The sequence below is a fragment of the Lynx rufus genome, unplaced genomic scaffold (assembly GCF_022079265.1).
Source record: "Lynx rufus isolate CCGP_SWC_20201006 ecotype Redwood Valley unplaced genomic scaffold, mLynRuf1.p SCAF_7, whole genome shotgun sequence".
NCBI classification, from domain to species: Eukaryota; Metazoa; Chordata; class Mammalia; order Carnivora; family Felidae; genus Lynx; species Lynx rufus.
Window position 1 is genome coordinate 1,078,887 of NW_025814889.1, and position 576,716 is coordinate 1,655,602.

General features: G+C 50.4%; 1 protein-coding gene and 1 long non-coding RNA gene across 2 annotated transcripts; one reads left to right on the forward strand and one right to left on the reverse strand.

Annotated features, from left to right (window-relative positions):
• Nucleotides 1-20,013: 20,013 nt before the first annotated feature.
• ADARB2 (adenosine deaminase RNA specific B2 (inactive)) lies at nucleotides 20,014-434,159 on the reverse strand. The gene is made up of 10 exons (XM_047066930.1): nucleotides 434,060-434,159; nucleotides 151,979-152,065; nucleotides 143,160-144,034; nucleotides 73,635-73,749; nucleotides 57,609-57,777; nucleotides 56,578-56,729; nucleotides 48,465-48,633; nucleotides 34,546-34,727; nucleotides 21,876-22,054; nucleotides 20,014-20,190 (listed from the first exon to the last, which is right to left on the reverse strand). The coding sequence occupies exons 1-10, from the start codon at nucleotides 434,157-434,159 to the stop codon at nucleotides 20,014-20,016; spliced, it is 2,205 nt and encodes a 734-aa protein (XP_046922886.1).
• LOC124502324 (uncharacterized) lies at nucleotides 215,634-220,635 on the forward strand. The gene is made up of 4 exons (XR_006959898.1): nucleotides 215,634-215,775; nucleotides 216,135-216,309; nucleotides 216,872-216,951; nucleotides 220,600-220,635. It is a non-coding gene; the product is annotated as an uncharacterized LOC124502324 (long non-coding RNA).
• Nucleotides 434,160-576,716: the final 142,557 nt, after the last annotated feature.

Consider the following 576,716-nt stretch of genomic DNA (forward strand, 5'->3'; position numbering starts at 1 on the left):
AAAAAGTTAAAAATGAAATTACCTTATGATCCAGCCATCCAGCTTTTGGGTATTTATCTGTAGAAAATGAGAACACTTAATTCAAAAAAATATCTGCACCCTCTGTTCATTGCAGCATTATTTGCGGTAGCGAAGACCCGGAAACAAGCTAAGTGTCTGTCGACGGATGAGTGGGTAAAGAAGATGTGGTGTGTATACGACGAAATGTTATTCAGCCATGAGAAAGAAAGAGATCTTCCCACACGGGTGGATGTCATGGGCGTTCTGCTAAGTGAAAGAAGTCATAAAGACAAATACTGTATGGTCTTACTTGTATGTGGAGTCTAAAACCAGAATAAACTTAAAGGTGCGGAACAGATTGGTGGTTGACAGGGTGGGGGTGGGGGTGGAAAAAAAAGGGTAAAAGGCGGAAAATGTTTTAAAAATTTGAACATATGGAAAAGCATTCCACACTTTTGGCAAGGAGTCTCCACACCAAAAAGTCATCGGTCCCCCTAAAGTTAGTCCATAAATTTAATTAATCCCAATAAAACTTGGAATAGGATTCTAGACGAGTTAATCCAGAAGCGAGCAGTGAGTAAAACTAGTCATGAAAATGTTGATGGGGGTTGCTAGAGATTAAAAATCTATAGTGATTAAAGCTGTGCAGTAGTAGTAAATGCACACAGGTAGATCAAAGAAATGTCCGCCAATAGACTAAAGAACACCTAGGAATTCGGGGCGCCTGGGTGGCTCAGTCGGTTAAGCATCTGACTTCAGGTCAGGTCATGATCTCATGGTTCCCCAGTTTGGGCTGTGTGTTGACGGCGTGGAGCCTGCTTGGGATTCTCCCTCTCTCTCTGGCCTTCCCCCCCCTCCCCTGCTTGTATGTGCACACTCTCTCTCAAAAGTAAATAAAGCATTAAAAAGAAAGAACATATAGGAATTTGATTGTTTTATAAGGTTAACATTAAAGATTTTTGAATTTTCAATCTCACAAGATGAAGTTCTTGGGTATTCCACGAAGTTCTCTTCGTCTTGTACAGCCAGTGTTTACCTGCGCGATGAAGCCTGCTCCAGCCCTGGGCACTGCGTTTGTCTCACCCGAGTTCTCGGTGATAGCCCTCAGAGCCACCTTTCCTTCTCTGGCACGCAAAGCCGCTGGGGACAGCGCACCTGCTGTGTGGGCCCAGGGTGGGGGCGGCCTGTCTTTCTGACTCCCGAGTGAGCCGTGTGATTTCTCCTGGGGTGCGTGCTGCCCGAGAGTGTGCTGACCTTGTCTGTCTGTCCCTGAGGCAACCGACACGTGCCAGGTGCCCAGGGTTTGGCCTCGCGCCACGGCGTGAGGAATTAACATGAAACCCGTGAAGACGTCTACTTGTGTCGGTTGGAAGAGAATGAGCTTCTGGGACGGCCGTCTGCTGATTAATTTTCCCCTTCAGAGGGTCCTGGTGCCGGTGGTCCACACCTCCCACCCCTGTGGGAGCCCCAGGGCCGATTTTGGACAGGCCTCTCATGGAATTTCCAAAATCCAGGCTGACGCTTGGCTTTATTTTGAAAAATAAGGAAGCGTGGTGTCAGCTGTCCACTGTGGCCCCGTGGTTTTGTGTGAGGTGCTCAGGAATGGGGCGGAGTAAGAGCAAGGCTGTGGGGGACCACTGTGTCCCCGAGCCCGGAAGGAGGGGCAGGTGACGGGAACGCAGCCCCGTGGCTCTGGGCTGGTTCTGGGGATGGGGAGCCACCGCCCCCGTGCCGTGCACACCGCCTCTCACGTGCCAGCGTGCTCGATCCCACGGCGGTCAGGATGCAGGACATGCCACCACGTCCCAGGTGGGAATTCGTGTCTGTGGATGCTTCCGGCATGTTCCGTGCCTCTGTGAGTAGCGCTGCCTCAGGTCTTCAGTCCCGACGGAGCGACTTCCCATGCCTTCAGGTCTTGCACACGCAAAGGCGGGATCCCGAACCCGCCGTTGTGAGCAACCCCTTCCCCATCACAGGATACGTGCTGTGTAGTCACTACCCTTATCTTTGATACACTAATAAAACCATAGCAAAGGAACAAAAAGCACCTAGGAATGGTGTTGCTCTAAAAACAAAAACTTTAAGCAGAAATTGACCACATCTATCAGGCAGCGCCTTAAATGCCTGCATAGGATTTAAAGACAAGGTGTAGTGTGACATTTAGGAGGGACAGGGCACTTGTACTTGAGTTAAAGGTAGAGTGTTGCCAGTAACCCAGACCTGCCCGTCCTACTCGATTTCCTTTCTCCTAAACGTGACCTTTGTCTGGACGTCTGTGACACTACTCCTCTGCATTTCTTTGTAGCTTTAATGGAAATAGAACCCTTGAGTCGTGATTGCTCAGATGTGCCTGTGTTTGAGTCTCATGTAAGTGGATCTGTGTCCTGTTACGCTCCCAGGCCTCACCCTCCAGGACACAAGCAGTTCTGGCCACACATGTCCAAGCTGCAGTGGAGGACGGTGGGTGGCCCCGCTCGTCTCTTCCCAACTCAGTGGCTCGCGCCCCTCTGCCCATTTCTCCCCTGGTTCTGTGGGTACCGGCCGGGCTGGGCGTGCTCACTGGCTTTTCCCATGCAGTGGCTGTCCCCTGCTGGGCTGGTGACAAGGATGCCTGCTTCACGGCCACTGAGGGGTCTGGCAGCACGCAGAGTTCACCCGCGCTGTGGACAAGATTGTCTGTGAACTCACGGCCTGGCCTGGTTACGGGAAGGGCCCTCCCAGGCGCAGCCATCGGGAGACTTGGAGGAAGTTGTCAGCAGGGTGGGCCCCAGCCAGGTGTTCACAGGTCCATGTTTACACTAAGTCTGCCAGTCCCAGGCCCAGCCTGGGCACAAGGAGGGGACAGCCTGAGTGCGTGAACAGCTGTGCTGTTGGGTACAGGGCTACGGGTGAGCTTTCCTAAGTCTCTGGTGGGTGGGCACAGGATTTTGTGGGCATCTTCCCTGACACTGAGTTGCTGGGCTATCTGATGTCCCTTGTTCAGCTATGCTAACAAGTACAGCTAGTTCATGGGGGTGGCTGGGCAGTCACACGGGTCCTGCCCTCAGCACGCCCCGCACTTGGTTCCTGCTCTGCTCAAGTCTCTCCAAATGATCTTGTCAATGTTTATTTATCTTTGATAGAGAGACAGCAAGCAGGGGAGGGGCAGAGAGAGAGAGATTGAGAGGGAGAGAGAGAAGGGGAGAGAATCCCAAGCAGACTCTGCATTGTCAGCGCACGGTCTGATGTGGGACTTGAACCCATGAACTGTGAGATCCTGACCTGAGCTGAAACCGAGTCAGATGCTTAACCTACTGAGCCACCCAGGTGCCCCTAAAAAGTTTTAATGGAGTCAAATTTTCAATATTTTCCTTTGTAGGTTTTGTTTTTTGTATCTACGTTATTGAAATTTTTCCCTTTCCCAAGGTTACAAAGGTAGTTTTCTGTGTAATCTTACAAAAGATTCCACACCTGGCCTCCAACACAACTGGAATCAACTTTTACATATAGTGGGAGATCAGAGCACGCCTTCCTGTGTTTTCCACGTGAATGTTCAGTGGTCCCGGCACCAGTGACCCACACAGTCCCCTCGGACACTTACCCAGCGTCCATCTGTGGACACGTATCCCGCCCTGTGTCTGGGCTCATGGTATTCTGATCTGCTGCCTATTTCCCAATCCCCACGTCAGTATCTTGATTAACCAAGTTTTGTAATCTTTGCATTTAATAGGGAAAACCTAGGGTTTAAAACATAAAAGTCTGTTGGGAGTTTGGATTGGCATCCACTGAATCTGGAGGTCAATTTGGAGAGAAATGATGTTTTAAAGGAACGTGTCTTCCAATATAAGAACGTGGGCTAACACTGTGTGTATTTAGGTCTTTCTATTTTTTTTTTTTTTAAATTTTTTTTTTCCAACATTTGTTTATTTTTAAGACAGAGAGAGACAGAGCATGAACGGGGGAGGGGCAGAGAGAGAGGGAGACACAGAATCGGAAACAGGCTCCAGGCTCTGAGCCATCAGCCCAGAGCCCGACGCGGGGCTCGAACTCCCGGACCGCGAGATCGTGACCTGGCTGAAGTCGGACGCTTAACCGACTGCGCCACCCAGGCGCCCCTAGGTCTTTCTATTTTTAATAATTCTCAATGAAGTTTTATAATTTTCTCATAAAGTCTTAAACATCTGTGGTTAGTTATTCCTGGGTACTTCATAATTGTAATGTTTTAGTAAATGGTGTTTTAAAAGTTTATTTTTAAATGATTTATTGTTCATAAAAAGAAATGCAGTTGTTTTTTTTTGTGTGTGTTGCTCTTATGTTGGAAAATTTGCTGAAATCTCAATTTCTTTTTCATCTATTGCTTATTATTTTTTAAATGTTTACTTGTTTTGAGAGAGAGTGAATGTGCACACGTCAGGGAGGGGCAGGAGGAGAAAGAGAGAAACCCAAGCAGGCTCCGTGCTGTCAGCGCAGAGCCTGATGCGGGGCTGGAACTCAGGAACTGTGAGATCATGACCTGAGTCAAAATCAACATTTGGATGCTTAACCGACTGAGCCACCCAGGTGCCCCATATATTGCTTATTTTGGAATAATTTTAGATCAACAGAAAAGTTGAAAATGTAGTACAAAGAGTTACTGTGTACCTGTCACCTGGATTCCTTACATCTTACACGACCGTGGCACGCTTGTCCACACTAAGGGATTAACAAGGACACACCAGTGTGAGTAAGCTCCAGACTTTACTTGGGTCTCGCAGGCTCTCCCACTATGTCTGTCTCTGTCCCAGGGCCTGTCTGAGACCCCCAACGTGTGTAGCTGCTTAGTCTCCTCAGTCTTCGCTTGTTTCTTGTGGCCTTGACAGTTTTGAAGACTGTTAGTCTTGTGCAGTGTCCCTCAGATTCAGTTTCTCTGGTGTCTTCCTCAAGTTTAGACTTCAGGTGTGGGTGTTTGGGAAGATACCACTTTCTCATTGCATGATATCAGGACGTGTCATAGCAACGTGACTTATCACTGGGGATGATAAACCTTGATGAAGGTGGTACCAGCCCCTCTGTCCACGGTGAGGTTACCAATTTTCCCTTCCATAATCTGTTCCTTGGAGTAAGTGAATAAGTCTAGCCCACTGTCAGCTCGGGTTGGAGAGTGTGTCCATATGCTCCTGGAAATCTTCTAAGGGCTCTCAGTCTCCTCTTCACCCTTCATTTATGCAGTCATTTACTTGTATCCGTCTGGACTCATGGGTATTTGTTTTATACTTTGGGTTATGACCCAATACTACATTATTCACTGTACTTCTCCAGTTGTTCTGTTTTGTTTTTTTTTTTTCTATTTAGGGCCCTTTCAAGTTGACTCTTTTGTCCCTTTGATGTACGCCCATAATTATGGGTTTCTTTTTATTCAGCAACGTCTTTCTTTCTGTTACAAAAAGATGTTCTGGGATCATCTTTCTCTGCCCCAACCCCAGAGTCAGCCAGTTCTCCGAAGAATCATGGAGAAATACGATCCTCCTTGTCCTGGAGAATGATATTTAGAAACCACGACCCCAGCATTTGGTGTGCTTGTTGCTACGGGGCGTCACTGGTGACGTTACCACGCAGCTGACAGAGCGACTCATGTCTGTGTGAACATGTGTGTGTACCCTGTTTCTTTATCATTTATCTGTCCACCCCTCATCCCTCTCTATAAATGAAACACGGATTTTTGCTGATGTTTCTGATGAAAGCATGTGTTCTAACCTCCCACATCCTCACTTACTTGCGCCTTGTCCCCAACATGGAGAAACCAGGCCCCCACGTCCACTGTCTCTGTTTGTTCATCTCTAGGACAGGAGACTATGTTCAGAATTGGTAGCTCACACCCTGTGACAAACAGATGCAGAGAGTCGGGTTCGGTTCTTCCGTCTTTAGTTTCTAGTCCCAATAGCAGCTACTTTGGTAGGCACCTCCATCTTTAATCTACTCTCTAGAGTGAAGTTATATCGTACGCTTGTCATTCAGATGTCGTTATTTTAGATTTACTTGTCATATTCCATTCTAGGACCTTGTTTTATATTTGCATTGGAAAGTTCGCTCTTCATGCTGTCCAGTTCTGTGGGTTTGGGCAAATGCACAGTCAAGTTTCCATCACCCAGAACCATACAGAACAGGCCCACCACCCGGGGACCGTACGGGAAGGCCCACCACCCTAAAATTTCCCCCGTGGTTCCCTTGCAGCCGCCACCCACCATGCTCTGGCATTGCCTGTTCTGTTTTCTGGCCTGATGATTTTGCCTTTTCCAGAATGTCACATGAATAGAAGTAAACAAAGTGTATTTATATCTTATACATTCTCCCTTTAACTTTGATGATTTATATGTAAATTATCTTGAACTTTCTGTATTTAAAATCTTACCATCTGTAAATAATGACAGCTTTGTTTCTTATTTTTAACTCCTTATTCGTTTTGCTTCTTTTTCTTGAAATTTCATTGTCTAGTGTCCTGTAAGGTCAACACACATAGTCCGATGTTTATTATATTTGGGCTTTTGAAAAGCTGTATTTCTAGTGAATCATTTTTAATGACACATTGTGCATGGCTTTCCATTAGCCGTTTTCAAGCTCTCAATGTTCTGGAGCTATTATGGCTAAATGGATAGGAAAACTTATCTCTGTTCATGAAAAAATGCTCAACAGAGGACAGAGCCTCTTCTTCTGTAAGAAAGATTGATCTTTGGAGCAGGTAACAAAGATTGGGAAGCTTCATGGGGGAACCAAGGGGTTCTCTCAGATGTTTAATGATGTACAGCGTAACTTCTGGAACAGAAGCTGAAGCTCAGGCTTTTCCCTCTACTTAGTATGTGCACAGCCAGGACCCTGACCGTACAAGCAGGCAGCTTTGCTATGGCACTTCGGGAGTGGAGAGTGGGGACCCCTGAAAACCTTCTCTTTGAAAGCAGTGAGAACACTGACAAAAATTGTCACAATCACCCTTTGCAGAGCTCTGGAAAATGCCCAAAGACTGCAGCAATTCAAGGGAAAGTGCCTGAATCTTGAATCTTGGTAGAAATAGCAAGTTTAGTGTTAGTTTAACTTCAGCTGTCCCTGTCCCCCAGCCTCACAGTGACAGCAGTGCAAGATACTGCAGCCTGGTCACCACTGGAGAGAGCTCCCCAAGAGCCCTGTCCCCAGAGCATCGCCATGTGACTGTTGTCAAAAGTGCTACCTCCCTGGGAACCCTGCCTCACAGGTCTTGTCTTCCTTTGGTCTGACCCACAACTTGCCCTGTGAACAGCCTGTTTCCCCGGGCCGGTTGTTAGGGAGAAAGCAACTGCTCCCCATCACAGCTGCCTGGGGTGACAGTCACAGGACACATAAGAAGCTGACCAAAAACTGAACAGGAAAGGCTGCGGAAATGGATGTCCACAGAGGGCTTTGGGAAAGCTTGCCCAGTCCTGGGGATCTGGAAGGTCTGTGCACAACTCCGTGCCCGGGAAGACCCGAGTCGGTCCTGATCTCCCCCTCCTGGCTGAGCTCAAGGCTCTGCACAGGGAGAGGGTGGAGGGCCGAGACTCAGTCGTAAGCTGCCTGTCGGGGCAGTAAAGGCGTGCTCCCACGTGCTCCCAGAGTCCTCCACAAACACCAGGCATCTTACTGGTTCACGGCATTTATGGTGATTGTTGAAGGGCTCTGTTAGCTGGTTACCAAGCTCACTGGACAGAGACTTTGGTGGCCACACGTGACAGAAGGAGACACGTGACACAGGAAGAGAAACAGTCAGTAGAGTCTGTCCCTGAGGAAGTCCAGATGCTAACTTCCTGGACAGGGACTTTATTTTACTTTTTTTTTTTTTGAGCTTATTTATTTATGTTGAAAGAGAACGTACAAGTTGGGGAGGGGCAGAGACAGAGGGCGAGAGAGAGGATCCCAAGCAGGCTCTGGGCTGTCAGCACAGAGCCTGATTCAGGGCTCGATCCCCTGAACCATGAGCCCATGACCTGAGCTGAAATCAAGAGCCGGCCGCTCAACCGGCTGAGCCCCCCAGGTGCCCTGACAGGGACTTTAAGTGAGCTGTTTTGATGTGTCGAACTAGGGGAAGTCCAGCCTAAAGAATGAAGTCCACTAACGTAAACATCGTCTCACCAAGCAGAGACTAGCAGGAAAGAGACAGAAGTTACAAGAGGAACCAAGCAGAACTGTGAAGCTAAAAAGTACCAGAGGGCTTTTATTAGTTTCCTGTTGTAAGAAATGAACGTAAACGTAGTGGCTTCAAACAACACAGACTTATTCCCTTGCTGTCTTGGCAGTCAGCAATCTGAAAGTGAGGTCTTTGTTGGGCTGCGTCCTTTCCTGAGGCCTTGGTGGGGGGGGCGGGGGGCAGTGGGGGAAGCCCTTCTTGCTTTCTGTGGCGTTGCAGGCTGCCTGCGTTCTTTGGCTGGTGGTCCCTTCTCATCGCCGGTGTCTCTTGCTTCTGTGCTGGCATCTTCTATTATGCACTCTGATCCTCGGAGTCTTTTGTAAGGACCCTTGTGACTGCAGTGGGGCTGGTTCAGATAACCTGGGATAATCTCTCCTTCTCAAGATCCTTAACTGCATCACACATGCAAAGTCCCTGTGCTCTCTAAGGTAACCCAAGTTCTTGGAATTAGGATGTGGGACATCTTTGGGAGGAAGCATTGTCCAGGCTACACATAGGACTGAACAACAGATTTGCGTTGCCAGGATAAATAATCAGTGAATTTGAAGATACATCCATTGAGATGATTCCATCCGAAGAACAGAGAGAAATAAGAATGAAGTAAAATGAACAGAGCCTCAGAGACCATCAGGTGACAAACACACCTGTCATGGCCATGAGTCCTAAGGGAGAGGGGAAAGACGGGCAGAAATAATATTTGAACAAGTAATGACCAGAATCTTGCCAAATTTCATGAAAAGCATTAGTCTCAATGAACTCTATGTAGGATAAACATAAGGAGATCGGTACCTGGACACATCTTAATTAAACTGTGAAAAAACAAAGACAAAGAATCTTGAGTGAAGCTAGAGAGAAATATCACATACAGGGGATCTTCCATAATATTAATAGCATAATATTAATATAATATTAATAATCGGAAACGAGGTCAAAAGGCATCAGACATGTTCAAAATGCTAGAAGAAGAGGTCAGCCAGGAAGCCAGATGTGAAAGGCCAGCAGGTCTTCAGAACTGGAGAACGTTAGCTGTCCCCAGATAAACAAACTGAGGATCTGTCAGCAGCAGACCCCTGCCTTGGCAAGAACGCACCTCAGTCCCTCAGGCTGACACGAAAGGACACTAGATAGGGGCTCAAATGGCGGTGTCAGTAGATGCAGGGGAAGCACTGGGAAAAGTCCACCACTCAGCAAACCAGGGGCAGAAGGGAGCTTTCTCCACCCATTAAGGGCTGTCTACGAGTAACCTGCAGCTACCTCCCACTCGATGGTGGAAGACTGAAATCCTCCTCCCTAAGATTTGGAACAAGACCAAACCCCTGTTTTCACTACTCTTTCCAACATTGAACCAAAGGTTCTGGCCAGGAAATTAAGCAAGAAAAATAGTCAGAAGATGTAAGTATTGGAAAGGAAGAAGTCAGGTGGTCTCTGTGTACACGGATGTGACCCTGAGGAATCCACAGAAGAACTTCTACAGCCCATACACAGTTCCTCATATTTATGGTCAGTTGGTTTTTGAGAAGGGCGCCAAGACCGGTCCGTGGAGAATGAGCACTCTTCAACAAATGATAGGCCGTCTGGATTCCCACATGCCAAGGAGTGAGGCTGGACCCCTACCTTACTCCGTATGTAAGAATTAACCCAAAGGGGAGAAATTCCCTAAATGTAAGAGCTATTCAACTCCTGGAAGGAGACACAGGTTGAAATCTTCCTGGCTTTGGGTTGGACAGGAGCCCCTTACACATGAAAGCAATGGCATAAGCAACAAAAGGGAAAAATAGATAAATTGGGTTTCATCAAAGTTAGACATTTTTGTGCTTACAGGGACATCATCAAGAAAGTAGAGCAGCAGTGTACAGAGAGGGAGGGAAAACTTTTAAGTTACTTTTGTAATGTATCTGAGGAGGAAGTAGTATCCAGAACAAGCAAAGAAATCTTGTAGTTCAACAATAAAAAGGCAAATAACCCAGACTCACAATGGGCAAGGGATCTGATATTTCTCGAAAGAAGACATACAGACGACCAACAGGCATGTGAAAAGCCCAACTTCATTAGTCATTAAGGAAATGCAGCCTGAGCTCAGTGGGATCCCCCTGACGCTCGCTGATGGCTGTAATGGCAAAGAAAGACAGACAGGTGCTGGTCTCTGTTAAAAAATAACAGGTATATGTAAGGATGTGGAGAAAATTGGAAAGCTCATGCACTGCTGATGGGAATGCAAAGAGATGCAGCCACTTTGGAAGACGGTTTACATTTTTCAAAGTGTTAACTATGGGATTGCTGACTGACCTATAGCAGTTCCACTGCTAGGTATATACCCAAGAGAAGTTAAAACCTGCCCATTCAAGGGGCGCCCGGGTGGCTCAGTCGGTTGAGCATCCAACTTGGTCATGATCTCACAGATCACGAATTCAAGCCCCAAGTCGGGCTCTGTGCTGACAGCTCAGAGCCTGGCGCTGGCTTCGGATTCTGTGTCTCCCTCTCTCTCCCTGCCCCTCCCCTGCTCATGCTCTGTCTCCCTCTCTCAAAAATAAACATAAAAAATCTTTAAAAAGAAACAAACAAAAACACGTGCCCATACAAAAACTTGTACGTGAGCGTTTACAGCGGCATTATTCATAATCGTAAGAAAGTGGAAACAACCTGAGGATCCACCAGCTCCTGGGTGGATGACAACACGGGTCGTGTCCATACAGTGGAATGCTACTCAGAAATAAGGAATGAAGGCCCGGCACAGCCTACAACACGGATGGACCTTGACAACGTGATGCCAGGTGAAAGCGGCAGACGCCAAAGGCCCCACGGTGTCTGATCCCTGCGATTCCGTGAACGTGCTGGCTGGGATGGGCAGGCGTACGGACACGGAAAGTAGGTCTGTGGTTCCAGCAGCTGGCAGGGGCTGGGGGCGGGGCGTGGTGGCTAAGGGCACAGCACTTCTTTCTGGGTAACGAAGGGTCTCAGATCGAGATGGTGCTGTCGGCTGTGCAAATTTTGGGCGCGGTGGTTGCCACTTAACACAAGTGGAGTTTGGAGGATAGCACAGAAGGGTAGTAAACTGTAGACCCAGGATTGGGAAAAGGAGGGAACAGAGTGGCTACTTTGTTTTCCTAGTTTGACCGGAATTTCTCAAAAGGAGGGACCATATTTGCTCTAAAACCTGCCTTGAGTTCCTGGTATGTGCGTATCTTTTGTCTCCTGAATCTCCAGCAGCACCCAGGAAGGCATTCAGTGTGGATTCTTGCAGTACTTGCTTGGGATTTAACGGCCGTGAGTGATGAGAAATTCTGTATTTACTACTGAAGCCCGCAGCCTTGACTGTCTAACATTATGGGCTCCAGGCCGATAGGAACTGCCTCTATTTTACTGTCCTCCTGGCACGGCTCTCTCCTCCAGAGCGCAATAAAAATTCTCTGATGACAACAAAGAGGGTAGTTTAATACTCCTTAGAAAATGGAAACGCGCCCTTCAGCTGTACCGTCCGACTAGCGGGTGCTGCGGCCTCAGGAGCTGGCTTCCTTAGCAAGTGCCAGACCCCTGCTTGGGCGGGCTCTATTCTGCCAGTGTCTGGCTTTGGCGTTATTGTAACTTGAACCTTATTATGTTCTGTTTCACCTGGTAATCTGTCACCTCCTTGGGACCAGACATCCACATAGTTTTTATTTGTCTCAGGACTGAGCACGGTGGCTTGTCCAAGGCAAGGCTCAAGACACGCTGTTTATTATAGAAGCTGGGGGGAGGAGGGCCTGCGGTGGCTCCTTGAGCACCTGTCTCAGTGCCCAGCTGGACCCAGGGGTGTGTGGGTAGCACGTGGAATTCCGGGGGTGGTCCCCTTGGGTATCTGAAAGATAACGTGTGTCTCCCCTGTGTGCACCCTTGGGGGGTGGGGAGAGGCCCACGCTGCGAACCAGGATCAGAGCCACCGTGCACGCAGGGCCCCGTCTGGCCCCACACCCTCTGCCTCCGTCCCTTCCCGGCTCTGCTGGCCGGCCTGCCGCCCTCACCGCCGGCTGCTCTCTCGTATTGTGGAGGACATTGCCATTTCGGGTGACCGAGGCCCATTTTGTCAAAGGCAGAGTGGAGCAGGGAAGAGCGTCTCCGTGACTTTAGTTGCTCGGAAAGGAGACGGTGTCTCTTTGCTGTTTTGACAGCATCGCCCTGGGTTTGTCTTGAGGGTCCCAGCCTACTCCTGAGGCCTGGGCCTGGCGGGCCTAGGGCTGTGGTGGACCCCAGTGGCTGTCCCAGGATCCTCACTGCCTGTGCTCACGGAGCCTGTGTGAACACCGCACGGAAGGTCTGATGAGTGTCACTCGGCTGGCTGCCGGGGCGTCTGGGGCAGCGCTGTGGTGGCGTAATTGAAGGGGCAGGTGCAGTGGAAGGGACATTTGCTGAGCAGGTGGTAGGTGTGGAGTGAATGGGCGTGAGCCGTGCTCTTCCAGGGAGGAGGCTTACGGAGCAGCGACTTTGTATCCTGTAGTGTGAGTGTGTGAGAGTGTGAGTGTGAGAGTGTGTGATACAGTGAGTGTGTGACAGTGTGAGTGTGCGAGTGTGTGTATGTGAGGAAGAGGGAGGGGGAGAGAGGGAGAGGGGTGAGAGAAGGAGAGGGAGGGGGAGGGAAGGGAGGGGACAGGAGGTAGGGAGGGAGGAAAGGAGGGAAGAGAGAGGGGAGGGGGAAGGACAGGGAGAGAAGGAGGGGGAGGGGGAGACAGGGAGGAGGGGAGAGGAGGGGGAGGGAGGAAGAGACAGGGAGAGGGGAAGGGGGAGAGAGGGGGAGGGGGCAGAGAGGGGGAGGCAGAGTGGGGAGGGAGGAAGAAGACAGGGAGAGGGGGAGGGGGGAGAGAGGAGGAGGGAGAAGAGGGAGAGAGGGGGAGAGGAGGGAGGGAGGGGAGGGGAAGGAAGAGAGAGGGGGAGGAGAGTGGGGAGGGGGAAGAGGACAGGGGGAGAGGGAGAGGGGGAGGGAGGGAGAGCGGGTCCTCTCACCCTCCATCTTTGGGGATGTTTCCAGAAAGCGGGTCTGTAAGGACACTGGCTTCCTGAAACTCACTTGGGAGAGCGCATTTCTGCCAAGTTAAGGCCAGCCCACGCCCTGAGTAGCTGTGGAGTGGACAAGGCACGATGGTCACGGTGCTCATCTGGTCACCTCGCTCCTCAGACTTCATGCACACCCGTCACGTTCTCCATCTGTTCTGCCGCTCTCCCCTGGCAGGAGGGTGTCCTCCAGGAGTGAGAGTGCGTGTTGGGTGCCGGCCGAGAGTCACTTCTGGGACACGCGGAGGCCAGTCTGCAGAGGTTTTTTTGGTCTTTGGTCAGTGGTGACAGTCCCTGCCGCCAGACATCTGGACTCCCAAAGCTTGGTGATTTGGACCAGGTGACGTCTGAGACGTGTGCGTCTGTGACTTGTCTTGAACCTTCTTTGTGTGTTCAGGTCTGCTCTCTTCCTTACTAGTAACCGTGGCCCCGACTTCCTCTCTCTCGGGGGAAACTCACAGTGAGACCTGCCCAGTCCTCCCTGGCCCTGGCCCGAGGGTGAACGTGTGTGTCAGACCCCTGCCTTCACCTCTGCCCTCAACCTGAGCCCCGCTATGTCCTGCCTTGAGTGGAGTCTCACTGTGGTGAGTGGAAGTAAGTGTGGACAACGCGAGAAATCATCACCCAAAGGCACGCGTGCTGGAGTTTCAGACACTGGTGGACCAGACGCTTACTTGCAGACGAGCCGTCCTATGTGTAGCCCACAAGTCCTGTGCTCAGCACACTGCTAGAGTGACAGGTGACATGGCCGGTCCCCAGGAAGGGACAGAGCGTGTCACTGGGAAATGTTGGGTTGAACTCTGGAATGTTCAGCCATGCACAGTCCTGTAGAGCCGAGGCCACCAACAACCTGAGTGATGTTTTCGGTCCACGAGTGTTCCGCAGGAGAACTACCAGCCCACCTTTCATGTGTGGTGGCACATATGGGCGGGGCACAGAGCCTCTTAAGTATTTGCAGTGTGTTTACCCTTTCAAAGCACCACGACACCCCGAGTCCACTCATGGCCCTCGAGGCTGGGGGATGACGGTTGTCCCCACACTTGACAGTGAGGAAATGGGGGCAAAGGCACACGTTGATTTGTGATGCTTTCGGTCGCTGGTTTACAGGACGGCTGTGAGGGTAGCGTCGGGGCTGGGGGACCCCCTGGGTTTAGAGTGGATGTGCCACTTCCCTGGGGCAGGCAGACCCTCTGAGACCCCTCCCTAAACCTACACACCATTCTCCAGAGACCCCCTGCCCCCAGGACTCTGCTCAATGAAGAAGGGCCAACAGTCAGAGAAGCACAACTTTACTCGATGTTTTTATTCACTTAACAGAAACATTCACTTATCAGATATCACTGAAGTGCAGTTTCCAGCACTTAGAAGCAAATTAACGTGTAAATTAATACTTTAAGGTTTTGGAGGTTTGTTTTTTTGTTTTTGTTTTTTTTACAAATATTACAAATGTACATCCAATATTGCCATTCACCCATGCTTTTTATGTACATACCTTTGCTTAAGAATTACTATTTATTAAGTTCATTTGCTTACAAAATGCTGAAAATTAGCTGAAAATTAAGTGGGCACTGCTGGGAAAGTGCTTGTGTTTGTTTGTTATCGATGCACATAGGGCAGAATGGTAAGATCCAGTGCCTGTATGAAAAGAGGCCATTGAACCCAGATCATTTTACCTTTATCTTTAGAGAGTGTTTCATCCCTGCAACTTTGATTTTGAAATGAGTTGGGAAATAAGGAATTTCTTTCTCCGGGGCCAACGCTGTCTGTAGTTCCCTGCAGGTGCTGCTGTTTGGTCTAACTTTCTAGAGACTCAGCTGTCAGTGACCCTTTGGTAGCAGTTCGGACTAATGGACGTGTTGCAGGAGTCCAAGAAAGGACTCCAGTAGACCCTCCGCCCCCGGACGTGCCTTGGCGTCAGTCTGATGCACAGGTCAGCGCCGTGGAGCTCAGGGGTGGACAGCCTGAGGTCTGGAGCTCAGCTGCACCAGGAATCACAGGTCTAGGGTAGGGAGAGCAGGCACTAAAACAGGGAAGAGGAAGGGGAGGGGGAGGGAAATGTGAGGGAGAAAGCAGAGGTGCTCTGTTGGGAGGATAAGAGGTGGAGGTAGGTCTGGTCTCGAATCTCTGGTCTCCCAGAACGGGGAGGTGCTCCTCTGTTCTGGGCCGCCTCTGGATAACCTGCATCTTTTGCACCCTTCTTCACCCCCAGCCCCCCAATCCTTCCCTTTATGTGAATCAGAATTTGTGGGAGAAGTTTGACGGGAGCCAACAAGATCCCTGCATTGCTGGGAACAGCCCTTTGGGCAGCACCACGGACAGCACCGGCGAGTGTGCCCCAGCCCTGCCCTCCTCCCTCCTGCCCTCTGGGTATCCCACCCCCACCCGTGTCTGGGAGGGCGCAGAACACCAGGGGGGGCCTCACAGGGGTGGGTTAGTCCCCCAAAGCCTTTCCTGAAACACAGAGCTTTAAATTTTCACTTTCTCCGTGAGCTCCGTAAGAACTCAAAGCTAGACAGCCTGTCCAGGCGTGCAGACAGCGGACCTTCCTGACCCTGGCTGGGTTATGACTCCACAGACTCTACTGAGGGGTGGGGGTGGCGGAGGGGCCAGCAAAGGGACACTGGTTTGCTTCATGTCGGGTGAAACCTCTGTCCCCTGAGGCGGTTGTGGCATCAAGGGGCGGTATGTGAAAACAGCCTTGTCCTGACTTCCCTTTGGTCTTTATTAGAAAGAGATATTTATTGTGTTTGGGCCAATTAGATGATTTTATTAGAATGGCTTCTTAAAAAATGGTTATAGAAGTTTCCCTAAATTATAAATGTCTAAGTTTCAAATGTCTTTTTAAATTTTTTAAAACAAGATACTATAGATACATCTTGAAATTTATAATCTAAAAATAGTGTTTCATCAAAATACTCTAACTATTCTATTCTGGGCATTGATATACCATGTATTTACTGTTTATGGCTCTCCAGACATGGTAAACACTATAGCAAAAAAACCTCAAACAAAAAACAAAAATCAAACCCAAAACAGCCATTTGACCGTATTGATAAGAACAGCTTCCTGTGAAAAGGAAATCATATGAGAAACTATATGGGAAAAACTTGACGTTTCTGAGGAACAGCAAGACTCACAAACTCAGTAGTGACATGATAGGTATATACAGACCTGAAAAGACCCACAAGTATAAAAAGAAACAATACTTCTAGACCTGCAAATCCTTTCCTTGTGGCAAAAAGAAAAACCAAAGAAACCCTAGATCCAGTCAGTACCTTGCAGTGAAGCCGTGTGCTAGGAATGGACAGGCGGGGCTCCGTGACCGGGTGACCTTCTTGACCACGTGCTAGGAATGGACAGGCGGGGCTCCGTGACCGGGTGACCTTCCTGACCACATGCTAGGAATGGACAGGAGGGGCTCCGTGACCGGGTGACCTTCCTGACCACGTGCTAGGAATGGACAGGCGGGGCTCCGTGACCGGGTGACCTTCTTGACCACGTGCTAGGAATGGACAGGCGGGGCTCCGTGACCGGGTGACCTTCTTGACCACGTGCTAGGAATGGACAGGCGGGGCTCCGTGACCGGGTGACCTTCCTGACCACGTGCTAGGAATGGACAGGCGGGGCTCCGTGACCGGGTGACCTTCCTGACCACGTGCTAGGAATGGACAGCCAGGGCTCTGTGACCCAGTGACCTTCCCCCTTGGACGTAGTCCCATGGAAATGCTTGCAGATACTGACTTTGTGGCTGAGAGCCAGACAGGAAGCCTTCCTTTGCTGACCTCCCTGCCAGGAATGCAGCGTGTGCTTTGGAGGCTGACAGAGGTGGTGTTGCCTTTATTTGGACTGGAGTCGTAGGTGCAGTAGGTGGAGAACAGAGGACTCTGAGCCAGCGGCCGTGAGGCGCGTTCAGACAGGCCTAGATGCCAGCAGGCCCCTGACACTGCTCCGTGGCCTTGGGGCGCCTGAAGGTCACACATCACATACCTGAGCTCTGTTTTCCGTCCGGAAGCCCAAGGTGGCGAGGTGTCTGCGGGCTCCTCCCCAGGCTGTGACTCACCCTTGACACCGCGGCATTGGCCCGGCCTCTGACCCAGAGTGGTGTTGGGTGTTCTCATGGACTTTGAAGTGCAGAGCGAAATCCGCAGGCCGCCTCATCTCCAGGCTGGTGCTGCCCATCCCTCCAGCCTTAAGCAGGTGCCACAGCAGAACCCTGTGACTGGCCTCCCGTTGGCCGGGCCAGCCTTCTGGTCAGCCCTGCTCTCCTGCCTTCCCCCCACCCCCTTGTGCGCCCAGAGCCTGGGCCGGCGCCTCCTCTCCGTGGCCCTGTCCGTCCCCACTCCTGGACATGCACCTCGCACCATGCTCAGGCTCTCGCTCGGGGCTTCCTGCTGCCGTGCCAATGCCTCTGCCGCTGTCAACCTCCTCTGTGGAGCCATCTCCTCTCCCCGCAGGATGTCCCCTCTGGCCTGATGGACGAGTCCTATGCTGGCGCTGAGGTCTGGCTTTCTCCAGAAGGAGATACTTATATTTTAGTGACGCTTCTGGAGAGCCAGTGTCTCAGACGAAATGAATGGTGACCGGATAGCCACAGTGCGGCCCTTATGGGAGTGTCTGTTATTAGCGAGCTGAGCGCCACCCAAGTCGCCGGGGTCAGATCTCCTGGTGGAACCCGCCGTGTGGTTTGTGGATGGATCTGTCTGGCGTCTGTCCTCTGGCTCCTGCTGCTGCTGTTGGCTCCTCTGGGTGGAAGGACCATTATTTGGAGCACGTTGATATAGAGCAACAGCTCAGAATGTCAGTAATGGAAGGTTCAGGACACAGGTTTCCTCCCGGACTCGACCGCGCCTCCTTCCTTTCAGAGGAGGGCTCCGGAGAAGGGCGAGTCAGAGTCTAAGTCATAAGTCAGCTCTGGGTTTCTGGGTCCCTAAGCTTCCTCCCGGTGACATGTCAGACTATCAGAAACTAATGTAAAGTGGCGATTTGACTATAGCTTTTATACTGAGTTAACATTTCATTGTTATTTCCTCAACTTTTATGAAAGATTGGTATGCGTCTTATGTTTGCAAAAACATTTTCATATCTTTCAAAACTTTGTCTTGAGGAACTTGTGCACTCAGTGGCCATTTCCTTTTCTGGAAGAACTTGAACAATGGGTCTGACTCTATATTAAGTCCTAGAGAGAGTTTGCTTCCATACTAACACCTCTACTTGTTAGCCCATAACAAGTCTCTAAAACATGTTTTGTTTCATTTTTGCCTCGCTGTTAGATCTGCAATCTGTACTTGAGTATCTACTGCATGATGTTGTGCTCACATTTCTTGCGTTATGGGGCAATCCTGTGTTTTCAGGGTGTGCGCCCATGGGTGGCCAGCTGGGATTCTAAGCAGCAGGCCCATGCCCAGCGCTGGCTACTGTGAAGCTTTGCTGTTTGCCACCGTGACTTGCAGATGTGGATCTTCTGTTGGAGAAATTAGAGGCCTGTTAGGTAGCATGTTGGATGTTAGAAATGAGTCCTTAGTGGTCAGAGTGGAACAGTTCAAGGTACCTGGATGGAACGAAGGTGTGTAAGAGAAATGCCTCCCTCTGGTGTGGACAGGCCATGTGGCCTCGCCCTGACTCTTAAGAAGGGTGCCACAGGCTAAATCCCAAATGGTCTGGTTGTTTGGCACCTGCCATGAAGGGGACAGAATCCTGCCTCTTGCATTTCAGCAGCTGCATTATGTGATTTTTTTTTTTTTTTTTTGGTCATGCAAGATGGTGATCAGGGGACCCAAAGCAATAGAGAGCTGATACTTGCCAAGCTCCAAGTAAAGGTTGCTCTGGATGTTTTTTCTTTGCTCACTCTCTAATAAAAATTTAGTTAAAAGTCAGAGTGTGGTCCAAAACTTGGTGTCCTTGTGACCTGGTGAGGGGCTTGTGGGGTAGTTAACCCGTAACAGCTCAAACATTGCCAGCAGCTGTGGGCACCTGTCACAGAGACTGTGGTCCAGGTGTGGCTGGTGGGGACTGGGGAGGACCAGTGGGGACTGGTCCGGGTGTGGCTGGTGGGGACCAGTGGGGACCGGTGGGGACTGGTGGGGGCTGTTGAGGACTGGTGGGGACCGGTGGGGACCAGTGAGGACCGGTGGGGACCGGTCCGGGTACAGGGGTTGTCTGTGGCACACAGTTCTGGAAGTTCAGTCTGCCCACGTCCTACGTCTCTGCTCACGGATGCTGTGTGCCCTGTTCCTTCGCTCTGCAAGAGTGGACTTCATTTCTCTGGTCCTGGCTCAGGGGTTCTTCAGTATTGCGCATCTTGAATCTGCTGTGAAAGGAGGTGGAGTTAAAACTTAAGTGAGTAATGAGGGTGGTGGAGCTTTCTGTTGGCTTCTTTGGAGAGGAGCCCATGGCTTTTCTCTTCATTGTGGCTTATCCTGAAGTATCGTGTCAGCTTGTGCTAGAGAGAACCAGACGCGTCGCTCGAGGCGCGTGGCGGGGAGGAAGACCCAGGGAACGGTGCCCGAGGCTCGTTTCCAGCCGCAGCCCTCGGCTCCGCTGTTCAAGGCTGCACCTCAGACCCTTTAGCCTGAACGGAAGCTTTCCCTTTGACACACCAGGAAGAGTTGGCTGCACCTGCGCCTCCAGGTCGGGGGGCCGCCCGGCTTCTGACCACGTGGGAGCAGTACGCTCCCGGTTTGAGTCTAGCTGCCCGTCGAACGTTGGCCACGCATGTGCTTCTGGAACACCAAGGGGAAATGAGCAGGAAGAGCCGGTGAGCACCGCCTGCCGCCCCACGCACGCGCACTCACCCCGCCCTGCCCGGGCGCCCACTCCGCTCCGGGAACCGCAGGTCCGGTGGCTCAGAGGGTTAGTAGGAACTGGTCCTGCTCAGGCGGCTTCCTCACCCATGTGCCCAGCCCGGCCTTCTGAAATGCCTTGAACAGCTGCTGCTTAACAGACTGGTAGGTGCAGGCCCCCCGCTTGGCCTCACAGTACACAGACGGCGTGTCTCCGTGGCTCGGAATCCGTGTGCTCAGCTGTGGGCCAGGAACGAGACAGGGAGCGGGTTAGACGCTCGCACCAGCTGGGCCGCCTGTCCCGCTCTCTTACTAGGAGACGGGAAAGCGACACGTGTGTGAAGTTTGCCCAAAAGGGGCTTCTTAAGGTGAGTGTTCTCCCCGCATGTGGTGACGGTCTGTCAGCTAGCATGGTCGTGGTTCTCAGTGTGTGTGCCTCAGAATGCCATGTGACGCGCCCTCAGTGTATCTGATGCTGTGTGTTATATATGTTATAAATGTATCCAATGTCATGTTACATGCCTTAAATATATCCAATATTAGGTCAGTCTTAACCAGGAAAGCTCTTAACAAAAGATAAATATCCATTCTCCTTAATTTACCTGTTGACAAAGTAATATTTCATCTAAATCTGAAAAAGGATCAGAAGAGTAACTGCCGTGGCCAGCCAGCTCCGTCCGGCAGTCCTGGGGCTCCGTGGAGGGAGTGCCCAGCAAACAAAATAGCCCTATAGTTCACCTGCTACTGAGAAGACACACTGTGTATTTTTCTTTTGGGGGAAGGATCAGGGGCCCATGTTGGGGTGGGGATGGTCCCCCAGGGATGTTCATGGGCACCGAAGCAGCACTGCACAGATGCGAGATGGGTGGGTTTCCAGGCAGGAACTCGGTGGGAGCAGGCTGTCTCCTCTGTTGGGTTTCTGAGCTGGTACTGGGCAGGGCCTTGTGGCTAGTGTAGGCAGGGAGGTGGGGAGGCCAGGGTGTGGCGCGCTGAGGCGGGAGGCCCGAATCCCCTGTGTGCTTTCCAGGGAGTCGGGGGACCGGCCTGCCCACTGGCTGGCAGCCCCCCCGCAGCGGGTGCAAAGGGCCCTTTAGGAAGACAAAGCGATGTGCTCTGACACAGCCCCACCTCTGTGCAGAACAGGGAGACACGGACGGTGCCCTGAGTGGACAGAGAGGCACGTGAGGCCGTCAGGGCGGTCAGGGCAGAGCCAGGTCCCCATCGGCGGCTCGTGGCAGCCACAGAAGTCGTGCCTTGCTAAGGACAACACGCACAACTTCCAGGGCCCTCTGAGTTGAAAGGAACGTTTATCTTGAGGGTCAATGTGTCTGTCCTGCTCCGCTGGCCGGGAGACCTCCCCACGCTGTCACTGCTGTGTGGAGCTGTGGGAGGAAGAAGTGTGGGGAAGCCGGCCCAGCCGCTTGAAGCGTTTCTGCTGTTTGGTTTCTGTGTGTTTTGTTTTGTCGTGTTGTTTGCTGGCGCCGCAGCCTGCTATGCATTGGGAGCATGTGGAAATCTGTAGATCTCAACCTGAAGTCTGTAGATACAGTTATCGAGCAGAAAGGAAGCTCAGAATTGCAGCAGACACGCACAGCCTGGGGGTCGCGGGGAGAGCTCTCACCTTCCGCCTGGCATTCGCGGGAAACCACCCAGTTTCCTTCCACCTAAACTGGGAGTCATACCAACTTCAGGGGCTTCCTCTGGACTTCCCTGACGATGCCCTCCACGAAGCCGCCGGCCCCTCCTCTCGCCCTGCGGCTGCTGCCGGCACGGGCCCTGCGCAGAGTGGCCGCGGGCACCCGGGGGGGAGAAGATGGAATGGGAGCCGGTGTTCGTGCCACGTGCCACTCTTGCTCAGACAAGGTGATGGCTTTCCGTGGGCCCCTCCCCGTGGTCACTGGGAGCCGCCCCCCAAGGACTATTACCTTTCCGTAAAGCCGTGCCCACCGCGCGGAGAACACGTGCTTGCAGAGCCTCGAGGAGCCCCCGCAGCTCCGCCTGCCGGTGGTGCCATCGATAACCTCCACGTCGGTGTTGCCCACCACCCAGTTCACGCTGAAGTGTGGGGACTTTCCAGGCTGGCGTGCCTCGGCATGGCTCACACCTGTCGGGGGGGGGGGGGACCGGGAGACAGCCAGGTGTCAGCGCTCTGGGCCACTAGGTTCCTGCGGGAAAGGCGAGGGCCAAACGGTCTGGGTTTGCGCGGGTGTGGGGTGCCTTTTCTCACGGGACTTGTGGATTTTAACTCAGGAATTGTAAATGGTATCAGGCCCTGAGGTTTGTAGTTTGGTTGACGAGATTTAAAAAGCTAATGCAGGGGCATCTGGGGGACTCAGTGGCTTCAGTGTCTGCCTGTCGGATTCAGCTCAGGTCATGATCCCATGGTTTGTGAGATCGAGCCCCACGTTGGGTTTTGTGCTGACAGTGCAGAGCCTGGTTGCGATTCTCTCCTTCTGCCCCTGCCCCACTCTCTCTCAAATAAGTAAACTTAAAAAAAAAAAAAAAAAAGCTAATGAAAACGACAGAGCCAAGAGTGTAGGATAGTTAATTAACCAAGCAAGGTGGTCCAGAAACAGCACCGGCTGCAGAACTTCCAAGACCCCGCACAAAACGAAAGCATGAGGCCCCGCGTTCAGTAGCTGTTAGGAATTTCAGGATGACAGCGGGTCTTTCTAGCTATGTTCCCCATGACTTCCCCGGAAGCAGTGCCACGGGCGACACCGGCCTGTGCAGAGCGCCTCCGGGGTTGTCCACGGAGCCCTCCCTCCAGAGTTTCCCCGTATCAGGTTGTGAGCTGGTTTCAGTTGGGACACAGCCAACTGTGGATCAGGGAAGGGGGCACCGGTGACCCTCCTCGGGGGCAGCACCATTGGGCGTCTGGCCTCTGCCTGGCCTGTGTCCTGCCCACGGCGTGGAGTCTGCTAGTGGGAACACGAGGGCTTTCCACCCAGCCATCCAAGGATTCTAGAATGTGCTGCCCTGCCCTCCGCCTGAGGGTTGCTCGTTCCCACCCTGCGTGACCTCAGGGGAGAAGCGTGAAGCACGAGGTAGGAAAGGCCCCACGGTGCCCCCGCTCTGTGCACAGCACCGTGGGGAGCACAGCCTGCCACACTCAGCGGGATGGAGGAGGGGCCCCAACTCCCGCTGCTTCAGTTTACAGCCCCCCACCCCCTCCCGTCGCTCCCACAGCTGCTGCCCCTCCTCAGGACACCTTCCAGAGCCTGCCCCTCTGGTGTGCCTGTCCTCTCCTCCACGACCACACCACCTGCTCCTTCCCCTGAACACCCTGGGCGGAAGGGTGGGGGCCGAGTTAGTGACCTGTGCCGTGGGGGTCCCAGAGCTGAGAAGCCCTGGCATCGGGAAGCAGTCTGGCCCCTGAGGACCTGCAGCAGACATCCTGGGAGGGGGCGCCCCCTGCACCCCACGCCCTGTTGGAGCCGCACAGCTACAGACCCGGGGCCCTCCTGCTGCGCCCAGTCTCACACACCATCCAGGGGCCGCCCGCCCTCGGCACACACTGGTCTGCATTTGCACCTGCTGCTGCAGCAGCCTGAGTCCACAGCAGAGTCACCCGGTGACCTTCTCCTGGTCACGGATGGGCAGTGCCAGGCGCCCGGGCTAATTCCATCCATGTCAGCTTGTTCCCTTTCCTTGAAGCAATTCCCTGTGGCAGCTGCCCACACTGAGAGCTGGGCAGGGGGACAATCTGGCACATTGGCAGCGAGGCGGCCCCTTGGGCAGAGGGAGGCAGTGGCCAAGGTCAGGAGTGACCAGCCACAAAGAGAAGCCAGCCTGCTCCAGAGCCTGCTGTCTGTCCCTCCACCCCGAGACGGGGGGTGGGGGTGGGGGGACACCCACAACAGTCAGGACTGAGCGCCGAGGCCCAGGGCTCCGGCATCGTCACCTGGGTCTCCTCACCGCTCTGGACTTGGGGGAAAGTCTCCAAGTCCCAGATGGATGTTGCCATCAGACCTCCCTGCTCCCTCCGTGTCCTCTGTGCTGTGGAAAGTGCCCGCTTTGCTGCCGGGCTCACAGACACCTGCTTGGAGAGCAGCCCCGGCAGGGAGGCCACACGCTGGCCACTGGCCTCACCAGGGGCCGCCCTGTCTGCCAGCTGCACACACAGACGTGCACAGAGAGAAGGGGCCGGCAGTGGGCAGGAGTCTGACTGCAGACAGGCAGCTCCCTCCTCCCCACCAGCCCTTGAGCCCCCTTCTTTGCAGGCGGGGCCCAGGTCGTTGGTGTGTGCCGAGGCACAGAAGGGCCTGTGCTGTCAGTCACAGCGGCTCCATGAATCACACACAAAAATCGTCGATTTCCAACTGTAATAGTCCCACTAATGACTACTTGCAACGAAATGAAATTTTAGGTCCAGTGATGACGTTCTACATCACCGAGCCTCTGTTCCCAGACGTGGGAAATGTGGGGTGAGATCTGTGTTGACTCAGGAGTCAGAAACAGCTCCAGTCCTGCCTTTGCTCCTAATTTGCTCTTCCACACCTGCTCTGTGCCCTCCCACCCACCCTGTTCCCTTCCACCCGCCCTCTGTTCCCTTCCACCTGCTCTGTGCCCTTCCACCCGCCCTCTGTTCCCTTCCACCTGCTCTGTGCCCTTCCACCCACCCTCCGTGCTCTTCCACCCTCCCTCCGTGCCCTTCCACCCGCCCTCTGTGCCCTTCCACCCACCCTCTGTTCCCTTCCACCCGCCCTCTGTGCCCTTCCACCTGCTCTGTGCCCTTCCACCCACCCTCTGTGCCCTTCCACCCTCCCTCCGTGCCCTTCCACCCTCCCTCTGTGACCTTCCACCCGTCCTCTGTGCCCTTCCACCTGCCCTCTGTTCCCTTCCACCCGCCCTCTGTGCCCTTCCACCTGCCCTCTGTTCCCTGAGCCTGAGCAGGCTCCCGCCGGCTTGTTGGCCAGGCTTTTGTTAACTCATGGCAGCCAGGGGGAGCTGCGATCACCTGCCTCCTAAGGAGCGTCATGTGCATTGAGTGAGCTCATTCATCACGTGCCGGCTTCATAATTTTCCAGCAGCTTCCCAGGAGCCACGCGGGGACTGGGGCCAGAGAAGGGGCTCGTCCAGTGTCCTCTCCAGGCCGAGGACGGCGTGCTTCTGCGAGCGCTGGAGCCGGGCAGAGATGTGACCACATGGTGTGGTTAGAGGAAGACACACTGCTCAGGCCCAGAAAGGAGACTCTGGTCTGCATTTTATTTTTCCTCCCATTGGCTGGAAGTGATCATTCCTCCGGAAGCAGTCGTCAAATGACTGAAGGTAAAAATCAAGTCTCAAGTTCAAGTTCAAGTGCACAATGTATTTACAGTCATGGGCATCACTGCCTACCGCTGGCTTTTGTTATCATGCTTGAGATGACAACTCATTGGCACATCGTCCAGATCCAGTCACTTAGAACGTATAGCATAACCTTCTGTCCCCAAATCCACAGCTTGAACTGCCTCCTGGCGGCTCATCAGAGCTCTCCATCCAGAGGAAGGTCCCGGTCGACATGGGCCCCTGTCCCAGTTAGGGTTTAGGGAAGAGCTTTACATTCTGAGCAGTGAAAGCACGAGCCTGTGCCTGCTGTGCTCCAGGAGAAGGTCCTCTCAAATAGTAACACGTGGAGAACCCAGCACTGTGTACAGATGACCTCTGTCCAAGGTCACAGGGTCTCTCTGCAAGCACATACGTGGACTCTTGGTATTTTTCAGCCCGGACTACCTGCGCCAGTCTGCAAACCTGCACCTTCACATCCAGAAACAAAAATAATTCAAAATAAAACTGACCCAGCGTGGATCCTGGGGGACTTCTGCCTTGACTGTGTGGTAACATAGGAACAGTGTTGCATTTTTCACTGTGGTTTCCGCTCCGGAGATTTTATAGGTCAACACTGCAGCACTGTGTTAGTCCCCTGGCCGCTATGATCACCTGCCAGCAAGTGTGGTGGCTGGAAGACGACAGCAATGTATCCCTGCATCGTCCTGGAGGCTGGCAGGTGTGACTAGGCAGGGTACCCCTGCGTTACCCTGGAGGCGAAAGCCCAAGACAGGCTGAGAGAAGAGGTGTCCCTGAAAGCTGGTCGCCAGGTGGGTGAGGACCAGGTCCGATGCCTTCTTCCTTAGTGAAATCTGTAGTAATTATTCCCAGCCATCTTGGAAAGAACCTCATCTTCCCAAACTCTTTCTCCATCAGCATGGACATGCACGGCCTCTGTTGGCTTGTCTTTGTGCCATACCATATGCAGGCCATTCATCTTTCATGAAATGTCCTAGACGAGTATTTTACTTCAAAGCGGATACCGGTGAGACCAAGCAGGTCTCCACCAGCCTGTGACACAAATACTCTGCCGTGGTGGCAAATATACAGAGGGTCTCCATGGAGATTGTTTGACATTTCATTCAGTGTCCACAGTCGTGTGAATAGGCTGAACTTGAAGACCTCGTTCAATGTCATGTCTGTCACTTACCAGCAGTGTGGCCTTTTGATGGGTTAGTTAGCCTGCTAACCACCACCATGCATTACCGCCACGGTCAGGACAACGGTTACCATGGCCACTGCTGCAGTTACTGGAGTCACCACCACCATTAGTGCTGCCCCATCACCACTATGACCGCCATCACTGAGAGCAGTGGGGGCGAATCCTCCATCATCTGTGGAAATGGCTTATCTAGCTATGAAAAGATGCCTCATTTGGAGAAAACCCTTATACACCTTTTTAAAAAGCAGTACGTAAGAGAGAGCGCAGCATGTCTTTAGATAGCCAGTGGGCCTAATGTATTTAAAATCTGATTCCCTTTCTCCAGATTAAGTTTACACGAGACACTGAGGAATGTGACATTGACAGGAAGTGAGGCCCGTCTGTGTCCCAGGGCACCACTGCGTCCAGTCTTGTGACATGGCTGATACAGCAGAGTCCACTGGCAGGCCCTGTTGTGTTACACACTGCTGGCTGCCCACGTGCCATCCCTTGCACGTGCACATAGACACACTTGTCACACACGCACACCACACTTCTAAGGGAAGCGGAGCTAGGGGTATTTAACGCCGACTTACAGATTTGGAGTAACTAATAAGGCTGTATTAATGTCCTTTTATTCATTTTCATTAGCACGAACACCATTATAATTGACAGTAATTTTACAGCTACTGTCTTGTCCTAATAGAGCACGTTTCCGGGCGAGTGTGGGGAATGTGCTAGAGTGTGCAGGACTGCTGCGAGATGCTTGTCCAGTTCGTGGGTTCCTGCCAGCCCGAGGGGACACACAGGTAAGACCCGGGCTGCTGCGGCCTCCCTTGCCTCCTCTCCTCTGACCAGTTGGTGAGGTTTAGGGTGTGTGTGCACACTGCTTGAAGGTATGCCATTGCTGGGGAGTTCTACTGGAAGGTTCCGGGGTCACCTGCTTGGGGAGCTGGAACCTTTTCTTATAGTGAGAGTTTTCCCCACAGATTTTCAGGGACTCCCGTCCTGGAGTCAATAGGAATGTGACCTTGTCTGTGCACATAGTGACTGTGGTTTGTGGTCTGCATAGTTTAAAATGCATGGGCCCACAGGACCCTCTGAAAGGTGTGAAATTTCCTCTGTGGCAGGAAAAAATTTGAATATTTCACTTTATAACCTGATAATGACATGGTTCCTGGTACTGATAAGGATTGTCATTGCTTTAGAGGACATGGGACAAGGGGACTTTGGCAGAATATGGTCATTTTTTTCCTTCATATTATGCATCTTTCACTGCTATGGTATCCAAAATAAGGCAAGTTTTATACTGGTAAAAATGCAGATTATTTTCATCACTTTTTATTTGACTTTATCTATTGAGGACCATTTTCCTTATGCCCCAATAATACACTTAATGTCTCCTGCAGCACAAGTCTGCTGGAGCTGATAGAGCTCTGTCTGTCTGTCCACAGTGGTGTCTTGTTCTCATTTTTAAAGAATGCTTTTATTGGGTCTAGGATTGTAGGTTGAGATTCATTTTCTATCAGCATTTTAAAGATACTGTTTTATTGTTTTTTTTATCTTCCCAGAACCAGCTACTAGTCTTAGTTCCCCTGTATTATTCTTTTATTTTCTGACCGCTTTTAAAGATTTTATGTATGTATGTATGTATGTATGTATGTATTTATAAGCCGTTTTACTGCTGAGTGGAGAACTTAAGAAGATCCTTCTTGGGCCATAATATGCATCTTAGGTCTGTAGTTTGATGCTCTTCAACTGTCCTGGAGAGTTTCTTGCCTTAGTTATTGCCTCTTTAAAGGTTATGTCTTAGGTACGTCAGACTTCCTCACTCCGTCTCTGACCTGGCTTGTATTTTCCCAGTGGGATGGTTACTTGCATGTGTCAGGTTGGCTGGTCTATGGTGCCCAGTTGCTTCGTCAAACACCAGGCAGATGTTGCCGTGAGGGACTTTTAGGTGTAACTGATGTTTGAATCAGTAGATGTGGAGTAAAGCGATGACTGTCCACTATGATGAAGGTGGGTCTCATATAATGAGCTGACAACCCTAGAAGCAAGGAGTGTGGTTCCTTGAAGAGGAAGGAGTTCTGCCTCCAGACTATCCTTGGACACAGCTACAATGTCATCTCCTGCTGGAATTTCCAGGCTGCTGGCCTGCCCTGCAGAGATCAGACTTGCCAGTCCCTGCATTCATGCGAGCCAGTCCCTTAAAATAAATCCCTCTTTTCTAGTAGGAAAATGAATATACTGTTTCCTATTGGTTCTGCTCTCTGGAGAACCCTACCTAATGCACCTTCTTTCTGTTTCTCTGCTGTATTCAGGATCTTTGTCAGGGGGATGTTCCAATTTACTAATTCTCTCCTCAGCTGTGTTTAATTTGCTATTCAACCTATCCACTGTTACACAAATTGTTTTATTTTCTTTACTTCTGAAATTCCTACTCAGTTCTTTTTTTTTTTCTTTTTTTGGCTTCTATCTCCCCCCTGCATTTTCCTTCTTATTTTTTTTAAGATTAAAAAAATTTTTATTCATAAAAAAAATTTTTTTTTAAATCTTTATTCTTGAGAGAGAGAGAGAGAGAGAGAGAGAGAAGGAGAGGGGCAGAGAGGGAGGGAGACAGAATCTGAAGCAGGCTCCAGGCTTTGAGCTGTCAGCACAGAGCCTGATGTGGGGCTCGATCCCACACACTGTTAGATCATGACCTGAGCTGAAGTCAGACGCTCAACTGACTGAGCCACCCAGGCACTCCTCCTTGTTTTTCACATCTCTTTTTCGCTGGTGAGTCTGCATCCGAGAACAGTGATCTCTGCAGCTGTGACTCCTTCCCCACTCTTGTGCCTGCTGGCTTTTGTTAAAGTGGTCTTGTCTCCTCCCATGCCTGGTTAGTTTTTGCTCTGTGCCCGTGTTGTATTTCCATATTTTTTGTAGCATTATTTTGATCCAGCTCTTAGAGGGGTTCCCTCAGTGTGAATTTGGGAATGGAGACAGTTTCACACTGCTCTGGGAACCCCTCAAGGGCCTGCTTACCTGGGTTCAGACTTGGTCCTGATTTAATCCACAGAAGCCTGGCCTCTGTCCTGAACCCCCTGGAGACTCTCCTCCTGCTTCTGGCCCCCAGGCTCTTCCCTGGCAGCCCCTCCCCACATTATCTCTCTTCCTGCAGGATTTTGCTCCAAAGTCACCCCCAGTGAGGTTTGTCCTCACCCTCTGGTTTAAGGTCAAAGCTCACTTTTAATCCTTTCTTTGCTTTATTTTTCTGCAAAGCATTTTCATTTTGTCCCCCCTGGAATGTAATCTTCCTGGGGCATGGGTTTTTGACCGTTTCATTCACTGCTGCATTCCCAGGGTGTAACTAACTGTCCATGGTATGTCTAGGCAATCAATACATATTTGTTGAATGATTAAGTAAGTATGGATTATGTTGACCAACTTCTTGATGTTTGCATAAATGAAATGTATTGACAATGGAAGTATTTGCCTTAAAGGGTAAAAATTTCAAGAGCAATGGAATTAAGGTTGGTGTTCAAATACTTTGGTGAACGAATTCCTTAAAATCATGGGGGAAATTAAATGTAACTTGACTAATATAAAAGTATTTTTGGAAAAACTCCTCAGAAAACTAAAACAAGGTTTTTCTATAATTGTAAATTTATCATAAGCTATGTGCCATCTGATTTGCAGGGGGAGATCAGTGCTAATCTATGGACATGTCTTATTAAATATTTGTTGAGTCTAACATTTCAATCTTTAGGCAAAAATATTAGGATTGCCTTTAGATTATTCTAGCAAGATTTATAATAATCTTTTTCTACCAAAGATTCCTTCAAGGGCTCAGGAGATAAATTTCTACTTCTAACAACCCCAAGACAAAGCAGCTGCTCAGATACACTTTTAAGCTCATGTGTTTTATCCTAAACATTTATGAAAAATTTGTAGGTTTTTCCATAATAAACCAGTGTTTATTTTAGTATAAAAATAATACTGCGAATTCGTTACCATCTGCATAAAAGACAATGTTTGCTCCTACCCCACTGGGTTGTTTTGCAAGACACTATTAATGACCATTGACTTCAGAAATTTCTCCTGAATTAAAGAGGCGCAGCTCTCCCCGTCAGATTCTACAGCTTGAGTGACAATACTTTGGAGACTGGAACTCACAAAAGCATGGCTATGCATGGCGACAGACCTCCTCCTCCATCCCACCCACTACCGCTCTCTAAAGAGAGGTGTCTGGAGTGCAACCAGCAGGTGGTGTTGGGCAGGATTTACAGACTGTGTTGGTAGACATTTCAACACATTCAGCTCCTTGAGAAACATGGAGTCTGAAAAGGCTCTGACATGCCAGCTAGCCATTTTTACGCTTCTGGGAAGATGTGCACTGGGAAGGGAGACAACTGATGTCTGCTTATCACGATCCTGTGATTTCCATCACGTGCACAAGAACCAGGGGTCCGAAAGAACTCGCGGTTCTGACATCCAATTCCCTGTGTCCATCTCTTGGATATCATTTTCGTTGCCAAGACCTTGCCATGGGCTGTAAAACTAATTGTAAGTTTTATCTTCAGTGTGGACTACGAAGGCTCATTGTTGAAAACCAGATCCATTAAATATGCTGTTAAGAGGAATACAGAACCTGTGCATTCCACCCAGATTTTCCGCCTTGGCTGGGATTCTTTTTCTTGATGAAGAAAAATAAACTTCTTTTTCTTCAACTTTGAGGTTGGAAGCTCAGACACACCATACCCCCGGTCTGGAAGAACAGGCTTCAAAGTCACTTTGTATGTCACTTTATGTTTTCCTAAAAAGATGAGTATTCAGAGCACAGATTTTTATTGATTGTCATCATCACCATTTTTTCACCATATCAAATATGCTGAGAAACGGGAAAGGCAAGCTCCTTTATGGTGGTTGCTCCCACCTGGTGACGTGACTCTTGCCGAAGGGTTCGGGCTGCTCAGCAGCCGAGGTGTGGACGTCCACATTGTGGTGTTTTGCCCGTAGGTATAGGCTGGTCTGTGCAGAATGTTTCAAGATCTCTTTGGAGGACATTAGTATACCCTATGACCGTGTCAATAGGGCATCTTTTCAGCTCGGCTGCTTCTTATTAACCCAGAACTGATTGAGCCCTAGCTAAACGTAGGACTCCTTCACTAATATGTGGGCTTCATCTTCTTGGGCAATTTTGCAAACTGACCTTGAGGGAATCTTCAAGCAGATTTCATGTGCTTGTTTGAGTGTGTTTCATTATCATCCTTATATAAGATCTCTCTCTCTCTCTCTCTTCTGTTGCAAAAAATCCTGATGATTTCCTTTCAAAACTTGGATGATTGGTTTTTAAATATCCATCAGAGCAATGCAGTCACTGCAGTTAAAAGCATGTAGGTGAGAAACCATGGATGGCGTGGGCTTCTTTGCATCTCGGCAATAATAAAAACTGTATTTTTTTTAATGTTCATTTATTTTTGAGAGAGAGAGAGACGGAGTGCAAGTGCATGAGTGGGGGAAGGGCAGAGACAGAGGGAGGTGGAGCATCCGAAGCAGGTTCCCTGCTATCAGCACAGAGCCTGATGTGGGGCTCGAACCCACAAACCGTGAGATCGTGACCTGAGCCGAAGTCGGACGCCTAACTGACTGAACCATGCAGGTACCCCAAATGGTATTTTAAATAGGCATCTAAGCATAGACTGAAGTGTCTAGTCACTGTCCTGGTTGTAAATAGGGGTGACTACCCCTCTGGATGGCGGGGTGGGGGTTCACGTAGGTCTCAGGCGCTTTGCCACTTGATGATTTCAGGTGTTCTGAATTTCTCTAATTACATTTTTTAAAAAATTCACTTGTGTCACACTTATAATTCATGATTCCTGCTTTCATCTATGTGTACATGTTCCAAGTTGAACTTAGGATTTTTAAAAAGCATTGCCAGAAGAATGGATGCCGGCAGTATTGTGTGGTACCCAAAGGATGAATGAAAAGCAGCCACTGGCGGAGGCTGGTAAGGATTTGCTTTCTGTATTCCTTGTGCTCATGGGGCTTAAGTAACTTCCTCACTGGGAGATGAACGTAGAGGAGAGAGGCCACTCAAGGAGCTGGAAGCCTGGGAAGAGATGGCACGTGACACCCGTGCGGACAGATCAGAGTTCTCTCACAGTTACTTAGGAACTAAGAACCTCACTGTGGTTTGCGGCGCCCCCGAGATGGGAATTTTGGACTTGAGCACCAAACCAGTAGTTCTAGATCTCCTGGGGTCCGCTCTGGAGCTGTGTTGGCAGTTCAACTGTAAGAAGTAAATATTCTTTGCCATTTTGAGGAAAAAAAAAAAAAAGGAAAAATAAAAGAAAGAGGTTGAAACTGAACTACACCTGAACCTACTAACTTTAAAAAAATAAATGTGGGGCACCTGAGTGGCTCAGTCAGTTAAGTGTCCCACTCTTGATTTCAGCTCAGGTTTGATCTCATGGTTCTTGAGTTCGAGCCCTGTGTTGGGCTCTGCACTGACGGTGCAGAGCCTGCTTGGAATTCTCTCTCTCCCTCTCTCTCTCTGCCCCTCCCCATCCCCCCCTCTCAAAATACATAAACTTAAAAAAAATGTAATTTCATAAACTTTGACGCTGGGTGAGCTGGCAGTGAGCCTCCAGGGCTGTGTGAGCCCTGGGCTGGTTTGCCGCTCCCATTTTGCATTATTAATTTTTATGGGATTAAAAATATAGGCATCAGTTAAATGGTGCGGGCCACGGGATGCAGTGTGGAAAGATGAAAGAGCTTAGCTCTGTAGTCAAGCCGAGTTCGAATCCTTGCCCCATGTCAATGGATGGAGCATCGCAGCAAGTGACGGAATTTCTAGGAGCCTCTTCCCACACCTGTGACATGGAGACGGTTGGTGTGATGAGGCGTCGTGCACCGTGTTTGTTGAGAAGGACGAGTGGCTGAGTGTCCTTCCCTCGTGTTGGCGGTGTAGCTGCTCCCAGAAGGAGACTCGAGTGCTGTGTCCTCACTGCTCTGTGCAGACCGGGCCCCTCAGGCACTCGCCCCCCGGCAAGACCGCCCACAGGCCCGTCAATGCCCGGAATCGGTTCTGGTTCGAGTCAAGGGCCCTGCAGTATTGGGCACAGGGTTTCGAGCGAGGATGGTGCTGAGGAAACCCCGCCTTGCTGATCGTGTTACCTTGGCCCCTGGGACAGTGGTGAAGAATGGACCGCCTGCCACAAAGGAGCGGCCCTGGGGACCAGCAGAGAAAGGTGAGTCCCTAAAAGATGGTGACTGTCCTGCGTTCCTGGACAGACTCTGTGACCCCGTTTCAGATGAAGTGTGCAGACCTTCAGGCCTTGCTGAAGTGTGCAGACTTTTGCATGGAAGGCTCCCTCCCTGGACACATGGAGCCCCCGGACTCTAACATGGTCACAGGGATTGGAGGACAGGGGACATAAGTTTTGGACCCAGGCTGATTTCAGACCTACTGCCTGAGGGCCACGCCTCCTCCCTCAGCAACAGAGAGGTGGTTCTTGGCTCGGGGTCTGGGGTCCTAAGAACGGGATCTCACGTGTAATGCAGCGGGGACCTGACTGGTCACGCCAGCCCAGCCCCAGGCTCTTCCTGGAGCAGCAGGTGCGAGGTGCTGCCTGTGGTCGGTGGTCGGTGTGCAGAATGAACAAATGTGCAGGTATCTTTTCTTAAATCCATGCCAAATGTCATAAAGCGCTGCTCATGAACCGTGCCTGCTCCCACTCCCACGCCGTGGGGCACGATTATCACCCTGATAATGTCATTTAGAGAAAGTTCAGAATCCTGGGAGTGAATCTCCGGCCCAGCTCTGAGCCGCGGCACTGAACGCCTCTAATTTTCCTGTTTGTCTCCCAGGTGATCTAGTCTAAGACTTAAGCTGGCGTTTCACCGCGTGGGCACCGCAGACCCCTAGTTACAGTGGTCAGGTGGTGCGCTGAGTCCTGGTCTGTGCCCCCCTCAGAACGCTGCCCACTCCTGCCCGCGGGATGCACCGTGACCCTCTCATTTTTTCGGATCTTTGTAACTTTGCTCGCTAAATCTTAAATAGCCGTTGGCCAAAATGGGTACCGTGTGCCCGAGTAAGGACCCATGGGGCGGGCCGATGGGAGGGCGTTGGTGCGCGTCTCCGGGGAGGGTTTTCTTACCACTGAGGAGGGGCCGGTTGTGCCTGTAGGAGGTCGGCAGCTGGCCGATGTCCTCGGTCCGGTGGCTCATCACCCGGGAGAGATGGCCGGTGTGGTGCAGACTCCCCACGATGATGCTGTGCAGGTACACGGGCTCGATGAAGTGGCAGAGCAGCGCGCCCTGCAGTCCCAGCACATTCCACCTGGAAGGAAAGGGCATCAGCGCGGTGCCCTCGAAGGTGGGTACCCTCTGTGCCCCCAGAGCAGCCTCCCTTCCCTCCTCCCCTCCCCATAGGGCACTGGCTGTGAGAGCCCCCCCTCCCCGCCAGCCCTCCACCTGGGGGTGCTGTGCGAACCCCCTCCCCTCCTGCCCTCGGCCCCGGGCTGTGGGGGCTGTGACCCCCCCATCAAGCAGGCCAAAGGACAAGCTCCTTGGCACACGGACCGGGAGCAACCCCAGCTTAGGTGACTGATGGTTCTGAGCCCCTCAATGCCGTGCAGGGGTCTGATGGGGGGCTCTGCATTTTAATGAACGCGGCTTCCTTTTCTGGAAAATGAGTTGTTAGATGGACTGGAAGCTACATATTCTCTCAGGGACTTGAAATTAGGTTAAAAAAAAAAAAGACAGTATCCCCAAAGTAAATCTGAATTTTTCTTTACGTGAGCAGGGAAATATCAGAAGGGAGTTTATTTATTTCAGTTTAGGGAAAAATGCTTTCTCCTCCTTTTGTCCTCAGCAGTCAGAATGACCTGTTGTGTGGGAATTAAATGACATTAATAAATGGCCCTGTTTTGCTCTGAGGAAGATTGTGGTTTTAGAAGCCCAGAGCAGACATGAAGGACAAGGCCACTCTCCTGTGACATAAATATAGCCCCGGGCAGGTGTTTTTGCTTCTGCAAGCAAAGATGACAGCAGCATTTTAAGACTTTTCCCCCTAAACTTGGGTGGTACAAGGTTACATGTATCTGTTTGAGGCAACGGTTTGTGGTTTCCACTGTAAATAACGTGTTTCGAACCCAACCCACCCTCCGTCGGAGGCTGACATTATGCAGCTAATTTCTTACATCATTGTTCTTTTCATTAATTAACATTTCTCCGCTGTTAGAGCAATTACCGTGGTGCCTCCACGCTGTACATTTCTTTTCATGATTAATAAGGAGTCATTATATTTCCCTTTCCTGAAGCAGTCAATTAACACAGAATTCTTTCCATTAATTACCGCATGTTTAAAACCAGCATGCCCTACCTGGAGAGCAATCTGCTCTGAGAACCTGTGACACCAATCGCTTTAAAAAGTTCTCTTTAAATTTTATTCCGAAAACACAAGCAATTTAGCTGGCGATATTAATTTGCCTCAGAAGCATCACAGTGAATGAGAGACATGTTTTAATCTCATGCAAGAAAAGGCAGCCATCTGGCGGGCGGGAACCGAGAGAGCGAGTCTCCTGCTCTCCCCGCAAACGCGGGTCATTAAAGTAATGTGTTCATCTACATAAAACTCAAATGGAATATAAAAGGTAATATTTATATACAAACAATTTAGTCCTACAATTTAAACAGTCATTGGTTTTATGAAACATTTACTTTAGTCTATCAGATTTGCATAACTTCACTTAAAAAATAATTGTGGTCATTTCTGTAAGTCACATCATTTCTTTTAGAAAGGCCTGAAACTGCTGTCCTTTGGAGATATCTGTGTATCTATGTATCTATATATGTATCTATCATCCATCTATTATCTACCTATCAATCTATCCATCTATCAACGTATCCATCATCTATTATCTATCTATCTATGTATCTTTCTATTATCTATCATCTATTTAGCTAGCTAGCTATTATCTAATTTTAAAAAGTACATGTGGCAAAGTTCTGAAGGAGCACACATTTCTGAAGGCCGCACATGTACTTCTCACTACTTTGTAGGAGTCCCTTCACTTGATGATGTCGCCTCTGCCCAGGCTTCTGTTCCCACCTGACTGTACAAGCGGGCACACCAGCTGGGGCCCTGGGGAGGCTGCCTTTCCCTCACTTTTCACTGATGAATTACAGAATTCCCACAAAATCCCGGAGAGGAGGTACATGAACTTTCCATGGAAGGAACACTGATGTTTTTGAGGGATTGGGTTCCTTCCCTTAAATCTGAGACTGTATTTCTGGGCAGGGCCAAGGACACACCAGAAAGTGAGGACAAGTTCAACAGAGTCACTTCATTTGGGATTTCGAATACCTCCTTCCCAGATTTGAAGGTACGCCAAGAAACAGAGAGACAGCACATGTAGTGAGTAATCCCTTTCACTCTGGAGGTGTGCAATATTTGTGGTTTAAGTGTATGCTTTACTCCTGACCCACGTGTAGGATCTCCTGCTTTGGGAGACGCTCTTGCAGCAAGGGTCACAGACATAGTAAATCGCAATTACGAGGCCAGGTCGCCATTGATGGGATGGCAAAGCGCTCCGGGACGCAGGCGGCTGAAGTGGTGTCTTGTTATCTCTCTGACCGCTAGTGAAGTTTGAACATTCCTTATGAATTAAAAGCAGGTAAATGGACATTTCCCCCATTGATAACAAAGTGCTTGCTTGAAATAAGCCAAGTCTTGAACAAGAAAATTAGTACTTCCAGAAGAGACAGCGCTATCCTGTGGGCCATCCAAGTATTGGTGCTGAACAGACTTCTGGAACATATTCAAGTGGTTCTGAGTCTGTGGGATCGTCAAAAAAACCCCAAATACCTTCTATATCTAGTTCCCTCTCAATAACCTTTATAATAAAGAGAAAATCAGCCTTCTTCTTATCTGGCTATAGGAGTTTAAACTCATTCAGCTAAACTGATCAATAATACCAAATGTCTTCCTGAACATAAACTGGGGAATTTTCAATGTCCAGGATCGAATGAATATACCTCTCCTTTTGTTCAAACAGCTGATATTTCTGCAATGTTGACAGAGAAAAAAAAATCCCTTGTCTGGTTTTCAGTATAGATAATCCCTCAATAAATATCTTTTTGTCTGTTTGTCAATCACGGAATATGGAAATACCAGAGATAAGTGGAGGCAGCGCCTTGGGAAAAGCTGCATTTCTTTCACCAGGAGATGTCATCTCCATGCTCAGTTCAAGTTGTGGCTTCTAAGGACCAGCGGAAACAGTCGCAGGGGTGAGCCCTCTGAGCCCTGGCTCAGGTGGTCACCGCTGGTGTGTGCCTGGCACATGAGAGAGGATGGTGATGACTGTTACATACTGTGGACAGTTGGGGTCCTTGCCTACTGTTTTTGCCACCTTGATGTGGCCCCGTGGGGAGATGTAACTCTGTAAAATTACAGTGAGGTCCGTGGTACCGTCTTCAAGTACCATCAGAGACATACACTTACTTGGCATAAAAAATAGGCACACAGATCAATGGAACAGGATAGAGAGCCCAGAAATAAACCCATGCTTATACAGTCAATTAATTTACAACAAAGGGTCTAAGAATACACAACAGAGCAAGAACAGTCTCTAATAAATGTGCTGGAAACACTGGAGAGCTACATGCAGAAGAATGAAACCAGACCACTTCCTGACACCATACCCCCAAATCAACTCAAAATGGATTCAAGACCATCTCCTTATGGATCCCGGCCCAGGAGTCCATGAAGGGGAACCCGGTCTCAGCCCACAGTCTGGCCAAGCTCCTAGCGGATCGTCAACACCAGCTGGCCAGCCATGTGAGCGTGCCATCTAAAGGGGGCCCTCTGGCCCCAGGGAGCTGCCCTGGCTGACCCCATGGAGTCCAAATGAGACATCCTCTTGAGCCCCCGTCCCCCACACTGAAGGTCTGCACACAGAACAAATGACTCGTTTGAGGCCACTAGGTTTGGGGGTGGTTGTTACAGACAGTGGACAAGCCTTGTGCAATCCACTGCATTTTCCCAGGTGACCTTGCTCCCAGTAACCCCTCAGGAAGTCTGGTTATGTCATGGCGACCAGGGTAGCCCGGACAGTGCAGGACTGTGTGCAGTGGATGTGGGCTCTGACTGCAGACGTAGGGGACACAGGTGCCCTGGAGGTCAGGTTGGGGTCAGGACGATGTGCCGCTTCTGTGTTTTCAGCTGGAAGAAATTCTGCTTCACATGGTGTCTTGTTTCTGTGCTCTGAAACCTACCTGGGAAGTGTCCTCCCTCTCGACATCACATTTCTGGCTCCATCTGCCCCTGACAGACTGGTATACTGTGAACGCTTTCACCAGACAGACAGCAGCTCTGTGACTAGGTCGTTCCATTCTTGGTGCTGACAAGTTCTGCATATGGGGGGCAACGGTCTCTAGGGTGTGTGGGGTTTCTAGTGCCGAACGTGGGCTCTGTGCTGGGGCTCTGGCTGACTCTCAGAGCTGGACTCCATGACCCCCCTTATAGGGGTGCATTTGGCCCTTTGGCTCCTGGGGGACAAATGTCACATGTTACTTACTCTAGGGAATATCTTTTGTTTCTTTTGTGAAGATGGAAACTGTAAGGTGAAGAAGCTTCCAACACTGCGTGTGCCACACAGGCTCTTTCTGCACAGGCCTGTGCTCAAGGCTGTTGCTTCTCAAGTCCCTGGGCCCAGTGTCCTTCTCTCAGCCCCATCACCAGGACCCCCAGCACGTCCAGCCAACATCTGTACTATTCATGAGATGTCTGTGGTCTGGCCTGTACTGCCACATTGCCAACACGCTCTTGGTATTGTCTCCTGTGGGCCAACCAGGTCTCTAGCTTGTTTTGCAGAAACCAAGTTTCTCAGCCCTTTTCAGCGTCCTGGGGTGGATGGCTGTGGATGGTGGGTTGATACTCACATGTGTGCCTGCCTTAGCTGTTGTTGCAAAAGCAGTGGAGGCAGCAGACACACAGTGTCCCTGACTGTTGCTCCTACTTCTCTGTTGGACCCATAGTATTGAATTTATCACTAGAGATTAGGTAAGACTGGTGCAGAAGCTATAGTAAGGTTACCACACAATCTCTGGTACAGGAGGTGCGAGAGGATTGTTAAACCAGGCTGCAAGCACTCTGGGGTTGGGTATCTAGGAAGCACCTATTTTACAAGGACCTGTATTCCGAGACTGGAAAATGACCAACACCTCCAGTTGATTTCTGCAGAGCTGGTGAGGCTGGTGAGACTTCAACAAGACGACCGCCATAGATGGGTGGGGTGGAGCACAGCCATAGATGGGGGGCTGGGGCGGGAAGGAGGGGTGCTGGGACGGGGAGGCAGGGGGACGCAGCCATAGATGGGGGGCTGGGGTGGGGAGGTGGGGAGGGTGGCATGGCACACAGAGAAAGCACTCTTCACATCTGGAATCTAAGTTTAGAAGTCAGACAGTGCCTCACTCCCCAGAGAACAGCTATAATTTTTTACAGTTCATTTTTATGGAGAAAGTTTTAATCTGTTCATTTAAAGACACATTGTGATCAATAATCAAGCTCAGGTACTTAAAATTAGAAACCATATCTAAAGGAACATTAGTTCCAGAAGATTTAGATTTTTATGTGCCGCTAACTTTGGATTCTCAGAGGCAAAGGCAAAAGCATGGCTTTGGTTTGCCTATCCTTCTGGGAGGTGGGCGTTTGCCTGTCGGCGAGGCTGTAGATGGCGGACGAGCAGACCCCGCATTCAGGACAGTGCACCATGGCAGTGGCATTGGTGCCGTCTGTCCCTCCCGTCTCGCGGACGTGCAGTGTTTGCTGTTTGATCTTTTTGAAGGGAAGTTGCACTGCTCTTTGCTGTGCTGCTACGCAACGTCAACTTGTGGTTTTGAAGGTCAGCTTTCATTGACCCAGTGAAACGACTCATTTCCCGCAGTTACACCCAGGCTTTACCATGGCGATCTTGAAGGGTGCATTTTGGGAATTGACTTTACTATGACTTTCTCTGGTTCCATAATTTCCAAGGAGCAAATGAGTTGGTCTGAGTGAGTAATGCCTCTTACCTGGTTGTTCTGGTCTTCTGGGGCCCTGTGGCACACACCACAAACCGGGGGGTTTCTTACAGTCCCAGAGGCCAGAACACTGAAGTCAAGGTGTGGGCAGGGCTGTGCAGCCTCCAGAGGCTCTGAGAGAGTCTGTGCCAGACCTTTCTTGGATCTTCTGCTGGCTTCTGGCCATCCTTGGTGTTCTCAGCTCGTGGACATGTCACTCCAGCCTCTGTGTCCACCCCCACATGGAATTTTCCTCTGTGTGCCCTCTCCTTGTCCCCAGCTCCCTCTGCCTGTCTCTTATGAGGATCTAGAACCAGCCTGAATAACCCAGGGTAAGTTCCTCCTCTCATGCTTGCCTGAGTCCCGTCCTGTAAGGGCACATTCACAGGTTCCGGGTGAGGACACCTGAGTCCCATCCTGTAAGGGCACATTTGCAGATTCTGGGTGTGAGGACATGGAATATCTTTTTGGAGGCTACCATCCAGCCCAGTGCACCTGCTGTGGCCCACCCGGAGGTCCCAGCCTGTCTCGTTTATGAGAACCTTCTGTTTCCCCTCTGCCATGGTGGGGTCTATGACCCACGGAGGGGAGTATATCTGAATACATACTTGGAGATTTGGGAAAAAACTTTTGTGTGCAGACATTAGGGGAAACATTCTTCCCAGTAGCAGTCAGGTGGGAGCATCCCAGATGACCAGCGACGGGAGCATGCTGATGGATGGATTGCTCTGAGACAGACTGCAGGGCACCATGAGCACAGGGTGGATAAGGGATGGCCAGCCATCTGCCGCAGCCAGGCCTGCACACGGGATAAGGGATGGCCGTCTGTCCACCTGTGCACAGCAGGAACTGTGAGCAGAGGCAGGAGGCTCTGGGTAACAGAACAGAAGCTTGCGGCTGTCTTCTGGGTCTGCTGGGGTATCACCAGTGGTTTCTTCTCTGCTTTCCACCTTGTTCTCCTATCTCTTCATTGGGTTTGACTTTGTCATGGAGGGGAAGCCTCTCTGCGTGGTTGGGCTTGCTCTGAGCTCTTCCTTGGCAGTAGCGGGTGTGACTGCTTGGTCTTGATTCTGCTCAGTTGCCCCCATCTGGGGGCCGCCTCCAGCCAGGAACTTTGTGGTTTGGTTTGGTTTTCCGTGCAAAGCCAGCTCATCCACACGGGATTGACCTCCCCCCCCAGCCCCCCGGGTCTGGAGCACTGGGACCACTTTTATCGTCAAGATAGCATTTATGCCATTTCTACAGAATCTACAAAGAAGAAATTATTTCACTTTCAAAAGACTTTGATGACCCAAGAATTTTCCTAGTGATTCTGATGACTTTGTTTCCAACAAAAGAAACCACCTTTCGTTTTGTGCATGTTCAATGTCAAAATTATGTTTTAAGGGAAAAAAATTAGTCTGTATCTCCATATTTCAAGGTTCTGGGGTGTCTTTTCCCATCAAAAGGGCAGCAATACTCTGATTTGCAGTGTTTGTCTTTTGGGCTTGGGGTAGGGGTCCATCAGGTGCCCCCCACCACTGCGCAGGATACCCCAGGCCTTACTTCCAGAAGGAGCTGAGCATGAGCTCCGTCAGGCAAGGGACCCACCTGTGTCCAGAATGAAGCCTTCAGGAGAGGAGATGTGGTTAGCTGTGTTAACTCGGGCACACACGCTTCTCAGGTCTTGGGTCCCCTGCCTTTGGACAGGAGTTTAATGGAATGACATCACCATACCAGCAGCTGCCCTGTTCACCTTGGACGGTTGCTTGAGCACTGGACTTACTGAGAGAAGCCGTATGAGGTTTGCATCTGTAGCTGTGGCCTTTGTCCACTCTCTCTGCATCCTGGGCCCAGAGCCTTGCCAGCTGCTCAGCTTGTGTGGTTTCACTCTACAGGCGTGGCTGGGTGCCGCCCCTCCACTGTCCCAGGCCACAGAAGCCCTGCCCTCCTGGCTGTGACACCCCTGCCCCTGAGATGCAGGAACCCTCGCTGGGCACAGGCCACCTGGCTCCTGGCCAGGCGCTGGCCACCCTCCCATGTTCTCGCCTCTGCAGCGCAGGGCAATCAACAGGGAGGGGACCCCAGCCTGCACATCTAGTGGTAGGAAGTCTGTGCTTCTGAGTCCATCGTCCCCTCACAGGGCTGGACTCGGTTCGTTGCTCCTGGGTAGTCTCGGTGAGCCAGCAGCACCGTCCACAGCCCCTTTCTGTCTTGAGATGGCTACGTGAGCATCACATCCGTGGGCACCTGCCACACTCTGTGTGTTCTACAACCCCGGTGGGGGGCCCAGGGGTGCACATGATTTCTACTCACTCCCTTATATGTAGCGTCTGCTGGGGGGGCGAGGCATAAAACAGGCCACTTCCATGAGACAAGACTCTTCCCAGGTGAAAAATGGTCCTTTGAGGCCAACAAGCACTGATGTATAACCAGCGTTGTTCTTGCTGCTCAGAGGTGGGTGGGAGATCTCCAGGTGACATAGGCGGGGTTCTGCCTGTCACTGAGCCTCAGATCCTTGGGGGATGGTGGGGGTGTTTCAGGTGGATGGGGGACCAGGCCGAGTGAGCCCTGAATCGTCTGTCTCGAAGGGTAGAAAAGTTGCCTGTGGACAGAGGGATGTACACAGGAGCTCCCATCTCTGAGGAGGGCTGAGCCCCTCTCGTAATGGGCAGAATTAGTTATGTGATTTCCAGAGAATCCTAGAGGGCTTGTGGAAGAGAGTCATATTGCTGGCCTAAGGGGGATTGACCTTCTCTGTAGTGAGGCTCTTGTCCTCGTGGGGAACAGGGGCACTCGGTCATCTTGCTCACCCAGGATGCGGCTGCTGCTGCAGGGCTGTGGCAGGGTGAGGTGGGGGGTGGTCTTCAGGCAAGGCCAGAGGACACAAAAGACCAACTGGAAGCCGTAGAGAATACGCAGGCAGTGTGAGCACTTATCCAATGGCTGGAATCCAGGAAATGTGTTCACAATATCTTATGGCTCATTTTAAACCACTGTAAAAATTTCAAGCTTTCTATAACATGTTGTGCTGTAAATCCGTGTTTACACTCTTACCGCTGACGTTGTAAAATGACGTCAATTGTTAGTCACGAAATCGTACTCAGGGTATGTATGGTGCTTTAATTTACATTGCTTACGTGTCATTGATCCAAAAGTGACCCCTGTGTATTGGTTTTGATCTCTGGGAGGAGAGAACTAATGTTGCTGTGCTGGTTGTTTAGGTCTTTAGACATTGGCGGCTCCCTATTCATTACACACGGATATGAAGGGATTTGCAAATCTGGTGGATGCACTTTCTTTACCTTAATTAAAAATACAATTTTATTCATTTATTTTTATCTAAATACAGAAAAGTCACATGTGATAGGTACTTAAGTCAGCCGACTATTTCTGTTTCATGGCTGCTCGACTACAACTCCACCTGCGATTGGAGAAACTTCTGAACTACTGTGTGGACACAGCTTGTGGGTCCAAGCAGCTTTGGGGTCACACCCTTGTGATGACAGTCAGCAGTTAGACTTACTTGTCTGTGACCCTTCCTGACAGTCTCTGGGCAGCACAAATAACTGTTAGCGTTGGCAGCCGGTGGGCAGCGTGAGGGGTCAGCGGAGGCTGGACCCCTGCATTTGACAGGCCGTCTGGGCCATTGGAAGGAAGTAGGCCCTTAGCTTCTGGTTCCCATTGGGCCCCCCGAGCCACACTTTTCACGTTGGACGTTGTGGCTGCTCTGGGCATAGACAGGTCACGTTGGTGCGGTATTTCCCGACCGCCAATGGGAGGCACCTGTTTGTGCTGCGTGAAGGCACAGAACTTCAGGGTTTGGCGCCTCATCAGATGGGGGAGTGGCTGGAAAGTCCGAGACGGCTCTGTCTTTCCTGCTGTTCTCCCGCAGCAACAGCCAGGAGCTTCCACATGTTCACTGATGACTGTCCTCAGCAACCCCTGCTGGCCCGGTCGTCTGTTTCCGGTCTGTCTGCCTCACAACGTCCCACACGCAGGCTCTGGGGTTCAGACGCCAGGACTGCCTCCGTCACCCTTTCTCCTATACCTGTCCACTTCTCTGTTTCTCTTGCAAGTGTGAATGTGATGTAGTGCTCAAGGGGTGGGTGGACCAGGGTAGGAAGAGCAGGCAGCCCCATGGGACCCACTAGTGACATGAGGGACGGGAGGGTGGTGCCCTTGTCAGCCTCCGTGGGGACGACCTTGCCCACGTGGTGCAGACTGAAGCCAGATGCCTCCGGCTGGGGCTGATTGTGGACGGTTCTCCCAGGATGCCTGTGTTAGGAAGGCAGTGTGTCCGCACTGGTGGGGGGTTTGTTTGCGTGGTGAGAAGGATGAGCTGTGTGACGACAGTGCAGCCAGGGTCAGGCCAGCAGATGTGGGAATGAATGAGAGGGAGACGGGGCTAGGGAAGCAGAGGGAGGATGAGAGGGGGCACCAGGGAGGCAGGCTCTGGCCCCCAGAGGAGTGATGAGGGGCAGCATTGGGACTGGGGTCCCAGACGGGATGGGACAGGCCTGTGTCTCCCGCCTGCACACACACGCCTGTTTTGATTCCTGTCCTGATGTGTTCACGTCCTCCCAAGTGAGAGGACACACGTGTCATTTCTAGTGTCCATAACTTGGTAAGGTCCTGCATGACTCTGATGTCACTGGTGTGCTGCTAACAGCCGGCTCTCCAGAAAGGAAAAGGCACTGATTTGTAACCTTTGCCAATTTCCATGGTGTAAGTACCATCCCTGTGGCCAATTTCATGGGGCTGGTGTGAGGCCAGTGAGCACAGATTTGGGACAAGGTGTGCAGGAGCTGACATTTTGTGGACCTCCGAGATACAGACACAATGGGTGTGGAAAGGGCACAAATAACAGTAAATAATTAGGAGGCGGTGAGTTTTGAGTGTTTCCTGCCTTTATTTTTGATATAACTTATTTAGCTGTGAGTCGCTGTTATCTGACTCGTATTAACAGCTAAGTCTGACAGTCGGTGTTCAAAGTTGCCTGAAAACCATCAGCTCATCAGCCACGTTGGCCCTGGAGGCCCTGGAGGCCCTGCCCAGCGTGTGGCGTGTTGCGCTTACAGATTTGAGAGCCAGGTGGGTCCTCCCCCAGCCATAGGCTCCTGAAAGGCGGACGTGACTTGCACATCTCCGAGCTCATACCCACACTCTCCATGTAGAACCTCAACTGTGCCAGGATGGCAGCATCAGCTCTCCGAGTTGGAACACTTTCTCTGTGTTTCTGTAGGAAGAGTCCTTATTTGGAACGTTACTGAAGCCCTAGGCGTGATTTCGTTTCTGTACAGGACAGAAAACAGACGCACATGTACATCACCGGGTGGTCCCTTTGTGAAGCCTCTGCATAAGTCACGTGTGTTGCAGACGCTTGTGGTCTTGAGTCACATGCCAACGTGTGCTCCCGTTCAAACCCTGCCGCATGCGCCGACATAACTCACGCATTGGTGCTGACACCCTCGACTTGTGTGCGGGGCCATGCAGACACTGGTGCACCACAGTGCATGATCTTCCTTCATCATCGCCGCCATCCTTGGCCCAGTGTGCAGGGGCGCCAGCAAGTACTGTCTAGCAAGAGCCACACCTGCACCTCACTGTGGAGAGAGGGGCCCTGAGCTTGGCCCTTCCACGCAGAAGCAAGCAGTTCCTGCATTTTTTGGGGGGGCGGCAGAGACAGACACGGAGACACAGACACAGGGGGAGGCAGAGAGGAAGAGAAAATGGGGCTGGGGGGCAGTAGGAAGGTGGGTGAGGGCTTGGAGAGATGAATGAGTGAGGGGAGGGCTCTGTGTGCCCCTCAGTGGCCCTGCTACTAGATGTAGGGACCTGAGCTCAGTGCACGGAGAGGGACTGCCTGCGGGGCTGGGGTCCACCTGGCTCTGTCCATTAGTTCCTGGCTCAGCTCAGGGAGAGACAGCTGACCTTCCAGGCTGCCCAGAGCTGTGATGGTCAGTGTTTCCACACGTGTACCCAGGGTACCGTGTGACCCCCCTGCGGGGATGCAAGTGGGCTTTTGTTTTTCCAGATGTTATTAAAAAAAGTGGAGCCTGGCTTCGGAGCAGGTGCATCGCCGTGGACACACCTGTGAACAACGGCCCTGCTGTGCGTTCTGTATCCCGGGTTTGATTTGCTGCCGGTTGACGTTTAAGGTCCCAAAGACAATGAAATCACACTTCTGCAGTGTTAATTCACTTCATCCTTCCAGGGAGCCAGAGAGTTAATTTAGAAGCCCAATGTGATCTTCAGGCACCCAGAAGATTTCCGTTGAGTGAAAATTGCCCCTTTTTTCCTGCTTCTTGAATAGATGAGATTATTACAAAGGAGGAATACATTTTCTTCTGGAAGATGAGCTGCTTGACGAGTCTGGGCTGTTCGTTTGATGCAGAAATCAGTGCTTTGATTTATTGTCATTAGGCTGTCCTGTCGCCTCTGCTGGCCCTGACAGTTACAGCCAGGGAGGTAGGTAAATGGCCCTACTTTTCCTGTAGCTATTTGGTAATTCCCGAGGAGAATTTGGCTTTGCCACTCAGCCTGAGAAGTCTGAGGAGGCAGGGGCGCCATGTGCAGGGCCTGCAGTGGCCTGGGGCAGGCCTGGGTCCCCGGCCCACAGACAGTGGCCTCCCCTCGCTCTGCCCTGTCCTTGCTCTTGCCTCACCCAACAGCTCCTCTCTTGGCCTCCCAGGAGACACACCGCATCTCCTGGTAAAGCAGGCGTCTGGCCAGTCAGCAAACACCTGCAGAGCAGTGGGCATGCCCAGCCCTGTGCTAGGTGTCGTCTGATCGACCGATGGGCAGACAGTCCTGCCTCACTGGTGTCCACCTCCCGGGAACCATACCTGGGAGGGTGCACCTTCCCTGGGCCCTGTGGGGACACCCTGCCACCCTCATCTTGCCTCCAGGTCCCCCCGTGGTGGCGGCACATTCTAGGTGTGGTCCTCCATTGCTTGCACCTGGTCTGGCTTCCCTTGGGCCTCCACATCACCCCCACCCCTTAACCTTGCTCTCCTGTCTCTGGTGAGTTCCGACCCGAGGGCTTTCCAGGCCAAGGACCTTGGGGACAGCAATGTGGCTGGGTGGGGTGGGGCTCGCCCCAAGATCCCATCTACATAGAACTCACTATTTTTACTTAGTTTACAGATTACAGATTAATGAGCGTAACCAAGTGTCCAAGAGATGTTTTGATGCACTCTTAACAATAACCTCATTGTTACTGTCACCATCAGGGTGGCTCTGGAACAGTTTACGGCTGTCTTGGGGCAAACTCTTGCTGCAGTGTTCCCTCCCTGCCATCCCCAGGTGCTCTGGGATGGTTTCCAAACCCAAGTGACAGGAACGCTCCTCTGTGGGGATGGCATCTGGGAGCACAGGAAGAGGGTGGTGGGGTCGTGAGCAAGAGGGCTCTCCCTGAGGACAAGGTTCCTTTGAGGGGCACCTGCATGCCCTTTGTAAATCCCTCTTCCTCCTGCTGGCTCCCTGCCGAGAGCCTTCAAGGGGGGACTATTGATGTTCCATCTAAAAAGAGACTCTTTCCTGGCACAGAGGGGGAACTCCCACCCAGCTGGCATCACGGGTGGACACGTTTTCTGGAAGGTCTGTCACACTTTAGGGAGATCTGATGGCAGGGCCCACATGCTGGAGGCAAGAAGGCCCAGCTTTCTGGAGAGCTGTGGGGTCTGTGAGGTGGGCTGGCTACTTGGGTGGGGAGTGGCTCCCAGGGCCGTGCTCAGCAAAGGTGGGCCTGGAAAGCTCTGTCTGCTTCTCGATGGCCCCGTGAGCCAGCCTGGTGGAGCTGGACCACTGTGATGCTGCCCTGAGCCCGTGTTTCTGTGAGAGTGCCTGCTGGCCGCAGCCTGCAGCAACCAGGCCCTTGCTTGGGCACGCACATGCAGCTGAGAGTGTGGCCTGTGAGAGAGGCAGAGGGATAAGGCTTCCTGCTCCCCCAGGACACCTTCCCTGTTGCACCCTCACTCAGACCTCGCCAGGCCGCAGCCACCTGGGCGGAGGTGAGCAAGGGGGCCGTTACCTGGCAATCTTGTCTGTGCAGGACATGGTGACCAGTTGCTCACCCAGCAGGACGCCATCCCATGTCTGTACGGTGCTGGGGCCCCGGACGGGGACGGTCCCTTCCCCAGACTCGATCTTGGTGCGTAGATGTCCACGGAGCTTCCTGACGATGTGCTTACTGCTGTTGACTAGGAGGTAAGAGGCAGCTGTGAGAGGCTGGGACCCTGTTTGTGCAGAGGGTGAATCCCCACCCGGAGTGGTGTGGGAGGAGGGGGGCCCCCGTGCCGTGGACACCTGCTAGTCTGGGGAAGCACAGATAAGTGTCCCAGTGGAGGGGGGGCAGTGACTGGTGCAGAGCTGGGCTCCAGAGTGCCACCTCTAGACCAGGTCAGCCGACTTTGTATAATGGGCCAGACAGTAAATATCAGAGGCTCCGTGGCCTTTTGGCCTCTGTCCAGCCACTCACTGTGCTGCCACAGCATAGACAGGTCAGTGAATGAGTGTGGCTGCATTCCACTTTATGGATGCTGAAATTTGAGTTCCATATAACTTTCATTTGTTGTGAGATATTACTCTTTTCACCTTTCTCAGCCATCTAAAAATGTGAAAACCATGCTTCATTCACGGGCCATACAGAAAGGAAGTGGGTGGGATCTGGCCTGAGGGCTGTGTTCTGTAGGCCCTACGTTTCCTAGCTCCTTAACCTTGGGAACGTTACTCATGACCACTGTGACATAATTACTGCATCTTAAACTAGGGCGAATCATGATGCCTGCCTCCTGGGCTATGGGGGTGGATGAGATAGGGCATGGACAGTACAACAGGGTGTCCATTGTCACCCAGGGTCTCTATGAGGACGAGATGGAGCCTATGATTGGTTCCTGTGGGTCCCTCATGCCTCCATTTCATATTCTCCTTTCCTTTCTGGAGCCCCCTCCATACACACACACACACACACACATATATAGAGGCACACACACCTACGCCACACCCCATAGTCCATGGTTATTTGGAGAACTAGCATGAACAAGGTGAAGATTGTTTTTATCTTGTCTTTCTCTAAAAAAGTTCTGCACATTAAGTCTGGATTATATTGGGATATGGAAATGGTTAACTGCTTTGCATACAAATGATATATAGCACAGTTATTCCAGCATTTACATACATATGGCGACATGCATGGATACTAAAGATACTTCCTTTAAAAATGTTCTATTTAAGTTTTGAAGTCCTGGAAATAGGATTTCTCTCTTATTTATCATACTGAAGGCATAAAATAATAAAAAATATGTGGATTTATATAGGCACCTTCTTTTATAGATCTCAAAGTAATTTCCAGTCTATTTTATCATTGTTTGTAGGAACTGAAGTTCTTTGACTACATTTCCATTGTACCTCAAGCCCATGTCTTAGGGAGAAAGATTGCTGTACTCCTTGAAGAAAGTAAACTTTTAAGAGGTTTCAGATTGCTTTTTGATCCTCACCAATGAGGTACTTGATGAGATCCAATTTTGACTGATCTGTAAGTCATCCACAGAAGGAAGAACCAAGATGAGAGACTGAGCCCTGGGTATGCAAGCCAGGGATGCCCCACAATGATGACAATGAGGGTACAAATCTCTGTTGCTTTCAATGGCACTAGGAAATCAGATGATGACAATGACTCTGGTGGTGATAGTGATGATCATCATGACAGTGATGGTGATGATGATGATGGTAATGGTGATGCTGGTGGTCATGATGATGATGATGATGGTGATGGTGATGATGGATATGGTAATGATGGTAATGGTGATGATGGTGATGATGGTAATGGTGATGATGATGGTGATAGTGATGATGGAGATGGTGATGATGGTGGTGGTGATGGTGAGTGGTGATGATGGTGATGGTAGTGATGATGGTGATGATGACAATGGTGGTGATGATGATGGTGGTGATGATGGTGATAGTGATGATGGAGATGAGGGTGATGGTGGTGGTGATGAGGGTGATGGTGACAGTGGTGATGATGGTGGTGTTGATGGTGATGGTAGTGATGATGGCGATGATGACAACGGTGGTGATGATGGTGATGGTGGTGATGATGGTGATAGTGATGATGGAGATGAGGATGATGGTGATGATAGTGATGGTGATGGTGACAGCGGTGATGATGACGATGGTGATGATGGTAATGGTGATGATCGTGGTGATGATGGATGTGAGGATAATGGTGGTGATGATGATGATGGTGATGATGGTGATTATAATGGTGGTCAGGATGGTGATGTCGATGATGGTGATGATGACAATGGTGGTGATTATGAGGGTGATGGTGACAATGGTAATGGTGATGAGGAGACATGATGATGACGATGATGTAGAAGATGATATAATGACAGAGATGATGACAGTAATGGTGACGATGGTAAAATGAACATCAAATTATTCATATGACTCAAGACGCTCGAGCAAACATTTGCTTTGACCTGACTCTTTACACTGCCCAGGTGGGGTCTTACTTATCTCATCGACTTCCTGTGGCAGGCAGCACTGGGAGAGTGGAGGACCAATACACCTCAGTTCCCACAGTTTATCACAGTGTCATAGAGCTTGTCATATCCCCCTATGATGGGGATATTTTCTCAGGGAATATGGTACTTTCTGCCCCTCTCTTTGTATTAATTATAGTGTCCTTGTCATTCTCTCGATGCTCCAACTGTTGTGTAATTTTTCAGACTTTGGAAGTTGCCTGATATATTACAATATCAGGCTTTTCTAAATTCTTACCCTCTGCTTCTGCACAACTGACTTTCCGTGCAGTAGACTTTATGGTCTGTTAATGCCCTGACAACAGGGAGTCCTGGCTTCAGTCAACAATTGGTTTGTAGGAGTTAACTCAAAGTTCTCAGGTGGATTAATTTTGCCTGAAGAGCCAGGTGCATGAGGCACTCCTGAAAAGTGTTTATTTTTGGAAGTGCTGTGTCTCGGGCTGCCTTCCCCAGCATGCTCCCTGATGAGCGTGATCCATCCTGGGGGCGGGGGGTGCTCTGAGTGTTGGTGAGCCCACTTCCTCCAGTTCTTTCTTGCCTTATTGTGAGCGGGGAGAGAGAGCTAAAGTTGGCACTTGAAGCAGAACAAAACAGCAGTACAGCCAGAGGCTGCATGGACTGGATCTGCATGGGCTGTGGCGTAGTGCACCCGGGAGACCCTGGGGGTGTGCAGTGTGTGCCTGCCTTGTGCATGCAGATACCCCCAAATCTATAGGAATATTCTAATCTGCTGCTAGTACTCTAAGTCCTCAGACTCTTCATTATGGCATTTATCAATCTCGAGCCCTTACCTGTGAAGATGGATGTCAAGATAAAGTAAGGATTGTCATATGCTTTACAGGGTTTTCAAGTGAATGTTTAATTTTTAGGAGAGACTGGAAAGAAAGCAGAGATCAATGGCAATTGAAGGAGCCCACCTAGGGAGCACAGCTGTGTCTAAAGAGCGAGACATGGCTGCTGCAACGCCGTTGGCAGAAAGAGAGCCAGAAATGGGGGAGAAAGGAGTAGGAATGGAAGACAGTATTTCTAAGCAACAGATAAACTTTTAGTTTCTAAATCATCTTTAAAAGGTGTATGTATCCCAGAAGGTACACCTACGGTGAGATCCAGTATTTACTATAATAGTGTCTGCATCATCCATCGTGTAGTCATGTGGGTGTCCTTTGTCTTATGTGACACAGCGGTGATCGTGATGGTGGTCAGTTATGAGGTCATCTGAATGTGTTTTTTCTATGGTGCACCGATATTGTCATATGTTGCACACGTCTGTGACTCAGTGGGCAGAAACCTGAAGATAGGGCTTTCAGGAATGTGCTTTAGACTTCCAGACTTTGTATGTGATTTTGGTCTAATCTCTTGAACTCCCCTAGGTACAACCAATGGAGCAGGCTTAGAACATACTGGCATTTAGTACGTGCTCGTGAGATATGATGCAGTCATGCCCTTTGTCACAGCATTTGGGGGAAGATGGAGGGGAGAATTTACATGGTTAAATCTTGGAAAATGGCAGTAAGAACTGAGTTTCCCAGGTTATTTAAAAGATGCACCGTGAAAGGCATTTGCATTAATGATGTTGGTGAGTCAGGAGGATGGTGCTTGCTCAGCCGCAGTGAAGGGCCCTGGATCTTGTCTATGGAGGCTCCCCTCACAGCCAGCTGGGGCCAGCCCGGCTCTGCCCACAGCCATTCAGGACATGACATCACCCTTGTGGCTCTGGCCTTGGGGAATGAATGGAGTTGCTCTGGGTCGCCAAGACCAATGACCGTCATAGCATAGGCTCATCCCTACTGGTAAGAGCCTTGTCCACCTGCCCTCCACGCCAGCCTGGCCCCTGCAGAGACTCTGGGAGACCCCTTTTGCATGCAGACCCAATCTGGGCAGGAGGCCGCTAGGGGATTTTGAGTCCTGTTGCTGGAAACACGTCAGATTCTCAGAACACTGGGGAGGTTTTAAAAGTTCCCCACTCTACCCTGAATACACCAGAATCTTAGGAAGAGTGGCGGCAGGAAGCCACATTTGTGAGACTCCCCAGGTGATCCCGATAGAGAAGCCGGGTTTGGAAACAGCTCGTCTGCTGGCAGGCAACACACCTTGCAAACATTTCAGACCGATTGGTTTTGATTTCACTTTTAAAGACTCCAGGAAGGAAGAATTACGATCTATCTAGATGAATATTTTTGAGGAAAAAAATAAAACTGGGGAATTTAGAATTTTTTGAGCTGCAGGCGTCTGAGGGAGGTGAGGCTGCTTCACAGCACAGGGCTCAGTGTTGTCTGAGACAGGGCCTTAGGGACTTCGGGGTCAGGGAGTCATGGACCCATTAGAGCCCCTGAGACAACAGGGCCAGGCATCGTGGGTGGATGGCCACCATCGCTCTGTGGCACTTGCTCTTGGAAACACCAGGTCAGATTCGGTTCTCTGCCGGGCCTTGCGGCATGTGACACTGGCTTACTGGCTGTCCAGACCTCTCTACAGAACTTCCTTGCCACACTGCACTCTTTAGTCGAAGGGGAATGATGTCAGCAGCTGTGTCCAGAACTTTCTCTTAGACTCAGTATGTGATTCAGGTGTGATTACAGCTCCTGTCGAGATGTGTGTGTTCACATGGGTGTCCCTGTGTGTGCGCACGTGTCTTGTGCGTGTGTGTGGGGGAGGAGAGCCCGGAGCACTGTCGCTTCCTGCCGAGCAGAGGAGGCTGAGGACAAATGCGGGGATGTGGTGGGCAGCAGGCGGGGAAGGTGCGGAGGGCCTGGGGAGGTCTCAGCTCCAGCGCTGGGGCTCCTGGGCACGGGTGGACCCGGCACATCTGTGTCCATGCACCTTTGGGGCTGTGATTCCAGAGCTCCGTTTAGGAACATGGAGCTGGGCTGGATTCTCCAGGGTTACCTGTTGGAGGTAGAGGCGCTGACTTCTGGGAGTGGATGGCCCCACAGGCCTGCACATCCTGCAGGGACTTGTCCCCACTGGCTCCCTGGCAAGAGCCCCTGAGAGCAGAGACCCAGTTGCCCACATCTCCCCTGTGCGCCCTCCTTCTGGAGCAAAGGCCTGCACTGGGCGATGGCTGCAGGTTCCCTGGGAAGCCCTTCCATGCGGGGTTGGCAGGAGCCAGTGTTGGCTTTGCTGAGAGTGCAGGGAGGTGATGTGTGCTCTGGCTGGGAGTAGGAATCCAGACTTGCCGAGAGCCCCTCCTCGGTGGTCCTGGGGAGGAAGTGCCAGAGGCTGCGGTCTAAATAACCCCTGCACCTAGGTGGCTTAGGTGGTTGAGTGTCCAACTTCGGCTCAGGTCATGATCTCACGGTTCATGAGTTTGAGCCCTGCATCGAGCTCTGTGCTGACAGCTCAGAGCCTAGAGCCTGCTTTAGATTCTGTGTCTCCCTCTCTCTCTGCCCCTGCCCCACTCGTGCTCTCTCTCTCACAAATAAATAAGCGTTAAAAAATTTTTTTTAAATAAGCCCCAGCAGCAGCTCGTTCCTGCCTGGCATATCTGCGGTAAAAATGTGAGGAAGATGCTCTATTTTCTTCCTAGCAGCACCTGCCACTTCTAAAAGCACCAAGAAATAAAAGACATCTGTGTCAGGAAGTGAGCCCCAGGGTGCATCTGAGGATGTATTTGTTTGTTTTTCTGAACCACTGGCTTTGCAAGTTGGAACCGGGGCGGGGGTGGGGGGGAGCGGGGAGGCTGTGGTGGGTGCTGGGCGCAGAGAGGCAGGGGGACACAGTGGGTCTCAGGCTGTCCCCACTTGGCCATGCCGGCCTCAGGAGGAAGTGGGTAAATTAGGTAAATTAGGGCCGGCCCTGAACATTCTGCCAGACCTCTCCTCCCAGACCTCAGGGCTCCTGGGTCTTCATGATGCCAGACTTTCGGGAGCAAATGGAAAGACAGTTCTAAGCAGCTGTCTAATGGAGTACAGTTCACAGTTTTATACAGGAAGCCGGTCTCCTGGAGATCCAGCTTGATGAACCCTCCAGGAAAAATGAATCTGTTCCATGTTGTTTCTCCTCCTTTCTCTGGGATATGTGACAGTGAAGGGTCCCTGTTCTACCCTTGGGGGGGGCGCCTGCTGTCACCTGCCAGCTCCCGGGGAAGCTCCCCGAAAGGCCCCTATATTTAGGGAGCTCCCTTATCCTGACTCTCAGTTGCATTTGCTTTCCATAGGGTGTGGCTCTGGGCTGGACGTTTGTGTTGGACACACAACTTGGACCAACTCTTGTGTTGAAGCCCCAGCCCCAAGGGGATGGAGTCAAGAGGAGGGAACTCTGGGGGTGATGAGGCCATGAGGGCCCCCCTGATGTGATCACTGCCCTTGGGAGGGAGCCCCCGCACAGCCCCCGTACCTCCCCACCCACATGAGGATACAGCGGCTCCCCCAGACACTGGGTCCTGCACCCCCCGTCCCCAGATTGTGGGCAGCCAATGCCTGTTGTTTCTAATCCACCCCAGCTGTGCTGTTGGGTTCCAGCAACCATGGGGGAAGAGAGGGGTGACACTTACTCAGAGCCACACTATGGGGATCTCCCCGACCACTCTCCACAGGGGAGAGTGAGGGTCTTCGAGCAAATCTGGAGGAAAGGGGAATGGATCTTTCTGGACAGGCTGCAATCCGTGTTAGAGAACTAGGTTAAGTTCAGTACACGTAGGGTTTCTCAAAAGTGTTCTTCCTCTGCACCTGCTTTATCTCAGCAAAGCCTGGGCATTCAGAAAGTGCTTCTCTGTCCTTCCACTGGCAATTAGAACACAAACGCAGCCTTCCGTGGGGGAAATCAGATGCCAAAAATAAACCTTCCCTACGCATGTCTCGTCTGCTGCACCTCAACTGAAGATTTCCCGGGATGAGTCAGCGTCTTTACTGGGACCAGATACCTCATAATATATGTGTCTAATTTCACTGCCTGCCTCAGACCGTCTGCCTGGTGCTGCTTTTGGGAGGGGTCTGTGTGTGCATGTGCAGTGTGTGCATGTGTGGGGGTGCATGCACGCACGGTACATGTTGCACGCACGAATAATATCAGGAAGAGAATTTACTGGCACTCTGGAGCAGCTGAACACTCTTCCCGAGATGCTGACCCACATCAGGAGAGGTCATCAGACCCACACAGGAGAGGCCGGCTGTGTCCCCGCACTCCAGAACACAGCGTCCCCTCTGTTGGGTGGACCCCATCTGTCCACATCTGCTCTGACCAAACGCTGAAGAGGGCAGGTCCTGCCCAGCGCTCACACCCGGGTTTGCTACCCGGGGCGACACCCACTGCTGGCTTAGTTACACATAAATAAACACGCTCAGCGTTATTCTCTGCAAAGCTGCAAACACAGGTGAGCAAAGCCACCTGGACCTGCTCTTTCTCTGCGTAATTCTCTCCCCATCTCCTCCCCTCTCTTGTGCAGAGCGGGGCAGGGGCCGCTGATCAACTGAAATGAGGCAGAGAACCATAGGAATTAAATAGCTAATTTTAGCTTTTCAAGTCACCCTGCTCTCAGTGATGTGGGCGATTCACACGAGGGTTTGGAGGCTAAGGGGGCAGCCAGGCCACACGAGTGAGCATGCTCAGCGCAGAAAGCCTGGCCCGGGGGCTGGCGGAGGGGAGGGGGCTGTGTCTTACGGTCGGCCGTGATCTCGTAGGGTGAGTGCAGCCTGGCATCTCCACAGGGGGACGTGCTCACGTAGAGATGGAACAGCACGTTGTCCCGCAGCCGGTAGCCGCCGTCCTTGGACCGTTCGAATATCGAGTGCTCTGAGTCCTCCCGCCGCTTGCTAGGGTCAGAGAGAGGGTCCTCGTCACTCATTATGAACCAACAGGAAAGGCGCCCATTGGGCCGATGCCTTTGCATCTTATTTTGTGTCTTATTTCCCCGTGTCTTTCTCGTTGCCCTCTGCCTACTGCGTCTAGAGCAGGTGGCAGTGAAATGGGGAAGGGGGACCCAGTGACAGCAGTTCTGTTCTGTGCCCCCAGCCATGTGTCCGGCCTCAAGAGGGCACCACTCCAGATGCCTGTGGCTGGGTCTGTGGGGTGCTGTAGTCGTGTGGAGACACTGCCCTTTGGCGACCACCTTGCTAGAGGCTGGACGTTTGTGTCCCCCAACTTAATATGTTGGAGTCCTGCACCCCAGGATGTCAGTGTCAGCATGTGGGGCCTCTGGGAGGGGAGGAGGCCATGAGGTGGGGCCCCATGATGGGATTAGTGTCCTTATGAAGGAGACCCCAGGGCGCCCCCTCGCCCCTTCCACACGTGAGGAGGACACAGGAGAAGACACTGCCTGTGACCCAGGATGCAGCGTCTCATCAGACACCAGACCTGCTGCCCCTTGAATCCTGGACGTCCAGTGAGAGCTGCGAGTGATTGGGAGTTTGTGGTGTTTTGTGGCGGCCGCTTGGGCCTGAACAGTCCCCGTTACTGGGGGGATAACCTTGTTACCAGGCGTGTCTGTACGTGTGGGCAGGCGGGGCGCTTGCACCTTGCAGACCATCTGCTGCAGCCACCGTGGGCGAGCAGGTGCCCCAGGAGGGAGGCCAGAGGAGAAGGAGGCCTGGCATTTCAGCCTGGCCAGCGCTCAGCGGACGCACCGTCTGGGTCACAATGTGCTGTGGGCAGACGGCTGTCCACACAGGCCCGTCCCTGGGGTCGCCGCTTACCTGAGGTGAAGCTCCAGCTGTGCGTACAGGAAGTGGACCAGCGCCCTCCGGGCCACGATCTCCGCGTGGCAGTCATTGACCACCAGCCCCTGGTCATTGATGTGCTCGCCGCTGATGCACTTGGTGCCCGAGGACAGGACGATGACCTGTGCCTGCCTGACGTCCAAGCCTGGGGGGCAGAGAGGGCATCAGACCCCCATCAGACCCCCTCCGTCAGAATCCCCATCCGTCAGGCCCCCGTCAGAACCCCCCTTCAGATTCCCCCTGTCGGACCTCCCGTCGGACCAACCCCGCCAGACCCCCGTCAGTCTCCTGTCAGAACCCCGTCAGAACCCCCATCAGACCCTGTCAGACTCCTGTCAGAACCCCCCTTCCCGTCAGATCCCCCATCGGACCCCATCAGAACCCCCGTCAGACGCCCATCAGACCCCCTCCGTCAGACCTCCGTCAGATGCGCCCCTCGTCAGACCTCCATCAGACCCCCCTGTCAGATCCCCCCCGTCAGACCCTGCCCCCCGTCAGAATCCCCGTCAGATCCCCCATCAGACCCCTCCCGTCAGACCCCCGTGCAGGAGCGAGGCCGCCCTCCCCTCATGGGGCCCTGGCGGCCCCAGCCCGGAAGCCCCGTATGAACGGGCACCACACCGCGGGCCGGGTACGGGGGCCGCACTTAACGACAGGTGCCTGGGGTCTCGGGCCCACCCGGCCCGCAGAAAGCTCCGTCCCGAGAACTCCTTACTTCCCAAATCGAGACCCGCGGGGGCGCCCGAGCGTGCCCCTGCCGATTCCGGACGGACGCGGAGGGGCTCCCCACTCTTGCGAGTAGCGCCCCGCGGAGGCGGGTGTGACGGACGCCGGCCGGGAGGTCTGGCGGGCCGCTGGCGCTCCGGCGGCCGCGACGCTTCGAGGGCCGGGCCCGGAGCACGTGGCCTGGCCGCGCCCGGAGGCCCCCCCCCCCCCCCCCCCCCCCGCTGACGCCCGGAAACCCGCCCCGCGCGCCCCGCCGCGCGGGCTGGGATTGGCTGGTGCGTGCGTGTCGAGCACGGGCCGGGGTGGGGGGGTGGCGCCTGGAGCCAGGCGGGGGCGGGGCGGACGACGCACCCGCGCACGCTGACCCCGAGCTACCGTCCGCCCCAGCTCCCCGGGTGGGGCCGCCGCGACCGGGGCCTGCGGGGCGGGCGCGTGCCTGCGTCACATGCCGGGCGCCCTGGGCCCCGAGGCCCCGGTGACAATGGCCTTTCAGGGCCGGGGACCTGCGGTGTGTGGTGGGGCCGCCCCCTCTCCGGCCCGGCGCAGAAGTGGGAGCCACCCCATCCCCCACCGGCGCGGCCTCGCTTCACCCCCGCAGTTCAGGAGCCACGTGGAAGCCGCGGGACCTGAGGGCAAAGCGCGAGGCCGCGGTCACAGACGGCGTGCCAATGGTGAGTGTCCTGTTTGGGCGCCACCAGGCTGTTGTTCCCAAAGAGCCGCAGCACAGACAGGAACTCCGTGGCGGGCGGGGGGGGGGGGGGAAGTGTATGTGAAGCTCTGTCCCCCCTCCCCCGTCCCTGCGCGGGTGAGGGGCTGGCGGGGGTCCCCAGGGGCCCCGGCATCGTCCCCCCGCCCCCCTCTCCCCCTCCCCGGTCCCTGCGCAGGTGAGGGGCCTGCGGGGGCCTCCTGAGGCCGGGAGCGGATGGGTCATTCCCACAGTGGAGGCTCCTTGATTTAACCGTCTCAGGACAGTGCTCCTTCTGACCACAGTCCCAACGACATTCTCTGCAAGAACGGGGAACAAAACCAAAGAAACCTTAAGAACGAACCCCACACTCCTGTTTTCGGAAGTGATGTGGGTCACCTGCATTGAGGGCGGCCCTGGAAGACCACAGGCCGAGTCTGTTGTCCTGACTGCACAGCCGGATCCCGCTCCCGATTCGCCCCCCACGCTCCCCGTCGGGCTGTTCCGGGGCCCTTTTTAAATAGACACTGGGAGTGGAGCTGAGGAAAGTGAGTGACCTTGTGAGTAAGGGGTGCTGGTACCCGCTCTCTGTGTCTCCTGTGGCTGTGCCCCGGGTGGAGGAGGCCCTTGCCCTGTGCCCCCTGCACCCCCGGCTCCCTGTACCCTCTGTACCCCCTGCACCCCCTGTGCCCCCTGCTCTCTCTGTACCCCCCACCCTGGTCCCCCTGCACCCCCAGTACCCCTATGCCCCGTGCACACTCCATACCCCTGTGTCCCCTGTGCCCCCTGAACCTAGGCTGCTGAGATCTGTGAGTAATAAATGTTGTGACTTCCTCCCTTGTACTGAAGCTGCGCCTTCAGTCCAAACGTGCCTGGGGTGTCCACTCCCCCGTCGTGGGGTCTCGGAGGCGGGGGGAGCCAGCTGCTGGCCCCACGCACGTGGCTTGTGCCTCCCCTTCAGTAGGTCACACAGTGGGTATTCCTGGTCCAGTGAAGCTCGGCTGCTCGATGCACTGACCTAATAGGCTTATGGGTCCACGAATGTAGCCATATTTTCTCTTCATGTAGATGGTGAATTCCTTCAGGAGTCAGAATTGCCACAAAATATTTCAAGAAGGGTCTCCCCGGAGAGTCTGCGTAATTGGATGGGTCACCTGGGACAATCCAGTCAGTTTTCCCGAGTTAGTAACAAATCTGATTTCCAGGTGCCGCATGGGAAGATGGTGTCAGGAAACCATAAGCCAGATGCACCTGTTAAGCAAAAAAAAGGACCCCACCTGCAGCTTGTGGGGTCCTGAATTCTGTGCTGCGTGTGGTCAGCAGATACCCGACAGGTTAGCAGATGGTGGTATTGCTCTGTTGAGTCCCTCAGAACTTAGTTCTGAAGCCCAGATGACATCTGCCCGCGCCTGGCCCATAAGTGTGGGTCCTTGTTTTGAAATAAAACAGGAGAGGAAAAAAGAAGGAAAGATGTGGAGTGGGGGAGCACCACACATCCCCCTGCGGTCAGGAGGCTGGCCCTCTGTGTGTGCAGTGGGGGAGGAGGCCCTCCATGTGTGTGTGCAGTGGGGGAGGGGGCCAGGGGGCCCTCTGTGTGTTAAGGCGAGACTGCCTGATGGATGGATGGGATGCAGCAGTGTTTCTTTCTGCGTGTCCGTCCATTCTACTCCTTCCTTCCTTCCTTCCTTCCTCCCTCCGTCTCCGTTTCTGTGGCCCCAGACTGCCCAGTGCCCTGGCCAGGCTGGCCCTCGCTGGCCCTCTCCATGTGAGATGTGGCTTTGTGGACATCTCAGGAAACAATTGGATGCTCACTTCTTTTGTTCTGGTCACACAGTCAGCTGCGCTGCTCTGAGAAGAGGGAACATAGGATCCGATTAACCCCCTGTGGTTTCTTCCCCAGGACTGGCGAAATGTTTGAAAGCAGCCCCCAGATCAGCTGCTCCCATTCCACTGCCTGCAGCATCCTGGCACTCGCTTGGGGGACACCCGAGAGTCATCGATCAATAGGCCCTCGTCCCAGGGGATAAGGCCGGCCAGCTGCCAGGGAGCCGCATTCTAGCAAAGGTGGTTATCCGGTGGAGCCCGTTGTGGACGAGCCAGCTTGATGGAGAAATGGCTTTGCAGATCCCAGCTTAATTAAAGCAGGTATTTAGAGTAATGGAAAGTAACGTTTACGATGGTTTCCTTAGTTTTTCCACCTTCAGATGTCTGTGCATGTGCCCGATAGCTTAGCAACGGAGGACGGTTTGGGACTTGTCCCCATTTCTCTTGAGGGCCGGTCTGATTCTCCTCTCTTGATTCTGTGGAAGTTGGAGCTGTAGAAACAGAAACTGCTGTCCCTTCACCCTTCATTAATCCTCACTTCTCTGGACTCCAGGCTCTGCCTTATTCAGTGTAGTTATGTGCCCCTAGAGACACACTATTTGCTTCTTCACCTCCTGTGTGCCATTCCATGCCACATGCCACAGTCCTACTCTTCAAAGGATTTATCATGAATTTGGGGAGATGATTCAGACACAGAAATGTCTACAATATAAGGTATTATGTGATAAATATCATGAAAATCTGCACACAGAATCTCATCAGGGGGAGGGGAGGGGAGAGAACTCTGTGCTTGGGGTCTCTACAAGCTGGCCGAGGCCTGGGCTTCCCGGGAAGTGATTCATTGAGTTCTCTTGGAGGCTCTTAGAAGGCAGTTATGCAAACAGAGAGGGTGAGGGAAGAAGCCAGGCAAAGAGAAGGTTTCACATGAGCTTAGTCTCCAGCTGATCTGACAGAAAACTCTGGAACTTGTAGGTGCCACAGAGGCCATGTGCTCTGGGACACAGGTGCTGAGCTGTGGCCCCTGTTGTGGTGACTGTTACTCTGAAGGGCAACATGAGGCATGGTCATAGAAGACACAACCATACTGAGTTATACAGAGCGAACAGAAGTGGTCAGAGGCCCCTGCCCGCAAAGCACCAAGCCCCGTTAGTTTTGTGGGAGAATTGTACCAAACTTTAAGTAGCACACAATTTCAAGGCTATTTAAAGTGTTCCAGAGCGTATGAAGACCAGGAAAGGCTTCAAATGATTTTTATCATGAAATCCCTGTTATTGATCTATCCACCTGACTGAGAACGTGCAGAAGGAAAACTCCAGGTAGCCTCGGTTATAGGTATTGAAAATTCTAACCGCCAAGCATTGGAGGAAAAGAGCAATACAGTAAGTATTACAAGGGTGGTTTATTCCAGAAATGCAAAAATGGGTTCAATTAAAATGCAATTCAAAAATACGATTATAATTACAGATACTGAAAAGGCATCTACAAAATCCAACAACTACTTTTGGTAAAAACTCAATAAAAAATAGGTGGATTTTTAAATGTGATTTTACATGTATGTATATGTATATGTATATATTACATAGGTATATACACACATATACGTCATAAAGATATAGATGTACTCACACGTTATAGAGAGATGTGTATACAGACACAGATGTTATAGAGGTGTATATGTTATATAGAGAGATACATACACATGCACGATGTTATAGAGAGTTGGATGTAGACACAAATGCATGTTATAGAGAGATGTACACACATACACAGACATATGTAGGCAGAGGTATACACACAGGCACACACACACATATATAATATATAGAAAGAGGTGTAGACACACGTAGAGACAGGTATATTCACATACATGGTAGAGAGGGATATGCACATGCACCCTCCCCTAGCGTCATGCTTGCTGGGGAAACACTAGAGGGGTGTCCACTGAGCCCAGGAATACCGCAAGAATGCCCATGGTAACTTCCTTACTTAACATTTGCTGAAGTTATTAGCCAGCACAAGAAGAGAAGGACATTGGAGATACAGTAATTGGAACGGAGAAGTAAGAGTGTTGCTATTGAACGTGCTATGGTTTATATGTGGAAATCTCTGGAGAATCCAATTGGAATACAGCTAGAAATAGAGAATCAGAAAGGGGATAGGGTGCAAGTTAATATACAGAAATCAATAGCTTTCATCTGTACACACAACAGCGGGTAAGAGACTGTAAGGGACAAACCGCTCTGTTTACAGCAGCAAACAAGGTAACAGGAATAAGTTTAACAAGAAATGATCAAGACGAATAACCAATAAAACATTACCCTTCCCCCCGCAAGACACCAACAAAGCGTGAACAAGTGGATGTCCCACATACTCAGACAGGAAGATCTGACGTCATGAAGCCTCTCTAAAGTGATTGATGAGGTTAACATGGTTCCGACGGGAACAGCACTAGGGCTTTGTTTCTGACAAAGAAAATCGGGTTGAAAAGTATAGTTTTGTCCTGTCTTTTTTTTTTTTTTTTTCCAACTTTTATTTATTTTTGGGACAGAGAGAGACAGAGCATGAACGGGGGAGGGGCAGAGAGAGAGGGAGACAGAATCGGAAACAGGCTCCAGGCTCTGAGCCATCAGCCCAGAGCCAGACGCGGGGCTCGAACTCACGGACCGCGAGATCGTGACCTGGCTGAAGTTGGACGCTTAACCGACTGCGCCACCCAGGCGCCCCTGTCCTGTCATTTATATTTGAGCCATGCAAGTTGATTCTGGTAGGAAACCCAGGAAATTCTGGGAAAGAACACCAATAGTAGCACACAAAGCTGGGAGATATCAAGCAGATTACAAGGACTCAGTAACAACTTGCTATGGTTTTGATGCATGAAGTCCCACAAGGGGAACAGAGCAGAGTCCAGAAATTGACCCAAAGTCATGCAGGAAGTTGGTGTAGGATACGGTGATAGCATCTCAAACCTCCGGGGCAAAGGGCCACTATTCCATTGGTGCTATCTAGTAACTGAAGAGCCATCTGAGAAATAAAATTGTATCTTCACCTTATACCATGCATCAGGACCAATTCCAGGCAGATCAAAGGTTTAGGTGCAAAAAAAATGAAGACCTACACATGGGTGTTTCCAGCAGTTTCATTCATAATCTCCCAAACTTGGAAGCAACCAAGATGTTCTCTGTTAGTAGGTGATGTGGTCCGCCCAGACAGTGGAACAGTGTTCGGGTGATGCGGCCCGTCCAGACAATAGAATAGTATTTGGCACTAAAAAGAAATGAGCTCTCAAATCATGAGGAGACATGGAGGAAACTGGCATGCTTATTACCAAGTGAGGGATGCCAACTTCCTTCCTAGGGCTCCACACTGTGTGACTTCAGCTACATGACGCTCCAGGAGAGGCGAAAGTATGAGACAGAAAAAGATCAGTGATTACAGGGCTGGGGGGAGCGTGGGGTGAAGAGACGGAACACATGGAGAGGGTTCTTAGGGCAGTGAGACTAGTCAGTGTGACACTGTAATGGTGGATCCATGTTGTTACACGTTTGTCCAAACCCACAGAATGTACAACACCAAGAATGTAAACTGTGGCCTTTGGTTATTAAGAAAAAGAAGACGTGGGGGTGCGTGGCTGGTTCAGTCGGTAGAATGTGTGACTCTTGATCTTGGGGTCATGAGTTCAAGCCTCATGTTGGGTGTGGAGATTACTTAAAAAAAATCTAAAAAGATGTCAATGTGCTAGAAGAAAACATGGGATAATCTCTTCACAAATCTGGCAGGTGAAAGACCTTTCTAATTATAATTAAAAGTCTCAAAGTAGTAAAAATTGTTAAATTCAAATGCATAAAATAATTCTCAACAGAAAAACATCCTAAAGTCAGTAAAAAGACCATTAAAAACTGGGGAAAAATACAATTTGTGTCACGAATAATTTGTATCTAATATATAAACAACTTTTAGAAAAAAATCCCAATAGAATAATGTGAAAGGCTATATAAAAACATTTCACAGAAAGTAAATAAAAAGTGTTCCTAAATATATGGAAAAACAGTCTCACTGATTTTTTTTTTTTTTAATTTTTTTTTTTTTCAACGTTTATTTATTTTTGGGACAGAGAGAGACAGAGCATGAACGGGGGAGGGGCAGAGAGAGAGGGAGACACAGAATCTGAAACAGGCTCCAGGCTCCGAGCCATCAGCCCAGAGCCTGACGCGGGGCTCGAACTCACGGACCGTGAGATCGTGACCTGGCTGAAGTCGGACGCTTAACCGACTGCGCCACCCAGGCGCCCCCAGTCTCACTGATTTAAAGAGTATGACGTTCAAAATACAATGAGACGTAATTTTTCACCCATCAGGTTGGTCAACATCTAAAGGTTTATTAATGTACAGTTGGAAAGGCTGTGGGGTAGCCTCTGCCCTTATGAGCAGGGGCAGGAATATTTATGGATAGAGTGCATTTGAATGACAAACTCACAAATGCATGTACCCTTTGACTCAGCAGTTCTGTTTCTGGCAATTTATGTGACCCGTTCATAAGCCGTGTGTGAAAACGATGTGGGCACACAGCCATGTGGCACAGTGATGTTTGTAACAGCACACCTTCTCAGGGCCTGTGTCCAGCAGCAGGGAAGATAAACCATTGCGTGAAAAAAGCAAGTGGCAGGGCAGTGATGTAACAGCCGTACCTCTTGTGTGCGTTTCCTTGCATTTGCGTAAAGAAACTCTGGGAGGGTGTTGGTCACGGTCTGGGACTCTACCTGATGTACAAGGTGGCAGGTTAGCCCGTACTGCCTGAGGGATGCTGGCTCAAGACATGAGATTCCTGGCTCAGAGACTAAGGGTATCACTGCAGCCCAGCACAGCAGTTGGCTCCTATTTGCTGTGGTGCCCTGGCCCCCACCTCGTGGGCATGTGCCGGGTCCCAGAGGACACTGCAGCTGGGCAGCTGGGGACACTGAGCTCTGGAAGGTCTCTGTCATGGTGATTCAGTGTGGTTCACTGTGAGTGGAAGCAGGCACACCAGCACTCTGTCCCAGAGGAAGACAGTCGAGAAAAGTTCCAGGACTGGAGTGAATGTCTCTCCCTGGCTGGCCTCTCGCGTCGCCCTGGTCACTTCGGGGAGAACTGGACTGTCTGCTCGCTAGCTGACGCGGTCACCTCTCCCCACTAGGAAGCCGGTACCGGGTCGTGGGAAGGTGACTGGGCTGGCTTGCTCTCTGGCTGGTCTCCATCTGATGCACTGAACTTCTAAGTCGGTGGGCTTCTCCCCAGTGCACCCTGGCCCCGGCGCGCCAACTTCAGGCAATCGTTTGGAATGTACTTTTATTTATTTAACTGGGAAGGAGCGGTTCGTAGCCCATTCAAACCTTGAATGGAATTTTCACAACACAACCTCTGATTTTGGAGGGAAATGATTACATTTCTGAGAATAAAGGTAAATATACCAACCAGCATCCAAGAAATGAATATCAAAACTATGGATTTATCCCACGTGCAGACTGCCCAAGGTTACGGTGTAGAAATGAGTTCTGACTCCCTGTTTCCTAGCGCTGCACCCACTGAGTGTCATGACCCCGGCAGTAGGGTTTCTGTAATCTCCTGTGGAGACAGCAGCCAGCCTTGATGTAGGGCCAGGCCATTGGGAAGTGTCCCCCAGCAGGAGCCACCCGGCACCCTGCAGTGTCTGCCTCAGACTGCCAAGCGCTTGCCCTTTCGCCTCTGTCCTCACTTGGTCAGACCCTGATTATCTCTTTTCCTTCGAATCAGTTCCTTCCTATTGTCAGTCTCTGTTTCTGTCCTTTAAATTTCCTTTAGTTAGTTTGAAATCAAGTGCATTTAAAAATGTTGGCTCAGGCACCTCTTGTGTGGGAGGGCCATGGGTAAGACCGAAGGAAACATTTTCACTTTTGACGGAGACTTTTCTCCCATCAGCGTCTCGGTTTACAGCCATCCCGCAGGACTGTATTCTCTAAACATTGCAGATGCGTGGACTTTAGGAGGAAATTTCGTAAGCTGTGTGAACAAGCTTTGTGCGCTGCCCTGGGGATGGCAGTGCCGGGTGGGGACATAAAGCCACAGGATGTGACCCGCACCGGGACCCAAGCTTTGGAGTCGGGTGACCCTGTTTCTGCTACTGACCTCAGACTTGGGTCACAGGAGCTTGTCCGCTGTCTCCTGTGGCAAATGGGGACAAAACTAGCGCTGTCAAGGTTTTGAGGATGAAAGGGAATCGTATAAAGTTGTGACAGGGGCCGTTGAATCCCAAAGAAATGCTGTGATTTCTAGCCTTTAGTGTCACAGGTATTGGTTCCTCTGATCTGCAGCCAGACTAGTGACATCCGCTGGTAGAAGTCGTTAAAGCCACGTGTTCTTTTATGACTTATATTGACTGTGAAACATGTTCTTTGTATGAGGAGAGGACTCTTGGAGCAGCTGATAAACAGAGTGTGTTCAAGGACCCCTTAAAAATCGACCTGACCACACCCCTCCTGGGCTGTAGGCGAATGGCTGTTGCATTATAATCCCACAGGTTCCAATCATTCATTCGTCACAAAAATATTATAGTTTTAAGAGACTAGAATAAAGTTGAGGTTAGTTTAAATGCCTTGAAGTAAAACAGGGTGTGGTTTCTTCCACCGGTGAACTCTTTGGGGGCAGTTACCTGCCAGGTTGTGATGTCATGATGAGGAAAATGCTGAAGTGTTTGAACAGCTTTGACGGGGGCGCCCGGTCTTGAGAGAGAGTTCAGAACTGCCGCCTTCCTCCCCGTCTGTGTGTCTCCTTGTGCACGTCTGGCGAGAAGCAAGGACTCAGGCGTCTGGTGTGGGGTTAGCCAAGGTCAGCCGCTGCCCCTCCGCAGGTGGCTTCTCCGGGGGGGGGGGGGCCCACTGTGAGCTTCTCTGGAGACAGGCTGGGCCTGTGGCGACTTGGGTGAGTGAGGGCTCTTCTCTTCTCTCCATTTTAAGGAGGGGCGTTCAGCGTAAACATGTCAGCAGTCATGCTACACAAGGCTCAGCAGTAAAATACATCCTGCGTTTTGTGGTTTAGACCTCACCGTCTACACCAAAGCCTGAAAATCATTGTCGCACGTGCTCCTTACTGTACAAGATGGGGCCGCACGCATGGTGACGTGCCTGGACACCAGGACCTTCCTCCCTGCCGCCTGCCTCTGCACCTATCAGCAGGGTCTGGGACCAGCCCCCTGAGGCCTTTGGGGCATTGGGTGCCGTGGGAGGATCGGGGCAAAGACAGCCTTACCTGGTGGCTGGCTCCGTACCCCGCCAGAGCATGGCGCGACATCCCAGAAGCAGATTTCTTCACCCCACGTGGTCATTTTAGGTTCAGAGCAACACGCTCTGAAACACAGTGGAACACGTGTTCCATGTTGTTGCTTGGGACTTTGAGATTGTCCCAGGAAGACGGGCCGGCCTGCTCGGCCCACACGGTTCTGACGTGCTGAACGGAGCTGTTCTGGGCTGTTTTCATGAAGTTTGACCTCACCGTTTTCTTCCCTGTCCCGTTTTCAAGGAGTTGTGCATTTTTTTCTGGGGAGTCCTAAATTCCAGGCGTTTGTGAGCAGTTATAGCTGAACGTCAGCTGAAACCAGACAGATGTTTGTCAAAGCCGTAGCTTCCGGGTGTGTTGTGCAGGGCGGGCCAGTGGAAGACGAGCTGGAGCCTGAACTTCGGAGAGTACACACCAGGAAAGTCTTTCTTCTGGTTGTTTATTTAACAAGCTTAGAAGTAAGTCATTTTCAGGCGAAGATCGAGCATCTCAGCACGACGCCTCGTGCTCAGTCTAAAGGGACCCCCACATCTTGCCGAGACTCCGGAGAGGCACCTAGCCTCTTGGTCTCCTTGTCTGTGTTTCTTAAAAGCCGTAATTAAGATTCCTGCCTTTCCCACTTCTCAGGGTTGTAGCAATTAACTTGATTAGTGTGTGCAAAAGTGCTATCAAAATTATAAATTTGCATATCAAATGAAAATCATCATTACTAAAGGCCCCTTCAAGAATCTCTTTCTCATGGAAACACCCGACTTGCTTCACAAAGGAGAAGCCGGAGCTGTTGCTTGACAACTTGGCTAAACGGTCAGTGTCCAGGTTTCCGGTTCAGGAGGTCAGAGTGAGTGACATGTTGCTTCTCCTCCCGTGGGATCCACCGAAGGAAAGGATTCTGGGGGGTGTGTGGCGGCATGGAGGGGCAGGATGACATCCCAGCACCGCGTGGAGGAGCCGTCACAAGGGAGCAATGGCCTGCGGGGTGGGCTCAAAGAAAGCAGGCACCGACCAGCAGGCCCCAAGGGCGGGTTCACTGGGTGACTTTCAATTTAAGGGGCCTTGTCTGGTCCCGACCCACCTGGGTCAAGGAGGCTTCCGATGGGGGGAGCCCCCACCTTCCGCTGTATCCCGGGAAAGGGATACAATTCTAGAGGAAATCAGAGCTGCACTGGTGATAGTTGAGCTAGTATTTTTCTCATGAATGTGAATATTCAGACAAAAGCCAAAAAGAGACAGAGGCAGACAGTAAACAAAGCTCCATCACAGAGGAGGCCCAGGCCTCAGCTGCTGAGTCTCCCCAGGGACCTGTGGGGAGCGTCACCTCAATAAAACAGGAGAAGGGAGGAACCTGAGGTGATGAGTGATGAAGATTGCAGAGATTAAGAAGCGACGGACAGGGGTGCCTGGGTGGCTCAGTCAGTTGAGCGTCCGACTTCAGCTCAGGTCATGATCTCACCGTTTGAGAGTTCCAGCCCCACGTTGGGTTCTGTGCTGACAGCTCAGAGCCTGGAGCCTGCTTTGGATTCTGTGTCTCCCTCTTTCTCTGCTCCTCCCCTGCTTGTGCTCTGTCTTTCTCGGTCTCTCAAAAATAAATTTTAAAATGTTAATAAAAAATTTAAGAAGCGACGGGCAGTTGAAGAGGGTCAGGGAAGTTTCAGAAATGCCCAAGAACAGAGGAAAAGGGTAGACGACATCAGGAAGTAAGACCGAGGGTTCAGTCAGAATACTGAATGTTTGACAAAAAGTGTGTAAAGGAAGGAATTTATCAACAGAATGATAGAAGGAAACAGTGCAGAAACAGAACAGCTTAAATAAATCAGGGTGGGTGCATGGCTCCCACATGCACACATTCTTGTGAAATTAGAAAACATTCAATTTATTTATTTGTTTCTAAAGTTTATTTTTATTTATTTTGAGAGAGAACGAGCAGGGGTAGGGGCAGAGAGAGAAGGAGAAAGGGAGAGACAGAGAATCCCAAGCAGGCTCCACACCGTCTGCACAGAGCCCAAGCTAAGGCTTGAACTCACAGACCATGAGATCATGACCTGAGCTAAAATCAAGAGTTGGAGGTTTAACCGAATGAGCCCCGTCCCCCCCCCCCCATGCCGCTAAAACATTCAGTTTAAGAAAGGACCCTTTCCCTTCCTTGGGTGGGGTGGGGGCAATCCGGCAAAGATGTCAGCCGGATGTTTCTAGTTAGAAACATTAGTAAGCGATAATAGAAAAATCCCCTCCAGATGTGCAGGGAAAATAATTTTCAGTGTGGAATTCTCCCTAAGCAAAGCTATTCCAGTAATATGAAAGGCACAGTCAGGACACTGCCTGGCGAGCGAGCCTGCTGTTGTTCCCCATGCGTTTTAAAGGGTGTTTCTTGAGGCTGCACCTGTCAGGGAGAAGGGAGGAGAAAGAGGTGTCGTGTGTGTTGGGGGCACAGTCACAGCTGGGGGAGGGTGTGGACCTGTCCACAGACACAGGGACTTGCAGGCACTTCCTTCTTTTCAGCGAAATAGAAGAAAGTTGAGCGTTGTGCCAAACACACACACTACCTCAGAAGGTCTTTAAGGAAGTCTAGCTACAGATTTGGGCCGACCCTAAATGTGACATGGCTTTGAGAATCTGTAAGACTGGACGATACTGCTCTCAGGACACGGTCTGGTGACAGCACAGCAACCCTAGGTCAGCCCTTGCTTGGCGCTGGGGCCCTACAGCATCCTGACCGCGTGGAGGCCAAGTGCTGGTTTCCAACCTCAGATGACTGGACGGAGTAGGGAAGACTTCAGTACGGCGGAGAGTACAAGTACAGTATCGTTATACGACAATACAGACATACACGTACAGTGATACAAGGCCACTTGCAAGGCAGAGCATGAAGTAAAGATAAATCATCTCCGCTTGTAGGACAAGAAATAAAAGCATATTATCTAAAACTACAAATACTACAAATATCATGAAAACTAAAAAAAGTGTCCGATTGTAATGGTGCAGATCAGTATTACTCAGAATTGAAACAGTGAACACGGAACCAATAGTGTTGGGAGTTGCGAGGACACAAATAGACCATGAGTGACGGCTTCCCCGAGGGGCTGGCAGGAGAGCACCGTGTCTTGTCCCGAGCTCTCTTCTGGAGTTTTGACCAGTACTGCATCATTTAGATAAAAGTAAAAGCTATTCTATTCGCAGGCGTATGTTTTTGCAATCAGATTTCCCCTGATGGCCACACAAGGGCAAGCACGTTGCAGGGGCTGAGTCTCGCCCACCTAGAAGTGGACGGGCCTCTGAGTCCCGCTTTCCTGCGGAATCACTGCATTTTTACAACTTTGTACACAGATGGGAACTCGAGCCAGAACAACCTTCCCTCTTGGAGCTTCCTAGGCATTAGCTTAAATACCTGTACTAGGACTGGGGTCAAGTGTCACATCAGCTTTAAGTCAATGATTAAAGAAAATACTTGTCAGTAATTCTGCACACGTCTCCCTAATGTCTTGTTAATCAACATGTTTATTAAATCTTCTCTTTATAACAGGAAAGTAAATTTCAGCAATTTATTCTTCAACGTTTAAAGTTACTAATTAGTGAAACTTCACTTTGTACAGTTGCACTTAATAGAATAAATTTTGTTCATGCAGATAAATTGTCAGCACATAAAACGGTGTATTCACTGACCACTTTTACATGCCGTTTTCCCACGAATCTTTGCAAAATATTACTCCCCTTCCTTCCTTTCTCCTCCCCTCCCTCCTTCCTTCCTCGCCTCCTTTCTCCCCTCCCTCTTCCTTCCTCTCTTCCTCCCCTCCCTCCTTCCTTCCCACTCCCTTCCTTTTTTCCCTTCCTCTTTTCCCTTCCTCTTTACTTCCTCCCCTCCCTCTTCCCTCCTTCCATCCCTCCTTCCCTCCTTTCCCCTCCTCCCCCCTCCTCCCCCCTCCTCCCCCCTCCCTTCTTCCTTCCTTCCCTTCTTTCTTCCTTCTTTATCTTCTTCCCTCCCTCCCTCCCTCCCTCCTTTTTTCCCCTCTAAGTTGCAGAGAGGCTGATTGACCTATAGTCATGGCTAGTTGAAGGTGGGGCTGGGATTCAAACCCAAGCGACTGTTCTTGGACTCTAGCACCTCTCACGGTTTCCTAGATTATGTCCTAAAGTGGGGACTCTTCTTTCCTGGCACCCCCTTAGTGTGCAGAATGGTGCCGGGCATGTAGAGGCATCTGGGCTGCTGGCTGGCTGGAGAAAAGAATGGCCATGTCCAGCAGGAATGATCTCGATGGAGGTGGAGTCCTAGCCCTCAACTTAGAATATCGCATTTTCTACAGAAAATGGCAGATGTTTGTGCAAGTACAAGGGGGGGCAGGTGTCGGTGACTAGGGCCGAATGGAGGCCCTGGGCACCGTGGTATCGTTGACAAAACTGAATTGCCTTGGCCTCAGCACGTTGTCCTCCTACAGTAGTTACCTTTCAAAGCATTTCATATGCGTCATTCTACTCACCAAATAACAGCAGGTGGTGGGGGGGTGGGGGTGGCACTTTTATTTCCATTTTACTAAGATGCCCTGGATGGAAAGGACATGGGATCCTGAGTGGCTTTGCCGCTCCTCTGGCATCCTCACACTGGGCCCCCCCCCGGGGCTGGGATGATAGGAAAACGATGCCGACTATCTGGTTTTAATGGATTTTTAACCTAAATCTGTTTCGTCATCAGATAGATAGTCTTTGTGTAGACACGCAAAGTCTCTGTGTGAAACCTAGCCCAAAGTCAGTTATTTCTGCCATAATCATTTTGAGCGGGTCGCTACCAACTCCTGCCGAGCTGTGGAGCCAGAAACAGTAGGATTCAAACAACCAGCCGGTTAGTTACTATTCATAGGCTAGTAATGAGACGTTTTCACTAAAACTGATTGCTGAAAATCAGCCATCGCCTCTCCCGCCCTGGCTGTCCCAGGCCGCTACCTTCTCTGCAGTCTGGAAGTTCCCCTCCCGTCCTGCCGCTCATTTGGGGCGGGTGCCACGTCTGCGATCCATTTGGCAGGAAGGAGAGCACCCCATGTCCTGTGCTGGGGTTGGCACCCGGCGGGGACTCAGACTCCCTGTGCAGAGGAGACGCAGGCACCCGAGGGCAGCCTCCTCACCCACCCGCCCGCGGCACCGGTCGGCGGCTGGGCCTGACCTTGGCTTCCAGTGCTAGCAACACCAACGTGCCTGGCGTTCTCCACTGCGGCTTGGGAGCCTAATGGGAAACACAGGCCAGGTCCTCACGTGGCCCTTCTTGGTGGGACCCGAGGCGCGTGGGCAGAGCTGGCTCTGAGGTGGTGGGCTTTACGGCCACTGGTGGCACGGCTCTGCTGACCATCTACTCTGGTCACAGAGCTCCCTGGGTCCTATTCCTGTTTCTCTTGTTGGCATCTTCGTGTGGAAGAGGGATTTGTCTTGCTCCCAAGATCAGGCAAACACTAAATCTCCTCTCCTTGCAGGTGAGGTTCCCACGGGGAAAACAAGAGGTGTTACCTGTGGTCATGACGATTCCTGCCAGTGCTTTGTGGCGGGCGTGCGCGGACGCCAGGCCCACGGTCAGCTCGCGGAACTTCTGTGTGACCAGCTGGGACACGGAGTCTGCGAATTCCTGAAAGACACAAGCACCAGGGCCTCTTTGACGGCTGAGCGCAGGCGGTGGCCTGGCCTCCCTCCTCCTCCAAGCCACGTCCCCATGTGCGGTGTCCAGATGACACCATGCCCACTATCCTACGACCCCATGGCCTGGGGAAAGAACCAGATATTACACTGAACCGGTGGCAGGCCACGGTTGTGGGGGAGGACCCCAAGCCTGGCCCCGAGTCTGGGCAGAGCCTGCCCGTGGGAGGCCACAGACACTCCCACCCTCCCCTGCCCCTTGGAGGGGCCAGCCTGGGGCTGTCCTTCTGGGATTCTCGTTTCATAGAACTCTGAGTGGAGCTGGGGGCTTGCACAAACCACACACTTGGTTCCCTGTCTTCGGGGTTGTAGAACCAGTTTCTAAGTACCCCATGATCTCAGGTGCCTCCTGGCTGAGCTGCTCCCTGCTAACCCACAGTCGGCCTTCACATTCCTGCACATGTGTGCATGCACACATGCATGCGCACACGAGCACTCACAGAGACACATTCACAGTGCGTACCCACACACGTGCATGTGCACAGCTGTGCACAAATACATTCGGACAGCGCGTGCGCACGCACACGCACACACACACTGAGTCGACGTAACCCCACGTGTTGAAATTTTCCTAGTGTGACCAGCGTCCCTACTGAAGCCGCTCATCTGCAGTGACAAGGCCGGCGTGGTCCACGGATGTGGTTTTCTCGTCACCCTTCTCCCTCCGACATGGCCCCACGGTGGCCGTGTCGCTTCTCTGCTGCAGGAGGAAGGCTGGGACGCAGCGCCCTTCACGGCACTGGAGGCAGAGGTGTGGTGTGAGTCGTGAGGGCCCGTTTTATAAGGTAATCCTCTTTGTTTTGAGCTGATGGTGTTTCCATGAGGATTCCATGCACTCACGTGTCTGAAATGCTGAGTGTGCTGCCGTGGGCTTCCTAAGTGTTCTTCGTTCATCACCATCGTTGTTACTAATGATCATTTCCCTGGTCGCTGCAGACACTGGTGGCATCTTCCTGTAGTCACGTCCAGCATCCGCTTACCTGCGAGGTGGGCAAGTGGCTCGTTTCTGTGACGGGACGGACGTTCATTTCCCGCCAGGCGTCTGCACGTTGTGCTGCAGACAGGAACAGGTCTCGGCAAAGATGCGAAAGATAGAGACCGCGTTAAAAAAACGCATTTACGGGCCGTGAAACGTGTTGACACAGAAACAGGCCTGCCTCTCGGATGCTGGAAACGCACAGCGACGACACTGAGGCTTTGGCGGCCGCTTCTCCGGTGCCGCTGGGGGCTCGGCGCCTTTCCCTGTGCTGCTGTGGCTGCTGCCGAAGCCTGGAGTGGCGGGTGCCATACAGGTGTGACGGTTCAGGCCTGGCAGGTGGCGTGGGGCCTGCTGGGCGTGGGGCGTGTGTGCTGGGGGGTCTTCCCTGGCTTGGCCCCAGAGGCAGCGAGGCTGCTGGGTGAGGTGCCTCACCTCCACTGGGCACTGTGGAGTCAGTCATGGGCAAGACGAATCCTGGAGACCGTCCTGTCCTGTGTGACCCGAAGATGGAGGTCCAGAGAGAGTGGGTACGTGTCCCAGGCGCACTGGGTGTGGGTGTCCTGGGGCAGCCGGAACTGGAGACCACAAACGGGGTGGTTCAGAACAGCAGAAATCTGTTCCCGCCTGGCTGTGGAGACAGTAGTCTGAGGTCAAGGTGTCGAGGGCATTCTCCCTCCTGAGGCTCCAGGGAGGGTCCTTCCCGCCTCCTCCAGCTTCCGGGAGGGGGCTCCACGTACCCCTGGGCTTGTGGCCATGTCCTTCCTGTCTCTGCTTCCATCATCATGTGGCTTCTGTTCTGCGTCTGCCTCTCTTTCTCTGTCTCTTACAAGATGCCTGTCACTGGGTTTAGGGCTACTCTCATCCAGGATGAGCTCACCTCGGTTCCTTCAGTTCACATCTGCATAGACCCAGGCACGGGCTCCGGGGCAGGACACGGGCATGCCTTTTTGGGGCCACATTCAGACCATTTCTCCTTGTCATGACTCTTCCCTTCTCATGCTGTAACTGAGAGGGCAGCAGTTTTTCACAGAGTGTGAGTTTGGGTAATTTTTGCACGTCTTGGATGAGCCTGACTTCTTAATTTGTGTGGGAAGATTAATTGCATCATCAGGCTTTGCCAGGCGCCCGGACCATGACCTGGGCGGTCGTAACTGCCGTTTCTTGAGCAGCTACAGGTGCGGACACGGGCTGGTAGGGTTCATGGTGCCTTGGCCCCACCTCCGAGGGCAGGGTTTATCCTTTCCCCTGACGCATACTTAGGTCCCACCTCTGGAGGCTAGTGGGCAGGGGAGCTCAGAGCTCTGACTGACGGGACACAAACAGGGAGCTGGGCTCCGTGGGAACAGGGGTCTGAGGGCTCTGTGGGGCGTCCGAGAGGCCCGCTCTTGGGCAAGAGCCTTTGGGCACTGTTCCCGCAGGACCAGCAGGAAGACGCAGCCTCGGTGCCACCTGCCTCTCAGGGAGGAGGGGCTCTCACCTGGCCACGGAGAATGAGGCTCCTGTCTAGGCACAGGGGGCCAGAAAGGCATCACCGGAGCTGACAGCCGAGATGGACCTTGAGGAACCAGTGGGCCTAAGGCCTTACCTTTTGCCTTTGTCAGGTCACAGGAGGACGTGGTCTTCCTCCCTCTGGCTCTTCAGCATGCTGGCCGTTGGGGGAGAGTCGAGATGCTGTTCTGTGGGGGGACCTAACTGCTGGGGTGGCCCTGCCTGCTGGGCACCATGGCGCCTGCAGGTGGCTGTCCGTGCAGTCTCTCTCTGGGATGGGCTTCCTGGGGCTTCACGTGCTGCCTTCTTCTGGCTTCCCCAGGGTTTTAAGCGGCTCAAGGGCAGACCGCCTGTCTTTTACTTCTCTAAAAACGTTTAAAAAATTGAAGTATGGCGAAGCTACTGTGTTATATTCAATATTAGTTTCAGGTGTGCAACATAAGGATGAGATAACTCTGTTCAGCACTCAGCGCTCGTGATGATATGAAGGAGACTCTCAGTCTCCTTCACCTATCACCCCTCCCCCCCACTTCCCCTCTGGTGACCATCAATGAGTGAGGGCATACAGCGTTTGTCTTTCTTTGACTGATTTTTCTTAGAATATATTCTAGTTCAATCTATGTTGTTGCAAATGGCAAGATTTCATTCATTTTTATGGCTGAGTAATATTTCATTGTGTATATACACCACCTCTTCTTTATCTGGTCACCAAACTACGGACACTTGTTTGCTTTCCATATCTTGGTGGTTGTTGATAGTGCTGCCATCAACACTGGGGTGTGTATCTTGTGAATTAGTGTTTTTATTTTCTTTGGGTAAATACTAGTGGAATTATCGCATTAGCTTTTTGAGGCACCTCCACATTGTTTTCCAGAGCAGCTGCACCAGTTTGCATTCCCACCAGCAGTGCAAGAGGGTTCCTGTTTCTCCACATCCTCGCCAACATCTGCTTGTTCAGTTGTTAAATTATAGCCACTCTGACCGGTGTGAGGTGGTATCTCCTGGTGGTTTTGATTTGTATTTTCCTGATGATGAGTGATGTTGAGCATCTTTTCGTGTGTCTGTTGGCCATCTGGATGTCTTCTTTGGAAAAATGTTTATTCAGGTCATCTGCCCATGTTTAATTGGATTATTTGGGGTGGTTTTTGGTGTTGAGTTGTAGAAGTTCTTTACAGATTTTGGATATTAACCCCTTGTTGGATGTGTCATTTGTGAGTGTCTTATCCTGCTCAGTAGGTTGCCTCGTCATTTTATTGAGGGTTTCCTTCTCCAGTAAGTTTTCAAGGTGCTGAGATCTGATTCCCATGCCTTGTATGCTCTGAGGTGGGACTCCAATGGACCTCTGATTGCCCTTTTTCCTTCCCTTGAAAGTGAAGTTTCTGAATGTCCGCGAAGCCATAGACCATCAGCCCAGGAGGTGTCTCGTTGTTCTGTGCGCCTGATGGGCCCTGTGAGGCTCCCAGAAGAGGACGTCCCAAACCACTGCCTGAGCCTGGGTGCTGGCGGATGGTTCCTCTCAGGACCACTTCTCAGTGTGTGCACAGACACGAGCTGGAGTCTCCTCTTGTATGGGCGCTGACCCTGGTGTGGGACCCACCCTCACGACCTCATCTGACTCTGATCATTGCCTTAGAGGCTTTGCTCCAAATACAGCCACCTGGGGGTGGGGGTTTCAACCTGGGGATTTGGGGACACAAACATCCAGCCCACAGATGCGTGAAATGTGGCGCGGCCAGTGACCTTTCTGGCAACAGTGTCATGTGTTGCTCTGGCTGCTGACGTTTGTGCGGGACCCCTCCTGTCTCTGGCTGTCTAGCTCCCCCATCCTTCCTTTCTTGTCCCCTGGCTGGGTACCCAACCTTGCTGGAGACTCTTGAGGGTGGAGCTACCACGGAGGAGCCGGGGACCCAGCTGCCCACCCACTGGCACCCGGGTGGTTTCTCGGCTACTCAGGCACTGCTTTTGAGGATGTAGGTTGCAGCAAGAGTGTTATTTACTCCAGCATAAGAATGAGAGGAGTTTATTATGAAACAGCAGGTAAAGCCCGACAAATTAAGGGAAACGAATAGTGCACAGAGCGCCGCCTGCACAGCTGACGCTCCAGGCATCGTAGATCCGGGTGAGCTGACCTCTAACCCTGGTGCCCTCTAGGGGGTGTTCGGGCTCCAGGGCTCTGACAGGATGGGTCAGCAGCTCTGCACAGTTCTGTTGCCAGTGACGTGCACAGGTGGAAAGACAAACATAGCAGGACACAGGACAGACAGAGCCATGGCCGGTGGTAAGGACAGGCTGCTGGGGCAGCCACGAAGCAGTTCTGAGGGGTGCACACGTGCTCCCTCTGCCCCCGGCCTTGGCCGCCCCCTCCCCTCTGACCTGGGCACTCCCTGTTGGGACCTGGTTTTTTAAAAAACATCTCCTCTGCTACAATCTTTTGCCTTATTTTTGCATTTTCAGAGGTCCTTGGCATTTATGTGAAGGACATTTCTCTATGAACATTTTATAAACTTAAACGTAAAAAGAAAGGCCGAGATGTGTCTGACCCTCCTCACTTCGGGCGGTGGCAACCTAACTAAAGCACAGGGGAGGGTTTAGTGAACTGTTGAAAATTTACCTCTGCTACGTAACTGATGCTATTTCCTAAGACTGCCCATAAATCCTTGCTTGTGGTTTTGCCAGGGAGATGGAATATTTATGAACTGAACTATGTCCCTCGGTTTTCCTGGTTGTAAAAGTGGACAGGAGAGAAATCAGCACAGAAAGCATCGGTTGCGGGGACTCGAGTCGTCTCTGTACAGACCTGTGGGGTCTTTGAGAAGTTAAACGTGTGTGGGCTTCGGAAAAGCCCAGAGAAACCCGCCCTGGGGCGTCTCTGCCCTGCCTCCGCATCTTCCTGGAGGAAGCCTCCCCTCTCTGCGACCCCCCATCTCCTGCAACGCGGGCTATTTTAGGCGATTGGTTTTTAATTAAGTTGCACACATGATTACGGCTGTAGGTAGGTTTTCGTAGTTGCTTTTGTGTATGTAAATGATGCTGTGGTTGATTATGTGGGGCTACAAGCTAGATGGAAACTCAGAATTCAGTATGTCCTTACTGTCTAATTTAACACTAGGGATTATTTATGTTTTAATCACTTGGGATTTAATGTATACAGTCAACTTTGGTTACCACAAACCCAACTAATCAGATCACAAAATAATTCGATTTTCTTCCCCACCTGGCACTTGGTTTATAGTAAAAGCAGCCAGAGTGCTTGCAAATAGCTCATGTCACTGATTATTTTTGTAGATTCAAATTCCAGGGTATGCCCGTGGGCCACTTGGACTTCATCCCATCCCTGTGGGACGGGCGAGTGCATGGGAACTAGTAGCACGCTGTTGAACTTACAGAGTATTCAGCGCATGGGTCAGGCTGTATTGTAGCATTTCTTTTTTTCTTTCTTTTTTAATTTTATTTTTTAAATTTACACCCAAGTTAGTTACATATAGTGCAACAATGATTTCAGGGGTAGATTCCTTAATGTACCTTACTCATTTAGCCCATCCCCCCTCCCACAACCCCTCCCATAACCCTCAGTTTGTTTTCTATATGAGTCTCTTCTGTTTTGTCCCCCTCGCTGTTTTTATATTATTTTTGCTTCCCTTCCCTTATGTTCATCTGTTCTGTGTCTTAATGTCCTCATGTGAGTGAAGTCATATGATGTTGTCTTTCTTTAATTTCACTTAGCATAATACCTTCTGGATCCATCCATGTAGTTGCAAATGGCAAGATTTCATTCTTTTTGATTGCTGAGTGATACTCCATTGTGTATGTGTGTGTGTGTATGTATGTGTGTGTATATATGTATGTGTATATATATATACCACGTCTTCTTTATCCATTCATCCATCGATGGACATTTGGGCTCTTTCCATACTTTGGCTATTGTTGATAGCACTGCTATAAACATGGGGATGCATGTGCCCCTTTGAAACAGCACACCTGTATCCTCTGGGTAAATAGCTAGTAGTGCAATTACTGGGTCGTAGGGTAGTTCTATTTTTAGTTTTTTGAGGAACCTCCATACTGTTTTCCAGAGTGGCTGTACCAGCTTGCATTCCCACCAACAATGCACAAGAGATCTTTCTCCGCATCCTTGCCAACATCTGTTGTTGCCTGAGTTATTAATGTTAGCCATTCTGACAGGTGTGAGGTGGTATCTCATTGTGGTTTTGATGTGTATTTCCCTGATGATGAGTGATGTTGAGCATTTTTTCATGTGTCTGTTAGCCATCTGGATGTCTTCTTTGGAGAAGTGTCTATTCATGTCTTTTGCCCATTTCTTCACTGGATTATTTGTTTTTGGGGTGTTGAGTTTAAGTTCTTTATCGATTTTGGATACTAATCTTTTATCTGATACGTCATTTGCAAATATCTTCTCCCATTCTGTTGGTTGCCTTTTAGTTTTGCTGATTGTTTCCTTTGCTGTGCAGAAGCTTTTTATTTTGATGAGGTCCCAGTAGTTCATTTTTGCTTTTGTTTCCCTGGCCTCTGGAGATGTGTTGAGTAAGAAGTTGCTGCAGCTAAGATCAAAGAGGTTTTTGCCTGCTTTCTTCTTCTCGAGGATTTTGATGGCTTCCTGTCTTACATTCAGGTCTTTCATCTATTTTGAGTTTATTTTTGTATATGGTATAAGAAAGTGGTCCAGGTTCATTCTTCTGCATGTCGCTGTCCAGTTTTCCATGCACCACTTGCTGAAGAGACTGTCTTTATTCCTTTGGATATTCTTTCCTGCTTTGTCAAAGGTTAGTTGGCCATACATTTGTGGGTCCATTTCTGGATTCTCTAGTCTGTTGCATTGATCTGAGTGTCTGTTTTTGTGCCACGTAGCATCACTTTCTACATTAACCCTAAGACTCGACAGCGAGCGCACAAACGCATCACTGTGAATCAGAGCAACCACGTGCTCACTTTCCCCAGGCCATGTCTAGGGCTCGGTGGGAGCTGCCTCAGTGCCTGCGTACCCGTCTCCTGTCTCTGTCCGCGTGAGCCTCACAGACCATGGGCAGTCAGCCTCCTCACCCTTCTCACAACAGAGCCCCTGGCCGAGCTCCTGTTATGGCCTCCACAGTGATTGTGACTTTTCCTCCAGACCCAGGAGCACCTAGAACCTATCCCCTCTTGTGGTACATCCTGGAAAAGTAGTTTTTCTTTCTCTTATGCACGTTATGTATATACATCGTGCTCTAGCCCTGTGCACGAGGGGTCTATGTTTTTACTGATTTTACAGGTAATAGCAATTATAGCTGGTATTATTTTGAGGTCGTTAGTTGTCAAACACTTTATAAAAGTGGTGAGTGTGCTATTACAATTAATCTTCAACAAATTGCCTCGTGGTTAAGGAGCTGTCGTATCTCTGTTTTTGTTAATGATCATGTGAGTTAGTTACAGTATAGACTGGTTATGATTCATGTCCTCCATGTGACTCACTGGGGGAGAGTGAGCCACCATGTGAACCAAGTAGTGTGGACAGCTCACTGGGGGAGAGTGAACCACCATGTGAATCAAGTGCAGTGTAGACAGATCATTGGCGGGGAGGTGGTGAACCACTGTGTGAATCAAGTGTAGCGTAGACAGCTCACTGGGGAGAGTGGAACACCTGCAGGAGAGAGAGGTCACCTGTGGTCAGCGGCTGGGGGGCAGACCCCTCGGGGACGGCTTTCTGAGGATGCAGATGGGCTGGGCCTGCAGGGTCATTTAAGCGAAGTTTCCGGGGTCATGAGCAGGACAGCCTGGGGAAGTCATGGCTGGAGAAGTTCAGAGGTGGGATGGTGCGTTTGCAGGGAGGGGATGAGCTGCTTAGACGGGTGGGGTGAAGGACCTGGGCGTGGTAGTGATGAGAGATCACACCCAGGTTCCAGGCCCAGGAGCTCCTGCGAGAACTCAGTGAATGTTCCCCGACTGCTTCCTGGGGCTCAGTGGGGCATACCCAGTGGGGACGCAGCGTGGGAAGAGCAGAGGGCCCCTGCATGGCTCTGGTCCCATCTTACGGCTGCAGAGACGGGCGCTTGAGACCGGACATGTGCACAGCTGGGCGCGACAGGTTGTGTGTGTCTGCCTTCTGGGTGGTGCTGTTGGGTCTCAGCATGTAGTGTCGGCCGCTCTTCTGGGGCCGGTTTCTCAAACCTCAGAAGACAACCTAAACCCAAGCGCATGCTGGACGTGCTCTGAGACCGTGAGCATGTGGTGATTCGCTCAGGCGGTGCCGAGACCCTCGCTGATGGTAGTCAGCTGGATCTCAGGCTAACCCTCCACCCTGGGGGGGCCTCAAGGGGCGCTGAGGGGGGGTGGCGGTCCCGGCACTCTCGGGCCCCCTCAGAGCGCTTGCTCAGGGTGGGGACAGCGGCCCCTCTGTTCCAAGGGGTAGAGGCTGGCAGAATTTGGGGACAGCTGGGCCCCCTTTGGGACATTTTTTGTGACAAGTGGGGAAGCCAGGAGGCCTTGCACGGGGGCAGGTGTCGAGAGGTCGGGGGGCTCTGGAACAGGTGAGCCTGTTGCCTCACCCACCCCGTCACCGAACCCACGGCCCTTGGGCTCATGCCGCTGTAGCCTGTCACTGCTCTTGCTTCCTCCAGCCCCGGGTGCAAGTCCTGCCCCTGAGATAGCCTGCACTCACAGGAGCTGGAGCCAGGCGCAGGTGCCCAAGCCTGCGGCCATCCAGGAGTAAGGGATAGGAGGGAGATGAGGGGGTCCTGCGGAGACCCTTCCGTGGTCTGTCTAGCCCAGTCCTTGGCTGGGAGGGAGGGGAAGGGGGTCCTGCAGAGACCCCTCCGTGGTCTGTCTAGCCCAGTCCTTGGCTGGGAGGGAGGGGAAGGGGGTCCTGCGGAGACCCCTCCGTGGTCTGTCTAGCCCAGTCCTTGGCTGGGAGGGAGGGGAAGGGGGTCCTGCAGAGACCCCTCCGTGGTCTGTCTAGCCCAGTCCTTGGCTGGGAGGGAGGGGAAGGGGGTCCTGCGGAGACCCCTCCGTGGTCTGTCTAGCTCAGTCCTTGGCTGGGAGGGAGGGGAAGGGGGTCCTGCGGAGACCCCTCCGTGGTCTGTCTAGCTCAGTCCTTGGCTGGGAGGGAGGGGAAGGGGGTCCTGCGGAGACCCCTCCGTGGTCTGTCTAGCCCAGTCCTTGGCTGGGAGGGAGGGGAAGGGGGTCCTGCAGAGACCCCTCCGTGGTCTGTCTAGCCCAGTCCTTGGCTGGGAGGGAGGGGAAGGGGGTCCTGCAGAGACCCCTCCGTGGTCTGTCTAGCTCAGTCCTTTGGTGGGAGCACACCCTTCAGACAACTTGGGGTGGGATGGTGGCCTTCCGGACACCCATCCCCTGCAGTGGCCAGGTGAGGTTCTGGTGTGCTCTGGGGTGGTACCAGGAGAGGCTGGCCCTGGGCACCTGGGAAGGGCCAGCTTTGCAATAGAAAAGCGTGCACAGAGAGGCTTTAAAGACCTAACACCTGGGAAAATAAACTGAAGTCATTTGCAACATAAATTCTTTGTTAAATATGAAAAAGAGACATCCAGCTATACTCATTATTGGTGGTTTAGCAGTTTAGAAAAAGCCTGCATAGGGGTCCCTTGGCAGTGGGAGGGGGTTAATGTGTCCTTCACGAGGCCTCCCTGCATACACCCGCTGGGGAAGGAGATGCCACCAAAAGCCTCTCCTCCTGGGAACGTTACAAAGCAATGCCCCCACCCCCGTTCTCTTATGGCAGGAGCACATGCGGGCAGTGGGGCTGGCGGGGGGTGGGGGGAATGTCTCCGGGCGGCAGCCCCGATGAGCCTACATCTGAGATGTGCAGCGTTGCTGGTGTTCACGCACAGATTGGCACAGGCTGGACGTTTGGAACAGAAATGATCAGAGGAGAGAGGATTTGGCTTCTGGTTAAATGATAGTGATAATCAGGTGCTTGTGTCCCAAAGGTTAAGTGGGGAAGCTGGCCCCACACTTAACGAGCTGTGTATCACTGCACGAAATGCCACGCTAGCTTCTGCCTGGGGTTGTGCCCGGTGCCTGTTGGCCCCAATTACCGTGGCAAATTACCAGCATTATTCAAATAGGAAAAATAAACTTTAAATAGGAACACTGAAAGACTCAAACTTTACTCATTTCCAACACTAATATTTTGAATGCCGTAAATAAATAAAGTGTGTTCAAATTTGCGATCGTAGGTCCTCAGGGTAAAATTGACATTTAGCCAAAGTGGTAAGGATATTAAAATCGATAGATTATGAAAGAAAAAGCCTTCAGTAAATATTTTCCTGTTGAAATCCTGTCTTTGGGTTTATAATGCTGAAATGTCGGAAAGGTTAGATTTGCATATAGGCGGGGCCAGGCAGGATCTGGGAGCACAGGCGACCCCATCCCTGTTATCCCCTCTATGGTGCTAGTTGTGGGCTCCCTCGGTGAATATGGGGAGTGCCCTGGGGGCGGGGGGGAGCCTGCCAGGAGGGGCCGTGGCTGCCCGTGCCCCCTTCTAGGACTGGGCAGCAGAAGGGTTCCTCCAGAAGGTGGACAGCCAGTGGACAGCCCGTCGTGGCCTAGAGAAATCCCACTAACTGGGAGATGAACTTCCACGGCTCCTCGTGTGTCCGTGGAAGAAGTGTCTTTCGGTCTCGGAATGATTCCTGTTTGCTGACGATGGCGATCAAGCCTCATTGATTTCAAAGTCTGACTACGTAATTCAAATTAACTGACTACTTAATTATTCTATATCTCAAATTATCTAGAGGCTAATACCAAATTTGAAGGAAGTCATGAAAGATGAACGAAATCCTTATTGTTACCCACATAGTGGAAAAAGCGTTAAAATTGGAATCAGAGGAATGGTGCAGGTAGCCTCTCTGAGGCACGGCTTCTGCATCTGTAAAAGAGGCATCAGGAATTAGCCCTGATGGTCCTGATTCTGACTCTCGGCATGCAGACCTGGCCTGTAGCATCACAGAGATGTTTCTGGATGATGCGCTTTCTTCTGGCGGGGGGGAAGACCTTTAGTATCTCGGGAAGCAGCGTTGCTCAGGTGACCGGGGGCCGGGTGTAATGGGAGGTAGAAAGGAAGGCTGGGAAGGCATTGCTTCGGGGTTAGGCCTCCGAACACAGGCCGCAGGGAGCTAGATGGTGGTCATCCTGGGTCAGGGAATGGCAGCACATTCCCCTGTATCTGGGGAACCACTGACTGCACCGCGATTGACAGGTGCCGGCACGAGGCTCCCGCAAGCCCTTTCTTTGTGCTCCCTGCTTGGGCACCTCAGCATCATGCGGCGTGGATCCCAAGGCTAGGAGGTACTGTGTCTTGGCAGATTGCATTTTCCAAAGCCGGCTGTGCCAACATTGCCCGTCCTGCCAGCTCCTCTTTCCATGGACCTCCGTGTGGCCGCTATGCAGTGGTTGGCCCTATGTCCTCTCCTTGGAGACTGTCCCAGCAGATAGAGCGAGGAGGGGATCGTGGCATGTGACTTTGGTTCCTGGGGTGCTCCCTCTTGGAACCCAGCCAGGAGGGACCCCGTGCAGAGGAGCCTTCGTCCTGGCCATGGGCCAGGCCGAGCTCTCAGACCACAGCCAGCACCAACCTGCAGCTCCCGGCCACGCCCTCTGGGGAGGGGTCCTTAGCGCCCAGCCAAACCGCCCAGCTTGAGCAGAGGGGCACCATCTCCCCCAAGCCCTGCCCAAACGGCAGGTGCATGAGCAGAATGAATGCCTGTGGGTTTCAGAGTGGTTTTGATGCCATAGTGATGAACGCAGATAGAGGTAGGGTGTTACGGACCATGTGTATGCAGATCATGAGGGGTTATTTGGCCCAGGACTTAAACATGGACTCTCTGATGTCATTCTGACCCAGATTCAAATCCTGCTGTTGCTACTTAACAGTGGCCTGACTCTGAACATTACGTAGGCCTTGATCTCCCCTTCTCTGAGATGGGGCTAGTGCCTACATCACACGATTCTTACCAGGTGCAGTGCGAGAGTGGGTGTGAGATGCTGGGTCCTGGGCCCGGTAGTGTACATGCAGTGTCTCACTCTGCTCTTGTCATTGTTGCCCGGACTCATGCAAACGCAAAGTTTCCTAGAAATACTCCTCGCTTATTTTGTTGGTCAGTGAGATTACAGTTTTCTCAGGACTCGGGCCGTTTGAGGGACACGTTCTGGCACCGTTAGGCAGGTGCATATGATGCTGAGCGTGTGTGTTGAGACAGAACTTCCCGAAACGCCTCCCGGAGTTGACTCCTCCCTGGGCCCGGGTTAACCCCGACCGTGCCGTTGCCCAACCTGGCGGATGCTCTTCCGGCGCCATGCGCCCTAAGGGAGCCTGGTTACCCGCTGAATAGTGGGGCGGCCTGAAAGCTGCACCTTGGACTGTACTCCACACCCCACGCACAGACACTGCCTCTTCTTGGATCCAAAGCCGGTCTCAGGGAGAAATCACGCACATGTCAACTGTTTGATATAGTCCCTATTCAGTGAACACATCGGTCAGTTTTGGGTGACTTAAACTATTTGCTTGATCTTTTATCAGCTTCCAGTGTGTTATTCTGTTTTCATATGGAGGACGGTGTTATGCCAACGGCGCATTTGGGCATTAAATATTGTCTGGAGTTACGTTGTCCTGCGGCGTGGGCTGCTTGTTTGCCCACCGTTCTCTGCTTCGGGTTCCGTCCTCTCTGATTTTGTCCTCAGGCCACATGATTTTGTGACTGTCAGCATGAATGATGCCTGAGGACGAGAGTTCTGTCCTATTCATCGTGGCGATCACCACACCGACACACGCACACGGTGCACCCCAATCACAGTGTGCATTTCCCTTGGGGGGGCCTCGTAGAGCACACCCGGCTTCTGAAGCACCCCCCAAGGCAAGCCAGAGTGGAACAGGATTGTCAGAGCCGCCACTGGGGAGAGCTCAGCTGTGTCCACAATGGCCCCGGAGAAACCACAGTGGAGACAGTGTCTCAGGCGTTTCCACTGTTATCTCATCTCTACACCTGTCCCTTGGGGAAAAGAACAAATCAAAATTTATTGAGCAGGACACTAATGAAATATAGAGACGAAGAAGACAAGGTCCTCTATATAAAAAAGCCCGTAATACAAAACAGGAAATACAGGAAGAACATCGTGGGATAGATGGTAGCCAACATTCCTCAAGGGTTTGCTGCATGTCAGGTGCTAAGTGCCCAGTGAGTCGTGTTTCCCTTGGTCTACGTTATTGTCCTAGGATACTATTATTACCCCACTTTACAGATGAGCAAGCTAAGGCTGGGTGAAGTCAGCCTCCTGGCCAGAGGCACATGGGGTCCTGAGTGCACACAGGTGTGGTCAGAGCCCCCGCCACAGACCCCCCGCCATGCTCCGTCGCTGTTCTGCCTCAAGAGAGGTGGACAGAGCAGGAAGGTGTGACTTAGACTCAGACCACACGAGCACATGAGCCTAATGAACCTAAACAGGCATAGAGGTGGAGGCAGGAGTGTGAAATTCTGCCTCTCACACAAATTTGGGTTTTATGACTATCTTAACTGTAGGAGTTTAGGGAACAGAGGACCCCTGGTCGTTGGGGAAGGAGGACTTCCCAGGGGTCAGGAGAGCACCCGGGGACATCTGTGGGTCCACAGGCCCCTTCCTGGATCCCCTGAATCAGAATTTCAGGCAGCAGAGCCCACACCAGCATTTTCTTTTTAAAAAAAATTTTTTTAATGTTTATTTATTTTTGAGACTGAGAGAGAGCATGAATGGGGGAGGGTCAGAAGAGAGGGAAACACAGAATCCGAAGCAGGCTCCAGGCTCTGAGCTGTCAGCACAGAGCCCGATGAGGGGCTTCAACTCACAAACCGTGAGGTCATGACCTGAGCTGAAGTCCGACGCTTAACCGACTGCGCCACCCAGGTGCCCCAAGACTTCTCCAGATGTCTTTTAAAAAATGTTTTTTAATGTTTTTATTTATTTTTGAGACAGAGACAGAGCGTGAGCAGGGGAGGGGCAGAGAGAGAGGGAGACACAGAATCTGAAGCAGGCTCCAGGCTCTGAGCTGTCAGCACAGAGCCTGACACGGGGCTCGAACTCACAGACCGTGAGATCATGAGCTGAGCCAAAGTCGGAAGCTCAACCGACTGAGCCACCCAGGTGCCCCCACATCGTCATTTTCTGATCAAATTCCTAATCCTCAGCACCGCAAGGTAACACGTGACCACCCGGCCTGTCTTTGGCGGGACCCCCTTCACCTGTGATGTTTCTTCTTTGTTTTTAAATTTTTTTTTTCAACGTTTATTTATTTTTGTGACAGAGAGAGACAGAGCATGAACGGGGGAGGGGCAGAGAGAGAGGGAGACACAGAATCGGAAACAGGCTCCAGGCTCCGAGCCATCAGCCCAGAGCCTGACGCGGGGCTCGAACTCACGGACCGCGAGATCGTGACCTGGCTGAAGTCGGACGCTTAACCGACTGCGCCACCCAGGCGCCCCTGTGATGTTTCTTCTTTGTGATTCCCATGCACTGACCCCACCTGCCATGTGGCTGTAACCCTCACTTCCCATGCTGCGTCCACTCCTGCAGGGCCCCTCACCTGCCAGCGTTGTGTAAATGTGGAGAGGGCCTGTGGGTCAGCAGTGGGGGCGGATGGCAGGGTTGGTGCAGACCAGGGAACTGTGACTGGCCAGCCAGCCACGCCCCCACACTTCCTGGGGTTGGGAACCAACCACCTTCCCCCGCAAGAGCAAAGACCTGGGCATGTGCCTTGGAACAGCAGTCTGACTTATCATCTTGTAGTCTCCAGTCTGGGTCCCCAGACAGCAGCCTGCTCCCTCTCACCCGCTGGCTCTGTGCCTGCCCAGCCCCCAGTTCTTTGGTCTTTGCAGGCCTCACCCCACTCATCGCCACTCAGTGCCCCCCACCAAATTCGTCCCCTCAAGGAAGACGGCAACCTGTATCCTTCCCTCTGCGTGTGTCGGGATCAACCAAACAAATCCAGGGGCACAACAGTAAGGTCCCCTGTCCCAAGGGGACAGGCTCTAGCTGCGGCTTATTTGCCGAACAAAAAAATTCTTTGCCAGTGGATAAGAAGATCCCTCTTATGTATGATGGGACAGATATGAATAGACAGGGCTGGGGGCTGGCCACTTCCGTAAATACAGTTTTACAGACACAAAGGCACTTTTAGTCATGTATTGTGGGCATTGTTAAATTCTACATGATTAGTTATAGTGAAGAAGCAGTCTAGGGAAAATGAATAAAATAGTGTTTTTAAAATAAAGGATCTACATAAAGTAAAAGGTGGGGGACATTTATATGGATGGCTCATGCTACGTTGATGACAAAAGTGTAATAACCTCAGGGACCAGCCTTCTTTTTTCCCTATGGCTGACTGATTGCACTCCCTGCGTTCTGCTGTTTCTTTTGTGAATTTGCTCTCTGGCTCCTGTGCACCTTCAGTGGAGAGCAGCTGGAGGGCCACGGGGGCTCAGTGGTCGGGGGGCAGGTGAAGGCTCCCCTCCTGACAGGCGGGAGGAGAATGGTGCCAGCACCACGGCTCACCTGGGGCGGTTCCTGGGGACCAGGTGCGGTGGGACGAATGCTTTGTGGATGGGCAGCCAAGACTGAGCGTGTCAAGCTGACTCAGCCAGTCAGTGTTAGGATTAGAATCTCACGCACGTGTTTGAATTCTGGCTCCAGTATCTGGGCTCTTGGCCACAGTATACCCTTCCACAACCTTTTTACTAAGGATTTCAGAAAAGCCTACGATGAGAGACCACATGTTTGTTACCTTAATAATTGAGAGCTGATGGTTATGTGCACAGATACCTATGCACCTACCTATTGGCTAAGTAAATTTGTAGCTACTCACAATTACCTAAATTGTTACATAGCCATAAATCTGTTTATACTTATTAACAGTGGTTACTACTTTAACAATCACCTTCAAATTAAAATAAAAAATATGTAGAAAATAAACTAAAATTGCATTGGAAAAATGTAATATTTCTGTTTTTCTTAAGCTTGTGATTTCTGATGTACTCAGGAAGATATTTTGCATCTGGGTTTAATTAGAATCTTTAAAATGTCATTAGTGTGCTAATAAGAGGGTGCCAACAGATGAAGTCCTCTGTTTGGGGTTGATTCATAGTTGTTTGAGTTCATTAGGATTTAAAAAGACATGTACAAGGAAAGCCATCCCAGTGCATCAAGAGAGAAAGATGCATGTAGAAAAAGTAGTTGTTCCATAAAGGAACAACTTTATTTACTTTCCCAGCTTTTGTTAAGTTCAAGAAGAGTTTTATAATTATTGCCTAAATAATAAAGAATGCTAACACCTGTTTTGCAATATCCCCATTGACATCAGTGTCATGTTCACTTATGAATGCCATAAAGGACAAACTCCAAATGCCTCTGTCTTGTGACTTTGCCGCCCACCCTCCCGCTCCCCACAGTGTTCTTTCTTTACCCTGAAAATAGGTTCTGGAGAGGAGAAATGAAGTAGATGAAAATCACTAAATAATTTCAAATAGTGCATCTGAAGCACTAAAGCCAGGGCTTAGCCATCATCGTGCATTTCCTCAAGCTCACAGAGATACTTGAGACCAGAGAGACACATATATCCCAGCCCTTTTTACTAGACATAACAAATAGGATAGAGATGGCCCAGAAAATGCCTATTCTTTCAGCTGAACCTCCACGGACAAGAAAGGCATTGCCTCCATGCCCTGGTCTCAGTGCTGCTGTGTGCACACCTGTGACCTGGACTTCATGTTGTCACACTCCCTGGAACCAGTGCCAAATCTGGCACCACTGTGCATGCCAGCCGGCTGGCACCCTTGCACTCATTGGCCAGTGAAGGCCTTTCCTGCTGAAGTGAGCCCTTAAGCTCTGGAAGAAGTGACTGTTCCTTCAAATGTATAGACACCAAATCAAGGCTACATGGAACACAAAACATTTCTAGTAACCAACCCTAAAGGAATGGAGACCCATGAATTTCCTGACGAAGAATTCAAAATAATGGTTTAAAAGAAGCTCACTGAGCTACAAGGAACAAGATAGACAACTTGATGCAATCAGGAAAACAATACATGAACAAAATGATGGGTTTAACAAAGAGATAGAAATAATAAAATAGAGCCAAGGGGCACCTGGGTGGCTCAGTCGGTTCAGGATCTGACTTTGGCTCAGGTAATTATCTCATGGTTCATGGGTTTGAGCCCCGTATCGGGCTTTGTGCTGACAGCTCAGAGCCTGGAGCCTACTTCAGATTCTGTGTCTCCCTCTCTCTCTGCTCGTCCCCTACTCACGGTCTGTCTCTGTCTCTCAAAAATGAATAAATATTAAAAAAAAAAAGACTTTCTGGAACTGAAGAATACAGTGATAGTAATGAAAAAAAAAATGTAACAGAGAGCTTCAATGACAGACTTGATCAAGCAGAGGAAAGTGCCTGTGAATTCAAAGACAAGGCATTTGAAATTACCAAGAGGAGAAAAAAGAATAAAAAAGAGTGAAAAAAGCCTATGAGATTTATAGGATGCCCTCAAAGGAGCAAAATATGCATTCTTGAGAGTCCATAAGGAGCAGAGAAAGAAAAAAGAGGCAGAAAGCATATTTAAAGAAATAATGACAAAAAAATACCCCAAATCTAGGGAAGGAAATAGACAGATGGATTCAAGAAACCCAAGGATTTCAAATAAGTTAAACATAAAGAGGTCTACATGGAGATACATTGTAATTATATTGTAGAAATCAAAGGCAAAAAGAATTTTGAAAGCAGCAAGGGGAAAGTGACTCGTCACATACAAGGGAACACCTGCAAGATTACTGGTAAACTTCTCAGCAGAAACCTCATAGACCAGAAGAGAGTGGGTGACATATTCAAAGTACTGAAAAAAATAAGACCAACAAAGTACTAAACCTGGCAAACTACCCTTTAAAAATGAAGAAGAGGGGTGCCTGGGTGGCTCACTCAGTTGAGTGTCTGACTTCCTCTCAGATCATGATCTCACAATTTGTGAGTTCGAGCCCCGCGTTGGGCTCTGTGCTGACAGCTCAGAGCCTGGAGCCTGCTTTGGATTCTGTGTCTCCCTCTCTCTGCCCCCCTCCCCCCCACTCACACTCTGTCTCTGTCTCTCAAAAATGAATAAATGTAAAAAAAAAAAAAGAGATAAAGACTTTCCCAAATAAAAATTGAGGCAGTTTATCACCTTGTTTCTTGCCTTGCAAGAAATACTGGAGAGAGTTTTTCGAACAAAAACAGATGCACTCCAAACAGCAACATGAAAACATGTGGAGGCATATATTTCACTCCTGAAGGTGAACTGGGTAGACCCACCAAAGACAGAATATGCGACACTGTAATGGTGGTGAGTGATTTTGTATGCGACTAAAGTAAAATTGTTACCAATTGTTTACAGCTATAAATATATTTTATGCGTGCCTTGCAGCAACCACAGAAAAACTATAATAGAGGTACAAGAGAAAAGGAAAAGAATCAATGCACATCACTGCCAAAAATGCAAGTAACAAAGGAAGATAGCAAGAGAGCAACAAAGTGATAAAAAACTATAAGCCCAGTAGAAAACAAGGAACAAAGTGGCAATAGGAAGTCCCCTCCTCCCCATAATTACTCCGAAGGTCAAATGGATTAAACTCCCCAAACAAAAGGCCCAGTGTGGCTGAAACAAACGCACAAGATGCAGTGATGTGCTGCCTAAAGAGACTCCCTTACGGGTAAGGACACACAGGCTGAGAGAGAAGGGGTGGAAGATACTTCGTTCAAGTGGCCACCGGGGAACAGAGAGGGAGCTATACTGCTTTCAGACAAAATAGTAAACTACGAACGCCGTGGCAAGAGACAAAGAGGGTCATTATACGACGAGGAGGGAGTCAATTCAACAGAAGGGCTTAAGGGTTATAAACATCTGTGTACCCAACATCAGAGACTTAAATATACAAAGCAAATTTTGACAGACCTGAGGGGGAGAGCAACATCAATGCAGGGATAGTAGGAGACTGTTACATAGTTCTCCAGTGCCATGTTGCAACTACCACTACGTTATCATATAATACTGTTCAATAAGAGGGATTGTCCATGAAGCTACAATTACTGCTGTGTTATATAATACTGTTCAATAAGAAGAGACTATTACATGATGCTGCAACTACTACTCTATCATCACATAATACTGTTAAATAATAGGAGACTATTATTTTCAACAGTGGACAGAGCACCCATGTAGAAAATCAATAAAGAAACGGGTGATTTGAACAAAAGTATAGGCCAAGTGCATTCTAACAGGCATGTACAGAACTTTCCATCTCCAAGCAGAAGAATGCACATCCTTCTCAGGCACGCAGTGAACATCCTCTAAGATAAATCACAGATTAAGTCACTTGGCAAGTCTTAACAAATTTAAGAATCTAGAAATCATTCCAAGCCTCTTTTCCAACCGCAGTGGAATAAAACTAGAATTTTTTTTTTTAAAGAGAGAAAATTCACAAATAAATGGGAACTGAATAACATCGTCTTGAATAACTATTGGTTCAAAGAGGAAATGAAAATGGAATTTAAAAAGTGTTTCAAGGGGCACCTGGGTGGCTCAGTAGATTGAACACCTGATTCTTGATTTCAGCTTAGGTCATGACCCTAGAGTGGTGGGATTGTGCCCTGTGTTCGGCTCTGCACTGAGCGTGGTGCCTGCTTGGGATTCTCTCTCTCTCTGCTCCTCCCCCTGTTCTCTCTCTCTCTCTGTTCTCTAATATAAAAAAATAATGGCAAATTAAAAAATATTTTGAGTCAAATGAAAACAAAAGCACAGCATACTAAAACTTAGGGGATTCAGCAAAACCTGAACTAAGAGGGAAGTTTATAGCAATAAATGCCAACATTGAAAAAGAAGTAAGATCTCAACTATGGAACCTAACTGTGCACCCCATCTAGGAAAAGAAGAGCAAACTAAGCCCAAAGCTATGAGGAGGAAGGGAATAATAAAGAGGAGAGCAGAAATAGAGAATAGAAAACGATGGAAAAAAGTCAACAAATCTTTGAAATTTGTTTTGGGTTTTTGAAAAAGATATACCAAACTGACCAACCCTCAGCTAGGTTAACTGAGAAAAAAAGCCTCAAATGAATTAACTTAGAATGAAAGAGGAGACATTACAACATGAAAATGGTCATGAGAGGTGTGATGAACAATTATACGCCAACAATTGGATAACACTGAAGAAATGGATAAATTCCCAGAAACCTATGACCTACCAAAACTGAATGAAGAAGAAATTGAATGCCTGGAAAGACCAAATAACAATATATATCGTTGTTCTAACAAATACAGAGATTGAATCAGCAAGAAAAACATCTCTCGACTAGATTTCAATTTTTAAAAAGTTAAAAATCTCTCAACAAAGAAAAGCTCAGGACCAGATGGCCTCACTGGTGATTTCTACTAAACATTCCAAGAAGAATCAATACCAATTATTTTAACACTCTTCCAACAGATAGAATAGGAGAGAACACTTGCACCTAATTTTATGAGGCCAAGTCACCCTAACGCCAAAGTCAGACACAGACACCATGAGAGGAGAAAGCGACAGGCCAATATCCCTGAGCACAGGTGCAAAAATCCTCCATAAATACTGGCAAACCCAATTCAACAGCACGTTAAGAGTGATGGTGACCACGCAGGGTTCATCCCTGGGATGTGAGGACAATTCACCCTAATTGATGATGTGCTAGAGGCCCCAGCCAGAGCAGATACACGAGAGAAAGAGGCAAAAGGCATTCACATTGAAAGGAAGAGGTAAAGTGATCTGTTTGCAGTTGACATAATTATATGTGTAGAAAACCTGAAGGCTTCCCAGCAGTCTCTTTTACTTCGGTGGTTTGTTCACATGTCTGATGGTCCCACTGGGGTGAAGGCTTCTGGGTTCATCTCTGGATTCCTGGACTAAGCAAGGGGCTTGCCAGGCCGTGGGACGTGACAAATATTTGGAAAAGTCAGCGTCACAAATGGAGTGGTGGACACAGTCTGCTTCGGCTGGGTAGTGTTTCAAATATGAAAGCAAGATGCCCCTTTGGGTGGACGCCCTCCTGTCGGGCTCTCCTGCCTCTCCAGATGGCACTGGTCAGCCTCTGCAGCCAGCAGGCCTCTGTGCACCCTCTGCAGAGGAGGGGACCCCCAGGGGTGTCTTCACGTCTGCGGACTTCCTCTGAGGCTCCAGTGGTCACTGCTGCTCAGGAAGGAGCCTTGTGCAGCTGCAGGGGTTCGGGGCTTACAGGGATGGACCGTGCTTGTATCAGGCATGTGTCAGGCCTGTCTGATGCCCCCACGACCTCTCCTGTGGCAGTGACCTTAAGGCCATCAGCCCGCCTGTGTCCGGACAAGCTTCAGGGACCAGTGGCTGCTGTGCAGGCCGGCAGATGGGTGTCCTCTCCCCTGGGGGGCTGGTGGGCCGGCAGGCGCTCGGGCCAGAGACACGGTGGAGGAGACAGAATGTGACCAAAAATTCCCACTAAGGGCCTTTTATCTGCGATAAAGAGAAGTTGTGTTTTCTGTCAGACGTGGCATTTCACGTTCCCTGGCTTCCTCACACGCATTAATGAATAAATATTTGTCTCCATGAAATGTTTAGGGGGAAATAGAAAACATTACATAAATTACTTTTTCAGGATCAATAGCCATCACTTTGTGAAGCCTGTTTATCCCAATTAGACAAAATGCTTTTGATCTGAGGCCAAGCTCTGGCCCTTCTCTGTGGAGGCATTTTCTTCCCAAATCATAACACACTTAGAAACTCAGTAGGTTTTTTGTTTTTGTTTTTCCTGGTACAGTCAGTGGGTGTTCTGTTCATCCCACATCGTGCCCGAATCAAAGATGGCTCGTATCGGCCTCCTGCCCTGTCGTGAGGAAGCCTTGCTGGGTCCCGTAACGGTGCTGAGGGTGACACATGGTCCCCTAACATGGACGTCGTGTTCCTAGGACGGGGCCACAGGTCCTCTGTCCGCGGCTCACTTGGAGGACGTCTGCGGCCCCGAGCAGAGGTGGGAGCAAGCAGCTGTGGCCTGTTCTCTGAATAAGGGTCCTGTTAATGGGATGCTCTCACCCTGGCTTTTCCTCAGTGGCTCGCGGGGAGAAAAACCCAAAGCTGGGTGGTAGCAAATATGTTGCTAAGATACCGACGTTCTGTGACTGCAAAGTTGAACCTTTTTGGAAAAGTCTGTCACGGCCAGAGAATGAGAGAAAGAAGGGGAGAGATTTCAAAGCAGTTTTCCTTTTCATGAGGCCTGTTTCATTCTCTTCCGTCGCTGTCTTTCTTCTCCTGTGCATTCAAAAAGCCGCTAATAGGTTTTGGAAAGCAAGTCTTGTTTTTGTTGTGAGCCTCTCGGATTTCCCTTTTGCATTTTAAGGGCACTGGCTGGGAAGGCTTGGACTCACCAGACAAACTACTATGCCAGTGGAAGTCTGTCCAGTTTCTGATAACACCAGAACTAATTTATTTTTTGTTTATACTCCACTACCTTTGACAAAGCTTCCTCTGGAGATGTATATCTTCATTCTCAGCTCTTCTGGTTTGTCATCTTTTTTTTTTTTTTTTTTGGCTTTGTTTTGCAACTGACAAGGGGAAAAAAAATCTGACATCAACCTTGGAAGATGGTAATGCATTCAAGATTTTTTTTTTTCCTTTCAGATCTGATAAAAATCTTGCCTAAAACCATGTCCAACCTTTTCAGCAGGAAGTCCAGATGGCTTTGCAGCCTGTATAACAGACTTTACTCACTGATGCTTTGCAGAGTGTCGGCAGGGCAATGTGTTTCCCGAAACAGAAATGCAAAACAAAAGACGGCAGTTGGCTGTGTCTCGGGGCAGGTCTGGGGGCACGGATGTGGGGGGCACGTGGGGGGCGGAGGGGAGTGCAAACAGAGGAGAAGTCTTAGAGCTCTCTCAAAAGGCAATCTTGAGAATGAGAATTCCATCCATGGGAGCCTGGGGGGTTGGGGGGGGACATGGCTGAAAATCAGCTGCATGTGGGGCAAAAATGGATTTTTCTCGACGGGGAAGAATGTAACTTCCCTACTGTTGAAGATGAGCTGTTGCTGATGTGATCAGTGAGGTGTGTTTGCCCATCTCTTTCAGCCGAAGGGTTCCTGCAGTGTCTGCTGTGGGCGATTTCCTCTTTGGTGTCCACTGGAGACTTACCATCAGCAGTGTGTGCATGAAGTGAGGCCGGGAAGACTCGCGCCGGCAGTGGGCGCAGGCAGGAGTGACGTCTTTGGTCACTTATTTTTACTCGCTGTCAGAATGAGCCATCATCATTCCTAGTTATGCCTTCGCTAGCCACAGCTAGCGCATTCCGGGAGGATGAGATCATTTGCAAACATAGCTGATGAGGTCTTTGGCTTTCTGGGGAGCTGAGTGTGTAGGACTGACATCCTATTTTCCAGCTGGAGGAGCGGAGGCTCCGGTGGCGACGACTTCAAGCTCCTTTCGTTAGCAGCCAGGCCCAGGGACAGACGGTTTTCCTCCGACTTCCCCCAGGCCGCCTCCCTGCGCCTGCACACTGCTGTCTCACTCCCCCATCCAGCCACATGCCCAGTGGATACAGCTCTCCGCCCCTTCTCTCTCTCGCTCCCGATTCCGGAGCTTGGTTGGGCTCATTATGATGCCTGGGATGGGATAGCAGCCACCCGCGTCCTTCCCCAGCCGCCTCTGCCTCCGCCAGGCAGCCATCCCTAATTGGCCCGACCCAGCTCTGACCCACCTGTGCACCATGGCGTGACGTGGTGGTTCTCAGCCCTGTGTGCGTGTTATATTCTCCTGGGGAGATTGAAAACATTCCAGTGCCAAGGCCCCAGCCTACACCAATTATAATAGAGCGCCTGGGGGTGAGGCCAGGACTTATGTGCCTTTAAAAGCAGATTCCAGCATGCAGAGAGAAAGTCACTGCATAGAGGTAAATGGCTGACGTTGGTTTCTAGTGAAAACACTTGAATGTCTTCGTCAGGTGTGGTGCCACGTTTCGGCTACTTCAACTTTGGTGTGCTCGGAAGGCCAGCACACCATCTTTCTGTCTGGGATCACGTGATGGGCCCATCGGCGGAGGCGTGAGTGTGACCTGGGAGGGAGGAAAGTCACAGGAGTGACAACCCCAGGAATGACCTTCCTGTGTGTACAGGTCCTGATAAGGACCTGACGAGTTGGGTGCAGGGAGATATGTGTCCCAGGTATTTGGACACCCGTCGGAATGTGTTCAAATGAATCGATGCGAACTTTTTGGCTTTGTAAAGCTGTTTTGGGAAACACTACGGCACAGTAGCACAGTTTCTTGAGAAAAGCTGGAGACAGTATGCGAGATGTCTGATCCAGCTTAGGAGACAGGAGAGCACGGGGAGCAGACGGACGTCTGAAAGGCTGAGCTGCTGTGCGACTTTGTTTCTTCATCTGCTAAATGTACCAACGTTATCAGTCTTGTCGCTAAGATTTGGTTTGTTTGTAGATCGGAAATAGCAGAGGATGGTCGTTAAGAATTTTTTACTTTCAGTATTATCTGAATCTGAAATACAGAATAATGATAAATATTGTTTTCTTTCGTTTGTTATCTCAGAGTATTCTTCAGAGAAATAATCTGTAGGACGTCTGATATGGGAACCATACAGCTTCCTTAAAAGTCTGTGAACTGAGACGTTAGTAGCAAAATGGCTTCATATGTGGTGTATTAGTTAAGTGCTTTCTGGGTGACCGATAGTTCCCAAACTCAGTAGGAAGCCTCGGCTGTTTGCTCAGCGTCTGGAGTCTGGCTGGGGTGAGTGACCTTTCTGGGCTTCCCAGTGGCGAATGTCTGGCCCTGGCCAGGTGAGGGGCTCCTGAGACGAGCTCCCATCACTGTGGGGCCAGAGGGGCAAGCGCGGTCCAGGTGCTGGGGCAGGACGGGCCCCTGAGCACCTGCTGGTCCCTCCAGACCCGCAGCGCTGGGGTGGGGGACAGCACCCTTTCCAGGGCCGGGAGGAGAGAGCGAGTATGAGCTCACCTGCCCATGCAGTCTGCGTCCCTGGCTTGGTGTAGGGTGTGAAGCACCGTGGAGGCTCTGGAAAGGTTGGGCTGCGCCCTGGGCCCGAGGGGCTGGTCTGCTTTGTGACACATGCTCCTTGAATTGCAGGGCCCTTGGCAGAGGTGGGGTGGGGGGAGGGGGTGTGCCCTGGAAGGCGGGTCTGGACGGTGCCTTTCCAGCAGCTCTCGCCAGGTGAGATCTGGTGTCCAGAAGGACTGACAGACAGACGGGGCGGGGGGTGCTCTGGAGGTCAGAGGGTGGGGAAGGGTGGGTGGCCGCGAGGTCATGAGGTCATGACTGCTGTCGCGGTGGGGGGGGGGGTCTCAGGGCTTTCTGCCCTTAGGTCTGTGACTTAGGAGCACCAAGCACCCCACCCCACCCCCACGCAATGGGTGGGGGGTGGGGCCACACACCTGTGCTCCCAGTGAGGCAGGGAGGGGGTGGTTCCCGTGCGGGCGCGGGGCCTCCCCGCCCCGGGGATACCCACGCAGCCAGACGGCGGATCCGAGTTTTGCAAGCCTGCCCCCCCTTCCCCCGCCTCCCAGGTCTGTGGCCACAGCGTGTGGCCTCCCAGATGACCCGGTTCCCCAGTTCCGACCAGATTCTGGTCTCTCTGTCCTTCAGTGCTGCCAACCTTTCCTTCATCCCTGAACCAGCCAGTGGGGCCACCTCCTCCTTCTTGGGGAAGGACCTCACCCCTTCCCTGAGGAGAACCAGACATGGCCCCTCACCATCCAGTCCTTCACCTCCATGCCCCAGCCAGCACCCTCCTCCCTGGGCCTCCGGATTTTGCGCTTCGCCCTCCTGCCCCCTGCCCCCGCCCCCTGCCCCCCTGCTCTTGCCTCCTGCCCTCCTGCCCTCCTGCCCTACTGCTCCAGTCTTCCTACCACCCCCCCCCCGTCCCCCGTCCCCCTGCCCTCCAGACCCTGCCGTTTTGACCTCCTGTCCTCCTTCTCCCCCACCCCCGCCCTTCCTAATTCCAGTCTCTCCACACTTTTGTTTGCTTGTGTATCAGTCAGACTGGGTTGAATAGTGTTCCACCAGATTATATCCACTTGGAACCTCGGGATGTGTGCTCAGGTGGAAATAGTTAGATGTAATCAGTTAGGATCTGGAGATCGGGGTTTAGAGTCGCTGGGAACCTGGTCCCTGGCTGCTTATTGCTTCACTGTCACCTGAAATTTGTTAGTGCCAAAGCCTACCAGTGCCAGACTCAAATTTGTGCACACTCAGCAAGTTAAAACTAATGTGAACGAGCAGGTTTTTAGCCATTGAGAGATTGCCTACTTTTCAGACTGCACAGAACCTGACAGCTGTTACCCATAGATAAGACAGGTCCCAAGATGCGGTGGTCCTTGGCGTTCTCTGATCCAGAGCCCCCTCACCAGACTGCCGAGTCACCTCACCTAGACACGTAACCCTCTCTGAGCACCCAGGCCCTCCTGGCCACCCCAGGACAGGCTGGTGCTATGAGGGATGCCCTGGCCTGCAAACCTGTCACGGTGTTGTCTTGTCTGAATAACCTCACGTGAGCTGCCTCCGCTGTGTGGCCATGGCTCCTTCCTGGATCTGCCCCGAGATGCCTGGACCCTTCACAGGCACAGACAGAGGCGGGTCCTGGGGTGGCCGGTCTGGCTCCCAGAAGCTGGAGGGAGGAAGGAGCCTCAGCCCAGGCGGCGCCTTGGTCTCCATTCTGCTGTTGAGTTTTGGCAACAGGGGAACACAGTTCTGTGGTTCTCAGCTGTTCGTATGTGGTGATTCATCACGCAGCCCAGGGATACCCACACACACGACCTTGCTCTCCACCCGTGCTGGGTCTCTGATGTGCCCAGAGTCGTGGGGCTGGCGGCTGGCACGTTTTCACTGTATTTATAAGCACAAACAGGCCCCTGTTAGCAGGAAGCCGGGCACCTGTCCTGGGCCACAGAGCCTTGGCGGTGAGGCTGACTTGTCTCCCTCACACCAGAGACTGCCCCAAACGGAGCATCCATGCCTTGATTCCTTTAGCAGATGTGCACTGAGTGCCCCGTGCGTGCCCTGCACTGTGCTGTGTGTCAGAAGAGACCCCTGTCCTTTCTGGACAGTAACACGTGTACAAAACACATCGACCTTGAGGGAGCCTGGAGGGGAGGTGGCCAGCCGACCACAGGGCAGCTGAACAGAGATACAGAAGGCTATGCTGGAAGAAACAGGACACACGTGACAGGCATGGAGGAGAAAACCGCGTCCGGCATCCCAGGGCCACACGGCCTCTCCTGTCAATGCTGTTATTTACTCAGTGATGGATGGCCACCCTCCTCAGCCACTCCGCCAAGCCAAGCGGAAGAGTGCTGTCACGTGTGCTCCGTGTTCAGAAGGGAAGGCAGGAGCTGCCCGGCGGGACATAACAATTCGGGGGTCGGGGAAGGACCCTGAGACCAGCAGGCAGGTAAGCAGAAACCCGACAGAGATCAAGAGTCGCTATGTAAACAGTGGGGTGGGAATGGCCTCACACACGGAGGCTCGGGTGTCTGGGTTACTGGGGGGCCGGGGGTGGCCACGCACCGTGGATACTCCCGTTTTCCTTCCTGCCACCCCTTCCCTCTTGTCCAAGGGTGGTCCTTTCCCTGCTGTGGTGACACTTCCCGCAGAGCACAGGTGTCAGAAAATTTGCGAGACTTGCGGACCTACCGTGTGCCATCACCTCCATTTAAAACCGCCGACTCCGGTGGGCGCTCGCCCCGGTCCCGGGAAGCGCTGCTGCTGGGAAAGCCCGCGTCTCTCCTCTCTCCTTAAGAGCGAGGACCGGGGAGTGCTTCTTCCCGCCCCTGGTTCCCGCAGCCACTTAGCAGGTCAGCAGATTTATGGACTCCGTGCCCGGGTTTTAAAGATACAAGATAAAAGCGTAGAGCTATTTATTTGACTGCATTAAAAATCTCCTACAGGAGCCACTTAACTTTTGAATGTTGGTAGATGTGAGCGGTAGCGGCCAGGCCGGACTTGTTGGCTCTGGCTACCGCCAATAGAGGGTGACAGCAGTTTTCTGTATGGGATTAGCTGAAATCGAACACATTGACTTCAGAATCTAAACCGGTGATACAAAGAAGGCTTGTATATGTTATTAAAAACAAAAGCTGTGGGATTTTATATAGAATATGCACATCTACCGTAAATCTCCCGGAAAGCCAACCTGATGCAGACACGCGGGACCTTCTCCGTGTCTCTGTCTCTGATAGTCTATCCCTCTCCCAGGGTCCATCACTCTGGCTGATGAAACACTGGGGTGAATAATGAGAACCCCGAGGGGGTCATGCAAGGCCACCTAAGGAACCATTACAGAATTCCTGGCAGTTTATTTCCTGTCATGGATGTTTGCACAGACGGCTCTGGTACAACACCATCAGGTAACTCTGTTTTTCCTTAGTGGACTTTATTTTTCAGACAGTTTATAGTTTTAGAGCAATAGTGAGTATAACATAGACATTTCCCACATACGCTGCTGCCAACACACTGCAGCCTCCCCCACCGGCAGTGTCCCCACCAGATGGTGCATTTCTCACAATCACTGCCCCCACAGGGCATGTCGTCGTCACCCGAGTCCATGGTTTACACTGGGGTCACTTGGCGTTGTACATGCTGTGGGTCTGGGCAAATGTATGAGGACAGGTGTCCGCGTTGTGTTATCACACAGAGCAGTTTCACTGCCCCCAAATCCCCTGTGCTCCACCTGTTCAACCCTCCCTCCCTTCGACTCCCAGAAATCCCTCATACTTTTCACCGTCTCCACCGTTCTGCCTTTTCAGGGTGTCAGATAGTGGGAGTCACACAGGATGAAGCCTCTTTAGATCGGCGCCCCTCGCTTAGTCATACGCTGTCAAGTTTCCTCCGTGTGTTTTCATGGCTTGTTAGCTCGTTTCTTTTTATGGCCGAATACTGTTCCACCTCCTGGATGGACCAAGTTTGTTTATCCAGCACCTACTGAAGGACATCTTCGATGCCTCCAAGTTTTGGCGATTGTGAATAAAACCGCTATACACATCTGTGGGCAGGGTTTTGTACCAACACAGCTTTCAACTCATTTGAGTAAACGTCAAGGGGCACGGTGGCCGGGTCGTGTGGCGAGGGTACGTTTAGTCCTGTAGGAACCCACCAGACCGTCCTCCCGAGTGGCTGCCCCTGTCTGTGTGCCCGCCTGCCGTGCGTGAGAGACGCTGTGGCTCAAGGTCCTCGCCAGCATGTGCTGGTGTCTGGGGCCTGGGTTTGGGCCCTTCTAACAGGCGAGCAGTGTTGTCTCCTTGTCTGAATTTGCACTTCCAGGTAACTATTTTTTTTAAATGTTAATTTATTTATCTTGAGAGAGAGCATGAGTGGGGAGGGGCAGAGAGAGAGAGGGAGAGAGGGAATCCCAGGCAGGCTCTGCACTGACAGCATGGGGCCTGACGTGGGACTCAAACTCACAAACCGTGAGCTGAAATCAAGAGTCGGATGCTTAACCGACTGAACCACCCAGGTGCCCCAGTCACTAATTTTTGACTGTACAGTTTACTTTTGTGGGCTCTTAGCTGGCTGGGAAACTCTAACCACAGATCACGTCTTTGTTTTTCTATTTCTAAAGGACAGGATACAGAGAGAGCATGGGGTTCATAGTCTTCTCCAGCTTTTTATTTTCTCGGCCTCAGAAGAGTTTATGAAAGTGGTTTTCTAGAGCCAGTAGATGTGGCTTCTTGTAAGATGGTTTTGGCCAGGATCAGATTTTATCAGACCCATAGACTGAGATTTCCTAGAGGGAAAACAAAATGGGCAATAATTCCATACAATGAGGTTCCTTTACTAACGGATATTTAGACTGTACTACATTCACTTCCTCCCCTATAGTAAACAATGTAGTTTTCACTTGAGGGAATGAAGTTTTGGGTTGTTTCTGGGAAGTTCAGGACTCTGTACTCACAGGGCGATCAACAGACACTATCACTTTGAAAGTACTGAGCAATGAACTTGATTAAAAACAAAATGGCGCCACTGCCTAAATAGTGTGTGGTTGATCTCAGCCTCCTCTTGACTATTCCATCTTACTTTCACTTATAGACCGCCCCCCCCCCCCGCACCCCTGTGCAGCCATCACTGGGCATGTGCTGAAGGTGATCCCTGAGCTGCATGAGGCATGATTAGTGGACCAGGGTTCATCCCTGGGACAGGGATTCTGTGAGGCTGGTCAGTTAGACTCTCGGGGGTGGTCATGGGGGTGATAAATTTAGCTGCAAGAAGTGGTGATGCTCTTTTGCTTGTTTCTGGCTTAGATTTAGAATTTGAGGAGTTTTGTGAAATGTACCAGGACCAACGCCTGCCATGCCAACCGCAGGGATTTCAGTCAGGTTGCACGTTACTCTTTGTTGCTAAGTGTTGGCATTCATGGTTTCGGGTCTGGCAAGGCGGGCTGAAGTCTTCAGTTCCAGTCTCCAGGCAGCCCACGGCCCAGCGGTCAGCCTAGATTTGGGGCCGTTGGGGAGGGTTTTGTCTGTGGTGGAGTCTGCCCTCCTCCTGTCTCACATGGCGCCCTCAGGGCGCTCCTGCTTTGAGTAAGACGTTGCTCTGTCCTTCCACCGCTTCCTTCTGCAGATTTGGACTTGCTCCTGCCTGTCTGATTTCAGATGCTTCGTTCTGCTTGGGATTTCCAGCTGTGGCTCCTTCTGTCCTCTGCACAGTGGTTTAATTTCTGTCGGTTTTTGTTCTCGTCTTAACTCCGTGTGTTCCCGTGATCAGCTTGCACCCTCACTTCTCCGTGTTAGCCTGCTTCTTAATCCTTGCTTCCAGAGAGCCCGCCGTGATTTCTCGCTGCCTCATTCATGCCGCACCTGCTTACTGCGGCTGGCTTGGGGACAAGTATGATCCAGGGACGGGGTGCACACAGAGACTAGAATGACTGCCGGTTTCCACAGTGCCCCGCGAGGAGACACGTTCCTGGATGCTAAGACTCCCCACTTCTATGAGAGTGGCCTCAATGGGGCGTTGTCTGCATCAGATGTTAAACACTTCTGATAAACTACAGACGCCTAAGAACCAGTGTGGAAAGGCAGGCCTTCTTGTCTGTGTGTAAGGATCTGCTGCCTAAGTTAAATTATGAACCTAGCTGGCAGGTGCCACTGAAGCCCACTGTGTGCCCGGCCTGCTGGGAACAGGGCTAACCTGGTGCCGGGCTGATGGGACTTCTCCGCCAGGCTGGGGACCCCTCTCCTGGCAGCTCCTGGTGGCCCCTCTTGGTGGATAGGAGGGAGGGGCAGAGCTCTCTCTGGGTCCAGCCCCTGCCCGCCTCAGGAAGTCAGGGAAGGAGGAGACACAACTATAAAGAGGAGAAAGATCTTTTAGTCACTTGAATTAAAAAGGAGTGAGGTTCATGGTTGAATGTTGAACTATATGAATCTGGCTGTAGTTGACTTCTGAGCTCGGTAATGTCACATACTTGAACCTAATCCCTTAGACAAGTGCTCTGAAGTAGATGTGGGTTTTAGTTACTCAGGTGAGGTCTACACCAGTCCTCCAACAGTGTAGACTTGCCGGGAGGGCCTGCAAAGGAAGGCAAGTGCCCTGTGGCGGTGGAGGCCGGACAAAGGGTGACCACGGGCCAAAAGATCTGCACTAAGTCTGTGCTTTGCCGTTACCCACCCATGTCCGTGGGCAGGTGCGGCCGCCTGTCCAGTGCCTTCTGTAAAGAGAGGAAGGGGGAGGCTCGAGGGTGGAGAGGGGGCAGACCGGACACTGGCCTGGAGCTGCCTGCCACCAGCCTGTCCAGCTCCAACTTGGCTCTGGCCGAGCTCTGGCGTTTCTGGTGTGCAGTTTGGCCTGGGGCGGCCACATGGAGCTGCCTGGGCAGGAGTCCCCGGGGCCTCGGTCATGAGCACAGTCTGTGCGCATTGTTGGCATGCCTCCTTTTGCACGCTGAGACACCAGGCCTGGTGCCCCAGGGCGGCCCTGCAGGGACGGCTGTGTGCCTGTACCTGGCGTTGGGCCAGAGGCACAGGGGCTGCTGGTGGGGGCTGGGCGCACAAGGGCGCCCCGAGGAGCCTCTGTGATTCGCTCACCCCCAGGTGTCCCTCCAAGGTCCTTGTAGCTCTTCCGTCTGCAGGAATGTGTGTGAGGCTGGCCCTGCACAATAGCAGGTGCCCGGCAAGGATGCATGCGTGCTCCGATCCGCGCTGGCCCCGCCCTGCCCCGGGGACTGTCCCCTCCCTGCCAAGACGGAAGCCAAGTTAAATGAATTTCTTTCTGGAGCCAATGGGCCGGATCCTAAGCCTTCCTGAGAACTGAAGTGTAATTTAAGAAACTGGAAGAAATTATTGAGTTGGTGTCCTAATCCCCCGAGAGTCTCCGTGCGCACTCCACTGAGCAGCCTAATCCCCGCTGGTGCCTCGACCCCGGTGGAATCCTTAATTACCAGAATCTCATTTCCGCTTCGTGGGCTACCTGAGTAGCATCTGTCGCTCAAATAAACTCATGTGAAAATAAAGTATTAAAATCAATAATTCAACTCGGGGGTGAAATGGAACAGAAAACTAACTGCAGCCTGCACGCCAGATTCCTGGGTGGCCCTCGCGAGGCTCTGACCACTGCTCTCTGCGTCTTCTGCAGGGGTGGCGGTGTGCGTTTTGGCATCTGCACTGTCTGGAAACAGGGACAGCCTCCTTCTTACAGGACCGGGCCCAGTCCGCGGGAGAGGCGCTGGCCACTGTCCCCTCTGGGTCAGGGGTCACCTCTAGGAGGGGCCACGCAGGCCCAGGAACTTCTCTTATCTGTTTCCATCCTGATGACATATCTGAACTGGTCTGAAAGGCCACCTTCTCTGGGATGTCTCTCCGGATTACCCGTCTCTGTAGGCTCATGAAAAGCACCAAGGGTTATCAGTTGCTTGTCATTTTGTGTAGTGCTGTGATAGGCACGTGACTGCCTCTCCGAGTCATCCCAGAGGAAAGGACACGGCTGGTGTGTGGCCTCCCAGACTTGCGTGGCCCCTTCTTGTCTGCGAGGGAGTGATCTGACCTGCACACACCAGGGAACATCTGTGTGCAGGAGGCCGGTCTGTTTCTGCCCCACCTGGGTTTGTGTGTGGGGGGGGCAGGGAACACAGTGAGGTGCCCTGGGCCCCATCAAGTCAGGACCCAAGCTCACCAGGCAGTGACCAGACGGTGTCACTCATGAGGGCTTATCCCCAAAGTGTGGGGGGGAGGTCGCAGAGACAGGCATCTCCATACCCAGCAGGGGGACCCCACCCAGCAGGGACGGTCACGGTTTTAGTGACTGCTTTCTAGGAAGGAAGGCCAGCTGTGGATGGCTGGTGCCAGGTTTCCCTCCCTCCAGGAAGGAGGTGAAGCTGGGCGGCGGGGAGTGAGGAGGCCTCAGCTACACAGGCCAAACGCGTCGTGCAAATCTTGTGCAGCAACGTCTGGTCATGTCAATTCCTTTCTGGGTCTGCAGAAGTCCCCAAATGCCCGTGGCTACCCTGCCGACCTCCATCCCGTCTCTCTCCAGCCAGCACAGGCCGCTGGGGGCCACAGCGCTGGTCTTTGGCTAACTGGTAAGGTTTCTGGAGTCCTCAGGTCTGGAAAGCAGTCATTTGGAATGTTCCACGGGTGATTCAGCATCGACTGACAAAGGGGGAGACGGTCTGTGAAGCCCAAACATGTGGTCGTGAGGGGCTGGGACGCTGGTGATTTGGGGTTCCCGCTGTTGCCAGCCTGACGCTCTAGAATCTCACCTGCCCCCTCCCCCACTTTGTACCCGGTGCAGCTGTGGTCATTACAGGAACCACACCCAGACCATCCACACCTGCCTGTCCACACAGCCGGAAATCTGAACACGCTCCAAGCAGCCGAGGTTCTCACTGACGCCCCCCCATCCAGCCACAGCACCCCCCACCCCCACACCACCTCAGTTCACAGGAGGAGAAATCCCAGACGGAACACAGCTTGCAAGATGTCACCTCACCTCCCAGGTTCCCCCAGCTGGGCCCAATGGGTGACGGGCTCACATCTTAGCCCAGCTGCACTGCCGAGCCCTTCCTGCCTCGTCCCCCTGCACCACCCCCAGGGCCCCTTCCCCAGGCTGCCCACACCCTCCCTCCACCTCCCTCCACCAGCCTGTGGTTAGCAGGGCCGTGAACGCCAGCACGCTGTGTGCAGAGTACAGATCCTCCTGGGATCTGAGGTCTCTGGGACGCAGGGTCTGTCTACACCCGCTGAGACAGGCCTCCCTACAAGGCATTTCCATCAGCACGCAAACAGAAATGGGAAACAATGGGAATTCCTCCCAGATACGGAAAGGGTCAGCGTTTCTCCAGGAGCAACCACACCACCAAGCCTTGGGTGGCTCTGTGCTGGGCTGCTTTGCTGTCGTGGGGACCAGCGTAAACTTGATGGGCCTCTTTTGCTCCTTGGTTATTTCACTGTTGGTATAACATTTTCTAGACTAGAGTTCACCCCGCTTCAGGGGGAGAGGGGAAAGGAATGTCTGCCCCAGAAAGACTTGGGGTGGGGCTCGCGCCGGCTCCTTGGCCGTGCTGTCACTCCAGGCGCCACAGCCACGCTCACCATGAGACAGGGGGGGCATCGGAGTCCTCCTCCCCACCTCCCTGCCTCAGCGGCCGCAGGTGCAACCCTCTGCTCAGGAGGTCTGGGGCGGGCGGGGGCTCGACAGCAGGGTCCGTGGGCACCGGCTGAGCAGCAGGCGTGGGGGTAGGAGGAAAGTCTGCCCAGCCCGCTCGCCGCTTCCTCAGGTTTGCTGACTGCTGCTCAGGGCGCACGGCTGGGTGAGCGCCAAGCCCTCGATGCCTTGTTGGCATGGTTCCAGCTCTTGAGCCCCCTCCCCCCCCCCAGCCGGCCATGCATCATGGAATATTGATACGGTTCCCCCAGACTTCTGCACCTGACATTTGATTTATAGCTTTAGGTGTTCTTTTTAATTCTAAACACTCGATAGAGGATCAAAGGAAATGTCATATTTGCAGCGTTTAAGCCCAGAGTGACACCTCGGCAGCCAGAAGGGGGGGGCCGCCCGAGGTGGCTTTTGCCAGCGGCCTCTTCCCTGCCTGCCATCCTGGGGTTCAGAGTGCCCTGTGCTTAGGCTGACACCCCTCCTCTGTGCCCCCAACACTTCAAATATTTATCACATTATATAGCAACCTCCAGAATATTGCCTTCATTTAAGCTTTTCACGTCCCAATGATTTTTTATTATTTCCATCGACCAAAATAAATGAAGAAATGTTTTAGACTACACTTGAAAGCATGTAAAAATCAATAACTGGATTTTAAAAGATTTAAAATGTCTTGAATACATTCATTTTCAAACATTTTCCTCTGATCTTTAAATAGCTTTTCTTGGAGCATAACATTTTTTTGAAAAGTCAAATATGGAGCATTAAGGGTATAATTACCATTTTAATTATAACTCAATCATCCTATCTGCTTTGCATAGAAATTAAAGCTTTTATGTCAGGATTTGGGGCACTCACAAATGTTCAGGAGCAATTAATGTTAAAAGTTTAATTTTTCTCACAACCAGGATGAACTTTCGAGTTCCTAATTTCGTTCTTGCTCAGAGTGGAAAGCGTGGATGCTCCCCCTTGTCACTTGTCGCCGAAGTAAATCCCTGCCCGCTGGTGACTTGGTTTGGTGTCCAAGGAGGCACAATGGCAGAGTCGCAGCTCTGCCCTGGGCAGGGGGCCTGGCTGGAGTGACAGCCCCTCGTCTGGGGGACTGTGCGTGTGCAAGCTGCAGGAGGCCTGGGGGTCCATGGCCTGTGCTCACCTTAGGCTTGCAGGAGCCCCTCTCTGCTGTAGGATCTAGAATAGTCCCTGCCACTCAGGGGCGTGACTTTGCCTTCTGCCCCCAAACGGTAGCACCTTTCAATCCTGTAGGTTCAAGAGGCAGGGACTGTTCTTATGACATAGCAAACCTGATGACGCTTGGGCTTATGGAAAGTAACACTGGCTGCAGACCCACTGGAGTTTATGGCACTTAGCCCTGAAAAAGAAATGTTAAATGATGGATTTCCCATCGTTTTGCTGCAAATGACTGATGTGCTCCACTGCTGGCTCCTGGGGCCCAGGCTGCAGGTGTTTGAGTACACATGTGCACGTGTGCAGATATGTGCACGTGTGTACCCGCGCACGTGTGTGCATGTGTGCACATGTGCGTGTTATGTGCGTCCGTGTGCCTACATGTGGGCTTGTATGTGCTTGTGCGTGCACGTGTCCACGTGTGCATGTGTGCATATTTGTGCACTGCGCACATGTGTATGTGCGCACGCATGCATGTGTATGTGTGCATGCACATGTATGTGCATATGTGCACACACGTGCATGTGTGCCCATTTGTGCATGCATGTGTTTGTGTGCGCATATGTCCACACACATGCGTGTGTGCATGTATGCATATGTGCATGCGCACACACATTTGTGTATGTGTGCATGTGTGTGCATGTGCATATATGTGCATGTGGGGTACAGGCATGTGCACACATGTGCATGCGTACGTATATGCATGTGTGCATCCATGTGTGTGCATATGCATGTGCACGTGTGTATGTATGTGCACACACATGGGTACATACACGTGTGTGGGCTTGCTTCTGTGTAAAGTTCAGCCTCGCCATTTTTCTCCCAGTTAAGCCCCCAGTCTAGGACCCTGCACATTTCCTCCTGGGCCGCCAGTGTTCATGTTTATGGGTGTTGCTGAAACAAAACGAAATACATTTCTAGGCCATCTGTGGAAGCCCCCTCTTCCCTGTACTTTGTGCTGCCTGTGTGTCTCCTCTTGACTTTTTATTTTAACCTATGTTTGTGGTTTGTATTTTCCTCCCTTGTGCTCATGCCTTACTTTTCAGCTTTGTTAGGAGAAGTGGCAACGGAGGCAGGTGGACATAAGTTTAAAATACTGACTGTACCAACTCTTCTCCACCTGGAGTGAGGCCGTGCTCCCTGAGCATCACTTGCACACGCACATAATCCCGACCAGGAGTGTGGAATATCCCGTAATCACTAATGCCTGGCAGGCAGAGGCAGCCGGCTTTGTGAGTGATCCCAGGGCCTAGAGGTTTCCCAGGACGGTGGGGATTTCACATACTTTTATTATTTCCAAGGAAGGAAAAATTTTTAAAAATCCGAGTAAATACGACTTAGGGTTTAATGGCTCTGGAGGGCTCCTCCTATAAATAGCTTCACCCCTCAGGAAATATCCCTTTCACGGGCACTGGCTGCAGACTTGGGTGCGGTACAGGAGGCAGCAGCACGATGGGTAAGTTGAGTCCCACGGCATGCTCAGGGCTTCTCTCAGCCCCTCCCTGGCCTCGGGAGGCACGCGGGCAGTGTGGTCCTGGCAGGGCTGCAGCCCTGGGGCCGAGGGGCCCGTTTGTACCCTCACCCCTGCCGGCCCCAGGCTACAGGGTGCTGCTGTTTTCCTGGTGCTTGCCCAACCCTGGCCACACTGTGGTAAGGGCCCCCCACTCCGTGGTCCCTCGCTGGTGGTGTGAGTGCGGGTTCCTGATGACGCACATCCACGAGCACATTAGCAGTGGCAGTGGGCCCACCCCATCCAGGTGGGTTTGAAGCTACTGATCGTCTGCATTCTGCCTGGCTGGGCAATTTGCGACGGTGAAGAACATAGTATAATTTTGTCAGACGAAGTAAGATCTTGTCATTTTCCAGCGTTTACTGCTGTGTGAGTTTCATAGGAACACAGCAAAGAACAGAAGCAAAACCCATCCATGATTGAAGGTGCCAATCACAGGTACCAGCTGGCTGGCGGAGGACACGACCCGCCTGTGGGGGTGCCACACGGCACCATGGGTTCACCTTCCCACGACCTCCTGGGCATTCCCTGCAGAATTTGCTCCCTGCAGAATCTGTGAACCACCCGCCAGAGGGAGAGCGACTGAGCTCAGGCGGGGGCATCAGGAGTGACGTCAGAAAGGCTGCCGGAAACAAGACGCACCAGAGATGCTCCCGTTCTGGAGCTCAGTGGCGGGTGCCGGTGTCATTCCTGTGCTGCTTACCACGTACTGATTTGTGCACTCAGACTTCTCCCTACGAAAAACGCTCCATGGTAATTGGGGTAAAAAGTGAAATAAAAGGTGCCCGGGGCCTGTGGCGGGTGGGAGGACCAGTGAGGTCTCCAAGGGGACAGTCGTAATCACAGCCTCCCTGCGGACGAGAACTCGCCACAGGCGTTCCTGTCTTTTCCCAACTTGGGAACAGTCCAGTTTCTGGCGAATGGGTTACTGGAAGGGCGTTGGGGTTCACACTGCTGTTTCCCTCTCAGCCTCCGGCTTGTCCTCAGTCCCGCATGCCGCCATCCCCTGGACAGGTGTGGGGCTCACCCGGGTTCTGCCTCTTCAGCCTCTGCTGTCTTGTCGCAGGGGGCCTGGGCTTCCCAACCACCCCCTCAGAATGGAAACCACATGTAGATGGAGTTTCATCCCCAGTGCTCGGTGCACAAGTGTGTCAGGTGGCTCCCGCGTCCAAGACATACTTCCTATTTGTTTGTTTGTTTGTTTGTTTATGAGCAGGGGAGTGAGAGAGCACAAGCGGGGAGTAGGGGAGGTGCAGAGAGAGAGAGAGAGAGAGAGAGAATACCAAGCAGGCTCTGTACTGTCATCGCAGAGCCCAAAATGGGACTCCAACCCACAAACCATGAGATCCTGACCTGAGCTGAAACCGAAAGTCGGATGTCTAACCGACTGAGCCCCCCAGGCATCCCCCAAACATGCTTCTGAGAACAGAGCAGTCCTCAGGATTGTTGTTAACACAGCAAGGGGGAGGGGCTCCCAAGAGCATTTGACTTTTACAAGAGAGAAGGGAGTGGTTTGTCCAGATAAACTAGCCCACTCAGGGGCAGTGTGTCACACAGGGGTTGTTTTCACTGTGGGTGGTTTTTCGCAGAGAGGAGGCTGGCGTCAGAACCCAGGCTGGCCTCTGTGTCATTGGTTGCTCCCCATTGAAGGCACAGTGTCCTCTCTCAGGCTGAGAAAAATGACCAGAGGAGGTGTAGCGGACAGTTCCTGGTTGTAATACGCACAATTTAACCACCGTCTGCGGAGAGGGAGTTCTCTCGGTGACTTTATAACTGTCATTCCGCCAGATAAGATGAGGTTTGCTGACAGGCTGCTGGGTCCTATAAATTCATTCATTTTTCCATAATGGGAGAAGATGATAAGGTGGCAATACGAAATAAGACACAGATGATAAAACAATTCCCTACGGAAAAAACATCAACGCGGAAGTGCTGGCGGGCAGATGATAAAATGCCTGTTTCCTGGTTTTTAGGCACTCAGATAAAACATTCTGGAGAATTGGCCTTGTGGGTGTGTCGCGTGCCAAGCCCTGTGGCAGCACAGGACTGTTGGGGTTAGTTCTCGGGGGGAGCACGTCTTACTGTTAAATGTCCTGACTGCACCTGAGGTTGTCAAGTCTTCTTAGACAAAGGTTTGGCTTCGACTTCTGTCTGTGAGACTGATGGGTCTGTAGTGAAAAACCGTCATAACTCATTTGGATCCGAAATCCATCCCGTTGGCTCTTACAGGCCTCCCTGTGTGGTGCTATTCACGTGGGCCTCTCCTCCCATCTGTGGGGCAGCCGCCAAATCCTCCCCCACCCTGGTCAGGCAGCGGGGATGCCCTGGGGAGTCGCCCTCATTCCAGAGACTGCACCTCAACCTGCACTGCTTGAAAAAGTCCACTGTGAGCAAAGACCGTCACACCACCCGCCATTATCGGAGGCTGATGATGCTACAGTTTCAGTACGCTCCTTGTGACCAAAGACACACACTCTGTTCTCGGGAGAATGTCCTGGCTACCAGGACCTTCATCCGGGGTTGGAAGCAGGGCAGGGCCGGGAGCCCCTGTTCTCCAGCACAAGAGGAGGGGGGTAAAGGATGTGACACGGACTCCAGCTTCCCACCGTGGGAGTGGCCATGGGGATGGGGAGCAGAGGGCAGGGGCAGTCCTGGGGGGTGAGCGAGTTCCGTGTCCTCTTGGCCATGGGATGAGAGCCCAAAGCAGAAACAGACTGGCCGGCTCTCTCCTCGGAGCAACCCAAGTTTTGGGCTCAGGAGACACAAATTGGTCCCTGGTGATAGTTGTAAATAACTCGGCACTAGAGAAAAGTGCGGGTCTCAACATTCCTTGCTATGTCTTTAATGAAAGTCTCTGAAGCTTGGTAAGAGGCAACGGGAGAGCTGGAAATCATTAAGGATGGGCCATAAACTTGATTTCCTGTGTTCTGTGCTAAATCTCACTTTCTGCTGCTGGAAAGAACTCAGTCCTATTTGATAAAATCTTTGGTAGGCATAGTCCTTCTTGGAAACTGTTTTGTCTTTTTTAAAAACTCAGTGCCATGTAGGGCTCAGCACTAGGGGGACAGTAGTCTGATTTTGATTTCTGTCTCTGTCTTCTTATACTTTTTCTAATTCTTTAGACTATAAAGTACTTGAGCTGGGTTTTCTCACTGCCTGCTACTCAAGTTCTTGGTTTGGGGGAAATAATGACTAGTTAGTTTGGGAGCTTGGTGAGGAGCTCAAGTGAGGGATGGTGAGGACAGAGCACAGTGTGTTTATTAGGCTGATACTGAGGTGGGGGAAAAAAGCATTAAAACAACACCAAGAAAGGATGTTTAAAGCAGTTGGCCATTTGGGACCATTTACTGAAGGAAAAATAGGAAGTAGTCAAACAGATCACAGCAGCTATGGAAAGCTTTACTCCATTGTAATTGAGTATAATCTTCTAGGTCCACAATGATGTAGGGTCTAGAAAAATGACACTTGATGGTTGGGGCACTCTCCTTAAGAAGAAAAGCTGCTGCATTTATGATGATTCCTATCCAAATTACTTTAAAAAGTTTGGCGTTAAAAATATATTTATTTCAATTATTCCAGTTATTTCAAAATTCACTTTTGGATTCATCCATTGCGTTTTTCCCTAATGTAACTAAGATGGAACCAGTAGCACATCACTGAGACACGATTCCACCCTATTTATTACATTTGGCACAAAGAGAAAGAGCAAAGACTTGGCTGACCTTGTTACAGCAATGCTGGAATCAAACCATAACACATCTGTTTGGTCTGTTAGCGGACAGTTTAAAAAGTAGATCGGGGCTTAAAAAAGCATTGGAAGTCAGTAAAGGGGGGAAGACCTTTTCCAGAAGTTACTTTTGTCTTTTAAATGAATTAATATACTAATACATTCAGAACAGCACCAGAACAGACCCAGTGTGTACCATATACGCTTCAGTCAATATAGTCACCATGGTCAGCACCACACTGCACAGATGCTTTAGGATATCTTGAATTTGTAAAAATACACAATTAGTATCTGTATGTTGAAAATTAACAACATGCAAATGGAAGAAATCAAGTAAGACCTAAGTTAATGGAGAGGTGTACTATGTTCATGAACGGGAAAACTCAAATAGTCAAAGTGTCAACTTTCATGAAACTGACCTATAGTTTCATTAAACCTATAGTTTAATTCTTATCAAAATACCAGAAAACATTTTTGTAGATGTATACAAGCTTATTCCAAAATTTATATGTAAAGGCACAAGTCCTGGAATAACTAAAACACCCATTTCATGAGAAGTGGAAAGAATTGCATCACCTGATGTTGAGGTTTAATGGGAAACTGCTAATCAAGACTGTGTGGTGTTGTGAGGGGGTGGATGGATAATCCATTGGACAGAACAGAAAGCCGTGCAAATGTGCCCAGCTGAGTTCTGACAAAGGTCCATGGGCAGTTCAGTGGAGGAAGAATTGCCTTTTCGGCAAACGGAGCTGGAACAACTGGATTTCCATAAGCAACCCCCACATCGACGTGCATCGCACACCTACACAAACATTAACTGAAAGTAGCCATAGTCTTGAACTTTTAGAAAAATGCAGGAGAAAATTCTTAGGTGCTACAACAAGGCAATGAACTCTTAGACTTGACAGCAAAAGCACAAGAAAGGAAGATACTGGGGACTTGGATCTCACAACGTTGGAAGGGTCACGATAGACCCTCTCACTTATGAGGATGAAAGCCACACTACCAAGAGGAAATGTTCGCAAGTCCCAAATCTGACAAAGTGCTAGTAACCAGAGCACACGGAGGACTCTCAAAATCGTCAGTGAAAACATACAATTGAATTAGAAAATGGGCAAAAGACACGAGGTATGTTAGCGAAGAGGATGTGCAGATGGCAGATTAGCATGTGATAAGATGTTCAGCTTCATCTGTCACCCAGGAGACGCAGATTAAACCACATGGGACCCTATGACACACCTGCCAGAATGGCTAAAATAAAGGGTACTGGCACCACCCGATGCTGGTGAACAGTGAAGGACCTAATCCCTCACATGGCTGGTGCTGTGCAAACTGGTGCAGCCACTCTGAGCAACAGCCTGGCAACTTCTCATTGCACTGAAGACCGGATCCCTGTATGACCCCGGAAAATGCCTATGGGCGTTTATCCCAGAGAAATGGAAATTTATGTTCTTACACGGAAACTACATTGATGCTTAGAGCAGCTTTAGTCATGATCGTCCCAACTGGAATCAACCCGATGTCCTTCACTGTGTAAAGTTTAGACAGAGCGTGGCCCATTTGCACCACGGAACACCACCCAGCAGTAAAAACAAAGTCTGATTCACACAGCAAGCTGGATGGATCACCAAAGAACTATGCCGAGTGATAAGAACAATTCCAAATACACACGGTATGATTGCATTTACATTATGGCAAGGAAACAACAAAATTATAGGAACAGAGGACAGATTGGTGGGTGCCAGGATTAATGAAGGGGTGTGGGAGGAAGGTGGCTGTGGCTTTCAGAGGCAGCAGGACACACCTGTGACGATAGGTGTCCTGTGTTGTCACTGTAGTGCTGGCTGCACAAACATACCTACATGTGTGACAGAATTGCATAGCACTGAACACACACACACACACACACACACACACACACACAGAGTCCTGGGCCTCATCCCAAGCCGATCAACCTGAATGTCTTGAGAGTGAAGCCAGGTGTGTCTGCGACACAAGCATCTTGAGGATTCTGTAGAAGGAACCAACCTTATGCTGGGTCTCCGACCATTCAGGAGCCACAGCCAGCAGAGTCCTCCTTCCTGGCCTGGACTCTGTCTTTGTGAGTGTCCCCTGAGCACAGGGTGGCAACATGCATTCTGACAGGACCCAGTGCAATGTGGCAGCTTCACACCATGCCTCCACAGCTGCTGGATGAGGACTTCGGCCTGGCATGTGCCAGCGTTTTGCTCCCCTTGGCACGTTGGCGCTGATGCCATTACGTCCCTGCAACACCACTCCTTATAATACACTGCACAGTGAAGGAAACAATCAGCAAAACTACTAGGCAACCAACAGAATGGGAGAAGATATTTGCAAATGACATATCAGATAAAAGGTTAGTATCCAAAATCTATAAAAAACTTACCTAACTCAACACCCAAAAAATAAATAAACCAGTGTAGAAATGGGCAAAAGACATGAATAGACACTTTTCCAAAGAAGACATCCATATGGCCAACAGACGAAAAAATGCTCAACATCACTCATCATCAGGGAAATATAAATCAAAACCACAATGAGATACCACCTCACACCTGTCAGAATGGCTAACATTAACAACTCAGGCAACAACAGATGTTGTCAAAGATACAGAGAAAGGGGAACACTTTTGCAATGCTGGTGGGAATGCAAACTGGTGCAGCCACTCTGGAAAACAGTATGGAGTTTCCTCAAAAAACTAAAAATAGAACTACCCTACGACCCAGCAATTGCACTACTAGACATTTATCCAAGGGATAGAGGTATGCTGTTTCGAAGGGACACATGCACCCCCATGTTTATAGCAGCACTACCGACAATATCCAAGGTATGGAAAGAGCCCAAATGTCCATTGACGAATGGATAAAGAAGATGTGGTATATATATACAATGGAGTATTACTCGGTGATGAAAAAGAATGAAATCTTACCATTTGCAACTATGTGGATGGAACTGGAGGATATTATGCTGAGTGAAATAAGTCAGTTGGAGAAAGACAGATATCATATGTTTTGACTCATATGTGACATTTGAGAAACACAACAGATGAACATAGGGGAAGGGAAGGAAAAATAAGATAAAAAGAGAGAGGGAGGCAAACCATAAGAGATTCTTAAATACAGAGAACAAACTGAGGGTCGCTGGAGGGGTGGGGTAGGAGATGGGCTAGATGCATGAAGGGCATTAAGGAGGGCACCTGTTGGGATGAGCACCGGGTGTCATATGTAAGTGATGAATCACTGGATTCTACTCATGAAACTGATACTACATTGTATGTTAACTAACTTGAATTTAAATTTAAAAAAATTAAAAATTAAAAAATACTAAAAAATATTTTGTAGTTGTCCACACACCCTCCCCCCAGCCCTCCCCAACAACACGCACAAAACACTGCAAACAACCTGCCTAAACTTTGAAGGGGTAACTGGAGGTTGACTTTGCTCCATATTTAAATATTTCTCTCATTCAGAAAAATAAGAGCATTCAAATAACATTAGGAGACCCCAGGGCCTCTTTGTGTAATGGGTGGCTGTCAGCTGGCAGTGATCAGCCTCCAGAAAAGGCCTCCAATGCTCCCGCAGGGTTCTGTGCTGGGCCCCCAGGCAGAGAAGACCCATCGTCCTCACCCCACAGAGAAGGGAGCGCACCCCGGGCTCAGGAGCTCTGTGATGCCTGGCGCCCAGGGATGTCTATAGAGTCCTTCTCCCAAGTGCCAGGCCGTGGTGAGGTGTGCACGTCTTCCTGGTTAGCGGGACTTCTGTACTTTTCATTTACACCGTTTGCTTGGAAGAATTGCTTGGTGGACCCAGTGTCTCTCAGAGAATCTCTACAACGGGGAAGGCAGTCAGTTACAACAGTAGATGTGCAAATACTAAGAAATTCTAATCTTGAAAATGGCATGGAAGTGAATTGGACCTTTTCCATTTGGCAAACATCCATTGTGGTGTTTTGACTATAAAGTTAAAAATATAGAGAAGAATAAGTTACTTTCTTGAGTTAAAAATATACTTTTAGGGCCTTTTGGCATAGAAGGCTAAGCAGGTATGAATTCATGATTCATCAGGGACTATGGTCTGAGGCTATTGAGAGCTTTGGTGACATTGTGAACGAAGAGAGACAAGGTGGGAAGACTGTGACACACAAGAGGACCCATATTCTAGTTCTGTCTCAGCCACTGTTTTTCTGTGACCTCGCGAGTGACCTTGCCAGATCCCACACCCACAGTTTAGCTGTTCTTGCCATAGTAGTGGCAAAGGAGGAGGATAAGGAAGAGAAAAAGGGGAAAACAACAGAAAGAACATTAGTCCTCTCCCCCAAAGAACTTTGTTAGGCCACATTTACGCTAACATTGGTGTGGCTGGGGGTGTGCCCTCTGTCCCCAGACCATGTAGGTGGGAAGTGGGCAGTGGCACAAAGGCCTTGAGAAAGAGGAATGCATCCCTGACATCACAGAGTGACATCATGGAGTGGCATCATGCAGTGACGCCACAAAGTGACATCACAGAGTGACATCATGGTATGACATCACAGAGTGACATCATGGAGTGACATCCTGGAGCACCGCAGGAGCCGGAGGGGGGCAGTGGCCTGGGCTGAGAGGGCACTGTGAAGGGAGATGATGAGGTATTTGAGGGCCGATCGGTGTCAGAGGCTGCAGGTCAGGGGTCAGGAAGGATGGTTCTAGCCAGCACAGTATGGTGGTGGCAGAGCCCTGCCTCTGGGCCAGGGGAACCCCAAGGGGCGTGGCTCCCGACAGGGCCGATTCCTGACCCCCAGCTCAGAGGCGGTGCTCTGATTATGTCTGGCCTGGCAGAGGCACCGAAAGAGTTTGAGCAGGCGAGAAGCATGCCCAAGTATGGGGCTCAGCGAGATTGCTGAGGCAGCTTCACGGAAGAAGCGGGGCAGTCTCCCGGGACCCGGTCAGAGTGTGGAGGGAACCTACTGCAGGTGCAGCAAGGGCTGCTAGGTCCCTGAGGCACCGAGAAGTGGAATCCGCATGTGTTGGAGTCGTGGGGTGAGACTGGACAGAGCTGCAAACGGCCCAGCCTCGCGGAAAGATTCTAAACATGGTGGAAAGGTGGGGTCCGGAGGAGTATTAGTGCCCAGATTCCCTGTCCTCCTGTGTCCTTCTGGTTCCTATGGGATGGAACAAACAGCCTACGCTCAAGTGTGAGTTCGGAATCAGCCACGGGAAGTGCCGCTCTTCCACGCAAGCCCATGTGGTAGCTTCTCCTTGTTCTTGACTGGGTCAAATTATTACCCGTTTCTGGGGCTATGAATCACGATGTGTTTTGCAGATACTCCTGGAGCAGGGAGGGCTCCCCCTGGCTTGTGCGCCAGGCGGAGGGGATGCCTGGCGGCCTCCCGCCGTGCCAGACTCGCCCTGTGGAGCTTTGGCATGTAACGCTCTTATTTCTTGTTGCTTATCAAGAAGCGGCTCAGGAGAAAGGAGGCTCCAGAAGTTTGTCACTGCGCTAATTTATGAAACGTCGAGTTCAGACACGTTGCTCTGATTCAATATGAGGTTCACACTCCAGCTCGTGCCACCCGTGGCAGCCACGTAGATAAAGGGTTTAACAAAATGCTGCCGTATTGCATTTCGGCACGACAGAGAGCTTCTTGGCAGCTGCCTCGTATTTTGTGCCTGCTGCCAGTTGAGATGTAAAACTTGTCAGACTATTTCTAAATGGAAATCTAGGCATTGACAATAATGAAAGTGTGAGTAAAATAGGAGAAACCCCTGCTATTAAATCTGTGCCAACGACTTCTTAAGAGTTTAAATAATTAAATCTATTAAAATGTATCACTTGTTCAAAATCTTTCAGACTGGAAAACAGAATGTCCTGACCTATCAGCACATTAAAGCAGCTGTGCGCCTGGTGAGCGAGCCCGCCAGGCCTGGCGGCACCCTTTCCGGTTCCTTCCTCAACCACTCCCGCAGGTCCTGCTGCCGACCGTTTCCAGGCTGTCTGCCCAGCAGTCCCAAGTGCCCAGTCTCCTTTCTGGGCACGGTTCTTCTCCCTCAGCTCCCGCCTGAACTTTGCTGCTCTGCGCGTTTGTTTCGGGAGCTGAGGGTTCTTGTGGACGGCTGCCTCTCTCTGCTCCCGAAACACTGTGTCTTCACCCCTTCTAAGATCCGTCTACGGCAGCACCTCAGCCACGGGCTGGCCCCAGATTCCACGTGTCACAAAGGACCAGCCTGGATACCTGACTTGTCCTTGGAAACAGGACCTGGCAGAAACGTTCTGACAGGTGTTGGGGTGGGCAGGATCAGGGGCTGGTGGCTTGCCGCTGCCTGTTGAGAAGGCTCCGGAATGGATGCCTACGGTTCAGTGTCGTGGGCCCAGGAAAGCTGTGTAGAAGAAATGAAATTTTTTCTTCGGTTTTTCCTAATCATATGTAAACATGACTGGAGTGTTTTCTCAGACTGAGGTGACATGTTCAACGGTGTCTTCCCTTGAGTGGCACTTTATTATCTTTGCATTTCCATAGAAGTAGGGCACGGCTGCATAATCGCTGAATTTTATCTATGTTCTTTTTTATCTGAAGATGGAAGTAAGGACTTCTTCAGCAAGGAGGGGTGAGTCGGGGCTGATTGAGCCACATGTTCTCCTGGTCTCCTCTCAGGCAGCAGAACAGAAGTCAGTACAGCCTGTGGCGTGATGTGGAATGTGGGTGGCCCTTCCTGGTGTGGGCTGGCCACAGTCACGGGCTTGGCCAAGCCACACTAGAGCCCTGGGGCCTTCGAACTGACTCTACACTGTACATCTAAAGTAGCTTTGAGTGTTCTTTCCACATACACACGTCAATCCATTTATAGATGGTGTGGGCTGCTCTATTAATTAATTTGTAAAACATACACAGAGGTAGAAATTGAAAAATCACCAGCCGTGTTCCAGGAATGAGGGATATAAGGGAACTTCCTTAACCTGAGAAAGTAACCATGAAAACCCACCGCTCACATCATACTCAATGGTGACTGAATGCTTTCACCCGACCGTCAGGAATAAGACCAGGGTGTCTGCTCTGACCACTTCTATTCAACACCATCTGGAGCTTATAAAGCCATCACAAGAGAACACTGGAGTCTAGCTTCATGACCTCAGTGGGGGCGATGATTTCTTAGCTATGACACCAGAAGTACAGGTCACAAAAGGAAAAATGGATCAAGTGGGCATCATAAATATTAAAAACTGTCATACTTCAAAGGACATCATCAAGAAAGTTCAAAGACAACCACGGAGTGGGAGGAAGCATTTGCAATCCTATATCTGATACGGGACTAGTATCTAGAATGTACAAAGGCATCTCATAACTCAGAGAATAAAAGACCCAGATAAAAACAGTCCAAGAAGCTGAACAGATATTTCTGCAAAGATGCACACATGAAAAGATAGTCAAGATCACTGGTTGTCAGGGAAATGCAAGTTGAAACCACAACGAGATGCCATTTCACACCAACGAGGATGGCTAAGACAGAAGCCAGCTAACAACAGGTGTTGGCAGGGATGTGGGGAACCTGGAGCGCCCACTCATTTCTGGTGGCACTGTAAAGTGATGCAGCCCCTTTGGAAGAGACGTTGGAGATTTCTCAAAATGTTACGAAGGTACTTGTAGCACTTCCACCAGTAGATGTATACCCAAGGGAGATGAAAACACATGTCCACACAAAAACGTGTGTGCACATGTTCACAGCGGCATTATTCATAATAGCCCGAAAGTGGAAACAACCCCAATGTTGAATGGATCAGGTGATGGATGGATAAAGGAAATGTGGTTCATCCATAAAGTGTAATGTTATTTGGCTATAAAAATGAATGAACAACCAATACATTCTATATCATGGATGGAATTTGAATAAAATATGCTAAATGAGAGAAGCCAGACACGAAAGCTTCAATTTGTATGATTCCATACACTTGAAATGGCCAATCCTTAGAGACAGAACACAGATCAGTGGTTGCCAGGGGCTGGGGAAGGGGAGAATGCTAGTAGGGTTTTTTGGGGGTGGTTAAAACATTCTAAAATTAGGGGCGCCTGGGTGGCGCAGTCGGTTAAGCGTCCGACTTCAGCCAGGTCACGATCTCGCGGTCCGTGAGTTCGAGCCCCGCGTCGGGCTCTGGGCTGATGGCTCAGAGCCTGGAGCCTGTTTCCGATTCTGTGTCTCCCTCTCTCTCTGCCCCTCCCCCGTTCATGCTCTGTCTCTCTCTGTCCCAAAAATAAATAAACGTTGAAAAAAAAAAAACATTCTAAAATTAGATGGTGGTAATAGTTGCACAACTCTGTGAATATACGAAAGACCATTGGATTATGGACCCAACCATTTGCAGTTACCTAGCAAGCGGTTAGGTTTGTCTCAGAAATCTCCTGTACCCGTGATATGGTGGTTGTTATGTGGACAGTTTGGGAAGACTTGAGGAAAATCACTCTTGAATCTGTCAGGCTACAACATTTGGACTCAGAATGTCCCCTACTGTTCTTTCCACTCGCATACATTTGAACATTAGGGTCTGTGAAGCCCCGTGCTAGAATCCTAAATCTGCAAATAGGCAAAACTGGAAATGCTTGCTGACCAGCATTGGCTTTTGTTGCTTTTGGAGCATCTAATAGATGTTGAACACCTTTTGCTGATTAATGAGAACTATTCCAATGAAGAATGGCATGTTTTTGATATTTTGACATAAGGATTCACAGGACTTCAAGACAGTACAGGTGCTTCCCTCTGAGAGCAGAGAATAGAAATGGAGAGAATTCATAAGTTTAGGACCAGAGCCTTCCACCTGCCCCTTTCTTCCTCCATATGTTTGTGTAATTTTGTTTTTTTGATGATATGTATTCAATATAGAAATGATGAGATGGTTAACTGATTCAAATGGGATACACCAGTTTGAGGGAAAATCCCAAAACTTTCAAGTGATTTGTTTGACTAAATTGACTACTCATAAGTAAAAATGATGAGTCTGATTGCTCTGGGAAACACAGCTACAGTTTTCCTTTCTGTAGATTTTACATTATGCACTTTCTTCCTGGTCTCCTTCCCTCCCCTTAACCAATATCTCATGGTGTGTTAACTAAAATTTAAATAAGCACATAAATAAATGAAATAAAAATGCAAGAAGTGTATGTGTGGGGCAGCAGACACTGTGTTGGCAGGAGCAGACCCAGGTGGCGGGAGGGGTGGGGGTGCTTGTCTGAGGCCAGCCCATCTTCTGGGTCTCGGCCACATTCGCACAATGCCAGTTGCTAGTGGCCAGCTCAGAACTCACGTCCCTGAGCTCATTAAAGGAAAGTGCTCGATCCGTTTCTCGTTCAATTGCCAGCTCATTAGAAGTGCCCCCGACTTAGCTGAGTTTACTCAATTTTTACTAGCTTTCCCCTTGGTTTTGATTAACTTTGGCGCTGTAATTGCTCAGTTCGCAGTCATCCTACGTTACACGATCCTTAGGCGGCCAGCGTTGTGTTGCCGGGAGTGACAGGGCATCCAGCGTGCATGAGGCTCTTTGATTTACCCTCCCTGCAGCCTGTGCGGTCGGTTCTTCTGTTTACCAATTTTGTACGAGGGTGAACAGGCAGTGTGCCATGGGGGAGGGGGGAGGTTCGGGCTCCTGAGTCCACAGCCCTGACCATGGGGGGGCCTCTCCTCACGGGCTTGCTGAGCACACGGTAATTTTGAGGGTGCTGTTTGTGTCAGCAGGTAGTTATCCTGACATGGGTTTTCTCATCATACGAGTATATCATTCTAGTAAATAAGCAAAGTGTGTGTGTGTGTGTGTGTGTGTGTGTGTGTGTGTGTGTTTAACGGAGAAAGGTCCCAGGAAAACAAGTGTGTGCAGCAGGAGGAGGCTGGGGAAGGTAGGGGCAGCCCAGCAGCCAAGGACCAGAAAGGAAGCGGACACAGTCACTGTCCTGCACGGGAGAGCCGGTGACAGACCGGCCGTCAAACCAGCTGCCTGGCCACCTTCCCATGTCAGCCTTAGAGCAGGACACGTCTCAGAGGAAGAGGGCAGCATGTGCTATGGGGCCGGTGCTCAGCGGATCTCCAGCAAATGGATCAGTTTCATGTCAATTAGTGAACGGCATGACGTATGAAAGAGATCAGGCTCTCTTCTGGGTCAGATACATTTGAAAATACGACTGGTGCTGTGGGCAGTAACATCTGAATCTGTTGTACGTAAAGCTCGCGGATCAATCGCTCTGGGCTTCTTAAAGAGAAATCTGCTTCAGGAGAATAGGCATGTTTTCCTGTACTGTGTACACAAAGTCTCTCTTCATATATGAATGTGTACATTTATTGTTACAATTCACATCTGTCAATCCAGCTACTTCAGTGTAGATCCTCTTATTAAGATTTACAGCCTCAATAGATGTATCCTTAAGGTTTCAAAGCGGATTATTTTCCATGATTTTGCAGTTTTCCTTGTATAAGGAAAGTTGTTTCCTGAAGCCAAACACATTTATATAGAGTTAAAAGTAACTTCCTGTTTTACCATTTGGTTTTCTGTTGAGTGTATCTGAGTTAGCCCTCTATCCTCACCTTTACCAAATGCTTAACACTTGTCTAAAACAGCACAGTAAAACGTATTATAATTATTGCTTTCATTTCAAGTCTTTTCCTGAGTTCAGTTCTGAAATTTTAGCATGACTAGTAATCATTTGGGGTAATTGTTAAAAAGGGAGCCAAAGATATTCTGATTTGGCAAGTCTAGGCTAAGTGCCCCGTATCTGCATTTTAAAATGTGATGTCCAGGCAGATTTATGCTGGGAGTTACTGGATCACAATGGGGAAACCCATTGACCAGCTGTGAGCAATTCTCAAGGGGAAGGGTTTTATCCTGTTCACCTCTGTATATTCCTAGCACCTGGCACATCACCTGAGGCAGCATATGCTCATTACATTCTTGTAAGATGAATCGATGGATGGATGGACGGAGGGATGCATGGATGGATGGATGGATGGATGGATGGATGGATGGATGGACAGAGGGATGCATAGATTGATGGATGGATGGATGCATGGATGAATGGATGCATGGATGGACAGAGGGATGCACAGATGGATGGATGGATGCATAGATGGACGGATGGCTGGCTGGATGGCTGGCTGGGTGGATACATGGAAACCACTCTCTTTGCAAGCAGGCCTGACAGTTTATAAGCCATTAGTTGAGCTATGAACAAACTTTGGCAGTCGTTTATGTCTTTTCTAAACCCTAAGGAACATTTTTGTATGTCTTAAATAAGAATAAATCAGTGCCTGCCTAAATAGGATATACTTTCATTTTTTCTTCTGATTTCAAAAGTCATCAAAGCAAAATCTGTGCATCCTGATTATCTCATTGTCTTTGCAACTAGCTCATTGCTTTGTTTATTCTGTTTTGTGCATACAAGTCAGAAATATGTTTGCATCACAAACTGCCTTCCAAGTGCCTTAACACCGAATTTGGATTTGAATAGTACTAAATGGGTCTTCACATTGGCTGTTGTGGTTAATATGACCATTCATAGCATGTTTCCATATATCTTCGTGACAAATGTAAACATAATTAACTCTTATTCAAAAGTAATTGGGTTGTAAAATCTAGTGATTTCTAAACGTGTCCCCCATTTTAAGAAAGTCCATTATGCAAACATTCAGATTTGTGGAATGCATATAAATTCAGCACCAACTCATTTCAAAATTATTCTTTGCTTTACCACAGGATTCAGTGCAGGAGGTTTTCCAACAATGGGATTCCACAAAACATTTACAATGTTACTAATTTTGTAATAATCCGATGTCGCCCATATGGAGTGCAGCAGCCCCTCTGTTAAGGCAATTATCTCATTATCGTGGGACTCTTGAGGCTGTCTTTTATGCTCACCATGACTTTCTTAATGGGTTTCATCATGTTCGCCTTTGTTTCATCAGTGTCTTAAAGGCTTGGTGCCTAATTAATACTCTAAGCATCTAAAGGACTTTTTTTTTTTTGGATTCTTGCACACCTCTGTCCCTTGAGATTCCTAAAACATTGTGGGAGCCCCTCAATATTTATTAAATGGATGCTCTTGCTGTAGAAAGGCAGATAATTCTATATTATGATGTATGAGTGCCGTGTGGCTGTGGAAGGAAATGAAGGCTTTGAAGGCTCCTTGGAAATTTCTTCTTGTTATAAAGCAAGAATGACCTTTGCAACTCCACTTAGGTTCACTCCTAGTGAATTACGAGGTGTTCCTCATGGAGGAGACATTTCCTGTACTCTGCTCACCCTCCGAAGACCACAAAAGTTCTCTGTAGAAAAAATTACACCTTCTCAGTCCACCGAGGGTTACCTATGTCAGGTGAAGTTTATCACTATCCTTGGTTTCAGGAAGAATGACTCTCAGGGTGGCTCAGCTCATTACCTCTGCTCCTCAACCGCCGTTCTCAGTGGCCGTGGCCTTTGTGCTGGGTGTACAGCCTCTCTGTGCTCCCTTCTCCCCCCACGGAAACAGCACGTGGCCCGGCAGTGGGGGTCCACTCAGGACGCCAGAAACCAGCAGCCGGGACATGAAATGGGGCAATTTTAGAATGAACTCAGAGAAACTTTGCTCCCTTTTTCACTTAAAGATTTGTTTGTGGGCCTTATACACAACAGAGTCGACTTTCCCAAAGTCAGTTACTGGGAGAGATAAAGAAAGAGGGTCCAGGGGCACCTGGGCAGCTCAGTCGGTTAAGCGTCCGACTCCTGATTTCAGCTCAGGTCATGATCTCACAGTTCTTGAGGTCAAGCCACATGTCATTCTCTGTGCTGACAGCACGGAGCCTGCTTGGGATCCTTTCTGTCTCTCTCTCTGCCCCTCCCCTTCTCTCTCTCTCTCTCTCTCTCTCTCTCTCTCAAAATAACTGAATAAGTATTAAAAAAGTAGATCCGTATAGTAGATGCCTATAAGCACCTAGCACAGGGGTGTGCCTATGTGAACTTCTCTCCAAATTGAATTCCAGTCCTTGACCAAACAACCAAGTGGTGGAAAGACAAAATACTCACTGTGCTTCCCACTCAGGATTCAGACCCTGAGTGTGGACTGGTGGTGGCACAGCCGTGTCAACCACAGTGAAAGGATATGTAGGTTTTGGCTCATGTGACAGGTGAGCTGCGGGCAAGTGGTCCGTCCGGTTTCTTTGGACTGGTCAGTTCAGGGATGCCGTTGAACCTGTGTGTGTGCAGGTGGCTTGCCGTCCACCCCTCCTGCCTTCTGGCCCCTCTCCTTGTCCCCTTGGCCTCACGCAGGGGGAGCCGCGGGCAGTTAGAGGAAACCTAACACCTGCTCTGCTGTTCAGGTCCCAGTTAGCCACATGACTGTGCTCCATTGATCTCATTCCCGTTTCAAATGCCAGCAGAAGTTAGAGGGTGAGTCATGACGTCTTTCAAGGTACCTGGTTAGCCTGTGGAAGGGGGAACTTACAGGGTTGGGCACGCCAGAGTCTGCTCACAGACAGGCCCGCTCCAGCCTGCGCCGGGTCTGGGGCTGACGCCAGCCTCGTCTTAGCGTTGTCTAGTGTCGCTGCGGTCCTCTGCCAGGTGGAGCGTACGTCCTGGTGTCCTGAAAAGCATCTGTTTTAAATGGGAAGGTCTCATGGAAGCCAGTCCCCATGGAGGAAGCCTGAGGGTGCCTGTGGTTCCCAACGCTGTGGGCATCTCACTGGAAACGGGGAGTCCATCCACGGGTGATGGTCATGCCGGCTGACAACACACAGTCAGCCCACTTCCCGAGTGCAGCCTGCACATTTCAGCTGATACCTGCACAGTCGGGCGGTCTTGGGCTCCGGGTTCACTGCTTCTGGTCCCTGGTCCCTGGTCCCTGCAGGTAGACTTCATTTTGTATCCTTCTCTCCCCATTTCCACTTTCCGTTCTTCAGATTCATGTTAGGTAAGATGTTCACTTTCACCTCCCTCCCAAATCCCTCTGTGGGGAAGGTACCGGAACAAGACAATCAGGCCCAACTCGTGGTCTGTGGATTGTCTAGAATGGTGTGGATTTTCCGTGGGGATGGCCGTGGTCCTCTGAGGAGAGCCAGCCACAGGGCAAGCCTCTGGGATGGCCCCCTGACACCCCACACTAGTGGATTTTGGGGCAGAGGTAATGGACCTCTAGGCCGAAGGAAGACAGGGCCGCCTTCCTCTGTGCTCCGCCAGTGAGTCGGTTCCAGACTCTGAAAAGGAGTGCTGGGCGGGGTCCCTGTTCCTCCGCAGGGTCCTGGGCTGCCGAGCCCCTGGCTTGCTCATCCCGATGCCCTCTTGGTCCTCGTTCACGTCCGTGTTGCCATCACCAGCAGCCTCTGCAGGGGCCCAGATTCTGGATTCAAAGCACTGTTTTCCTCTTGGGGTCCCTCTGGTTCTGGTTCCGTGGCTTCTAGCCATCTGCATGTCCCGCCCTGGGACCCCCAAAGCCAGCCTGGTTGCATAATCATCTTCCTCCAGGGCTGTCCCTGCTCCGCGGTGGACAATTGGATCGAACTGGGGTCTGCAGCATTGCAACAGCACACGTACTGCGGTGAGTGTCCCGCTGTACCTTCCGCTGACCAGACTCCGGAGAGCAGAGAGCGGCGGCCTGCGAGGGCAGACGTCCACGAGGGGGTCAGTCAGAGCCTTCTGCCAATTCGTGTAGTGGTTTGTAAAGACACTCCATGGAGCCCCGCCTGGGTCTTCGGGGGTTTTTCTTTCCTGATGCCTTCCACCGGTACCCATCTGCTTTGCTTACAAAAGGGATTAAGAGCAAACAAAGCAAAAAAACAGCGGCCAGTCCAGGGTACGGCGGATTTGTGCCAGACTTCGAATATTCTGTGAGTCAGCACTTCCACAGGAAAGAGCTTCTCCCGCTCTGAGAAGTTGCTCTTGGCAGAGGGTGTCCTGGTGGCTGCTGAGACAGAGAGGCGTCCGTCTGTGATGGTGCCGACCCTACTCGAGATCACATGCAGATTTGATAAAAGGACTCTGAACAATAGAGCACAAGGCTGGGAAAGACCTGCTTTTGATGTAGATCCTGACCGTTTCGAAGCTGTCCCGGCAGCCTCACTTCGCCGTCCTGCATTCTGGCGGTTTCTTGGAGAGCCAGGGTCTTGATGGCCGGGGAGAAGGGGAGCACGTGGCCTCCAAGTTCTGTGGCCCAAGAGGGCTGGGAATTACCCTGGGCTACAACTCAGCTAGATCCAGCCACGGCCCAGTGTCCCGAGGCTGCACGTCACGCCTTTGCAATCGGCTTGTTTTGCCTGGGACACTTCTGCCCGCTGACCCGGGACACTGACTGTTCCTCTGCTGTGCGTGTTCCAGGTTCTACTGATCACAACGGTCCTGTGTGGTTCTTCCAACCAAATTGGCCCATACAGCAGGAAAGTGCCATTTGTCAAGGATGCGGGGGCTCTGGGGGCTGTCCCACCAGGACCCTGTCCCTGTGTGCTTTCTCCTGCTCACGTGCAAATACCACCGTTAGGGTGCAGATAGAGAGTCAGCACCTGACCCGACGTGATGTGCCCCATGTAATCACCGAGCAGCCCATGGTGCGTCCCCCCACCCAGGGAGGTCGGCAGCCCACTCAGCCTCACACGTGGCCCCTGGCAGACCAGGACTGAAGCTCAGATGTGTGACCTCAGAGCCCCCTCGTCACCACACCGTCTCCCTGACGTTAGTGGGGGCTGGCATCCATTCCCTGCCTCCCCGCCCTGCCACCTCCCCGGTTTGTCTGCTTAGAGGTCGGGGGGAGGCTGCGATGTGGGCTCTGCCCGAGACTCACGGGCTCTCGGGAAAGTCGGCCATCATGTGGGCACCCCAGCCTCCCTCTCACGCCTCCTACACAGCTGTCTGCATGCTGGTCTCGTCCACCGGCTGCTTGGTCTGGGCTGGATGAGAAGTTGGTTGGGAAAAGAGGGGTTTGACCACGGCCCCTCCCCATCTCTCCTGCCATTTATTATTCTGACTTTTTACTCTTTTTTTTTTTTTTTTTTTGAAATTCTCTCCATCTCGAGAGCAAGATTCTCGGCTGTGTTCATGAAGGAAAGTGACCCCAACCCAGGAAATCCCCAAAGCTCTCCACTGGAATGTGGGAGGAAAATACTAAAATTTAAACCTCTCGTGTGATTGCAACAATGTTTTACATTTTTTGCAAACACAGGATTTCAGTTTTATGTGTTCTCAGCATGGGCCAGAATTTTGGTTTTCTTTGTTTTGTGGGTCTTGGGTTTGGAGAGAGGACGGTGCGTGTGTGGTCTGTGTGGCATCCACAGTAGGGCGCACTTAGAGCTCCTTGGATCCTGGCGGCACAAGGGACCTGAGGACCACAGACACTTCCAGGTTAAACAGAAATGCCGCACACATAACACACGTGCTAGTTCAGGGCTGTTCTTGTTGCAAAGCCCTCCTCATAGAAGCCTGGTTTGGTGGGAGGAGTCCGCATGTCCCAGAAGGAACACCAGGCCCCCGTCTCACCTCCACGCCCCCCGCCCCCCAAGTCACTGGGCTGTGTCACTTCTGCAGGGTCTGGTGCCACGTCTATGAAATAAGGGCTGCCTCTCAAGTTCTACATCATCTGACTTACTAACCAAACCAGAAGACCAAGGCAGGACACAAAACCGTGGTTCAACCGTGGAAGAGTCACTCCTGGGTGCAGGGGTCACACATAATCCTTAGCCCTAGTGAGTGCCTGGGTCAGGGCATCCAGCATGGGAACCGGTACCTGCCGTGCGTCCAGAAGCAGGGAGAAAGGCTGGGGGGCTGGTGCTCAGCCTCCGGGAGCTTCCCAGGAGACACGGTGCCACAGGTGGGCTTGGGGCCGGGGACCCACACGAAGGGCTGCCCAGTGCCCAGCCACCGGCTCCCACTGTGCTTTTGGGCCCAACACTCCCAGTTCCTGCCCCAGGTAAGAGGCAGCGCCGACTGTGGGGATCAGAGGTAGCGAGCAGGTGCCCTGGGGGTTCCCTGGACCCATACACCAATGCCAATGCCCTAAATGCAGAGGCGTCCAGAGTCACCCCGAGGCTGTGTAAGATGGACTGAACCCTCAGGGTGCCCGAGCCTCCCCGTTTCATCACCCTCAACCCCAGAGGTGCTCACGGCAGCCCCTCCGTTGGGAAAGGTGAGGAAACGCAGAGATTTTGAATGAGTTGCCCAAGGGCACTGGCCGTGAAGGCTGTAGCTGGACCTGAATTCAAGGCTGCTGGCCCCAGAGCGGCCTGGTGCCAGTGGACCCCCACCAGGATCTGGTCTGCGATTGCATGGACCCCCTGGCCCTGCATACACCTGCCCCCTTGGGCCCGGAGCTCCAGGGGCTCCCATGTCCTGCACCGAGCAGACTTGGTATCCTTTGCCTTCCCCACACTGTGTGTGCCTCTGGGGGCCTTTGCAGCCTGGGGTCACCTCCCCTCCTCATGCAGTCTGTCCTTCCCTGATTCCACCACAATCAACCCATCGTCCATTTCTCAGCACTCTGTTTCCAGCCCTCATACCCCGGTTCTCAAGCCCCAGTGGCTGCTGCAGCTCCTGATGCCACGTCCTCCCTCGGGGGCCCTTGTTCCAGGTGCGGGGACCCGACCCGATGGCCTGCAGGCCCAGCCGGCACAAAGATGTCCCCGCTGTAGGCCAGCGTGCATGCTCTCTGGAAGCCCATTTGCTCTGATTTCCCAGTTCAGATAACTGAATAAAACCCCTACCTTAAACCATGCAACCTGAGGGTCGTTTACTGAATGCTTTTCCTTTTGCTGAAACTGTCTGATGAAACACGGTTAAGACACACAGAGATGTGTGCTGCCGGCTGAAGACAGCTTTTGTCACTGTGCTCACTGTAATCCTGACCAGAGGGGATGGCTCTGAACCACAGGAAGTTTCCTTGGGGTTTGGATGGTGACTTTTGCTCTGTAGTACTTGAGTGAACTCACAATTCCACCGGGTGCACTGATTTACGAAAATGCATTTTAAAAATGTTTCATTGTGGTGCTGCTGTTACAAACCATCATTTCACGGGTCTGGGAACCTGCGCTCATCTCTCTCCAAGCTGAGATGGCCCCGCCCTCGTGTGATGGGAAGGAAAGTGGCATCCTGAACACAGGCCACTTGCCTCAGTGCGGGGGGGGGGGGGGGGACCGGGGCAGACACTGCGTTTCACTGGAAATACAGCCATAGAGGGAAGAATCGATGACTGAGACGTGACGCAGGGCTGAGTGTGACCCCACCCGTGCACTGCATCGTGTTCCCCGGAGCTTGAGGCCAGTACAGACATGGGCGCTTGGGGACACAGTGTGTGAACAGGTTTGCAATTCAGAGAGGCAGGCGGGCGTCTGAGGGCTGCTTGCCGGCCATGGGACACGCTCCCTGCTGGTATCGCCACTCCCCAGCCCGACTGTGGGCCAAGGGCTCAATGTCTTGTGTCTCGGTGTCCTCATCTGTGCAACAGGACATGGTAGCACTGTCTCCGAGGACGTTATGAGGCTCAAATGTGCTGTTGTAAGTCAGGTGCCAACAACCATGCGGTGCCTGGTGAGTGTCAGCTCCTAATGTCACTGCCGTATCAGCCGCACCAGCAGTGTTAATCGTGGCCGAGGAATAGCAAGACAAATGGGGAAGGTTGGTTTAGAGACTGCAGAATTAATCAACAGTCATATTAACTGTATTTGGAAATGTCAAACACAGTGCTGGGAACGTTTAAGCTCACACGTTACTTAACTCTTACTGAAGTTGCGCTGAACTTGTTTCAGTAAGAGGTGAGATGGTGGAGGCTATGGTATAAACACAGGTCTCACGTTGCACATACATTGTGCAAGGTGCATCGCAGGAATGCGTGTTGCATGGGCGTTGCACATACGTTGTGCAAGTGTGCACCACACAGTATACGTTGTATATAGTTGCACATCGCATACGCATTGTGAAAATGTATAAATGTGTTGTTAACAAAGCCTTCAGCACTCTCATCAAGGAGAGAATTTTAGAAGAGTTTTCCATGTGCAATATGACAGGGAGGTGACCTGTCAATATAGTTCTCTGGAAACAAGGAAATGAAGAAGGTTAAGCCAAGTTCAGGGCCGGCTGGGCACGCAGGAGCGTGTCTTCCTTCTATAAAAGGCTGCCTTTTTCTTCTCGCGGACCATGGGAGGGTGTGTGTGGTCACAAAACCCAGACGGCTGTGTAGTCACACCTCAGCCCTGGGCACGGGGTCTTAGAGCAGGAGGAGAAGAATTCCAGGGAGGCAGACAGGCTTCTGGGGCCTTCTGGGGCAGCAGGACGTCCTGGTGATGCTGAGTACTAGAGGTTTAGACCCAAAGCTGATGCTTTGAGGCTCCAGAGACTGGGGTCATCTCAGGGCACATTGATGGAAAATAACAGAGCTTCACAAGGGCCTCATGCTCCTGGTGACTGGGGTCCATGACGTCTACCTGCTCAGGGCACGAGTCCGACCCAGGAAAGTGGACACAGAGAGCAGAGTTTGTTTGGGGGGACTCTTAGGTGGTGATCCTGTGAGGCCCCTTCTCAGGAAGGCAACACGATTCTGGGTAAAACAGCAGTGTGGTCTCCCTACTCTTGCCTCCCTCAGTCTCCCTGCTCTTGCCTCCCTCGGTCTCCCCCCTCTTGCCTCCCTCATCTCTTCTCAAACAAAATACCGACAAAGCACCTTCAGAGCTTACAGAACGAGCATTTACCGCAGACCAGCCACCTAACAGAAGGTCCAGGTCTCCCTTGGTGCACGGTAGTGAGACCCAGAGCGGCCTGGCGGGAAGGGCCGGGCCCTAAGTGATGCCCAGCGTATGTTGCATACTCAGACTGCTGCAGCAAGCGAGACCTCACTCTGGCTGCTTCTGGGTCCACGTCAGAACTTTTACAGTTTTAGCATCAGTGACACTAGACGGTGATCAGGAACACACGTGAATGAAGGATTCCGTGGCAGACCAAGGTTCTGCATGGCACGGGGGCACTGACACTAACCCATGCTGTCCTGCCCTGTGTCAGTGCTGGTCACCTGCATGGGCACCCCCAGAAGACATGTTCACCAGTGAATGGGAACGGACACTACTTTTTGGCTGGCGGGGACTGTGGTATCCGAGGGGCGGACAGAGTCCTGGTCACAGTGTCCCCAAGTGAGACCCTGGCGTATCAGGCTTCTCTGTGCCCTGAGAGGGACAGGGAGGGTGCAAGTAAGACAACTGGTGGCCACAGACATGCCCTCCTCCCACCCAGAGCCTCTGTCCACAGCACCTCATTTTATATTCTCTGCTGCTTCTCCGTTGCAAGTAGGGCTGCCTGAGTTTGTAGTGGATGAAACCACAGGACATCCAGGTGCATTTGAGTGTCAGGTAGACAGCACATACTCTGTCCATGTAAGCGTTGTTGCTGAATTTTACCTGCCGGCCCCGAACTCAAGCAGACGTCACCTCTGTTCTAAAAGCTGGACCTACCGCGAGTGACCTGTGTCCTCCCTGCCCGCTGTGTGCATTTGAGTGTCCTCGAGGCAAAAAGAAGACGTCCCAAAGAACTGAGCCTCTAACTGTGTCTGAATCACCGCGATAACACCAAGACAAGCTAGTGGTCATCGGGCGCTAGAAAACAGAGCTGCATGGAGGTCGGATTCCTTGGTGGAGAAAACAGCTTTTGCTAAACGTCTGGAATGTGACACGAAGGACAGACATGTTTCTCCTACCTTTGCACAAACTACTGGTGGGCGTCTTTCTCTCTGGAGGTGGAATCACACAAGACATGTGTATATGTACATCCTGCACGTGCAGTGTGTGTGTGTGTGTGTGTGTGAGAGAGAGAGAGAGAGGGAGAGGGAGAGGGAGGGGGGAGAGGGAGGGGAGAAAAGGGAGGGGAGGGGCGGGAGAGGGGAAGGGGGAGAGGGAGAAAGAGGGAGATGTAGAGATCACTGATTTTGCTCTGAGTCAAAAAAGTGGGTTCATCTTGACCGGTTGGCTGACCTGACTAAAGCCATTAACGAAAACTGGACGTGATCGTGTTTCTGCGTCAATTTTATAATTTCTCAGTGTTGGGACAGAGGACAGTGTCAGCCTGTCCTCTTCTGTACCTGTCTCTTTGCTGTGTCTCTGGTGTCTTTCCACATCTCGCCTGGAATCCATCACCATGTCTGATTGGAAGGGAACGTGCTTGTCTCCACTGTAGGGATGCTTGGTGATAAGGTCATATCCTATTTATTTGAGATGGTAAAGACCAACGTTCTTTGCATACGGACTCTGCATACACATTTTACATTGTTAGTAGTTGCATTCCCAAATACAAACTCATAGTACCCGAATCAAATACGTGTTCCTGGGCCTCACCTGCAGCCTGGGAAGGGGAGGGTGGCCGTGTTGCCTGGGGCCACCATGGGTGTCCGTTCAGAACGGCCCCTCCCCCCCACAAGGGTTTTTGCAGCAAAACAAAATTGTTGTTTTAATCTATGAAAAGGCATCCAAGGAACTGTTCCCCCTTTGGGAAATGACTGGTTCAGAAAGTGAACTCGGTGTGCGACTGGGGAGCAGGGGTGTGTGGACAACAGGTTTAGGGCCGAGCTGCAGAAACCAGAGCAATTGGGTTGTGGTGTTCTTGGGTGCAAGACTGGTTCTTGCCGAGTCCCGGGCATGCTGTGATGCCAGCATGGTCATTCCTGACCCAGCTCCCCAAGCAAAACGGTGTTGGGGGAGGTCATTTGTCTCCTGGTACAAACTCCTCTTGAGACATAATGACGACTTTACAATGGCTCTGCTGTGATGAGCCCCATGACACTGACCTCACACAGCAGAGCCGTGGAGAAGCCACCGCCCCATCCTGCGACCAGAAAAGGGGGCTGGTGACTGTGTTGATGCAGGCGAATGGCTGGGTACCGTGGCACTGAGTCTTTTATCTCACGATGGCTACTGAGACGTGTTTTCTCTCGGAGTATGGCCCCTGTTCACGTGGGCTGGCTCCTTAGGGGACTGAGGACAGAGTGACAAAAAGGCTGAGTGGGTGGGTTGGGGTCAGGTCAGCTGGCGGTGTAGTAAGCCGGTTTGTTCTGCCTTGAGTGTCAGTGTGTAGCATTCTCTGTAATGTTAGTGGTTGACAGATCGCTGTAGTCAGACTGCTTGTGACCCCCTCCCCAAGTTCGTGTGGGACACCTAACCCCCAAGGTGATGATGTCAGGAGGCAGGGCCTCTGGGAGGTGATGAGGTCATGACGGTTGAGCCGACTCGATGGGATTAGTGTCCTTGTGAAGGACACCCCGGGGAGCCCCCTCACCACTCCCCCCAGGTGAGGACACCGCGAGAAGCGCTGTCTGTGAACCAGGAGGAGATTCCTCACCAGACATGGAATCTGCCGGCTCCTGGACCTTGCCCGCCAGCGCCACGAGGCTAAATTTGTTGCCTATTAACCACCCTACGAACGGTATTCTGTTACAGCAGCCTGAATGCACTGACTTTTATGAGAATCCCAGATTGGTGAATTTCACCCGTACGTTTCCCACATCAGGTGGAAATCATCCCAGGCACGTGCCTGTCCGCCCTCGCAGCTCTCACCGACCACACCTGTCCACGTGGTTGCACAGGTATCTGCCTGTCTTTTATAACCCACCTGTACCAGAACTAGCACCGCAGTTGAGATCACCTTGTCTGGATGCTTCAAGTGGAAGAGAGACATTGCAGGGCTTTTGGGGACGGCGGTGGTGAGAGACAGCATGTAGGTCGAGCAGGTCGAGGATGAGGGGCGGGGGCTGGTGCTGATGGCTGTCGGGCCCCGTACCTTCTGGCCATTCCTGCAAGCCTCAGGGGAAGTCCCCGGGGACCCCGGGTCAGCTGCTTGGCTGAGTTCTTTAGCTTAGGGTCTCTTTGGCCAGAACTGTGCTTCTACGACGGTCCTGGGCCACCTTGGGGCTCCTGGGCCAGCCAGGGCCTGCATGTGGGGAGGTCAGACCTTAATCCCACTCCCCAGGGGACAATAGGAAAATAGCTGAGAAACTGAAATCCTGTCAGATGGGACAGCCACGTGGAAACGAGACAACACCTTGCTGTCCTGACTCCAAGAAGGTCACTTGGAGTCCAGAAGCGATCCTTTCTGCCTCTGGGACATGCGGGGCTCTAGGACTCTGTTCAGGCGTCTGTCTGGAATTGCCCCGGGCTGCACCCATGGCCTACCGCAAGGCTGGCACTGGCTGGCCCGTGTCGCGTCCCCCAGAGCCGAGTGGCAAGGACACGTGGGCACCTGCTGCTGTTTTTGGGTGTCCTTGGGTAAACCAGCTAGACAGCATTAAGCCGTTTCAAAGCCAAGTGCATATGATTTCCATAGCTATCTGTTTTTAATTTAAGCCTATTTAAAACTTGAGGGCCCCTCTATAGCTGATTTGTTACAGCAATATTAATTAACGGTTTCACATGACAGTGGTTAGGATGCCACTCCTATTGAGTAAGATAGATTTGCAGGAGCAGGAGATCAGAAAAACAATCTGTGAAGTGGCCAGAGGCGGCTGGGGGTCACCTTGGGGTTTGGGAGAAGGACGGCGCGTTTGCGCAAACGTGCTATTAGCGTCCCACAGTGCAGCTGTTGAGGAGCCAGTAACAGCCCCCCTGGCCTCATTCCGCGGCTAATTCTGGGGGCAGATTCCGTGAGATGGGATCGCGGACTGCAGCTCGGATCCAAATTTGCTGTAAAATGCTCCAACTTAAAAAGTAATTGTTCCTTTCCATCGGGTTATAAATTCCCATGGTTTCTCCCCTCCCCCACAGTGATCCCTGCATACATGGGAGCAAAGCAGGGTGTGGTTAGTGGGTCCCTGAAAGGATCCCCCCAGAGGGCGTGGCAGGGACCACGCACCTGCGTGAACAGTTTTAAGTTACTCCCCCTCTTCCTCTGTGGGCAAGACACACGGCTGACACCACCACAGTCTGACATGGAAATGAAAAACAAAACAAAACAAAATAAAATGAGGGGGATCCTCGAGTGTGAAGGAGAAGCTGACCCGAAGTCAGGAACCGCGTTTGTTTCCACCCGAGGGTGCTTCCTGGTGTCCCTGTAACTTTCTCTCACGCTCCCTTTATGGCCATCCCTGTTTCCTCACTCTCTTCTCCATGGTGGGAGAGACGCCTTTCTGATGGAATCTGGTGCTTTCCTGAGTCACCTGTTTTCATGCTGGGGCTAGGAAGCAAAGACCGGAGAGAGATGGAGATTTTGTGATTTTATCTTGTTTTATGATAATGTTTCCAGGGAATGAGTATTCACAGATCCTCCTTGACTTGACGATGGGTTATGTCCCGATTGAGGGACACCGGAGCCGAATGGCAGTGTGGGTGTGGATGAGTGTAGTTGTCTACGCGTCGACTGTTACTCTCATGATCGAGGGGCTGGCTGCGAGCCACTCACGAGAGAGGATCGTCCTACATGCCGCTGCCCGGGACAAGATCCAAATTCAAAATTCAAAGAATGGTTTCTACTGAATGAATACCGCTTTTGCACCATTGTCTAAACATCATTAAGTCAAACCGTCTTAAGTTGGGGACCATCTGTATGTGTCAACACAGTGTCATTGTCACTTCCTATCTCGTTAACGCAGAGGAGTCCTGTAGTCCAGGAAAATGGGAAGAGTCGGGCCGGCTGGCCTAGCTACCTCCTGGTCTGCATCGGTTACCCTTATCAACTGATATTTGCAGAGTGCACAACCTGTGCACCAGTGTGGGTGTTATGGACTGCTCCCCCAGTTCAGTTAGGTCTGTACTGTGTTCTGGAGAATTTAATGAAGTCTTGATCTCAGCCCTGTGGATAAGAGACCAAAGCCAGATCTCGTGGAAGTGAAAGAAGAAAACTAGCCCAGTTCTGAGAGATGCCCCCCACAAAGGAATGGGTGAAAATCAGATCCTGGAGAAATCAACACCTACGATTTTTAATCTTCACTGAGAATATTGCTCTTCAGAACTTCCTCCTTCGAAACGGAGGTGGAACCAAGTGCCACTTTTCCTTTCTCCTTCGAAACGGAGTGGAACCAGTGCCACTTTCCCTTTCCCTTCCTGGTGGACAGTGACATGACGTCCCACACCTCTGGCAAGGTCGGTATTTGCTCCAGACAGGCTCCCTTCAGGTCTTCAGCAGAGGGATGTGAGGAAGCTATGCTCACCCAGATTTGTCTTGAGGTCAGAGCAAACCTCCAGCTGGCCCAGCCCGTCCTGTGTGGTCCTGCTTTCTGGGCTCAGGCTGGAGCAGAGCCGCGAAAAGGTTGGAACGGTGCAGGTGAGCCGACCTACCTTCGTGGGAATCAGAAGTTCAGGGGCCAGCTTGATGGGTTTTTACAGTGGGACCCACCGTGGCGTTTAAGCACGCTACCCACATGGCTCCATGTGCTATCTCGTTTGAATTTTCCCTCGTTGTGGGTCACTGTGAGGGAGCGCCCGTCAGAGTGTTCATGGAAGACGGAGACTTTGTGAAAGCCTTCAACAGAGACTCGGTTTGTCATCTGTTCACCCAAGACCACCCTGTGTGGGACAGAACCTCGAAACTGGGCCGGGAACGTTGAATGCTGATGTTGACACCCAGTTCTAAAATTGTCACTCTAGCAGTGAGCGGGGCCACCGTCCTCCCCGTGGGCTTGGGCAGGGTCCTTACGGCTCAGTGTCAGGGCACCTGCCTTTTCCGGAAGTCTGGCTGGGCCTGGGGCTGCCGGCTTGCTCTCCTGCACAGATGCTAACAGCACAGCTAGGGAAAAAAGGGTTGTGCCTTTGGGGACCTGGAGCCCCAGGACCGGGGGAAGCAGGCTGTATGGACAGCATCGGGCAGCGCAGGAGAGCAGAGCAGGACTTACAGGGATTCTTGGGATCTTTTCCTGAATTAAAGATCAGTCCAAGAATCCAGGCCACATCCAAGTCAGGATTCGGATTCAATAAAGCCACTGATGGTGACTGGTCCTGAGTCCCCCGGCCGGCTCAGCCCCACCCAGCCCCGGGGTGCAGGGGCGAGGCGACAGGTAATGAGCCTGCGAGATGGCGGTGCCTGGGGTGTGATGGATGGCCCGCAACCCTCACGCTGCTCCGCGCCCTCCATCATCCAGTCGGGGTGGTTAGCAGACTGTCAGAGAAAAATAATTTAGCGGCCGTGGCTTTAACTGATGTGCTGCATTCTGGGGTCAAATGACTGTTACAAAGCAGTGGTGCTGCCTGGTTCTTCCGTCTGAGCGCTCGGGGTTGACAACATGAAGAAGAAGGCGTCGCGGTCAGAACTCACTGACACCCTTCAACCTTCAGTGGGGCCGGTGCAGCGGCCACAGAGGGAGGAGGACGGGGAGAACGGCCAGGCCGGCAGAGGCCTGCGGGGGCCCGGCATGGGGGGCCTCCTCAGAGAAGGTGGCTGGGAGACACAGGCCATGGCCAACATCACGGCAGCCTGGGGCTCACGCAGGCCGCAGAGGGCACAGCGGCTTCCTTGGGTGTTGTTGGCGAGTTTAAGTGACGAGTGGAGACACAGGACAGGAGGGAACGAAGGACACAAACCAGCAGGGGTGCAGAAGACAGGGAGCAAGATGCAGCCCCTCCCTCCCTCGGAGACGTGCGGGGACTCACAGGGATGCCCAGCTGCTTTGCAAACACCCGTGTTTACTTGGACGGTGTGTTACTTGAGGGTAGGTCGCAAGACAAGGCAAGGTTACAGTCTAAACGCCCCCAACTGGCCTCCTACAACGTGCAGCAAGTATCTGAAAACCAAAGGACGGGATCAAGGGCAGAGGGAGCAGAGAAACAGGAATATCTCGCTCAGCAGTCTCCCTCTGTCTCTCTACCCCGCTGTGGGGGGCAGGCCACGGCCGGAGCAGGCCCCTGCCACCCTGTGCCCTGCAGCCGCTAAGGGTCAAAGACTGACGGATGAGTGAGTGAGTGAGTGAGTGCCTGCCCCGGCGTGATTCTGCTCTAGGGTCTTTCCCGCAGCCATTTGCTCTGATGGCTGTGCAGCCCCTGGTGCTCCCTGGGGAGCACACGCCTGGTCCCCCGGGTACGGCGGACTCTGTTCCGGATGCTGTGATGGGGGGCATGGTGGTCCCAGCGGTAACTCAGGTACACGGGGCCCACTCTGCGCTCACACTGGCCTCTGTGCTTTCTAACTGCGTGAAGCACGTCTGTCCTCGGTTGATGCTGAAGCCAATACAGACACCGTCCTGTATCCAACACACATGGGACGCCCACAAGTCCCCAGAGTGGTGACAGGAAGGGTGATTTGCATAAATAAGCACTTTCAAGACTTGGAGGGAAGAGGTTGTTACAAAATCACAGATAGACAGTTCCCGACACACGGACGGCGCCACAAAATATTCCCCGAATGAGCGACCCAGTGTTGCAGAAACGGCAAGGTTGTGGCTGTGACGCGGGCGCGAGCCCCCTCTCCCTCCCCGAGCTCTCCGCTTCCCGCCAGCCCCTGGCCTCAGCCCCTGCACCTCTGTCTGGCCTGGCCGGGGGCCCCGACTGGCATCACCCGGGCGAGATGAGCCACGTTCGTGGGGCTTTCTGCAGGCCCCCAGCTGGAGGCCCCCCCCCCCCCCCCCGGACCCTGCCTGGCACACACATCACACTGCCGCGCTCACTGCAGTGACCTGTCGCTAACCCTCTCCCCGGGGAGGGCCCGCTGCGGCCCCTCATGGGTGGCACGGCCATCTCCAGGGTGATCTGCTACCTGCTCCGGGAGCGTGGACACTCTCTTCACACTCACACGACCTGCTCTCTCCAAAGGCCTGCAAATCGCTCCTAACAATGATGCGGGGGGCGGGGGGCCCGCCAGTGATGGGAGCAGAGGAGAGGAGTCTGCCCGCCACCCGGCCTCCTGGCTTCAGAAGACGGCCGCCTGTGGCAGCACCTGAGAGGCTCACCTGGGGCAGGAGCTGACCTCTACTCCTGCTGGGGACGTGGCCCGGCAGCCGGATGTCGAAGAGGGCCTGGAGGGCGGCCCGCGCCGCCTGGCCCTTGGCCAGCTTCTTGCTGCGTCCCGAGCCCTCGAACGTCCTGCCGTCCACACACACGGCCATGACGAAGCTCTTGGCCCGCTGCTTCTCGGCCGGCTCCGCGAGGCACACGTAGCGCAGGCCGGAGCGCAGCTTGTTCAGCACGACCACGGGGTTCCTGTCGCCCAGGGCCGCAGGGCCCACCAGATCCAGCGGGTGGCAGAGGAGCCGGCCCCGCGGGCAGGCCGTGGCCAGCAGCCCAGGGTCGGCGGGCCGGCGGCCGGGGAAGGCCTCGCTGGGGGCGGCGGGCGCGAACTCCTTGAACAGCGTGTCGGGGAAGTCGGCCTGGTCGGAGGTGAAGTCCGTGGATGGCCCGGCGCCACCGCCCATGGCCAGCTGGGCCTGGCAGGCATTGGGGAACTGCACGAAGGACCTCAGCGCCAGCTCGGCCGCCCGCATCTTGGCTTTCTTCTTGGTGGGCCCCGTGCCCTCGAAGGTGAGCCCGTTGACCTCCACGGCCACGGCGAAGACGGGCGCGTGCACGGGGCCGGTCTGGGACACCATGCGGTACTGTAGGCCCGGGCGTAGGTCGTGCAACTGCACCAGCGCGTTCTTGGGCGCCACGGACCACGAGAGCTTCCTCCAGACGAGCTGCAGGGGGCACAGGTGGCCGCCGTTGCCCTCCTCCAGAGGCCTCTTCCGCTTCACGCCGGGCGTGCCGCCTCTGGCCCTGTCACTGGCGGCCAGGGGCCTCGCCTCCCAGTTGCTCACGCGGTTTTCCTTCACGTCCGCGCTGCTGGTACCTGTGGGCGAGAAAGACAGCTGTGACCCAGGGCCCTGGCAGCTGGCCACCGACGTCAGACGGTACCGCTGCAGCCGCCAGCAGGACAGCCGGCTGGGGACTCACGCTCGGCCCAGGGCCCGGGGAGGGGGTTGTGTGGACGTGGGGGCCGCTCGCCAGGAGGGAAGGGCCCGCGTCCCGGGCGGTTCTTGCGGAGAGGCATTTCTGAGAAGGAGGTGCCGGTGGGCCCGCGAGGCCTCCAGGCTGCGGCCGGCTGCCCGCCCTGGGCACGGACGCCGTGCCTGTCTCCCCAGGCCGCCCCAAACCAACCAAACAGGCGTCCCCTTCCTCCTACGGGCTTTGGGCAATGCTGAGGGTCAGGGCGGCCTTGCCTGCCGAGGGCGGTGGTGGGCGAATTGTGGTGCCGTCATTCAAGGGAAGGCCACGTGGCACTTGCACTTAATCAACTACGTGTGTATGCGTCCACGTAGGTGACTGAGAAACGGGTTAGATGACGCAAACTAACGTGTAGAGCGAGGACAGCACCAGATTTTGCAGACACAGACCTTATACACTGTTTGTGGAATCACACATAGGGGGTAAAGGTTAGAGACTTCCCACCTTCCCCGAGACACAAGGACGGAAAATGGATGTGGGCTCACAGGGTGGCTTCCTTTGTGTCTATGGTGTTCCCTTTTCCCCTTTCTTTCTTTCCTAGCAGGAAATGGTGGGAAGTAAATTTGGCGAAACCATCCCTTGCTAACTGTGGGTGGTGGATGGGATGCGTGTAATGGTGACTTAACTTCCGTGGCCTGGCCTTCTTGGACCCCTCTCAGCCCAGACAGCTGTTCCGTGTGGGACGTGTGCCACTTTGGGACCACAGGACGAGGTCCCCACTGCTCCAGAGACAAGGGCGCTTCTGGGGTGCGGACCCCTCAGGTCTCGTCACAAATCCTCAGGGGATGGTGGTGGCGAGCGGTGCAGTTACCTTTCATGGAGGCCCCTCACACCTTCACTTTGCTGCCTTTCTTATTCCTAAAACCCACCCTGGGTGGGGTCGTGGCACCAGTTTCTAGAAGAAACGAGGCTCAAAGAGGGAAATGCTTGCCCTGAGCTAGTTGGTGGAGATGTGAGCACATCCTGGGAATGTCTGTCTAATGCACGGGTGGTTTCACAGAAACAGAATCGTCCCACCATTTTCTCAGCCCTCTCGCAGGGCACCTGCGCTGGGCTCTCCAGGAGGTGGGAGGGAGTTATCGTAGGCCATCGGTTTGGACAGACGCGGGGGCCACGCACGGCCCTTGAAGGCTTCCCCGGAGTCAGGAGTGGGTTTTTTCTCATTAAGCACGCGGAGATGAGGGGGGAGTTTTACAGCTGGCTCACAGCCTACGGACAGACGCCCAGCGGGTTCCCCTCAGTCCTGCCCCAGAAGGCGAGCAGCGGTAAGAGCCGTAGACTCCGTGACCTTGCCCTCGAGGCGTCCTGGCAGAGAAAAGGCAAAGCAGTGCAGCCTGCCAGCCTGGGTGGGGGGGAGGGGGTGCCCTCGGGTTCCTGTGCGGCCCCGCCCAGTGCTCCCTAGCCAGCCTGCACCATTAGCCTTTCCTGGAGCCGTTCGCTTCTACGAGGTGCTAGGTCTGCACAGGTAACTTTGCTCCAAGGCTGGACACGGTGGGTTTTGTAAGTTAGAGGTGGGTGGCATCTATTTACTGTCTATTTTGGTAGAAATAACTACCTTCCAAATATCAAGCACTTAATCTCTACCCCTTTTTTAATCATTATGGGTCTTGGCTACAGACAGACGGCAAATAGCTCTGCCATTTTTAGGGCATTTCGGGCCAAGAGACAGTAGATCAGATTAACCATGCAGCTTCTCAAATTGAATGTAAAGATGGGGAAAAAAACCCCAACCCAACCAAAAAGGCCTACTCCAGATTGAGTAGATGTTGCCGGAGTTCTCTAATTTCTTATTGATTTCCCACGAGGTGGGGGTGCGTGAGCCCTTCGTGCCAGTGGAGCAGGCGGTATATCAGATGACCTCTGTTGCCTTTTGAGGTAGACAGGTTTATCTTGGAGGAACAGCCCTCACAGACCAACATTTCCCTGTGGCTGCCGTGGCATAAGCCGTGGTTGTCAGACTGTGGCAGGAAGACCCCTTCCATGGTAACCAATAACTGACAGAAATTGATGAAAAACGTGGGCTTCTGGGTCCCGTCCGGGAAACACTAGCTACAATGTCTGGGTTTTGCAAATGAGCCAGGTGGGGGTTCCACGTGGTTCCACACAGCCCGGCTGCCCTTGGAGCTGGAGCCTGCAGGGGGCGGGGGGCAGCAGCCTCTCCACCGGCTCTGGGCTCAGGCACACGAGATGTCCAAGTCCCCTCGGCCCTTCCGGTGCGTGTCCCTCCGCCTGCCCGCACTCCATTTTCTTACAGTGGCTTCAATAGCCTTGCCTTGTGGGATTATTCTGAGGTTGAACCAGAGGAGCGTGTGAAGGAGGCTCAGCCCAAACCCTCTCGTACAGCAAAGTCTCACGCAGGTTTTTGAAAATAGCAGGAAAGACTGAGACAGAGACTCCCGAGCTCTTGAGAATGACTTTTCCCTGGAATTCTAGGACCGCCGGGGATCAGGGGAACAGCCTTTCTGTCACAGTGCGCCGGGAGCCGGGGGCTCCTGAGGCCAGGCCTGAATACGTCCACTCCGTTGCTGAGGCCATGGTCGCCACAGTGTGACACAAATGCCTCCTGTGTGTCTCCCACGTGGTTGGCAAGGCAAACTCTGATCACACGGACTTACCAGACCCGTCTGAGCGTCAGCAGTCTTCTGGGTCCCGAGACAGACAGGGGCGAAAGTAGACTTTGTCATTTGGGACAGTCAGTCCGGTGGGGGAGATGGAAGGACACCTGTACCACATGCACCATAGCTCCTGGCTGCCAGAGGAGGGATGGACGGGGACCTCGCAGGGAGACCTGTCCTGCAGCCATAGCGCTGCTTAGAGATCCACGAGCCTGTCCTGGAAAACTTCTCGCCACTTGCCGGGTCCCTGCAGGGCTTTGCTGCAGCAAGGCCGCCTGAGTTTCTTACGGGACTCCAGCTCTGACCTTCATGTCTCCTCCACACGGACAGTACTAAACGCATTGCAATCCCCCCACCCCCCGACCTAGGAGAGGATTCTCATTCTGTTCTCCATCATGGTTAACGCGTTTCCCATACTCTGTTGTCAGAATGACCCAGAGACAAGAAGTCAGGAGGCTGAGAAGGCTCTCACTCCTGATACAGGCTATTGGGTGCCTGTCCCTGCACACGCGCCCTTGGGTCTGGGCGCCACGGAGCCCACGCACCCAGGGCTCTGTCCCAGCACAGTCTTCTGCTCCTTGACCCTGGGGTCACCCCTGAGGTGCCTGGAGATCACGGATTCTCCTCGTCCAGGAGAGCAGGGCCTGGTCTCTGCTCCTGGCCTGGCTGCCCTGAGAATCGCCCTGCAGGCATGTTACTGACACACACTGGGGCACCTCGATGTGGGCAGCGGGCTCCTGTCGTCCCCAAGCTGCCCAGGAGCTCGTGTCCTGTGCTGACCCTCCAGGCGTGCATTTTTTGCTGGTTCAGAGTTGGCCTTCTCTCAGGGAGCTGACCCCAGGCCTCATGGACGGTGTGAGCACTGTCTCTGGAGACGGAAGGAGGGTGCAGCTGGGGCTCTGCACGGGGCTGGCGGCAGAGTCGTGCACAGACAGAACGCGCCAGTGGGGCCTTTGTGAGGGTCCAGGGGGATAACACACCAAGACTTTCCACGTGATCTGTAAACGCTGCGGCTCTCTGACCGGCGACCGATCATGGCTGCCTCGGAGGTAGCAGTTGCCAGGACTCTCCCAGGGTTCCAGGGGGCGAGACGTGGCTCTGGAATATTTATTGTACGATAAAAACGGTTTGTTTCTGAAAGTGTATTTCTTGTACGCTCGGAACCCCTCAAACGGACGGGTCATACTACGATATAAGAATTGGCGAGTCCTTAATTCTACCCTGGAATTCATTCTCCCGAACGATTGCTTTTCTTGCGGGTCATAACTCAAGAGACTCGCGGGACGTTCGAGCTTGGAGCAGCTCTGCGGGGAAACTCACCTCCCGTGCGGGGGGCCGGACGGGGGCTGTCACTTGTTACAAGTCAGGTGCACGTTAAGGTGCATTTAAGGATTTGCCCGTCCCTACACTCTTTGTGCACGTGTGTGTGCGTGTGCCCTCGGGACGCCAGCCTGCGGGCGAATGCTCGGAAACAGAATGGGGAGCAGAATGGGGCGGTGGGCCTGGGGGCCCAGGGCAGCTCTCACCACTCCACTGTGTCCCCATCCAGGGCTCACGTCATGTTTCTCCCCCTTGGAAAATGCCTTCCATTGGCGAAGTCCGCTCCTGAGGTGAACCGCGTGCAGGCGCCCTGAGAGCCCACGCTGGCTGGCGCATTGCTGCGGTAGGACACCGGTGACCTCGCTCATCCTCACGCCATCCGGCACCAGACGTCCGCGAACTGCAGTGTCTGTGACTCCCATAGTTTCGTGTGCCCTTCCATTGTGGGAAGTGGAAGAAACGCAGGCAAATACAGATACCACAAAGGTCAGTGATGGACGCTCAGCGGCGATTTGAAGGCGGCCGGGCACAAAGCCACCCTCCGAGGCCGAGTGGACTTGTGCACGAGAACTTCAACCACGGCCACGTCCGTTCCGCTCCCTCACGCGTCGGCCCGTCTCCTGAGCCCACAAGTACTTCTCCTGTCTGACAAAAAGTGTCAGCAAATGCAGTGCTGTCTGTGAAGGTCCAGCGCATAAAAGAAACGCATTTTGGGAAGAAAGACCAGAGTTTTATCCTGGCCTGGCTGTGGCTAAACTTGAATTTTCCAGGTGAAGTATTTCCTCCCAGAGTTAAGTCTGGTTATCGCGCTGTCCTTGCGCACTGGCTGTTGGCCGTCAGATGTGAACAGGCCACACGGAGGGCGAGGTCCTTGGCTGTGGGCTCATGGCCCTCACGGCTCCGGCGCGAGTGCAGGCGGCACGTGGGGCTGTGAATTATGCCCGCGCTCCGCCCCTCCCTGCCCCTCCCCTCGCCCCCTCGCCCCCTCGCCCCCTCGCCCCCTTTCCCCTTTCTGGGGCCCGCATCTGCCTGGTTATGATGCAGCTGGACTTCTCCAAGCAGTGCCAGTGCCGGGAGCTGTTTAGCACCCCGTGTCTGCCGTGTCCGCAGCTGGTGGGGTGCCAAGGAACCGGCCGTCCGAGCTCCACGTTCATGTCTGACAAGGGTGCGGCCAGGAGCCAGGCCAGTGGCCCGGAGCTCTGTTCACAGGAGGAGGGAGGTCCTGGGGTTTCGAGGGTGTGGGCTGTGGCCCACTCTCTGAGCACAGAGAGCCCTGTGGGCCGGCTGGCTGGGGTTGCAGAAGGGCAGGCCTGACCGGGTGGCTCCTGGATCGGGCTGGGAAGCAGGCCAAGGCGGCCTCCTTTGCAGGACCTGACCTGTCGCACGCGGTCCTGGACGCTGTGCCTGCTGCACATCTGGGGGAGGATCAAGCAGGCACGGCGGGCAGGTCTCCCTCCCTCCAGACCCAGTACAGGAAGCACCCCAGGAGTGGGCATCACCGTCCCGCCTCATGTGACCTGGGTCAGTGGTGGGCATCAAGGTCGGGGGGCCAGTGTTCAGAGAAGAAAGCTTTCTGAGCTGCCCGCTTAAGCAGGGAGTCTCAGCAAAGTGGCGTCGTCCCGTAGACTCTTAGCAGAAACCCACCCCCGCTGACAGCTTCCAGAGGGGCTCACGGGCACCACTTCTCTCCGGCTGAGTCTCTCTGGCCACCGACCCCGGACTCCAGCTGTGCCCTTGGCGTTGGGACGAGGGAGGTGAGTGCCGGTGGCCGCACAGGGAGCCTGCCTGGCGGTCCCGCCCCTGACTCCACGCCTGGAGCGGGCAGAGCACTTTCATGTACCACCAGCCCACGCACACCAGAGCCACGTGACCTAAGAACAGAAGGAGACCGCAAAGCCAGTTCACGCTTGCTCCTACCCATCCACCCTCTCTCCCTGCACAGGCGTGTGCACGCACATGCCGCACGCGTCAGACACACACCCCTGCCCTCTCAGGGGAGTCACCACTGGTTCCTCTCCTGCCTTCCAGTGGCGCTGGGGTTACAAATTGTGCAGGCTGTGTCGGAGAACTAGAGTTGCGAAGACAAGGGCACAGCTTGGGGTCTGTCTTTGAATGGTGTCCAAGCACAGGGTTTCCTAAGTACATCAGCAGCTTATATGGCAAAGACGGATGACCACTCCACTGACAGAAAACAATTTTCTGAGCATTGCTAAGGCATTTTAGCAGGAAACAAACAGCGAAAAACCACCTGTTAGCCAGGAAGCTGAATTAGGGGAAATCCCCTTAATTGCTGTTAGCCAACTTGGGCACTTCCTCTCTTCCAGGTCCTTGCTGAACGTCTCGATGCATCGTCCTGATTCCGATCTCAACACCGTGACTCAGGTAACGTTCCCTTCCCCGCTTTGCAAACGAGGTGCTGGGGCTCTGAGCCGTGGGTCTCATGGCCAGGCTCGTGGGGGCACTTACAGAGCACGTGGCCGTGTCCACACTGGGCACCCGAGTAGACGCACAGCGTTCCAGCCCCTCGAGGTGGGAAAGAAGAGGAAGCAGAAGGAGATTCTCTTTCTCGACTCATATATTGCACGTGTGTTATCAGACAGCTTTGGCCATAAGTCCAGTTCAGCGTGGGGCTCGTGTGCATGCCTGCTTAGAATATGCATTCATGGGCACGTACACACGTGCGTGCACTTGTGTGTGTGTGTGTGTGTGTGCGCGCGCGCACGCCCCACATTTCTGAAGCAGCTCAGTAAATTGACCGAGTCCTAGAAATTTTCCCATTTAGACCCTGAGAGAAGAAAAACGAGCACTTGCCAGACTTTCCCTTGGGCGCATGTGCTTTGCTGAGGCTCTGACCCCGAACTGAGGGTCCAGAGACGCATGTTCTGATTTCCACGCAGGGCAGCGACCTCAGCCTCCAGTCCCCTTGACGGTTGGGTTTCCTGGGAGGGGCCCCTGCTTCTTCCCAGATGGCGGCAGAGGGGACAGCACTCCCGTGTGGGTCCCTGACGGTGCCTTCTGCCCTGGGAGCTCCCGCACACGCCCCTCGCCCCCTCACCGCAGGCAGTAAGCACGCCCTTCACTCTTGGCTGGAAGGGCGACCCATCTGTCAGATAATATTGAAATGCGAGAGGGATCTGTGTGGACTGGGATGCTTCACCCCTCGCGTGAATGGTTGACAGTGCGCCACAGACTGGAGACCGTGTGTGCCAGGCACGCCCGGGCGCCTGCACACGCACACCAGCCCTGCCTCCCTTGGGGGCCCTCAGTGGTCTCGGCAGGGGGACTGTTCAGATCCCCTCCCCCAACCAGCTTTTTGGTCCCCACACCACACTGCTTTGGTGTCTGGTTTCATCCGTGAGCCAGAACTATTGTCCCAAAGGGCAGGCAACCATCCAGCTCTTTCCTTGTTGGATGATCACACAAACTGTGTTCACCTCCCTCTCTCCCTCCTCTCTCCCCCTCTTTCTCCCTTCCTTCCTCCCCCTCTCTCTTGCTACCTCCCTCCTTCCCTTCCTCCCTCCCTTTCTTCTTTTTGGAGGGAAAAACAAAGGAAAGAGAGGCGGGGGTGGTCCAAGAGAACTGTTTTTTCCCTGCCATTGCTGGAGTTGTCAATTATATAGTCACTGCTCATATTTTCCCACCACCCAGGTGGGGACAGGATTGCAGGTGGGGATGGGATTCATGATGCGGAAGGGACTCCAGGTGGGGACAGGAGTGGAGCCTCCTGCTCTGGGAAACCCACACAGTCCCCCCCCGTCACCCCAAGGGTCTCTCATTCGGGGACAGTAGAGGACACCCCCTCAACGCATGGGGCTGGGACCCCCTCCACTCTTCAGGGAAGGGAAACCGCTTACTTAGATTGTCTTCATCCTCCGTGTTGGTGGCCCCGGGGCTTAAGTGCTTGAAGGGAGCGATGAAGGCTGACAACATGGTTACTTTGTCTGGAAAGAAAAGAAGAACAGGAAATGCACTTTTGACATTGAGTTTCAGAAAAACTCAGTGCTCTCCCAAGTTCTTATTACTGAGGGTTTGGATGGGGCGTTGAAGGCTCGTTTTGGCTTCAGCCACTTCATTCTGGTTCAGTCTTTTATTGAATTTCTGACAGCGTTTTCATCAAACCCCTCTCTCCATTCGATTTTAGACTTTATGATTTCCATCTTTCTTCTTTTCTCATTTTTGGCATCTCCCCTCCTCTTGTTCCCTGTCCCTCAAAACTCCACAAACGATCGTCTCCAGGGCGACAACCTTGCGTGGGCTCCCGGGGTGCTGGGTGGGGCAGAGCTCGGGCCGAGGGCATTTCACAGGGAGGCAGTGAAGCAAGTACCAAAAAAAAAAAAAAATGCCACAATTAAACGAGAATCGTGCAATTCAAGCCAAGACCTTTCCTCCCCGTCAATGGAGAACTTGCCATGTGGGCCGGAAGTGCATGAGCAAGGATGGACCCTCAAGCTGCCAAACAGGGGCAGCGAGTGAGGGAGGGAGGGGTGCAGGATGGGGGCCCCATGTCCATCCTGCAGATGGGCGCCCAGCAGAGCCTGGAGGGGAGCCGGTGGGAGGACAGGCAGTGGGGACAGCATCATCCCATGTTTGGGCTCTTGACATCTGCGTGGGCAGCTGGCCCGGGGGGACGCTGCTCGTGGCCGACGGGACGTGTTTTCCCACAGTCTCAGTGCTGCGAATCTTTTTATTCTATTTATGTATTTATTAAAAAAATTTTTTTAATGTTTATTTTTGGGAGACAGAACAAGTTGGGGAGGGGCAGAGAGAGAGGGAGACACAGAATCCGAAGCAGGCTCCAGGCTCCGAGCTGTCAGCACAGAGCCCGATGTGGGGCTCGAACCCATGGAACACGGGATCATGACCTGATCCAAATTTGTACGCTTAACTGACTGAGCCCCCCAGGCACCCCTCAGCGATGAGTCTCTTAAAAAGAAAGACAGGATTGTGGGAGGAGTTCAGAGGGGAGGCACTACAGACGGAATATTAAAGGGCCCGGAGGAAAAGCTCCGTGTTGTAGAGACTCCACTGATTACATCCAGCCTCCAGAGCTAGGCGCTTGTCCACAGGGGAGCCTCCTCGGGGGCAGAGGCGAGTGCACCCTGGGTCCGCATGTGGACACCCGCCTCTCCCGGGCCCCCTCCCCACTGTTCTGGGCAGTCCTCGTGTCCGGACCTGGCCCGCAGGGGTTGAGCTACTTTGCTACGGGGACACTTTGTAGGAATCGGTTGGCACCAGAGGGCAGGGTTTTCAGTGCCCCCTGCTGCTTCTGTCCGCAGGAAGGGGGACTGCTGGCGTGTGGGGCTCCCTTTTGGGCACAGCTCTGACCGTGACTTCGCCCGAAAACCTCAGCTGGTGGTTTTATCTGCAGTTAGCCTTCAGGCGTTCAGACCCAGGCCGGCAACATGCTCTTTTTCTTTCAATTCTGAGCCCGTTTTCTCTTTACCCAAGCTTCCCAGAGGCCAGAGGACTCCACATTGAAATTCATTCAGGAGCCTGTTAACAGCTGTTGTTTCCAGTGGGGACGGGCAGCGATGTAATGTTCACTCAGAGAGAACAATAAATAACTCAAATATAAAATGCCTGCTCCTTCTTCATTCTACGGAACGAGAAGAATAAGCCAGGGAGGCACTGGCTCTCCCAGACCCTCACAGCCCAAGCTAATTTACTATGAGGGAATGAAATCTTTTGCTTGAGTTATAATTTCATTAAGGGCGCCCAATAATGTTACACAAAGAGTGTGAAGCTCAAATGATTTAGTCTGGAGCATCTCAAAATGAAATTACATTTTTCTAATAGAGCGGAGGCTACCAGCCAAACACCCACAAAAATACACTAAACCATTTCAGAGTTCACCTTAGCAAAATTGTGAAATATTTAAAGACTGCTTCAGATCCTCAGAGTTCTTGCTTTCTAGGGTTGCCAGATTTATCAAATAAAAACACAAGACCCCGAGTCAAAACTGAGTTTCAGATAAACAGCAGATACTTATTTAGTGTGTATAAATGTCCAGTATTGTGTGCCGCGTGCATATACCGAAACGTTATTCAGTTTATCTGAAATCCAGATTTAAGGCAGGGGACTTGAATAGACATTTCTCCAAAGAAGACATCCAGATGGTCAGCCGACACGTGGAAAGATGCTCCACATCAGTCGCCATCAGGGAAATACAAATCAAAACCACGAGACACCACCTCACACCCGTCAGAATCGCTCCCATCCCAAAGCCAGCTAGGAGGTGACAAGAGTCGGTGAGGATGTGGAGGACTCGGAGCCTTGACCACCGAGAGTGGGAGTGAGAAATGGTGCAGCCGCCATGAAACCAGCAAGCCCACGTGTGGGTCTGCACCCAAAAGAATAGAAAGCAGGGTCTCAGAGAGGTATTTGCGCCCCTGTGTTCCCAGCAGCACTATTCAAACAGCTGAACGGTGGAAACAGCCACGTGTCTGCCTGACAGAGGAGTGGACAACAAAATGGAGTGAATGCACACGGCGGAACATTATTCATCCTTAAAAAGGGAGGCGACTCTGCAAGACGTGACCACACGGATGAACCTTGAGGCCACTATGCTGAGTGAAATAAACCAGCCACAGAAAGACCAATACTGTGGGATCCACTTATTTGAGGTCTCTAGAGGAGTCAAAGCCACAGAGACTGTACAATGGTGGGCGCCAGGGGCTGGGGCTGGCGGGGGTCAGTGTCTAGTGGGGACAGAGATTCAGTCTGAGAAAATTAGGAGGTTCCGGAGATGGATGGTGGTGATGGTTGCATAACAATATATATGTATTTAATGCCACCAAACTATATGCTTAAAAACCGTTAATGTGTCAACTTTTATGTTATATACATTTTACCACAATTTGGCCATTCAAATTTGACTGGATATCCAGTATTCTATGTAGTAACCCTACCTCTTTCACATCCTATCGACTCCTCCAGTGGATTTTAGGTTCCCAGCTCAAACTCGCCAACCCGAACAAAACAGGGCACCTGCTGCTGGCCTGTCTGCCGGGGAATCCCACATTGTTGCTTCTGCGAGAATCAGTTGTCCCTGAGAGTGGGAAGGCTGCCGCTTTAGCGTGTCATTAGGACACACGGCGGGAATTCTAGTCTTTATTTAGAATAATCACACTGAAAATGATTCGGTGTCAACGCCTTTCTTTGTGGCTGTTTCCTTGACCCGCTGTGTCAGCTGAGCCTCCCGTTGGCGTGGTCCCGACTGAGCTGCGCTCAGACTTCCGGCTCTGTCTGCTGTCTGTGTTCACCACAGTCGTGAGGTCGGGCTCATACGGGTTACTGATGAAAACGGAGGCTGTGCTTTCATTTTACCCGATTCCGGACATTTTGTGTACGCTGAGAGAGGCTGGCTCCAGAATTCCCCACGCTTCTGCCACCCCCACCCCCCGTGTAAAGTCGGGAAGAAGGAGAAGGTGTTTCCTGTAGGGAGAGTATCTGGAAGGGGTGGCTGGGCCCTGCACCCAGAGTATCTGATGTGGCCCAGCCGGAAACTGAGCCGAAAGAGCAGCCCTACACCGGCCGTGATGCTGGATGGCGCCCGGGGCTGCTCTCCAGCCAAGACTCCCTCTCCGGGAAGGCCCGGTCGCCATTTGTCATATCACAGCACGCCGTTTCTAATGCATTTCTCAAAATGATCCAGGACATTTGCGTTATAAACCTTATTACTCATTGCAAAATAAAGGCCTGTGGCCCCGTGGAAGTGATGTGATTTCATGTATTTTTGGAGCATGTGGGAAGCATTTTCAGAGGGCAGAAACTCTTGGCTGGAACCAAATGAGATCACATTCGCTGAGAATATTGATAACAAAGAACAAATACAATTTGGTAGTGATGTAAAGATAGATAAATAGTCCAGGGGGACAACACAGAGCATTCAGGAATAGAATCTTACCTATAAGATCAATTGATTTTCAACAAAGAATTCAAAGTAATACAATGGAGTGAAAGAAAGTCTTATCAACAAACAGCTGAAAAAACTGTACACCAGGTTGGGAAAAATGAATTCTGAGCTGTGCCTCATACCATACATGGAGATTGTCACAAAATGGGCCATAAACCTAAATGTGAAAGCTATAACTCTAAAACTTGTGGAAGAAAATACAGACCACTGTCATGGTCCTCATGTGTGCGGATTTCTTAGGACACAGAAAAGCACTAATCATAGAAGAAAAAAACAAATTAGTTTTCATCAAAATTAAAAATTTCAGCACTGAAGTACACTGTTAAGAAAACAAAAAGCAGGTCGTACGTTAGGGTAACAGACATATAATCGAGACAACTGATTTGTATCCAGAGTATAAGAACCCTTTCGACTGGATAATAAAGGGAAAAAAGTCCAAAGTTTAAGAAATGGGCAAAACACTCAAACAGAAACTTGACAGAGGAGAATATCAGAAGCCAGTAAGCCCACGCAAAAGTGCTTAACATCACTGCACACAGGGGGAAATGCAAATTAAAACCATAAAGGTGTAGTGTGTCAGGGCACAGCAGTGGAACAGCTGAGACTTAGGACCGTAGCTCAGTCTAGGCAAAGACACAGGGGGGCCAGGACGCACCACTCTGTCCCTGGGACACTTTGGAAGACGTTTTGGCCGTTACGTATACACCTGTTACGCTTCTAAATATTTACCTGAGATAAATGAAACACGTGTTAAAAAAAAAAAGATTTGTGCAAGAATGTTTAGAGACATTTCATTCATTACAGCTCAAAATTAGAAACATCCCGCATGCACATCAGCAGAAGAATGGATAAGTGAATTGTGTTACATTTACATGAGGGGTAACTATCAGCAACCACAACGCCTGAGGGACTATGGATGAAACTCTAAAACATTATAGTAAGAAAATAAAAATCTGGGCACAGAAGAGCAGGTGGGAAGTACTTTCATTTCTATGCAGTTCCCAAACAGGCTGACCACTCTCTGGGGAAAGAAGTCAGGTGGCGGCCTGGAAGAGTGAGCGTGAGCAGTCGTGGCCCCCCAGGGGCACTGGGTTCTCGGGTTTGTTTTTGCTTATTTCATGGAGTTGGAAGCTCAAATATCTTAGAAGGCTCTGCGGTGGTTATAGGAAGAGTCACCGCCTGAAAGGTGGAGCCCCTTGGAGACACCCTCAGACTCCCGTCAAGACTGCGCATGCCTGGAAACCAGGGGAACTGGCAGGGAGGGGGGTGGAAGTGAGAACCACAGCAGGTGCACAGAGAACTGGAGCACGCCCGCCACGCCCGTGACTTAAGACTCTGCTTGCTCATGAGGGCGGCAGGAGGGGCTGTGGAACCTGGTTCATAAGTGTGGTGATTGCCTTCACAAGCTGTTTTGTTTATAAATGATGTTTGAAGCAATTTTACTAAGTGAGATGAATTTTTTTACTTTTTTTATTTTAGAGAGAGAGATTGTGAGCGCGGGAGACAGAGAGAGAGAGAGAATCCCAAGCAGGCTCTGTGCTCAATCCCACGACCCTGGGATCCTGACCTGAGCCGAAATCAAGGGTCAGACGCTTAACGACTGAGCCACCAGGCGCCCCGGTAAGAGGAAAATTTTAGAAAGTCCTCTGGTGCTTGAGCACATGTCAGTTACCTGGAGAGTATGTTCATGTGATATAACGTGTTTGCTGGAACTTTTACTCAACCGTAATTGCTAAAATATCTAAGCATTCGATCTTCTGCTCTGTCTCCTTAAAAGCACTAAATATTTCACAGTTTAGGTTATTTTTAAAAGTTCCATAAGTTGAGCACTTTGGTCCCTCCCTCATTTCAACAATTTAAAGTGCGGTTTTGAACAACACATCTCTGCTTTGTCGGCCACACTCATGCCCACGTCTAGCACAGCTCAGCTCTCTCAGACAGTCGTGTCCCTGGACAAGAAGGTGACAGTTGGAAGCCACAGAACTCTGCTGGTGCCTCTGGGCTACAAACCTCAGCCCCTCCAAAGTCCCTTTCTTAGGGTTTCTTTTTGCCAAAATGCACTCTGACAGATGGCCTCCCTCAAGCCTGACCCACTTTCCTTCCTAGCCATATATTGTGATCAGATACAGGTATGTTTTTAATGGATGTTCCTTCTTTCTAAACACAAACACAAATCAGTTTGAACAGGTGGGTTACCCTGGGAAGCAAAAAAATAATTAACCTCTATGCGGGCAGGAGAAAAGGAGTAACGTCTTGGGGGAAAGGCAAAGGATTTTTCTGAGTTTCAGGAACATGTATTTTAAAACACTGTTTTCAAGCTGCTGTTCTATGAATGACACAAGGGAGGTCAGGCAACATTAACACAAAGGAGATCCTGGGTCTGCATGGGTTTTTTTTTTTTTTTTTTTTTTTAAATTTTTTTTTTCAACGTTTATTTATTTTTGGGACAGAGAGAGACAGAGCATGAACGGGGGAGGGGCAAAGAGAGAGGGAGACACAGAATCGGAAACAGGCTCCAGGCTCCGAGCCGTCAGCACAGAGCCCGATGCGGGGCTCGAACTCACGGACCGCAAGATCGTGACCTGGCTGAAGTCGGACGCCCAACCGACTGCGCCACCCAGGCGCCCCTGCATGGGGTTTTGTGGCACACAAGGAGGTCTGATTGTCACAAGAAGATGAAGACCCCTTTTGGAATTTCCCGATAGGGAGCAGTCGTGAGTGGTCTTGAACGGGTCCAGTAAGCAGGCGGCCAGCATGGAGTAAGTCACTCGTTCGTTGTGTGGGCTGAACTATGACTTTCCCCCAAATCCACGTTGGAGCCCTGACTCCAGGAACTCAGGGTGTGACTGTGTTCGGAGACGGGGTCCTCAAAGAGGGGCTGGAGGTGAAACGAGGTCACTAGGGTGGCCCCAATCCAATCACAGACACGCACAGAGGGATGACCAGGTGGGGACATGGGGAAGGAACGGCATCTACACGCCCAGGAGAGAGGCCTCCGGTAAACCAGTCCTGCCCACGCCCGGATCTCACACTCCCTGCCTTCAGCATGTGGGACAGTGAACGTCTGCTGTATAGCTGCCCGGTCTGTGGTTCTTTGTTACAACCTGGGCTAATACCTTCACTCAACAAGTCTTTGTTGAATGCAAATAGTTGCACACCTAATCCGTGAAATTTCAAACTCCAACGCCAAGAAGGAATCATGCAAAGAGACCTCGCCGGGCCAGGGGAATCTAGAACCTCAGGGACCTCGCCTGGCCAGGGGGGATCTAGAACGTCAGGGACCTCGCCTGGCCGGGGGGGGGGGGCGGAATCTAGAACATCAGGGACCTCACCTGGCTGGGGGGGGGTGGTCTAGAACATCAGGGACCTTGCCTGGACGGGGGGGGGGGATCTAGAACATCAGGGACCTCACCTGGTTGGGGGGGGTCTAGAACGTCAGGGACTTCGCCTGGCCGGAGGGGGGGCGTCTAGAACATCAGGGACTTTGCCTGGAGGGAGGGAGGATCTAGAACATCAGGGACCTTGCCTGGCCGGGGGGCCGGTCTAGAACGTCAGGGACTTTGCCTAGCCGGGGGTGGGGATCTAGAACATCAGGGACCTCTCCTGGCCAGGCGGGGGGGTCTAGAATGTCAGGGAGCTCGCCTGGCTGGGGGGATCTAGAATGTCAGGGACCTCACCTGGCCGGGGGGATCTAGAACATCAGGGGAGGCATCCTTCAGGAGGTGACTGCTTAGCTGAGACCTAATGGATAATAGTAAGTTTCCCATTTATTGAACTGGGAGGTCTGCTCCAGAACTGAGATACTCCTGCTGGAAGGGTGAGAATGGGACTGTGCACTTTAGGGAGGGAAGACCACCCCACCCGGAAGGAGCGGCGTGTGCAAAGGCTCTGAGTCAGTGCACCAGGCTCTCAGTTCAGCCTCTGAAGCTTGGCAGCTGTGTCTGGGTGGCTCCCCGTTACCATGGGCTTGGGGCTTTGATTCTGTATTGAGGGCCACAGGAGATCAGAGGGCAGCACACATGAGACTTCATGTGGGAGAGCCACCACTGAGGGACACCGGTCCCCTGGGAGGGTCACCGCTGAGGACACGGTGGTCCCTGGGAGAGCCACCACTGAGGGACACCGGTCCCCTGGGAGGGTCACCGCTGAGGACACGGTGGTCCCTGGGAGAGCCACCACTGAGGGACACCGGTCCCCTGGGAGGGTCACCGCTGAGGACACGGTGGTCCCTGGGAGAGCCACCACTGAGGGACACCGGTCCCCTGGGAGGGTCACCGCTGAGGACACGGTGGTCCCTGGGAGAGCTACCACTGAGGACACGGTGGCCATTTCGACAGAGGTTCCTTCCCTCCCCTCCCCCGGATGGGCTCAGAATGGGTTCTGCGGTGGTGAACTTCAGTCGGGACAGGATGGGTCTCTCGGGTGGGAAATGAGCGTGGAGTTGAGGCTCTGCCTGGGATTTGCTGAGGGATTGGGGGCAGAGCACGATAGTCCTTCTGTGTTTACAGCGCGGAGTTACAACTTCCAGTGAGCCAGCGGACCCTGCCTGGGCCCCAGTGCTTTCCCAGGAGGGCTCTGTGCAGGTGCCGGGTGTGCGCGGGGAATGGGCGACGGGGGAGCGGGAGTGCTTCCCTCCCCCTGGGACTCCAAGGACGTCGGGGGACACATGACCCCCATCTTCCTTCACGAAGCCCCCAGATTTCTCAGGCAGCAAGCCCTAAGTGAAGGGCGCCTGAGCCCCAGCACCCTGCCTGCACCTGCGAAAGCGTGACTGTGGCTCCTGGAGCTCGAGCCCCGCTCTCGAGGTCCCGCACGGATGCCTCCCGAGACAGGCTCCCTGGGTGACGGTGACAGCACCGGCGCGGGACATATCCCGGGAGGGGGAGGGGGGATCCTGATCAGGCCTCGATCGCAGCCCTACGACAGTCTCGGGGCCGTGCAGACACTTCAGGCGTGACGCGAGCTGCACTCCACCACCCGGCGTATTTTTGTAAGCCGTGGAAAACAAACACACTGGCACCAGATTGCGGTGAGCGGAGAGCAGGCAAAGACAGATGGTCTGACAACTGATTGACGGACGAGAAGGTGACTCTAGTTAAGTTTTAAATGTGCACACGTAAAGGTGTGGGTTCACACTTCACTTTGACTCGAGCCCTCCCAATTATCTGGCTTGCAGTCTAGACGCTGACTCCATTCCAGGCTCCGCCTGCAGGCGGCCGTGACATCATTCTCCGAATCAGTGTGGTGCCTCCACTAGAGGCTCCCCGTCCTTCCAGCCAGGACAGCAGTCTGTGCAGGACGACAAGAGGTTTCAGACCTAACGGCCGTCCAGCCTGGATGTGGTCCTCACTGCCATCCCCGTTTTCGGCAGAAGGTCCGCGCCAGTAATGGGTCTCGGCGGGCGGGGGGCGAAGCCACGGTTCAGCTGGGACTCTGAGGCCGTTTCAGACTGCACTTCTCCCAGAAGGTTTTCTTTCTGTTGCAACCAGCGAGGTCAAAGTTCATCAGAGCCCCCCCCCCCCCATTCCATCAAGGTCACAGTTCATCTGAGCCCCTCCCACTCCATCAGCAGATGGTGACCGGACTGGCTCTGAGGAGCAGTGAGTATTCGAGAGGGTCTACAAGACACGGTTGGACTGTGATCCCGGCCAGGAATTCTAGGAGAGAATTATCTTGAGGCTGGAAATTCTCACCAATACAAGTAACCCCACAGACCTGATAGGCACCCGGGGGGCTGTAGTTAGGGAGCCGTGGGTACAACAAGCGTATAATACTCCGCAAATAAGCACGAATCCCGCATTGTCTGGATTTCTTGCCCCTAGAGACATGCCGCCCCCAAAGTCCTTCGGTGTTGTTGGTTCCTTGCAGCTCCTTGGGCTTCCTTCCTTAGCATCGTGGTTTCTTTGGAGACGTGCCAAACCAAAATGCTTTTATTTTGCAGTTTTACATTCTATTCTTCCGTTTTTTATGAAAAGGCTTCCTGTATTAGTTTCCTCTGGCCCAGACCATCCTTCACCTATTCTCACCTCGCGCCCTTCCTGCACTAGAGGCTTCAACCCTCAACCGTTGCTTCTGTGAGTGAGTGAAAGCTTCACCAGCGTCCGTCTCTGACTCAAGGTCACCGGATTCCCTGAGCACCGAACAGCACATCTGTCGGGTGATAACCACGACTCTACAGAAACACCATGAGTGGCACATTTGTGTTGGTTGATTGTATGTGTTACCTTGAATGGGCCCTGGGCGCCTGGATATGTGGCCACACATGATTCTGATGCATCTGTGAGGGAGTTTCTGGTCGAGACCAGAATTCGAATCGGAGGACTGAGTCGAGCAGAGAACTCCGGCTGAGGTGGGCCTCACCCAATCAGTTGAGGACTTGCAGAGACAGAAAGGTGAAGCGAGGGGGATTCTCACTCTTCCAACTCTTGGTTCACGGGCCCTCACATGTGGACTGGGGTCTCGGAACCTGTAGCACCAGCTCCCCTGGGTCATGGACCTTCCAGCCGTATATCATCTTCCTGCGTCTCCAGCTTGCAGGTGACAGACGGTGGTGGGGGGTGGGGCTCTGCACGCTCAGTGATGAGGGAGCCGATGCCTTGTAATCTCTGTTACTCTGCTGGTTTCCTCTCTCAGGACCCTAATGTGGCACTCGCGCCCCTGTGGCATGGCTACTTTATATACACGCCCACGGCGCAGCAGAGCCCGGGTGACCGAACCTGTGGCCTCTTCTCCCTTCCCCGCCTGAAAGTCAGCCGCGTCCAGATCAGGGAGCTTGTGCGGGCCAGGCGTGCCCTTGCCAGCATGCTGTCCGAGGCCGCGTGTGACGGCCAGCGTCCCCGCCGTCCCTCCACGCGTGCTCTCCCACCTGAGCGGGGGTTCTGGGCTCGGAGCGGCATCCCTGAGGGTTTCTGCTGCGGTCCCAGGCGGTGCCAGGCGGTCCCGGTCTGCCCAGCGTGACTATCAGCAACTCGTGCTCGCCGACAGGGGTCGTGGCTCGCGTGGGCCGCAGCGGGCGTCCCGCGCTCAGACGGAGCTCTCATTTCCAGGCGGGTGGCCCGAAGGCGTTCTCCTCCTCCAACCCCGCCTGACTCCCTTGTGACGCGTTGGCCACGTTTCCCACTTCCGGCGGGCACTGTGCCGGATTGCTGTAGACGCGTCTGAGTCCGTCTGCTCCAGACGCGGTGAGTTTCTCCCGTCAAATCCAGCATTCTCGGTGTTCATCGCCCCCGCGCTCGATCCCTTCCGCCCGGGGCTCCAACGGGAAGCCCGAGTCACGGGACTCACCTGCTTCCTCACGTGGTGACCTGGCGCCCTGCTTTCCCAGTGTGCCCCTGGCTGCTGTCGCATCTGCACCCTGCTCTCAGCCCGCCCACGCCCTTCCCGGGTTTCGGCGCTGATCCCCCATCGGTCTGTCCTTCCAACGGTTGCCTGAGCCACACTCCTGATGGGGTCCTGCAGGGTCCGGCAGGGAGGAGGGAGCACAGAGCCTCTTGGTCTCTGCTGGTCTGAACGTCTGGCGTGTGGCAGGGGTGGGGGAGGTGAGAGTGTCAGGTGCACGGTGGGCAGGAGAGGAGCCACCAGCCCCCAGGGCTCCGTTTCCCGAGCATGTGAGCTGGTGGTACCTCCAAGGTGTGCAGGTCAGGGCCCCCCAGGGCAGTGACAGTTTGCAGAGATCACCACACAGGGCTTCCAAGGGGACGGCGCTCATGGAAGGAAGGACTTTCATTCTTCAAGACGAATAGTCCTCTGCGAGCCCCTCCTCAGAGGCCCCCAGGGCAGCGGATGATGCCGTCCTGAACGTGAAGTTTGACACGGAGGCTGGACTCTATGCCGCCATGAGTGACCGTGAGACCCTAGATGCCTCTCACGTGCGTGGTGCTCTTTGAAGGACCTGACTGTGCCTCGTTTGTCATGGGGGTTCTGGTGGTTGTTGGAGGAGAGAGTGGCAAGGTCGCTGCCCATCCCAGTCACCGCCCCATCCTTATGGTCTTTCCTGTGACAGGATTCCCTCCAGTGTTCACTGCCCACACCTCATGCTGGGCTGTCCCCACGTGTCTGCCTTCCCTCTGTGTGTTTGTCTCACCAGCTGGACCACTAGCCCCTCGGGTGTGCAGGCTGCCTGCTCAGGGTGTCTGGGTCCCAGCCCACTACCAGCTGGGGGATCGGCCCCGTTGCCTGGCCTCCCCAGGTCTCCATTCCCTCATCTCTGAAATGCAGTCACCCCCTACGTCAGGGGTGTGGGTCAGATTTAAGTGAGATGTACGGGTAACACACACATCCTGACAAGGGACACGTACCCAATACAGGTCAGCAGTGACTGGTTCAAACACGATGATGAAGTCAGAACAATCTAGGACGCAAGCAACTTCTTGATCTTACTAGGCTGTCAGGAGATGCTTGGTGACTCCTGCATTCCTCAAGTCAACTAGATCTAGCGTTGTTTTTATTTTGTTTTCTTACATTATTTTTATTATTTAAAGTGCTGAAGCGAGTTCATTCGAGAGCAAGAAATGAGACATCACGGAAGCTCCTGGCAGGGCCCCCTGTCCTCCGCTGACTTTGTTAAGTCCCACTGTCAACAACAGTAATGTCTTCAATGCTGTTTGAAATTTGGCTAATTTCTCATCTCTTATATGAGTGAGATATTCTAATAACCGAGAATAGAACACTGATTACATAAGCAGTTGTTTAGAGAGCAGGTCAAAGTGTTGGTATCTGAATTTGCAAGTCTAAATTTAATTATCTCCCTTTAGAAGGGAGCTCGTGGCTGATGTATGTAAATGATATTTATTATTTCCAAGCTAATAGCTCGTCTGTTCGTGCAGCACGCCCAAGGCTGACCTGAACCCATGGTACCCAAGTGGTTCTCTGCTGTTCTGATGAGTGGTCACCTATGATGCTCACACATGGTGGGGGCCTGAGGCAAGTGCTGTCCTGAAAAGTCTAGGCTCCTCAGACCCAGACTGGCATTCGTTGACTCCATTTGCTCAGTCAACAAAGGGTCATGGAGAACATGCTATGCTCCAAAGCCTAGGACACCCCTGGAACAGTCTAGAACAGTCTAGAACTTTCTTTCCTTTCCTTTCCTTTCCTTTCCTTTCCTTTCCTTTCCTTTCCTTTCCTTTCCTTCCCTTTCCTTTCCTTCCCTTTCCTTTCCTTTCCTTTTTTTAAGCGTATTTATTTGTTTTGAGAGAAAGTGAGAGAGAGAACCCCAAGCAGGCTCCAAGCTGTCAGTGCACAGCCTGATGTGGGGCTCAAACTCACGAACCGTGAGATCACCACCTGAGCTGAAATCAAGAGTGGGACACTTCACTGACTGAGCCACCTGGGCACCCCTCTTGCTCTATTTTCTGTGCAGACTGTATCGCATCTTCAGTGCTATTTGTCACGCCTGTTTAATTGGCCCTCTGTCCTGACTAGACACAGAATCACATAGGTAGACGGTGTACCTGCTTTCACGATAAGACCCTGCAGTTTGCAGACCAACCCACTGCACAGGATGGGCAGGTGCTGGTCACACATCAGCGATGTCCTTTCCCCGGCCACTGTTTTCCTTACACGGCACCATTTCCCTCCTTGCTGACTGAACTCCAGTCGGTGTTCAGGCTCATCCAGCCCTGCTGCTGACGTCTCGGCCTCTTTACCCCCTTGTCGCTCACTAACGCTCAGTTGTGCCGCGCGGGTACTCTTAAGCCCCACCCCCACGTGTTCAGGGGCTCTGTGGGCCTGTTGGGAGGTGCATCAGCCCACACACGCCGTCACCGAGAAAGCCGGGGCACGGCCAACTGGGGAAGGTGTACCCATGTCCCAGATCAGGACCATAAATGACCCTTAGAGACGGAGTAGGTGGGTGCTGTCACCAGGGTGTGCGGGTCAGGGTGGCCTGGCAGGGGCCCGTGCAGGCAGTCCACGGGACCAGGCCCCACGCGGCCTGTCCCGGGAGGGGCTGGAGCCGCCACGCTTTCCCATCTGGTTCTGGTTGGCCCTGATGCACACGGAGGAAGAGGAGCCAGCGCTTAGCTGTTCAGGGAAGAGGAGAAAATTCTGGAAGAGCGAGGGCGGTGCGTGGTGGGCAGAGATGAGGAGGCCGAACAGAGGACGGCTAGACGCGGGCTCTGGGTGCTTCCCTGGCCCCAGGCCTCCCCTTCCTGCCAGAGGGAGCGAGCGGATCTCGTGTCCGCGTGAGCGGGCACTTGAGGAGACCGCCTGGGAGGCCGTGCCTGCATTGGGCTCCGTTGGAGGGGAAGGCGTTCGCAGGGCGAGGCCGCTGCCTTGTGAAGTACGAGCTTCTGATTACTTGTGCTGAAGCGCAAGGCGAGTAGAAAGTGGTGTGGTGGATGGGTTTTCTATGAGACGGGCAGCGTGTGTGTTGTTCTCTATTAGATTCCATGAAAATCAATCTGCAACCTAGTTCAGCCTGGTAAAATTAGATCTAAAACTATTTAATTTTGTTTCAGGAGTGTTTTTCCCATCTGATGCCTAGCCTGAGGACACACAGTGATAAAATACCTTGAGTTATTACCAGCTCTGTGCGCCTCTGTCTGGGTGAGACTCACACAGTGTTATGTATTCGCTCCGTACCGCTGCTCCAGAGCCCGGGATAAAATGCAAGCCTTCCCCGTTACCGAGAGCCTCGTTTTTTATGCTCCTCTTTTGCATTCCACATGGTTCGGGAATAAGAAGTGGCAAATGGATGTTTTCAATTTGCCTGAGAGTGCGTTTTTGTGTGTTTGGGGTCAGACCGGCTAAATGGCTGAGCGCTCTGAGCAGGGAGTGTTTGGGGGCGGCCGCACTCTGGCCGGGCCGGCCCTTAAAGACGGGGGTGAGGGAGGATTTTGAGTTGCTGCTGCTTGGACCAGAATCTTCTCCACTTGGGGGCTCTGGTAAGAAGGAAATAATCAGAGGGTTCCAAGAACACCTCGTCAGGGCACCAAGCATGACAACCTGTGTTTGCCGATGCTAATGTTAAAACCAGTGTCACGCTTTGCTAGGATTCCGTGCCTTCCCAGGGCTTCTGCGTCTCCCCGGCCTGCTCAGCTGACCCCGCTCTCCCAGTCACAGGCGGGAAGAGACCCCGGGATGCGAGGCACCTACGAGGGTTGGAGGGAAGCAGGCGTGGGGGCGGGCTGTGGGTGGACTTCCCAGTGAGGCATGGTGAGCCACACAGAGGTGTGAAAAGCAGGGACAAGTCACACCGTGTCCTGTGGAGCGTTGGGGCCTTGGCTCAAACGGGAGGGGCTGTGGGAGGCGCTACGGTGCCGGCTACACGGCAGCGACACAGGGCTTGGTTTTACTCCCCATCCAGACAGACTTCAGTACCACACGTGGCCCCTCACTGCATCATCCCTGGTCTTTCAGGGGTGCTGTGGGGTGCAGCGTGGCCCTCTCGGCTTTCCTCTTCTCTGGTAGGAAAGTCAGGTGCAGGGCGGTGGGGTGACCACGCGGGTGGGCGTGTGGCTCGCACGGCCCCCGCCGCTCAGCTGTGTTGGTAAGACCAGGCTGAATTAAAGTACTCAGATGGGTTTGTCATGGCCAAGAAGCATTTGCATGAGCAAATACACTTGAGGAATGCCGAGTTCTATGAAACTGAGCACATCTCTCTACCGAAGGGCTTCCGGGGGCTTATAACGCACGGTCTGCTAATGTGACTTGAAAATCTTCACAATGGAGTGGGCAAACAGCACTTGTCGTGACCTTGGAGCGTGTTTTTCAGGAGCATCTCATGGAACTTCTGTTCCACGAGATGTGACTGGAGAAATGCTGACAGATGGGGCTCTGGAAGGCCTCGCCTGATGTCTCGGGCACAGCCCTGCGGGCATTTCCGACGTGGTGCAGTGGAAAATCTCCAGTCAGCTGTGGATCTCTGGGATACAGGCTGGGGGTGAGGGAGGCTGCCTGACTCTGTGCCTGACACAAAAGTCCGTGCACGCGTGCAGAGGTCTGGCCTCGTCAGGGGTGTATCTAAGGTCTGAGTTTTGAGTGGTTTGCTCATCGGCAGTCACTCGGGGAGTATTTGTGAAAAGCCTACTATGTGTAAGCACTGTCCTTGCACTGGGGGTCAGCAGAGAACAGGATAATGTCCTTCCTCTGCCCCCGGGACTCACACGCCGGCCTGTATAAGCTCAGAACGTATCTCTGTTAGCACCTTGCACTGCAGACTCTGCCCCAAGGGTAAGTACCCACACACACCTGAAAAATTATTCTACGACCTTTGCGTCCAGCACATCTGACCATCGAGCGAAGTGTCCATATCACCACTGGTGTCGCGGCACAGTATCGGCTTCTCTGTCCCCGTGTGAGAGAAGGACCTTGTCTGGGCCGCCACCCCCCGCCTGTTCTGATGACGCGGGAACCCCAGACCTGGGGCAGGGGGAATAATTGTGGGGCATGGCTACTCTCCTTGAAAGTGTGATTTTTGGGTCTTTCGTCTTCTCTTTCAAAGTTTATTTACTTATTTTGAGAGAGAGAGAGGGAGAGAGACAGAGAGCGTGGGGGAGAGAGAGGGAGAGAATCCCTAGCAGGCTCCTTGCTGTCAGCGCAGAGCCTGACTTGGGGCTTGAACCCACGAACGATGAGATCCTGACCTGAGCTGAAATCAAGAGTTGGATGCTTACCCAAAGAGCCACCCAGGTGCCCAGTGATTTTGTTTTAACAGGACTTTTTGCTGCCGCCGCCCCACGTTCACCTGCCGACCGTGCCTGCCGGAGTGAACAGGCTGGGACTGCTGACACGGGAAGCTGGTCTGAGAACCCAGAGCAGCACAGAATTGCGAGAGTCCCACACACACCCTCATCAGAGCCGCTGTCACACTGTCCGTCACAGAGGTGGCCTTGGGCCCGGCTCACGCGGCCCCTTGTGCGCTGGCTCACACCTGTGTCACTGGGAACGCTTGTGGGGTTGCTGACTCAGTGCTCACGGGGAGCAGTGTTTTACCCCCACTGTCACGAGTAGGGGTCCGGTCATGCTCGGGGCTCAGAGAACCAGGGCACTGTCCTCTTCTCCAAAGCTTGGAAGCCCAGCTGGTCTGGGAGGAGGAGTACTTTCAGCCAAAGGGCTCATGCCCCGTCGGTGTCTCTTGATGACAAGTTCCCGAGTGCCCTACCTCTTAATTAAAACATAAGGTTTGTCGCCCCAAAGGGGAGAATGGGAGGCAAATCCTTTCTTTGAACTGAGGAAAGTGTTTCCAAGAACCGCCTTTGAGGCTCGGCCGTGCAGAGGGCCGCCGCACGGAGGGGCTGTGTTCGAAGGGTTCGTGTGCAGAGAGCTCGGCTGGAGAGACTTCCTGGGGGCCTGTCAAGCTTCTGGGCGCACGCTTCTCAATGTGTCTCAGAGGCCCTGCCTGGCTGTGACGCGCATCAGCAGCGATAATGGGGGCCGTGCATCTGGGTCCCCGGGCGGGGAGCTGTCAGCCTGCCCTCGAGTGTCTGGCTGGCCAGGAGCTCTGCAAAATGGAGCCGCTCATTTGCTGGCTGTCACCGCTCCGCTGGCGTTCCACGGTGTCCCCAGTGCCCGCCGCGTCAGAGCGGGCTGGGCCACAGAGAGCGCCGGGTGGGGGCACATGGGGAGCACTGAGTCCGGCCCCGATGCCCGTGCGTTTAGTGAAAACACATCCTGCCATAACTCACAATCCGTATGTCAGGTGCGCATAGGGCAGGGCTCGGGGGGCAGTAGCGCAGGCACCTCCCAGGCGTTACTGTGGATTGCGGGGGTCGCGGCTCTGGGGTCGAGACCGCCTTGCATCGCTTCACTGAAATCCGTGGACCCAAGACCCCAAAGGCAAAGCGATGAGTGGTTGTTCTGAAGTCCTTGAAATGAAAGCTGGAACGAGAGATGTTAGGGCCATCTTTCTGGATCTTTCTCGTCTCTCGGGAAGTACCGGGCTTACTTTGTATTGCTTCTTTTACTTTAAACGGTTTAAGAATGTGGGGCTTGTGTAAACAGCACAATGTTCCTCTCTTTTTGTCCAAATTAAATCTCGGGTCTCAGAAGCTTCATAGGTAAGACTCCTGGCGTCGGGGCCAAGTAGGGGGTGCTGAGCCTGCACCCTGTCCCCTGCGTCCCTCGGGGAGCGCTCACACCCCTCCTGCTCAGAGCCTGGGGGTGCCCTGGGCACCGTCGGAGCTGAGGAGGGCAGGGGGGGAGCCCGTGTCAGGATGCGCACTGCACGATCCTCACACGCTCGGTCCCTGCGACAGGCTCGCGTCAACAACGGCGAGTGTTTGCTGTGTATGGACTGTGTCAGGGACACAGTGGAAAGAAAGCATCAGTGTTCATGCATTTCCTCAACTAGCGCCCATGACGGTCTTGAGATAGCTATTACCAGTAAGGAAACCGAGGCACGGAGGAAGTGCGCATTGGCTTACGTTCAGGCTGGCCGGCACGCAGGCCTGCGCGGAACAGCATGGACATCTGTGGCCAGGCTGCCGCGAGTCAGAGAATCTGGGGAGATGCACCGCCATGCACCCACAGCAGGCTGCCGCCTCTGAGAAGCCAGAGCGTTCACCCTCCTGCTTACAGACGCCGATGATAATTGTTCTTTTCAAAATGGCCTGCCCTGATACGGGCACAGGCTTTCATCTGGAAGAACAGACGGGTGTGGCCCAGAGCTGGGCGCCGGCCGGGTCTCAGGCCGATTGCCCAGCGAGAGTCCCTGCCTTTGACGTGTCAGCCCTCCTTCCGTGGCTGGGACACAGAGCTGGTGGACACTTGTTGCCCTCAGGACACCGCGGCCCGACCAGCCTTCACTCAGACCCGCAGGTTTGAGCACAGCCACACGGACGGAGAAGGGAGCAGACGGCGGACGCGCCCTTGGCAGCTGAGGTGAGGACAGCAGAGGGCGATTGGAATTGACGGCGGCCATCTTCCGACGGAACCCCTTTCTTCTGAATCTGCACGGAGGAGATTCAGCCCCCCTGCACGGACTCTGTGACTTCCTGTAAGTAAACATGGCCTCGACTTCCCCCGTGGCTTCCCCCGTGGACTGAAGTGTCTTTCAAACTCTGGAGAATCTCTCGGACAGTTGACATGGCTGCTGGGAAGGAAGGGCCACGTCCGGTGTTTCCGGGCTGCCAGATGCAGAGCCAGCGCGCCTGGGCGGGTACCGGCTGCCAGCACCGCGGCTGGTGTCGCCGGTGTGTCTGAGCTTCAGTGGGAGCCGCCCCGGGCGTGGCCCGCGTACAGAGGATTCGGGAAGTGTGGTGGGAGGCTTTGGGGGGCCGTGCGGAATAGGGAGGGAGCCCACGCGCTGCGGAGAGGCCGCCCTGGAGGGTTCCCAGACCTGCGAGCCGCGAGGCCCATCCTCCTTGCTGCTGCGGGCACCACAGAGCCCTCGGGATTATGACCTCACCTTAAATTAAACGTGTTGTTTTTTTTTGTTTTTTGTTTTTTTTTTTTTCAACGTTTATTTATTTTTGGGACAGAGAGAGACAGAGCATGAACGGGGGAAGGGCAGAGAGAGAGGGAGACACAGAATCGGAAACAGGCTCCAGGCTCTGAGCCATCAGCCCAGAGCCCGACGCAGGGCTCGAACTCACGGACCGCGAGATCGTGACCTGGCTGAAGTCGGACGCTTAACCGACTGTGCCACCCAGGCGCCCCTAAACGTGTTGTTTTACACCAGCACTTTCACAGCCCACTAAGTACGCTTACCGGCCCCGAGCCCCGCCAGGGGCCGGCCCACCCCGACCCACTTGCACCAGCCTGGCGGGAAGGCCTCTCGCCCTCCGCACCTGCCCCGTCCCTCTGTCCTCTGCAGGTGCCCCCAGAAGGAGAGCCACTTCTGGATATCTAGGCGGAGTTCACGGCTATTTGTGAGGAGGCCGTGTGCGGCTGAGGGACCAGCCTCGCTCCTGTAGCCCTGCCAGCACGGAAGGACGGAGCCGTCCTTGGGGCTGGGAAGGGGCAGGGGAGCCACCGAGCCCAAGTCCCCAAGGCCGAGGCCTGGCCTTCTGGTTGAACCACTGAAGTCCCGGCTGGCGCTGTCCTGCCCTCCTGCAGGGTGTTCACGGGGCCTGTGAGGGTTCAGTGTCCTGGTGGGGGTGCGCGCGGCCTCAATCCAGACCCCCCAAAATAACCAAGCGGGCGGCGGCCCGTCCCTTCCTTCATGGACAGATGTCAGGGTCAGTGCAGAACTAGGCCGTCGAATGCTCGTCTCCTGCCTGCAACCACCTGTCCTGCAGTTGAGTGATGGCGGGTAGGTGGGGCCATGGATGGGTTGCTGGTGGAGGATAGACAGGCGGATAGACCCTGTACCTTGTCAGAGTTGTGGACTGTATCTGGGAATGTGGAGACCTGCCAAGTGAGAAGTCAGTCACTGTTTTTTTGGTGTGCTTGCTTGTGTGTCAGAAAATGATAGTATGATTGGATTTCTCCATTTCATCGAGTTGGCTTTGTGCATATCAGCTAACTGCCTTAATATAATGGATTAGCTGTTTATTTAAAATTAAAAGTAATAGGGGCTCCTGGGTGGCTCAGTTGGTTAAGCATCCAACTTTGGATCAGGTTGCGATCTCATGGTTCGTGGGTTCGAGCTCCACATTGGGCTCTGTGCTGACAGCTGGGAGCCTGGAGCCTCCTTCAGATTCTGCGTGTCCCTCTCTCTCTGCCCCTCCCCTGCTCGTGCTCTGTCTCTCTCACTCAAAAAATAAATATATGTTAAAAAATTGTTTAAATTAAAGGTAATACTATAGTTTCTAGTAAGGATAAAACTCAATTAGGAGGTTATTTGCTTGATTCAGTTGACCAAAGGGTCAAAAGAAAGTAGTTGTCAATTTGGCGAAGAGTCATGTCTTTCCCAAATGCCACCTCCTCCAGGCAGCCTTCCTGATCAAAGTAAAGCAGTGGCACCTCTCCTGTGAACGTTGTTGGAGCTCATATTATGGTGGCTGGTGCAGGCTATTGTGGTGACGAGGACCCGGATGGAAGTCCCGGTTCCGTCACTTGTCACATGTGTGGTCACAACCGTCACTTGTCACATGGGTGGTCACAACCGTCACTTGTCACATGGGTGGTCACACCCTACACAGCGACTGGCCCCGGCCCTCCATCCCTGCTCTCCAAAACAGGCAGGAGCGATAGGGCTGAACTCGCGAGCTGTCGCGAGCAGGTGGGACTAGCAGTCTGGGAAGGTCTAATCCCGAGTGTCGTTCAGGCAGATCTCGTTTTCCCGCTGCAAGTTCTGAGACGCGGCGGCCCGCGGGACACACACGCGTTCCTGTGTGCACACAGAACACACACGCAGGCATGGACACGTGCGTGTACCGCAGAGATAAGTTGATATACACACGTTTGCATGTAAGATAGTGTTTGCCGAGCAGAAGGTCCTGGAACCACTTACTGCACATGTGAGCTACCGAGCGTCACACTGAGAGCAGCTGGAGGTGAAATCATTAGGGCCCAGCGGGCGTGTGGCCGTGTTTGCAGGGCGGACGGCCACCATTTCACTGACTTACTCCACGGGCCCGAGTTTTCCAGAGCGCTGGAGGTGGGGTGGGGCGGGCAGGCCCAGAGGGGCGAGCGCCAGCCGGCAAGTATGGGCCCGTTCTATGGGGGCCACATCCTATGGGTGTCCCTCTGCTTGCCCGTGTCCCCTCTTTATTTAGCACCAGCCCCAGAGGCCTGAGCCCACTGGCCATGCGGTGTTTACTAGGACAGTCCTGCTGGGAGCTGCCCTTCTCTTTCTGGCTGCCTGGCCGTCCTGCCTCCTTATGGTCAGCCACCCAACCAGGCCTGGAGGGTGGTGTCGAGGGAGAGGGTGGGGCTGTGATGTCCAGGCTGGGGTGAGGAAGTGTGTGGACAGGGAAGTGCGGTGTGGACTAGGGGATCGGGAAGTGTTCGGACAGGGACGTGCAGTGTGGACTAGGACCGGGAAGACTGCATTTGTTGTGAGATTTCCAGGCGCTCTGCTACGTGTTCGCACCGTTATCTTATTGTCCCTAAAGTGATGGAGGGCAGATACTCTTAAGAGTCTTCCCATGATGCCCGAGGTGCTAGGGAGATGTGCTACCAATGGTCACCTCATCGAGATGTCAGCAAAACAACTGAAACTATGTGGAAAGAAGGGAAATTGTCTGCGCTCAACAGCAACTCTCTAAGGCATCTACTGTCTTGAGTGCATTAGTTCTGCATCGTGCTCCGCGTAGACTCGAGAATGTCAGTCCCGGGCTGCAAGAGCAGCTGTCGAACGGCACACGGGTCCGAATTGTGTCCTCCCCAGTGCCCAGCTGGTTGTAGGTTGAACAATGTTGATAGAATGGTTTTTACAAAGTGCAACAGCATTCCAAATTCCTGTAACTGTATCGAGCCTTCCAAATAAATATGTTTATATATAAATATATGGACACATGTCTGTGTATAAACATATCGAGTTTCCAGAAACACTGAAAAACCCAACGGGATGCCAGCATTGTCAAACGATGCATTATTTCGGTTGTTTTATTTTCTAGTACTGTTTGGACTCTCTGGGGGAGGAAGATCCACTCCTCAGTTTTTGCGAATTTTCTAGGAAATTCCCCTTTTCTATTGAATGTGCTACACACCATGAACCAGTTACGTGTGACCCGTGGCTTTTTGGTAAGTGCAGCTGCAGAGCCTAGGGAAGAGAAAGATTCACCTCGAACGCAGCATCTCGAGCAAATAATGAGTTAATGGGCATGTAGACAAAGTTGGCTTTAAGAAAATAAGACAGAAGCAGGGGTTTATACACACACAGAAACGTCAGGTGACACCGCATCTCAGGTGTGTACGGATCTCCTCTCCATTTAATACACAATTCTAATTTAGAACTCAGCGCGGGAAAGCGGAGCCTCACGACAATACACTTAGGAGAAAATCAAGGGGAAATCAATGCAAGGGGTTTATCTCGCCTCTCAGCAGAGTGGGTGAGTTCAAGGGAAACCAGGAGCCCCCGTGGAGGGTACGGCTTCTGCAGACGGTGAGTCCCGAAGGCTGCAGGTGCATGAAGGGTGACGGAGGGATGCTGCTGGTGGCATAGGGGTTTGTCCCTCATGTCCGTCTACACAGCTCTTGTTATATAACCGAGTGAGTTACACTGCCCAGGGTTCGTGCTCAGATAATCTGCTGAAGATCCTGGGTTCCCTTTTATCACACGGATCTAAGTGTTAACTAAGTGCTTGTTAGCTTTTCACATTACGTTGGAGGGATTCATTAGCTCTTCTGAATCTGGGTTTGTGCTTTAAGAGTCTTTAAAGATGAATCAAAGTGATTCCGTTCTGCAAGTTTTGGATTAGAAATCAGTGTCTCTCTGGATATCATCCAAGTGTAAAATGTAGCACAAATTGCCTTTAAAAATTAATAATTCACAAAATCTATGGGCTAAGCCCAGTCTGGCTTGAGAAGATAAGTAAAATAAATATTGTAAAGTCAATTTTTAATAATCTGTGGCATGGAATTTAAGCACAAGAGAAAACATTTAGCAATTAGGCAGGAGCATTTGGTGCGTGATTAAATGTGAATAATAATATTTAAAGCCCCGTACCTTCCTTGCTTGCAGAAAATATCACTTAAAGTTCTAATCTAGCACACAACACAGCTCGTACCATTTCTTTGTTTAATGAGCTCCTGTCTTGAAATGTTCATGTTTGAGCAGTTACTTTTATAAGTATTTTTACATCGACAGCTATGTGTAAAGCTGGCGAGAAGTAGCAGAGACAGATATTTGATGAGGGATTGTCAGACTGGTGCAGTCACAGAAAATAATATAATTAGATCCGTCACCAGGCTGGTAACCAGTGGTCGGGCATATTTATCTAATTATTGGGACAGCGCATTTACATCTGAGGGGATTTTATTATAAGAGGTTTATAAGATTGGGAGTTAAGGCTGATCTCCCGACTCTATCTACCAAATAGAAGCTGGCCTCTGGGCTATGGTTTTTCATGATGAAGAATAAAATCCCTGATGGATGATGGCAGGTCCTCATCTTCCAGAAAGAGGCATCAACATAAAAGGCTGAGGAAACGGAGCAGCCTGACTGGAAAATAGACAGAGAGAGAGAGAGAGAGAGAGAGTGAGCGTGTGTGAGCACACACCTGCTCTCAGATGCGAGGGGCAGCCTGCTGCAAGAGCATGGCTCCGCACCCAGGACGGGGGTTCTGGAAAGACAGAGACAAGGGGGGGAGGTAATTCTGGAGGACCACAGGGTTATCTGCTGCCTAGCACCAAGGACGAATCAGAAGGCAGTCCTGAACAAACCGACACTAAGGTCTTCCTGCCTGTGCCGCCCTCGAAGCCGCGTTTTGCGGGTTTGCACTATGCGTGTGCCCGGAGCGAGTCTGTGTCGGGAAGGGGTGGGGTGGAAGCCTGGTCATCTCCGAGCCCCCGTGCGTGGCCGGTCCTCCTGTGCCACTGGCCACCTGGGGCGGCAGTGGCAGCCACCGGCCTCTAGAGGGAGCTCAGGGCTCTCAGAGCCTCCACCGCCGGTCCCACAAAGTACCAGTAACACTCAAGGTGGTGTCTCCGGGCATTGTGGGGGGCGGTGGGGAAGCTGGGTGGAGAAGGAACTGTGTGGACACTTCCTTGCGCCTGCCGTGATTTACTCCACGCTGAGGTGGGAACCAAAACTTCTGTTAAGGACTGAATGTGTCCTCCCCAAATGCCTGTGTTGACACTGAACCCCAGGGTGATGATGTCAAGAGGTGAGGCCTCTGGGAGGGGAGGGGGTCGTGAGGGTGGTGCCCCCACAATGGGATTAATGTCCTCATAAAGGGGACCCCGGAGGGCCCCTCCCTGCCATGTGAGGACGCAGCGAGAAATTGCCGTCCCTGAACCAGGAAGCAGATTCTCTCGGCCCTGGGATCTGCCGGCACCTGGATCTTGGACTCTCCAGCCGTGGGAAGTCCATCCCTGTGGTCTAAGCCGCCGTCTGAGGGGGTCTCTTACAACAGCTTATAGTGAAAACACTACAAGTCCGTCTGCCCGTGTGCTCTGTGGTCTTTGTCTCCCGTTCAGATTCACAAGCCTTGTGCTTTGCAGGCTTGTTGGGGTCGGAGATCTAAATTCTAGCTACGCACAACGCAGCCTCGATACATCTCAAGTGACCCAGCCACAAGCTTCAGGGTTGCCACCCGTGATGGCACCGAAGCCACTGAATCCTTCCGTGTAATAATTGGCCCATGTCTGAGAGCCTTGGGAGTGCGGGAGTTCTGGAAGGATTTGAACTCCGTCTTCTTTAAGACCGCCTTTATGATAGAATTTTATTGTCTTGCGGAACACATGTTTATTGACACCACCTATGGGCCAGACACTGTTCCAGACCCTGAGGGTGTAGCGGTGAACCAAATGAGCAAAGCTCCTGCCCTTGTGACCGCACATGCCCAGGCTTGAACCAGGTCAAACGTAAAGGTACAGGGCACTCAGCCAGGACGGCCTGGCAGTGGGCGCGTTTGGGTAAAGGAGGCGTGGCTATGATGTAGCATCCAAGCACTGTCAGCCCCACCCACTGTCACCTAAAGGGAACCAGGACTGGGACATGCTGACGGGAAGGGGGGATCACTGCCTAACCCTGGCCCCAGCCAGAATGCTGCTCTTGGGGAGCAGTAAGTTTCAGGGAGGGTTCCTGGACTGGGAGGGAGGACACATCGTGTACAGTCATGCTTTGTCCTTGACCTGCTGCTGTTGGTCTGCACGGCAGGGGGTGGGGGTGGGGGCAGGAGCTAGGTGTGAGTGTGGAAAGAATGTGGCAGTAAAAGTCCTGAAGCGTCAAGCTCCGATAGTGGGGTTTGAGGCTTGCAGCATCCGAATCTGACCCCTATTCTGAGGAACCCACCACTCAAGAAGCCCAGTTCTAAGCCAGCGTCTCCCACCAAAGCTCTGGAACCTTCCCTGGGAACAAAGACTCAGTTCCTGACCTCCACGCTTGCCATCCAAGGTCATCGGAAGGAGTGGAGTACGGACGCGCGCGAAAGGAGGCGCAAGAATGGCAGGAGACACGAAGACTCAGTCAGGTGAAGAAGGATCTCACAGCGTCCTGCTTTTCCCTAGGGTCAGCAGTTGTAGCCGCTCTTCTGCTGTAAATTGATGGACAAAGACCGTCATCCTGGGGTTGAGTGAGTGCTCATGCGAGGGGAGGGGCCGCAGTCAACTCTCCCGTGGCCCACAAGCAGCCAGTGCTTCAGGGACAGAAGCTCCGGCCTGGTGGCACGAGCAGAACTGCCGGGGGGGTGGTGTGCACCTGACCCGCAGGTGGCCGTCAGGACAGGGGGCAGCGACAACCCACACTGTGCTGATAACGCTGACAAAGAGGCAACTGTCTTCCGAGTCGGGCTCAGGCCCCCTGGCCGTGATTCAGTCATCTGGAGCCACGACAGCTGCAAGCCACTAATGCATATAAACCCCCAAAGGGTTGACACAATTTACCAGCTACTTGGTGAAAGGTGACAGTGGACTCTCGAAAACTGCAGTAACGATCACCACTAATCTATTCGTGCAAAAAAGAACACAGGCTATGCAGTTACTCAGACTGGAAGGACCCACTGGGCTTGCATAAGGCACTCAAGTTACTTGCAGTATGAAAGGCGTCCGTATGCTTTCTAGGGCCAGACGTCAAACTCCACCTGTGGTTTGCTCCCTCTCCCCAAGTCCCTCATGCAGATGGAAAGCAGTGCAGGCTTTCTAAAAATGGCCCTTGCTGCATGGCAGCAATAGCACTCACCTTTCTGGCATTATAGCTGACAAGCCCTGTCGCTGAATAGTCCTATGAGGGGGGTGGGATAAACACGATCCCCGTTTTACAGAGCCTTAGACAGGTGCTCTGACTTCCACAATATGAGCCTCCGGACAGTGAGGGGGACTCCAGGAGGAGCCCTCTCTCTGCTCAGAATCCTGCCGTCTCCACTGCGCAGGTCTCCGTCACCTGGCTCTAGCTCACCTCCCCAGCTCTGCCTTTGTACGTGCCACACCTCCTGCACAGCCCCCCTGGTGGTGCACAGGTCCACACAGCCAGCTTCATGCTAGTGCCCACATCATTGACCTCCTCCCCTCCTAGAGTTACTGCTGTCCTTACTACCCCCACTAATCTGAATCCCACTCATCCCTAAAAACCTAGTTCAACTCCTGTATCCTCTCTGAGGACTCCCCTTCTGTGAGCCTTAGGGACTTCTCCATCCTCCTCACTCCTGAAACATTCATGGTCTCAAGCCTCAGACCAGCCTCATGGGACCCTTTGCACGGGTAGGCATTGCTCACATGCGTTCATTGTACTCAAGGTGATGCTAAGCTTCTTGACGGGAGGGGGGACGCTTCTTGATTTATCTTTACATTCTCCCTAGTGCCTGGTGGGGTTCCAAGTGAACAGTAGGTCCTCAAAGACTTTGTTGATTGATCTTAACTGAGAAATATAGAATATTAAAATTTTTCATGTGACTTGGGGAGTTAGAGGGGTCCAGGGCTAACTAGCTAGCTACCCCCTAGTCTAGTGGACACTATTTGCCCATCAGTGGCAGGAAGAAATGCTTCACGTCCCACGTGGGAGTCCATGTTAGAGCCGTGGCTGGGAGTCTCACAAGAGGCAGAGCCCTCTGCAGCCTCTTCCTGGTGTTACTGACTCGTGACAAAGCCCCATCTTCAAGCAGCATGTTTACAAATGGCTTTCATACGCCACCGCAGAGTTCTGTTAAAGGTAGTTTTCATTTTCCTGGATTCTACCCTAGGAAAGTTTTCTGACATGTCAACGAAGCCAGCTTCTCAATGTGTTCATTTGGTGCACATGTAAACTCAGCACTTTGGATTTCATGATAGTGCATTGGGAGATTGAGAGAGAGAGAGAGAGAGAGAGAGAGAGAGAGATAAATAAAAAATAAAAGGCACAGATGGGGCATGGACAGTTTCTCATTGCTTGTTCCATATGATAGAACTCAACACATCTGGTCTGCTACGAAAAGCATCTTTGCACTAATTTGTTTGTCAGTATCCATTGAGAGGATGATCTGTCATCCTGTCGTATTTTGGTTGCCCCAAGATGTTTGAAGACAAGGCTAGCCACAAATTGGAACTGTGGCCACCCGGGAGTGAGCGGTGGAAACCACCAGCTGTTCTAAGTAACATCAACTGTGATATTTTTAAAGCTGAAATTTTAACCTAACCTCTCCAAAGGCATTTAGCAGCTGTGTGAAAAAAGCTAATCACTGTAAGAGGAGAATGAATCAGTTTGTCCCCATGTTCGTGTGTGTGTGTGTGTGTGTGTGTGTGTGTGTTTTCAACCCTTATTACTGGTTGGAAAAACAATAGAATGGGGCAGACTTCAAAGGGAGTGGGACCTCCATCTTGCTCCTTGGTATTTTAAGGCTTTCTGGTCAAAGGAGACCTAACGTTCCATAATTTGTCTTGGTTTGCAGAGACAAGAATTGAGATTTCAATGTTATGCTTCATTTGAGTTCATGATGGTGTAATCTGGTCATGGTGCCCCCCTGCTTCCTCTTCACTTTACCTCATTCGCCCCCTGTTTCTCAGAACATATTATGCTGCATGGCATTCATTTGTTTAAATTTATGTCTCCCTGAATAAGTTTTAATCTTCCCAGGGCACAGAGACTATGCTTTGTCCTGGAACACAATAGATGTTCAATTAATGTTATTTGGATTGAATTAATTTAAAGGTGTATCTTTGGAGCAACGTATGAAATGTGCTAATCTGTTACTCCTCACGTGCTGCTGTTCAGTGTTCTGAAGATTTCTTTATAGATTCCAGTCCATTGACTCCATTCTAAGAGCTCTGTGGAGTAACCAAGCGGTGGACACTACTGTGCTCGTTTTCCTTTGTGTCTTGTAGAGAATGACCAGGGTCTATGAGGAGACAGCCTGCCTTTGCTAGACTTCTGAGGTCTCATAAATTGCCGACCAACAAAAGCTATCTTTGCTCTTGACTTGGTGACCCTTTAACTCTTGCCTTTCCCTTACTTTCCCACTTGTCAGCAGGTTAGTTTATAATGTGAATTACATGACTAAGTTGGATATATTTTGATCTCCGTGGACACATCACAGGCATGTGATGGGATAGAGGAGCACATACTGACTCCTGCCCAAGCCGTAGTCTTCCAGCAGAAGCCTCATCATCAGAGAGAGCTGTGAGAGGGGGAGGAGGGCCATTCCAGTCAGGGGCAGAGTGGGTATAGGTGCCTTCTCCGGACCGTTTACTCTGGAAACTTGAAGCCAGTGTGTCGCTTCCTTTCGCTGTTCACGCAGGTCGTCTTGCACTGTGCTGGCTTCTCAGAGGGCTGTACTTATGTTTTCTATTTGATCTGAAGTGACAAAACGAAACTGATCTAGAGAACGGGAATCAAGGTCTGAAGGGTAAAAGAGCCGGTGGTTTAAAACATGGTGGTATTCTGGGCTCCCGGGTGCACGTAGGAGGCCACGTGACGCAGCAGACAGATTGCCACCCTCGGGATGACGAACCTCCAGGGTGCAGGCGTCGCTGAGCGAGGGCCGCATGGTTCTTCGAAATGGAGGTTCTGTCATCTTTAAATGAATGAGGTATTTCACAGTAGGAAAACAAACAAGGAAAAACCTACCATCCTTCAGGGCATCAGCCTTTGTAATCCTTTCCTTTTCCTTTTCCTTTTTCATGTTATTTTCCTTTGCCAGAAAAACCTGTCCTACATGACGATTCAGAGAATTGATAAGATTGGTAGGCGCACACATTCATTTTTACGGGCCCCTTTCTGTCCCCCTGAACCCTGGGAGTCCTCCAATTTTTTCTTGATGCCCCCCCCACCAACGTTGTAGGGTGAAAGCAGAGGAGCTCAGCCCCGACCTACACCCCAGGGGCAGGGGCAGAGGTTGTTGTGTGTGATCCATGGAGTGCAGGGGCAGGGTCTGCAGTGAAGGGAGCTGGAGCAAGCAGGTTGGTGTTGGTGGACTGTCATAGGCCCACAGTGCAACCGTCTGTCCCCTCCACACCCTGATTCTGCCATCAGACCAGGGCAGGACCTTGGGTAGGTTGTTTTGGGGTGGCCAGAGAAAGAGCCGGAGCGCCGGCTGGTCCTCCGGAGACTTCTGTCCTCAAACCCATGCCTGTTTCAAGAGAGGCCCAGGCTGCTGGCCCCACCTCTGTCTCCTGGTCTCTGCAGCGAACCACTCACTGTCCCAGGCTCTGGGAGCCCTGAGCATACGGGGACATCCACACATGGGATAATAGTAAGAGCTACGGGTGATTGAATAAATCGTCTCAACAACCCTGTGAGGAAAGTATTATCCCCATTTCATAGATGAGAAAACGGATGCCCAGGGAGTCATTTGTTAAGTATTACTCAGCTAATAAAAGATCCCATTGGGAGAAAAAACCAGGTCACCTGAACACAAAGTCTGTTCTTTCTCTACTCTGCCTCACTCTAACACAAAGGGTATCCCACATCCTCATTTGCAATGTCTTCTAGGAAGGAAGTCGCTCTTATGTGCAGAGCTCACAATTTCTTCTTCAACAGGCAATCAGATGTCTGACATTTGCCAAGGAAGCCACAGCTCTGTCTCACAAGATCAGCAGTGTCTTTGTGTGTAGTCAGACTTGGTTTTATGTTGTTTATGATGATTTGCTATGACTGCATTTCATCTGAACAGTACACTGAACAGTAGCTGTTTGCTTGTCCTGCTGTGTTCCCTTCTCTACAGACATACAGCTTGACAAAAGGGCAGACTTAAGCCCCAACATATCAGCGATTACCTTACATGTGAATTGTCCAAAATACCACCTAAGTGACAGGGATTGACAGAGTGAATTAAAAAAAATAAATCCATGATCCAACAATATGTTGTTTTCATGAAACTCACTTAAATTACAATGACATAGGTAGGTTGAAAGTGGGGGATAGGAAAAGATACACCATGCGACTCTGAATTAAAGTATCAGGAATGGCCATATTAAGATCAGATAAAGTAGACCTTACAGCAAAGAAAATTGCTAAAGAGGGATATATGTAATAATGACAGGATCAATCTGCTGGGAAGACATAACTGTCTAACTATGTGTGCACCAAATAGCAAAGTGTCAGAATACATGTAGCAAAAAGCTGACAGACCTGAGATGAGAAAGAGACAAATCCTGCATGCTAGTTGGGGACTTCACACCCGGCTCCCAGCAACTGATGGGACCACACAACTGAAGGCCACCAAGGAGCTAGGGGAGCTGAACAACACCATTGGCCATCAGGGGCTAACCGATGTTTACAGAGGATCTCACGCAACAGCACAGAACTCACACACTTTCCAAGATGGAACAGTCACCATGCAGACCATCAGTCACTGGGCCATAAAACAATTCTCAACAGATCACAAGGAATCAAGATCATATCAGGTGTATTTTCCAACCATAGTGAAATTAAATCAGAAATCAATAACATACATCAATAACAACAGGAATGTCTCCACATACTTGGAAATTAAATAGCACGCTTCTAAACAATCCATGCATCAAAGAGGAAGTCTCAAAGGAAATGAAAATGCATAGGGTGCAGCTAAAGCTGTGTGAACAGGGAAATTTATAGCCCTAAATGCCCACATTAGAAATGAAGAAAGTTCTCAAATCAATAGTTATGTTCCTGTCCTAAGAAACTAGAAAAGGAAGAGAAAAGTCAACTCAAAGCAAGCAGAAGGAAGGAAATAATAGAGAGGAGAAATCAATGCAGTTAAAAACAGGAAAACATACAATAAGTGGAATAAAGCTGGTTCTTCAAAAAATATCCGTAAAACTGAGAAACATCTTGCTAGACTGAGAAAGACAAGAAGAGGCCGCTGATCCCAGAGATGATCCCAGGGACATGGTGACAGATCCTGTAGCCAAGAAAAGGGTACTAATGGGATACTATGAACAACTTTATGTTCATAAATCCAGCAAGTTGGAAAAAATGGTTTCTAGAAAACTATAAGGTACAGAAACTCAGCCAAAGTGGAGTAGCTAAACCTATACTCCTCCAACCGTTGGAAGAAATCAACTGGTAATTAGAAATCCTCCCCAAAGTCAGTACCTCCGATCCATCAGGCACGTGTATGGGAAGCCCTCAGCTCTTCTCTTTTCCCACATGGCATTTATCACAGCTCATGACATTGTATGTGTTGATGTGATCATTTTATTGAGGTTTCTTTTTCATAATCCTGTAAATCCCACAATTTCCTACATGTCCCCAGCATGATGCCTGATAGCTCACGGGAAATGCATAGCTATTGAATGAGTGAATAAACGAACAAACGAATGGATACCTTTGGATGACAGAAACAAAACTGTTAGTTTGGCTTATTTAAATTATGACATACTCGAATTTGCTCTAGGATGTCAAAGTTGATTTTGTTTAGCTTAGAAATTTGCCATTGACAAATGTGAGCTGCCAGGATCAGTAGCTTTCGGTAGTTAGAGCAGAAAGAGAGGTAAGAACAAAGTATATGCCCCCTAATTCTCTACATTTTCACAAAATACCAAGTTTGTTTCCTTTTTGATGAAGTCTTGGCTAATTACTGTGATATTTACATTTATAATTTTGCTTAGAATATTTTCTCATTAGTGTTTTTAACCCAGGATGCTCACTTGCTTTACCAAACGAAAAGTCTCAAGTTGTGGGATTCCAGATCTCTTTAATGAAGGCTGACATTGCTATTTATTTTCTTTGTTTGGCAACGTAATCTTGCCGTCAGGCTCGTGGTACAGGTTTCACAAATATTTATTCAAAGAATGAACGAAGAGGTCCCAAGGGTTCCATTTTCTCCTTTGTCTCACTTTGTTATTGGTGGCTGTCCTCACTGAGTCAGTCACATTGGGGCGGGGAAGGCTGGAGCTGACCGTGTGGACATCCCACAGCTGAGGACGGGTCTGTGTGCCCACTGTCATGCGCCAGAACCTCAGGCAGCAGCGGGTCTCCATGAAAACTTCTGGAATGAATGAATGAGTGAATGAATGTGTGAGTGAGCAATTCATTTTAAAGGTGGTCCTAGGTAGAGACTGAACCTGTCCCATAGACATACTTAAAGAGAAAAACAAAGAAACAAGCAGACGAGCAACAACAAAAACAAAACAAAACAAAAACAAACAAAAAAACCCCTGGAAACCAAAAACCCCCAAAAAACCGAAATCCCAAAAGTCCTGTGCTTTCTAACTCAGCCCAACTTTAAAAAATGTCTTATTTTCAATCTGGTCCATAAATAATTCAGGATGACATTTCAACTCTAAGGTAAGCTTTGAGAATGGCAATTATCATAATCAAAGAGGGAATAAAATTAAGAGGGGATAATGAAAGGAGTTGTTCAAGAGAAAGGCCAGCATCGGGGAAGAACAGAAACACGGTGAACCAGGATGATGAGTCCCTTTGACTTGCTGCCACTTGAACTATGTTGAGGCTGACAGACCTCATTTGTCCCCCAGAAGGGTTAGCACAGAGGGTAACTCAGGCCTTAAATGTCTGATGTTACGATTAACGAGGCCAACTGGAGACCGTGTGGTTTGTGATTGACTGAAGGTAATCTGAGAGGAATGAGAGGAAGGAGTGTGACCAGGGAAATGGGTAAGAGGGCACAGACCACCCACTGCATTCAGGTCTCAGAGACCCCTACGACAACTGTGTGGAGGAAATGTTTATTCTTGTCTCATGGATGTGGAAACTGAGGCGGCGAGGTGAGCTCACGTGAGCAGGTCACCGGGTAGGTAAGGGGTGGCGTGGGGGTCCTAACCCAAGTGCGTCCCGCTCCACAGGACGGTGCCTCTTCCCACAGCACAGTCTTGCCACCGAGTGGCGGGGTTAGTGCGACCCCGTAGCACGGACGGGGACACTTCCAGATGGAGAACAGAAAGTTTGAAGGATAACGTGGAGAGTATTTAGAGGATGGGTCGTGGGCCGTTCCCTTCATGTGTGCAGAACGTCTGAGAATCTGAAGGATTCCCGGAGGACTTTAAAAACTCTGCAATACAGGTCTGAAGTACGTTTGGAAAACTGAGCAGAACTTCCATTCAGATGGACGAGCCTCAGTCTACCTCACACTGTAACATGACTGTCATACTGTTAACGATCGTCTTGACTGGAAATGCAACTATATAGTCACTTGACAAGTCAGTGCGTATCAGATGGACAGGGAGGGACAATACGGCACTTAATATTTACGTACTGATATTTTTGTGCTCAGAAAGAAAACACTAATATTATTAAGATGTTAGGCAAAGAGCATGAGTTTTGGATGAAGCCATCAGACGCAGAGTAAGGTGATAATGAGAGGGAATTTAAGGTGACGTGAAAGCAGGTGATGTCAATGGAGACCGCTATCATAAATTCCCATGTAAATATAATTTGCAATTTTTTTTACTTGTCGCTATTTATATCTATGTAAATGAATAATATTTGGCAAATGTTCACCAAGGGCTTGCTCTATGCCAGGGTTCAGCTCCTGCTGGTGATTCAGAAGTGAGCCAGACACTGCCTGCTTGGGCTCATGGCCCAGTATCAGTGTCAATATCAGTATCGACATCGGGACTGACCCTGAATGCACCTGGAGCTCATCTGGAGGCCTGAGAGTATAGAGTGGAGCCATGTCACCCACCCTGGTGGGTGCCTCTAATGGGAGGGGTCTCTGGGCCATGGCGTCCTGAGCAGGGACAGCCAGGAGGATGGACAGCATGGGCAGGGCAGACGCTCTGGGAGGACGGTGCTGTCTGGGTGTGTGGCTGGCAGAAGCTGGCATTTAATAGTTGCCTTTTGTGTACAACTCATTCAAGGAGGCTTGTGAAGCTTTAACCCTCTCCCGTTAGTTCTAGTGGAGAAAGCTAGTTAAGGATGATATGATCCCTGCTCTATGAAAATTAGGGCCGTTTAGTTATGGAGACGGTTTCCTTCAGCTCCCGCGCCATCCCCATGGGCTGCCTGGTGCTGAGTACTCTGTGCCACATGCTATGCCTTGCTTCTCGTAATCTGAGCTGCAGCACTGCCCAGCACTTCATGGGCCGGACATCCTGAGTGTGCACAACTTGTGCACGGCGTATCTCGGGCGCAGGTGTGTCAGTCAGTGACACTCACTTGCGCATGGCCGTGTCTCGGGCATGGGCACCTGTCCCGTGGTGACCCTCCTGCCTCCCAGGTCCCGGCCTGAGGAGGATGGACAGTTGCACCATGAGGTCAGGCTTTAGAGAAGCATCTAGTCCACATGTTGTTCCTAACAGGGAATTCAGTAGAATGTGCACTGTTTTAGAAAGAAAACCCTTTCAAAGGGAGGGGAAAGAATAGTTTTGGTAATGAGACCACTTAGCCGTGTTGCTAACGGCTGACCACCTTTCCCCGTGATAAAGTTTGCCTTATTAACCAAACAAATGTTAGCTGAGAGTGAAATTATATACAAACCGGAGAAGTCAGGGGGATGTTTTAGGTTTAAACCCCAGTAATCACCTTTGGTAATAAGACTTCATTCTATGATAAAAACAACTCTTAGAAGGCCCTCACTGTGTGTGTGTGTGTGTGTGTGTGTGTGTGCACACGTGTGTGTCTGCACAGAGTGAAGAGCGTTTTCACACACAGCTGTTCCTCAGAAACCACTTACGTGTATCAACTGTTCATTTTCTAGAATTTTGCAATATAAAGACTCATCATGAAAGGAACCTATAATTTCCTAACAGCTATTTTTTAATCCCTTTTGTAATTATCCTAGATCACTTTTTGTTTTAAAGGAACTCTTTACTGATTTTTAGCAATCACATTTATTTCTTGTGCTCAAAAGCTGGTAATGTCTGTGGCTTAAAAGTCAATTATCCCTGGGCTTTCATTCAAAAGTGACTTTGATATTACAAAAACATAACACGTGGCAATGTTAGGACTGAAATGGGGCCATTCTTCATATAATACTTTGTGGCAATATAAACACCTTTATAATAATAAAAAAGCATTTACATTGTGAACACTTAATTTTTGTTTTCTAAAAATCTCTGCCTTCCAAAAGCTTTTAGGGAATAGAACATTAAAATATGGTAATGCACATGGACGCATCTGAATTTCCCTTGGGGAGAAGATACCTTAACCGCCATTTCAAGTTTTACATTTTTGCTCTAAATGAATGATTTCATTTAAATAAAAAGGTCTTATTTTCTATGATGAAAATTCATCTGCTTCGTGTGACTCTGAAGCATCTTGATTTATTATTGACTTCTCTTTCAAGGAGAATATTCTTCTAAAGACATTATGCAGGAATCCTTCTATTTCTAACACTTTGGCTCTTTCTATTAATCTCACCATATCTGTGTTCATGCTATTTGGATAAAAAATTAGAAACAGACGGTAGTTACAGATTTGGATAAATACTCCTGCAAGAATTAACTCTCTCTGTTCACCCAGAAGAGCTGTCTGTCCCAGGCCACTCGCTGTGTGAGGGAGTCTTTGAGGTTTAAGAAGCATTTTGCCTGGAGAGAGGAAAGGCAGTGGAAAGGTTCTTTCTCAGTCCTCTAGAAAAAGTGCATGAAGTTTGTGAAAATAACTTTTAGAAATTGTTTCTGTAAGAGATGTGAAGGAGGAAAATTTTTTCTACGAACTTGCATGGGTATATGCCTCCATATATGTGTATACACTTGTAAGTTACAGGTATGCCTCGTTGGGGTTTGTGTATACTTATGGTCCACATCTACCTGGTCATAGACATTTATACTTTTATAACACACGTCCGATGCATTCGAATCCACTCTCCAGAAGGGACTTTTGCAGACAGACACGCAGCCACCGGTTTCTGAGCAACAGAAGTTAAACAGCGTTCTTTGGGAGCACCGTGAACCCACCGCCGTGATAACGTAAAAGACGCTGACCCAACGGATGTGTTGAAATGCATCTCTGGCCCCAAGATGGGGCTTCTCCTGCCCCAGGGCCACATCCGCAAGCAGGAACCTGGACAACCTCAGTGTCCCTGTATGTGCCCTGCCTGACCAGAGACACAGACCTTCCAGTCAGCCAACCCACCCTGGGTCCACTCACCCCAATGGGGGTGACTGTGTGGCCCCAGCTGGTCAGATATTTTCTCTGTTTCTCTCCTTGTTCTCTATTCTTTATCCCGTAGGACCTCCCCGCCTTGCGCCCCACTCTAGTTCTCCGAGTAGACTGCCCGCCTTACGAGAGCGGAGATTCGTACGTGGCCTGTGTGCCCCCCACTGTGGCCGCTGGCCCTCGCCCCCTCCCTTGTGAACTAGGCAGTGTGCAGTGACGCTGGGCTCGCAAACCCGGCCCCAGGTGACTATCATCTCTGCACCCTAGGCACAGAATGTTTTCACACTTTAACAGATTGGGGCAAACCGACCGCTCTTCAGTCCCGCTAGTCCCTGTTGCACATTTATTTGACGAACAAGCTTGGAATTTGCAACCACCGATGAAGGCAATAAACCAAGTGTCCAGGGAGAGACAGGCCACTTGTTAGCTGAGTGGCTGAGGGCCGGTCAGCCCATCCTCACGGTCTTAGTCCTATTTCCTCTGTGGCCGACATTTGGTCTCAGGCCTCTGGCACTCCAAAACCTTTTCTCCCACCCTGGGCTTATGCCCATCACTCTCCCCTTCTCTTCTTTCTTTTTTGTGTGCCATGTATAAAATACGGAGCACCTGAGGTCAGAGACGGCTCTTTGGAGCCCGTCAGCCCCTACACACGTTCCCAGATCGTAGCACAATTTCAATGTCATGATGATGAATGACTCCAGCCGTGGATTTTACTTCCAATTTTAAGTTTTAGTTTCCCACTGCCTAATTTATTGGTAGCCCACCCCGGAGGCTGCTCCGTGCTAATGTCCTGAGGCATGGCTAGTGTGTAATGTAAATCAATCAAGATCATGCAACGCTCCCGTCCAGGGCGCATTGCGAACCATATGTTAATTGTAAAATACCCCCTGAAGTGTTTTCCAGAGCCCAATGGAAGGAACACAGGGGACACCAGGGAGTGGGACTCTGTTTTAAATTGAGAAGGGGGATCTGCGGGAGAACACGAGCTATAGAGACCAGGTGAGTTTCACATGGTTTCTTGTGCCTCAGCCGAGCCCACGGAAGACCCAGCAATGAAAATTCATGTGTACACACCTCACATCAGTCATTGCCACAGCTAAGGGAATAAACAGCTCGTGCACCGCAGACATTTTGTCATTATACTTTCTACTTGGGTTCAACAGCCGCCAGTGTTTTTGCTCACTTGATGGCATTAGCCGAATCACGCCCCTGAGTACAAGTGTCGGGTAGACCAGATGCCAGCTTCTGGATGTTGCATTAGACACCCAGTTTCATTTGCTGCGGAGGGGAGGCTGTGGGGGGAGTGGACAGGAGGACAAGAAATATTTCTAGAAAATCTTTTTCCTCCAACAAGCTAAATTATCTGAAAAAAATGTGTTTTGGGAAATCAATATTCCTGTCTACTGTTTTCATCATTTTTCTTCATATCCCCTCCTTTTAACATTCACTTTCTAGCATCTCAGAGAAAGAAGCATGTGGGTGATTAATCTTTCAAAACAGAGAGGTAACTCCTCTAATAAAAGCTGTTGCAGGAAATTCATGGTTTTCCTCCAGTGGTTTTTGAGGACAGTTTTCATAGTGCTAATAGTGGCTAACAGTATTTTCCTGAACCCGTTCCCATGTTACCTCCACGAACTCTCACGTCAGTCCTTCCTGGGCTGGTATGACTCTTCACTCATGCCAAGCCACACAGGAAGTAAAGCCAATCACTTTTATTTATTTCCATGGAATTTTAAGTTGTACTTTTTGCCACCGTGACAATCTCTTAATGTTGTAATAATCAAAAGGGATTTTCACATTTGCTGGACCATTGATGCTTCCAATACTAAGGAATTTATACAGATGGTCTCTTTGATTTTCAAGTTTGGCATAAGAAAATCTCTTTATTATTCTCTCTTACACAGGAGTTGAGCTAAGAGAAATTAAGTAACTTGTGCTAATTCTGTGATTCTGAATTTTCTTTTTACATTATGGAAATAACAAGGAATGTTCGTTCGATTTTGTATTGCAAGTGAACTCAGTGTGCTCAACATACTGGCCCCAATTAACGTCACAAAAACTACAAAAAAATTTCAAACAAATGGCGGGTTGAGTTTTAAGCAACCATACTAGCAAAATTCTTGAAATGGGATCTTTCTACAGCTTTCTCCTAACTATGCAGGTAAGTTCCCCATGGAGATCAATTAAGCTAATGAGATTGAGATCAAGTAATTGTATAATATCTGGATTACCGAGATTCTCCGGGATAGCTTTTCTCCTTGCTGCCCTGGCCCACCAGGTGCTCCCCTTTTTTTCTGTGAACCCTCCTTGGGCCATCAGATGATAGTGAAGGCTTCTCTCCTGTGTGGGAGGTTCCTAACGACCCAGCTGTGTGTCCTGGGGGCACCTCAACTAGAGACCCTGTGGGGCTCATGCGCTGGTGTCAGGTTTCAATCTAAATCTCAAGTTTCCTCCGTGCTGGTGTGTGTCACTGTTTCCCGTTTCAGACCCCAGGCTCCCACCGCGGGCCTGGGAGAGAAGGCCACGCGCTACTTGAGGCTGAGCTGAAAACAAGAACGGGAGCAGAAAAGCAACCACCTCCAGCTAATGGCTTCTCTGTCGGCTCAAATAATGACAGTGTCACTGTCGGCTGGCCCCTTGCTGGCCAACTGACGGTAAGCATTTTCATACAGTGCAGGAATCAGTAGCTACCATCATGAGAGTAAGGCGCCCACTACTTACGAGATTAAATGAGGAGATCGATAAGAGCCCAGCCAGACGTTATATTGTGTATGATAAAAACACAGAAAATGGAAAAAACCCAGCTGAATACTTCGTCTCTTTTTTCTCCTGAGAAACTTGAAAGGATGATAATGAGAATTCTGACCTCATCCAAGGACCCAAGAGATGCTCACGTGAACGCCCACAGGAACCGAATGGACGACGAGAAACATGGACACGCGGAAAGTGGGATGACTGCTCTTCAAGCAGCGAACGAGACACGGGCGGAGGAGAGCTCACCAGCCCGCAGAGCCGAGGGGGCATAATCCGGCCTGGGGGGGACCGTGTGGGACAGACACGTGAGCCAGACTTTCCGAGAGGAAGCTGAGCACAAACGAGTTCGAACTCCTCCTCCAGGCAGGCACAGCCCGAGTGAAAAACACACCCCAGACCCAAGCCGGTTTTCGCGTCCTTTCCTGGGACTCACTCCTCTGAGTTGTGGGAGGTGGGAGGCGGCCCGGGCCCCAGTTCCGTCCTGCTGTGGCCTCCTGGCCATTGCTGGCACCTTCCTGAGTGCGTGACGATCCCCCACGTCCCATCCCGACGGTGTCCCCGCTCCCACTCCCACACGGAAAGCTCCGGCCTGGAGGACGTGCTTTAACAGCAAGTGCTGGGTCAGTTCGTTAGTACAGGACAGCAGGGTGCTGGGCGTGACAGACCTGAGACGGGGGAGTGCGTGATGGGCAGGCTGCGCTATGAACATGTGAGACGGAATGAGCTAACCATAGCGGACAGAACTGTTGTGGGCCGCCCGGCACTCGAGGGACAGAACGGGCCAGCACCCCACCGGGCTCCTTCTGCTGGACACGACAGCACGAAATCGAACTGTGTGACACCCTGTCTTGTGGCCCGTGCTTCCGTAGGGATGCCCTGCATCCCTGGACACCCCCGGGACGTGTGAGGACGGGGGCCACGCACCCAGCTCTCAGGCCAGAGGAGGGACTGGGGCAAAGGCACGGGATGTGAATATGACAGTGTGACAGTGAGGCACCCGCTTTCCGGACAGAATTCACGCCATCTCCTTGAGCCTTTGTGTCTCCATTCCTGGAACAGGGTGTGGTTGTCACTGGACAACTTTACTCTTCTCGCGTGGGTCCTTGCTGGGAGATTAGGACAGGACTCTGCATGCGGCCCAGTGGTGGCAGCCAGTCGTCCCGGCCTCACACACGCACTCATTCCTCCGCTCTGCACAGCGCTCTGCGAGGCGCGTGTGGCTGTGAATCTCCCCACTCCACTCCCGGGCAAAGGGAGCCGGAGCCGGAGGTGTGAAGGGTGGGGAGCAGGGCGCACGCACCTCTCTGCCTGTCAGCAGCTGTGCTGCTTAGGGGAAGTCACTTGTACTCTCTGAGCAAGAGTTTGTGCATTTGTTAAAAAGAGTGAGAACTTCTGTCTGTCTGGCGATGTTCTCGTGAGGGTCAGATGTTATACACGTGTGGTCACCTCTTCGGGGCGTGGTTCCTGGAAGGTCCTGGGGGCATGGCTTTCTCCTGTGTCTATTCAATCCTTTTCACGGCCCGACGCTCCTCCCAGAGCACTTGACTTACGGCCAGGGAACACCGTTCGTGCTCTATCCCACTCTTCTTAATTTAACTGTAGCACTTGAAGCTTATGACTTCATTAAGGAAATATTTGAAAATTGATTATTTAATCACTTAATTGTGAGACACGAATGGAACTTCTAGGTTAATGAAAGCTGGTGGGTAAGAGTTTAATTGTGATTTTGTATGCCAGACTTAGGCAGGGCATCTTAAAGGCGGGATTAAATTAGGTGTGTTTGGATGCACAGGTGAGTGGGATCCTTCTCCGAGCACTGCGTGAAAACCCGGACAGCACAGAGGACATGCTTTATATTAGAATCTGGGACGGCATGGTCGCCCTGTCTCTAGAAATACCTGAGCTGATCCTCGAGAAAATAAATCACTTAACCTCTTTGGGTTTCAGTTTCCCTTCCGTACAATGGGATTTTTACACCTCTTTCCAGAAGGTGCTGTCAGGGTGAGATGCTGTCCCCCTGAGGTCCATCACAGGCAGCACCCTGCGTGGCCATCAGGTGTCAGGGGGAAGAGGCATGGCCAGACACGTGCTGGGGACCCGACATCTGTGTCCTCCCAAGGTCTGTGCACTGACGCCTCACCCCCGGGGTGATGGTGTCGGGGGGCAGGGCCTCTGGGGGATGAGGTCATGAGGGTGGGGGGCCTGTCTGATGGGGAGTTGTGTCCTTTGCTCTCTTCGCTGTCCCTCACGTGAGGACACAGCGAGAAGACGCCGTCCACGAACCAGGAAGAAGCTCTCACCAGACGCGGATCTGGCAAAAGCTGGCTCTCGGACGTCCAGCCTCCGGAGCTGGGAGAAAGAAAGGTGTCTCGTGTGCAAGCCCCCGGTTCTTGGTGTCGTGTCACAGCATCCCGGGCTGCCAGAGACAGGGTGTTACTGCAGTTCCAACAGGGAGAATAGTGCCGGGGGAGAACACCCAAGTCCAGCGGACAGCTTCTGCAGTTTGGACTGAGGAGAAACCACATGCAGTTTTATTTTAAAGAAAGGAAGGATTAAAAACACGCAGGCTAAAATCGCTGCTCTTCAGTTGTCCAAGGGGAGAGGTATTCATACGCCCTGTGGTGTTCGATACACAAAATGCAGACGTTTGAATTGAACACGTGAGCCGTGGTGGAGACCACGCGTGAACACGTGTGTCTCAGGTAAACCGTGGAAGAGGCTGGCGGACGTGCCTGTGACCTCGATGATGGTGACAGTTCCACGTGTCTCAAACTGCACCTACCTTGTGCTGCTTAGTGTATCTCGACCTCAGCTGGGCCGTGGGACACACACGTGCATTTGGTACGCACCTGGGTCAGCAGTGTCTACACCCCTGGCCGCTTCTATGCCCCCCGGGGTCAGCAGGGTCTACACCGCCGGCTGCTTCTACCCCCGGGTGACCAGGGTCTACACCACCAGCCGCTTCTACCCCCGGTGACCAGGGTCTACACAGCCGGCCGCTCTACCGCCGGGTGACCAGGGTCTACACTGCCGACCGCTTCTATCCCCGGGTGACCAGGGTCTACACAGCCGGCTGTTTCTCCTCGCCCCCCAGGTCAGTGAGGTCTACACTGCTGGCCACTTCTACCCCCAGGTGACCAAGGTCTACACCACCAGCCGCTTCTACCCCCGGTGACCAGGGTCTACACCACTGGCTGCTTCCACCCCCCACCCCCCACCCCAGAAAACGATTCCTTCCCATGAGTAGTACTTGCTTCTTCCCCTCCTGCTCTGACTGCTGTTTTCATCGACTTTAGTATCACGTCCACCCAACGGCAATGCAGTCCGTGTCTGGGATGGGGCCACCCGAACCGTGCTGGATTTGTTCCTTCCCTCTGGAGACGGACCCCCACATCTGGGACTCAGTTTCCCCGTGATAGTAGGACACGCACAGGGCAGTGGCCGGCTCACGCGCTGTCGTGGACACAAAGCACCTGAGGACACTGCCAGGCGTTTGCAACTTGCTTGGAAATGTCAGCTGCCCGAATGACTATGAGATTAATATTAATGAGAACAGGTGTGCCAAAGACATCATTGTTTTCAGGACACAAGCCAGAAAGGAAATGGGAGAATGTCAGTGTTAAGAATTCAGGCTCAGAGAGGTTCTGCACACGGCCAGGACAGAGGTGGCCGAGAAGTCACCGTCCACGGAGAGCACGCTGAGGGGCGCAGAGGATGCAACATCATCGCCTTGGGGCGGTCCACGTGACCGGTGAACACGTGCGTAAATGAGTCAGAGGGCTTGTCAGAAAAAGTGAAGTATGGAATAACAAGAAAAAGATCAAACTGGTCCAAGGAACAGAACTCAGGGCTGAAAATACGAGCAAATGCAAATGTTATAAAATGTTGGCTTTCAATGAAATGTGTAAGTTCGAGTATGTCTGACCTACAATTGCCTTTTTGTGACAAAGCCCATGAGAACCCACATGGGAAGACACGTGTACCGTAGGGCAGGGCCTGGCTCGTATCACATCGCCCACCTGCTCTTGGCACCGACCTGCCCCTTCCCCGGGGGGCTGTCACACCAGACGCGGCCGCAGAGGCCCGGTCATCTTCCACCCAAATGTGTGGAAAATATTTGGAAACTACATTTTAAGCAATTTACCTATCATAGAATTTAAAGCCCGTACACGCATAATAAAATTAAAGTGGATATAACATGGGGTGGGATGGAAACTTCACATGGACTCCTGGGAGGCAACATGACATCTCAAAGAAACTTTACATTTGCAGCTGACTGGTTCCTGCCCCAGACCCGGGGAGTCTGGGGCTCATTTTCCTCTGCCGCTCAGAGTCACTCAGTGGGAGGTTCCTGCGGATGGTGGGCCCCAACATGCACAGGTCACGTGTCTGGGAGTATCTCAGCTCTGGGGAGCACCCGTCTGACGGAGTGAAATGGAGTGACTTCTGACTTTAACCCAGTGGCATTCGGGCTTGAGGATGTGGCCAGTGGACAGTGGTGGCATTTTCTTGAGAGGCGGAACCATGACTCAGATTGGCCCAATCTCAAAGATTCCCGAACACTGGAAGGCTTATGGTTTTAACTCTCATTTCCTATCAGCAAGACACAGGAATGTTTATGCTATCGGGGAATCTTCAATACCAGCTGATGACGAAAATGGTTTTCTTAGTAAGGAAGATAGCCAGTAGCAAAAACTAAGTACAGAACTGTCCAGATTACCAAATGGCCTTTCGCTTCATCTTTCTGTTTGAAGACTCTAGGGCCTATCCTTAGAGGTCTGGAGACCGAGATGGACCCGACAGGACTACAGTTGGTCCAGTGACAGGACGTCCCAGGACACAGCGCTGGCTCTGTGTCTCCCAGGTAGTTAGACTCCTTTCCAGGTGACCTTTGTGCCGCTGGAGACAGCGTGAGCAATTATTAGCCTCACGGGGAAACTACGTGCTTCGCTTGAAAACACAAGAACAACAGAAAGGAAAGCAATAAGAAAGAAGCAAACAGGAGAAGAATGGCTGTTCCCCCACCGTACGAATAAAGGACATCCCAGGAAAGCACGTATGCTGCCCTCGAGCACTTAGCGGGGCTGGGGGAGGGATGGAGAAGCCACTCACAAAATGCCATCTGCCAGGCTTGCGTAAGAGGAAGACGGGCCACAGCCCATGGGGTGCCGGGCTCCCTCAGCTCCCCAGCTGCTGACCACGGAGGGGCCCCTCCTCAGCCTACCGCACCCCAGCCTGGCTATCCCCACCCTTGGTGGTTCCCTGGGCCTTCCACACCCTGCCCATGACCACACGTCGCACAAGACGCAGCCCTGCGGCCCCAGCCCTCCGACAGCACTCCTGCAGGACGCCTTGGGGTGTGTGCGTGCCCGCGAACCTGAGTCAGGGCTGCGTGGTTTCTGCCCTGGAGAGCCGGCTCCCTCTGTGATCTCTTTGTCAGACTGGGGAGGACAAACTGTGGCACCTGAAGTGACGCCCCCTTTCTTTTGTTTCCAGGGACAATTTGCACCAAATATTGTCATCAGCGGCTGTCACTTTCCCACCCTGCCTAATTCTCTGCCATTGTTTCACTTCCTTGGGCCAAAACCCCTTACGTTTTCATTTTTCATACTTGCATCTTGTGCCCCTTCAGATATTGATATCCTTCCTTGTTATCCAGCTACCCTCCTCCACTGTGTTTAAGTACATTCAATTTATCCTTAAAGTGAAAAAAAATTTTTTACGTCATATTATCCATTGATCTTATCGATTTTCTCCCATTCCTATCCCAAACCTCTCCCGTGACCTCTGTTTCTTCTCGTTTAACTCCTTCCACGATGCTCTACACCAGCAGATCAAACAGCTTTATGAAGGATTCCTTTTTATGAAGGATTTCTTAGAGCAGAAATCAGATTCTTTTCCAAAGAGAATTCCCAAAGGAGAAGCCTGACAGAGCCCACATACAATTAGGTCCTTGTTAGCAGAAATTAAAGGTATTATATAGAAAGAGGGGACTTCGTAGTGACCTAGCCCTGGGTGCTTTGTGCAAAGTGGCTCCAGCAAGATTGAAACAGTCAGTATCTCCAGGTCTGATTTCATTTCTATTAGGCCCTCGGTGGCTAAATTAAGAACCTTACGGATACCTAATTTAGATAAACCCTTAACTATTAACCTCCAATAATGTCATCATTTCACTGAGTAGAAAAGAAAACATCTGGCTGAGTTCAATTAGCCAAGGGCGTGGGTACAGAGGCCTCTGCATTCTAATTGCGTCTCACTGACCTTGATGGACGACTTCCGCCAGGAAGCAGGGCTCACGGGCGTAGCGGCCGCTGTGCATGTGGACAGGGCGCTGCCTTTCTGCAAACAGCTTCCACGGGAGCGCCTGTACCCAGGCACAGCTGAGGGGTGCAGAGGAGGCCTTCTTTATGCGCAGCTCCGAGCCTTGGCTGTGAGCCCCTTTCCTATTTTGGCCTTAAACACTGGGGACTAATTGCCTTTTTTTCCCAATTGTTGTCTCCTATAGAAAAGATTTGCACGATCTCTAAAAAATTATTGTTTCCTTCCACCTTGTTTCTTGTCTAAATGATGCCATTTTTTTTTTAGTAGCTGCTGTTGCATTTGGTGCACTATAGGTCACAGCGTGTTGAATCTCTGCCTCTAGGGCCCTGCCTTTGGTACTTACTAGATTCGTGGGCTACTTCTCAGAATATGCCTCACGTACCTGTCGATCACCTCCACACCCCAGCTCTTTGACCTGTTTTTTTCTGACTACGCTTTTGTTGGGTACATCCGGCTCTCCTCCACTTGAATTTGATCGTAAAGGGGATTGAACAAGACTGGACTGTCCTGGGCGCCTGGGTGGCTCAGTCGGTTGAGTGTCCAACTTGTGATTTTAGCTCAGGTCACGATCCCAGGGTCATGGGGTCGAGCCCCATGTCAGGCTGCGTGCTGAGTGTGGAGCCTGCTCGGGATTCTCTGTCTCTCCCTCTGCCCTTTCCCCCCTCACACACACTCTCTCTCGCTCTTGCTTTTTCCCCAAAGCAAGTTCCAAGACAAGGATCGGAGTATAGGAAATTTTTTCCGGGCATAATATCAGCCTGGCCTGGATGGGGTGATGCGGAGGGGGTGTAGAAGAGATGGGCCAGTCCACTGATGGCCCCTGGGGCTCAACCCACTCTGAGCCCTGGAAGGTGACACAGAACCTCCCTCTGCTGTCGCCCACCCCAGAGACCAGGATGTGGGGTGGTCGTCTGCTGACCCAGCCATCGCTGCCGAAGGCTGCTGCTGGAGGGAGGGGGCATCAACCCCCCGATTCTCCAGGCTGGTCTGCACGAAGTTGCCACGTAAAGTTCACACAGACTCAAGCTTCTACAGAAGGAGGCCGCCGAGTGTTGAGGAAAGCGTGGGACTGATCAATGTGTTCCATGTTTTCGTGAGATTGTTCAGACAAAGAAAAAAGAAAAAGGTTTGTGTTCAAATAAAATTTGGAGAATGACCATATTCTCATCTTTTGGAGAGTCTCAGAGTTTTCTTTTTTCCTTTTCCCCCCCAATTTTTAAAAGTGTATTTATTTTGAGAGAGAGAGAGAGAGAGAATGCATGTGCACATGAGCAGGGGAGGGGGGCAGAGAGGGAGAGAGAGAGAATCCCAAGCAGGCTCCCCATTGTCAGTGCAGAGCCCAATGGGGGCTCGATCCCATGAACCGTGAGATCATGACCTGAGCTGAAACCAAGACTTGGATGCTTAACCGACTGAGGCGCCCCTTGACGTTGTCTTATTAAAGGCTCTGAGAGGTTGTGGACTGAAGAAAAATAAAGCTGACCTACTTAACTCCTGCTTTCTGGATAGAACACTTTCTCCTCCCAGGTAACCCCTGGTGATATTATGCAAAAAGCTTTATGGAATGATAAACTAGTGATCCAGTAAAAGCAGCCCCCAGCCTTTCTAGGTGAAAGGTGGCAGAGGACCTATGAAACGGAACACATCTGGAATGTTCATCCCCTAGGGACGGAGGAGAAGCTGGCGTGGGCTTTGCTCGCTGTGGACACTGATGTCCTAAGCTTCGCCACCCACAGGGCCAGGTGGGGCTCACAGTCTGTGCAGAAACGGTGTGGACTCCAAGGTCCATGCACCGGCTGGGGTCGGCACCCGTCCAGGAGGGGACACACGTGCAGGGGACGGGGGCTGCAGCCCTGGGTGAACAGCCCAGCAGGACGCGCTGCAGAATCAGGGTTCTTTTCTCTCACGGGTGGGAGGAGGGCGGGCGTCTGGCGTTTTGCTCCTAGACTTCCGGAGAGAACGGCTCTGGATGCTGCCTTCTTCGGAAAGAGGTCAGAGGGCAGACACACGAGAACGAAGAGGAAATGAAGTGGAGTTGTGGACAAGCCTGCTGAGTGCTGTCCCCTCGGCTGCGGGAGGCAGGGGCCCGGCCCACGGGAGGACGAGCCTTCGTCAGAGTCAGAATCTCTGCCTCCGCCAGGCAACAGAGTTTGCCTTAATCCGGGATGGTAAGTTTCCAGCCGCAGAGCTCTGGCGGCGTCATGACGCGCACATCCGAGCAGATCGCGGGTGTGGGAGGACTAGTCCACTGTGCACACGGTGTGGCCCCGAGTCCGTGCTTCCATGGGAGTCTCAACCTGCGCCCACGTGTGAATAATTGAGGGGCGAAGCCTGGTTTCTCACTCTCCGTGCCTGCCTAGTTCTTATCTCAGCCCAAAGAACTTCTAAGACGTGAGAGTTGACGTTAGCCTGCTTCAGAATCACCCGGATGGTTTGCTTGCCTCCCCCAGGGTGCTGACTCCACAGGGTGGGGGCATGGGGGGAGGGGGCAGGGATCTGAGAATCTGCCTTCGTACAAGTCTAGGCGATGCTGCTCTAGCCGGTCAGGACCACACTTTGAGAGCTGCTGTTCTGTACCCTCTGGCCCCGACCTCAGAGGGGTTGTGTCAGCGCAAGGGTGGGCCACACGGCTCTGGGTCCCTGTTACGCACAGAAATGCCGGGTAAACTACAGCGGACTGGGTAAAACGGCTCCGTGGGAACTCTCAGACTAATCAAGGTCTGCAGCAAGCAAGCAAACAGCGGCAGGAAAGTCCGTGGTGTCGCTGCGCACTCTTGTCCCGCCCTCCCTGCGCAGCCGGGCACAGACAGAGGAAGCCACCCCATTCCCCGTTCCTCCTTTGGACACAGGATGGGAGTGGAACTTCTCTGCACATTCTGGCTTGTTGGGGGGCTCCCTCGAGACGGATTTCTGTCTTGCCTGAACTACAACTGCCAGCCAATAATTCTACATCTGGAAACGTTGTCCTTTAAAAATCAGGGAGAAATTAAGACATTGCCAGATAAGCAAAGGCTGGCAGAGTTCTTTACTGATAGATCTGCAGTAAATGCTAGACGGGGTCCTTCAAGTCGGAGTAAAAAGGTGCCAGGTGGCTGCTTAAAGCCACACGAAAATATAACGTTCTCCTGACGATAAACACATGGACAAGTACATAAGCCAGCGGTCCATCATTTTGGTCCGTCATCTCCGCTCTTTATTCTTTTATGGGGTTTGGCACATGCAGTGGGTACACCACGCAGAGACGTGATCTGTGACATCGGTAGTGTGAAGGGGGGGGCAGAGCTATACGGGGGGTGGGGGGAGCTACTGTATGCCGTTGAGGCTAATTATTATCAGTTTAAAGTAGATTGGTATCATGGCACAGTTTAGATGATTCCCATAGCAGCCACAAAAGAAGCATCTGTAAAACAGACACAAAAAGGAGGAGAAGGGAATCAAAACTTGTCATTATAAAAGATCAACTGACCACAAAGGAACGGAGTGAGGAACAAAACAACCAATAAGCCATACAGAGAGCAAAAACTAAAATGTCAGAAGTGTGTCCTTCCCCATCAGTACTTACTTTAAATGCAAGTGGATTAAACTCCCCCGTCAAAAGACAGATTGGCAGAATGGGTTAAAAAAAATAGGGTCCAACCATCTGCGGATCTACAAGAGACTCACTTTAGGCGTAAAGACACAGGTAAGTTGACAGTGCAGGGTTGAGAAACGTGTTCTGTGCCGGTATTATTGAAAGGGAGGCTGTGCTAACACCAGACCAAACAGACTTTAAGTGAAAGATTGTTACTTAAAGAAAGCATTGTAAGAGACAAGGACCTTATATAATGACAAAAAGGTCAGCAAAACAATTATAAGCATACATGCATTAAACATCAGAGTTCCAAAATCTACGAGGCAAACGTTGACAGAAGTGAAGGGAGCAGCAGACGACTATTGTGATAATGATAATAAAGTGGCCTCCACTATGCCACCTCAGAGACTAGAGAGAACAATCAGAAGATCAGGAAGGAAACAGGACGTGAACAGCGCCCTTAACCAACGGGACCTAACAGATGTGTACAGAACCCCCCACCCAACAACAGCAAAGCACACATTTTTCTCAAGTGCACATGGAACATTTCTAGGATGAACCATATGAAGACCACCAAGCAAGCATTATTAAATTAAAAAAAAAAGTTGAAATATGCAAAGTATCTTTTTTTGTTGTTTTTTTATTTTTTTTTTTATTTATTTTTTTTTTTAAAAAAATTTTTTTTTTTCAACGTTTATTTATTTTTGGGACAGAGAGAGACAGAGCATGAACGGGGGAGGCGCAGAGAGAGAGGGAGACACAGAATCGGAAGCAGGCTCCAGGCTCTGAGCCATCAGCCCAGAGCCCAACGCGGGGCTCGAACTCACGGACCGCGAGATCGTGACCTGGCTGAAGTCGGACGCTTAACCGACTGCGCCACCCAGGCGCCCCTTGTTGTTTTTTTAAATCACAATGGAGTGAAACCAGAAGTCAACAGAAGCTTGAGACTGGAAAATCCATAAATAGGTGGGAATTAAACAACGTACTCTAAAATAACTAATGGGTCAAAGAGGAAATCACAGGGGAAATTAGAAATTATTTCCAGGCAGATGAAAATAAAAACAGAACCTACCAAAACATATGGGAAGCCTGGAAAGCAGTGCTAAGGGGGAAATTTGTAGCTGTCAACATGTACATTAAAAAAGAAGAAAGATCGCAAATCAACACTCCAGCTTTCTAGCTTAAGGAACAGAAAAATAACAAATTAGACTCAAAGGTAGCAAAAAGGAAGTAATAGAGATAGGATCAGAGATGAAACAGGGAATAAAAAATTGATAGAGAAAATCAGCAAACCCAAGAGTTAATTCTTCTAAAAGATCAACAAAACTGACAGATTTTTAGCTAGACTGTCCAAAAAAGAGGGAGACAGAAGAATGCTATATCTAAAATCAGAAATAAAGGGACATTACTATTGATTTTACGGAAATGAAAGGGATTATAAACAAAGTACTATGAATGATACCAACAATTCGGATAATCTCTATGAAATGAAGAAATTCCTAGAAACACATAACCTATAGATACTGAATTATGAAAATGTAGAAAATCTGAGCTGATCTATAATTAGTAAGGAGATTAAGTCAGTAATCAAAAACCTACCAACAAAGAAAAGTCCAGGAACAAATGGCTTCACTGGTGAAGCCAAGCATTTAAAGAAGAAATAATAACATTCCTTCTCAAACTCTGCTGAAAAGCTGAACAGGAGGGAATATTTCTTAGTTCATTGTATGAAGCCAGGATCATCCTGATTCCAAAGCCAAATAAAGACACTATAAGAAAAGAGAACTGTAGATTCCATATTCTTGATAAATACTGATGCAAAAAACCCTCAACACAATACTAGAGAACACAATTCAACAGCACATGAAAAGGATAGCACCGTGGCCACGTGGGATTTATTACTGGAATGTGGGATGATTCCACATTAAAAATCAATTGGTAAGGGGCTCCTGGGTGGTTCAGTCGGTTAGGCATCCAACTTCGGCTCAGGTCATGATCTCGCAGTTCATGAGTTCGAGCCCTGCGTCGGGCTCTGTGCTGACAGCTCGGAGCTGGGGGCCTGCTTCGGATTCTGCGTCTCCCTCCTTCCCTCTCTCTCTGCCCATCCCCCACTTGCACTCTGTCTCTCTCTGTCTCTCTCTCTCTGTCAAAAATAAATAAACATTTAAAAAAATAAAAAAAAATCAATTGGTAAAATACGCCACATCCACGAAATGAAGGTGGGGGAGAAACAATCTCATCTCAACTGATGCAGAAAATTCATTTGACAAAATTCAAAACCTTTTCATGATTAAGACAAGATATAGGGAGCTACATCAACTAGTAAAGGCCATATGTGAAAAGCCCATACTACACTCAATGATGAAAGGTTGAAAACTTTTCCTCTAAGATCAGATGCCTGATCTAAGAAGAGATGCCTGCTTTTGCCACTTGCATTCAAGATAGTACTAGAAGTCCTAGCCAAGCAATTAGTCAAGAAAAACAAAGGGCATCCACACTGGAAAAGACAAAGTAAAATATCTCTGTTCACAGATGACATCTTGCATGCAGATGGGCTACATATGTAGATGATCTACAAGTGTACACGATACAAAACCCTAATGATTACACACACACACACACACACACACACACACACACACCTGTTAGAACTAAAAACGAATTCAGCAAAGTTGCAGGAAATAAAAGCAACACTCAAAAATCAGCTGCATTTCTATAGACTAATAATGAACAATCTGAAAAGGATATTGAGCAAACAATTCAATTTACAATAGAAGCTAACAGAATGTAATGCCTAGGAATAAACATAAACCAAGGAGATAAAGACTTGTACAGAACTTGTACAGAAAATTTGTACAGAAAACTACAGAACATTGCTGAAAGGAATTAAAGATGCAATAAAGGGAAAGGCATCCCACGTTTGTGGATTGGTGGATGTTAATACTAAGAAAGGTAATTGGGAGATGCAAAGCATCTCTATCAAAATCTCAGTGACATCCTTTTTTGCACAGCAAGAAAACTCCATCCTAAAATTCTTACAGAATCTCAAGGCTCTCTGTAAGTTCAAAACAATCTTGGTAAAGAATAAAGGTGGTTGTCTCACACTTCCAGACTTCAAAACTTACTACAAAGCTACAGTAATCAAAACAGTGCAGTCCTGGTATAAAGACAGACATGTAGACCCACAGAATAGAACAGATAGCCCAGATATAAGCCCTTGTATATACGGTCAAGTTACTTTTCAGAAGTTGTCAAGACTCAACCAGTGCTTCTGGGAAAACTGCGTATGCACATACAACAGAATGAAGTTAAAACCTTACCCAATTCCATATGCAAAAAGTAATTCAAAATGGATCAATGACCTAAATGCAAGAGCCAAAACTGTCCTGTTCTTGGAAGAAAGCACGATGAAATCTTCATGATATTGCATTTGGCAACAGTTTCTTGTATACAGTGCCCAAAGCACAGGAAACAAACAAACAGAACAGATAGACTGAACTTAACCAAAATTAAAATATTTGGTTCACCAAAAGACGCAGAATGAGAAGGCAACCTCCAGAATGGGAGAAAATTTCTGCAAATCATAAATGCTATTAGAGGTTAATATGCAGACTATTTGGACAAGTCCTACAACCGCACACCAAACCAAACCACAAACAAAAACAAACTCCAAAGAAGCAAAAAACCAAAAAACCTGGTTTAGAAACGAGCAGAGGACTTGAACAGATGTATGACCACACAAGAGCTACGAACGGGCGATAAGCACATAGGAAGATGTTCAACGTGACTGATCATTAGGGAAATGCAAATCAAGACCACCGTGAGACTCCACCGCCTGCCCAGTAAGGGGGCAACTATTACAAAGAGAAGAGAAGTGTTGGTGAGGATGTGGGCAAACTGGAACACTGAGGAGTGCTCTCGGCAGGAGTGTAAAATGGTACGAATGTGATGGAAGATAGATAGTACGGCGGTTCCTCAAAACGCTGAAGCACAGAATCACCGTCCCACCCAGCACCTGCACTTCTGGTTCTGGACTCAACAGCAGCAAAAGCAAGGACACGGAGAGACATCTGCACACATGTGTCCACAACAGCCGAGAGTTGGAAGAAAACCTAATGTCCGTCCGCAGATAAACGGAGAACAAAATGTGGTTCAGACACGCAACGGAATATCATCCAGTCTGGAAAAGGACGGGGATTCAGACACTCCCCGTCACACAGATGGCCATTGAGAGCATTAAGCTCAGTGAAAAAAGTCCGTCACGAAAGGGCAAAAGCTGTATGATGCCACTTACACGGGCTCCTTCGGGTGGTAAAAATCGTGGAGACCGTAAGAATGGTGGCTGCCGGGGCTGCAGTGCTTCCTGGGGACGGAGCTCTGGTTTGGGAAGACGAGAAAGTTCTGGAGATGGATGGTGGGGAAGGGTGCACAGCATGAATGCACTTAATGTCACCGAACCGTGTGCTTAAAGATGGTCAACATGGTAAACACTGTGCTATGTGTGTTTTACCACGATTAGAAAAAGGAGAACAGAAGACCCCTGTGAGGCCAAGCTTTAAGAGCAACGCCTCCTTGTCTTCTAATATTCTGCAGGGAGCCAGACTGCCCCGTGTTGCTGTTTTAATAGCAACCCGCGACGGAGGAAGTTCTAAGTGAGTTCACTCACACTGTGGAAATCTGCTTGCAAACCTAATACTGGCATCCCATTCCTCAAGGACCTTCCCGCCTCCACGGAAAGAGTACATTGGCAGTGAACTACGTGATTTTCACTGGCGCGGTTTATTTGCAAGCAGACTCTAGGTCCCGCCTGTGTGTCCCGCGCCGTGGGCAGGTGTTGGCCGCAGGTGAGAAGGCGGTTGGCTCGTGGGGAGCAGATATAAATGGAAATTCACCTGGAAGGAGTTTCATCATTCGATGTGCATTTTACAAATAGTCACTCTCTGAATTTACAATGTTAATTTATGATGATTATGATGAGCAAAATAATCAGGAAATGTGGATTTACTAACTTAGGGTGCTGGGTAATTCAGACTAAGGTAATACTGAATGGCTTGTGTATCTGTAGATTGGGCAGCTAGATCTAAGTCAACAAAAATAAAAAAAAAACACTTAAAAAAAGGAAAACCAGCAATGATCGAATAATAACACATAGATAAAAGAAATTTGATAATCTTTTATGGAAAGTTAAGCTGCTGGTCAGAGCTCACATTCTCACGCTCAGGGTGTTGCCTTTTTGTTTAAAAAACAGCACCAGAAAAGCTTTCTTATTGGGATTGTTAACGGTTTTTAAAATTAACATTCTTACTGCTATTTTTAGGTAACTGAGTTATTTGTGGTGGCCAATTTCTGAATTGCTTAATGGGTTCAAACTCATTTCTAATTCATCCAACTGCACACTGTTTTGTGATCAAGAGTTTACCAAAAGAAAGCAATTTTTGCACACAGAAACGACTCCTTCACCCCCAGCAGTTCCTGCTTTATAGGAATGCAAATGAAATAACGCACACTCTTCAGCTTTCTCTGGAGTTGGTGTTGAGTGAGGGATCACACAGTTCCTAGCTGGTCAGCTCATTCCTAAATGAGTGGTTGCAAAGTTTCATTCATAGGAGGGCATTCTGAATAAATAATCTGGGTATAGTTATCAGTAGGCCCTTTCCAGGCAAATTAACAGCCCAGCTGAACTCAACATGTAATTCTATCGTAAGTGAATATTTCCAATCAGTGAAACACACCCTTGGGACCTGCTGGAGGGAGAGCTCAGAGAACTTTCTAGAGCAAATCTACCAGTGAGAACAGAAGCCAGTCTAGGTCCTGGTCCCTGTACTAAGTAATGCTGGGACCAACCAAAACTGACCTTGCCACTTCCTCCAGGAAATATCTGGTCCTGAAAGAGAAGCCTGATGACTGGCGAAACAGCTTCCTCATCTTCACCCCAGCTTCCTCACAGAGACCCGTTTCCAGAGCATCGCCTCATGGAGCCCACAACCCGTCACATCATGAACCCTGCTGTGCCCGACCAGGTCCCTGCCTGCAGGGCCCACCGTACTGGTGCCTCTTGCCCCAGCCCTGCCCCATAAACAAACGCCCCGCCCTAGTTGCCACTTGGGGACGGGGCCAAGGCTCCCTGAAGGGACATCCTTGCCCACCGCTGCACGTCTTACAAACTTAACTCTGTGCATCCAAGGTCATCCTGCAGGCTTTTCTGAGAGCGGCCCTTGACGCTGTTAGTAAGGTGACTTCTAGGCACGGCCCACGGTAAAAAAAGATCACCAGTCACACTTTTCTGCCGCCCCCTTCCCCAGCCAAGTGCCCACATAACCTCTCGCTTTGGGTGAGACAAACATTGAGGTTTCCCCAGGAAAAATGGGATTGTTTGGGTGCCTGAGAAGGATCAGTTCCTTTTCTTGAAAGGAGGTTGTGTCTCATGATCTCCCAGGACATTTTCACCCCGAACCGTACATTTCTCCTGAATAAAATACAACCAGTCAAAACTCTGAGGAAATCTTAAGAGAATAATGTCTTGGCAACTGAAATACAAAATAAATTTAGGAAGACATCAGACTCAGCTCTGTGGTGGAAGGTTGAAGACCGGCTTGGAGGGGTGGGGACTGCTGTTGACGCTGTACCACGAACCCGGTTCTGAGAGCTTCGGGCCCTGACAGGGCTGGGCCAGCAGGCCGCCTCAGGCCCTCCGTCCGGATGCTGCCCTTCCAGTGGGGGTGGGACATACGCCTCATTAGTTCGCACACAGAGAGGCATCTCGCGGCCCCGTGGGGGTCTCGGTCATGCCACTAACACATACACATACATATCCGAGTCTCCGTGGGAAGAACGGCCTGCCTCCGCATTTAAATTTCTACATTCACGGTACTTCCCCCCACAAAGCGAGCTCCCCGCCGCAACGTGGGGCAGCTGTGAATCTTCCGGCAGCAGCAAGCTGCGAAGTCTCTCTGGAAAGCAAGCCTCTGGAGCCTCACACGGTCCCTTCTCTTCCCTGATTTAATGAGGAGTCTATGAAATTAAGCTTCTCTGCGTTTCGGTGTTAACGAAGTGCACACTTTTATGGAAGCTACAGAGAAAGAAGGCCAAGAAGCCAGCGCTCAGCTCAGGAGCTGAGGGTCGTGTTTCCCAGCCAGAGTCCCCAAGAGAAGGTCTCTTTTCCTTCTGTACCTCCATGGTCATCGTCCTCACCGTGGTGCCCCTGATCCTGAGATCCCAGCCCACTCACAGCTTCTGCCCTATCACTGAGCCTGTGGGATTTCTCCCTCCAGGCCCAGGGGCTCCCCTCCCACATGGCTTGACTTTTCTCCATGATGTGGGATGAATTGCATGGGGCCCAGATTCTTATGTTTCTATTTGGAGACAAGGGTTTTAAAGAGGTGTGCTTGGTGTCCTTATAAGAAGAGGTCTGGCCCCACAGACACAGGGGACAGGCCTCAGGAGAAACGGACTTTGGGGCACCTTGGATTTGGACCAGCCTCCAGACTGGGAGACAGTGAATCCCACTGCTTAAGTCCCAGCCAGTGGTGTTCATTGTGGCAGACCAGAGGACCATTTGGCACAAGTGGGAGAGACCCATGAAGAAGACTATTTTGTGTATGATGTGCTCATGGGTTTTGTGGCCAAACTTAAATGCTAATTTGAACATGACATAGTCTGTTGTTTTTGACTATTTTTAGTAGGACAGAGAAAAGTGGTTATTTTCAGCCCAATGGAATGAACTCCTTCAAAGCCAGAACCTGCCGCGAGCCGTGGACGGGGACACGAGGAAACCACGTCAGCAGCAATCTTACACCCGACTCCTCGACAAGGAGATGTTAGATCAGTGACATCACGAAAACTGCCTCCAAACCGAAGTGTTCCTGTGACAGAGCCCTCATTACAGTCCTAGCGTTCGGGGACCGCCTTCCATCTCAGATGTCCCGCCCCGTTGGCTTTAAAAGTACACGTGTACCTGTCAGGTTCGCTGTCCCGATGCCGGTCCAGGAAATATGGCCACGGTAATTATAGTTCTTCACGGGGTGAGGAAATGAGAACCAGCCGTAATCCTCTTATCATGGAGCTGGAGGATTTATTCCTCAGCAAAGGAGAGCAGAGAAATTTCAAGGGCAATTTATCTAATTCTTTCCCCGCATATAATTTTTAAAAAGGAAATTTTCCCCGATGAGGAAATGTATGTTTTTAAGAGTGATTCTTTAAAGATATTGATCTCTGGCGCATTCCCTGGCCTCTGATAGACTTTAAGTAATTGTCCCAATTAGGCTACAAGGTGAGTTTCTAAATCTTTCTTTCCTTGACGAGGCACAGGTGAATTTTAAACTGTTTTAATTATTTTCCCATCGTTTTTCTGTTTTCCAAAGCAGAACCATTAAGGCTTCCTTTCAGCTTACCCGCCTCCCTTCCACCTTTGCTTACGGCGCCCCCAGCCTGTGCCCTGGCCCACACCCCCCTGAGCGCACGCCCCCCAGCCCATGCCCCCTGGCCTGAGCCTCCTAGCCTGCACCCCTCAGCCCACGTCCCCCTCCCCCCACCTGCCTGCGCCCCCAGCCACCAGGGCTCACCTGTACCCTTCTCTCGCGGCTGAGCTAGCTTGACCGCCAATACACTACACAGGTGCTAACTGCCCAGAAAATGTTTCGGTAAATGGGAGCCGTGGGAGAGAAATCAAACAGTGGACGCTACGGGTTGGGTGTCATGTCCCCCCAAGATTCGTATGCTGAAGCGATACCCCCGTGTCAGGTGTCAGGAGGTGGGGCCTCTGTGGGGTAAGGAGGTCGTGGGGGTGGAGCACCCCCTCACTTGTTCCCCCAGATGAGGACACAGGGAGAGCATGCTGTCTGTGACCTAGGCGGGTTCACCGGACCCCGGGTCTGCCGGCACCAGGATCTTGGACGTCCAGCCTCCAGAGCCGTGAGGCCTCAGTGCCTGCAGTTTATGACCCCCCAGCCCTGTGGTCAGTTACGGCGGCCTGAGTGGACACGGGGGCCACTGGTACAAAAGACTGTAGCGTCTGACAGAAGCCAGGATGAGCCTCTACCCGCTTCCCGGGCCGCGTTCCAGCCAGAGAGACGCGAGGTGATTGTGGTGGCTTCCAGACCGGGATGCAGGTTTGTGGGGCAGAGAATTACCCTGTGTGTGTGCTTCCAGTCAGTTATGAATAAAACAAGCCACAAATGTGAGTATCACTTCAATGAGAAATAGACTCACATCTGCGGCGTGCACCTGCCGAGAGCTTGCCCTGACGTGCCTTGGCCAGCAGCGTGGCTTTCCCTCATGTGCCCACGGGTCGGCCTGGACACTGGAGAAATCCCCTGGAAGCAGTGTGTGGGGGGGTGGGGAGCAGGCTGGGGGCAGGGTGAGGTCGTGACCGAGGGGAGGGGTCAGGGTGGGTGTGGGAGCACTGGCAGGTGAGGGGGGAAGGGAGGGCTCCTGACTTGAGCGACTGGGAGGTTGACTGGCCTGGTGCGCACTCCTCAGAGCTGGGTGTTCACGGGGCCTTTATTCAAGTGCTCAGGACACGGTCACCACATGACTGTCCCCGTCAAGGGGACCTGCTCAGGTGCAGAGCCCAAACCAGCAACGCTCTGGCCTGAATTAGCAGAGGGGAAGGTTTGGAGCCCCCACCCAGTCAGGGACACGGGTGGCGGCCCGCGGCAGGCGGCTGATCCGGGTTCAGTAACTTGCATTTCCATATCAGTAATGAGTCATTTTATGTCTGATTAATGAAGTGCCTTTGGAGACAACGAACAAGTGTTCTGTCTCACGTTTTACAAAAGGCCAAATGCTCCCCTCTGAACGTGACTTGCTGAAAGAATTTTTGGCACAGACCCACCTTTAATGCAACTTAACTGGTTGGGCTTCATCAGTGTGTGCTCCTCGAAATGCACACTTCAGGGAGTGAGAAGACACGCCACGGTCCGGGGGAAAATGCCTGCAAGACACGTGTCCCACATGCGTGGGGCCCTGTGGCTGAAATATATCGCGTGTTCTCACTCAGCAGTAAGTAGATGGTCAAGCCGGTGGAAAAGGGGCAGTGAATCTGAACAGACACAGGGGCGAAGATGGTGGTTGTGGGAAACGTGGGGGAGCCCGGACGAGGCACCTCCCTGTGCTGCTGGGGTCCAAGGATGGCCGTGCTGGCCTGGACACAGACACAGGCTTACGTGGGGCCCGAGGACGGCCCTGCTGGCCTGGACACAGACCGCGCTTACACAGGGCCTGAGGATGGTGGTGCTGGCTGAGATGTTGACCACGCTTACGCAGGGCCCGAGGACATCGGTGCTGGCCTGGACACGGACACACACTTATGCAGGGCCTGAGGACATCGGTGCTGGCCTGGACACAGACACACGCTTACACGGGGCCCGAGGACGGTGGTGCTGGCTGAGACATTGACCGCGATTATGCAGGCCCTGAGGACGGCAGTGCTGGCCTGGACACAGACTGCGCTTACGCGGGGCCCGAGGACGGCAGTGCTGGCCTGGACACAGACACAGGCTTACGCGGGGCCTGAGGATGGCCGTGCTGGCCTGGACACAGACCGCCCTTACGCGGGGCCCGAGGACAGTGGTGCTGGCTGAGACATTGACCGCGATTATGCAGGCCCTGAGGACGGCAGTGCTGGCCCGGACACAGACACACGCTTACACAGGGCCTGAGGACAGTGGTGCTGGCTGAGACGTTGACCGTGCTTACGCAGGGCCCAAGGACATCCGTGCTGGCCTGGACACGGACACAGGCTTACGCAGGGCCTGAGGACGGCCGTGCTGGCCTGGACACAGACCGCGCTTACGGGGGGCCCGAGGACAGTGGTGCTGGCTGAGACGTTGACCACGATTATGCAGGCCCTGAGGATGGCAGTGCTGGCCTGGACACAGACTGCGCTTACGCGGGGCCCGAGGACGGCAGTGCTGGCCTGGACACAGACTGCGCTTACGCGGGGCCCGAGGACGGCAGTGCTGGCCTGGACACAGACACAGGCTTACGCGGGGCCTGAGGATGGCCGTGCTGGCCTGGACACAGACCGCCCTTATGCGGGGCCCAAGGACGGCAGTGCTGGCCTGGACACAGACACAGGCTTACGCGGGGCCTGAGGACGGCCGTGCTGGCCTGGACACAGACCGCGCTTACGGGGGGCCCGAGGACAGTGGTGCTGGCTGAGACATTGACCACGATTATGCAGGCCCTGAGGATGGCAGTGCTGGCCTGGACACAGACTGCGCTTACGCGGGGCCCGAGGACGGCAGTGCTGGCCTGGACACAGACACAGGCTTACGCGGGGCCTGAGGATGGCCGTGCTGGCCTGGACACAGACCGCCCTTACGCGGGGCCCAAGGACGGCAGTGCTGGCCTGGACACAGACACAGGCTTACGCGGGGCCTGAGGACGGCCGTGCTGGCCTGGACACAGACCGCCCTTACGCGGGGCCCAAGGACGGCCGTGCTGGCCTGGACACAGACCACAGTTGCGTGGGGCCTGAGGACATCAGTGCTGGCCTGGACACGGACACATGCTTACGCGGGGCCCGAGGACAGTGGTGCTGGCTGAGACATTGACCACGATTATGCAGGCCCTGAGGACGGCAGTGCTGGCCTGGACACAGACTGCGCTTATGCAGGGCCCGAGGACGGCAGTGCTGGCCTGGACACAGACACAGGCTTACGCGGGGCCTGAGGATGGCCGTGCTGGCCTGGACACAGACCGCCCTTACGCAGGGCCCGAGGACGGCAGTGCTGGCCTGGACACAGACACAGGCTTATGTGGGGCCCGAGGACGGCCGTGCTGGCCTGGACACAGAAACATGCTTACATAGGGCCCGAGGACATCAGTGCTGGCCTAGACACAGACACACGCTTACATGGGGCCCGAGGGCCTCATTGCTGGCCTGGACACAGACACACGCTTACACGGGGCCCGAGGACCTCAGCGCTGGCCTAGACACAGACACATGCTTATGCGGGGCCCGAGGACAGCCATGCTGGCCTAGACACAGACACACGCTTACGCGGGGCCCGAGGACGGTGGTGCTGGCTGAGATGTTGACTGTGCTTATGCGGGGCCCGAGGACATCTGTGCTGGCTTGGACACAGACACACGCTTACGCGGGGCCCCAGGACAGTGGTGCTGGCTGAGACATTGACCGTGCTTACGTGGGGACTGTGAGCACTTGGCACACAGCGTGCCAGTGTTCTGTGAAAGTACATGGAGGACCTTCCGTCCACATGACTCAGTGCCCCCGTCACTGCCCGGAGGAAGTGACATCCTTCCCTCCACAGGCCGCAGTGTGAGCGTCCACGGCTTGCTCACCACCGCCCTGAGTGCATTCCATCAGGACAGTGGGTGAAGAAGCCTGGCTCAGCCATGGGAGGGAGGAACCTTCTGGAAGCTCAGGTGATGATTCCATTCTGGGCAATCTCGAAAAGGCAAGGTTGTAGGGACAGGAGAGAGATCAGGAGTTGGGTTGGGGGCGGGCGCTGCCTGCAAAGGGCAGGAGGGAATGTTTCTGGGCCTGGGCTGATGGAACTATTTTATATTTTGATGGTGCTTTTAAGGCTGTTCTGCTGTCAAAACTGGTAGGTCTGTGCACTGAAAGAGCCAGTTTTACTGCGCATTCCTTATACCTCAGTCAGTCAGAGATCTTGTAAGAAATAGGCCAGCGCAGAGGAAGCAGCCTGCTTCCCTCAGTTTGAAAGTGTCAGAAATTCCCTGAAATGCCCCATCCCCGCACACTTGCTTCTTCAGGATGAGGGGTTTCCTGCCCATGGTGTTAAACCTTTGATAATCTCCAGAACCTCAGGAGAACGGCGTCCGCTGCTCAACAGGAAGGCCCCGGGGAGAAAATCCACAAAGATAATGGGTTTATAGGTATGGATGGCAAAGAGAGTGGAGAAGCACATTCTTAATTTTTTTGGTTAATTTTATTTATTTTTATTTATTTTTTTCATGTTTACTTATTTTTGAGAGAGAGAGAGAGAGAGAGAGAGCAAGCAGGAGAGGGGCAGAGAGAGAGGGAGACACAGAATCCAAAGCAGGCTCCAGGCTCCGGGCTGTCAGCACAGAGCCCGACGTGGGGCTCAAACCCACGAACTGTGAGTTCATGACCTGAGCCAAAGTCGGACGCTCAACCGACTGAGCCACCCAGGCGCCCCTCCAGTCATGCACTGTTTTTATTTATGTTTTATTTTTATTTTTTTACTGTTTATTTTTGAGAGGCAGAGAGACAGAGTATGAGCGGGAGAGGGGCAGAGAGAGAGGGAGACACAGAATCCGAAACAGGCTCCAGGCTCTGAGCTGTCAGCACAGAACCCAACGTGAGGCTGGAACTCACAAACGGTGAGATCATGACCTGAGCTGAAGTCGGACGTTTAACCGACTGAGCCACCCAGGCGCCCCTTTTCTGTTAATTTTAATGATAAGAAAGGAGTAACCAGGGTGAACTCCGAGGGCCATGGAAGGACCTGTCACGTAGGATTCCCCTGATGGGGCCTCTGCTGTTGGGCCCCTGCAGCAGGTGCTCACGGGGCAGAGTTTCAGTTTGAGAAGATGGTTATGACCTGGAGATGGTGGCCATGGGTCACAGCAAAGTGTGTTCAATGCCCTGAACTCTGTATGCGCTCAGAGCTGGTGAAAACAGTAAGTGTCCTGTTATGTACGTCACCTAAAGTAAATAAATAGAAAAGACTAACCCGTCGGCTCCGTCGCCAGCACCAGGGAACTGACTCGCGTGAGCTCTTGCTTTCCAGAATGGCCTTTTCACACGTGTGGACCCCAGGTACCACATGTGTCTGTGTCCCCAAGGACTCCGCGGTCTCCCTCGGAGCGCACGACAGCTCTGTGACCCTGAAAAGCATCTCCTGCAGCTTCCCCTTTGCGACCTCAGGACGGCTTGGGCGTCGGGGAGACTCTTGGTCTCTTGGCTCTGAGGATCTTACCTCCTGTTTGTGGTACGGAACCAACGTCACCTTAACCATCAATTTTGGGTCTTTTTTCACTAGTGGAGTTCACCCCAGCCTGACGTCTGTCCTGTCCTGCCCGGGGAGCGCAGCAGGGCCAGTCCCCCTCCCCCAGGCCTGTAAATGGAGCTTCTGAGGACGGAGATGATGGAGGCTGAGGGAGAGGAGAGACTTCTGATTCCGCAGAATCAGAAGAGCAGGTCAGCATGTGTGTTGGAGCCCCCCCGGGACAGCCATGCACGCCATCAGTCCCTGTGCCCTCGCAGCTGTGGCCGTTGGTTGAAGCATGACTAATGTTCTCTTGTATAAATTTTCGGCTTTTCTTTTCTGCCGACGGAAGGGGTTAGGCTCCCAGGCCCGAGCTCGAGCTTTTCCTCCTCAGCGTGGGGCAGGCTGGAGGCCCAGATTTGTTAGGCTACAACTCACACCCGCTGGCTCTTGGGCAGGGCCAAAGGCCCAGGGGAGGCCCAGGGGGCCCGCCGTGTACCTGGGCAGGTCCCGCAGGGGCTGAGCTCGGACTCCCGGCCTTGCGGTTAAGCTGTCTCCTAAATTCCCCCAGCTGTGTGTGAACGAGAAAGGACATTTAAGCGGGGCTCCTCCCTCACTCCACGGTGGATGTGGGTCAGAAAGTTCTGGGTGGCCCCAAGCAGCATCACACTGCTCCACCCACACGTTCGCTGGCCTGCGAGCTCTCTCTCCAACTAGGTCAGGACGCTTGGAAATGCCACACACAGGTGAGTAACACAGAGTTCATTGACTTCTCTGGGGCCCCCGGGGGGGAGGGGGCAGCCCCGTCTCGTGGTTAAGTTGATTTACCCAAGTTCGCACGCAGGGAGAGACACAGGCCCACCATGCTCCAGATGGAGTATCTGTGCCCAGGGAACACAGCCAGTGGGCAGAGGCTGGTCTCTGTGCTGTAGTGCCTGCAATTCCCACCCTTGGAACGCATTAGACTTTCCCAGAATCGTATCCCAGAAGGCCCCGCGAAATCCACATCTGACTCTTCCGGACAAGTGCCTGCAGCCATGATGTGACTGGCGAGCCCAGTGGTCTGAGCCTGGGTCGTGGGCAGACTGGATTTTGATGTAAATTGGAACCGAGGAAGAACAATTTAGGCACCGCCCTTGACTACCGAGTACAGAACGCAGGTGGTTCCTGAGAGGGGAAGGAAGAAGGGGGCAGGCGTCAGGTTACAAGTTTCGAAGGCTTGGCCTTGACTCTCTGTTTTGGTCTCACATCTATTATTCCCTCTGTCTCCCCACTTCCTGCCACGCTGTAACCCACCTCGTAAACCAGCGGGGTGACTCCTGGTTCCCATCTACCACACGAACTTGGAGCACACGGCAGCCACTTTGTCCATATCCATCTTTAACATGGTAAGTGCTCACCATTTAGCTCTCGCCTACCCATTTGAGAGGCACACAGATTCAGGAAGAACATTTGTGCAAAAAGGCATTAGCAGTTTTCAAGCTTCGGTCTGTTCTTGAAAGCAAGTGTCCTTCTGATGAAACCAATTAAAAAAAAAAATGCCCGGTTGGGTTTTTGAGAATTAATCAAGGACTGTGTGGCCTCACGAGAGAATGTTCTCCTTCCGTGTCTCCTTCTCGGTGCCTTGGAAATTAGGCTGAGGTTAGAAGGCCCATCCCAGGCTGTTTCTATGGTGTTTCTCTTTGGGCCGTGTTGACACATGAAAGCCACATTGCTTCCGTGGTTGGCGCCGGAGCAAGATGGAGGCCGAGAGAGAGGGGGACGCGACGAATGTAGAAGGGCCGTGTCACCTTCCTGTGGGGGTTCAGCCCCGAGGGGCGACGCCCGGCGGGCTAGCAGCCCTGCCTATTAACTAGTCGGCCTGGTTCCCGGGGGGCCCAGAAAGCGACGTCCAGAATGAATCATGTCAGCATTCCTATGCGGGGCTGGCGCTCCATGCTTTGGGAAAATAAAAATAAGTGTTTATGCTGGCGAATTGTAAAATCTGCTATTTCCTTTATTCCATCTTGTGCTTTTAAATAGACCACATTAAGCTCACCGGGGGTAGCGGCTCTGACACAGCGCGCGTCCCTCCCTGCGGAATGAAAGCAATCTGTCTGACGAGGGCATTGAGGACCAGTAATTTACTACCTCAGCTGTGATTTTAAATGCTCCCCCACTGCAGGGACGGGAGCCTTCTTTCTCTAATTACAGTGGAATCAGTGGCTCGCACACGCATGTACCATGCTGCCGTGCCCGCTATTTATAACAGTCGCGTCTCCGCCGACGTGTTCTCAATATGTCATCCACGAAGGGCTGTCGGGATCAATCCTGTCCTTTCTTTTTTCTTTCTTTATTATTTTTTTCTCTAAAATAATATCATCACTTGAAAATTCAAATACGTGCAAAACTGAAACGTAATAGAAAAACGGCACCAAGCAAAATTGAAGTCAACTCACACCCAGTTGCCCACTGTGCGTCTCCCAGAATCGCGCTTTCGGACGGAGGCCATGGTGAAACGCCAATGCCTGCCTGGGACGGGCGTCGCAGCGGCCTCTCTGCCTGGCGAGAGCTCCTGCCCCGGGTGGAGACTCCACCAGTGTGCCCGCCGCCCACTCTCTGCACCCCATGTAGCTTTGTGCTGCTTGCCACACCTCTCCGTCTCGATGGGGCCAGCTCCTGTGGTTATCTCCTAGCACCCGCTGTGGTGTACCGGCCGCACCTCTACACACTCGACCCAGTACCTTGCAGTGGAAAGGGCAGCCATCAACAAGAGACGGAGGAAGCAGACAGATCTGAGGGGCACAGAGGGTGCTTTGGGCGCCCGAGCCTGGGCTTTCCGCTCCCACCGGAGGAGTGCTCCTGGGAGGTTGGGGGTGCTGGCCCTGCTCTGGCCCAGAAACGCAGTGGTTTTCCCTCTCGCGGGTCGAGGGGGCCGTCCTGTGTCGGGCGAGTCTGATGCTGAAGCGAACCAAGGCGGTTGTAGGAGATGTGTTAGGATCCCTGAATTACTGGACATGACGTCCTGAAGGAGCCTGGAGAGCCACTCTGGTGACAGCATGGCGGCCACTGTCCCCTGTCCTTCCATCTTGGGTCTCCATCGGCTGGTAGCCCTCAAGGAGCTGCTGGGCTGCTGGCTGCCTCCCCTCTTCCCTGCAGAGCACGCCGATCACAGACACTGAAGAAGCCCTGTCCCTTCGGGGTGGCACTGCAGGCCAGGCTTAACCAGGGTGTGTCTCCAGCAGAGAGCTGCTCTCACAGGAAAGAGGTCGCCAACCGCTTTAGATCCCGAAGGTCGTGATCTTCTGTTGGCAAAATGCAGTTTTCAGGCAACACTTAGTCACGTCTTGACTCCCAGTGTCCTTATTTGCTTGTCTGATTTGGAGTTATTATTTCTTTTTAGTATTATGATCTTAGAATTTGTTTTAAAAGACACGCAAAGAGTTTTGAAAACGATGAAACTCTCAAATTTTACTTAAGCTACCTTATGATGCTTGCCAAGTTTTAAATAAAAAAATTTCTTTTTAGGGCACCTGGGTGGCTCAGTCGTTGAGTGTCTGACTTCGGCTCAGGTCATGATCTCACAGTTTGTGGTTTTGAGCCCCGTGTCAGGCTCTGTGCTGACAGCTCAGAGCCTGGAGCCTGCTTCAGATTCTGTGTCTCCCTCTCTCTCTGCCCCTCTCTCACCCGTGCTCTGTCTCTGTCTCTCTCTCTCAAAAATAAATAAACATTAAAAAAAAGAGTAAATTTTTTTCTTAAATTTAATGGTGGGAATGCAAACTGGTGCAACCACTATGGAAAACAGCATGGAGATTCCTCAAACAAGTAAAAATAGAACTAGCCTACGATCCACCAGTCCCCCTTGTGGGTAGGAATCCAGAAGAATTGGAATCAGGATTTTGAAGAGCTATATGCAGTCCAGCGTTCACTGCACCATTATTTACAAATCTTTTAAATAGGCTACTATCTGTGAGCCACTGTCAGGTACTTCCAGGGAAAGAAGGATAAATAAAATACTGCCGTTCTCAAGGCAACTATAGTCCAGTAGGAAAATGTGGTCTTCTAACTGTACTGGGAGGTCACATAAGAGAAGAACAGACAAAGTGCTAAGAAAGTTCAAGGGAAGATCACGGCTACTGGAGATATTTGCAGAAGGGCTCGATAATGACTTGTAAAACATGGATGGAGGAGTAAACTTTAAACTTGTGGAATAAATCCAGCCCGACGAAAGAAACAGCCAAGTCTCGGAGCCGGGAATGAATAGAGCTTGGAGAAATGAGCAGAGTTTGGATGAAGTGGATGTGATTCAAGTGGGTGTGAGGCAGGGGCGTCTCGGGAGCCTGGGTGGCACAGACTTTGTCACGGGGGCAGCAGCCCAACCCGTCTCTGGGCGCCGGGCCATGGTCCCAGTAGCAGAACATGCCTGGGCCCCCAACAAACCCATGTCTGCTTGTCTCCAGCCAAGCAGCTGGGCCGTGACAACCATAGCTGTTTCCGGCACAAGCACCTGGGGGGCTTCAGCTGCCTTTCCAGCAGCTGTGCTGATGATGCACATTTGAGCCGCGATTCATGCATCTTTCCAGGTCTGGCTACCGGAAGTTGTAAGCTATAATAATGCTGACGCAACTCTACAATGCATCGCTGCGGGCCCTGCAGGGTTAACGGATGACACTGGGTACAGACCATTCAAAAACGCTCAGGTTAACCCGACACAACTTCACACTTAGAAGGCAGAGCAGCAACAGAAAATCGTGACTGACTCAAAATAACGCTGAAGATCTATTCCTGTGCATGTTGTCTCACAAACGGCAGGAATCCCACTTATCTGTGTGTGTGTATGTTTATAGGAGCTCGGGAACAGCCGGGATTTATTGTAAACACGGCGTTTCAGTCTTTATTAACTCTGCGACACCAATTCGGTAAATGTTAGGACTCGTGTAGTGGGTTATGTGTAAATGATCTTTGGGTGTAAATATAGATAAAAATCGATGGGATCGATTGCTTATAAGAACCAAAGAAAAGAGAACCCATGAAGATACCCTCGCATGTCTCAACAGCCCCGCGCCAGACTGCAGAACGATCCCCAAGGAGTGGACGCGAATGCACTATTCCACAGAAGATTTCTTTCTACGGTCGGAGCCTCGTGGAAAGGTTTTCTCACATTATTATGATCTACCTCCTTGTAAAGCCTGCCCACCGTCCTTCCGAAACCCCATTTCTGGATGTCTGCAACTATCATACGAAAGCAAATTGTTTCTGTTATGTTCTGCCCTTCTGGGGGGGGGGCGGCGGGGTGAAATACAGATGTGTTTTCTGGCAGACTTCGTGCTGGCTGGTGTTTCTGCTATTGAGGCTGGTTTATGCCGTTCCCATTCTGACTTCCAGCACATGACCCATGCTTTCTGGAGGGGGAGGTGTGTGGCTTCATGAACTTACAATCTGTTTTCATATCTAAAACTACTAACAGGATGTCACTCCGTGCCTCGCCCTCACAGGTCACTCTTCAGCGGAGCAGTAGTCTGTGGCCATGGTCATTTAGATGACCACAAATCCAGTTTATTTGTGCTCTTATTCAATACGCACTTCATCATCCTGCCCTCAAAGAAAACAGTTCAGTCTAAGAGTTCAACAAACACATTAAGCATCTATTGAATGCCAGATAATAAGATCACTGAGATGAACAAGATAGAGTGTCTACACCTGAGATACTTCTTTTGAGAAAATGGATCAAACAGATCACTTCAGAGCGTCGGGTAAGTGCTGTGGTGGAGGGACGCACGGCCGGCTGGGGTGGGTGAGGGGCGGCTGAAACCATGACACCTTCATGGGAATCCTTCCTGACGGGCTAGTGGGAGAAGGGCCACCCACATAAAGGGAATTGGATGAGCCAAGTCTGAGGTGTCAGGGATGTTGATGAGAGGCAAGCGGGCCCATGAGGACGGGTGTGAGCGAGCGGGCAGTGGCCCAGGCACAGCCTTGTCTGTGCCGCTGGGGACTTGGATCACACCGGGGGAGAGACGGTGAGGAGGTGGGACAGAGGGCATGGTGGCCGTGGCTCCAACAGCCTCTCCATTTAATAGTCTAGAAACATTTGAAAAGAAGATTTAGTTCAGCACATCTTGCACATCTTCTCCTGAGCCAATCTTTGCCATCAGTGTTTGTGTAAATATTCCTAAATGATCCGTGGGATGATCTTGCCTAGTTTTTTTTTTTTTTCCCTGTGGTTGACACTATAGCGACTGAGCTTTACTTTTGGAATATACGTCCAGCCTTTTTCGAAATCAGGAAATACTTGCTTAGTTGGGATATCTGGGGTGGAGGCGGAGCCTTGTGCCCAGAAGGAAAGGCAGGTCTGAATGCTGGAGTTAGGGTTCCATTATTTAGGGGACGGGAAAGCCGATATGGCTGAGGCTGGGAAGGAGCCCAGGAGGGGCACGAGGAGATGGGGCAGACCGTGGGGGCGTCCCCAGCGCTCACAGCTTCTCCCCTGGGTGACAGGACCCCCCCCCCCCCCCGCCGAGGGCACACAACTGACCAGACCTGGGGACGAGGATGCCGTGCGGAGCCCCAAGGGCCGTGTGGGGTCCGGTGGCCGCATGTGGTGGTGGTGGCTGTGCTGGGAGCAGGGCCTCGGTCCGCGTCCCCCAGGTGCCGGCTGTAGGACGGGGCGCACTTGCTCAGCGCAGGGGAGGGGCTACACCACGTGCCTCGAGGGGCTGCTCTGAGGGTCGAGGGAGCTGAACTCTGCCGGGCAGCACCCATGGCCGCCTAAGTCCCTAACCCTGGGGGCTGGGTGGATGGATGTGTCGAAGGTCAGAGGTGACTCCCAGGCTCTGAGCAAAGCAGGGCCGGGTGCCGCGTGCCAGGAGTGGTCTCTGGGAAGAGGTGCAGCGCGTGCCATCCGTGGGCCTGCGGGGCATTTATGTGCCCGCGTCAGTGACGCAGCCGTGCGGCGGGGAACCGGCCCTTCCATGGCGGGTGGGGGGGTGGGGTTCCTGGGGGCGGAGGCAAGACGCAGCGGGTGTATTTAGGGCACAGAGGAGTAGGGCTGACACGGGAAGCAGGGCCGTCCCCTTCACACCAGCCTGTGTGGAGAGCTGGGGAGGGACCCGGTGGGGAGGGGTCAGGCTGTGTTTTAAAGGGTCGCTTTGTCTCCAGGGTTAGCATCGTCGGGGCCAGAAGAGATGCGGGTGGAGAACAGCGTGGCTGTGGGGGGGGATGAGGGACGGGAGAGGCATTATGGGAACACGAATTTGTGGGCCCTGCTGACGGGGAGCATGGGCTGGGGCGCAGGCGGGTTCGGGGCTGGACTGTTTGGTGGGTTCTGGCAGCCCTCACCAGGGAAGCGCTGCAGAAACAGAAGCGGATCTGTGGCTCGGGGAGGGCGGCAGGTTCTGTGTCGGCGGCTGGAGGTGCCCGTGGTCACCGTGGTGCAGGGGGAGGGTAGGCTGGGGGAGTCGGGGAAGCCTGGCCGGTGAGGGACGCAGCCTTTCGCCGTCGAACCCCAGGGCCGAGTCGCACTGACATCCGCTCCTTTGTGGGGCCGTGGTCACACCTGTGTGTGTGGGCATCTCCCCGTGTCGGTCGTTCTCTCTGCAGAGGGAGAGGTTCCTTCTCCCTGCCCCCCGTGCTCCTACCTCCCGGGCTCTGAGCACCCCTAGCTCCAGGGGAGCACGGCTGCAAAGCAGGGCGTCTGCCCCTGGGACGGCGGGCGTGGGCACCAACTGACCAGAAGCTGCAACCCAGGCTGACCCTGTGGCACGGGTGGGTGTGCTCGGCAGCACAGGGAGGGTGGCCGGCCCCACGTGGGAGGTCGGGGAGGTCTACGGGGACGGATGGCCAACAGCCCCTTTCATGGGGGGGGGGACGGGAGGGTGGCCCGGGAGAGGGGGGAAGGATGTGCCTTCGTGGGGGGTGAGTCGGTTTGCCACGGGGCTCCCAGAGCGAGGAGGGAAGGAAGCCAGGACGGGGGTGCCCCATGCCCAGAGGTGAGCAGACTGGCCCACTGGCTGGGGCGGCACCGGGCCTGCTGGCCCCCCCACGCCAGCACGGACCTCTGCCTTAACCGCCTGAGCCACCCAGGCACCCCTCTGTGAATGTCTTGGGCTTGGTGGGTATTTTGCATAGATTTGGAACTAAGGTTTGGAGAGAAGGAGCTGAGGAAGGGAACGAAGATGTGTTACTAACTAACCTGCTGTGTTTGTGGTTTATCTCCAGGTGTAAAGGCCACCTGGGGTGAGCCGGCCCAGGAGTCGATTCTCCAGGCGACAGAGGAGGGTATCTGTTTGCTCAGAACCACAGAGTTTTGTTTCTCCTCAAATCTAGGTGAAAAATCATTGTCTGGGAGGCAGTTAAGACTGAGAAAAAATTCTCAGCTGCTTTGAAAACAGTGAAAACACTTTGCATTTCCAACAAAAGAGACGCCTTTTGAAGGTGGGAAATTGTCACCACATGACTAAAGAGGAGCCTCTTCAAAGGGAGACGATGGGAGCCAGAGAGGGAGTTAGGGAGACCCCCACCGACAGCTTGCCCAGGGCGGGTGGGACGCGGTGGGCTGAGGTCGGTGGTCTCTGGATGGCAGGCCGGCTCGGAGGACAGGACGGTGGAGGAGGACTGACTGAGGCAGCCGGGGCCCCAGGATGGGGGGGGGGGGTCGCTGGCAGAGACCCCGCCCCCAGGAGGCCCTTCCGCCGGGCCCCTCTCACGTCCCACGAGGACACCTTCCCGGAAGGCGCCGCAGCCCGGCCGGCCACCGCGGAGGGGACAGCCACACACCCGAGCCCTGGGCCGCTTTCTAGGTCCTGTGTGGTGGAGGCCTCGTACAACTTGCGGTTCCCACATTCGGGATGGAGCAAGGCCCTGCAAGAGGCCTGAAGCCGTCTGATTGACAGCCCAGGGGAGCGAGGCCCCCTGAGCGCGCCGGTGCGCAGTTACCACTCGGCTTCCATGGAAACGCGCAAGACTGGGGGAGACAAGGTAAGGGTTTTAAAGACAGCCTTCTTTTTATAACTTATCCTCTTGCGTCTGACCGCCGTTCCCATGGCAACCAGATCAGAAAGGCCAGCAGCGCCAGAACTCTTATTTGCACCGTGGATTTCGAGCGTGTGAGGACTGCCCGGCTCGTCAGGGAGGCGAGGTGCCTCTCCTACCACCCAGCCCTGGGTCGGCCCCACGGAAACCCCCGGAAGGCGCCTGGACCCCCTGGACCCCCTCCCCGGCCCTCTGGTGTGTCAAGGGCACTTCACGTGTTGCGTCCGGCTGGGACCCATAAGTGTGTGGCCGCATTCGTCACGAGCTGCAGACGACTTAGAACCCGCGGTACTTTCTGCTTTTCACGGTCGAGGAAACGTCTGGGCTGCCCGTGGCTGAAGAATAGTGATCCCGGGACTGGTCCTAGTCGCTCTGGCCCACGTGCTCCCTGCCACGCCGAGGCCACGAGCCTGAAGCTCGTCTTGTTGCCACTAGAGAACACACTGCACTCAGGCCAGGTGCGTGTGGGGCTGCCCCACCTTGTAAACCCTGGCTCTGTCTGGTCATCAGCGGGGTAATCATCTTGTCTTGTTCACAAGGGCTGACACACCAACTGTGTGGCGAGGTGCCCAACGACAACAGAAAGTAGCAAATGAACATGAGGGGGTCTGGTCTTTTAAGTAAAAATATGTAGACCAGGGGCCCTTGGGTGGCTCAGTCGGTTAAGCGCCCGACTTTGGCTCAGGTCAGGATCTCCAGGTTGCTGAGTTTGAGCCCCCATGTTGGGCTCTGTGCGGACAGCATAGAGCCTGCTTGGGATTCTCTCTCTCTCCCTCTCTGTCTGCCCCTCTCCCACTCTCATTCTCTCTCAAAATACATACATAAACTTAAAAAAAATGTAGACCGAAAGAAAGTGCCACCCTTGTCCCCAGAGAGCTCACACACAGGTGTCTGTCCATCATTTGTCCACTGGAAGTGGCTCACAGCTCAGGGAAGAAACTGTCGCTGCAGGGTTTTCAAATGGCCTGTGTGGACACGGCCAGGCCCAGGGAACCTCTGTGATCGTGTGTCTGTGTTGGTTCTCTGTTAAGTGAAGGATCTCAGCTCAGCGAACCTTTAGCAAATCTTCGCCAAGCCCAGGAGTAAAGGTCTGGAGGGCGCAGGGTTGAGTAAGACCTCAGTGCTGCCCCAACGGGCCCGCACTCCAGTCGTACGTGACCTCCACCGGCCCTCTCTAACCCTGAACACTCCAGTCGTACGTGACCTCCGCCGACCCTCTCTAACCCTGAGCACCCCAGTCGTACGTGACCTCCTCTGACCTTCTCTAACCCTGAGCACTCCAGTCGTACGTGACCTCCTCCGACCCTCTCTAACCCTGAGCACTCCAGTCGTACGTGACCTCCTCCGACCCTCTCTAACCCTGAGCACTCCAGTCGTACGTGACCTCCGCCGACCCTCTCTAACCCTGAGCACTCTAGTCGTACGTGACCTCCGCCGACCCTCTCTAACCCTGAGCACCCCAGTCGTACGTGACCTCCTCCGACCCTCTCTAACCCTGAGCACTCCAGTCGTACGTGACCTCCGCCGACCCTCTCGAACCCTGAGCACTCCAGTCGTACGTGACCTCCGCCGACCCTCTCGAACCCTGAGCACTCCAGTCGTACGTGACCTCCGCCGACCCTCTCTAACCCTGAGCACTCCAGTCGTATATGACCTCTGCCGACCCTCTCTAACCCTGAAATATCGTGCAATGTCTTATTGACTGTGACATTTGATTTTAACATTACTGTTTTCATTTTCTCTGTGAGACTCTGAGCTTACACAGACAGTGCAGTTGAAGCCCAGGAGACAGCCCCGTGGCCTTCAGCTCGAGACGCGACTTCCTTTTCCTGCCCTGGCTTTGACACAGGGTATGAGGGTGTCAACGGCCAAATGTAAGTGGAATTATGGGAGTGTCTCCAGTGTCTGTTCCTTGCTTTCTTGCTGCCCCTGTTTAAGCAACTTCATGTCCTGGGTCCAGCTGTTCAATCTGTAGGGTGAAAACGTCATACCCCTGTGCTTGGCCATGGTTGTTGGGAAGATCTCAGCTTTACGAGGTGATGAACTTGGCTGCCCACTGGGAGTCCCGATCCCACACTTTGGCCGTCAGACGTGAGAGCACTCACTGGGATCCTCCGGGGAGCAGAGAGGGCTGTGTGCATGTGAGTCCCAGGCTGAGGAGTCCAACAGCCATCAGAGCCGTTCCCAAGGGACACGCCAGTGTCCAGAGGTTAGTAAGTGTGGCTTGGGGCACATGTGCTGTGTGGCTATGGCCATATCTCAGCATCTCAGCTGCAGGACACTCCATTGGGGTCGACCAGAACTCCAGTGAGTAGCTGGGCTATAGAGCCCAATTCTCACGGCAGGAATTAGGCAAGAGGCAAGGGACTGGGTTCAGGGCAAGGACTTGGGGTACAGACAGCAACCCAGGCAGCCTGCCTGTGTCGTGGACCCAGGAGGATCAATGTTTGCTGGGAATGCTGGGATCTCTGCAGTGGGGGCTCCCTTGACACAGGGGATAAACAGGGCCTGGGCCACACAGGTGGGTGGGGTCTCACAGCCTGGATTTGGACAGAAACCCTAGTCCTGAGAGGGAGCAGGGCACAGATGCTGGAGCCAGTGCCGAGTCCGGGGTCACTTCTGCCCCATCGCTGGCCCTCTGAGCCCGGACAAATGACCACCACCTCCAGCCTGTGCTGTACCTGAGAAAGGCAGCCCTCCTCTCCCCGAGAAGGGGGATGATGTGCAAGCAATTTGCACCTGCTGCATATGGCTATTTTTAGTAGACAAAACTTATATTCGCTATTCCCGCACCTGCCTCTCGTACCAGCACCCTTAGCCCAGAACCGTCCACAGGCCTGCCAGGCCTGCCCACCGAGGTCACAGCTCTGTAGTGCACGAGCCTGAAATCCTCTGCATGACTTGGGCACAGCAGTCCCACTCCCTGGGCCCTCTGGGGCTATATAGCCCTTCAAAGAGAATATCCAGAAAGGGCGATGCCTTAATGCAACCAAGTGAGCGTCTAACACAGAAACCGAATTGCTTCTTGGGTGTTAATGTAAAGTCCGGTGCTGAGCCGCCTGGATTCAAATCCTGCTTTTACCCCTAACAGCTTTGTGACTGGTTTAATGTCTGCGAGTCTTAATTTTATCTTCCCACATCGCTATAAGGATATGACATCTGCTTATTGCCACAGAGTTGTCCACCTAAACATGGCTGAAATGGTACGTTTTATATTATGTATTTTTTACTCAATAAAAAAGCCAGGGGCACCTGGGTGGCTCAGTTGGTTGAATGTCAGACTTCAGCTCAGGCCATGATCTCATGGTTCGTGGGTTCAAGCCCCACATTGGGCTCTGTGCTGACAGCTCGGGGCCTGGAGCCTGGTTGGGATTCTGTGTCTCCCCCTCTCTCTCTGTCCCTCCCCTGCTGGTGCTCTGTGTGTGTGTGTCTCTCTCTCAGAAATGAATAAATGTTTAAAAAAAAGCCAAAGCTTTTTGATAAAATATTTTGGATAAAATATTGCCCCCCCCAACAGCTCTGGTGTAACATTCTTGCCACACACATTGAAGGCCTACTTTCTCGTCAGATTGCCTGTGTGACACACACACATGACCCCCCCCCCCGTTCCCCACCCCCGCCACGCTCAGGCTGTGTCCTGGGCTCCTTCTGAGACCCTACTGTGATCCTTCCCCTGTGACAGCAAGATCACAAAATTGCAAGACAGTCAGATTTTCCTTTATACTCTGGCTGCAAGGAAGCTCAGAGCTAAATCTGTAGCTCAACGTACAAACTGCATTTCTAGGTGCTCAGACTCACAATCGAAATAACCTTTTTTCTTTTTTATCCTGTTTCTCAATGTGATTTTAATGCGTTTTCTATTTTTTCCCCATTGAAACGATCTTAACAGCTGAATTCAGTATTCTCATAAATGGTAATTATTGTGATGAAAGACATCTCTGAACCTAGAGTAAACCCTCTTATTTCTCTCTTGTTTTCTTTTTTTCTAAAAGTCTTACAGGATTTGAATTATAGATTCAAGTCATGCGAAGAGTAAAGCCCAGCAAAACAATAAATTTCTAAATGGCATATTCCGACAGTCTTTTCTGCTTCAAACAGCTTTGTGCTTTGTTTAGCTGTTTTTCTGGACACTTTCCTCTGTAGGTCTTCGAGATCCAGAGAACCCTGTTACGGGAACTACAGGACCCTAACGTTTTAAGTTGGCATAGACCAATTTTAATGCTGTAATATCATAATGGCAACTTTACGTTCAATGGTCGTTCCCAGAAAGCTTAATAGTCATTTTGTCCTGGCTACCCGAATATTTACAGAAAATAATACTTATTTCCCTAGTGAGCAAGTAATTTCCACAACATTTTGCTTGAGTAGAAATGAAGGTCTATCTGGGGACTCGGAGATCCCCTTGTCCCCCCCATCACGAGATGCCCCTGTTCTGATCTGAGAGCACCCAGAAAGTCTGGCTGTTACGCGGTGCCCACGGAATTCTCAGATGGCCCACCTTCTTCCACCCTGACGTGGAGGGACTGATGGAAAGCACAGAAAATAGCAACACCAACTGAGACTCACCCGAGTCTATGTTATTCTGACTTGTTGTGACTCTCGATGTCTGGTTGTGTGTCTGCTGTGTCGCTGCCTTTCCTCAGGACACGTCGGCCCTTCTGGGCCCAAACAGGTGTTTAGGCGAAGGGCCGGGCCAGGGTGTCACTTAACCCAGCGCTTGCTATAACTGCCTCAGCTGTCGCCATATTTACAAACTGACGGTGCTGGGGCTCCTGACACCTCCAGTTTCACGGAGGACACGGAAGTGACTTAAGTGCACGCGGTCTCCTTGTGCTACTGCATCAGAGGATTTTCCTTCACTCAGTGAAAGAGTGGGTCTCTCATTTGTTAGGGACACAGACACATATCAAAGCTACTCTTGGATGTGCCTTTCCCCATTTAGTCTCCCTTCCTGTTTCCACACCCCATATTTCTTGTTTAACAAATTGTCCTTGATGTGACGTGTTCACAAGCAGCCCATGAGCACGGCCAAAACACAATTTCCTGCGCGCTCCGTCACATTAATCCCCGGGATTTTCCCAGGACAATGCTATCTCTCGCGTGCAGGCTTTATTTCTCTCGTTCGGCTGCAAAGGAAACAAATCCTCGAAAAGTGACACATGCACAAGTCAGGGCTGAAATTCCTGGCGTGCACCATTTTCTTTAAACACGCACGTTTTCACCACGCGCCATTTGTTAAATGCTCACATGTGAGAGTGATTCAGGGTAAGAAGAGTTACCGTGTAGACTCCTCGCAGAGCCGTCTTGAGCCCCAGACGCACGCGCCAGCACTGCTGGGCCGGTCCTCCACTGACACCAAGTTCCTTTCTGCCCCACTCCAGGAAGACCCCCGGGCTTGAGGGGGAGGAAGCAGGCCGTGCAGTTTTTAAATCGACCGGGACATCAAAACAGCCTACTCTCCAGACAGCTTGTTCGGTGAGGACTGCATGGCTCAGAGCATACGAGTCTGCCTTTCCATCTAAGCGGGTGGCTACGTAGGTAGGTACGCACACAGGCAGCTATGCTTTGTGCATGTATGTGTGTATAAGCACACAGGTAGGTACATAGGCATGTATGGAAGTAGGTATGCAGGTACATGTGTCTCTGTGTAGATGCACATGCACGTGTGTCCTCATGCAACACAGACATGTATGTACGAAGGTGAGGGTGTAGGTAAATATGTAAATAGGAATGTAAATATGTAGGCACACAAGGATGTACGCGTGCAGGCACACACACATATGTAGGCACACACGTGTACATAAGCACACACATGTATGCAGGCACACACGTACACACATGTGTAGGTACAGGAATAGGCATGTATGCACACATGTACACACACATGTAGGCGTATATGTGTGTACTTACGTACACGTGTATGTTTGCGTGAACACGTACACGCACATGTAGGTACAGGTGTAGACAGGTGGGCGCACATGTGGGCACAGGTGTAGGCAGGTGGGCGCACATGTGGGTGGGCAGGTAGGTACAGGTGCAGGTACGCATCAGCGGCTTCAACTTGCCAGCCTGCAGCACTTGCGGCTCATGGTGAGGATGGGGAGAACGCCCATCATCTGGTCTGCACGGTGCTGCCCTGCCCCCCTGTCGTGACACATGCCCGATGAAGGGTAGTGAGTCTCCATCTCACGGGGGAGACTAGGCTTTCCCACAGTTGTTGGGTTTGAGAACAGAGGCAACAGTGAGTCTCCTAGGTTCATCCCCGTGCCTCACGGGCTCACATTTACTGACAGAATACATGCGCGGGAGCTGGAGGCCACTCGGATCTAGGCTTCCAGGGGCAGGTGGCCTGGCCGCCGTGCTCCAGTGTCAGCCAGCAAGAAACAAAACTATACGACTTTCCCTCCGTGTTCTGGCTGCATCATCAGATATCAGCAGGTGAATGTTTGAGAAGGCCTGGCAGGGAATTGAAGTCTATCTACCCGGTGGAAGTTCTGGGACGTCGTATCTCTGGTGCATCTCAGGCCCTATTTAAGGAAGAGAAGGAAGGCACAATTCCTGGAGGTGCCACGTGGGCTCGTCATTCACCCTGAACAATCCCAGGGCCAGTTATCCCAAACGGTAGTCGCCAGCCTTGCAGGACAAACGGCAGCGTGTGTGCGTGCACGTGTGTATGTGTATGCTTGTGCGTGTGCATGCACGTGTGTGTGTGTGTGTGTGTGTGTAAGGCACCCATGATTATCCAATGGAAATTTTCTAGATGGCAACTGTGACAGCAATCTTGTCTGTTGTCTGGCACATGAGAAGCAAATTCTTGAATATTGCATTATTCTCCCTAATTTCCAAAGCGTGGCTATTCCGCATGGGTAACTCTAGATGGACAGCTGAGTAAATCACCTTGTGGACTGAACAATAAAGACCACGGGGCTGCAAACGCGACGTCAGGAGGTTAGGTTAAAAAGCCAACTATGTGCAGGGGTGGGTCGGCGCGGGCACGCGTTCAGCAAACTGGACCTGGGTGCAGGTTTGCTTTGTTAATCAGCCAGGACCGCTCTTGCACCGCCATGCTCCACTGTCTTTTTCTTTGCCTGTGTGCTACTTTCTTATTTGGAGAGACGTGTGGTCATACAGAGGTCTTCTCTCCCTTGGGAAAAAGTGCCCGTGTGGAAGTGATGAACAGCCTCCATGTTGGGGAAAGCAGGGCTTAGTGAGGACTGGCCGGGTGCACCTGTTACCACGGGGGAAGTGGCCCAGAACTGCTAGATATTTCAAGGGAAACCGAAAATCTGGATTTGTGTGTGAGGTTCTCAGATTTAAAATGCCAAGGAAAGAGCTAACACTGTTGGAATTTAGGTAGTCCAAGTCTATGTACTGGTTTGGGGGTTGAACGAAGGAGGAACAGAGCTCAGCCTCACCAGCTGGTATTTCTGGGGCCCTCGATCCTCGCTCTGCATCATGAGTTAGGGTGACTGTAGGACCCAAGGTCATGCAGACCCACTAAGCTGAGTGGGTCCCAGGAAGCGGGCGAGCTGGGTTCCAGGCCCTCCCTGTGACCAGGGCCTCTGGGAGGAAACCTCCCAAATCAAACAGGATAGCTGGGTGGGGCTCAGGAAGGGTTTTACAAGCCCTAGCTCGGTTCTGATGCAAAGTGAGGGTTCAGAAAGACGGTGACTTTCAAGTTGCTGGAGCTCTTGGGTTGCAAATGATTTAAAAAAGCAAAACAGGGGCGCCTGGGTGGCGCAGTCGGTTAAGCGTCCGACTTCGGCCAGGTCACGATCTCGCGGTCCGTGAGTTCGAGCCCCGAGTCGGGCTCTGTGCTGACAGCTCAGAGCCTGGAGCCCGTTTCCGATTCTGTGTCTCCCTCTCTCTCTGCCCCTCCCCCGTTCATGCTCTATCTCTCTCTGTCCCAAAAATAAATAAACGTTGAAAAAAAAAATTAAAAAAAAAATAAAAAAGCAAAACAAACAAAAAATCCACTAAATAAACATTGTCTACACACCCCACTTAAAAACAACACGTGGTGGGTTCAGTGCGGGCTGGTGCAAATCCACAGGCAGCAGGAGGGAGTCGAGCTCGGGGGCGGAGGTCTGGATTTTTCCGTGCCCTTCGTGAGGGACACCGGGGCATGGGCGTGGCCACCTGCAGGCTCTGCCAAAGACCATAACTGCACAGGGGTGAGGGTCACAGCGCTCCAGCCGGGACATAGGACTTATTCCCAAGATGCAGTCAGACTTAAAAAGCAGCAGAAGGAATCACGGACATCGCGGCAGACACAGTTTCAGGAAAAACATTCTAAGAAAATAATAAATAAGTAAATAAATAAATGCACGCATGCACAACGGTGTTTGTTGTTCAGTTCCTATTTCCAGGCTTGTGTGAACTGAGTACTGACTCACTTCCGTGTAGAGTCCAGAATGACCAGAGCGTGGGCTCTGCAGCTGCTGTGACTTTGCCCTGACTCCACACAGGAGGAAGGGGAAAAACAGACGGGAGGGAATTAATGGAATTTCGAGCCAACTGGAGTCTTTCCTTTGCACTAATTTCAGTATTAATGTATCATCTCCTTACTTTTCAAAAATTGCATAAGTTACAAGAGGAGACGATATATATATATATATTTAACTTTTTATTTATTTTTTTACATGTATTTATTTTTTTAAGAAACATAGAGAGACAGAGCACAAGTTGGGGAGGGGCAGAGAGAGAAAGAGACACAGAATCTGAAGCAGGCTCCAGGCTCCAAGCTGTCAGCACAGAGCCCGATGCGGGGCTTGAACCCACAAACCACGAGATCATGACCTGAGCTGAAGTCGGATGCTCAATTGACTGAGCCACCCAGGCGCCCCTGAGGAGATGACAGTTTTGTTTCTAGATTGGCTTTATGAGAACCTTCCAGATAAAGTGTCCATTCTATCCTTTTTTACACACATAGGAAACTCTCCTGAGCCCACGACGACTCTACAACTTACGTTACAGACTTTCGAGGCAAGTCCTTTCTTTTCAAAGATGCAGGCATTTTCTCAGATTTGGTGAAAAATGAATGTGTAAAATTCCTACAGTTGGTGCTGCCTTTTTAATCATATTCCAAAATGATCCACGGCAAAATGAAAATGGTAATATTTGTTCACACCATATGAGTGGGTCTGAGTGGCCAATGATCTGTGTCTGTGCTGCTGTAGTGTGATGTATTGCGGTTCGTACGATTTGCTGCAGGCAGAAATCTTAATTAAGGCCTCTCCTAAAGAGTGCCCGTCAGGGAGAGCATTACCAAATTGGTGTGAAAATTGACGAATGCCCACATAGCACCAGTGCAACTGTGGGACCCCACTGAAATGTGTTTTCCTCCCAAGACTGTGTCATCCTTGGCCTGGCCAGGCCGCAGGCCCCTTCCGTCATCAGTGAGCCCCCTGGGAGGGAGGCCTGAGCCCTGCGGGGAAGTTCAGGGTGTCCCACGTCTGCCAGTGTGTCCGTCCGTCTGATGGGGTCCCGACACAAAACACACATCCCTGAACTGCTTCTTCTAACCAGGGACACATTTATCTGCTTTCCACCAGCAGCAAACATCATGTTGGCTCTGGGGACCCTGGGGACGCGGCCTGACGGGCCGGTGTTTCAGGAAATGCGTCCTTCCTGGCAAACCAGGACGGGCTAGGAGCACACTGGGGGCTGTGCACACGGTGTTGGCACTCCCCTCTGAGAACCACGAAGAGGCTTCCCTGCCAGGTTCCAGACAGACGGCTCTGTTCTGGGCACGTGGAACCCGGGCAGCCGGCCGGCACAACCACGCGGCTCAGACCCATTAGCACTAACTTCTCCAGATTCTCAGGTCTGCACGAGGGCCCGCGGCCAAATGTTCCCCAATCTGCCCGTTCCTTCGCCAGAATGATTCCCTGACATTTTAACCCTGACACATTTGAGCAGCCTGTCATTTACTTGTGGGGACCATGGGTTCATCTGATCCCTTGTCTTTTGATGGGATACAACTGTGTATTTCCGGAAGATTCTGCACACTGTAGCCCTAGGTCCGGCCGGCTACACCATCTGGTGGCGTCTGTGCGTTAACATGCCTCCCATGTTGTTCTATGCCCTCAGACATGACCTTTCCCTGGCCCTGGAGGGACAGTGTCTTCATGGCACCTCACGCGCACTCCCAGAGCAGTGTCTCAATGTGCGCCAATGGAGGGGGCGCAAAGCTCAGGGATCTCTGCCCGCAAGTAAACATAAACGTAGGAAAGGTTCCTGCACAGTAATTCTCGGGGAAAAACCGTCTCCACTATTTCACCCTGACCAGTCTCCAAAATTCCCAAAAAGCACTTCTACAGCCCAGATAAGACTCGGGACGGGGAGACCCTAACCCCGTACCAGCGCGGAGGAAATGCCGGGTGGAGGCCACGAGTGAGTGGCCACCATTGTTTCTCTCCCGGCTTCTCTTTCTTGTCACCTCACTGGTCATTCCGCCTGACAAGTGGTGGGGACTTTTAGTAAACAGTCCCAAACCTAGAGCGCTGTCCTGGGGAAGGCGCGCTGGCCGGCGGTGGCCCTGAGGGCCCCCTGCCACCTCCCCCGCCCCACCGGTCCACACAGTCCTCCACGGATGGGGAGCCTGCCCTGAGCATCTCTCAGGAAAGAAGGAAGGGGAGGGCAGCGCAGCCACAAAACCGCTTGCAAGCCCACCTGTGCCGCTTGCGGCCGAGTGTTCATTTCCACGTGAAGAAGCAGAGAGTACATCCCTTGCACGTCTAGCTGGGGCACGAGGAAGCCGGTTTTAATTTGTAAAATGCGGCACAGTGAGCGTTGTTCTCTAGCCCTCCACGTGGTGGTATCGTATCCCACTGGCCCTCTGGGGAGGTGGTAAGTTTATTTTGTGACGGGAGCATCATTCGTTCATTGTGCATCTATCGCCTCTGCTGTTTGATTTAGAGAACTGGGCAGAGAACAGGGCCGAGAAGGTTCTCACTGTCATGGAGCTGAGAGCTTAGTGCAAGAGACACAGAGTGAGCCGCGACATGAGCGGGCAGGATATAGCAGGTGCAGTAAGTGTGTGTAAGGGGCTAAGCGGGTCCTCGGTAACAATGAGCTGGGACACACTGTACACGGCTGCTTCGGGCATCCCCCCCGGGAAGATCTGTGGGAGGCCTGGCCCCCAGTGCATCAGAAGGGAGGACACAGGGTCATTGCCAATGTCACCCATGAAGGTGACTGAGGTCACGGGGGCTTTGAAGGGCCCTGACCCCCAGGGAGAGTGCCTGTGGGGTGGGAGGCAAGACCCCAGAAGCTGGGAGAGGCGGGAAGGCCCTCCCCTGGGGGCTTTGGAGGGAGCACAGCCCTGCTCACACCCAGATTTTGGGCTGCTGGCCTCAGCATAGGGGAGGGCAGATGTCTGTGCCCTGGGAGACAGCTAACTGCTGGGCAGGGGGGCACTCCACAGACGGCAGACCAGGGAAGCAGTAGGTCTGTGCATCCTGGAAACTCTCCCCACCATGCGGGTGTCTCCAAGCTTGGTGAGTCCCTCAGGGGCAGGGAAAGCTGGGGTCCCTGGGGGGCGGGGGGGTCAGAAGGGAGCCAGGACTTTGTAGGATGGGAGGAGGCGTTGGGCTCCGTGCCAAGTGCCCTGGAGAGGGGAGCACCGTAAACATGGGGCGCAGACTGGGTGGAAACAGCGCTGCACGTGGACCGGCCAGGCCGGGCCATACTGAATGCTGCCCACCCCCCCCCCCCATAGCGGGACTCCAACAGGCCATAAGCGTACGATTCATAGTGACGCGATGTGACATTTTCTGTTTCTGTTCATTGGGCTTAAAAATGCTTCATCAGAACTTCCGCCATGGAACAGTGACTACCTAACGCACGGTTTTGCTAAGTAAGGAATAAAATTTCCTCCCGAGTGAAAAAGTCAAGATTCAGAATTTTGGCAACACAATATCTATCACAGTATTTTATTTTTGCATTCGATGATGTATTTTTGCTATTTATGCAATCTTAGGTGGTGCAGGTTGGAGAAAAACATAACATTCCTTATTTTATTTTATTTCTTTGCTAATTCACAGGTGGCCAGTTCGTTTCACCTTTTATTTCTTCGGGTCTATTTTGCATTCAGTCTGCGTATCCTGGTTTTAGATCACGACAGATCCAGGTCAGCATCATGGATGCTGAGGAGGGTGCAGAGGAGGACACAATGCCAAACGGGTCTGTATCTCTGTGCAGCACAGAGACTAAGCTCCGTGAGGATAAGGGAACTGCGTCCACTCTTGTCAGTGCTTCCTGGTGATCTGCTCGTGGTCCTCCCAGTGGCCTGTGGAGACCCGCTTACTCAGTAATTAACTGACTGATTCATTCACTTACCAAGTATTTACTAAGCACTCAGTGGTGGGAGCACAACCCTATAAGGTGCGGCCCTGCCCTCGGTCTGCATTTTGTTCCAGTAATTTCTTCTGCCGTAAACAGACCCTAAAAGCTTAACGGCATGAGACAGCATCCACGTCGCCTTCTGAAAATCAGCTCTGGTCTGAGGGTAATCACCCCGCTTTGATTGAAATAGTGTCCTGTCTGGATCTTGTGTCTTGTTTATTGCTAAATATGGGCGTATTTGTGAAGGTGGTGAATGGAAATTCTGCACTTGTTAGGGAGCCGCCGTTTGATTCCTAAAGCCACAATAATAACACCACCAGCTATGAATGCCAAGTGAAAATAACCCTTTGTTCTGATTTTTTAAATCTGTGGACTACAACAGCACTCATGGGGACAGTAACCCACACAGTAGATTAAAAGCCTGTTAAATGTTATTTTCAGCTTGGCAGAGCACCAACTGCCTGGGTGCCTCGGTCCCACCGCTTTTGAAATAAGGCAGACGTGCTGCAGCCAGGTGACAACACTCGTGTGCCATTTTAGAGAGACTGGGGAACTGTACAGACGCGTGGAATTCGGTTCACTCTATAAGTCCTACATGTGAAATGCAGACTTGGCCAAGGGGTGAGACGGAGGCCTTTGACCTCCTAAATGCCCACTGTGTGCCCCAAGCCAGTCCTAAATACATTTATAATCTACCAAAAAGTGTGTTTGGTGGGTTAGTTCAGCTTCAAGACAAACCGCTTCCCATACTACCCTCTGCCCAACTACAAATCTCTCCTATATTGAAATTCTTGAGTTACTTCTGGCGAAAATCCCAGAAGCTTTCACTGGTTTAGTGGTTTTCTAAGGCTCTCTCTTTTTTGTCGTTTGAAATTCTCAACCAAACCACAGGTATAACTTGTATTTTTCTGTGTAGGAAGCCTTGGGTTATCCACTAATATTAAATAGTTTGATTCTGGTTAAAATAGTTTTTAGACCGCAGTTTTCATATGATACGGCTGATTTGAAAATTGCTTTTCAGCATAAGTAGTAGAAATTGGCAATCTGAATTGCATTAAGTCTTGCTACAAAAATCAATCTTGCAAGAGTATTTCCTCAGTTACAGCACGTGGCTTTAAGAGTATTACCAGTAAAAAGCAACCAGTTGGAGATCCATGCTAGAGGAAATATCCAAGTTGTATGTCAGATATGTAAAATTCATATCAAGAAGTTCACCTTTACATTTATTTATGAAATCCTTCAGAGAATTTCTACCTTGCTAAGGACAAAAGGAGAGCTCGTAATTTCTGAATTCAGTGAAAAGAGTCCCAGAGGTTATGCTGCCAAGTGAAAATAAATCTAATCTGGTGCCACTCCACAATGGATTTAAACATGTACACCCTAGACTGATGAAAAGAATTCCAGCCCCAATGCTATATTTGGTCAGAACATTGTCTTGCAAAAGATTTGGAGGAGCTTCAGTCGTAAGATGCGTGAGCTTCCGAAATGTTTCCTATCGCTGATTAGAAAGGGTGTAGAACCTCATCACGCTGTGTGATCTGGAGAGAAGTACACACCTCTCTAGTCATCATGGCGCTCATTGTCATCACCATCACCTTCAGCATCAGTATCGTCACCATCACCGCCATCACTGTCATCATCACATTAAACATCACTATCATCACCATCATCGTCAGCACCGTCACCATTACCACCATTATCACTGCCATCACCATCATCATCATCATCACCTTCAACATCACCATCACCACCATTATCACCATCACCACCATCATTATCTTTAACATCACCTTCATCGTCATCACCATCATCACTGCCATCACCATCACCGCCGTCATCATCACCATCAACATCATCACCATCGCCACCATCATCACCTTCGACATTATCACCTTCAACAACACCATAGTCATCATCACCATCATCACCATCACTACCACCATTATCAGCAGCATCACCATCATGTAAGTGGACTTCTATCTTATGGAGGCCAATAAACACTGGGCTATGAACAATGGATAGGTTACATTATTTTGTACTCTGGCTTGTTTGGCTAACACATGAAGTAGAAACAGAGGTGAAAGTAGAAAGTAGAAAACATTAAGGCGTTTTACAATAGGCATTTATAACACCATGATGCTGTGGCAAAGACTTAGAGTACAGACCCAGAGAACTTTAGGTCCAGTCCTACCTCTAGCAATCATCAGCTTTTGGTTTAAGGCTTAAGCTTTGTGAGCCTAAGTTGTCTCACGTATAAAATAGAGTAATGATGTTGATGACGACGACAACAACAACAACAACAACACTTGTCTCGGAAGTTGTGGGTTGCACATAGTATCCTTCTCAAAATGCCCATGTTGCAAGCAGAAAGCCAAGCTCATTAAGGTTAAGTAATGAGGAAGTGCAGCTCTCAACTGGAGGATTCTGAGTATGAATAGGGATCTTTTCAGTTAGAGAATTTGTGCTCCTAACCACTTGGCCATGGTGCCTCCAATCATGGGATACTGCACATTTATCGCTGCTCTTTACTTTAAAGACTAAAGAAATTTCTAGATAAGTTTGCTGAAATATGCAGAAAATTTACTCTTTTATTTGAGGTGGATTTTGGAACAAGCTCATGTAACATAAAGGTTCATTTACAAATTGTTTTCTAACCCATCAGTTCCTCTCTGTTCATTAACTGGCTGTTGCTCCTCTTTCTTTTATAATATTCAGTACAAAACTACTCATAAGTTAACTACACCTATTATATATAGTTATATAACATGTATAACATATATATGTAATTATATACAAGTACACACACACACACACACAAGTTATCACCAATTATGCTTTTAAATACTATTCCTTAATCTCTCTTCAACTGGAATTACCTTTTAAAAGTAACTTGTTCTGTGTGAAATAAAAAAATATTTATAAATATCACTTTTGCTTTTTAATAGTTTATAAGTTAACCAAGGCGATTCTAAACACACACTTGAAATATCGAGTAGAAAATCCAAATCTGTACAATTTGACTAAATGAAGAAGTAATTGAGTGTAATTCCATAGACATGGAAGGAGGGGGTTGATGTGGTTGGTGAGGTGGAGAAGGCTCCTTGGAGGATGTGGAATCTGTGGCATGGGAGACATGTGGCTTGACATGTCTGGGGAGGCTGGGAGAGAATAGCTCATTTCTAGAGGTAAGGAAATATTAGCAGTACCTGATTGACAAACATGAAAAAGTCTCATGAGATAAAATGGTTGTGCACAGGTAGGACAATAGGAAGTCTCCCTCGTTGCTTGTGGTCGTATAAGTCAGTAGATGCTTCAGGGGGCTGTTTGTCATTGTCTGGTAAGTCTGCAGTGACACATATCCTATGCCTAAGTAATCCCGTTGCTAACAATATGAATGAGTGGTGCTCCAGGATACATGAGCACTATCGTCTGTAAAAACAAGCAGTGAAAAAATCCACATGCTCACCTACATTAGAATGGATAAATAAATGGCAGTGGTGTGCATTCAGTACATCTGCAGAATTCCAAATTTAATGTAACAAGACACAACAATGAAAGCAAACAAGAGCTACATGGGACAACATGCCTGCATTTCACAAATAAGTGAAAGAGCTAAAACAATAGAATTTAGGCATGCATATTTACATGAAATGTAGAAACTGGGAAAACTGAACTATATAGTTTAGAGATACATATAGTGGTAAAACTATTAGAGATATTTATAGTGGTAAAACTACAATCAAAGAGGATAATGGTAGGGGCGCCTGGGTGGCTCAGTCGGTTGAGCGTCCGACTTCAGCTCAGGTCACGATCTTGCGGTCCGTGAGTTCAAGCCCTGCGTCGGGCTCTGGGCTGATGGCTCAGAGCCTGGAGCCTGCTTCGGATTCTGTGTCTCCCTCTCTCTCTGCCCCTTCCCCATTCATGCTCTGTCTCTCTCTGTCTCAAAAATAAATAAATGTTAAAAAAAAAATAAAAAAAAAACCAGAAAGGATAATGGTAGTCAGAAAAAATAGTAGGCTCCTCCAGGGTGGAGGGGGAGGGTTGTACTCAGAAGGGGACACAGGGGGCTCTGGGGACTGACAGACTCTCACCTCTTGGCCGGAGCATGTGTACAGAAGTGTTGTACACGCGTGATGTGTATGTTATGCATGTCTATATGTCAGTTGCAATTCATAATTTAAAAAAACCAAGTGGCAAAACTTTTAAAAGCAGAACGTCCATTAGCCTGTACTCAACTATGGGAATGTGTCTGGCATAGTTAGTGGATGTGAAAGAGGGAGTAGCTTCATAAACAGGAGCCAGAAGGCACATGTTTGGAAGGTTACCGTGAAGCCACATGGAGACAGAAGCACCTTGTGCAAGAATGATAGAGACTTGGGGCACCTGGGGGACTCAGTGGGTTAAGTGGCCCACTTTGACTCAGGTCATGATCTCGAAGTTTGTGAGTTCGAGCCCGCGTCAGGCTCTGTGCTGACAGCTTGGAGCCTGGAGCCTGCTTCGGATTCTGGGTCTTCCTCTCTGACCCAACCCACTCGCATTCTGTCTCTGTCTTTCTCGAAAACAAATAAACATTTAAAAAAAGTTAAAAATTCCGTTGTTGGAGCACCTGGGTGGCTCGGGCGGTTAAGTGTCCGACTTCAGCTCAGGTCATGATCTTGCTGTTTGTGAGTTCGAGCCCCGCGTCAGGTTCTGTGCTGACAGCTGGGAACCTGGAGCCTGCTTTGGATTCTGTGTCTCCCTCTCTGTCTGCCCCTCCCTGCTCAGGCTCTGTGTCTCTCTCAAAAAATGAATAAATATTAAAAAAATTAAAAAAAGAATGATAGAGACTCAATTTCTCCTCTACTGTAGACACTTCTAAATATTGTTTCTATTTTCCATTTACATCAGTTAACATATGTTAATGAATCCAGATGAATATATATGGATGCATATAATCACATGTAGGATAAATATATATTCTTATATATATAAATAACCACTTCACACATATAATTGCACATTTGGAGGTGGAGAAAAGATAGTAGCAGGAAAATTTTTTTGAAAAATGTTGATAGACCCTGGGAATGTATTTTCCTCTTTCTTTCTTTTTCCCTTACTTTTATCTCCTCCCTGATGCACAGTTTTGCTCTGCACACACACACACACATGCACACACACATGCACACACATGCAATTGCATATCAGAAATGCCTTTAGGTAGGTTCTTACAAACCTAGTTTCATGTCTCTACAGATGGCTTACGTTGTTCATTGAATGTTTTGGAATGTTCTGGTTGACACTGTTTCCCAGGCAGTCTCTCAGTCACTCCTGTTCACTCGGTAAGCCCTGGGGGCAGGGAGATATTGCATGTGGCCAGAGTGTACCCACACTGGGGCCAAAACTGTGGATTCCATCCCCCCATTTCTCATCTCCTTTAAGCAAATTCCTTAATCAAGCACGTGTTTTTAGATATGCTGCTACTAAAACTCAGTAATGGCTTCTCTGGGAAGAAGAACTTAAATAGAGTCTCTCACTGGCTCATGACACAGCAGAGTCATACATCTTGATCTACCAGCTCCCCAGTAGCACGGTGGAGATAGCAAATCTCCATGAACTGCAACCCAAACGGCATCTACCCAGGTGTAAAACTACCCCCAACGTCACCTTTTAATAAGGCTCCACCGTCATCTGCTAACACATGACCAAAACTTGTATGATGAAAGGGTAAGATTTATAGAGTAGAGCCAGAAGAAAATCTGACTTGAACTTTTCAACAAGTGTCTGAATGTCGTTAGAAGAAACCACTGAGAAGAAATAAGGAAGACCTTACTCCTAATTTTAAAAAAATGTAAATGGAAGAAAATAAATCCTGGAGATGATTATTAATGAGAAAACAATCAAATTCTCCTGAGTAGTTTTCATAATATCCCTTCACAGAGTTTCTCATAGAACACACAAACACCACAGTAAAAGCTAATGAATCCCTCCTCTGTGATTCTTCCAGAATTTACCTAATGAATAAGTTTGATTATTTAGATTTGGCTCTTCATGAAACCACAGGGTCATTACTCCATCCAAACCAAAATAAACACTTTAGGGTAACATTAATTCAGGAAATCACATAATGCCAGTATTTTAATATAAAAAATAATCAGCTACTATCGTTCACCGTGGGAAAGGACTGTGCTCTCCCATCGCTCCCCAATGCCTCCGTTTCCACAAAGAAGTGATCTCCATGTTCCTTTCATCCATACATAGCAGATATTCAAAGTGACAATCCACAGGCTACATGTGGCCTGCAAGAAACATTTGATTTTGCATCATACTCTCTATTAGGATATTTTTACCTAAGAATGCTAGATTTTTGTCTCTTTTGAAAAACTGGAGTTCTTTCAAGCCTGTGTCTCCTCCTGAGTCCAGCTCTGAGTCCAGCCCCATAGTCCCTGACACCCTCTGTACTCACACCCCACCGGCCACCCTCATGTCTAGTTGTCTGCCTGGTGTGTCCTGTTATTTTCGTTGTCTGCCTGTGATCTGAAGGTTTTTAAGCCAACCGTGGTTACATAAATCAAAGTCCTGTATGTCTGTCTCTATTTAGAGAATTAGAGAGAACAGACTGGCATTCCAGTCAGGATTCTATTTTCAGAGCTATCAAAAAAGGCCACATGTCACAGACAAGGGAGATTCCCAGGCCCCATCTTGATACTTTGAGACTGACTTAAATATTAACCTATCTGCCGATTCAAAATCGCACATAAGTTCTCTGACCTCATTGATAAAATATCTTTCCTTATTTGGAAACACAGCAGAAAAGGACAAAAACAAGTTTTGGATGAATTGTGCAAAGAAAATTTTGGTTAAGCTGATAAACTGAGTACAGTAGGCATACACCATAAGAACACTGTGATCTTGTCCGGCTGGTAGAGGTGGGTTTGCACATGTAGACAAGAGCTTCCTCAGCACCAATGCAAAGGAATTATCATCTTTGACAAGATTCACAATAATCGTAAAATAAAAACAAACCCCTCGTTTGAAAGAACACTGGATTTGCTGCCCCTGAAGCCTGGAGATAGGTTCTCTGGCATGACTTTTTAACCAGGGGGTCAGCTTAAACATTTCTGCAACAAACAGGTTTTCATTTTGGTATCTGTGGAAATCCTTCTGATTCTCTTGGAATGGTTTACAGAATTTGTGCATGATTTTTTCTAGAGTTAAGTACCCAGCGTTTTCTGCAGGTTCTCCAGGGCAAGGGCAGTCACCCATGTGTTCCCCAGACCCTTGTGTCAGAAGCACTGATAGCATGAGGAAATGAAGGGCCCTGGTCCACCCAGAACAGACTCACTGAAGGCGGGACCCAAACATTTGCACGGTAGTAAATGGCCCGAATGAATCCTCTCCCCGACATCAGAATGACCTTGTCTCCACAGGCACGTGCGCATGTGAGCACACACACACACCCAACCCATCGCATGGATCTGTTTCTTGCAACTATCCTTAATTCAATTAAAAACAACAATTTACAAAGAAGCAATCCCACAGAGGGCTCCAATCAAGACAGCTCAAATATATCGCTCTCCAGCAGTCTGTTTTGATCCAAGGGTAAAATGTAAACTAGCCAGGGGGATTTATGGACTCCATGCCCTTCAGACAATCCTCCATAAATATAATTTCTCCCCACTGGGCATTTCAGGAGGATTAGAAAACAGAATTCAAGGTTTTCGTTGCTGACAAGAACCTGTAGGCCAGAAATTCAGTGTCTCAACTAAGGACAAAGCCATTTGATTTGTTAATCAGCTGGACAGAGGGCAGGATTAAGAATTAAGATTGTATTCTCTTCTTTCTGAGAACTCCGCTGAACTGAGCGGCCTCTACCCGCCCTGGTGCCAGGCAGGCCACGGGCACATACTCCACTTGGGGAACAGCCTGGTGAGGCCTGGCCTGAAAACCGTAGAGGCACTCGTGGGACCCCGGAGCCAGTGACTGGCAGCGAGGTCCGTCTGCAGGGCGGGGATGCCCAGGGCACCTCCACATGAGTCACTGAGGACGGACCCGGCGTCTGCTGTGTCCACAAAGAAAGAGGACTGCTCACTCGCCAGGCCCAGCCCTGGGTGGCCGGGGCCCCAGCTGCGCGGCTGAGCCCTTTCATGCTGAATCACCCCAGCCGTGGTGCTAAAGACACGTTGCTTCCTAAAACACCGCACACAGCCCTTTTTATTTTGTGTCTCTTGCAGCCACACCAGGAGACAAGATTTCATTCCGATCTGTGCAGAAGCGTGTGTATGCGTGTGCATGCGTGCACGCGCCCTTGGTCTGTCTCTGCAGAGAGAGACACCGTGGTTTTATAGACCACACGGCCCCTAATGCTGGAGATCTCTTAGGCCTTCCTGCTCTGAGAACCGGACGTAAGCAGCCCACGGGAGGAGTGTCTCTGAAAAGGAGGTAAGCGCCAGTGTGGCCACCCACAAGGGGGCCCCTGTGCTGGGGACTCCCCGCCCTGCTTCCAGCCGGCACCCTCACACCTGAGACCCCAGGAGTATTCACCTCGGGAAGCTCGCTACCGGGGGTGCAGTTGGGGCTTTAAATCATCCGTTTGCCAAGCCGCACAGACTTAGCATTTATTTTTCCCTCGCAACCCCTGTCAAATAGAAAAAGAAATGGGATCACGGTGTCTGATTATTGCATAAAAATAATCTTTATGCATGCAAGAAGGAATTATTTTCCAATAAATTTTGTTGAGATGTCTGTGTTTTGGATAGATCTCAGTAATGGCGGGACCATATGGTGCTGTGTCTTTTCTCTTACCATTTATTCATTTCCTATATTTTCCTGCCGCAATCGAGCATATTATCTTAATTATGTTTTAAATAACTTTTGGAAAGACATTAGCAAATGGCAGTAAGATTAAGCCTAAATGCATACATAATGTGCACTGCAAAACTCAGAAGAAGCAGCTAAGAGAAGGCAGTGTCTACATCCACCATCCAGGGCTTCGTTAATTAAATCGCACCCCTTCCGCCATGATACGTATACATTAAACTGTCGGCAAAGAGACTTCAAGCTTCCGTGAGGGATTTTTGTCAAAGAACACAAGGAAGCAGTTCCTGTAACCTCGGGAGCTGGGTACTTTCTGCTCACGATTCCCATGCGTAGTCTGTGTGGCTCTTCCACGAGAGTCTACACCCGTGTTTGCTTCAAACTCAAAACCACCAGGCGGAACAATAGCCCCCAAGTGAAGAGCTGCATGTGCTCGGTATATTTGTACTTCCTTTGTCGTTAAGGATCCAGGAATATGTGGCTCTGTCCAGTTCCCGGCCACACGAGGACGGCTCGGAGGGTTGACTCTAAAAGAGAAGGTGGCCAGTGCCCTTCATGCAAGAATCTGGGCTTTATCTTGTCACGGAACCAGACACCTGCTGACCTAAGGCCCTGGCCCACGTGCTGGCTGCAGGCTCCTTACACTGGGGGCTCTCCTGGCCTCGGCCTGGGCACCAGCTTCCCATGCCCTCTGCCTCTTTGCCCCCCACCTCTGCAGCCTGGTTCATCCTCTCACCCTTCACCCCCCCCCACCTGCCCCCTCCTCCTCGTTGGCAGGGCCACCCCCCCCAACCCCGTCATGGTGCTGCTACCTCAGAGACTCACCTCTCCCCCACTCCCCCTCCTTTCGAAAGCCACGAGGAGCCTCAACCAAGCAAGAAGATGGGTACTCGTTCCATTCTGGATGCCTTTCATCAGCCAGGGCGTACTTCGTGTAAATTATCTCATGTTGTTATATGGCGTGTAGACTGGAGGGCCTCTGTACGGAGCCCAAGGCAGTTGCCGTGGCCCGGGTAGTCTGTGTCGCGGCTGCTGGAAGGACACTCGGGCAGCGCGGCCAGCGTGGGGAGAGAGCGTGCTGGGGCGTCTGTGCTCCCGTGTAGCATTCATGCCCTAGCTCCCCAGTCGGGGGACACTGGGAGGCGCCTCTCTGCTCCAGCCGCGTGGCTGGGCTGCGGCAGAGTCCCACCCGCAGGCTGCCCGCCAGCCCTGGACAGCTGCCAGCAGCCCGTGACTGACGGGGAGGAGCAAGGACATCGGAGCGAAGGTTTGTAAAGCTTCGTGTTTTCAGTATCTGGAAATCTCTTTGAATAGTTTTACTATTGACTTTCGCTGCTCGGTAAGAAGATGTTAGTGTGTCATAGTCTCATGTTGTGCCCAACATGTCTTTAAACTCGTGCGGAACGGTGCGGTCTCTGAGCGAGGGAGCCACGTCCCGCAGACGCACACGCGTGGTCACAAGCAGATCATCTGCTCGACGCAGCGCGTGGCCCGTCTACTGACTCAGTAACCGTGTTCTGCATAATCAGAAAGTCTGCAAATGACCATAAAGTCAAAGAGAGCCACAGCCGTGAAGGCAAGGCACACACGAGGGACATTAAACTCAGTCCTCCCTTCCTCCCTCCCTCCTTTCCTTCCTTCCTTTCCTTTCCTTTCCTTTCCTTTCCTTTCCTTTCCTTTCCTTTCTTTTCCTTCTTTCTTATTAACAAAGAACTCAAATGCCCCTTCTCCTCTAAGGGAAGTTTCATGTTTGGGTGGCTGAGTCACAGGGAGGTTAGGTGACCTCCCCCGCCCCACCCCGGCATCTTGGGACACACATGCCTTCCCACTGAAGAGCCTGTTCTGCTGGAATTGGATCCCAGCACCCCCAGTGCTGGCCCGAGAGACCTGAGCCAGGGGGCCTGGGCTGGGGAGGCCTGTTCATGAGCACCGCCGGGCTCCGTTGCCTTCCTTCCTCACCATCTGTGTTCCAACAGATAACTCCCTTTACGAAGCAAACCCCACACTCCTATCTTTTATCTCTTTCTGTGCATGTGCAGCATGGCTAAAAAAAAGGTAATGCATACATTTTTAATTTAATTCTTTTTCATGACTTTTTTCATCCTTGGTATCAAAATCAGGACACAGTCTGATAATTATCTACTTGTTATCCATTATTTCTTTTACTACTCTGATCTGATCATCTGTATTACCACGACTTTGGGTAAAATAATGTGTGTCTAAACTATTCGGCATGCTCGTTTGCTGGGAGGGTCCTCCAGGAAATTTTTCTAAAATGAATAATGAGTAAATGAACAGTGTGGTGCTGTTGGTCAGGGAGAAATTTCATGACACGTTTTTGTTTATAAAAGTTTGAATCTGGTCGTGCGGTTCATTTCAAGTTCACCTGTGGCGGCCCTTCTGAAATAGAGAAACTCTGTCTCAGTATTTATGATTCTGGTGGGAAATGTGAGACACCCTCCCAGATGCTCCCAGATGGTCAGGTCGCAGGTGTAGGAGGCCGTTGGGTCCTGTCCCCCCGCCCTGAGTGGACCTCAGGCATCTTAGGCCAGGCGGCCTTCCCAGGCCCTTCCAGTCATGCCATGCACAGTCAGGCATGGTCTTCTAGAACATTCACTGAGCACCTGTGGGTCCGCAGCTGTGGGCATGGCACTAATCACTGTGTCCACTTCACAAAAGAAGAAGGTCCAGGGAGTGTCTCAAGATGCCCAAGCGTCTCTTCCGGCCCTGTGACGAGCTGTCTTGGCCCCGGGGGGTGGACACAGAAGCTTCTCTGACCCGGTGAGATATCTGTACTAGGCCCGCAGCATGGCGGGAAGGATGGCAGGCGGTGTTGTCAGTGGACACGTGGCTGTCTGGGCACAGGTGAGTGGAAACCCAGGGAGGAGGAGAGCCCGAAGCAGCCCGTGTCCTCCTGCGGCTGGCTGACGGGTCGGACACTTGTATGGGGGTCAGAGTTCTTCTCCAGTTCTGGGCGTGCCTAATCCAGGCTCCGGATTTACTAAGTGTGTGGTCTCAGGCAGGCTGCTGAGTATCTCCAGACTTCATGGAGACAAGTGCCCGACTCATGTGCCGGTCAAGGTCCCGTGACATCATGTGCACGCCTGCAGATATCGCGTCACAGCACCAGGATATACGCCCTTGAGAATGTTGCTGACCATCGATCAGTTAGACTTGTTTTGAGCACAGACACCAGGTGGCTGATTACACTTCCTTCTCCAGGACCAGCGTCCTGCGGCCCCTTGATCAACATCACCTCTGAGGAAGGAGCAGCGCAGACGAGCAGGTACAGTCAGAGGCTGCGTGAATCGTGGCTTGAATGTTCCCAGTGAACATCAGGCCCCACCGTCCTCCTCTGGAAGATGTTTCGAGCGGACGTGAAACTGTTGTGTGCTGATCTGCGCACACGGCCGATGTCCGTGCCTGCTGCTGTCTGAAGAGGCCACTCGTTCTGTCAGTGATGAAGAAATCAGTCTGGACTTCATGGGCATGGGAACTCCGGAGAGTTCCTGAAGGTCCACCCGTGGTCAGTCCAAGCTCAGTGCAAGACTGTTTACTCTCCCCTGCCTGATCCTATCGCCACAGGGCCCAAGGGGGAGCCACGCATTTCTACAAGAGAGTCTATAAATAGACCGCATTTCAGGGCATCCCATGAGGAGCTGGGTCTATAAAGACCCCGATAATTGCACTTGTTTCCTGCTTTTATTGCGAGCCATGCTTTGGATGATTAGTGTGTTTTTCGGGCTAATGGCAACAGTATGTTGAATGAAAATGCCATTCCTGGATAAAATGATCAATCTCCTTGACTTTGCCAGTAAACACATCCCATCGGGGGGTCGCTAATGTGCTTTTATGACCTCCCTGTCAGAGAGGGTACCATCAGCACGCTTGATAAACTATTCTTTGGGGGGCTTCCTTTTAATTTTATTTTTTATGCAATCATGGGAGACCATAACCCATAAATTTGGCCTGATGCTTTCTCACTATTAACTAATCCTGAAGAAGCCCTCTGGGGTCCGCCAGGCACAAACCCTTCAAAGAATCTGTGTGGGATATTGGGAATGATGTTCGCCCTGGGACAGAGGCTTAGAGATGGGGCTGCTACCGTTGTCTTTGCGCTCAGAGCTGCAACTTGACTAAATGTCATTTAGTCAAGATGCTGGACGCTGCAGGATTTGCAGATGGGACCGACTGTTTGTCTTTAATAAATTCATTGACTCACAGAAGAGGTATTAGGTTGTTTGTTTGAGAAAAGGATGTGGAAGTGGCTCCAGACTGCTGATGTGCAGTTTTTCATTAGGTCCGTGCAGGCTCCAAAGTGCTCAAATCCAAATTAAGCTCCAGAGTCTTTTTGGAAAACATGGTAACAGCTGTGCAATGGGAAGGGGAATTTAAATGTGTCCCCGACCAGAGGCATCGAAGGGCGTCGCTCCAGCCCCGCCGACGATCTGGACCCACAGGACAGGCTATTTGCTTCGCCACGGAGGTCGAGACGGGCCATTCTCGGTGTAATGCGGGAGCTGCTCCGCTACCCAACCCCCCCCTTGCAGGAGCTGTTTCTATTGTCTTCAGCCACTGAGGACACTCATGGGCAAATGATGATTTTCAAACTAAGACTCAAATTTAAGAGATGTCTGAAGCTAACCGTGGGAGTAGTTTCTCTTTTCAATTTCATATTTATCCACCTGGAGAAGTTGGGAGGTGAAGGACAGAGTCGATGGCCCCTTGAGCCCCTGGTTCTGTTGTAATTATTGCTAATCTTGGTAAACAATAGCTCTCTACTGTTGTGATTTCTTCACTGGGATCTAGCCCAAATCTGCACCACGACACTAAAACCGTTCGTCATAAAATCAGTAATAATCAGGTATCTCTATACAACAAGCTCTCAGTCCCAAGGTGTTTTGTTCTATTTACTTGTGTGTGTTGTCTGGGGGTCGGGTGGGAGGTACTACCAGCTTGAGCACCTAATTCCAACACATAGATTCCTTATGGGAGTGGCTTTTGTGGATTCAGCAAGTATTTACTGAGCAGCTATCACTGGTGGCTTTGTTCTCACACTCAGAACAGTGGACAAAAGGGAAGGAGTCTCGCTCCTCGTGTGGCTTACACTGCGTCTGGAAGGGGCAGACCACACGTGTGCACACGTGCGTGCGGTCTGTCCTCTGGAGCAAAGCCAAGCCAGGAGGACGGGCTGCTGGGCCTGGTGGGCCCGGCGCAGTGTGGGGGGCATTTGCGCAAAGTCCTAGAGGGATGGATGTGAAGGCGGATCGCAGGTCAACGTACACGAGCAGCAACGCCCTCTACATGCGAACACCACGCTCAGCACTGAGAAATCACAGCGGATTCGGTTATCCCCCCCATTTGGTTTGCCCGGAAACTTTTGGTTTTACAGGGAAAACCCTTTAACATGAGTGTGTTTTTCGCCTCCCTCTGACTTCTTCTTGCTGTTGTACCCTCAACCACCTGCCCGCCTTTAATCCTATAGTCCGGAGTGAGACGTTCCCCTTTTTTGGAATGCTATGGTGTGTAAACAAACCAGAAAAACCACACAAATGTATAAAAATATATATGATACTACTGAAACGGAGCCCCCTTGGATATTCAGAAGGATGGACTTACCATTTTGGGACGATTGGTAGGGAGTTCAACTAATGTATGTTTGTACAGCTATTTCCAACAACCATTAACTCTCAGTTGTTTTTTGATGATATGAATAAGAAACGAGTTTAGAATTTTAATGTCTCTCAATGGCCATGTGATACTGAATATGTTTTTTTTTAATGCCCATTATCTGCAAAGTACTTTAATGCCCATTATCTGCAAATGTTCATCCTTTGGTAGAATACCATTTTAGTCTGGACAAGCACTACCGACAAAACTTTCTGCAGTAATGGGGATGTTCTAGATCTGTGCTATCAGGTACGGTGGCCACCAGCCACTCGTGGCTACTGAGCACCTGACATGTGAGATGGAGAAACCGAATTTTAAGTTCTATTGTTTAATTTCGGCCCAAGTTGAGTAGCCACGTGTGTCTACCAGCTACTAGATCAGAGCGGGTCCTGAGAGTGGTGTATCAGCTGCCACCCAGAAGCTTAAAATCCCACTGCACCCACACTTCTGATGGGTTTTATGCTGTGAGAATAAGTCCGTCACGAAGAGGTATCTATACTTTGCCAAGTACATGGAAAGTTATGAAATTAGGCCGCGTTCCAGGAAATGGGGGAATCTGCTGAGCTCACGGCAAGGCCAGGAGTGGGTTTTACCATGTATCCTTGAAAACTCAGGAGAGTCTCATCTCGAGGGGGGAGGTGACTGTCATGGCCACGGCAGGAGAGGGACACAGAGGCAGAGGTAACGGGGAGAACAAAACAGAGAGGCGAAATGCCAACAAGTGCTGACCGCTGACGAGCACCGAAAGCCTGAGTCTTAGGGTGAAAGGCAGCTCTGTTGGCCACGTTCACATTGAATTTTAGCTGGAGGCTTGTCAGAAAAGCAACAGCACGAGTGAGCTCACGGCATCTTGAGAAAGAGGCAAACAGGAGGGACCTGCATCAGCGGCAACAGCCTGGCTGTGGACTGAGGTCCGGAAGCACCCTCCTCTCCAGGGAGCACCGGGGCGGCCCATGACTCATCTGCGTGCTCCCGCTGCGGCAGGGCAGGCTATCTGATGGGGTGTCCTGGACGCCAGCCCCCGAGCCAACCTCCAGGTGGGCTCCAGGGAGCACGGTGCCCACAGAGTCAGGACATCCCATCCGGTGGGTGCCGCCCAGAACAGCCCCACTGTCCCTGGAGCCTGCCTGGCTTTCTGGCTGGGCTGGGAAAAACTCGCATCACAACAGTAAGCACACCCTTCCAAGGTCACCAAGTACCTGAGACATGAGTTAATACCGACCCTGCAGCCCTGAGAGCTCGAGGAAGCGAGGCAGCTTTCTAGCTTCTGACGTTACCTGAGCCCCGATGTTTCCATAGAGGAAGGACAGGCTGGACCCACGTGCCACCCACCCCTGCAGTCAGACTCCCCCAGGAAAAAGTGATCCGAGAGCCCCCAAAATACCTTATCCCGACCCTAGAAAAACCAGGGAGAGGCCAGGTACCAACTGTAGAAATGGTGCCGTTCTCACTCAGCGCTTTTGGGAGCAGATTTCTCGTTGGTGAGGGTAAGGAGAGCCTCCGTTACGTTGCACCTGTGTTTCCCCCTTATTGCTGCCGTCTTGCCATTGTCGACTCTGAGCATACGGCCCCTGATTTTCCACACCCACGCCTGTCTCCATGCCTGTGGGTAGAGGGTCTGGGCCAGCCTCCCTGTTCCCACTCCGGTGACAAGAGACGGCGTCCCTCTGCACCCACGCTTCTCTGCCTGAGGTTTTCCCTTGTGCCCAGAGTGGCCACTGACTGAGAACCGAGGGCAGGCGGTGCTCAGAGGCCCGTGGGTGTGGAGCTGAGGCACATGTATCCCACACCAAAGCCCCGTTTCCCTGGAGGTACCGACGCCAGGGTGCGCGGGCCATGTGGCGGAGGCCGTGCCCTTGTTGGCTGAGCCGCCTTCCTCTCTCACGCCCCCCACCCCAAACAAACAAACCGCCTCTTCCCCTTCCTTCTGAAGAAGCTGTTCCCGTGTCGGGAAGATCAAGGCAGCCCGCCGAGGTCCTCGACCACCGAATGTGATAACCACTGGCTTGACAGAGCGAGGTCTCCTTCCCTCTTCTCCTTCCTGTGTGGGGAGCCAGCCGGCTCATCCTTGACACCCGCACCTCCCACTGGACATCTGCCTGTTTACCTGGGTGGGCTGTTCTACGTTTCGAAAATGAAGGCTGGCGTCCCTTCCCAGGATAACGTCAACCTGCTTCCCACGGTCACACGGACGAGGAAAGACACATTTAAAGGAGCTGCCACCCCATCGTGGGAAGCGCACGGCCCGCTCGCGTTCCTCGACGCATGCCCAGCTGGGACACGGGGGAAGCAGGGCAGGTGAGCTCACGCACAAGAACAGCACACGGGACGGTGGCAGAAGGGTCACAAGTGGCCGCGCCTGAGGCGTCTGCCTTTAAAGGTCTCGGCGATGAAGCAAACGGGAGCTGTTCCGGGAGGCGTGCTGTTAACCCACTTGTCTGGGGTTCAGCCTCACACGTGCTCGGTGAGGGAGTCGCGACTCCGCTGCAGAAGCGGAAGGAGGCGGCGTGTCCGTCACACGGGCCAGTGGGCAGGGATCTCGCCCGGGCTCGCGCTGTGAGGGGCATGTCCCTCTGGGCACATCTGCCCTCCAGGCTTCCCTACCCACCGAGGGAGGATGTCCAGGAGGGAATCTCACATTCAAGGTCGGCAGCAGCCGCACCCAGCAAGGGAAGGTGACGTCACTCAGACGCTGTCCTTGCTTCCTGACGTCCTTTCCTGGAAAATGGTGAATCGGGTAGGAGACGGCTGTAATTCATTTTTCTCCGTCAGATCAGTTAAGCAAATGAACGCCAAGAAGCAAATTTTCTTGTCTGATTCGTATTCCCGCCAGAAGCAAAGTGAGGGAGGGAAATCTTGGGACGCCATAGTTTTGTCCGGGGAGAAGCAATCGTGGAAGCTGGTATTACCAGGGAAAGCTCTGCCGAGTGGTGAGGGTGTGATTCCGCCTGGCGCTTTGGTCGATAGGCTCTCAACACGAGTAGTCCATGCTTTTTTCATGTATTGGAAGTGAAGTTTCTATATTGATTATTTCCTTCCCTGATTTTCTTGGTCTGCTTGCCTCCTGGATTTGCTAAGGCCATATGCCACCTGGGTATGGCAGGGTGCCTCTGGAAACCACCTCTCCCAGGACAGCATGGACCCAGGAGCCCAGCCACCCTAACAAACAGCAGTGATAGGTCGCTGTCTGAGAAGTGGTCCCTGCTCTGTCACTACCAAACAGGATTCTATCAGGGTCTCTGTTTCCCCACCTGCACCACCAGCATGCATGGTTTCCCTACAGCTGTGGCCCCAGCGTGGAGGACAGAGCCTGCCGTACGGCAGGGGCTCACTTGGTCTTTGTCAAGCAAATGACGGATGGCATCATTCACATCCCTTCCGGTCCAACCAACTTCAGGATAAAATGGCAGGTGAAACACAGCAGGTGATATTTAGTGTGTGTATAAGGGACCAACCCATTAGAAAAAGAAGCATCTTGGCAGTGAAATTATGGATACAGGATTCTTCCAGTCAGATCAGAAAATACTGTGCTGATGGCCTTTGGACACTTCAGTCCCTATCAACTGGAAACAGTGCTTCAGAAAGATGAGCTCACACCGCTGGGCATTTATCTACTACTTAGTTTTAGCACAGTTCTTACTCCGATAAAAGAAATAAAACCCTAGACTCTTTGTTCAATTCCAACACAAGTGATGACTTTTAAAGTTACTCAATGGTTGCCGTAAACTGTATTTTAAAATCCATGCCCAGTGGTCTGTCCTGTTCCACGGAGCCCGGGCAGCAGCCTTGAAAACCCCCATTTGTTTCAAGTTTCAGCATATGTCCTCTTAAAAATCTTGGGGTGCCCGGGTGGCGCAGTCGGTTAAGCATCTGACTTCAGCCAGGTCACGATCTCGCGGTCCGTGAGTTCGAGCCCCGCGTCTGGCTCTGGGCTGATGACTCGGAGCCTGGAGCCTGTTTCCGATTCTGTGTCTCCCTCTCTCTCTGCCCCTCCCCCGTTCATGCTCTGTCTCTCTCTGTCCCAAAAAAATAAATAAACGTTGAAAAAAAAAACGTTGTGCACAAATCTTCTAGGGAGAAATACGTATTCCCAAGTCTCCCGTAAGACGCACCGAGAGGATCTTCAAGTCGGGACGTACGTAGGCACCTGTGTCTGAAAATCCCCACGGAGAAGCCGTCTGCAGCTGAGCCCAGAGAGAATCGCGCCCTGCTCTGACCCACGACGATGTCTAAGGGCGGAGCGGACCCTTCTGCCTGCCCACGTCTGTTCCTCTTGCCTCATTGACTTCTCTGCCACTCTGATGTGTGTATCCCGTTACTAGCCCGTGACGAAGCATGCCAGTCAGGGTTTGGGACTTTCCTTAGCGTGTTACCAAAGCCACAGGTGCACCTATGTTTCTGTCTTACATACGTTTGTAATTCTTTTCCTCCTTTATCCTCTTGAAAGAGAGATTGTAGGGTATTAAAATAATTGCCATGTAGGCTCCATTCTAGAGCTGGAAATGTCTTTGCTGAGGCCTAAATGTTAGCATCAGTGCCCATGCTACCGTTGACCCTGGAATTTCACTTTGGAATTTATCCTGGAAAGTAATTGGATAAGTTCACGCTGGCAAACGTCCAAGAGCATTCATGCCAGGATTTCTCATAATATTAAGAAGTATAAGCAGTATAAATATCCAACTGAAACCAAATTAGGTTGTATCCACACAAAGGAGCGTATGCAACCTTTCCCCGTGATACTATATTTACTTAGGAATTTTTATACACTATGCTGTTGGGTTGAAAATTCAATTACTGGGGTGCCTGGGTGGCTCAGTCAGTTAACCATCTGCTCTGCTCTTCATTTTGGCTCAGGTCATGATCCCGGGGCTGTGGGATAGAGCTCTGTGTCAGACTCCGCACTTAGCACAAAGCTTGCTTGAGATTCTCTCTCTCCCTCTCTCTCTCCCCTCCCCTGCTCACCCTCTCTCTAAAAAAAAAAAAAAAAAAAATTCATTTACTGAATGGCATGCATCGTATGTTTCCTTTTTGGTAATAACTTTGTATATATGTGTATGCATAAAAAATATAACTGGGGAATTTTATTTACCAAAATGATAAAAACACTTCTAACTGGGTGGTGGGATTATGAGTGATTTTTCACTCTGATTTTTGTATCTGTATGAATTGTCTGTTTTTTTTGTTTTTGTTTTTGTTTTTACCACGGTCATATGTTATATTTTTAAAAGCAAACAAGTAAAAAGCTAAATTTAGAAAAGAAAGAACATGGATCCTCCTCTCTTTTCTGAGGCCCAGCAGCAAGAAAGTTGCCTGCTGACAGGTGGGTTTCGAGAGTCAGCCGCTAAGCTTGTGTCGGCTTCCCGACACCTCCAGGTAGAGCGGTTAAGGACCACTGTGTTTGGTGCGCGGGCCATTTGGTCAAGCGGCCACACTGACAAACCGAATGTGCGTTAGCTCCATATTTGCTTGACTTAGGTCGCTTCCTCAGGAAGAACATGAAGGGAAAATCTCTTGGCTCATTTGCTGGATGACGAGCTTTCAGGGACTGCTCAGATCCGGACACCCTTGTCTGCATGATGACGATGTCAAACAATATTTACAAATTTACTACACAAAAAATGCTGAGATGCAAACTTTTCAGATGGTTCTTTGGTCTTTTCTGTGCTTGAGAATGAAGCAGGACCATGATCTCAACCGAAACGTTGAACCTGGCGGGACATATTTCAGACATGTTGGACGAGGTCCTCTGGGCCCAGTCCCAACCTTCTCCCCAGTGTTGATGCTGACCCACAAGAGGCACTGTGACTCACCCCGGGGTGAGTGTCACTGTAAAACATGAGGAACAAGTACGAGAGGCGTCCTGCGGCTCGAGCTGGGGTGAATCGGGCTGCCTGAATCGGGCCTGCCGTGGACACTAATCACAGAAACGGCATAGGTTCGGAGCGCCTACAGGTTCCCTGTGTCATGCGTAGGGGAGTGACCCCACCAAACATGAACTGGCTTTGCACGTCCCAGGTTGCAGCAAGACGCGGTGGTTAAGGACAAGCTTGAAATCTAACAGGCGTGGGGTTGGATCCTGACTTAGCCACCAACAACCTGTATGATCTTGGATATCTTTTCTAATCTTTGTAATTCTCTGTTGTCTTTTTATTTCCATAAATAATTCTTAGTTAAAAATGTCTACCCCATAGGATCGTTGGGAAAAATCAGAGGAATTCTCGAGAAGCGCGCAGTTGCCTAGAGTAATTACAAATGGTAATTATCCCGTCATTGTCGGTGGTGAGATGGGGTTTATGGTGCCTTGGTTAGAAGTTGAATCAGGCGCACGTTTGAAACAGCCGATAGCAACAAAGTTCATCTTTGTTGACAGCTGACCTGTGTCCTCACAAATGGCCAGAATCCAAGTGACAAAGTCACAGCAGGAGAGCTTTAACCAGGCAGGGAAGTTGGATGTGGGGCGTCCCAGCCCTGGAACACACGGGGGCGGGAAACAGGGCTGTGCTAACACGAGGGCCTCGCCGTAAACCAGCGTCCCGAACACAGTGCCTGCCTCGGGTTGGGACACTCGGCCCCCACAAAGGCTCCAGTTCAGAGCCTCTTCTTTGTTCGTGGCTGGCGTGACCTCCCCATTTTCGGGTTTGCATTTGCTCCTTTCTTCCTGTCGCTCAGTGTGCTCTGTCCTTGTACATGCTAGCGAAGGCCTCACAATGTCCCGCTTTGTAGCAGTTACATATTTCTGCTTCCTTCAGACGCGTATGTCCTAGTTATTAAACCAGTGTGTTTTAAGCCTGGTTTTCTGTAGTCCCTGTGGGGTATTTCAGGTCTCCTTCTCAGAACATTTCCACGTTGTGTCTGGTGGACACACGACGTACGTGCTGAGGTTCCTTCCCGACAGCTCACGTCTCCTCACCGGCTCTTAACTGCACACCTCGTTTGTGCCGCGGGTCCTGCAGCGTTAAGGACTCCTCATACTTACTAGAGGGAGGATTACAGTGTTATTGGTTATAAAGCCGTTAAGCTCTCTTTTCAGGTTTGTTTCAAATCCTGATCTCCCTGCACTAACTGGGCACCGGGCCTACTGGACAAAGGCGGGGAGGGGACTGGCCACAGCTTTGCTGTCTCTCAGCCTCCATTCAGCCCCTTTCATCAATAAGAGCCCGATTAACATTCCATTAGCAGATCAATAAGGGACCAAATCTACAGTCAGCCACTTGGCTGCTACTGACAGTTGGAGTTGCCCGTTTTCTTCACAGGGGAGACATGTGGGGAGACAGTTCTCTGTGAGCCTCTGTTTAATCAGATGACAGATTAGTTAGCAACAATACTGTCCCTCTAGTTACCTGATTTAGAGCTTGAAAATAATATTTTATCATAAGAATTTAAAAAAAATTTTAACTTTTTTAAAAATTTATTGTCAAGAGACAGAGAGAGACAGAGCACGACTCGGGGAGGGGCAGAGAGAGAGAGGGAGACACAGAATCTTAAGCAGCTTCAGGCTCCGTGCTGTCAGCACAGAGCCAGACGTGGGGCTTGAATCCATGAGCCGTGAGATAATGACCTGAGCCGAAGTCAGACACTCAACTGACTGAGCCACCCAGGCACCCCATCATAAGAATTTTTTTCAATTTATTAATTAGAGAGAGAGAGAGAGAGAGAGAGAGAGAGAGAGAATCCCAAGCAGGCTCCACACCCAGAACAGAGCACGACTTGGGGCTCAATCTTACAACCCTGGAATCCTGACCTGAGCCGCAATCAAGAGTTGAACACTTAACCAACTGAGCCACCCAGGTGCCCCTATCATAAGAATTTTTAATTAGAATGATAATCTTTAAGCATGTAAGCAGAGAGATGACGTCATCTGAACATCCTGTGTTGCAGACTGAAAGTTAGATGCTCCCTCCTCCGTTAGGTTGGTCTCAGGGACCTGCCTTGGGTTCTATCTGCACACCATCCTGACAGTGTCTCTGGTTACTACGGCATCTGGACCATTATCCGGTTCTGAAACCCCCGACATGTTTTAGGGTTTCTCGTCTTCATTAGCACAGGAGTCTTGTGTATCCCAGATTACTAGCGGCTCTTTCCTCCTCAGGAGCAATGGAGGACGGCAATGATGACAGGAACAAGGTCCAGGTTTTTTTTACTCTGGGCTTCCACCCTCTCAAGCCTGGCTAGACCCTCCACATCCTCGTCCACCCCCTTGTCAGCTTTACCCCTGTGCATGGCCACTGTTGTAGTCCTTCTGTGAACCTGTCCTGTGGATTATAAGCATTTATTGCATAGCTCTGTGTTGTTCCAATCAGTGTGGCTCATTTGTTCACCATCCATCCATCCATCCACCCACCCATCCAGTCACCCATCCAGCCACCCATACACCCATCCATCCATCCATCCATCCAGTTTATTAAGGTTTTCTTTCATCTAGTCTGTGCTCACTACGACTCAGAAAATGTCTGCGGAATACGGAGCTCGATGATGGGTACATGGATGGACAGATGGAAGAGACGGCAGACAAATGATCGATGACAGATGCCCTGGAGTCACTACCTCTGGGGATGCAAAATTCTGGAAGAGAGGCAAAGGTGTAACATACTGTCGAGCGCAGTGGACAGAAGCAAGCTCTGGGCTCCATGCTGACTCTGCACCCAAGTCTGGCAGATGTTTTTCATGCTCAAGGAAACACCAGATACAAGTTCAGCTAAAGTGACAGCCACTCACTCCTAAAATTCAGTAACCAAGACGTAGAATAAGATTCAAATTATGAGGATCTCTTAATCATCTCTTTCCCCTCCGCAAACATGCATCCATTTTCTTGGTCTTTTCGGCAATTTTGCAAACCTGTTGGTATCACAATTTTGAATTTTCGCCAACTTCCTCCAACTAAACTGGATTACGGGTCAGTAAGAAATCAGCACTGTTGAGCCCAGAGCCTAAAAGCTTTGGAGCAATGGATCTAATGAAAAATTTAATATCTTGCACTTCCTCTTTCTATTGCCTTTTTGTTTGGTTTCCACAGGAATTTATTTCTATGAGTGTTTGCTGTAGGCAGATGCTTTCTCGTTCTTTTAGCCTTTGATTAAGAGGACAGCACAGCCAGGTTGCTGCCTAGAGGGAGGTGGAGGCAAGGGGTGGTTGTGTGCGTGTGCAGGCATGCGTGCGTGTGCAGACGTGTGTGCGTGTGCATGCAGGTGTGTGCAGTGTGTGCAGGTGTGTACGTGCGTGTATGTGCCCACCGCAACGTGCGTGTGTGCTGTAGGGCTCTGGGAACCACTGGCTGTTATCATGACAAGCCACGGGGAAGCCTATAATTCTGTGCTTAAAATAGTATTTCCAGCCTCGGAATTTGCAATCTAGCTGAAATGAAACACACAAAGAATAGAAAAGGCGAATCTTGAGCCTCAAGATTTAGGGATAACTTATGTCCACAAGTAAGTAATGCTGTCTCTCTTTACCCCTCCATTTCCCAGCTACCTGCGCACTTGTGTAAGTGCCCCCCACCCCCGTAGCGATGGACTTGAGTAACAAGGTAATAAGAACTTCCTGGTACTAGATTTTAGGACTAGAGGTGCCCGTGGGGTGGTGGGCGTGAAGGGGAGCCCTGCACCCGTGGGCCGGAGCCGGCTGCCTGGGCGGGTGCTAGGATGTGAGGGAGCACAAGGATTGCACCAGGGAGGGTACGTCTGTGCCAGAAAGGACCCGGACAAGAAATTCCACATCAGCCTGCGTGAGTAGAGCTTGCCTCGTGGAGCGTGGGTCTGCTGTCCCTCCCGCTGCCCTTGTACTGGCAGGTGGGCGGGCGGTCATGGGCACCTGGTTAGCACACGGCCAGGGGGAGCAGGTGTCTCCCCACATCACTCCACGAACAAGCTGTCTGCTGTTTGCCTTGCCCTTAACAGCACGTGTTCCGGGTTAGAAGCTTCCGGAGCCTGGTAATCTGCTTTAGTTAATAATTATGTGAAATGGAGAACCTGGTCCCTTACCACTTGCAAAGCAAACCCTCCTCAGAATTTTGGAACCTTCAGCATTTGGGGGTAAGGTCAAGCCAGTGGCCGTGGAAGGAGATGAACCCCATCCAACTATTTAGTACCCCCAAACGGTTACTTAGGGTGCTTCTACAAGCAAGCCCCATAAAATCATCAAGATGGTACATCAGGCATCACCCTGCTTTGTCCCAAAGGAAAGATACCTCCAAACCCTGGTCTATTTGCAGGCACAGCAGTGATTTCCCAAGAAGCAGGTGATGTGCTAACAGGCTCCCATCAGAAGTAGGAGTGCTGGGAGCATAGGAAGTAGCGGCTCACTTAACCATTTGGGGGTGCTGGAGAACTTCACCACTGGCTCTCATTTGAAATCATTCACCCAAACAAATCATCCCCCACACCGAACCCACGTCGGTACCCTGCACACGGCTGGCGGGAAAGACGCTATTTCCATGCGAGCAGTACTGGTAACAAAGCCCATCCACACATGCAGTAGATTACAAAGTTCAAAATAGAATGTTGCGCGATGGGAGCGAGATATTGTGTTAGAGTAATTCTCCATCCGTTTGATCCCCCATTGTATTAAGAGAGCAGGAAAGTCTCCCTGCTGGAGATATTTAAGGTCATACTGGTGAACACGTCAGATGGATGATGGAGCGGAGGGGACCCTGCAGCGGCTGGAGGGGGTGCAGGTCAGTGAGGGCTCTTTGCTGGCACCAACATTCGAAGTCTATCATTCCGGATGCATAAGTTCAAATTATTCACAAAGCAAGAATGCCATTGAACTGTACCTTCTAAAATTCCTGGAGTACGGAAGAAAGTGCCAGGCTGATATATCTGGGCGGTAAGAGACATATAATCACGGCACCCTCGGTGACAACCCCCACACTTTATGGACTCCACTCTTCTGCACGCAGCCACGAATGACTGAAATGCACACACAGCCCTCGTCAAATCCACGGCGACGGACTGGGTACTACACGCACCACCGTCTGAAGCAGTTAGAGGATCCCGCACACAGCCCGAGTCTCGCTTTGCTAAAGTCACCGAAGGACACAGCAATGTCACGTCCCCAGAGGGCTGAGATACTGATTCCTAGAACCACCGGCCTGCCCAGAGTTTTCAGCTGATATCCAGTAATGTACCTTCCTTTCTGCTTCCTTTCAAACCGTGTTGGCATCTATTTTTATAATGCCTGGTCAAATCTCATAGTCTTCTATACATAACGATTCAACCTATAGTGTATGCAGATCTGTGAACAATTATTTACTGACTCCTTCCCACAAGTCGAGCGCTGAGTTAAGGCTTACAGGTGTGCTAAATTATTTCATCAATCGCCGGTAATAACTCTATGAGGTAAACAATTTTATCCCCATCATGTAGGCTAGTGAACTACGGCACGGGGTTCGGACAGTGTCTGTGGCCTTTAGGATCACTGCAGAGCTGGGATTGGCACCCACTGGCCTTTTCCAGGTTGGCTTTTCCCTTTAGGAATGCAAACGCGTTCCCCGCTCAGTGGGGGCCTGTGATTCTTTGTCCTCTGGCTGAGTGAAGTCTTTCCTTGGGCAGGTGAGGCTCTTCATAGTCAAATAATCAGATGTTGCCCCGTTTGGTCGAGAGCAGAACAGACCGTGGGACGAGGAGAAGACAGCCTATGAGGGACATGGTTTTCCTTACGGCCTAGGAAATGGATGGAGTCAGGATTTTGACACACAGTCGTCCATGGTTGCCTGGAACCCCCTGTCTGAGCCCCCTCTAGCTACAGAGGGCCTGGTCTTGCCCTGCGGCCTGCCTATCCGCTCAGCTTCTGGGACCTTCCACCCCAGGCCCAGCTTTGGACTGGTGTCGGGTGTGTGTTGTGGCTTTCGAGAAGGTGCTGTCCTGCCCTCCATCTGTGAGCGAGCTGCCTCACGGACGCCCTCTCTGATCTCTCCACCTTCGTGTCCTCCCACCCGGCCCAGTCTCACCCTCCGGCGGAGCTCCGGGATCAACGAAGCCCGGATTCTGGGCTTCCTGAGCCCCCTGGTCACCAGCACCAGCTGCCCACCTGCCCACGTCTGCCCGAATGTGTCCTGTGGCGGTGGACCTGCCTGTCCCGTCCTGAGCGGTCCTCCTTCCCAGTCTCTTTCCCCTCTTCTATATTCTCCCTGCAACTGTATCCTCACCACCAGATGGTGAACATTTTCAAGCCTCTCCTGTTAAAAATACGCACCACTTATCTGACACCTCCCCAAATCAGCAGTTTCTGTGGGGTGTGGGTTCCCCTCCAGGGGACACGTGACAGTGTCTGAAGATGTCTGCTGGTCACACCTCAGCGTGTGTGCCCAGGACGCCCCGATTACAAAGGACTACCCAGCACTAGCTGGTCAGTAGCACCAGGCCTGAGGCGCGGTGCCCATGCCCGAGTGTCCGGGACTGCCTGCTCCCACTGTCCCCCACTTTCCCCTCTGGCCCCGTCGCCCCGCTGGGCTGCCCCTTTCTGGACAGCGATGGCCTCCTTCTTGACATCAGCTGGTGTGGACGCGGGTCAGACCCCACCTTGCTTGCCCGCTGCACCCACTGCCTTTCCCCTCGAAACATACTCCCCTCGGTTTCCTTCATCGTGTGCCTGCGGCCACCAGCCCCAGTCACTTCCACACCTGTCTCCTCCTGGGTCCCTTTCCCGAAGCATCTGGACTTGGTCTGTCCTCCCCTGGCCTGTCCGGGGCCACAGCACCGCTGGCGGCCTCCTCACTGTTCTGCCAACTTAGAGAGACCCCCAATCTGCTTTCCAAGGCGCAGCTGTCCCCAAACTGAAGGCTGACGTCCTTCCACTCAACATTAGGCTGACCTCCCGACAAGGTCTGTGGGGAGGTCCACGCCTTCCACTTCCCCTCCTCACCTGCTGCCTCCTGGCCCTGCTCACCTGCTCAGTCCTGACCCTGGGGCTCTGCATGGCAGCACAAACCTCTTCACCCCTCAGAGACCTGCTCATCCTGAGTTTCTGGCTGTTGTCAGTTCCTAAACAAGCCTGTGCTGACTGCCCCAGCCTGCCTACTGGGGCCAAATCCCCGGAGTCGAGGCTGTCCCGGGGCTCATCAGGTTGTAATGATGACTGATCGGTGCCCCACCTTGTAGACGCCAGGCCTCTTGCCCGCTGGGCCTCGGGCAGGCTCACCACACGTCTCGCGGCTCACATGCACCATCCCCGAAGGGTTATTAGTGCTGGCACCAGAGACTTCTGCAGTGCTCGATGCGGGCATGGCGTTATTAACAACCATCGAATGAAGGAACGAGGGAACAGGCCTTGCCTTCCCAAGAGTGTGGGCCTTCCCGAGAGAGCGTGGGCCACTCGACAAATCTGTCCTCATGCCACAGGTGAACGAGGAGGCTGCTGTGTGTCACACACTCTTCTGGGGACCTCTGGCAGAGGACGTTCCGGAAGACACCGGAGTGCTCCGTGGCTATCTGACCGTGTACACCTCCCAGATTAACCACCCCCCCCCCCCGTGTAGCCCCAAAGGAGCCACAGGTGTCTCCTTTTCTAACCAGCCTGCAATGTGATTACGCACTTTATTCACCGAGGCGGGTCGCTGCCACCCTCAGGAGGTGACAGCCCTTTCAGGGCTGAGGGACGCACAGCCTGCCTCCCGTGGCCCATCGCCGGCACCACTGCAGTCCCTCGCAGCCCTCCCACGCTTGGCCCGTGGTTTCCAGGAAGCATCCCATGGTGTCCCAGGCTGCAAGCCTACCCCAGACACTTTCATGCCTGCAACTTGAGTTAGAGCAAAGCATCCCTGGGCACCGTCCCTGGAGAGGGTCCTGGCTGCCGGTGGGGTGGGACCTGTCCTCTGCCAGCATCCCTGGGCAGCATCCCCCATTTCCCTCCCAGATCGCTACGTAGGTAGGACCCAAAGGTCACTGCATGTCCTAAGCTGAAGTTTTTCTGAAGCCCAGATGCGAACCCCGGCTCCCGCAGGGTTGAAGAGACATCACGTTCTGTGAAGCAGCCCCCCTTTGACCCACATTCTGGATGATTGACGGTACTAACACAGCCAAGTGCCGGGCGCTGCTTGTCCCCACTTTGAAGACGGGGTCTCTGAGGCTCAGAGCGGCCACAGGACTCTGGGCCGCATCTCTGAGCACAGACGGACGTCTCCTGCGTCGTCCACACAGCGCGCGCTGGATTCGATCGCGTGAAGCCTGCAGTGAATTTGGAACATTTGTCTGAGAAACAAAGGGACGTATTCAATGGTGGCCATTATTTCTAAATTTTTTTTTCTTTTTTTTTTTTATCATTTATTTATTTTTGGGACAGAGAGAGACAGAGCATGAACGGGGGAGGGGCAGAGAGAGAGGGAGACACAGAATCGGAAACAGGCTCCAGGCTCTGAGCCATCAGCCCAGAGCCTGACGCGGGGCTCGAACCCACGGACCGCGAGATCATGACCTGGCTGAAGTCGGACGCTTAACCGACTGCGCCACCCAGGCGCCCCTATTTCTAAACCAAAGACTAGGTCGCACGGTCCGTCAAGGACACGAAAAACACACAGCTGAGGACAGGTCGGGATCCCGTGAACTTGAAGCGGCCTGCAGGTCGGGACCACAGACACCCAGGCTGGGTCTCGCGGACTCGTGAACTCTGCCCCGAAGGCCTGATGGCGCTGTGCCCAGTGGAACAGAGCAGAGTGGAGACACGCACACGAACACGTGACCGTGTGCTACAGTCCTGCTTCCTCTCCCGTGTCTCAGGCTCGCTCGCCCGAGCCCTGCCGATGGGGCCTCCGTCCTTGTGGCCGTCTGGGGCTGGGCTTGTTTGACTCTGAATTTGGGTATTGAGGGCGGGTCACGGGAGGGCACACGTGGTCTGGGCGCCCAAGCCCCGGCGGGCAGGAGGCACGTGCCGGGGACAGGTCCTTGGGCACCACCCGTCCAGAGAGGTGCAACCAGCCTGGGCTCCTGAGCGCTGACCGCGTCCTCCCAGGGCAGCTGATCTGACCGCCCTCCCTGCCCCCACCCTGCCGGCCTCGCCCGGCTCTGCGGTTTGTGTCGTTTCCCATAGGAGCGCTGCCCAGCGCCCCTCCAGGGGACCTGCCAGGCTGGAGGTCACTCCCAGCGCCAGGACGCAGGGGACCGGCCGTGTCCAGGGCTGCGCCAGCCTCCAGCCACGTGGCCCCATCCCCTCGGGGAGCCGCCCGCGTACAACCTCACTCTGTGGCTCATTAGGAGCACCCTTTGAGGGAAGACAGGCTGGTTTATCCCGGCAGAAGGCTCGGGCACGGAGGAGGGGCCCTGAGACAGAGCCCCTGCCAGCTGGCAGGGGGCAGGACAGCGGGGCTTCCAGAAAACCCCATGACACTACCACGGACTTCCAGCAGTGAGGACGAAAAACACAGCCTCCCTTTAGGAGGAAATGGCTGGCTGGTCAATGGCCTGAGGCACACTCGCCCGCTGGTCACTGATGCCTTTGTCTGGGTGAGTGGTTGGGAGGGCATCAGGCCAGCCCCACACACGGATGTGAGTGCAAACAGGGAGGGTTTCCAACCATTGCACGCCGCCCCCCACCTCTACCTGACCCCAGCACCCGCACAAAGCTCCCGGCGGCCGGGCCGTGGCCGACACGAGCCAGGTCTTAAAGGAGAGCAGACGTGGCACACCATTTTGTTACCCCGGGGGTGTGGGGGCTGGGGTCCCGCGCTCATCTCCACTGGCGCAAACTCGTCACACTTTCCTGCTCTGTTCTGGAGTCTCGTTACCTGTGCAAACATCACCTTCGCTCACCAAGAGCGGCTGTGGCCCAGGCACTACCCTGCTCGCTTGACCTGGAGCCCTCTCGGAACCCATCGGATTGGGGAGCAGTCCCGACACTGAGCCGCAGGGACTGTTAGGGGCCAAGGCCGTTTTCATTCCTGCTCTGAAACGCCTTCCCCTAGGTGAGCAGCGGAGTGCGGTCTCTGCCTGGACGAGAACCGGGCTCAGGCCACGGTGTCAGGGTGCGGTACCCCCAACCCCCCCATTCCGGAGACACCACAGCACCGAGGGGCTTAGGAGGGAACAGCTGGGGTCCCTCCTTGCGTGTGACGTTGGCACGTTCGGCGTCCCTCCCCTTTGGCTCCCGAGGGAGTCCGCCGTGTGGCCCCTTCCCCGTGTGAGGCTGATACCACGCTACGAGGCAGGCGCGTGGGAAACAGCTTTTGTGCCAATCACTTGTGAGCCATTTTTTGTATCTGTGTCTTTCTGATTATTAAACCCACAAAGATAGGATTTTAAGTGTTTTCTGAATATCGGGATGAAAGTGTTGGGTTTTCATGGCATCAAGAGGGAGACAGAGAGAGAGAGAGAGAGAGTTCCTGAAGCAGCAAACGCTGTGTAAGAGACTGGAGAACAATTTCCCTTTATTGGAATTTAAGGCCGGAGACAGCTTTGAAGCCGTGGGCATTTCTGTACCTGCATTCCCAGTGCCCGTGTCTGCCTGAGCGATGCGCATGCCCGCGGGGCCGACCTCCGCACTGGGAGTACGAGGCAGGCATTGAAGGCAGGGGCGGAGGGGCGCGGAGGAGCGCGGAGGGAGGGGAGGGGCGCAGAAGGAGGGGCCGGCCGCGGCCGCTCAGCACACACACCCCACCCCTTCCTGGTCCCGCTCCGGACAAGCACGGCCGGCCACGTGTGTCTGTCTCCGCTCCTACATTCGCCCCCACATCTGTCTCTCCCTCTGTGTCTACACTATAACCTCTCAGTGGTTTTTCTGGAGTGCCCTGAGTGACGCACAAACACCACTTAAACACGTCTGTCCCTTGAGGAGTGAGATTCCCTCCTCCTGGTACATCAGTGCCCCCTCATAAGCTGCCCCTGCCCTTTCCATGGGGGTTTTAGGTAGGGAAGTCAGCGGTGTGGGCAGATACACATCTGATTCGATTTCTGCTGCTCAGGCGTTGAGTCAGCACTATGGGTCTGAGGGGGAAAAACCACCAAAGACCATTATAGTAGGATGTCAGGAGGCACCGCCCCTTATTTTCTTGGATCTGAGGGTCCTGGAGGCTAAGAATACCGTGCTCAAGGTTCGACAGCCCATGATGGGCTCAGATCCCAGCTCAGTCCTCACACCCAGCAACCATGATGCCCTCAATTCGTGTGTTATTTTGTCTTGTTTGCCAGAAAGCAGGCTCTGCTGTGGTTTCCACACTGTGGCCTGGGTCTAAGCTGTGGCGGGGGCTCTCGGAGGGTTTGGTGGACGTGACGCGGGGAGTCAGTGCAGTGCTCTCTGTGCGCAAAGCTCTCTAGCCAGCGGCGGGTCCCTCTGTGGAGGCGTCTGAGGGACACTGGGTGGCAGGGCATCCACGGGAGGCCACGCTGGGCCCTGTGTTTGCTGTTTCCTGCAACCAGCCAACGGGGACTCCCAGCTCGGGTCCATCTGGTCCCAAAGGGTGGGGCTCCTCTGCCCCTCGAAACTCTGGAATGTGTCTCGTATTTAGCTCCGAATAAACATCCGAACCCCACACAGCAGTTGTCTTGAGAGGTGTGGTGTCTGGGCCAGCTGCTCAGCTGGACGTAGGGAGAAAATATCAGAACATGCGTCTCATCACTTGTGTTTTGTTGTGTGCGCGTGTTCTTATGCACACCGGGCATGTGCCACGAAGAGTACACGTGGGTAACGCAAATACGTAAGTACGCAAACACAAGAAGTGCCTGATCAAAATGGTACCATCTAACGGGCGTGTGATCAGCGTTTGGGAGAAAATAGGCAAGACTCACCCGCGAGGTTCACATTCAGGCCGGCGGTGTCCCTGGAGGCCGGGGGCTGGCGGGGGGGGGGGGGGACACCGAGGGGTCTTAGGAGGCGCAGGTGTGCTGGATGCTTGGTTGGTGGGGACTCATCAAGCTACACTCACACTGACACTTTAATGATAAAAAGCTTTAGAGAATTTGGCGTTGGCCCCTTTAGAGGCAGCTGGTCACCAGAGAACACTCCCTGGTGACCGATGGATCGAGTTCGATCTCTCCTGGTGACCTTGGATTCACTCTGGAGCTGAGGCCCACACACGCTTGCCCTGAACTCCCAGGTCTCCCGTCGGTAGCTTGAGGACGACAGGGTGTGCGTGATTCCCGCTGACCTTTCGAGCCCCCACGGTTGGCTCAGAAGCACCTAGAAGCACACTAGTCTTCCGGAAAGAGCCCGCATGTTGTCGTATGGCTTTCTGCAGGGCTCTCCCGTCAGCAGGTGCACACCCCGTGGAGCCCCAGAACTACCTGCTCCCTCAAGCCGCAGGGGACACCAGGGCGCCGAGGACTCCAACGCAGCGGCGTGGGTCCCCCGTGCTCCTCAGAGCCCCCGAACTCCAGATGTTCACAGCATTCTGGCTACAGCTGCTGTTTTCTTCTGCCTTCACAGCTGCTTCACTCTGTGTTGCAGACTCCCGCTGGTTTGGGGAACCGGGGCTTGCAATTGCTTCCTCCGGTTTTTGATAACCTCACCTGTGTTTTGAGAGACGGCAGGAGTGAGTTCTTACACGTCTGTTCTTCCTGGGCCCGTTTGACGGGAGCGAGGATGGCTCGTGTGGGAGGGCCAGGCTGCCAGGAGCCACAGTGACCCGTGACTCTGACACTGCGGGTCAGAACATCAGGGTGTCAGAGTTTCTAGGAGGAGCCGACCACCCCTGCCTGCTTTATCCCATTATTGCTTCGGTCCTTGGTGCCTCTGAAACCATCTCCGCGGGTGGACGAGCCCCGTGGTAGTTCATAGACTCGACTGTGCCCACCGCAGCTGTCCCTTTGGACCGCTGGTCTCCATCTACCTCCAAGAATTAGCACCCGTGTCCTCAGCCCTGCCACTGATGGGGAAGCGGGGGAGCCGGAGCCTGAAGGTGACAGGTGACACGTGAGCACAGGGGAACCACGTCTCCGCCGACCACGGAGGACAAGCCAGGCAGGATTCCCGAACACTGGCCACTCACCTTCTTCCTCCCCCCACGGGCCGTGGCCACGGAGGCACCAGGGAGTCACGTGTCTGTGCAGCCCCGGGAATCCAAGGAGCCAGACTCTCAGGGTCTGGGTGGACGTGGAGAGTCCGGGTCGGAGCCTCGTCCCAGAGGAGCCGACGAAGCGAGGGCCGGGCAGCTCTTCCATCCACGGTGTCCACGTCCCCGCGCTCACAACAGGCCGAGCCCACGCCGGGCTCCGCTTCCTCAGGTTAAATATATCTCATCCTTAGATTTATGCCCGCACTTTACGGCTTCTGCAAATGACTGCCCCTGTGCTGCGGAGTAATCCCACCCTGTCATATTTGTCTTTGGAAATTGTAACAAATTACGGTGATTTATAACATCAAACCCGACTCCTGCATCTCTGCCCAGACAGCAGTGTCGCGGATGGCGAGGTTCCGGGCCATCCGTCCGTTCTGTGCGGAAGGTGACAGAGAGGCGTGTTTCATCATCATGACACCTGCTGTCCCTTTGAAGGGAGCCTGTCAGCATCACTCAGGCCGGCACCGCACCCTTGCTCAGGGCCCTGGGATGTCCCAGGCCTGCTTCTCGGCTGCCTCCTTGGGAGGCGTGGTTGCTCCGCTGGACAGTCGAGCGCCCGCCTCCGGAGCCTCCTTGTCTCTGATCCCCGTCCCTTCCCTCAGTAGGTGGCCAGCCTGACCCGCCACGGTGGGAGGATGGTGTGGACTGGAGCCACAGGGCTTGGGCAGGTCTGTGGCGAACCTAGACCTCACTCTATACTCTCTGGCCTCTTCCTCTGAGGGGACGGCTGTCAGCTCATTCCCAGGGTTTCGCAGATAACTCGGAATCCCGGCCTCCAAGAGTAGAAGGATGGAGAGGCCACTGTACTGGGTCCAGGACACAAGACGGCTCAAAACTATGTGCTACCAGCTGAACCGTGTCCCCCCAGACTTGTGTGGAAGGTCCCATCCGCAGTGTACTTGGAGGTGGGGCCTGTGTAACCAGAGACAGCAGGGCCCTCTGATCGGCCGGTGCCCAGACTTGGGGCGCCCAGCCTCCAGAACCATGAGGAACAAGCGTCTATTGTCTGCAGGTCCCCATCGGTGTTGTCCTGCAGACCCCCGGGGTCACCTTTCTCTTTCCCACCCATGGCCACGGTCATGGCCACCATTACGGCCAGGGTCACGGCCACCCTTATGGCCAGGGTCAAGGCCGCGGTCGAGGACGTGGTCATGGTCATGGCCATGGTCACGGCCACAGTCACGTCCAGAAGGCATAATTGGCTGGCAGAGCATTTGATGGTTTGCAGCCCCGAAGGAGAAACAGGAAGTGAGTCAGGGCGGGCGGGGCTGGACTCCGTGGTTTGCGGACACGGCTTCCCCCTCTGTCTGGAGGTGCTGGTCTGGACGCGAAGACACGGCGTCCTGCAAGAGCCCGAACTGCTATGACATGGCGGGGGAGGCCCCATGACAGAGACCTCACAAGTGACTCGAGTGACTTCCCAAGCCCGTCTTTCAAGTCAATTTTGTTCAGCACTGAGACACGGATGCCGCTGGAAACCTGACGCGGGCCGCGTCTCGGGTGCCCGGACCGCTCACTGGCCACGTGGCCCCGCGCTGGTCTGGCCCGGGGGGTGACCCTCCGGCTCCGGGAGCAGAGCCAGGCAGGCTGTGGGCTGGCCTCCCGACAGCGGTGGCTACGCGGACACATCTCTTTACCTCCCAGGACGGGACACCCCGCCGTGAAGAGCAAGCCGGATGTGGGGAGGCCTCGGTTCCACGGAGCCCCGACGTGGCCGCTCTACACAAGGACACGCGGAGCGACGCATCCCTGTCTGACAACGTTGCTTTATTTACCGGGATTGGATCAAACGAATATTTTAGGTGGTAAGTGGGAAGTGTCAAAATGAGCCACCTATAAAGTGGGGACAAAGGGATCATTTCAATGAAATTACATAACATAAAGCGAATCACTTTAACAGCCGCATTAAATACGATTCGCACGCAACATTGCATTGTACCATTTCTGACACTCTGCGGAGAGGTATTAGGTCTGAAGGAGCTGCGCTGAGAAAGCAATTTGCAGAATTTCTGTTCTTTTAGCTGGTTTGAAAGCAGTGATAATTTTTTTTTTTTCTGGTAGCTGACAATTGAACAAAAACCAATAATTGAATAGTACCGTTTTACCCAGAAGGCAGGCTGGTAATTAGAGGTGTAGCAGACAGTTTGGATTTTATCTCAACAGTGGCAGCTCTGGATTTTTTTTTTTTTTTTTTTTTTTTGTAAAGCTGAGAACCAAATCAAGACCCGTTCCCAACAACAACAGGAGAAGAAAACAGGACGGTATGTTCAATCCCTCCAGCTGCCTGGCGGGTGTTTCCAGGCCCCTAAAGGGAGGTCTGTGGCTCTGATTTGGGAAGGGCGTGTCCACCAGTAATCTAGGAAACAAAGACAAGTCCTCAGGAGCCAGCGTGGTCAGAAATAGACTGTGCACAGAGTCAGTTTATGCCACTAGGAAGCTCTGACTAACAGCCGCCCGCACCTGCCTGGCGGACGACTGCCTTACGGAATGTTCCCGTTGGATGCGCCTCAGAAGAAGGGTCCCCAATGCGGACGGGGTTACATCTGCCACCACAGCCCCCTGTGTGGGCAGACGGTCACCCACGTCATGGTTTTAGCCTGGAACGCGGCTGCTGGCCAGTGGCAGCTGTGGTGACGCGGCCGCGTCCCCAACAGGGCAGGGGGCCGTGCACGGACACGCGTGGGGTGTGGACCCCTATCGTCTCCGTGTTCCCGTCCTGTAGGGCGATGGCATCCTCGGCCAGAACAGTGGGGGTCAGGGCCCCAGGAGGCTGAAACCTGGGGTCTGTCTGCTGTTCTGTCTGGTCCCCATTTAGGAGACCTGCCCGTCAGGTCCTTCAGGCTCGGGAAGAGTATCGTCTGGGCAGGATGTCCCGGAAGAGGGTCTGCAGAGCCCAGCAGGGCCCTCTTGTAATCAATGTGCTGGGAGCACATTTGGAAATAGCTCCCCCCTCCAGTTAATAGCACGCGCAGACAAAAAACCCTGTATTTAACGTTCCATTTTTGATGGTTCATTGTATCTGGAAAGAGATCAATTAAAGCCCTCACAAGCTCTCAGACTAATTGAAGGACAATTTAGACATCACGGCAGCACACGGACGAGGCTGGCTACTGCTGACTTGTGCACGCGTGGCTCCCGCAAGCCCTGTGCAGATGAGCAGAGCTCACACGGGAGCGGAACGCAAGCATCACAAGGAAGATAAATTGTCCCCAACTTTATTCTTCCACGGATGAAGGGAGCTTTTGGAATAGAAAGTACCCCTGACAAATGATGTGATGGGAATGTTTGTGCCCATGTTCTCCTGCATAAGGGGGGGACCCGTGTTCATTATCCTTTGCGAAGACGGGGCGCAGGGTGACTTAAACGTGCAAGTGGCAGGAAGTACTGGACCCGTAGGGTTTGTCTTGGAGGACATATCTCCCGCAGACCGGGGCGTGGCGGTGTTTCCGAGGCGCCCACGGCTAGTTCTTCCGGGAAGCCAGACCCGTGGTTGAGGGGAGAACGTGTGGGTGAGGACCCCAGGTGCGGGGCGCTAGGCAGGGAGGTTTCCCTTGGAGAGCAGGGCTGTCCCTCCAGGGCCCGGGGAGAGCCCGCCGTCCTAGCCAGGACCCTTGGCATCAGAGGCCAGAGAGAGTGTGTAAGGTGGGTGTGCCCGGCCTGAGGGTGACCACTGACCTCTGCAGCACTGGGGGCCCAGCGGCCAGCAGCACAAAGCCCACTGGGGCGATGCGGGACGGTGCAGGGCGTGCGAGGTGTCTCCAGTGGACACACAGGGCGGGCCCAGGGTTCTTGGGAGCGGCGTGTGGGGAACTGCCCCCCAGCGATCAGCCTTCAACACCACCAACCGGACATGGGGAGCCTGGGTGGGGAGGACGGCCGCTTGGCCGCAGGGACTGTCCCCTTCCAGCTCTGCTGGGCCCACCCGGAGCCTGTGGGGCGGGAAGGACGGAGGTCCACAGGGCGGGGCTGGCGGGACCGAGTCGGTGGCAGCACGTGGGGAGGGCGACATCGGATCTGGGGATACGTGTGCCTGCACGTCTGTGTCCACGGTGACGGGCGCCTGGTCAGGGTGGGGCGACACAGGTGGGCTCCGTGCGCCGTGAGACACGCCGGGTCTCTCTTGTATCTGTGCACGAACTCGGACACGGGGGAGCCTCTCCAAAGTGCACACGCACGTGCACACACACGCACAAGAGCCATCCCATCGTCTGCAGGACGTGCAGGGCACCTGACGGGTCAGCTCAGATGCCCCCCCGCAGCAGGCACTGGACAGTCAGCCCTCGTCTGCCCCACGGCCTCCTGGCCACGTTCCCCCCAAGCCATGTCCGCGTCTCCGGCGTCCGGTCCCCCACGAGGACGCAACGTGTGGCACCCCCCGGCCCAGCGGCCACCGCGCGTGGCCGTGGCGGTGCCGTGCGGCCCACCCCCATTTTCTGCTTGGCACGCAGAGAGGTATTTCGAAATGATTGGAATCAAGTGGATTTGGACATTCGGGGGATGTCGCCAGCCCCCGTGAGGTAGACCACAGGCTTTGCCAGGTGGCAGAAAGGAATTCCGGGTGCGCCGGGAGTTTCCATGAGTCCGAGTGTGAAGGGTGCGCTTGGTGCTGTGACCCGCCCTTCCCCTCCCCCCTGCCTCCTCTCCCTCCCCCCACCCCTCCACCCCTCCCACCTGGTGAGGGCAGTGCTGTTGGCCAGGAAGGGGTCTGCTCCCCCCGAGGACGAGGACGAGGACGCCCTGTAGCCCAGGGAGGGGTGGAGATGTGCCAGGCGTGCTGGAGGCGCTAAAGCCGGCCGCGCTGCCCGTACAGCGACAGCAACAAAGCTTGAGTTACCCCAGGCCTGCGCCCCAAAGGTGTCCCCATGGCGTCCCCGAGGACTGGCCCCTGGAAGGCCTCATGGGTGCAGATTCATACATCCCTGACCTGCCGCCTGTTACGGGCGGAGCCTTGACCGGCACCAAACCCCGAAGCCCGGGGCCCCTTCTCCCCCCGAAGCCTCTGGTTCCTTCTTCTGCAGCCTAAGCCCGGTGGAGGGAGGCACGGGGCGTGGGGGCCCTTTCCCTGCGGCTCTGAGACTGCCACCTGTGGGTGACACCGTGACAACCGTGTGTCCGTCTGTCCTGCTCTCTGGCAGAGTGCCTGCGGGCCCCGGGGACGCGTGCCCCGGCCCTCGAGCCTCGTGGCTGAGGCAGGGGGGGACCCCTTACGGGCCCCTCTCTGCCCATTAAGGCGGATGCTACAATCTCCTCAGAAGGGGCCTTGCGGCCAGAGAGCGGTAATGGTTTCAGGGTGGAAACAATGCCGTGGAGGTCAAAAGGGTCCGGAAGCCATTACCGACCTGCTGATAACCATTCCGATGAGAGGGTCCTGACAAACGACTCCCACAAAGCCGGATAAGCCCTTGGTATTCATCACCGTGACGCTGTGCGCCCGACGGCCCCGTGGCCTTACGAGGAGAGAGCGTCGTGTTACCTGCTGGCAGTCGCCCCCGCGTTTGGGAACCGGTGAGCCCGCCCGGTGGGCATCACGTTAGGGGCACAGAGCCCCGGAGCGTCTCCTGCGGTGGGGGTGGTGGGGAGGCAGGCTCAGAGCGAGTCAGGGGCCCAGGAGTGCCTGCACCGGGGCTGGGGTCAGCTCCCGCTCCACGGACCCAGTTTGCCCCCGCGGAGACCCCGGCACCCAGCCCCTTCGTGCCACGACCGCCCCGGAACGCTGCTCCTGAGAAGCGTGTCTGTGTGCGGAGGCCTCGGGCCTTGCCGTCAGGCCACGAGAGCCGGTGCGGACGCCGGGGCTCTGGGGCTGGGGTCTGAGGGCAGGTGCACAGCCGCCGAGCCGAGCACTGGGGGGGGGGGGCCCTGGATGCTGAGGCCCTGGGAACCCCCTGGGCGTAGCACTCGCACTGGGGCCCCCACTGCTGCCAGCAGGGTGCGGGGGCCTGAGGCAGCTCCCAGAGGAGACGCTGGGCCTGCTCCGCGGTCTGATAATTGTAGGAGGACCTGTGGGGAGGGACAACAGGAAGCCAGGAGGAGGAGCGGCGACCTGAGTCACATCGGTTGGCCCTGCTTGTGCCCAGGAAAGACACACGCTGACAGTCTGTCCTCCAAGAAAGGGCAGGCGGGCAGAGAGGAGCCACTTACTGGTGGGAGCTCTGGTGGGAGGACCAGGCCCTGCCTGTGTTCCAGCGGCTGGCCACCGGGGGGCCCACGAGATGCGGGGTGGGGGCCCAGACTCTGTTCCTAGACCCAGTGTGATTCTGGAGAAAAGCAGCTCGAGAGCCGCGCCCTGGCCTCCTGAAAGCCCGTGGCCACATGTGGTTACGCTCAGACAAGAAAAACACTTAAAAACCACAGTGGAATGTGCTCTGCTGTCTGTAACCACTTCTGGAGACAGAGTCAGCACGACGGAGCCCCGGGCCCTCCACCTTCCCTGCGGTCTCAGAACATTCTAGCTCTTCGTAGGCGTGAGGGCGAGCAGGGGTTACGGTAGGTGGGGAGAAGCGTGGGGCACTCTGGGCGCCTCCCGTCTCCTGCCTGGTGGGTCTGTCCCAGCGAGTGCAGTGGGACCAGGAGCCCCTGCTGTCCTCCCGCCCCCCTGTGGCCACCTGGGCAGAAGGCGCTTGGGGACAGCTGCTCTCCCTGCACCCACGGTGCTCACACTTTCCTTGGAACCAGGAGCCCTCGATGGACAGCATCTCCTCCCAAGAAAGCAAAGCACCTGTTACAAGAGGCCGGAAAGGACTCAGAGGCAAACACACAGGAACTGCCCCCCTGCCCCCCCGCCCCCCACCGCCAGCAGGGCCGGGGTGCTTGTCTCTCTCCAAGCGTCCCCCCACGCTCCCAGCTCAGCTGACCAGGGAGCCCTTTCTTGGTGCTCAGCAAACACATAACTGCATTGGGTTTGTTTTCTCCTCTTACCTCTGATCGAATTTCCAAGCACCTCTCTTTCTCGTTCTGTTCTCCCTGAATCCCCCCCACCCGCTAAACTTGCGACACCGCGGAAAATGCCTTCCTTACCGCACCTTTGGCCTGAAGACGGAGAGCGGCTGCTATTGTGTAAGAAAGCTCATTCTTTCAAGAGTTTCAGTGCAATTGTGCTGATTTTTTTGCTGGCTCTGGAAACATCTGTGGCACCGCTCACTGCTCTTTGAAAACCAAGAAAATGCGGCGCAAAGTTTTTGCAGCTAATGACTTCATGAATAAAGGGGGCATCAGTGTCCCGGCGATTAAGCCAGCTAGCTCAAATGGGCACATGTACCGCATGTTCGGGGGCTCTGAAGGGCTAGGCCTCCCTGTCCCCTCAGCCTGTGACTGTCACACGGGTTTGCGCGGGAGCGATGTTGATGGGGTGCACTCAGGGAGACCCTGTGTGGCTGCAGAACCACCGTCTTACCGGGTGTTGGTCGCAGCCTGCTTGGAGCTGGTTGGGTCGTGGCAGAGCGTTTCAGAGGTGCCCGAGTGCTGGAAGGGCAAACGGAGACCCCAAGGGCCAACCATTTGGCAAGAATGAATGTGGCTAATAGAGGGCAGATCTAGGACTCCAACCGTAGCCTTCTAACCCAGAGTCACGCATTCTTTCCAAGTTGGGGACGGAGAGATGTCTGGGCCACGGCCAGAGGAACCAGCACAGAACCCGGAGGCTTCAACGTACTGCATTTTTAAAATATAAAGTAAAAAGAGGCTGTTACGGCTGGATCACGTCCCCCGAATTCATGTGATAGACTCCTCACTCATCAGGACCTCAGAATGTGGTTGTATTCAGAGATAGGGTCTTTAAAGAGGAGATTAAGATAGAAAGAGGTCACTGGGCGGCCCTAATCCAATCTGACTGGTGTCCTCACGAGAAGAAGAGATCAGGACACAGCCATGCACAGAGGGACGACCACATGAGGACACAGGGAGGGACGGCATCTACACGCTCAGGAGCGAGGCCTCCAGAGAAGCCGGCCCAGCCCACGCCCGGATCCCAGACTCCCAGCCCCCAGCACGTGGGACAGTAGACGTGGTTGTTGCTTAACCCCCAGGCTGGGCAACCAGAGCAGATGAACGCACCCCACCCCCACATGCTCCATTTGCTTCGAGAAAGGAAAGCAGGTGACCCAGGGCAAGGCCCAGGGCTGAATCCTTCCGACCCGGCTAATTCTCCGTGATCCCTGGGGTGGAGGCAGGAGGCTCAACAGGGGAAGACGGCTCTGAAATTCATGTGCTTTACGCGTTTCCTTTCTCGGTGGCCCCTTTCTCTGTGCCCCGCTAATCAGCTTTCTCTCACTAAACGCTTTTGGGAAAGCCAAGAGGGAAGGTGTGGGTTTCTGGATAGCATCATCTTCCTCTGATTGATCAAGTCAGCGGAGTGCTTCCCTGCTTCCATTTCGGGACACATTTCTGCCTCTGTGCAGAAGATGGTGCCCTGTTTGCCCCGGGGCCCGGGGGCAAGTTACGCGTCACCGTGTGAAGTAAGGGGTCTTTTCAACCCCAGAGAAGCGAGAGGGATCTCAGAGGCCCAAGCCCAGCCCTCCTGCTCACAGATGACTAGTCCTCCTTCTCTCCAGCCAGCCGCGGTACAGCCTCTTTGCAAGTCAAAGGATGTGCGGAACATTCTGGAAGCAAACTGAAAAGTGCCCGTATTCACACACCATCAGCTTCATGCACGTCAGCCTCAGAGATCTGGCACTTACAGGAAGCAAGCTGCCTGGGCTTTGAAAGTGTCCAACGGCAAGAAAGAGCAAAATGAATGGACTTTTCCGTGCATTTCTCAAGCGAGGACAGTTTCCATTCACCGGTGCCTCCTTCCTTCCTAGAGTCGTCGGCGCCTGTTTTCCTCGGCCGTGCTTTTCCGGTGAAGTCCACACAGCCGTGTGTGTACCGATACCTTTTCTCATTGGAAACAGACTTTAAAAAGGCCAAGGGGGCTACTGACAAAATTAAAGCACCCAGAATAATTCCTCCCTGCTTGTTGCTGAAGCAAATATGCTGATGGTCGGAGTCAACTAAGGAAGCAGGGGACACACGCCCCGAACCCGCCCTCCCACCCCCCCCCCAGGCTCGGCAGGCCTCTCCGGATCTCAGGAGCTCCTGGCTGCTTGGAAGTCCCTGGAAATCATGCCCCGGTGTCTCCAGTTCCCACTAGGCACAGGTTCTGGCATGAGTTAAACTTTTACTACTATTTCTAAAGCAAGGAGTCTCTCTTCCGATGGCCAGGCAGAGGAAATAAAGGAGGGGTTTGGGCTCCCCAGGACCCTGGGCATCTGTTCTTCCAGATGCTTCTTTGGCCCCGTGGTCGGGGCTGGGCCCGAGTCTGGGGACAGGATACTCGCTGTTCCAGGGAACAAGGCATGGACAGGCTGTGAGCTGGCACTGTTGGACGGGGCACAGAAAGTCTTGGAGTGCACAGCAGGAGAAGACACGGCGTGGCCCGGCCCCTGCACCGCAAGGGCCCTGGATGTCAGTGAGGTGAGGCTGGGCTAAGGGTCTGGGGGCCTCCTCCTGTGCTCGTGAGGGTCCTTCATCCCCAGGACCTGTGACAGGGACCACCCTGCTGGGGAGGGACTACACCACAAGCCCACCCACGCTGACTGACAGGGAACTTCGGCCCGGCCCCCCACGGCGTTCCCCTGTCCTCTCCCCAGCCCGGGGCCCCCCACTGGTGGGAAAGGGAGGTGGAGGCACCAGGCCGCCTGCTCTGGACGCCCTGCCGCGAGCGGGTGGAGAAGTGGAGAGCAGAATCCGCTGGGTTGCCGCACTCACCCCACACAGACGCCCCAGTACGGGTACTCCAGAGGGGGTGCGGGGGGCTGGGGTCTGCCTGCTCGGCGGTCGGCTAGCGGTCCCACAGGTAAGGGTCGCAGACATCCTTCCTACATCAGTCACTAGCCTTTGAAGAAGACAAAGAGAAGGAGGGAGAAAGACCCAGACCCACTCTGGTCCAGCTGGACATCCGTCTCCGGGGAAATGGCAGGTGCTTTCATCGGCCTGCGTTTCCTGCTTGTTTTGCTTTTCCGTGGACCGTGGAATCCAATCATTCATTCATTCATTTATTCACTCGTTTGGTGAATATCTGTCAGGGCCTTCGAGGCAGAAACTGCACGTAAGCCGGGGTGTTCTGGAACATCCCGGGCAGCGATAAGGACAGCGAGGGCTGGTGCACAGAGTTCTGGGTTTGAGACCCTCCCCCAGTGTCAGAAAGGAAGCACGGGCCTCTGGCCCTGGCGAGGGCACGTTCACTAACCAGCACCAGACACCAGGTGGCCGCTAACCGCGGGGAAATTACTGTTTTAATCATTAATTACCAAATAAATGTCACTTTGCTGGTACAATATATGCAGTGATTTCTGTCATAAATTGACATCTGTAAGTCATAAATTGCTTAGTTTTAGCTGCTTTTAATTGCTGCATTTTCCCCAGCTACATGGCGCACGCATTTTGGATGTGGTTCAAACTTCCCTGGCGCTCCGGCGCTTCTGAGGGCTGGCAATCAATTATGCAAACACTGGGTTCTGAGGGTTCAGCAGCGAGAGGAACGAGCGCCCGCACGCGAGCGTGGGCCTGATCACAGGAAAGAGGACTCTGGGACGCGGGAGGAACACCTTTCATCAGAGAGGCGACCCCAGCCGGTCTTGGAGAAAGCGTCCGTTCCCACCTCTGAAAACGGAAATCAAAGGGAAGTGATGTCTAATAGGCGCGAGAGACCCACACAAGGCGTCTGCATTATTCAGAAACATCCCGGCTTCTTCTGTTTGATTTCAAACAGGCTATTCCTAGAGGAACCTACGGCCCTTTCTGCCCAGAGGCCTAAAAATACACGCCTTTGAGAGCACGACTCGAGTAGTTCAGAATAAAGACGGCTTTTGGAGCGTGGCAGAGAAATGCAGACTTTTCTTCCTCGGAGCACAGAGATGGTCACGGGAGTGCCAGGCTCCCAGGTGCACACGCGTGTGCTTCGGAACCTGTGCTGTCCGCCCTCCCAACACAGGGCCGCTCGTGTGTAAATGAGGTCCTTGCTCGCAGAGGGTCCCTGGAGCCTTGGCAAGTGTACAAACGACGTGCGGAGGCTGGGACTCGTCGCGTGTGGGGCGGGGGCTCTGCTGTCCAGGGAGGCAGGTCTGGGTGGCGCCTGCGGCTCTGTCTCCCTTCCTCTGTCTCTCTGGTCTGTGGGAACAGACCCGGCTCCGTCTCTACCTGGGGTCCCAGGTTCTGGAACCCTGCCTGCCCCACTCCGTGCCCCCAGCCCCGGCCAGCGGCCTCCTTCCTGGCTGCTTCCTTGCGGCTCCCGGCCTCTCCCCCGCCTGTACGATCAAGTCCCTGCCTTCAGCCCCCTGTGTTGAAGTGCTCAGAGTGGGTTTGTACTTTCGTTGGGACCCTGAAAGAGCTTCCAATACTCTCTTCCCTAGACTGCACGAGATGAAATTTTCATTCAAAACCCAAACCCAGAACCTCTGCCTGTCACCCATGGACCAGCATCCTCCCCCAATACAGGCTGTGACCTGCTGCCATTCCCCTGCAGACTGAGGTCCTTCTGGCTCCGGGCGCCCCCCCAGGGCTCCGCCCCCACCCCATCTACTCACCCGGCCCCTCCCGACCCCGGTGTCCCTGGAAAACCATGCCCCCGGCTGTCCCAAGCACGCAGCTCTCCTGCGCCAGCCAAGCAGGCGGGGTCCGAGCTGGAGCTCAGTCTCTCCTGGTCCCCGCGGCGCCTGGCGTTCTCACCCGCGCTCCTATGGGGTCCTTCCAAACTCCAGCAACACGTCAGGGGTCTGTCTTCGTCTCGTGTCTACAATAAGCTCATAGTTTCCCCATTAAAAACACATGTATCTTGAGGACAGCTTGTGCTCAGTTGTCCTTCTTAACAAAAATGGGGGCTAATAACGAACTGGAAGCCATAAGTGTACTTCTGGGAGCAGATGAGACACTGACGTGGTGGGGGGGGCGGGGAGCAGGTGCACATGTGAGCCCCCGAGGCCCTGTCTCCGTCCTCACTCCATCCTGGCTCCCCAGCTGTGGGGCCTTCCAGGCCCCCACCGCCAGCCCGGAGGAGCCAGGAAACCCGCAACCCAGGCTCGTGCGGGGCACCGCTTCCCGGGAGGGAGGGCTTCCTGAGCACCCATGCGGACCGCCCGCCTACGCCCCGGGTCCTGCTTCATGTTTCCTCATAACCATCATCACCTCCTGATGGCACGCGCTCGTGACCGGCTCATCCCGCTAAAGTACAAGTCTTGTGCCTCCCACACACGGTGTTGTCCGGACAAGGCCGGGGGCAAAGTAAAGTGAGGTCCCGAGGGCTCGCCCAGGTCCGAGATCTCCACGGCCTGTGTTCCCCGGGGGCTTTCACACCCTGACCCCTGGCGCCAGGTAAATAAGGTCTGAAGATCCACCAGACGGCACAGCGCCTGCAGCTAATGATGTCGTGTCGCCCACTCCCCGCTGCTGAGAGGGGTGGTCGTATGTTGCCCGCTCTCACCTCAAAACAGTGACACGATTACCAGCAAAGGGGGCTGGAGGGAGCTGTGGAGGTCTTGGGCGCGTCCACGGCCTTGGTGGTGGTGGTGGCTTCGTGGGTGTGTATGTGTCCCCAAACTATCGAGCTGTCTGCATCAAATGTGTACAACTTTTTGTAAGTCAATCACACGTCAATAAAGTAGTTAAAAAAAAGAAAGAAAGCGCAGTAATATCATATCAACATTCAGCCGAGAAGGATGCAGGTTTTGAGGCCAGCATCCTCTTCGTCGGGGGCTCAGGGGCCCCGCATGGAGATGCCTGTGGTCGTGTTGGGGAGAGGAGACGCTGGTCAGTGAGGCTGCAACAGGGAACAGGTTTCGGCTGCTGAATCCTGCAAACGCTTGCTCGCCAAGCTGGTCCTGGCCACGGGCCCGGTTACCACTTCCTGAAAAGCCAATGGGCGTCGTGGGCCCCGTGTTTGCTCGGATCCTGCAAATGGCTCGGAGCAGAGGGTCCCCAAGGCAGAGGTCACCGGCAGAGAGTGTAGCCTGAAGGCCAGAGGACGCTCACTCCATTGTGAATGCCGGCTGTCTCAGAACATGTGTTCCCTCTGCGACGTGGCCAGTGAGATCGGCTAAGCCGATGGTCACTTGGGGCACAAGTGCTGAGTAGCAGAGTCTGGTGAGGACCCAGCTGGTGACGGGGCGGGGACAGAAGACTGGCCGGGAGAACAAATTACAATCGGTTACTGCGCAGTTTTGCTGTTTATCTACTACGGATGGTTGAGAAAATGCAAGAACATTCCTAGGATTCTCTGTGGACGGGACACGTGTCTTCATCCTGAGGTTACAGGCCTGAGGAAGGGAGACAATGAACACAAGCACTGCCCGCTGGTCTACCATCTACAGCTTGGGGTGGCAGGCCACTGCTGACCATCTCTGCCTCAGTTTCCCCATAGTACAGGGTGAGGTGGGTGTTGGCAGGTTGTCACAAGGCTAGAGAGAGTGTGGGCGATAGTGTCGCTTGCACACGGCTGTCCAGCCCCTGTGCTCACTGTTCTCGAGTCTGTCTTATCAGTTTCCTCCTGCACGAAGAGCTCCTATCCCCCTTCTCCCGCCCCCGAGAGCACCTCGTCCTTCGCGGAACTCCCACCAGCCCAACTTAATCATGCTCTCAACCCCTTTGGCCGCTGAGACCGGAAGACGTAGTTAATGAAAATGCTGAGTGAAAGAAAGATCACTGATACAACGGGGGACTTTGGTCCCCCTTTTCTTGTGCTCACGCGTGCACACATGCAGTCCCCTACCTCCTGCACAAAGTTAAGGTGGGGGGCAGAGAGGAGCTCTTCCTGGGCCTGTAGGACATTACGTTTTGTAAAAACTCATTTTTTCAGAGCAGTTTTAGGTTCACAGCATGGATCTCCCACACCCCCCTGTTCCCACACACCTCAGCCTCCCCCACTGTCGACATCCCCACCTGATGGTACGTTTGTCACCAGGGATGAACCCGCACGGACACGTCACTGTCATCTGAGTCTGCGGTTTACGTTAGGGGTCACTCTTGGTCTTGTACATTCTGTGATTTGCAGAAATGTACGGGGACACGCGTCCACCATTCAGGTGTGATAGGGACACCCCTGGGCTGTGCCATTCATCCCCTCCCCCAGCCCTGGCAACCACTCATCTGTTTGCCATCTCTGTGGTTGTGCCTTTTCCAGAGGGTTCTACTGCGTGGAGCTCCTCAGATTAGCTTCTTTCACTCAGTGATAGGCATTTATGGTTCCCCCACGAATGACATTAAATTTTGATGGCATCGTCATTGGTCTTTTATTTCTGTCATTCTATTAAATCCCGTAGCTTTGTAATAACATCAGTATCTGTTGATTTAGCAACTCCTGACTTTCGTGGGCTGCAGTGTAAATTCAAGATTCCTGTGATCTCAAGCACCTGATTTCAGGAGAACGTGGGCACCAGACCCTCCCAGCCCAAACCTCCTTCTCCCATCCGTATGACCCACAGAAAACAGCATGCGCGCTCTCCCTGGCCTGCCCTGCAAGGCTGTCTGCTCTCTGGGCTGGAGAAGATGTCCCCGCCGTCTCCCCAGTGTGCTGACGCCTGGTCTCCCGTCAGAGCCCTTGTGAACACATGAGGCGCTGGCCCTTGCCCTGCACCACGGTCCTTCACCTGCCCCACGATCATTACCTTTGGATCCCTTTATGCGTTACTCTGTCTTCATTATACTGAAACTTCCTGGCTCTATTTTGTGTGTGTTTGGTTTCTATATTTGTTTACGCTCTTGATAGGAACAATCTCATACCCCACAAATGTAACCCTTCTTCCTCCACCACTACAAGCCTCTGCCCTTTCTCTGCGTACTTGGTCTACGTCAGCTGTCTCTTCACACCCAGGGATGTGTTTGGAGCTTGTTCGGTGTAACGTAACATGTGTGGGGAGAAGACATCGAGGGGAAGGAGAAGGAAGACAGAAAATCCCCGGGGCCACAGAAATAATCACAGAGCACCTTTGAAAGGCCTCTACTTCCTGCCACCCTGGACAGGAGAGGATTTGAACCCTGGGACTTGGGTCACCTACAGTAATGTGCCCTTACTGTGCAGGCTGTCTGTCTGAGGGCGAGCTGCTCGGTTTGTTTCTGTCTTTCTCCATTTCCCACAATTCAGCCGGGATAACTGTACAGTGTATTTGGGGTAGCCCAACGCACTATGGCGTCAAGGCATTGAGAACTAGTCTCTTATCTCCAGGAGCTTCCGGGAGAGAAGAGAAAACTTTCAGTCTCTTGTCTTGGAAAGCTGTAAATTGTGAAAATACTCCCACGTGGGTTGGGGTGCCTGAGGTCTTGTGATGACCTCTGGGCCTCTGCAGAGCCGACCCCCACACCCCCATCTCAGCCACATTCTGGTCAAGAGCATGGAGCCATGATTTCGGGCACCTTCACCTGGATTGTTCTGAGACTGAGAAGGGAGACTCTCACTTCTTCTGTGATTGTTATTCCTCTTCTTGGTGAAATTAGTTTGGTAAAAAGAAACAGAAACTCTGTGCACATGTGTCTGTGCAGATCACTGGAAATATTTAATATTTATTTGTGAGGTTGGTTTGCTTCACATAAAACTTTGACTCTATCCCATATATGTATGGTGGCAGGTTGTTTGGCTGGCTAGGGACAGACCCCACGTACACCCCTCATGTCCATTTCATTTTTACTGGTGTCCCCGTGGCCAGTCTGCAGAGTCCTAGTCTGGACAACAAGTACATCGTCACCTGAGACGTATGTCTTATTTTATTTTATTTTATTATTTAATTTTTTAATGTTTATTTATTTTTGGGAGAGAGAGAGAGACAGAGCGTGAGCGGGGGAGGGGCAGAGAGAGAGAGGGAGACACAGGATCCGAAGCAGGCTCCAGGCTCTGAGCTGTCAGCACAGAGCCCAACGTGGGGATCGAACTCACAGGCTATGAGATCATGACCTGAGCCAAAGTCAGATGTTCAGCTGACTGAGCCACCCAGGCACCCTGACATATGTCTCTTTTAAAGCACAGTTCTAAGAAATCGTTCTTTTCTTCTGGAAATTGTGCTTTCTTTCCCCAAGCTGCTGCTCTAAACAGCAGGTGCCTTGGAATCCTGACTGTTCCCTTCACTAGACGTGCACGTAAGTTTTAGCGGCTAGTGGAGAGTTTTCTTGGGGAAGGATAAAGGGTGTTCCTTTTGGTAAACCAGTCACCGGGCATCTTGGTGATGCTTACTTTCCACTAGCAGATGGCTGGCTAACGAAAAGAAATGCAGCTCTAATCGTTAAAGACTAGTGTCACTTTGTTGGATTTAGCCGTTTGTGCTCTGAACTGGAAGTTGAAAGACACACACTTTCCACTGATACCTATTCCATATACGACCAATTCTGTAGTGTAGGCAGAGCCAATTCGACTGCTAAATTCTTTAATTACACTAAAGCTGTTCGTTCTTTTTCTTTAAAATCTGCTTACATAAAAACTATACTCTTTTACATTCTAAAACCTAGTTAACGCCTTAACTTTTCATGAGCATGTAAGGATATGAATATGATTGACTCAAAAAACGGTTAAGAGAAGCAGATATATAAATACAAAAGACTCCCATCATGAAAGAAAATAAATGCCCCGGGGTAGAAGGCACACAATGTCAGTAAGAATTCTTTCTCTCTTAGGCTTTAGAGCTGATGTGTAGAATTGCTGACTTTACAAAGAGTGGGAGTGAAGGACTAATGCTATCATTAAATCCAGCCATTGTAAGCCTTGGTGATTCAAGACTCTTCTGATAATCGCAAGAAATCTAGGCGTCCCTTCTCGAAAGACAAACCTGACAACTGTGTGTGTACATTTGGAATTCGTTGTCTGGTGTCTTGTAAGCCCACCAAGGACTTCTGAATGTTCTTCTAAGAAAACCTGACACAGCCAGTGCATTCCAGGCTTTCTTTCTTCCAACGTTTGTTAATCCTTGGGCACATCCGCTCCCTAGTGCGGTGCCGTGGATCATGCCGGCCTCCACCTAGACAACAGGAGAGGGTTCCCAAGACCGGGTGCCTTTCCACAGCCTTGGCTTGGCCTTCAGGGTTCCTGAGGTGCCCCTGCTCTGCCCCCTGCCGCCCCTGCTCTCCACGAACAGATAGCACTCCTCGGGGAGGCACAGAGTGCCCTCAGTTCCTTGCAACTCCCCAGCCCTGCCTCGGCGCCTACGGGGCACTCTCACGAATGCACTCAATGTGACGTGTTAATGAGGTCACTTTTGTCATCCTCACATCTAATGCTTGGCATCTTGGAAGACAGAGTTTCACCCTTGCTTCCCTACACCTGTGTTCCCTGCAAGGACTCATGAATCGTCCCGTGCGTGGCAGGGGCTCAGAGAGCGTTTGCCGAAGGGGTGGTAGCTTCTCAGGGGAGGAAACCAGGTCCCACAGAGGCTGAGTGCCTCATCTGAGTCCAGTGGGGGTGGCGGCTGAGCAGACACTCACTGGGGTCTCCGGTTCCTAGAGGCCTGGTGTCTTAATGACACTGCAGATGCCGGCAGTCCCCAGCACAACTCCGGTCTGTACCAGCTCCCAAACCAGGGGTGTGGCACCCACTCTGTTAACGGGACGCATAACAGGTTAGAAAGAGCCTCCACCAGGAGAATTATTGATCATATCTCAATGACCGGTGTCACCAGGCCTTAACCTGAGCCATCGCCTACAGAAGCTATTTAAACAAAGCGGGAAACTTTCAACGGAAGTGGCTGGAGCCCAGAGGTAATAGCAGAGGCCGGGGTTTGACTCTGGGTGCACTTTTCTAGAGGAACGCTGGATCAGAAAGGTAATGCTTGGTTGAGTGGGTTCCCTCCAGCAACAGAGAAAAGGGTCCCCGGAACAGCACCTGCGTCAGGGTCTCTGTTTAGAGGGCTCCACGCAAATTCAATGTCATACCAACCAGCTTGGGTGAACTGAACCCCAGAGCGTGTGGTTTTAGTAAAAGGCCCTTTGCCAAGTTACTAGTTTAAAAACTACAAAAGAGGAGGAGGAGGAGGAGGAAGAAGAAGGGAAGAAAGAGAAGAAGGTAAGGGAGGAGGGGGAGGGGAGGAGGGGAGTAAGGACACAACAGGCAGGCGGTCTTCAAGGAGGAGTTACCATGTGACTCTTTCCTGATGAGTTTGAAAGCAAATGCTCAGGAAACGGTATGTGTGATTCGCTAATACCTGGGCCAGACTCCCGAAATGTTGACTTCTGAATCTAAAATGATTTCCTTGGTGTCGGTATGGAAACCAATTTGACAACAAATTATATTTAAAAAAAAAAAAATGATTTCCTTAAATTTTTTTTATTCTTTCTTTATTTTATTTATTTATTTATTTTTTTCAACGTTTTTTATTTATTTTTGGGACAGAGAGACAGAGCATGAACGGGGGAGGGGCAGAGAGAGAGGGAGACACAGAATCGGAAACAGGCTCCAGGCTCCGAGCCATCAGCCCAGAGCCCGACACGGGGCTCGAACTCACGGACCGCGAGATCGTGACCTGGCTGAAGTCGGACGCTTAACCGACTGCGCCACCCAGGCGCCCCAATTCTTTCTTTATTTTTGAGAGGGAGACAGTGAGACAGAGTGTGAGTCGGGGAGGAACAGGGAGAAAGGGAGACACAGAATCCGAAGAGGAATCCAGGCTCTGAGCTGTCAGCACAGAGCCCGACGCGGGGCTTGAACTTACGAACTGCAAGATCATGACCTGAGCCGAAGTCGGACACTTAACTGACTAAGCCACACAGGTGCCCCCATAAAATGATTTCCTTTTTTAAAAACCGATGAACCAGATGGACAAAGCGCGCGCGTTAGGGTCACCTTTTATCTCGGAGCCCTGTGGCAATTTTAGTCCCCCCAGAGGAATAGGGTACAATTGACCTGATGATCTGGAATGGCTTGCATCAGGAGAGGGGTCAGTGGAAGGAGACGAGAGAGACAGACGGAGATGGACAGAGAGACAGACGGAGACACATACAGGGAGAATTAGATCTTGAATTTATTTACTGGCTCTGCAGGGGCGTCTCCTAACTGCCTCTTACGCTGCTCCACACACACATAGCCTCTCTGGTGACGCCTGGGCAGGCAAAGCGCGGTGACCGCGGGAGCGGCCGTCCCTGTACCGGTGAAGCAAGGCTGGCAGCCAACATCTGTAGAACATAACGAAGCCAACGGCCTCTGGGCCCCCACACTGTCTATTTTTCAGCTGCTAATTTTATTCTTAAATTCTATCCTGATGAGCTGCAGAGGAAGAAGCCTTAGGAAATGAATATTTTTACCTTAGCACCTGTCTCCCTGTTAGAAACTAGATGTATCCGTTTGCCTATCTTTAAATCAGCTAAGGATTTAATTGCCTATAAATCTGATCATTTTTACCTTGGTATTCTAGACACAGGCGTTGTTTTCAAAGAATATCAGATTTCTTTTTCCTTTTTTCCTATGTTGCTGGTTTTGTAAGATACTATGGTCAAGACATTCTTGTAAATGACTTTTTGAAAGAATGACAGAATTGGGGGCTGCTTGTTTTTTATCCCGTCGGGTTCCACATCCTGCCTTGGGAGACTGGCAATTGCTACTTAAATCAAAAAGGAAGCTAAGAATAATTTACATCATTCGTCGTTGTTTTCTTCCTTGAATAAATTACTAAATCACCACTAAGAACTCCATTTTGGAAATAACAGTTCATTCTGTGCATAAAAACTCACATATTGGTTTTTAGCAGCAAGAATGAGCTTTCTTTTCTCATGCACACATAACTGTACATGTATTTTTACATTACCGTCAAACGTTAGTGTAACACATGCTTTTAGACGCGCCCGCTATGATGTATTCATTAGTGAGGTTTTGTTTGTTAGCGGTATTTTTGGATGCCGAGTGGGCCACTGTTCGAAGGGGTTTAAGGTTGGCAGCCGTAGGGCGGGATTTGGTTCCAGACTGACGTTTGGTGACATGTACTGGGAGTGCTTGCTCACCGATCTGGTCCCCGCCCCGGGACTGTCCTGTGTGGGCCTGGTTAGCCATGACTGCCTCGTCTCTGACTTTTCTCACACCGCCACGGGAGCCGCCACCCAGTAGGTCCCCGGGGGGATTTTCAGTGACAAGGTAGACATGGCCCTGGGAGACACGTGCTTCCCGGCAGGTTCCAACCACCTTCCTACGGGCGTGTCTCTCTCCAGTTGATGTTGGCAGAGCATTAACTGGTCTTTTCCTGGAGACCCGTGTTGAAGCACTAACTTATCACCTTGGGGAACACAGACACGTGGCGTCACATCTGGGTGTCTACCCTCTGGGTTAGCACATGGGTCGTGACCCATACAAGACAGCGGCCACACTCCCGAAAGGAACGGCCAGACTGGAGCTCAACAGGAGAGGGTGGCACAGGGTGGGGGCAGATGGGGCGAAGGAAGGTGGGGGTGCCGCACTGCTGGGTGATGCCAGCCTCCTGGCGCTCCTGGGAGGATCTGGGGTGCTGCTTTTCTGGAAACATTAGCTGTACGATGTTGGTGACAAAGATGAACAAAGCTGCTGTCATCGTATAATTAAGAAAATCACGTAACAGAGATTCTGGGCCCATAACTCGGAACAAATACCCACTGAGTTTTGGGTGGGAAGTCTGCCTCCCAGACGATACAGGTTTTGGGTCTTCCCAGTTACATGGAATTGAATCAATTCCTTTTATTTATCCCAATAAGTAAGCACTGACTGATGTGAACAAATCTGCATTTTTCTTTCTTTCTTTTTTTGAGTTTATTTGAGAAAGAAAACATGCATGAACAGGGGAGGGGCAGAGAGGGAGGGAGAGAGAGAGAGAATCCCAAGCAGGCTACACGTTGTCAGCACAGAGCCCGATGCGGGGCTCGAACTGGCGAATTGCGAGATTATGACCTGAGCTGAAACCAAGAGTGGGTGGTTTAAGCGACTGAGCCGCCCAGGTGCCCCCAGAAACCACGTTTCTAAGAATAACGTCCGATGTGCCCCAGATCAAGATACATTTGAAAGAAAGAACGCGTCCCAAAATTGCTGCTTCACGGATCCCACCCGTGGGACACGTGTCCGTTCCCTGCAGGAGAATCGCACTCGCCCCGTGTGACGACGGGAAGGAACTGGTACTTCAAGAAGATCGTGTATTCGATCTAGCTTTATTTTTTTAAAGCCGGCACAACAGGTTCTGTTTGCAGCTTCATAAACATATTTTCAGAGCGCTTGCTGTAATGTATTCCAGTCCGGCCTGCTTTCGCGGATACTTTCTGTTTGCAAATTTAGGAAGAGGACGAGAGGGGAACGTGTACTCTCCAAACCACCACGCCGCTGGGATCTGCCATGTGCTGCCGCTGGAGGTTAACGGGGTTGTGGATACTCTGTCGCCAGCACGTTCTCCGAGCAGCTGCGAAGCCAGGGGTGTGGTGGGGGCCTCACTCTGGGGCCTCTTTCCCTCTTTCCCAGCAGGCTGGGACCACCGTGCTGTCACCTTGCACGCGTGCTGGGGAGAAGAACTGGCAAGTCTCTCCCCGCCTTCCTTTGGGAGGAGGGAAGGAAGACACCAGGCCCTTCTGTTCAAGCCGTGGTTGGTGACGCAGAACCAACCGGGCTATAAACCAGGCACCACGTGACCCCGGAGGGGAACCGAGTCAGCCAGCCTGGGTTCTGATCTGCGCGGCATCCCTTCAGAAGGCCACCGTGGCCTCGCCTGCCGCCCGCTGAGCCCCCTGTAATCTGTTCCTGCAAACGGGAACTGAGGCCCCCGAAGTGTAACGGAAGCAATCGGGGTCTGGCTGGCAGCCCTCCTTCCCGTTCGACCATATCACTTACCCTCCTGGGGCCCCCGTTCTAAAAAGTCCTCCTTGATGTACTTCCTGGCTGTTTTGTTTTGTTTGGGAACCAACATGTCTTACGTTTGAGCGAGCTCTTGAGAAGAATCGAGATGTGCACGCAGGCAAGGGCAGCCATTGCCATTACCTGGGCTGCCGAAGGGCAAGCCAGGGCCGCTCAAGGTTTTAAAAGGGAGATGAGAGGGCCTTTCCCAAAGGGAGCCCATCTCAGCGTTCCCCAGGACTGTATGTTGGCAACCCGGCCAGGGAAACCCTTCTCTAGCTTGTCCCTGGAGGTGGCCGCTCCTGGACAGGAGGGAGGCTCCTGTGAGACCCGTCCACGCCGGGGAAACCGCGTGCCCAGCAAGACCCGAAATACCACGAAGGCAGCGTCACGCGGACCAGAAACCCCACGCATGTTCCAGGGGGCTGGTCGACCCAGGAGCAGCACCCAGGGCAGCCCCCGCAGGGAGGTGTGGGGGCGGGGTGCAGGGCGCCCGGCCAGTCTGGAAGGACAGGAGGGGCCGGAGGCACAAGTGGGTGGGCGGTCAGGAAATGGGGGGTCGAGGGCCTGCCCAGCGCCCTGTCCTGCTCACAGCCGTCAGGCCTGTACCTGTGTGTTCTGTGCTCCGCAAACATTCCCGGGCGAAACAGAGGGGACCCCCCCCCCACTGCTGCAGAGACAAAGGGGCAGCCTGGCTCTGCTTCTGGCTCTGGGGCTGCAGATCTCTGCGAGGACGCCCCCAACCTCCCGCCCCACAACCAGCCTTCTGCTCCCAAAGTCTAAGGCCCATCGTGATCTTGGTTGAAAGAGAGGAAAGAGGTGTCCGTGTACGTGCAAAACAGAGAAAGTTTCCAAGAGGACGGGAGTGGAGGCCTGGTCAGATCTGAGGCGTGAGGACTGCGTGCTCTACAGGGAGGCACCCGGCGTTCCTGAGCGGGGACACCCGGCGTTCCTGAGCGGGGACACCCGGCGTTCCTGAGCGGGGACAGGTGCTGGCCAGTGCTGCGGGGAGGGAAACCGGCCAAGCAGATGCAGGGGAGGAGAGGAAGCAGGGAGACCTTAGGAGGTCGCTGGGGCGGCTGTAACCAGCACCCAGAGCGGGGAGGGGGGGAGGGCTTAACCACAGACCGGGCGGCTGTAACCGGCACCCCAACCTGGGGGCTCACACAGCGGACAGTTGCTGTCTCCCGTCCTGGAGGCAGGGAGTCCAGGATCTGGGTGTGGGCAGGGTCCCTCCTGAGGCCTCTCTGCTGGACGTGCAGATGCCACCCTCTCTCTGTGTCCTCACGTGGTCGTCCCTCTGTGTGAGTGCGTGTCCTGACTTCTTCTCACAGGGGCACCAGTCATGTTACATTAGGACCTACCTCGTGACCTCGTTCTACCTTAATCACCTCTTCAAAGACCCTGTCTCCACATGCAGTCTCATTCTGAGGTGCCGGGGTTAGGGTTCAACACAAGAATGTAGGGGACAGTTTATCTAGGGACAGGTTGTTCCTTACCTGGCACGCAGTGGGAGGGGCCTATACCTGTGGCGTGGAGGGGAAGCCAGGGTTCGGGGGATGTTTTCTGGGCTGCGTACGGATGCCAGGCCGAACACCGCAGGACTGCACTGACAGGCAGGAGAGTAGAACCCCGAGAAAAGTCTGGGAAGTTATATTTTCGCAGGCAACTCGGGTCTCTAGCTTCCTTTTACACATTATTAAACTGAATTGGTTTCGTGGATGAATTAAGATTATTGATAGAGCAGAATGAATCAATGGCAGTAAAACCTTAATAAGTAGTGCTAATTAATTCACCCCTCATGGAGTGGCTTGTCTGGGCTCGGATTTTATGAGGAGAGCGATTCTGCTGTTTTTGTTTTTTCAAAAAAAAAAAAAAAAGAAGAAAGAAAAAAAAAAGAAAACTAATATATTCCCCTGGCTGCTTAAGAAGCTGCTATAAATTAATGGCCAGTCTGCTTAGCTCATTAAAAAGGTAGTGGTTTGATTCTGTATTCTCACCGCTGATTATTTTCTGGTGGGGAGAAATGGATGGCTGGCAGGTGCCAGCTCACAGGTGGTAATCACGGGGAATAATGGGTCCTAAAGACGCTGGAGCAGTGCGTTTGGCCGCCGAGAGGTAGGCAGAGGGGGTGGAACCCGCAAGTCGTGTCTGTGTGTGAGTGCCGGCCGGGTCAGCGAGGCCGCTGCACCCGTGCCCGCACCCCCGGTGGCCCGGCTGCGCCTCATCTCCCCCGTCGTCCTGACTGCTATGCACCTGCAGGGGCCGTTCACCGGGGGGTGCCCTCGGGCAGGTGGAGGAGTGTGGCCGGGGAGGCGGTCGTAGTGACCGTGGGAGTCAGGAGAGCTGGGGTTTCCAGACAGGACCCCCAAGACGAGAGGGGCGGCGACAGTGTCGGGAGTGGGGCCAGGGCAGGGCCTTGTGTCTCCCTGACCCACCCCCCTTCCGGCCCCCTGGCACTTCTGCTGGAGACCCTGTTCCTGTCGGAGTGCAGCGCCACGGGGACCAGTCTCTCAGAGCCACTGGGGCTCTGGGTGCCGTGGAAAGGGAGTGGGTGGGTCCCTCCTACATCCCTCTGGGAAGTTGCTGGAAGGTTCTGGGAGGTGCTGGAAGGTGCTGGAAGGCCCTGGGAGGTGCTGGAAGGTGCTGGGACGTGCTGGAAGGTATTGGAAGGTGTTGGAAGGTGCGGGAAGGCCCTGGAAGGTGCTGGAAGGTTCTGGAATGTCCTGGGAGGCAGTAGAAGGTGCTGGGAGGTTCTGAGAGGTGTTGAAAGGTGTGGGAAAGTGCTGGGAGGCCTGGGAGGCGCCAGAAGGTGCTGGGAGGTGCTGGAAGGCCCTGGGAAGTCCTGGAGGGTGCAGGAAGACACCAAGAGGCCCCGGAGACTACTGTGTTGGGGTTTTACCTGGCATTTTCTGGGCTGTTCCATGGCATGCCGGATGGTGCTAAGGGAAAATGCAGGGCCTGTGTGAATGGTGTTCTAGAAACTCTAGAATCTGGAGTGACCCCTGCTCCTCCAGAGCCTGTGGGGAACTGGTGTGCATGCTGCAGCCCTAGCAGGACCCACTGTGTCCTGCGTTGCATGAAGCTGCTTACCCACAGGCCCCGCTCCCCCTCCTCCCCTCCCCATCTTCAGGAACATGTGGCATGTGGCACTTGGGGAGTTATGTTCCGGGTCACACCCCCAAATGTGAGTTGGGCACCGGACTCAAATGTGGTTTGGGCTCCATTCTGCTACCAAGTACCGTGGGTCCTGGGGCAGTTAAACCCTCTGGGTTTGTCTCCCACTCTGAGATGGGGAGATGGGGGGAGCATTTGCACCAGGAGCTAGGAGGTAAATGAGGTAACCAGCTGAGCCCAGTGTGGGGCTCCGTGAAAGTCTCCCCCGTGGGGTTTGCAAGACGACGCCAGAAAACAGCAATTATAGTATCAGCAAGTTAGCAAAGAGCCTCTTCGTGCAACCAATCATGCGTGAGCACTGAGGCTCCCAGACTTAAATAAAAATGCAGGATGCCCATTTAAAACGAGTTCCAGGCAAACAGATAAATTTTAGTAGAAGTACGTTCCTAACGCTCACTCCCTCTCCGCGGCAGCTCTGTAGGGATGGAAACCATGACATCCGTTGTAAATGTGAAAACAGCAGCCTAGAAGGTTACCCAACATTCCCCAAAGTGACACAGATAGCTTGTGGCAGAATGGGGACTCAACCCCGGGCCCTCCAAGTAGAGGAAAAAAAGCAGGTTACAAAGCATTATTTAGAGTTTTATCTCAGTTATCAATAAATATTACACAATTTTTTTTTGCTAAAATGTTGTTATTTTTCTTCAATGAATATATGTAAATTGTAATATTCAAACAATTTTTAATGTTTATTTATTTTTGAGAGAGAGAGAGAGAGAGAGTGCCAGGTGGAGGAGGGGCAGAGAGAGAGGGAGACACAGAATCGGAAGCAGGCTCCAGGCTCTGAGCTGTCAGCACAGAGCCTGACGTGGGGCTGGAACCCATGAACTGAGATCATGACCTGAGCCGAAGTCAGATGCTTAACTGACTGAGCCACCCAGGCATCCCAATCTCACAATATTTTTAAATTAACAAAAAAAAAAAAAAAAAAAAAGTGAGCTACACAGTTTCGGTTCGTTACTGGCAGCAACTTTGAAATACGTGGAGCGTTTTGTTTTCGCAACAACCTTGAAGTTCAGTTACTTGGCGGTAGGATTTTGCATTGGGTCAAAGATGCTATCACACGGTGTGCGCCCTTTCAGTTGCCCCAGGGACCTTAGTGAGAACGGTTTCCTCCGTGTGCGGAGTGTGTCTCTGGCGGCTGACTCCAGACCCTCTTGTGAGCACGGGGCCCCTCCACGCACGAGGGCACCCACGCTCCCTGGTCGCAGCCACTGTAGGACCTGGACCAGGGTGTCCACGGGGACCTAAGCCTGTGACCAGGCTGAGGGGTTGAGGTGGGCTGGAGGGGCTGGGAGCAGAGACAGACGTCGGGCAGCGGAGGGCTCAGAGCCACGATGGCTCCGGACCCGAGCCGGGAGGCCCACAGTGCCCTGAGCTGCCTCAGTTTACACTGCCTTCCAGCCCCCTCTGGCTTGTGTCCCCACAGTGCGTCACCTTCTCTGCAGCCCTGAAGAGGCAGAGATGCAGAGAGCTCACTGGACCCTTGTCCCCCCGTCACTGCTGACAGCTGGTGTTTCCCTGTAGACCCAGAGGCCCAAACCGGCGACACCCCTGAGACGATGTCTGCTCCCTCAGACCACCGCCTCCGTTAGGCCCCGCTCATGCTTATTTCCGCATTTTATTAACAGAAGGTGAAAACAGGGAATTACAGGATACACGTGACCTCAAGTTAATCACCACTTTGTGACCACATCTGAGATGCCGCCATTCAGCGGCCAAGTGTCCGCAATGGACCGCGCGTCCAGTGAAGCGGATTCCTTTGGATTCACGCTGACACAGTCACAGGCACTGAGGCGGACCCCCAAATACTCTCCATCTGGGCGTCAAGCTACTCAGCACCCTGCTTGTCCACACGGAGCAGAAACCCCTCACGACGAGTGAGATGAAATCTTCAACTCTGCGCTGGCAGAGTTCATCAACGGGGAAGAGCGACAAGACAGGTTCCCTTGGCCGAAGGAAACTGGACTCTGGGGACAGGTCTAATATTCCTACCCGTGTGTCCCCCCCAAATGTGATCTCTGATTTTCCAAACGCTCCTGAACAGGATGGCCTTCCTCTGTTCCGTGTGACATTTCTTCCTGAAACTTCTAACCCTGTCCAGGTGTCTGCGGTAGCCACCCCTCGCTTTGGGACCCTCTCTGGTCACCGACCGACATGCGTCATTCCCTGTTGATAAACACTCTGTCTCCACTCTCAAAGGATCTGCAGTTTGGCGGACCATCTACTACGGAACAACGCATCGTAGTTGCTTAAACTGTTGCCATATTTCAGAAATAGCGGACACCTTGCTCCGCTGTTGGTGTCCCTTCCCTGGTCTTCCTGTCTGAGATGACTAGCTGTGTTAGGTTCACAGCAAGATTGGGTGGAAATATACCCGTATTTCCAGGTTTCTATGTCTGCTTATAGGGGCCTGTCCGCCATCTCCCCTGGGTGCGGGGAGCTTGGGAGTCATGTGGGGCCTTCACCTGATCACAGCGCTCTGAATCCAGCCAACCTGGTTCCCGGCGTGACTCCACTTACAGCTGTGACCTTGGACAGGCTTGTAGCCTCAGGAAGTCTGTAAGCTGGAACAACACATGGGGGTAATTTCGGAGTATCCCCACACGGGTTTATATGTTTGAGTCGAAATGACTTTGTGTGTGTGTGTGTGTGTGTGTGTGTGTGTGTATTTCTTTTTTATTTTCTTAAATTCTTTTTTTTAAATGTTTTTTATGAGAGAGAGACAGAGCACAAACAGGGAAGGAGCATTGAGAGGGAGACACAGAATCCGAAGCAGGCTCCAGGGTCCCAGCTGTCAGCACAGAGCCCGATGCGGGGCTCGAACTCACGGACCGTGAGAGCATGACCTGAGCCGAAGTCGGACGCTCAACCCAGGTGCCCCTATATATTTCTTTTTTTAAATTGAAGTATAGTTATTGCATTTTGTTCTATTAGGTGCAGGTGTACAATGTATTGATTCACTAATTCTACCCATCACACAATGCTGACCAAGTAAATACAGCCACCGTCGGCCACCACACAGAGTTAGTACAATATTATTGCCTATGTTTCCTATGCCGTACCTTTCATCCGATTACTTATTTATTTTCTAACTGGAAGTGTGTACCTCTTAATCCCCCTTTTCTATTTCGTCCATCCCCCCCATCCACCCCCACTCTGGCAACCACCAGTTTGTTCCCTGTATTTAAGAGTATGTGGGGTTTTTTCATCTGCTTGTTTTGTTTTCTAGATTTCACAAATAAGCAAAATCGTATGGTATTGGTCTTTCTCTGATTTATTATACTCTCTTAGCATTAGAGTCTCTAGGTCCATCCATGTCATTGCAAATGGCAAAATTTCATTCTTTTTTATGGCCATAAATATTCCATTGTGTGTGTATGTATGTATGTTTGTATGTATGTATCTATTCTAAATCTTTGTTATCCATTCGTCTACCAATGGATATTTCGGTTGTTTCTATAACTTGGCTATTGTAAGTAATGTTGCTACAAACATAGGGTGCATATATCTTTTCGAATTAGTGTTTTCATTTTCTTTGGGTAAACACCCAGTAGTGAAATTACTGAATCATATAGAAAGTACCATATGAAATTGGTATTTACTATTATTTGCTATTTATTTACTATTTACTACTATTATTTACTATTACTTACTATTACTATTATTTACTATTTACTATTATGAAAATGGTATTTCTATTTTTAAGTTTTTGAGGATTCTCCATGCTGTTTTCCACAGTGGCTGTACCAGTTTGCACCTGTAGCAAGCAGACAGGAAAAAAAAGATAAAAGGGAACCGAATTGGCAAGGAAGAGGTAAAACTGTCACTGTTTTCAGATGACATATTTCTACTATACGTAGAAAACCATTAGACTCCACCGAAAACCTATTAGAACTGATACATGAATTGATCTAAGTTAATAAATCAATGCAGGATGCAAAATCAATCTACAGAAATCTGTTGCATTTCCCTACACTAATAACAAAGTAGCAGAAAATGAAATGAAGAAGGAAATGAAGGAAATGAAGAAAAGAATTCCATTTACAGTTGTACCCAAAAGACTAAAATACCTAGGAATAAATTCAACCATCTGAAAACTGCAAGACAATGATGAAAGAAATCAAGGAGGACACAGACAACCGGAAAGACATTTCATGACCGTGGATTCAGAGAACAAATCCCGGTAAAGTGTCCATACCACTCAGGCCAACCTACAGATTCAATGCAACCCCTATCGAAGTGCCAACGACATTTAGAACGAATAATCCTAAAATGTGCATGGAACCACAAATGACCCCGAAGAGCCCAAAGCGGAAGAACAGAGCCGAGGCACCACAGTCCCAGATCTCAAGTTATGCTGCAGAGTAGTCGTAACCAAAACAGTGTGGCCCTGGCACAAAATAGGTCAGTAGAACAGGAGAGAGTCCAGGGGTAAACTCATGCCTACGCGGTCCGTCCCTCTACCACAAGGGGGCAAGAATGCGTGTACACGGTGGAAAGCGCCGTTCTCCACGCGTAGTTCCTGTACGATGCCCCTGCTGAGAAGCGTCTTAGCCGCCTTCGTGGCCTGAAGCGGAACACCGCCTCCCTCTCGTGGCCCCCCCCCCACCTCGGCCTCAGGGCTTGGTTGACACCCAGGCTGCACCGATGGCCCTTGAACTGAGGTTGGAGCTGACCTTGCTCATCAGGCGGCTGTAAAGACCTTGCTGTAGAGGCCGGCAGCCTCTCGAACAAGCGTGGGTCTCATTTGCAGCCTGGACCTGACGCGCATGCGGGCCACGGGGACCCATCTCAGCCTCGGGTCCACCCCCGCCACGCCGGCTGCGCTGGGAAACGGCACGCTGGGAAAGCGTCACGAAGCCGCTATCAGCGGGAGGTGTCACTAGGTCTCAGGCTGGGGCGGGCTCCAGGTCACCACCAGGCTCAGGTGGTGCTCGCCCGTCTCTGAGCCGCGGCGGTGACCCCCACCCGGCTGCGCGGGCCATGCTCTCTGTGGTCCTGACGGACCCTGCGTCCCTGCAGGTGTGTGTCCTCTGGGGGGAGTCTGACGGTGTCGGAACTTGTCACCCCATGCAGCCTCTGAGGAACCACGTAGGCCCTTTAGGACAAAATAAACCCATGCATTTATTTACTCCTGATATGTTCTCCTTCACCTGAGAATAGGGACAGTTAGTAAATTGACTGCCAGGTCTGCATGGAAGTTCAGCGGCGGGGCTCCATGGCCCTGGCCCTGCCCCCGGGCACGCGGGACTGTATCCTCAGCCTGTGGTTTTCCTCCTCATGAACTGCTCCAAATCCCAGCTCACAGGGAAGCCTGGCCGTCATAAAGCCCAGCTTTGATCAGACCATTTTCATAGGCCGGTGGCCCCGTCATGGCCAGCTCATAACCACGTGTCCGGTCAGGTCTGGCAAAGCGTAAGAGCCCTCCCTGCTCCACTCATCTTACTAATTGTGTGAAAGATCAGCATGAGCCCCCTTTGAGAGCACACCCCCCCGCCCCCCAACCCACGGGCTGAGTCTGTTGCCGGACCACCTTCCCACAGATACGCACTTTGTACTCCTTGTGATCAGTATCACTCTTTTTTCCCGGCAGCTGCTGGGTCCTGTCCTTCATCGTGAAGTAATTGTTGGGTTGTGCGTTAACGAAAGGATGATTGATTCGCTAGAATCACAACAAGTGCAGCTTCCTGCCTTAGATCACCACTGATGAAGCCTACGTCCGCTGAGGCCACCTTTCGACATCAAATGCTCCGAAAAGTTTGCCTCGCAGGAGGGAAGAGAAAAATGCCGCACAATAAGATGGTGTGAGGGTCACCGTCCTACAAAGGTTGGTGGAATTTTATATCCCGACAGGACCAAACATGATCTTGAGCATCTACAGGACTTTACACTTTACAAAGGGCCTTCACGTTTGATCTGTGATTTGGTCCTCACCCCTGCCCGGTGCGGTAGGCCGAACAGCGTTCTGTAGACAAGGGTACAAAGGCCTAAAGAAAGCAAGAGCCTTACCACGATCAAAACTGGAGCCAACAAAGGACCCTGGTGTCCTACCCCCAGGCTGTGATTTTCCATTCCTGCACCAGGTACAAGATAAATGAGGTAGCAAACAGCAGTGGCCAAGGGGACTCGGAGGCCGTGCCGGGCCTGCAGGAGTGAGCCGGGAGTCTCGAACCTAAGGGACGTTGGAAGGACGGTCAGCAGCCGCCCAGCTGATTTGACGTGTCTGATCTCGCTTTACTACCAGAGGCGGAGGCCCTCACAAGAGCAGATCAGCACTGGCGGGTATCTACAAGTTCTTGTACAATGGGGCCATTACCCTGATTCCTCGTTGCCCTGCGATCACCTGACTTTCTGGGCCCAGGGGGGTTCCTTCACTCGCCACCCACCAGGTGGTGACCAGAAACTTTCTCAGCACCTTCGTCTTTCAAGTGAAAACTGCATTTGGTTTTGCTTGGAAAGCCAGGAAGATGGACCCCCTCCCAAACAGATAATGGATTCCTGGCTTCTCCTTGATTATTTGGTGTCGGTTAAGCAACATAGTCGTTATTATAGTCAGAAGGAAAAAAAAATGTGTTGCACAAATGTGATTTCTATTCAAAAAGTAGCTTGGGTTTGTAAGCAGCAGAAAGGAATACATAAAACCGCTCCTTTATTAACTCGTAAAAATGTGAAACAATAAATAGAAATGAAATACAATGTAATGAAATCAATATATAAGCTGGGGTTGTTTTTAATTATAACTTAAATTAACCAGAGTATCTCTATTGTGGAAGAATTAATTTCCAAAACAAAAATGAAGTCTATAAAAGTATACTCAATTACACTGGGGAATTGCAAATTTTCTGTCTTCTGGCACTCAAAAGATTTTGCTTTAAATTCTGGTTAAAATTATTATAGCTACTTGTATATTCATTTCCCCTACCAAGGGTTCTCATCTCCTTTCTTGTTTACACATAATTTGGCTGTACAATTGGTTTTCCCGTAAGCGATGGTTTTGACCTCAAAAAAAATAATGATTTCTGGTATGAAGCCTCCTGAGTATTAATTGAGTTCTTTGGACCTTCAGGGGTCCCTCTGGCAAGAGAAGGAGCTACTGAAGCTTTATCCTCACCCAGAACGCAGAGGAGCTCGGTTTTATTTGTTTTAATATTTTACTTTCTTGCTTATCTTGGAAAATAATTTTGAAAAACACTGCGTCCACAGAGCTAATAAGGTTTTAGCTAGAAGAAAAAGTTAAGGTGGTTGCACGTGAACGGGGCGGCACATTTGGTGCGTTTTGCTGGGTGGTTTGGTTTTGAGTTTTGCCTTTTATCCGATGACGGGCGCTTACAAAGCAATGGCAGTGAGCGCTGGCGGTCGATGTGCACACACGGAGGTGCAGATTGAGGACGCCCAGTACCTATGCCTTTCTGGTCCCTTAGCTGAACAATTTGGAACCAGACACATTTTTTTCTGTGCTCACCACTATTAGGACAGGGGAAAATTAGCCTAGCTAATCCTTGCGTCCAGATGATGAGACTGTGGGCCAACTACCATAGTTACCAAGACTGCACTGGCTCACCAAGGCTCACTTCAAGACTCTCCGCGTCTGCCAACCTATTCTAAGTCCTGAGGTCATGAACTTTGCCCAACCCCCAGCAGGTGGCCGCCCTGCAGGCTCTGCGGGACAGTGAGCTGACCCAGGGCCTGAAACCCTGCAATCCTCCAATGCCCCCATTCTGAGACCCTACAGGTAGCACGTCAGGGGGGTGTTCTCTTCTGTAGCAGGTGTAATACACTTAGCTTTGCTTGACCATGAGGTCCTCTTTTGTTTTTTCTGGGGAGTCAGCCACCAATGTCAGAAACCCGATAGGTCAAACAGCGGGTAACCATGTGCAGGTGGCCTCGAAAAAACCCAGCTTGGTAAGGTGGAGGTGGGGAGGCCGGATGGTGTCAGGTTAGGAGGGTTTGCCCGTGAACAGGTAAACACAGCTGCTGGTCAAGGGTCTGGCGTGCCCCACGTCCATCCTTTGGCAGGAAAAATGTCAGTGGGATGAAGGTGGAGAAGATCTTCCTACACACGAGGCCACGTAAGGGAGCCAAACACCCAGGGGAGCCGTGGAGGGTGGGCGGGCGGGCACCGAAACGCAGATGCCTATAGCCCCTTCTTCCAGTTCAGCCCCTTCTTCCGCTCAGTCAGCGGACCACACTTTGAGCAGGGGCAGAGGCTGTCTTTCATTCTGATCATCGTACTTTAAGAGACAGACTTGTAAAATTTCACTGTGGCTGTCTGCACGGGCAGCTGGAAGCCTGGGGGATAGGGCAGCCAGGTAGGGCGGGAGACTTCTGCTCAGTGCACAGAAGATCTGGCAAGAACGTGCTTGTGCAGAGCGAGGCCGGGGGAGGAAGGGGCCGAGGCCGTGTAATCTGTGTCCAGGCTGTTGTGTGGGGCTTGGGGGCTGGGACAGAGTGGGGGCCCCAGGAACATTCCTCCTCTTCCTTCCCCTCCACATTGTCCCGCCTGTGAATATTACAATTCAGTCTGGGGCTTGGCTCGCATCTTCCATGTATCAAAATGGTATTTCGGGGCCGGGCGAGGTGACTACGGTGAGTTAGCCACCCACTAATTCAAGACAAGTTGGAAAGGCCCTCGGAGGCCACCTTGATCACCCGAACACGCATGGAGCACCTAGTGTTTGCTCGGGGCCAGAAAGGACTACGTGGGCAGGTGGTGCTGAGTGGCAGAATGCCTGTCCGGCGGGGAGTCCCAACGGTGGCACCAGGGATCCTGCAGGTGGACCGAGCCCTCATCAGAGGCCAGCTCTCCCACCCACCCAACACGTAGGAGCTGTTTGTTCCCATCCTGCTGATTTGGTTTTGAATGAACGTAGTGGAAGAAGTCCCCATCATCTTACGGTAACTCAGCCCAGACCAGAGACACTTGGGGAAGAGGGTTCGACGTTGGCACCGGGTGACAGGGCCTCATGTCTCTTCCTGCCATGGGGTCCCCTCCTCGGGCCAAGGCCACAGCAGACCTGAAACCCTATCTCTCTGTTACACGCTCCAGAAAATAAGAATTACCAAGCACTCTCCTGTTCCTCCAGGTTACACAGTGACTCACTTTTCTTTTCTAAAGCAGCCGACTGGACACTTAACTATCTTCCTGCTTGGGGGATGTCAGCTCTGGACGTCCAAAGCAGAGCAGCTCCGGGGTTTTCCCAGGTTCGGTTAAGAGGAGAAGTGGTGTCCACAGGTGCTCTGACCGCACCCCTGACCGGGCTCTCCCTCCTCCCTGTTCCCACGTATCACCTCCCCCCACTTTGCAGACCACGGAGGACGGCCACTCCACCAACTCCTCCATCTACTGTCATTTCCAGCACGAGCTGATGTCCAACTTCAAAGTGTTTTCCTGCCCGCAGCCCAGGCTATGGAAACGCGCGGGGCTCCGGGCCACGGACACCTGCGGATGCCCCGTGGGTGTGCGATCCCACAGTGGGTCTGGGGACGGTTCCCCCAAACTCGTGGGCACAACACTCTGCAGGCGTCAAGGAGGACCCGCCAAGATGCTGGGGAGAAGCCACACGTGGGGGGAGGCCAGATGGGATAGTGGGGCCCACGGTGTGCTCATCGCCAAAGGAAGGGAAGCAAAGTCAGTCCCGCCTGAAACTCCTCTGTGGAGACCCAGCTCCTCGCAGCGGCCCCACGGGGTGCTCTGAGCATTCGGCTTCCGGAACACGGTGCTGTGGACACACTAGCACCCCCAGACTCTGGGGACTGGGGCCGGCCCAGGAGGTTTGCCCGAAGTGCCTTCTGAGGTGAGGGGCCCCAAGGATGCCGGCCAGTGCTCTGCCCTGGGTTTTGTGACGGCCACGTCTGCAGCCCAGCGTCATGGGCTTCAGCTTCAGGCAAGGTCAGGCCGTGTGAGGTGGGACCCTCTCTGGCCAGCACGGGGAGGCTCCTTCCGAGAGACCAGGGAGCCCCCGAGGTGCTGGTTTTGTGGGAGAAATAGACCCTCCCCTGGAGAAGAGAGCTTGTTAGTAAACTCAGCAGCAGAAATAAGTTCCCAACCCCGAACTAAGTTCCTGTGGCATGGAACGCTGCACACACCTCTGTTTTACATGGAATATTATGTTCGAAGGCACCAATTACTAATATGTTTCTGAAAATTCCACTGGGATGTTATTTGGCCCATCCTGTCCTCCTTTCTCTCAAATCTGAAAATCTCTCAAGTTCTGGACTCTGGAACCTTTCAAGGGCTGGGATGGCGGACTGTGTCTCTGGATTTTTAGGGACTGGTATCGCCAGGCCAGAAGCTACCGACCCTCAGCCCAACCATCTACCCGCAGCGTGTGTTATAGAAGGTCTAAACCACATGGGGTAGTCGGCGAGTGGTCTCCCCGAGATGCTTCCTTTCGTGGCCTCAAATCCCAGGGCCCTCCAGCTCTCCCATCCACACTCACTGACCGGCGGCCCCTAGATTTAAAGCTTCCCTTCCTTGTCTGTTGATGTCCCTCCTTCCCTCCTTGCTTTGGAAGATTCCTCGACCTTCCACCTAGGTTGGGAAATGTGTGTGGGGGCTTGTGGCTCAGACTGAGTCACCGGAGGGGAGGACAGAGCCCACCAGGGTGAACGTGGTGGGCCAGTGACCCCATCCTGAGTGTCAGAGATGAGCTCAAATTTCCACCTTGCTATCCCGCATCCGGCGCCCTGTGTGGACAAACGGGGAACCGGCTTCAGGGCTGTCTGGGATGCCACTCCCCTCCCTTCTGTCGTCTCACCTCAAATCGCCTCTTAACGCCCCAGAGGAGGTTCCATCCCTCCCAAGCGCTGCTATGTGTCAGCTTATTATTGTCTACCATTGGCAACTGTTGGCGAGTGTCTGAACCCAAAGATGTTCAGGGCTCCCAGAACTGGAGTTGTATTTTGGGGGCAGAGGTTTTCCCTGGCGCCTTCTGCAGTCACTCCATGGTCTTGTAGGGTGATGCTGCTCCTTTCTTACCTTCAGTGTCCGAACGATCAGCAGACCCCACTGTGTGCCACTTCCTCTCCCACATTAAATTAACCCCCAGCCTCTGGCTCTGTTTCTCTGTCTCTCTCACCCACATTCGCCAGGAATCCCACCCCATCTTGTCTGACGGCAGGAGGATTGTGTTGTGCTTGTCTGACATGATCCCACATATGCTTCTGCGTGGAAGGCTCCTTAGGGCAGAAACATGGTTCGGCACAATTCCATCCATTATTCAGCAGTCTCTCTGTAGCTCTGGTGTCTTGTAAGTGATAAATTAGTATAATGAAAGAAAACCAGCTTGCCAGTTAGTCTTGGAAAACGAAAGATCAAATTCTTACGCCAACGTTATTCACCTCGCTCGTGAACCTACGACAGAGGGGCGCTCCCAGGCCTCCTGGGAGGGGGTATTCTAGTCTACGTCTGACCCTGTGTATGGGGTATTTCACACCCTCCTGTCTTCATGTTACAGTGGGATTGCTTCACCGCGATCCTGTTTAGGGATGCTCGCGAGAAGATGTTGAGAGCATCAGACACCAGAGGAGAGAAGTAAAATCTTCCGTGACAGTAACACACTCAGGCTCTCTTCGGCTTGAAAAGAACCAGCCAGACTCCAAAACCAAGCTGTCTCCCCATGCAGCTTCCTCCGCCAACCTACACACGTTCATTTTCCTCTTGGCGTTCAACGGAGTCAGGCACGCCAGACGCTCGGTAGTCTCGATCTTATTTAATTTACATTAAACATCCTCTAGGTAATTTGTAAACAAGGAGTAAACATGAGAAATAAAAATAGTGAGAATAATTTAAAAAATTATTGTGATCTCCAAAGCACGTTCCATTGTATACTACTTCCATGAAATAGTGAGAGCTCACAAGAAGGGAGAGTGTTTTTAAGAGTTTGGAAAAGTCTTCCTTAAGGTGGTTGGTAGATTATCCATTTCTGTGGGCTCTCAGCCATGTCAACATGCCAATGTGAGTGTGTTCACAAGAAAGCTCATTGGGTCCATCTTTGTCTGGCCCCCACTCCTCCCTCTTCTTTCCCAGTGCAGTGCTGGTTTTCTTTCATTATAATAATTTATCACTTACAAGACACCAGAGCTACAGAGAGACTGCTGAATAATGGATGACATTGTGCTGAACCCAGTGCATTCCCGGTGCAGAACAGTTTGGGAAAACTTCACAGGACTAATCGCTTGCCAGAGACCATCATTTGACGACACACAAAATGCTTCCGCAGGCACATCTTGAATAGGACCCCATGGCACCGAGGCTCAGACAGCTGTAGGACACGTGTGTGCAGCAGACCCAGCCTGAACGTTGACCTGTTAAGGTACAGTAAGTGTTGCGTATCTGCTGGCCTACAGGCACGCTGTTATTGCAGGGAATGATGTGTCTAGGCATCTACACAGCCACCGTCTTCTTCTTCAGGTCCGCAGGGATGCAGCCGTTTCCATCGTAGCCTCCAAGAGCCAACGCTCTGCACCAAGTTTTGCTGGAAAGGATTGTGAGCTGATGCTGCTAATTAGTGGTCAGATGGCCCAGACTCTCCGAGTGGGCAGAACACTACACAGTCGAGGCTCCGGGAGCTTCTCAGTGCCCCGGAGTGTGGCACAGGAGCTCTGGCAATACTTCACGAGGCCTTTAGTGCTCCTGGAAACGTTTGTTCATTCTATCGGCCGACCAGAAGGCTCCTTTTCAAAATCAACGTTTAAAACAGCTTAAGCCACCAGAGCAAGAACAAGTAAAAGCTTTGGAAAAGTCCCTAAACAGTCTCAGCTATTTTACAGCTGTATGAGTTTAGATCCTGAAAACCCCGTGAGAGGAGAGTTGCAGAACGTTAGATTTAGGGATCCCGGCTGTCAGCCCCTGCACCATATTGAGGAATCCAAGGCCCCAAAGCGTGGCTTGCCTGTGACAAGCCTGGTCCATCCATTCGATTGTCCCCTCACCCGGGTGACATTTATGAGCATGTACCACCAATTAAACTTCGCAGGAAGTTGTGGAGAAGCAGCGAAAGATGGTAAGAGATGGTCTTTCCTCAGGGAGCTGGGAGCTGGCGGTGGTGGTGAATCATTCATGGACACTCCTGCTCAGTGTGGACAGTGTGGTGCCAAGTGCGGTCTGAACATTGCAGAAGAACTCAGGCTTGGGAAATAGGGGAGAGTTTGCAAGGGGAGGTCTCTCATGCAGCTCACCTTTGAGCTTTTCGAGCATGAGTGGAAGGTGGGCGTAAGGACCGCACTCTGACTCGCAGGAAGGATGCTATTTAAAGTTGAGAAAGGCTCTTGACCTTGGCCAGTCCGTGCCTGTCCGTGCGGTTGGAGGCACCTAGTGACGGAAGGCATCAGACATCATGACACGGACTCTGGGCTGCCCACACACGAAATCTAAGAATATTTTGGGAGGCGTCATCCCCATCAGAGTTGCATTAGACTAAGTCGTGTGGACAGTGGCCTCGGTGGGTAAGATGGTTGCCTTGGAGCCATAACTGCCGTCAGGGTGGGAGCTGAGGTCCGAAGTCAGTGGTCACTACGGGAATAAGGTGGGTCTGACCTTTGCCTCAGGGTAACACTCTTTTCCTACAACGGTACTCAAGGATCTGATGGTTCTGTGAAGACCCCAGAGGGAGCAGAGAAGGGTTACCGTCCAGCCAAGAAGACAAAATTATCCTTAGTGATGCATGTTTAGAACATTTTGGCACTGAGAGGAATTGACTTCAGACTTGGTTATTGGAGATCTACGTCGAGATTAGAGTCACTCTACTTAAAACCTTGAGGGTCTACTTTAGGGGAGCCTTACTGCATAGAACAAACCTCCATGGCTGTCTTGCTTCACTCTCCGGCTTTTGCCTCATTAATGTTCCTTTGAGGTCCCCAACAGTGAGTTGTGCCTGCCTGTGGCTGTGGCATCTTCCTTGGTATCCCTTCAAGATTTGTCCATACAGGTAGAAGATTTGTCCTTCATTTGACACGCGGCAGTTTGGATTACTGGCTTTTGTGGGCTGCTGAGTTGTGCATATTTTTAGGGCATTTGTCTTCTAAGATTTCGTACTCACAAATAACAACAGAAGTCTGAAATGGCACCCAGTGACAATGATACTCTCAGACAAGAAAGAGAAGTAATAGTGAAAGATTCTAATATCACAACTGTGTTTCTTGTATCACGTGCTCTCAAAAAAATGACAAATTTATCTTGTTTAGGGACAATCAGCTCAAGCCTAAAGAGAAGTTAACTGTATATGATGAGGGATCCTTTTTGCCTCCCTGCAAGGGTTATTGCTCTATAAATGATTTAATAACACTATTCATAGCATCAGCAGGTAGGAGAGTAAAAACTGAAACCGGGAAAGAAGTGTTGCTTCACAAATATTCACGTGCTAAGGACTGTGCAGAAGCACAGGGGCAGAAGCCTCACGGACGAGAGCCTGCAGTACAGAAGCCCACCCAGGACAAGCCCTCTGGGCTGTGGGTGGCCCCAGGGGGTGGCCAGTGACGGTAGGGCACCGGTGATGGTGAACACCAGCCTCACCTGTTGCCAGGGCTAAGGGGACAGAAGAGGGTCGCCAGCACCCAAGCACAGCACGACTGGCTGTTGGCGCTGGGCTGAGGGGCCCACGCGGTTCAGGGAGCTGAAAGAACAATTTAACGGCAGGAAGGGACACGGTTTACTGTAGGGCAGCAACCTTGGCCTTTCCCCATTCAACTCCCCATCTTTGGTGCCAAGCTGGTCTTTTGAAGCCTGAGTGAGTGGAGGGCTGCCTTGACGTGATCGTCTGGATGGCAGCGCCTTCTGTTAAAGGTAAAATGAGCTTTGCCCAGTACCGCCAGACCCACGAAGGTCCCCTGGCACTGCTGGCCGCAGAATTAAGGAATCATGATTATATAAGCAAAGAGCATAAAATGATTACGCATTATGCTGACTGTGGCTTTCTTTTGAAGAGTTGTAAGGCTTCATTAAAATCTTACAAATGACAGTAATGAAAGAAAATAAAGCCTTTCAACTCAAGCCCTCTGGGTTCTTTTTTTTTTTTTTTTTTGATATGTGTATTAGCAAAAATAAAGTTGATGTTTAGGCGACTGTGATACAAACTTTTTAAAGTCATCTTGAAAACAATTCCTTATAACCTGATCTTGCTCAACAGTCCACAAGTAGCCACAGAACCCCCCTAGAAACCAGGAGAAAATGCCACGGAACCCCCTAGAAACCAGCGGAAAATGTGGTTAAACGTCCTGCACGTTCAGTGCTGAGCTGCGCCCTGTCTCTCTGTGAGCCGCGTAGATAAAGAAGCCGCCCCGGCGGTGGGGGCTCCACAGGCGACGGAGCAGAAAGGTCTTGGAGGAGGAAAGCTAAGTGGGACGCCATTGTAGGGCCACCGGGAGCCAGCTGCAGGGGAGCGTGGGGCCCAGTGGTCACTCCCTCACGAGGGTCAGAGCCAGCCGTGGCTCCCATAGGGTTGGCCTGCTCAGGAGGCCGGAGCCGAAAGTGGATGGAGTCAGACGGGGGCAGGGACGTCGGCAGCCCACAGGTGGGGACGGTGGAGCCACATCACGGAGCTAGAACCGGGGCCCTCAAAGCCCAGCCCCCCTCTCCCTGTACCGCCCCGTGTGCTGGTTGTGCTGAACGGGGGCAGCGTGTGCAGGCTGGGCTTCGAGAGAGCAGCGGACACGTGGCCTGCAGGGGTGTGTGGGCTCCGTGCTGAACACACCTCTCTTTCCTTTGCCGTGCAGTCAAGCATAGAACTCACGGGGGTTAACAGAGATCGAAAAACAAATTTTGTTGATAAATTTAGAAAACACATTTTGTGAGCTGATAGCACCTCTTAAACATACAGGTGTACCTTTTCAGTGTTTGCCTTGGTGCTGACCACCCCCACCCGTTTGACTCGTTCGGTAAAGCGTCCTGGGGTCAGAGGTACGTGGGAAACGGACATCAGGGTGCAGTGATGCTCTCACCGTGCTGTCATCAGGGGTGCACCCACAGGCTCAGTTTGCTGGCGTGCAAAGCAAGGATGATAATGACCCAAGTTCATAGGGTCTTGGGAAGATCAAGGGAGAGAAAACACAAAGTGCCTAGTGCGCTGTCTGCCTTAGAAGCGCACAGTAACTCCTGGCAGGATTAACGTTGGTGGTTGTGTTGTGAGCGCCATTATTGCCACGAGGACCTCACGATCCCTACATAATGCATGCACACGCCCCAGACATCGGGGCTGATGTACAGGGTGTTGGGATGACACGGGGTTTCGGCAGTGTGTGCTCCCAAGGTGACTTTAATTAATATTTTAATACACTATCGTGGTGCCACAAAAGACATCTGTGGGTTCCTCGGAGGATGTAGCCCTCCCAGACTGACCCTAAAATCCCAGCAGAAAAAAGGCCGACCTACCAAGCTGTCTTGTTGCGTTCTCTATAGTCGATAATAATTACAACAGAAATCATGACTTGAGGTAATGAAAAGCCAACATGCTATACTTTCTCCCAGCCGCTGTTAGCAATCTGTCACTAAGGGGGATGCTAGCTTCGGGACAAATTGTGCCCGAATTTCTGGTTAATGTTTTGAGTTTCTGAGCAGAGGCTACCCCATGAAATGTACATGATAGAATTGATTGACTCATTCTATTGTATTATGATTATATACGTAGTATGTATACGAGGACATACACAAATGCGTGTGCCAGTAGGCTCACAGAAGATGTGTACAAGACTCTTCTGTCCCCACCTGTGAGGAGCTGCTGGTCGCGACATCACGTGACACAAGCAGCCATGGCACAGGGAGACCGGGAAGAGAAGGTCATGTTTAACTGCAGGCAGGTCACGTGTAACAAAGTGGCTGAGAAGTATGAGTCGCAGGAGGTGTACCTGTGTGTGGGGAGAGGTGGCAGCGGGGGATGTCCCGTTGGAGACTGATTCGGGCTTAGTCGCTAGCTCCTAGGAACTGGCATCGGCAGTATTTCGTGACTGATGGATGGAATGCTGTTCTTTGTTCTACAGACCGATGTGACTATACACACCCAATATGACAGATGCTGAGAGTCAAGCAGGAAACAAACACGAAACTGCACGCTGACGGATGGCTTGGCTTGAAGGAGTCAAAGTTTGCTTCCACTCCCACCTTCTGCCTCCCGACTGTGTGTTTCGCGCAAATTCGGGACCTGTCCGCGCCACGGGCTCCTTATCTCCGACGCAGTGAAATCACAGTACCCCCGTCACGGGCATGGGTGCAACACCAGGTATGAAGCTGCGTGGTTCCCAGAGCGGATTAGCTACAGGTGGTGGCGGTGACCACGAGAACAGCGGCGATAACACACTGCTGTTAGGAGCAACGGCAGAGCCTTATTCAGTCGCAGAGGGTTGATACTAAATACAACTTGTTGGAAGAAACAGTGTCCGGGTGTGTGGAGCCTGCGGTTCGCATGGCCAAATCAGACAGGTTTTCGCTGGCCCCCGGACCGAATGCTGAGAGCAGGAAGCCAGCGCACCTGCTTCCTTCCTCCTCGAAGGTCCTGATGTGGCTCCAATGTCACAGAGGCGCTCCAGAATGGTTCTGAACTTGAGAAACATCACCCTACAGATTTTTGGTGGACGTGTGAGTGGTGGCCAGAGCCCAAGGCATCAGTGACCAAATGGTGAATATTGTCACGTACCAGATGGGTACCACCAGGTGGGCGTCAGGTAGGAATCACGTGGGTAACAGGTGCGTGTCAGGTGGGTAAAAGGTGGGTAAAAAGTGGGTTTCAGGTGGGTGTCAGGTGGGTGTAGGTGGGTGTAGGTAGCCATCAGCTGTGGTGCAGGGATTTGTCGATCCTCCTTCAGCACACCTGTCCTCTGTAGGATGGTCTCTCTCACCATCGTGGTCCCTGTTTCCCATCCCAGCATTGCCAGGAGCTGTTGATCTTTTTGAAACAACGTGATTTAAAGCCTCCTTTCTTCACGAACACTCGTCCTCGTCTTCCCACTCTCCAGTCTGCAGTAGTATTCCCTTGCTTCTGACAATCTCACAGCAAGTGAGCTTCTCTCTTGCCAGTATCTACATTTATATTACATACCTTTTATATTTTATTTGTCCTCTGTGTGCTTATGTATATTTTACTTGTATGTGTATATGATACAGTTATTTGTGTTTGTGTTTTATATTGTATTATTTATGTTTTATATTTGTATTACACATGCAGGTGTCTTATATATATTCATACTTATGTTATGGGTATTTTCATTTTGCATTATGCGTAGTGTATGTTTTACTCTGCATCGTAGTTTAAGGCCATGAACTTGGGACTAAGCTCCCTGGACAGGTATCCTGGCTCCTCGCAGGCTCTCTGTGTGACTTTGGCTTTACCCGATATTTTAGATGGCAGTTTTTCTCATACTCTGGGGATCAGAGGACTCGAGAGTGTGGAATCCCTCACAGAGGCCAGGGGCGTCATATCACGCTTTCGGGGTTAACTTTTGTCTCCCACAGATGGTCAGCCTATTGAGGGCAGGCCTGATGTCACTTCTTTTTGCATAAAGCTGGGCTGCCGGACCCACACTGGTGGGGTCAGTAGCTCACAAGGGCCAAGCGCTGGCTGGAGCTGGGGACTCTGGTAGCGAAGGCAGTGTGTCCATCACAAGGACCCCTATCCCAGTGCCCAGGCCACAGGTGGCCGTCCCGGTTTTGGGATCCTTGCGGATGTCTTTCAAAGACAGCTTTGGAAAGGTCATTAATGCAATCCTCATAGATTGCAGTTAGGACGTTCATTCTCAGAAGAAAACTGAGCCAAAGAGAAGAAAAAATCAACTGCAGAGAGAAGTCATTCCCTTCTTAGAAACCAGGGCTCAGAGCAAAGCCGGCGTCCGTACCCGAGCCCCTTCCCGTGGTTAGTTCTGCACCTGCACTGCCTTTGCGCTCATTTCTGCGGGACTTCAATCCCCCAGCGCTTGTTCCCGACAGCCTCCAGATGCAGAGTCACCCCCAGGGAGGGACCTCTGGGACGGTGGAGGGGAAGGGGCTCTTCCTCTGGTCTCTTCGCTTCATCTCTTGACACGTCGGCTCTGTCTCTGGTGACGGTGACAGCCAGGGAGGAAGCGCCAGCCTCTCCGTCACCGGTCGTTAGCACCCGCCAGCCCTGGGCTGGAGAAGCGGACCCGCTCCTGGGCCGTGGCTGCAGGAAGACAGCCGAGGGCCACCGTCCGCGGAAACCCCCGGGGGGAGCCAGCGGAGATGGAGATGAGATATCACAGACAGGAGCGTGGTGACCAACCTGGGGGGCACACAGGCCACGTGTGGGGCAGGTGGCAGCCGTTCTGGCTCGGATGGGCCACGCTGAGGCCAGGGAGATGCTGACGACTCACAGCCCTGGGGGCCGGACGTCCAAGATCAAGATGCCGACAGATTCCATGTCTGGTGGCAGCTGCTCCCTGGGTCAGGGACGGCTTCTCTGGGGCCGGTGAACGCCCTTGGCCTTTCCTCATGATCTCATTTAATCTTTGCGAGAATTTGCTGGAGAAGCGGACCCACTACTGGGCGGCCCCACAGCTGTGGAAAGAAAATCCCCCGACGTGCTCCCTGCAGCCCTTCCCTTGTCTTCCGGGGGAGGCCTGTGAGCCCCCGAGTGTCAGGCGTCTGTCTGCCACCAGTGCCTAGCCCGCTTGTCTGGTGCCGCCGACTCCTCACTTCAGGTGTGCAGCTGACAGGGTCCCTCGCAGATGGGTCCGTTCTCGGGGGTGTGGGATCTCACAGACCGTCACATGCACGGTGACTGCAGACACGTTGACGGTTTCCACCCGTCGCTCTAGCCCCTTCAGGTTACACGGAGTCCAAACAATTCGGTAATTTTCTTAGTGGCAAACGACAGAACAAAACAAGCTGCCATCAGTCAGCCTTCATTCCGAACTTTCCGGATGAGCAGAACAGTGTTCAGATAAACCCCAGGCCAGCTCCCTGGGAGCTCACCCCCGAAGTGGCCACAGTGTTGGGGGCTTCTCTGGGGCCGGTGAACGCCCTTGGCGTTTCCTCACGATCTCATTTAATCTTTGCGAGAATTCGTCACTGGTGGCCTGACTTCTGCTGCTTACAGAAGAGGAAGCGACATTGAAGGCTGAGGCCGCCTCCCTGGAAGGGCCCGGGGACAGCAGCTGATGCAGGGGTGAGGCCCCGGAGCCCCAGGCCTCAGCACCTTAGCACGACGGAAACGGAGAATTAGGAAGATAGGACAGTAATCGCTATCTGGTCAGCTCTGCCGCTATTTCTAGAATTAGATGTTTTCGCACAATTTAGGTGGAAAAACACAAAAGACCCAGGGTTTGCAGTATCTTGAGTCCTGTATCTGGCATTTACTCGTGCTGTGATTTCGCAGGTGACAACCTCCCGCAACCCTTGGTCCTTTCTCTGCAAAGAGGAGCCATCGCCCAGCTTGCCAGACTCGCCTTCTGCTGAGAACCAAACCGAAGGTTACGTTTCAGTGCCTGTGGTGCAGTAGGTGCCCTCCAGCCGTCACCATTACAGAGTTTTTAAGGGGTCACAATTATCTGAAGGTGGAAATCGTGTTTAGAAATTGTTCTTTTAATCGATACCCACCAGTGTCACTGGACAGTCTCAAAGGGGAAGGTGAACGGCCTTCCCTGTGAATCAGGTAACCGGCGAAGTGGCATATCACTTGAGGTCCAGGGGAGTCTGGTACCGAAAGGGCGTAGGACCACCCGAAGTCTGGCCAGAGTGTGACGTAAGCCTCGAAATTGTTTTGCAGCTTTAGAAAACCAGTCCGCTCGGATTAATTCTGTTTCTGACTCATCTAGTTTGCTCAGAACACCTTGGGGGACCTGGACTGGTGAACTCACGATGATTTCTCCGGTGGATGATGCGGTCCGGTTCTTGTCTCAGCCTGTCCACGTGGCGCTGGAAGTGGGGGGCACAGTGCCCACACACCCCTCCTCCCTAGCGGGAGTTTCACATTGCTGGCAAGGGGGGGAAAGTGCTTGAAATACAAAAATGGGGCTTCACATGATACCAGCACAAATCTGTGAAGTTATTCAAGAGCGTTTACCTGGAGAACTTCGTGCAAAAGATTGTACACGCAAATGCACAGACAGAATGCTCTGTAGCGTGTGTATATGTGCGTGTGCAGTATGTGCGTGCATGTGTGTGCGTGCACGTGTGTGCGTGCACATGCAATATATGTGTACGTGTATGTGTGTGTGTGTGTGTGTGTGTGTGAGGTGGGTGTGGTGTGAAATGATGTTCCCGACTATCTCTCTCCCCTCTGGTGTCCTGCTTTCAGGGTAACAGGAACAGGCAAGCAGGGGTGGGGAGAACGGTCCTCTTTAGATTCTACAACACGGAAGAAACACTTGGCTTCACTTTCAAAGAACTCTCAGGCAAGATTACTGCTGGAATCAAACAGACACACATACATTATCCACACACATAAATATGTCTGTACGTGTGTACACACGTATGCACGCACATATTTGTGTATATACAAATACATGCGTATATACTGTAGGCGACTAGACCATAAATAAAATAAGCATTATTCTCAGCTGATTATTCTGAGACACAGCAAACACAGGAGAAGCTCTGAAGGCAGAGAGCAAGTGACACTTGGAAGGTAAATTTGCGTTTATAAAGGAAATCTCCTGTCTGTAAGAGTGTCCCCTCTCCACCTGCAGAAGGTACAGGGTGCCTAAGTCAGGAGACTCTTATCCTTGGAGGAAGCGGAACTTAGGCTGCAAAACAACTTAGGCTTGTTTCCTGGGCTCTCCTGGTGGCCTCCCCCCACTAGCCTCCCCAGACCCTTCTTCCTCTTCAGCTAAAGATGGTGCTGGAGCCCGAGACCCAGCCACCTCCCTGAGTGGCCCCTCCTGCACGGGAGGGAGGGAGTGGCCCCGGTGTAGACGAGATGTGCATGTTAATCCACTTCTGTGTTTTCCACTTGTTAATCTGTCTTTTGTTACAGGGGCCCCAGCTGAGAACCTAGAGAGACAGACGAAAAACAGTGTCCTTCCCATCAATGCACAAGTGCATGCACACACACACACACACACACACACACACACACACACTTCTGTCACACTAAAGGTCAAAGCTAATTTTAATAATGGCAACTGGCATCATATTAGGGGTCACGTAGGGGGGCCTGTGGACAAGGAAAGACGAGGCTGGTCCATGCTAACCCCAAGGTGAGACGGGCATCTTGTTAGTAGTGTCAGCTAAGATCCTTGCTGGAACAGCGTTGGGGTGGCATGTGAACACATGAGACAGGTTTTATTAATTTTTAAGCAGCTTGTTGCTTAAACTGTCTTTTCTCACGTGGAACTATGTAGTACCTTTTCCTGATTGCTAGCCTCAAAAGGAAAGAACCTGAATGAACGTATTGACTCTACATTGATCCTTACCTCTTGTTAGACTATTGTTCTTGTGTGGTCACTCCTCATTAATGAATGAAAATGGCAGACTAGTTAAGGTACCAATAGACTAGATGGTGTGTCGTATTTGGGTCTGGATTCAAAGGTCACCCAACACTTCTAGCGACACTTTGGTGAGCAGGTTTGTACGCACCCAGCTCTAACACTACAGTTCCCTCTGGATTTTATCATTTGTGCTTCGCTGAGGAAGCGTGGCATTTTTTTGTCTGCTTGTCCTGCCATCCTAGCTAGAACCCAGAAGGCTGAGCTAGGAAAAAGGGCAAAATACTATGGCCGGAGAATTCAGAGGCGTATTTTCCCGCAATTATTTTTGTAATAGCAGAATAAACCCATTTATATAATGGAGTTATACTAATAAATAGCATATTACACTTCCTGCTGGGAAAATGACTTAGAGATAATGGGAGCCCGATCTGTATAAAAACCAGGCAGAAGAAGCCGTTTCCCGACGGATTTCCAGGGGAAAACTAATCGGCTGTTCAGATTCTTCCTCCAGGTCTAGTGCTCGCTGGCAAACCCAGCTCTGTGTCTGTGACCTCAGGGCCCCCGTCCGCCGCATCGCGTCAGTTGGCGGTTCGGAGTGGACCCTCAGAGGTCTGCTGGCTCCTAATTTAGCCTGGGCTTCTGATCATTTGCAGACACCAGTGTAAGGATGTCATTGTCCCCTTGTATTAGAGACACCTCAGGGTGGGGCACGGATGTCTGCATGACACCTGTTGGCTCTTTCTAGCGTGTCAGTTTCTGATTCGGGTTCATGTTCAGGGAGAAGTCCCCTCTGGGGAAAACGGCCAGTAAAATGCCCAGGGCGGTCACCTCACAGGGGCGGCCTGGCGCCTGAGGAGGGACAGTGCCCGTGCTGGTCAAGGGTTCTTTGCTCACACATCCTGCACTGACTTGTACTTTATTGTTAACATGTGCAGGTTCTATTGGGGTGAAGAAAATACACCTTCTGAGAATCATAGTAATTTTTGGCTAACGTAAGTATTTTCTCAAACAATCTATGCCCAGCGTGGTGACTATGGTTAATGACTCTGTACTGCGTACTTGAAGTTTGCCCAGAGGGAACGTCCCCAGTGCTCTCAACACGCTGGAAAAATAAGAAAGGAAACTGTGTGAGGTGATGGAGGTGTTAATTAGCTTGATTGTGAGGATCGCTTCACGGGGGAGACGCATGTCCAGCCATCGTGTTGTGCTCCCCGCGCATATACAGGTCTTGTCAGTTTTGCCTCCATAAAGCTGGGAAAAATAGCAATGTGGGCACTACCTTCCGAGGGTGCAAAGATTCCCAACACGGAAAGAGGTCTCACCTCGGAGAAGACTGGAGGTTTGGCTCCAGCCGGCTCAGGAACGGGACCGGCGCTGCCTGGGGCTCCGTGAGGACCCCGACCCTGTGTGAGGGCGAGGGCTTGGGAGGAAGGGAGGTGCCTGACCCGGCCAGTCCTGCAGCTGTCTCCAGCTAAGGCACAGGGTTGCAGGGTCCCCTGGGAGCTCACTAGAAATGTGGCTCTGGGCCCCCACCTCCTGATCTCGAGGCCCCCTCCCTCCCCAGGAAAGCGCACAGCCCGGAAAGGGGGTTGAGGGGCGGACAAGTTAGAGCCAGGAGCTGGGCTGGGGCGAGATGCACCCCCAGCTGGACACCCCACAGACCAGGCAGACAGAATGGCAGAGAAGGGGCAGGTCCTTTCTGGCTGCAAACGTGCTCCCTCCGAGTCTGAGGCTGAGAGGTGGCCAGAGGGGCTCAGAGAAGGAGCGAGGGGGGCAGGCAGGCAGGACCCCGTCTCTCTGGGGAGGAGCAGGAGGGAGCTGGGCTCTGGAAGTGCATCACGAACATGCTGGCCGGAGGAACTGGGCTCGGGCTGCGGAGGCCTCCAGGAGGGGACATGTGTGTCTGTCTGGGACAAAATGTGGGCAGACAGACCAGGACTGCTGACAGAGGGTGAATCCCTCCATGGTCAGCTTGATTAAAGTGCCTTCCGGGGGGCGGTGAGAGTTGTGGACTTAGAAACAAAACGAAACAACAAGAAACTGGACAAGAGGTAAAAGCCAACACGTGCTATTTTGTAGATATACCCCCAACTGGCCGTTGGTGACAGCGGCGGGTCTGGAAAGGCGTGGTGAGGAATGGCAGGTCACGTGGTCTCCGGCCCCTCCGTGAGGTGACATTCGGGTGGAAAGAGCTCCTGATGGGCGAGTGGTCTGCCCGGACAGACGGAGCCCGAGCTGAGCAGAATGTAAGCAACCGAGCCCAGCTGGCTCCCGAGGTGCCGACCGGTCGGTCACCCCAGGTTCATGCCTCGCGTGTGCCGCGTGGGTCAGACTGTGGGGCCCTGGAAGGAGGTGGCACGGTCTCTCCCGCCAAGCGCCTTGCCTTCAGTTGGTGAGATGGGGCAGAGGGCGCGTTACGACAGTAAGTGGGCGTCCACAGGGTGGCCTGAGAGAGCGGGGACACAGCGGGAGGAAGAGCAGTGACAGCATTTTCCATGCATCCCACTGTTAATGTCACGGAGTCATGCTGACTGGGTCCCCCTCGTCCCCCAAAGCTGATGAAGAGTCAGTGTGTCTGTGCTCAGCATCACCACTTGTCCCAGAGAATTTACATTGTAGTTACCAGCAGGAAATACAGGATATGCTGTTTGGAAAGGTGCCTCCATGGTCTCTCTAGGGAGGGAGGGAGGGGGGGAGGAGCGGGAGGAGGGAGGAGGGGAGAGGAGATGGAGTGGGAGGGGGGAGAAGGGAGGAGGGAGGGGGAGGAGGAGGAAGAAGGGAGGAGGGAGAGGAGGGAGGAGGAGGTAGAGGGAGGGGAGAGATGGAGGGGGAGAGGGGTGGAGGAGGGTGGAGGAAGGGAGGGGAGAAGAGGATGGGGGGTGGAGATGGAGTGGGAGGGGGAGGAGGGAGGAGGGAGGAGGAGGGGGAGGGAGGAGAAAAGGGGAGGGGGAGATGGAGGTGGAGAGGGGTGAGGGGGGAGAAGGGAGGGGAGAAGGGGATGGTGGGTGGAGATGTAGTGGCAGGGGAGAGGAGGAGGAAGGAGGGAGGAGGGGGGAGGAGATGGAGTGGGTGGGGGAGGAGGGGGGAGGGGGGAGGAGGGAAAGAGGAGGGTAGAGGGAGGAGGAGGAAGGAAGGAGTAAGAAAAGGAGGAGGAGGGAAAAAGGAGGGAAAGGAGGGGGGAGGAAGAGGGAAAGGGGAGGGAGGGGGAGGCAGGAGAGGGGGAGGAAGGGGAAGGAAGGGAGGAGGGAGGGAGGAGAAGGGAGGAGGAAAGAGGAGGAAGGGAGAAGGAGGGGGAGGAGGGAGAAGACAAGGGGAGAGGGTGGAGATGGAGGGGGAGGGGGAGGAGGGGGGAAGAGGGAAGGAGGAGGGTAGAGGGAGGAGGAGGAAGGAAGGAGTAAGAAGAAGGAGGAGGAGGGAGAAAGGAGGGAGAAGGAGGGGGGAGGAGGGAGAGGGAGAGGGGAGGGAAGGGGAGGAGGGAGGGGAAGGAAAGGAGAAGGAGGAGGAAAGAGGAGGGAGGGAGAAGGGGGGAGGAGGGAGGGGGAGGGCAAAGGAGAAGGAGTACTGAAACCTCCTCGCTGGCCACCTGCCCCACTGCTTTGTCTCAAGCCTGCTTAGCAGTGTGGACAGTGCCTGCAATCCTGTCACACATCATATACGAGTCTGGATCGCGCCTGAGTAGTGGTGCCCCCGTCACTTGTTGGGGCGCACGCGGATAACACAGGAGGCCAGAGGGAGGACAAAACGTGCAGGTTAACGGAAGAGCCTGGAAACCCCCAGGAGAGCTGCGGGGGGAGGTGCGGCCTGGGGACGCGCTCTCCTCCCCCTGGAGCCCGACCTCGGCTCCCAGGAGCGCCCGTCCCGGATTTGCTCAGGTCACAAGCGGGATGGAAATGAGCTTCTGTGCGGCTGCTTCACACGTCCGCGTTTAATAGACTTTTTTCCACTGATAAAAGACCGCTAATGAGTTCATTTTCAAGCTATTAAATTGGCTATAATAGCTAGTTCTACTGATGATTGCTGGAGACCCGCTGGTCACACTGGGTTTCGTCCCGTGTTAACCGTTGCTGGCCTGGTGCTGTCACCCGCAGCTTGGAGGTGGGGCGCCCCCGGCCGCCTCTGTGCCTGCGCCCCACCTCCCCGCGTCTGGGCGCTGGTCATACGGCTAAATCATTTCAGTCCTTCTCAGAAATCTCAGGCGCAGTGTCGGCGTGCTGTGCCGTGCGGAGGACGGTTCAGTATCGCGCTTAATATGCCGGCTTGCGCGCCCTCTGGACAGGGCGCTTAAAAAGACAAATCTGGGGGCCTCTGCTGCCTTCCTGGGAAGGGCCTGGAAAGGAGGCTTCATTTCCATCTTCACTGGCACGCGAAAGCCCACGGGTGTGGCTACAATCCACAGGCTAGGCTGGTGTGGACACCAGCACCGTTGTGTGGGAAATGAGTCTGTCCCCCTGTGTCCAGAGTCATTACAAGGCGTGCAGTTAGTGAATAGCCTCTCCAGGTGTCCGGCTTAAATACACTTCTCCGGCGTTTAAAGGCAAGTAATTAATAGTGGGGTTGCTCACAGCCTCAGTCTGCCCTTTTCATTATGAGTGTCGCAGGGCGCCTTCAGGTTGGCGCCTAATGCATCCGTTTATTATAATTTTGTTTTTAGCTATTTAAGCAGAGGTGCCCGGAGACCTTCAAGCTTGGGCAGCCACCAGCTGAATTGGATTGCTGAAAATTTTTTTTTATGATTACTGCCTGTTTTCCTTTTTAAGATTGTTTTATTAGGAGGGGCCCAACAGGTCAGAGGCGTTAAATTGCACAGTGATAAACTGTAATGTGCAGCAATTAATGGCTGCAGGCTCATTCCAAATTGGCTCGCGGCTGTGGGTCACCTCGGGTCGCCTGGCTGGCTCAGGTGGGGGCGGGAAGCTGTCTGGGGATGAGCGCCGTGAGCGGTGCGGGTCCCGTCAAGGCCCCTCTGAGCCGGGGCTGGACACACGTCTGGGCGGAGCCGGGTGGGGCTGACTGATTCGGGCTCACAAAGGAGCCCCCCAAGTGCGGCTTCCCTTCATGTAGCACAAAGCTTTCTGCCGCCCAGGCTAGAACGGACACTGGTGGTCACGTGTCCACAAGCACAGGGAGGCAGCAGCCCCGAGGGTTTTGGGCAGGGAATGAGACGCACGGCTCATCTGTCTGGCCCTGGGCTGGCCGGTTCTCGCCACTCACTCGAGGTCCCCTCCTGGTTTCGCGCACGGCCTCCCAGCAGCCCCGCTGCACCCCCGCCGCACCCCTGCCCTGTCGCCACTCTCTCCAGCACCATGCTCTTCCTGCGCACAGGGCTCACACGGCCCCAGGGGATTGTGCCTCTCAGTAACAGGTTCCTAGGTGTCCCCCTGCCCCGAACCATGAGAGGCTCCGTGACGGGGCCAGAAACACGCTCCATCCGCCTCCTTTCTGTCCTCCCAACGTGGTGCCCTGCTCTCCACAGACATTCAGTATACATCTTTGCAAAGAAGGGAAGACGGTCATTTTTAGGAATGGAAGACGAACACGTCTGGTCAAAGGAGCTGAGAAAAGGGTCAAATGAGAATAGATTATGTGGGGTCGAGACAAAGAGTTTACTTGTTTATGGCCAACTGAGCCCGCAGAGCTGTTCAAGGTCTACCCCGTGGGAGGGGGGGAGCCTCAGTTCTTAGAGACCCTCCGTCTTCCGGTGATCTGCTGGACCCCACTGGGGCCAAGAGTGCAGCGAGGTCAAGAGCTCTTTGTCTGTCCTGGTGACAGGGTCCCTGAACACAGTGCACGCTCATTCACTTGGGGATGTTTTCCCCAAACGTACGATAAAGATTCAAGGATAAGAGCAACGAAACACCAACTGTGATAAAGCCAGGCAGGAATCCTTCAAGCATGAAACCACCCCGGCCACCGAGGCCACAGCCCACTCAAGCTGCCATCACGCCAGACTCCTCCAGCCCCTTCGCTCTTAGAATCTCCTGGTAGGGACACGCAGCACCAGGACTAGTCCCTTAACAAACGGCACACTCACGGCACAGTCTTACCAACCAGTCTCCGTGCTGCACACTGGACTCCAGACCTTGCCCATCTCCTTACCAAAAGTTTGCACTTTTTGGCCAACGCCTCACCGTTTCCGCGCCCCCGGCCCCGGCCGCCGCCGGCCCGCTCTCTGCTTCTGTGACTCTGTTTTATTTTGCACATGCCAATGGGATCATGCCGTATTTGTCTCCCTGTGACTCCCCCCCACAGCACAATGCCCTCGACCATCATCCTGGTTGCTGCACGTGTCAGGATTCCCTTCTTCTTCTTCTTCTTCTTTTTTTTTTTTTTTTTTTTTGTGGCTGAACAATATTCCATCATGTTTTCCTGAATTTTCTTTATCCACTCATCCGTCAGTGGACACCTGGGTTGTTTCTATGTCTGGACCGTTGTAGACAGTGCTGCTATAAACATACGGGGGCAGATACCTTCTCAAGGTACGATTTAAAATCTTTCGATATATACTCATAAATGGAATTATATGGTTTCATGGGTATATACGTATCCCCAAACTCATTGGGTTGTATGTATTAAACAAGCAGTTTTTATGTGTTATCCTTGTTTATTTATAAAGCTGTAAAATTCTAAAACCCACAGGCACTGGACAGATGGGGAAGGCCAACCTTTCTCCATGAAAGGCTGAGAAAAGTCATACCCTGCTGATTCTCACTAAGTCCATTTTCGAGACCCAGATACAACGACCTCATGTTAAAAGTAGCTGATCTTTCCTTTTCTCTTTGGACCTTCAGAGAGCTGAAGGCCCATAAATCAGCTGGCACTCCCGGCCGCTGCTAAACTCGGTGCTATTTGGCTACCCTTTCAACGTACTCTCAGAACAAATAATTTAAGATGTTAGACAGTAGCAGTATATTTGGTCCAGGGGGGAAATTCACTCCTATTCCTTTGGAAATCACCTGTCGGGATGATATTCTCTTTCCAATAATTGATTTTCTCCCCTTGCAGCTTTACCAGTCAAGACCTACATCACCCAAGACCCCATTGTCCTGCATGTCAATCCAACGGGGGCCTTCCCGGGGAAGAACTTTGCTTCCTTCTGTAACCTCCCCCGTCCTGCCCCACATGCACCCCAGTCATTCTCCTCCGTCCTCGGAAACAAGACTGTCCTGTGACATCCTAAGACAGGGATATGACATGTGCATTAGGCTGAAGGAAGAGAAAAAAAATTTTTTTTTTTGCCTTTGGTGTAATTTCAGCCCAGATACAGGATTCATTTCAGACGACCTTAGCTCAAGGTGACTTGATATATTTTTCTGGCAAGAGATTTTTCTTGAATCTCTCTCATCCACTCGTTCCCTTCTGGGAGGAATCCTTGCACGGGTTAAACAAATTAATCATTCTATAAATAAATAAACAGACAAACAAATGAGGTGGCTCTGGGTCCACCATCACTGCACATGCGGGCTCTTCCCTATGCTGGGGCCCTTTTTCTTTTTCCGCTCTGGGCTGCACGATGCCCGTCTCCCAACATCACAAGAAATTGAGAAGGGTCACACATCAAAGGGTGACAAGGCCTGTTGAGATGCCTCAATCGGAACCTCTGGAAATCGGAAAGGTCTTTCCAGGACTTCACTCAATGACTCTTTCCCTCTTCAGGGACCAGCGGGGGCCTTTCTCTTAGGTAATTCCCATCTGTTCGCTAGGCTTTTCAAGGTATCACCTGTGGCACCTGCTGCAGGCTGGGTTCCAGGAGGCGGGCTCTGAGACAGGGGTCTGCATGCCCTATGGGTCTCAGGAAGGCTCTGAGGTCCACATGCTGGGATGATGAAGGAAGCAGGAGTGGGGAGTGGGCTGTAGGGCATCCCGCAGGGGGCCACAGAGTCCCGAAGTGGAGTGAGGGGCCGAGGGGGTCACCTGCTTCTGCACCAACCCCTCCTCTGCCTCCAGGCAAGGCAGCTCTCTATCAAGCTGTCAACCCTTCTGGGAGCTGGGGGCACGCCCTAGCGTCCAACAGAATAACCACTGGTCAAAACCGGCAAAGAATTAGAAGACGTCGTTAAATTTTGCTGACTTTGAACCAGTGCTAGCAATTGCTCGAGCCCTCACCCATCATCGGTACTGTTCGCCCCCACGACTCCACCACGACGGGCTCCTATGACTGTGCTCATTAACAGAGGAGAACATCAGGCCTGCGAGATGGTAGGTAACTGGTCAACACCACGGGCCAGTATTGCAGCCCTCGTGGGTGTGAACTTGGAGATGACACTATTAACCGCTGGATTCTCCTGCCCGAGGCTCTGCACTGAGGCCAGAGGTCAGTCAGCATGCCACGGCCCTTGGCTGAAACCCGCCAGCCGCCTGTTTGGTTTTGATTCGAGTGTGTGCGTGTGCGTGTGATTTGTGTATTTATTTTCTCACCCATAAGCTAACAATGTTTCTTACATTTTTGAGTGGTTGCATTACAATTTTTTTTAATATTTATTTATTTTGAGAGAGACAGAGCACGAGCAGGGGAGGGGCAGAGAGAGAGAGAGGGAGACACAGACATGAAGCAGGCTCCGGACTCTGAGCTGTCAGCACAGAGCCCGACTCGGGGCTCGAACTCACAAGCCGTGAGACCATGACCTGGGCCGAAGTTGGATGCTCAACCGACTGAGCCACCCAGGCGCCCAAGTAGTTGCATTTTAAAAGGTTACCTGAGTACCTACATGATATCCTGATTTTGCCCCTTGACCTGCAAAGCCTGAACTACTGACTGGCTTTGAGGACAAGTTTGCTGGACACTTTTAAACTCTGGGCTTCTAGTGGTTGGTAGCTGAAAGGTATTTTATTCTAAGTTAAAGGAGTCTCTGAAGTTTTGACGGGGGGCCACTGGTGGTGAGGTGGGAGGAGGTTAACACTCACCCAACTTTAGGATGTTAGAGGTCATCTATCTCAGCCATGTTGATTAAAGGACTTTTGGCAAATCTAGAATTACTACTTGGAACTACACAGGGTCTAATGTATATGCCAGAGATAAAAACGACTCTGCTGTCACACTCCTATCTCAAGAGGAAGGATGTGTGGAAGGAGAAATCCTCAAGGAAAGGCACTTAAAATGAATCTCTTAATAGCACGGTTCTTGGGAATCTTTGGGGCAAAACTGGTCCTATGTGTCCTGGGTACTGGTCCACTGAGTTACCTAAAACCATTCATGAAAAGTTGTTTTAAGCAGAAGTGCAAATTTTACGAATATTCCACAGGACGTCTTCACAAATTTTTCCTATTCTTTTCCTCCTGACTCTCTGGAAGCCGCTACCCATATGGACATTCTTTAGCCCCAGAGTTATTCGTGATTTCACAGTGAAACTTGAAAGTCTGCTGTAGCAGTCGTCTGGGATAATTTGTTTACAATTTCAAGGAGCGAGGTGCAGCGCCCCCGAAAACAAAAGGGACTTTTAAAGCAGGTGTTCGTTTTTTAACGGGTGTTGATTTGTGCAATCCATTAGCGCTCTATGTATCGGGGTTTATGTGCCGCAATCTTGTTCGTCCACGAGGTGAACTTTGACTGGCACTTACCTGTGGGGTAAGTAGACACATTTCCTATGAGCTGGTTTCTGCCGCTTTGTGATGAGAACACGGTGCCCTGGTGAACAAAGCCAGCAGCCAGATAAGCCGCACCATGTGCTTTATTGGGCCCGAGTGCAGCAAGCCAGTGGTTAACGATGCTCAGGAGCTTGGGCAGAGTCAAGGATTTTACTTCTCCGGGCTTACAAATTTGATTACTATAGAGTACAAAGCCATTAAAAATATGACCTTTCTATTTTTCACACCTTGGCACAAAGCCCGATAATAACTTTGTTTGACTTGGTTAGTAGGATAGAGCGCTTATTCAGATGGAAATAGAGTGACTTTTCTTTACTGGAAATTACACCTTGAAGTCAAAATGTCCATCATCGATGTGGCACACAGACAGACCCATTAATTCAGGCCTGAAAGCAGCCAGAGCCGGTAAAGGGGCTGTAGAACCTTCCATCTTCTCGAGGGGAAGTAGAACCTTCTGTCTTCTCGAGGGGAAATGTTTAGTTTTCAGCAGATGTCAGCAATTTAAAATTATAATAGGAAAAACTACTGTGTTAGAACAAGTAGAGTATAAAAAGTTGATTAGATTATATTATCAGAATATCAAAACGTGGCTTCATTGCAGCCTTAAAAGTAAATAAATAATACTTTCTCCTTAAGCCACTGCCTTCCCTTTGGGACTTTTAAACTAAGCCGAGAAAGTACACTTGGATACATCAGTCCAGGTTTTAATTTGAACATTATAAAATTTTTAAAAAAGCAGATTTTATTTTCCTAATTGATAGATCAGTTTTTGAAAGCAAGGGAAACCTGAAGTGTTGCTATTAGGTTTACAATCAGTGAAAAAATATTGGGATTTTTGTTGTCCGGTGTGAGTAGGAGAAGAAAAATAGGTTTCCCCAATGTGCATATGTAGGGAGAAAGTGTGTGTGTTTCAGGATTTTGTGGAATAAGTTTATAAAAATGCCCTTTTTTTTCTGGGTGCAAGCAAATACCAGGTCTCGAGGTCTCCATCACAGAAAGAAACTTTGCAGTAGGAGCGGAGCACGAACCTCTTTCTGTCTCTGTCTACTGAGGTGGGTGTGTGGCAGGTTGGTTAAGAAGAACAAAAAAGTACTTTTTTCCAAGGCCTAATATTTTATTTTTATTTTATTTTTTTGCTATTGGAAAATGACCAAACTTGACATGGTGAAGGGGGGGGTGCAGGGGAGAGTTCTGGAATGATCAGAAGGCGCGCCGTGCCCTCCAGGTCCCCTCTGCGCTCTCTCTGCCCCTTGTGGCCCACGTCCGCGGATTTGCCCTCCCGTCCTGCCGCACTGTGCCTGCGGCGGCACAGGTGCACCCAGCATGTCTGCCCACGGCCAGGCCCTGCATCACCTCTGACCGTGGAAACGTTGCTCAGACAGACCCAGGACTGTCACTGCTCAGCTGCGCTTCCCTAGGACGCGTCATTGAATGGACACTCAGGGCCAGGGGTGTGTGCCGTCTCCCTCAGAAAAGGGGAGTGTGGAAGGGGCGTGTGCCCCCTCGCTGTCACACCTCACTTCGAGGACTTTTCCTCACCCCACAACCCTGGGAGTGGAGGGTTGGAAGTGCTAGCGGCAAAGGAGTTTGCCTGTACCAGAGATCATGGCCAAGGTTTCTTTAGGACGCTAAGATGTTTCCGACTCCTCAGTCCCTGGAGCATTTGTCAGAGAAGAGGTCATTGTTCTGAGAGCCTGAATCCATCCATGTAGACACTGGGGCGCTCCCATCTGGCAGGGCTGGGTGCTGATGTTGGGAACACAGAATTCACCAGCACTACAGCATCCATTGCGTCTGTCATTGGGAACCTGTGGCCACCCAGGAAGGACAGACCACCAAGGACGGGATCCTGTGGGGGTGAAGATTCGGGCCACCCTACCAGTTATAGTTCAAGTCTCACCAGCTGGGGGGGGGGTGGCAAAGTGTAAGGGAAATGTTACAAATCTGGTGGCAGAGGAAAGAGACAAGTCCACGTGTAGGCTTTGCAATCTGCTTCAGAAGTGGAGAGTGTGGCAGCTGCAGTTTAAGCTGATCAATTATACTTTGCCCCCATTTTTCTTGCCACATTATAGGGAAGACATTGATGGCAGATTACATGTCAACGGAGGAGTGCAGTGCAAGTGTAAAATCATCATTCAAGAATACCTGAGGCTGATGGAACTCTGGGCTTCTCTTGGGGTCGAAAACTTGAATGTTTAATCCAGGAAACAACAGTAACAACGACAACAACAAGCTAATGAGGGTGGGAAGAAATGAGCAGTGCTGGGGGCTGTCCACCTGCCTGTCCAGATGCTTTCTCCACTGGTTGGCTCTGCTCCTGTCCTGGCAAACTGATCTCCGAGGGTCACCTCACCTCTGGGTTCCGTTGGCTTCAAGCAGTCAGCATTATGGGCCTATTTTAGAACATGGGAGGACAGACTTTCTCACTGGTCTTTGTTCAGCACTTGCTATGTTCCTCCTTCTGAGACACTGGCTTCCCCCTGGATGGCTCTTCTCCCTCAGCAATAGAGCTCCCTGAGTTCAGGTAACACTGCCTCCCTTCCCCTGAAGCAATGGCTCCCATCTATCACATGTTCTGGATGGTTCACCATTCCCGTTAGGCCCCCTAACATTTACATCTCCTTGTTTATCCCTTAGAGAATGCCCTATTGCCTGCCCAAACCAACACACCTAACTTCCAGTCTTTGTTCTAACTTGTGCCTACAGGCCAATCATGTAATTGCTCTGTAAATTTGAAGGAAAATGGACTTATGTAGGAGCCGTTTTTAAATTTGAGACCTTATGATTCTAGCTTTATTTTAAAAATACCCATCACCATTACTATCATTGCTTTATTGTCACTCGACCACTGGAAATTATAATTGGTGGATTTAATGGGTATAATGGGAAATTATAATTGGTGGATTTAATATAATGGGTGGCTCAGTCGGTTAAGCGGCCGACTTCGGCTCAGGTCATGATCTCGCGGTCCGTGAGTTCGAGCCCCGCGTCGGGCTCTGTGCTGACAGCTCAGAGCCTGGAGCCTGTTTCAGATTCTGTGTCTCCCTCTCTCTGATCCTCCCCCGTTCATGCTCTGTCTCTGTCTCAAAAATAAATAAACGTTAAAAAAAATTTAAAAAAGATTAAAAAAAAGTCTTGTAGTAGTGAAAGACTGAAGAGAAGATTCTATTGATCAAGAGAATGCATGTATGTATAGGAAATGCTGATATGGTCAACCATAGAAAAATTTGTTCTTATTTCTCAAAATAATCTTTACCTCAAAACAATTCATTTTTTTCCTAGGTATCAATGCCACTAAAATTTAAATTTAAGTCACAAATGATGCCACATACCAAGGTGACTAATAGTTATTCAATGAATTAGATAAAAAAAAAATAAGGTTTTGTTTTAGTAGAGAGAACATTGCATCAGGTCCAATAACAACAACAACAAAAAATTAAAACCACTAAAAATGAATAGCAGGCAGGACTTCTGGCAATGGTCAGCTTAGGAGGTAATCAAATCCTCTCCTCAGAAAGCAACTATAAAACTGCCTGCCCCCCATACCCCGATGTTGGTGGAGGTTCTTCCAGGCTAGGACAAGCTGTGAAGACCTGGAGCCCCTTGGCTCTACTCAGTGGCTCACTTGCTTTGGAACAATGGATGATGTGAAACAGTCAACAAAGGAATTAAAGTAGCACTTTCAATCATTCAAAGAGAGATCTGAGGAACAGCAACAACAAAAGGCAAGAGACAAATGGAAAATAGCAAAATAGCACAAGTAAATCCAGCCATATCAATAATTTCATTAAATATAAATGGTCTAATCACCCAAATAAAAAGGCAGGGATAATCAGATCAGATGAATAAGGATTTAAATATAAGCTGATACAAGATACACACCATAGAGTCAAATAAGTTAAAAGACAAAAGAATGAAAAAATAAATACCATGCAAACAGGATCCCTAAGAAAGCTACAGTTATTACTATATTACTAATTGATAGAAGAATTCAGTGGAAATTGGCAAGTATAGAGGAATTAAACGACGGTATAAACCAACTTAACCTATGTGACATATATAGACATTCTGCGTAATGACTGTGAGTTCATATTCTTTTCAAATACAAATGGAACATTTTACAGAATAGACAGTGTGCTAGGCTATAAAACAAATTTCAATAAATTTAAGAGGATAGAATCCATATAAAGTATGTTCTCTGACCACAATAGAATAGAAATCAACAAGAGAAAAAAAAATCTGGGAAATCCCCAAATAATTAGAAATCCAACAATGCACTTCTGAATAACCCATGGATTAGTGAAGAAATTACAAGGGAAATTAGAAAATATTTTGAAGTGAATGAAAGGAAAAGTATCACATTGATAGTTTTAAACACTTCTATCAAGACAGAAGAAAGTTTTCAAATCAGAAGCCAAACTTCCACCTAAAGAAAATAGAAGAGGCAGAGCAAAATAAAGTCAAACAGAATAAAGATTAGAGCAGAAATCAGTGAAATAGAAAATGAACAAAAATCAAACAATATTGACAAGTCTTTAGAGAGACTGATCAAGGAAAAAAGACAAAATCCACAAATCACTGAAATCAAGAATGAAAGAAGGGACATTAACACCAATATATAGAAATTAAAAGGATCACAAAGGAATGTAATGAACATCTTTGCTTTCAAAATGAGACAATTTAGATGAAATGGAGTAATTCCTGTAAATTCACACATTTCCAAAAGTGATTAAACAAGGAATAGAAAATCTGAATAAACCTGTGACAAGTAACAAAATTAAATTGATCATTAAAAATATCTTTCCACAAAGAAAAGCCTAGGTTCAGACGGTAACACTAGTGAACATATTAAATATTTAAAGAAGAAATAATAGCCATTTTCCACAAAGACTTTCAGAAAATCGAGGAGGAAGAAGCAACTATCACCTCATTCAATAGTTCCAATGTTTACTGATGCCCCGCACAGAGATAGGACAAAAAAGAAAACTAGAGACCAACATCCCCCATGAGTATGGATGCAAAAACTATAAATAAAATATTATCAGACTGAATCCTGCACCGTATAAAGAGGCTATATATCAAAACCAGGTGAGATTTATGCTTGTAATGCAAAGGTGGCTTGAAATACGAAAATCAATTCATGTGATGCACCATATTAATCAAATAAAGGTCAATAATTGATTACCGCAATAAATGCAGAAAAAAGTATTTGGCAAAATCCAATACCCGTTCATGAGAAAAATCTCTTAGCAACTATGAGTAGAACAGAACTTTGTCAATTTGAAAAAGAGCATATATGAAACCCACCTCTAATGTCATAGTTTATCACGAATGATTGAATGCTTTCCCATAAGGGCAAGACCAAGGAAGGGATGTCCACTTTCACATTATATTCAACATTATATTGCTGGTTCCAGTTAGTGGGATAAGCACAAAGAAGCAAACAAACAGCAACCAAACCAAGCAATCAATCAATAAATCCAGGTGTCCACATAGAAAGAAAGAAATAAAACTGTTTGGGGTGCCTGAGTGGCTTAGTTCGTTGAGCATCTGACTTTTGCTCAGGTCATGATCTCACGGTTCGTGGGTTCAAGCCCCACATCAGGCTCTGTGCTGACAGCTCAGAGCCTGGATCCTGCTTCAGGTTCTGTGTTTCCCTCTCTCTCTCTCTCTGCCCTCCCCTGCCTGCAAGCGTGCTCTCTCTCTCTCCAAAATAAATAAGTAAACATTAAAAAAACCCTGTTTATTTGCAAATGGCAGTATTGTCTATGTAGAAAACCTAATGGAATTGATAGAAAAAAATACTAGAACTAATAAGTGATTTTAGCAAGATTATAGAACACAGGATTAATAATAGGCGCATCAAGTGTGTTTTTATATGCCCATAATAATCTCTGTTTATAAGAGCAACAAAAATAATTAGGAAGAAATTTAACAGAAGAAGGGCAAGACTTGCATACCGGAAGCTACAAAACACTGCTAAGAGAAATGAAAGGAGATCTAAGTAAATAAAGAGATATTTCATGCTTGTGGATTAAAAGACTCAATAATGTCAAAACAACAATTCTTCCCAATCTGATCTATGGATTCAGTGCAAAATCCCTCTCAAATCCCAGAACGCTTGTTTCTTTTTTTGCAGAAAGTGACAAGCTGATTCTAAAATGTATATGGAAACGCAAGGGATGTAAGTGTCAAAACAATTCTGGGGGCGCCTGGGTGGCTCAGTTGGTTGAGCGTCCGACTTCAGCTCAGGTCACGATCTCGCGGTCCGTGAGTTTGAGCCCCGCGTCGGGCTCTGTGCTGACAGCTCGGAGCCTGGAGCCTGCTTCCGATTCTGTGTCTCCCTCTCTCTCTGCCCCTCCCCCATTCATGCTCTGTCTCTCTCTGTCTCAAAAATAAATAAACATTAAAAAAAAAAAACAATTCTGTAAAATAAGAACAAAGTTGGAAAAGTTACACTAACTGATTTCAAACTTACTGTAAAGGCACAGTAATCTAGGTTAATTGAACAGTATTGAGGGTTCATGAATAAATATTTACATTTATGGGAAACTAATTTCTACAAATGTGCCAAGGCAATTCAACAGGGAAAGGACAGTGTTTTCAACAGATGGTTCTGGGATAGTTATATGATCACATGCAAAGAAATGTACTGAGACCCTTACCTCATACCACACACAAATATCATCTCAAGATGGATCATAGACCTAAAGATAATAGCTAAAAATTAAAAAAAAATTTAATAGTAAAAAAATATTAAAACATAGTAGAAAAACTTCATTAGTTTGAACTTGGCAAATAATTCTTAGACACAACACAAAAGCATTACCCTTAAAAGGAAAATCTTAAAATTAGACTTCATCAAAATTCGAAACTTTCAAGCTTCAAAAAAACACCAATAAGGTAATGAAAACATAAGCTTCAGGGGCGCCTGGGTGGCTCAGTCGGTTAAGCGTCCGACTTCAGCTCAGGTCATGATCTCACGGTCTGTGAGTTCGAGCCCCACGTCGGGCTCTGTGCTGACAGCTCGGAGCCTGGAGCCTGCTTCAGATTCTGTGTCTCCCTCTCTCTCTGACCCTCCCCTGTTCATGCTCTGTCTCTCTCTGTCTCAAAGATAAATAAACATTAAAAAAAATAAAAAATAAAAAAAAATAAAAGATAAGCTTCAAATGGGGAGGAAACATTTTGGTATTTCCTATCATATTTGATAAAGGATTTTATCCAGAATACATAAATAATCTTACAACTCAATAATGAGAAGACAAAATCCAGTAAAAAATCAGTAAAATTTTGAGTCGTGATTCCACCAACGATGACATACAGAAAGCAGATAAGAACATGAAACGATGCTTAATGTCATTAGTCATTAGGGAAATGCAAATAAAACCATAATAAGATAAAGCTACTCTCCCAGTAGAATAACTCTGATTAAAAAGACAAAAGACACCGAGTGTTGGCTGGAATGTGCAGATGCTGGAATCCTCACATATTGCAGTTGGGAATCTAAAAATGCACACCTACTTTGGAAAACGGTTTGGTACCTTCTGAAATAGTTAAACGTGTTCTTGCCACCGAGCCCAGTAATTCCACACCTAGGAATCTGCCAAGGGACTTGGAAGCATGTGGCTGTCTTGAGATATGAAAGGGAATGTCCGCAGAGGCGCTGTTCATTACAGACCAGAGCTGGAGTCAACATGAATGTCCATCAACCGTGAGGGGTAAGCCAAAGGTGGTATATCCATACCATGGAACACCACTCGGCCGCTAGGAAGGGTGAACTTGTGCTGTAGCATAGATGAGTCTCAGACACATGCCGGAGGAAAGCCGTTAGAAGGAAAACACTGCATAGTGCCTGATTCTATTCATACGAAATGTCCAGAAGAGGCAAATATGGACAGAAAGTGGATTAGGGGTTGTGTAGGGCTGAGGCCGGGCATGGGGATTTACCGCGAGTGGGCACGAAGGAGCTTCCCGAGTCAGCGATGACCTACAACTGGTGGTGACGGCTGTTCAACTCTATACATTTCCTAAAATAATTAGCATGTAAATGACATCTCAGCAACCCTGCAACGCATAAATGACAGTCTCCGTGGTTTGTATTTCACCACTCGAATTCCACTCACTGTATTTTACTCAAGCAAGGATGTACACAGTGATATTTTGGGAACATTTTTGTTACAAAGCCAGATTTCGCATAGCCCACTTGAGCCTGTGTTTTTCTTACTCACCACAGAATTCCATTCTCGGCACCAAATCCCACCCCTCCTCAGGCTTCCCTGTGTGCAGTGCTCATGCACAGTGAGTGATTTCTCCCTGGAACCTGTTTCACCCTCATTACTTGCTCTGTCATTAGTGAATAAGCAATTTTAGGTCACATTTCCTGCCGTGTGTATGGATTTCGTGTCTCCTTGAGTAGAATGGAAGTCCCCCACCGAGTGCGAACCAGGACTAGGCTTTCTTTACCCTTAAGAGTATCCGGGGGGGGGGGGGGGGAGTCTCGTTCTAGCAACCAGCTAATATTTGTAAAGCACGGCATGACATCCACTCCTCAAACAACCCGGCGAGGTTTACACTATCCTTCCCTCATCTAGTGCCTGATGTTAACGAGGGAAAGCACGGGAAATGATCTGCCCATGGTAACTCAGCTGGTCGAAAATGGACTCGGGGTAAGAATCCAGACAGCCTACAGTTTTCACCATTAAAGACCATTTCGGATTCTCCCCACCTTTTCTGACGGAACCACAGGCACCTCTCGCCTTTTTCCAGCGCGGCTTTCCAACTGGTGATTTGAATCACAGCAACCACACACATTATCGTGTGTCCTGCCCTCCTGTCTGCGGATGCGGGCGCGGGCAGTCGGGGAACCCCTGGTTTTCCAGACGGTGCTGACAGTTCTCAGTGTGGAGAAGCACACACACACTGGTGAAGCGTATAATCACAGACCAAGCGAATCCTCACGAGGTTACGACAATTCCCCACCTTGGAAAATAACTTTGATTGATATGTTTTTAAGAGACTGACATATGTAACTCTTTATTAAAAAAATTATTAAATAACTCCTTGAAATGAAAAAGGCCGTCATGTAATTAATAGTTAGGCACTGCATGACAGCATAATTATTCATTACCAAGATGCAGGAGCGAAATGGCTTCTAATTTCATCTTCAGAGTCTGGAAAGGCAAGAAAGTACTTTAAAAGGAAGTAAACTATGAAGAGAAGCCAGCTTTTGTAAGTGCTTGAGATTTTTCTTGATTCAGAATAAAAGATCTAAAGGCAAATGACAGGTGACAGGCTATCTGTACTCAAGAAGAGGCAAGTGACCAATTAAAATAACATATATCTCAATAAAAATAAAATAAAAAATACACATGGAGAGAGGTTTCTAGTGCTTTATTCCCACTGTTGACAATGTTTTGAGCCCTCTGGAAAAATGTGAATTTATGTGTACCTGTTCCGAATTGGCAAAATGCCTCTGTGAATTATTCAGAATTAATGATGAGTCCTGAGATCTGAATCCCGAGAGACGTTTTCCTAGCTCGTTTTCTGTGATACAAAACGGAGTCTGTCGTAAGATAGCACAGTTTACGGACTTAACTCAGGTGCTGCGTCGAGCGGTTACACTGAGGCTAAGTCATCCCCTTTGCCTTCATCTGAGGGACCCTTGTTCATGAGTAACTAGGATATAGGCGGTCAGTGTAAAATCCAGACCAAATGACCCCTCACGAGTGGGTGAGGTGGCTTAGGGCTGGGCCAGCAGGGACCAGCTTACAGGGACTTTGATCTGGACCTCGGGTCGTGGGCAACAGGGAGGGCTGGCTCTGTGTTCTAGGATTACGTTGTGGGGTCCTGGAGTGGCACGCTATGGGGGTTCCACTTGCTTCTTTATGAATCAGGGAGCCACGAAGACTTTTGAGGTGTCATCAAATTGTCATTTAGCAAGACTAAACTGGGGGCAAGATTTGGGGCTGAGAAATGCCTTATCGACAATCAGAGAGAAGGGGTGATGCTCGAGCATAGCCTTGGGTGCTTTGGGCCCCCATGGCCCAGTTCAAGTGTCTTAAAGGTCTCAAAAGGTCCTCCCAAGCTCGACCTCCGGTTTAAACTCTCCGTTTCTTCCCTGATCCCCAGCTGCCGTGCTCCTCACACCGCGAGGCCGGCTGGAGGGCTGTTCCTGCGTCCCGGCTCCCGCCGGGCTCCCCGTTCCCCACCCTTTCCGTGCTCGCTCTCCTGGCTGGGTAGCAATCCTCCCTGGATTTCCAGCACGACCCCACACCTGGCCTGCTGTCTTCCGGTTGTCCTGACCTTCAGGTGTGACCTCCCCTCCTGCCTGCCTGACCCTTCTCCTCCACCTGTGACTGTCTACTGCGCAGGGCTGTCTGCGCACGCGGGAGTTTGCAGCCATCACATGGGCAGACCAAATTCAACTCACAACTGCCAGTCTCTCGGGGTATTTTGCGGCCCAACCTGGGCTCGGCAGGGAAGAATGACCTAGATGGCTTGCTGGGGCCATCGGGAAAGTGGCGGGGTGGCCAGAGGCTTCCCGGATGTCCGTCATTGCTGTGACCAGTTACACGTATTCACAAAGTAGCCTGTGGATTCTGGACCTGCCCGACCATGCATCCCAGTAACGAGATTCAAGTGTGTGTTCTGCCTATTTATGTCTGTTCTCATTCATCCAAGTCCGCGGTGTGCCTCCCCCTAATGACTTCCTCTCCCTGCCGCGGCCTGCCTCCCCTGCTCGCCTAATGTGCTCCGGCCCACCGGTGTCCCGGTCCCCACGTGCCTGGTCTCCACACACGTGTGACGGGCACTCGGCTCGCCCTGAAGTGGGTTGTTGGCTCTGCAAAGACCGGGCCGGGCTCATCCATTTTCATAACTGGACGTGCGCAAGAAGGGGTTGACGAGCTTCAGATTGATTGATCTATTCAGAGGTTGCTTTTCTAGCCACAGTTACTGAGGATTCAAATCCTGGAAGACTGTGTCACAGAACTTGAGACATGACAGGACTCTGGTGATCACAGGGCACCTGACTGCATTTCGGGAGGAGGGCTGATCCACGCACTTAAGATTGCCTTCCTTTCTGACAGAACCCCTACCAGCTCTGTGTCTTGACTGCCTTTCTGTCTTCACTTCTGTTCTGTCTCAGCCCTTCTCATGTGCGCGGGAGGGTGAAGGGCACAGCCCAGGGTCTAGTGACATGACTTTGACTTTACACTTAACTCTCAGACTTCGTGCGGACTCTCACTTGAAGTATAAAGGCACCAGCCTTTTAGTAGTGAACCCTCGTGTGGACGTTTAGCCGCACACGCAAACACTGTGGCCGTGCAATCTAAACTTCCTAGATTTCTGCTGGAATTGGCTTGTGTGGCGCACTCGTCCTAGGAGACGAAGAATCCCAGAGGTTGCCTGTTGGACAAGATGAGTATGTGGTGTGTGTGGGGGGTCTCCTCCACCTCCTCCGCCTACTGCTCCTCTTGCCATGCCTTCTGTCTGTCCCATCAATCGCCTGTCCCCCCTACACTAAGAAAATAAGGTGAAGCTGCCCGAAACGCACATTTCTTCTCCACGAGGCACCAGCTACAGTGCTGGAAACACGCCGAGACCGGGTTGTGGCCCAAACACCCCGTCCCTGCAGGCGTCTCCCTCCTCTGCCCTGCGTCCCTCTCGCGGGTCCACGTTTCTCCCTCTCCGTGCGCTCACTTCCATTTGCCCTCGTCACCCTGCATGGTTACTAACATGTACATTCCATGTTGCGTCTCTAACACATGTGGATACGTGATAGACAGTGGAATTATAGCAGCATAAACCTGTCCCCTTCCACCAACCTGTGCTCACCTGGAACGCGGACCCTGTGCCCCAGAGCTCTGTCCCCGCCCCTCTGGCCTCCCCACCTTGCTTCCTTGCTGGGTCCCTGGAGGGCGGTGCCTTACCCTAGGTTGGGCTTACTCAGTCGTCTATGTGAGGAGGCACGTGTCTGGAACTGACAAGTGTGGACTACATTTAACATGACACTAATTTACTATCTTTGGTTTTCTTTCTTTTTTAAAAATTTTATTTATTTTTTTGAGTGAGAGAGTGAGTGGGAGAGGGGCAGAGAGAGAGAGAGAGAGACCGACAGACAGAGAATCCAAAGTGGGCGATGACAGCAGACAGCCCGATGCGGGGCTCGAACTCACAAACTGTAAGATCATGACCTGAGCCGGAGCAGACACTTAGCCCCTGGGCGCCCTGCCATATTGGTTTTCATCAATCACATGAGTCAGCCTGTTGAGAACAAAAAAAGTGAGTTGTGCAGGGCCATTCATCGCGGGGCACTAGGCGTCTCTATGTCCACGTGCTGGTTGCCTCCAGGCTGGAATTCTCCAGGCCAGGCCAGTTATGTATGGCGGGTATGCTACTGCCTCTGGAAAAGCTCTCCACAATGGCCGGGACTGGCCGCTGAACTTGCTGGAACCCCCTGGGGTGCTAAGCTTGAAGGCTCTGTGAGGTGTCGTGGGGCGTAGAGCAGGGGCACCAGGTGGCAACGGCCATGAAGCGGAGAAATCCCGCCACCTAGCTGCCCACCCAGCACCCCCGCAGACACTTCCTGGGTCAGCTCGGACCTTCTTCCTGTGACTGGGATGGCCATCAGTCCGCTGTCTGTGTGTGGCCGCGTGGGGCCCCGCGGGGAGGTCAGAGGCCCTGTGGACTCTCCGGGACGTGGCCACCGTTGGAGAGCACCGGCGAGCAGGGGCGAGAGTGAACACATTAGGAAACAGTGTTCCCAGCCTTCCTTCTGCTCCTCTTGATACGCTTAGGGGGGAAGATGCACTTGGCGCATACGTCGTAAAGGACCAGCGGGGCCTCATCAGTGCTTTATGATAACCGAGCGTAAATCCTCGGCGCGATGGGTCCTTCCGTGATTAATTGCGTTCTGCCGACATTAGGCTGCGTTATTATCAGCTGCTTGCTAGGCTGTTAATTATTGTTGTGTGGCTCTAAGGAGTGTTTTCAAAACATTTTGGAATTCTGCTGCAGTGAGGGCACGGGGAGGGATTTAATAAGGCACTGTTCTACATCAGAAAGACAAACAGATATTTTAAAACAGGAGAATAATTTAATTACAGCTTTCCCCCCTAAGCTATGGCTGACAAAAATGTATTTCTAACGTTCCACCGAATGGCGGTGGTGCGTCTCAGCCGCCCTGGATTCCAGTTCGGTTTGGTGCACGGGAGGGACGGAATCGCGCAGCGGCACGGGAGGCAGCCACATGGAGGGGAGTGAGTTCCAGTCCTGACGGGTCCTTACTCTTCCAACCGGGTGCCACTGCTGGCCCCGCCGTAGACTGAAGGGGCACAGGAGGACGTTGCTGGGGCGTCTACTTCTCTTCCGCAAATAACGCGCAAATCAAACTGCCTCCACGGCTGTCCCCGGCTCTGCCTCGTGCTGGACATTGGCGCTCTGGCTGCCCGGGGCTGTCGTCCACACGTCCAGCTGCCCCACTGGTGCTCCTGGCGGTTGGAGCTTCCACCCCAGATCAGCCCGTGCTTCTCCGTTTCTCGGCAGAGCCGGGCAAGCAGCCAGAGTTTTGTTTCGTTTCATGAGGGCCTCGGAGACCGGGGTGGGTACAAAGTACGGCAGGAAAGTGCAGGATGTTTATGTTCTCGGGGCTTCACTGTGGGCCAGATGGAGGCCGCCATCCTTGAAATGGGAAGTTCCTTCATGAGGAAACACATCAGAACCCGCACCAGCTCCCCACGAGCGCGTTCTCTCCAGTGTCCCCGAGTGATGCACGCTCCTCTGTATTTAGCAAGTTTTGTCTTCAAATCTTCATCTTCTTTGTTCACACGAGAAAGCTAGGCTCTGAGACCACGACGGCAAAGCTGCCCCCTGGTCCGTGCGGCACTGGGGAGACGGCTGGCTCCCCCGGGGTTCTTCCCGTGGCCTTTACACCCCAAACAATGTTTCTATTTTCAAAACGATTTTTTAATGGCCAAGTTTTATAATTTTTTTAGGTTCATTTATTTATTTTGAGAAAGAGAGAGAGCAGGAGAGGGGCCCACAAAGGGGGGGAGAGAGAGAGAGAGAGAGAGAGAGAGAGAGAGAATCCCAAGAAGCTAAGCTGGCAGCACAGAGCTGGATGCGGGGCTCGAACTCACGAACCGTGAAATCACGACCTGAGCTGAAATCAAGAATCAGACACTTGACCCACTGAGCCACCCAGGTGCCCTTCTTAAAATATTTTTTTTTTTCTGAACAACTTTTCTAGAACAGCCGTGGGTCATTTAGAACCATCCTGTTCTGGCGTCCACAATGGGTCCTAATGGATCTTCTCTACCTTTACTTCCTCTTCCCACCCAGCCAGCCCCACCAGGTGCCAGCGCCTCACGAGTAGCCACAGACGTCCATGTATTCGTGTCTGGGTTATTACAGCCACGTTATCTCCGCGTCCTCTCTCTGCCCCTCCACGCGGGTCCAGTCCCTTCCTCCTCCGGACAGCTGTTCTGTCCCAGAGGGCCGCCTCTCTTCTCCAAACCCCTCGGGGCTTGCGATCTGAGACACACACGACAGCACAACATAAGTTCTCTCCAAGGACTCTGGGAGGGGAGAGGTTGGGAGACACGGCCAGGTTGTGTCTAGTGGCCCCGGAAGGAACCACGGGAACTGTTTCTGAGCCGCCTCCTGTGAATCCCATGGGGGTTGTTAGCCCGGTAGCCCGGCTCCCAACACTGGATGAAACAAACTCCGAGGAGAGCGTCGGGTGTGAGGGTGACACCGGGGTCAGGACAGAGGGGCTGACCTCACCTGTCCAGCCTCCGTCCCTTGGGCGTGCATCTTGCAGCCACTGCTCCTCCTGGGGCTGCCGTCCACGTGGAGGAGGTGGCCAGGCAGGAGTAGGAGGCCCTCACTTTCTCTTACGTGTCACAAGTGCTCCCCACGGGCCTGCCTTGGGCACCGAGTGCTCCAGGTCGATGAGTGAGACAGGCGGGGCTCCCGTTCCGGTGGGAGGGGGCACAAATGCAGAGCTACTTTCACATGGTGAGGAGGAAACAGCATACGGAGGGGCAGGGGAGGTGGGCGCACGGGGGGGGCTCACGCTATCGTCTGTCTCGTGTCCGGGCGCGTCCCGGGACAGGAGGGTGCCCCCTCTTGGCGGTGCGGGGAGGGAACTCAGTCCGAGGAGACGGGGCATCTGTGCTTTAGAACACAGGGGCGACCTGCTCTTTACTCTTGGTCAACTACTGGGTCCTCACTCGTCCACAGCAACTCCGATCTGGGGGTGGCGGAAGTGCTTTGTCCGTGTGCAGAAGCCGCGAATTGGGCATCCGTCAGCCTGTATTCCCACAGATGCCACGTGTGGGATTCTCGATTTACCCGACACCTGACCCAGCACTCGCGCAGGTCAGGCTCCGGCCAGGCTGGGAGGGGTCCGCCCTGTCTCCCTTCCTCCGCCCCGTAGTGCTTCTTGAGCACCTGCTGCCCCAGGCCCTGGGACTCTGGGACAGTGGGGAGCAGGGCACTCACGGTCCCTGCCCCCCGTGCCCTTCCCGTTAGGCCGCCCCAAGTGCTACAGGAAGGTTCCGTTCCTAGTGACCTCGCGGTCTGCATGCAGAGCCAGCTGGCCTCATTCCGACGTCACATAACCCTTCGGACGCACTGTGTCAGAACACAGCAAAGTGTCCCTACCACGTACCCACGCTGAGCAGTGGCACAAGAGGGGCGGGGTCGGGAGGGGAATGGGCGGGATACGTCATTTACATGGGGATTTGTGACAGCGATAGTGGGGTTTAATCAGATTATTATAGTTGTTTTGGAAGACATTCCGTGTCACAGAAATTGTATAAAAATTACTGTCTCCCTTAAAATTCAGTTTCCGCTTCTGAAACTGCTACCGAAAGGGGTCGCCGAGCACGTCCTGGGGAGGAGCTGGCCACACCTGTGGTCCCAGAGAAACGTGTCCATTTTTGCAGAGAAAAGTGGAATCTGCAGGGGCAGGACTGAAAGGCTTTTAATGCAACACTGCTTATCTGCAAAGTTGTAAATCTTAGAAACGTAACTGCTTTTAGCAAATATCTGAGCTTCTCCTTCCAATCGCTCGCACACACAATGCACGTGCACACTCCGGCACACTCACGCAGGCCAGGATAACCCAGAGTGCCAGCACTTGTGCACACTACTGGTCCTACGCAGGGGCCGTGGGGCTGAGTCGTAGCGGGCTGTGGAGACCAGGCTGGTGGGCTTGGGTGGGAGATAACTGACCCCAGACCCTGAGAAGTCGGGTCTCACAGCAAACCCTCCCTGACCTTCAGGGCATGTGCTGTAGACACAGCACGGGACTCTCAGACAGTCCCTTCGTGCCGTCATGGAATGACACAAGACCTCACCCCTCCCCGTGACCTGTACGTTTCCTCTGCCTCCCTGAGCGGCCACGTGGCTCTGCTTCCTGGGGCCACAGCGACACACACCATGCCAGGCATCGCCTCGCTGAGCTCCTGCTCCGTCCTCCCTCCCCGCCCGTGTCACCACCAAGCACAGTCCCCTAAGTGTGTCCCCTCCTCCCTCCACACCTGTTACATGTGAACACACGTGTGACCACCCTGCTCTGCTGTCAGATTGCAAATGACCAGTTACTGCCCTCAACGTACCAGCCAAAACTTCAGCCCAACAGTGACGAAACTCGAGTTTAGCATGTTATATTGTGAAATTGGGGCACAGACACGGCACATCAGAGACGCCTGGTACAAGAAAAGCAACAACAGCAGGGATGCTTCTGAAATTCTCCATGGCACGTAACGGAAGTGATCTCGAACGCCTGGTCATTGTCAACCCTGGTCCTCTAGGACGGGGACCTAGCAGTGACCTTCCACGGTCAGACGGCGCACAGCCCGCTGGCCCCAAACCAGGGACATCCTTCCGCCTGGCCAGCCCTCCTGCCCAGGAAGGACTGTCTTCTGAGATTTGCAGGTTATTATTACTTCAGTTGTGGACAGTGGTTGGAGCCGGTTCTGCCGGAAGAGCGACATGGCTGCACTTAATTTATGTTTACCACAATATTTCGAATTCCTTCCTCCCTGAGATGCTTTAAAGGGGTGCATGCATGTGTAATAATAGTATTTTGATTGAATTCATTTCAATACCAGAACAGCCGATACTGGTTAACTGAAAGCAATATAAATGTGCAAGTACTCATCAATAATCCACCTTTAAGTAGTTCTAGCAAGCTTCTCATAAAAACCAGTAGTTACACTCCAAAACAAATGCTTCTTAATCTTTCTCGTCTGTGTTCAGTAATCCGCTCAGTGCCACAGATAGACACAGTAAGCGAACCAATGTATATTTGTAGAAGTTACAAAGTGTGGGTAAAGCCCCGGAAAGTGGGTATGAACCCAAACATTCCTCCGGGATCCTACACATACGAACTAAAAGCAGTGTATCTGTAAACCTGGAAGACCGGAATGTACCACGAAAGAGTTTATGGCATGTTTACAGTTTTGCATTTATCTTAACACTGACACCTCCGGTTATATCACCCACGGTTGCTGAGGTTAAAAAATATACAAAATTGTAAGAGGTTATCCCGAGACACGTCATCTCCATTCATTATTTAAACCACGTCCTAGGGTGCAACGTTCACACGTGGATTCGTTCAGTAACAGGATTTGGGAACCTGTCCGTCCGCAAGGTGCGGGGGAGGAATTAGTGAGCTCGGCGGTGATCTACCCAGCACTCGGCAGGTGCACGTCACACACGACTTATACGTCGTCCGAGGGGCGGCCGTCCGAGACGGGGTGAGCCTCCCGGTCACATTCCCTGTGCTCGCCAAAAAGCCCTTATGTCAGATTTGCCTTTGGAGAGCACCAAGCTAGAGGCCCAGCTCAGACGTCCCTACCTCTGAAATTTCCAGAGGGAAAATCCTGCCTACGCTGTCCGCCGAGACTCATTCAGGGCGGCGTCCCTGCCCTGAAAGCCCCACTCCTCCTCCCGCAAGTGTATTTCCTCCCGGAGCAGAAACAGCTGGCCGTGCGTCTCTCCCAGAATTAAAACTCATCGTTAGGCTGCTCTCCCCATCTCTCTGCATTTCTCACGGGGGGATTCTGGTGCCTTTCATCTTCCCTCACATTTCCCTCAAAAAAGACTGTGGTTTTCTCTGAACCTCTCTCCGTTTTCATCTCCGGACGGTTCTTGGTGTTGGTATCAAAGCACCACTCCACTCACCCGGAGGCCTCTCAGCGAGCACGCAAGCTATCAAGCACGCCGTCGTGAGGAAGCCCGGAGTTAGTGGAAATAAATAAAGGCTGCTGAGTTGTGTACAAATCGCTGCCTCGAGGTCCACGCGTGGGAATTTGCGCACTTTCCCCAGGGGATTCTGAGCACGAGTTTGGAGCCCTGCTGCTCCTTCTTAAATATAATTTTAGATTAAGTAGTGGCCTCCAGCATAAATAATATGAGAAAGAGCTCATCAGGAGCACGAGGACCAAGCGGGGCCAGACGGGAGAGAGGCCCCAAAAGAAACGGGTAAGCGCTGGCTCGGTTGCTTAGAAAGCGCGGAAGGGAATGGATGGTGTCCGTTTACCGCGGGGAGGCGCTCACGTGGGAGCTGCTGGAGACGTGGGCATGAGCTCGCGTCAACACCACCCCCGTCAGAAAACCCCGAGGGGGCACCATTTGAACTCACTCAATTTGAACATTTCCAACCAACAATGTTTGGTTACTTTTGTTTAACTTCTGGTGCTACAAGGCCCAGCCTTTCCCCCTGAACACTGCCATTGTGACTTCATGCTCTTTCAAGGTATGTTGAGATCTCTGAGGAGGCGTTCCCAGCATGACAGAGCGGAGCAGGGTGCTGCTGAGTGAGGCCTTTTGCTCCGAACCCTGGAGAGACTTTTGCGAATGCCTCTCCGACCGGAAACAGCAGATACTGCCAGCGAAGGCGTGCGCCCTGTTTCTAGAGAATTCTTCCACTTCTACACCGGGCCTGTCCGGGGGCAGGAAAGAGCAGAACTTTCACGGATTGTGCTTCTACAATTGTCGTCCCATAAGGGTGTGCCTCTCCTGGATCAGAGCTGTGACCGCACAGAGCTGCCGGCATCGGGCCACCCGTCGGGAAGTACCCGTCTGGTGAAACCCAGTATGCCCTTGAGAAAGCAAACACGTGCTTCTCTTGGGTAGACGGTGAAGAGATTTTGTCAAGTAATTACACTCAATGTAGAGCTTTCAAGGTTTCGAGTATTTCCATAAACTGCCTCATTTTTCCCATGACACTAAAGAGTGAAGCGGAGTCCATGGCAGAATGTAGGGGACACATCACCACAAGCTAACCTCACGTCCTCCGTTAGGATGGTCTTCAGTACGACTGGTATCCCACCAGAGGACGTGGGTATAATCTTGGTGTCATTCCTGAATAGCATTTTCCTATGATGATGTGCTAACAATCACTGTCAGTGATTTGCCTCCTTACTCAGCTGGCACGTCAGAGGACGTGGAGGAACGTCAGGGGAACGTCAGGGCACGTTCCAGTGAAGCGAGCCGCGTTCCGGTCCGGGATGCCTCCTAACACACTTCGACTACTTTTCTGAAGCTATTTGTATCCATTGCCAGATGGAAAAATAGAAATTAAAATGGCAAATTTGCGTGTCTGGCTTTGAACGAAAACCAACAAATATTTTTACATGATGAGCAGGGAGAGTGGAACTCTTTCCACCAGCAGATAAAACCTTTGAGGTTTGGGGGCGGAACGGGTCTTTGGCGACCCTGGTCACTGTTCTTAACCTGGAGGGGACTTGTACAACAATGGAAAGTTTCCTTTCCTCCTTCCATGGTATTTCTTGAATTACCCTGTCAAGTTCCACACCCAATGAGAATGAAACAACTTTTAATCATTCTGGGAGAGAAGGGAGACAGATGTAGATATTACACTCCAATATATGGAAATAGCCTTGGAATGTCATTAACTTTTGAATTAACAATGAGCCTTGATTGTTTGAGAAAAGGTGACATATTTCCCCATTTAGAGTTTGGGACAAGAAGTTAATTTAAATGCCAAAAGTACATATATTTGAGCAACTTGATGTCAAATAAATCTTTTAGCATTAATATAAAAATGGCATTTATGAAAGCTATAATGGATATTGCTAACGGCATGCTTTCTTAAACAGTTTTACTCAATCGAGACCTTATAAAGCGGAATCTATTGTTCTACTTCATTAGTGTTTTTTCCAGGCCAATTATGGGAAAGGAATTGTATTTTGAGCTACCATTTCTCAAGCGTTGACTATGGGGTGAACATTATTCGTTATGTCCCAGCTGCATTACACAGCTTCTTACAACCCTGTTGAGCAGCAGATCATTTTACTGTTACCGGTTCCCGGGTCAGTAACTGAGCCTTTGGACCCAGTATTCCTTCTGAGGTCACACATGCCATGAACTGCGGCTCCTGGTCCAGCCTGTTCTCCTGGAAGCTTCCAGAGCCAGGGCACAGCTCCTCTGTTGGCTCGATGTCTACAAGGCCAAGTGGTTAGACTGATACTAAGCCAAGAGAAGAGTTGCCAGCCTTTAAGCGTCTTCTATGTGCCTAACACGGTTTCTTGGTGTTCTGGTGTTTCTAATTCCTGTACACATCTTGCAGGTGATAATGGGTCCCCCGTTTTGGAATCAAATTGAGAAATTTCACTGACTTGCCCACAGTCACGCAGTTTGCCAGTTGGGAAGGAGGGGTCTCAGGAAACTTCTGTTTTGGAGAATTGGGTCAATTATCCTTCATTACAGTCAAGCTTTTTGCAGCTGGGGTAGCAACAACCTTAAAAGTGCATTCAGTAGTGTCAGAAAGGTCTAGAAGAGTGGGAGGAGCCATGGCCCCATGGACAACACGGTCTCCCTTCCCTCTGCCCCCGCACACAGTTCCCTGGGGCTGGTTGGTTGGGACAGCTCAGAGCTAGTGCTGTGGTTGCTGGCTGGCTGGAGAAGCCGTCCCTACAGCCGTGGGGGGTCCTGGGAGATGCCGTTAGCTTTGGTCAGAGCTGGTATTTTTTCTCCCTGGTTGCCTTCAGGAACCATGTGGCCCCTGGACTAAGCATTTCTCATCAATGATCAACGATCATCAACGTGAGGAAATATTCACCCTACACTGAAAAGAGAAAGCTCTGGGTACCACATCTGACTTCTGCCAATGCCCCAGATTATAGAACATTAGGAGCCCCCAGGAGCAGGGTCAGATCCTCAGATTTGCCCTTGGGACAGGGTGGCCTTCAATGCGGCCCCTTCATAGTGAACCTCAGACCCCACAGGGCACCATGTTTGACAGGGTCAGAAGAACAAGTCACTCACTGTTCACAAATGTTTGGATGCCATTGGCCCAAGGCACATTAGCTATGCTTACATACCTCCAGTGGTGGGGAACTCACCGCCCCCACGGTGCCTTTCCTCTTTCTCCCAAGGAAACCTATCCTGTCTGTAGGCAGTTTTTGAACATTGTTCTTCTGCAGAAATTCAGCTTAAGTGTCTTGAATTTTATGTTTGATGGTCATGGTCTAAGTCCTCAGATGGCCAGGATTAAATTTAAGCTCTCTGCTAGGGCTCAGTTTTTAAGGATGACAAGCTGGATGGGGGAGATTACTTTTCCCTTTCAATGGTGATGTTGCAAGCAGACTGCTGAAAGGTACCAGATGAGCAAAAACACACACCTCTGCTGTTTGGTAAAGGTTAAAGGCAGGCGTCAGACCTTGCGGCCCATCATGGCTAAGGGGCTCAGGTGGCCCATTAACATTTTGACTTGAATGGCGAGGAAACAGAATCGAGCGAGACAGTAGCAAGGGCGGCTTCTCAGAACCACATGTGGAAGCCGACCCGGACCTTCCGCGGATAAAGGGCCGGGCGGAAGTGAGCACTGTTGTTGGCTGGAGGCTCACACGGCTGTCTGACCACCGTGCGCGTCTGTACAGTGTGCATTACCCGTAGTTTCGCACACATGCGTGCCTGCTACCCGCAACTATTTTATGGGACGTCCTCGGAAACAGCACTGAGCTGTAGCATGACACGCTTTCCGCTTTTGTGTGTCAGGTGAAGAATACATCAGTGAGAAAAATTACTTTTTACGAGGAGACTAATGGCAGAAAGTAAGGTTTAGTAACAGAAAGTGGAGAGCGTGAGAGGGGACTTCCAAGCGAGACAGCACCGCGAACGGCTCACACGTTGTTCACCCCCACCTGACTAAAATAGCAAGATCCTGAAATGCATTCCTAGCCAACGGATACTGTGAACTCAGAAAATGTTCAGCTTCTAGGGGAAAAAATGGTTTCTCTCCTCATTCTTAGACGCTCTTGCTGAAAGGTAAGAATCAGCCACATTCAGAAAAGTTTCAATAAACCCCCAAAAAACCATTCAAAGACACAAAAATGCCCGTCGTTAATGCGGAAGCCGCGAGTTACCAGTGTGGGCACTTGTGATGTTATTTGTCGCCTGATATAAAATAATTCGCTTAAAAAAAGTCTTAGGGCACCTAAATCTAAATCTGGCGTTGTTAAGGAATGAGATACCCCCAAAAGAGCTGTAAAAGCCAATAAATTTCAATCAGAGCAACGCTAGGAACTGGTTTTGCTCATGTCTGGCCTCTGCTTGCAAACCTGGAGTAGCCGAGTTCATTGGAAAGTCCTAGAAGCCAATGGTGTGGGCTGCACACAGTGTTGTTGAGGCCACAGTGTGTTTTTCAAAGGAAAGGAAAGCCTGAAGCTTCTCTCTAGGACATGGGAGCCATCGGATTCTGGAGCGAGAATCACAGGGAAAAGAGCGGGCTGAGCTACATTTCATCAGCTCTCGGGAGGTGTGGGTCTGGGATGTGGCAGTTTCCTCACGTTCCTCACATCTTTGTTTTGAAAGCACTTCCCGGGACAATTCTGGCCCCAGATGCATCGGGGCTCCTGCTAACTAAGCAGCCAAGGACCTGCCTCATTCTGCTTCCCTAATCAGCCTGCTAAAGCAATTTGTCTGTAAATGGTTACGTATCATTATGCACTTCACCTCGTATGTGCAAATTTGACATTTATGATTTGCTCCTGATTTGTTTGTTTGTTTTTTTTTGACCAGAAATCTTGTTCCCCGTTTCGCTGTCATTCATGACATCTTTTTGATAATTTGGTCCTAAAGCTCAGAAATCAAAATCGGAACTTGCATGAGATCAGAAACTCACAAAGGACATAGACTTTGTACGTATTCTTTCAAAGACACTCAGAGCCATGCTTGGTACAGGGCAGGAACTGAGCAATGACAATCAGCTCGTATCTGTCAACCATGAATGTTCTTGCAACCAGTGAGCTTGGCCTTTGAGAAGGCATGTGGACCCTCTCAGTGTCCATGTCTGTGTGAACAGACATACCAGCTGTGTGGACATACCAGCTAAATACTGGTAAAAACCATCAAAAGCTAAAGGGAGCCACATACACATTTTGGCAAATTTATTTAAGTATTTATTTATTATAATTAAGAATTCCTCAGTTCTCATTTCTCAAATCATATATTACTGCCAATCAGACCATTGGATCAGAACAAAAACACGGTATTGATATAACTTATTCTTTTCTTTTTTTTTTAAATTTTTTTTCAACGTTTATTTATTTTTGGGACAGAGAGAGACAGAGCATGAACGGGGGAGGGGCAGAGAGAGAGGGAGACACAGCATCGGAAACAGGCTCCAGGCTCTGAGCCATCAGCCCAGAGCCTGACGCGGGGCTCGAACTCACGGACCGCGAGATCGTGACCTGGCTGAAGTCGGACGCTTAACCGACTGCGCCACCCAGGCGCCCCATATAATTTATTCTAAAGTAAACAAAATCAAGGGAAAACACATTGATTAGAGCCGGCCTGCCTCCAATAAATACAATGTACCTTGGAGTTTTCAAAACATCAGATTAGCTCAAGACTGTCCCCCATGAACACGCACACACTCATGGACCCCCGCTCCCCCAGTCTCCTAGCCAGAACCTCGGGGACACTCTGGGGGAGCCTTGGGGACACTCTGGGGGAGTTCCTCTAAATCCAGGAGAATGCCATCCTGCTTGGCCCCTCATTCACTCAGTTATCAACAATGTCAGCATTAACTGGTCACCACTGTGTGCAAGCCCACTGCTAAGAGGCAACCCTCCAAATCAACAAGGGCATGGGAACTCTTCCCCACTGTACAGATAAGGAAACTGAGGCCATGGACTTGGAATTTAAAACTCAACTCTAGTAAACTCTAACACATCCGCTTCACCCAATGTGCAGATCTAAAGTAAGACATGCCCTAAAATACAGCAAAAAACAGAGTATAAAACACAGTCCCGTGTGTAGCGCATTGATAATTAAAAACAATTTAATTTTATTTATTTTGAGAAACAAGGAGAAAGCATAAGTGGGAGAGGGTCAGAGAGAAGTAGAGGCAGAATCCCAAGCAGGCTTTGCAGCATCAGCCCAGAGCCCGAGGCGGGGCTTGAACTCATGAGCCGTGAGATCACGACCTGAGCCGAGATCAAGAGTTGGACGCTTAACCGAATGAGCCGCCCAGGTGCCCTGAGCAATGAATGATTTTTTAAGTGGAGGTACTGAACTCTCCCTTTTGTGGGGTTTTTGATATAAAGTCTTTGCATATAAACTTAGCCGTGTAGGGACCGAAGGTTAGTGGCCCTTCTCGCCCTCACTCACTCACCACGTTGTCTTATGCTGAATCTGTTAGATTCTCCCAGACCAGAGAACAGGGCCGGGTCACCAGGAGGGGGGCTTATCGATTACGTAGTGATTTTAGTTCCCAACCCCAGTGCCTGCCTCCTCACGGGAGGTGAAGAAATGCGTGAGTGAGGTACAGGAGGAGCCCATGAGCTCCTGGAGAGCAGGGGAGACCAGGAGGCGTCTCCACGGGCTGCCTCCATGGGCGTCAGCACCACGGACAGCTCTCCAGGCCCCGGCTACCTCTCCAGTCCTCCCGTCCTACCATTTCTGCTGAGAAGAGGCACTCTGGAAAACTCTGCAGAGACCCAGCCTCACATCACCAAGCCCGATTCTGAGAAGGATTGGGAGGCAGACAGTGGCAGTGAAGAGGTGCCCGAAAACTTTCCCGCGAGGGGCTGGGTGCTGCCCTGGGTGCGGAAGGTGCCCTCCTGAGCTTCATTGCCCGGGCTTCATTACACACGTGATGGTCTCTGCTCCCCTGGGCGCAGGAGACACCAACAGGACTCCAGGTTACCTGAAAGGCGGGGGTGGGAACAGCAAATGCAGGGAGCCGCGGCATCCGTTATGCCGTTTACACAGGCCGAGGATAAATGATCCACTCCCTGCGTCAACCACAAAGAGCTCAACACAATTTTTAAATGCAGGAAGTATTTCTCCGGGGCTTTGATATTTTCTTCCTGCGGGCTGCAGCAGCATTTGCAATGGTGCCAAGCCACGCCGCCGCTGATTTACTGCGCTGGGAGCAGCACTCCATCAACGTCCCCTGGCTGCCACCGCCACCAAGCTCTCCCTGTCCCCGGGCATCTTGCTTACAGAAGAAAATTATTCACTTGCTTGTATGTTACATGCAAAACAAACTATTTTTAGCTGCCTACATCTATCACCTCACTTGGCCATCGCGGCTCGGGTGGGGGCGCGGAGGGAAGAAGGACAAAGGAGCAGCAGAGCTCAAGCTTTTCCTTGAAAAAGCAAAGTGAGCACACGCTGGTGGTGACACGGGTTATCATAGGCAGTGACAGAGAAATGTGGGGCTGTTCCAGCTGCTGTCATGAGAGCTTTGTCTTGTCCTGCCGGGCGCCAGCCTGGAGTGGACAGCCCGTGATAACGCTGCTGTGCCTGGAATTTTTCTTGCCTGTACAAGAGGAGCAGCACACAGTTCCCCGCGCTGGATGGTCTCACACTTTTACAAAGGGCGGGGAGCCTTTGAAATGACTTTTTGGGTCAAGTGATAGGTGGCGTTGACATCACACTTCTCTTTTTGAGGTTCGGGGTTTCCGTTTCGTGCTGTTGACGTTAAAGCGTAGGACAGGAGAGGGGGCCCAGAGACTCTCCAAGTGCGACTTGGTCGGGCTAATTTTTTCAGAAGTGCATGTAATGTTTATGCAAACAGGCCCACAGAAGATGGAAACCCAGTGTGGGATTCCAGTTTCTGGTCATGTAAGATCTTCACATGGTTACTGGATGTATAAAAATCAGATATTTGGCAAAAAATCCCAACACGTGGGAAATTTGCTCCAGAAAAGAGTTGTCTGCAGGGGCTGAGGAAGGGATGGTAGGGGACCCACTCGGTGTGAACCAACCATCCCTCCCCTAAGTCTGCTTGGGGTTCAGCTCACTGGGTTGGTGCTAAAGTCTCAGGCGGGGCCGAACCAACAGAGAGCACCTGAGGACGCCCTCGCCGACGGGTCAGATGCACTCAGGGTGGGAGATGCACGGATCTGCAGACCCCGGAGAGGGCTCAGCCTGGGGAGCTCCCGCTGCCCCCATCAATGCCCCTGGGTGGCAACAGACGGTAGAAGACGCCCATGTAGCCACCTTCCAGACAATAGCCTCACACCTGTGTCCTTGAAAGAGTAAGGAGATACCCAGACCCGAAGACCAAGTCAGGTCACAGCAGCTTCCTGACCTGGTCTGAGGACATTCTCAAGCCAAAGTCAAACTCACACCAGGATCTGTGTGCACGTCCACATAACCAGTGGAAAGACCTGTGGAAGACTCTGTGACTTCTGGTTCAGCTCTTGGGGGGTCCCAGACCTGCTCATTCTCCACCCCGACAATGCCACGCGGCTAGCGTCCCTGCCCATCGTCCCCGCGATGCCCAACGCCAACGCTCACCATCTCTTCCCTTCCCAGAAGCACCTTTTCCCCACTCCTCATCATCCTTCACGCATCCAGTTTATTGGCTCACAAATGCAGCCACTGTAGCCCACGTCCTGTGAGCGTGTGGGGCCTCCATCCCGGCCTCTGGCGGGAACGACAGACAACAGACACACGATTACAACCGTGAGAAGCGTCGGGAAAGGCATCGCGAGGACTTCCAGCCTTGGCACCCAGCCTTGCGCAAGGAGGTCGCACCCGAGCAGAAGTGACACTTGTGCTGACCTGGTACGGATGAGTGAGGGCTTTCCCATAGGGCAGGTCCAAATTTAGTGACATGGCCTAAATTCTCTGCAGATCACGGGTCCTGCGTACCAGCCTGACCTGGGTCAGCCCTTTCCTGCCGCCCCTCGTCGCACAGCAGCAGGTGGCCCGAGCCTCCGGCCCTCCGCATGGCTGAGGCTGCACCGGTCCTGAGGGGCTTTGTCTGGCTCTGGTGCTGCCCACGCACATTTGTACACCACGTGTGTCCAGAAACAGTGGACGTGAGTCCTGCTGTGCAAGAAGGAAGGAGATAGGTGTTCAAAAAATGTCCTCAAGGGCTCTGGATGCTAATTCGTGTTGGGAGAGGGGCTTGTCTTCGAGGCTGGCGGTGGCGGGGGTGTTGATGGCCCGGAGGACTCTCCCTGCAGGTAGCGAGGCCCCTGAGACTCTGCTTCTGAGCCCACTTGCAGGCAGAGGACCTCCAACCCCTGGTCACACGGGCAGTGGCGCTCTGGAATCTGGACTCGAGGGCGCTGATGTCAGCAACTGCTTCTCGCTCAGTGCTCTGTCCATTTCTAAATTCTCTGCTGGTTTGCCATCTGCCGGTGACCCTCACCTTCCCTCTCTGTTGTGTGTGTGTGTGGCAGGGGGGCACGCGCTGTATACTTTGAAGAGCTGTGGGCTTGCCTGGACGCCACAGAGGTGTGCAGGGGTGACTGCTCGTCCCGCCGCTGCCCGCGAGCCTAACCGGCAGGAGCTGAGGGCCCAGGCAGCCGTGCAGGGCCGGGACGGGGGAAGGCCCGCGGTTCTGGGGAGGAGAAAACCGCGCGCCTGTTACCTTCGGCATGCCCGTGATTTCCGCGGTCACTGCTAATGTTATTTATGGCAGCTTCATGTTCCTTTTGAGGCATAATTAGAAAAGATAAATAACTCTAGAGCCCCTCGCCAAAGATAAATGGACAGGCTGAGGCTTTTTCACTTCGATGCCTATTTCAGAAACCTTCAGAAAGAAGAAAGGTGTCTGTAGAAACTTTGCAGAAAAACATGGTAAGATTGCAGAAATCACTTGCCTTCTCCTGTAACTGGTCCCGTGTGAACAAAGAGATATTCCGTCCTATTTACGTTGGGTGCACCAGAACTGCAAGTCCTAATATATGAGGCTGAGATACCATTAAGCCGATGCAGAAAATTCTAGGTGCATATGTACATGTCTTCTCCAAGAGGAATAATTTAGGGAAGTTGGGGCTTAAAGACGCACCGCTTTGTTAGCAGAAAGCTTAGAAACAAATACTTTTACAGTTTTAAAAAGCTTCTGTTACCCTTTTTCCTTCCTTCCTTCCTTCCTTCCTTCCTTCCTTCCTTCCTTCCTTCCCTTCCCTTCCTTTCCTCCCTCCCTCCCTCCTCCTTCTTTTTCTTTCTTTCTTCTTTCTTTTTTTCTTTCTTTCTCTCTTTCCTTCTATTTCTCTCTTTCCTTTTCTTTCTTTCTTCCTTTCTTTTCTTCCTTCTCTCTCTCTCTCTCTCTTTCAGGAACGTGTGACATTTCTCTGGCCTTCTGAGCTCGTGCAGATGATTACATGGGGCTGACACCGTGTCTGCCTTGCTCTCTCCCCTTTGCTCTCTGAAGTCATCCCTCTTCCTCAGCAGCACCTGCTTCAAAGGAGGATTCATCTCCAACCTTTGTCACAAAACCAGGCACAAATCGGCTTTCTTCAGCTGGACGCTCCGGGACAAGGGCGGGGCATACGTGCCTCTCTCTTCCCGCAACCCCAGGGCCGCTGCCTGGACCGAAGTCATTCAGACTGGCCCAGGGACACGCTAGGAACCAGGGAACAGCTTATTTCAAAAATGTATTTTTCTAGGAAATATTTGTTTGGCTTTTCCTCATGCTCGTTTTACAAAATAAACACACTTTGCTTAAAATCACCACTGCGTCTTCCCTCCCTGATCTATTAACTGAGAAAACAAATCTGTGGCCAAGACTGGGTCTGCATCGATCTGCAACCTAGGCTTGTGGCCCTCCTGGGAACATCTGCTCACAGCCAGCCTCTGATGCTGTCTGAGTTCTTTCTGTTTCACACGCATACACAGAAGCTACACCTATAGTTACGATGACTAACCAGATCTAATAATGATGAAACCATCATCTCAGAGGCAAAAGGGACCACCCGTTACTGAGTGATTTTGTATGTCACCTGTGCTAAAAGCATCTTGTAGCCACTGGGCTGTGGAGTCAGCACCACGGCCCCATGGTGGGCACAGCCCTATTCATAGAGGAAACTCAGGCGTGGCGTGCTTACGCGGCGGGTGCCGTGTCTGGCAGGTCGTGAGTGGTGGTGTGTGACCTCTTCACCACGGGCTGTCATAGCACTGCGTAAGGATGTTGTCATAGGCGGTACTTAGGGCAGTCTCCAGAAGACAGGTGCTCGGACGAAGCCCAGAGGGCCCCAGATACACAGGCACTAGGTCGTAGACCTAGCTCTCAGATCTAAACTGAACCACATCGACCTGAGCCCTTCCCATCCACACGTGATTAGGTCAACCTCATCTGCCTGTAAGGGACAAATTTCAGGAAAAGGAGACTTTCTCTTACGGCCTTTGGAATGCCCCCAGTGACGTATTTGGCTTGAGATCATATCGTGAGTCGGTACCACTTACAGATTTTCCAATGTTGGGCATCCCCACACACAGGAAGGGGTCTTCTGTCCCCTGTGCACACCCCTTGTCCTCTACCATATTTTCCCAACCATTTCCTGTTTCCCAACCATTCTCGCCCAAGAGCGTCTCCCTTCTCTGGGGTCCGTCGCTCACCTGGCAGCTGACGTGTGCCCCATATTTTGTTAATGTGGATTTTTGTGGCTTCCAGATCGTTTACGCGTGATACAGGCCCATTGAAGGAATTCTAATTTGCTGATGACTTTGCCAGAAATAATCCTGTGACCTGGGTCAGACTGCTCATGCGGGTTTGGCAGGACGAGTGCCCTGGGGCCGGTGGGGGGGTCACCCTAACCTGTCCTGGCTTCTCCTCCAGCCTCTGGCTCACTGACCCACTGATTCACTTCGTTTCTGCTGTACCATCGTAAAAAGGACGTATCGACACGGGCCAGATAGCCTCTTAGGTTCTACCAAAGTTCTCGGATCTGCGAGCTGCGCAAATCGTTCCCCAAGTCACCTAAGACCGTATCTGAGAGTGTGCGGCTGCAGACCCACTGTGGGGGCAGCGTTCCGAGGACCTCGCGAGGACGCAGGGAGGAGGTGTTTATCAGCTCTTGTGGTGGCGCAGCCGACCTCCCCACGCGTGGGCTGGACCGTGTCCGCAGTACCGTACCCTCGTGTGGCGACAGATACAGACACAGACTCTCTCTGAGGGACTCTGCGGATCAAGTACTGGGGGACGATTCAAACAGTGTTTATTTGCTGGTGCTGTTGTTTCATGCGGGGGGCTCACCCTGCAGATTCTGTGGTAGCTGCTTTGGGAGCATGCGCACCCCTGTCCCACCTCCTCTGCTGAGGCAGCTGGTTAAGGGACAGCGCCACACGCGGGGGTTTGCAGGCTTACAGATCTATGTTTTCTGTGAGGAGAGAAGCCCTGAGGTCTCCAGAAGCCCCTCCCGCCCCCGGCCAATCCACTTAAAGAGGAAGAGAGCGCTGGGTGTGCAATGGGACGCGTTTTTGTCAGCATCCGCATCCCGAGAAGGTAGAAACACCCGGACAAGGTGCTTGACAGGCTGAGTATTTTAGGGCTTGTGATAACCGAAAAGACACAAAGACGACAAGAATACGGAAGCAGCCTCGTGAACACAGCTGGGTAAGCAGACCTGAAACACAGATCTGAAAACCGCAACATAAAATCGCAAGTTTTCCCCAAGTCTTACTGTGTGGACTTCGTAGGGCCCCCCGACACAGAAGCGTCGGGTGCTGGCCCAGCACGCAAAGCCCCTGCTCTCGGCCCACACAGGTCCCGCTGCTGTGTCCCTTAGTCTCTTCAGTCACACGGGTGTCTCCCCACCTGACCGTCAGCAAAGACCCTTCAGGGTGTGGAGGTCTAGTCCCCTGCAGCCTGCCCCTGAGGGCACATGGGGGCCGGACTTCTGCTGCACAGCTGGAGGGGGGAGTGTGGTGTGCTTGAAAAAGACACACGTGCCTCGGAGACTAATTGCCCTGGGACGTGCTCCTGTATGGGGGAAGGCCACCAGCAATGCTGACAGGTACAGCCGCCTAAATTCTGTGTGTGCGCGTGTGCATGTGTGTGCACGTGTGTGCGTGTGTGCATGTGCACGCACATGCATGTGTGTCAGTTTGTGCATGTATGCGGTGTGTGCACGTGTGCACAAGTGTGCACGCGTGCACATGTGTGTATATGTGTGCACGAGTGTGTGCACGTGTACCTGTATGTGAGTGTGCATGTGTGCAAATGCATGTGTGCGTGCATGTGAGTGTGTCATGAGTGTGTGTGCATGTATGTGCACGTGTGTGCACATGTGTAGTGAGTGTGTGCACGTGTGTAGTGAGTGTGTGCACGTGTGCCCACGTATGTGTGTGCCTATGTGTGTGAGCATGTGCATGTGTGCGGGTGTGCATATGTGAGCATGTGTGTGCATGCACATGTGCACGTGTGAGCGTGTTCATGTGGGCGTGTGCATGTGTGCGCATGCACGTGTTTTTGTGTGCATGTGTGCATGTATGCATGCAAACACATGTGCACTTGTGTGTGCATATGTGCGTGTGCATGTGCGGGCATATGCACGTGTTTGTGTGTGCATGTGTGTGCATGTGCACGTGTGCACATGGGCACGTGTGCACGCGTGCACATGTGCATGTGTACTTGTGTGTGCATGTGTACTGTGTGCATGTGCATATGTGCATGTGTGTATGTATGTGTGTGCATGTGTGTGTGAGCGTGTGCATGTGTGCGGGTGTGCATATGTGAGCGTGTGTGTGCATGCACATGTGCATGTGTGCATGTGTGTGCATGTGTGCGTGTGAGCGTGTTCATGTGGGTGTGTGCATGTGTGCACATGCACATGTTTGTGTGTGCATGTGTGTGTGCATGCAAGCACATGTGCACTTGTGTGTGCATGTGCGGGCGTATGCATTTGTGTGTGCATGTGTGTGCATGTGCGTGTGTGAGCGTGTGCATGTGTACGTGTGAGCGTGTGTGTGGGGAGCAGCTCGTCACCGTGCTAGGACTGGCTGACAGGACAATATCCGCCCGACCTTCAGAAGCCCTCTCTCCCTGGATGAGGCCATCTCGCGGATGCTGGGGCTGGGTGTCCGTCCCTGGTGTCAAGGTGACCCACACACCTGCCGCACACGTGCAGCCACTCGCACGTGGAACAGGCTGCTCGGCTGCGCCTGGCTTTGGGGTGCCGGCGTGCGGTCAGTGGCCGCAGGGTGACAAATTGCCTCTCTGCCGGCGTTGGAGCTGTGACAGTCCTCGCCACAGCCCCCTCCAGATGGGCCTAATTAAACTATTAGCCAATGAGCGAGTCTGACGGCTCCATTAGCAACCCTCCCGTGCTCGCACAAACAGCCCAGGACGAGCGTCCCTCCAGGAGCCGCGCCGGGCTCGCCTGCGTGTGCAGACCTTGCAGAGACGCCTGGGCCCCTGCCTGGCAGGCCCCTGAGACCCGCACGCAGCCGTGGGTGGGGAGGGGGTTCAGCTGCAGCCCGCTGCCCCGCGTGGCCACAGTCTCTTCTCCCGGGGGGCCCCTTCTTAGGAACACGGATGCTGGCACCTTGTTAGCTAGATGCACGTCTCCCAACACAGAGAAACTATGGACAGACGTCGTCATTTGTAACTGCTGACACAGTAGATGGGGCGCCTGGGTCGCTCAGTTAAGTGTCCGGCTTCGGCTCAGGTCATGATCTCGCCGTCCACGAGTTCGCGCCCCGCGTCGGGCTCTGTGCGGACAGCTCGGAGCCTGGACGGAGCCCGCTTCGGATTCTGTGTCTCCCTCTCTCTCTGCCCCTCCCCCGCTCACGCTCTGTCTCTCCCTGTCTCTCAAAAATAAACATTTTAAAAATGTAAACATTGCCACAGTAGAGACCCCACTTTCTGCGTAGCGAGTGACAATGTCAGGAGCAAAGCGGGCGTCTGATCCAGAGCTCGCTGGGCCTGGGCCGCACCCATCTAAAGAGGAAGTGGGCGCTCGATCTCACCTCTCCCAGGAGCCTAAAGCAGCCAGCAGAGAGTTAACGGCAGTCGCAAGGGGCTGGGGGTGCAGAAACAGGGAGACGCTGGCCCAAGGGCACCGACCTCCAGTTATCAGATGAGCAAGTTGGGGACCTCACGTCCTGCACGTGACTCTGGTGGACAGCAGATCCGTGTTCCGTGTTCTTGCGGGAAAACCATCGCCACCGCCACCACCGCCATCACCAATGGGCTGCGGGGAACTTTGGGAGGGGAGGGGCATGTCCGCGGCCTTGGTGGCAGGGATGGTTCTGCTCACCCCAGACTCACCAAGTGGTCTGCCTTAAATACAGGCAACGCTTTTACACGTCAGTCGCACCTCAGCTCGGCTGTACAAGATTAGAAGAAGACAAACGAGTAAATACTACAGAGACACGGGGCCTGCCGTGGTCTGTGCTGGTTTTCCTTTATGTCTTAGGAGCTCTGCCCTCTGGCTGTCCTCGGAGGGTCCCTCCTCAACCCTAGCGCTCCCGCCGGGAGAACGCAGCCCGCCGGCAGTGGGGGACACGCCCTCTGTCTCATCCTTCCTTTTAAATGTTATCTTAGGAAACAGTCAGTTGGAAATGCCAGTTCTTGAGAAACAATCAAGAAAAATAAAGATAAAAAGCACAAGGTTAGTGACATGCGGTGAGTTAACAATAACACACTACGAATAAAATGGATTTAAATGCGAATGGACAGTCCCGTCGACATGCCATTGAGGTCACGCAGCTCCCTTGGCGAGCGGGGCCCTGTACTTGACTGGTTTCAGTGCGTTCCGGCTGGTACCGGTTTCCCTGATGTTCCAGGAGAGGACGGAACGCTCTGTCACCTGCCCACTGTCCCTGGGAAGGGCCACTTATCCCCCCCCCCCCCGCTCTAGCCCAGACCGGAAAGCACAGCCACTGGCAATGATGGTGTCAGGCCACTAAGGGCCTTCACTTCCCTGAAGCATCCCTGAGCACGGACTGTGCACCTGGTCTCTGGGGACACAGCCCTGAGCAGAAGGGACAGACCATTTCCACCCTGCATGCCCCTCAGGCTGGCTCTGGGGTCACCCTCAGTGGTTGGGGCCACTCTGTGCCCAGGCTCGAGCCTTTCCGTTTTGTGTTCTTTTCTTCCCCGCTGACCTGTGCTCCCAAGGGAGGATCAGTGAGTTATAAATACCCAACTTTGTTCTACGGTGTTGTTCTCTTAACAGAGTGATCTTTTACACAGAAGGAACGTCTATGGACAGTAATCATCACTTGACGGGGTTGGTGTTATGATTATGTTATTGTCCGTTCCTTCCCTTCTGCCCCTGGGGATGGACATTTCTCTCTTCTGTTTCTCTGTGGGCCTTTTCAGTCCTCGTGAAATCAAACCTTCTCAGGCTGGCTTCCCTAGCCCTGGACAGCATCACCACCACGAGCTATTTATTACCCGTTTTTTGTAAGGACTAGGTGCTGCTAAATCCCACTGCCCGTTTTCCCTCTAGGGGACTCCCTTCCTAGCTTCCCCTCTGTTTTAGTGCTACTAAGGATTTGTGCCTGACACGGAAAGGCCCTTCTTTGCCTGGCTTGTTCTGACCCGTCTTGCAAGACCGACGTCCCCCAGGACATGCTATCCCACCCTTTGGATGACGGGGACCCCGTCCTCTATGATGGGGGGGGGGTGGCAACCCTTGTCTCCATCACTTGGCCACACAGTGCTTGCGAATGCTCATGTGGAGTCCGCCCGCAGGCGGGACCTGTCGCCGCATGCAAGTGAGGGGCTGAGCCGTGATGGGAAGCAGGCCATGCAGGGGACCCCGCGGGCACCTGCCTGGGCCTCGAGACAGATGGGAAAGGTGGTGGGGAGGGGCGGTGCCCGGAGGGTGCTGGCAGGGACAAGGGGACACGCAGTGGGGGGCCACAGTGGGGCTCTGCCAGGAGGGTCTAGCAGTGAACCTTCATGCGATGTCCCTCCTGTCTTCAGACGAGCCCACGGTGGGTATGTGGGCTCCATGTGCCTGCCCGGTCTTGTCCTCAACAAAATACTGTTGAATTCCTCTGAATTCAGGACCGGTCCAAGGCCATGCACATAACAGTTTCAGTAAATCCTGATAGATTGAATTGATTATAAGGAATTGATTTCCTTAGCCTTTGAAACCGAAGAGCCTGACACGGGGCTCGATCTCAGGAACTGAGAGATCGTGACCTGAGCCGAAATCAAGAGTCAACCGCTCAACCGGGGCGAGCCAGCCAGGCGCCCGGGATGAGTGAGTTTTGGTTTGGCTCTCAGCCAACAAGCAGTGCGTTTAGTGCTCCATTCGTGCTCACGGACGACGAAGAAGCAAGCCAGGGTGGCCACCCTCTGAAGGCTCGCTGCCGCCTGAGACGAGGCCGCATGCGCCTTCGGGATATGAGACGGCGCCACGATAGTGGGTAGCGGTCTGCACACATGCTGCTGGGCGAAGCCTGGAATCTCAGTCCACTGGCTCCGCCCAGATGCTGGCCACACGTCAGGTCCAGGTGGGGAGGCGCGTGAAAACAGGGGCAAAGAATTAATGACCAGCACCCTGACCACGCTAACTGGCCGCCCGGGAATGCCTGTCACACACCTCCACCCGCAGGGCAGGTCCCAGGCCCGCCCTGGCAGGACCAGCCCAGCAGGGAAACGGAGGCGGGCTGCTCCCAGAGACGCTGCTGCTCTCGCTTAGACAGCCTTAGACACCCATAGTCTTGCCCGTTTACACGGTGGTCTGTATCTTCCCTTCTTCTCTCTCTCTTTCCCGTGGGGGGTTCCCCAACCCCCAGCCTCCCCAGGAAACTCCCCGGCTCTCCCCTCGTGAAACCCTTGAGCGGGAAAGCCCCAGCTGGTGTCTGCTTCTGAGACCCTGGCCAGCTCTCCGCCGTCTGCTCCCCCCTGCCACACCCCCACTCAGGACGCCCCGTCCCTCCCGCTGCTTCCCCTAAACCTCAGTTCTCCCTGACCACTGCCTCCCTTCGTGCCCCAGCCTCCATATGCTTCCCAATCAGCCCAGAGCCTCCCCCAGGGCACCCCACCTTTCCGAGCCCCTCACTCCCCGGCGGCCACCTGTCCCAGGGCACCCCACCTCTCCGAGCCCCTCACTCCCCGGCGGCCACCTGTCCCCAGGGCACCCCACCTCTCCGAGCCCCTCACTCCCCGGCGGCCACCTGTCCCCAGGGCACCCCACCTCTCCGAGCCCCTCACTCCCCGGCGGCCACCTGTCCCAGGGCACCCCACCTCTCCGAGCCCCTCACTCCCCGGCGGCCACCTGTCCCAGGGCACCCCACCTCTCCGAGCCCCTCACTCCCCGGCGGCCACCTGTCCCAGGGCACCCCACCTCTCCGAGCCCCTCACTCCCCGGCGGCCACCTGTCCCCAGGGCACCCCACCTCTCCGAGCCCCTCACTCCCCGGCGGCCACCTGTCCCCAGGGCACCCCACCTCTCCGAGCCCCTCACTCCCCGGCGGCCACCTGTCCCCAGGGCACCCCACCTCTCCGAGCCCCTCACTCCCCTGCGGCCACCTGTCTCCAGGGCACCCCACCTCTCCGAGCCCCTCACTCCCCTGCGGCCACCTGTCCCCAGGGCACCCCACCTCTCCGAGCCCCTCACTCCCCGGCGGCCACCTGTCCCCAGGGCACCCCACCTCTCCGAGCCCCTCACTCCCCGGCGGCCACCTGTCCCCAGGGCACCCCACCTCTCCGAGCCCCTCACTCCCCGGCGGCCACCTGTCCCCAGGGCACCCCACCTCTCCGAGCCCCTCACTCCCCTGCGGCCACCTGTCCCCAGGGCACCCCACCTCTCCGAGCCCCTCACTCCCCTGCGGCCACCTGTCCCCAGGGCACCCCACCTCTCCGAGCCCCTCACTCCCCGGCGGCCACCTGTCCCCAGGGCACCCCACCTCTCCGAGCCCCTCACTCCCCGGCGGCCACCTGTCCCCAGGGCACCCCACCTCTCCGAGCCCCTCACTCCCCGGCGGCCACCTGTCCCCAGGGCACCCCACCTCTCCGAGCCCCTCACTCCCCGGCGGCCACCTGTCCCCAGGGCACCCCACCTCTCCGAGCCCCTCACTCCCCGGCGGCCACCTGTCCCCAGGGCACCCCACCTCTCCGAGCCCCTCACTCCCCTGCGGCCACCTGTCCCCAGGGCACCCCACCTCTCCGAGCCCCTCACTCCCCTGCGGCCACCTGTCCCCAGGGCACCCCACCTCTCCGAGCCCCTCACTCCCCGGCGGCCACCTGTCCCAGGGCACCCCACCTCTCCGAGCCCCTCACTCCCCGGCGGCCACCTGTCCCAGGGCACCCCACCTCTCCGAGCCCCTCACTCCCCGGCGGCCACCTGTCCCCAGGGCACCCCACCTCTCCGAGCCCCTCACTCCCCGGCGGCCACCTGTCCCAGGGCACCCCACCTCTCCGAGCCCCTCACTCCCCGGCGGCCACCTGTCCCCAGGGCACCCCACCTCTCCGAGCCCCTCACTCCCCTGCGGTCACCTGTCCCCAGGGCACCCCACCTCTCCGAGCCCCTCACTCCCCGGCGGCCACCTGTCCCCAGGGCACCCCACCTCTCCGAGCCCCTCACTCCCCTGCGGTCACCTCACTCCACTTGTCCAAGCCTCAACTTGACCCTTTGGAAATCTGTCAGATGGTTTGGCTGCCTAAACCCTGCAAAGGCTCCCCGTGCTGTTCAGAACAGGAGCCACTGGACCTCACAGTGTCCTTTAGGGACCTGCGTGGACTGTCCACGCCCCACACCCCACCCCTCTGCCCCATTGTCTCCCATTGGGTCCCACAGTGTGCCGGCCTCTGCCCCCTGTCTACTCCCCATGCTCCCCTGGGCCAGCTGTCACCTCCTCCCCGTCCTTGCTGAGACCTCGCTGTTCCCCAGGGCTGCCTGCCACACCTCAGGCTTGAATCCCTCCGTCCCTGTCCCCCGACCCCTGCCGGCTCCCCCCAGGTGACACAGCCCTCCACACACTTGTTCTTGCTCGTGGCTTGTCTCCTCAGGGACACGAGTCCCATGAGGGCAGGGCTCCCGTTTTGTCCAGGGAAGCGTCCTGATACGGGTTGCTCCTGATGCCCTGGGCACCCAGGGAATGGAGCCTACTCTTACCAGGGCAGCTGGTGGCCACGGCAGTGCCCCCGACTCACAGTGACCCTGCTGAAGGACAGTTACTCGGGCGACAGCAAGCCCAGCCGGTTGCTCGGAGACTGTTGCCCCCCTTTCCTCCCACTGCACACATGCCCTCGGCCAAGCCCAGCTCTCACCGTGGCCCCACCTGTCCACGTGAGCCACCCACTGTGACACTCTGGGGTGTTACGGCCCTGGCGGATCCATGAGTGCCGGGCCTGGTCCCTCATTCGCTTACGGGGTGACGCTTCCCCACGGCGACAGAGATGGCGCTGGAAGGACAGGGTTCCCAAGAGGACTGCCCTGATCTTGGGGGCACAGGTGCAGCGGACAGAGGGCAGGAGGGGCCTTCGGGCCAGCGAGGCACGTCTGGATGGCAGCTGTCCTCCCAGGCCTTGTCTAGGGGCTTTCTCGGGGTCTTGGACTGTCAGTCTGGCCGCTCTGTCCGTGACCAACCGTCACAGTCCCGAGAGAGAGTGCTAGAACTGGAGGTGTTCTGAGGACAGCGCTGCAGAATTCGGGGCCCTTTGGAAACCCCCAGGCCTGAAGGGACCTTGACACCCTCATTCACCACCTGGGCCGAAGGAAGCACCGAGTCGAACTGTTCTCAGACGAGCCTTGCCGGGGGTCTCTGCGGGGCTCCTGGAGCCCATGACAAGTGAGCACTTAATCCGTAAGCTGCAAACACCTTGCCACGCACACTTAATTATAACGAATTTGCTATTGATCGGCCATTTATTCTAACGGGACCATTGCGGAAGTGTCCTGCGTGTTTGACCCTGGAGACAGAGGGGCGCTGACCTCTCTCCTACTTTCACGCATACTCTTCTCTAGGTCAAAGTGCATTCTGATTGGCTCTAGAGGGGGTGTGCAAGACCACAGGAGGGAAAGGGGAATTAGCAAAACTACAGGTGCAGGCTGGAGAGTGAAAAGTCGGGCCGTTCAGGAAACCAGGGCTGGGCTCTGACGTCCGCACGGGGACTGCAGGCTTCTGAATGCTTCCGGTGGTATCTCTGGTCCCACATGGTCTTCTGGGGGTCAAAGCAGCTCTCCCGGGGTGGGGGAGGAGGTCTATCTTTCATGTCCCTGTTCTCACACATTACATGCAAGCTTGCGAGTTATGGGGTTTTGAGAGAAGCCGCGAGCCCCCCTGGGCGAGGTGTGAATCACTCACATACGATGCGAATCTCGTCTGTCTACTTCATCTGCATAAAATTATGTATGAATGTAGTTCTTCAGGTAACTGAAATGAACCCATCAGAGAGTAAGTTCTGTATACAATTTAAGCATTTTTATTAATATATTCCTGGGTCATTTTACTTAGCTTCCCTGACTTTTTAAAGAGAAGACGCATAATGATGTAACCTTTTTAAGGCACATGATCACCCATGTGGGTATTAACTAATATCCTGCAAAGTAATTTAAAATAATTCCCTTTGGGTTAATAGAGTGTTCAGAACAATTTACGCTTATCTGAGGGTCCCAGACATCCTCAGATCCCGGGACCCCCAGACTTCACTGTCTCCAACACCTGTTAGCTGCCATGATCCAGACAGAGGCAGAGATGAAGGGAGGGAGGTGATACCCAGACACACAAACGTCTGTGCCTCCCTCTGTTATAAAGAGTGCACCCTGGGACTCCTGGGGGGCTCAGTCGGTTGAGCGTCCGACTTCGGCTCAGGTCATGATCTCGTGGTTTGTCGGTTCAAGCCCCGTGTCAGGCTCTGTGCTGACAGCTCGGGGCCTGGAGCCTGCTTGGGATTCTGTGTCTCCCTCTCTCTCTGTTCCTCCCCTGCTTATGCTCTGTTTTTCTCTCTCTCTCTCAAAAATAAACAAACGTTTAAAAAATTTTAAAAAAATGAAGTGTGCACCCTTGTGAACGACATATCCTTGATTTCACAAAAGGCCTTGACCCTTAACACTGGGTTCTTAAGGTTTGCAAGCCAGCTGTGGGGCACGTGACCTGAGCCTTGAACTTGGCTCTGTCCCAGAAGACAGTTTCTTCAGGCTACTGTGGACTGTGCTCGCTGGGGTCAGATTAACTGTGATGATTGTAAGAACATTTTAAAGCAAGGTGCTGGTCGTGGGGGCGTATGTTTAAGTGGTTCTCAAGGCGGGGTTCTCCCGCAGCTCAGAGAACGCCAGCGGGCTTCGGGGGTCACTGCTGTGCCCAGAAGGGAGGCGTCGGAAGAGGCTAGAGAAAAGGGCACGGTCGCTAAGAAGCAAGACGCTGTAAGACAAAGGGCTTAGAAACTCCCTCTTCCCAAAGCAATGCGATCCCTGGCTTGTTGCTTTGTTGTGTTTTTGGGCAGAGGTGCCCGCGGAGCTCGGGGTCCCTGTCTGACGCCCGCGTCCCCCACGCCGCTTGCGGCACAGAGCGCCCACCGGCAGGGTATGGAAGAGGTCGTCCAGTTCTGCACCTCTAGGTGCCAAATTTCTTCAGATCTAGACTTCCGAAAAATATGAAAGGAGTGAGATGTTATTAATCAAAGCTCAACGGTATTTCTCAGCTTCAATAAGCTGTTTCTGGTCGTGCTTCAGACTTTAATTAACGGTTTCCTCACTGCACAAGGAAGTGCGCCTCAGCCCTGGAGACGGCAAGGGAAGCTCTCGGAATCTGAAAACCCGTGTTCCTCCGTGTTTAAAATTCCTTTCCTCTTTTAGCGCCTCAGTAAGAGTAACTCCCCCTGTTCATCTTATTGACAAGTTTCAAATAATTTCTTCTCCCCTCGGCCTTAGCTTCCGACAGGTCACGGAGACTGGACACCGTGACCGTCCTTCCAAAACCACAGCCGCCGGGGCAGACGTCCCGGGTCCAGCCCAAGGTGACAGACGCGTCCTTTACCGGAAGCAGTTACCAAGTGACACGTGTCAGAAGGCTTCCCAGGGCTTGAGCACGGTGTCTCCTGTGCTGCGGGATTCCAGACGCAGAGAGACTCTGTCAGGAAAAGCGCCTTGGCTTAGAGGACGTCCTGGAAACACAGAGAGGTCCCTGGAAGCCCTGAGGTGCCATCTGTGTGTGCGCGCGTGTGCATGTGTGTGTGCTCTCTGCCTGTGTGTCTGTCTCTGTCTCCCTCTCTGTCTCTCTCCCTCTCCCTCTCTGTCTCTGTCTCTTTCTGGCTCTGTCTCTCTATCTCTGGCTCTTTCTCTCTGTCTGCCTCTGCCTCTATCTATCTCTCTGTCTCTGGCTCTCCCCCTCTCTGTCTCTCTCCCTCTCCCTCTCTGTCTCTGTCTCTTTCTGGCTCTGTCTCTCTATCTCTGGCTCTGGTGACGAGGGTCTGGGAGCCGCCTGGCCCCCGGCAGCTTTGCACAGGCCGCAGCCGTGAACCTGCCTGACGTCTGTGACGGAGGTCCCTTGTGTCGCTGCGGTGACGGGAACGCGTTCGCGTCGGGCCCTGGGAGCCTCGTCTCCTGCACCGTTTCACCGTTTCAGGTTCAGCTGGTGTCGTTCGTGCCGTTATCTCGTGGAATCACCGAATTCCCTCTTCTCTGTCTGAACTGCCACGGCGCTAGCCAAGTGGGGAGAAAAGGGTCCTCGGAGCTTGATTTTCTTCCCAGACGCCATGGTTCTGTTCAATTGAATTCACTCAAGTTGTGGTTAGCATAAACACCACAGACAGTAGGACATGTCAAATTAGCAGCTTTGCGAATCTCCTGTTAATTGTCAGCCTAATTAAAAAATTGCTAATTATAATGTTTATAACTTCAAATAACTGCTCAGCTATAAAGTACGGCCTGTCAGGTGTAAACAGGGGACCGGAGGGAAAAAAATCAATCGACATCTGTTAATTTATCAGCGGCACAACACCAAATTGAAAAATGGATCGCCTATTGTACCGTAAATCTGCGTTGCGATAAAGAGACCAATTCATCGAACACCTGCTTAATAAATGATAATGGCCGTCTTTACCAGCCCGCCCCCGGGCGTCTCTGCTGATAAATCCCCATCCCGCCTGGAACCGTACACGGAGCAGATCTCCAGGAGGCAGAGCCCTGAGACAAGGTCCCCTGTTCACCAGGCAGTCGGCCCCGCAACTTGACTGAAGAAAATCATGTTGACACTCGGTGCTGTGCAAAATTAAGAATAGAAGAACCTCAAACATACACAGACATGCGCATCCGGGTGGGAAGAGTCGGGGGGATCTCTTCCCTGAAAGAACCCTGCAGCTCTGGGGCCCCCCAGCTCACTCCCTTTCGTCCCAGTTCCCGGAGCATCGCTACCTGCCCGACGCCGTGGACCAGGAGGTGGGAACAGCCAACACCAGACTCCAAGATCTGTGTGCTTCTGTCTCCCCCTTTCTGGCCCTTTGTAGACGAGCCCACAGGCCTCCGCACAGCGCTGCCCCCCTCCAGGTTACGCGGCCACACTCTGCTCCCTGACCCTCCCAGGTGCGTTGTCTCTGCCGGGGTCCTGATGACTTCCCAGGGTGGGGGCCTCCCGCCTTACCCACCCTCTTCCCCGTGCCGCACCCCGACCCTCACCGTCACCCACACCGGCCCCTTCTCCCCCCCATGATGCACGCCAAGTTTCCTGACCTCCCTGGAAGAAAATCCCAGGTGGGTGCTCACCAATCCTTCAGCAAGCGCGGGGATGCTGTCTACTCCTGACTCAGCAGACGTTTACCGAGAGTTTACTCCTTGTGGGGATTGGCAAAGGTGACCAGTGTCCTGCCCTCAGCCCGCCGGTGGATTAAATCTGGGAGGAGGCGGTCAGCTGTGTCCTCCTCGAGTAGCAAAGACCTAGAAAGTCTTTCCTGGCCTCGCGTGGTCGGCGAACGGGGGCCTGGTCGGGGCCCAGACGCAGGGTTGGGGTGTCTCATGATCATGTTTTCCCTGCATTTCCTGGACCCGCCCTTTGGACCCGACCCTCGGAGGGGGTGTGCCAGTGGCCAAGGGCAAGGCCCCCGTGCCTCCCAGTATCTGCACTTGGGGCTTGAACTTGGGGGCTGAGCTCACGGTCGGCCCCTCCTTTCTTCAGTCCTGCACACCAGTCCTGCCAGGTCATGTCGCTGGGTCACAGTGGGGCACTGTCTGCTGGTCTGCACCCCGAGCTGGAGGAGGGGACCTCCGTGTCCCTGCCCTACCAGCCCCTCGTCCCACCTCCCCCATCAGCAGGGAGAATGAGTGAGGGCGACCGTTCTCCTTTTCTTCTTCCCTTTGTGGATGCCTCAGCACCTGTCCCTACACAGCAGGTGCGGGGAAGCTCTGAGGGGCCCGGGGCCCAGCCAGGAGAGGTGCCGCCCCTCGGACAAGCCCCCTCACACAGCGGGCATCCGAATAGAGGGAGGCTCGTTCGCAGAGAGCGACATTCAGTGAGCAGACACCCACCAGCTGTGGTGCGCTCGTGTCCTTCCGGAACATCTATCGGGTAGCATCCCAATCACTCCCATCTACAGGTGACACATGCTGGGCATTTACGTCCCTAAATCTCCTGAGTGGAAAGGTAGGGACATTTGGGGTCTTGTCTCCATTTCCACCAAACCACGTGGCTTCGGGGGGAGGGGCTAAGAGAGGGGGGAGGATGCTCTGGTTTGCCACCACTTGTGCGTGGTGAGAGGAATAGCCGCCCAAACGTGTCCACACTCCGGTCCCCGACACCCGAAGGTATCACCTTATGTGGCCAGAGGGGCTTTGCAGATAGGACTAAGGTGGCCGAGTCTGAAAGGGGAGGTGCCCAGATTAGCCGGTGGCCCGACCTAATCGCCCTCAGAGCCAGGCAAAGACCTTTCTCTCACTCGAGTCAGAGACGCAGGGGGTTCCAGGCATGGAGGAGGACTGCTGCAGGGGCCACGGAGGTCGCGGGAAGGAATCCATTCCGCTGCTCCCAGGAGCAAAGACTGGTCCCCTTGTGTGGGGCTCAGCCCTGCAGCCTAGAGGAACCAGATCCAAAGAGTGGAATGAGCTGGGTGGGGGGTAAGCTGGCTGGCTGGCTGGCCCAGTCGTGTCCATGGACTGTGGGGCGATAAATGGCTTGTTTAAGGTGCTAAGTGGGTGACGATCTTTCTGCCGCAGCAGAAGCTAGAACACGTCCATTTCTTGCCCAGGAAGCCGCGAGATCTGGGTGGCAGCTCCTCACGGTGCCCTGGGCTCTGTGCTCAATGGCAGCCCCCTGAAATCCATTGCTTCCAGATGGCCAAAGAAGGAAGAAGGGCCCAGGCCCAGGTCCCACCCAGGAGCAGCCTCATGGCCACACTGGGACACCAGGCCGGAAGCGAGTCCCAGCCACACGGCCACCCGGGGGCAGAAAGCTCGCTCGGCAGGAGATGGGCATCGCTCAGCGGACACCTGACCCTGTCCCAGACAGAGGCATCCTGGATGTCTACTCGGGGACGTTTGCACACGTAAAGACCGTGCACATGAGCAAGAGTGAGTTGCTGACCCAGTGGGACGGAGCAGCCCATGCTGGGCAAGGGCACAGTCAGCATCTATGGTGGGCACGTACCTGGGGCAAAGCCGAGCTTAGATTCATGCACAACACATGGGATTGGTTGCCATGTTCTGTGTAAGTATTGGACAAAATCAGTTAATAAACTCTCATAGTGTGTAATTAAAGTGTTCAATGGACCATTTTTTAGGGCAGTTCTGGGTTTACAGAGAAAGTGGGCAGAAAGTACAGACGCTTCCATATGCTCTGTGTCCCCTCGCGCATCTTGCCAGTGTGACGATACGGGAAACAATACGGATGCGTCATTGTTAATAAATTTACACTTGGGTTCATTGCTGGTGTTGTCCAGGTCTAAGGGGTTTGGATGAAAACATATCTCCCGCCTGAGCCTCATTCAGAGTACTTTCCAGCCCTAAAAGTCCTCTGTGCTCCCCCTGCTCATCCCCCCCCCCCCAGCCCTGGCGACCACTGGCCCACCAGTTGTGCCTTTTCCGGCGTGTCATAGAGCTGGACTCACACGGTATGGAACCTCCTCAAATAGGCTTCCTTCACTCGATAATATGCATTTAAGTTTCCGCCACGTCTTTCCGTGGTGTGATAGCTCATTTCTTCTCATCCCTGAACAATGGTCCTCTGTCTGGAGGGACCAAGTTTATTCGTCCTCCCCCTGCTGAGGGACGTCCCGCTTGTCTCCGAGCTCCGGCGGTTATGAGTAACGCTGCTGTAAACATCCGTGTGCCCGTTTTGCGGTGGACACATGTTTTCAACTTTTTGGGTAAATACAAAGGGCTGTGATTGCCGGATCGAGCGGTAAGCGTGGGCTTGGCCTTGTGAGAAACCCCCAAGCTGTCCTCCACCATGGCGGGGCCATCCCCCATTCCCAGCAGCCAGCACTGAGAGGTCCTCCTGCCGTCCTTCCAAGACCTGCACAAAGCTGATCCCTATTAAGCTGTCTTCGGGGTCAGAGAACATCATCTTACCAATGACCCTCGTCCCCTACTGGGCGCACGCCAGGTGCGAGGTGTTTGATAGTCTTGCCTCCCGTAGCAATCTTGGCGGACGGCCGCACGCGCTCTGTTACCTAACTTTACAACAATCACAACCAGGAAAGACAGGAAGTCGACATTCCGATGCAACTGACTCTGGGGCCCACGTCCCCCCGGGTGGCCTCTCTGTGCCACATCAGCATCACTCCCGTCTGACATGGCATCTGGAGCTCTTTCAGGGGCAGCTCTGTGCCCAGCTGAGCTGTGTGGGCCTCACTGCTCAGAATGAGACCAGAGAAGAAACAGAGACAAGGGAAATGAAGAAAACAGATCATTCTTGGGAGGCCACAAAGCCAAAACAAAACAAAACAACAAAAGCCCAAAACCCAATCACAGAATACGAGGTTTATCGTGCGTTCACCTTGACCAGGTGGACAGAGGCCTGTGTCTTGTCATCAAAAGTGCATGAGATGCCAGCACGTCTCAGACCGAGGGCCCCTCATCTCCCAGGGAAGCAGTGGAATCATAATTACAAAAAGAAAAGCTTAGGTCATTGCTAACTTCTGATTTGAACATCTTTAATTTCGGCCATTTCCCCTGGCTCCTTTGCTCACTGCCCTAGATCTTTATTTAATATTTAAAACTCTGCATAACAGTTCATATTAAACCTTCGCCAGTGTTTTCAGATGATTCAAAAAGCACACGGGGCAGGGTCATGTGCAGACGACGCACTTGGTCACACGGTTCAGGGAACCCCCCTAAGCCTTGGATATGAGGCGTTCACACAGGGTCTGGGGAACATGTGTTTGCGTAGAGTCCGGAGCGGACCTCAGAGGTTACCTCGTCTAACACACTGATTTCAAGCAAGCTGCCCAAAGTTCAGAGGCGGAGTAGCTTGGCTGGCCCCTCGCCTGGAGTGCCAGTGGGTCAATGGCTGCACCTGCCCCCTGCCAGGGGACCATGGACGGTGAAGAAAGTGCCAGAAGCTATGAGGTAGCACAGGGGACTCAAACCCCTCTGTCCCGAGGGAATCCATCGCAGAGAAATGTGGAGCGAGTGTCTGGCTGGGGTGGGAGGGAGGGGCTCTGGGAAGCTCCCCAGAGAGCAGACTCTTCTAAGGGGCTCTGCTTCCCCGAGAGAGGGCCCCAGCAGCAGCAGTGAGGCTCCTACGGGCTCCTTCGATTTGCAGAACCTCAGGCTCACCCCAGGCAGACCTCCCTGCCCAGAACTCGGGCGAGCGAGCGGGTGGAGAGCGTCTCAGGTCAGAGCACAGCACAGGTGACATCACGGGCCTGGAATCCACAGCCGCCCACCGGGGACTCCCAGGAAGAGGGACACACCGAGGCCCGAGATGGAGGTTGCAGGGTGAGGATTTCCCAGGGAATGTGACCCCTAGATGCACGGGCCCTGAAGCAGCTCAGCCTCAGCACACAGCAGCGATGACTTAGGTCCCAGCAGCCACGTGCAGAGGCGGGGACACAGGCTTACTGTATCAGGAAGGGACATGGCGAGTTAGGACAGGGCAGGACGGCGGGGAAGGGGGAGGAGCCGGACGAGGAGGTGGGAGGGCCACCTGCCCCGCATGTGATCCGCGGGGGGGCCTTCCCTGCAGCAGCCTGCACAGTTGGCACTCTCGTGGCTCCAGCCCACCCTGCATCAGAAGCCCAGGGGCAGAGTCTACCGGCTGCCTGGCCTCCGGGGCCTGGCCCCAGGAGGGGCTCGGAGCCTGGCAGCCCGTCGCCTGGGACGAGGATGGAAGACTGTTCCCCGATCAGCATTTCCCGATTTCTTCTTCCCGTTTCCAGAAGAGCCCCATTTCCAAGGACCCCCACACCTCCCGGTTCCGTCTTCCGGGGGGTTCCGTGATCTGCCCCACCTCTGGTGCCATGTCCTTCTCAGTCAAAGGACGCCTTCGGCCCGAAGGACAACTTCAAAAGTAGTGTCAGAAGCGGCCTCGTCAATAACTCAGTTCTGAAACGTTTATTCCAAATCTGGTCTTTAGCTCACTGCTTTGTTGTGTTTTGCAAAGGCCCCTGAGCCCTGGGGGTGTCTGATTCACGGGGAGGCGTAGTGCACAAACGAGTCTCCATTGTGTTGAACTAATGTTTTCAAGAGTCTGGGACTGTGGACTCTGAAATGACCCTGTTGTAATCTATTAAAAATACAGGTGTTTTTTTTTTTCGTTATCGTTATTATAGAATTAACGTCTGTATTAGCAGTTGAGTTCAGGAAATGGTTTTGCATGAGTGGTAGATACGTTTGTGTGAGAAATTATTTGCCTAGATTGTCCCAAATGGAATTTCATCTGAAATCATAGATTTCACAATCTTGTCTCATTGGAAAGTTCAAGATAATAAATCAAACATCAAGTTAAATGTCACATGATAATTAGTCAGGTACTGTGAGCTTAGACCTAAGATCCCTCTGACTCTCCCTCTCTCTCTCTTTTCTTTAGGTAATCGGGACAGAAGCACATGTTTTACGAGGGTCGTAAAACACGGGAACGTTTCCTTTAGCTATTTTTAAAGGGCTATACAGACATTCAAATTTGGTATGTTTAAGATGAATGCATATATCAGACTGTGTAAGTAACACTGCACACCCAGTTACGAATGGGGTTCTTTGTAAACATCTTTGCTAATAAAAACATTTTCATTTTGTAGATAATACCAGAGATAGTCCCAGGAAAATAAATCATGCATTTATAAACAGCAATTGCTCAAAAGAAGCAAACTAAGCAATTTCCCCACTTCCTCTCCACTGGAACCGAGCGATCCCTGTTTCCACAGCTGAATATTCAAAGGGTTGTTTACCATAATTGGGAGACACTTGACAGTTAAAGTAGCCCACATTTAGCAGGCTTCAAAATAGGCCCTAAATTATTTGTTGCAAGCCCTTTGCATAAATAAGCAAGAGTGCTGTTCAATTGTCCCACAAAGCTACAAATTAGAGGCATTTCGGGGTTATCCTGAGTGGTTTCTGAACGCGATGATAAAATTCTGATTTTTTTTTTTTTTGTATCCGTCTGCTTCTTGAGCTGCAAGGGTATTCTCTCTCCAGTTCAGTAACCTTTCAGGAAAACAGTCCTGGAGCAGAAAACTGGAAGCCCCCCGGAGGGACCGGCCCTGCCCGTGTGGCCCTGAGGGCGGCGTGCTGGCCTGACACGTGAGGTCGGTCCTCCCCCTCGAGGAGGGCTCTGCCCTGGCCAGGCTTTGCTTCTGGTTTGACTGAGAGTCCTGCTGAGCTGTGTGCAGAGAAGCCCCACCCGGCCGTGACTGCCAGCGAGGCCGCTCTGCGCTGAGCCTGGGCGCCTACTCAGCTCCTCCGGGGAATTTTCCGTGGCTCCCACCCCGCTGTCCTGTCTCCCCTCCGTGCGGTAGTCTCGGTGAGGTCTTCCTTGCCGGCTCTCCTGGCCGGGCGGGACTTTTCTCTCACACAGCTCTGGCTTGCTGCAATTCAGCTGTGAGGATGACAGAGCTTGTCCCCAAATGAGGTGTGAAGGTCACAATAAACTTGGCACAGTTTAGACCCTCGCTTGTGCTGTTAGTTCAGCGGAAAGCCCCTCAGATGCGTATCTGGAGACAACGTACCCGTGTTTCAGGTTGACATCCAAAAGCTTGGATTCGTGGTATCCAAGTTCTAATACACTCACAGCCGTGGGTTATAGAGGCAGCAGAATGTCCATGGGGCACCCTCACAGTAGGGAGAGCACCCATCCGTCGGCACACGGCTCGGGGAAGGCCAGGGTAGGATCTCAGAGACCGAAGAACCATCTGGGCAGTAGAACTGGGAGGCGATCGTGTCTACAGGTTTCAAGAGGTGAGATTCGCGTCGATCTGAGAGCCAGTTTTCCCTGAGGAGTCTCCGTCTCGTAGGACAGATTGATTTCTCTCTCTGACGTTTTTTCACGCGTGCAATAAGGCGTTTCAGTCCCTTAGACGGATTTTCGGATTTTTAAAATCCGACAATCTCCCGCATTTTGCCGCCTAACAAGGGAGACTGGACACAGCCGGACATCTCTGGTATGTTCAGGAGACACGTCTCTGAGAGCTCCTGACAGCAGAGGTCTCACCACGTGGGACCCAGTCGGTGAGACCGCCCCCGTGTCGTGGCCCTGGGAAGGCCGGGGGATTTTTATCCAGGTGGGGTCAGTCACGCCTGCTTACCCTCGCTGGCTCCCTGACGCACAGCCAGTGGAGGAACGGGGAGGGGGGCAGGTGCTCTCTAGTCCCCGGCTTTGCGGCAGGGGGAGTTCTAGCCTGCCGAGCCCGAGGAGGGAGTAGGAGGAGACGGTGGACGTGTTTCCTGTGAGGGGGCCGGGTTGTCCCAGATGGTGGCGGGGACACAGATTCTAAGCAGGAAATGGAGGTCCCCGTTGGCTGCCGTAGGGGGCCTCCCTCAGCCGCCCCCATCCCTCGCGTGTGGGAAGCCCACACGTTGTGCAGACACACACACAGACCAAAGGAGCACGCGGATGTCCGGTAGCATCCAGCCCCAGGGCTCAGCGCCTGGACACGTCTCCGGTTCGGGGCAGGGAAGGTGCAGCCGTGGCGACGCTCAACCCTTCGGATGCGGCCCAGTTGGGAGACCAACCCAGTACCGGCCAACCGTTCGTCCTCCTCTGTTGGCCCCACACGTGTGGCCGTGATTGTTATATTGTGTGCATCGCTGTGGGTCAAGAAGTTCACATTTGGGAGGTTTTGTGTGGCTGGTGACGTATCTGAGTTTCTTCTATAGCGCGTGGAGTTGTACGGGCAGCACCTGGAACAAAGGTCTTCGGCAGGGGACGGGGGGGGGGTGCTGAATCTAGCCATACGTGGATTTCGCTTGGGCCACATTATTGTTAAAAATTTTAAATTATTTGTCGGTTTGAAAACTAGGAAGTTTTGCATTAAGATTGGGGTTATCGGTCTCCCCTCAAAGAGCAGAAGGTGTGTGCCCTGGGGTCCCGGGTGCCCTCCCCCGTCGACTGCTCCGGGCCTGTCCCGCTTGGCTCACGTCTGGGGCCCACCTGGAAGCCCGCAGCAAGTTCAAGGCCTCCCATCGTGGCCGAGGCCTCGGGCTTCATAAATGCCCCCCGGGTCCTATGTACAGAGCTGGGGTCAGACTGCAGGTGTCCTGAATCACCCAGAGGGTTTCGCTTCTTGACATGTGTCCCGGTGATTAGGCAAGGGTTGTGGCAAAAAGTCCCACACAGCGGTTTTCAGACAACGGGAAACTCAGATGTCGGGGAAGGGCAGGAGCCGTGGAATGCGGGAGCCGCAGATAAATGTGAATCACATTTACTGCACGTCTACTGAATGAGTCGGCTACACAGCTCAGCCTTCTTCTCATTTTGATGTTTAAATGGAATTCCAGATTCTTTATATGGAAGGAAAACGAAGGGTCAAACGCGGGTCATTTCATCTCTCTGCCGTGCATCCACTTCTCCAATATGATTTTCCAGGCCTGCTGTCTGTCCCCACGGCTCCTTTAGTTTCTCCTCTTGCGGGGTGCTGAGCCTGGTCTGGGGGTGCCGAGGACCCTGGGAAGGCCCCGCTGGCGGCCCTCTCCACGCTCACGCTGTCCTGTGTCAGACTCCCGCAAGCCCGTGGTCTGTCTCTCGTGACTGAGGCCTCGCGAGAGAGGCTTCGGTGCTGGGGCCCCCGGAGAGGGTGCGTTCTTGTTGGTGAAACCGTGGCCCTGGGCAGAGCCAGCCTGGATGGGTCAGAGGCTGAGTTTGTTAGCGAACTGAGAATATTTGGAAGGAGTCGCCCATTGTACTGGTCTGGGCCTTCTGATCACACGCACCGCAAGGCTTAGGGGTTTGTACCAGACGCAACACTGGCCCAAGCGGAACAGAGCCAGCCCGCCCCATCTGGGGGGCGTACGCATGCCCTTCTCTGGACCTCCCTGTCCCCTTGGTCACCACCATCGGCATGCACTGTCAGATCGTATTCTCAGGCGCTCGCATCCCTCCCTAGACCGCCCCATATGAACCAGGCCCGGTATCTGAACCCCAGGGGTTACCCGATAGATCTGTGTCACTAGACTGAATGCCAATCTGCCCAAGTATTAACGTTATCTTGCACTAAAGTACCGAAACCTGCCAGATATAAAGAGTTCAAGGCAGTGCCTATGTGCTACAGTGCACGTCCTGGCCCAGTCATTCTCGGGAAGTGATTACAGGCGAGTGTGATCATTTCCTTGGGACTTTCCTTGCCCCGTTTGTAGGATAAAGTCAACAGCAGTGTCTGTTTTTAGGGCTTTCGTGTGGATTGAGTTAGTATTTGTAAACCACTTAGAATATGTGTTAAGTGTACGATGTGAAGGCAGACAACGTGTTAATAATCTGAATACGGTTCGGCGGGGGGGGGGGTGGGGAGACTTCCCAGCCGCTGCCGTTGGAAGGAGCGGAGTGTGAGGCGTGAGGGAAGAGGGAAGGCATTTAGGAACGACCTGTTGGCCGGCTGCCCAGAAACGAGGTCTTATGTGTGAGTGCTTTTCATAACGTTTTCTCTTTCCCTACTTCAGAACAAACGATTCTTTGAAAGATCCATTTTTTTTAAACCCTCCATGTTAGAAAATTGCCGAGGGCGATGGCCCCAGGCAGCTTCAAATGCGTGCGTGCTAAGTTTCTCCCGCGAGAACGACTTTTATGCTGAATTTCAGTGACTCGGCTACATTCACTGGCACTGGTGGCGTTTGGCTTTGTGAATTCGCTTGGTTGGCGTTTTGAAAGGTTTTAGTGGCGTTCCGCTTTTCAGCAGGTGACGCTTGTCATAATATGGATTTGACCAATACGGAGCTGGCTTGCAGTACGAAGTCTGAGCCAAAAGTTGGTACAACCTCATGTGGAATTGTGACGTTTGGGATTTGATGAACTGCACGGGGAGCGCCGGCCTGAACCCTGCGGTTATTTGTGGCATGCCCTTTGTCCGCGTGTCAGTTGGAAAGGTTAAGGAGCGCATGTGGGTTTTGATTTCTAGCCTCTGGGTCATTCCATGATACATGTGCTCGACGCGACCCTAAGCTCAGTCCCGCTCCCTGACCAGCCACAAGTGGAGAAAGGAGGGAAGCGTAGCCGCAGGAAGTCCGCTACTTGAAAACAAACCAGGGACATTTGAAATCCTTCAAATCAACAAGTCTCTCTGAACCTTCTTCCTCCATCTGTACAGTGGCATCAGAAGCACAGGGCTGGGTTTGGGATTCCGGGCGCGTGGACCAATTCTCACTCAGAACCTCCTGAGCTAGAAGCGGTCACGGCACTTGGAGGCAGCGTCCTCATCTGAACCAACGGTCATGGCAGTGATACCACTTCTGGAGGGCCCCCTGCGAGCAGTACCATGGCACAGCGTGCGCTCGGTAGGCGCTCACTGAGCGGGAAAGGACCATGGGCTTTGGCCGCCTGGGGCGTCTGTCCTGGAGAAAGTAGGTGTCCCAGGCTGCAGACAGCTGGACTCCGCTTTGAGTAGCAGCTCGGGGAGTGGATCCGACAGCTCTGAGTCCTAAACGTGGAACCGAATGCACATTCTTGGGAGCCTAGCGACTGGCCCCATCGGATGAGGACGTGCACCAGGGGATGTGTGCGCACACAGCTCCCTTCGGCAGAACGCTGCACGTCTGCCTGGGTTTCTGACTCTCGGATCACGGCCTGGTGGGCAGGTGCATCTGGGCTACAGGATGCTGGGACACGAATGCCATTCGGAGGCCCGAGAGAGGTGTCATACCTAATGCACCAGGCACACGTCACTGGGGAGGAATTAAGGAGTCACTGAAACCCTGCTCGTGACACAGAGGCCGGGGAGTCCCTTCAGGGCCCGAACGGAGCCTCTTCTGTGCTGGGCTCACGGACCATAGGCTCTAACCCCCCTGGGCTGCTGTGCCCACGGTCAAGGCTTCCTTGGATGAGCTCCAGCATGTGACCATTGACTTTTATAGACTTAGGTGTTTTTGTTAAAAGCTCATGAAAATTTTACGGTGAGATCATATGGTGATCTTGAAAGCATCATATGGTGCTTTCAAGCACACACTGACACAACATTCAAAGAAAAATAGCTCATTTGTTTTAATAATGTATCTCAGAATTACATATGACCATATTAGCTGGTAAACGGTCTGTGGGTTCTCCTTCCTCTTTCTACTCCAACTGTTTGGGAGTTTAGGGAGAAGGAACCAGAAGGTCTTAGGAGCATTTCAGGGATTATTTTCAAAACTCTCGGGACCCTGCTTTCTCTGACATCCTTGGTCCTTATTCCAATTTATTATTATTATGTTTAAGATGAAAAGAGTATTTGCTAAATGAAGCAGTGGCCACAGAGGCTGGGGAGAGGTCAGGACCAGTCACGGGCCATCAGGAGGACTGGGGCACACCCCTCTCTTCTTGAACCTTTTTTCTTCCCCTTTCCCGAGTGAGAGCCCCTGTGCCCTGTTCTGGAAACGCACCCAGGGCCGGGCAGATGCACCTTGCATTTGGCCACTGGGGGCAGGGGAAAGAGGACTGGACGTGGGGGAGGCGTCATCGCCAGTGGGTCACCACCCACGGCCAGGGACCCCGCTGTGCTGCCCGAGTGCGGGGTTCTGCTCCCCAAGGCCGCCTCGACGCCCCTGAGCACAGCACACCCAAGACTCAAGTCTGGTAAACGGGGGTTTTAACAGGAACGGACGGACCTGTAAGCTCTTTCCAAAAGACGCCCTCGACGCCCCTTCATTCTGTCTCTCTCCGGAAAAGGCAAAACGTGTCTCAATGCGTTTATTTCTGATTTCTATTGACAGAACAAAAACATAGAGGGGCGCCCGTTCGGGGTCAGAAGCTTCCCGTCGGGGTTCGGAGCAGAGTCCCCGCTGTGCTTCTCCAGGCTCACTGTTCCGGTTTATCCCAGAGCCTGTCTCTTGAGGTTAGGATGAGTGATGTTTGTCATGTTATGTTATGCCTGTTATGTTAGAGAGAGCACGAGCCCAAGCAGTGTCGTGGCAGAGAGAGACAGAACGGGCTGGGGAGGGGCACAGAGAGAGAGAGGATCCCAAGCAGACTCCACGCTCAGCGCAGAGCCCAGCGTGGGGCCCGATCTCAGCACCCAGGATCACGACCTGAGCCGAGATCCAGAGTCTGCCTTTCAGCGGACTGAGCCCCCCAGGCGCCCCTGTTCTGGTTTCTTCACGTGAGTTTGTTGTTCGGGTCTTTGGAGTAACGTTGCAGGTGTGACCACTCAGGGCTTGAGCGACACGGGGTTTTTCGGATTGAAACACTGAAATGGGAGCGCAGAGGCCCGACCTGTTTCCTCGGTGACAGGATGCGCTGGAAGGAGCGATGGTGGGCGGGTTTCTTTCTGGCTCCCGTAGGAGGGGAGACCGAGGCAGCGGGGGGCCTGAAGGTGGAGGTGCCCAGGGGGCAGCACAGATGGGGCCCCCCACCAGCAGCACTGGGCGGGTCTCCAGCCGCCAATCCCTGGTTCGCCCCGGCCCCAGTGGGGTTCGTTCCCACCTTTTGAGAACCTCAGCCAGACCCGCGCGGTCCTGGCAGATGGCCCCCAGCCTTCTGAATCACCATCACGTCCCCCACCACCTGCCTCCCACCCCAGACCTGTCCCCCCCGGCCGGACCCTGCGTGCCAGGCCCCCCTCGGCCTCTCCAGGGTCCCAGCTCCGTGCGCTCTGTATTTCTATTTATTCTTTGTGAACAACACGGACACGACGGCACGTAAGCACCACGCGGTTCTGAGCGCAGGGGCTCCTGCCTCCACTAAACGTGCCCAGGGTGGCCGGGAAAGCTGGGGGGCTGCTGGAGGGGGGGGGACAGGGTCAGCACCCAGGAGCGCAGGGCGTGTTGTGGGAGGTGGGGGGCCCTGCCTGAGGCCAGAGTCCCAGCCCTGGAGAGGGCCTGTCCCCTCCGTCCGCCCTCTGCTGGGAGCCGCACAGGTACTCTCGTCTGTGGGGCCTCCGGGGGTGGGGGTGGGGCGGGGTCAGCGGTCCGCAGCCACCTTCGAACCCAGAATGAGACATGGACCTTGGGTGGTCTGCCCACCGGAGCCCCTCTTGGCAGGTTCAGGGGCTTGGTGGGAGGGGCTCGTCCCCTCTCTCCCGTGGGGACATCCAGCTGTAACACCGCCCACCCCTCGCATGCTTCCATATGTGAACCTTCCTCTTCTCCACTGACGTCTCTCTAAGTGGCTTGTTCCCTGCATGTCCCTCACTGTCTGGGCCATCCAGATCTGCTGTGTGCCCCTGCTCTCCTCGGCCAGTGCCCCCAGGCCTGTCCCCAGAGCCGGCCCCTGTTCCCAGAGCTGTTCCCAGTGCTGCCTCCCAGAGGTGTCCTCCTTCACTGGCCCCCATCACTGTCCTCCAGAGCTGCCCCCCAGAGCCTCCCTGCTGAGCTGAGGTCAGTGGCACCCACACAGCAAGGGGGGACAGTTTTCTGTGTGGCTGCTACATGCCCCCTGAGTGTGGACACCGGTCGTTCCCCCACGGCCCCAAGCAGTCACGATTTGGGGCAGCTCTAAGACTGGGGGGGGGGCACGCCCTGTGCCACACTTCTGGGGAGGCAGCTTCCACAACAAATATGGGACACTGGCCCTTTCATTTCTGCAGAGAGAACTCAGGCCACCGGAAGATGAAAGGCAGAGGGGACGGTCCTTGTCACTTATCCTTAGAGGCAGGGCGGCCCGCGTCCCAGGTTGCCCGGGACAGTCCCAGTTTACGCCTATTGTCCCCGTGTCAGTATTAATAGCGCCTTCTTTCACTTTGAAGAGTGCCCTGGTTTGGATGATAAACCATGTGAGCTCCCTGTTTGGAGGAGGCCTGTGGCGTGAGCACCGCACCACGGGTCCTTCTTTCCCTCGGCCCTGCAGCCGCCATACAGTCCTTTCCAGGCAGAGCTAATCAGAGCTGCGTGTGTGTAGAACGACTAACGAGAGACTGACTCTGGTGCTATTATTTTGGCTGGAAATCTGTGCTGAGCGAACGGCTGACTGCCGTCCAGGTGACAGGACATCGCTCAGCGCCGCTCCTGGACCCTTAAACTCTCATTTCGTGTGACCTGGTTAATTGAGGCATTTTTATGTTAATGCCTCACCACGGCCACCGAGGGGAAGGCTTCCGTGGCAAGACTGAGATCACTCTCCACCCCTGCCACTCTCCAGTCCAGACTTTAGAGCCAGATTGTTCTAGCTTGCATTCGCGTGGAAGCCATGGTTCAATTACCTGTTATCTAACGGGCTCTGCACCGTGCAAACCCCAGACACCTGCCACGTGGACGACCGCGTGGATCTGTGTTTCCTGAGTCACAGGAGCTACCGGCCTTATTTTCTGCTTCACGCTTCCCCCTTCTCCCCTTGTGAACGCTCCAAGGTAGGAATGCCCCCCTGCACCTGTGCCAGCCGAAGGCAGGTGCACTGGCCAGCAAGGCACCCAGCAACCTTGCCAGACACAGTCCAGACGCTGAGCCCAGCCCTCCAGATGTTCCACACTGTTGCACCCTCTCTGTTTTCTTTTTTTAAAATTTGTTTATTTATTTGGGGGAGGGTAATGCATGCGTGTGCATGAGCAGGAGAGGGGCAGAGAGAGAGAGAGGGAGACAGAGAATCCCAAGCAGGCTCCATGCTGTCAGCACAAAGCTCAATGTGGGGCTCGAACTCAGGAACCGTGAGATCATGACCTGAGCCGAAATCAAGAGTCGGACGCTTAACCGACTGAGCCCCCACCAGGCGCCCAGCCCCTTCTCGGTTTTCTTAAAGCTCATATCTATGCTTTCCTTCTTGTGCAAAATCCACAATCCTGACAAACTGGTTGGTGCTCTGGTCTTTTCCGGGAGCTGCTTCTCCACATTCCACTCCCGACTCTGCCGTCTTCCGATGGTGTTTACACCCTTCATCTTCCCATCTCCAGACCTGCCCGTCGACATCCCGTGCACACAGAGGGACCAGCCCGGCTGTCTCCGGTCCCCGGACCTGGCCGGACGCGACAGATCACTGTGTCTGCGTGCACTTTCAAGAGCAGGGAGGCAGCCTACTGTCATCTCCCAGCAGCGGACGCACCAAAGACTCCCCATAAGGACGCCTTGAGTGAGGGCAGAGGGGGGCGGAGCTTACTGCCCTTCAGGGGAAGGTCCGTCTCTGTCTGTGACCTCCTCCCACAGCCCCTGGCGACTCCACATCAGCGTCCACTAGGGGCACGTCAGGAGAAAGCAGTTCTCTGCCAGAAGGGGCAGTTCTGGGCCAGGCCAGCATCAGGGTGAGATCTCAGGATGCGGGAACATAGGTTGAAAAGAAAAACTCTTGTGTTCCGTGAACTCTGTGAGTGGGGATTGTATCTCACTGATCATATAGTAATCCTTTCCTTTCCCCCCGGAAGAACACAGCGTTCCCACGCATCTATCTGGTGAAGCCCGAGTGTCTGAGATGCCAGGGTTTGGAATCCCGCTGGGGTCACGACGTAAAGATGCCACAGGGGCATGGAGGAACCTCAGGCCTCAGGGCGTCGGGAGAAAACTGCAACGGCCCCATCTCGCAAATAAAGCGCAAGCTTCCGATCAGCTTGACTTACATAAATAGATCAGCTGCTTTGTGTTGCTGAGGGAGGAAACATTTTACAATGGTTTTCCCGTCCAGGTCACGTTGGCCAGAATGGACTTCTCTCCAATCTGTTTTCTCCAGGCCAGAGCACGTGCCATGTGACTTCTCGTGTTCCTTTTCCCGGCAACTTGCATGAGAAAATTCCCAAAGAAATAACATGGTGGCCGTCTCTAACGCCTTCCCCTCTGCTACAGGAAAGTCTGGAACTTAAGGACTAAGAGTAATACAGCTAAAAAAAGAAAAGAAAAAAAAAAGACCTAAACCAGGAATTAGGACACACAGATTCCAGCCCTCAGTCTGCAATAAATTATCTGTGGCTTTGGGCAAATTGTTTGGCCTCAGGGTCATCGTAACCACCCCAGAAAATGAGGTGATGGAATCACACCATCCTGTGATTCTCCAGAGAGGTGACGCTCCCTGGGGCCCCACACCGCCGACAGCCACCCAACCCGTCTTCAGTGGGGGCGGAGCATATTTATGTCATGTGCAGAGTACCCTCCCGGCCCCCAAATCCTAAGTGAAAGACAACAAAGCAGACAGGCCATTCAGGGTCAGAGGCGCCACACCGGGCACGTAGGAGTCTGTCCAGAGGGCAGATCCCAGGTTAAGTGTCCCCACCGCAACACAACATGGTAAAGTTCAGGGAGAAAAGACAGACAGATGTGAGGACGGTGCTGCAGAGACTGAGCAGTGGGTTAGCTGAGGGTCTGGTTTCCCTGCAGTGCTTTCTGGGAGCCTCTGAGCAGCAACCAGAATCTGCCAAACGGGCGATAAATGAAGGAAGCCGCTCGGAGAGCAGCTCGTGTCTTAAGGAGAAATACATTCACAGACAGCATCATCTGAAGGTCTGGCTTAGAAACCAACCGGTCACACAAGCAGACGGAAACGATCCCACGACAAAACACCGAAAAGCACCACCCAGCGCTAGGCAGTTATTGTGCTTTAGCCCCTAGGCTGCTCACTGTCCCCCCGGGTGCCCTGGCGCTCAGCGAGGTCGGCCACATGTCTGCATGCCGACCTCGTCTCCAAGTCCAGGCCGTTCCAGATGTGCTTCTTAGGGCTCACAACGTGCTGTGAGCGCTCACGGCCGCCTCGGCACGTGGGGGGACGCATATCCCCCTAACACGGTCCGCCAAGGGCATCTCCCAGGGGATGGGGTGAGAACACTGGACATGATATTCAAAGGGCATGTATTTACTAAACCAGAGGAACATTCGGGTCAGTGGGTCATGATGACATTTTGATGCTGAGGCTCTCTCTGTGCTCATCTTAGAGCAAGGGTCACGGAAGGGGTGTGCTGTGCTGGCCAGCAGCTGGGACAACTCTCCAACACGGAGGTCCACCATTTAGGGCCACAAGAGGAAAAGACTATGGAATTGGATTTAAGAAGCATATTGTTGTCGGACGTTGCAATTAATTATAGGTTTATTTGAGTGGAAACGGATGATGGACACTATATACATAATTTCATACGTTTTCATAACTGTCTTACAGGGTATCCATCATTCCTCGTTCAAAGATGAGGACTGGACATTGTACGAGGTACCATAACTGGAAATGGGTGGCATGAGAACTCCTACGGAGGCACGTCTGACCCCAAATGCCATTCACCATCCAATTCTGATACATGCCTCTCTTGGTTCTAAATCAAACTTATTTCTGAGAACATTAACGTTGTGTCTTACATAGATCCCCAACCGACCAAGCCGCTGACTTTTGGGTTGTGATTCTAGAAGGAGGGAGAGGGAGAGGAAAAGAAGGGAGCCATGAGTTGACCCACATTAACGACCCACATAACTTGTCTCCGAGAAAGGAGCAGGAGCGATCCTTCACCTAGATTCGGCGAGCCCTCCCCCACCAGAGGGCCACTGCAGATGAGCGTCAGGGAGAGGTAGGCATCTGGGGTGTGCTCCCCCACGAGGCCACGGAGCCGACCCGCTGAGAAGCAGAAGTGGGATCGGCTCCGTCACAGGGCCGCTTGTGTCTTTGGGCTCGGGACAGGCCAGGGGGACATACTCCACGTTTAACGTCATCAGTACCTTAGCATGGATTCAACACAGATCATGGCAACACGTCTTACTGGCTTAGGTGCACACAACCGTCATGTTTTGAAATGGAAGAGGATAGAGAGGAAAAGACATCCTCAGAAACTGTGGTGTGGAGACAATAGCTCTGTTTGGACGAGCAGGAGACACAGGCAAGATGACAAATGACGCCGGAAGACGGGGAAACGCCGCGAGGCGGGCGGCGGCTGATGGCTTCTGCAGACAGTGCTTCCTCGAGGCCAGGAGACTCTGAGCTGGCCTGTTCTCTCTTCCTTCAATGTTCATTTATTTTTTTCTTGGTGAGAGAGAGACCGAGTGAGTGCGTGTGCACGTGAGTGGAAGAGGGTCAGAGAGAGAGGGAGACACAGAATCGGAAGCAGGCTCCAGGCTCTGAGCCATCAGCACAGAGCCCGATGTGGCACTCGAACCCACAAACTGTGAGATCATGACCTGAGCCGAAGTCAGATGCTCAACCGACTGAGCCACCCAGGCGCCCCTATATCAATCTTTTAAAAATTGTTTCATGCTAGAAAGATCTGTGCCACTACAAGCTTATAAAACACTAATCTACATTGTTTTTTATATCTTTCATGATTTTATTTCTTTGCACTTAATTTCCCTCCACTTTAATTTTTTTCTTTTAAGGTTTATTCATTTCTCAGAGACAGAGACGGAGCGTGAGCGGTGAGGGGCAGAGAGAGAGGGAGACACCGAATCCGAAGCAGGCTCCAGGCTCTGAGCTGTCAGCACAGAGCCTGATGCAGGGCTCAAACCCACGAACTGGGAGATCCTGACCTGAGCCGAAGTCAGATGCTCAACCAACTGAGCCACTCACATGCCCCTCGGATGCTCAACTGACTGAGCCACCCAGGTGCCCCCGTTTTCTAGTTTCTTTTTTTTTAATTTTTAAAAATGTTTTTATTTATTTTTGTGACAGAGAGAGACAGAGCATGAGCAGGGGAGGGGCAGAGAGAGGGAGACACAGAATCCAAAGCAGGCTCCAGGCCCCCAGCTGCCAGCACAGAGGCCGACACGGGGCTCGAACCCACGGACCACGAGATCATGACCTGAGCCCAAGAGTCAGGCGCTCAACTGACTGAGCCCCCAGGGGCCCCTTGAAAAGCCTTTCTAGGGAGGAGTCAGGTTGGTGAGAAGCACCTCTGTCTGTGCGCCAGGGCCCTAGACCTTCAGTGGGACCCGTGGGACCCTCTTAAAAGGGAACAAGTACGTTTCCAGACTCTAAACAGCACAACTTAATGAATTTAAATATGAGAAGTAAATCTCCGATTCTCTGCAGCCCAGACACCGAGTCCTCTATGCATTCCATGGTCTGGAGTCAAAAACACTGTCCTGTTGAAATCTATGACAGAAAAATAGGGTTCTTTCTGAGGGATATATATAAATATTTTTTTTTTTTGAGAAGACAGTGAAAAACTAAAGACATGTTTCTCAGCTACTAAAAGATTAAAAAAAAAACGTCCAGAACTTCTAAGAAACCCTAAAAATATTTTCTGGAACTCAAAGAAGCAGTAAATGCAAAGCGTTTGTCATGAGATTCAAAAAGCTGAATTTTGTACTGAAAAAATGTCTGTACATATGTATGTACGTATCCCTCTCAATGGAAACGTGAGTGGAATATAACAGTGGCCCGGGGACACTTTCCCTAAGACATTTCGGTTTCAGACATCACCAGAAATAAGCCTGAGAACATCAGTTTCAGACAGAAAGCTCTAGATTTCCCTCTTCTCTTGTTCCTCCACCGGAGGTTTACGTATCTGTGTGCTTTTCAACCACGTCTGTGCCGAACATTCTGGGTTGCGTTATACACTCTGAGCGGCGGCGCTGACCCCGGACTCAGGGGAAGTGTTCAGACCTGAGCCCACTTCCCTGTGAGCACACGGCAGTGCCCGACGTGAGGCCTCCTGGGCCAGAAGGCGCTCACGGGATGAATTGCGCGCGACGCGCGTGGACTGAAGAGATCCTAGGACAAGGTACTGTATTTGTCTCCGACTCCTTAATCCTTGAGAAAATTCAGAATGCTCTCTGGAACGCATTTCAATAAATTCTAATATCCTTATACAACTGCACCCGATACACGACTCAAAGCACTTGTTACATATTTGCTTTCTATTTTAGAAAGTGGGCTAACCTCGTCACCTCTGCGTGCAGCAGAAATTGAACAGAGAGAGGGAGGAAGATTCTGCAGTGTTTTAAACTATAAATACCCGCACCCCTTCAGAACAGGCGCACATCTGGGGAGCCCCGCACAGGCTCCTGGCAGCGGCAGCAAGGTCCCCGATGGGCACCATGGCACAGAGTGTGGATGCCTCCGGGCGCCCTTGAAGCCTGGCTGGTGGCGGGTGGGACGGGGGCCCCCCGGGGCCGGCGGGGAGGGGCTGGCAGGGGCCTGGCCCGCCTCCGAGTGGCACCCGCCCAGTGACACCCAGCCCCGGGCCCCCTCAAGGCTGTTCAACCTTCACGGGATTACCTCTCCGAAGCTTTTTTCCGTTTTAATCAGATCAGGCCAGAAAGAAAAAACACTGGGAGCGAAATGAACCTCGGTGTCTGAGGGCTATTAGACTTTCCTCCCGTCTCGTAGAATCGTGTTCACGAAGACCGGAACAGAAACCGACTGGAAGCTGGTTAGTCGGGCCGAATGCTTCTACTGGCGGACTCGAGCTGTGGCCGGGGCATCGATCCGCCCGCGGGGCCGCTCCTGTGGGCCGTGCAGGTAGTTGAGTGAAATAAATGGCTTGGTTATAAACTGGTTGGAATTAATCAATTGAGTCGACAAAGGGAGATGCTGTGCCGGGAAGTTAGGACCAAATAGGTTTAAAGTAATCATAGTTTGAGAGATACAGCTGCTGCGAGGTTTTGCAATCATGGAATTGATGAGCAGTTAATTTGCGTGAAACTAGGAAAAGGTCTAATGGCACCGAGGTGATAAGAGACCCAGGCTGCAGGGCGCCGAGGGCTCCATCAATCTTGTGTGAATGGCTGGGTGTTCGGCATGCGGCTGGGGACCCACGGGACCTGGGGTGGGGTGGCCCCGGCCGTCATCAGCACCCGCGCCTGGCTCCGTGGGTTGTCCCGAGATGCACACCTCACGCTGACAATTCAGCTGTGCCCACGCTAAGGTCGCGGGGTCCCAGACCGTTACCCAGAGGGCACAGTCACTGCAATAATGACCACTATGAGTATTGCTACAGTGTTAACGTCTGTACCCAAAACCCCAAGCAATAAATACATTGGACCTTGACATTTGAACATTCCAGCTGGTTAATCGCGATCAAAGTCTGAAATGAAGACGTGCTTATCATTTGTCACGTATGTTTCTGTCCTACCGCCTGCTCTCTGTGCATTGAACACACCCAAGCCCCAGGGTCGGATTCCCTGCCACCTCCCAGCCCCGTCACCTCGGTGCCAGGCTCTGGGCTCCGGAGTGAAGCCTCCCTTCTCCCGCATCTGTCTGTAAAGGAAGAGTGTCCTGAAATACAGAGTGGCCTAGGAAGCCATCTGCATATTCTTGTCACAGCCCTTGGGTTGGACCGAGACCAGTGAGCAAAATCCATTATATCACAGAGCTCACCTAAGAGGAAGAAAGCTGCTGAACGTAGTAATCAACACAAAATAAATAACAACAAACCATCATATTAGTAAAGTTGCTAAAATTCTCAGGTTTAAACTTGGACTCTCTAGGGCACTCGGGTGGCTCAGTCAGTTAAGTGTCTACTTTGTCTCAGGTCATGATCTCAGGGTCCGTGGGTTCAAGTTCTGCGTCAGGCTCTGTGCTGACAGCTCAGAGCCTGGAAACTACTTTGGATTCTGTGTCTCCCTCTCTCTCTCTGCCCCTCCCCCGCTCGCACTCTGTCTCTCTCTCTCTCTCTCTCTCCCAAAAATGAATAATCATTAAAAAAATTAAAAAATTAAAAAAATAAACTTTGGCACTATAGAAACACCTCACCCTTCACCTTGATTGATCTCGTAGGACAGAATTCATACAATATGTTTGTAATAATAATTATAGCGTGCATTGAATTACTTAAACAATAATAGAATTCTCTTTGTAAGAGGACATGTTTGTGTCGAGGATGTTCCCACAGAGCTTGAAGACGGGGGTTCGCGGCTGGACTCTGGGTGATGGCGAGCGGCCACGGACCGTCAGGAATTGTGACGGGACACCTGGGTCAGAGAGGCGGTGCCGTTTGCCTGCACAGTTTCCAGATGAATGACGTCTGAGCACGAAAATGTTAAAGTTACTAGTGCATGTAAAGTGACAGTTCTAAATAGAACAGTTTAAATGTTTGCGTGTCACATATGTCATTTAGATTCACAGCCTACTTTTAAAAAGGCTCCCAGCAGCTGGCACTTTGTTTATCGTATCATGATTCTCTTCAACCACATGGGAGAAGAACGTCTCAAAGACAGAATCCTTTTAAACAAAACAGCGTGACTTGCTGTCGCTACCACGAAAACCCCACGACACCAGGCTGTCTGACTGTGTGGCCGGGAGGCTGGGACGCAGGGGCAGCTCCGAATCGCAGACCGGCCTGCCCTGCCCCTCCCGACAGGGTGCCCTGGGCTCTCCCTTACAAGCCCCCAGGGGCTGCAGCGTGGGCCCCTGGGGGCCACCCTTGGCGGCCTCGCCCACCGGCCCCTCCACCCTTCCAACACTCACTTCAGGTGGAGTCCGGGTCTCAGCTCCTGGACTCTGGCGTGGGCAGCACAGGGCTGAACGCCGCCCTCCAGCCCGAGCCTTCCTCCGGGCAGCCCGTGGACGCTGAGCTCCTGCTGCAGGGCTGCGTCTTTCCGGGAAGAGCGCGTGCCTCCTGGGACACGGCGCACACCGCGGGCTTAGAAAAGACCACAGTGGAGCGAGAGCAGCAGACCCCTCTGGAGCCTCCACACCCGTCTTCCTTCTCCCTAAACCGCCTCATGTCAGTCCTGCTTCCTCAGTCTACCCGCCACCCCCCCAACCAAAGAACTGAGGGCGACTACTCATTAAACAAATGGGCTTAGAAATAAAAGGTAATTTAGTATTTTTGTTATTTATTAAAAAAGTTTTTTTTTAACGTTTATTTTTGAGAGAGAGAGAGGGGGAGGGACAGAGCATGAGCAGGGGAGGGGCAGAGAGAGAGGGAGACCCAGAATCCGAAGCAGGCTCCAGGCTCCGAGCGGTCGGCACAGAGCCCGACGCGGGGCTCGAACCCACGAACCGTGAGATCATGACCTGAGCCGAAGTCGGACGCTCACCAGACTGAGCCCCCCACGCGCCCCTAGACATAAAAGGTAATTTAATTTGCTGGTTCGGTTTGAGAGGGAAATTGTGGCACAGATTAGCACTGACCCTCACTCAACCTTGTTGCATTGGCCACGAGCCCTTCCCGACATTATGTTACAGAAGCTTTCGTGAGCTTCTGTATATTTCTACTCATTACCAAAGTTGAGGGATGCAGAATTCTTTAAAAATATTTTAAAGTCAAAAAGTGTGATAACTTGCGCACAAAGAATATAGAAAGAACACATATGCGGAAAGTCAGGCACCTTGTGTCCCCCGTGCCCCTCGCCCTGGAAACAACGTCGACAGCATTGAGTCCCTTCCCCGGAGGCCTTTATGACACAGGGTCATCTGGACGCACAGCACACACGGGGCACGTGGACTGGGTGCCCGTAATTCCTGTGACCGCCTCCTCCTGGCCGGCATCCAGCGTTGGCGCCCACAAGCAAAGCGGCAGCAAACACCCTCACGCAGACCCTCGTTTCTTGCCCGCGCGCCTGTGTGCACAGATACAAGCTCACGTAGGTTAAGATGCAACTATTGAGTCACAGGTTAACATGGATTTTGAACGTGGGTGGAGGTAAGTCAACCACCGAGCTACATTCACAACATAGGGTAGGCGGGGGCGCCTGGGGGGCTCAGTCGGTCAAGCGTCTGACGTCGGCTCAGGTCATGATCTCCCAGTTCGTGACTTTGAGCCCCGCATCAGGCTCTGTGCTGACAGCTCGGAGCCTAGAGCTGCTTCGGATTCTGTGTCTCCCCCTCTCTCTGCCCCTCCCCCACTCACTCTTTATCTCTCTCTCAAAAATAAACATTAAAAAATTATAAAAAAACAATAGGGTAGGTGTCTCTTTTCCTACTTCTCTAAAGTGTTTTTTGAAAAACCCCAATGGGAAACCCCACCATTAAAGAAACAATGGTTTTAGAAAGAAAGAAGGTTCCCTGGCGAAGCCCGCTTACCTAAGGCGGATACCAAACCCATGGTGGGTATGAGGAAAACAGAACATCGCGTGCTAATGTACTGGTTATTTTGGGACAAAGGCGCTACGAAAAAGCCAAACGAAGGGAGAGATTAATTTCCACAGAGAATTCCCGAATTCACGGCTAACGCCACAGGGCTGTGTTGCAGCTCTCAGGAACATGAGCGATGCTGAAGTTTAACTAATGATAGTTCCCTGCGAAAGAAACAGTAGCAGAAAGCCTTGTTTTGATATCTAATTAAATGTGAACAAGCTGTTTTGAATGTTAGCAACTTACAACATGTCTGCTTCAGGATATTAAACACAAATGGTCACGTGATGGTGGGTTACGGCCGATCCCCAGCTCTGGCGTTAGGAGATCAGAGCCCTGCAGACAGCGTGGTGAGGGTGGGGTCCCCAGACAGAGTGGCGGAGCTCCAAATACCCCCATTCAACGGCATGTTCCAGAATGTTCCACATGGTGGACCTCGCCCCTGTTCTCATGCCCCCGTCCAGACCTCCCCGTGTCTCCCACCCCCACAAACACGTGCACAGGCGCTTGCTCTCTCCAGTGTCTCGCACTTCCTCCCCGACCCCCCCTCCCCCCACCATCTCTGTCCACGCAGCCACCAGAGGAGCTCTCCTAGAAGCACATCCCATCCTGGCATGTTCTGTCCCTACCTGCCACCTCCCACCCCATCCCGTGCCCCTGTCCGTCCAGATGCACCTGCCCCAGACACTCTGGCTGAACTGTGCCTTCCCCAGATTTGAATGCTGAAGCCCTAACCCCCAGGACCTCAGAATGCGATCACGTTTGGAGACAGGTTCTTTAGGGCGGCAGGTAGGGCAAATGAGGTCACGAGGGTGGGCCCAGGTCCTAATAAGAAGAGGAATTTAGGACGCAGACACACACGGACTGACCATGTGTGAGGACACGGGGAGGAAACTCTGTCTGCACACCTGGGAGAGAGGCTTCGGGAGGACCCAGCCCTGACCTCGCCCGGATCCCGGGCTGCCTGCCTCCGGGACGTGGGACCCTGAGTATCTGTTGCGTGAGCCCCGAGTGTGGGGCGCTTGTTATGGGGACCCGAGCCGACTGACACACCGGAGTCTTACTGCTCACGCTTGTTGTGTCTCTGCGCTCAGAGCCCTAATTCTTGTAGATCTCATAGGCTAATATGAGAAAATTATGTAAAACATCTCACTTGCGATGTTCCACATTGGCTACGTGTTGGGAGAATAATGCTTGAATATATTGGGCTATGTAAGGTTACTGCTGAAAGGAAAACGCTCTTAATGTGGCTGCTGGGAACGTTTCCGTTGCTACCGTGTCCCCGCGCACAGACGGCGTTGGGGGGGACGTTGGGGAGGGTTTCGGTTAGTATATTAGTGGAGACTAGAGCAGGTTCACGCTGCCACAAGACTCTTGAGCTCATGAAGCTGGTTCTCAAAGCACCCACCTCCTCTGTCCACCTGCCTCCCTTCACGTTTATCCCCACCCCTCCAGAGTCCCAGGCCTCTGTCTCTGGAAGACTCCCCATCGGCAGACTGGATGTGGCCATGGCTGGGCTGCCGCTCCCCTGCAGGAGGGGGCTAGCTCGCTGAGGCGTCTGCTCAGCCTCTTGTCTCTAATTAGGGGACAGTTAGCTTTGTTTCCTGTGGGGAGTTAGCTGTGGGGAGTGAGGGGAGCCTTTGTAATGACCCATGCCTGGGTGGGTCCCCATTTTCTCCTTGGAGAACCTGAGCTCTGGGAACATGAGTGGCCAGGCTGCCCGCAGCCCAATCCCGCTTGGCTGTTGTGATGCTACAAGGTGGGGCCGGAGATGCAGAGGAACCAGAACAGCCCCATGAATCAGTCTCCTTCATTCTTGTTACCTTCGCCATGTCATAAAAAGACAAAAATATAACTCAAAACAATAACCTGGCGTAGCCAAATGAATGAGGGATTTGTTGTTGTTGTTGTTGGGTATCATTTAGTATCCACTCACTTTGAAACGACATGCATGATTGTTTTTAGATGAAAAAAAAAAAGTAGAATCACCAGTAATAAAATTCTTATAAATTATACTGAACCCCATTCATTCTCTAACATCTCTGACTTGTGGACCAGGGAGTACGTGTGTCACAGCCAATGTGCTAATGGCATAGCCACCTTTGGACACAGTGACCCGAGGCCATCACTGCAGAGGAAAGATGGATAGAGGCTTAAATTAAAAGAAAAATCATCTCAAATTTCTGGAGTAGCCTAATTGAGAAAATAGAGGAAAAATACTACATTGTTTCAAGTTTCCCTTTTTAAAATAATTTTTTAAATGTTTATTCATTTTTGGGAGAGAGAGACACATATCCTGAGTGGGGGAGGGGCAGAGAGAGAGGGAGACACAGAATCCGAAGCAGCCTCCAGGCTCCGAGCTGTCAGCACAGAGCCTGATATGGGGTTTGAACTCACGATTCATGAGATCATGACCTGAGCTGAAGTCGGAGGCTTAACTGACTGAGCCACCCAGGCGTCCCAACTTTGAAAATTGTTTTAAAGATCACTAAGCCGTTGTGGTCTCTCCTCCAAGAGGCTGGAGATCCAGGGATAACACCTGCCCCCAGAGGGTTTCCCAAAGTGTGTGCCCTGAGGTCCTCACCCCAGAGCAGCTCGCTGCGCAGAGAAGCAATTCTTTAGAAGACCCTCGGGAGGGTGTGTGCCCTTCTTTACAGAAGGGCTTCCTGGCTCACCTTCTGCTTCATAATCTAGTGTATACGGGACGCAGATTCCTCATGTTGACTCGACTACTTTTAGAACAGTTACATTTTTGTCTGGATTTAATTCCAAAGAGTGTTTCTTTAAAATATTCTGTTCTCTTTGATTTCATGTGTTATCTACAAGGAAATATTGATTAAGGTTCACTTCTTGGTGTGAAATTCCAAGCTTTTGAAATCCATATACTCGTGAATAGCAAGCATATGCTTCATATATGCATTGGAATAGCACGATATTTAGCTAATTCATTGTCTTGCAAACTGTCAGGTACAATACGCAATTACTCTTTTGTGGGGGTCAATGGAGTATACATAATGTATGTGCTTATCTTGTCTCCTGGATGCTGATTTTTACCTTTTATTTGGTCTTTAACTGAACACAAAATGGGCTTTAGGGGCTCTGTGCACAGACCACCCACAAGAGCTAACTGCACTCTTGTCGCTGGGACTCGATCTGCCTGCAGAACCCCGTGAGACGAATGCAGGGTGATGGTTCTGGGGGCGGGGCACAGGGTCTACTATTCTGAGGTTTGGTGAACCAGACTCATCGTACACTTGGCCAGTGTGTGGAATCTCAATGAACGTTCAGACTGATCCTTCCGAATGAAGACGTTTTGGGTAGAGGGAACTGTAAGGAGGGTGCTGGCCGGACAGGCCAAGGGCGCCCACGTTTTTAGCCCGTCTTTTGAAAGTGGCCGTGGCGCCACGGCAGGAGGGGGCGGCACAGAGGTGGGTGCAGAGTGAGGGGAGGGTCGTGGGTTTCCACTTGGCCATCATCCTGTGGTGGAGTCTTTATGTGGGGTCAGGAGAGACGGACGGACATGTGTGTGTGGAAGGCAGAGGAGTGTGTCCGGAGGGCTCCCCTCAGGTGAAGCTGCCGGACGGAGGGCGCATCGGCCTCACTCCTGCACCTTCTCTGCTCTCCGGGTCACCCTCCTTTCCATCGTCTCTGCTTCAACCTGAGGACGGATCTCCACCGCCTTGGCAGGTGCCTCTCGGATGGCTGTCCCATCCCATCCCGTTAACACACCCCACGTGTTTGGTAGGCAGGTGCTATGGCTGGAAAATCTCCAGTGACTCGGGGTGAGTACACTTTCTCCTGGGCTCACGGTTCTTCCATCAGAGGGGGTGACAAGCCATTCGTCCAGTGGGAACAGAGCCCCAAGCGGCCAGGGCAGCCGGAGAGGTCCTGGAAGACTTGAGTTGTGTCTTGGAAAAGAACGCAAACTCTGTCCTCTACTCTACAGTGTGGGAAGTGTTTCCAAGGAGCCTCCCCCAGCACATGTACACACAGATACTCAGCACACCGCTATTCCACAATGCTGTGCTTATCTTTGGGGTTTACACAACTTTTAGCCCACGGCCACATGCGTGCTGGGGTACAGGTTCCAAAGTCTGGGAAGAGCAGCTCTGTGAGCACCCACACTTAGCTACTCCCCTTCTCCTGGACCAGTCGAGCTGTCCCCGTGCAAACGCCAGTCTGCTCGGTGGCCACATCTACTGACCGGCGTCCTTCGGCTTCCCGAGCCTTGTGACGACCTCGCGTCTCACCCACCCTGTCATGATGGGATATGGTGACTTCGAAATAGAAACGGAGACTCTTCATAGAGTTTTGTACGGATTCATTTCCTTTCATCTCCTCCAAGATACTATAAAAAATCCAAGAGCAGCAGATGACATTTTGGGGCGGGGAGGTAGCCCAAACCATAGGGGGCTGATAAGTCTTTCCTAAATTAGACAGACCTGAATCAGTCAGATGTCAGAGTTCAGAATATTTGTATTCTTAATATTTTATCTGTTGCTTCTTTGTCTTTCCTATGAATAACCCAAGTCACTTACTTTCCCCCGGGGCCAAAGCCACCCCTGGTAAGCAGGTGGGAGCGGGGGGACACGGGCCGTTGCTGGCCGCCCAGGGCAGGGAGAGGGGCTGGGGGCTCCGGGTCTCACTCCGTCCTCGTCAGCCCCTCCTCGAAGGGAGGCTCGGTAGCAGCTCCCCGAGGTGGGTCCCCACCCTCTGGGGTGCTGTGAGCTCAGCACCGTCCTCCAGGGAAGGGCAGGTCTCATTTCTCGTCAGAACAGCCACACGCTGTTCGCCCTGGAACAGCCTCCAGCCAGCGTTCCAGTCGGGAACCGGGAATACGTACAAGTGAAACCTTGACTGAAAGCGTAATTTCTAATGTTGGAAAAAGGCACAACTACGTGTCTCATGAAAGAGTGGTTGAAAGGGAGCAGAGGGTTGGAAAATACGGTTGGTTGTAATCAGATAGTGAAGCTACAGATTGTTAAAGGGGAAAATGACCTCTTGTTCTCTGTCTCTGTCTCTCTCCCCCTCATTTGACCAAGGTTGATAGCGGAGTCATTTGAGACAAGAGAGGTCATCAGGTAGGGACTTGTGTGCCCACACCTGCAGCACGTGACAACCCCACCCAGTTGGGAGACCGGAAGCTTCTGACACATCCCTCCACCCCAAGTGGCGCATGCGGCTCTGGGGGACGGAACAGGACCATGCAGTCAAAGACCAGGAGAAAAAGTACAAGAGTGGGGGTCAGGCTCCGAGCCCAGGGCCGATGACAGCCCTCACTTAATGGTGACTGGAAATGCACAGTGACGTTTCTCTAGGTCACCGGGACTGAGACCCCGACATCTGGTAGGATAAACATACCTGTTCGGAGAGTTTGATACCCAAGCCCCCACAAAAGCAGTGAGGCCTTTATACACAAGGCCTTCATCGCGAGGGCGATTAAGTCTCGTGGCCCGCTTTGTAAAAGGAACACGTTTGAAATAAAGTAAATCAGTGATGGCAGCGGATAAGGAGCTCGTTAGGTACGGTTTCAGAGGAGGCCGAGGGGCGTCGGGAAGAGGCAAGGAGGCCCAGCCCCCGCCCGTCTCCTCTCGCGAGGTGGCTGGGGCCGAACCTGCTGGCACTGCGACAGGACCCCGCGGGACCTCGGGGGGCCCAGGGAGCAGGGTTTCCTGTGCAGGCCCCGTCCCGTGTCCCCCCTCCCCTCGCACAGAACCTCACCCCTGCAACTATTTCTCTGCACGCTAAGGCCCCGACTGGCCAAATGGTGGCTGCAAATCCCCCGGGGGAATCCCTCCGTCCCCACACCCTCTGTGACCGTCTCCTGCTAGAGCCCCATGAGATGCTCTGCCTGGGCTCCTCCAGCCGCCGGCCCCGTCGTGGGGTACGCGCTCACGCAGGCAGTGCCCGGGGTTGCGTTTCCCCCGCGGGCTTCAGGCAGGGTCTGTTGGCTGACACCCGACCGTGCCCGCCCGTTAGAAGGCTGTTTGTGAACGTGAGGGTGGTTCTGGAAAGCAGACTAAGGCAGGATGCAAGGTTTGAGCCACTGGGTACAACGTTACAAGCCTTGGAGAAAAGACTCTGTGCCAAAGTACTGGCCGCTGTCCCCTCTCAGGGAGGGACTTTCCTGCATCTTCACAGATTTCTGCAACGGGCCTTCAGGAATTTCACCGTCAGACGCAAACCAAACCAAATGCACCTGGAGTGATTTGGGACGTGGGATGGGGAGTCGCACGGGGAAGTACAGGCATTCATTGAGCAGTCACGGTATTTATGAAGCACTTGCTGGATGCCGGACCCGTCCTAGGTTCTCGAGATCCAGTCGGCAAAAGGCGAGTGAACACTCCTCCCTCTGGTGGCATAGAGAATGTTCAGGGGTGGAGAGAGGGGCAGGTGCGGGGGGCTGAGGGCTGCAGCCAGATGGGGCGCCCAGGGAATGTCTCCCCGAGAAAGCGATATTCACTTCAAGACCCAGAGGGAGTGTGGAGACAGAGCCACGTGGCCCTCTGGAGGAAGGACGTCTCAGGCAGAGGCAAGGGCCCACACACAGGTCTGGAGGCCTGGAGAGTGTGGGGGTTGGTGAGCGGGGTGGTTGGAGGAGGGGAGGCGGGGCCCCCCGAGGGTTTTTAGGTGAGAAAAATGAGATCATGGGAGTATGTAGAGCAGAGTCATCCAAGAGGGAAGGGGAATGTGGTGAAATAGGAGACGAAGGAAGGATTGTGGAGTGTGAGGTACCCCGGGAGCGTCTCCCTTACACACGGAAGGGAGAGGATTTTGTATCAGATTGATAGAATGAAAGAAATTAGCTGCTTGGCATAATCAGGAGAATTAAAAATAATTAATAGGAGATTTTGCCCGAATTTTTTATCTTGTAATGTTACTTCATCAGCCTCGTCAGATTTTCAATGCCCACCGGATCTGACAGTCACCATCACGCAGGAGCATTTCACTTAAAGCAGGTTCCGGCCGGCTTCGGGCCACCAGACACATCTGTCCACCAGTTGTCATCCACCAGCTTACAAACCAGGTCCGAGGTTTGCCAAGCGCACCCACACGCGGGCAGCCGGTGGCTGTGAAAATCCCACATGGCGCTCAGCAGAAGCCAGGGTAAGACAGGAAACCATCGTGGACTTTTTTGTTTGTTACTGTCTGTTGCCGTGTGACAAATCACCTCAAAACTCAGCAGCTTAGAAACAAACACTACCACAAAGAAACGGCAGTCAGAAGAGCGTGCTGCCGGTGTAAAGACAGGTGTAGACCGATGGGACAGAGAGCCTAGAAATAAACGCTCGCCTGCATAGATGGCCATGACTTTTGACAGAGGAGCCCCACAACTCAACGGGGCAGGGACAGTCCCTTCCGCAGACGTGGCTGGGGAAATGGCATCTCCGTGTGCAAAAGAATGAAGTTGGACCCCTAGCTTATGCCACATATAAAAATGAACTCAAAGTGAATAAAAAACCCAAATGTGAGCCCTAATATGAAAATCTTAGAAGAACGCCTAGGGGGAAAGCTTCGTGACATTCGATTTGGTGATAATTTCTTGGATGTGACACCAAAAGCACGGGAGACAGATGTAAACTTGGACAAATTGGACTCTTTAACATTTAAAAATTTCTGTGCATCGAAGGACACAGTCAACAGAGTGAAAAGGCAGTCTGTGGAGTGAGAGAGCATATTGCAAATCAGAGGTCTGATGAGTTAGCATCCAAATACATAAAGATCGCCTACAAGTCAACAACAACAAAACAAACGCCCTGATTAAAAAATGGGCAAAGGACTTGAATAGACATTTCCCCAGAGAAGACACACAAATGACCAACAAGCACATGAAAATATGTTCAACATCCCCACTCACCAGGGAAGTGCAATTCGAAGCCACAATGAGATACTGTGTCACACCCACTGGGATGGCTGCCATCAAAAACAAAAACAGGAACAAAACCAGAAAATAACAAGTACTAGAGAAGACATGAAGAAATTAAATCCCTTGTGCACTGCTGGTGGGATCACAAAATGATGCAGCCACTATGGAAGACAGAACGGGAATGCCTAAAAAAATTAAAAATGGAATTATTACATGACCTGGCAATTTCACTTCTGGGTCTTTTTCCTGAAGAATTGGAAGCAAGAGTTCAGATATTTGTACACCGTGTTCATCGGTGCATTATGTACAAGATCTAAGAGGCTCCCATCAGTGGACAAATAGATAAACCAAATGGGGTGTATGCAAACAATGGAACATTATGCAGCCTTTAAAAGGAAATAAATGCTGACACCCGCTGCGACACACATGGTCCTTGAGGACATTATTCTCAGGCACACAGAACACAAATACCGTGTGGTTCCGCTCATGAGAGCTACTCAGCGCAGTCTGATTCATGGAAGTAGAGGGTAGAATAGTGACTACCAGGGGCAGGAAAGAACACGGGTAGTTTCGCATCTCCTGGGGGCTGGGAATCTGTGAGGAGGTGCCTCTGCTGGGCTCTCTCCCAAGGCTGTACCTGGAGATGGGACCGAGGGGCACCTGCATCTACCATGCACGCCTCTCCTTGGAGCAGCTTTGGGAAGGCAGCCACGGAATAAGAGCGAGGGCCAAGCCAGATGGAAGGCTCGGTCACCCTGTCACCTCATCTCAGAAGTGGCTGCCCGTGGCCTTTGTCAGATTCTATTCACCAGAAGTGAGGCACTAGACCTTCCAGCCACACTCAAGGGTGTTTGGGTGTGGGAGGGTGTTACATGACATGTTTGTCCTTGACTTCTAGTGCACGGCATGACCGTTTCTCTCTGTTGTTCACTGTGGGTATCTAGTGTGGGGGGAAGGCAGCGGATGAAGACATGACCTGCTTAGTCACTGTAATATACTCTTGACTGTGGTTTTAGGCATGATATTTGGTACTGTAGATAGTGTGTGCGTTTTCTTGTGGGACAACGCCATCGAAAATTGTTGTTTTTACAATAAGCCAGGCAACTTTAATAATGTAAGACAAATGTTGTAGAAAACACCGGTCTCGTGCCTGCTCAGTGCTCTCTTTTCTGGGTAGAGCACCCCATTGATACCTTGGTAAGCTCTTCCTCCTTCATTCTGAGGGTCTCTTATTCCCGTAAACTAATCTGATTCTTTGTCCAAAAGACCAGAGGCACGTGGGCTCCGTGCGATGACAGAAACACCCTAGACTGACTGCCTACGGTAGCTGCCAAGAGCCACCTCCGGTACTGGTTATTAGTATTGTGCTCTACTTGCTTACCTCCAGCTTTGATCTCATTACCCACCCAGCACATTTCCAATAAATTATTCACTAAAGTTTCTCAGATCTGACTTACGGTGCTTGCAAACAAAGAAGCTAACTCAATACAGATGCCTCCTCTGTGCTAGGTACCGTGCTGGGCATCAGGAACCCCAGGATGAAAGATCCAGCATTTGGAGGAGCTCCCAGCCCAGTAGGGGAGACAACACACAGAAGAATAATTAGAACACAAGGTGGTAAATCCCATAAAGCAAGTGCCCCAGTTGTGTTCTGTGACTTTGGAGAGTCAACAGAATATTTTAACCAAGAATCGGTAATTCGATTAAATCCCAAGAGAAGGAACAGAGGAGAGAAGTGGTAGAACAAAGAATGTCCCAGAAGAAGGAACAGAATGAAAATTACTTATGGTCCAGGACTGGATTTTTTTTTTCTTTCTGTTTCATTTACTGACGCATTTGCTACGCCTGGCCACGTGCTGGCGTTGGAGGACTAGCTGATAAATGCACCAGGGCACAGGGGCACCAGAACCTGTGTGGTTGGGCGAGGGCGACGGGGATAAGGCTGGGGAGGGGCAGCTGGATCAAAGCATGCAGGCCGGTGCTATGGGTTTGGAGTGAGGTTCAGCGGTTGGGGGGACCGCTGAGGATTTTGAATCAACAGAGTGACATGATCAACTGTGTTCTTTACCGGTTAAGTTCGTGCATAGCACAGAGGGCAAGTCTGGAGGGGGATTCCATTTAGGAAGTGCTAATGATGATCCACGTGACATAGTTTGAAATAACAGCATTCCACAGACGAGGCATTCTCCCAATCTCAACTGAATGCTCCTTTAACGGCTGAAAACCAGAGGCTCTCGTGGTCAAGCAGCCACCAGATCAAGGAGCCGAGTTTCAGTCTGTGCCTTTGTGATTCCGGGACCCAGTCTTAACCACAACGCCTTCCTGGCGAAACACTGAGGAAAGCCTCAACCAGGCCAGTGGCAACCAGAATGGCGGAGAGGAGGGGTCACTGGCTGGTCACTCTGCGGGTCGGGTCGGATGCTCCAGCTTAGCCCTCACGTGTCCACTTCTAGATCACCCTCTGTTTTCTCTGTCACTTAACTCAGTGGTTCACTCAGGTGGAGATGGTGAGGGTGTGGACAGCTGAGCCCCAGTTCCCGGAGGTGCTGAATCCACACATCCACTGGCCAAAGGGTGATAGAAATCTTTTTGATTTGTTTCATTGACGTACAAGAATAAAAAAAAAAAAACAACACTTGAAATCCCATTACTTCATTAAAAATTAAAGGATGCATTAGAATGGTTTTTCCATTATTTAATTAAAAATTAATTTTCCAAACTTCTGCAGAGTTGGAATGGCTTTGGCTTGATGGCCATCTAGATTTAATAAAATAGTGATTTCAAAGCTTTTTTGGCCGAGAGGGTGGCTGTGTCGGAAGGGTGGAGCCTGGGTTCTGTGTTGAGCCCATGGCCATCCTGTGCAGATTCCGTGGCTGGGGAGGGTGGATGGGGTTTGGAACAATTGCTGGGAGGATGGATGTGGCCAAGGGTTGTGGATGGGCTCGCTGTGGCTGAGCCCTTTGGGAAGCACGGGGCAGGAGCAGGGGACCAGTCGCTGGGAGAGAGCTGGGTGCACGGGCTGGGAGGTGCTGAGTGCAGCGAATGCACTGCGTAGCAGCCTAAAGCGCGGAGTGTTCTGAAGGGGAGCAGGGGACTGTTTCGAGGGACACTGGTTGAGAATAAGATGGTTAAATTGATGTATAACTTGCCCTAAAATGCAGGGTGTGGCAATTGAGGGGATTCCTTCATTTCAATAACCTCCACTTTTGGGTGGTTTTATGTAGGTCACAACCTAGAGCTATTCTTTCAGAGAAACGTGAGCCTCTCTCAGGATTTCCCGCTCAAGCGTTCTAGCTGGCAACCAGCTCCGTTGTCGGCATCTTGGAGGGACAGCAGGACGTGTTGACTAGAGTTTGTTTGGAAGTCGTCGGAATTGTGAGACCAAATTTTGAGTTCATTTTCTTTCTCTTCACAATTCTTCCTTAGATATTATAGGATCAGAAAGTTACCAAACAGGGACGCCTGGGTGGCTCGGTCGGTTCAGCATCCAACTCTAGATGTCGGCTCAGGTCATGATCTCACGGTTCGTGGGTTCGAACCCCACGTCAGGCTCTGTGCTGGTTGTGCAGAGGCTGCCTGGAATTCTCTCTTCCTCTCTCTGCCTCTTCCCCACTCACACTCTCTATCTCTCTCTCTAAAAATAAATAAATAAACTTTAAAAAAAGAGGAAGTTACAGAACATTTCCTGGCAGTATTTCACTGCTTTCATGCCTGATTTTTAAATAGCATATTTACCATTTTATTTTACTTTTTATTCTTCATCGGAGCTTCTGGCCCACACTAACGCTTAACCAGCCATTAGTTTTTATTAGTCAAGGCAAGACGGATGACACCAATATGAGCAGCGAAACATGCTGACCTGCTTTTACGGATGAAAAGGAAGAACTCACAGGCCTGCTACCTTTCTACTTTGTCTCTTTTAGCTAGGTTATTTACTTTGTGAAAATGCTGGTGCTTTTTCTACTTCCTCTGGAAATGTAGGCGGCTCTTTTCTTCTCCTAAATGGGGCTATGGACCAATGTCCAAGTATGCTCATTGCATTGTTACATCACCTCACGTGCCGCTCTGAAGCCATCACGTGCCTCATGGCAGGGTGAGAAATGGGTACCGAAAGCATAGGGAGTCAGGGGAAGGTGGAGTAAGAGCACACAGGGGAGGGGTCCCCACCCCAAAATCTGACCTTTCTCGCTTGCGTTTCTTGTGGGCTTGTCTTCATCCTGGAAGCCAAGAGAAGGCAAGCCGCAGGTATTTATGTATTTTGGCAATACACTGCACTGTGGTCTTTTTTCCTTCTCAAGACCGTGATCCAAGGGATGACCCAGCAGCAGTATTTCAGTTCCTAGCGGCCCTCCAAGAAAACGGCCCCACTCTTCCAGAAACCTAGTGCGGTGTCTCCAGACCTTCCAGCGTATGAGGGCACAGCTTTACACGGTGATTTGCGGGATCAGGTTCCTCAGATACTGTCCTTGCTGCCATAGCTCTGGTTCCATTAAATAAACACACCCTGAGGAACTAGCCAGAAAGACAACATTCACCAGAAAGGCATGGTTTTAGTAAGAGACCATTCAGGTTGGGATGGACACCATCTCCTCTGGAATGATGCGCAGCGGAACATGGCAGACTACAGAGCTCCCACAGCCAAGCTTCCTCCCAGGGCCTCCGATGCTGCACCTCATGTTCCTCTCTCTCCACACCCTACCCCTACATGCACTACACTCACCTGGGGAAGTTTAGGGTTTTTCTTATTTCATCAAATGGGTAACAAATTATTTCCATTGAAACAAATATCACTTCCAAAGACACTCTCTTCCTCACAGGATTCCGTTTTGGGAGCTTCCTTCTCCATATCTCCCAGAGTCCTACACCACTTCATACTCAATGCTCGCAAGCCCAGTTGGCTGTTGGCCTTCCTACACCACATTCTTTTAGTGCTTTCGCTTCATATCTACCTCATCTGAGGCACTGAGGGGATGCCCTAAGAGGGAGGAAGGAACATATGTGCACCACAGTTCTTCAACTTCTCATTACCCCCATTTTCTAGAATCTTCTTCCTCCTATAAACACGTGCGTTGCCCAGTGATGCCTCACTTTAATCTTTGATTTGACATCTGTTCAGCCCTTGTGCTCTCCTCATACCGTATTTTTTTCATATCATTGTTTTTACTCAGTTTCATAATCCTGTTTTTTTTTCCAGCTTTCAAATCTGATTTGGGACATGAACTTCATTATTTTATTAAAAGGTTGTTGTTTGAACACTGTTCCAGAGGCCCAGTGTCTCACTTTGGAATGGCAGAGTTGAGTCAAGTACACATGCAAACATAGTTTACTTAGTTTGCCAACCTTGAGTTTTCCAAAAGAAACATTTCATCATCTCCTCTGGTTATAAACTAAGTAGACGTGTGTCTCAGAAGACTGGGATTAAACCAGGACAAAGGTTCTGGTTTTTACAGAAACACAGACTTCAGGCTTTCCCCTGATTTATCTCCACCTGTAGAGGAAACCAGGACCAGCCTACACATGTGGAGGGGCAGGGAACTCTAAACATCTTCAGCGTTCCACAAGTATTGAAGTTGAAGACTTAGGTCTCTTTGGGAAAAGTGACACATTGATTCGTGCTCACCTTAGGGAAGATACAAGATCTGGAAACCAAACGGCTCATAGAAATTCTATCTGGGGTTCTATATGGCACAGGCTTCCTTGGCCCCCTTGGGATTCCTGTTTCTCAGCGGCAGAGATTCTAATTTAACTTTCTATCCTCCAGTGCCTTGTAAGGAAACAGGGAGATTATTGAAACTGAGGGAAAACCCTGTGTATTAGCGGTGACATGAGAAGATAGAAGGAGGCAAAGAGAAGGGACATTGGACTCCCAAGGCCAAACTACCCAAACCAAGCTTTGGTCTGGAAAGCACAGCCTGTCCCTCAAAGATGTAGTGATGTGTTCGTTTAAGCAGTAGGCAGCAATACAGATTGGCTTTGACTGTATGAATATCAAATTTGCATGGAAAGGAAAGTATGACTGTGTTTACATCTTCCCTGCTCAGACCCTGCAGGAAGGTACTGTTTGGCAAACACTGCCGGTCAAGACTCATCCTTGTAATATGGCAACGGAGAACACATACATATTGCATGATTCTACTTCTCCCTGACTTTTGGAATAATTGTTTTTACAACTTTACTGAGGCATAATTGATAGACAAAGAATTGCACATCCTTAATGTGTACAATTTGATGAGTTTAGGCATAAATAGAGATATCTGACACTTCCCGAAGTTTTTTTTCCTTATTTTCCTGTGGTTTGTGGTGTGTGTGTGTGTGTGTGTGAACATAACATAAGATCTGCTCCCCTAACCAATTTTTAAGTGCACGCTGTACTGTTAAGTCCAGGCTCTATGTTGTGCAGCAGACACCCCCACCTTGCTCATCTTGCACGACTGAAATGTTATGCCCATTGAACAACGTCTCCCATTTCCCGTACCCCCCAGGCCCTGGTAGCCATTGTCATGATCTCCACTTGTGTGAACTTGACCATTTTAGATACCTCACATAAGTGCAATCACGTACTATTTGTCCTTCTGAGACTGGCTTTTTGCACTCAGCATAATGTCTGTGTTGTTGAAAGTGGCAGGATTTCTTTTCTTTTAAGGCTGAACATAAAATTCCAACTCATTCTAAGATATGGATCTTTTTCATATCTTTGTGAAAGATGCGGGGGAAAATATCTCTTCGCAATCCCAATTTTATTTTTTTAAGGATATATACCCAGAAGTGAGATTGTTTACATTAATCAGTGGTGAAAAACTGGAAGCTTTTCCTTTAAGATCAGGAAGAAGACAAGGATGCCCACTCTTACCACTTCTATTCAACAAAGTGTGTAAGACCTAGCCAGATAAATTAGTCAAGAAAAAGAAATAAAAGAAATCTAAATCAGAAAGGAAGAAGTAAAATGGTCTATACTTGCAGATGATATGATCTTATGTTTAGAAAACCCTGAAGACTCCACAGAAAATAATTGCTGAACATATACGTTTAGTAGAGTTGCAGGATACAAAACCAACATACAAAAATTGGTTTATATCTATACACAAACACTGAACCATCTGAAAAGGGAACTAAGAAAACAATCCTCTTTACTATAACATCAAAAAGAATAAGACATTTAGAAGTTTATAAGAAAAAAAAACAAAGGAGGTGAAAGATTTGCACACTGAAAACTACAAAACACCTGTGAAAGAAATCAAAGGAGATTTAAATAAATGGAAAGACATCCCATGTTCATGGATTGAAAGACTTAATATTGTTAGAAAGTTCACACTTCCCAAAGCAATCTACAGATTCAATGCTATCCCCACCAACATCTCAATAGCATATATTTTTGGAAATAGAAAAGACCATTCTAAAATTCATGTGAAACCGTAGAAGACCCCAGATAGCCAAATCAATTTAGAGAAAAATAGACAAAGCTGGAGGCATCGCACTTCCAATTTCAAAATATATTACAAAGGTGCAGTAGTTAAAGCAATATGACACTGGCATAAAGGCACACACATACACTGATGGGCCTGGATAAAAAGCCCACATATAAACCCAAACATATAGTCAATGATCTTTGACAAGAGAGCCAAGAATACACAAGGGGTAAAGGGCAGTCTCTTCAACAAATGGTGTTGGGAAATCTAGATAAATCACATGAAAAATAAAATAAAATACAGTTGAACATTTATTTACATAAAAAAGCACAGACTACAAAAGTAAAAACATGCAAGCAGTACTCCGTAAAACTAAAAAGCTTCTGCACAGCAAAGAAGACAATCAAGGAAAGGGAAAAGGCAACCCATAGAATGGGAGAAAATATTTGCAAACCGTACAACTGAGAAGGGGTTAATTCCAAAGTATATAAAGAGTTCCTCCAACTCAATAACAGAAAACAAATAACCTGATTTAAAAATGAGCAAAGGACTTAACAGACACTTTTTCCAGTAAAGACATACAGATGGGCAACAGGCATATGCAAAAGTCAGGGAAATGCAAATCAAAGCCACAGTGACATGTCACCCCACACCTCTTACAATGGCTATCTTAAAAAAACCAAAACAACAAGTATTGGCGAGGATGGGGAAGAAAGAGGAACCCTCTTGCGCTGTTGGTGGGAATGCAAACTGGTGCAGCCGCTGTGGAGAACGGTGTGGAGGTGTCTCAAAAAACAGAGCTGCCAAAATGTTGCTTGGTTATACCATTTCAGGAAGAAAGCATTAGCTTGGGAGGCAGTCTGGTGTCATGGGAAAAGTGCAGGTTCAAGCTCTCTTTTGGCCATATTTTATATCATTTTAAGACCTGAGTTTTCTTTCCTGCAAAACAGAAATAAGAACATCTACCTCCTTGGGTTATTGTAAAGATTCAGTGAGATGATGTGCACATGCTAGGCAGTAAGTGATCACGAATATCAAAATCTTTCTTCCTTCTTCTTATGCAGCCACTTATGAGTCACTTATGCAATCAACCCATCAGCCTGTGAGCCACACCAAGGAACACCCAACTCTGTGGGCAAATCTGGGCATAGGCACAGGGAATGCTGCATGAAAACACATAGGAGGAGCGTGTGATGGTAGATGGAGGAAATGACTGAGGTTAGGGAAGGAGGAGGGCATCGAGCAGAACATTTTAATCATGGAGGAGTGAGGAAGGGTGGTCTCAGATCTGGATGGACGTTTTCACCCTCAACCTCTTTGCACAACTAGCTCTTAAACTACGAGTGGCCATCCGTGGGAATTTCTTGCTCCTGTGCTAAATAATTGTGTGCAGACTGGAGACCTGCTTTGAACCCATCATCCAGTGGTTTATTGATCAGTACTATAAGGCGATAGTTTAGACTTTCTACAAATTGCTACGATATTTGCTTTGACAAGTTGCAAGTGTACCTTGCCCAGACTAAAGAAAGCTGCTGTTTGGCCATGTAAAATTGGAAATATGTCTTCTCCGTGCCCTGTCCAACATATCTTAATAAAATAGAGAAAGAATCCAACATTTTCCTTGCCATAGAGCCTAACTTCCAGGTTTATTAGCCCTTTGCTGCTAGTGAATCTTACTTGGATTTAAGTTCTAATAAGCAAAGAGGAAGGTGTGTGTAAGATTTGTTGACTGCTGATCATGACATTGATGCTGCTTGTTTTTCTTTCTTGTTGTATTTTATTTTTATTTTTCATACTATTTTTATTTTGAGCTGTTTTCATCTAGGGGAAGCTATATTATGTTTTTATTGGAAGGAAGGACTCTCAATATCTAGCAGGTGATGTGGGCTCCCCAGAGACAAAAAATTCCGAAAGTATCTTCAAAGACAGAAATACAGAGTCGGGAGAACGCCAACGACGCTGCACACTCTTTGGTGTTTTCTGTCACAATATGTATGATTGCACACCTGGTTCTTCCAGGGGAGACCTGGAGGTGTCCGTATGGTCATCGCCTCCCTTTACCTCACCCAGACCATTACCTCAGCAGCTCGGCTGTGTTATTGAGACATTTCAGCGTGAAATTTGTTTTTCCTCACTGAACTTTAAGCAGAATTTCAAGTGCCAAGTCTCCAAAGCCAAGTGGGGCTATTAAGAGATAATTACTAATTATGCTAATTTGAGAAGTAGCTGCCTTTTCCTTCCCTGGTCATTTTACGTGCAGCTCTCCCGAGACAGCGGTCCCCTCCGTGTGCTAATCACCTTCCCTCCGAGGTCCTCGGTGGAGGACGATGTGTCCTGAACCTCCACACCCTAGTCTGGGAAGGTTTATAGTCCATCAGAAAGTGAGGCAGGACTGGAGATCTTCTAGGACAGTCAATGTCCTCGTCATCGGTGATTTATGCTACTTATTAATTTGTCCCATGACAGAAATATTTATTGTCCTTCATACTCAGACCAGAAGAGTACATTTAATTTCTGATATATGTCTATTTTTCCCTCATCATCTCTGAATCTTGGTAATAAATCCTAAATATCTGAGTCCTCGGTAGTGTCGCGTGTGGTGGCGAATTCAGCACTATGGGCTTCATGGGTCTTGGATAATTATCACCCTTTCTCCTAAAAAGTTACTGTTTAGAAGGAAAATAAGTCATGCATCTCTGGGTTTGATGCGGATCACATACACATTGCATCTGTAATCGGCACACACCCGTGCACGTGAAGCTGGCACATGGCGTGGTGGACGAATGGGCACGAGGTGATATTGGAAAATTCAACCGTCAGGTGGGTGTTGGCGAGGCGCCTTCGTCCCCAAGGGAGTGGGGGCACTTGCTTACCTGGTAAACTCGGGAGGCCTGATGGAGTCATCTGTCACTCTTCCACGGGCGGGAGCCCAAGGAAGACGTAGGGTCACCTGTCCTTGGGTACCTACCTCCCTGTCTCCTACCATAGCTCAGGCCACACTCCCACCTTCAGCCTTGTTTTTATTGGCCATGAAACCCATACTGGGACTTCCACTTTGCTCCTTACACCACTTCTCTACCTGTTCAGACCAGCAAGGGGCAGGAGCAGGGCTTTCAATGCGCTCTCCAAATGCTTGCAAGGACTGCTGCAGTGTAGACACAGCCAAACTAACGGAGCCAAGTGAGGAAAGTCAATGTGCCCTGCACAGGGCATGTTGCTGCTCGGAAGTCAGTTCTTGCAAACCCTCGGGGCACACTCAGCCAGCGGCTGGGCAGTACGATCACCTGATGCCTGGCCAGTCCAGAGGACATGAGGTCCCCGAAACAGGCCGGGGGCACCTAACCCCACGCTGAGTGACTCCAGGACATCAGCCAGCTCCGGGCTACGGCCAGGCTGGATCTGACTGTGCCTGCTTCCTGTTCCTTCTGAGGGGAGCTCGCGTTGCCACTTTCCCAGTGAGAAGGCAGGGAGGCGCTGGCGGACACTCCCAGTGTGGCTGGTATTGGCGGGGGGGCCGTGAACACATCTGGGAGCACTGACTGTGGGCGCAGGCGTCATTGCCTGTCCTTTGATGGACAGTGAATCCTCACATGACTGTGCTGAGGTTCCCTGAGCTTGACAAAGAGAGGCCACATTGATCAGCAATTTGGAGACGGTTCTTACCCGTCTACCAGCTGTGTGATCTCAGGTGGGCTACATAACTTCTCGGGAACTGAGTCTTGTCTTGAGCTACAGATTCCAGTGAATGGGGCTGTGACCATCGCTGGGGCCTCGAAACTGATGGGTGATGCCTTTTCAGGAAGATAACTGATAAAGGGTTTCCTCTTTATCTGTTTGATTGTAGATTTACATGTGTAACTTCTGCCTTTGTAAGGAACAGAGTGTCGGCTCTGACATTTCTAGATTATTCCAGATGGTGGTAGACTTCTCACAGCTGCCTAGAATTTAATATGACTCTGAATTGTGTTTTCACGCCTCCAGAAGAGTCCTGATAAAAAAAAGTGGAGCTTAATTACCTTCTCTGGGTGCTTTATCCGTGCAACGTTAGATTGGTGCTTAGTGTTTATTTTCAGGACTTTCAAACTGCCCATTATTTGTTTTGCTCAAACCTCACCCGTTAAAAAAATAAATCTCCAAATTATGTATGCCTCAGGTCCATTAAGACAATTCACAAAACAATAATGTTCTAAGCAGTATCTAAAACAGATGTTCCAAATTCATGCCCCTAAGTTCCTCCAGGACAGAAGCCTAAGTGACAATGACTATTTTTTAACTTATAACTGAATCTTTGCACAGCTTCTGACACACAGGTGTTCAGAACAGTTGCTTTATAGTGACCGGCTATTTCCAAACAGAAATATGATATTTATTCATCACGTGAAAATTAATATTTGGGGGAAGAATTCACACAGCTCTTATGCAGGCAAACATCACATATTTTTGATAAGACTCCGTTTCATATAAAGGTAAGAAATCGCCAAGTGTATTACAGTTTTCATCCCGTTGTTTTCTTTCTCTGCGTATACGCTCTGCATGAGGAAGCAGGTGCAGGAAAGCACGCGATGGGAGCATCTCGTGTGGTTCCTGTGTGGAGAGCCAGTGGCTGCCCGTGGGGTGGGAACTGAGGGCGCTGGGAAGGCTCCCTTTTACCTCATCCAGAAAGATCTCTCTTGGTCTTGCCGTGGGTGACTAACACCACATTATAAGATTGCATCAGGAAAATCTCTTTTCTTACTAACAGGCAAGGCCCTCAGATATGACAACATAATTTTCATTGTTTATGCTTCCTTGTGAAAGGGTATCCGATGGTTTCTGATGTCAGCTGGGTGACATCAGGTATTGAGAGAGACCAGTTGGAGAAAGAAAGTCTAGTGGGAAGGAGATGGCTAGAGTCAGGCCCCAGGCCGCAAGATCTCAGACTGAAGGCCCAGGACACCTGGGAGGCAGACACGCCTGGAGAGGTTGGTGGGTGACGTGGGGCCGCCATGGGAACTTGGCTGACCTGTTTCAGAAAAGCTTTAAGCTGAATGGCACAGAGTCCCCAGTAAAATATTCAGTGTCCCCGGCCAGCACTCACCCTAGGCACAGAACTGTCCCAGCCACGTGGGGAATTGGGGAAGAAAACTACATTGGGCCATGTCGACCTTAGGGTTCCACAATTGGACGAGTGCAGGATATGGAGCCCGGGGAAGGAACAGGACGCTCAGACACATAAACACAATCACAGAAACGCAGAGCCCATGTGTGTGAAATATCCATAGCCCGACGGTGCTACACGCTGTTTCTCAGGAGGCTTCTGGTGGGGTTTACGGAGCATTTTAAGGGCCTAAATCCTCTTTTGTTTGGCCAAAATGACATGGGAATTGAGCATCTCAGGTGAGGCTCTCTGTGAAGAGACTGTGAGTCAGCCTCAGCGTCTTGTGTGCAGAGGTCTGTTGGACGAGGATGTGGACCAGAATTCGATCTACGTGCACCGAGCGAATTCTCTCGGAGGCGAGGCTAGTGCCGCGGGTCTCACAGGGACACGAAGGGATGGGGTCGCGCCCTTTGTCCCTTTCAAGCCAGCCAGCCACGTGGGATACCTACTTGCTTCCACAGGAAACAGAGAAAGCTGAGGCAGGGCGCGCAGGGCACGTGCGCACCATAGAAAGACAACTACCGCGCAAGTTCGCGTCAGGGCCGGTGCTCGGTCAGCCAGTGGTTTACGGAATGTGTTCCCTGGAGTTCTGAGGGCTTGCAAAGCTTAGTTCTTTCTTTTGCATGAGAAGACTCCATGTGATTTCAGTTAAAAAATGTTCCATCGCTTAGAAAACATTTGATGAGAGTCGGCAGGACGATGTGTGTGTAAAAACCTTAAGAGAAGGAAGGTTTTCTCTGAGCTAGGATGGCGGTTAAAAAAAAAAAAAAGGAAAATTTAAGCACTTCCTATATAAAATTGTAGGCCAGGATTTGGAAGCATTAGAGGTCAGTGTCCCAGGTTGACACTGCCCTGGGAGGAGGGGAGGTCATACAATGCAGGCTGCGTCTGAGATGGACCCAGGGAAGCACTTGGTCAGCTGAGGGGTGAGTGTCTCCATCGAGAAGCCGGCCCGAGGAGCAGAGAGAATGGAGACACAGTCTTTTGAAAGCTAAATGCTGACCTTGGTGTCACTTACTAAAAACTAAAGCTAAAATAATTCACCTGACAAGCATTTCTGACCCGCACGGAGCCTGGCTTGCCAGGCGTGCGTTCGGAATGTAAAAATGGTATCCTCAATAGTCAGCCTGAAATGGTAAACACTGGGTGTGGGTCCTAACTCACTTCTTACATTTTGTATTTAATGACATGGATTGGATGTACCCCCTCCTGCCATACCAGCCTTGATGGCCCTGACGTCACCATGCCAGCCTGAACGGTATGAGGTGGCCCCACGAAGACCGTCAGCTCCTTCAGACGCTGGGCGCACATTTTAGAACTGGCTCTGTGTGGACGCTCCATCAGAACCAGCTGATTAAAAACCAGAGGCTTCGTTGAAACCTTAATGAAGTCCTTTTATAACCATAATATCCAATTAGTTACATATGCTCTCATATGTTCCTGAGTCAGACAACCTAATTTTTTTCTTCCTGTGGTTTCACAACCCAGTTCATTGCTTTTATTAGAAAATAAGAAGTCTGCGGTATGACTCTTTATGTTTCCTTTTTTTTTGCCTTGGCTACCAGGAAGCCCAGTACTTTGCCTAATGCTCAATAGTCATATCATCCCCCCCAATTCTTCCATTCATTTTGGGAGTGTATTTTCATTTGCAAAGGTTCACCGTATCTTTCTTTTATGGTAATCACATAATTTTCTTCTGGAAAGTACGCGAGGCTTAAGGGAAAAATAAAAATCACTACATGCATTTTTTTTGCTATATGAATAATTGATTTTGTTTAACTGATTGGGAAACTTCCAAGGTTACTTCTTATTAAAATGTAACAACATAATTCTTTTAAAACTGTGGGTGACAATTGACCCCAAAGAGCTAGGAAACGTGGGAACATGCAGGTATTGTGATGCTGAACAGGAATAACATCCGTGAGCTGGGGGGGGAGGGGTGACCCAGTCGGTGGCTCACCACCCGCTTCTCAACAGTGTGTTTCATTTTGGCCTTGCTCTATTATTTGAAAAGGATTCCAAAAAGAAAATAATGATAGTTCTTATTTATAAGCAGTTGAAACTAAACACATTAGTTTTAAGCAAAAAGAGCATTTACTGGAAACAGAGAGGGGATTCATAGAGCAGACAGAGGTAGGGGGAAACGGAGGAAAGTAAGAGGTGTTCCGGAAGGTTCCAGAGGTCGGTGGCAGGACAGCGAGGCCAGAAGCCTCCATTACCACTGACCTCCCCCCTCTTCCAGTTGATGGCCCAAGCTCTGAACACCTTGCTGGACAATCATAAGCGTTAGCTCAGGGTTACGCTTCGCGGAGGCCCCTCCCCATCCGACATCCACGTGTGTGTCTGTTCCAGTGCGCGCGGATGTGAGGCCGTGGGCCATCTGGCTTCCCCATCAGGAAGGTGGCTTCGATTCTGAGCAGACTCTAGAAAATAACCCTAAATCTGATAGATAGTCGTCTAATATGGCTGGTGACAGTAATAAAGAAGGTGTTAATGGGTCTAAAACTTATGGTTCTTAGGAAGAAAACAGAAGGCTTAGATAAATTAAAAATCGTAATACAGATTGCTTAGTAGCAGATTCCATTGTGAAGGAGGCAGTGGAAATGTTCAGTGATGCTCAATTATTTGGGCATTTCTTAAACTCTATCCCAGGGAATGCTAATGTTAAGTGAGACTTTAATGTATGGTCCCCAAAAGTTAAGTTTAAAATCTTACACCAAAAATAAAATAAAATAACATAAAATAACACAAAATAAAATAAAATAAAATGAAATAAGTTATACTGCATGTTTCTCCCTGCCTTGGATATTATCAATAAGTACTAGCCCTGAGAAGTCCTGTAGTAAAACAACTCGTTAAATTTATAAAGATCAAAATATCCCAAGCTTTTTTTTAAAGGCATCCTGAATGTTGCATGAATCTCCCCGTTTTACTTTACCCCCGTTCCATGGAGAAATGACCTGTGATAAAATATTGGCAGATTCAGGAGTCACAAATCTCTGAATTTATCTCTTATGGATGTCAAGGGTCTACTGGAGAGAATATTATAATACAATATTAATTACTTGAAAAATCCAGAAAATACCCCTAAATTCACATATGCCCTGGGGGACTGTCCGGTGTACCCAGTCCTGTTAGGGCCCCTGCAGGACGGACAGACGGTGCCACTGAGATTCCTGACTGAACGCGTTTCCTCAGACACATTCCCATCATCCTGTCTGTGAGCCGCCCGTCCTCTTGAAGGACAGGAAGCCGGCCTCACGACGCAGGGATACAAAGCCGCATTGCCCATGTCTCTGCCGGATTTCCTTCGGTTTTGATTTTGGAAGTGTTCTGAGCTCTTCTCATTTGAAGGCACAGATCAGGCTCATTTCTCAGTGATTTTGGGGCAGGGACATCAACGTGTACATGTGATGGGGGTTGATGTCTGGTCCAGGATCCCCTGGTGTCAGGCCGCAGTGTGACAAAGGGCAGATCTGGGGCCCGGGGGCAGTGACACCCTACGGTGGCACCCCCTGACTGTGGGCGTGCTGCCCTACAGGTGGTCCCCCGTTATTGCATGGCTCTCTGCTGTTGCCCCATTCTGAGACTGTGCTTTAGAAACGATTCCCATCCCCCCCAGTATGCATGCACACTTAGCATGGTTTCCAGCTGGTTTTGTGAAAACCATCAAAACATTAAATGCTGTATTGGACAAGTATAAAGCAGGAACATCAAAACCACAAATGTATGAATAATATAGCTCAGGAAAATGTCACAAAAAACGGGAAAGAGAAAAGAATGCCTTGAGGTGGGGAGGCCTCTGATTATTTAGTAGAATGGTAATGATATTTGGTGTTGTGACTTGAACTACCTTGATCTAGAAGCTTCTGAGAACCAAACAGGCATTGTTCCCAATCACCGCTCACTACAGATGGACATGGGCCCTACCTTGGCCCACCTGTACACGTGACTGTCCTTGTCAAGAAATCATTAGTAGAGGGGCGCCTGGGGTGCTCCATCGGTTGACCATCCGATCCTTGATTTTAGCTCAGGTCGTGAGCCAGGGGTCATGGGATTGGGCTCTGTGCTGAGCACAGAGCCTCCTTGGGATTCCCTCTCTCTCCTTCTGCCCCTCCCCCGCTTGCTCTCTCTCTCTCTCTCTCTCTCTCTCTCTCTCTCTCAAATAATGATAAAAAGGAAGCCATTGGTGGAGGCTTGAAGGTCCATTTAGAGCAAATTTTGGGACAGCAACTAATGTAACAGCGACAAGAGGAGGGAGTAGTATAAAAGACACGTACACAGCCTGTGTATTTATTGTTCTCTTTTTAACTCGCTTGTGCCTAGTGCCTTGCCAGCCCGTGTTCAGTGTGGAGGCGTCTATTTGCAAGGTTATCAGAAGGTTTAAGGCATCTGTTACCTTTTCTCAAACGAGTCCACATTGTCCATTTGATGTTCCTGTTGCCTTGACGAAAACGATCCCACAAACACCACACCCCTGTGAAGCTGGACCAGACGTGTGGTTGTCGTAGCCAAGTGCAAAGTCAGTGCACGTCTGGGTGAAGGTAGAGGGGGTTCGTGAACAAACCACACTTTCAAACTCAAGCCTTGTCTTCTTGTCAGCTTGGAGGGACCTCGGCCACGAAGACTGACCAGGACCACAACTGATTCATTATTATTCAACTTGTGTAAAGAATTCAAGTCACTTAAAGCAACAACAACAATAACAACAAAGCAACAAAGAGAAGGAAATGAACCAGAATATTACAAGAGGTAAAAGTTTACTGTGTGTTTTAGGGCCAAATAAATGTTAATGTTGATATAAAGAATTCAGAAAGAACAAGTATTAAAAATTAACTTTAAAAACATAAGCTTATTATCAGAGTGTTTTCTAAATTTGCCCGTGCAGCATTTTCATCTGGCAAGGTTACAGTTACATCCCGGGATTCCGGGACCTGGCTTTGCCGTTTCCATACTTGTAACACAAAGGGGGCAGAGACACGGTTACGCACACATTTGAAGTCACTCAGATTAGGAGCAACTCTGGTTGTAAATCGACCGGGACTTGGAAGACATTTTTACAAATAAGGAAATTTAGGCACTGGTATTACGCCAGCGGGGAAGTTCACCAAAGCCCAGTGAAGCTGATGTACCGTGTGCCATGCGTAAGCCGAGACCCTTGCGTGATACTGGTGAGACGCTTCGCCTGTGGTAGACTGGGCTCTGTGCCCCAGACTCAAGGCCCCTCCACTGAGAGGCGGCCTGTACTCTATCTTGCTCGGCTCTTCCCTTGTCCCTGTCTCTGCTCGGTCCTCTGTGTGCCCTACCTTCAGGCCTGAGGGGACTTCCCAACCTTATTTCTGGAGAAAAGGGATTGAGGTTCATTGGCCTGCTTAAAAACTTTTTTTTAATGTCTCTGAGAGACAGAGCGTCAGCAGGAGAGGGGTAGAGAGAGAGGGGGACACAGAATCCGAGGCAGGCTCCAGGCTCTGAGCTGTCAGCACGGAGCCCGACGCGGGACTCGAACTTGTGAACTGTGAGATCATGACCTGAGCCGAGGTCTGACGCTTAAACTACTGAGCCACCCAGGCACCCCTCACTGGCCCTTTTTAAATCCAAGTACCAAGAATTGGTGATTTTCTTACAGAGGAATTAAAGAAAACGACAACAGAGATCCTACCTGTGTGTGTTTATGTAAAGTGATTTTGTAAATAAGATTTGGAACAGATGGGGAGAGTGATTTCAGTCAACTTGTGTGTATATATCGTCCTCTGCGTTAGCATCCGTTGGCTACGTCGCGGGAGCGTGGAGTGCTTCCTCATAAGGGCCACGGTCATTTGACTGCTTTGTTTCGGGGTTCGTGTTTCCAGAGTCGGTCCTCACAGGGTGGGCTCAGACGTCCTATTGACTATTCTGTACCCAAATTTGTTTCTGGAATCCAGGTGTCATCTATTTACTCAGGGAATTTAAAACAGGGCCGATATGTTTACCTGCGGCTTCCGCTTGATTTTGACTTCGTTTCTCCAGCACAGAACCTGAGCCAGTTCAATCTAGGAAATTGGAACAGTAAACTTATCCTTTACGCATGAGAGTAGATGAAACATATTCTGTTCACAAACACACAGAAACACACAAAGTAACGCAGAACGTTTTCATGTTGAATCCAGATGTGGAATAACCAAAAAAGTGTATTTAAATCTGAGGAATTCATTTTATGGTATTCAAATCTAGCTCCAGCATTTCACTGAATGAACAGTATGTTTTATTTTCATTGCACACTATTAACTAACTTGAATATCACAACAAAAAAGGGCTCGTGTAGACTTATCTTCCCGTGTATGGTGTTGTGAATTTACAGCAGGCTGGATTCTCTTTTTTCTATTTGTCTTTTGAGAGAGAGAATTTAAAACGTCCTCACTTCTAATCTTATTTCAATGTGTTCCTTAAATATCTTGCCTTATGCAACAACTCATGTTTGTTTTGGAATTGAATAGCCGTGCTGTATAGACATCTGAAAACTAAACATGCTGATGTCTGAGTTTGTTCAACCATCTCTACAGTTTCCTTTAATCTTCAAATCAGAAAATTGTGTTACTGACACCACTTAAGCAAATGAACGTGCAGTGGAAGATATATAGACATAAATATTTGCATATATGTGTATTTACATATATACAAACACATCCACACACACACTCATTAAGACATTGTGCGCTGGTTTCACGGTGAAAATGGCAAGTACCAGCCTCTCCCTGGCGCCCTTGCTGTCACGGCTCTGTGTCACGGCTCTTATGGGCACCGGTGACACAGCCTCTGAGGAGTTTCCGCAGGGGAATCCCAGGTGGCAGGGAGCTCCACGGGGCCCGGAGAAGACGGGGTCCGGTGCTCTGCCCACCCTTGCCCCGGAAGCCCCTGCTTCCAGGGGCCTGCCCTCCCACGACAGCCTCTCTGTGCCGATGTGTCCAACTCTACCCCGGGATGGAGACTTTCTCAGCACGAGCACCTGAGGACCCAAGGTCCTGGGCTCCCGGGCCGGCTCTTTCAGTCTGGAGCTTCCTGGAATAGCTGCTCATCCCTTTGGGTCCTACTTCTCTCATCCACCAAACGAAGACAGTGTTGGGGCGTCTGGAGGCTCAGTCAGTTGAGCGTCCGACTTCTGCTCGTTCGGGTCACGATCTCACAGTTTGTGAGTTCAAGCCCCGCTTTGGGCTCACTACTGTCAGCACAGAACCCACTTTGGATCCTCTGTCTCCCTCTGTCTGCCCCTCACCTGCTTTTGTTCTCTCTCTCTCTCTCTCTCTCTCAAATAAATAAATAAATATTAAAAAAAAACCCAAGATGATGTTGAGTTCACGATACCTGACGGTCCCCTTTACGTCCCGATAAGAAAAGTTTATCACTGATCCTACTCCAGTTGGAAGAAGTGTGGTCAGTCAGGGGTGAAAATGACCTTCCCCACTCACACTTCTTAGAATCATGCCCGTTCACCCCACCTGTACCTAGAAATGAGGATCTTCAGAGGGGCAGGAAAGCATGAGACGGGGCAGAATAAGGTAAAACTCCCTCAAGTTTGTACCATCATATTGGGGGACAAGACAACATGAATGATAATTGAGAAAAAAATTCTGGGCATCATTTAATCACATCTGAAGCTGGTCCAATTCTGCAAGCAGATCATCCACAGGAGAGACCATGGGCATGAAATGGAACCAAGGAACTCACTGGCCTGCCCTGAGGTGGACGCGATATTTCTGGAGAAAGAGGACTGCTAACCTAATGGGACACCTTAATTTTCAGGAAACGTCTCTGAAGGCGAATGGAATTCTGGCTGTTGTGGGCTGAATTGTGTCTCCCCAAATTCACATGTGGATGTCCTGACCCAAGACCTCAGCATGTGACTGTATTTGGAGACAGGGTCTTTGAAGAGGGGATTAAGGTAGGATGAGGTGACTGGGTGGCCCTAATCCAATCTGACTGGTGTCCTTATAAGAAGAGGAGGTCAGGACACAGCCATGCACAGAGGGATGACCATGTGAGGACAGGGGGAGAGGGTGGCATCTGCACGCTCAGGAGAGAGGCCTGGGAAGGAACCAGCCCTGCCCACACCTGATCCCGGACTCCCCGCCTCCAGGATCCGGGACAGTGTGCTGTTCTATCACAGCAGCTCTCACACGCTAACCACTGTGACCTAGACATTCTGTGAATCATTATTTCATCTAATGAGCACAAAAAGTCCCGTCTACTCTACATTTTATCTTGAAAGTTTGCGCATCGGTTACCTAAACATGACACGTTATGAATATATGTACACACACATATAAGTGTGATGGTGTCTTTGCATCTCATGCGAACCTTGAATATTTTCACACAGAGGTGATTTTGATATTAGTGATAAGAACCCTGATATAAGAAATAACACTTTAGAATGGGAACAAATGAGTCAAGGCCATCTTGGGAAACAGGTCAGCTCACCTAAACGTCCAAAGAAGAAAAGTCCAGAGGAATCAAGAGCACAGACGGTCTCCTTAACCATCTGAACTAAGGATCAGACAGTTTCCTGGTAAAGAGGTGTGGATGTTAATGTCAGATTTCTGCTGGTCTCAATCTTATCAATTCCTACTTTTATTGTTTCCTTGACGTTCAACTTCGGAAACATTCCTAAGTATCATTATAGATAAATATCTAGACCTAAAGACCGCATCGCTCCTGCCCACATAAGTAGGACGCACTGACAAACTTTATATTCCAGTCTCCACACGTCTCCTGCCTAATGAATGTATATGAGATGGAGACAGAGACAGAGAGACAGAGAGATAATCCCAAAGCTCTCTTAGGTAAGAGATAAGAAAGACCAGGGAACACGCCATCTACCTGGAAGCAAGGGACAAATTCGGTGACTCTCATCATTCTCAGGACGTATTCTGTGTCCACAATATTGAGTGGACATGGCAGTGCGGACACTCCCTATGACTATTCGGATGAGCTCTGCGTCCTACTTTATACGGCCTTCAGGAAAAGACAGGAAAAGAGTGCCAGGCTGCATCACGTTAGATGCCACGTTTACTTAGTTTCCTTGGCTTGGCCCTAGACTTTGTGTTACACACGTGCACACACACACACAATGCTTGCCCCAGCCATGAGGACAGAGCGGAAGTTTTGTGAGCCAAGGAGCAAGGTGGTAGCTGAGTTCTTGGGCAGCGCCCGGACCTTCATAGAAGGAGGGTGTCTCACACCGGTTGTGGGAGTGGGACAGACGTGCAGCCACCAGGCATGTGGTGCCCCGGTGCTCAAGCTGGAGGGACAGGAGAAAGAGTCTGTAGAAGAGTCAAGGCAGAGGCACCACGGTCCAAAGTCCTGCTCCCTAAGAAGCATCTTTGGAATCTGTATGGTCTGAGGGTTTCATCTCACCCCATCCACACAAATGCCCACGAGCGTGTTAATTCTCAGAGCAGCTGGCTTGACAAACAGTAGAGATGTGCCTCCCGAGCTTTTTGGGGGGTTTCTCCAGCATGGACCACAGAGAAGCCAGAGCCCAGTGACGGGTGCTTTCTGACTCTTTTAGGACATTTTCGGAGCTTTTGTTACAGCTTAGTCCCTGCCATTTACCATGGTGGCTGACCCATAAAGGTGTCCCATAAATGCTTGCCGCATGACTAAATTCAGATTTACATATTAACAACCTAAAAATAAATCAGACAGCATCCTTTATAAATTTGCAGCCTGAATCTAATAATTGGTCCTATGACAACAGTTTACTGAGGGTGCACAATGAGACGGCCACTGTACTAATTTATGGGGACACAAATCTCATCATGGTGCCCATCCCAGAAGTCACCTCACACACACTACAAACTTTTGCCTTTCCCACCAGCAGGTAATTCTACGTCATCATCCCAGAGCTGGCTTCTGAGCATCTCCCCCGTATGCTACGGCCCTTCTTTGTCCCCTACAGCTCACACCATCTGTACACAATCCCCTTAGAAAACGTTCCCGTCTACCGTATTGTCCTGATTATTTCCTTAAGCCATTCTTCCTTCAAAAACAAAGTCAATTTTCTCAGTGGGTTTTAATTGAGTAGCTATTACGTTTGACATTGCGGGAGAAATAAAAATGCTCAAACCTAGAGGGGTTTACATTAGTTTTTACTTAGGGGTTTCACTTGAAATAATAAAAGAAATGGAATAGAAATCCAATTTTGTAAAGAATACAATCATATTTGGATTAAAAAAATTCCCATAGAACCTAATAGTGTGTTGGGGTCATGACAGTTTATTTCTATTCTGTGTTTTGAATTTACATCTGTATGTCTATATCTCCAGATACAATATAAGCCCAGACACAAGGATCATGCCACCTTGTTTTTCTTGCATATTTTCGGTTCCTAGCTCCTTGCTCAGAGTGAAGAAATCGTACTTACACATCAGATACAGCCCTTGTCTGAATACACGCAAAATGTTTAAGGCAAAATTGCAAACAGACAGAATTGGATGCCCCATACTTTTAAATCAAGTGCCCTTTCTGTTTTTGAAGGTACAGGAGATAAAATGTAGGAAGGTGAACTTTGATCAGGGCGCAGGAAGAAAGAGACGACGCTGTTCTCTGTCTCCCTCCCTGTCTCTGTTTCTCTGTATCTCTGTCATTCTGTCTTCAATGAAACCTCTTTCTGCCATGTGGCTTTTGGGTCTCTCTTATTATGTGATATAAGAGGATAGATTGATTTTCATTAGTGACAAAGACAAAAATATTTCACGTGTGCGAAATATGCAGAAAAGGATGTTTTTAAAAAATGATGTTTTGGAACTTTATAATTAATGAATGTTTACTTCAGGACCATAAGGCATGGTCATAAACCAAGGTCATTTTTCAGCTTTCTCAAGGAGTCTGAGCTCTCAGAAGTTTACTCAAGATTCATTTAATCTCTACTCGACTTTTTAAATGTCCATCTAAAAATGTGTACACATTAGACTTTTGCTGTTTAGAGTTAATCTTTTAATATTGCGATATTTCCTTATTTCAGCAACTGCTTATACGTACGGTGGAGCTTTGAACAACACCGGGGGGGGGAGGCGCCGAACCCCTGAGTAGTTGAAAATGCACGCATAGTTTTGATTCCCCCCAAATTTAACTACTAAAGGCCTACTGTTGACCAGAAGCCTTATGGATAGCATAAAACACACATTTTGTATGTCACGTATATTAAATACTATATTGGTACAACAAAGGAACCTAAAGAAAAGAAAACATCCTTAAGAAAATCATAAGGAAGAGAAAATTTTACAGGACCGCCCTGTTTTTATGGAAAACCATCTGTGTGTAACTGGACCCGTGCAGTTCAAACCATGCTACTCGGGTGGGCGTTATTTCAAATCCTGACTCTGTTATCTTTCTATATCATCTCTATATTGTCTGCGTATATTACAAATCTACCCAAAACACACAAGTGCAAGCTTTTAATGACTTGAATTCTATTCATTATCTATGTATAAAAGCCCAAATTATAATTTAACTTCGGCACAAATTGGATTAAAGAACTCAGGTGATTACATAAAATTATATGAACTCTCAAATTTGTTAGATCTAAAGTACGTATCTTCCTAAATGCTTCCTGGGTGAAAATTTCCCTGAATTTCAATCAGCTCGAAGCCATGCCCGTGGGCAGTTCCTGACCGAGCACAGACGTGGGACCAGCACACATTTACAAGACATTGCGGTGCCTGCCCCGAGCAGTCTTTCCCGGGCTGTCAAAGGAAGGGGTTCCCTATTCTGCTGTCTTGGGGTTTTTTAAAAAGCTACTATGTATCCTGGGATTTTTCCTAGGGGTAGAGCAATAATTTCTATTCCAAGTTTATTTTTTCTTTGGAAAGAAAACTAGCAGCATTGACTCATTTGAATACAGCAAATTTATCCCCGAACCATAAGGTTTTGAATTAAAAAGTCACTTCCCGTTACAATTCTGTTGGAATCCGAATAGGCATTTGAAGACTTTCGTCTACAGTATCGGTATTTGGAGCTCAGGCACAAATAAAGATATCTTCATGTCTCTAGTTAAATTTGGCCCTCTATGTTTTTATTCACCCAAGGAGTAGTGAAAGGTGCTATTTTTAAATATTCTCTCACTTAACAGCCAAATGTATAAAAGTCTTTTTTTTTTTTTAAGGGTACACGTCAGACTGTCTGAGTTTGTGCACATTTGGTGTCTCAGCTCTCAGGTCTGAGCACCGTCCAGTAAAAAGAAAGTGTCTGTTTCCTTTAAGGACACGTCGCTTTCACAGCCGTGAGCCTAACACAAGCGGAGCATCTGTTACCGACAGGGTTGAGTGAACCCAGCCAGACTTGGGGTGCAGGGGAGGTCAGAATCTATTTTGCTGACGTTTCTGTCATGTTTATTAAATTGCACTTTTCCAAAAGCAATTAAACTTTTAGGAAATACTGCATTAATTTTAACGAGAGGAAATCTGGGTACTTCCGATGGGCTCGGACGGATAAAATCTGCGGCTTAATCAATTACTGGTGTCCTAGGCGTATGCTCTGAGCCAGCTGATTATGATTCCAGGTCCTGCTTCTAGAAACAGAAGCTCCCCCACTTTTGTTTGCTTTTAAGCAGAGAAGGGACTCAGTTTGGGTTTGCATCTTCAACCAGTGACAGGCCCCCTTTCAGAGAACCGAGTCCCCTCCACCCTGTTTTAAAGCCACATCTAGAGGACACATTTGAGAAATCGGGTAAGGCACTGCAAAACGATAAGGCCGGTCTCCTGTCTCTCAGCCGTGGGAAACAAGGATCAGGGATTTCATCCGAGATAAACGGAGCAGCGGAGATTAATTAAATCTGTAAAATTCTCCAAAGCACATCCTGGTCCAGGTGTTTAAAGGAACGCTTTCTATTATGTGCAAATCACCTGGCGGTGTTGAGCGCTCCCTTGAGTGTGAGATTCACTTCTGTACGATAGACACTCGAGAAAAGAGTGTTTACTAATGAATTCTGAGCAGTATTAGTCTCATTTATTGTCCACATGGTGAGGCAACGGCAACAGAAAGACACCTTGATCTGTTTCGTGAATAAGTTCTCCATGGGCGCCGTCAAGGAAACGCTCAGCGGGCCGGATGCAACCAGACTGCGGCTAAAGTGGGCATTGCCTCCCCTAGAAATACTAACTGTCCTGTTCCCCCTTTTGTCTACACTGCTGGACTTCCCTCCCTAAACCCTCAGAGAGTTTGATCCTCCTAGGAGCGGAGACAGACCCGTGCCTTCCGGCTGGAGGCCAGCTCCAGGGAACCTTCACGCTGGTCCCAGTGTGCCACACGCACGGCCACTCTGGCCGCCCTCCACTAGATGCTCGGCCAAGCCACCTTCAGCCCTGCATTTTAAGTGTGTGTAGCCCCCCTCTTAGGGGGTCAGAAGCAACGATCTTAAAATCTAAGAGCCACCTGGGCATCTATATTCGACGTCTCTTCCGTGTTTAACATACATAAAAAAAGCTGCTTTTCTTTGTTTATGTAAATGCTCCACTTACTAAACACTATGTCTTAATCAAGCATAAAGTCCCCTCTTTAACATAAATTTAAAATTTATGTTACCTGTTTGCTATTTTTTGAGATTTAAAACGTAACATTCGCCACTGGTGATTTTTAAAATTTAAAACAGATAATAGTGAATTTGTGTATACACACGTGCGTGTGTGTGTGTCTTGTCACACAAGGAGGAAATTTACTCACCACTTTCTTACCAGAAACCAGATGCTAATTGTATTCGTTCCTCACCAATAAGATAATAAAATGAACTTATGTTTTTGCTGCCCTTCACATGCAATGCCTGTAACTAGAATAAAAATGAGGGGAGGGAGAAGACCCACACACTCAGATTAACTCTTTTTCTTTTCTTTTCTTTTTTCCCCAAAGATTTCTCACTCTTTAGGGAAAAAAAAACAAACAACTTCTGTCTTTGCAAGTGATCAGGCTCACTTCTGGTAAAATTACAGACCTCTTGCAAAGCGGGTCTCTCCATCTCTAGGCTGGGGCTCTCTGATGTGGCTCCTGGGAGCTGGTCCACCCGTCAGTTTGCAGGTGGGGCAGGGGCTCTAAGAGCGACGTTGCCCTGACGTTGCTGAGACGGAGTCAGCCAGAAGTCAGATACAGTAGCCCCTGTGCCCCATTCCTTTTAAATAAAATGCACAGGTCAGTACAAGTTTGATCACCAGAGAGGGATGTTTGGGAACCAGCGTGGCCACACGTGTGAGGAAGGGCAGGAGTCTGTCTGACGAATCTCTCAAAACGCTCTCCTTCCTGCTCTCGAAAGCCTCACAGATCTACACGTGGATCTAGAGTCGGATAAACGTTCCTCCTCTTTTTGGAAGTACTGCCCCTTCACCTGGTGGTGGTACATCCTTAAGCGAATTGTAGGGTATTAATGGCTCGGAATACACAATTCTCTTTGTGTAATGAAACATTTAATGGCATGTGCTTCCGTATTTCAGGGGAGGAAAAACATTTAATTGAAGAGATAGGAGTTAGTTCACGTGCACTCTATTCACAGGTACTTAGCAATGTGAATTCAGACAGGCCCTTACTGGCCTGTTTTTCTGTGTAACACAGAGCCACATGATTAGTGTTAACACTCAATAGTTGCAATATTTGTGAAGGACATCCGTGCTTTTCCCTTTTCACTTGGCATCAACCTTTTTTTTTTTTTTTTTTCCAGTTTAGAAATGGCTATAAGAAGTGCTTCTAAAATCTTGCTTTCACCACGTGGAAATTTGTCCCTTTAGAAATCTTATTTGCTCGTAATTAAGAGCCCGCTTTACCAACGGAGCATCGATTTAGAAATGATATATTTATGTGACGAAGGACCGAGTGATATAATTATTTTTGTTTTACGAATTGTTTAAAATTGTTCGCGTTATGAAAACACCAACATTCATCCCCCAGCATTTTAGGAAAAGAAGCAGGCAGACATAAAAAATGCTCAAATACTTCAACTGCCTTTACGACGTATGCAGGTACAGCTAGGAACAACAAACACACATATGGCTTTTAAATTGGACCCTGAATGCTTTCGGAGCATAACTTATCTTCCCCTGCCTCAGATCAGAAAAACACAATTTCCTCATTCTGCATTTCCTTACATAATGCTCCTCTGGGACAGTGCTTCTGTGGTAACTGAATCACCACTATTTAGATACGGATACATGAATCTCATATTTTTATTCTAAATTCAAGTTCACTCATCATATCTAATGCCCTCGAAGCAATCTCAAATTACTGCTATTACACGGGTCACTAGAAACCAGAGGTACTAACACAAATTTTAAAAAGAGAAAGAGGGAAAAAAGCGCTACACAATTAGAGGATGGTGAATGGTTTAATCAACTTAATTTTATCACGAAATGCAGTCTCCTTCCTCCCGAGCCGTCAGATGGCGAGGCAGGCGGGGGCACGGGGACGCGCGGCCGTGGTGCGGAGCTGTGTCCCCACCAGCCAGGCTGAGGCACACTCATGTGTCACTCGGGCATCGCTGGGGACGAAGAGCCTCATCCACACGCGATCTTTGTGTTGTGTTAATTTTTCACGGGATCCCGGTTCACACCAAGCCCGTGCCTATCATCCGCCCGCTGCCCTCATTCTGCTCCGTTTGCCAACTTTTTATTTGCATTTCACGACATTCAGTGGCCGGCCCTTGCTCCCACCCTACCTTCCTGTGATTCATCAGCTCACTGTCACTCAGCAACATCTCGTGTTGCTGTTTCCAAGAATCACCTTCAGTGTTTCTGAGACTGGGTGTAAGGATCGCTCTGTAACAACATCTACATTTCTGGCATTAACTTCTTTTGCTGTCAAATGCCTCAAAAAAAAAAAAAAAAAAGAGAAAAAAGAAAAAAAGAAAAAAAGAAAGGTCATGTGCTGATGACCGGATCGGCTTTGTTGACTTAACAAATGGTTGTTTATAGAGCCTTGCGATAGCTCTCCAAAGTTCCCTCCCTTTCTCCGTCTGGTGACTGACTCCCCTGGCTCAGAACCCCGTCCTCCCGTTTACCTCTCGGAACCAGCTGAATTTGCATGGGCTCTCCATCCAACTGCAAATACGTTTTGCATCGAAAGAACAGTTCTTGAAAAATTTCCACAAACTTGAGTCATTTTTACACGCTGTATGTGCTCATTGTCAAATACTAAAAATATTTTCTTTGCAAAATGCATTTCATGCTGATGCGTGCCTTCAGGACAGCTACAGTCGCGAAAGAGAGAATGGCAGAAATCCACGACAGAATACGGGTCCTGTTTTAATGATTGAAAATATACCTATGAAATTCCTCGGACACATCACCCGGAATGCAGCCACTGGTTGAGGGCTATCTGAGAAAATTTGAAGTGATTTATGCTTACATATTATACTGTTTCCATGAATACTGACTCCTCCTACTCCGCCTGGCTCAGTCGGTACCGATTTTAAATAACCTTCAACCTTCGCCTTTATTACTTTGGGCTAAAATACAGACCTTCCATAATATTCACGCCTCTAGTCCTCCTCGAGTACGGGGGACATCGCTCGGAGCACCCGGCACAGATCTGCTGGTGTGCGATCGCCTCGAATAATCCCACTGCCAAGTACAGAACAAAGTGTCGACTCTCAGAATCCCCCACGAGCAGTGAGCTGAGTGGGTGCTGAGTTGATGAACAAACTCCGTAAACTACGAGTGCTCCCGGTATTTTCTGACAGCAGGCTGACACGTCTCCCCCACGTTACACGGCTTGTGAGCAGCTGTAGCCACACGTGTAAAAATTACACGGCTTCCCTGTCCTTTGCACAGTGCTTTTTTTTCCAGCTGCCTATTTTTCTCCTCCTCAAAACTCAAATTTTGACATTTTTTCACTTGTACAGAAAATGTAAATTGTTCATAAATAATTTCTAAGACAAAGTCCCGACTAAAAAGTGACACATAGAGAAAATGCAAAAATGCATCATACGGGGTCCTGATGAGAGAATGGGAAGAGACGGGTGGGTGGGTGGGTGGGTGGGTCGACTCTGAACCTCTGAACCTCTTCTTTAAGGTTCGTCTGGGGGAGACATGCAGGTCCCGGCTTGTTAATACCTGGGACCAAGTTGTTGTTGTTGTTTTAATTTTTTAGTTTTTTGGATTCTTAAAGATCTATACTGCCTACGGTGCCTGAAAACACTGAGTACGGGAAAACATTTGATTTCTGAGGCTCTGGATCACATTTCGTGGTAATGAGAGCATGGTATGAATCTCACACTTAAACTGTAGCTATGGTTTTTATTTCAAAGCCCACGGATTATTTTGACAATAATAAGTGACGTAAAAAAAAATGTATCAAAGCACTTCTGGAGTTTACACGCAGAACACTGATAGCTTTTCACAGCCCGGGGAGCCGAAAGTTAAGATGTGTCTTCAAAAATCACCCCCGTTCATTAGAATAGGTGGAAAAAGACATACCGTTGGCAAGTAAGCCTCACGTTTATTCCGATTTAGCTCCTCCCGTAGGAGACGGGCTCTTTCTTTGTGCTCCCAGTCGGTGGCTCTAGTTGGTACACAGTAGAGCCCTAGACACATTCCTTAACAACCATCAATACGCACGTGGGTTTAAAATTGTGACAAACACAGAGTTTTAAGTGGGTGAGCTCAAAAGCCGAGGCCACTGCACTCAAAGGCTGTCGCCGGGAGTCATGACTGTCAGAACGCAATTTAAATTCCCCGTTTTTCTTGGTAGAAGAGAAAAACGAGGATCTACAGAATTACACAGAAACTGACCTATTCCCAGCACATGCAAATGATGAATTAACGTGTCCCGTAATTGCTATGTTTTCTTTTGATTTTCCCACTTACGGTTATCTTGTTAACTCTCCCCTACGATGTGAATATTTACAGTTTGAGCTGACTGCCCTACCAAGGCCGCTGTCCGCAGACGCCACAGGAGATTTCACCCCCACACATAAACCTACGAGCACTAGGAGTTAGCACACGCATACACATCAGCCTTTCCCGCCTCGGTTCTGGGGCACGAAAATTAAGAGACCTGGTTTCTTCGAAAAAGCCAAGGCATGGGAATATTTCACACAGAAATTCCACTTTGAACTGTTCTAGTTAAGTTTACAGCAAATGAAGTCTTCCTTCCGGTTTCTTGTTGTTCTTCTCCAAATTGGATGCTTTCTAAGCCAGCATGGCTGACATTTAAAGGTAAGAAAAATGAATTTGGAGAAAGGCTCCCACGTCCATCAGCTTGTATCTTATTTCTGTAGAATGCCGTTTTATTGTGAAATATTACCCCCTACTCTTCAATTTTAATATGTAAGTAGACTAAACAGCAATGCTGGGAAACACGAACACTTACAATTTACAAGATAAGGTTTCCTTTTTCCCTCTTTTAAAAGTTGTAGTCACCATTAAATTCTGTGATCCCCCCCCCGCCCCTTTTCGCTGCCACTTTCTGTCGGCATCACTGCGGAAGGCGCCCGCAGGTCTGTTCCCAAACGGCATCTCCAGGTAACCAAGTGGGCAGCGGGCATCGCCGAGGCAGCCCTGAGAGTTGAGCCGGAACCACAGAATCCACCCCCAGCCGAGTTCCAGAGCCCAGGGCTCTGGAACCTCCCCGGGAAGGGACCGCTCCCCGTGGTCCCGACTCGCAACCATCATCGGTGACTGTGTGATGGTGGCATTTCTGTCTCCACGCTGCCTGGCTAATTTCTGATTTCACGGAAGAAGCCGGGAAGGGCTCCGGGGGTATTTGAGGGCAGGTAGGGGGAGATGTGGCAGAAACTTCTGCCAGGCCACCGCAGAGGCGACGACCCTCTGGGGACAGAGAGCAGCCTCCAGCACGCATCCTGCGGTAGGAGGCAGAGAATCCGATGCATCTTAGTGGCATCTGCCCCGCGGTTCTGAATAGCTCCGTGTTCACTCTCTCCCCCCACCCTTAAATCAACACATTTCAAACCGTCAGAAGAGCCGAACTTTCTCCCGCAGACTCATGGTGAGGGGCTGCTGGTAACGAGTTCCTCCCCGGGAGAGAAAGGGCAGGCGCAGGAAGCAGCCCCCCTCGCTCCCGGGACCGCGCGCACCCCCACGGTGGCATTTGGGGCACGGGCCCCAGCCCCCGGCGGAGCCCCGGAATGCACTAACTTCAGGGCGGCGGTCCCCACGATGCAGACGCCACCCCCAGGGAGTCGGGAACAACCTGTCACCCGCTGCTCGCGGCTCGTCCTCCCTCCCTGGTTTGCAGGGTTTCTGTCACTAACGAGCTGCCGTGCCTCCTTCTCTTTCCAGGTTTCAATCTCTGCTCCCCCCCCCCCCAGCCACCCCAGGACCAGCCCGTGCTGCCTGCGGGTCCCAGTGTTTACGGAGCCACGAGCACCGAGCAGACCGAGGGGGCACGTCGGCCAGTTTGGAAGCGTGGTCGCCGGCATCCTGCCCACTCCTGCCTCCGAGACGATTTGGACGGAGAAGCTGGCATGAGGTCCGCTCCCTTTTCTGGGGCTGCTGGCTCACACGAGTGTTTCCTTTGGCACGGGTGCTGCCGTGGCCTCGGAGAGGGTCAGAGGCTGTGTGAGGCGGGGAGGGCACTGTCCTCCGGTCCCCGCACCCACTCCCCCTGCTAACCCTGCTCCCAGCCGGGCTGTGCGGAGCCCGGGCTCTCTGCCCCCCCCAACCCCGCTCCTGTCCCCTCGGAGCCGGCAAGAGCCCCCGGGGCCTCCACAAAGGGACGCGAACTCCGGCGCTCTGCTTGGAGCAGACCCCCCCCGGCCCCCCGAAAGTGGAGCCGCGACAGCAGGCGGACCCCACACCCGGGGTGGGGGAGCGGTCAGCGGAGACAGCGCAGAAAGCAGGGTCCTTACCTTTCCTCTTGGACCGCCGCCGTCTCCTCTGGGACTTGCATTTGAGTTGGCCGCTCGGCCCTCCTCCGGCCCCTCTGCTGGTGCCCAGCACCGAGGCCATGGCCCGAGACGCAGCCGCCAGAGCCGGGAGGGACCCGGTCCCCAGCGGCTCACCTTTGCTGCTGGCCCGGCGCTGCCGGATGCCTGCGGGCCGGGAGCGGGCTCACTTTTCAGGACGAGCCTCGGGCTCCGCTCCTGCTCCCCAGCTGTTCTCGGCCAGCTCGCGGCGGGGGGACCCGGCCAGCAGCAGCTCCTCCACAGGACTCGGCGGGGAGGTGCGCCCCCTCCCCGCTGCCCTCCTCCTCCAGGCGGCCCCTCCGGACCGGGCTCCCAGCGAACGCAGGGCTCCTACTTTGGCTCGTCTGCTAGTTGTTTGGCACCAGCCACTTTGAAGCCAATCACGCAGGGAGCTTGTCTATTTGCTGCTGCAAAGTCTAATTAGGTCCAATCACAACTGTCTTCTGGCTCTGACATCAGCACCACCAGCCCTTTGCATCCCTGTCAGCCTGCAAACTCAGCTCCCGTTTGGACGGATGGAGCTGCCCAGGACGCGGTGGAGAGGGAAGGAGGCTGCACGGGAGGGAGGGGACGGGGAGGGGACAGCTCGCCGAGCCGGCTCGTCTGGGAGCAGCCCGAGGGGACAGCTTACGGGAGCTGCTGCCCCGGGCTCCGACCACAGGACCGCGCGTGGGCTCTGCACGCTCCGAAAATGCCGTGACCGTGTGTCTCTCCAGGCGAACAGCTTTTAACTAGTTAATCCACTGTGTCAAGGGGGAGATCTCTCGCCAGGAAATACGGACCCCTCACCTGCTCAGGAAGGGGCTGAGATTTGCAAGTCCCCGGAAGACAGCCTCTTAGGGGTATTCATTTTACAGAGAATGCGTGTTTGTCTGTTTGTTTGTTTCCTTGTTTCGTTTCTTTTTCCCCCCTTCCCTACGTCTCCGCTGTTCCCTTTGCTAAAGAAATATTGCATAAAGACAGAGGTGTTCGGATCCGAGTCTGATTTTTAAGGAGAGGGATTTTAATGGGTTGCTTTATTTAGGTAACAATGAAATGAAATGTAGGAGAGCTTCCATCTGATAGTTTTATTGCCAAATATAACATTCGGATGAAAGAAAGTCGTGTTTACCAGGAGGCGGACTGCAAATTGAAAGAGTTTTCAACAATTTTTTTTTTCCAGGGCTATCCTATTGTTTCAAGACTGTACTTATGACACGGAGAATCTGATGTAAAATATAAGAAACATAACCAAGGCGTCATTATTGCCTTTTGCACTCAAGTCTCATAAGCCATTAATTAAAATAGTAACGGTTTGGGGAAAAATCCACCTGCAAAGTCATTAAGCGAGCCTTATGCTTCAGATGTTGATAAGATTTTGGCATGTGAGTATTTCTATAATATTTACTATTTTATACGCACTGTTTCCATGCTCCTTATGGGCCTGGAAATTTCTAGATAATTTTCTTTGATAAGGAAAAATCACCCCTCCAGGCAGCATGGGGAACAGTGAGGTTGTCCAGATGCGTCATGGGTTGATCTGATGGGTCAAAAACCCATGTGTCATTGGTGAGAGGGAGGGGCACGTCTGATTCCAAATCCTAGCTCCCCTGCTCTGATTTTGGGGAAGTACGCTGTGCCTCGGTTTCCCCATCTGTGAAACGGGCGTCACAGCAGCATCAGCCTCCTAGCTCCGTCCACACGTGAGGACTGGCGCAAACAGAGACTGGTACGTGCTAGTTACTCTGCGATTGTTCAGTAAACCAATCCAGTAAATACTTTGGGAAGAGCGAGCATACGTTACAGGTGGGCCCCGGAGAGAAGGAGCCCTAGTAGCCGTCTGGCTCCTTTCCGACTGACGAGAGCGGTGGGAACAGGCCCCTCTGCTGAGCCACACCGAACAGTCACATTCCCCCAACAGCACAGCTACATGAAGCTGCCGGTCCGTTGTCCCAAATGCCGGAGAAGTCCACGACTTGCCCACCTGCTCCCTGCAGCACAAGAGATATTTGAGAGCACCGGCCGCATGCAGAGATGTGGCCGCGGGACCCTCACACTCCCCAGCCGCCCACGACCCGCCTGCGCTAACCCAAAGGAGCCCCACGTAGGTCGTGGCAGAAAACCGGTCCCTAGTTGGGAAACCGAGGCCCTGCAGACAAATGTCACCGTCAGGGCTGTCTGCCTCTCGCGGTGGCCTTTCTCACATCCCCACATCACGCTAGGCAGAGATGCTGCCCGTGGACGCATACACAGTGACTCTCTCTTTTGAGGAGCTGGGGTAGGAAAAGCAGAGGACACGGCCACTGTCCCTACGTGGTATCCATATTCAGTGTGGTTGGAAGGCCAAATCAAAACCTGGACTTGAACACGTAGATTCCGATCTGATAAAAATCTCGGCCAACCTTTCCCTTTCTGGAAGTTTCTCCAGTTCACTTATTGATTTGTATTGTGGTATAGTTTCTGCCCACGTGGCTTTAGCGTAGGTATGTGCTGTTTTCTGTATTATCTTGCACGAGATCATGTTTCATCGGTGAGGCCAGAGCCGTGGAGAGCTCTGAGAAGTTTGCCTCTCGTCGGAGGAAAGGCTTTTGAACAGGCTCACGATTACAAACATTTTAACTCAAGGATGGCGTAAAGTGAGCGATGTTCATGATCCGCCATTCTTCTGATGAGCCTCCTGGCCTTTGTGTGTTCCCCAGAGCGCTCGGGCACAGCCGGACAGCCTCCACTGATGACACAGGTTGGAAAAGGAGCAGAAGCCAATGTCACCCGACTGCCCGATGTCACCTGACATCGGGAGACGGCGCTGATGTGTGTCTTCAGCCAGTTTGAGCCAGCGCCTGCCCTTCCCACGGGAACAAGGACTGGGAGCGAGCCTCCCAGGAGACGCCCGGCTGCCCAGAGCCACCTGTCAGCTGGGGGCTCTACAGAGCCCGAACTGGGGCAGGGGGAAGGAGCTGGCCCTCACTCCCAGAAACCCCTTTGTGCCGGGAAGGAAGGTGCCGGGTGGGGTCCCCTTCTGTCCCGTCCTCACTCGCTTGAACTGTGGGCTACCTCCCCGCTGACCTCTCCACAGACCCTATGGCCCATGAGGGACGCCACGTCCCCGCAGGCCACTGTGGAGGGCGCTGAGCCAGGTGCACAATTGTGTCCGCAGGATTCGTGACTGTGGTGGCCATGTGCTTGAGGTACAGGACATAGTGGATGTTTTATACTGCGTCTCGTCTGCTGTCCACAAAGACCCCGTGAGAGCAGAACTGAAACCGAATTCCTTTTACACACGAGGAAGCCGAGGCTCAGAGAAACCTGCCCACAGTCACTGAGGTCAGCCCGAGGGCCACACTCGGATCCTGCCAGCTGGCCAGCCTGTGACGTCCGCCGCTTTCCTCTACTAGTTTTGGTTCTAGCGTCGGACACTGGCGAGTTTCGTGAACTCCACAAGCCTTCTCTGAGATACGGGAGGCTATTAAATAGTGACTCTGACCTTCAGTGTTTAGGTGTGTGTGTATATGATTTATAAACACAGAGAGTTACACAGAACATATAAAGAACCCGTATCTCTACCCATACCTACATCTATCTTCACTTCCGTGCCTGGATATCTCTATCGAGATGGGTTCTACATATCGACAGGTATCTATGAATATCGAGATACAGACACGCACAAGTATATGAGTAAGGAGCTGTGACGTACACCAGTTCCAGATGCAGCCGCAGGGCTCTGAACAGGTGTCTGTCACTCCCGAGCACCCCATGCTCAGTGTCTGTCACTCCCGAGCACCACAAGTTCAGTGTCTCTCACTCCACAGCACCTCAGGTTTAGCCTTCCTTCTCGGAACAAACCTACGATGTGGGCGGGAGAGACCTCATCGTCCTTACCTCGCCACTGAGGTTGAGGAGGCTCTGAGTATTGGTGTGTCTGGACCAGTGTTGCATCGGTAGATGGTGGATCCAAGACTCAGAATGTTCCAAGGTGTTCCACAAAGAGCATGCATCAGAGATCTCATCTCACAGGCTCACATGGCTGACCTGACCTGTTTCTGCCAAAGAGGAACCTGAGGTCTGGCCAGGATGTGCGGTCACAGGAGTCCTCCTTGACCAACTTACCGTAATCTCACTTCTTAATTCGCCACGGTGTCTGTATTTCTAGTCCGTTAAAAGTATAGTTAACGTGGCTTCGTACAGGTTTCCCCAAACAACTGAGAACACCCACAGAAACTAACATGACTTATTTGGAGTCATGTCCCCCTCCCCGATGAGACAATTTGCGCTCGGTGGAAAATAGCAGAACAAAGGGTCCCCTGGAGATATTCATGTCTGCTGACTCACAACAGTATCACAGAAGGCATGAAATTATTACTTTTCACAAACAGGGAAATCACACAAGAGGGCTTTTTTACTCTTTCATCTTGGCCCATTGTTCTTAAATGTAAATAACTCACATCAAAGAACTTGGACATGAGACCTGAAAGTATCGGAAAATAATATATCAAGACAACAGCTGCAGTGACACAGGCATCCTTATTCACAATCCCTCCCAGGGCACGAGAGACTGCGGGGAGGCCCCGGGTGCAGGAGACAGTCCTGGATGTGAAGATGCTCTTTGTACAATGAATTACTAGACTCATTTTCCCTTTGTTCGTTTTCTTTGTCCCAGGCGTGCCTGCGGTTCGAGGGAAACCAGATCCATTCTTCCCAGTTTCCCGAATGAACGTGGCGTAGAGCAGGTTTGCGAAGCGTGCCTTCCAGATTTCCATGGGGTGCTACTTGTGGGCACGTGTGTGCACACACATACGTTTTCGAGTTCTTAGGTCCAGTTTGTCGTGCAGGGTTTTCTACATGGGCCGACATGGCAGATTTTTAACTCAAACAAACAACTTTAGACTAAAACTCACTTCAGTTCTGTATTCATGTTTAAGGGAATGCTACTTGGAAATACAGGTGAAGAGAAAAAACCATTCGAAACTTGTCACCACAAGACCTGGCTTCGGGTTCTGCTTGCGTGTTGTACTATGCCCAGTTTGGGACGTCACATGACCCCCCTGAGCTGCTGTAAACTGAGCAGAGAGAATAGCACAGAGTTGCTGGGAGCAGCAAAGAGAACAAGTGAGCTGAACGCTGTGTGAATGGACCCCGGGACGCTGACGTCACTGAAGATGCTTACCGTGGCCTTTCAACACACAGGGCGCTGGTTTTAATCAGGGACTCTCCTGCAACCAGCAAAGCAGATAGAACTGAAGGTGGTCCTTGGGATAAACAGAGCCCACAAGAAGGTGCCTGCCATTGCGTGGACCCTGCGGGCGTCGGGGCCCCATCGATCGTGCAACACAGGTGGCTGAGTCACCTATCTCTCCCACAGGCTGATTGTAACCCCAATGGCATTTCCCCACACGTACAGGTCGACCTCCAGACAGGCCTAATCTCCAAAAGCACTTGTTTCTGCTTGCTCCCACTTTTCGGTTGAAGTATGGCGCGTTGCTACCAACTGTTTGTGTAGGAAGTGAGACACCATGACCCGAAACACTCCTCTTCAGCGCTCTAGACAGACCCACCTCCTTCCACTTACATTCAACATGCCCTGGGTTGCCAGTTTCTGAAATGTGAAGCCTTAATATTTTATTGAATCACAAAGAATGACCATCATTTAAAAACCTTACTAACGAACACCCCATCCTAGATTTTCCCTTGTGTCTTAAACCAACACAGTTCGGAGTTCATATATGTGTGTGTGTGTGTGTGTGTGTGTGTGTGTATTTTATGTTCCAAATCTTCTTCTGGAACCAGCCATTTTCAAAATGAACAATGTTGCATCCCCAGAGTGCCCTGTGACAGCATGAAGAAAGAAAGAAAAGGAAACACAGATGGAATTAATGGTTTGGGGTGTTAATCAATGTAATAAATTGAAAGGCAGGACGCGAGCTCGTTGGGAATACATTTCAGTTGTCTGAACTGGGGGTGGGCTGATAGAATGGATTTATGTTAATTCTCTACCCGGATGTTTAAAGTCTAAACACTTCATTTCCTCCCACGGTTTCCCAGATTCTCCCATTATGTGACAGGCAGGCTGTGCATATGTTATGAAATCGGCACTGGTTAGTGACCGGGCCCTTCCCCTACACCTGCCGGCAAGGATCACGGAAGGGCAGTGGCTTGTCCCACTGCTCATGTCAGGCTCCGGGCTGACAGCACAGAGCCTGCTTGGGATTCTCCCTCCCTCTCTCTCTCCGCCCCTCCCCTACTCATGCTCTCTCTCTCTCTCTCTCTCAATAAATAAATAAACTTAAAAAAAGAGAGAGAAGCTAGAGATAGGAAAATATTAGAAGGAATACGGATGTGGGTTTCTTAGTGGGTTTGAAACTCGAATGGAAACCCCACGCGTCTGCCCTGACCTAGCCTGGCCTGTGTCTGGGGGCCTCTTGTGTCCGTGAACAGGGACCCTCCTCACAGGGGCCTCCTCCTGCCTTTTCCTGGGCCCACTTGGGAGTGACATGGGCAGTCACAGCACAGAGCCCCGGAGGCAACGGGGGCTCCCTGTAGGCAGACAGCACTCACCGCAACCCCACCCCTGAAATCATGTGGTCCTCAGGAAAGCATCCAGGTGCTAGCAAGAACGTCATCGGTCATAAGAGGTTTGTGCAAACAGCATGTGACTGCATTGCCCTCCGTGGATGGCAGCTTGGCTGTCGCCCAGCAACGCAAGACGCAGACTTGCAGGCCATGTGTCTGAATTCCCAGAGATGCACTCTTGTCCCGTGAGAACTGGAACCCTTGGCCCGTGCAGAGCGGTCCTCACTCTCAGCATCTCGGGACCATAAGGAAGGTGACGCACCCCCACCCGTGTCTTCAAGAGGAAGCATGCTCCCTGCCCCTCACTGGCACCACGATCCCAGGCGGGAGGTGGGAGCAAAGAGAAAGTGGGTAGGTGTGCCATGCGGAGGGCAGTGAGCACCCTCTCTCCTCAGCCCCGTGTGTGCAGGGCTCTCCCCTTGTTCCAAAGGCGAAGAAGGGGGAGAAAGCGCGCTCACCAGCATCTCGCCCCCGTGAGGCCATCCTTCTGAGCCTCTCCCTGAAAGGCCTTGGCCATCACCACAGGCCTTCGGCCTCACGGTCGCCTCAGACATTTTCTGAGCATGACTCTGGCCTTCTGGGGCTCATTCCGTGCTCCCTCCTTCATGTTTTTGTACATAGAGATCAATCCATGACTTCTACATCCCTCCTTTCGGGAAGTTCCCAGAGGGCCGCTCGGCTCCCGGAGCATGAGACCCGGTGCCCTGGGCTCCCTCCTGGGCCCCTGGAAACACTTCTTCTGTAGAGCATCACAGCAAAGATCACAGGATGCAGACTTATAAAAGTCACCAGAACAATTCGCAGCTGTGTGCAAACACAAGAGAGTGTCGTCTCACAAAACATGTCCCAGGCCCACAGACGACGCTGGGCCTGGATGAGTCAGGACCAGGGAGTGCCCACAGTGGACACGACTCCCCATCTTGCCCCGGACACGGCCTGGCCCTTGGCTGCACTTCTGTCACTGGAAGGAAGCAGAACACATCTCCAGCACCTGTCGTCAGCATCTGCAAGGCACGCAGCCCACGCCCGGCGGGTGCTACATGACCGGCACGTGTTGGTTGAATAGCGGTCAGAGCTCCAGTGGCCTCACGGCACTACCCTGCCAGTGGCGTTGGAGATTGGCTTTGCACGTCAGCTCTGTGCCCTTGGGACCAGGTTAGTGGCATTCTCCGGTGGCTGGGGTCTGTCCTTTCACCGCAAGCTACAGGTGTTAAGTGTGAACCCGTGCGCAGTGGGTGTGGGAAAACACTGTCACTTCATTAGTTCCTAAATTCGCGCCTCCCTGATAGGATCCTCCTTTGTACCGTGAAGTGTCAAGACATTTTGGAAAAGTAGCGGGACAGGCGCTTGCAGTCTTAGGAAAGGATGCAGAAAGGAGGCCTTAACTCAGGAACATTCCAAGAGAAACAAATGAGGAAGAGGGACACTCACAGCACAACGGAAATGCACAAGGGCCCTGAATCGTCCTGAGGCCTGTTCACTGGGAGAAAGACCACCGGGACGACAGGGGCAGGTTTTCTGAGCCTCGAAGACCTGTGATCAAATCCCGTTTGACTCGTTGAGTGGCTGCGTGACACTGGGCATGTGCCATGCCGTCCGTGGGCCTCTGTCTCCTCATCTGCAGAACGGGGACAGGGACATCAATGTCCTGACGTCGGGATCCTTGGGTGCAGCGGTTTACGTAAGGTGTGTGCACAAGGCCGCACTCACTGCGAGGACCCGTGTGACCTTTGCGCGCTCTCGCTTGCCAGACAAAATCCAGGGAGGTTTTCGATGGCGCTCACTTCCCCGTGGGCGGTTTTGGCCAAGTGTTGTCACGGCAAACAGGAAGTTCAACCCTGCATCCTTCACGACTCTGGTGGCATGTTGGCATCTGTGAACCCCGGGAGGCGCCTGGCTGCGCCCTGACTCTGACCGCAGGCGTACCTCCAGTCACACTGGTTTCCACTGGACACTCAGGGACGGCCTCATCCTCACCCGCCAGCCGCCAACCCACCGGAGGGAGCTGGGGTTTTCTCGGGACCGTCGGAGGCGATCCACATAAATTGTAGCTTGAGTGCGATCAATAGATGTGACAAGCGGCTAATGCCGGCGACCGGGGACATGACGCGGGTGTGACTGCGTGAGGCCGGCCGAGACAATGCAGGGAAATCACGGGGCAGGGCTGTATTGAACGAGCGCAGTGCGAAATGAGCTACCACGCTCGGGTCAGGCGTCCCCGCTGTGCCGGCGTCCCTGCTCCTGTCCCCGGTAATTGCTAGTGGCAGAAGAACGCCGAGGCATGGGGACAGGTGCGCGGCCTCACTCGTGCTGCGTTTCCGGGCCGTGCGGGCCGCTGATGTGTCCTGTTGGCGACCGCCCCCCCGGGGGACGAGACACGCGGACAATCCCAGGCCCCCTTGCCTGGAGTCAAGAGGCCGGTCATTAGAGCAATATTGAGTTCGGGGGGCTCTCCTGGACGAGACTGGGACGCGGAATCATTTCAGATGTTGTGAAAATGTTTTCAGTTTCCCTGGTGTTCACGAAACACTCTGTGACAAATGAAGGGGAATATGCTAATATGGTATTTCTTTTAAAAAGGGAAAATTTGAGATGCCATTTGAAAAGCTTAATCTTATATCTACAGCCTGCATGTACAACGGCATTTCACTAAGTTTAATATTGAACTTGAATAATTTTGATAGGTGGGTTTTCCTGACTTCTATCATTGTGAATACATTTCTATTGTCCTAAAACTATGTTTATTAAAAAAAAATCGTAACAGAATATTACTAGGCATTGCCATTGTTGGACCTTTACAAGGAACTTGCAACTTTATGACTGAAATGACTACTTATTTCTCTAAAAATTGCTGTATTAATAATTAAATATATTGCTTTTTAGAGTCATTAAATCCTCAATTTAATATAATAGTTAAACAAACTCATCTGATAATTGTGTCACTATATTAAAAGGAATTAAAACACCAGAACAGACGGGTGAGGTCTGGCCCTGGAGCCGATCACGTCCTCGTGATGGGGAACTGGAATCGGAGGCAAATAGACACCAAATGGAAGCTTCCCCCTTTGGAAAGTGGGTCTCCTGATCTCCATGAGAGACACCAGTGGGCCCCCCACCTATCGCCTGGGGCCATCGCGGTCACGGGGACGTCCCCCTTCACTCTCACGCTTCTGCTTTTTCAACTGCTTCACTCCCCACTGCCCCCGCCTTGTTTTCTGCCACTGTCTTCACTCTTCAAATAACAATTGTTTTTAACAGTCTTGCATATTCTTGCATATTTCTCCAAACGTTGATCTGCCCACATAATTAAGAAAAATACTTCAGTGAGGCGCATACTGTAATGTTCATTAATGAGCATTAAGTTTTTCAGGGTTTATAGGCCAAAGGAGTGTTCATTGGAACATAGCAACCCCTTGATGGAAACCATTTTCTTTGGTGAACAATGCATTTAGTTTTTATATTATAACGAAAGACGTTTTGTAAAGATCTGCAAAGCACGGTCCTTGTTTGTTACGGCTACTGCAATGTGGTGTGCATCATGTGGCATTTATCTGGGGGACACCAGTGCCCTGTGTACCTGTTGTCTGTCTGGCAAACTTGCCCAGTTCTGAGGGGCTGAGGGAAAAAATGCAGCCCTCCGCAGTACGTTGGTCCCAGTTTTTGAGAGAACGTGGGCCTCAGCAGGTACTTCCTCGTTCATCCAGATGAGCACATCCGAGTAAAGCCCAGAGGAATGAAAGCCGGGGTGTTGAGGAGAAAGCTGAACAGGCTCACAAGCTCAGCATTCAAACCATCCTCTCTCGGGGGCGCCTGGGTGGCTCAGTCGGTTGAGCGTCCAACTTCGGCTCAGGTCATGATTGTCACAGTTTGTGAGTTCGAGCCCCGCGTCGGGCTCTGTGCTGACGGCTCAGAGCCTGGAACCTGCTTCGGATTCCGCGTCTCCCTCTCTCTCTGCCCCTCCCCCACCACACACCCTGTCTCTCCCTCTCTCAAAAATAAATAAACGTTAAAAAAAAAATCCTCTCTTGGACACAATTCTAAAAGGAAGTCAGATTTACAATTTGAAGGAAAATTTGCATCTCCTTCTCTTCTCCTCTCCTCCAATTTGCTCTTCCTCATCGCACCAGATCGTGGGTTTTATGAAAATGTGGAACCAAACGAAACCTTAAGTGATCAGCTAAAGTGAGGCATTTTCAAAGCTTTTTCTGGCACAGAGCACCCCTGTTCCTGTCCAGGAGTGTGCAGGATGCGTGTGAGTGGGTCCACTCCAGAAGGAGACCGTACCGGTCACAGAGCTGGGTCCTGCCGCCTGGTGCTGCCCTTGCTGTGAGGAGGCTTTCGGGCACGGCCTCGCTCCGTGTGCCCCAGGAGCGCAGTCTGGAAATGACCCACCTTCTCAGTCGCTGCCTTCATTCTACAGATGGGGAAACGGAGGCCCTACATCATGTAAATGAACGACAGGACGTCCGTCATCATGTGACCCTAACCAGGGCATCCCAGAAGCTATCCCTAACAATCTTGCTTCTGAAATTTTTAATGTATTTTTTCTACCAAAGTGACCTTTGAAATTTGTTTTACGAGGTTTCACCTCACGTGCTTGCGAGCGGCCAGCAGATACTGTGTTTGTTCTTCCCACGGCATTTCAGCTCCCTCTGCCCGTGTGAGAGAGGACGGTACCAGGTGATCGTTATTTTAAAACCCTTTCATTTTCAGAGGTGGAAATTACGTTTGGGTTCCCAACCATCAAAGCATGAAAACACTGGTTTTGTCTCTGAATGGTAAGACTTGCAGTCTCCAGTGGGCATGGCAGGAAGGTCACTGTTGAGCACACAACCAGTAAGAAATCATGGCCCCAGAATGGGGGACAATAGCCGGGGCAGGAACCAGGAGGCTCGATGGGGACAATTCTGACCTCCACTGACAGGTGGGAGTTCCCACCCCTGAGGGTTTCTCCTCCTGGAGCCCTATGGGTTCCTCACCGTGAATACCAGAGAAACTCTTTCGGGCTCCCAGCGGGAGGGGACACAGACCGTCCCGAGACAGGACAGGACACCCTGTTCTTCACAAGGCCTGCCTTGGGGGGACAAGCTTACCTGAGCCCAACCTTCTTGAGTTTTATCAGAGCCTGACTGACCTGAAGGAAGGATGGAGGGACTCTAGCCCACTGCCACCACGCCGTCCCGTGGGAGAAACTGACCAAGGAGCACGTGGGGGCCACACCTAGGGTCTCAGGCACACCGAGAGTGAGACCTAATAGGAATCCTGGCCTTGCACAGAGCGACTTCCGGCCCTGCTACACATCAGTAGGACCCCCGGGTAACAACAGGGGACTCAGCTCAGACCTTGTCTCTGAGGAGCCTTGAGGGAAATCTAAGATGACAGAAGAGACAAAACCAGGACACCAGGGGAAATTTCAGCCCCGTACATGCAGTCACAACAGGAGTAAAACTGTCCCACCTTCCAGCTGGGAAAATATAAGGCCCCACAATAAACAGCCTGTTCATCCCAGTGATTTCCACCCAGTGCATCATGTCCTGCTTTTCATAGCAAGCAGTACATAGAACAGAAGAGGACAAAACGATGGGGTTTGAAGGCACAGAGCAAGCGTCAGAAGCACACTCAGATTTGGCCGAGATGATGGGATTGCCAGGCCGGGAATGTGACACAGCTATGGTTAACATGCTGGGGGCTCTGATGGGAAGAAGCAGACACCGTATAAGTACAGTGCGTAACGTGAGTGGAGAGATGGAGATTCTAAGAAAGAATCGAAAGGAAAGGACAGAAACCAAAAACACTGTAGTGGAAATGAAGGATGCCTTTGACGGGCTCATGAGTAGCCCAGACCTGGCCGAGGAAACAATCGGGGGGCTTGAAGAGATGTTAAGAGACACTTCCAAAACTCAAATACAGACAGAGGAAAAAAAAGGAACAAGAAAAAAAAAAAAGACAACGGAATGTCCAAAAACTGGTACAGTTAGAAAAGGCGTAATAAGAACACCAGAAGGACAAGAAAGAGAAGAAACTGCCAGATGGAAATGAGAGACAACAAACCACAGATCCAGGAAGTTCACAGAGCACCAAGAAGGATAAATCGAAAAACATCTACACCTGGGCTTGTATTGAAACTTCAGAAAATCAAAGACAAGGTTTTAAAAGGAGCAGAGAAATAACCCCCTCCCCACCTATGGAGGCACAGGTCATGAACTGCATGGGCCTTCTCTCTGGAAACTGGGAGAGCAAGAGAGAGAGGTGAAATATCTGAAGTGTAGAAAGAAAAGACCCCACCAAACCTAGAATTCTGTACCCAGCAAAATCATCCTTCAAAAGTGATGGTGGAGACAAGCCACGGCCTGGGGGGCAAGTTTGCAAACCACGTATCTGCTAAAGGACTCGTGTCCAAGATGTACAAAGACCTCTCAACAGGCCACAGTAAGAAAACGACCTGATTACCCGAGAAGACACGTCTCCAAAGATGACATACTGAAGGCAGATGAAAAGAAGCTCCAAATCATATTTGATCAAGGAAACGCAAATTCAGACAAGGAAACACCACTGCTCGCCTGTTAGAAGGGCCCAAACCCAGGCCCCAGACACCAGCACATGCTGGCGAGGACCTTGAGCCACAGCGTCTCTCACGCACGGCAGGCGGGCACACAGACGGGGGCAGCCACTCGGGAGGACGGTCTGGTGGGTTCCTACAGGACTAAACGTACCCTCGCCACACGACCCGGCCACCGTGCCCCTTGACGTTTACTCAAATGAGTTGAAAGCTGTGTTGGTACAAAACCCTGCCCACAGATGTGTATAGCGGTTTTATTCACAATCGCCAAAACTTGGAGGCATCGAAGATGTCCTTCAGTAGGTGCTGGATAAACAAACTTGGTCCATCCAGGAGGTGGAACAGTATTCGGCCATAAAAAGAAATGAGCTAACAAGCCATGAAAACACACGGAGGAAACTTGACAGCGTATGACTAAGCAAGGGGCGCCGATCTAAAGAGGCTTCATCCTGTGTGACTCCCACTATCTGACACCCTGAAAAGGCAGAACGGTGGAGACGGTGAAAAGTATGAGGGATTTCTGGGAGTCGAAGGGAGGGAGGGTTGAACAGGTGGAGCACAGGGGATTTGGGGGCAGTGAAACTGCTCTGTGTGATAACACAACGCGGACACCTGTCCTCATAATAAACTTCTTCCTCTTGAATAAACTTCAAGAAAGTTTATTTATTATTTTTAAGTTATCTCTATACCCAAGGTGGGGCTTGAACTCATGACCCCAAGATCAAAAGTCACTCGCTCTTCCGAATGAATCAGCCAGGCGCCTCTTAAAGCAAACTACTGATTTACTTAATAATTATTAATTAATGAATAGCATTGGCCCATCAATTGTGACAAATGTGCACTCTAATGCAAGATATTAGTGATAGTGCAAGACAGGGGCAGAGGAGGGATTATATGGGAACTCTGTAAAGTTTTTATGCAAACATCAAACTGCTCTAAAAGAGAAGTGTATTAATTACAAAGAAAGAAGTTTTAAAAATACAGGTTAACAAACCCCTCTCATGTAGTTAGCTCAAGTGTATATGTAAGCGCAGTGACCATCCCTAGTACAGATACCAGAAAGAAGGTAAGATGCGCGAGCACATCACATGGGATTAACAATAAGGACACTTTTGTAGCAGGAGACATCTTTCAAACACATGCTCATGTTATGTGACAAGGGAGATAATTCTCTAAGCAACCTTTACAGAAAGAGTCATTCTGTTTAAGATGAAGCCCATTATCTCTGGATCCTGGACGTTGAGTCCCCCTGAAAATGACAGTGTTTGAAATTAGGCATATATTTGGGTTTATGATGTAACACTCATTGTCTTCGCTGCTGGTAGATGACTGGCCATCCAGGAAGAGCATTTCCCACAGCCTCTCGAACCGGCAAAGCTCATCGATTTCTCCCAGCTCAATTTCGTGTAAAAGTAGTTCTGACGACAAGAGCCTTCGGTTAGCTAACAGTAATTTTCAGTACTTAACAGCTGGAAACCAGAGACAATGGCAAGAAAACAAATTGGTGTCTGGGATTTATTGAAATTCACAACATCTTACAGAGAAGTTCTGGAGGTCACCACGTGGCCAGATCCACGCTGGCAATGGCGAAGCTCAACCTTGGTTACTTACGATGGTGTTAAATAAAGAACGGACGTTAAAGTCTCTAGTAAGACGAGGTTCAGGACGTCGGGCAGGTGGGGTTGGGGCGTCCGTGTGTTTTAAGGCTCCACTGCTGAGTGACTGCGTAGCCACGTGTGAGGGCCACTGCTTCACACCGTCTAGGGAGGGCCATTTGCTTCTGAACAGCAACTGTGAGTCACACATTTATCAAACTGGAAAGGAAAGCGTCCTTACCAGCAGTTTTAGCTACTGAGCCAGGAAGGTTGACTTGCACTTCTGGGATCATTTTCAGTTTTGCAATTTTGGAACATTAAAACAGAGCTAGTCTCTTACCTCGATTAAATAGAATTGGAGTGGACCAGCATAACTATTACAAAAGCGTTCTGGTCAATGAAGCTTTTGAGGGTTCACTGCGCCCCTGTATTGGAGTCTTATTTGAGAATCGCGGTCTGAGCCCAGAGCCATCAGGAGTCCCCCACTCAAACATCAGTGGGAACGGTGGCTGTAGCTCCAGGGCGTTGCCAGGGCAGGAGAAGAGTCTTCTCTTCACACGTATGCAGTTAGCAAACCCCAAGTGCTGGATACCCTCGCAGCCAGGATACATGACACTGCCGTCCCTTCACTATGGGGCTTCTCTGTAGGGCATGTTCAGTAGTTCAGGGACCACTTGGGTAGCCCATGTCGAGGAGAGAGGTGTGCTATGAAATTATCCAGTGTCCAAAGCACGAGGCGGCGTAGGGTATGTGCTGGGAAACATGCACTTAAATTACTGATTGAGAAGAAGAAAACACTGTGTACCTTGAGAAAGGTCTCGAGGACAGAGGGTGTCATCAGGTTTACTCCTGGGACATAAACAGTTAAGGAGAAATGCTTTGGCTCTGAGCTGGTCATTTGAACCTCCTTCTACTTGGCTGTACTTTCAAACGCATCTGAGTCTTTTCCCTTACAGAAAGGTTCATGAAGTGACAGCCACAATCCAGGCTCGACATGACGCCCCAGAGGACCCGGAGAGGCGGCGTTCTAAAAATGGCAGTGAGGAAAAACAATAAATCCACATCTCTATAAAAGCTAAATGCTCCCAACCAATACTATTATATATTACAATTTCTACAGTTTGTGAAAAAGTCCCCCTAGGATTTGATTCCAACTGTATCTGGGTATGGATATTAAGGACATTACTCTATACTTTCCCCAAAACTCAAAATAGAAATTGTCATGACTCACACATCTAATAGGATACAGCTTTTTTTTTTTAATGCTCAACTAAGCATTAAACTACCCCCAAGTAGTTTGTTTCACAATTATGTTATGTTTTCACCTTTACTTACTGTGTATTTAAAAGTTCCTTTGTGGGGCGCCTGAGTGGCTCAGTCGGTTAAGTGTCCGACTTCAGCTCAGGTCACGATCTCGCAGTCCGCGAGTTCGAGCCCCGCGTCGGGCTCTGGGCTGATGGCTCAGCGCCTGGAGCCTGTTTCCGATTCTGTGTCTCCCTCTCTCTCTGCCCCTCCCCCGTTCATGCTCTGTCTCTCTCTGTCTCAAAAATAAATAAACGTTAAAAAAATAAATAAATAAATAAAAGTTCCTTTGTAAAAATGGGAAAAAATGTATGAAAGAGAACTTTCTACTCTCACCATATTTGATATGAACTCAAATCTGTTCAACCTTAAAGAAATGATTTCTGTAGACTTTGCTCCAGGCTTCATAAGTGTTTACTTTAGGTCCATAAAAGTCTGGGTTTTTTTCCCCCAACTTTGTTTTATTTTGTTTTTCCTTGCAAGTTATCAATCCAAATGTCCTCTAGAGAAACAAAATTAAAAACGACATTCAGCTGTCCAGCGGGAGGGATCTCTTTGCACAATGATTCTGCGTCACCTCGGCGATCAGAGCTGGTAAACACAATCGCATCAAAACGGCACCGCGCTGTATGTGTGCACGTGTGCTCGAGCAGGTGCGCTCACACGTTCTGCCTGGTTCCGCCTCGTGCGCGTGTGCGCGTGTGCGCGTGTGACAACCGAGCCTTCCCTGGGTTCTTGCATCATCGGTGTCTCATGCAATGAATCAAAAGGTAAGTTGGCAGGAATCACATGCTCTTTTACCAAAGGTAAATGATGCCGCTGATATTGTAAGTGTCTCTCCCGGTTACCGGGGTGGGGGGGGGGGTGTGCGCCGCTCTCCCCGGCTCTGCCTCATTGCTACGCACAAACCGCGGGGTAGAGATGATTTTCTTTCCCATGTCAAATCCTGGCCAGCACTGACGCCATTTAACGCTTCCTGAACGGAGTGAGAGAAGAGAGATTCCCTTTCTGAGGACGAAGGCAAGGCCGTGCGGGGAAGGCTGACCTCTGCCAAGCCTCACGCCTGGGTTAGGGAGCATGGACAACCGCGGAACTACTGTGTTTTGCAGAACACTTGGGTCATTATGCTGCAGGAGGGGCGATAATTCAAGCCCGGTTTGCTTGTGCTGAGCTGGAGTGTGGCCGGGTCAAATGTGGCATCCTGGGCGACGCCGGCCGCAGTGAGAAGGAGCGGGCGCGCAGAGCAGACTTTGGGTCGGCGTGGAGGGCTGTGCAGAGGTCACGATGACCTCGGAGATCCTATTATCTCCTTATTCGTGGGAGGGGGAGATGAATCTTTTATCTCTGAGACACAGGTTTTCCGGAAGCTTTCTGATCCGTGCCCATCTTGCCCCCTTCCCCTGAGGTCGCTCGTCGCTCTGTGGGCCACACCAGCACGCAGGGAGGCAATCACCTCTTCTCCGTCCGGAGCGCCCCCTGCACAGGGCCAGCACGGGATTTAAGGATGCTGCGGCCTTCGGCTTGGACGGAAGAGGGCCACAACACAACCGAACAAGCAGCCCCAAACGGCCGGACAAGACAAAGGAAGAAGCCAGAACAAGGACCGCGTCTCCTATCGGGACCCAGCTACACCGCTCCAGACCTCACGGTTATCGTAGCGTGCGTGCAACACGCTGCTTTTTCCCCTGCGCGTCGTGAGTCACGCGTTCTCCTCTCCGGACGCACACGTCCCATCTTTGTCCTTGAGAAACACCAGGGGGTCCACAGAGGTGCCTCCTCCGGTGTCCCCAAGGGTCTCACCTCTCACTGCACTGCCAGGCGGAACAGCGGGTGCGACTTTTCAACCTGAAGTGCTCATGACTCTCCATCCGGGGTCCCGAAGGATGCCTGTTTTCCGTCGCTGGGCTCCGAGAAGGAGACAAACCACCAATTTTCAAACAGCCACACTTTTTAGGTTAGTGAAACTTGGCATAAGGTCTGTTTTCCCCCATCCCTCCAAACTCTCTCCCTCCCTCTCTCTCTGTCTTCTCTCTCTCCCTTCCCCCTGCTCTGTCTGCCTCTCTCTCTCTCCCTCTCCCTGTGCTCTCTGTCTCCTTCTCTCTCTCTCCCTCCTCCCCTTCTTCTCTCTCTCTCTCTGTCCTTCTCTCTGTGCTCTCTCTCTGTCTCCCTCCCCCCTCCTACTTTCTCTCCCTTTAGTGTGTGTGTCTGTGCGCACACACACACACACACACGCACACGCACACACACCAGCATCTTGGCCATGAAGGGTGCTCACAATGGCGAGGAGCCAGCACCGAGCAGCCACAGGGGGTCACTGCCGAGCAGCCCAGGTCCTGGCCGAGCGGGAAGCTGTCAGCCTCCATGTGCCCACAAAGCAACTGCCACGTCTTCAGAAATACTCCTGCTTTGGCTTAGAATGATCTTATGAAGAACAGTTTTCTTTTCTTTTCTTTTTTTGCTTTTAAATGAAGTGAGGATATTGAGAGGGGATGTATTCCCGAGGATTTAATAAAGGGAACAAGATGCACAGCGAAAACAGCAGCCTCGGTGGCTAGACGCCCAGATGTTGAGATCCAAGGAAAAAGCAGAGAAAAAGTGCCAAAGAACTTGGCTTTAGAATAAGAAAAGAAGCAGTTGTATTATTCACCAAGGGAATCATTAAAAAAAAAAAAGGGAAAGAAAAGTCCACACAATCGAATGGAAGCAATACCACAATGTTTAGTGAATAAATCTGAAAAGCATAGCACTAACTATTGTGGCTGGTCTGGTAAAAGGAAATTAAAATTTGACAAGCTAAATCTAAAAACTAAGGTGTGAGAGAAAATTGCATCTTGTTTCGTTCTTTGGTATAATGTGCTGAATCAAAAAGAATGGGTAGAGTTCACCAATTTGATAGGTATCCCTAATTTGGGGTAACCACATTCCCGAAGGATTAACACACACGCACGTATTCGTCGTAATACATACAGTTTTAAAATAAAGGAGGAAGAGCAAACTCACTCTGGGCCGGAAAGGTGGAATAGGGTTCTGAGAGTTTTCGGGTATCGAGAACGAGTTATCGATCATGTAAATTGGGACTGGGGAAGGAACGGGAGATAATCAATCAAGAAATGCCCGAGTACCTGCTCTAGACAAGACCCGTACGTGGCGTTTTGTGGGGAGTGTGCGCATGAGAACCGCTCAGCGATAAGCCACACAGCCTGGCGTGGGAGCTGATGGGCTGCCCAGGTATGAAAACTTTGCTAACGGGTAACTCGCAATAGCCTCAGAGTACGTTCTGATAGTTTGGGTATAAACGGGAGGCGTCAGGAATTTAAAACACACGTGACTGGGTCGGCCTGAGAATTCTTCGTTCAGGGGGTGAGCTTCCATGAATTCAGTCAACACTGCCGAGCATATGATAACCTCGCTTAGAAAAGTGGCTTTGCCTGATGCAGTAGATTTATGCGTTTGGAGACGGAGAGATATATCGGGCAGGAAAGCCCAGGGACAGGAATGCTCTTGCTTTTTTCAGGGACTCTGACGAAGTCACGCTGGCTGGCACAGAACGCAAGCCAGAGGAGATTAGGCTGGATGGACCCGGGGTGGGTGACTGAATGGCTTTTACGAGCAGGGCACAGATTTCGGATTTTATTTTGTGCAGAAGCCACCGGAGACGTTTTAGGAGGAGAACGGTGGTCTGTTAGGACCATAACGATGCCCATCTGCTTCAGGCTCCTCGGTGGCATCCCTTCCACGCGAGGGAAACTCTTTCTGCCCCCCTTCCGTCTCCTGGCGCTCACGTGTGCTCTGAACGGGAGGTTCCTGGAATCGGCGCTGAGCTGGAGCGCACACCTGGCCCGAGCTCGTAAGCACCGTGTGGCCGTCTTCTGCTGGTGACGCGGCAGCAACAGACAGTCTTGAGCCCAAACGGTTTACCAAACTGAAGGCTCGCCCTCCGTCACCGGCTGTGTGTCTCTCCCCAGAAGGTCTGCCTCATTCTCGAACGTCCTCCCCAGGACGTGGCCGTGCTCACGGCGAAAGGAAAAGGATGTGTGGGTAGAGCCACGAGGGGGCTTTCAAAGCCTGTGCTCAGATGTGGCACACATCACTTCCAGTCACCCCTCCGTGGCCAGAGCAAGTAACACAGCCAAGCCCTAGGTCAAAAGCGTAAGAAACTGGGTCCTGTTACGGGACAAGCAGAAGATGATGCAAGCAGGGACACACATCCGTCTACCTGGACAGACGGACTGAAACGTGGATGGACAAATCCAAGTGGAGTTAGAATCTTTCCCCAGATTTTCCTTTGTCTGCTCCTTTTCTCTCCCTGACTTGGGCAATGAGGGAGGTTATAGGGAAGGAAGGTTCCCTTTCTGATGGGATGCTGGGAAGCCGTGGTCTCAGAGCCATCAGCCAGCTCGCCATAAGTCCAGGCCACCCTCTATGATTGCGTTACGAGCCCTCTTTTCCCGGCTTCATTCAAGGATACTGTGGGCATGATCCCTGAAAGGAGATGCTCTGAGTTTGCTGCTCAGCAAAATCTGAATTTTCAGAAGAAAATAAGTAGAAGTCTACAGTTGCACGGTATTGATGATATTAAGGTGTTGGAATGCACAGCCCCGTGCACTGCTAAATACAGCCTGAAACCTAAGTTATGAAGAGAAAGTTATGGTATGTCTTCCAACATCATGATAATGCTGATGACGGCATATAATATCTACCAAAACAATCTTGTCTGGTATTTTTATGACAGTTTCATGGCTGTATTGGTGAACAATCATATCCGGAAAAAGACAAGAGTTTTGTGGCAACATAGTTTTGAATTTTGTTAATGTCTAACATAACCAGTAATTCCTCTATAGTTATACATTTTCATTAATGCTAATTTGATTCAATGTGAACAGCTCAATAATCTAGAAAGGAAGTTTTTATCTGTTTAGAAGCTGTGGGGATTGTATATTGATAAACATACAGCCAACATAATGAGCTGTTGGTGCATGTTGCTATTATACATTGACCAACACGTTAGTCTTACGAAAAGTGTGCATGCTGCATAGCGATCCCTGCATATTGGACCGTACAGGTCCTTGTCAGACAGTCTACGGGCAAGTTTTAGCTCCTGTCCACATTTTTAAATGTTATGAAAACATGTAGGGTCTTTTTTGTTTTTCCTGACTCGGGCGAGTAATGTCATGTGATTACTAGAAACGCTGAATGGATGATCTCTAAACTTGGATGCGGGAGTATGTTTTCCAAAGTGTTACATATATTTTGCAGGAATTTTACCCCATAGTCTTCTCTTACAAAAAATAAGAATTAAGTGTATCAGGTGTTTTTTTCTCTTTCTAGCGGACACACGAAGTCATGAGAGAAACGATATAACGTTATTTCCTTTATAAGACCTTTAACCTTTGACATATTGCTCAGGTAAAAGGGATTTCAGGAACAGGTGCCTGTCTCTTCATCACCTGAGGTTAGAGGAAAAGAAAGAAGAGAGTATGATAAATCAGACCCACAGGAGGCTCTTCTCTCTGACGAGGGCAGGCATTTTAAAGAGCTACGTGAACTTTTAGGTCAATAATTCACAAACACTATCCTGAACCCGGAAGGGTCAAGTGATTTTCTAGTGCTCTCAGTGCCCACCGATTTCACCACGGTGAGAGCTGTACCATATGCACGGAAAGAAAGGCTCTCCGATGATTAGATCCAGTCTCCCGTCTTGAAATTATTTACCACCAGAAACACTATGTCCCTAACAGGTGTTATGTAAGGAGCAGGGAGAACTCCGGTCAAAGGAAAGGAAATCCGAACACACACACACACATGAATTCACACAATTCACACATGGAATAGCTTCTGACACAGACATAATTTTGTGTTTAAAGCTAAGAAAAGTTTAAACAAGTGGAAGTAGCTTAAAACATGATTTTTCTAGAGTGAAATTAGTATTTGAAAGAATGATTCAGTGGTGCATAAAATTAATGTCACCTGTTATCTTGGGGAAGGGGCAGCAAGCACTAGGGAGAGACTGAAACCAGGAGGAGGGGAGGAGAGAGAGGCAGGAAGGGGAGGAGGAGAGGGAAGAGGGGAGGGGGGATGAAGAGGAGGAGAGGGAAGGGGGAGGAGGAGGAAGGGGAGGAGGAGCAAGAGGGAGAGGAGGAAGAGGGAGAGGAGGAGGAGGAGGGTGGGGAGGAGCGGGAGAAGGGGAGAAAGCAGAGGTGAGGAGAAGCGGGAAGGGGGAGAGGGAGGGGGAGGAGAGGAGGAGGAGAGGGAGGAGGAGAAGGAAAGGAGGAAGAAGGAAAGGAGGAGGAGGGGGAGGAAGGCGAGGAGGAGGAGGAAAGGGAGGGGGGAGGCAGAAGGGGAGGAGGGGGAGAAGCCTGGTGAAGGAGCTGACCTACGTTTCCAGGGGGCACACGGACCCAGATTTCGCCACCACAAGGTCAGGGAAAGGCGCAGCCGTCTGCTAGGGCCCTGCTTCCGTGGGAGGAGGCTCTTGGACCAGCAGACAGGTCCCGTCCGTCCAGGCCACTGTCGCCGTCACCCACACCCTCCCTGGCCCCCGGCACTGCGGGAAGGCTGAGGTGGCCTCAGGGGGACCACACAGGTGTCAGAGAGGCTTCCTCAGGGCACTGAGGTCACTGTTCGGGCCCGGGTCCGGCGCGGTCGGGTGCGGAGGCGTTGACCAGAGGGCGGGCAGAGGCCGGCAGGCGCACGCAGCACCTCCCCGTTGCGCAGGGCCGGGCGTCCGCTGACTCTGCCGGTGACAAGCTCCCGGACGAGAGCACGTGAGCCAGGCTTCGCCGCCCCCAGGACTTCGCAGAGGCCGAGGCCGCCTGCCCTCCCGGCGCACGCACCCCCAGGGCAGGCGTGCCGGGCCTCGCTCCGCACAGGGGACGAGTCTGGAGAGCGCGGGACCCGGAAGGCTCCTGGAGCACCTTCCCACAGGGAGAGAGGGAGCACCTGACGGAGGGGAGGGGCGGGGCGGGGTGCAGGGGAGGCGGAGGGCCCCCAGCACAGCGGGGTTCGTGGGAAAGCCCGGGCTCAGGAGGACGGCCGCCGCCCCATCGGAGACCAGGGGAGCCACCCCGCCCGGTCCCACTTCACACGGGCGGCACTGCCGGTGGGGACACGGAGGCGGCCTCCTGCCTGAACCCCCAGCGCAAGTCCTTCCTCCCTCGCTCTCCTCCATCCCGGCGGCTGCTCAGATGGGGCGGTTTTCTGATTTCACTGGGGGAGCAAACGGCTTCTTTCCTCCGCCTGCCCGCGCGGCCCGATTCCTCTGCTCCAAGAAAGTGAGGGCCCGACCTTCACCCTTGAACACACCAACAAAGGCAGCCTTGTGCCGTGGGGCGTAAGTGCCCGGAAAACCTCGCGAATTAATTGCGTTCTGTATCATTAACCTCGAGGTCAGAATGGGTCAGCTCGAGTAGAAGCTGATGCCCGAAAGATTGAAATGGGTCAGGGAACGGTCCGGGGTATCACAGGAGAAAGTTCCCCTTACGGCAACGGTAACCCCCCAAAACCTTAGAACTGTAAAACTATCCGGGGACCTCACTTACTTAGAAATCACTTCACCTATGTATGTACATATATTTACACACACACGGGGACGTGCAGGTGTATATTCATATATATGGTCTGTACACACGTTTACCTCCCTGGTTGTAGAAAGACACTTTCGGAAGTTCGATTTCTGCCCTGAGAACATTCCTTCGTTACTGATCTTGCTGTCCTTTCATTGGTTTGTTTTTTTGTTAGACAATAGCGTAAGTTACAAGTGTTGGTAAAAGTCCAATAAATCAATGCATGTGTGGCCTCACAAGGTCCTAAAATTGCCAACTCTTTGTATAAAAACTGAATCCCATTGGCCGACCTCAGAGCCCACCGCAAGTTGCCATGGAAATGGATTTTCCTGTGTTGCTTCGGCATTCAACCGTTTGCTTAGAGACTAAGTTTCTGCGTGCACTGGTCACTCCCAGTCCCACGGTTCGCCGACGTGAGACAGCCTGATGTGCTCCTCGGGGAGCAACGTGTCTACACAGAGGGGAGTGACGGCCTCAGAGCTGTATGTGCTACGTCTCTGTTCTTAGGGGAAGGCTCCCGAATCACTCCACCTCACAGCACGTGCAGGGGGTTGCAAAGGTGCACCGTGATTTCTAAGTCCATACCCCAAACTGATGCCAAGGATGCACTCTCTCTTTGGTAAATGGGTCCCAGAGCCACACGCGTCCCCCCCCAACCTCAGAGGTGCCTTGTTCTGGACACCCTCTGCTATCTATGATTGCTGCCCTGATCGCGCCCCAACAGCCTTCTACCATACAGAGTGAGATGCTGACTTTATGGTGTGATTCAACAGGTGGCCAGCAAATCCCCTGCCCAAACGCCATCAGAACTATCCGGCCAAGGGGCGCCTGGGTGGCTCAGTCGGTTGAGCGTCCGACTTTGGCTCAGGTCACAATCTCACGGTTCGTGAGCTCGAGCCCCGCGTCGGGCTCTGGGCTGATGGCTCAGAGCCTGGAGCCTGCTTCGGATTCTGTGTCTCCCTCTCTCTCTGCCCCTCCCCCATTCATGCTCTGTCCCTCTCTGTCTCAAAAATAAATAAACATTAAAAAAAAAAAGGAAAAAAAAAAAAGAACTATCCGGCCAAAACATGAAATCTGCACAGTCATCAAAGAATTTTTCAATCAGCACCAGATATTTAAAAAAAAAATTAATTCTATTTAAATACAAGTTAGTTCACATATAGTGTACTAATTGTTTCAGGAGTAGAATTTAGTGATTCATCACTGCATATGACACCCAGTGCTCATCCCAACAAGTGCCCTCCTTAGTGCCCATCCCCCATCTAGCCCATCCCCTCACCTCCCCTCCAGCAACCCTCAGTTTGTTCTATTTAAGAGTCTTTTATGGTTTGCTCCCCTCTATGGGTTTATCTTATTTTTCCTTCCCTTCCCCTATGTTCATCTGTTGCGTTTCTCACCTTCCACATATGAGTGAAATCATATGATATTTGCTTTTCTTGGGCTGACTTATTTCACTTAGCATAATACCCTCCACTTCCATCCATGTTATTGTCACTGGCAAGATTTCATTCTCTTTCATTGCCGAGTAGTATTCCATTGTATATATAAACCACATCTTCTTTATCTATTTATCCATCAATGGACATTTGGGCTCTTTCCATAATTTGGCTATTGTTGAAAGCGGTGCTATAAACATAGGGATACACGTGCCCTTCAAATCAGCACTTTTGTATCCTTTGGATAAATACCTAGTAGTGCAATTGCGGGGTTGTAGGGTAGTTCTAATTTTCTGAGGAACCTCCACGCTGTTTCCCAGAGTGGCTGCACCAGTTTGCATTCCCACCAGCAGGGCAACAGGGTTCTCCTTTCTCCACATCTTTGCCAACATCTGTTGTTTCTTGTGTGGTTGAGTTTAGCCATTCTGAGAGGTGTGAGGTGGTATCTCCTTGTTGTTTCGATTTGTATTTCAGTGACGAGGAGCGACGTTGACCATTTTTTCATGCGTCTATTTGCCATCTGGATGTCTTTTTTGGAGTGTCTATTCACCTCTTTTGCCCATTTCTACACTAGATTCTTTTTATTTTTTTGTTTTTTTTTGGGGGGGTATTGAGTTATGTAAGTTCTTTTGGATACTAACTCTATCCAATATGTCATTTGCAAATAGTTTCCCTTATTCAGTAGGTTACCGTTTAGTGTTGTTGATTGTTTCCTTTGCAGTGCAGAAGCTTTTTATCTTGACATGGTCCCCATAGTCCATGTTTGCTTCTATTTCCCTTGCCTCTGGAGACATGTCTATAAGAAGTTGCCGTGGCCGAGGTCAGAGAGGTTGCTGCCTGTTTTCCCCTGTAGGATTTAGATGGTGTCCTGTCTCACCTTAGGTCTTTCATCCATTTTGAATTTACGTCTGTGTCTGGTGTAAGAATGTAGTCTAGTTTCCTTCTTCTGCACGTCACTGTGCACTCGTCCCGGCGCCATATATTGTTACCGTACCTTCTGGGATGCGCTGCTGGCCCCTGTCTGAGCCCTGCCCTCGCTGAAGCCCCTTGTGGAAGCAGGACGGCCGATCACTTCTCCAGCTTCCTTTGCAACAACGTGTGGTCCCATATCCCAGTTTTGCCCAAGGAGACATAAACAATGCGGAAAAGGATTCTGCTGAAGAAAGGGACACGAAGGGAGATTGTCCACCCTGCCCGGAACCTATCTTCCTTGCTTCAGTACGAGGAACTCCGGCAGGGAGATTTTGTAAAGCGGAGGATAGAAAGGCAGCGGGACTAGGACGGCGGGAGACTTGAAAAGGCGGGTTGCAGGGACTCTGTGAGGACCCGTGCTCTGACCCCAGTGCCTCTGCCCCAGGCAACCGCGACACCAGCCTCCTGGAGACGGCATGAAGGGTGAGGGACACTGTGACAATCGAAGTGCTAGTTATCTCACACCGTCCCCCATCCACCTGTCTGCTGCTCAACAGCAAATCGCCCGGAAGTCTAGTGGCTTAAACAACGCACAGCAGCTACATCACCCCCGGGCTCAGAGTGGGGGTCCAGAAGCAGCTGGGCCTCGTGGCTCTGCCTCAGGGCTGGGCCACTGGGGGAGCTTCACTTTCTCATCGCGCGAGCCCCCCCGTACTCTGCCCTCGCCCACAGCGGGCGATGGGGAGAGAGGGGGAGACAGAGAGAAAGAGAAGGGGGGAGACAGGGAAGGGAGAAGACGTGAGGGAGAGAGCGCAGCCGTTTGTGACGTGACCTCCAGGGTGACCCCCCCCCCGACTCCTGCCATCTGCATCTGGCGCTCTTGGCTACAGTGGGTGCAGGGGTGAGCGCCAGGGGCTAGGCGCCTTTGGGGACCCTCTTGGGGGCTGCCCGGCACAGTCCCCAGAGGTACTCGGTTGCAAATAAGATTAACTTGCTGGAAACAGTAAGAAACATGAGGTAAAGGGGCAGTGATAACAGGCACTTCAGTGGCCTAGACCAGGGCTGCCTGGTGGAAAGAGTGTAGGCCACTCACGGGGGCCACCTGCAGAGGTCCAAACTCCGGGGGGCATGTGAAAGTCACGGCCTCCGACAACTTTCTTAGGTTCTCTAAGCCTTGATGTTTTCGGCTGTAAGATGGGAGGGTCCACTGCAGGAACCGAAGGAGTCACCGGGGGAAGCGTCCAGTCTGCCGAGCTCCCGAGTGTCAGAGGCTGCTTTCTTTGGGGTCGCCACGGATGGACTCGGCTCCGTTCTCACTGCCAGCCAAGCAGAGCAGCTGACCGACCTGTGAATAGATCGATTTGATGGCGAGCTGAGCTATAGACCTAGAAAAGCTCCAGAAAAGGTTACATGATAAGATGATCATCACAGCTTTTCCAACAGCTTTGTCATTGACAGGGATTGTATAGACAAAGGTCAGCCCCCAAACAACATTTAAAATACCATCCTGTTTTCTAAAACCATGGCTTCCGGCTACGATTATATAAATTATCCAATGTGTTAGGATACTGAAAGGGGGCGGCCAGAATCTCTCCTCTGTTGTCAGTAGGGCATTTGTTATTCAAGAAATTGTAATTAGGTACAACACTTGAGATAGAACACGGGTCTCCTGAAGGCCAAGGACCACTCAGAGCATGCGGATTTTAAAGTGTCGATTGCTGGGGTGCCTGGGTGGTTCAGTCAGTTAAGTGTCTGGCTTCGACTCAGGTCATGATCTCACAGTTTGTGAGTTCGAGCCCCACATTGGGCTCTGTGCTGACAGCTCAGAGCCTGGAGCCTGCTTCAGATTCTGTGTCTCCCTCTCTCTCTGCCCCTCCCCTGCTCATGCTCTGTGTCTCTCTCTTTCTCTCTGAAATAAATAAACATTAAAAAAATAAAGTGTCAATTGCTTATAAGCATTCAAAATGCAACATTATGATAATTCTTACTGGTTAACTGTGTGTGTGTGTGTGTGTGTGTGTGTGTGTGTGTGTGACAGAGAGAAGGAGGGAGAGGGGGAGGGATAGGGAATTTTAATTGAGGGCAGTAATATTATTTAATCTTCCTTTCTATCAAGTGAGTTTTCAAAATATATTTAAAATTCTCACCTCTCCACTTCCTTTATGACATATTTGGTTTTATGCTAAACTGAATTCAGAAGATGCTATTAATGAAGATGGCTTAATGCCTATGCGTTATTATAATGGACCCCTTTGTTCTACGGTCTCTCCGCGTGTCATAGACTAAGTCATTAATCAATGGGAGCTGAAAAATAATTGTCTAGTTCTTAACAATCGCCTATTGTGGAAACATTTGGAATTTTAAGATAAAGATGTACAGGCTGTTCTGGAAAATGGTTTAAGATTACCCTTCATGGGATTGTGGACATATTGTTGGAGACGCCAAGCAGCTGACCTGGTTTTAATGCGTTTCTGAGTCCCGTTGTTCTACTGCCTATTCAGATTGTGCTGGAAAAGTTGACTTCATTAATGTCAGGAAATAATGATTTTGTATTTTTTTTTTTTATGGAGCTGGCGCAACTATTAAATGCAGAAACATCACAGGATTCTATAGCGTTTTAAAGCAGAAATGCAGCATGTTAGTAATCGTGATGGCGACTTTCGTTATTTAACACTTTTGTACATTGTGCTCCCATCCTAGACACCCGCGATAAATAAGAATCCTGTATCTCTGAGTGATTACTATTCAGCAAGAAATATATGACTACACCATGCTGTTTTAGTAGCTCAAAATTAGATGCCTTTCTCATTGAAAATGCTATAATTTGAAATGTCAATAAATACATTTCATGCCATCTCATACTATAACAGATTACCACTTAAATCTGTCAAGATTGAAGTCTAACTCAAAGCCTGAAAGAAATGTGAATTCTAAATTAGGGGAGAATGTGTGCCTGACTTTTTAATGTAACTCCCCTTTATGTAAATACCTGCATCATTGCATATTTATTTGATTATAATTCTGACTCTCCCCAGACAGAGTGCTCTCACCGACAGTCTTTGGTCACATTTATTTTTGGTATACCACTAACCTATTACACACTCTGATGAATAATTATCCAGTGGCTTTGTTTGATGAGTGCCTGTAACGGATACTATTTCTTAATCAGAGAAGAAATAACTGTATTCCTCTGAGTCCCCGTTCTCCAGGGGGACCGACAGTAAACAGCCTCTCTTCTCTTGTCCCCAACCACACACCACAGATGGGGAGCCTTGTCCTCTCTCTGATGTGTATCCAACGAATCTTCACAGCATGTTCATGGGGGAGGGACGGCTGGCATCAGGCCTCTTCCATCACTTTGAAGTCTAGAAGGGAGAGGCCCACAGAGGACACCTGGTTATTTCAATGGGAAGGTTTGTCTGTTGGGTAGCTCCGTTGGGCAAAGCACTGTGCACGTGTCATCCCACGGAAGGATATGCGTCATCACAGTTGGACGGGGAAGGTCAGGTGGCCAGAGTCACGGAGCAAGAGTCTGAAGCCACTCTGCCTGGTTCCGGAGGCTGAGTCCTCCATCAGGCTGATTTGCCTTGTTAGGTACAGGCTAGTTACTGGCGGAGCCTTTGGGGGTGCAAGACAGAGAGACCTTGGCCCCTGGAACCCACGTTATTTCCAGCGCATCGCATGGCCAAGTGGACTCGCAGCCACACTCTGAATTCAAGGCACGTGGTAGCCAACACACCCATACTTGATGGGAGGATTAAGTTCGAAGGGAAAAATACGCGATATAACGTGCTATAGATCCATACACATACATGTTATTGGACACGTGTGTGCGTGCTGGCTTTTGCAACAAGCAGCGGGTATGAGGCCACGAATCAGAAACCGCTCGCATTTTTGCATCTCTCACTTCCTCTTTCAAAAATGTTGTGGTCTGAATGTCTGCGTCCTCCCGAAAATGCAGTGTTTCAACCTAACCTCCAAAGGTGTGGAGACAGCAGAACTAGAACTCGATGCCGTGTTTAGTGTTGAAACCTAACCTCCAAAGATGATGGTGTCAAGGAGACACCAGAACTAGAGCAAATAATCCTAAAATTTGTGTGGAACCACAAAAGACCCCAAATAGCCAAAGCAGTCTCAAAAAAGAAGAACTAAAGTAGAGGTATCATAATCTCAGCGGTATTACAAAGCCATAGTAATCAAGACAGTATGGTACTGGCACAAAAATAGGCACACAGATCAATGGAGCAGAATAGAGAGCCCAGAAATGAGTCCATGATTGCATACATATTCAATTAATCTGTGATAAAGGAGGCAAGAATATGAAAATGGGGAAAAAACAGTGAAAGGAAGAAATCGACAGCAACGTGCAGAAGAATGAACCTGGACCACTTTCTTACACCATGCACACAAAAAAACCTCAACATGGATTACAGACCTAAAACCATAAAAATCCTAGAGGAGAACACAGGTAGTAACTTCTTTGACATCAACCATAGCAGCTTCTTGCTAGACATGTCTCCTGAGGCAAGGGAAAGAAAAGCAGAAATAAACTATTGGGACCTCATCAAAATAAAAGGCTTCTGTACAGCAAGGGAAACAAGCAACAAAACAGACAATGTATGGAATGGGAGAAGGTATTTGCAAATGACATATCTGATAAAAGGTGACTATCCAAAATATATATAAAAAAAAACTTGTACAACTCAACACCAAAAACAAAAAACAAGAAGCAAAACAAAGCAAAAACAAAAGGAACTACAGAATGGGCAGAAGGCATGAACAGACATTTCTCCAAAGAAGACATCCAGATGGCCAACAGTCACACCAAAAGATGCTCAATATCAGTCCTCATCAGGGAAAGCAAATCAAAACCACAATGAGGGGCACCTGGGTGGATCAGTCAGTTGAACATCTAGCTTTGGCTCAGGTCATGATCTCAAGGTTCATGAGGTCGAGCCCCATGGCAGGCTCTGTGCTGACAGCTCAGGGCCCGGAGGCTGCTTGGGAGTCTGTGTCTCCCTCTCTGTCGCTGCCCTGCCTCTGCTTGCACTCTGTCTCTCCCTCTCTCAAAAATAAATAAACATTAAAAAAAATCTCCAAACCGCAATGAGATACCACCTGACACCTGTCAGAATGGCTAAAATAGAAAACAGAAGAAACAGCAGGTGTTGGCAAGGATGTGGAGAAAGGGGAACCCTCTTGCGCTGTTGGTGGGGATGCAAACTGGTGTAGCTACTGTGGAAACAGAGGTTCCTCAAAAGTTAAAAATAGAACTACCCTGTGATCCGGTATTTCCACTACTGGGCATTTACCCGAAGAATACAAAAACACTAATTTGAAAAGATACATGCACCTCTATGCTTACTGCAGCATTATTTACAATAACTAAGATATGGAAGCAGCCCACACGTCCATCAACCGATGAACGGATAAAGAAGATGTGGTGTATATACACAATGGAATATCACTCAGTCATGAAAAAGACTGAAACCTTGCCATTTGCAACGATGTGGATGGAGCGAGGGGGGTATTATGTTAAGCGAAGTCAGTCAGTCAGAGAAAGACAAATGCCACATGATTTCACCCGTATGTGGAATTTAAGAAACAAGCGAACAAAGAAAAATAAAGAGACAAGCGAAACACAGACTTTTAACTCTGGAGAGTGCTCTAGAAAGCACACTGATGGTCACCAGAGGGGAGGTGGGTGGGGGATGGGGGAATAGGTGATGGGGGTTAAGGGCACACGTATCATGACGAGCACAGAGTAATGTGTACAACTGTCGAATCATTATGCTGTACGCCCGAAACTATCATAACACTGTATATTAACCATATGTTGATCAACAAACCCCTCGTAACCAAAGATCATAAAATAACAAATGTGCGCTGGCTCTGGGTTCAGGACGTCAAATGTTCTCACCAAAAATGAAAGTGCAGGAATTCCAGGCCTGTCTCTACCAAGGGAATGAGCAGGAATTTACTCTAGACGGTTTCGTACCACGTGCAAAATAACGTTGAAAGCTGGCACACGAGGACACCCGTGATATTGCTCCCGGATAACCCCCTGACTTCCACAGGTCTTGGAGTCTTCATGTGCACGTGAGCAGGAGCCAGTTCCCAGGCTAAATAGAAATACCTGTCCCGGGGAAAGAGATTTAAAAATCTTCTGCTTAATGAGTAATAAGAAGAGACCCAGAGAGTATTTAGTGTATTTTCTATTAAAAGTTCTTCAAGGCGTATTCGTGTCAAAATCATCTTGATCTGTGCGCAACTACTCATTTACCTCAAGGTCTCGGAGAGCAGGTGTTGGTGTTCGCGCGTCGCTGGGGCCCAAACTCCGTAGAACTTAGAGCCGCCAGGCACCGGGCGCAGGCACGCTCTGCCCACCAACGGCGACATGCCGAGGGCTGCGGGTGGCTGTGATATTTCACACCGGAGTCAGGCTGCCGTTTGAGATCGGGGTCCCAAGGACAGAGGCTAGATTCTGGTGCTCGTGGCTTCTCTCATCCGGGGATGATTTGGAACCAGAAGTGAAGGCTGTCCGTGAAACGAAACCAAATGAGCCAATACGAAAAGCGAATGAACACTGGAGGACAGAGAACGTGAGACCCTTTTGCAGATCACGGGTCCTGAGTGCGGGGCTCTTTCTCCGAACGCAAAGGGGTGGCCTGGCATTCGCGTGTGTTAGCGCTGGCGATAACATGAGCTTCTTCAAATCGTGCTTAGAAGGAAAACCCTACTCAGGTCTTGGGCTGATGATTTTTTTTCTCCTGGTCCTTTATTGGGCAGGGGCATTCATGAAATGGAAAATCCCCTTAGGCTTATGTGAAATTTTGAAACAGAAACATAAAAATTTATAGTAATAATAATGATGCAAATCTAATAATTTTTAGTCTATTTACTGCTGTTTAAGAATTTTATGTGTTTTGTACTCCTTTCCCAGATGCGTGTCATAAATAAAAAGCTTGAAAGTGATTATTGTCCAGCTGGGAATATGTGGAAACATAATTCAGTTTTAGTGTCTAATATGGGACAGAGAACACGTTAAGATCAGTTTATTTTTATGTCCCCCTCTACTTGACTGGCATATCTAAGGTGACTGAAGAATCCATGCCGGAAACATGAAAGAGACAAATGGTTTTGCTGAGAGATATTCTGTTTTTGACAATAAATGTTTCTGGCGAGGGACCTTGTGCCTTTAACGGTGAATATTTCAGCGGCCTCGTAGCCCATCTTACAATTGGATGAACCGAAGGAAATGTACCCTGCCCGCTCATGCTGGAGATTGTCTAGTTTCGCGTGACTTTACCCGTTGACTCCGTTCCCGAAATGAACGATGCTCCCCGTTTATTCTGGGAACTCTTCACTTATTCTGGGCACTTGCCTCACTGGGGTTTCTTGATGGTCCTCACCTGATTTTTCGCTCGGTCCTTTCTCTGCTCCCTACCCCGGAATCCTTATAGGTCACAATGGTTGGTGGGCCAAGGCCGAGCCCTTACAGGGCTCTCTGTGAAGGCTCCCATTTAGAGAAAACAGAAAAAAATCCATTGTTGAGAGTCGTCCCCGGACTCAATACCCATGAATGGAAGTTGGGCGTTTTCACTGAAAACAAGCTTCCTGTGAGTCAACAGGGAGGTTGTGGTTGCTCGTGAGGCTGACGAAAGCACGTGTGGCTGAGGCCACATTGAGGAAGTGACGCTGATGATTTGTAATCTAGCCAGAGAAGCGTGGTCGGGAAATCTGGAACACCGGTCCGTCAACAGCTAGTGTTGCGAGTGTTGCTGTGGACCCGATCTGTGAAGAGTGACCCATTCACCCCTGCTTCAGCCTGATGAGGACTCTAGACCCCTTGACTCTGCTTCCAAAGTGTAGAACCCCGCTTGCGGGAGATGCCACTTTCCTCCACGTGGCACCAGAGCGTGGACTGAAATTAATGTTAAACATGCAAATAGAGCCATTTTTCGTGTGCAGGGTAAGCCTTTCTTAACTCAGGGACCTGCTCCCAGTGGACGGGCCTCCTGTGTGGCTCTGGCAGGAATTCAGAGGAGGGTTTGCCCGGCGATGGGAGTAGAGATACCATTTACTGATGGCTCACCAGGCGGGGAAGGAAATCTCAGAGCTGTACACGATGGTTTCTTAGTTTTGCCACAAGTCCACGACGTGGGATCTGGTGCTGTTCGTGGTCACAACGACAGCACCCAGGCACCTGACGTTGGAGCCAGGCTGCCCTGTCCAGAGACCAGCTGCCTTCTCCAGGGCACAGAGCCTCGCATTTTAGGGATGCGGGTGGTGAAAGGGACAGGCAGTGGGGGAAGACACTGAGGACGGAGCTGGCAAGAATTCATGACACCTACGTGCAAACGCTTCCTGCTGATACTCAAAGCTGCCCCTCCCTCTTCTGAGGGCGCTCCTGTGTCCAGAAACCTGGAATTGCATCTTCCAGACCCCCTGCCACCACGGCGGGGTCTGGATTCCACCAGCACGGAGTGTCTGCCATCATGTCGGGGGCAGAAACCAAGAGGCTGGGATTCTCTGCCCCAGCAGCTGTTGGGCAGTGGACGCCAGGAGACAGCCACGGGTGGTGTGACCCGCAACTTTGAAGAACGTTCTGGAGGACCGCTGACTAGAGCCAACATTTCCTGTGATCTCTGAATCCTGGGATTTCTCTAAGCCACACTTTTCTGGTCCTTCCAAAGGGGGTGTAGATCGATCTTCTTGAAACACTAGAGGGGGTTTTTGTTTTCTTCCTGAACACCGGCCTGGTACTGTTGAAAAATGATTCTTTCTCCATTTACTTGGGCTTACTTTGTGAGTATAAAACTTATATCAGCGCAGATGAGGCCTTTGAAGGAGCACAGGGGGGACGCAGGGGTGGCCAAGGCAGCCACAGAAAGTGCCCACCTTTTTGAGGTGGCGCCTCTGTCCTCGGCGCCCAAGATGGGCCAGTGTCTTCCTGTAGCTGCGTTTTGGATCCCTCTGGGTTATGTCCCTAGCACAAGCCCAGGCTTTTCTGTTCCTTCAAAACCCACGTGGTGCCAGGTAAATGACCGAGTGTTATAAGAAAATACAATCTGGAGGCAATAGCAGTAGACCTCTGTCTGGCACTGATTTGCGTGATTCAGGCCGTTGGTGCTGCCTTCTGCTAAATGATCTCTTTGCGGCCCCTCCCAGGTATAAAGCGGGGAGAGGGGGTTCCAGCTGCTTAATTCATCCCAGTCTGAGTGAGGATGCGCCTGCCCTGTTCCTCAGGTTCTGCTTTGAAACGAGTAGTAGCATCACACGGACAGCAAAGCCCGATGCGGGGACACGGAGACTTTATCGGAAACATCTGTTGCAGGTGGGAGCAAGGTCTCCGTCTGTAAGGACGTCACAGGTCAGGCAGCACGGATGTCCTGTGTCGGGAGGAGTGAGCCCCGCTGGGGGCCATGGGGCCGTGGGGTGTCAGGGCACAGAGCAGCCCGGTTTCCCTTGCCGTCTGCTGATTCTTGGAGGGGATGTTGGGAGGGTTCTTCTGCAGTGTGGCCCCTGCTCAAGATCAAGCGCAGGTCAAAATCACGGCCCCGGGGGAGAGAAGCAGAGCTAAGGTTTGGTCAGATCACGGTGTCCACGTTCCGTCCAGATGGTCTGTGGGGCGGGCAGTGCAGCTGACCTTGATGAGACGGAGCTGGGGTTTGGGGGCTCTGTGCGTGGCCTCTGTGTGCGGGGCCATCCACCCCTCTTTTCCGTCCTGTGAGGTTAACTTACAAGGGTGGGGCTGCTAACCACGGCTGCTTCCCAGGACCTCAGGGCTCTGCTCAAGGTCAACAGTGGAGGCGGATGGAGAATGAGATCCCTAAGCCGCTTCTGTGAAACCCATGCTTTGTGCCCAGCTCCCGGGGGAGGTGTGGCCTTAGGGGGGGTCCTAGAGGCTGAGGCAGGGGTGGGGTGCACAGAGCCGGAGGGGCTGCCCCCCAGGGGACCACAGCGGAGGGTGGACGTGCCGGTTCCAGCTCAGCCTGACCCACAAAGGAGGGGCCCGGAGCATCAGTAAGTGCAGAGTTACCTCCTCGGGAAGACGGAACGGGGTGCTGTTTGTCCTTCCAACTGGGCTTCTCTGGCAGTGGCCGCCCTCGGAGAGGTGGCTTTTATCAGCCAAGGGCATTCTGAGCGGGTGGGGGACAGCCTGTGTCCGCCCACACTCAGAGCAGAGGGCTTGGCTCACCTGCCCAGGTCAGTGCATCCCCCTGGGGCGGCGAGCCATCTCTCTTTGGGACAGAGGCTGGCAGCTATATGCGGGTTGGATTAGTGGTGTTTTACTTCGGTCTGTCTTGTTTAATTAGGTAGTTACTTCCCAGCTTAGTGCGGACAGATAAGTGCATATAAGGCACCCTAGTGACAGCGTCATTTGACAGAGTTTCTTTCTTTTTAAAAAACTGTTAACGTTCATTCATTTTGAGAGACAGAGAAAGACCGAGCATGAACGAGGGAGGGTCGGGGGGGGGAGGGGCAGAAAGAGGGAGACACAGAATCCGAAGCAGACTCCAGACTCTGAGTTGTCAGCACACAGCCTGACTCGGGGCTCAAACCCACGGACCATGGATCATGACCTGAGCCAAAGTCGGTTGCTTAACTGACTGTGCCCCCCTCTCCACCCAGGCGCCCCAACAACGGAGTTTCAGAATGGAATTGTATGGGGCTCTTAAGATACCAGGAGAAGATGTGTTTATAAGTCAGTTTATGTCCCCAAAGCATGTCCCATGTCTACGTTTCTCGTTTTCCTGCCATGCTGGCGTCTGTCTTCCCTACACGGGTCTGTTCACATCAGGAGGGATTTTGGAGTCAGATAGACGGAGGTTCAAGCCCCCACTCCGGAGTTACTGTTTGACCCCTGGCAAGTCAGCAGACCCCTAAGAGCCTCCTCAGATTAAACCGGGAATAGAAATGACCGGGAAAATGAATGTGCTGACGTGTGCAAGCGTGGCGGGGCCCCAGACCGGGTGCTGTCACTCCTACCGCTTCTTAACCAGGACACCTATTTCCCTTGCGCCCAGAGCGCACCTGTCCTTCCCACCAGGCGTTCACACTGCCCAGCACACCTGTCGCATCCTTCTCGGTGACCTCTCGTGTGACGTGCAAGACTGTCACGGAGCCCAGTGCTTCCTCACACATGTGGTTTGTTGTTGCTAGTCACCTCTGTTTGCTGTCACCTCTGTCCGTGTCCATTATCAATATCGAAAGTTGCAATCCCGGATGCATGTGCACATGTCGCCCTCCCGCACACGGCCCTCTGTGCGGTTTTCCCGGTTGTCTGATAGACAGCGCTTCCTGCTGAAGCCACAGCTGGATTGATGTTTCTCCTATAGAGTGAGTTTCCTGATCCACGCAACTCCTTCCTCTCCCTGGTGATGGACTAAGAACCAGAGGCCAGTAAAACACGCCCGGGGCTCCAACTCTCAGCCTCTTAAAATAATGTGCAAAAGGCTGAATCTGCGAACTGTCGACATGAAGCGGAAAAAATATACTTTTCATTTTTTTTTTCAACGTTTATTTATTTTTTTTGGGACAGAGAGAGACAGAGCATGAACGGGGGAGGGGCAGAGAGAGAGGGAGACACAGAATCGGAAACGGGCTCCAGGCTCCGAGCCGTCAGCCCAGAGCCTGACGCGGGGCTCGAACTCACGGACCGCGAGATCGTGACCTGGCTGAAGTCGGACGCTTAACCGACTGCGCCACCCAGGCGCCCCTCATTTTAAGGCTAATAACCATATTTACCCGATTCAAGCTACTTTGTAAATAATATTGTGACTGCCTATGAATGAACCCCTAAAATAGGTATTTCTCTCCTTTTTGTAAGGTGAGTGTTTACAGTCAAAGTCAAAACAAAACAAAGAAATGGAAAAAACTCACGGTGACTCCAGAATTATTTTCATCATGAATACAATTCAGAAGTTTTTTCCCGAAAGATCTCGTATAATAAAGGACGCATTTTGTACTATAAAAGAGAGGACAGCAAAATCAGTCATTTTGTGAGTCCTTTTTTCTTTTCCCTAAATTACGGTTGTCAGAATAAAAGTTGGAAATATGGTCAAATATCAGATAAGAATTTGAACAGCACTGTGTCTACCATATTTAGATATAATTATAATTTTTCAATATTTTATTAACAACAAAGTCATATTATGATAGCAAGACGTATTAGCATATTTATAATTTTACCCTCTGTGACCAGCCGATAACTTGCAGGCTCCCTCATTTGAACAATCTTTTGTTTGAATGTAACTACCTTCCATTGCTAACAACACCATTGACCCTGGTGTCAGGCAACATTATCTACTCCGTAATTTGCACCAATAGTCTCATTGTATTTCATTTAGCAGAATGCTTATCAGGGAAAGACAGGAAGAGAGAGATCGCAGCTCTTTGTAAAATAAATGGAAGTAATAATAATAAAAAGATGGGGCGTCAGAAAGCAGACGGGGAGGAGGCTGTGGACAGGTGACAGAGAAAGCTGATATTTAGTCATCTGATGGCAGAGATAAAACCCGGAGAGAAGTGGCTTAGGGTTGGGAGCGTGAGGGTCACGACTGGGTCTGTATTCTAAAATGTAGCCATTTCTAGCTTTGGGGTTTGAAATGAAACGGAGCGGTTGCTTAGATCTCCCGTGGAGCACGGAGGTGGAACAAAGATGTGGGGGCTGGTTACGAGGTCTCGGGAGCCTCGAGGGGAAATACCTCGTTTGCATCACGCGCTGGACGAGGCGCCGCTCTTCTGGTCCCCAGGCTTTGTTTGGAGGCACCTTGCACCGAATTCAGTTCTCCGTGTCGTGTGGCAGGATCTTGTTTGTATCCAAGTCCTGATTCTGCCCCTTCCAGGGGGAGTGTCCTCAGAACAGTTCGTGGATCTCCTTGCTGCCTCAGTTTCCTCATTTTTAAAATGGGGGTAGCAGTAGGACTTTATCACAGAAAGGGACTGAATGTGCAGTGTGCGACAGCCAGACCACGAGAACGACGGAATCTGACCCATGCGCTGTAGCCTTCAGCCCGCGAGGCCAGCCACAACCCCTTAGGCAGCCCAGATGGTCTGCACTTGACCATCAGCTGGAAGCTTTCCTAATCTTTGCTCCTGCTGCCAGCTTAGGACGAGCCAGAGAGAGTCCAACAGGCTCCCTTGAGCAGTCACATGGGACGCCCCTTCCGTAGCTGCCTCTGCACAGGGCACACCCAGACCCTTCTCTTGTCCCTGGAAAGCTCTCTCTGCCCTCCTGCCTTCGAGTCTCTGTGGTGGTGGCCGTCCCCCCACCCCCCTCCACTCCGCTTAGAAGGCTCTGGGGGAACAGCCTTTGCCTGGTCTCGCCTGGGTCGTTTATGCCTGGAGAGTGCCTGGAACATGGTAAGCACTGAGTCCAGGGCAGACTGTGTTCCTCAGATGTCTACACACATTTCAAAAACACCAGTTTGCTCATGCAAGTCATAGCTTCCTGGGTAGGAGTCCCTTCAGAAGACGGTGGACTCCCGCCATGAACATACAACGACATGTGAGAGATGATAGGAAAAGTGCTGTTTAAAAATGTTCCTAGCTGATCCAGGACCGAAGACACTCCTGGCCTAAAATGTATTCTTTTTTAAAGCAGTATATTGCTAGCTACAGTTTGGGTGATCGCTTATGAAGACAGTGAGCAAACCTAAGCAACAGGGCTAGTTTGAAAGTTGCTAAAACTCCTTGTGGCAAAGATACTACACACTGGCGGCTTGGGCGGTGCGCAGAGCAGGGGGAACGGAGGAGGTGCTGCAGGCGGGCAAGGGCCACACAGGAACGTGGGGGCCGGGGACGTGGACGTCGGCCAGTGAGAAATTCCCAGTCCGTGTCACCGAAGATCTTCAAATTGCGTGCTGTGTGATCCAGCCTCCCTCCCCCACCCTGGACTTCATTAACATTTGCAACACCCCGCATGCTTGGCATTTGCACAAAATCACGTAAAAGAGACTAGGAAAGAAAGAGGTGTGGTGTGAGTGGGGTTGAAAAATCCCGCAAGGACAAGAGTTAAAAGACAGGGGAAGTTTCCAGATTCTTGGGTGGGAGGCCACACTTCTGAGCCCCCTTGGATGGAAGACCTTAATCCCATTTTATATAACTCTCAAAGGACAAGGCGGTCCCAACTGATATTCAGCTAAAAAAAAAAAAAAAAAAAAAAAAAAAAGGTATTAAAAAAAAACCAACTAGGTCATATATGATTATCTTTGAAAGTGATACCAAAGCTCACAGTTTTCTGCTGGTTTATATGTGGATATGTAAAGTGATGGTTTTCAATTGCTGGGGATTATTCTCTGTTACATTCAAACCATAGAACTCATTGTTGATAGAATTGCTTTTGAGTATTATGTATTAATCATCACAAAACTATAAACAATCTGAAATATTATAATGCAAATTTTACAAGACTGACAGATTATGGAAAAGACCTAAGACACGAACACAAAACAAAGCTATGACAATATACACACATTTAGGTATATGGATAGGTGCGCAGATACTTAGATGGAATGAATTATTTTACTGGCAGCATCTTTGATCTCTGATATTTGTTATAGTGCCATATTGCGCAGACAAAACTTCACATTTTGTAAAGCTTTTATATATAGAGAGATTTTATTTGGCCTTTTTTTCCTCCATGAGTCATGACTGAGAAAAAGTTGGAAACATGAACTTTCGATATTACTCTTAATTTTTTGGTCTGACTCCACATGGTTGCACTTAGTAGTGGTTATATGAAAACTTCTTTGGCAATAATTTTAGAAAATGTCAGTGTGGCTAAATGTGCTGTGTGGTCAATACAAAGTGACAACAGACCCTTAGGAAGCAGCACAGCTAAGCTTTTATGACACAGGGTTTCAGACCTGGTTCTGTCATTTACTGACTCAGAGCTGGTGGAGTGGTTATTTATTATTTTTGAGTCTCACTTCCCTTGTGAGAATGTATAGTAATAATTACCTTTCAAGAGTTATTTGCACCAAATACTATGATGTGCCTACCTCAGTGGCCAGAACACAGAGGTATTAATCAGTGGTAGGAATCTTTATTATTATTATACTTGGTAATCGGGTGAATGTTGTTGACTTTGTTTGTCTGTTGGTCCCATACTAGCTACTTTAAAATCCCTTTTAATGTACCCAGTTAGAATATCAAGTTAACATGACTGAGCTTTTAGGTTTATGAGGTGAAATCATTTATTTCAAAGAGCTCAGACATTAATATTGCTTGTGTTTGTAATCTGAAAGAGAAGCAGTTAGGGAATCATGGAATTTTTCTTCTGGGAAGGACTCTGACTAATTTCTCATGTATGGAGTCTACCTTTTTACTTGGCAAAGGATGTGTAACTTCTGAACCAAGAAATGAAGTTGAGTCCCTCACCACTGTGGCTTTGAGTTGGCTATCTTTCTAGAAACTAGAGATTCTAAAACTAAACATTCATCAGTCCATCATGTTCAACCATGTTTCTGTGTGTCTGGCTATACATGAACCCACCAGTATATCCATCCATCCATCCACTCATCCCTCTGTCCGTCCATCCACCCATCCATCCATCCATCCATCCACTCATCCCTCTGTTCATCCACCCATCCATCCATCCGTCCATCCATCCACTCATCCATCTGTCCATCCATCCATCCATCCATCCATCCATCCATCCAACCACTCATCCATCTGTCCATCCACCCATCCACCCGTCCATCATTCATCCATATATACATACAGGCACATTTTAATTTATGAATTGTGACACATAAAATGGCACACGAAATATAAACATTGAGCTAAATGAAGGCATGACAATTTTTGCAGGACAGCAAAATTCAAAGTCCTTACCAAACACAAATATTAAGAAATTTCAAAACTAAAAAACCCACGGATGCACAAGACTCTCATAAAATAAAAGATCTCCACTGAAGATGAATTTAAAAATGGAAACCACCGCAGAAAGTGATCTACCACAAGAGAGACACAAAATTTAAACAGGAAAATCAGCTTGCCAAGAGCCCAAGGCAACGCAGCAATGTGGGAGAGACTCAAAAATAAGTATTCTAGGTGAGCGCGAGGGAGAGACGACTCAGGTTCCCGAGGCCGAAGGTGTGTGTCCTCAGCCCGTGCTGCACAGTGCGGCCAGACACCTGCCCCCAAGCCCGGCTCCAGGTGACAAACCAGAGTCCCTGAACACACTTTGTCCCAGGAGGGCCTCGGGCGGTTCCGGGCTTGAGCTCCCTGCACACACGGGGCATAGAAACGTCTGCCCCAAGTGACCTCCTGCAGCACCTGAGCACCTGCTCTCTGCAAGGCTCCCTTCTCTTCCTTCCCTCCTGAGAGCTCCGCTCGCCGCACCCTCACCTACCTTCCCTCGTTCCCATTTCGTCGTTCAGCTTTTACTCCTACCCTCTGTCTTTTTGTTTCGTGAGTTCTTCATGGATAAATTCTGCACCTTTTTTCATGTCCTTGTTACTGGTGTCCACTATCGTTCCTTAGAAGCCGTTGTGCCCTGGTCACGGGAATGGAATATTACCCAACCGGGTCTAATGGAGAACATTCGGCAGAATAGATCAACGAACACCTCCTGAGCAGAAGAGAAGGGGGTTCGACCCGGGCACGTCACTGCAGCATTTTTAGTAGGAGCCTAGAAATCCCGCAGCTGAGGCGTCCTGGGAGCACGGTCTCTCCTCCAGAATGAGGTCCAGCCCTTCCTTCACTTCTGGGACCCAACCAGCCCTCCGACAGAAGGTCTTTGCCCCTTGCAGCTAACTGAGATATTCGTGCAATCTTTCCTGACTTTTTATCATAGTAATTGTTAAATAGCGAAGAGAAGAAAGCACTGTGTGGAATCTCATGGATCTCTGACCCAGCTTCAACAGTGAGCAGAAGTCTTACTACGTCAACGCAATAAGGTGACGGTCAGCCTCGCAACAGAATACCATGGGTGCGTTTTGCTCTTGGCTTGGTTCTGTCACTCGTTTGTTTAGTGTCCTGGATTTTGTCCTCAGTGAGGTTCATAGCATGGCCGAGGGCCAGGGACACAGCTACGGACCTGGCCTTTGAATCTAAGTGCTCGAACTCTTGCACCAGTAAAGGGATGTTTGAGAGTGATTCCCTCCACTAGATCAGAAGCGCCCAGAAAACCGAAACCTTGCCTGTCCTTTGTGTTACCATCAGGCTGCCCACGGCAGAGCTGAGCTCACAGGAAGTGCTGTGTGGGGGGCGTTCCAGATTCAGCTAAAATGGGGTTTGCTTTTCTCTCTGGATTTCAGCTCCTGGGAACATCATGATGGACCTGGCCTGATTAACCACTTATGAGACATCGGGAAAATCACCAAATACATTTCTTGTGCAAGATCGCTCTATTTGAAAACCTGCAACTTCCCATTACCATGGAAACCATAAAGATTCTGCTGTGAATTATAGTTTGAGATTTTCTTTTTCTTTTTTTTTTTTTTTTTTTTTACCTGGCTGGTTGTGTGTAATTAACTTTTTTTATATAGTATTTTTTGATATGCCAGGAAGGGCTTCTGTAATACCGGCTGTAATACTAACGAGCCTGACTGCATGTCCTCTTTTGAAAGGTGTAAGCCCTGGAATGGTCCCTGGAGACCAGGGTTCCTGTTCTAAACCTACTACAGGCTGTTACTAGCCATGTGACTTTGAAAAACGTACTTTTTCTTGGCCCACGTTTGCTCACCCGCATGGTGACTAGGGATGGGCTGTGTTCCATTCGTTTAAAAATTCTAAATCGTCTACTTGGAATGTGTCATTTGAGGACTAGATCAACTTTTACATTTTTCACAAGCCTACTGATTTTGATGTCACCTTTATCTGAAACTATTTTCTGTCTTCAAATAAGTCCACTTCCAGATTTTCTAATCTGCATCATTGTTCTAGACATATATTGTATCCACTGATATCATGCTGTTTCAATCATGGGGAATTTACGGTGTGTTTTATTAATTTTTTAATGTTTATTTATTTTAGAGAGAGACAGAGAGATGGAGAGAGAGAGAGAGTGTGGGCAGGGGAGGGGCAGAGAGAGGGACATGGAATCAGAAGCAGGCTCTAGGCTCTGAGCTGTCAACACAGAGTCTGATGCGGGGCTTGAACCCACAGACCATGAAATCATGACCTGAGCTGAAGTTGGATGCTTAATAGACCAAGCCCCCACAGGCGCCTCAGTGTCATATTTGAATATGTGAAGGACTAGTTCCCCAACCTCTGGTATTTTTCAGTCTATTTTTGACTAATCTTGCTGAGTTATTCTTCCAAGTAGTCTTTATATTTGACTTGTTTGCTACAGAAAAACAGACAAACCTGAGGTGGGATTGTTAAATGTGTATATTAACTAAACAAGGATTGCTCTCTTTATAATATTGAATTTTCCTATCTAATAATAAGATATTTATTTTCAATTGTTCAAGTATAGTTTGTATCTTTTGAGAGTGTTTTATAGTTATCCTTTCAGAAGTTCTGGAAATTTCATGGGTAGCTTGCTCCTAGCTTTTTCTCCCCTCTGCTTGCTTCCTTCCTGCCTACCTGACTTCCTTCTTTCCTTCTGTCCTTCCTCTCTCCCATCTTTCCTTCCTCCCTCCCTTCCTTCCTTCCTTCCTCCCTCCGTCCCTCCATCCCTCCACCCCTCCCTTCTTTCCTTCCTCCCTCCGTCCCTCCATCCCTCCGCCCCTCCCTTCTTTCCTTCCTTCCTCTTCTCCTTCCCTCCCTTCCATCATATATATACTTTAATCTCTTCCATTGTAACTTCTAAGTAGTTTCTGTTTGCACATATAAAGGCTGTTCGTTTTGTATGTTGATTTTACAACATGCTGCTTAATAACTTATTTTTTGGTAGTGGGTTTCCATCACTTCCTCTGGCTTCACCTGATGTAGAATTATGTCCCCTGTAGGCACAGATGGCTTTATCTCCTTTCCCTTGTCTAATTGCATAATTGCATTGTCTGATATCTCCACCACCGTGTTGAAGAAAAGTGAATGAGGGCATTCTTGTCTTTTTCTTGCATTTGGACTGAAAAAAAAATACCACAATGAGTAATAATCATCCCAGATGAACAATGGCGAAACCATACCCCAAATCTAATTATTGGAAAACATTTTCATGCATGCATGTGGATTCTGTACATACTCTCTGGTGTCTTACTGTGTGTTTTAACTTGAAAGCGTTGACTTTGCTGATACAGTTGATACACGTTAATTTTGTCAATTGCATTTTCTGAATTCCCAGAGGTAATCATATGATTTTTCTCCTTAACTGCATTAATATAAGATATATAATATATTCAGTTAGAAGAGTTAAAACTTAAGAGTTAATAAGTTTTTGGGTGCCTGGGTCGCTCAGTTGGTTAAGTGTCTGACTTTGGCTCAGGTCTTGATCTCACAGTTCGTGGGTTCGAACCCGGTGCCGGGGCTCAGAGCCTGAAGCTCGGAGCCTGAAGCCCCACTCAGATTCTGTGTCTCCCTCTCTCTCTCTGCCCCTCCCCAACTTGTGTGCGTGCTCTCTCTCTCTCCCAATAAAATAAAATAAAATAAACATTAATAAAAAAGAGTTAATGAGTTTAAGTTAAAAGTTTCCTAGGATCCAAGTATTCCTGCATTCTTAAAGTTCATTGGATCAGATGTGTTAGTTCTTAATGGGAGCTTAGGTTCAGTTTGCTGACATGTTATGTAAGAGACAAGCATTTATATTAATAAGGGAAAACGGCCGTAGGTTTTTTTTGTTTCGTGATTTATTTTTCAGTTTGGGATCAATATTTTCTTTTTACATAAGACATTTTTACAAAAAACTTTTCTATGCTCTGGAATAATATAAATGACATGGGATTTACTGCCATTTAAAAACTTGGTGGAATTCTCCTGGAGATCTTTCTAGGTTTGGTGCTTTCTAAAAAATATAAAGTTGCTTTTTATTCTGTCTCTTTCTTATAGCAGTTTATCTGTTAGACTTTCCCTAATGGGATCAATTTTGTTAAATTGTACTTTTTGCAAAAGCTTTCTTTTTCATCTAGGTTTTCAAATGTTTTTATAGTGCATATTACTCATAATTAAAACATTCTACTTTACTTGTTTGTGTTTTTTGTGTTCTTGATAATTAGTGTTTTCTCCCCTTTCTCTCTTCTTTATTGGGTTAGCTATTCTTTTTACCATTTTCTTGAATTTTCACTTATTTATTTGTTGTAGTGTTTTATTTGGTTACTCTATTTTTTTCATTTTCCCATTCATTAATTTTTCCTTTAATTAATTCTTCCTTTTGCTTTTTATTTTGCCTTTTTTTTAAGTTTTTGTGGTTGGGTAATATATTCATTTATTCTTTCTATTATTTCTATTTATAAATTTCCCTCTATTTGGGTTTAGGTGAATCCCATGGGTTCTGAAATGGTATATTTTCATTATTGTGTTTGAGAGGCTCTGAAATTCTGTTTGGAATTTCCAGTGTTGCCCCTGTGTGTGTTGTGCATGTGTGTGCCCGTACGTCCAATGCTGGCCCCTCTCAGCCATGTTTTAAAGGAAGTTAAAGGAACGCTTCTGGGATCAATGTTAATATTCAATGTTTTTGCATAATGGTCACAGAACGTTGTTTTTATTATTTGTATTCTTTGGGATATATTGAAGTTCTGACTGTAGGCTAAATTATCCCAAGTTTTGAGCATGTTCCATATGGACTTAAATGCTCTTAAAACATTCTGCATTATCTATTTCGGTTTCGAGTAGGATTTATAGCAATAAGATCTGCCTTATTTATTTGTTGTTATGTCTCCTCTATTCTTTTTGTCTACATGCTGTGTTTTGTGATTGAGGGAAATATATGAAATTTCTTTAGCATTACACTGTCTCTTCCTGTAACTCTGTGTTACGTATAGTTTCTGTGGTACACACTTTGTTGCCGTTATAATGGTGTGTACCTATTAATGACTGTTAAAGCTTTATTGCTCACTGTATCCTTCAGCATTATGAAGTAAGTGCCTTTCTTTGCCTCATTAAGTGCTTTGCCTTCTGAGTGTCTCTGCTCTCTGCCAGCATATGGGACACCTGCTTTGCTGTCATCTGTAATTTACTTGGTGTAACTCTACTCATTGTTTACCCCTTAATTTCTCTAGAATATTCTTGTTCATTTGTTTCCTGTGTAAGCTTGCTGTATCACCAACGCCAGAAGTAAGAGGGAAAATTGGACTATGGGTTTAATAAATCTTAAGGGGCAGGGGGAGAATATTCTTAACAAGCTAATGTCAATAAGACAACTTGGATAAAAGGGACACATTCACTGAAAATTAAAATTAACCGAAATTGAGCCAAGATGAAAGAGCAAGTATAAACAGTCTTATGTCAATTAAGCAAATTTAACTAATAGTTATTGAAAACCGTCCTCAAAAGAAAGCTCCAATTTAACTGGTTTCATTGTGAATTCTCTCAAGCATCCAAGAAAGGAATAGCAGAAATCATATCACATATTGAAAAAAAAATTAGAGCAAGAGGAACATTTCCCAATCAGACAAAAAATTAAGAAATATATCCCCACAATGACGTAAAAACCAGAGTCACTCATAAGCATAGTTGTAAATATCACTCATGATTTATTATCAAACCAAACAATAGATAAAATGCAACAACCTAATGAAATTAGCCCAGGAATGCAAGTTTGTTTTACAATTTTGAATTTAACAGAACTTACTATAGTGAAAGAATGATAGTAAAAGCTATATGATCATTTCAATAGACACACCGAAACATTTCACAATCCAACACCCGTTTGGTTCAAAAACGTGAGTAGGTAAATAAGTAATAAAAAGTAAAAAATAAAAACATGAGTCTGATTATAACAATTTTCCTCTAGAAAAGAAAATAAAATTAAATATAAAAACTTAAAAAAAAGAGGCTTACCCAAATTTTCAAGGAAGTTACTTATCTTGCTAAAGGTGACCTATGAAAAATCTACAGCTGATTTCATGTTTAATGATGAAATATTAAAGAATTTCTCCCTAAAATCAGGAACAAAGAAAATATCCATTCTTCAGCACTTCTGTTAATCATTGTACTGGGTTCCTAGGTAATACTGAAATAAATACTGAAAAATATATAAAGGGCTTATGTATTTGAACAGAAGCATTAACCCTATCCTCAGAGTATTTTTGGATGCAGATAGGAAATCATAAATAATCTAAAACAGACCTGACAAAAATAATTTAAGTAGAGTATTCCAGGATACAAGGTCGGTGTAAAAGAGCCGACTGTATTTTTTATATGAGTAGCAAAAAATCAACAACTGAAATTAAGAAGAATATTTCACTTAAACGCTTTCTGAAAAGAAAAAGTACTTGGGAAAAAATTAAGAAAAGATGTACAAGATCTTTACACTAAAGATGATAATATATGAATGAGCTAAAGAAGACGTAAATAAATGGTGGACTCACCATGTGCATGAATTGGAAGACCAATATCTACAAACTGATCTATGGGTTCATTGCATTTCTAACCCATGCTGCAGAAGACTTTTTTGAAGAATGAGCAATTGGATTGTAAAATCTATACGGAAATGCAAAACAATGGTGAAAAATAACAACTTTGGAGTACTTCTGTTATCGAGTATCGAGACTCGCCATAAGATACTGTAGTCAAGAAGTGTAGTACTGGCATAAAGATTGGCAGACAGATAAAGTCACAGAACAGGGAACCCAGAAACAGACCTCCATGTGAACAGACGGCCGATTTTCAGCAGAGGCACCAAGGCCGTGCGATAGACAAAGGAGAGTCTTCTCAGCAAATGGCACCAGCACGGTGCGCTCCTCGCGGACACAAACACAGACCTCACCTTCTAGACCTCGCGTGGTGCATCAAGTCTATATGGGATGCATTATACATGTAAACCTAAAAGGTAAAACCTACACGGCAGAAAATTTTCGGAAAACAGCATAAACGAATTTCTTCATGACACGAGGGTGGGTGGCTTTCCCTACACGATCACCTAAAACAATCATAAAACAGGTAAGTGATAAATTAGTTTTCATCAAATTTTAAAAACCTCTTCCAAAAGCCGTCATGAAGACGACGTAAAGTAAGGTGTATCCTGTGAATCCATGTTTATAGAACACGTGTTTTCAAATGGACTGGGATATAAAATGGTCTCCTAGAACTCACTAACAAAATTACAAGCAACCCAATAAAGATGGGTGAAACAGGTGATGGGATATCTCACAGAGGAAGACACACAAGAGAAGGTAAGCATGTGAAAGTGAGTGATGGCCACACCCCAGCCAAACGGCTGCAGGGGAAAAGCCAGGAAACACCCAATATTGGTGAGAATGAGAAGCACCCAGAACTCTCCTACATTTCTGGCGGGAGTGTAAAATGTTACAACCATTTTGTAATGTTGTATAGCAGTTTCCTGTAAGAATAAACAGAGGCATCTCTCATATGGCCCAACAGCTCCACCCCTGGACATTTACTTGAAAAGTACAAGTGTTAAGTTCACAAAAAGACTAAATAGGAGGATATCCATGGAGGCTCTCTTTGTGGTATACACAACCTAGAAAGAGCTCCAGTGACCTTGAGTAGAAGAATATGCACACGAACTGTGATATATCCATACAATGGGTACTAATTATCAGTTTAGAAAAAACCTACTGATGATCGGTTTAGAAAAAACCTACTGATACATGCGGTAACATTGATGAACGTCAAAAACACATGAGCTGAGTGAAATATGCTTTCATAAAAAAGATTGCTATAGCAGGCGACATCTTCTCTATGCTGGAGAAAATCTGAATAGTGTGTATGTTGGTGGTGGTCATGGAGGCAGCGGGGTCTGGGGGCTGTGGACGGAGATTCTGAGGCAACAGCACTGTTCTCTACTTTAAACAGGTGGGCTTCACAGGTGCACCCACGTGATGAACCGAGATACCTGAAGTTTCAGAAATGAGAGTCATCGAACACAGAGTATAAAAGAACTCACTATGAAATAAAGAAATAAATATGGCCATAGCAAGAGTGAGTAAGCAAGAAAAGACAATTAAGGAGAGCCAGGCGGGTTTAAAAATCAACAGAACATTGGAAAATGAAAATTATAACGGTCGAATTTAAAAAGTCAAGGAGCCAATTAAAAACCAGATTCGACTCACATGAAGGAGGAATTCACAAAGCCCAAGATAAATCTGAAGAAATTTTCAGAATGTGTGTGTGTGTGAGAGAGAGAGAGAGAGAATTGGAAAGAAGTTAAGGGACACGAGGATTTAGTGAGAGTATTTAACATTGCCGTAAAGAAGGTGCCCAACGAAGTAATGAATGAGTCCAAGAGGGCAGAAGCGTTATCTCTTCAACTGCCGAGGGACGTCTCTCACACACAGCAAGTGCAGGCAGTACCCAGAGGGAAAGGCAAGAGCAAACAGGCATCACAATCTGATATAATGATGCTATGAATAAAGAGAAGTAAGGGTCTTAAACACAGCCAGGAAGGCACATCATCTACTAAAGAACAACCGTTTGACTGGCAGCCGACTCCTCAACTACAAAGATGGAAATCAGAAGACAGGAAAAAATATCTTCAAAATGCTGGGGGAAAAAACGAAGGCGAGTGCAGACTTGGGTACCCAAAACACATCTTTCAATCAGGAGTAAATAAAGATACCTACAGATGAACAGAGGCTGCGAGAGTTTTCGTCCAGTGGGTCTACACCAACGGAACTTCTAACGAACGAGATTCAGAGGAGAGGAAGTCCTTACTGGAAGGAAGGTCAGAGGTGCAGGAAGAAATGCCCAGTAAGGAAAACGTTCACTTTAGTCTAAACTCTATGTATAAAATAGTCACGTCTCATTTTTGTGGCATTTTTTGAAGAGAGCAGAACATATAGCATAAGGGTAGTAGGCCGGTTGACAGGATCATAATCAAAGCAGCAAAGTTCCTATGTCCTTTTCTTTTTTTTTTTTTTTTTTCTGGACATATAATACTCACAGACAGCATACTTTGTGAAGTTAATTAGGTGCACAAAATTTCAATGTAAACCAGAAATAGAATAGAAGTGAGGTGAGGAAATTAATAGAAAAATGCAAAGAAAAATAGATAAAACAAACAAAAAACCCAAAAAAATTTTTGGACAAGAAAGGAAGAAAAGGAACATAAAAATAGGACAAAATAAAAGCGAAAGAGAAGATGTAGAAAAGTCTCTATCAGCAATCCCGGTAAGTGTGAGTGAGTAAAATCATCCAGTTAGGAAAAATGTTAGATTCAGAGAAAAGAATTCAGATTTCGAACGTTTAGAAGAGAGAAATCTGAAACATAATAGTGCGGAACAATGAAAAGTATCTAGGTGGAAGGGGTCAACCAGGCAAAATTAACAACAATGACAAAACCCCAAACCTGATATCAATTTCAACAAAATCGACTTCAAAATAGAAGGAAATATAATGATATGGATAATTACTAACATATCATGAGTATCCTATCAATAGGAAGATAAAAATTTTAAACTTGTATACACCTAATAAGGTGGTAAACCACATGAAGCAAAAATTGAAGGTGTCATGAGAAGAAACCTAGAAATTCAGAGTTCCACTGCGGTAACAGGAAGCTTAACACATCTCACAGTCATTGGTTCAACCGAATAAAAAATTAAAGCAATACACATATACACACATGTGCACACACTATAAACATTTAAACAACTTAGGGAAAATGTTATCAAAGTAAATGTTAGTTTGTCAGGATGAGGGCTTTTTATAGTCCCACTATTTATATATATATATAATACATTTAATATATATAATGTGTATTGTTTTGTGTATATATACACATAACAAAAAACTATACACATTATATATATTAAATGTACTGTATATATATATATATATATATATATATATATATATATATATATACACATACACATAACAAACCACTATTTTGTTACTTCATTCATCACCTCGTACAAGACAGTATCAATGGCTCTTGCATAACAGAATAAAGAACTTTGGTTGAAATAGTTAATGATTAGAGAAAGGACTTTTTTTTGGTATTTATTTAAAAGCTTAAAGAAAATAACTCACACGTAGTTTTTATTTATAACAAGGAAAAATGACAAAAATAAATCCTGAGTATCTAGTTAGACTCAGAGATCCTTGTGGTCTGTCAGAGTTCCGTAAAAGGATGAGTTATGGCTTTATCTTTCTTCGTAGGAAAGATAAAGGTCACTGCATTGCCACCCTTCATGAAGATATTGAACATCGCAGAAGAATTATAAAGTCTGGGAATAACCTGAAAACATGTACTTTAGTCCCGAATTTCAATAAAAAAAATGAAAGATGGACGTATTTGGGGAGAGGACACGATTGTTTTATTGTTGATTCAAGGGTTATGTATGCAAATTTCTTAATATTGGTAAGTTTTATTCGTATCTATCATCTATCTATCATCATCATCTATCTATTATTGTCTACAAACTTGATTGAAATATGTTGAAATTCTCAACTAGCAGCATGAATATAAAGCACACATAGTCTCCAAAGAAAGAGACTTTAAGGGAGAAACCTTTTTGTCTTTCTACAATATAATCTATATTTTGGTAAAATGACACAAAGATCTTGGTGAAACTGAAGATATACACACAATGTCCATAGTCTATCTCTCTCATCTACTTCTCAGAGGAAGGAAAATTCATGAGTAATATTAGGGCATAGTAGAGGAATTTTACTAAGGCTGTCCCAGAAGATTTTTTCTTAGGATATATCATAATTCAGTTAAATACTTCCTTACTTCTGTGTATCTGGACTGTTTCCAATTTACATCCTTGTAGATGATGTCATCACAGACATACCTGAACATACATATTTGTATGAGCCTCAGATTAGAAGGTGAAGTTGATTTCTAATACTGAAATGTTGAGCAGAAGGATTTAAATTTTAAATGACCTTTGACAGACAATCCCAAAGGAACTTACAGTATTCTGACACCTGTAGTCGATAGTTCTCTTTTCACTTTGTTTTTGCCAAAATTTAGTATTCTTGTTTACATGTATGTTGATACGTGAATTATGGTGTCTGGTTTATTTTTGCATTTTGGGGCTTATTAATGACATTGTCCACATTTATACGTATTAATTAAGCTTTTTTCCTCTTTAAATATTTGCATTTATTCCTACTTTTGTGTTCATACTTTATCACTTATTTGTGAGTCTTTTTATGTTAAGGTTATTAACTCTGTAATTCTTGAAGCAAATAATGAGGGGGGAGGGAAGGAGAGAGAGAGAGAGAGAGAGAGAGAGAGAGAGAGTTTTAATATGATTTGTTTTTGATTAGCTTTCTAATAAAATTATACACAGGCCAGTATTCAAATGGCCCTATTTTTTTTAAATTTTTTTTTTCAACGTTTATTTATTTTTGGGACAGAGAGAGACAGAGCATGAACAGGGGAGGGGCAGAGAGAGAGGGAGACACAGAATCGGAAACATGCTCCAGGCTCTGAGCCATCAGCCCAGAGCCCGACGCGGGGCTCGAACTCACGGACCGCGAGATCGTGACCTGGCTGAAGTCGGACGCTTAACCGACTGCGCCACCCAGGCGCCCCTCAAATGGCCCTATTTTAAGTGTACTCATGCAGAGGGGATAATTTTGTCATATTTAACCAGTATTTTGTTCTTTAGATGTTGTCTATTTAATTAAGGGCTATAAATGGCTACACCTCAAACCACTATCTTATAGTGGTTGACCGGTATTAAATAATTTATTTTAAGATTAATGTAGGTATTTCTACCGAGCTACAAAAAAGGCAAAGCCCACACCAATCCTTTTGTTTGGCTGTGTAGAGTGACTCACTGGCAAAACCAGTTTACAAATGGCCTTCATCAAGGAGGCATTTAGGAAGGGACCAGTATGGCATGCAGGGCTGTTTATTTTACCAGAACTTTTAAATTGGTGAGCTCATGTTACTACCTGTTCATTCTTTTTTTTTTTTTTTTTCAGATAAGCTTTCATTTTATTTATTTAATTTTCAAATAGAATTTATTGTCAAGTTAGCTAACATGCAGTGTATACAGTGTGCTCTTGGCTTTGGGAGTAGATTCCCATGATTCATCACTTCCGTACAACACCCAGTGCTCATCCCAACAAGTGCCCTCCTCAGTGCCCACCACCCATTTCCCCCTCTCCCCTGCCACCCATCTACCCTCAGTTTGTTATCTGTATTCAAGAATCTCTTACAGTTTTTGCCTCCCTCTGTTTGAAACTATTTTTTCCCCTTCCCCTCCCCCATGGTCTTCTGTTAAGTTTCTCAAGTTCCACATATGCGTGAAAACATAGGGTATCTGTCTCTCTCTGCCTGACTCAGTTCACTTAGCATAATACCCTCCAGTTCCAACCACGTTTCTGCAAATGGCAAGATTTCATTCTTTCTCATTGCCAAGTAGTATTCCATTGTATATGTAAACCACATCTTTATCCATTTTTCAGTTGATGGACATTTGGGGGTCTTTCCATAATTTGGCTATTGTTGAAATGCTGCTATAAACATTGGGGTACAAGTGCCCCTATGAATCAGCACTCCTGCATCCTTTGGATAAATTCCTAGTAGTGCTATTGTTGGGTTGTAGGGTTGTTTGTTTTGTTTTTTTTTTAATTTTTTGAGGAACCTCCACACTGTTTTCCAGAGCGGCTGCACCAGTTTGCATTCCCACCAACAGTGCAAGAGGGTTCCTGTTTCTCCGCATCCTCATTAACATCTGTTATTTCCTGAGTTGTTAATTTTAGCCATCATGACTGGTGTGAGGTGGTATCTCAGTGTGGTTTTGATTTGTATTTCCCTGATGAGGAGTGATGTTGAGCATCTTTTCATGTGTCTGTTGGCCATCTGGATGTCTTCTTTGGAAAAGTGTCTATTCATGTCCTTTGCCCATTTCTTCACTGGATTATTTGGTTTTGAGGTGTTGAGTTTGGTAAGTTCTTTATAGAACCTTTGTAAAATATATCATTTGCAAATATCTTTTCCCATTCTGTCGGTTGCCTTTTAGTTTTGTTGATTGTTTCCTTTGCTGTGCAGAAGCTTTTTATCTTGACCAGGTCCCAATAGTTCATTTTTTTGCTTTTAATTCCCTTGACTTTGGAGACTTGTTGAGTAAGAAAGTGCTGCAGTTGAGGTCAAAGAGGTTGTTGCCTGTTTTCTCCTCCAGGGTTTTGATGGTTCCTGTCTCACATTTAGGTCTTTCATCCATTTTGAGATTATTTTTGTGTATGGTGTAAGAACATGGTCTAGTTTCAATCTTCTGCATGTTGCTGTCCAGTTCTCCCAGCATCATTTGTTAAAGAGACTATCTTTTTTTCCATCGGATATTCTTCCCTGCTTTGTCAAAGATTAGTTGGCCATACATTTGTGGTTCCAATTCTGGAGTCTCTATTTTATTTCATGTTGGTCTATGTGTCTGTTTTTGTGCCAATACCATGCTGTCTTGATGATTACAGCTTTGTAGTAGAGGCTAAAGTCTGGGATTGTGATGCCTCCCGCTTTGGCTCTCTTCTTCAATATTACTTAGGCTATTTGGGATCTTTTGTGGTTCCATACAAATTTTAGGATTATTTATTCTAGCTTTGAGAAGAATGCCAGTGCAATTTTGATTGGGATTGCATTGAATGTGTAGATTGCTTTGGGTAGGACTGACATTTTAATAATTATTTTTCCACTCCATGAGCATGGAATGTTTTTCCATTTCTTTGTGCCTTCTTCAAGATAATCTAAGGCCTGGGAGCAGAGGCCTAGCCTGGTAGGAACATTTCAGGAAGGAGAGGGTTCTTTAAGATGGAGAGACCCTAACACTTACAATATTTTTTTTTTTTTTTCAACGTTTTTAATTTATTTTTGGGACAGAGAGAGACAGAGCATGAACGGGGGAGGGGCAGAGAGAGAGGGAGACACAGCATCGGAAACAGGCTCCAGGCTCTGAGCCATCAACCCAGAGCCTGACACGGGGCTTGAACTCCCGGACCGCGAGATCGTGACCTGGCTGAAGTCGGACGCTTAACCGACTGCGCCACCCAGGCGCCCCAACACTTACAATATTAACAACACCTTGTTGTGTTGAATCAGCATACAGTGGTATAGATGAGTTTTGGATTGTAGTGAGATCTTTCTCTTATGTGGGCTTGCTCTGTCTCTTAGTTTATGGTGATGATTTTTTTCCTCTTTTTTTAAAAAAAAGGTTGTTTATTTTGAGAGAGAGAGCAAGCAGGGGAGGGGCAGAGAGAGAGAGAGAAAGAGAGTGCAAGCAGGGGTGGGGCAGGGAGAGAGGGAGAGACTCCGCCTATTGGCCCAGTGGAACTCATGAATGTGTGAGGTCATGATCTGAGCCAAACCAAGAGTCGGACACTTAACCGACAGAGCCACCCAAGCGCCCTTCCCCCCCTTTTTTGAAGCTGTATTAACTTAGGCTAAACGGCCATCACTGCTAGAGTGGGTGACGTCCCCTCACCTAGCCCCTCTCTAGCCCACTGTCTACTAGCTACGGTACCACTCGGCATCTGTTGATTTGCATGGGCTTGATTGTGTGATGGTTAATTTTACATGTCAACTTGATTGGGCCATCGTACTTGGTCATATTGGCCCTCACATCTGGTCAAATGTCCTTCTGTCTGTGTGGGTGTTTCTGGATGAGATTACCGTTTGAGTCAGTAGACTGAATCAAGCAGATTGCCCTCCCTATGTGGGTGGATTTCATCAAGTCAGTCGAAGGCCTGAACAGAACAGAAGTCTGACCCCCCATCCCCACCCCAAGTAAAAGAGAACTCCTGCCTGACAGCCTTTGAACTGGGACGCCAGTTCCTCCTCGTTCTACATCGGCTTTTGGTGTTCAGAGCTGAACAGGGATGTCAGCTCTGTGAGTGTGGGACTTGCCAACCTCCATAATCACAGGAGCCAACTCCTTATAATCAGTCTCTGGATGGATGGATGGATGGATGGCTGGCTAGGAGGAGATAGATACAGATAAAAATACATGTCCTATTCATTCTGTTTCTCTGGAGAGCTCTGGCCAATACAATCGTCTTATGATGGAGACTGAAGGGGAGTTTGGTTGGGGCTAAGCTGGAGGACTGCAGAGGAGGGGGGACGGATCGTATGGCTCCTGGGGTCATTTCTCAGGTCCCTGCACTTACTGAGTTTGAGAGAGAGGAGTAGAAACCGATTGCTGAGACTATCACCCCTGTGGTCTACAGCGGATGTTTCTCTGTCCCTCTGAATGAAGCCCAGTATCGCCCCCGAGGACCGCAGGCTGTGAGGTCAGGCAGAAGAGCACTCGTGATGGGAGCACCGGCCTGTGCTTAGGCTCTTGTGGCAAAGTAAGAATTACCCCAGCCAGGTCACGCACAGAAGGCACGGCTGACCAGCGGTGGGGCCATGCAAGGACAGCAGCTGTCGGGCTACTTTCTGGGCTCAGGGAAGATACCCCACCAGGAAATTTCGGGGAGCACCGGGAACATATTCTGAAGGGGCTATAATTCAGTCCTAAGGCTCAGTCTTGGCTGTATTTTGTAATCACTGGTGTGAGGTCAGGGGCATTTGTGTGCATATTATACCAATCAATGCACGTGAGAAAGTTTAACCTTTCAGAGTTTTTGTTTCCTTATTTAAAAATAAGGATAATAAGGGAAGCTATCTCTAACATAGCATGAGATTAACATTTCACATACACTTGTGACGGATACTGTTCTCTGGTGATCCTGCCTCTGGAAGAGCAGATATTTTAGTGAAGAAGAAACACATCCAGAGAAATTAACAGCAACACGTCCCACAAATGTGGTTATCAGAGCGAATGTCAGGAAGCTAGCCCAAGCCTAGAAAAGAGAGCCACTCAGTACTTGAGAAGCTGGGAACATTTGATGGGGAAGTTGGCTTTGAGCTAAACCTTAAGACACGGTGGCGGCTGCCTGGCCACTGGAGATGGAAAGGGGGCTGAGGTAGAGAACAACGGAAGCGGCAGGCAGTGAGGGGCCGTGTGCAGACACAGGCTGCGTGTGTGTGCCTGCGGGTGGGGGAGGGTTTGTGTATGCTCGCGCCTGTGGGGGCACGCCTGTACCCGTGCACAAGCGTGCACGGGTGTTTGTGTATGCATGTGTGTACCTGTTTGCACACACGTGGCGGTGTCTTCGTGTGTGCACATACGCACACACGAGTGCACGCGTGTCCATGTCTTGTGCACGCATGGGTGTGTGCGTGTGTATTCGAGTGTGCGTGCATGTGTGTCTCTGAGGGGAGCTGTCAGGAAGTGAGACCCCAGGGGCAAGGATGAGTCTACCAGAGACTAGGGAGTCTTCTGCCCAAGGTTTCCCGGTTCACACGAGCAGGTATACGGTTTAGTTTTGTTTTTTTTTTTTTTAATTTTTTTTTCAACGTTTATTTATTTTTGGGACAGAGAGAGACAGAGCATGAACGGGGGAGGGGCAGAGAGAGAGGGAGACACAGAATCGGAAACAGGCTCCAGGCTCCGAGCCATCAGCCCAGAGCCCGACGCGGGGCTCGAACTCACGGACCGCGAGATCGTGACCTGGCTGAAGTCGGACGCTTAACCGACTGCGCCACCCAGGCGCCCCTACGGTTTAGTTTTTGAAAGAAGACAGAGAAGCATTGTTCATGCACATGCCTCTCGCGGGACATGAACACACAGAGGAACTTCACCACCTGAAGTACTGAGCGAGCTGCACTTGAAAGTGTGACTGCCATTCGGAAATTACAGAGAAATTCACTCACTGCCGCTGTTGCTCGTAAGTCTTTGAGGAAATTCTCAGCAGGTGAGATATAAATTAATGTGTTTTGTGAAAACCCAGAGATACTCCATTGTGATTCTTCCATATGATAAGCTTTAGCCCATCTGTTTCAAGTTTTCATTTTCTTAATATTTAATCTGTGTTTAAAAATTAATTTATATCATGAAAAGTGACAAAGCTTCTCACTAAGTCATAACTGGGTTCAACAAGATAACAGTTGAATAGATAAACCCCTCGCCTTTTTTTTTCATAGTGCTTAGACTTAAGCAGATGTAGTTTTTCCAACTAATAACAATGGAAATTAAAATGACCCTTGAGTTTTACTTTTTGCCAATATCTGCAGTTCTGTGATTTCATTATATTCGTAAAATGGGTAGGTTAGAAATATCTTACATTAACAATTCATAGGCAGTGCAATAGATATGTTAACTGTGAGAAAATTTGAACAAGAACAGAAGAGAAACTGTATCCTCCTATGTTTATAATATTATGCTTCTTGATGATTGTATAAATAGACTAAATATATTGAGTATAGAACTTTTACAAATATTTTTTTACTATCTGTAAATCATGTGTAAATAGCACAGCTTCATGTTTTTTATTCAGCGTGGAAGGCTAGTATGCTTTCACCTTTAATGAAATTCTTTTTTTTAAGTCTTATTTTATTTTTGAGAGAGAGAGAGAGAGAGAGTGCGCGCACTCATGAGCAGGGGAGGGGCAGAGAGAGAGGGAGATGCAGAATCCGAAGCAGGCTCCAGGCTCTGAGCTGTCAGCACAGAGCCCGACATGGGGCTTGAACCCACGAACCGTGAGATCGTGACCTGAACTGAAGTCAGACACTTAACTGACTGAGCCTCCCAGGCGCCCCCCTCTTTAATGAAATTCTGAAATTTACTTAGAGAATCATAAATGTGAGGTGTCAGGTATGTTAATAGAAGGACCCTTGACCGGAAGTCGGTTGTGATGTGTTCAGTCGTGGCTCCTGGCGTCCCAGGGTCAAGGGCTGACCTTTCCAAGGTCTGTGATGGGACGGGTACGATGGGTGTGTTGGGGCCGAACTCAGATCTCTTCCAAGTGTGAGCTGCTCGGACTCCTCTGTGCACCTGGGACTCGAGGAGCTTGTGAGGTGCCCTGCGCTCTTCGTGCAAGCGTCCGCTTGGCCCTGTGCGCTGTCGTCATGTGGCTCCAAGACGATGAGAGAACGGCCTCACTGTCAGTGAACAGCGTCCTCTGCAATCCACTTTCCCCGACGTCGGAGACTGTGCTGGGCCAACAGGTGCAGCCGTTTCAGATGCAGCCCTCATTGTGGGAAGTAACACGGGGATTTGCTTCCTCCGGGGAAGGGGCTGCGCGGGATGAGCAGGAGAAGTTTGATTTTTGTTTAATTTTTTTTTTCAACGTTTATTTATTTTTGGGACAGAGAGAGACAGAGCATGAACGGGGGAGGGGCAGAGAGAGAGGGAGACACAGAATCGGAAACAGGCTCCAGGCTCCGAGCCATCAGCCCAGAGCCTGACGCGGGGCTCGAACTCACGGACCGCGAGATCGTGACCTGGCTGAAGTCGGACGCTTAACCGACTGCGCCACCCAGGCGCCCCGAGAACGTTGATTTAAAATGATAGGATCACCTGTACCGAGGTAAACAACCTGGCAAATACTTCCGGCTACGTGTGCTGGTTCGGGGTCTGTCTTCGGCACGGTGGGAATCTATTATGCTCACACCGTGTGACAGTTCGCAATGGATCTGTAGTCCCGTCCGGACCCGAAGGAGTCTGGTGTCTCCAACAGCAGGGCGGGAGGGCCCCTTCTAAGTCGGGACACGGGATGGGAGGCAGGACCCATTTGGACCGATGTCTCTTCCTGGGACGGGATTAGTAAAGGGTTAACCCGGCATTTGGCAAGGACACTTGAGGAGCCCAGCGTCCCAGCTCTAGGTGGAGAGAGCTGAGGGCTGTGGGGGGCACTGGAAGGAGGCCCTGTCACTCAGAGGCGGGCTCGACACGGCAGGTCACGGCCCTGTGCCACCTCCTGCAGATGGACAGCGGTGCGTCTGGGTCTGTCCTCCAAGCCTGACCCGCACGGGGCTGTGTCCTGTTTCCTTCCTGTTAGCCGAGCCGATTTTCACACTCAGGAGACTGAGGAGCTATGCTATTCACCATGTCAACATGTTTGTGCTGTAAGACAGGATGGTCCGGGGAGGGAGGGTTGATGCTCCTGACCGAGGATCACTTGGTTCAACCTGGTGGCACAGAGACTCGGGGCCACCGAGGGGCTTAACTTCCAGCTTACAACTTAGCTTAGTTGTAACTCTGATCCTCGTGGATGCTGGTTTCTGCATGTGTAGGTGTCAATAGCGATGCTCGCTTACGGTGGCCTCGGGGACGAAGCGAGGTGCTCTGTGTAGGGCCCCCTCCGTATGATGATGCACCGTATACTCTGCTGACTCCCCCTCCCCCGTGTCCCTTCTGTGATTCTCCCCTGCTGTTATGGTTCTGGATGGAAGCAGGTGCAGAGAGATGTTGAAAGCAATCGTCTTGCCTAAGGGAAGAGTATGTCTGACCATTTGGTTTAAAATGGTGTATGACGTTCATAACATTTTATCAGCTTTAAGGACCTAGATGTGGTCCTCTCCAGGTTCTCGTTCCCGCCTCTGGCCCAGGTCTCGGTCGTCCACAAGCAGACAGCCTGGCTGGCTTCCCCTTTGCTGCGCCTCTCCATGCTCAGCCCCCCGGGAGCGAGGGCCGGCCCAGGTCCCACACGCCGGGAGTGAGGGCGCTCCTACCTCCTCTCAAGTCCGACAAGGTCTCGTGATACGGGAGTACAAGTTGGCTCTTTGGATCAGCCCAGCCGTGCAGTTGACATCCCACGGGGCATCCTTTGACCATCGAGCGACAGAAGGTGATCATAAGCAATTCCTCTGCCTTTCTCCCTCCAGGGATCTGTTCTGCGTGGTGGGGGACTTCAGCGGCTGAACCACCTGTTTGTTACTCAGCCGGGCAAGCTTCTTCGATGTGTTCTCGGTGTTTGTGGAACTCATGCCATCCTAGGGACAATCACATAAATGATAAACTCAAAAGGCCATATGGAAACATCGAGGACAAGTGTCAGAGAATGGGCAACAGCCAAGAGGACGGACGCTCTGATGCACAAGAAGACAGCCCCTCTGTCGGCACTCAGCAAGGTCTTTGGGCCATTTGCGATGGCTGTGACCGTCTAACAATTCATTTAACATGTAACTTAACACGTCTCCCGTATGTTCTGAGGATGCTGGATTGAAGTTAGGAAGGTAAATAGGTTTATTAGACAAACATCAGCTGAGCTTTTTTATATTGACAAATAAGTTCTGTGAACTAGAGGAATCAGGAATTGAGTGATGTTTTGCCCCCACAATGTCAAACTAACCTTACATTTTGGAGATTGATAGGATTTGGTAATAAAGTATTTTATATATACACATATATTATACATACGTATATTGTGCCCGTGCACATGTATAAATATTATACATATATACACATACATATATGCATATGTGTACATTTTACACATATACATATATTATATAATATTTAGTGTATATATATATATACCATTAAATGAATATATAATATATACGCACATAAAGTGTTTTATGCATATGCTATAATTTGTCAATAGTTTACTATTGTGTTATTTTCTACTAATGAGTGGTATTGAATTACAAAACTTTATCTTTTAATCCTCAATAAGGACTGGTTTCAAGATCAGGTTAGCCTCATAAAATAGATGTATTGGAATGTTCTTTCAGCTCCTCCCAGGGAGACTTTATGTTGGGGGTTCATTGAATCTTTGGTGGAGCTAACTTTTCATGTCAGTCCCACCGGTCTGGCCAGGTGCCCTGTGGAAGGGACAGTCCAAAGCTCTATGCTAACAAAGCCAAAGAGAATCAAGGTTCAACAAGCTCACACACAAATAATTCACTCGACAAAGTTAACCTCTCTGACCTCATTATTGGTAATGGACATTGCAACTTAATGCTCCCCGTGTTACTATGCTCCAACCACTAAGGATTGTTGGATTATTTTAGAAGTTCTTTTTTTTAAGTAAGTCCTATGGCCAATGTGGGGCTTGAACTCACGACCCTGAGATCAAGAGTCCCATGCTCCAACACAGCCATCCAGGTGTCCCTATTTCAAAGATTTTAAAGATTCTTCATCAACATGTAGCTCTTAGCCAGAAATTGCAATTAGATACAATTCTTTTCACTTTGTTTTTACAGCTTTGTTGGGATATAATTGACTTACAATTACCTACATATTTTAAAAGGTAGACTTTGGGGGCGCCTAGGTGGCTCAGTCGGTTGAGCGTCCGAGTTTGGCTCAGGTCATGATCTCGCAGCCTGTGAGTTCAAGCCCCACATCAGGCTCTGTGCTGACAGCTCAGAGCCTGGAGCCTGCTTCGGATTCTGTGTCTCCCTCTCTCTCTGCCCCTCCCCTGCTCATGCTCTGTCCTCTCTGTCTCTCTCTGTCTCAGAAATAAATTTAAAAAAAAACATTAAAAAAAAATTAAAAGGTAGACTTTGATCAGTTTTAACATAGGTGTACGCCTGAGAAACTATCCCCACAATCGAGGTAATGAACGTACATACCGCCTTCCAAAATTTCCTATCTTCCCAACCCTTACCCCCAGGTAATAATTTCCACCTTATCCCCAGGCAACAACTTTTTCTTATTTGCTCATTTATGATTGTATTAGATTTCTCTTTCTGCCTATCAGTACAGACTCAATGGTTTATAACATGGGTTTTGTTTTGAGAGTCAGTGATCATAGGAAGAGCTTGTTCGACAAGGCACTGGGTTTTTTCATTTCCACATTTCCATTTCACTCTTTTGCTAGGCAGTCTAAACCAGGGGGACATATTCTCCTCAGCTGGTTACTTGCTCCAAACTGCAGAGGATCTGCTATTCTCTTTGATGTGGCTCACGGAGGTCCACTTTACTAGATGCCGAAGGTCTGGTTTGCAGATGTTGACATAAAAACCAAAAATATAATTATTGGAAAATTAGTTGATGCCTTTTCCAGTATTTCAGAGAAAGGCAATATAATGTTTCTAGTAAATGTTGATTTGCCTGCCCGGAAATTAAAACAGAGTAAAATATCCTCATGTTTTCCTTTGAAAGTTTTTCAAATAGAAGCTTCATATATTAATGATGTGCATGGAAACTCAGGGGGCAAACGCCCAAAGGCTTCCTTAGCCCTTTGACTGCTGAGTCACTGAGAATCCAATTTTAATTATAAGTAGGTTGACTTTGCTTCCATCAAAACCTCCTCTTGTCCACATCTTACTGAGATATAATTAGGATCAGATATCAAATACTGGGTTCTGGGTTAGTTAGCCTAATTTTCTTGGCAACTAATTATTCCACTGGGTTGATTTTTTTTTCAGGTACTTTCTTAGGCCTGGTTCTTTCAAGCCCTCTGAACATTCTTCTGGAAGTGATTCACTTGGTTATAAAACACCAAGACCAACGTTATTTTCCCCAAGGCGTGTCTTAAAAGTTTGAGTCATTATTTACTACATGTATTCATTTTTGAAGTGGAAATATAGTTCCAAGTAGTGCGTTTAGGTATTAATGGAGTCCAAGGTTAGTGTGAAAGCCGTACTCCTCGTAAAGTTACAGGAATGTGAACTCAGACATGAAGGCGGGCTTCAGGGCAGAGTGGATAAAAGAAGCAGAAGGTGATGTGGGAATAGAGAGAGAGAAGCTGTGTACCGAGGAGAGCAGACACAGGCAGTGAGGAGTGACATCAGAGGAAACCTCTTACATGATCGAGTAGGAGCGAGAGTTCCTTTAATCACATCCTCTTATGACAATTAATCCCTTCATTATAGATGAATTAAGCTTCTTCCGTGCTCATGGATTGGAAGAATAAATATTGTCAAAATGTCAACACTACCCAAAGCTATCTACACATTCAATGCAATCCCAATCAAAATTGCACTGGCATTCTTCTCAAAGCTAGAATAATCCTAAAATTTGTACGGAACCACAAAAGACCCCAAAGGGCCAAAGTAATATTGAAGAAGAAGACCAAAGCAAGAGGCATCACAATCCCAGACTTTAGCCTCTACTGCAAAGCTGTAATCATCAAGACAGCATGGTATTGGCACAAAAACAGACACATAGACCAACATGAAATAGAATAGAGACTCCAGAATTGGACCCACAAATGTATGGCCAACTAATCTTTGACAAAGCAGGAAAGAATATCCGATGGAAAAAAGACAGTCTCTTTAACAAATGGTGCTGGGAGAACTGGACGGCAACATGCAGAAGGATGAAACTAGATCACTTGCTTACACCATTCACAAAAACAAAACAAAACAACAACAAAAAAAAAACACCTCAAAATGGATGAAAGACCTAAATGTGAGACAGGAAACCATCAAAACCATAGAGGAGAAAACAGAAAACAACCTCTTTGACCTCAGCCACAGCAACTTCTTACCTGATACATCTCTGAGGGAAGGGAATTAAAAGCAAAAATGAACTATTGGGACCTCACGAAGATAAAAAGTTTCTGCACAGCAAAGGAAACAATCAACAAAACTAAAAGGCAACCGATGGAATGGGAGAAGATATTTGCAAATGACATATCAGATAAAGGGCTATTGTCCAAAATCTATAAAGAACTTACCAAACTCAACACCCAAAAAACAAATAATCCAGTGAAGAAATGGGCAGAAGACATGAATAGACACTTTTCCAAAGAAGACTTCCAGATGGCTAACACGCACATGAAAAGATACTGAACATCACTCATCAGCAGAGAAATACAAACCAAAACCACAGTGAGGTACCACCTCACACCTGTCACAATGGCTAAATTTAACATCACAAGAAACAACAGATGTTGGCAAGGATGTGGAGAAAGGAGAACCCTCTTGCCCTGCTGGTGGGAATGTAATCTGGTGCAGCCACTCTGGAGAACAGTTTGGAGGTTCCTCAAAAAATTGAAGTAGAACTACCCTATGACCTAGGTATTTGTCCAAAGGATACAAAAATGCTGATTCAAAGGGTACATGCACCCCAGTGTTTAGAGCAGCACTATCGACAATAACCAAAGTATGGCAAGAGCCCAAATATCCACCGATGGATGAATGGATAGAGAAGACGTGATATATACATTGGAGTATTATTTGGCAATCAGAAAGAATGAAATCTTTCCGTTTGTAACAATGTGGATGGAACCAGAGGGTATTATGCTAACCGAAATAAGTCAGAGAAAGACAAATATCATATGGCTTCACTCATATGTGGATTTGAGAAACACAACAGAGGAACATAGGAGAAGGGAGGGAAAAATAAGATAAAAACAGAGAGGGAGGCAAACCATAAGAGGCTCTTAAATACAGAGAACAAACTGAGGGTTGCTGGAGGGGACGAGGGGGGAGGGTGGGGAAAATGGGGGAGGGGCATTCAGGGGGGTGCTTGCTGGGATGAGCACTGGGTGTGGAATGTAACTGATGAGTCGCTGGGTTCTGCCTCCTGAAACGAATGCTACACCATACGGTACCTAAATTGAATTTAAATACATAAATTCAAAATCGTGAAAATAAAAATGCATTCCTAAGGGAAAAACAAAACAAAACAATTATTTTGACTTACTTTTGAACTTCACTGGAGTTCATGACTATCCCTATTTCTCCTGCTTCATATTTTCTTTTCCTTCGTGCTTGTTGCCTTGTTCTGTGTGTGTGACCGATACAGAAGTGGCACCTGCAAAGGAGACCTGTTTTCAGAATCCTATTCTCATCCACATGTCTCCTGTTGCATGTGCTTCTAGTGAAGTCTGAGCTGGTGGCACGCGTGTCATCTACTTCCATGGGCGGAGAGGTGTCCGGAGGAACCAGGAAGCGTGACATGTGTGGGCCCTGCCGACGAGTGACAGTCACATCCTCTGAGCACGGCAGTCTCCCTTCGGTTCCACAGGACAACCCCATTCCACGTGCTCTCCTGCTTTCATCCCGCGTGTCGGCAGGGAGCCAGGCATGGGTGGGAACCACTGGGGAAAGTGAAATTCTGTGGCTCTCTTCTGCTGCCTCCCTCGGACTCCCCGCTAAAGAGCTGAGTGTCCGCACAGGATGCCGAGAACGTGGAAGGATCCCGAATGGGCCCAGCTTGAGGCAGCTTTCCAAAGAGCAGGACTGGGGACTCCCCACCACCCTGGTTGGAAGCCCCGCGAGCTATGGAGTTACAAGGGTGCAAGACGGGGAGTTAAGGTCACTGGTGCAAAGACTGGCTTTCAAAAGGAAGAACGGGGCCTAGAAGTGAACAACGGAGAAAAAAATAAATCATCAGGGCGAGGTTAAATGACCCGGTCTCCATTTTGCTGCATTTACCCCACTGACACAGAGGCCAGACGGGTCCCAAACGTGTGGGACTGCAGTCCTTGCTGGATGTGTCACCGCCTGTGAAAACAAAGCGATTGCATATCACCCTTGTGTCTCACTCGTCCTTTAGGGTTCAAAGTAAGATTTCCGTAAACTCCTTGTTCTTATCCTGGCGTTTTGCGAATGCCCTGGGCTGGCTGTGTATGTATCCTCAAGACTTGTGGTCCTCACGTGTGCACAGAACACACACACGCACGCAACACACACGACGCGGACACACGCATGCTCACACATCCTCTACCTGCTCCCGCAGACCGTCACGATTCCCTGTTTCTGGGCTTCTGCCATGCCACCGGCTGCATACCACCTATGACCTCATGATCCACTGTGAGGTTCATGCCAGTTTTAGGACTGCCTCGTGATGTAATTTGGGGTGAGGCCATGTCTTAGTTTCATTATTCGTCCCAGGGCATCAAGTAAGGGCTCTGGACAGGACAGATTCTCCATAATTGATTGTGGCTATAATCTCATATATATATATATATATATATATATATATATATATATATATCATATATAATCCCATAATTTCAATCGATTGATTGTGGCTCATATTTTAGGAACTCCCTGAGGAGTAAAAGCACAATCTTAGCACCTGGGGAAAAGTGCAGGGCGTGCCCTCAGGAGGGTTTGCCTGCACCAGGGATGGGCTTACACTTTTCCTCAGCATTCTTATATAATGAAGTAAGATGCTTGCTAAAAATACAAGTTTTAGAGATTTTTTTTTTCCACTTGGATTGGAGCTGAATTGCTTTGCACATTCTTTGGAGAAACGACTGAGATCCTGTTAGCACGATGAGTCAGCTGTCTATATTTATGACATTGGCTTTCTGGAGTGCATATATTTATTAGGGAATGGTACCTGAGGGAATAAGGAAATCAAGACGGATGTCTTAGGTTGCCTCTGTGCGATGCCTGAGCAACTTACATATTCTACCAAATCGGTAAAAAAATCGTGCAAGCATGCAAGTTAATTGTTTGGAATTTTGAGTGCAGGGAATCTGAAAGAATGAGTTTTTCATTTTTCATTATTTTTGCTTCATGTAGACATGATTCAAATACTAAGAATTACATCGCACCTTTAAACTAGGTACCCGAAAGCCGTTTGTGACTATCTGACATTCTCCATCTTTGCGCGCTCATTTGTTAGGTGAAGGATACATTTCTGGTTCCACGTCAGGCGTCAAAATTCCTTTCAAAGAGAAAGTCGTTGTTTGGAAAGCTATTTTCCGCCACCAGTGCAGATCGAGGTACGACCCTCGGCGTAAGTGTCCCCCACGGAGTCAGGGCAAAGGGATGTTTTTCTCAATATGACAAACCAGCTTGAATGTACTTAGTGTTCTGCAGAAGGAAAGAAGAAATGCTAAGAGAGGGGCAGAGCACAGAGCCGGCCAGAACAAGGGTGACGGGACATCGCCTGAGGGCAGGCAAGGAGAGAAAGCCGAGTGGCCAGTGTGAATGTGAGAAAGCAGGTCACCCGCGGGAATCACAACCACACGCCACGGGGGTGCTCCTCCAGTGCATACGCGTCAGCTGGACTGAGCCTGGGGAATCCTGGAGGGTGTGCACGGCAGTCGGGACCAGGGCAGGGGGCCCTCGAGGCCCCCCGGCGGAGGCAGGCAGCTGTTATTTATATTACAGAGGACGACCTAAATTCCAGTAACGTTTTTATGGTCGCTGAAAAGATGCTTGCAGGCGAAGCATCCCTTTTAATCAATCCGCATCCTCTCTAGGAGAGGCGGCGTGGCCAGCTTTACGCAGGGCACCGAAGGGCGCAGGACGGGCACAGTGTACCCACGCGCGGAAGCTAGGAAAAGGGGATGGGATTCAAGTTGAATGTTAGACAGTTACCGCTCTGGGATGGGCGAGGGGAAGAGTTCTTCGCAGACGCTGGAAATGATGAAGGGAATGGGCTTGGTTTCTAGTGGGAAGGGGAACCGATCAACTTGCTGTGGACACACCCCTGGATGTAGCACACATCCTGGGGGCAGACGCAGTGGGTTTTCTTTGATATTTAAGTCAAAGCCTCTCTATACATCCAAGTGGCTATTTACTCGCGGCACAGCTTCTCTTCCTGTGTTGGAAGCTTGTCAATGAGTGTACCATTCATCCATCCTCCTGTGATTCTAAACAAACACCCCAAAGAGCTGGGATCGCACGGGGAATAAAAGCCACAAGAGAAAAGCGGTCTAGATATCATCTGTATTTACAAATTCGTGTTCTCGGGGCATAATTGGTAAAGTAGAAGGGTAATTTTCTCCCCGTGCCACACTGCCTCTCTTCCAGCTATTTTTAGGGTGGTGTTTGGGGAGCGAATGCTCCGTCCCCCCCACCCCCGCACCCCCTGCAGCTGCAATGAGAGGCAGAGCCTTGAAATGCAAATGTGTGGGATAAGAGGGGACGGGGACACACACGGGGTTGGGGTCAGGGTCGAGGCAGGTGTCTCGCAGGACTGCTTTCTCTGTGGATCCGGTAGGTGCTTGGAAACACAGTACAGGCTTCTCCTCAGTGAATAACCTGTAAAACTCCTGTCTGTAGGAGAGGACTGGCTGGTCTTTCAGAAGAAGAACCTGGCGGTTTCCTTTATATGGAAATTTCTTAACAGCCATTTTGTATAATTCTTAGGGGAATGTCCTGCCCAGGAATGCTGGGGGTGGGGGTGGGGTCTCCGCATGCTGGTTTTGACAGTTACTGTATTTTCTAAAGGAGCAGAGCTTTGATAATATCCATAGGCATAGGCTACCTTTTGAGAAATGAGGCCGTGACTAATACCCCAGATGAACTTTCTACAGCCGGGACACTAAACACATTTTTATCTGTGTCTTTACCTATTCTTTATCTTGCTCGTTTGAAAACAGAAATAAATCATGAGCAGAACGTGATGAATACTTGGCTCAGCTGTAGAAATCAGAGCTCATCGTGGGTGTGGAGGTAATGGGTCGATCAGTTTAGTAAATTGGGTATGAACCTCTGAGTCAAAAGCTAAATTCCAAAACAGACATTCTACACAACGCTTGTCATTTAGGAAAAATATATATATACCCACACGTATGCAAGGGGCACATTTAAAATTCTGAGATTGTGTCACATTGTGTTGAGCAAATGCCGCTGGCCCATTTTCCACCCTTGGGGATTTATGAATGACCTTCCCACAGCGTCAGTTCTGGGTGTGGGCGCCGAAACGGGTCTGTCTTTTAGCATATGATGCCAAACTGGAGATCTTTGTATTTGTGATACTTGCATATTTATCTTGTGTTTTACGCTCTTTTATATCCGTTTGTTATGTCAAAGCCGATAAGATTCTCAATACCCCACTCTGGATAGATCTCTGCATTTTGGTGACAGTTTCAAACGGTTTTCTAACCCAACGTTAGATTGTCTTTTAGGGAGTTACTGTTTTCTTTTACCGTGTTTTTATTTATTTGTTTTTGTTTTCTGGGTCTCCCCCCACCCCCGGTCTTTGTTGCTTATTTCTCTGTTTATCTACGCCAGTTGTTTGGAAAAGGAATACAAAAGTATTCCTTTAAGTGCTTATGTTTTTACCTACGTAACGATTAAAACCGTGTTTTGGCTTCTGTGAGGCGAGTGATTTATTACTCTTTATTACTCACGCCATTCCTTATATCCATATTAAAAAATACCTGATCTTTCTAAAAAAAATTTCGTTTTAAAATATCTGATTTACTGACCAGTATTTTATCACATTTAAAACATTGGGCCCAGGTTTATGCTTGACAGTTTTCAATGTCAATTTATTTAGTCCATATTTTTGGCAATTTTAGTCCATACTTCTGGTCCTAGTTTAGACCTAAATTACTTCCGTTTGCATTTGAATTGCTTACTGTCCAATAAATTCATAGCCGAAATTGTGTTTAAATTCTTTTTCTTTTCAAGGACAAGAGACGGGTTTATAATCTGCATGTCACTTATTGCTGATAGTGTTGTTGTTGCCACGACCTGTCAGTGAAAACCTGGCCGCTTATAAAATTCTCGGGTTCCTGTTTTTACTGCAAGTTGCCTAAAAATGAGGCACGATGTCCTTTAAAAATTAAGGCTGGACAGGATTACGAGGCTAGTGTGATCTTTATTTACGCATTGGAATTTGTTTAATCAATATGCCTGTACATTACTCTATCAAGTTTTATGATTTATTAAAACTTGCCCTATTTTCTGTTAGTATTTTATTTAAATTAAAAAAAATAATCGGCACACGCTGGTCCATTCTTACTTTCAGGTTTCGCTTTGGCCTTGGCTTCTGTTCCCGTCGTCCCACATTTTTCCTCGGGTTCACCAAGTATACCTTCAACTTAGACCTTCCGTCTCTGCCTCCATTGTTGTCACCTCAGCTTGACTCACATCTCCTCAGCCTCTTGCGTTGCTAATGTAGCTGTTTCCGCGTCACTTTTCTGTGTGCCGTTCGAGTTTACATCTTGATGAATTCCAAAGTGAAGTTGAGTTCTTGCATGTTCCAGGCTTTGCCCCCCTTCACGCCCCCACCCCCCGTGCGTCCTCACCTTCGTGTTGCCCGAGTGAGGGCGTCTCTCCTATGTTTGGCTTCACCTTTAGTTTACAGAGACCGTGTCTTATTATGGCCCCCTACGAACCACTCACCCCTCCTCGAGATTTCCCCTGGTTCTTCAGGAATTCACTTTCTGCTGTGTTATGTTGTCACCAGTCTTTAAGCTTCTCTTCCCCTTGTGCTGGTGACATCACGGGGACGCCCAAGGAGTCATATCAGGGGGCCCCACCTCTTGAGTGCGGGTGGCACCTGCCACTGGCCTCTCACCAGCACAATATGGCAAAGGGGAGCCCTGTCACCATCTTGGTGGCTGAAGGGGTCGTTCTGCCGTTGGTCTTGAACTTGTTGGTTCTCAGGCAGTCGCCCCAGCTGCGGGCTCCCGGGTGACAGCCAGAGAAACCTGGACCCCAGACTCCACGGCTGCGACGAGCTGGGTCCTGCCGACAAGCCCAGAAGAAAATCCTGAGCTCCGGGTGAGATCGCCTAAGACCCACCGAAGCTGTGTCCAGACTCCTGGCCGCCGGACGGCCCATCCGTGCTGCTTTCAGCCGCTGAGATTTTGATAATTTTTTACTCAGTGATGGAAAGCAACACCCTCATTCTGCAGTACTTTGAAAACTCTATGTTAATGCCTCTCCTTATTCAGTTTCAAAAGTTTTTTTAAAAGCTTTTATTTATTTATTTATTTATTTATTTATTTATTTATTGAAAATTTAATTTAATGTTTATTTTATTTTTTTTTTAATTTTTTTTTTTAACGTTTATTTATTTTTGGGACAGAGAGAGACAGAGCATGAACGGGGGAGGGGCAGAGAGAGAGGGAGACACAGAATCGGAAACAGGCTCCAGGCTCTGAGCCATCAGCCCAGAGCCCGACGCGGGGCTCGAACTCACGGACCGCGAGATCGTGACCTGGCTGAAGTCGGACGCTTAACCGACTGCGCCACCCAGGCGCCTCTTTAATGTTTATTTTTGAGAGAGAGACAGAGCATGAGCGGGGAAGGGGCAGAGAGAAAGGAAGACACAGAATCCGAAGCAGGCTCCAGGCTCCGAGCTGTCAGCCCAGAGCCGGACGCGGGGCTCGAATTCATGAACTGTAAGATCATGACCTGAGCTGAAGTTGGACACTCAATCGACCGAGCCACCCGGGCGCCCCATCTCCGTGTTCTTTTTAAACAAAAATCTCATGGCCAAAGACCCTCATTTATTGTGGAAACAATTGTTTTGTTTTTTTCACTAGACTAAAGAAACAACAGACCCAGAACCAAAGCTTTGCATTTTGTGAAAGTTTATTTGAAGGTAAATACGTATTTTTTTGTCCGTCATTTACAGGAGCTCGAGTTGCTTTCTAGCGTTGTAGAGGTTATTCTCCATGCCTAGAAAATATTAGTGCTGTTAGCCAAGAGCATCTAGTTGGGGGAATTTCGATTTACGACTGAGAATCAAATCTTGTCTTCTGGCCGGCATCCCCACAGACTCTTCTAAAGCTTGCGAGTGAATAAATCAGTCTGCTGAATGTCAACATAGGGGAAATGTGCATAAAATTTACCCCCAAAATAATAATCCTAGTGCATTTTAAAAATTATTTTCTGGCTCATGGCCACAACGGAGACCCTTGGGCCCCGAGGAAGACTGTATTTTGGTCTTAAATGCATATTCTGGTGTCATCAGGACCACGGTAAGACTTCCTGGGGGAGGTTCACTCCATGTTCTCATCTTCTGTTTCCGACGACGCTTAATGAAGAATCTCTTACGATGCACTTGGCAGTGAAGGCCTACACGGGCTGCAGAGTAACCCAGGACTTCACACACATGCTCCATGTACGTTTGCAAAGCTGTCTCTGAAGACGAGGAGACAAAGCTGCTGTCTGCTCTGGAGGCCAGGGGGTGACCCCCTCTGAAAGCCCGGAGAGATGACCCCCTCTGGAGGCTGGGGAAGTGACCCCCTCTGAAGGCCAGGAGAGGTGACCCCCTCTAGAGGCCAGGGGAGGTGACCCCCTCTGGAGGCTGGGGGGGATGATCCCTCTGGTGGCTGGGGGGGAATGACCCCTCTGGAGGCTGGGGGAGGTGACCCCCTCTGAGGCTGGGGAGGTGACCCCCTCTGAAGGCCAGAAGAGGTGACCCCCCTCTAGAAGCCAGGGGAGGTGACCTCCTCTGGAGGCTGAGGGGATGACCCCTCTGGAGGCTGGGGGAGGTGACCCCCTCTGGAGGCTGGGGAGGTGACCCCCTCTGGAGGCTGGGGAGGTGACCCCCTCTGAAGGCCAGGAGAGGTGACCCCCTCTAGAAGCCAGGGGAGGTGACCCCCTCTGGAGGCTGGGGGGGATGACCCCTCTGGAGGCTGGGGGAGGTGACCCCCTCTGGAGGCTGGGGGGGATGACCCCTCTGGAGGCTGGGGGAGGTGACCCCCTCTGGAGGCTGGGGGGGATGACCCCTCTGGAGGCTGGGGGAGGTGACCCCCTCTGAGGCTCCGGAGGTGACCCCCTCTGAAGGCCAGAAGAGGTGACCCCCCTCTAGAAGCCAGGGGAGGTGACCTCCTCTGGAGGCTGAGGGGATGACCCCTCTGGAGGCTGGGGGGGAATGACCCCTCTGGAGGCTGGGGGAGGTGACCCCCTCTGGTGGCTGGGGAGGTGACCCCCTCTGAAGGCCAGGAGAGGTGACCCCCTCTAGAGGCCAGGGGAGGTGACCCCCTCTGGAGGCTGGGGGGGATGACCCCTCTGGAGGCTGGGGGAGGTGACCCCCTCTGGTGGCTGGGGAGGTGACCCCCTCTGAAGGCCAGAAGAGGTGACCCCCTCTAGAAGCCAGGGGAGGTGACCCCCTCTGGTGGCTGGGGAGGTGACCCCCTCTGAAGGCCAGAAGAGGTGACCCCCTCTAGAAGCCAGGGGAGGTGACCCCCTCTGGAGGCTGGGGGGGATGACCCCTCTGGAGGCTGGGGGAGGTGACCCCCTCTGGAGGCTGGGGGGGATGACCCCTCTGGAGGCTGGGGGAGGTGACCCCCTCTGGAGGCTGGGGGGGATGACCCCTCTGGAGGCTGGGGGAGGTGACCCCCTCTGGAGGCTGGGGGGGATGACCCCTCTGGAGGCTGGGGGAGGTGACCCCCTCTGGTGGCTGGGGAGGTGACCCCCTCTGAAGGCCAGAAGAGGTGACCCCCTCTAGAAGCCAGGGGAGGTGACCCCCTCTGGAGGCTGGGGAGGTGACCCCCTCTAGAGGCCAGGGGAGGTGACCCCCACTGGGGGCTGGGAGGTGGGTCACCCAACAGAAAGCTGCTCTCAGCCACCCCTCCAAGGGGGCCATGTTCCAGAAGATTCTTTCTGAGCCCACACAACCACCATGCCCCCTGCATTAGTCAGCTGGGGCTGCCATAACAGGTATCCCAGACTCGGGCTTAAACAACAGACACTCACGGTCCGCATGCTGGAGGCAGGGAGTCCGGGATCTGGGTGTGGGCAGGGCTGGTTCCTCCCAAAGCCTCTGTCCTGAGCATGCAGACGTCGTCTTCTCTCGTGTCCTCATGTGGCCGTCCCTCTATGTGTGTCTGTGTCCTGACCTCCTCTTCTTATAAGGACCCCAGTCAGATTGGATTAGTGACCTCATTCCACCTCAGTCACCTCTTTAAAGGTCCCTTCTCCAAATACACTCACATTTTGAGGTCCTGGGAACTAGATTTCAAAACAAGAATTTCGTGTGGACACAGTTCGGTCCATGCAGCGTCTGCTCCCACATCCCGGAAACCAACCCCGTCTTTGTGATTTCAGCCTCAGACTGGTCTTGGCTCAGAAACAGCCAACACCCACAGAAGCTCCCAGATCGGTTGGTGAGGAATCAGAGCAAGTGAGGGTATCATGGTCTTTCTGTCACTCTTCCAAGATTCCTCCGGGCTGCTGAACTCCAGATGTCTGTCTTCAGGAGGAGGACGGGGTCCTCGGTGACTTCCGTGATTCTTTGAACAGGGAACTTTGGTGTGCAATGGCACACGGATGCGAAGATATTTACCTTTGAGTGAAATCATGCAGGTGCACAACATGCAGACTTTTCTTTAAAAAATCGTAACATTTTTTAATGTGAGTGTAACTCATCATAAACATTGGCAAAAATAATCTAAGAGTGTGCTTGCAACAAACATCAAGTAGGGCGACATAACTAAATGTACTATGCAATTTAACTCCCGCTGAAAAGATGAGATATCTTGCCTTTTTTATATAAAAGCAAAGCCAAGGTGGGCAGGGAGGATTAATTTATGGAAGAAGAAATTACTTACAAAGAGTCTCCACATCTTGGGAAAATGTATCTGTTAGCAGTGACATATGGGCTTCTCTTTAAAAGCATAAGCTTTTTCAGATCCCATTAGGCATGCATTTTTCTAAATAGTTACTTTTGAACTTCATAAACAAGCCAAACAACATATGGAATGATTATGATTTGCATAAAATATGATGTGGGAAATGTCCCACAAATGATTCCTAAGTTGTTGCACACTTTTTTTTGGAGAGACAACAAACTCCAAAGGAAAAAAACTGGCTTCAGTTTATGCTTAATTCTTTTTCAGTCGACCTCCCTTCTAATAAGGACCTTGCTTTCTTCTTTCTTTCTTTCTTTCTTTCTTTCTTTCTTTCTTTCTTTCTTTCTTTCTCATTCTTTCTCTTTCACTCTCTTTCTCTCTCTTTTTCTCTCTCTCCCTCTCTCCTCTCCTCTCCTGTCTTCTCTGCTCCTCCCTTTCAGACCTTGTTTTCTAAGACCCTCTTTTGCTCCAGCTAAGCGCTACACATTATTTTTTTGGAGCTGACTGAACCCTTTCTGGTCACAAATGGGATTCTGTCTCTGTGACATTGCTCTAGAACATGTGTGCTGGTCTGGCACTGAGGAAGCATCGAGAACAGAGTCCCCAATGAGTCCCTCCGGCCGCTGAGAGGGGACTTCCCTTGGGCTGTGTCACAATGTGCATCATGTCCCCCCCAGGGACACCGTGAGTGACCCGTGGTGCCACTGAGGACCCTGTGCAGCCTCCTCCAGCTTCAACTTGACCCCTTCCACTCATATACATCACTATCTATCCTGCGTTTATGGGGACACTGAGGGCGTAGGTAACAGCGGGGGAGGGGGGGGCAGGTAGGGGTAGTGAGACCATATCTAAGCCTGTCTTGAAGTTTATTGTATTGTGTCCATTCGTTTGATTTGTCCCTCCTTTGCCAAATACTCCTGGAGGGCAGCCAAGTGTCGAGTACTGTGCCCAGTGACGGTGCCATCCGAGTGAGTAAAACTTTGTTTTCTTACAGTAGGCGCATGTTATTTAGATAATCAGAAAAACACCCACAAAATGAAGGCACATTCTCTGTGATATACGAATGGGTATTCATAAGAAGATTAGACTAATTTTATGGAGGGCAAGAACCATATTTTCTCTGTCATTATATTCCATAAAATGTCTTGCTGAATACGTTTTACAAATTCGTTTATTTGTTTATTTAAAGTAGGCTGTAAGCCCAATGTGGGGGCTTGAACCCACAATCCCAAGAGAGAGCTAGAGTTGTATGTTCTATTGACTGAACCGGCCGGGAGCCCCTCTTGCCGAGTGCTTTTGCATACGCCTTTAGTAAATATTTCTGAATAATTGATTCTGAGATCCAAAGACATTAAATATTATTCACTATAAGAAATTTCACTCCAGTGAATATGGGTAGAATAAATGCATTACAGGCAATAAGCATTAGTTTTATAGAAAACATAAGTGTAAGGAAAATTTTTAAAAGAGGTTTAGCATTAAATTTGTTCTGGGGATGGGATGTGATGAAACCATCACTAATTGCCAAATTCCGACTTTTTAAGAGGAATGCATCTTTTTACTTATTCCCATACAGTTTTTACCTTGTCAGGGTTTCTAGACTTAATTCTTGAAAATAACTCCTCCGACTATGTCAAAGTACCCCTGTGGACCACACGAAGGGTCTCCCTGCTTCCAGCTTTGGTGCGAGGAGCAATCAGAGGGCGGAGGACCGTGTTCTGGGTGCTGTCTGCGCGTTTATTTAAATCCGGCCGGGCCAGGCATTGCCTAGCAACACGGCGCAGAGACAGGCCTGGGGACGAGCAGCAGAAGCTGTGACAGCAGTCAGCAGGAGACACTGCATAAAAAAGCATCCCAGCTGCTGATTGTTTTAAAGGAGGAGAATGCGTAAGATGAACTCTCGAGTTATGTCTGCTGTGTAGGCTCAGAGGCCCAGCAGCATGTGTCTACTTGCTGAGGGACACGTGCCTCGTTCCAGGGCCGGGTGGGCACGATTTCACCACCCCCCTACTCATCCTGACAGTTGCCTGTGCTGGTAACGACCAGCAGGTGTCCGCCTCGACCGCGAGGAGTGGCCGGACTATGGCCGCACCACTCCGGTGTGTGCCCGTGCGTGCGGCATGAACATTTGCGCACGCGCGAGCACAGAGCGTACGCACATGCATGTGACGTGTGCGTACGGAGGGAGAGAGCACAGATCGAGTGTTTGGAAGAAATGGGCTCACGTGGTTATGGAGGCTGAGATGCCCGGGGTGGGCCACGCGTACGCCGGAGACCCCGGGGGCCCGGTGGCTCAGCTTTGAGTCTGAGTCCAAGGACAGTAGAAGAGCGATGTCCCAGCTCAAAGACGGAAAGACAGAATTCCTCCCACTCGGTCTTTTTGCTCTCTTCAGGTCTCCAAAAGATCGTATGAAGCCCACCCACACTGGGGAGAGGGATCTCTTTACTCATCCCCTGCTTCAAATGTTAATCTCATCCAGAGACACTCAAGAGACACCTGGATTCACGGGTGACCAAATGTCTGGGTGCACGATGGCCTAGTCAAGTAGACACATGCACTTAACCACGATTATGGACAGACAGACAGATAGATAGATAGACAGGCAGATAGACAGACAGATAGACAGAGACATAGGCCTCGAGGCGGATGGCTATGGATAAACATGGACACAGACAGGCGGACAGAAGTGTGGAAAGCGACTTAGAATTCTCAACAGCTCTCTTGTTGACCACCTCTGTAGAAGTTGGAGATTCATTAACCTTTCAGGTTTGATTTCCTAAATCACAACAACAACAAAAAAGGGTTTTAGACTCATCCATAAACTGTGGAGTAGAAAAAAGCAGGGGGTTTTTTGTTTTCTGTAAATGTTTTTTAATGCTTATTTATTGTCGGGAGAGACAGATTGTGAGTGGGGGAAGGGCAGAGAATCCAAAGCTGGCCGGATGTGGGGCTCAAACCTACGAACTGGGAGATCATGACCTGAGCATAACTGACTGAGCCACCCAGGTGCCCCCTACCCCATAAATATGAACAGTAGAGCAGCAAAATAATTTCTAAAATATGAGACAACCTTGAAAAAAAATAAGCAGGACAGTTACTTGTCTCTAGTTTTCTGTGACTTAACACCTGCTTTTCCCATTTTTCCCTTAACACCAGGATAATTGTAACGTTTTTGCGAGAGAGGGTGGTATTACCCGTTTCAGTACGTAGAAACGGGAAGAGCAGTCCAAGCGACTTTCTAGCGTGTCATTTCAGAAAGGGTTTAGGTTATGTTAAAACATTCACTGAAACACATTTCCTCCTAGCACATTCCATTTTGATAACGCATTCATTCAAACGCAGCTACATACACATGTGGATTTTCTTGCCACGTACAATAGGAGGAAATCTGAGAAACAGTATGAACTATATACCTATATAACACATAATTTATGTTACATATAATGTGAGAACATATTCTAAACATATAGTAATATATTATAAAACACATAAATATTACACGATATATAATAGTGCAGTGACTATATAATGCAGCGTAAGGTATCCCGGGACAACCAGAGTTTCTGGAGTTCGTCAAGCAAATGTAATGACCCTAACGTTTTCGAAGCAGCTTTTTATCTTGACTTCGAGTGTACGTAAATTCAGAATCAAAGGAAAAATAATGTCTTCATTTGGATTCGGAGGCGTTCAGTCTGCCTCAGACGCGTCATTCGCTCACAGGGCATGCATTCTCAACTTGCAGACAAATGTGGGGAATGACTCTTTCGGTTAGGAACCAATTTGTCCTTCACAAATGCATCTCCACAGGTTCTGTTAATTTGTTCATTAGGCCTCCATATGGGGCGCTCTGTGCTGAGAGGCAAACAGAAACAACTTGGAACGGATCTGTTTTGTAAATCGGGCGAGTGCATGAAAAGGAGAACCCACGATTCTGTGGCCTGATTTCCCTTAACTGATAAAATCCAGAGTTCGTTTGGGAAGTGTCTCTGCAGCCACCAGCAGAGATGGACGTTTCAGGGCTCTCTGTTTTGAATTGTCCGAGAAAGGGACATAGTACATTGAACCATGTGAAATCAGTGTGTTGGCACGTCCAAAACGAACGCTTACTGGCACTTTCCTAGCCTTCAGCCGGTACAGCTATTCAAGAGAATCAGTCAATGGATTTAAGGGAATGTGAGAAAGTCCGTGGATATTACTCAGACCAGAACTGGGGACTTGGGCTTTTTAGCGGCGCTATTTAGAAGCAGATACCTTTTGAGGTCGGGTAGGGAATATTTGTCCTCAGAGGTTTTAAGCAATAAATTGAGCATTATTCAAATAGATGTAAACGAGGGCGTGAGAGAGGAGACGTGAAAGAAAATGTGGCGCGGCAAGGCAGAAAGTGATTAGTACAAGAGCAGATTCATCAAATTACTGAATTAGCAATCACCTCTCACACAATTTTTATTCTGTTTCTAAGTTGTCTGCTCACCCTTCCTTATCCTTTTTTACTTTTCATCCCACTGCAGCTGTCAACATGTTTAGTCTCTAATTCTTGTTTGATTTGTACCAACCACACCAGTTCTGAGCCCTGCTGTTTTCACTGGCTTACTCCCAATCCCTTCTTTGACCCTATGTCGGGCAGACCCTTTCCGTCTTTCACGCCTGAAGCTCAAACCCGCTTCTAAAATCTTCCCTGCTCCAAACATCACATTTCTCAATCTGTTGGATGTCTCTGAACAATTATTTTCTTAACTCATAATTTATAACATAAATATTATCTTTTATTGTATATCAATTTCTCATGCCTCTTACTTCTCCAGTTATGAGACGATAAAGTCTTTGACATTTGGGTCCATGCTTCACCATTATAATCCCCAGGCACACATAAGATCTTAATGATTACTTAAAAATAACTTACCAATGACCAATTCTTCCTAGCACACACTTATAGAATATGTATTATCCCCAAGGATAGACTATAGGACGACATAAAACCAGCCTCAATAACTTTAAAAGATTAAAATATATTTTTTAACAAAGTGTTCTCTGATCATAACACCATGGAATGAGAAGTCTATAACAAAGAAATATGGGAAAGTCACACCAATGCGGATATTAAACAACACCAACACATTCTTAAATAACCAATGCATCAAATAAGAAATCACAAGAGAAATTTTTAAATACTTTGAGATTAATGAAATGAGGACACAAAAGGCCAAAAATTATAGGATGGAACCAAAGCAGTATGTAAGGAGAAATGTATCGACGAATGACTACATTAGGAAAAAATATTGATCTCAAATCGATAACCTAACCTTTTACCCTGAGACCCTGGGCCAATGCAAGCAAACTAAACGCGAAGCAATCAGAATGAAGGAAATAACAAAGATTAAAAATAGAAATTAAGGAAATAGAGAATGGATAAATAGAGAAAAGCAGTAAGACCAAAAGTTAATTACTTTAGAAGAGCAACACAATTGATAGACTTTTAGCTGGACTGAACAGGAAAAAAAGGAAGCCTCAGTAGTAAAATCGGGAATCAGAGAGGGAACTTACTTCCAATCTTACAGAAATCCAACATATTAGAAGGGAATTGTATGAAAAACTGGATGCCAATAAAGTCAGATAACTTCGATGAAATGGACAAGCTTCTAGAAAGACATAAACGACTGACACGGACTCAAGAGGAAATAGAACATCTGAATAGACAGAGCAAAGAAATTGAATTAGTAATCAAAGAATTTACCACAAAGGAAACCCTAACTCAGTTGGCTTTACTAATAAATTCTACCAAATATTTAACAGAGAATACCATTTTTTTTTCAAATTCTCCCAAAAAATAGAAGAGGAGGAAATACTCAGCAGCTGATTCTACAAGGTTGTTATTCTTCTAATCGCAAAACGCAAAGACGTGATAAGAAAATCAGACCACAGACCAGCGTATCTTCTAAGCATAGACACAAAAATCCTCAACAAAATGGTAGCAAAAGAGCCACCCAGGAACCTATAAATGGGTTCTATACCTTGACCTAAAGGCATTTGTCCCAGCATTGCGAGATTGGATTAGCATCCTGTAAGTCAATTAATGAAGTATCACCAGAATAGAAGATAAAAATAAGACCTCATCAACTATCTCAATGGACACAGGAGAAAGAAAAAGCATTTTGATGAACCCAGTTCAACACCCTCCGCGATACAGCAGTTAACTAAATCGGAATGGAAGCAGACTTCCTGGGGCTGGTAAACGTCGCCTACGAAACTCAAAGCTAGTGCCGCACTTAATGGCCAGAGACTGGCTGCTTTCCCCGGGAGACAAGAAACCAGGCACATGACACTCCTACCGCTCCTGTTCTACAGGAAACTGGAACGTGTAGCCAGGGAAGACTGGGAACAAACAGAAATAAAAGCAAGAAGTGCTGAAAAGCAAGGAGACTGTCCTCTCAGGCTGATGTCTCACAAAACCACATGAACACCCTGTGGATGCTCGGGCTTCCAACCCACGGCTGATCCGAAGGAAATAACACAAGCACTCTTGGGAATTACATATTCCGTGTTCGGTCTTCAGATACCAAAAAACAACAACAACAACAACAACAAAAAGGTTCTAAACACTTGGTCGTGCTCTCTGCTTACTCTTGGATCTTGGAGACATGACATGTGATTCTTGGGGCAATAGGAATGATCTACACGATTTTGGAGGAATGGATCACTAACACTGATGGCTAGTACTTATCGAGGGCTTGATGTGTACCAGGAAGATTATGCTAAGTACCTTCAGTATTATGACCATCTAATTGTGAGAACTCTGTGGTTTAGATACAATCATTATCCCTATTCTTATAAACGAGGAAAGTGAAGAACAGAGAAGGTGGGTACCTTGTCTGTGATCACACAGCTAGAGTGGGTGGCTGAGCCTGGCGTGGAAACCAAGTGGGTGACGCCACACTCGTGCTGTTAGCCGTGAAGTCAAACTGATAGTGACTCACTACCTGTTCGCCATCAATCCTGTCGTTAGCACGCGCCACCCGCTAAGGGGTGCGTGGGGGTGCGCACCTGGTGGCTGGCTATCGGTGTCCACGGACTATAGCTCAGTCCATCCTTTTTCACTCTGTCCTTACACTCAGATTGATTTACAGTTGGCCTGGCCAAGTCTTCTAGAACAAGTGCAGGTCAGAGGGAAAGAAAGGAGAGGGTGTCGCCCGGCCCAGAGTCTGACCTTTCTGAACTTTCCGTCCCTGCTCAGGGAGGGGAACCTGAGTACCCCTGGGTCTACCTGCCCCAAACAACCATCTGGGATGAGAGCGTTCAAAGTCCTCTCTTATCACTACGAAGTGTCCCGAACCGGGTCACACGTTCTTGAGCGGTCCGCACTGACCAGCACGTGTTGTTGTGCAATCCCCTGTGATAACGCCAGCAAAGAGCTCTGAAATGAGTAAACTCTGCCGTCTGAGGCTGATCTCTGATGATTTGGTCCTACCGGGAATCTCACAGGCATTTCCTAGCAGACAAATGTACTGTCAATTCAACAGAGAATAGAAAGTTACAGCTTTCGTTTGCTGTAAAACAATAAAAGGACTGTTTCCATGTTTCCATAAGCAGCTTTATGATTAGTACAGTACGTAGGGTCAGGGACAGTAAATCAAGTCACGTTATAATTCTTTTTACACAACAAAAAGGTTATATTCCTTTTTTTTTTTTTTTTGATGTTTAATTATTTTTGAGAGAGAGACAGAGCATGAGCGGGGGAGGGGCAGCAAGAGAGGGAGACACAGAATCCGAAGCAGGCTCCAGGCTCTGGGCCATCAGCACAGATCCCGATGCGGGGCCCGAACTCACAAACTGTGAGATCGTGACATGAGCCGAAGTCAGGTGCTCAACCGACTGAGCCACCCAGGTGCCCCCGTTTTCTAGTTTCTTTTTTTTTTTTAATTTTTTAAAATGTTTTTATTTATTTTTGAGACAGAGAGAGAGCACGAGCAGGGGAGAGGCAGAGAGAGAGGGAGACACAGAATCCGAAGCAGGCTCCAGGCTCTGAGCTGTCGGCACAGAGCCCGACACGGGGCTCGAACCAGCGAACCGTGAGATCGTGACCTGAGCCAGACACTCAAAGGACTGAGCCACCCAGGCGCCCCTGAAAAGGAGTGTATTTTAATTCTTACCCTACCCTGCGAATAACATCACAGAATGGATGTGGAGACACCCAGCTGGAGACAGAGGGTAGACCCCGCAGGCAGCCATGACAAACAGGGAAAGTGTTTATAGGCCCAAGTGCAGCATTTAGGATGGAATAATGAGGGTGGAATTCACAGAACAGTTGTGTGAAAGTAACTAATTCATTTATAACCCAGACATTTTCTGAGTCTCCGCTAGGAACGGGGCTGAGTTAGATGGGGACACAAGGCCGCACGTGGTGTGAACCCAGGAAGGCTGTAGCAGCAGAGCATCGTAAGTGATCGTTACTCCTGTTCAGGACACAGAGGACGGTGGCCTCGGACGGGGGATGGGCACGTGGTGCAGACCACTCCCCGGGCACCACTGTTCCCTCGCCATATATGTGACCACCAGCTTGGCCACGTCAGCTCCCATACTCAACCCTGGGCGTCAACCGATGGCCTGGGATCTGAAAATTCATCAGCGTTTGTGGGGGGCTCTGGGAGAGGCCCCAGAAGGACTGCAGGGCTGGGGGAGAAGAGTAGCCCGGAGGGGCGGCAGCCGGCTGACGGACGTGGGCAGGGACGCTCGGAGCTGATGTCCCCGCACACGGCTGCGGCGAGACGGGGAGAACGGAGTGTGGGGGCACCCAGGGCACCCCGTCTGTCATGCAGTTTTGGGGCTCTTACATTTCTGCAGAACATGGTTCCTGCAAAGCAGGCTTCACTGTGAGGGCATCTGAACACCTGACGGCCAACAAAGCCAAGGCACAGGCCAGGATTAATAGGATAGGGACAAGTCTACTGCAAATCCAAGACCTCTCGGGGTAAAACATGCGACACCTCGCAGAACATCAAAACTTAACAGCGGAAGTAACCTCACGGTCTTCTGTTCCGCGACAACGGCCGTGTTCCCGGCTGAGAACCAAAACTCACCTCCACACGCACAAGTTAGCAGGAATTACCGTTAGCTAGCCCATCTAAACCGTGAAATAAAACTTTGCTCTAAAACGTGGGTTCATCTGCCCGAAAGTGATACTTACGTGTGATAGCTGGAAAAAATTCAAGGAAAATACGCACCTGCACGCACACAAGCTTATTCCTCACAGAAATTATTCAAGCATTTGTTAAACTCCTATCATGGGACACGCATCATAAAAATATTAATCCCCATGGTGTTTATATTTACTAGAGGAGAAAATAAAATAAGTAAAGTTTACAGTATGGGAAAGAGTAATAAGAAAAATAAAATCTGAGAGAGATATTTTCAATTTTAATTTTTTTTTTTAACGTTTTATTTATTTTTGAGACAGAGAGAGACAGAGCATGAACGGGGGAGGGGCAGAGAGAGAGGGAGACACAGAATCGGAAGCAGGCTCCAGGCTCCAAGCCATCAGCCCAGAGCCTGACGCGGGGCTCGAACTCACGGACCGCGAGATCGTGACCTGAGCTGAAGTCGGCCGCCCAACCGACTGAGCCACCCAGGCACCCCTATTTTCAATTTTAAACAGTATGACCAGGGGAGACTTCACTGAGAAAGTTGCATTTTAGTGAAGGGGAAGCAGTGAAGGAGAGACGCAAATATCCAGTAAACAGAGGTTTTCAGGTGCAGGGGACAGTGAGTGCAAAGGCCCTGAGGCAGCGAGGCACCTGGAAGGTTGGGGAACAAATCAGTGAGCAGGGGAAGCAGTCTGTGAGATGAGTCTCTGGGCCCCTAATCGCACGACTGAAACTAGAGGTCCAGTGTGTTTCAGAACTCCAATTTTCCCAGATTTTTAGGAAGGTAAGTAGGAAAGGTCATTTTCTAACTAGGGAACCTACTTCATAGTAAGTCGGAAAGGTAATACACAGCACGTTCGAGTTATGACACAACCCCTGGGGGCCTGTGCAACGCCCCATAATTATGTGGACAGAACTGCATGAAGAAACGGACATGCTCACTGAGTGGGGAAAAGACTAGAAAAAGCTTTGTTTCCGTTCGGGTTGCATTTTGCTGCCGTGCAAGTGTTGAGTGTTCATCCAATGCCGGGTATCTGACTTTTGAGCGATGCAGAACCAGGGAATTGGGGTGGTTTTGTCTTCCAGGTGTGGCCTGCATCAGACGAGGTGCAGGGCGGGTGTTGGGTGCAGGGTCCAGGGGCGGGCGGGCGGGCAGGTGCTCCGGCCACTCTGTGCGGGTGCTCAGTACAGTGCCCTGCTTCCTTGTGCCACTGAGGCAGCCACAAGGACTTGACTGTGTGTGTGGCTCCTCCAGTGTCCATTCCTTAGATGTTTGTTTGTTTTTATTTTTTTCTTTACGTTTTTATTTTATTTTTGAGAGACACAGCATAAGTGGGAGAGGGAAACACAGCAGAGAGAGAGGGAGACACAGAATCCGAGGCAGGCTCCAGGCTCCGAGCCGTCAGCACAGAGCCCGATGCGGGGCTTGAACCCACGAACCGCGAGATCATGACCTGAGCCGAAGTCGGACGCCCGACCGGCGGAGCCCCCCAGGCGCCCCATCCTTAGACATTTTAAAGTCATGCATTTAATTAGCTCTTTCCCCAAAGGTCTTTTGTTCCATGTAGGGTCCCCTCAGAGCAGACGTAGAAACTATGCAAGAGAAGCATGTTTTACCCTATCTCCTGAAAATCCCTCTTGTTGTTGACATCACACCGTGGCATGTCGGTATGGTAGTATCTGTGGACTGTTAAATTAATACCTATTTTGAGCACCGAAAACAGGTGTTTCCACAGCTATCTCATCCCAGCAGCTAATTACAAAGCAATGCTCGAAGCTATCAGAGTGATTCAGTGCTCAGCAAAGCTGTCACTGCCCATTTCGGGCGGGCACATTGTTTCCTGTCTTCGGTGTCCTCCCTAGAAATCCAACGGCTGGGGTCCCGTTCTGTTCCATTTTTCTTTCCTTTTCCTGGCTGCAGAGTTGATCATTCCGACATTGGTCCTGAAATTCAGCATGGGTGGGCAGGTCCGGTGGCCGGCTGGACAGAGCGCACTCCCGGTAAACTGTCTAAGGTCCGTGCTCGGCCACGCGGGGGGTGGGAAGAGGGTGTTTTCCACCGTCCTGGGAGGCGGCCTGTCCTTGGCGATCTCCGTAGCACCATTTGTGTGTTTATTTGTGTGTCCGGGGTTAAGAAGCAGAAACTCTCTCCCGAGACTTTTGCTAAAAACACTCTCTAGCATTTGGTGATCCCTAATTTTACATTGTTGCATTTTAAGAATGAAATAATGTCATCTATTGTGCATCTCTCAGCTGGAATATTTTATATCCTTTTAAGGCCCTGTGTGTGGTTATTACACACATCTAAGCAGCTGAAATACAAACCACCGAGGCCTTTGCAATAGTGCAAAGCACCGACGTTGTATGAAGGCGTGTGTGGTGTTTCAAGGGGTAAAGAAAGTATGACACACAGGTCGTACCCTCTAGGATCTGTTCCTGAGAAGTAAGGCAAAGATAAAGAAAGCAAAACACAGTGTAATGTCGGGTGTCCCGTGAATGGTGCCGACAAGGAGGCTTCTGGAACCAAGGCCTCTGCGTGTGAGGTCAGGTCCAGAAATACCCGGGAGCTTCCGGAGGCAGGGGCGGGTGAACCGAGCCCACGCAGAGCATCTGGGGAGCCGTATGACCTTCCGCAAATGTTTATTACGTGGCATGGTGATGCAACACGTGGTGATGGGCGAGGACACAGCAGCAACTCTGAGCCTGTATAACGGAGAGAACAGAACAGGAGGTTGGTTAAGCAGGTGACAGACATGGATATGGAGGAAATCAGTCCCCCGAGCAGGCGGAGAGCAGCTCCCACACCTAGGTGAGGGCCGAGTCCCTGCAGACGCCCCCCCATCTCCCACCCGGGCCTCCCCTTTCTGGAAGCCGGCTGTCCCGGGAGCCCACGGGGCCGGGGCTCCAGTGAACGTGGTGGGGAGCAGGTGCTCTGACGGCTGACAGAAGGGCTGACGGCTGCCGAGGCACCTGAGCTGTGCTGGGCACGGTGTTTTCCGCAAACCACGAGCGACGATTTCGCTCCGCGCCCCGGGACGTAAATTTTACAGATCAGGTAACAAAGCATAGAAATATTAAGTACCTTCAATGTGGTCGCAAAGCTACTAACTGGGAAGGACGGAATTGTGAATTTCACCTGATTCCGAGCCCTGGATTTTTCCACCAGGGGGACGAGACGCCCAGAAGAGCAGGTTCCAGCCCGCTCTGGTGACTCCTGGCAACCCGCTCTTTGCTGGCTTGGGATACCTGGCAGACCTCGGTACCTGCTGGAATACAGGGGGCGTTTTGTGAAGAACTTTGGACTTAAATACAAACCAAAGTGGCTGTTCCAGTGTCTCCTAAGCCATCTGTCCACAGCTGTAATGCAGACACATTGCGGGGAACTGTGAAGGGCTGCGCACATTTGAAACTTCTGATGGAATATTCCATAAAGGGGGAAATCAACGGGGAAGTCAGGGTCTGTAAAAAGGACTTATCGCACGGTCGGCGTGCAGTAATCTTACGGCCACCTTTGTGAAACGGTCTTCGAAACTTGGCTGCGATTAAAAAAACCAATGGCAATCAGCTGTCATAGATCCGTTCCTCCTTTCGGGTGTCTTGGTAAGGTCTTTGTTACCTTTGAAGCGGTGCCTAGTGGATCGTTGCAGGCTACACAGGTGTGTTTACGCTACATTTCACTCTCTCTGTGCTCTGACGATGTATCTACAGTCCGCACTGAAGGATTTCGTTACTCAGAGCACATCTGGAAACAGCAGACGTTTGAGTAATTCCGTGTTGCATCCGTGTAGCAAGTACAAGAAATATTTCAAGCTTGTGACTTCCTGTCCTATCCGGGACCCCTGTGTCGATCCCCAGCCTGGGTTCGGAGCCCCGGAGCCCTGCCTGGGAAGCGAGACTGGAGGAGGGAGGTTTCACTCAACTCCCCCAGGCTTAGTGATGACAGGAAGGGATGGCTGCTCGTGCCTACAGGTGCACTCTGTACATAGCATGGATGTTATAGATGAACATATGATATGCACATATATATGCATATATAATATACAGGTATTATATATGAATGCCCAGTGTGCACACATATGGACACACATAGAGACAGAGATCATGGTTCATCCCTAAAGCTGGTGTTGATTCAGGCTGTGTAGTCGGGGGCTCTACACTGGGGCACTTGACTGATACAGGCAGAGAAAGGCTGGAAGTGAAAGAGATGGGAAGGATCCCGGGTACCGGAAGACAGCTGCTCCCGCCCCGGTTTCCCCGATGGGCCAGCGCTCACCTGCCCTTACACACATCCTTCAAGATCTTTACATGCACGGGCTTTGTGGCCCCCTATATCAGGAGGTGTTTTGTACACTTCTCCTCAGCTGCTGCTTAGAACCAACAATTAGCATCTCAGACGCAGGGGCCAGATATTAACCAGATGGAAGTTAATTGTACGTACTACGCACAACATTAAATTTATGGACTTTTTAAGCTTCTTAAAAATGTTCCCGTTAGAAATAAGACCGTGACACAAATCAGCTCATCAAAAGTATACACTTTCACTAGCTTATTTATCCCTGTTCCTCATCTTTACACAGGGACAAACTATCATAGGCTTACTAGCTGGAGAATGAAGTTTATTTATAAGATCACAGAACGCTGTCTGGTTAGCGAAGAGCTTCCAAGTTCAAACAAGGTGGAAACGTCTTCAAAACATTTTAAGATGTCTGACCAGAATCCCCGGTTACACTGACTTTTTCCTACTAATTATTTTACAGAACAGATAAAATTGTAGAAAAACAACTCCATTTAATATGGGTATTTAAGGTGATCAAATGTCAGGGAATGTGCCACATTCAGCCAGTGAAACATTCGACACGTTAAGGTATGCATCTCTATAAAGTGATTATATGGTAACAGTCTAGATGACACAGGATCTCCAGTCATCAAACACGCTTTAAATTCTTTCCATGGGAATCAGAACTTTTAGATATACTTCTGTCAAGGACACATGCATTTTTCCTGGAGCTTGGAGACCTCTAGATTCCGATCCTAGCTTTGTGAGCAATGACCGACATAAATCCAGGGATGGCCCTTAAACACCTGTGGTGTAATATTGTCGATAGTAAAATGAAAAGTTATTGAACATTTCAGTTTCCTTTTTTCTTTCTTTAACCCAATACCCTCTCCTTCTTTAGGGAACGGCACCTCTCTCCTCTAGGGAGATGTGTTCTGCCTCTGCTTAGACCACGTAATTTAAATGGGGACCACCAGCATCGGGGAGTCCACCCTAACCTAGCCTGAGGGGACACATCTGACCCAGGTTCCATTTCAGATGATTTATTTTATTTTATTAAAAAATGTGTATTTAATATAATTTATTGTCAGGTTGGCTAACGTGCCGTGTATACAGTGTGCTCTTGGCTTCAGGAGTAAATTCCCATGATTCATCGCTTACATACAACACTCAGTGCTCGTCCCAACAAGTGCCCTCCTCAGTGCCCATCACCCACTTTCCCCCTCCCCCACCCTCCATCAACCCTCAATTTGTTCTCAGTATTTAAGAGTCTCTTATGGTTTGCCTCCTTCTCTGTTTGAAACTATTTTTCCCCTTCCCTTCCCCCATAATCCTCCTTTAAGTTTCTCAAGTTCCACATACGAGTGAAAACATAGGATATCTGTCTTTCTTTGCCTGACTTATTTCGCTCAGCATAAATACCTTCCAGTTCCATCCACATTGTTGCAAATGGCAGGATTTCATCGTTTCTCATTGCCAAGTAGTATTCCATTGTATGTGTAAACCACATCTTCTTTTTCCATTCGTCCGTGGATGGACATTTAGGCTCTTTCCATAATTTGGCTACTGTTGAAAGTGCTGCTATAAACATTGGGGTACAAGTGCCCCTGTGCATCAGCACTCCTGTATCCCGTGGATACATTCCTAATAGTGCTTTATTTTAAGCTGGATCTGAAAAAGAGACTCTTATGCTCATGAGGTCTTAAGATTGGGTCAAGATTGGGTTAAGATTGAGCTCCCCATCTCATCAAAAGGTTGTGTGAGAGGAAGAGGCTCACCACAGACAGAAGCAGAAACACAGGGCAGAATCCCAGGTTCCAGGCCCTCCTCAGGGAAAACCCATCCGTGTTTTTCCACGTTTCGTCAAGGGAGACCCTGGTCTGACATCACAACCTAAAGATTTCTAGGGGTACTAACCTGAATGGACTTTGAAATCTCTTCCACCTCTAGGATTTCATGATTTTATGGTCAACTAAATACAAGTCTAAAAAAATAAATAAAAGATTTTTAGGGAAACCTCAGTTGATCAGAAAATTACTAGCGAGAAGATGACACAGTTTCACAATAATGTTAGGGATCTATACTAGAATAATGCCTGACACACGGAAGGACCTATATATTTGCCAACTGGCAGAGTGAGTCTAAAAAATTCATGCATCCTGGATGATTACACTCACCAGGACGTATACCTGGCTGTCAACTACAGTGACTAAATTCCGCGAGTTTGGGTAGACATAGTACGGTAATTCAGAAGTATGGTCTGTATGATATTTATGGGCATAAAATGGGCAGCCAATTGTGTTGAAGCAGGGTATACTGCCTTCCCCAACCCTCCAGTGTGCAGGAATAAGATAAAGGTAGTGATGGCAAGGGAGGGAGGGAGCCAGCTGGCAAGAGAGATGGGGTCGTCAAATTATCAGGAAAATAAGACAATTTCTAGAGTGACAGCAAAATAATGTAAGGCATTGGATAAAGCAAATCTCAATAGATATCCACTGATACTCTTGTACTTCAGACAAACTTCCAGAAACTTTATAAACAGAGGCTGAGGGTAAAGGTCTGGAGACTGCATAGCACCCTAATGTAGATCAAAGGGGATAGAATAGTGTAGAATGCACAGATCAACCATCCCACATAAAAAAAGGGAGAAAAGTACAGAAAATAACCCAAGCCTTTCATTAAGAGGAAGTGAAAACAGAATCCAATTTTACATATTTATTCCTTGTTCTATATAAATGTACATGAGCCAGTTGGAGAATGAAGAGCATGCTATTTTCATATTTTGGCAAAGACATAACCGTTCCCCAGTGATTCCTTTTATGTGTGTGTTTGCCTATGTGTGTGTAAAGAGTCTGGAAGCTAGAATCCAGTTAACTTGATAGAGCGATTTCTGCACTGTGTGAAGCCTGAGAATTTCTGTCGGTATTCTGGTTCCAAGGGGGACCAAAACAGGTAAGCCCCCACCAACACCCTTATATTAACAATGTCTTATTTTTCATAGACAATGTTGCTGCCATCATCATCATCATCATCATCGTCTTCATCTTCATCACCACCACCATCATGACCATCATCGCCACCACCATCATCATCATCACCATCACCATCATCACCACCATCATCTTCCAAGGGTTGTTCCTATGCACAAAGGCTGCCTCTGACCATACCGTATGAGAGTTCTAGCCCCATGTTTCCTCACTGCGTGAGCTGGGCCTACATACTCAGTCTTTCCAAACCGTGGACCTTCCAGTAACAACATAAAAAGTGTATTGTACTCACTTCACTAGATTGCTGAATAGGATAAACAATAAAAATATAGCTCTTGACACAGTGCTTCGTGCCTGGTCAGTCCTCAATACATACAAGCTTTTGTCACCAATGCTGTCATCATCATCAAAAAAGCAGAGCCTGGGTGTTTCCAGTTTCAAATGACTGACATAAGCAATTTCTGGAAGAAAACTGAATTTGGATTTTTTTTTTTGATGGCTGAGGAACAATATATACTGGAAAGATGATTATGAGAATAGCAAGATTAATTAATTCTTAATTAATCTAAGTCATGTTTTAAATGTTGGCTCAGGAAATAGTTTCCACCCAGAGAGAGAATTTGGGAAGAAAGGAGAGAAGCGAAGCAGTCCTCGGTTGTCTCCTTCCTGGAGGAAGTGATATGAAGGGATGTCCTTCTGGAGAATTGCTGGTCAGTAGGGAAGCCAGCGACGGACAACGTCTCTTGGTGGTCAGAGCACTGGCTGTAGGTCACATCATGCGATGCACAAAGGACATCTCATTGTTGGGGTCCTGGTGATGTGTGTAATCCCGTCAGAGCGCTCACTGTGTCTCACTTACAGAGTCTGGGCAGGCGTGGCCTGAATCTGGTGTCTCTAAGGAGACGCCTGCTGGTGTGTGGGGGGCAAGGAGGCAACAAGGTGCTGAAAAACCTCCAGTCACAGGGAGTGGCACAGCCATGATGAGGGTTCCAATGGTGAACTCAGAACAGCATTCCTATAATTTACTGCGGGTGGAAAACTCACTGATGAAGAACCACTTACTTTCATTTGGGGGCTTTGAAGTGAAGAGGCCATAGAGTTCGTGTCAAGATGATGATGGTGATGATGTCTTGGCCATGGGACCGATGGACACAGGGATGTTGCCCTGGCCCCACAGTCTTCCCTCTGCACGAGCTCCTCAGAGACAAGCAATCCCTGGGGTTCACTCTTTGGGGTCCTTCATTTGCTGCTAACAGACCAGCATAGGAGCTTGTGCACAGGAAGTTTGGGGCCAAAGCCTCACCTGTGATTAAAATGCTAACTTTCCATCCTTGGAGTCTTTTGCTTGTTGACCTTGGAGGGAGGGAGGGAGGATGGTCACTGACCAAGGGAGGGGTTATGTCTACCAAGGTCTGTGGGCCCTCCCTGAAAAATGTTCCATCCCATGACCTCTGCCTCTTCGTGAGATACTGTCGAGAGGGATGCATTTGCTGATACTTTTTTCCAACACATTAATTTCACCCCATGTGCTTCTTGTTTGCATGATTTCTGATGGGAAGTCTGATGTAAGTCCTACCTTTTTGTTCCTCTAGAATATTTTGAGAACTCTTTTTTGACTTTCTAACTTTTGAGTAGGATGTGCATAGAAGTGTTTTCCTCCCTCCCTCCCTGCCTCTCTCCCATCCTTCCTTTTCTTTTTTTTTAAAATTTTCTTTCTTTTGGAATTTATTCTACTGGGTGTTCTCTGAGCTTCGTGAATCTGTGGTTTTGTGTCTGCCATTAATTTTGGAATGTTATCAGTCATTGTTATTTCAAATATAACTTTTCTCCCTTCTTTCCGTCTTCTTTTGGTATTCCAATATGGGCATATTAAACCTTTAAAATTGTCCATGACTGGGGCGCCTGGGTGGCTCAGTTGATGTAGCGTCCGACTTTGGCTCAGATCATGATCTCCCGGTTCATGAGTTTGAGTCCCACGTCGGGACATCTCAGAGCCTGGAGCCTGCTGTGGATTCTAGATCTCCCTCTTTCTCTGTCCCTCCCTTGCCTTCACTCTGTCTCTCTCTCTGTCAAAAATAAACATAAAAAATTTTAGAAAAATAAAAATAAAATTGTCCATGACTACTGGATATTTTGTTCTTTTCATATTTTCATGATCTTTTCTCTTTGCATTTTAGTTTACTAAGTTTCTATTACCCTATTTTCAAGTTCACCGATTATTTTCTCAGCTGTGTCCAGTTTACCAGTGAGCATGTGAAGACATTTTCGTTAGTGTTTATTTCCTGATTTCTTTGGTTTCTTTCTTGGAATCCCAACTCTCCGCTTACATTGGACGTCTGTTCTAACACTGTGTACTTCACAGCTGTTCTGACTTCCTGGCCTGACAACATTCCTGCCCTGTCCGGGTCTGCTTCTGATGACTGTTCTGTTCATTCATACTGTATTTTTCTTGCTTTTTGAGCTCATTTCCCTGTAATCACTGTCAGTATGCTGAAGTGTTTTCGATGTTCCAATTAAGCCTCTGACTTCGGTGGCCTGTGTCTCAGGGCTGCGACCTTTGCTCCTATACAGTCTGCTTTCAGTTCCCTAATCTCTGGCCCCAGCCTCCTGATCTGCTTGAAGCCCTGGGCATGGTTGACCCTGTGAGTTCCCCGCTTAGCTAAGACAAGATCGGGAGTGATGTGTTCCCTCCCTGGGATAAGACTCTGGCAAACCCTTCTCTCCCCGGGCCAGCCTTTGTCGGGAGGAGATTCTGGGTATATTTCACTCAGAAGTGGCACTTTTCCCTCTCCCCTGGTGGAGCCACACGGGGATGTTCTTGGACCTTCACTGTGATCATTCTATCATGTTTCCAGAGGAAAAAGCCTGGGAAGAGTGGAGCTCCCCTCAGCCCACAGCCCCACGCACTTCTCACCCTGCTGCTCGTCCACACTCAGCTTCCAGAAATTCATCAGAATCACCGCTAAGTACAGCTCCGGCGGCTTCTGCCCAATCAGCTGCTCTCAGCCGCACCTTCCCGAATGTGCCCTGTCTCCAGATTCTGGGCAGGGTCTGTCTTGCAACTCCAGTTCTCTGACGATTTTCCATTTTTCTAGCTCTTTCTTGTTCTAAAGACAGATGGGATGTCTTCTGAGAGCTTTCCTGTGGCAAAGCCAGAAAAGACTGTACGTTTCTGGAAGATGAAAATGGCCTAATACGCCTCCCATCGTAGGAAAGATTACCCTCCTCTTCAGTGAGGCCATCAGTGAATATGTCATTAATTGAATTAAAGCCCACCATCAGCATCAGCATTGATTGCAGGGACACAACAATATAGTAGAGAAGTATTTTGATTCTAATTATCTTTCTCTGGTGTTCTTAGCCCTTCATGCTTTCTCTGAGGTTCTTCATCTGATACACACACACACACACACACACACACACACACACACACATTTATTTATTTATTTATTGGCCCAAGAAGTACATTTCTTCAAAAGATTAAAAAAATAGCAAAAGGTACACATAGCTGGTTTTCCCTTCAAGATATGTATTCAATTCTGAAGCTTCATGGGGCAGGAGTTTAAAACACAACACCAAACGCTTTGACAAACAACATGGATTTTTTTCCCCACATTCTTGCACTGTTGAGGGGACAGAATTTAGGGTTCAGGGTCTGCCTGGTGAACTCGCCAGGGAAAGCCCACCTTGACTACTGCTGAAGCCTTTGGGGGTGGGGGCTAGGTCCCAAGACCTAGGAGCCGGGGAAGACCAACCAGGTCGGAGTCTTCCCTGGCTCTCGTCACTCCCTACTGGATCGAGGTCAAACATCCACCTGTGGAAGGAGGCCGCTCCATCTGCAGCCTCTCCTTGTTTTTAAACAACGCTTGGTGTGTGACCTACGCAAGAGAGCTGATCGAACGTAAACCCACCACGGACCCCCCCCTTTCCACAATAAAAGAAGCATGATTCCTATGCTCAGTATCTGGGGGGGGAAGACATGGAAGACGTATAGAAAGATGAGAATTCCACTAGCTGTGTTTTCCTTAACATGTTTCATTCAGTGCCCTGCTACCAGACAAGGTAATTACGGTTCTGCCGGGGACAGTTTTCCCGGGTTGAAGAGCAAAGGCATTGGTACTGTCTTAGCCGTGCAGGGGACATTGACACTTTAGCTGGCTTCTTCATTTCCATCAGCCAGCCTTTGTTTCCGTGTCTCTAAGTGGGGATTACATAGTCGGTCCGTGACTGTTTTTGCCAGGTCCCCGCTATTCCCCCAGTGCCCACGATTGTGTGCTTTCAACAGTCTCCGGCTTCTCCACAAACTGAACATTTGCTCAACGAGTGAACGGAGATAATATATGTAAAGCGCCTGGCCAGGATCTTCTGCGTTTCACGTGTGCAGAAAATGGTGAATTGATTTGAAGCTAGGATCCTGATATGTTTGAACACAGTCGATGAGCTATGAGTACATTTGATGAAATTCTGGGCATGGAGGTGGGGGGGTGGTTTTGGTTTTGGTGAGGAGAGAGAGATCCAGTTTAGATGCTGGTTTTGGCATTCTGGTCTTCTGAGCCCTGTGGAGAAAGGCCAGGAATGCTGGACGGAGAACTCTGCTCTCACATGATTTCAAGAGGAATGTATTTATTCCAGCTCTGGTGACCGTGAGACAACAATGCGGAGAAAAAACGTGAGACACCTTCTTCAGGGCGAACCTCAGGAAGTCAAAGCCACATTTGCATTTGTCCCCTGTAAGTTTTCAGGTTTAGGGGCATTGGTTAATGGTGTTCTTGGCTTGTACTTGAACATTGTTGTGGTGGTGAGCGGACAGAGCAGCATTTGTGAGATGCCGTCCCAAGGGGGCTCCCAACTTAGAGGTCATGGATGTCCTGAGGAGTGAGGGGGAAGGTGATTTGTGCAGGCAAGTGAGTCAGTTCCCCAGCAATGAGGGGCCTGGAGAATTCAATGAAGGTTAAATATGCATGTATGTACATAATACATATGTATATACAGTATAATGGACATATACACATACATATATACACACACATATATGTATATATGTGTTACATCCAATAGACATATAAATAAACAGATATAAATACACTATATATAGATTAAAATTATATATATACATATTTCCTTGTATGTTTGATCTGGGATACATTCTTCAAATTTATAGTATAATAGGCTAACACTGTGTTCTTCAGAATATCTGGAATTAAATGATTATAGTGATGATGATAACAACAATGATTAATATTCATTTGCGACTTTGTCATAATGTAGTACACTATATATGTAAATCTGCCTATCTTCATCATCTATCTATCTATCTATAATCATCATCATCATCATCATCATCATCTACCTGTCTCTGAATATTAAAAGCATGCAGGCAGACTTTATTAATACCCTTGTTTTATGGACGGAGTTTGAGGCACAGAGTGGTAGGTGAATTCTCTGGGTTCACGGAGAACTAGTGGTGAAGCCTTATTTGAATCCAGTCAATCTAACTGCAGAGCCTGGATATTTTATGTGAGTGGAAAACAAAGCAGAGAAAAATTCTTAAGTAGTGAATTCTTTATAGGACCATCAAAGCACAGGTACTCATGTCTGAGAATGGTAATTATAAAATGATATTCTATAGTAAATGTTGTTAGGTGAAAGCACCTAACGAAGTGATGAAACACACTGAGTTACTGGTCTCCGAGTCCCACATGACCTTCAGTAACAAGCTGTCAGTCACAACGAGCAGAAAATTAAAGATTCAGCATCTCCAGAGACCAGAGCCGATTTGGGAAGGAGCCCCCAAGAGTTGCCTAGGAAAGCGGGGGGAGCAAACTCACTAACGAAACTAGAGCTGGAGAGGGAGACAGCCGTAGGGTTATCTTTTCAAAATAGAAGTATGGATTTCAGGCCAGAACGGCCAAGACGGGGTCCTTTGTCTCTGCGTGCACGCACAGTGAGTCTGTCTGTTTCACAGTCTGTTCCAACCTCCGTCCACAGACACAGTTTGAATCAACACAGGCCACATCACATTAACATAATCTGATTGCCACAGCCTCACTTCCCTAAACGGCTTTGAAAACACACAAACTTGATAATTTATACAAAGCTTCTTGAGAAGACTTTAATAGACTTTTTATAAGCGAATAAACTAAATGTGCCGGAGTTTTCTAAATTGCACTTCAAAGGCAGCACACACATCTGTAAATAATAAAAAAAAACCCCTATATCACATTTCATGCATTGACTAACAATTTGTGGGGATCTGAATAGTTTAATACATAGAAGAATTCATAAAACCTTTATAGAAATAAAAAAAATGTATCTTAACCCTACAGGGAATGACCTTTGTGATTCACTTTGGGGATCATTTCTTTTCGGGTAAATGTATTGTGGATTATAAGCATAAAAAATGAGTGGAAAAATTTGTATTATTCATTTTGAAGGCTCTTTTTATTAAGAGAAGAAATGAAATTCAATGAAAATCATTTTGCTGATAATTATAATGAAATATGAAGTGCTCTGAATATATTCTATTGCAGGCAATATAGAAGAAATGGCTCTATCTGCTTGATGCCCGATTTAATGGATTGGCTCCACAGAGCTGGCTCATTTCTACACAGAGTCATCAGAGGGATAGTTGGTGAGATCGCTTCCAAAGGAGGTTTGAGAGGAAAGATCTGGAGAATCACGGACAATCGTGTTTCAGTTCCCAGAGGCTTAACCACTTACGGGTTGTTACTAGCCAGTGTCGGTTAGCAGTGACAGCTTGACCCATGGTGCAGTCTAGGCAAACCGCCTTGGCGGCCGCAGGGAACAAAAAAAAGTCGTGACACTGAGGTCAGTGCCACAGCCAGAAGCCATGGGTTCCTGAGAAGAAACCGGTGAGATACAATCAATGCAGCTATAGTGCAACAGTCCTCACGTTATTTGGTGCCATATTTTGGCCCATCATTTTTTCTAGCATGCCTAATACAATCCTGATCTTTTGTTTTGTTTTTAAGAGATTAACGATGATGCCAAACTAGACATGAATAGATAAGAGCAGTAACTCATTAACGAAGATTTTAAAAACCCACTTTGACCTTGTAGCTCCCAGGAACTGCCTCAGAAGGGGCCCGTAGGTCCTGCTCACTGACTCCCCAGGGACTTGCGATGCAATGGTCCTTCTACGCCACAAGTACAGTGAGGACAAGCTAAGGACTTTAAAACATATGCATCATCCGGGAAATGCAAATCAAAACCGCGACGAGACATCACCTCACACCTGTCAGGATGGCTAACATCAACCACTCAGGAAACAACAAGTGTTGGCGAGGATGTGGAGAAAAGGGAACCGTCTTGCACTGTTGGTGGGAATGCAAACTGGTGCAGCCGCTCTGGAAAACTGTGGAGGCTCCTCAAGAAACTAAAAATAGAACTACCCTATGATCCAGCAATTGTACTAGTAGACATTTACCCAAAGGTTACAAAAATACAAGTTCGAAGGGGCACGTGCACCCCAATATTTGTAGCAACACTATCTACAATAGCCAAACTATGGAGAGAGCCCAAATGTCCATCGACTGATGAATGGATAAAGAAGATTCCCTATACAATGAAATATTACTTGGCAATCGAAAATAATGAAATCTTGCCATTTGCAATGACGTGGATGGAGCTAGAATGTATTCTAAGTGAAATAAGTCAGCCAGAGAAAGACAAATAGCGTATGATTTCAGTCATATGTGGAATTTAAGAAACAAAATGGATGAACACAAGGAAAGCTGGGCGGGGAGGGGGAGAGAAGAGAGGAAAACAAACCACAAGAGACTCTTTAATTTTTTTAATTTTTTTTTTTTTTCAACGTTTATTTATTTTTGGGACAGAGAGAGACAGAGCATGAACGGGGGAGGGGCAGAGAGAGAGGGAGACACAGAATCGGAAACAGGCTCCAGGCTCTGAGCCTTCAGCCCAGAGCCCGACGCGGGGCTCGAACTCACGGACCGCGAGATCGTGACCTGGCTGAAGTCGGACGCTTAACCGACTGCGCCACCCAGGCGCCCCAAGAGACTCTTAAATACAGAGAACAAACTGAGGGTTGATGGAGGCAGGTTGGTGGGGGTTGGGGAAAATGGGTGATGGGCCCTAAGGAGGGCACTTGTTGAGATGAATCACTGGGTTCTATTCCTGAAACCAATATTGCATGGTATGTTAACCAACTAAAATTTGAATAAAATTTAAGTTAAAAAAATTTAAAAAATCTATAAAACACATGGTTGGGATCCTGGTACAGCTACTGTGCTCCAGAATCCAACTGATTACTTTAATTGTGAAAAACAGAATTGAGGATCTCTTGATTGGACAGATTAAAACCCAGAACACATAATCTCAAAGCCAACACAATTTTCAGAGGATTTAGAAGGTCACAGATCAGGTATAGACTGATCTCTTATATACTTTTAATCTAGTTACTTTAACAATGAGGTTTAAAATTCAGAATGATAATCCAAAGGCTCCAAAGAATTTTTGTTTAAATGGCATTCATTGCTTTCACTAGATTCTCTTTGTAATTTTTCAGTTGGAATACACCTTAGCAGTTAAGAAGCCCAACATTTACATTAATACACGCGCAACTATAAACACCAGAAGTCAAGTCCAAAAGCCTAATTAATGATATTTGCGTTCAACACCCAGAAATTCTGAGTGAATGCAATCCCCAGATGTTTTGAGCTTCACCACCAGGGGATCACCAATCGACCATTTATTAGGTGCGGGTCCTGAGCAAGTTCGTTCTTTACCCTGGGCCTTGACATTGTCTCATCTGCTGAGGGGGATAATAATAACCTCGTAGTGTAGAGCTGTGTTGCAGATTATATGAACAACACACACATAAACCAGTCTATGCAGTGCGGAAATATCTGTGAGTGTTCATAAACTGTTGGCCATCATCATGAAACACAACGGTGGGGGGAAAGCTGAGCCAGGTCACCGAGATACTAACACACACACACACACACACACACACACACACACACAGACACAGAGTGCATGAGTCTGTGATTCCACACGAAATCCGTTCGGCCTGACTTTTATTACAGTGTGTGTTCGGGCTCTGTCTGGAGATGTCAAAGCAGTGTGTATGCAGGTTGTCACTGAATTCTACCAAATATAAAATGTTTCAGTCAGAGGGAAACTTGGAACTCATGAAGTCCTAAAGGCAAGGTAATAGGACTCCACGGTCAAAAGTTTCCAAGGTGATTTATGGATCAAGAGAAACAGTAAAATGGAAACCCCATGTTGGGCTGCAGGAACAAATCACCCTTATAAATTCTCACCGGGGCAGTTGGGTTCTGTGGCAAGGCTTCAACCCAGTTGAAATTTACAGGATTTGTTTTACGTGTCAGGATCATTGTCACCTCAACCCTTTCTGATGTGCGCTAATGAAGATAAATGGTTGGAACTATCTGGGATGGAAGGACTTAGATTTATAACCAGGATGGTGCCATTCACTTGCTAACAATTTAAAATATATGAACGTTAGAGACACTTCTGCTTGATTTGAAAACCCTCAAATGAAGCTCCAAATCATCACTTCTGTCTGTGCACAAATGATTTAAAAAATGATCAGATAGATCCTCTTGAATTAGTTTACTATTTAAAACAGAGAGAAAACTCCCAAGAACATAAATTTACTAATAACCTACTAATATATTCAATATCCGGTCAAGGTTCTGGAGGTGTCTGTACAAATGTGCCACAAAATTCTCTTTGCTTGAAGGTAATCACTACTTAAAAGATAACATCTTTTTCTTATTTATATACGAAGTCCGTTTTATATGGTTCGACATGTAGGTACCAGGGTTGAACTCAGACAAAATGGAAGTACAGTCCAAATTTCACAGTTGAAATCGAAGTCAAATTTGGACAGAGTTATCTACCATGGCATTAAAATGTCTTATCCAACTTAAAAAATTTTTTTAATGTTTATTTATTTTTCAGAGAGAGAGAGAGAGAGAGAGAAAACAAGCAGGGGAGGGGCAGAGAGTGGGAGACCCAGAATCCCAAGCAGGCTCCACACTGTCAGCACAGAGCCCAACGCGGGCCTCCAAAGCATGAACCATGAGATGATGACCTGAGCCGAAAATGGAAGCTTAACCGACTGAGCCCCCCAGGAGCCCGTCTTATCCAACCTTTAAATTCCAGTGTGCAATAAACAACAACAACAACAACAACAATAATAAAAACCGTATGGAAAAGAAAATGGCATCCACTTTGTATAATCACTTAAATGTGTTTTAGCATCATTGCTGTGAATACATCCCAATGCGTTGCTCTCCAAATTCCTCTGGCCTGTTTCTACACAACTAATTTAAAACAGTCAAGGCGTCAGGAATTGATCAAGGTGGGAAGTGATTAAGATCTGTTCTCCCCTTGCTTTTAAACTGTAAAACAGGATTTCATGCATTTCAAATCCTATTAGTTTATTTGGTATAAGTGACCTTCCCAATAACCTTATTCAAATATAGGAGGCTGGGTTGCGTTCATCATTAGCAGGGAGAGCTATGCCAAACACGACTTTTAAACCTATTTTCCGATTCAAATTTAGTAGGTCTAATGAAAAAAACTACCTTGGGCTTCGCAGCTGCATCCATTTGCACACGCACATTCAGTAATTGCTCATATAAATTGAGTAAACTGTACATGAAAACAAGCTGTTAAATATTCAATTAATCAGTTTGCAAAAGTCTCCCCACGCTCTTGCTACCAGCAGACTCCTTCAGAGATCGTTCGCAGGGGCCGGAGCACAATCGGATATTTCACGTGCACACGCGGTGGGGCCCCTTCACCCCAGCTGGCTCTGGCTCGCTCGCACGACCCTGTTTGGTGCACACCAAGTGCCGAGCACAGAGGCCCCGCGGTGAGGACGGACAAACCCGCCGTGCCCCGCACCAGGTTCATCTTCTGACGCTGAGGAGCCACAGCAGGTGTAGACAAGGTTATTCTCTGCCACCCGGTTTCAGGCGTGAGGTCCTCAAAGGCGGGCAGGATGATGCCACGGAGATAACGTGGCCTTGAGATCCAGCTCTCACTTTCAAGGATTGCAGTCGTGGAAGATGGTTTCTGCGTTTCTGCCAGTTCCCTCGAGTGTAAAATGAGGAGAGCCAGCGGGCCGTCCTCTGCCGCTCTTCCTTCTGGTGCTGGGCACCTGTCACGCCGTGTCCACCGTCCTGGCTCTTGGCTCCCTGGCCTGGACGCGCTCACCCGTGGCCGGGGGACCTGTGCACGAGGGCTCCCCCCCGGGCAGGTCTGGGAGGGGACGGAGAGCTGGTGCTCCCCGTGCTGGGGTGCCCTGCGCCTTCGCCCGTCCCGCCTCCTGTGTCTACACCGGCCTGGAGCACTGAGTCTGGCTAGATGGGGTGAGGTGCCGAGTGGACAGCGAGCCTGGAGCCCCGGAACCGGGAAGGCAGGGTTTGCGGAACCTTCCCTTGAGCCTCCCACCGGCCCTTCGCTGACTTGGTGGCGGCCGACCCGACGAGGCTCAGGGACGAGATGTAGCCCAGCGTGTGCACCGTGCGGGCGCTTCCTGGCGACGGTCCTGGCACCGGCCTGCATCACCGCAGCGGTCCAGGGCCCACGTCGGACAGGAGAAAACGGAGTTCCAGAGCAGCTAAGCAATTTCCCAATCTCGCCGGCCGGTAAGCCGTGGGCTGTGACTCTCAGGCAACCGTGTGCGGCTCCAGAGCTGACGCTGGGCACGGTCCCTCCCGCCGCCGCCTGCCCCCGGCTCCCCCCACAGCCGTGCAATCACGGCCTCGCGGCTAGAAGGCACATTATGCCCAGAAATGAAAGAACGTTGATTTTATCAACTGATATTATTTAAAACATCAATATTTGGCATAATTCATGTTTCTTGAAATGATGACCTATTCAAGAATTTGGATTTTTACATTTCTCAGATTTAATGAAGATAGAGTTCAATGGATCCAGTATTCTATGAAAGTTCTATTAATATGTATGTGTAATAGGGGAAAAAAATGTCTGGTGCTGAAGATGTGTATTAGGATATGTGGTTTTTAAAATCCCTTCTACAGTAGAGAAATAATCTATTCATAACATTTGGGCCAAAAAGTTCCAAGAATTATTTTTCTTATCTACTTCTTTTGGGAATTGAAGAAACTTTATTTTCTTAAAGGTCAAATTGAGGGTATGAAAATAAAACGGTATTCTCATTTCTGGACATTTTCCCTTCCTTTCCAGAGCAGATGAAGAGTTTGTATTGGAATTCTAGAAATACAGGGAGATCTGATCCCACTTATCAACTGGTCTGAAATGACGGGTGGTGTGCCCCTGAGGCAGACACCAGGTCGGTGTTTCTGGGGGACCTCCTCCCCCTTCCTCCGACTTCTTCGAACAATAGTTCTCAACGTCGTACATTAGTAGAGACATAGACAAAGTGGGATTCTCTTAATGGTGTCCAGAAGGGTGACATGTCTCTTTTTATTATGTTTTTATTTTATTTTTGAGAGAGAGAGAGACAGAGCGTGAGCAGGGGAGGGGGCAGAGAGAGAGAGGGAGACACAGAACCCGTAGCAGGCTCCAGGCTCTGAGCTGTCAGCACAGAGACTGAGGCGGGACTTGAACCCGCAAACCGTGAGATCATGACCTGAGCCGAAGTCAAACGCTTCGCCGACTGAGCTGCCCAGGTGCTCTGTGGATGACACATCTCTTGAGCGATTGCTGACAGAACTGGAGGTGCGGGGAGACAAATGGGAAGTTGGTAGAGATGCAACTCGTGTTTTCGAGTCCATGAAGGTGAACCTGCCAGAAAGGCAGGTGGTTCAGAGCAGGCCCCGAACCCCACGTGGCTCTGCATAGACACCCCGCTCATCCTCAGAGCTGGGCCGTCGTGAGCTCTAGGAACCCAGCATGTGGAGGACAAAGATCAGGGGAGCAGACGGGGTCACCCCTAAGGCCTTGAAACTGTAGCACTGAGGTGCTGTTGTCTGAAGCTGTGTCCCTGCGGGCAGGCGCTGGCGACGATCCCACTGGATTGGGCAGGAAGGACCTCGGCAAATCTGCGTTGGGCCAGGGCCCGATTCTCGCCTTCTCAGGGGCCTCTGTCTCCCACATGCGTCCTCTGCTCTCAAGTCTCTTTCTGTCCCCATGGCCAAGTTCCTCTGTTCCGCTGGCACGCTCCCTCTTGGAGTTCACGTCGTCTCAGCGACTCTCCTGCTTTATCATCAAACCTCTGGAAACCTCCGCAGCTTTCCTTAAGGCCCTACGGGCCGGGCAGAAGGGGGCCCCGTGAGCACTGGAAAGGAACAGCCGCCTCGGGTCCTGTGTTAATTTTCTCGGGTAATAATGCCTTTAAGGCTAATACAGGAGTTTCGGTCACAGCAAGACAACGAGGGGTTGTCTTGTCCTACGGTCCTCTTGTAGAAAACGTCAAGCCACAGTGGGCGCTTCCTCTGTCCTCACGAAGCGTGGCCCTTGGGCTGAGTGTAGGGAGCAGTATCGGTGTGGGACTCTTACCAAATCCGGATGTGTGACTGCACACCAGAGCCCGAGGGCAGCCCGAATGCAGGGGGCCCCTCCCCACATCAAGGACGCGTACCTTCTAGGAGGAAGAGACCGCTTCACACGCTGACCCCAGGAACCCGAAGCACAGGCAAGGAGAACATTCACGTGTCTGAAGGGAAAATAAGTAGAAATCTCAAGTCCTACTTCTATGTGAAACAAAAGCGTTTTTACATGCTTTGCAGGCAGCACACCTGTGACAACATTTTTTAATTAACATCCTACACAGACTAAGCGACGACCAGACAGGTTACCTGAAGACCATACGCATTTTCAGAATTTAAAATTTTCAGAATTCAAATTTATTTGTCACCATAGTAATTATTTTCTGAATCCTTTCAGGTATATCCTTGCAAATCTGAGTTTTATTTATTTTTATTTTTTTTAACTTTTTTTATTTTATTATTTTTGAGACAGAGAGAGACAGAGCATGAACAGGGGAGGGGCAGAGAGAGAGGGAGACACAGAATCTGAAGCAGGTTCCAGGCTCTGAGCTGTCAGCACAGAGCCCGACGCGGGGCTCGAACTCACGGACCGTGAGATCATGACCTGAGCCGAGGTCGGATGCTTAACCGACCAAGCCATCCAGGTGCCCCACAAATCTGAGTTTTAACTTATTAAATGGTCTCAGTTACCAATTTCTCAAATAATTATGGTGCACAGTGTTTCCACTACGCGTTTGCTGATACATGAGCTGGTTTGTGGATGAGGGACAGATGATTTATTCAGAGGAATCAAGTAGAAGAATATTTAATCTTAATGTGTATCTTGATATAGCTCTTAAGTTATTCAAAGTTGTCCGTTGATGTTCATGTAGGAAACTCCTTTAGAATTGTATTAAACGTGTGTTTGCCTTTATGTATTTGCATTACATATTTGAAGACTATATTAAAATTATAAAGTAGTATCTAAAAAAGACTTAGAAATGTATATGTATAAGCAAATGTGTATGTTATTGTTAATTAATTATCAATTTTCAAGTAGAGTGTGCAAAGAGGGATATTACCAAGTATAAAGAGAGACATCGCACAATAATAGAGAGGCCAACTCATCATGAAGAGGTGCCATTCCTAATTGGGTATGCAACTAATCACAGATTCCAGGTAAATCTGATAGAACTGAAAAGTGAAGCAGGCAGATCCAAAATCATCTTAGTAGTCGATAGAAAGCACAGACACGCAAGAAGGGACAGTGCAGAAACCCCGAGCGACGTTATCATCCTCTTTGCCCAACGGGTATTTGTGGAACTCTTCACCCCCAAAGCAGAGAGACACTCATAATTTTTAAGTGCACACAGGGTGCTTATTAAGACAGATGATCTTCTTGGCCATGAAACAAACAGCAACATATGTGAACACACTGAAATCACACTAAGTGTGAACACAACAGAATTAAACAAAAAATGTCAGCAACACAAAGGACTATGTATACAAATACGTGAAAGTCAAACAACACTCTTTTACATAACCCAGTGGTCACAGGAGAATTCTCAGGGAGGTTATGATATATTCTAATTGAGTAAAAATGAAGCAGAATTAATCAAATTGGGTGAGATTCAGCTAAAGCAGAACCTAGAGGGGAATCTAATGCATGAACATTATATTAGAAAAGAGAAAAAGTCTCAAATCAATGATACAAGTTGCCAAATGATGAAAATAGAAAAGGAAAAGGTAATTATTAAAAAATTTTTTTTAATGTTTATTTTTGAGAGAAAGAGAGAGACAGAGTATGAGTGGGGAAGGGGCAGACAGCGGGGAAAGACACAGAATCCAAATCAGGTTCCAGGCTCCAAGCTATCAGGACAGAGCCTGACTTGGGGCTCGAACTCACAAAGTACGAGACTGTGACCTGAGCTGAAGTCTGACGCTTAACTGACTGAGCCACCCAGGTGCCCCTTAAGCGGAAAAAGGAAGTGATAAAGATAAGAGCAAAAGTCAATGAAATAGAAAACCGAAAAGTAGAGAAAATCAGTGAAGCAAAAACTTTGTAAAGGTTAATATGATTATTAAAACTAGCAAAAGTGATCAGAATAAAAAAGAAAGACACAAATCTCCAATATTAGGAATTAAAGAGTGGTATCACCTTAGACCTTAACGGCATTAAAATTATTTTATTTATTTTTTTGAAGTTTATTTACTTATTTATTTAGAGAGAGAAAGAGAGTGCATGTGAGCAGGGGAGGGGCAGAGAGAGAATCCCAAGCAGGCTGGGGCTGTCAGGGCTGCAGAGACTGACTTGGGGCTCGATCCGACAAACTGTGAGATCATGACCTGAACCAAAATTAAGAGTAGGATGCTTAACCAACTGAGCCACCCAGGTGCCCCACTTTAAAATTATTTTAAAAAACACTAAGATAACCGGAAGGCAATATATTGGATGGATTGAATAGAAACTATGGCAAGTTCACCCAAGAAGAGGTGGACAATTGGAACCACCACTAATCCACTGAAGAAAGAACATTCCAGTCCCACGCGTCTTCCTTGATAAAATCTACCAAAGGATTTATGGAAAAGGTAATAGTCGGCATTCAACACAAAGTCTTTTAGCAAATAAAAGAGCAGAGGACAAATCTCAACTTAATTCGAAGACTAGAACTATTCTGTGAGCAAAAGCATACAAAAACGTCACATGCACGCAAACGCTACAGAAAAGTAACTCCACATGAACATAGCCATACCAATCATTAACACGTTTTGAAAAAACAAAGCCAGCAGCATGAGAGAAATGCAAGACGACCCACTGAAATTCATTCCAGAAACATAAGGCTGTATCAACATTTGAACATCAATCACTGCAATCCCATCCATCAAGAGATTATGAGAAAACTTATATGATGATATTATGCGATTTGGACCCACAACAGTTTTCCTGATAAAAACTCTCAGCAAAGTAGGAAGAGAAGGCGACTTTCTCTACCCGAGGAGAAAACTTCCTCAATCTACAGGAAACACACTTAACCGTGAAGGACTTTGCCCCGAAGATTAGAAACATTGCAACAAGAGCTTCCCTCTTCTCTCCTATTCAACACTGAGCAAACAAGGCAAAATAAAGACTTTTCTTGGGGCGCCCGGTGGCTCAGTCGGTTAAGCATCGAACTCTCGATTTTGGCTCAGGTCATAGTCTCATGGTTCCTGAAATAGATCTCCATGTTGGGCTCCACACTGAGCATCGAGTCCGCTTGGGATTTTCAGTCTCTCTCCCTGTCTGCCCCTCCCTGCTTTCTCTCTTTCTCTAAATAAATCAATAAACATGAAAAAAAAAAAGATTTTTCTTTTTTTTTTTTTCAAGCATAGAGCTTTGACACACAACATAGAAGTGTCTTTTATGGAAAATAAAATTATTTACAAAGAAGATTCTGCAAGAACTGCTACCCGAATACGTAAGTTTAGCAAATTCTCAGGAAACAAGCTCAACATACAGAAACCAATAATTTCTATATTACCAATTAAAAGCTTAAATTGAAATTAATATAATGAACAATAGCATCAGAATTATGGAACAATTAGGGATAAAGCTGTATGTGGGCAGCTTTTTATAGGGATAGAAACACATGTGTAAGATTTCTCTGTTGAAACCACAAAATGCTGCCGAAATAAATTTTCAAAATCTAACTGAATTTCTTAAAGAAATATATACCATGTTTATGGATATAAAAGTCAATCAAGTAAAGTGGTTAATTGTCTGAAAACTGATTTATAGATTCAACACAACCAAATTTGCAACAGCCTGTTTGTGTTGAAATTTATAAGGTTTTCCCAAAATTTGCATGGAAAACAAATGACCAAGAATAGCCAAAATATTTTGAAAAAAAACCACTGCCTGATTTCAGCATTTTTTCTGTAAAGGTAAAATAATCAAGATAGTGTATATTGACATAATGATTGATATGTAAATCAGTGGAACAAAATAGCAATAACACTCATTGATTTCTGACAATGAGCAAAAGCGGCTTAATAAGAAAGAATAATCTTTCAAATGAATGGTTCTGTAACAATCGGGCATCCATTTGTGCAAAAATAAACTATGATCTGTAACTTATACATCAAACCACGAGAAAATGGATCGATGCTTTGCTTTTTGAAAGACAGTGTTATTGAATAAATGAAAAGACAAAACACAGATTAGGAGCAAATATTTGGAAAACACATCTGATAAAGGATTAGTAACAAAAATATATAAAGAATTTTTCAAACTCCGTCATAAAAAGACAAGCCAATATGTAACAGGCAGAGCATTTGAACACTTTATCAAGGAAATACAGACGTTCAATAAGCACACGCAAAGATGTTCAGTCTCATTAGTAATTAATGAACTGGAAATTAAAACCACACTGATGTCACTGAAGCAAACACATAGTAACTGGAAATAAAAGTATGTGCATTGGTCCCGCTGTGAGACACTGCATGCATGGCCCGCCAGTCTGTGGGAACGCCGCGTGCCATCTCGCGGGGTTAACCTTGCTCCCCTGCGACACATCAGGGATGCTTGGCCCAGGTGTGATATCGTGGAGGGAAGTTGGCCTTGAACCTAGCGGAAGCAGATTTGAATTTCACCTCTCGACTGAATACGTGATATTGAGTCTGCTTTTCTCTACAATAGAGCCTAATTTTCAGGACCACTCAGGGCTGCGGTGAAGACTTGGGAAAACGCTTCTCAAGCGCCTGCGCGGCAGCCCACACGGAGGGGATGCTTCACGAGTGGCGGCGACCGTGCTTGCTGCCATGTTACACGTAGGTCTTTTATGATGATGTTTGTTTAAACGGTGTTTGTCACGCCTTAACATCTGTAATAGTGAGAAAACAGGCAATATGCTTTTTGGATGGGAGAATCATACCAGAAAGTTCGTTATTCTTTGTTGAAGGGGAAGCGTGGCCAAGACCGTGCAGACTCTATTCGGGTGCTGAAGTCGGTTATGACTGGGGTAAGCTGACAACCATCTACGAGGCGTAGAGTTCTACATGTGGGGGCTTGTCTGTGTCCACAGCATCTCTCGAGTCCCCTGGAGAGGGACGGGGCTGGTGGCTGCTCACCGACACCCTGATGGGTTTTCATTCCTTATCAGCCGTTGGCTGTTCTCTCCTACCAAGGGGAACATGCCATCACCTCGTGAATGATCATGGACCGTGAGTATCTATTATTGTGGGACTAGAGTTTCTTTAGCTGCTACCAGAATGAAAGAATGGAGCATGGCCTTTGTCTTAGCCTGTCTGGGCTGTGGGGACAAAACCACAGACGTGGTGCTTGTCAACAGGCACTGATTTCTCACAGCTCTGGGGGCTGGACATGGGAGACCATGGCCCAGGCAGATCCAGTGTCTGGTGCCGGCCTTCTGGTTCACAGATGTATCTTCTCCCAGTGTCCTCCCGTGAGAGAAGGGGCGAGGGGGCTTTCTGGAGTCCCCTTTATTTAAAAAAAAGTTTTAATGTTTATTTATTTTTGGGAGAGAGAGAGCGAGAGAGCGAGCACAAGTGGGTGAGGGACAGAGAGAGGGAGACACAGAATCCGAAGCAGGCTTCAGGCTCTGAGCCATCAGCACAGAGCCCGACGCAGGGCTCGAACTCAGGAACTCTGAGACCATGACCTGAGTGGACCGCTCAACCAACTGAGCCACCCAGGCGCCCCCTCGGGTCCCCTTTAGAAGGGCACTAATCTCATCACGTGGGCCCTGGCCTCATGACCTCCTCACCTCCTAACACTATCACCTTGGGGGTTAGGATTCAACATAGGAATTTGGGGCCTACAAACATTCAGTCCTTTGCAAGCTTGATCCAGAGAAGTTTCAAAAAATGGACTTAGAGTGAAAATATGTGAACAACTTGTATTCTATCTTTGTCTTAAAATCTTTTTGTGTTCCCTTAAAATGTCACATCTTTGAAAAACAAACTTAAAACAAAATGAGCCCTATTCTTATTACCACGAGACACAGATGCCACCTCCTTTCTTTTCGCTCCCCCCCCCCCACCCCCCAACCAAGGCAGCCCAGCAAGCACACTCCAGGTGGATTGGATTACTGTAAACCATTGGCATTACTTTGAAACTGGGTTGAAATCTAGTGGAAAACTTGGTCTTTTAGATTCCCTGCGATAAAAGTGAAAGTGATCCTGGATGTCAATTAGAAATCACATCGAAAAATGCCCCAGGCTTCTCTCTTCCCTTGATGGATTTTTCTATGGGCAAGAGTTTCCGTATTGAATATCTGAACGTGCCTACAGCTACCACACTGAAGAATCTTAACCCTCGGGCAAGCAAGGAACAATTTAACAATTCGAAGGGAGTTTTTCCTGTTAGAGTTCTAATTTTTTTTCCTTCAAAAAGAGGAGATCAGTATTTTGTCGAAAGTTGTAAGGAGTGCGTTCTGTGCCAGCATACATCTTTATGAGTGCAATGTCACACCTAAGATTTTTATTTTTTATTTATTTTTTATATGAAATTTATTGTCCAATTGGTTTCCATACAACACCCAGTGCTCATCCAACAGGTGCCCTCCTCAATGCCCATCACCCACTTTCCCCTCCCCCCACCCCCCCATTAACCCTCAGTTTGTTCTCAGTTTTTAAGAGTCTCTTGTGGTTTGGCTCCTTCCCTCTCTAACTTTTTTTTCCCTTCCTCTCCCCCCATGGTCTTCTGTTGAGTTTCTCCGGATCCACATATGGTATCTGTCTTTCTCTGCCTGACTTATTTCACTTAGCATCACACTCTCCAGTTCCATCCACATTGCTACAAAGGGCCAGATTTCATTCTTTCTTGTTGCCAAGTAGTACTCCATTGTGTATATAAACCACAATTTCTTTATCAGTTCATCAGTTGATGGACATTTAGGCTCTTTCCATAATTTGGCTACTGTTGAAAGTGCTGCTATAAACATTGGGGTACAAGTGCCCCTGTGCATCAGCACTCCTGTATCCCTTGGGTAAATTCCTAGCAGTGCTATTGCTGGGTCATAAGGTAGATCTACTTTTAATTTTTTGAGGCACCTCCACACTGTTTTCCAGAGCAGCTGCACCAGTTTGCATTCCCACCAACAGTGCAAGAGGGCTCCCATTTCTCCACATCCTCGCCAGCATCTCTAGTCTCCCGATTTGTTCATTTTAGCCACTCTGACTGGCGTGAGGTGGTATCTCAGTGTGGTTTTGATTTGTATTTCCCTGATGAGGAGTGACGTTGAGCATCTTTTCATGTACCTGTTGGCCATCTGGATGTCTTCTTTAGAAAAGTGTCTATTTATGTCTTCTGCCCATTTTTTCACTGGATTATTTGTTTTTGGGTGTTGAATTTGGTGAGTTCTTTATAGATTTTGGATACTAGCCCTTTATCCGATATGTCTTTTGCAAATATCTTTTCCCATTCCATCGGTTGCCTTTTAGTTTTGTTGATTGTTTCCTTTGCAGTGCAGAAGCTTTTTATCTTGATGAGGTCCCAATTGTACATTTTTGCTTTTAATTCCCTTGCCTTTGGAGATGTGTTGAGTAAGAAATTGCTGTGGCTGAGGTCAAAGAGGTTTTTTTCCTGCTTTCTCCCCTGGGATTTTGATGGTGTCCTGTCTCACATTCAGGTCCTTTATCCATTTTGAGTTTATTTTTGTAAATGGTGTAAGAAAGTGGTCTAGTTTCATTCTTCTGCATGTTGCTGTCTGGTTTTCCCAGCGCCACTTGTTAAAGAGACTGTCTTTTTTCCATCGGATATTCTTTCCTGCTTTGTCAAAGATTAGTTGGCCATACACTTGTGGTTCCAATTCTGGAGTCTCTATTCTATTTCATGTTGGTTTATGTGTCTGTTTTTGTGCCAATGCCATGCTGTCTTGATGATTACAGCTTTGTAGTAGAGGCTAAAGCCTGGGATTGTGATGACTCCCACTTTAGTTTTCTTCCTCAATATTACTTTGGCTATTCAGGGTCTTTTGTGGTTCCATACAAATTTTAGGACTGCTTGTTCTAGCTTCGAGAAGAATGCTGGTGCAATTTTGATTGGGATTGCATTGAATGTGTAGATAGCTTTGGGTAGTATTGACATTTTGACAATATTTATTCTTCCAATCCATGAGCACGGAATGTTTTTCCATTTCTTTGTATCTTCTTCAATTTCCTTCATAAGCTATCTATAGTTTTCAGCATACAGATCTTGTACATCTTTGGTTAGTTTATTCCTAGGTATTTTATGCTTCTTGGTGCAATTGTGAATGGGATCAGTTTCTTTATTTGTCTTTCTGTTGTTTCATTATTAGTGTATAAAAATACAACTGATTTCTTTACATTAATTTTGTGTCCTGCGACTTTGCTGAATTCATGTATCAGTTCTAGCAGACTTTTGGTGGAGTCTATCGGGTTTTCCATGTACAATATCATGTCAAATGCAAAAAAGTGAAATCTTGACTTCATCTCTGCCAATTCTGATGCCTTTGATTTCCTTTTGTTGTCTAATTTTTGATGCTAGAACTTCCAACACTATGTTAAACAACAGCGGTGAGAGTGGACATCCCTGTCGTGTTCCTGATCAGGGGGAAAGCTCTCAATTTTTCTCCATTGAAGATGATATTAGCTGTGAGCTTTTCATAAATGGCTTTTATGATGTTTAAGTATGTTTCTTCTATCCCGACTTTCTCGAGGGTTTTTATTAAGAGAGAACGCTGAATTTTGTCACACCTAAGATTTTTAGAGAAGAAACCACAGGCACGTTGAAGTCTCGATCATAAAGCACATTTGAGCCTGTTGATTCATCCACTCATTTACTTTGCACCCCTAAGTGTGAGCATTGTGTGAAGTGTTGGGTGGGTGGGCACCTACCTGGAAGACACTGTGTTCGCACTGGAGGAATTAACCAGTTAAACAACGCGGCCAGAGACATAGGTAAATACCCACAGTAAGTGACGTGTGAATGGGGAGACATTTACAAAATATAATGGCAATAAATATGTGATTAACAACATCTTTGGGGAATTTGAGTCACTGTAACATAGGTAATATGTGAACTGGATCTTGAAGGATCAGGAGGAATCTGGCAGGCACAAATGGGTTGATGTATGAAGAGAGGCCGTGAGTACCGGGGTGAATACTGCTGACTTCTGCTGAGCAGAGTCCTAACGAGGCACAGCGAGGGGGGGCGCTGGCCGTTCCTGTCCTCAGGACCCAGGGGCGGGGGCCCCGGGGACAGGTGGCCAGTGAACCGCTGGGTACACCATGGCTCTCCAGGACCAAGCAAGAAAGCGGGTTCAAGCGGGAAGCTGAGAAGTGTTTTGCTGTGACCCCATTCGGAGACACCGGCTCAACTCTCACAGGAGATCAGCTGCCAGAGGTCAGCCGAGAGCCCCCTAATTGCTCTGTGGGTCTGAGCATCCCACACGGTGTTGTCGGGGCCGCTGTGGATGGCCCACTCCGTTCTGCTGAGCAAAACCGGTGATTTGGAAAAATCAGAGCCCCGGACACCATGGCTCGCAGCACAGCACATCGCTGCTAGCGGTTAAAGAAGGGACAGTCCTGGCTGGCGCCCCGAACAGGAAGGCCTCTCCGTCAGCGTAGAGTGTGCTGGTCCTGTGGAAAGAAAGCAAAACAGAGCACTGAGTACATTCTGGAAAGTCTAGCCTAGGACGGGGGCATCTTGGAAGGCCATGGCTCTTTCTTTTGCAGCCGTTATTTTGAAGCAAAAGGACGTGTTCTGCATTGCCTCCCTCAGCACACGGAGGCGAATAGTTCGCAATGAGAAGTCTGTGGAAAGCTGCTCAGTCATGACACAGACGCTCACAGGCCCGGTGCTCCTCTTGCTGGGGACCCCGAAGGGGTACCCGAGTCACCAAATCTAAAGTAAGATGCCACGAGCCACTTTGTTACGTGTTTGGTTCCCCGCTCTGAAATGGGCCTGGGATTTTGTAGTTTCGCAAAGGACGCATCTCAACTCGAAACTTCTTGTAATATCCCCGGTACTGGGGATCTACTTTGAGGGGAAAGGAGTATGCGTGGCTCAAGCCTTTTCCGCAGACGTACGGACGCTGATGGTCAGATCCGTGAGGGCTTCCTCCCAGGAGCCGGGACGGACAGGGGCTCCGGCTTCCCGTCGGGGCAGAAGGGAAGGAAAGGAGCGCTGATCTGACAAAGCCTGGGATCTCCCCCAGGCTCGGAAGCAGCAGCGACGAGAGAAGCCCTGTCTCCTGATTGTCCCAGGCACGGGGCTGTGAGCGGGACTCCGGAGTCCCGGGTCCCCACACCCGCGGGTGAGCGCGAGCGCGTGGCGTTCTGAGCAACAGACGTTCAATGAAGCGCACAAGAACCGGGCCTCGCGCGGAGTCTGTGTCCACTGAGGAGGCCCAGGCCCGCCTCCTGCCACGTGGGTTCTCATCCGCGCACTGTCTTCCACGTGTGGAAGGTCTCACCCAACATCTTCTGATTTTCATGGATTTTCTTTTCAAGTTGTTCAGGCGGCACACATCTGGTGGAGCATGCAAACGCTAAGGCACTCTTGACTTATCTGGAAGCTTCCATGTTATTATTGCTCAGCTTTTCATGTGGGACAAAGCAAACAGCCACGTATTTTGTGTGTGTATTTCGTGTGTATTGTGCAGTCTTTTGCGTGTTGTGTTTCTGATTCCATTGAATCTCTTTCGTTGGGCCTTGTAGTTCACCGAGCTTCCTAAAAACAACTATCTTGAATTCCCTATCAGCTAAGCAGGTCTCCGTTTGTGAGGGGGTTTGTCGCTAGAAACCTGTCCCTTCTGGGCTGCCATGTTTCTGGATTCTTCCAGTCCTTGAAGCGTTGTGTTGCTGTCGTCACACTGGAGGCAGTGGTCACCTCCGAGGTCTCTACCCACTTACTCACGTCCGCTCTGATAGGGATTTGGGGGCTCCCAGGACTTCCCTACGGACACACCTGCCCCACACATCTTGTCTCCTCCTCAGAGAGGTTCTTCGGGTCTTTCACCTTCTCCGACCTGAAGCACAGGTCTCGTGCTGACGGTCCCTGTCTGTTTCCACAGGGACGACGCTGCGTGTTCACGTGTGCTCCTTCCCCAAGGCCCACAGACTGTCAGTGCTGTGCTCACCAGCCCTCTGCAAGGCTGCCCTCTCCATGGTCAGGGGTGCCCCTGGGCCAGCTGAGGGGACCCGCAGGCACAGCAGTCCCCGTGGCTTGTGGGCGGGCCTTCTGATGGGGTCCCGGATGCCTGTAGTAGCATCCACGTGCCTCTGACCGTTCTGATCCTGCCCTGCCCCCAGGAGCTCCCGGCGCCCAGGGGTGCAGTGACCACTCTGCATGCTGGCCATGTGACTGGCGAGAGTAGGGGCTTCTGTGACAAGCGCTCGCATGGCTGGGGAAGCTGGCACCCACACACAAGCCCTCACGCTCTCACTTTCCCCCACAGGACGGATCACGGACCCTCAGCTGGGGTGCCTCGGGAAGGAGAGATGCCAGCAAAGTCACGCGGTTTCTCTTCCCTTCTCTGTGCGTCCAGTCTTACGTTGTTTCACTCCAGTGCTGTGTAGACCTTCTCCGCTCTACTCCCAGACTTCATAAAGTCTATGGGTGGACCCCTCACCCACAGATGATTATCTAAGTTTATGTTCTTTTTGGGGGGCAGGCGGTAGAACATTCTTATACTGCCACGACGGTGACATCACTCCTGTTTGTTCATTTTCATTTGAGGCTTTGGAGCCATGCTAACTATGGGTCTCAGTAGTGCATTGAGGTCAGCACACTGTGAGTGAGATATCTAATAAATGGAAAATCAAAAGAAAAGCATGGCAAATGGTAGCGTTTGTCAGGACAAAGGACTTTTGGGCATGTGTTAAAACACTGTGTATGGAAGGACCCAGCTGTGGTGTCCAGACAGAAACCTTTTGGGAGAATAGTTTGCAGGAAAATTAAATGTATATTCAAAAAACGTCATTTGAAAAACAAAATAAAGTTTATAGGTTCTGCCTTAGGAGGCCAGGTAGCCTGAGTCACATAGCCCGGCTGGTCCTCAGTCAGCTGGCTTCCAGACTCCCTGGTGTCTGCCCTCTGTGCCAATGCCCTGTGGCAGGACTTCACTCGTTACATAAATGCTCAGCTGTGGCCTGGACGATGTCATTTCTTACCTTTTACCCCTGCACAACCAGTCAGCTCAGGTAAGGAAAGCATAATCCAAAATAAACTCATGATCCTGTCCCATGTTTGTCTGTATGACCACATGTTTGATACCCAAACTCTCAAATAAAACATAGGACAAGTAAGGTGGTCTTCCATCCGATGGGGGGCCCTCAGGGGGCCTTCTATCAGATGGAGAACACAGTCTGTTCCCGAGACTGGAGAAAACAGGCAGGAGTTTGACTCAACGGTGACGTAAATCCATTCAGTGATTGGCCTCCCAGGCTTCCTGAGATCTCACAATATCCTCTAGAACCAGCGTCCACAAGCAGCACTGTGTCGCGTGCAAAACTCCTGTCCGGGCACACTGGTCATCTCCGTGTCTGAGCTCACATCTAACACTACTCTGAAGCTACCCTTGAGCACTACTTTGAAGCTATAGAAGCTAAAGACAGCAGCTTTACATTCTCAGTGAGCACCCGTGTCCCACAAACAAGTGTGTGTCTTCACAGTCCACCTCTTCATAAAACCAACCTTGCCTTCCCAAGCTCATTCCCCTCAGCTCAAATGCCCCGCCCCATGCTATCTCTATTGTGTTCATCACCACCTTGTCCATCAAAGACATTGGTCCTTCATCCATAGCCTTCTTGACCGAGTATAACCTCGGCTCTGTGTGACTGCAAGGTGCCTGGAGACGTCCCATCCAACACCCATCTTCAGGACCGGACCAGACATCCCCAATGGCCGCCTCACCCAACCACCTGCCTTCCACAGTCATGGAGGCGTCTTGGGTCTTGTTACCCCCTTATGTGCCTCCTCACGTAAGCCCACCACCCAAACCTCTCTCCCTGCAGACTGCGTGCCCAGTTATTCCCATTCAACCTTCTGTTGATTCCACTGAGTCCAGTCCATCGGACACGTCTTCATCCCGAATTCCCACCTCTCTCCTTTCTTCTTGTTCCTCAGATGGAAGCACCAACCTCATTTAGTCTTTCCCCACTGCTGTGGTTAGCTCCTTTGAGATCACTTCTGGGAGTAGAGGAGGGTGGAGAGGGTCACTCACGTTTCTTGCTCGACCCGAAGGTGTCATCTGTCAAGGAGAGAAATTAAAGCTCTGCTCTGGCAGGGAGAAGCCTCTGAAGTTGTCCTTTCAAGTCACACAGGCTTCTCTCCTCTGCTTTGATCACGACGACTACCCTGAGCTTTCACAACAACCTTGTTAGGAGTTAGGCTAATCCGCGGCGTCTCACGAAGGCTGAGGAGTGTGCATCACGGTGGCCTTTCCCCGAGCGTGCTTCCACTGGACCGTTTCTTATGCCCCTTCACGTCACGTTGCCCCTTGCAGATGCACACAGCGTGTGGTACCACTTCTTACACAACCATTTTTGCTGCTGCCGTCATGCTGAAACGTCAGCGTGTACTGGGCTCTTGATTACTGTGCGTCAAACATCAACGGCCACATGAATGTCCTCCTACTCGTGTTACAGATGGGAAGACCGAGCCTACCAGGTGCTGCCACGAGCTCCTGATTCTTAAATCTGACGCTGGGAGCCAAGTGTGATCCCAGAACTCCCCACTGCTCTGCCGTTCTGCCTTTCTGACGGGCGTATCCCTGGCCTCTTGGCAATAGCCAAACGTGTAAACGTGATGGAGCGAACAGACAAAGCCACCTTGCACGGGTTCCAACGAGGCTGGCTCTTCGGTGACGAACACGTCTGTACACACGCGATGCTCGCAGTAGGGTTGCAGCGCTCGGCCAGGCTGGCACAGAACCGGATCCTCACACGTGTCACGTTTACTAACAGAGCTGGAAGCTACAGTGTGTTTAGGGGGAAATGTATGCGGCTGCAGCTAACAAGTAGGAATTTATCTGATTCATAAAATTGGCACCTGCAGCCTCAGGACCGGGGGCCAGTCTTCCTAAATGTTTACAAAACAGCAAAATTCACGAAGCGCCAAACATTGCAGTGAGGGAAAGCGGCGGTTCCTGAGTGTCCCTCCAGCTCTGCGTCGGCTCACTGCTCAGTCCCCCGGGGCACAGACACAAGCAGGGAACGGGTGGTCAAGGTAGTGGAAAGGCCGCTGAGCGGGGTCCAGCGCGGCTCTGTGGACGTGATGTGCCAAGACACACCCAGAGGCCCAGGAGCCGGCCCTCCCCTTTCCCATCTCCTTCCTTGAAGATGGAATGAAGGCACTGGGCTGCTCGCTCTCAAGCCCGTGTCAGACCTCAGAGCAGGTGCTAGACATGGACGGTTTTTATTTCTCTGATTAACCTCGTACCTCAACCACAGTTTGGTGGAAACAGAAAACATCGATTCCACTAAGTTATCCCAATAACATTTTGGCCAGATCTCCATTCCGATTCCTTCCTGAAAGTGACCAGACCCACTGACCCTCACGAGTAAGGATTTCCATGCCGTCACGTAATTTCTGGGGTGCACGCCACCAGCCTCGCTCGCCCCAGCCTCTCCCTGTTGGAGAGGCTCAGGTTGTAACTTTCAGGTTCCGGCTTGTTATATGGATGTATGTGTTGAACCCCCAGGAGTAAATACAAGCATGGGTGAGGACATCGTTCCTTTTAAGTGAGTCTCGTTTTCCTCCATACCTCATCCCTCCCTGCCGTTGAATCTTTTCCTCATAAAACGCAGAGAGCTTTCTGGTGGGAAACTGATGTGACAGGGAAGGAAAACTCTTTAGAAGCTTTTTGCCTTGGGGCGCCTGGGTGGATCCGTCAATTAAGGCTCCGACTCTTGATTTCGGCTCAGGTCATGATCTCACGGTTCGTGAGTTTAAGCCTTGCGTCGGGCTCTGTGCTGGTAGCACGGAGCCTGCTTGGGATTCTCTCTCCCTCTCTCTCTGCCCCTTTGCCACTCACTCTCTTTCTCTCTCTCTCAGAATAAACAAGTGTAAAAAAAATAAGATATGCTTTTCAAAAAAAAGGAACTTTCTTCCTAGAAATATTGTTCGTTTATGTGTGGCAGTATAAAAAAAAAATCTTTACTTTGGAAAATCATTAGATTGGTTTAAAAATTGTAAGTCGTTTGATAACTACAGAACAACAACAACCAAGAAAAGGTAAAAGGGACGATACGGTAGGCAGCTGAACATCCGCGACCCATTCATTGTTAATAAATTTGCCTTGTAGTTTTAATGAAGAAAATAAAACATACGGCTAGAAGTAGATTCTTCAGGATAGTCACAGGACACCCTCAAAAATAAAGTCTCTCTGATCCGTACGTCAGCCACGGATTCTGTCTCTGTCTCCTCACCTCTCTATCACCTCCCCATCTGCCTATCCATGTGTCTGTCTCTCCATCACCGATAGCTATGTGTAGGTTAAAGGAACTCCGCACGGATTTGTCCTTGTATGGGGACCACCTGGACCAGGGAACACAGCTGATGGGCTCGCTGATGTTTCCCGTCAAAGCATCTCGGAAATTTCACAATCCCACCGCTGCCCAGCGGGGAGCTCGGGACCGCACCACACCTTGGAGGCGTGCAAGGGAATGGTTTGCTCGGGCCCATGGTTAAGTCCCTTGCGAGGAAAGCTAAGGTGTCTAATGTCCCACGTCCCTGTTGGTTGTTGGTAAAAACGGACTGGCGGTTCCAGTCACTCCTCACTGGCTCTTCCTGGTCAAGGGCGTGGAAGGGAAAGTGTCCCAGTGAACCCTCGGGCAGGCGTGAAGGTGCGGCCGGTGCTTACCTGTGGTTACCTGGAGGAGCAGGCCCTCCGCGGCCACTCCGGGTGCTGGGTCATGACGGGCATGGCCGAGGAGAGGCTTTTGTGCCATCCTGCACAGCCCTTCTCAGCTCCGAGCTGATGAGGACATGCGGGAAACACGTGCCGGTCAGACCCACAGGGGACGGCAGGGAACCAGAAGTCACTGGGACAAACCGTCCGTGGCGCTGGAGCCGCCGCAGCCTCTCCCGAGCCAGAAAGTTCTCAGGAATTGCACCTCCAGGGGCCACGGGATGCGGCACGTCCACGGGCCTGTCCTCTGAAGGACAGGGGCTCGGTTGCCCTGCCACCCCGCCCGTCTTCTCTCCAGGGCTGCGCCTCTGCTCCTGAGGCTCTGGGCCCCCGGCAGCCTTCTGTTCCAGGCAGAGATCTCTCCCCTCGGTGAGCTCCCATTTGTCTCCTTAACCTCCTCCGCTTGTAAGCACGCGAATGGTTCCACTCACCTTTCTGCAGAGCCGGGGGACCCCGCAGAGTCCGCACGGCTCCTGCCTCCCTCTTCCCCGCAGATGTCATCTCTGCAACGGCGCATCGAACACACACGAGCGGCCGTCGTCCCAACAGTCGTGCGCGTCTCTGCGGCGCCATTTACCTGTGTGTTTATTTGAAACTTTGGCTCCCGTATTTCAGAATGCCTTATTTCTGGGGTTTATAAGAGAATTCAGTGTTGATATTTTCACATGCTCCCGTGGTTTCTTGTTTGGTATTGGTGAACAAAAATGATGTTTTTTCTCCTGGTCCTTTTTCTTGTTCCCTTTCATGTCGTGGCCGTGCCCGTATGCAGAAGGTCATGTTGCAGAATAAGCCAAATTAAAACAAAAACATGAGGCCCTTCCTGCTCCTTCTGTAGGTAACATAAATGGTATCTGAATCCCTTGATTTACAATGTGATGCAAAAGAAAAAGCACCTCTCCCTTTAACCAAGAGTTTAAGAACGGATTCCTGTCCTAAACATGACAAGAACGAATAGTCATTTTTGTGTGTAACTAGTCATTTTAAATACACGCATTTTTCCTTTGACCTGCTGTCTCTAATCATTACACATAGTGTCTCTATCATCTTAATTGTTGAATCCTTGCTAGGAGGATTTTATGAGTTATCTGATTAACTGATTACTTTATCCTGTAACTGTCTAATACCATCACCATCACCAGGTTTCACTGCATCATGATTCCGTCACATTAAAGCTGCCATGAATTTAACATGAATTATCCTGACCTAATTTCATTTCTGAGTTTGAGTTTTTAAAAACCAAGACAAAGATACAAATTTATCCCAGGTATGTCATCATAAACAAAAAATTTCTACAGTTTCTAGGGAAGCATGCCTTACCCCAAACAGTCACGTAAGTGCCTTTATTCACTTGCTCTATTCACTATTAGTCCCTAAAGAAGAAGCATTTACTCACATGATTTTAGCAAAATAACTATTTTATGTTACATGGAAACATCATTTCATCCTGTTCACCAAATACTAAGCATACGAGTTTTGCAAATCGAATAAGCAGAGGATAATCGACAACTGGACGTGACAGACCAACCATTTCATGGTGCTGAATGGTAAAGACAGCAGGATTTCATCTGATTTGGCTGAGGGAAGACTACTTTGGAAGAAGCAGCATTAACTTTGGGTCTAGATCAGGGGTGCTGGGATAGGAAAGAACCCCAACTTCTCGGTGGGCTACAGCCACCTCGACCACATGCCTTGCCAATCCTCTCTCTGGGACCCGGGCTGACAAACAGGAGGCCCGCACAGGCTCTGGAAGCTTCTGGCTGGGAGGGACAATTTCTTCGACTCCCCAGTCAGAGGTCGAAGCAACGTAACACAGACTCACCTGAGTTTCACAGAGCAGGAGTGTTGACGTGATCATCTCAGCGCTGAGGGAGCAGAATATTTCACACACAGCACGGGGACAGGGCAGGAATGGGCCCACGGAGATTTTCTAGCAGTGCCAGCTGGGGATTTTCCCGGATCTTACTTTCTACATCCTTGACCACTGGCACGATCATGCCCATCTCCGGGGGTGGTTCAAGCTCACTGAGGAGGCACAGCGTCCAACAAAGAGCCTGCTATGGTTGCTGTACTTTGTTAACTAGCGTGAGTTATATGGACCCCTCATATAACCCGGACACTGATGGGCAAACTCCATTCTACAAATGAATCAGGCACAGTGTGAAGCGGTGTAATCACTTGACCTGGGTCAAGGTGATTAAATGGTGAAACTGGGCTTGGGCCCCATCCTCCCCACCCTGTTGAGGAGGCTCAGCCACATTTCACCAGGAACATCGTTACTCTCGGGGCTCTGGAGGCTTCCCCTAGCAACTGCTTGGACTGTTCCACCACAAGGATGTTTTCTGGAACCTCCCATTCTCGGTGGACTACTGCTGATGGCGCTCATCTGGCCACAGGTAATGATATTTCCCAAGAAACAGACTTTGGCTTGGTCTGTGCTTTGGAAAGGAGCTCTCACTTGGAGGAGACAAATTAAGCCAAAGACTAGATCAGGACAGTGTCAGGAATGTGTGACAAAGCCAGAGGTGGAGATTTGAGGAATGAATCATGGACGGTTATTCAGTCCCTTTGTAGACCAGGCCCCGTGAATGGGGCGTTCCTCAGGCGTCATTCCACTGAGCTCCCGAGCCTCTGTTACCTCTGTTTGTGGAGGAAGAATCCAGGTTTTCCATTTAAAAATCAGCGTCCCTTCAATTTCACCTGGAAACAACAGTAACAACCTAAGTAACGGAGCTTCCTAAGAGGCATCCGTACAGGCTCCCTTGAATGTCTGCCAACTCCATCAGATTGGAAATGCGCTTCGCTGGTTTCCGTGCCATTTTCACCAACAGTGCATGGGGTTCCCTTCTCTCCACAAAGAACCATTAGGATATTCTTATCAAGGAATTTTTAAGGCCTCTGACATTAAGGTATATGCTAATTTTTAAGAAGTTTAAACATCAATGTTTACCTTTTATATTAAAAATGAACATGACCTACTATTTTCGGGGAAATTTCTCTGAACGCAAACCAAGTTGCACCAGACCCCAAACACGGCTTTCCACCACCTTCCATGTCTGTCGACCGTGATGAGCCCTTCACCAGAACTGGTCCTCAGCCACTTCCTGACATTGACCTCTGTTGTCAGCGTGTTCCCCAGGGAATGCGTCACAGCCTACATCTCTAGGAATTTAAGGGTACGGTGAGTTCTTGAAAGAATGAGGTCCTCACGGTACGTCCATATTTAGTGAGATGGCGTTTTTGTTAACATTTCTCCTCCCTAAGTCTGCACCTCTTCCATTCTCTCCAAGTAGTCCCAAAGCACCAAATTCTCCCCTGATACCTTCACCGGCCTTGGCTGTCAGAATCAGACACAACGTGTCAACTACTTGGATTCCTGGGCTCCAGCACGAACCTGCGGTACCTGCACCACAGAGAGGGGCAAGCGTTTCTCCGTTAGGCCTAGATCGATGAATCTTTTCAGAGCGAGCTTACGGCATATGTGGCGATTTGTCACCGCGGGGTGTGGTCAGCAGTACAGCCCCCATGCTGTCACCCGTTTCCGTGACCTCATGACACATTGTATTATCCTGCATTATGTGGCCAAAGGGTTTTTGCAGACGTAGTTAAGGTCATGGACCTTGAAACAGAGACATTTTTCCTGGGTTATCCAGTGGGCCCGTGTAATCACAGGACGCCTTAAAAGCAGAGAGCTTCTCCGGCTGGAGGCAAGAGAGGCTGGAGGAAGGGAAGTCTGAGAGACTCCAGGAGAGAGCATCTTGACCACCACAGCTGGAGGGAGCCACGTGAGAATCTCAGAAGAAATCTGGGTGGTTCCCGCAGCAAAGGCCGTCCCCTCTGCTAGAGGCAGCGAGGAAACTGGATCTCATTCCCCCAAGCACAGAGGTGAGCTGGGAGGCACATTGCTCCCAGGAGTTTCCAGCAAAGAGCACAGAGGACCCTTCAGGAACACAGCACACAGCTGTAGAAGGTTTCAGAAATGAAGTGTTTTTATGCTAAAACTCACGCCTACCATGAGACACAGATTTCTGCTTGCCTCACAGAGTCCGGAGTTTCTTCTACGAGTCACAGAGGGCTTCCGCAGCCTCTAGTCTGCAGGATGGTCTGGCCTGGACGCCCGGTCGGGGTTGGGTCTCCCAGCTTCCCTGTCACCCGCACCGGGTGACACCACGGAGGCCACAGACACTGCCATTCTGTGCTTGATGTCAGAGCCCCAGGGGTATCTGCTCATAAACACTGCCGTCACCGAGAATTCTTGCTTCTGTCCTCACGTGTGGGACTTCACCCCCAGTCTCAGTGGCCCGCTCGTGCTGTCTCCATGCTGGGTGCTGACACGGAGATATCTCCATAGGACCAGCTGTGGCCACCCTCCTGGCCTGGTTCTTCACCTCTTCCTTGCTCGCCTTCTGCTCCGTATCATGCTGTCAGTATCTCAGTGTTTTTCCCAACCAGGCCCTATTAGGGCTTGGTATTGTAAGGGGAAACTATTTTGGAACAGTAGGACATTTGGGGATATTTTATATCGAAGAGCAAACACGGTTATCAGACCGTGGTATGCGTGTCTCTCTACGCTCAGGATTCTGCAGCCACAAGTGTCTCCAGGCGACCCTGAGGCATCGGTCTCCACACCGAGAACCATGCCGTAGGTATGGAGATGCGCAATCCGCGCTGATGGCGTGTCGTTGTCTCCCCGAGGTGGCCGGAAGGTACACGCTCACCTGAGGAGAGCAGCTCATGTTCAGTACAAATGGCTGATGAGTTGAAATGTGTCACTCTCTTGCCCCCAGAGAGCAAACCAACTGACATTTCCAGCAGGAAAGAAGGTCCCCAACAAACTCGTCTTCAGCCCCCTTCCAGGCCTGGCAAACGTCGCCACAACAGGGACAGCCTGCGTTCTGCCCGGCTGGGAGGCACCTTCTAAAGATGCATCACTGAGGCTAACAGGAGATATTTATGTTCTGAATAGCCTGCCTGTGGGGACCAATCCCCTAAAATTGGATTTCCTCTCTTTTTTATTGACAAACAATAAAATGGACAGTTAAAAATCAATTGGCTGTTTGACCCGCATGTAAATGCAATAGACCTGGGTCCCTTCCCACGGGGACCGTGCCCTCGGGTTAGGGTGGAAATTGCTTTGTCATAACGTCGCAGACCATCTCCTGTGATAAAATCTCATTCCAATCCTCCGTAGAGACGGCCGGTGTTATTGGTCTGTACTCTCCTGTAGGGTTGATCTCAATTTGTTCTTCCCGTTCAGCCTTGATATTATTCCCGTTCATGATTTACAGCTCAGAAGCCAAATGCACTTTGGAGCACGCTGTTGACGAGCAGGGTGAGTAATGAAGGAACCGGACGGCTCGGGTGCACCTGAGCCCCGCACAGCCTCATGTCTGCTGCTGCTGCTGACCCCGAAGAGGGGAGTTCTTAAGTGTGGCCTCTCTTGCCTAACTTACAATGATTAAAGCTGCCCGTACGGGTGTGGAAAGAGAGAGAGAGGGCAAGCTGGAAGACGGAGAGACAGAAAGTATAAAAGAGGAAGAGAGTTTTCATCTCAAGTCTCCAAGGCTCCAGTGATCTGTCCGCTCCACTCGTGGTCGCGGCAAATGGTGAAACCCACCCACACTCCGATTTGTATGATTTGATTCACTGTGACAGAACGATTCTCACATCCATTTAAATCACAGGTATTGGAGGTTTTTCACGCAGGCCTCTTCCAGACGGGCAAAGGAATGGCGGCACAAATGGCTGAACCCTGACTGTGCAGGATTTTACTTCATTTACTTTCTAAATTGTTGTGGTTGAGCATGAGGCTTCCCCGAAATGTATTTCCTTAAGAAATGTGGGCAGCAGACGAGTAAATTTTAGGGAGAACTGATATGGTTTTCAGAAGACTAACCTGTTCTTCGTGGAGCTGTAAACTGAGGTCTGTATTGGGAATTCTTAGGAAAGCAGGGAAATCATCAACACATCTAAACCTGAGTAGGGACGGTTAACTATGCGTAAAACAAACAGACCAAAAACACATTACTCAAAAGAGAAAAAGCCTTCCTCAGAAACAAGTGTCGTCCTCGCCCTCCCTCGCGTGCTGTGTCCAGCGGCTGTTGGCGCCCTCACACTGTCACGCAACAGCACTTTTCCCTCCTGGGAGCCGCGACATTGTAGTGATTGATAAGGTGCATTATTTTAAGTGCATAATAAGCTGGCGGCCACTCCGGCTGAGTGGAGCTATCTAAGTGGAAGGTCACCACCGTCGCCATTAGGAAGGAAATCGTTTCTAATGATAATCCCCTTTACCTCTGGCTCTAGCTGCACTGAGTCCCTCGAAGAGGTAATCCGGCCCCGCCTCGGCGGGTAGAGCCCTGCGACGTGCCAACAGCCGCTGCCCGTGTATTAATGTAACGAGCTGCCTTCCCAACCCGCAGACCGTTTCACGTCGCTGCGTCCAGGGGACGTGGGCAGAGGAGGTGGCCCGCCTGATGGAGTGATCTGTCAGGCGCTTAAGTGGCCATGTCCGACCAACGTGACGTCTCCTAGCGGGACACTGCCGCGAGCTTTGTTCAGGCCATGAGGAGTCACAGGGTTTGTTTTCCTTCCCTCCCCTCTGTTCGGGCCAGATCTATAGGGCCGGAGCAGCATAGAGCCTGAGCGGACACCCAGCGCAGACGCAGGTGTGAGGGGCATCTTTGGGGCTTTCGGAATCCAGGTGACCTGCGTGGGCCCCGGGGACATGCTCCCCATGTTGGGACCCCAGCATCCCCACCAGTCTTATGCGTTCTGGGGGAGGGGCAGTGGCTCTGTGCTCACGGAACTAAAGAGCCAGGGGGAATCCTTCAACCCTTTGCTCTGGTTTGACTAAAACTTCGGGAGGAGTTGACTTTGAACTTCATGACAGAGATGAGTTAATGGAGAATATGCCATTAAATAATCACGGAACCCAACACAGGTGTGGTTCAGGCCAAATGGGTTTCAGAGGGAAAGCTGAGTGTGAGAGCCCCAGACCACCCCCTGAACTCAGACACAGTGAAGCCGGAGGCTCTCGACTGAGGCAGGGACGGGGGACAGGGTGCTTGGGTGCCAGGAGGCCACCACTTTGCAGAGGCCTGGGAGCTCCAGGAGGCCGAGGCCAGCCCCGCCCAACACACACCTACAGTTGGATCTTCTGAAGATCGGGGTTCCAGTGGAGCCGGGGGTGGGGTGGAGCGGGCTCCCAGGGAACACTTGGCAGCTTGAAGACTGTAGACATGGGAGACAGACAGCATCGTTCAGTTAAAGAAGCCACATACCATTTATGGCCCCGAGTTTTCTCTTTTAACATCTTTCACTGTGGTGTTACACGTGTTCAGCCAATATTCATACAATAGTATCGACTAAAGCCCCTCGCTGACATGAGGGTTCGCTCTGGCTCGTACATTCTATGGGTTTGGACAAATGTATAGTGACATTACTCCATCACTGCAGTATTAGACAGAGTATGTTCCCTGCCCTAAACCCCTCTGCTATGCCTATTCGTCCCTCCCTCCAGCCCCTGCAATCCCTGAACTTTTTACCATCCCTACAGCTTTGCCTTGTTCAGAGTGTCATAGATTTGGAATGACAGTGTGGAGAGTTTTCAGATTGGCTTCTTTTCACTTAGTCATATGCATTCAAGGTTCTTTCGTGTCTCTTCGTGGCTTGAGAGCTCATTTATTTTTGGCGCTGAATACTATTCCATTGTCCATCCATCACCTACTGAAGGACGTCTTGGTGGCTTCCAAATTTTGACCATTATAAACAAAGCTGCCGTAAACATCTTTGTGCAGAATTTTGTGTGACTGTGTTTTCAATTCACTGGGTAAGTACCAAGGAGCAAGACCCCTGATGTATACAGTAAGAGTTTTATAAGAAAACACTTTCTAAGATGTGTATAGACAAAACTAACAAGCTGTCTTCCAAAGCGGCTGCACCGTCTTGCATTCCCACTAGCAGTGAGTGAGAGTCCCTGCTGCTTGACATCCTTGCCAGCACTTGGTGTTGTCAAGGTTTTGGATTTTAGCTATTCTACAACGTATGGAGCGGTGTCGCATTATTGACTTAACTTGTGATTCCCTGATGACAGGTTGTGTCGAGCACTTTCTCAGATACTTATTTACCTCCCATGTATTTCTGGTGATGTGTCTGTTCATTTTCTTTGCCCATTTCTTAATTGTTTTTTTTTTCTTACTGTTGGATTTTAAGAGGGATGTGTGTGTGTGTGTGTGTGTGTGTGTGTGTATTTTTGATACCAATCCTTTATCAAATGTGTCCTTTGCAATTTCTTTTTCAGTCTTTGGCCTTTCTTTTTCTCCTCCTGATATTATTATTGTAAAGCAGAAGAGTCTAACTTTAATAAATCCCACCGCATCAATTATGTCTTCCGTGATTGAAATTTCAACGTCGTCTACAAAAAAATCATTGCCATACCCAAAGTACCTGGGTTTTCTCCTGTGTTATTTTCTAGCACTTTTATAGTTCTGCATTTTACATTTAGATCAACAATCCGTTTTGAATCAATTTTTGAAAAAGATGTAGGGTCAGTGTCTAGACTCATTTTTTTTTTTTTGCATGTGAATATCCATCTGGTCTAGTACCACTTGTTGAAAAAACTATCTTTGTTCCACTTGAATTGCCTTTGCTCCTTTGTCAAACATCAATTGGCTATAATTATCTGGGTCTATTTCTAGCTTCTCCATTCTGTTCCATTGATCTGTTAGTCTCTTCTTTTGCCTGTACCACACTATCATAATTACTGTAGTCTTACAATACATCTTGAAGTCAGGCAGTGTGAGTCCTCTGACTTTGTTCTGCTTCCTCCATATTGCGCTGGCTATTCTGGGTCCTTTGCCTTTCCATTTAAACTTTAGAATCCATACGTCAATATCCATAAAGTAACTTGCTAGGATTTTGATTGCGATTGCATTGAATCTATAGATCGAGTTGGGAAGAACTGACATCTTGACATATTGAATCGCTTATTTTTTAAAACTTGTGTCATGGGATGAATTTTACTGCTTCTCCCCCAGATTCATATTTGCAAGCCCTATCTTCCAGTGTGATGGCATTTGGAGATGGGGTCTTTGGGAGGTAATTAGATTTAGATGAGTTCATGAGGGTGGGGCCCTGATTTGGGGGTCAGCGCCCTTATGAGAGGAGGGGATACAGTTTCTTTCTCCCTTATGTACGAGGACACAGCAAGAAAGCAGTCGCCTGCAAACCTGGGAGGAGCCTTCACCAGAACCCAACAGAGCTGGCATCGAGGCTCCAGCCTCCAGCCTCCAGAACCGTGAGAGATCAGTGTGTGTAGTTCAGCCAACCTTCTTCCAGCCCGAACAACCAGGACAACTTGCAAAGAGGCAACTGTGAGCTTCGTAAACTGCATTGTTTTTTAAAATTTCACATTCCCTTGATGAATTCTATGCAATTATTTTAAATTTGATTACTTCTGACTTATTTGGGCTCCTGTAATATGTCATATTTCTGGCAATTTTCACATGAATTATAGTGATGTCAGTTGATTGTTATTCTTTTTTAAAGTTTGTTTAAAATTTTTTTTAATGTTTATTTTTGAAGGAGAGAGAGAGTGCAAGCAGTGGTGGGGGGCAGAGAGAAAAGGAGGCAGTGTACGAGCAAGGGAGGGGAAAAGAGAGAAAGGGAGACATAGAATCTGAAGCAGGTGCCAGGCTGTGGGCTGTCAGCACAGAGCCCGACACGGGGCTCAAACTCATGAATTATGAGGTCATGACCTCAGCGGAAGTCAGATGCTTAACTGACTGAGCCACCCAGGCACCCCTAAAATTTATTTTTAGAAAGAAAGAAGGTGGGGGGAAGGGGCAGAGGGAAAGAGAGGGAGAATCCCAGGCAGACTCCATGCTCAGTGTGGAGCCCAATGCGGGGCTCGATCCCATGACCCTGGGATCATGACCTGAGCCGAAAACAAGAGCTGGACACTCAACTGACTGAGCCACCCAGCCACCCCAGTTGGTTAGCATTCTTTGGTGCACATTTTTTTTTTCTGAAGAGAATGCTTGAAATACATACACGAAGAACTTAGAGAACGGTCCAGTGAAACTGTGATTGTCTAACAACACACGTCTTCATTCCTGGAAAGACATAACATTACGTTACACTGATGGAGAGTCTGAATTTTCCCTACAGAGTAAGATATGGATATTTAAATGTCAATGTAAGTTCCTGAAACTACAGCATCTGTTACAAAGAAAATAAATACTAATCTGTTTTGAAAATAAAGGACTACCGATAACAGCAATAAAACGCTTTAAGATCTATTTTCTAATAGATTTGCGAGAACATTATCATGACATTTGCCTTTTAATGGAAGCAATTTGACTTCAGAGCCCTAATGATGTGGATTATTGGTACTCCGTGCTGTGTCTAGTGAGACCGGCATGTGGAGTGTGGCGGTAATGAGACGGGCTGTGATCCGGCACCTTGGAAGGCCGGTTAGAGGTACGCAGCTCTCCTTCCAGAACCTATCTCTGGGCCGAGCATCCTGACGGCGAATGATCAAAGGCAGGCTGTAGAGGAGAATGAAGTCATCCGGGCAAGTGTCACAGGACCGTGGGGACGGGGTGGGAGCTCGGAATGCTGGCTTTGCCCAGTTGATTCAGAGGCATTGTGTGTAGATAGAAGAAAGAGAAAAATTGCTCAGGCGGAGTCTCTTAAGTTAAAATGGGATTCAGTCTTCTTACTTCCCTCAATTTTGTGCCCTTCTGTTAATTTTTATTTTTTAAGCATGGCTTCCAGCATTCACATTCTTTTTCTTTACTTTATTGTTAGCAATTTAGTTAATCTTGTGTTCCTAGTACTTGAGCAAGACATTAGCGTGGTGTTTAAGCCGTGAGTTGTTTGCTGCATAAAAACCAAATGAGTTAATAAGGAAAAGACTCAGCAAATTCGTTCACGACAATTCACTTGGAGAAGCTTTACTTTTTTTAAATTTTCTGTCACGATGAAAGTAATTATACCACTTTTTTTCTTCTTTTTATGGCCCTAAACCGGCACATTTTCAGTGCCATAAATGTAAACAATAAACATATTGCTGCATTGTATTTTACGGTTTTAGCTGTCAAAGTCTTAAAGTGATGCATGCTTAAAAGCTAGACCACTTTGCTACCTGATGAGTCACAAACATTATATTCCCATGATGGTACGCAAGAGATCAGTATGAAGGGGACGGGTTTTCATTGCATTTAACAACGTCAGGAGCAGACCAGATAGGTATTCAGAGTCAAACATCGTTTTTGCCTGACGAGCCTGAGTTGGAGCAGAAGTTGGTGTAGAAACAGGAAACGTAATACAAAGAAGATGAACATGTGAAAGATGGACAAGGGAAATGAAGCACACAACAGATTCAAACCCATCAACCACCGTTCCGAGGGACCCGTTTCCACTGGGATTTATGAGATGGGTCCAGAAGCTTCACGTATCCCAAAGGCAGCTATTATTTTCAAGCCAACCTGTACCATTTGTTCTTATGATTTTGACAGCCATCAGAAACAAACCATGGTAATAGCAAATTATTATTTTTACCTGAATCAGAGTATCTCTTAAAAATATATCCAGATGTGAACTTCCCTGAAACAAACATCAAACATGCTAACTCTGTTGCCAGGCAACAACCCCTTAATCGCTTCATTCAAACAGAGGTCAGCATATCAACCTTACTATCCCACAGAAGTTGACTTTGGGGAAAAACACACGCATCACACAGAAATTTGTTCCAGCCAGGAATTTGTTTTGATTTTCAACTGAAGTGTAAATGTTGCTGTGAGTTTTATGACATTTCAAAGTATTTCATTGTTTGGACACATGTCATTTTTAAACAAAAGCATCTGTGCCCCAAGCCATAATAATATTCTATGGACGGCAAAGTTGGAATTTTTTCCCATGGCTTACAGTGGAAGAAACAAGTTGCTTCAGATCTCGATTCTCCCCTACACGTTGGCCACGTCAATTCTTTAAGATTGTGATGAGCTGTGTCATGGGTGGGGGCAGAGAAGTAGGGAGAAAGAGCAGAGAAAAGCTAAGTGTTAAAAAACACGCAGAAAGATACGGTGGTGGCTTCCCCGGAGTGTTTCTTGGCAGAATTCAAACACGCACCGACAGAGCGGTTTTCTTGTTTTTGTCCCATCTCCTTCTCTTACTCGCATAGTTCCCACCAAAACCAAGTCCTGGGTTCAGTCTGTGGTGCACGCGAGTGGACCGAGCTTTGCCACCCTTGCCATCAGAAGAAGGGTCTCTTCCACCAGCTGTGAGCCAGGCTGGTCTTTGACTTGCGGTGACCTGTCAGATGTGGGGCAGGTGTCGTGCGGAGTTCCGGGCCGGCCCTCACCAGGCGCCCGGCGTCTCCTTAAAGCTCTTCCTCGTGTGGGAGAGGCTATTCTGCTGAGAACGAGGTGCCACACGGGGCGGAGGTAGGCTCGCCGGTCGGCGTGTCCCTCGGCCAGCCAGGTCTGGCTGACTTCCAGGTTGCCCACGGACGCATCAATGACCGCCGCAGAGAAGCGGGGTCCAGCCGAGCTCAGGCCGAGTTGAATTCATAGTCGGGCTAAACCACCCCGTTTCAAGGCGAAAAGCAAAAGCAAACTGATGGAGAAACAGGTTCCTGGAAGTAAGATGATGGACAAAGCAACGGCAAAAAACCGAAACGTGTGACGCTGGCTTTGGGGCAAGGCAGTGAGCGGGGGCTGGGGACACAGGCTGGAAGAACAAAGGGCTGACGACTGGTGGAGGCTGGGTGTAAAAGTGCTCTGCGGAGAGGGGGCCATGGTGGCCTGGGTCTTGTAGAGGCGACGACAGCGGCGGGGGTGACGCTTCTGTTAACCTGACTGGTAGAAAACGCACAGGCGGACTCGGGGGGCCGCCAGGGTGACGTGGCAAACCAGGTCTCGGGGGCTGCCAGGGGGTTTCCCACGCTGGCCGCCCACTTGGCTCTTCAGCCGTCTGTGAGGGGACACCGGAGGAGTGGGATGGAAAGAAGAGAAGAAGAGGCGAGTTGTTCAGTCTTCACGTGGGCTTGGGGGTGTGGAACGCCAGGACCCGCTGGTTTAGAGGGTGAGACAAGCTCTCGTGCCCAGGCTCCAGAGCTGGCAGAGGGCTCGTGAGGTGATGTGACACCTGGGGTGAGGGGGTGCCGCGGGACCCTTCGTGCAGGGGGGAGCAGGCCCGCGGGTCCACACGGGGCGACAGAGCGCCAGCAGAAAGAGCTGCAAGACAGCCGGAGAAAGAGAGGTCCCGCAGGCCCCCGAGGACGCGGCTTTCGTTGACTGGACGGACGGAGCTGTAAAATGCAAAGAGCGCGCACGGTCTTAGGAGTGTTGGGCACCAGAATGCGATGCCCGCTCGGACCAGAGAGGGCCCCGTTTTCTACAAGCGGGAAGCCAGGCGAGAAGGCCTCTCATCTGCACACCCGCCGGTTCCCGTGCAAAAGGAAGGCCGTCTTCCTGAAGGGTGGTTATAAGAGCCCCTTGGCGACGCCAAGGACCAGAGCGAGCAGCAGGCCGGCCCGGAGAGGCCCTCGGAAGAGCAGGAGGGACCCGGAGCTGGGGCTTCCTGAGGGACGCCGGACTTGCGGGTCCCCCGGGCCAGCCCCGCTGACTGTGGCGTGGCAGGGATTTCAGAGTCGTCATGGACCAGGAGCTACGGCATGTCCCGTTCCTCTGCTCCGGTGGGGATGTCTGTGGCAAGAACCCTGTCCCCACGTCTCACCGTTTCCAGGAATGTCACACAGGGGTGAAGGACAGGGAACTAATCTTTTAGATCCTAGGTCTCTAAATCAGGAGGGGTTGGCCTCCAAGAAGCTGCACGTGGGCACCGGGTGGATGATGAGACCCCGGACTGGGAGCTTGACGCCATGGTAGGGGGGACATGCGGCCTTGGTCCTCAGGAGTCGATTCACAATAGGGAGGGGCGCGGATGGGTCCGCACGGACTGTGGGTGGTATGACCCGTGTGCAGTCGGGTCTCGGCCAGTCCCAGGGATACTCAATGGCACATTTGGTGCAAACACAGCCTGGGAAGGTGCCTCCGCAGGGAGACTTGACCGTCCTGCTGCTCGTGGACTGCTGCCACCAGGCCAGCATGGTCCGCGGCGAAAAAGCCACAGGTTAGTCCCTTCCACCGTCCCAGCCGACGGCCAGCCGGTGAGCAAACGCGTCAGCGAGGTCACAGGGCAAGTCAATGCTGCGATAATGCCATGAGCGAAATACACCGTGTCGCGGACAGAATTTAAGAGCAAAACGCTCTGCATTACTTTGAGATTTCCGTGCCTTAGGCTCTTTCCTTAAATATGTTGCTCAAAAATAAACGTATGCTGCTTTTAGTTTACAATGTAGTGGGAAATACCGTTCCTCCTCTTTGCACTTGGAACTTGTTTGGATAAAGGTGCCGTTGGAGTCTACGCTGTTCCACACGGAGAACTGGAAAACTGTGTCTGTCAGTACCTCCTGGGCAGGACTCCTGATGACCCTTGGCTCCCTGGTTCATTCATAAGCTCAGGCCTGGCTTGTGTAGAGGACAAGGACTTACTTTAATTCTGTACGAATTCTGACTGAAAGTTGAAGCTTTTCTTTATCCTCCTCTACATAAAGACTGAATTTCTGTGAGTAAAACGCGCTGTTTATCGTAACACTTGTTAGCATGTTTACATAACTATAAGTGCGACCAGGTATTTACGACCGGCTTTTTTAAAGCACTCACCCCCAGATTTTGCAGACTTGCAGATTGTGCTGCCCTGAGCAGGGTGAGAACCAGATGCGTCCCCCAGCGTCCCCCATCAGGTGGATACGGCTTGCTTCACCGGGCCACGTGCCTTTTCCTTCCCTGTCCTCCGAATGCTGCCGTTCTGTGGTTATTGCCATCATTTTGGAAACGGGGCAGCGGATGGTCCTCGCTGGAGCTGTCCCTGAAATGTGACATTTCCGTGACGGGCGCTGGCATGGTTTCTGGAGCTGTCAGTGTTCCGGCGAGGTGTGCACGGTGCCAGGTGTTCCCGGGACTCTTCTCCAAGTGAACCGTGAACGTGAGGCTGCAAGGGACAGATGTGCTGGACAAGGGACAAGGGACAGATGTGACAGATTTTTGCATTTTTGTTTTGGGCTCCCCCCCCCATGCACAATACAGAAAATCACACTTAGTGGGAGAAAATAGCATCTCTATTGTGAAGTATCCCTTTCCTTTGAAACTTGCTAGGGATTCTCGACGTGGCTCCCAGCTGTAATGGGGTAACAGGCATGGGGTTGGGGCCTCCCCCTCCTGACACCTGTGACACTGGACAAAATGCCCGAGGCCATGGTTGTCAGTCTTTGGACAGATAGTCCAATGCGGCCATCATTTGATGGCATTTGTTTTAGAAAAGGGAGGCTCATGGGTGAGCGCCACAGTCACGGTGGCTCTTGGTGTGGGGACAGTTTCCCACTACAGGACAAAATCTGGAGTCCAGGCAGAGTGCTGTGATCCCACTGAGCTGAGAGGCAGAGTTCAGAGTTTGAGGTGAGGCGCTTGAATGTGTGGGGCTTCCTGTACCCCGGGGAATAAGGAGCCGTGTAGAGTCCCGTGCACAGAGGGAGAGCAAACCACAGAAGGAAGGGCTGCTCTGAGGTTAACAATGAAACGGAGATTCTAGAGGTCAAGTCGGCAGAGCATCTGTTGCAGTCTTAGCCCGGACAGAGTGGAGAAAGTCAACATCTCATGGCAGATCGGGGCATCAAGATTAAACACGAGAAATGCCCCCATAAAGACAACACGTAGCAGCGTGGCCCCCAGTACAACCCTGTCCCCCCTCCAGGCAGTGGCTCACGGGGAGGTGACCAGATGCAGCCTATGTGTCACCGAAGGAAAGTAAAACATAGTAAACCAGAATCTGTGGTGTTTTGCTAATGTAGTTTTGGGAGGGAAATTCATAGCAGTGAATGCTTGTATTAGATAAGAAGGAAGCTTTGATGTCAGTGGGAAAAGTACAGACCTTCATAAACTAGATCAAGAACAAAATAAATGTGAAGCAAGTATAGGTAAAGAAAGAGTAGGGGCGCCTGGGTGGCGCAGTCGGTTAAGCGTCCGACTTCAGCCAGGTCACGATCTCGCGGTCCGGGAGTTCGAGCCCCGCGTCAGGCTCTGGGCTGATGGCTCAGAGCCTGGAGCCTGTTTCCGATTCTGTGTCTCCCTCTCTCTCTGCCCCTCCCCTGCTCATGCTCTGTCTCTCTCTGTCCCAAAAATAAATAAACGTTGAAAAAAAAATTAAAAAAAAAAAAGAAAGAGTAAAGATGAGACCAGAAATCAACCCCATTGAAATAAAAGCAATGGTGAAATTACAGAACCCAAAGCCTCGTTCTTTGAAACGATCAGTGAATCTGATAAATTGGAATCTGTAATAATTAACAAAGTAAGAAAGGAAGAATAAACAAATTATTAATATCAGGAGTGGCAGTAGGGACGTCAGGTGCCACAGCCAATACAGGAAAAATAGGGGGGAACCGTTCTCTGCCAGTAGATGAACTACAAACTCCTTGGCAGACAAGAAATTACCAAAACTCATTTAAGAAAAGCAAAGCATGAATGGCCCTGCATCTATTAAAGAAATTAAATTTTTAGTTAAAATATTCCCCACAAAGGAAACGTTGGTGTACAGTTTCAGGGGTAAAATCTATCAAACATCCAGAGAAAAAAAATAATACAAATTCTCGTACAAATCCTTCACGTTATAATGCTAGCATTCACCTGACATTAAACCATAAAGACATTACAAGAAAATGAAATCACAGAGGATTATCCTTTATCAATAGGGACTCGATAATTTTAACAGGATTTATAGTTTCAGAGCCGTTTTAGGTTCACAGTTAAATTCAGAGGAAAGTACAGAGATTTCCCGCACACCTCCTGTCCCCACGCCCCCCCCCAAGCCCCCACCATCAACACCCCTACCTGGTGGCACATTTGGTGCACAGACTCATCGTCATCACCCAGAGTCCACAGTTTACATTAGTGGTCACAGTTGGTGTTGTGCAGTCCACGGGTCTAGACACGTGTATAGTGACGTGTATCCGCCACTATGATGTCACACAGAGTAGTTTCACTGCCCCCAAAATCCTCTGCTCTACCTACCACCCCCTTCCCCCAACCTCTGGCCACCAGTGATCTTTTCACTGCTCCATAGTTTTGCCTTTCCCAGAATGTCACACAGTTGGGATCATACAGTATGCAGGCTTTTCAAAGTGGCTTCTTTTCACTCAATAATGTGTATTTAAGTTTTCTCCATGTCTCTTCATGGCATGAGAGCGTATTTCTTTCTAGCGCTGGATAATATTCCATTGTCTGGCTGGAGCACAGTTTACTTATCCTAGACTTAACATTTTTAAGGAAGTACTAGCATACGGGATCCAGCAATACGCAAAATTCATCATGACCAAGTGGCGTTTATCGCATGAATGCAAGGTGGTTTCAACTTTTGAAAATGAACCAACTTAATACACCCTAAGAACAGATTAAAAAAGGAAAAGTTACCGGACCACTTTTAAAATGTAGAGAAAAAAACTAATGTTTGTTAATACAAAACTCAATATTCATTCTTTAAAAATCCTCTCAGAAAACTAGAAATATAAGGAAAGCATGGCAGCAACAAAAATCTACAGCTGTATCATACTATGTGGTGAAGGACTGATTGATTTCCACAGTGATCAGGAACAAGACAAAGGTATATCCTCTCACCTCTCACTTCTCTATTGTGAAGTATCACTTTCCTTTGAAACTTGCTAGGGATTCTCGACGTGGCTCCCAGCTGTAATGGGGTAACAGGCATGGGGCTGGGGCCTCCCCCTCCTGACACCTGTGAAACTGGACAAAATGCCTGAGGCCATTGTTGTCAGGTTTTGGACAAAGACAGTCCAACACGGCCATCATTTGATGGCATTTGTTTTAGAAAAGGGAGGCTCATGGGTGAACCAATTCTGTTCTTTATTGTACTAGATGCCTTAGAAAGTACAATAAGGCAGGAAAAATTTTTTTAATGTTTATTTATTTTTGACATAGAGAGAGAGACAGAGAGAGAGAGAGAGAGAGAGAGAGAGAGACGGAGCATGAGCGGGGGAGGGGCAGAGAGAGAGTGGGAGACACAGAATTCGAAGCAGGCTCCAGGCCCTGAGCTGTCAGCACAGAGTCCGACGTGGGGCTCGAACCCACAGACTGACAGATCATGACCCGAGCCAAAATGGGACATTCAACTGACTGAGCCACCCAGGTGCCCCAAAAATTTTTTAAAAAGAGTGAACCCAATTTAATTTGGAAAATTCCCAAGATTTTGTTACTACCATGACAACTACGACTACCATGACTAATGCAACCATCCAGTGCCAACAATCAAGCCTGGTGATATTACAGGCTACAAGATCAATATCATACATAAATTGTATTCCAAAATATCTGTTCTGAAAAAAATGGAAATTGAAATTCAGCAGCCAGAAGCATTTACAAAAATATCTGACACATGAATTCTTAGGGATAATTCTAGCAAAATTTGTAGGATATATGCCTACTGAGAAACACCAAACATTGTGGACAGAAATTCAAGAAGATCCAAGTATATTGAGCAATACGCCATATTCATGGATTAGAAGACTCAACAATGTTCATGTGTAATTCTCCACAGAATTGAAATATTTAAGTAGTTCCAATTAAAGTTCCAGTAGGGATGGGACACCTGGCTGTCTCAGTCCATAAAGCATTGATACTAAATCTCAGGGTCATGAGTTTGAGCCCCATTTCTTTAAAAAAATTTCTTTAAAAAAATTTCTAAAAAAAAATTTTTTAAAGAATTAGGATTTTTACTTAGAAATTTACAAGCTGATTCTAAAATTTGTGTGATAATACAAATAACCTAGAAATGTCCAAACAATTTTAAGCAGAAGACCAAAGCTGGATGGTGTATAATTTATAGACATAATATGAAATTTCATTAATAAAGACACCACAGTGTTTGTATAAAAACAGACGTATAGATTAAAGGACACTGATTAGGAAATCCAGATACAAACTCAAACATCTACGGCCAGTTGATAATAACAATGCCATTCTAGTTCAATGGAGAAAGAACGATCTCCCAAGAGATGGTCCTGAAAAAAATTATACATATATATATATATTCACACATATATGTATTTATATTATATATTTAATATATAATACATTATATATACAACATAATTTATATAATACATTACATAATGTATAATTATATATATACGTATATATACATATATACGTATATATGTGTGTATATATATACATATATATACGTATATATATATATATACCTTTACTTCATATGATATATATATATACCTTTACTTCATATGATAAAAATAATTTAAAATGGATCATGGATTTACATGTAAGAGTTAAGTAAATAAAACGTCCAGAGTAATACATAGGAGAATATCGTCATGTCTTGGAAAAGGCAAGAAAAGATTTCTGGTCTGACATAAGAAGCCAAAACCACAAAAGGAAATACAAATGAGCTGAACCTCAACAAAATTAAAAAGAAACACAAAATGTTCTTCAAAAGTCACTTTTAATAGAAGAAACGACAAGCCGCAGTATAAGAGATAGTATTTTAAAAACATTTATCTAATTAAGAACTTGTATCTAGAATTTATAAAGAACCTTTCAGTTCAATAAGGAAGGGACACACCATAACAGTTTAAATGGGAAAAATTTGAATAGATAGTTCAGAAAATAAAATACATTGATGGCAAAGAAGAACATTAAAAAAGAAAAAAAACAATCAAGGGACACCTGGGTGGCTCAGTAGGTTGAACACCCGACTCTTGATTTCGGCTCAGGTCGTGAGCTCACAGTCCTGAGTTCAAGCCCTGCATCAGGCTCTGTGCTGACAGTGTGGAGCCTGCTTGGGATTCTTTCTCTCCCTCTCTCTGCTCCTCCCTCGCTTGTGCTCTTTTTCCCTGTCAAATAAATAAATAAACTTAAAAAAAACCAGTCAATATAACTAGTCATTTGTGAAATCTCAGCTAAAATCACTGTAGATTGTACTAAATACACTCTACAATTGCAACCAGTCAGGAGATACACCAAATTTTGGGGAGAATGAGGTATAACTGGGAATCTCATAAACCGTGGCTTGAATGTAAAGTAGTAAAGCCACTTTGGAATATAATTTGGCCAATTCTTTCAAAGTTGAACATACCTTTACCATATGATTAATTTATTCCTTAATGAAATGATAGAAGTCACACTGGTCAATGGATGAATAAATTGTAGTTATATATTTTTATAAATTTCTTTTTTTAATGTTTATTTTTGAGAGAGAGAGAGAGAGAGAGAGAGAGAGAGAGAGAGAGCATGAGTGGGGGAGCGGCAGAGAGAGAAGAAGACATAGAATCTGAAGTAGGCTCCAGGCTCTGAGCTGTGGGACATGGGGCTCAAACCCATGAACCGCAATATCATAACCGACCTGAAGTCAGATGCTCAACCGACTGAGCCACCCAGGTGCCCCAACTGTACTTATATTCATACCAAAGAATATTATTCAGGAAAAAAGAAATAAACTGCTAATCCATGAAACACCCTGGAAGAATTTCTAAAGTATTCTTCTAAGTGAAAGGGTCAGACATAAGAGATTACATATTGTATAACTTCATGTACATGGGATTTTGTACTGTAGAATATTATGGTGATAAAAAGCAGATATATGGTTGGGTAGGGCCAGCTGGGATGGGAGAGATTAACTGTAAAGGAGCAGGATGGAAATTTGGAGGTGACCAAAATGTTCTTTACAATGATGGTCTGGTGGTCACATGGCTACGTATGTTTTCGAAACTCATCAAACTGTAAACTTGCAACTGGTGGTATATTATTATTATGGGTATGTTATATCCCAGGAAAGCCGATAGAAAAATGAATAGAAGTAAGAACTTTGTTAGAAAACTGGAA

Bases quoted from the DNA above. Each gene is read 5' to 3' on its own strand.
- ADARB2 (XM_047066930.1), bottom strand. From the start codon at position 434,159: ATGGCCTCGGTGCTGGGCACCAGCAGAGGGGCCGGAGGAGGGCCGAGC. The intron at 57,778-73,634 runs GTAACACCTCTT...TCTGCCCCCCAG, and splicing joins AGGAATCGTCATGACCACAG to GCTTGGACGTCAGGCAGGCA. The intron at 34,728-48,464 runs GTAACGGCCCCC...CTTTCCTTCCAG, and splicing joins TGCACAGACAAGATTGCCAG to GTGGAATGTGCTGGGACTGC.